We start from the raw sequence: 576,716 nt of genomic DNA on the forward strand, positions 1-576,716 counted from the left end.
CTTTTTTGATACTTAAAAATCATTTGCCTGCGGGCGCCAATACCCCCCTTCCATTTTTATTTTAAAAATATACCTCTAGTTTTTTTTTCGGACACAATTTTTAAACTTTATTAGCCACATGCCACTAAAAAACATAATTTTATCATGATTAAATTATCCTACATATATTATTTCATTAATTTTTCTTGAGAATACATAGTGCAGTCTTCATTGTCTATTCCAAGACTATAATTTTTTCCAATTTTCTTTTTTGATCCTTAAATCTCATTTGCCTGCGGACGCCAATACCCCCTTTCCATTTTTATTTAAAAAATATGATTCTAGTTTATTTTTGTGGACACAATTTTTAAACTTTATTAGTCACAACCAACTAAATAAACATAATTTTATCATGATTTTAATATCTTTCTTTGATTTTTCTTGAGAATATATAGTGCAGTCTCCATTGTCTATTCCAAGACAAAAATTTTTTCCAAATTTCTTTTTTGATCCTTAAAAATCATTTGCTTGCGGGCGCCAATACCCCCTTTCCATTTTCATTTTCAAAATATAGCACTTGTATATTATTGTAAACACAACTTTTAATCTTTATTAACCACTTGCCCCAAAAACACATAATTTAATTATCATTCATTAATTTTTCTTGAGAATACATTGTGCAGTCTTCATTGTTTATTCTAAGTTCAATTTTTTTCCATATTCCTTTTTTGATTCTTAAAAATCATTTGCTCGCGGGCGCTAATACCCCCTTTCAATTTTTATTTTCAAAATATAGCTATAGTATCTTTTTGTGTGACACAACTTTTAAAATTTATTATACACTTGCCCCAAAAACACATAATTTAATCATGATTTAATTACCCATCATATACTATTTCATTAATTTTTCTTGAGAATATATAGTGCAGTCTTCATTGTGTATTCTAAGTTCAAATTTTTTTCCAAATCTCAATTTTGATCCTTAAAAATCATTTGCCTGCGGGCGCCAATACCCCCTTTCCATTTTTATTTTCAAAATATATTTTTAATTTATATTTGAGGACACAATTTTTAAACATTTTTAGCCACATGCCACTAAATAAACATAATTTTATCATGATTTAATTATCCTTCTTATATTATTTAATTAATTTTTCTTGAGAATACATAGTGCAGTCTCCATTATCTATTCCAAGACAATAATTTTTTCCAAATTTCTTTTTTGATCCTTAAAAATCATTTGCCTGCGGGCGCCAATACCCCCTTTCCATTTTTATTTTAAAAATATGGTTCTAGTTTATTTTTGTAGACACAATTTTTAAACTTTATTAGCCTCATCCAACTAAATAAACATAATTTAATCATGATTTATTTATCTTTCTTTTATTTCTATTGAGGATACATTGTGCAGTCTTCATTGTGTATTCAAAGTTCAAATTTTTTCCAAATTATTTTTTGATCCTTAAAAATCATTTGCCCGCGGGTGCCAATACCCCCTTTCCATTTTTATTTTAAAAATATGGTTCTAGTTTATTTTTGTAGACACAATTTTTAAACTTTATTAGCCTCATCCAACTAAATAAACATAATTTTATCATGATTTTAATATCTTTCTTTGATTTTTCTTGAGAATATATAGTGCAGTCTCCATTGTCTATTCCAAGACAATAATTTTTTCCAAATTTCTTTTTTGATCCTTAAAAATCATTTGCCTGCGGGCGTCAATACCCCCTTTCCATTTTCATTTTCAAAATATAGCACTTGTATATTTTTGTAAACACAACTTTTAATCTTTATTAACCACTTGCCCCAAAAACACATAATTTAATTATCATTCATTAATTTTTCTTGAGAATACATTGTGCAGTCTTCATTGTTTATTCTAAGTTCAATTTTTTTCCATATTCCTTTTTTGATTCTTAAAAATCATTTGCCCGCGGGTGCTAATACCCCCTTTCCATTTTTATATTCAAAATATAGCTATAGTATCTTTTTGTGTGACACAATTTTTAAACTTTATTACCCACTTGCCCCAAAATAACATAATTTAATCATGATTTAATTATCTTTCTTTTATTTCTATTGAGAATACATTGTGCAGTCTTCATTGTGTATTCAAATTTCAAATTTTTTCCAAATTTATTTTTTGATCCTTAAAAATCATTTGCCCGCGGGCGCCAATACCCCCTTTCCATTTTTATTTTCAAAATATAGCTATAGTATCTTTTTGTGTGACACAACTTTTAAACTATATTATACACTTGCCCCAAAAACACATAATTTAATCATGATTTAATTACTCATCATATATTATTTCATTAATTTTTCCTGAGAATATATAGTGCAGTCATCATTGTGTATTCTAAGTTCAAATTTTTTCCAAATCTCAATTTTGATCCTTAAAAATCATTTGCCTGCGGGCGCCAATACCCCCTTTCCATTTTTATTTTCAAAATATATCTCAAGTTTATTATTGTGGACACAATTTTTAAACTTTATTACCCACTTGCCCCAAAATAACATAATTTAATCATGATTTAATTATCTTTCTTTTATTTCTATTGAGAATACATTGTGCAGTCTTCATTGTGTATTCAAATTTCATATTTTTTCCAAATTTATTTTTTGATCCTTAAAAATCATTTGCCCGCGGGCGCCAATACCCCCTTTCCATTTTTATTTTAAAAATATGGTTCTAGTTTATTTTTGTAGACACAATTTTTAAACTTTATTAGCCTCAACCAACTAAATAAACATAATTTTATCATGATTTTAATATCTTTCTTTGATTTTTCTTGAGAATATATAGTGCACTCTCCATTTTCTATTCCAAGACAATAATTTTTTCCAAATTTCTTTTTTGATCCTTAAAAATCATTTGCCTGAGGGCGTCAATACCCCCTTTCCATTTTCATTTTCAAAATATAGCACTTGTATATTTTTGTAAACACAACTTTTAATCTTTATTAACCACTTGCCCCAAAAACACATAATTTAATTATCATTCATTAATTTTTCTTGAGAATACATTGTGCAGTCTTCATTGTTTATTCTAAGTTCAATTTTTTTCCATATTCCTTTTTTGATTCTTAAAAATCATTTGCCCGCGGGCGCTAATACCCCCTTTCCATTTTTATTTTCAAAATATAGCTATAGTATCTTTTTGTGTGACACAACTTTTAAACTCTATTATACACTTGCCCCAAAAACACATAATTTAATCATGATTTAATTACCCATCATATATTATTTCATTACTTTTTCCTGAGAATACATAGTGCAGTCATCATTGTGTATTCTAAGTTCAAATATTATTCCAAATTTCTTTTTTGTTCCTTAAAAATCATTTTCCTGCGGGCGCCAATACCCCCTTTCCATTTTTATTTTAAAAATATGTTTCTAGTTTATTTTTGTGGACACAATGTTTAACCTTTATAAGCCAAATGCCACTAAAAAAAAAAAATTTCATAATGATTTAATTACACTTTATATATTATTTCATTAATTTTTTTTGATAATTCATTGTGTAGTCTTTATTGTCTATTCCAAGACAATAATTTTTTCCAAACTTCTTTTTTGATCCTTAAAAATCATTTGCCTGCGGTCGCCAATACCCCCTTTCCATTTTTATTTTAAAAATATGGTTCTAGTTTATTTTTGTAGACACAATTTTTAAACTTTATTAGCCTCATCCAACTAAATAAACATAATTTTATCATAATTTTAATATCTTTCTTTGATTTTTCTTGAGAATATATAGTGCAGTCTCCATTGTCTATTCCAAGACAAAAATTTTTTCCAAATTTCTTTTTTGATCCTTAAAAATCATTTGCCTGCGGGCGCCAATACCCCCTTTCCATTTTCATTTTCAAAATATAGCACTTGTATATTATTGTAAACACAACTTTTAATCTATATTAACCACTTGCCCCAAAAACACATAATTTAATTATCATTCATTAATTTTTCTTGAGAATACATTGTGCAGTCTTCATTGTTTATTCTAAGTTCAATTTTTTTCCATATTCCTTTTTTGATTCTTAAAAACCATTTGCCCGCGCGCGCCAATACCCCCTTTCCATTTTTATTTTCAAAATATAGCTATAGTATCTTTTTGTGTGACACAACTTTTAAACTTTATTATACACTTGCCCCAAAAACACATAATTTAATCATGATTTAATTACCCATCATATATTATTTCATTAATTTTTCTTGAGAATATATAGTGCAGTCTTCATTGTGTATTCTAAGTTCAAATTTTTTTCCAAATCTCAATTTTGATCCTTAAAAATCATTTGCCTGCGGGCGCCAATACCCCCTTTCCATTTTTATTTTCAAAATATATCTCAAGTTTATTTTTGTAGACACAATTTTTAAACTTTATTAGCCTCATCCAACTAAATAAACATAATTTTATCATGATTTCATTATCTTTCGTTAATTTTTCTTGAGAATATATAGTGCAGTCTTCATTGTGTATTCTAAGTTCAAATTTTTTCCAAATCTCAATTTTGATCCTTAAAAATCATTTCCTGCGGGCGCCAATACCCCCTTTCCATTTTTATTTTCAAAATATATTTTTAGTTTATATTTGAGGACACAATTTTTAAACATTTTTAGCCACATGCCACTAAATAAACATAATTTTATCATGATTTAATTATCCTTCTTATATTATTTAATTAATTTTTCTTGAGAATACATAGTGCAGTCTCCATTATCTATTCCAAGACAATAGTTTTTTCCAAATTTCTTTTTTGTTCCTTAAAAATCATTTGCCTGCGGTTGCCAATACCCCCTTTCCATTTTTATTTTAAAAATATGCTTCTAGTTTATGTTTGTGGACACAATGTGCCAAGTGCCACTAAAAAAAAAAAAATTTCATAATGATTTAATTACACTTTATATATTATTTCATTAATTTTTCTTGATAATTCATTGTGCAGTCTTTATTGTCTATTCCAAGACAATAATTTTTTCCAAACTTCTTTTTTGATCCTTAAAAATCAATTGCCTGCGGGCGCCAATACCCCCTTTCCATTTTCATTTTCAAAATATAGCACTTTTATATTTTTGTAAACACAACTTTTAATCTTTATTAACCACTTGCCCCAAAAACACATAATTTAATTATCATTCATTAATTTTTCTTGAGAATACATTGTGCAGTCTTCATTGTTTATTCTAAGTTCAATTTTTTTCCATATTCCTTTTTTGATTCTTAAAAATCATTTGCCTGCGGGCGCCAATACCCCCTTTCCATTTTTATTTTCAAAATATATTTTTAGTTTATATTTGAGGACACAATTTTTAAACATTTTTAGCCACATGCCACTAAATAAACATAATTTTATCATGATTTAATTATCCTTCATATATTAATTCATTAGTTTTTCCTGAGAATACATAGTGCAGTCATCATTGTGTATTCTAAGTTCAAATATTGTTCCAAATTTCTTTTTTGTTCCTTAAAAATCATTTGCCTGCGGGCGCCAATACCCCCTTTCCATTTTTATTTTAAAAATATGTTTCTAGTTTATTTTTGTGGACACAATGTTTAAACTTTATAAGCCAAATGCCACTAAAAAAAAAAAAATTTCATAATGATTTAATTACACTCTATATATTTTTTCATTAATTTTTCTTCATAAATCATTGTGCAGTCTTTATTGTCTATTCCAAGACAATAATTTTTTCAAATTTCTTTTTTGTTCCTTAAAAATCATTTGCCTGCGGGCGCCAATACCCCCTTTCCATTTTTATTTTAAAAATATGTTTCTAGTTTATTTTTGTGGACACAATGTTTAAACTTTATAAGCCAAATGCCACTAAAAAAAAAAAATTTCATAATGATTTAATTACACTTTATATATTTTTTCATTAATTTTTCTTCATAAATCATTGTGCAGTCTTTATTGTCTATTCCAAGACAATAATTTTTTCAAATTTCTTTTTTGTTCCTTAAAAATCATTTGCCTGCGGGCGCCAATACCCCCTTTCCATTTTTATTTTCTAAAATTAGCTCTAGTTTATTATTGTGGACACAATTTTTAAACTTTATTACCCACTTGCCCCAAAATAACATATTTTAATCATGATTTAATTATCTTTCTTTTATTTCTATTGAGAATACATTGTGCAGTCTTCATTGTGTATTCAAAGTTCAAATTTTTTCCAAATTTATTTTTTGATCCTTAAAAATAATTTGCCCGCGGGCGCCAATACCCCCTTTCCATTTTTATTTTAAAAATATGGTTCTAGTTTATTTTTGTAGACACAATTTTTAAACTTTATTATCCTCATCCAACTAAATAAACATAATTTTATCATAATTTTAATATCTTTCTTTGATTTTTCTTGAGAATATATAGTGCAGTCTCCATTGTCTATTCCAAGACAAAAATTTTTTCCAAATTTCTTTTTTGATCCTTAAAAATCATTTGCCTGCGGGCGCCAATACCCCCTTTCCATTTTCATTTTCAATATATAGCACTTGTATATTATTGTAAACACAACTTTTAATCTTTATTAACCACTTGCCCCAAAAACACATAATTTAATTATCATTCATTAATTTTTCTTGAGAATACATTGTGCAGTCTTCATTGTTTATTCTAAGTTCAATTTTTTTCCATATTCCTTTTTTGATTCTTAAAAATCATTTGCCCGCGGGCGCCAATACCCCCTTTCCATTTTTATTTTCAAAATATATCTCTAGTTTATTTTTGTAGACACAATTTTTAAACTTTATTAGCCTCATCCAACTAAATAAACATAATTTTATCATGATTTCATTATCTTTCGTTAATTTTTCTTGAGAATATATAGTGCAGTCTTCATTGTGAATTCTAAGTTCAAATTTTTTCCAAATCTCAATTTTGATCCTTAAAAATCATTTGCCTGCGGGCGCCAATACCCCCTTTCCATTTTTATTTTCAAAATATAGCTATAGTATCTTTTTGTGTGACACAACTTTTAAACTTTATTATACACTTGCCCCAAAAACACATAATTTAATCATGATTTAATTACCCATCATATATTATTTCATTAATTTTTCCTGAGAATACATAGTGCAGTCATCATTGTGTATTCAAAGTTCAAATTTTTTCCAAATTTATTTTTTGATCCTTAAAAATCATTTGCCTGCGGGCGCCAATACCCCCTTTCCATTTTTATTTTCAAAATATATCTCTAGTTTATTTTTGTAGACACAATTTTTAAACTTTATTAGCCTCATCCAACTAAATAAACATAATGTTATCATGATTTCATTATCTTTCGTTAATTTTTCTTGAGAATATATAATGCAGTCTTCATTGTGTATTCTAAGTTCAAATTTTTTCCAAATCTCAATTTTGATCCTTAAAAATCATTTGCCTGCGGGCGCCAATACCCCCTTTCCATTTTTATTTTCAAAATATATTTTTAGTTTATATTTGAGGACACAATTTTTAAACATTTTTAGCCAAATGCCACTAAATAAACATAATTTTATCATGATTTAATTATCCTTCATATATTAATTCATTAGTTTTTCCTGAGAATACATAGTGCAGTCATCATTGTGTATTCTAAATTCAAATATTTTTCCAAATTTCTTTTTTGTTCCTTAAAAATCATTTGCCTGCGGGCGCCAATACCCCCTTTCCATTTTTATTTTAAAAATATGGTTCTAGTTTATTTTTGTAGACACAATTTTTAAACTTTATTAGCCTCATCCAACTAAATAAACATAATTATATCATGATTTAATTATTTTTCTTTAATTTTTCTTGAGAATATATAGTGCAGTCTTCATTGTGTATTCTAAGTTCAAATTTTTTTCCAAATCTCAATTTGATCCTTAAAAATCTTTTGCCTGCGGGCGCCAATACCCCCTTTCCATTTTTATTTTCAAAATATATTTTTAGTTTATATTTGAGGACACAATTTTTAAACATTTTTAGCCACATGCCACTAAATAAACATAATTTTATCATGATTAAATTATCCTACATATATTATTTCATTAATTTTTCTTGAGAATACATAGTGCAGTCTTCATTGTCTATTCCAACACTATAATTTTTTCCAAATTTATTTTTTGATCCTTAAAAATCATTTGCCTGCGGTTGCCAATACCCCCTTTCCATTTTTATTTTAAAAATATGCTTCTAGTTTATGTTTGTGGACACAATGTTTAAACTTTATAAGCCAAGTGCCACTAAAAAAAAAAAAATTTCATAATGAATTAATTACACTTTATATATTATTTCATTAATTTTTCTTGATAATTCATTGTGCAGTCTTTATTGTCTATTCCAAGACAATAATTTTTTCCAAACTTCTTTTTTGATCCTTAAAAATCATTTGCCTGCGGGCGCCAATACCCCCTTTCCATTTTCATTTTCAAAATATAGCACTTGTATATTTTTGTAAACACAACTTTTAATCTTTATTAACCACTTGCCCCAAAAACACATAATTTAATTATCATTCATTAATTTTTCTTGAGAATACATTGTGCAGTCTTCATTGTTTATTCTAAGTTCAATTTTTTTCCATATTCCTTTTTTGATTCTTAAAAATCATTTGCCCGCGGGCGCCAATACCCCCTTTCCATTTTTATTTTCAAAATATATCTCTAGTTTATTTTTGTAGACACAATTTTTAAACTTTATTAGCCTCATCCAACTAAATAAACATAATTTTATCATGATTTCATTATCTTTCGTTAATTTTTCTTGAGAATATATAGTGCAGTCTTCATTGTGTATTCTAAGTTCAAATTTTTTCCAAATCTCAATTTTGATCCTTAAAAATCATTTGCCTGCGGGCGCCAATACCCCCTTTCCATTTTTATTTTCAAAATATATTTTTAGTTTATATTTGAGGACACAATTTTTAAACATTTTTAGCCACATGCCACTAAATAAACATAATTTTATCATGATTTAATTATCCTACATATATTATTTCATTACTTTTTCCTGAGAATACATAGTGCAGTCATCATTGTGTATTCTAAGTTCAAATTTTTTCCAAATCTCAATTTTGATCCTTAAAAATCATTTGCCTGCGGGCGCCAATACCCCCTTTCCATTTTTATTTTCAAAATATATCTCTAGTTTATTTTTGTAGACACAATTTTTAAACTTAAGTAACCCTCATCCAACTAAATAAACATAATTTTATCATGATTTCATTATCTTTCGTTAATTTTTCTTGAGAATATATAGTGCAGTCTTCATTGTGTATTCTAAGTTCAAATTTTTTCCAAATCTCAATTTTGATCCTTAAAAATCATTTGCCTGCGGGCGCCAATACCCCCTTTCCATTTTTATTTTCAAAATATATTTTTAGTTTATATTTGAGGACACAATTTTTAAACATTTTTAGCCACATGCCACTAAATAAACATAATTTTATCATGATTTAATTATCCTACATATATTATTTCATTACTTTTTCCTGAGAATACATAGTGCAGTCATCATTGTGTATTCTAAGTTCAAATTTTTTCCAAATCTCAATTTTGATCCTTAAAAATCATTTGCCTGCGGGCGCCAATACCCCCTTTCCATTTTTATTTTCAAAATATATCTCTAGTTTATTTTTGTAGACACAATTTTTAAACTTAAGTAACCCTCATCCAACTAAATAAACATAATTTTATCATGATTTCATTATCTTTCGTTAATTTTTCTTGAGAATATATTGTGCAGTCTTCATTGTGTATTCTAAGTTCAAATTTTTTCCAAATTTCTTTTTTGATCCTTAAAAATCATTTGCCTGCGAGCGCCAATACCCCCTTTCCATTTTCATTTTCAAAATATAGCACTTGTATATTTTTGTAAACACAATTTTTAATCTTTATTAACCACTTGCCCCAAAAACACATAATTTAATTATCATTCATTAATTTTTCTTGAGAATACATTGTGCAGTCTTCATTGTTTATTCTAAGTTCAATTTTTTTCCATATTCCTTTTTTGATTCTTAAAAATCATTTGCCCGCGGGCGCTAATACCCCCTTTCCATTTTTATTTTCAAAATATAGCTATAGTATCTTTTTGTGTGACACAACTTTTAAACTTTATTATACACTTGCCCCAAAAACACATAATTTAATCATGATTTAATTACCCATCATATATTATTTCATTAATTTTTCCTGAGAATACATAGTGCAGTCATCATTGTGTATTCTAAGTTCAAATTTTTTTCCAAATTTCAATTTTGATCCTTAAAAATCATTTGCCTGCGGGCGCCAATACCCCCTTTCCATTTTTATTTTCAAAATATAGCTATAGTATCTTTTTGTGTGACACAACTTTTAAACTTTATTATACACTTGCCCCAAAAACACATAATTTAATCATGATTTAATTACCCATCATATATTATTTCATTAATTTTTCCTGAGAATACATAGTGCAGTCATCATTGTGTATTCAAAGTTCAAATTTTTTCCAAATTTATTTTTTGATCCTTAAAAATCATTTGCCTGCGGGCGCCAATACCCCCTTTCCATTTTTATTTTCAAAATATATCTCTAGTTTATTTTTGTAGACACAATTTTTAAACTTTATTAGCCTCATCCAACTAAATAAACATAATGTTATCATGATTTCATTATCTTTCGTTAATTTTTCTTGAGAATATATAATGCAGTCTTCATTGTGTATTCTAAGTTCAAATTTTTTCCAAATCTCAATTTTGATCCTTAAAAATCATTTGCCTGCGGGCGCCAATACCCCCTTTCCATTTTTATTTTCAAAATATATTTTTAGTTTATATTTGAGGACACAATTTTTAAACATTTTTAGCCAAATGCCACTAAATAAACATAATTTTATCATGATTTAATTATCCTTCATATATTAATTCATTAGTTTTTCCTGAGAATACATAGTGCAGTCATCATTGTGTATTCTAAATTCAAATATTTTTCCAAATTTCTTTTTTGTTCCTTAAAAATCATTTGCCTGCGGGCGCCAATACCCCCTTTCCATTTTTATTTTAAAAATATGGTTCTAGTTTATTTTTGTAGACACAATTTTTAAACTTTATTAGCCTCATCCAACTAAATAAACATAATTATATCATGATTTAATTATTTTTCTTTAATTTTTCTTGAGAATATATAGTGCAGTCTTCATTGTGTATTCTAAGTTCAAATTTTTTTCCAAATCTCAATTTGATCCTTAAAAATCTTTTGCCTGCGGGCGCCAATACCCCCTTTCCATTTTTATTTTCAAAATATATTTTTAGTTTATATTTGAGGACACAATTTTTAAACATTTTTAGCCACATGCCACTAAATAAACATAATTTTATCATGATTAAATTATCCTACATATATTATTTCATTAATTTTTCTTGAGAATACATAGTGCAGTCTTCATTGTCTATTCCAACACTATAATTTTTTCCAAATTTATTTTTTGATCCTTAAAAATCATTTGCCTGCGGTTGCCAATACCCCCTTTCCATTTTTATTTTAAAAATATGCTTCTAGTTTATGTTTGTGGACACAATGTTTAAACTTTATAAGCCAAGTGCCACTAAAAAAAAAAAAATTTCATAATGAATTAATTACACTTTATATATTATTTCATTAATTTTTCTTGATAATTCATTGTGCAGTCTTTATTGTCTATTCCAAGACAATAATTTTTTCCAAACTTCTTTTTTGATCCTTAAAAATCATTTGCCTGCGGGCGCCAATACCCCCTTTCCATTTTCATTTTCAAAATATAGCACTTGTATATTTTTGTAAACACAACTTTTAATCTTTATTAACCACTTGCCCCAAAAACACATAATTTAATTATCATTCATTAATTTTTCTTGAGAATACATTGTGCAGTCTTCATTGTTTATTCTAAGTTCAATTTTTTTCCATATTCCTTTTTTGATTCTTAAAAATCATTTGCCCGCGGGCGCCAATACCCCCTTTCCATTTTTATTTTCAAAATATATCTCTAGTTTATTTTTGTAGACACAATTTTTAAACTTTATTAGCCTCATCCAACTAAATAAACATAATTTTATCATGATTTCATTATCTTTCGTTAATTTTTCTTGAGAATATATAGTGCAGTCTTCATTGTGTATTCTAAGTTCAAATTTTTTCCAAATCTCAATTTTGATCCTTAAAAATCATTTGCCTGCGGGCGCCAATACCCCCTTTCCATTTTTATTTTCAAAATATATTTTTAGTTTATATTTGAGGACACAATTTTTAAACATTTTTAGCCACATGCCACTAAATAAACATAATTTTATCATGATTTAATTATCCTACATATATTATTTCATTACTTTTTCCTGAGAATACATAGTGCAGTCATCATTGTGTATTCTAAGTTCAAATTTTTTCCAAATCTCAATTTTGATCCTTAAAAATCATTTGCCTGCGGGCGCCAATACCCCCTTTCCATTTTTATTTTCAAAATATATCTCTAGTTTATTTTTGTAGACACAATTTTTAAACTTAAGTAACCCTCATCCAACTAAATAAACATAATTTTATCATGATTTCATTATCTTTCGTTAATTTTTCTTGAGAATATATTGTGCAGTCTTCATTGTGTATTCTAAGTTCAAATTTTTTCCAAATTTCTTTTTTGATCCTTAAAAATCATTTGCCTGCGAGCGCCAATACCCCCTTTCCATTTTCATTTTCAAAATATAGCACTTGTATATTTTTGTAAACACAATTTTTAATCTTTATTAACCACTTGCCCCAAAAACACATAATTTAATTATCATTCATTAATTTTTCTTGAGAATACATTGTGCAGTCTTCATTGTTTATTCTAAGTTCAATTTTTTTCCATATTCCTTTTTTGATTCTTAAAAATCATTTGCCCGCGGGCGCTAATACCCCCTTTCCATTTTTATTTTCAAAATATAGCTATAGTATCTTTTTGTGTGACACAACTTTTAAACTTTATTATACACTTGCCCCAAAAACACATAATTTAATCATGATTTAATTACCCATCATATATTATTTCATTAATTTTTCCTGAGAATACATAGTGCAGTCATCATTGTGTATTCAAAGTTCAAATTTTTTCCAAATTTATTTTTTGATCCTTAAAAATCATTTGCCTGCGGGCGCCAATACCCCCTTTCCATTTTTATTTTCAAAATATATCTCTAGTTTATTTTTGTAGACACAATTTTTAAACTTTATTAGCCTCATCCAACTAAATAAACATAATGTTATCATGATTTCATTATCTTTCGTTAATTTTTCTTGAGAATATATAATGCAGTCTTCATTGTGTATTCTAAGTTCAAATTTTTTCCAAATCTCAATTTTGATCCTTAAAAATCATTTGCCTGCGGGCGCCAATACCCCCTTTCCATTTTTATTTTCAAAATATATTTTTAGTTTATATTTGAGGACACAATTTTTAAACATTTTTAGCCAAATGCCACTAAATAAACATAATTTTATCATGATTTAATTATCCTTCATATATTAATTCATTAGTTTTTCCTGAGAATACATAGTGCAGTCATCATTGTGTATTCTAAATTCAAATATTTTTCCAAATTTCTTTTTTGTTCTTTAAAAATCATTTGCCTGCGGGCGCCAATACCCCCTTTCCATTTTTATTTTAAAAATATGGTTCTAGTTTATTTTTGTAGACACAATTTTTAAACTTTATTAGCCTCATCCAACTAAATAAACATAATTATATCATGATTTAATTATTTTTCTTTAATTTTTCTTGAGAATATATAGTGCAGTCTTCATTGTGTATTCTAAGTTCAAATTTTTTTCCAAATCTCAATTTGATCCTTAAAAATCTTTTGCCTGCGGGCGCCAATACCCCCTTTCCATTTTTATTTTCAAAATATATTTTTAGTTTATATTTGAGGACACAATTTTTAAACATTTTTAGCCACATGCCACTAAATAAACATAATTTTATCATGATTAAATTATCCTACATATATTATTTCATTAATTTTTCTTGAGAATACATAGTGCAGTCTTCATTGTCTATTCCAACACTATAATTTTTTCCAAATTTATTTTTTGATCCTTAAAAATCATTTGCCTGCGGGCGCCAATACCCCCTTTCCATTTTTATTTTCAAAATATAGCTATAGTATCTTTTTGTGTGACACAACTTTTAAACTTTATTATACACTTGCCCCAAAAACACATAATTTAATCATGATTTAATTACCCATCATATATTATTTCATTAATTTTTCCTGAGAATACATAGTGCAGTCATCATTGTGTATTCAAAGTTCAAATTTTTTCCAAATTTATTTTTTGATCCTTAAAAATCATTTGCCTGCGGGCGCCAATACCCCCTTTCCATTTTTATTTTCAAAATATATCTCTAGTTTATTTTTGTAGACACAATTTTTAAACTTTATTAGCCTCATCCAACTAAATAAACATAATGTTATCATGATTTCATTATCTTTCGTTAATTTTTCTTGAGAATATATAATGCAGTCTTCATTGTGTATTCTAAGTTCAAATTTTTTCCAAATCTCAATTTTGATCCTTAAAAATCATTTGCCTGCGGGCGCCAATACCCCCTTTCCATTTTTATTTTCAAAATATATTTTTAGTTTATATTTGAGGACACAATTTTTAAACATTTTTAGCCAAATGCCACTAAATAAACATAATTTTATCATGATTTAATTATCCTTCATATATTAATTCATTAGTTTTTCCTGAGAATACATAGTGCAGTCATCATTGTGTATTCTAAATTCAAATATTTTTCCAAATTTCTTTTTTGTTCCTTAAAAATCATTTGCCTGCGGGCGCCAATACCCCCTTTCCATTTTTATTTTAAAAATATGGTTCTAGTTTATTTTTGTAGACACAATTTTTAAACTTTATTAGCCTCATCCAACTAAATAAACATAATTATATCATGATTTAATTATTTTTCTTTAATTTTTCTTGAGAATATATAGTGCAGTCTTCATTGTGTATTCTAAGTTCAAATTTTTTTCCAAATCTCAATTTGATCCTTAAAAATCTTTTGCCTGCGGGCGCCAATACCCCCTTTCCATTTTTATTTTCAAAATATATTTTTAGTTTATATTTGAGGACACAATTTTTAAACATTTTTAGCCACATGCCACTAAATAAACATAATTTTATCATGATTAAATTATCCTACATATATTATTTCATTAATTTTTCTTGAGAATACATAGTGCAGTCTTCATTGTCTATTCCAACACTATAATTTTTTCCAAATTTATTTTTTGATCCTTAAAAATCATTTGCCTGCGGTTGCCAATACCCCCTTTCCATTTTTATTTTAAAAATATGCTTCTAGTTTATGTTTGTGGACACAATGTTTAAACTTTATAAGCCAAGTGCCACTAAAAAAAAAAAAATTTCATAATGAATTAATTACACTTTATATATTATTTCATTAATTTTTCTTGATAATTCATTGTGCAGTCTTTATTGTCTATTCCAAGACAATAATTTTTTCCAAACTTCTTTTTTGATCCTTAAAAATCATTTGCCTGCGGGCGCCAATACCCCCTTTCCATTTTCATTTTCAAAATATAGCACTTGTATATTTTTGTAAACACAACTTTTAATCTTTATTAACCACTTGCCCCAAAAACACATAATTTAATTATCATTCATTAATTTTTCTTGAGAATACATTGTGCAGTCTTCATTGTTTATTCTAAGTTCAATTTTTTTCCATATTCCTTTTTTGATTCTTAAAAATCATTTGCCCGCGGGCGCCAATACCCCCTTTCCATTTTTATTTTCAAAATATATCTCTAGTTTATTTTTGTAGACACAATTTTTAAACTTTATTAGCCTCATCCAACTAAATAAACATAATTTTATCATGATTTCATTATCTTTCGTTAATTTTTCTTGAGAATATATAGTGCAGTCTTCATTGTGTATTCTAAGTTCAAATTTTTTCCAAATCTCAATTTTGATCCTTAAAAATCATTTGCCTGCGGGCGCCAATACCCCCTTTCCATTTTTATTTTCAAAATATATTTTTAGTTTATATTTGAGGACACAATTTTTAAACATTTTTAGCCACATGCCACTAAATAAACATAATTTTATCATGATTTAATTATCCTACATATATTATTTCATTACTTTTTCCTGAGAATACATAGTGCAGTCATCATTGTGTATTCTAAGTTCAAATTTTTTCCAAATCTCAATTTTGATCCTTAAAAATCATTTGCCTGCGGGCGCCAATACCCCCTTTCCATTTTTATTTTCAAAATATATCTCTAGTTTATTTTTGTAGACACAATTTTTAAACTTAAGTAACCCTCATCCAACTAAATAAACATAATTTTATCATGATTTCATTATCTTTCGTTAATTTTTCTTGAGAATATATTGTGCAGTCTTCATTGTGTATTCTAAGTTCAAATTTTTTCCAAATTTCTTTTTTGATCCTTAAAAATCATTTGCCTGCGAGCGCCAATACCCCCTTTCCATTTTCATTTTCAAAATATAGCACTTGTATATTTTTGTAAACACAATTTTTAATCTTTATTAACCACTTGCCCCAAAAACACATAATTTAATTATCATTCATTAATTTTTCTTGAGAATACATTGTGCAGTCTTCATTGTTTATTCTAAGTTCAATTTTTTTCCATATTCCTTTTTTGATTCTTAAAAATCATTTGCCCGCGGGCGCTAATACCCCCTTTCCATTTTTATTTTCAAAATATAGCTATAGTATCTTTTTGTGTGACACAACTTTTAAACTTTATTATACACTTGCCCCAAAAACACATAATTTAATCATGATTTAATTACCCATCATATATTATTTCATTAATTTTTCCTGAGAATACATAGTGCAGTCATCATTGTGTATTCAAAGTTCAAATTTTTTCCAAATTTATTTTTTGATCCTTAAAAATCATTTGCCTGCGGGCGCCAATACCCCCTTTCCATTTTTATTTTCAAAATATATCTCTAGTTTATTTTTGTAGACACAATTTTTAAACTTTATTAGCCTCATCCAACTAAATAAACATAATGTTATCATGATTTCATTATCTTTCGTTAATTTTTCTTGAGAATATATAATGCAGTCTTCATTGTGTATTCTAAGTTCAAATTTTTTCCAAATCTCAATTTTGATCCTTAAAAATCATTTGCCTGCGGGCGCCAATACCCCCTTTCCATTTTTATTTTCAAAATATATTTTTAGTTTATATTTGAGGACACAATTTTTAAACATTTTTAGCCAAATGCCACTAAATAAACATAATTTTATCATGATTTAATTATCCTTCATATATTAATTCATTAGTTTTTCCTGAGAATACATAGTGCAGTCATCATTGTGTATTCTAAATTCAAATATTTTTCCAAATTTCTTTTTTGTTCTTTAAAAATCATTTGCCTGCGGGCGCCAATACCCCCTTTCCATTTTTATTTTAAAAATATGGTTCTAGTTTATTTTTGTAGACACAATTTTTAAACTTTATTAGCCTCATCCAACTAAATAAACATAATTATATCATGATTTAATTATTTTTCTTTAATTTTTCTTGAGAATATATAGTGCAGTCTTCATTGTGTATTCTAAGTTCAAATTTTTTTCCAAATCTCAATTTGATCCTTAAAAATCTTTTGCCTGCGGGCGCCAATACCCCCTTTCCATTTTTATTTTCAAAATATATTTTTAGTTTATATTTGAGGACACAATTTTTAAACATTTTTAGCCACATGCCACTAAATAAACATAATTTTATCATGATTAAATTATCCTACATATATTATTTCATTAATTTTTCTTGAGAATACATAGTGCAGTCTTCATTGTCTATTCCAACACTATAATTTTTTCCAAATTTATTTTTTGATCCTTAAAAATCATTTGCCTGCGGTTGCCAATACCCCCTTTCCATTTTTATTTTAAAAATATGCTTCTAGTTTATGTTTGTGGACACAATGTTTAAACTTTATAAGCCAAGTGCCACTAAAAAAAAAAAAATTTCATAATGAATTAATTACACTTTATATATTATTTCATTAATTTTTCTTGATAATTCATTGTGCAGTCTTTATTGTCTATTCCAAGACAATAATTTTTTCCAAACTTCTTTTTTGATCCTTAAAAATCATTTGCCTGCGGGCGCCAATACCCCCTTTCCATTTTCATTTTCAAAATATAGCACTTGTATATTTTTGTAAACACAACTTTTAATCTTTATTAACCACTTGCCCCAAAAACACATAATTTAATTATCATTCATTAATTTTTCTTGAGAATACATTGTGCAGTCTTCATTGTTTATTCTAAGTTCAATTTTTTTCCATATTCCTTTTTTGATTCTTAAAAATCATTTGCCCGCGGGCGCCAATACCCCCTTTCCATTTTTATTTTCAAAATATATCTCTAGTTTATTTTTGTAGACACAATTTTTAAACTTTATTAGCCTCATCCAACTAAATAAACATAATTTTATCATGATTTCATTATCTTTCGTTAATTTTTCTTGAGAATATATAGTGCAGTCTTCATTGTGTATTCTAAGTTCAAATTTTTTCCAAATCTCAATTTTGATCCTTAAAAATCATTTGCCTGCGGGCGCCAATACCCCCTTTCCATTTTTATTTTCAAAATATATTTTTAGTTTATATTTGAGGACACAATTTTTAAACATTTTTAGCCACATGCCACTAAATAAACATAATTTTATCATGATTTAATTATCCTACATATATTATTTCATTACTTTTTCCTGAGAATACATAGTGCAGTCATCATTGTGTATTCTAAGTTCAAATTTTTTCCAAATCTCAATTTTGATCCTTAAAAATCATTTGCCTGCGGGCGCCAATACCCCCTTTCCATTTTTATTTTCAAAATATATCTCTAGTTTATTTTTGTAGACACAATTTTTAAACTTAAGTAACCCTCATCCAACTAAATAAACATAATTTTATCATGATTTCATTATCTTTCGTTAATTTTTCTTGAGAATATATAGTGCAGTCTTCATTGTGTATTCTAAGTTCAAATTTTTTCCAAATCTCAATTTTGATCCTTAAAAATCATTTGCCTGCGGGCGCCAATACCCCCTTTCCATTTTTATTTTCAAAATATATTTTTAGTTTATATTTGAGGACACAATTTTTAAACATTTTTAGCCACATGCCACTAAATAAACATAATTTTATCATGATTTAATTATCCTACATATATTATTTCATTACTTTTTCCTGAGAATACATAGTGCAGTCATCATTGTGTATTCTAAGTTCAAATTTTTTCCAAATCTCAATTTTGATCCTTAAAAATCATTTGCCTGCGGGCGCCAATACCCCCTTTCCATTTTTATTTTCAAAATATATCTCTAGTTTATTTTTGTAGACACAATTTTTAAACTTAAGTAACCCTCATCCAACTAAATAAACATAATTTTATCATGATTTCATTATCTTTCGTTAATTTTTCTTGAGAATATATTGTGCAGTCTTCATTGTGTATTCTAAGTTCAAATTTTTTCCAAATTTCTTTTTTGATCCTTAAAAATCATTTGCCTGCGAGCGCCAATACCCCCTTTCCATTTTCATTTTCAAAATATAGCACTTGTATATTTTTGTAAACACAATTTTTAATCTTTATTAACCACTTGCCCCAAAAACACATAATTTAATTATCATTCATTAATTTTTCTTGAGAATACATTGTGCAGTCTTCATTGTTTATTCTAAGTTCAATTTTTTTCCATATTCCTTTTTTGATTCTTAAAAATCATTTGCCCGCGGGCGCTAATACCCCCTTTCCATTTTTATTTTCAAAATATAGCTATAGTATCTTTTTGTGTGACACAACTTTTAAACTTTATTATACACTTGCCCCAAAAACACATAATTTAATCATGATTTAATTACCCATCATATATTATTTCATTAATTTTTCCTGAGAATACATAGTGCAGTCATCATTGTGTATTCTACGTTCAAATTTTTTTCCAAATTTCAATTTTGATCCTTAAAAATCATTTGCCTGCGGGCGCCAATACCCCCTTTCCATTTTTATTTTAAAAATATGTTTCTAGTTTATGTTTGTGGACACAATGTTTAAACTTTATAAGCCATGTGCCACTAAAAAAAAAAAATTTCATAATGATTTAATTACAATTTCTATATTACTAGCTGAACCCGTGCACTTCGTAGCCCGTTAAAAATCCTACCTCTCGAATGTCTCAAACTGTTAATTAAATTCGTTGCTTGTGATAATGCTAGCAGTATTTTTTTATACATATAGATAGATAATGGTTAAAATATGCTAAGTTATAAACTTACAATTATAATCAATTTAGTTTATCATTATGTAAATTTATTCGTTTTATCGAGAAAAGTCTGACAATTTAAATATTCAATAGAATAATATTTAAGTCTGTCACTTTTTAACTCAGCCAAACTTATCCCCATAGGTCTAATATATCTTTGTACAAAATTTCGTCGAAATTGGTTCATCCGTTTAGGAACGCATAAAGGACAATCATACAGAAATCCATTTTGATATATATAGATGATACTAATAAGTACTTAATTATAGTTTATAATCATTGCATTTTTTTTTTTTTAATAAACAATTTTAAATATTGTTATGTATATAATATACTCTGGTCCTTTTTAATTTGGAATTTTTAGGCTTAGGACTTTTTCACTCCGACTCATTTTACCACGATTTGATTAATATGTTACATGGCGATCTAATATTTAACTCGCCACATGGGCTATGAATAAAGTGACCAGACGTCCCGATTTTGGCGGGACAGTACCTACCGATTTTCAAGTTGGTGTCCTGCTAAATATTATTATGATAAAAGCGGGACAGTAAACTGTACCGACTTATACTTTTCGTCCCGCTTTTTCCCGATTCCAAATAATAGTTAATTGACTTATTTTCAGTGAAAATTTTTCACTTATTATGGCGAGTATGTCGTTTATTTTATGTTCCATCAGATCATAATATAAGATTATTTTGGACAGTTCTTACTATCTATACTATGCATAGTAACTATATGGCTATATAGTATTATATTATATTATAGCTAATGGGTTAGGTGACAACCGTGCTTGTTATCACAGAACATTGTTTTTTTTTTTTTTTTTATTACTTATTTTATTATATAATATTATTATTTAACTATAAAATTATGTTTTTTTTTTAAAAATCTTTTTTTAAATTTTAGCCTCTATAGTTCCTTTTGAATACTTGTCCCGCTTTTATAGAATTATTATCTGGTCACTTTAGCCATGATCAGATTCTTGCATACTATTTCATAAAGTATAAGATCTCTGTCTTTGTTCGGTTTCTCGGCAGAAATAATTTTATCAATTTCATCTGGCTGAATTTTCGTTTGTAACCACAAAAGAATGTGGCAGTGTGGCAACACCACTGTAAACATAACAATTTACATCTCCGAAAATACATTTATTTATATGCATGTATTTTTTAATACATGCATAAAATTTTTTAGTTTGAGATGAAAATCTCTAGAGATTATATCGTGTCTATCAAACGACTTTTGGTCTTGAAATAATTTATTTTTTATTTCCGACCATTCCGGGTTGCATGAGAAAGTAATAAATAAATCTGGACGGCCAAATTTACGAGCATAAGTTATGGCATCCTGATTTTTTTCATGCATGTAACGTGGGGAGCCAGTTATTTTCCTCCAAAAGAGGAGGGAAGAATTACTTGTTGCCTCACGTTATTAGCATTAATATTTGCATCATTGTTAACATCATCTCGGAGATGAACATAATCATCCGCACGTAGTTGTTTTTGATGGTGACGAAAGGGTAGTCCTTCAGAAATCATTTTTGCAAACATATCTATGGCGAATTGGCTGAATAATGTTTTGTAATAATGTTCGAATTGATATTTGATCCGACTCTGGCATAAAATATATTTGTAAAAATTTAGCATTATTTCTAATTTTGGGTAATAAACTATCTATTAAATGATGCACTTGACCCTGAATTTTAAAAGTGGGCATGAAGTTCCCTTCAGCTATTTCGTTTGCTCCAAACGATGTCATTTGAAACAGAGTATTATACCGTTTAAAATTATCAAGGAAATTTTTTGATAGAGGGTGAGAATTATCAATTAAACTTTTAATTAAGTCTGGAAGATCCTCAAATTGGTGTAAAACAACTTTACCGTCAGCGCAGCAAAGTCCATGGGTTTCATCTTTCCATTTTTTTGCATGGCACTTAAGACATAATATAGTCATTGGTTCTATTTGAAGCGCTTTAATATTTAAATAATCAATCTTGGATTGATAATTAAACGCTGATTTCATACTCAAGCGTTACGTTGCTCCTGTGCAAGTGTTTGAGAACGTACTGGTATCTTGTTGAATTCTGTTATATATTCGAGTTGCATTGGCAGTTCTTCTTCCAATGCGTACTCTTGACGCTCTTGGCATGATAAGTAAAAATAAGTATATTTTATCAAACTAAGCACAAACTATTTAACAAAAAGATTTATGGAACGTTTGTAATAATAATAATATGAAAAAAAAAAACAAACATAATATTCGGTTTCTATGAATCAGTAACCAACAGTAACTATATGTCATACAATAAGTTTACCATATGTTTCCATTTTATATAAGAACAAATCATCATCTTTGGATCTGCAACCTATAGAACCATAACAACTAAAAATATTTAGTATATATTTTGGCCGAAAGAGGGCGCCACTACTGTGATTCTGTTTTTGATTTTTTATGAACTTTATACTTTTTTTTACTGACAAAGGTGGTACTAAAACCTTCAACAGAGTGTGGGGTTTCAGCCAAAAAAAATTTCAGCCAAATCGGTTCAGTAGTTTTCTCGGTTAGCGCGGTCTAAGAAAACCCCTTACAATTTTATATAATAGTATAGACTTCATTAATTTTTCTTGATTATTCATTGTGAAGTCTTTATTGTCTATTCCAAGACAATAATTTTTTCCAAACTTCTTTTTTGATCCTTAAAAATCATTTGCCTGCGGGTGCCAATACCCCCTTTCCAATTTTATATTCAAAATATATCTCTAGTTTATTTTTGTAGACACAATTTTTAAACTTTATTAGCCTCATCCAATTAAATAAACATAATTTTATCATGATTTACTTATCTTTCTTTAATTTTTCTTGAGAATATATAGTGCAGTCTTCATTGTGTATTCTAAGTTCAAATTTTTTTCCAAATCTCAATTTTGATCCTTAAAAATCATTTGCCTGCGGGCGCCAATACCCCCTTTCCATTTTTATTTTAAAAATATATTTTTAGTTTATATTTGAGGACACAATTTTTAAACATTTTTAGCTACATGCCACTAAATAAACATAATTTTATCATGATTTAATTATCCTTCTTATATTATTTAATTAATTTTTCTTGAGAATACATAGTGCAGTCTCCATTATCTATTCCAAGACAATAATTTATTCCGAACTTCTTTTTTGATCCTTAAAAATCATTTGCCTGCGGGCGCCAATATCTCCTTTCCATTTTTATTTTCAAAATATATCTCTAGTTTATTTTTGTGGACACAATTTTTAAACTTTATTAGCCTCATCCCACTAAAAAAACATATTTTTAACATGATTTAATTATCTTTCTTTAATTTTTCTTGAGAATATATAGTGCAGTCTTCATTGTGTATTCTAAGTTCAAATTTTTTTCCAAATTTCAATTTTGATCCTTAAAAATCATTTGCCTGCGGGCGCCAATACCCCCTTTCCATTTTTATTTTCGAAATATATCTCTAGTTTATTTTTGTAGACACAATTTTTAAACTTTATTAGCCTCATCCAACTAAATAAACATAATTTTATCATGATTTAATTATCCTTCATATATTATTTCATTAGTTTTGCTTGAGAATACACATAGTGCAGTCTTCATTGTCTATTTCAAGTCTATAATTTTATCCAATTTTCTTTTTTGATTCTTAAACATCATTTGCCTGCGGCGCCAATACCCACTTTCCTATTTTATTTTCAAAATATAGTTTTGTATATTTTTGTAAACACAACTTTTAATCTTAATTAGCCACTTTCCACTAAATAAACATAATTTTATTATGAATTAATTATCCTTCATATATTATTTTATTAATATTTCTTGAGAATACATTTTGCCGTCTTCATTGTGTATTCCAAGACAATAATTTTTTCCAAATTTATTTTTTGATCCTTAAAAATCATTTGCCTGCGGGCGCCAATGCCCCTTTTCCATTTTTGTTTTCAAAATATATCTCTAGTTTAATTTTGTAGACACAATTTTTAAACTTCTTTAGCCACATGCCACTAAATAAACATAATTTTATCATGAATTAATTATCCTTCATATATTATTTCATTAGTTTTGCTTGAGAATACATAGTGCAGTCTTCATTGTCTATTCCGAGACAATAATTTTTTCCAATTTTCTTTTCTGATTCTTAAAAATCATTTGCCTGCGGGTGCCAATACCCCCTTTCCATTTTTATTTTCAAAATATAGCTCTAGTTTATTATTGTGGACACAATTTTAAAACTTTATTACCCACTTGCCCCAAAAAAACATAATTTAATCATGATTTAATTATCTTTCTTTTATTTTTATTGAGAATACATTGTGCAGTCTTTATTGTGTATTCAAAGTTCAAATTTTTTTCAAATTTCTTTTTTGATCCTTAAAAATCATTTGCCTGCGGGTGCCAATATCCCCTTTCCATTTTTATTTTCAAAATATAACACTTGTATATTTTTGTAAACACAACTGTTAAACTTTATTAACCACATGCCCCAAAAACACATAATTTAATCATGATTTAATTATCTTTCATTAATTTTTCTTGAGAATTCATAGTGCAGTCTTCATTATCTATTCTAAGACAATAATTTTTTCCAAAATTCTTTTTTGTTCCTTAAAAATCATTTGCCTGCGTGCGCCAATACCCCCTTTCCATTTTTATTTTCAAAATATATCTCTAGTTTATTTTTGAGGACACAACTTTTAAACTTTGTTAGCCACATGCCACTAAATAAACATAATTTTATCATGATTTAATTATCCTTCATATATTATTTCATTAATTTTTCTTGAGAATACATAGTGCAGTCTTCATTGTCTATTCCAAGACTATAATTTTTTCCAATTTGCTTTTTCGATTCTTAAAAATCATTTGCCTGCGGGCCCCAATACCCGCTTTCAATTTTTATTTTCAAATTAAAGCTGTAGTTTATTATCGTGGTATTTTCAAAAAATTTCTACTTAAGTTGTACTATTCATAGGTATTTTCATTTTTCGATCATTATTGTTTTTTTAAAATTAATATCGATAAAAATTTTTTTATTGTGTAGAAATGTGAAAAATTAATACAAATCTCTTAATATAATGTTACAATAGCAGTTGAAAAATCAATGAAATTCATTTTTTTTTTTCATAAGCATTCAAAGTTTGAATTTTGACAAAATACGTAAAAATCAAAAAAATTCGCAATTTATTTTAAGCTAGAAATTCATTAAAATTTTTCTTTTTTAATTTTAGATTTGAAATTTTAATACATTATTTCTTACATCTTTGCCAATATTTATCACAATGAAAATGTCCACTGGAATTTCAAATTACATTTTCATAAGCATTTTAATTTTTAATTTTTACATTATTGGATTTTCACTGGATTTCACATTTAGTGATTTTGTTATTATGATGTTTGTTGCGGCGCAACAATATGTATTTGAATAATAGCTGGACACACACACACAGAGCACATACCTAGTAGTTATTTTTGTAATGTTTTATTCTTGTTAATTGCATTGTGAATTATTATATAATATGTAGATAGCCGCCGCTGCCACCGTATCGGGTCGCGATTATTATTATTTAACATTTTTAAATTATCATTTATTATTATGATTAAAAATTATTATTATATAAATAAAAAAACAAAAAACGTACTTGAACTTTATGAAAATTAGACATATACAAGTATTAATTATCTCATATAATACAATATGCTATGGTTAAAAGTAAATTTGGATGGTGTGGTACGGTGGTTAGCCGCAGTTACTTGTTCTTAGGTTAACGCATCAACCGGCGTCACTAGTTCTCGGATGGGCGACCACCTGGGTTCTTAGTGACGAATCCTCGTCCTGTTTACATCATTTTTTTCAAACCAAACAGTAAAACCTGGTTATGCAGTTGACGCATTGAAAAAAAAAAATTGCCTCTGGTCTGGTATAATATAATATGCACACAATAGTCGAATGTAAGAATACTAAAAATAACAATTCTATTTAGAATGAAATAGCAAATATACACAAAAGTATATTTTGGGGACTGGTGTGTCGCGGTTGTTTGCCGTGGTTAAACATCGCCTGGCGTCAATAGCTCCTGGATGGGTGACCACCTAGGTTCTTAGTGACGAATCCTTGCCCCACTTGCTCACGTGTTTCTAAACAAACATAGTTGCCAATAGTTTTGTTAAACAAAAGCGTGTATTATGTAATATTAAAAATAATATGAACCCAATTGTACATTGTGGAAGTCTATTTAAGATATTATAGTTCATAGTTCAACTACTCTATGCCTAATAATAATTAACAATAAGTATGTAATTTGAGATATACCTATTAGATGGTTAAATTTTCATCTGGACACTTTAAGTTTATCACAAACAAAATACATATATTTCGACTTGAAAAATTACCTATCACACAGCAAAGTGTTATGTCGAAATAATAAATAATAATATTTTATTGTAGAAAATATTGTGTAAACATTTTTTGGATTATTTCATTTAAAAATATTGATAATAGTAACAATTCAACTTCTGGTGCTGAGGGTTGTTTTTTAGATGACATATAAAAATAAAATATAATTATCATCATGCCACATAACGTTTCTGTGATCAAAAAAGAATAATAACTTTAATTTTTGTGTTGTACAAGCACAGAATTTAGGTGATAACCCATTTATGTACTTGTATATTTAAAAGTTGTTTTGCTTTAATGAGAAAGTGTCTCATAAAAGTGCAAAACATAAAAAAATTATGTTTTTAAAATTATGTTTGTAATTCGGAAACAATGCATACAGATACAGATCAATATTTAATACTTATTAGTTATTATTTCTACAATTTACGTCCAATCATACTACTGAGTTTAAGTCGTATTTATTAATTAGAACTTGATGGTATGTACTATGGATGCACATTGCACCTATATTCATTACAGTTCCTCTTATGTATACGCGGTTTATGCACTCATGGTACCGAACTACTAAAATCTAGTAGACTGAAAAATATTTCTAGAGGCCCATATTTTAATAATTCAAGGTATTTCTAAGAGGTTAACAATCAATAGAACAACTTGATAAGTTAACACTTATATCGGAAACCAACTAAGGATCTTTTTATTCAAGGTGTCCTAGTTAACCATCCTTTTGTCATGCGTTACAAAAATACAATTAGTTTTTCTACAATCGTCCAGATTGTTACCTATTAAACCCAGTGTCTTAGTCAGCCTTCCCGAGGGGTATTGGGTGTATAGTACTGTATACACTTCACCTCACCAAATCCTTATCCTGGCCCTGGCACTGCCTTCCCCGCGGACATGCAGATTAATTCATATGGAGGTTGATAAGGTTATGTACCTATAGAGAATGGTATGTTGATCTCAGTTGATGATAGATGCCTATCATCACTGGTCAAGACTTTTGCATAGATTTTTTCCTTCTAACTTTCAGGGTATTCGAAATTGTAAACATAACAATCAAAGAAAATATTTAACAATTAATGAGGAAAAATTAATACAATACTTAATATTTTTAATAAATATAACACATAATTTATTATTATTTTTTTTAGCTTTAATTGTACCAAATATTTAATAATAACTTCTCACTTAATACAATTAATACCAGATTAAAATTGCTGTAATTTTTAATATGGTTATAAGACAAATTAGTGTTATACCTTCCTGTATTTCATAAAGACTAACTATATTGCCAATTACAGTAAATTATGCGTCTCCTGATCATAATTAATTCTATAATATTAATGTATACAATAGAATTTGAAATGTAACAAAAAAATGACTGCAGTCCATAATAAAGAGCCTCATTTCCTCATTTTTAAGAATTGTTTGCAATTTCAAAGAGATTTTTTAGCATTGATTCACGTTGCCTCCCAAAACAACTTTTAATTAAACAAAAATAAGTTTATTTAATAATAAAATTTATCTCAATTATAAGATTGTCAATGAATTACGATTAAATTTAATATATAACAGAGTCTAACCAAGTACTGTCAAATTCTTTGTTCTCAATGAACAAATAATTTTACATCAATTTTTTGATTTTGGAAGTTTAGAGATTGTGGATGGAAGTCATTGGTTTGGTTACAAAATGTATTTTTACATATTTTAATAATTCAGCTCTAGTTTATTTTTGTGTATACAAATTTAAACTTTATTAACTATTTGCCCTAAAAGTAATCATTAAATCAAGATATTATTACAATAAATATTTTTATTGATATATTTACCTTGAGATTACATACTGCAGTCTCTACTCTCTAGTGTGTATTCCTATATTATAACTTATTCAAATTTTCCTTTTTGCTACTTGAAAGACACTTGCCTGCGAGCACCACGCCCCCTTTTCAATTTCTTTTTTCATATTTCAATTCTAATTTATTTTTTCGTACACAAATTTAAACTATAGTTACTATTTGCCCTATAAGTAATCATTAAATCATGATCTTATCACTATTAATATTTTTATAGATATATATACCTTGAGATTACATATTGCAGACTCCAGTGTGGATTCTTATATCATAAATTTTCCAATTTTTTTTTTTTGCTACTTGAAAAACACTGGCCTGCGGGCAGTGGCGTGGCGAACATCTTTCAAACCCTAAGCAAATTATTTATATAATGACCCCCCCCCCCCATAAAGGTATAATTTTCTGTATACAAATTTTGAATTTTTGTTATAAGTCATCAATAATTTCATATAAATCATACTATAATAATTAATTATACATTAAATAGTCATAATATAATTAAAAATATTTATCAACCCGGATGATTTTTGAAGTAGTCTTTTAAGCAGTAAACATAAAATTTGCTGATATGTAAAACTATTATTAGAAAATAGATTTTATAATGCATTAATTATTAATAAAATTCAATACATAAAAAATATACTAAAAAATAGGTAGGTATATAGTAATATCATTATTTATTTACAGTATCACATTAACATTATACATAAATATATAATACATAATTATTAATATTATGTCAATGGGAATAACACATGATACACAGCGGCCACGTTACAGCTTATCGCTTTTTATCGCTAAATGCCAATAGTCGTCAAAAATTGATAGATACTGCTGCAATGAAAATGACTATAATGAGTCGGTGAATGCCGCTACCACCATGGCACCATACTACCATATTAGGTACTCCATAGCTAGCTCCCACTGCAGTGTGTACGGACCTGAATGCAGGTAAAGTTTCAGGGATCCAAGGGGTACCCACCCTCCCGGAACAATTTCTAGGGCTAAGCAATTGCATTAGGTAAACGTCGTTCACCACGCCACTGCCTGCGGGCGCCCCACCCCATTCCCTTTTTTTTTCCATTATTAAACTAATTTATTTTTTTGTACACAAATTTAAACTTTATTAACTATTCGGCCTATAAGTAATCATTAAATCATGATCTTATTACCATAAATATATATTTTTTTTATTTTTTATTGAACGTTACAGCTTCGGCAGCATAGGCCATTAGCTTTGAGTTTTATACAATTATATACTTATAAATATTTACATAGAATAGGAAGAAAAAAAAAACAGTTTATACAATATTAGTAACTTATTACTATTAATTATTTTATGCTTTTTTCTAAATTTAATGCCTTGAGGAAAGATATGATGGTTTCTGGTAGGCAGTCGGGACCGATAATTTCGTACAGGTTGGAAGGTATGTTATGCTTTTTACGTTCTTCCTCGTTGGATCTGCACTCGGTTAGGTTAGGTTAAGTTATGACGGATATCGGATATGTTCACGCGAATATACTATAATAATATGTCGCAGACGGCTCGGCGAGACTGATTCCGTTGACCTCGCGACTGCTGCAACGTATACGTGCTTGACACACTAGACATACGCACGCTCCACGACTTACGAGTACGGACGCACACGTGTAAATACGTGCGGCGGGTGGCGATGAGATTTATATTGTCGGCGGTCTTACGTCGTCGTCGTTACGAGAAATGTAACTTAAAATGAGTTTTATTATGTCGGCGGTCCGACGTCTTTGGCGTCACGAAAAAAGTAACCTATATCAATAAATTCCGAGTTACCCGTAATAAGTTGATGTGCGCGCTGAGATTAATTATGTCGGCGGTCCGACGCCTTCATTGTCATGAGAAAAGTAACGTATAAAAATTTCGAGTTACTCATAATAAGTTGATGTGCGCGCTGAGTTTAATTATGCCGTCGGTCTGACGTAGTCATGGTTTACTCGAAAATTAACATATAACAATATTTAGAGTTACTCGTAATATTACGGCGTGCGCATTGCGATTGCCGATCAATATTATCGGCGTGCCGACGTCGTCATTGTTACGAGAAAAGTAACGTACCTATAACAAACTCGAATAACTCGCAATAGAACGGCGTGCGTGTTGAGATTAATATTGTCGGCCGTCCAACTTCGTTGTCGTCACGAGAAAAGTAACGTATGTTGTATAATGCATAATAATATACAAAACATATTATAATTAAATCTATAAACCAGGTTAAGTAAACAATCATAATATGTAACAGGAAATATTAACAATAAAAATTAGTATAACTTTAAGCATATTCAGTATTTATAATGTAACTAGACATCGCTTATTTGTGTTTATCGGTGATCAGCATATACGACACGTAAAACAAATTCGAGTAACTCTCAATAGAACGGCGTAAGAGAAGTAACGTATAACAAATTCGAGTAACTCGTCGCGTGACGATGACGACGAATTCAAGAAACATTGCTGACATCATTAATAACATAGCGCACGCCATATTATTGGGTGTAACGTGAATATATTATACGTTACTATTCGTGTGACGATGATTACGTCGGACCGCTGGCAATCGAAAAAATGTGTTTTGCGTGCGACTTGTATACAAGGGCATCGAGGATACAAAAGTAGTATTATAATATATACCTAGGTATCTATGGATTTCTCTTATTGTTTAGTACAATATAATCCATGGCGATTGTCAAAGTCGTTGCGGAGGACGCAGTCTATTAAAGATTCTAACATTTCAATTAGATAGCAAAGTAGACATGAACGAAAAACGTCCTGTTTTCCGTTTAATCTTTTTTTTCATAAATCACATTATTTTTAGACTTCAATTCAGCGGTATCTGATGCGTTTTAAATTTCAGCGTCGGAGTGCATACACGTCGCGGACTCTAACAAACCCAAAAATAATTGATATTTAACGTAAGTTTGTTTTAATACCAATTCTTTTGCGGCTTAATATTATAAAAGAATTAAGGTACACGTTCGTACACTTTTAAAATGGTGATGCTTGCAAAGAGTTCTTCTCCTATGCATTTGAAACTATAAACTACAATAGGCACTAGTAATCATACTTTATATTGTGACTTTTTCAAATATAATAAAATATTCCCTTGAACCCAAAAAGTCAGACTTATTATGGCCTTTTACAATTTTTTAAGTGAATGCAAGACTGTCATATTTTAAATTATTAATGAATAATAAAATATTATTAACTGTTAGTTTTTTTGAAATTTGATTAAAATTGTTGTGTTATAATTCATAATTGTACAGGTAATATATATAAGGATAAAAATTAATCATTTAATAGTTGTAGGTATGTAATCAATATCTTTAAAAATAATTTATTACAATCACAAAATAAAAATAAAATACTACTTGTCTTTAAATCAATAATCTTCTTTTTATGTATCAAAGTAACAAATAATATGGCAAATTAAAAAATAAATATATTCTAAACTGATAATGACTATAAAATTATCAAAGGCTTTTGAACAACAAGAGTACAACACTATAAAATTATGTACGAATTTGAATAATTTATTATTATTTTAATAATATAGGTAATACTTGTTTGAAATACAATGTAAAAAAAAGTTACTCATTATAATTATCATGGCCTTATGTTTAATAATATTATGCTACCAACGGCTTTGAAAATAAATAAATAATTAGTTTAATTTTATTATATAAATTAATCACCATCTTCGTAGTTTATTATTAGTATTTATTATAAGTATTATCAATTTGAGATATTTTTAAGTTTTTATAAAAATGATAATAAGTATCTGGAATAAGTTTTGCTTTGCGCGATAAAATTAAATCTTTTTTATTTGTAAGATCCCAGGCTTTTCAATAAATGCAAATTATGTAATGTATGTTTGATAATTTAATTTTTATTTAAAACTATAATTTCTTGATAATATTTGCTTGCCCATAAGTTGTTTAAATTGTTGTAAAAACAATTTATCAGGGAATTATTTTTTAACTTTAATTAATTTAATATCTCTCTATAAAACCATTTGACCGATAGTATTTTTATTAAAGTTGTTACAAAAATCTTTACTATGACACCTTGTTCTAGTTAAAATGTCATCAAATTCTGATTTTAGACCCTTTATTCTTATAATGTTCCTGATCTTTTATTTTCCTTCCAGTCCTTGCCGGGCTTGTCTTTAATACTATCATCAAAATCGTCATTATCTAAATCTGTAAAGAGAAAACAAACTGTGTTGTAACATACAGTTTATACATATAAGCACGAGATCATTGAGATCAACATAAAATTATTATTTATTATTAGAGTCAGTTATTTAAGCACACTAAGTTTCCATTGGCATCTACTAGCTCAATGAAATTTTGTGAACTTTCATCTGATTTGTTTGAATGTGTCATGTGTGGTTTTCAATGGTAAATCGTATAAAAAAATATTATAATAATATAGCTTGTAAAAAATTGCAACAGTGTAGCTGCTAAGTACCTACTTACTGTTCTCATATTCATGTACTTATCACTGAAAGTGAAGTATTTAACCATCCAATATTACTTTATTTGTAATATTAAATTCTGCATTTTTAATAGCTGTTAATATTTTCATAGAACAATAACACAAATTAAAACTTATGGTTGATAAGGTTTTATACATTAGAAATGATCAGAAAATGATTAATATAATGAATTGCATTTGGTATTTATTAGGGTATATAATATTATACAAAATATATACAATAAGCCAACAACTGACATAGATTAATATATTATTACCTATTTATACATTATATTTATTATTCATATTGCTTAAAAGTTAAAGGTAAACAATTTTATAATTATTTTATATATTTCTTTTTTTTATTGAGCATATTCACGTCGACAACAAAGGCCATTAGTTAAACTTATTTACAATAATGATATAATATGTATAATATGTAGGTACTGATACAATGGCAAGTTATTTAATCAGGATAAAACATTTTTTTTTATATAAGATTGAACAATTTTGTTTTGCTTTAAAAATTAATTATGAGGCTTTTTTCATGAATAGGTTATCTTATATTATACGTAGGTACCTAATTCAATAATTTATTAAAATTGCATTTATTATTTATTTTATAAAAAAAACACAATATATCAAAAATTCATAAATAATAAATTGGAATAATATTTTTAAATTATCGAAGTAAAATAAATAAACATTAATACAAGTAATTATAATTAATCTTTACGTTATTAAAATAAAAACGAACCGGTAGGTTTCCGAGTTCTAGTAGTTAACTTGCTGTGGTTAGTGAACTAGTGAAGAAATAATAAGATCTTGAATAAAATATTTAAAACATAAATTAATACATTATAACTAAGAAGGGAAGATAAAAATTAAACATTAATCGGATTATTTTATATATATATAATACCTGTAATGCATAAAAGAAGCATATGAACATTATTCATAAACGTGAACCTCCTTGGTAATAGATGTTTTATTGAAATATTACATATCTTTGGATTTATCCTATTAGCGTAACGCCGTAACATAATACAATCTTTGGCAATTGTCTTTTCAGAATCAGAAGTAGCAGTCGATTAAAGATTCTAAAATTATAATTTCAATGAGCACTAGATCAATCATGAACTAAAAATATTCTGTATTCCGTATAATTTTAATTTCATAATTAATAATATTTTCAGACTTCAATTAAGTATCTGATGCGTTCTTACGTCGGTATCGGAGTGAATCCATACACGTCTCGGATTTCACCAAAACCCCGAAAAAGAGTCGATGTTTGAGGTAAGTTTATTTTCATATTCTTATGACGCTTGAATCTTATGTTAGGCTTTAAATAAATATTTAACGTTACGAAAAATATATTCCCAAGTTCCAAGTATCGTTGACGCATATTTTATTTCTAAGAGCGAAATTATGAAATACGCGAGATCGATTAACGCACTGCGTCGTTTTTCAGGTTGCCAGACGTATAATAATTATAAATTTATTACCTAGGTATGTGTTTGTAATCGACATTTTTCAATTTTTGTTTAGTTAGTTTAGTTAATTGTAATATCCGATTTAACTGATAACCCAGTCTCCAAAACTCATAAGGAGCAATTTTAATTCGTAAATGGTAATTTGTTCCAAATCCAACGTTAGAAGTCAGGAATTTAGAATCAAATATATTTTATTTTGATAAATTATGCATATTATAGATATTTATAGTTATTCATAACCTTTATTCTTTATCTTATATATAATATCATAGGTACTTATTAAGTTATTACATTGTAGGTACACCTAAAAAGCCCTATGACCTAAAGACTAAAAGATTATCTGTAATGTATTTATCTGTAATGATAAAAAAAAAGAGGGTAAGTGGATGTCGCTCTGCTGTACAGGTTAGGGGGTGAGGTGGACCTCTTACAAGGGTAGGTTAAATTTGAATTCAATGATAGGTATCATTGTATACGAAAAACGATTCTGAACGGAGATGATTTGTCAGTCTAGGATATATTATATTTAAATATTATCATATATTCTATTTTGATACAAATATTTTATTTTTCAACGAAGACGCGTTTTACATAAGGCATGGTTAATCAATTTTTCAAAAACATTGCATGTAGTTATCATCATAATTCATAATACCTTGTATTATCATAGATATACATATACCTGGTTTGAGGATAAATCGTTATCATTACGCGATTTCATACAAATTTAAAACTCAAACGCTCAAAACATTTTTCATATGATGACGCATCAAATTTTCTCTATAGCTATTTGAAGCAAAACTTATGGAAAACTTAGTGTTAAATTTTATAACCTTAGATATAAATACAAACAATATTATGAATTTTGAACTACAAAATAATTTGCAAATATTCACGGTTTTGACGAATTTTCGTCAATATTTGAAATTCAAATGCTAATAAAAATTTAATTTGAATTTCTGGAAGACATTTCTTTTGTGATAAAGATTGGCAAATTTGTAAGGAATCTTGTATTAGATTTTCAAATCTTAGATTTAAAAAGAAAATTTTTATGAATTTCTAGCTTAAAACAATTTGTGAATTTTTGTGATTTTTAAGTATTTTGTTAAAATTAAAAATTTGAATGCTCATAAAAAAATGTTGACTATTAATTTATTTTATTTTTCAATAAATTTTTAAGATTTTCTACCCAAAATATAAATTTTTATCGATATTAATTTAAACAAAACTAATAATGATCGAAAATTGCATATACCTATGAATAGTTCAACTTAGGTCAAACATTTTTGAAAATTTCATGGTGGATAGAACATACTTATATAAACATTCAGTGAAAATTTCATGTATCAATGGTCATTTGTTTTAAAGATACATCACAAATCAAAATCGATTTTGTCGAAAACTGATTGTGCGTAAAATTTCCTGTTTTTCCCTTAATTTTTAGTTTGTTTACCCCGATTATTTAGAAAATATATTAAGACTACCTTTGACCACCAATGTACCAACTAGATTCACTTTCTGGTCGAATAAAGTACTGAAGTAAAAAATCAAAGCACTTTTACTGCCCCAAAACGTGATGACAGACACAAAAAAATAAATATATACATGGTTTTGACGAATTTTTGTCAATTTTTGAACTTCGAATATTGATAAAAAAAAATTGTGCCTAGGTATTCTTATAATTTTTTAATCACTATAAGAATAACCTATGAGAAAATTTTTATTAAAATTTCAAGTATTTTGAAAGGGCCAAAAAAATTTTATCAACACTTCAAAAAAAAATTGCAGTTGTCTATAAATAACTCAATTGAAAATCAAACTGTATATAGATATCACTAACACAAACATTTGGTGAAAATTCCAAGTATTTACAGTGATTAGTTTTTGAATTACAACTATATAAAAAAATCGATTTAGTCTACAACTGGTTTTGCGTAGAAATTCCCGTTTTTCCGTCACTATTTTTTGTTTTTCTCGATTTTTTTGCAAACTGTTGGAAAATGCTTACTTTTGATCTCTATAATGCACCAAGGATATTCACTTTTACATCGGAAACCACCCCTAACGTTTGAAGTTGAAGCATTATTTCGACTAGTTATGCTGTACAGACACACACACAAAAAAAAAAAAAACACCTAAAATGAATAGGTCAGAAATTATTGTTGAATATTTTATTGAAATTTCAGAGATGGTATTCGTCAGTGAAGATTTGCCAACTAAATATCATATTCGGTGTGAAGCCTGTGTGAAATGTATTAACAATGTTTCGAAGATGAAGTTTTATAGTAGATTCAGATATTGGGTAAGTAATTTTCTATTTTCAGTAGGTTTAATTTGATTTTATTAATTAATTAATTGATCAGGGGAAGATTACTTGCAATTTTTAAATATTCGTTTTGTAACCACTGGTATAACACTATTCAAGTTATCAATAAAATGGTGAAAAAAATTAGGATATTGATCAGGTATAATAATATTTAAAATTTTTTTTTTTTAATAATTTCCTCAATGATATTTAAATATTTTCACAAATTATCAGGTACGATGACCTGTAGGTACTATAGGGACTGGGAGTGTGAGAGTGGGGGGAGGGAAGGATTAAGAGATAGGTGTGAGAGTGAGAGAGAGAGAGAGTGAGAGAGAGAGAGAGAGAGAGAGAGAGAGAGAGAGAGAGAGAGAGAGAGAGTGAGAAGGAGCGTAGAGTGATGGTAGTGAAGCAGAAGAAAAATCGAGAGAAAAAGGGTGAGAAAGAAAAGAAGGGATAGTAAGAGAGATAGGTAGTGTGAGGTAAGGTTAGATCAGGTTAGGTTAGGTTAGGGAAGGTAGGTACTATAGTGACTTGTAAAGAGAGGGCGAGAGAAGGATAGTATGAGAGGGAGTGAGAGAGGTAGAGAGGATGAAGGATAAGGAGATAAAGGAATGAGAGGGTGAAAGTGTGAGAAAAACGGGTAGAGGGGGAATATAAGACGAATTAGTGTGAGAGAGATAGGTGAGGGTGATGGTGTGAAAGTGATAGGATGAGAGAGAGGTAGTGTCAAAGGGTGACGATAAGGTTAGGTGGGGGAACAGAACAAAAAGAGAGAGAGAATTGTGAGAGGTTGTGAGAGACAGTTAGATAGGTGAAGGGGAGGGTTGTGATTTGGATAGGGTGAAAGAGGGGTAGTGGCAGAGAGAGAGGATTAGGTTAGGTGGGGGTAAGGGGAATAGTTAGGTAGAATAGTTATGTTAACAATTCTGAATATGTAGGAAAGGATCTTAAATTGCAAAGGTCACTCGACCCTTTGAGTGATACTACCAGGTTAGGTAAGGTTTACAACCTTCGACTATGGGATAGAATAAAAAGAGAAGGTTGGTTAGGCCGATTAAGAGGATGTCAGTGGAATTTTTTTTCTCCGACTCATGCGCAATATATCAAATTTTTTGTTCACAATAATCTTAATAATTTCTAAAATTAGAGAAAAATTAATGGTTAGATTTGTATCTAGGGCATATCATAGGCTTATTATACTTTAACTATTATTAAGTGAGTTATGAGTATTTTAAAGTAATCATAACTCGTTTCAAATATAGCCTATAAGATGCTCTAGGTATTAATAATAAGTATCTTAAAATTTTAAAAGAGGCCATTTCACTCTAATTTTAGAAATTATTATGATCACAGTGAACGTAATATTTGCTATGTTGTGCGTGGGTTAGAGAGAAAAAAAGAAATGCACTGACATCTTCTTAAGTGTTATTAAGTCAAAAAAGCTCTTGATTGTTGATTGTTTACATTATTATAAGTCTTGTAAAAAGTATGACTTTGTCATTACATATTTTGTTAAAATATCACATCAATCAAATAAATATTATCTTTAAAATAACAAATTTTGTTTTTATATACAAATTTACAATTTTTATTAAATATATTATAGTCTTATTATGAAAAGTATTGTGATGCTCAATAAAAAAAAGTAATTAAGTTGTTGCTTGATAAGTAAAAACATTTAAATATTATAAATTCTCATTCTAAAAATATTCATCTTATTAGGACTTCAATTTCAAAATAAAATATTTGTATACTTTTGTTTTATATTACTTTACTATTTACGATTTTGTACTATGATAGTGAAAAAAAAAAATTTAAAGTAGGCATGATTGGAAGTAAATGTTATAAAACTGTAGAGCTAGGACTTTTATGTACTTACTAAAAATTAATTAAATATACGCAGTTAAATATGCCTTAAAAAAAATTACATTATTTTATTACACTATAAAAATTACTTAATTAAATATTTTATGCATTTATCATATGTTTATATATTACCGAATGTCCCACAAAACAGGGTAGGTACACTTTATCACTCATTACCCTTTAATTATACCCTGTAATCAATCGTAAATTCCTATATGACTTAAAATTCTTTTAACTCATATATTTAAGTGGTATCCATACAACTTGGTTTTGTTGATTTTGTGATTGGCGTAGAACTTCTACTTTTTGGTTCCCGTGGGTATTTTTTTTTTTGAAAATTTGTTGTTTAATTTGTGCCCTTTTTTACTATTTGTGGAATTTCATTCCTTATTTCGTTTAGTTTCTTCTATTAATTTTTATATGTTGTAAGGCAAGTTTTTTCAGGTATTAGTATAATATCTATTGGAAAATAAGGTTCAAAATCATGCATTAGGAAAAAAAAAAAGCTATAATTGGTATAATATGATGTGCATTGTTGATAATATAATATGTTATTTATTATGACAAATGTTCGTGATTTTTTTATTTATATTTTCTTAGGGTTCATTAATCGCTTTTGTTGTACATGCAAAATTGATCTTTGGAATTTGATGGATTTATGTCGTACATTCGTACCTAATTAAGTGATTTGTCGATTCCAATGTTTTTATCGTTTGTATTTATGTTATTGTATTATAGCTCGTCTGATACTCTGTTTTCTTAACCATTTTTATATGATATATCAAAGGTGATATCTTATAGTTCGATATTATTTTTGAAAAAGAAACATTTGTTTGATATTATTGAAAAATTTATTTTGCCCATGATTATGAACACTTATGTTAAGTAAGCTTTGTTGCTTGTTTCAGTTATTCGATCATTGTTGTTATCTCTAGACATTTATTTTTTTATCATTATTTTTTTTTCTTTTGTATTTAAATCAGAATTATTTGTTAAAAGTGGGCTATGAATTATATTCCCGATAATCTGCTATGGATTATGTTTTATTTATTTTTAGTCATCGTTTGGACTATTTATTTTAATTTTATTTGAATCTAAATTCTAAACATCTCTGTGTTTAATTCTTTTATGTTAATCTTCTTTGGATTATATATTATTTACTATTATTCAACGCTTTGACTATAATTTTAATTTTATTTGTTATTATATTAATATATTTTTTTGATCTTTATTTATTTTAGTCATCATTTGGACTATAATATAGTTATAATATATTTTTATTTTATTTGAATCTATATAAACATCTGTGTGTTTAATTCATTTATAAAAAAATGTTTTAATCTTCTTTGGGTTATATTTTATTTATTATTAGTCATCATTTGGACTATAATATAGTTATAATATATTGTTATTTTATTTAAATCTTAACAACTCAGTGTTTAAATCTTTTATAAAAAATGTGTTAGACATTTCTGGATTTTATTTTTTTATTTTTTTCATTATTAGTCATTGTTTGGACTATAATTTTAATTTTCTTTGAATCTTAACAACTCTGTGTTTAAATCGTTTATTTTTTTATTTTTTTATTTTTTTTTATTCGTGTCAGGCGCATAGTGTAACAGTAATAATAATAATGATATAAGTTATATAGCATAAAATAAATAAATAAATAAATAAAATAAACTTTAAAATAAACATTCACAATATTAATAAATAAGGTAAAATAGAAAGGTACGTTACTGATGGATTTATATTATTTCTGCCCAGATGCGGGCTACGTTAATTCCTTGGCTTGTGCCTTTGTGAATGTCTTCTGTGGTGCAGGTTTGGGAGCAAGCTGTGCATGTGATAATGTGTTGCATTGTCTGTACTTCTCCACATATGCACAAGGTGTCTGTGCTATCTAGCAATCCCCATTTTATTAGATTGTCTTTCGTTCGTCCAATTCCTGTCCTGAGTCTGTTTAGTGTTCGCCAAACCGGCCATGTTTCATTATGACCAGATGGGAGCGACTCGTTCGGCACCCAGCTGGAGGTACTGCTTATCTCATTTCTCCATCTGGTCGTTCTTTCTACTTTAGGATGTGTTGATGAGATGGCTTTTGTATGGTTCATGAAACTCTTCCTGGATTTAAGGCGAGGAAGTTGTGGAGTTATACCGTACATAGGGTGTCGTGGATCTGCTGTTATTTTCGTTCTCTCCCAGTCTGCTTGCGTGGATCTTCTTATTGGCGGAGGGGCTATTCCTGAAAGTATATATAATTGTTCTACCGGCGTATTTTTTAGGCAACCAGTTATGAGTCGGCAGGACTCGTTTAGTGCGACATCGACCTTTTTAGTATGTGCTGACCTACCCCATACTGGACTGGCATATTCTCCCGCTGAAAAACATAAGGCTAATGCCGTAGTTCTTAGGACGTGGGGATTACAGCCCCATGTGGAGCCACTGACCTTCCGCAATATGCCATTTCTTATCATTATTTTATGTTTGGTGTTTTCGCAATGGAATCTGTAGGTGAGAGATCGGTCTAGTGTTATTCCGAGATATTTTGGACACTGTGTATTAGTGATTTTCGTCTCATTCCAGTAAACGTTAAGGATACGGTTGGCACATCGATTCCTTAGGTGGAAAGCACATACTTGTGTTTTGCTTGGATTGGGTTTTAGGTAATTGCGTCTATAGTATTTTCCGAGAATGTCCAAAGTAGTCGATAGTTTTTCCTCTACATTTTCAAACTGATCGTGTTGTACGGTGATTGCTGTGTCGTCTGCGTAAATATAATGTTTTACGTCGCTATCTGTGGATATTGGTTGATCGTTGGTATAAATGTTAAACATAGTGGGGGCTAGCACGCTTCCTTGAGGGAGACCATTTCTGGAGATTCTCCACTTACTATTCTTGCCTTGGTGATTTACGAAAAATCTTCTGTTGCCTAAAAGGGCTTCGAAAATTCTTACAAACTCGTAATCCAGGGTAATATCATATAGTTTCTTTAACATTAGTCTGTGGTTCACCGTGTCGTATGCTGCCGTTAGATCTATGAGCGCCACGCCTGTGACTTTCTTGTTCTCGAAACCGTTCTCGATTGTTTGGGTCAGGTTGAGTATCTGTCCTGTACATGATTTTCCTGGGCGGAAACCAGCTTGTTCTTTAATTAGTGTGCTGTCTACGAAGGGGACTAGGCGGTTAAGCAGCATTCTCTCGAAAAGTTTGTACGTGTGGCACAGAAGGGATATTGGGCGATAGTTCTTTGGATCATCCGTATCTTTCCCTGGTTTTAATAAGGCTATAATTTTTGTTTTCCTCCATATTTTCGGTATGTTTTTCCGGTTTCTTATTTCGTTATATAGAGCGAGTATCCAACGTTTGGCTTTCGGCCCAAAATTGCGAATCTGTTCGACAAAAATATTATCTAGTCCAGCTACTTTCCTAAGTTTCATTGTCTCTATAGCTATGTTCAATTCATCCTCTTCGAAAGGCCGGCTGAGGTGGTTTCCTTCTTTTTCTTTGTTTCGTATTATTCTTTTATTAGGTTTATCTTCTTGTTTAAGTCTTTGGGGTTTACCATTTAGTAGTAATTGGTGTGCGATTTGATCGGGAGTGACGTTAGACAGTCCTTTCGCGCTAGTAGGATCACTGTTTAATCTTTTAATTAGGCCCCATGCCTTTTTACTACTATGTTTCATGTCTGTTTTATTTAAAAGCTCATGCCATTTATTCCTTTTTTCCTGTGCAATGGCATTCGTAAGCTCTTCCCCTTTATTTCTGGTTTGTTTTTCGAAGAGATTATTTTCAAACAGGTTGATATATGTGTTGTAATTGTCCATGATTTCACTTGATAGTCCAGGTATATGATGTGTCCTACATCCTCTTGGTATGTGTTTCCGGGATATGTATTTTACTTTTTCTACAAAGGATTCATAGTGTTCCGGTAGTGGTGCGAGATTTTCTATACTTGAATCGAGATCTTCTGAGAAAAAGTTCCACTTTGCTTTCATGAAGTTGTATCTCCTTTGGAATGGGACAATATTTGGTCTCACTGCAGCCTCAATCTGGCAAATTATGGGCCTATGTTGTGAGTTTGGAATGGGGTCTCCCATCTTTTTGGTACATAGTTGACTGATAGAATCACTGACAAATATAAGGTCAGGGTTATATCCTTTCTTCCATCAACCGCTGTTGAAGGATGGAGGTAATTTGTTATCGTGAATCACTACCATATCTTCGCCTTGTGCCCAGATTTCTACTGCTTCGCCATCATCGTTTGTCTCCTTATAGCCCCAGCTTGAACTGTGGCTGTTTAAATCACCTATGACTATGTTAGGTTTATGTTGTAGGCTGTCTTCGGATTTAAGACTAGGGGCTATGAAAGGAGAATTTGGTGGTTTATATATTGAAGAGACTGAGATGTTCGGTAAGTGCACTGTGATAAATTCGATGTCGTTTTGTTCGTATATTTTAACTGACTGGATGATCATATTAGGTTTTGTGAAGATGGCACTACCGTGTTTTCTATGGTGCCTTATCGCTGCTAGTTTCATTCCAGATATACTTGGTGCATTAAGAGTCTGGTCTCGATGGGTCTCTTGGACGCACATAATATCGCATGATGTTGATTTAAAAATGGTAGATAGCAGTTCTTCCTTTACTCTCGTAATACCTTCGATGTTTATCGATACAATCGTTAATGCTGGCCCTGATAAGGGCCGTTTTAGGCGCGGTTTTTTATGACCGCCAGACATTGTTATTATACTGAGAGATAGGTTGCACCTGGGTTTGGAAGAATTAGCTGGTGTTTGGGAACACCGTTACTAGGGGACACCGCGTAGAGGTTTCTTCCTTGTCCCCCTAAATCGTTTATAAAAATATATTAAACATTTCTGGATTTTATTTTATTTATTATTAGTCAATAGTCATCATTTGGACTATATATTTTAATTTAAGTTAATTCTAAACAACTCAGTTTTTAATTATTTTATAAAAATGTATTAATCTTCTTTGGATTATATTTTATTTATTATTAGTCATCGTTTGGACTATTTATTTTAATCTTATTTGAATCTAAATTTTAAACATCTCTGTGTTTAATTCTTTTATGATTATGTGTTAATCTTCTTTGGATTATATATTATTTACTATTATTCAACGCTTTGACTATAATTTTAATTTTATTTGTTATTATATTAATATATTTTTTTGATCTTTATTTATTTTAGTCATCATTTGGACTATAATATAGTTATAATATATTTTTATTTTATTTGAATCTATATAAACATCTGTGTGTTTAATTCATTTATAAAAAAATGTTTTAATCTTCTTTGGGTTATATTTTATTTATTATTAGTCATCATTTGGACTATAATATAGTTATAATATATTGTTATTTTATTTAAATCTTAACAACTCAGTGTTTAAATCTATTATAAAAAATGTGTTAAACATTTTTGGATTTTATTTTATTTATTATTAGTCGTCGTTTGGACTATAACTTTAATTTTATTTGAATCTAAACATCTCTGTGTTTAAATCTTTTATATACAATGTATTAATCTTCTTTGGATTATATTTTTATTATTATTAGTCATTGGACTATAATATTAAATTTATTTGAATCCTAACAACTCAGTGTTTAAATCTATTATAAAAAATGTGTTAAACATTTCTGGATTTTATTTTATTCATTATTAGTCATCGTTTGGACTATAATTTTAAATTTATTTGTATCTTAACAACTCTGTGTTTAATTTTTCGCTTAAAATATTCTTTTAAAAAATAATCTGATCAGGGTTATTTTAGTGAAATGTATATGTGTATTTAAATCTTTTATGAATAAGATTCACTTTTTTTGGACGCACCTTTGTAATGAATTAAATCCTTACATTTTAATAATATATTAATTGGTATTCTATAGTTTGCTATATTAATTGATATTAATCAAAAGGATTTTGAATTTCGGCATTCTTTATCCTACCTTTTATTATTAATTAAAGCATATATTTATTATGATTGAATAGGAACGTGAGTATAGATATATAAAATTTAGTTAATTTATGTTACACCTGAGTCTGTGTTTCTTTATTAATTTGTCATTAATGATAATTTTGTTGTTGAAGTTGTATGAATATATGTATGATATATGTTAATATAATTTCTTGCCTGTTCATAAGTGAATGAATCGGTTAAATATTTTTATTTAAATCTTATAAAAATTATAGTTATAATTGTTTAGTATAACAATGTTGATTACAAATTTTGTATTTTGATTAAATAGTTTTTGTTTAACACAAGTATAATTGATTAAATAATTTTTTGTAGATGATTTAAATGGTGATTATTTATATTTTATTTATACTTTTTAGTTTTTTGGTTTGTTCTCCAGAAAATTTGGTTTTTTTTATAGTGTATAATGGCAGTATTTATTTTGTAAATTATTGAAAATTAATTTTTTTTTTGAAGCCTGACATACTAGGTTATACCAACCTTGTATCCAAAAATGATATTTAAAATTGGGATTTCCATTTAAAAAGAATGAAGAAATACATGACTTAAAAGAATTTTAAGTGATATAGGAATTTATGATTGATTTGTCTAGTTTGATGTCCAACAAACAGAATTGAAAAATATTTACTGGTTAATGAGCAATAAAGTGTACCCTGTTCTTTGAGACACATGAGATATTATATATATTAAAAAATAAAATTAAATAGCTAGTAAAAATTTCATTTTTATTTCATATTCAATATAATAATATTTTGATCCATAAAAATATTTACCTAAGTGCTTGATTTTCAATATACTATCAAAATATGCACTAAAAACATTTAGAATTTTAACAAATAAGTTTTTAAATATGCTGTATACTACTACCTACCTAGAAATAAGCATACAATAAAACTTCCAAAAATGAAAAAAATATATAAAATGCATAAAAAGTCTTTGCTCTACAAAACATAAAATGTTTTAAAATAAAAATTTGTAATAGTAATTTGAGCAGATAAAAGAAAAACAACTTTTGAAGGTGAATAAGAGTTAAAAGAATTTCATTATGAAATTGAAAACAACTTTTATTACTAGTTTTTTAAAATTAATCCAAATCTCTAATACTGCAAAGAAGAAATAAGATCTGATGTTGGTTAATTTTTCTGAGACATACAATCATTATTAAATTATTATTTAAGTTGAGTATTGGAATCTATACTAGTGTTAATCGTACCTATACTTGTTCAACTAGTCTAATGGAATATTTAAATTTAAGATTTTAGAAAAAAAAAAAAATTTTTGTTGTTCACAAATGTATTTATTACCTAGATATTCAATATTTTAAGTGACATACGTGTTGTTGTTATTATTAGCTATAAAAAAAAAAAAATATTCTTGGACTTGATGAAAAATAGACTTACAAGTACTAATTATCTCATATAATAGATATGGTTTCTATATGTTAAAAAAAGTAAATTTTGGACCTAAAGGTCAACACATCGACTGTAGTTGCTAGCTCCCGGATGGGCAACCACCTGGGTTCTTAGTGACGAATCCTCGTCTTATTTACATGTGTTTAAAACCAAACAGTAAAATCAGGTTATGCAGTTGATATCTTTGCCTCTGGCCTGGTATGTGCTCTGCACACTAGTCGAATACTGTATTTTGGGGTATGGTGTAGCGCGGTGGTTTGCCGTGGTCAAACATCGCCTGGCGTCACTAGCTCCTGGATGGGTGACCACCTGGGTTCTTAGTGTCGAATCCTTACCCCACAAACTCACGTGTTTTTAATCAAACACACGCAATATGGATATATAATTGCCGAAGGATTTGTTTAAAAAAAAAACATATAATATTATGTAAAAATAAAAATAATAAGAAACCAATTGTACATTGTTTAAGTCTATATGAGATTTTATACTTCATACTATAACTTTTTAATAATAATAATTATCAATAAGTATGTAATTTGAAATATTTTAGATGATTAAATTTTCTTCTGGACAATTGATCTTTGTCATAAAAAATGTACAGACACAGTTATGTAAAGATTACCAATCACACAGCAAAATGTTATGTTGAAATAGTAAATAATAATATTTTATTGTTGAAAAGATTGTGTAAACATTTTTTTAGATCGTTTCATTTAAAAAAATATTCAAAATCGTAATAATTTAATTTCTGGTGTTTAGGGTCGTTTTTATTAGGTACCATATAAAAATAAAAATAAAATTACCATTATGGTACCACCTGACGTTTTTGGGCCCGGAAAAGCATGATAATTATAATTTTAGTGTGTTGGAAGGGGAAATAATTTAGATATTACACCATTTATGTAATCATATTACAAAAGTTGTTTTTGGAGACAATATACAAACCATAAATCTTTAATAATTATTAGTTATTACTTGTACAATTTACATCCAATCATACTTGCGAGTTTAGATGACAATTTTTGATTAGGACTTGAAAGAATGTACTATGGATGTGTTAACAATAGTTCGCCTCACGTATACTCAATAATGCACTCATAGCGGCCAGACACTCGTGGTCATATAAATATGTGCATAAAGTTATGTACACCAAAAAAATGGGCATGGCTCTATCCATAATATATTATCTAAGAAGCAGTTGCACCGAAGTCCTAAAAATCTAGTAGGGAGAAAAATATTTCAAGAAGCTCAACATCTTAATAATAAGAGCTATTTCTAAGAGGTTAACAATCAAGAGAACAACTTGATAAGTAAACACTTGTATCGGAAATCAACTAAGGATCTTTTTATTCAAAGTGTCCTAGTTAACCATCCGTTTGTCACGCGTTACCCAAATAGCATTTGTTTTGATACGATTAGATATTTAGATTGATACTTATTAAACCCAGTGTCGTAGTCAGCCTTCCAGAGGGGTATTGGGTGTATAGTACTGTATACACTTTTTCCCTCCCAAAATCCTAACCCTGGCTACGGCACTGCCTTCCCCGCGGACATGCAGATGGTTAATTAAGTCATAAGGAGGTTGTAGAGGTTAGGTACCTATAGACAATGGTAAGTTGAGCTCAAGTGATGATAGATGACTATCATCACTGGTCGTGACCTTTGCAGAGATCTTTTCTTACTAACTAACAAGGTATTCGAAATTGTCAACATAACAATGAAAAATATTTAAAAATTAACGAGGAAAATATTAATACTACATTTATACTAAAATATAATATTATACTTATATATATGTGAATTATACATACTTTTTTTAGTTTTTATAATAAATTCTTAATACTTAAAATATTATATATACCTGATTAATATTGTCATAATTTGGATCACGGTTTTAAAGCCATACGAGTATTAGTGTTATACCAGTATTTCATATAAACTAATGTCAATCACAATAAATACTGCGTCCTCTGATCATAATATGTTCAATAAACTATAAGAAATCTAGTTTAATTTTGAGTTCACAATTTTCAAACTTTTTTAACCATGTGCAACTAAAAAACATATGTAATTATATCATGGTTTAATTATCCTTCATACTTTATTTCATTAAATTTTAATGGGAGTACATAGTGCAGTCTTCATCGTGAATTCTAAGTTCAAATTTTTTCCAAATTTCGTTTTTGATTCTTAAAAATCATTTGCCTGCGGGCACCAATACCCCCTTTCCATTTTTATTTTAAAAATATGGCTCTAGTTTATATTTGTGTGACACAATTTTTAAACTTTATCAGCCACATGCCACCAAATAAACATAATTTAATCATGATTTAATTATCATTCATTAATTTTTCTTGAGAATACATATTGCAGTCTTCATTGTGTATTCCAAGGCAATATTGTTTTCCAAATTTCTTTTTTGATTCTTAAAAATCATTTGCCTGCGGGCGCCAATACCCCCTTTCAATTTTTATTTTTTAAATATAGCACTAGTTTATTTTTGTGGACACAATTTTTAAACTTTATTAAACTTTATTAGCCACTTGCCACTAAAAAATATAGTTTCATCATGATTTAATTAACCTTCTTTTATATTTTTGAGAAAACATAGTGCAGTCTTCATAGTGTATTCTAAGTTCAAATATTGTTTCTAATTTCTTTTTTGTTCCTTAAAAATCATTTGCCTGCGGGCACCAATACCCCCTTTTCATTTCTATTTTCAAATTATTTCTCAAGTTTATTTTTGTGGACACAATTTTTAAACATTATTAGCCACATCCCACTAAAAAAACATAATTATATCATGATTTAATTACCCTTCATATATTATTTCATTAATTTTTCTTGAGACTACATAGTGTAATTTTCTTTGTGTATTCCAAGAAAATATTTTTTTCCAAATTGCTTTTTTGATTCTTAAAAATCATTTGCCTGCGGGCGCCAATACCCCCTATCCATTTTTATTTTCAAAATATAGCTATAGTTTAATTTTGTGGACACAATTTTAAAACTTTATTAGCCACATCCCACTAAAAAAATAAATTTTATCATGATTTAATTATTCTTCATATATTATTTCATTAATTTGTCTTGGAATACACAATGAAAACTGCACTATGTAGTTTTTCATTGTGTATTCCAAGAAATTATTTTTTTCCAAATTTCTTTTTTGATTCTTAAAAATCATTTGCCTGCGGGCGCCAATACCCCCTTTCCATTTTTATTTTAAAAATATGGCTCTAGTTTATATTTGTGTGACACAATTTTTAAACTTTATCAGCCACATGCCACCAAATAAACATAATTTAATCATGATTTAATTATCATTCATTAATTTTTCTTGAGAATACATATTGCAGTCGTCATTGTGTATTCCAAGGCAATATTGTTTTCCAAATTTCTTTTTTGATTCTTAAAAATCATTTGCCTGCGGGCGCCAATACCCCCATTCAATTTTTAGTTTTAAAATATAGCACTAGTTTATTTTTGTGGACACAATTTTTAAACTTTATTAAACTTTCTTAGCCACTTGCCACTAAAAAACATAGTTTCATCATGATTTAATTACCTTCTTTTATTTTTCTTGGGAATATATATTGCAGTCTTTATTGTGTATACCAAGACTATAACTTTTCCAAATTTCTTTTTTGATTTTTAAAAATCATTTGCCTGCGGGTGCCAATACCCCCTTTCAATTTTTATTTTTAAAATATATCTCTAGTTTATTTTTGTGGACACAATTTTTAAACTTTATTAGCCACTTGCCACTAAAAAATATAGTTTCAACATGATTTAATTAACCTTCTTTTATCTTTTTGAGAAAACATAGTGCAGTCTTCATTGTGTATTCTAAATTCAAATATTGTTTCTAATTTCTTTTTTGATCCTTAAAAATCATTTGCCTGCAGGCACCAATACCCCCTTTTCATTTTTATTTTTAAAATATATCTCTAGTATATTAATGTGGACCCAATTTATAAACTTTATTAGCCACTTGCCACTAAAAAACATAGTTTCATCATGATTTAATTACCCTTCATATATTATTTCATTAATTTTTCTTGAGACTACATAGTGTAATTTTCTTTGTGTATTCCAAGAAAATATTTTTTTCCAAATTGCTTTTTTGATTCTTAAAAATCATTTGCCTGCGGGCGCCAATACCCCCTATCCATTTTTATTTTCAAAATATAGCTATAGTTTAATTTTGTGGACACAATTTTTAAACTTTCTTAGCCACTTGCACCTAAAAAACATAGTATCATCATGATTAAATTACCTTCTCTTATTTTTCTTGGGAATATATATTGCAGTCTTTATTGTGTATTCCAAGACTATAACTTTTCCAAATTTCTTTTTTGATTCTTAAAAATCATTTGCCTGCGGGCGCCAATACCCCCTTTCAATTTTTATTTTTAAAATATATCTCTAGTTTATTTTTGTGGACCCAATTTATAAACTTTATTAGCCACTTGCCTCTAAAAAACATAGTTTCATCATGATTTAATTACCCTTCATATATTATTTCATTAATTTTTCTTGAGACTACATAGTGCAGTTTTCATTGTGTATTCCAAGAAATTATTTTTTTCTAATTTCTTTTTTGTTCCTTAATAATCATTTGCCTGCGGCCGCCAATACCCACCTTCCATTTTTATTTTCAAAATAAATCTCTAGTTTATTTTTGTGGACACAATTTTAAAACTTTATTAGCCACATCCCACTAAAAAAATAAATTTTATCATGATTTAATTATTCTTCATATATTATTTCATTAATTTGTCTTGAGACTACATAGTGCAGTTTTCTTTGTGTATTCCAAGAAATTATTTTTTTCCAAATTTCTTTTTTGATTCTTAAAAATCATTTGCCTGCGGGCGCCAACACCCCCTTTCAATTTTTATTTTCAAAATATATCTCTAGTTTATTTTTGTGGGCACAATTTTAAAACTTTATTAGCCACTTGCCACTAAAAAACATAATTTTATCATGTTTTAATTTTTTTTTTTCTATTTTTCTTGAGAATTCATATTGTAGTCTTCATTGTGTATTCTAAGTTCAAATATTTTTTCTAATTTCTTTTTTGTTCCTTAAAAATCATTTGCCTGCGGGCGCCAATACCCCCTTTCCATTTTTATTTTCAAAATATAGCTATAGTTTAATTTGTGGACACAATTTTTAACCATTTTTAGCCACATCCCAATAAAAAAACATAATTTTATCATGATTTAATTACTCTTCATATATTATTTCATTAATTTTTCTTGAGACTACATAGTGCAGTTTTCATTGTGTATTCCAAGAAAATATTTTTTTCCGAATTTCTTTTTTGATTCTTAAAAATCATTTGCCTGCGGGCGCCAATACCCCCTTTCCATTTTTATTTTAAAAATATGGCTCTAGTTTATATTTGTGTGACACAATTTTTAAACTTTATCATCCACATGCCACCAAATAAACATAATTTAATCATGATTTAATTATCATTCATTAATTTTTCTTGAGATTACATAGTGCAGTCTCCAGTGTCTATTCCAAGACAATAATTTTAACCAAATTTCTTTTTTGATTCTTAAAAATCATTTGCCTGCGGGCGCCAATACCCCTTTCCATTTTTAATTTCAAAATATATCTTTAGTTTATTTTTGTGGAGACAATTTTTAATCTTTATTAGCCACTTGCCACTAAAAAACATAATTTTATCATGATTTTATTATCTTTTTTTATTTTTCTTGAGAATACATATTGCAGTCTTCATTGTGTATTCCAAGACTATATTTTTTTCCTAATTTCTTTTTTGATTCTAAAAAATCATTTGCCTGCGGGCGCCAATACCCCCTATCCATTTTTATTTTCAAAATATATCTCTAGTTTATTTTTGTGGAGACAATTTTTAAACTTTATTAAACTTTATTAGCCACTTGCCACTAAAAACATAGTTTCATCATGTTTTGATTACCCTTCTTTTATTTTTCTTGAGAATACATATTGCAGTCTTTATTGTGTATTACAAGACTATAACTTTTCCAAATTGCTTTTTTGATTCTTAAAAATCATTTGCCTGCGGGCGCCAATACCCCCTTTCAATTTTTATTTTCAAATTATTTCTCTAGTTTATTTTTGTGGACACAATTTTTAAACATTATTAGCCACATCCCACTTAAAAAACATAATTATATCATGATTTAATTACCCTTCATATATTATTTCATTAATTTTTCTTGAGACTACATAGTGTAATTTTCTTTGTGTATTCCAAGAAAATATTTTTTTCCAAATTGCTTTTTTGATTCTTAAAAATCATTTGCCTGCGGGCGCCAATACCCCCTATCCATTTTTATTTTCAAAATATAGCTAAAGTTTAATTTTGTGGACACAATTTTTAAACTTTATTAAACTTTCTTAGCCACTTGCCACTAAAAAACATAGTTTCATCATGATTTAATTACCCTTCATATATTATTTCATTAATTTTTCTTGAGACTACATAGTGCAGTTTTCATTGTGTATTCCATGAAAATATTTTCTTCCGAATTTCTTTTTTGATTCTTAAAAATCATTTGCCTGCGGGCGCCAATACCCCATTTCCATTTTTATTTTAAAAATATGGCTCTAGTTTATATTTGTGTGACACAATTTTTAAACTTTATCAGCCACATGCCACCAAATAAACATAATTTAATCATGATTTAATTATCATTCATTAATTTTTCTTGAGAATACATATTGCAGTCTTCATTGTGTATTCCAAGGCAATATTGTTTTCCAAATTTCTTTTTTGATTCTTAAAAATCATTTGCCTGCGGGCGCCAATACCCCCATTCAATTTTTAGTTTTAAAATATAGCACTAGTTTATTTTTGTGGACACAATTTTTAAACTTTATTAAACTTTCTTAGCCACTTGCCACTAAAAAACATAGTTTCATCATGATTTAATTACCTTCTTTTATTTTTCTTGGGAATATATATTGCAGTCTTTATTGTGTATACCAAGACTATAACTTTTCCAAATTTCTTTTTTGATTTTTAAAAATCATTTGCCTGCGGGTGCCAATACCCCCTTTCAATTTTTATTTTTAAAATATATCTCTAGTTTATTTTTGTGGACACAATTTTTAAACTTTATTAGCCACTTGCCACTAAAAAATATAGTTTCAACATGATTTAATTAACCTTCTTTTATCTTTTTGAGAAAACATAGTGCAGTCTTCATTGTGTATTCTAAATTCAAATATTGTTTCTAATTTCTTTTTTGTTCCTTAAAAATCATTTGCCTGCGGGCACCAATACCCCCTTTTCATTTTTATTTTTAAAATATATCTCTAGTTTATTAATGTGGACCCAATTTATAAACTTTATTAGCCACTTGCCACTAAAAAACATAGTTTCATCATGATTTAATTACCCTTCATATATTATTTCATTAATTTTTCTTGAGACTACATAGTGCAGTTTTCATTGTGTATTCCAAGAAATTATTTTTTTCCAAATTTCTTTATTGATTCTTAAAAATCATTTGCCTGCGGGCGCCAATACCCCCTTTCCATTTTTATTTTCAAAATATAGCTATAGTTTAATTTGTGGACACAATTTTTAACCATTTTTAGCCACATCCCAATAAAAAAACATAATTTTATCATGATTTAATTACTCTTCATATATTATTTCATTAATTTTTCTTGAGACTACATAGTGCAGTTTTCATTGTGTATTCCAAGAAAATATTTTTTTCCGAATTTCTTTTTTGATTCTTAAAAATCATTTGCCTGCGGGCGCCAATACCCCCTTTCCATTTTTATTTTAAAAATATGGCTCTAGTTTATATTTGTGTGACACAATTTTTAAACTTTATCATCCACATGCCACCAAATAAACATAATTTAATCATGATTTTATTATCTTTTTTTATTTTTCTTGAGAATACATATTGCAGTCTTCATTGTGTATTCCAAGACTATATTTTTTTCCTAATTTCTTTTTTGATTCTAAAAAATCATTTGCCTGCGGGCGCCAATACCCCCTATCCATTTTTATTTTCAAAATATATCTCTAGTTTATTTTTGTGGAGACAATTTTTAAAATTTATTAAACTTTATTAGCCACTTGCCACTAAAAACATAGTTTCATCATGTTTTGATTACCCTTCTTTTATTTTTCTTGAGAATACATATTGCAGTCTTTATTGTGTATTACAAGACTATAACATTTCCAAATTGCTTTTTTGATTCTTAAAAATCATTTGCCTGCGGGCGCCAATACCCCCTTTCAATTTTTATTTTCAAATTATTTCTCTAGTTTATTTTTGTGGACACAATTTTTAAACATTATTAGCCACATCCCACTTAAAAAACATAATTATATCATGATTTAATTACCCTTCATATATTATTTCATTAATTTTTCTTGAGACTACATAGTGTAATTTTCTTTGTGTATTCCAAGAAAATATTTTTTTCCAAATTGCTTTTTTGATTCTTAAAAATCATTTGCCTGCGGGCGCCAATACCCCCTATCCATTTTTATTTTCAAAATATAGCTAAAGTTTAATTTTGTGGACACAATTTTTAAACTTTATTAAACTTTCTTAGCCACTTGCACCTAAAAAACATAGTATCATCATGATTTAATTACCTTCTCTTATTTTTCTTGGGAATATATATTGCAGTCTTTATTGTCTATTCCAAGACAATAATTTTAACCAAATTTCTTTTTTGATTCTTAAAAATCATTTGCCTGCGGGCGCCAATACCCCTTTCCATTTTTAATTTCAAAATATATCTTTAGTTTATTTTTGTGGAGACAATTTTTAATCTTTATTAGCCACTTGCCACTAAAAAACATAATTTTATCATGATTTTATTATCTTTTTTTATTTTTCTTGAGAATACATATTGCAGTCTTCATTGTGTATTCCAAGACTATATTTTTTTCCTAATTTCTTTTTTGATTCTAAAAAATCATTTGCCTGCGGGCGCCAATACCCCCTATCCATTTTTATTTTCAAAATATATCTCTAGTTTATTTTTGTGGAGACAATTTTTAAACTTTATTAAACTTTATTAGCCACTTGCCACTAAAAACATAGTTTCATCATGTTTTGATTACCCTTCTTTTATTTTTCTTGAGAATACATATTGCAGTCTTTATTGTGTATTACAAGACTATAACTTTTCCAAATTGCTTTTTAGATTCTTAAAAATCATTTGCCTGCGGGCGCCAATACCCCCTTTCAATTTTTATTTTCAAATTATTTCTCTAGTTTATTTTTGTGGACACAATTTTTAAACATTATTAGCCACATCCCACTTAAAAAACATAATTATATCATGATTTAATTACCCTTCATATATTATTTCATTAATTTTTCTTGAGACTACATAGTGTAATTTTCTTTGTGTATTCCAAGAAAATATTTTTTTCCAAATTGCTTTTTTGATTCTTAAAAATCATTTGCCTGCGGGCGCCAATACCCCCTATCCATTTTTATTTTCAAAATATAGCTAAAGTTTAATTTTGTGGACACAATTTTTAAACTTTATTAAACTTTCTTAGCCACTTGCACCTAAAAAACATAGTATCATCATGATTTAATTACCTTCTCTTATTTTTCTTGGGAATATATATTGCAGTCTTTATTGTGTATTCCAAGACTATAACTTTTCCAAATTTCTTTTTTGATTCTTAAAAATCATTTGCCTGCGGGCGCCGATACCCCCTTTCAATTTTTATTTTTAAAATATATCTCTAGTTTATTTTTGTGGACCCAATTTATAATCTTTATTAGCCACTTGCCACTAAAAAACATAGTTTCATCATGATTTAATTACCCTTCATATATTATTTCATTAATTTTTCTTGAGACTACATAGTGCAGTTTTCATTGTGTATTCCATGAAAATATTTTCTTCCGAATTTCTTTTTTGATTCTTAAAAATCATTTGCCTGCGGGCACCAATACCCCCTTTCCATTTTTATTTTAAAAATATGGCTCTAGTTTATATTTGTGTGACACAATTTTTAAACTTTATCAGCCACATGCCACCAAATAAACATAATTTAATCATGATTTAATTATCATTCATTAATTTTTCTTGAGAATACATAGTGCTGTCTCCATTGTCTATTCCAAAACAATAATTTTTTCCATATTTCTTTTTTGTTCCTTAAAAATCATTTGCCTGCGGGCGCCAATACCCCCTTTCCATTTTTATTTTAAAAATATGGCTCTAGTTTATATTTGTGTGACACAATTTTTAAACTTTATCAGCCACATGCCACCAAATAAACATAATTTAATCATGATTTAATTATCATTCATTAATTTTTCTTGAGAATACATATTGCAGTCTTCATTGTGTATTCCAAGGCAATATTGTTTTCCAAATTTCTTTTTTGATTCTTAAAAATCATTTGCCTGCGGGCGCCAATACCCCCATTCAATTTTTAGTTTTAAAATATAGCACTAGTTTATTTTTGTGGACACAATTTTTAAACTTTATTAAACTTTCTTAGCCACTTGCCACTAAAAAACATAGTTTCATCATGATTTAATTACCTTCTTTTATTTTTCTTGGGAATATATATTGCAGTCTTTATTGTGTATACCAAGACTATAACTTTTCCAAATTTCTTTTTTGATTTTTAAAAATCATTTGCCTGCGGGGCCAATACCCCCTTTCAATTTTTATTTTTAAAATATATCTCTAGTTTATTTTTGTGGACACAATTTTTAAACTTTATTAGCCACTTGCCACTAAAAAATATAGTTTCAACATGATTTAATTAACCTTCTTTTATCTTTTTGAGAAAACATAGTGCAGTCTTCATTGTGTATTCTAAATTCAAATATTGTTTCTAATTTCTTTTTTGTTCCTTAAAAATCATTTGCCTGCGGGCACCAATACCCCCTTTTCATTTTTATTTTTAAAATATATCTCTAGTTTATTAATGTGGACCCAATTTATAAACTTTATTAGCCACTTACCACTAAAAAACATAGTTTCATCATGATTTAATTACCCTTCATATATTATTTCATTAATTTTTCTTGAGACTACATAGTGCAGTTTTCATTGTGTATTCCAAGAAATTATTTTTTTCCAAATTTCTTTATTGATTCTTAAAAATCATTTGCCTGCGGGCGCCAATACCCCCTTTCAATTTTTATTTTCAAAATATATCTCTATTTTATTTTTGTGGACACAATTTTAAAACTTTATTAGCCACTTGCCACTAAAAAACATAATTTTATCATGTTTTAATTATCTTTTTTTTTATTTTTCTTGAGAATTCATATTGTAGTCTTCATTGTGTATTCTAAGTTCAAATATTTTTTCTAATTTCTTTTTTGTTCCTTAAAAATCATTTGCCTGCGGGCGCCAATACCCCCTTTCCATTTTTATTTTCAAAATATAGCTATAGTTTAATTTGTGGACACAATTTTTAACCATTTTTAGCCACATCCCAATAAAAAAACATAATTTTATCATGATTTAATTACTCTTCATATATTATTTCATTAATTTTTCTTGAGACTACATAGTGCAGTTTTCATTGTGTATTCCATGAAAATATTTTCTTCCGAATTTCTTTTTTGATTCTTAAAAATCATTTGCCTGCGGGCACCAATACCCCATTTCCATTTTTATTTTAAAAATATGGCTCTAGTTTATATTTGTGTGACACAATTTTTAAACTTTATCAGCCACATGCCACCAAATAAACATAATTTAATCATGATTTAATTATCATTCATTAATTTTTCTTGAGAATACATAGTGCTGTCTCCATTGTCTATTCCAAAACAATAATTTTTTCCATATTTCTTTTTTGTTCCTTAAAAATCATTTGCCTGCGGGCGCCAATACCCCCTTTCCATTTTTATTTTCAAAATATAGCTTTTGTATATTTTTGTAAAAACAACTTTTAAACATAATTAGCCACCTGCCCCAAAAAAACATAATTTAATCATGATTTAATTATCTTTCTTTTATTTTTCTTGAGAATACATAGTGCAGTCTTCATTGTGTATTCTAAGTTTAAATTTTTTCCAAATTTCCTTTTTAATTCTTAAAAATCATTTTCCCGCGGGTGCAAAAACCCCCTTCCATTTTTTTTTTCAAAATATAACTCTAGTTTATTTTTGAGGACCACAATTTTTAAACTTTATTAGCCACTTGCCCCAAAAAAACATAATTTTATCATGATTTAATTACCCTTCATATATTATTTCATTCATTTTTCTTGAGAATACATAATGCAGTCTTCATTGTGTATTCCAAGACAATAATTTTTTCCAAATTACTTTTTTGTTCCTTAACAATCATTTGCCTGCGGGTGCCAATACCCCCTTTCCATTTTTATTTTCAAAATATATCTCTAGTTTATTTTTGTGGACACAATTTTTAAACTTTTTTAGCCTCATCCCACTAAAAAAACATAATTTCATCATGATTTAATTATCCTGCTTATATTATTTCATTGATTTTTCTTGAGAATACATAGTGCAATCTTCATTGTGTATTCTATGATCAAATTTTTTCCAAATTTCTTTTTTGATTCTTAAAAATCATTTGCCCGCTGGCGCCAATACCCCCTTTCCATTTTTATTTTCAAAAAACATCACTAGTTTATTTTTGAGGACACAATTTTTAAACTTTTTTAGCCACATGCCACTGAATAAACATAATTTTATCATGATTTAATTATCCTTCATATATTATTTCATTAGTTTTGCATCAGAATACATTGTGCAGTCTTCATTGTGTATTCTATGTTCAAATTTTTTCTAAATTTCTTTTTTGATCCATAAAAATCATTTGCCTGCGGGCGCCAATACCCCCTTCCATTTTTATTTTCAAAATATATCTCTAGGTTATTTTTGAGGACAACAATTTTTAAACTTTTTTAGCCACATGCCACTAAATAAACATAATTTTATCATGATTTAATTATCCTTCATATATTATTTCATTCATTTTTCTTGAGAATACATAATGCAGTCTTCATTGTGTATTCCAAGATAATAATTTTTTCCAAATTTCTTTTTTGATCCTTAAATCTCATTTGCCTGCGGGCGCCAATACCCCCTTTCCATTTTTATTTTCAATAAATATCTCTAGTTTATTTTTGAGGACACAATTTTTAAACTTTTTTAACTACATGCCACTAAATAAACATAATTTTATCATGATTTAATTATCCTTCATATATTATTTCATTAGTTTTGCTTGAGAATACATTGTGTATTCTAAGTTCAAATTTTTTCCAAATTTTTTTTTTGATTCTTAAAAATCATTTGCCTGCGGGCGCCAATACCCCCTTTTCAATTTTATTTTCAAAATATAGCTTTTGTATATTTTTGTAAAAACAACTTTTAAACATAGTTAGCCACTAGCCACTAAAAAATATAATTTTATCATGATTGAATAAATTATCCTTAATTTTTTATTTCATTAATTTTTCTTCTGAATACATAGTGAAGTCTTCATTGTGTATTCCAAGATAATAATTTTTTCCGAATTTCTTTTTTGTTCCTTAAAAATCATTTGCCTGCGGGCGCCAATACCCCCTTTCCATTTTTATTTTCAATAAATATCTCTAGTTTATTTTTGAGGACACAATTTTTAAACTTTTATAGCCACATGCCACTAAAAAAACATAATTTTATCATGATTTAATTATCCTTTATATATTATTTCATTAGTTTTTCTTGAGAATACATAGTGCACTCATCATTGTGTATTCTAAGTTTAAATTTTTTCCAAATTTCCTTTTTGATTCTTAAAAATCATTTGCCTGCGGGCGCCAATACCCCTTTCCATTTTTATTTTCAAAATATATCTCTAGTTTATTTTTGAGGAACACAATTTTTAAACTTTATTAGCCACCTGCCCCAAAAAAACATAATTTAATCATGATTTAATTATCTTTCTTTTATTTTTCTTGAGAATTCATAGTGCAGTCTTCATTGTGTATTCTAAGTTTAAATTTTTTCCAAATTTCCTTTTTAATTCTTAAAAATCATTTTCCCGCGGGTGCAAAAACTCCCTTTCCATTTTTATTTTCAAATTATGTTTCTAGTTTATATTTGTGGACACAACGTTTAAACTTTATAAGCCACATGCCAGTAAAAAAACATAATTTCATCGTGATTTAATTATCCTTCTTTTATTTTTTTGAGAATATATAGTGCAGTCTTCATTGTGTATTCTATGATCAAAATTTTTCCAAATTTCTTTTTTGATTCTCAAAAATCATTTGCCTGCGGGCGCCAATACCTCCTTTCCATTTTTATTTTCAAAAAACATCTCTAGTTTATTTTTGAGTACACAATTTTTAAACTTTTTTAGCCACATGCCACTAAAAAACATAATTTTATCATTATTTAATTACCCTTCTTTTATTTTTCTTGAGAATAAGGTGATATCCTTTCCATTTTTATTTTCAAAATATGTTTCTAGTTTATATTTGTTGACACAATGTTTAAACTTTATAAGCCACATGCCAGTAAAAAAACATAATTTCATCGAGATTTAATTATCCTTCTTTTATTTTTCTTGAGAATATATAGTGCAGTCTTCATTGTGTATTCTATGTTCAAATTTTTTCTAAATTTCTTTTTTGATTATTAAAAATCATTTGCCTGCGGGCGCCAATATCCCCTTTCCATTTTTATTTTCAAAATATAGCTTTTGTATATTTTTGTAAAAACAACTTTTAAACATAATTAGCCACTAGCCACTAAAAAATATATTTTTATCATGATTGAATAAATTATCCTTAAATTTTTATTTCATTAATTTTTCTTGTAAATACATGTGCAGTCTTCATTGTGTATTCCAAGATAATAATTTTTTCCAAATTTCTTTTTTGTTCCTTAAAAATCATTTGCCTGCCGGCGCCAATACCCCCTTTCCATTTTTATTTTCAAAATATATCTCTAGTTTATTTAAGAGGACCACAGTTTTTAAACTTTATTTGCCACTTGCCATTAAAAAACATAATTTTATCATTATTTAATTACCCTTCTTTTATTTTTCTTGAGAATAAGGTGATATCCTTTCCATTTTTATTTTCAAAATATGTTTCTAGTTTATATTTGTTGACACAATGTTTAAACTTTATAAGCCACATGCCAGTAAAAAAACATAATTTCATCGAGATTTAATTATCCTTCTTTTATTTTTCTTGAGAATATATAGTGCAGTCTTCATTGTGTATTCTATGTTCAAATTTTTTCTAAATTTCTTTTTTGATTATTAAAAATCATTTGCCTGCGGGCGCCAATATCCCCTTTCCATTTTTATTTTCAAAATATAACTCTTGTATATTTTTTTGTAAACACAATTTTTAAACTTAATTACCCACTTGCCACTAAAAAACATAATTTTATCATTATTTAATTACCCTTCTTTTATTTTTCTTGGGAATAAGGGGATATCCTTTCCATTTTTATTTTCAAAATATAGCTCTAGTTTATTTTTGAGGACACAACTTTTAAACTTTGTTAGCCACATGCCACTAAATAAACATAATTTTATCATGATTTAATTATCCTTCATATATTATTTCATTTATTTTTCTTGAGAATACATAGTGCAGTCTTCATTGTCTATTCCAAGATAATAATTTTTTCCAAATTTCTTTTTCGATTCTTAAAAATCATTTGCCTGCGGGCGCCAATACCCGCTTTCCATTTTTATTTTCTAATTAAAGCTGTAGTTATTATCGTGGTATTTTCAAAAAATTTCTACTTAAGTTGAACTATTCATAGGTATTTTCGTTTTTCGATCATTATTGTTTTTTTAAAATTAATATCGATAAAAATTTTTTTATTGTGTAGAAATGTGAAAAATTAATATAAATCTCATAATATAATGTTACAATAGCAGTTGAAAAATCAATGAAATTCATTTTTTTTTTCATAAGCATTCAAAGTTTGAATTTTGACAAAATTCGTAAAAATCACAAAAATTCGCAATTTATTAAATTCATTAAAAATTTTCTTTTTTAATTTTAGATTTGAAATTTTAATACATTATTTCTTACATCTTTGCGAATATTTATCACAAAGAAAATGTCCACTGGAATTTTAAATTACATTTTCATAAGCATTTTAATTTTTAATTTTTACATTATTGGATTTTCACTGGATTTCACATTTAGTGATTTTGTTATTATGGTGTTTGTTGCGGCGCAACAATATGTATTTGAATAATAGCTGGACACACACACACAGAGCACATACCTAGTAGTTATTTTTGTAATGTTTTATTCTTGTTAATTGCATTGTGAATTATTATATAATATGTAGATAGCCGCCGCTACCGCCGTATCGGCTGCGCGATTATTATTATTTAACATTTTTAAATTATCATTTATTATTATTATTAAAAATTATTATTATATAAATAAAAAAACAAAAAACGTACTTGAACTTTATGAAAATTAGACATATACAAGTACTAATTATCTCATATAATACAATTTGCTATGGTTAAAAAGTAAATTTGGATGGTGTGGTACGGTGGTTAGCCGAAGTTACTTTTTCTTAGGTTAACGCATCAACCGGCGTCACTAGTTCTCGGATGGGCGACCACCTGGGTTCTTAGTGACGAATCCTCGTCCTGTTTACATCATTTTTTTCAAACCAAACAGTAAAACCTAGTTATGCAGTTGACGCATTGAAAAAAAAAAAATTGCCTCTGGTCTGGTATAATATAATATGCACACAATAGTCGAATGTAAGAATACTAAAAATAACAATTCTATTTTGAATGAAATAGCAAATATACACAAAAGTATATTTTGGGGCCTGGTGTGTCGCGGTTGTTTGCCGTGGTTTAACATCGCCTGGCGTCAATAGCTCCTGGATGGGTGACCACCTAGGTTCTTAGTGACGAATCCTTGCCCCACTTGCTCACGTGTTTCTAAACAAACACACGTGATATGGCCATAGTTGCCAATAGTTTTGTTAAACAAAAGCGTGTATTATGTAATATTAAAAATAATATGAACCCAATTGTACATTGTGGAAGTCTATTTAAGATATTATAGTTCATAGTTCAACTTTTCTATGCCTAATAACAATTAACAATAAGTATGTAATTTGAGATATACCTATTAGATGGTTAAATTTTCATCTGGACACTTTAAGTTTATCACAAACAAAATACATATATTTCGACTTGAAAAATTACCTATCACACAGCAAAGTGTTATGTCGAAATAATAAATAATAATATTTTATTGTAGAAAATATTGTGTAAACATTTTTTGGATTATTTCATTTAAAAATATTGATAATAGTAACAATTCAACTTCTGGTGCTGAGGGTCGTTTTTTAGATGTCATATAAAAATAAAATATAATTATCATCATGCCACATAACGTTTCTGTGATCAAAAAAGAATAATAACTTTAATTTTTGTGTTGTACGAGCACAGAATTTAGGTGATAACCCATTTATGTACTTGTATATTTAAAAGTTGTTTTGCTTTAATGAGAGAGTGTCTCATAAAAGTGCAAAACATAAAAAAATTATGTTTGTAATTTGGAAACAATGCATACAGATACAGATCAATCTTTAATACTTATTAGTTATTATTTCTACAATTTACGTCCAATCATACTACTGAGTTTAAGTCGTATTTATTAATTAGAACTTGATGGTATGTACTATGGATGCACATTGCACCTATATTCATTACAGTTCCTCTCATGTATACGCGGTTTATGCACTCATGGTACCGAACTACTAAAATCTAGTAGACTGAAAAATATTTCTAGAGGCCCATATTTTAATAATTCAAGGTATTTCTAAGAGGTTAACAATCAATAGAACAACTTGATAAGTTAACACTTATATCTTTTTATTCAAGGTGTCCTAGTTAACCATCCGTTTGTCACTCGTTACAAAAATACAATTAGTTTTTATACGCTCATTTAGATTGATACTTATTAAACCCAGTGTCTTAGTCAGCCTTCCCGAGGGGTATTGGGTGTATAGTACTGTATACACTTCGCCTCACCAAATCCTTATCCTGGCCCTGGCACTGCCTTCCCCGCGGACATGCAGATTAATTCATATGGAGGTTGATAAGGTTATGTACCTATAGAGAATGGTATGTTGATCTCAGTTGATGATAGATGCCTATCATCACTGGTCAAGACTTTTGCATAGATTTTTTCTTTCTAACTTTCAGGGTATTCGAAATTGTAAACATAACAATCAAAGAAAATATTTAACAATTAATGAGGAAAAATTAATACAATACTTAATATTTTTAATAAATATAACACATAATTTATTATTATTTTTTTTAGCTTTAGTTGTACCAAATATTTAATAATAACTTCTCACTTAATACAATTAATACCAGATTAAAATTGCTGTAATTTTTAATATGGTTTTAAGACATATTAGTGTTATACCTTCCTGTATTTCATAAAGACTAACTATATTGCCAATTACAGTAAATTATGCGTCCCCTGATCATAATTAATTCTATAATATTAATGTATACAATAAAATTTGAAATTTAACAAAAAAATGATTGCAGTCCATAATAAAGGGCCTCATTTCCTCATTTTTAAGAATTGTTTGCAATTTCAAAGAGATTTTATAGCATTGATTCACGTTGCCTCCCAAAATAAACTTTTAATTAAATAAAAAGGAGTTGATTTAATAATAAAATTTATCTCAATTATAAGATTGTCAATGAATTACGATTAAATTTAATATATAACAGAGTCTAACCAAGTACTGTCAAATTCTTTGTTCTCAATGAACAAATAATTTTACATCAATTTTTTGCTTTTGGGAGTTTAGAGATTGTGGATGGAAGTCATTGGTTTGGTTACAAAATGTATTTTTACATATTTTAATAATTCAGCTCTAGTTTATTTTTGTGTATACAAATTTAAACTTTATTAACTATTTGCCCTAAAAGTAATCATTAAATCAAGATATTATTACAATAAATATTTTTATTGATATATTTACCTTGAGATTACATACTGCAGTCTCTACTCTCTAGTGTGTATTCTTATATTATAACTTATTCAAATTTTCCTTTTTGCTACATGAAAGACACTTGCCTGCGAGCACCACGCCCCCTTTTCAATTTCTTTTTTCATATTTCAATTCTAATTTATTTTTTCGTACACAAATTTAAACTATAGTTACTATTTGCCCTATAAGTAATCATTAAATCATGATCTTATCACTATTAATATTTTTATAGATATATTTACCTTGAGATTACATATTGCAGACTCCAGTGTGGATTCTTATATCATAAATTTTCCAATTTTTTTTTTTTTGCTACTTGAAAAACACTGGCCTGCGGGCGCCCCACCCCATTCCCGTTTTTTTTCCATTTAAACTAATTTATTTTTTTGTACACAAATTTAAACTTTATTAACTATTCGCCCTATAAGTAATCATTAAATCATGATCTTATTACTATAAATATATATTTTTTTTTTATTTTTTATTGAACGTTACAGCTTCGGCAGCATAGGCCATTTGCTTTGAGTTTTATACAATTATATACTTATAAATATTTACATAGAATAGGAAGAAAAAAAAACAGTTTATACAATATTGGTGACTTATTACTATTAATTATTATATGCTTTTTTCTAAATTTAATGCCTTGAGGAAAGATATGATGGTTTCTGGTAGGCAGTCGGGACCGATAATTTCGTACAGTTTGGAAGGTATGTTATGCTTTTTACGTTCTTCCTCGTTAGATCTGCACTCGGTTAGGTTAGGTTAAGTCATGACGGATATCGGATATGTTCACGCGAATATACTATAATATGTCGCAGACGGCTCGGCGAGACTGATTCCGTTGACCTCGCGACTGCTGCAACGTACGTGCTTGACACACTAGACATACGCACGCTCCACGACTTATGAGTACGGACGCACACGTGTAAATACGTGCGGCGGGTGGCGATGAGATTTATATTGTCGGCGGTCTTACGTCGTCGTCGTTACGAGAAATGTAACATAAAATGAGTTTTATTATGTCGGCGGTCCGACGTCTTTGGCGTCACGAAAAAAGTAACCTATATCAATTCCGAGTTACCCGTAATAAGTTGATGTGCGCGCTGAGATTAATTATGTCGGCGGTCCAACGCCTTCATTTTTATGAGAAAAGTAACGTATAAAAATGTCGAGTTACTCATAATAAGTTGATGTGCGCGCTGAGTTTAATTGTGCCGTCGGTCCGACGTAGTCATGGTTCACTCGAAAATTAACGTATAACAATATTTAGAGTTACTCGTAATAGTACGACGTGCGTGCTGAGATTTATTATATCGGCGGTCCGACGTCTTCTATGTCACAGGAAAAGTAACGTATAACAAATTCGAGTAACTCGTCGCGTGACGATGAAGACGAATTCAAGAAACATTGCTGACATCATTAATAACATTGCGCACGCCATATTATTGGGTGTAACGCGAATATATTATACGTTACTATTCGTGTGACGATGATTACGTCGGACCGCTGGCAATCGAAAAAATGTGTTTTGCGTGCGACTTGTATACAAGGGCACCGAGGATGCAAAAGTAGTATTATAATATATACCTAGGTATCTATGGATTTCTCTTATTGATTTAGTACAATATAATCCATGGCGATTGTCAAAGTCGTTGCGGAGGACGCAGTCTATTAAAGATTCTAACATTTCAATTAGATAGCGAATTAGACATGAACGAAAAACATCCTGCTTTCCGTTTAATCTTTTTTTTTCATAAATCACATTATTTTTAGACTTCAATTCAGCGGTATCTGATGCGTTTTCAATTTCAGCGTCGGAGTGCATACACGTCGCGGACTCTAACAAAGCCAAAAATAATTGATATTTAACGTAAGTTTGTTTTAATACCAATTCTTTTGCGGCTCAATATTATAAAATAATTGAGGTACACGTTCGTACACTTTTACAATGGTGATGTTTGCAAAGAGTTCTTCACCTATGCATTTGAAACTATAAACTACAATTGGCACTAGTAATCATACTTTATATTGTGACTTTTCAAGTATAATAAAATATTCCCTTGAACCGAAGAAGTCAGACTTATTATGGCCTTTTACAATTTTTTAAGTGAATGCAAGACTGTCATATTTTAAATTATTAATGAATAATAAAATATTATTAACTGTTAGTTTTTTTGAAATTTGATTAAAATTGTTGTGTTATAATTTATAATTGTACAGGTAATATATATAAGGATGAAAATTAATCATTTAATAGTTGTAGGTATGTAATCAATATCTTTAAAAATAATTTATTACAAACACAAAATAAAAATAAAATACTACTTGTCTTTAAATCAATAAGCTTCTTTTTATGTATCAAAGTAACAAATAATATGACAAATTAAAAAAAAATATATTCTAAACTGATAATGACTATAAAATTATCAAATGCTTTTGAACAACAAGAGTACAACACTATAAAACTATGTACGAATTTGAATAATTTATTATTATTTTAATAATATAGGTAATACTTGTTTGAAATACAATTTAAAAAAAAGTTACTCATTATAATTATCATGGCCTTATGTTTGATAATATTATGCTACCAACGGCTTTGAAAATAAAAAAATAATAAGTCTAATTTTATTATATAAATTAATCACCATCTTCGTAGTTTATTATTTGTATTTGTTATAAGTATTATCAATTTGAGATATTTTTAAGTTTTTATAAAAATAATAATAAGTATCTGGAATAAGTTTTGCTTGGCCCGATAAAATTAAATCTTTTTTATTTGTAAGATTCCAGGCTTTTCAATAAATGCAAATTATGTAATGTATGTTTGATAATTTAATTTTTATTTAAAACTATAATTTCTTGATAATATTTGCTTGCCCATAAGTTGCTTAAATTGTTGTAAAAACAAATTATCAGGGAATTCTTTTTTAACTTTAATTAATTTAATATCTCTCTATAAAACCATTTGACCGATAGTATTTTTATTAATGTTGTTACAAAAATCTTTACTATGGCACATTTTTCTAGTTAAAATGTCATCAAATTCTGAGTTTAGACCTTTCTTATGATGTTCCTGAGCTTTTATTTTCCTTGCAGTCCTTGTCTTTAATACTATCATCAAAATCTTCACTATCTAAATCTGTAAACAGAATACAAACTGTGTTATAACATAAAGTTCATATAAACACGAGATCAAGATAAAATTATTATTTACTATTAGAGTCAGTTATTTTATCACACTAAGTTTCCATTGGCACCTACTAGCTCAATGAAATTTTGTGAACTTTCATTTGATTTGTTTGAATGTGTTATGTGTGATTTTCAATGGTAAATCGTCTTAAAAAATATTATATTAATATAGCTTGTAAAAAATTGCAACTGTGTAGATGCTAAGTACCTACTTACTGTTCTCATATCCATGTACTTATCACTGAAAGTGTAGTATTTAACGATACAATATTACTTTATTTTTAATATTAAATTCTGCATTTTTAATAGCTGTTAATATTTTCATAGAACAATAACACAATTAAATTAAAATTTAAGGTCGATAAGTTTTTGTACATTAGAAATTATCAGAAAATGATTAATATAATGAATTACATTTGGTATTTATTAGAGTATATAATATTTTACAAAATATATACAATAAGCCAACAACTGACATAGATTAATATATTATTACCTATTTATACATTATATTTATTATTCATATTGCTTAAAAACTAAAGGTAAACAATTTTATAATTATTTTATATATTTCTTTTTTTATTGAGCATATTCACGTCGACAACAAAGGCCATTAGTTAAACTTATTTACAATAATGATATAATATGTATAATATGTAGGTACTAATACAATGGCAAGTTATTTAATCAGGATAAAACATTTTTTTTTATATAAGATTGAACAATTTTGTTTTGCTTTAAAAATTAATTATGAGGTTTTCTTCATGAATAGGTTATCTTATATTTTACGTAGGTACCTAATTCAATAATTTATTAAAATTGCATTTATTATTTATTTTATAAAAAAAACACAATATATCATAAATTCCTAAATAATAAATTGGAATAATATTTTGATATTATCGAAGTAAAATAAATAAACATTAATACAAGTAATTATAATTAATCTTTACGTTATTAAAATAAAAAAGAACCGGTAGGTTTCCGAATTCTAGTAGTTAACTTGCTGTGGTTAGTAACGCGTTAACATAATACAATCTGTGGCAATTGTCTTTTCAGAATCAGAAGTGGCAGTCGATTAAAGATTCTAAAATTATAATTTCAATGAGCACTAGATCAATCATGAACTAAAAATATACTGTATTCCGTATAATTTTAATTTCATAATTAATAATATTTTCAGACTTCAATTAAGTATCTGATGCGTTCTTACGTCGGTATCGGAGTGAACCCATACACGTCTCGGATTTCACCAAAACCCCGAAAAAGAGTTGACGAATATTTTATTTCTAAGCGCGAAATTAAAAAATACGCGAGATTGAATAATATAAACGCACTGCGTCGTTTTTCAGGTTGCCAGACGTATAATAATTATAATTTCATAATTATAACCTAGGTATGTGAATGTAATCGAAATTTTTCAATTTTTGTTTAGTTAGTTAATTGTAATATCCGTTTTAACTGATAACTCCAGTCTCCAAAACTCATAGGGATCGATTTTAATTCGTAAATGGTAATTTGTTCCAAATCCAACGTTAGAAGTCAGGAATTTAGAATCAAATATATTTTATTGCGATAAATTATGCATATTTTAGATATTTATAGTTATTTATAATCTTTATTCTTCATCTTATATCTAATATCATAGGTACTTATTAAGTTATTACATTGTAGGTACACCTATAAAGCCCTATGACCTAAAGACTAAAAGATTATCTGTAATGTATTTATCTGTAATGATAAAAAAAAAGTGGGTAAGTGGATGTCGCTCTGCTGTACAGGTTAGGGGGTGGGGTGGACCTCTGACAAGGGAAGGTTAAATTTGAATTCAATGATAGGTATCATTGTATACGAAAAACGATTCTGAACGGAGATGATTTTTCAGTCTAGGATATATTATATTTAAATATTATCATATATTCTATTTTGATACAAATATTTTATTTTTCAATGAAGACGAGTTTTCCATAAGGCATGGTTAATCAATTTTTCAAAAACATTGCATGTAGTTATCATAATTCATAATACCTTGTAGTATATACCTGGTTTGAGGATAAATCGTTATCATTACGCGATTTCATAAAAATTTAAAACTCAAACGCTCAAAACATTTTTCATATAATGACTTTTCAAATTTTCTCTATAGCTATTGGAAATAAACCTTTGGAAAACTTAGTGTTAAATTTTATAACCTTAGATATAAATACAAACAATATTATGAATTTTGAACTACAAAATAATTTGCAAATATTCACGGTTTTAACGAATTTTCGTGAATATTTGAAATTCAAATGCTAATAAAAATTTAACTTGAATTTCTGGAAGACATTTCTTTTGTGATAAAGATTGGCAAATTTGTAAGGAATCTTGTATTAAATTTTCAAATCTTAGATTTAAAAAGAAAATTTTTATGAATTTCTAGCTCAAAACAATTTGCGAATTTTTGTGATTTTTACGTATTTTGTCAAAATTCAAAATTTGAATGCTCATAAAAAAATTGTGACTATTAATTTATTTCATTTTTCAATAAACTTTTAAGATTTTCTACCCAAAAAATAAATTTTTATCGATATTAATTTAAACAAAACTAATAATGATCGAAAATTGCATATACTTATGAATAGTTCAACTTAGGTCAAACATTTTTGAAAATTTCATGGTGGATAGAACATACTTATATAAACATTCAGTGAAAATTTCATGTATCAATGGTCATTTGTTTTAAAGATACATCAAAAATCAAAATCGATTTTGTCGAAAACTGATTGTGCTTAAAATTTCCCGTTTTTCCCTTAATTTTTAGTTTGTTTACCCCGATTATTTAGAAAATATATTAAGACTACCTTTGACCACCAAAGTCTTTCACATTCTGATCGAATAAAGTACTGAAGTCAAAAATCAAAGCACTTTTACTGCCTCAAAACGTGGTGACAGACACAAAAAAATAAATATATACATGGTTTTGACGAATTTTTGTCAATTTTTGAACTTCGAATATTAATAAAAAAAAATTGTGCCTAGGTATTCTTATAATTTTTTAATCACTATAAGAATAACCTATGACAAAAAATTTATTAAAATTTCAAGTATTTTGAAAGGGCCAAAAAAATCTTATCAACACTTCAAAAAAAAATTGCAGTTGTCTATAAATAACTCAATTGAAAATCAAACTGTATATAGATATCACTAACACAAACATTTGGTGAAAATTCCAAGTATTTACAGTGATTAGTTTTTGAATTAGTCTACAACTGGTTTTGCGTAGAAATTCCCGTTTTTCCGTCACTATTTTTTGTTTTTCTCGATTTTTTTGCAAACTGTTGGAAAATGCTTACTTTTGATCTCTATAATGCACCAAGGATATTCACTTTTACATCGCAAACCACCCCTAACGTTTGAAGTTGAAGCATTATTTCGACTAGTTATGCTGTACAGACACACACAAAAAAAAAAAAAACACCTAAAATGAATAGGTCAGAAATTATTGTTGAATATTTTATTGAAATTTCAGAGATGGTATATGTCAGTGAAGATTTGCCAACTAAATATCATATTCGGTGTGAAGCCTGTGTGAAATGTATTAACAATGTTTCGAAGATGAAGTTTTATAGTAGATTCAGATATTGGGTAAGTAATTTTCTATTTTCAGTAGGTTTAATTTGATTTTATTAATTAATTAATTGATCAGGGGAAGATTACTTGCAATTTTTAAATATTCGTTTTGTAACCACTGGTATAACACTATTCAAGTTATCAATAAAATGGGGAAAAAAATTAGGATATTGGTCAGGTATAATATTATTTAAAATTTTTTTTTTTTAATAATTTCCTCAATGATATTTAAATATTTTTCCAATTATCAGGTACGATGACCTGTAGGTACTATAGGGACTGGGAGAGTGAGAGTGGGGGCAGAGAGAGAGAGAGAGAGAGAGAGAGAGAGAAGTAGTGTAGAGAGATGGATGAGAAGCAGAAGAAAAATCGAGAGAAAAAGGGTGAGAAAGAAAAGGAGGGATAGTAAGAGAGATAGATAGTGTGAGGTTAGGTTAGGTAAGGTAGGTACTATAGTGACTTGTAAAGAGAGGGCGAGAGAAGGATAGTGTGAGAGGGAGTGAGAGAGGTAGAGAGGATGAAGGATAAGGAGATAAGGGAATGAGAGGGTGAAAGTGTGAGAAAAACGGGTAGAGGGGGAATATAAGACGAATTAGTGTGAGAGAGATAGGTGAGGGTGATGGTGTGAAAGTGATAGGATGAGAGAGAGGTAGTGTCAAAGGGTGACGATAAGGTTAGGTGGGGGAACAGAACAAAAAGAGAGAGAGAATTGTGAGAGGTTGTGAGAGACAGTTAGATAGGTGAAGGGGAGGGTTGTGATTTGGATAGGGTGAAAGAGGCAGAGAGAGAGGATTAGGTTAGGTGGGGGGAAGGGGAATAGTTAGGTAGAATAGTTATGTTAACAATTCTGAATATGTAGGAAAGGATCTTAATTTGCAAAGGTCACTTGACCCTTTGAGTGATACTACCAGGTTAGGTAAGGTTTACAACCTTCGACTATGGGATAGAATAAAAAGAGAAGGTTGGTTAGGCCGATTAAGAGGATGTCAGTGGAATTTTTTTTCTCCGACTCATGCGCAATATATCAAATTTTTTGTTCACAATAATCTTAATAATTTCTAAAATTAGAGAAAAATTAATGGTTAGATTTGTATCTAGGGCATATCATAGGCTTATTATACTTTAACTATTATTAAGTGAGTTATGAGTATTTTAAAGTAATCATAACTTGTTTCAAATATAGCCTATAAGATGCTCTAGGTATTAATAATAAGTATCTTAAAATTTTAAAAGAGGCCATTTCACTCTAATTTTAGAAATTATTATGATTATAGTGAACGTAATATTTGCTATGTTCTGCGTGGGTCAGAGAGAAAAAAAAGAAATGACTGACATCCTCTTAAGTGTTATCAAGTCAAAAAAGCTCTTGATTGTTGATTGTTTACATTATTATAAGTCTTGTAAAAAGTATGACTTTGTCATTAAATATTTTGTTAAAATCAATCAAATGAATATTATCTTTAAAATAACAAATTTGCAATTTCATTAAACATATTATAGTTAATAGTCTCATTATGAAAAGTATTAATAAATTTATATTAATCAATAAATAAAAGTATTATAGAGTTGTGGCTTGATAAGTACAAAAAATTAAATATTATAAATTCTCATTCTCAAAATATTCTTCTTCCCTAGGACTTCAATTTCAAAATAAAATATTTGAATACTTTTGTTTAATATTACTTTATAAGATTGTAATAGGTACAATCATAGGATTGTGATTAAAAAAATAAAATTGAAAGTAGGCATGATTGGAAGTAAAAAATATAATTAATAACTCGAGAGCTAGGACTTTTATGTACTTATTAATAATTCATCAAATATATGCAGTTAGATATGCCTTAAAAGAAATTACATTCTTTTATTACACTATAAAAATTACTTAATTAAATATTTTATGAATTTTATCATATATTTATATATATATATATATACCGTGTGTCCCATAAAACAGGGTAGGTACACTTTATCACTCATTACCCTTTAATTATACCCTGTAATCAATCATAAATTCCTGTATGACTTAAAACTCAAATATTTTAATGGTATCCATACAACTTGGTTTTGTTGTTTTTGTGATTGGCGTAGACTTCTACTTTCTGTTTCCCATGAGTTTTTTTTTGAATATATTGTTATATTGTTAATTCATGAGACATAGTGTTAGATTAGTAAAATGTTTTGCTAATATTTTGATACTCCAATCAATAGTTTGGTATAGTAGCTATATGTTAAGTCCTGTGTTTAGTAGTATGGTGATGTTTCATTGAATGTTTTTGATTTTGGTTTTATCAAGGCATTTTGATGTTGTGATTGAATGTTGAAATGTTACGTCTTCTTTAAATTTATTATCTTTAGTGTTTTTTTTTTTTAAATTCATTTTTATGCTGTATACGCGAGATAAATTGAGTAAGATTTATGAAGATGCCTTTTAATATTTGTATATGTTGTTATTATTGTCTATATTTATTATGAAGTTAGCATCTAGCGTTTCCTGGCATAATTATTTATTGTAGAAATGTCTTATCTTGATAACTTGTAGGTATGTAGGTAGTAGAATATCGAACGTCTTTTTATGAAGTACTTAATATGTATGAGATTGGATATTAGAATCTCTATTGTATTATTCTTATTTGATGTTTTGTTGTATTTTTCTTTAGACTTTTGGAATATTTGCTTGATTGTGGCAATAGTGTTTGTAACGAATTTCGAGTTGTTGGTAATACAATTCAATTCATTAACTTTATTTTTAAGTACAAATATTACATTTATTAGTTTACAAGGTGTTGAACAGATATATATATATTTATACTCAGAGAGTGTACACTGAAATTAGTTATACTGGATTTATATAAAAGGGTGGGAATGGTTACATAGAACTCACGGTTGCCTTCGGTAGTTTCGGCGTGACCCGTTCCCGACGTTGCAACAAAGTGGTGGTACTTGGCACAAATCCCGTCTGTTGACGTAGGGGGAGTGGTTGAGCTCCTTTGGACGGTAGTGGATCCTGGTGGGTATTCTCACTGTCCGGATCGCTGGTGGCGGCAGTGGCTCCTTGTGGTAGTCTCACTGTTCTGATCGTTGGTGGCGGTAGTAGCTCCTTGTGGTAGTCTCACTGTCCTGATCGTAGTCTCTCGTATCAAAGACTGATTGTGAGGAACACTAGCCTGTAGCACTCCCGTGTCTAACGGCAGTCGATTACCGTCCGGTTAGTGCAGGATAGGTTAAAGGGGTGTCTAACGGCAGTTAATTCATCACATCATCGCATTCAGCGAGGGCGAAGGTTGTCCTATGACGTGTCTCCGGCCTATAATTATGCTACTCCTAGCCGTAGCGTAGCGTATAGCCTATAAGATGCTCTAGGTATTAATAATAAGTATCTTAAAATTTTAAAAGAGGCCATTTCACTCTAATTTTAGAAATTATTATGATCACAGTGAACGTAATATTTGCTATGTTGTGCATGGGTTAGAGAGAAAAAAAGAAATGCACTGACATCCTCTTAAGTGTTATCAAGTCAAAAAAGCTCTTGATTGTTTACATTATTATAAGTCTTGTAAAAAGTATGACTTTGTCATTACAGATTTTGTTATAATATCACATCAATCAAATAAATATTATCTTTAAAATAACAAATTTTGTTTTTATATACAAATTTACAATTTTTATTAAATATAATATAGTCTTATTATGAAAAGTATTGTGATGCTTAATAAAAAAAAGTAATTAAGTTGTTGCTTGATAAGTAAAAACATTTAAATATTATAAATTCTCATTCTAAAAATATTCATATTATTAGGACTTCAATTTCAAAATAAAATATTTGTATACTTTTGTTTTATATTACTTTACTATTTACGATTTTGTACTATGATAGTGAAAAAAAAAAAATTAAAATAGGCATGATTGGAAGTAAAAGTTATAAAACTGTAGAGCTAGGACTTTTATGTACTTACTTAAAATTAATTAAATATACGCAGTTAAATATGCCTTAAAAAAAATTCCATTATTTTATTACACTATAAAAATTACTTAATTAAATATTTTATGCATTTATCATATGTTTTTATATATATTATGTATACCGTGTGTCCCAAAAAACAGGGTAGGTACACTTTATCACTCTTTACCCTTTAATTATACCCTGTATTCAATCGTAAATTCCTATATGACTTAAAATTCTTTTAACTCATATATTTAAGTGGTATCCATACAACTTGGTTTTGTTGTTTTTGTGATTGGCGTAGACTTCTACTTTTTGTTTCCCGTGAGTATTTTTTTTTTTGAAAATTTTTTGTTTAATTTGTGCCCTTTTTTACTATTTGTGGAATTTCATTCCTTATTTCGTTTAGTTCCTTTAATAATTTTTATATGTTGTAAGGCATGCTTTTTCTGGTATTAGTATAATATCTATTGGAAAATAAGGTTAAAAATCATGCATTAGGAAAAAAAAAATGCTATAATTGGTATAATTGGTAAAATTGATCTTTGGAATTTGATGGATTTATGTCGTACCTAATTGAGTGATTTGTCGATTCCAATGTTTTTATCGTTTGTATTTATGTTTTTGTATTACTTATAGCTCGTCTGATACTCTGTTTTCTTTACCATTTTTATATGACATATCAAAGGTGATATCTTATAGTTTGATATTATTTTTGAAAAAGAAACATTTGTTTGATATTATTGAAAAATTTATTTTGCCCATGATTATGAACACTTATGTTAAGTAAACTTTGTTGCTTGTTTCAGTTATTCAATCATTATTGTTATCTCTGGACATTTATTTTTTATCATTATTTTTTTTTCTTTTGTATTTAAATCAGAATTATTTGTTAAAAGTGGGCTATGAATTATATTCCCGATAATCTGCTATGGATTATGTTTTATTTATTATTAGTCATCGTTTGGACTATTTATTTTAATTTCATTTGAATCTAAATTCTAAACATCTCTGTGTTTAGTTATTTTATAAATAATGTGTTAATCTTCTTTGGATTATATATTATTTATTATTATTCAACGCATTGATTATAATTTTAATTTTATTTGTTATTATATTAATATATTTATTTGATCTTTATTTATTTTAGTCATCATTTGGACTATAATATACTTATAATATTTTTTTATTATATTTGAATCTCAACATCTCTGTGTTTAATTTTTTTATAAAAAATATATAATTAATCTTCTTTGGATTATATTTTATTTATTTTATTCGTCATAGTTTGGAGTATATATTTTGATTTTATTTGAAAATAATATAATATACTATAATATAATATAATATAACTGTGTGTTTCATTATTTTATAAAAAATGTATTAATCTTCTTTGGATTATATTTTATTTATTATTAGTCGTCGTTTGGACTATATATTTGAATATAATTTATTTCTAAACATCTCTGTGTTTAATTATTTTATAAATAATTATTTCATCTTCTTTGGATTATATTTTATTTTTTTTTTTCGTCATAGTTTGGACTATATATTTTAATTATCTTTGAATATAAACATATTCTCTGTGTTTAATTCTTTTATAAAAATTTATTAATCTTCTTTGGATTATATTTTATTTATTATTAGTCATCGTTTGGACTATAATTTTAATTTTATTTGTTATTATATTAATATATTTATTAGATCTTTATTTATTATAAGTCATTATTTAGACTATATATTTTAATTTTATTTGAATATAAAAATATTCTCTGTGTTTAATTATTTTATAAAAATTTATTAATCTTCTTTGGATTATATTTTATTTATTATTAGTCACCGTTTGGACTATAATTTTAATTTTATTTGTTGTTATATTAATATATTTATTAGATCTTTATTTATTATAAGTCATTATTTAGACTATATATTTTAATTTTATTTGAATATAAAAATATTCTCTGTGTTTAATTATTTTATAAAAATTTATTAATCTTCTTTGGATTATATTTTATTTATTATTAGTCATCGTTTGGACTATAACTTTAATTTTATTTTAATCTAAACATCTCTGTGTTTCATTCTTTTATACAAAATGTGTTAATCATTGGATTATATTTTATTTATTATTAGTCATCATTTGGACTATAATATAGTTATAATATATTTTTATATTATTTGAATCTAAACGTCTCTGTGTTTAATTGTTTTATAAACAATGTATTAATCTTCTTTGATTATATTTTTTTTTTTTTATTAGTCATTAGACTATAATTTTAAATTTATTTGAATCCTAACAATTCTGTTATAAATTATTTTATATAAAACATGTTAAACATTTCTGGATTTTAGTTAATTCATTATTAGTTATCGTTTGGACTATAATTTTAAATTTATTTGTATCCTAACAACTCTGTGTCTAATTATTTTATATAAAACATTTTAAACATTTTTGGGTTTTATTTTATTTATTATTAGTCATCGTTTGGACTTTAATTTTAAATTTATTTGTATCCTAACAACTCTGTGTTTAATTATTTTACATAAAACATGTTAAACATTTCTGGATTTTATTTTATTCATTATTAGTTATCATTTGGACTATAATTTTAAATTGATTTGAATCTTAACAACTCTGTGTTTAATTCTCCATTTAAAATATTCTTTTAAAAAATAATCTGATCAGGGTTATTTTAGTTAAATGTATATGTTTATTTAAATCATTTGAATAAGAGTCACTTTTTTTGGACGCCACTTTGTGATGAATTAAATCTTTACATATTAATAATATGTTAATTGGTATGCTATAGTTTGCTATTTTAATTGATAATAATCAAAAGGACTTTGTATGTCGGGTTTCTTTATCCTACCTTTTATTATTAATTAATGCATATATTTATTATGATTTTTGTTACACCTGAGATTGTGTTTCTTTATTAATTTGTCATTAATTATAATTTTGTTGTTGAAGTTGTATGAATATATATATTATATATGTTGAAATAATTTCTTGCCTGTTTCATAAGTGAATAAATTCGTTAAATATTTTTATTTAAATCTTATAAAAATTATAGTTATAATTGTTTAGTATAACAATGTTGATTACAAATTTTGAATTTTGATTAAATAGTTTTTTGGTTAATATAAGTATAATTGATTAAATAATTTTTTGTAGGTGATTTAAATGGTGATTATTTAAATTTTATTTATACTTCTTGGTTTTTTGGTTTGGTCTCCAGTAAATTTGGTTTGTTTTGTAATAATGGCATTATTTATTTTGTAAATTATTGAATTTTTTTTTTTGTAGCCCGACATACTAGGTTGGTATGATATCAGATGAGCCCTCCCTTGTATGAGAATTTCATGATATCCAAAAATGATATTTAAAATAGGGATATCCATTTAAAAAGAATGAAGAACTACATGACTTAAAAGAATTTTAAGTGATATAGGAATTTATGATTGATTTGTCTAGTTTGATGTCCAACAAACAGAATTGAAAAATATTTACTGGTTAATGAGCAATAAAGTGTACCCTGTTCTTTGAGACACATGAGATATTGTATATATTAAAAAATAAAATTAAATAGCTAGTAAAAATTTCATTTTTCTTTCATATTCAATATAATTATATTTTGATCCATAAAAATATTTACCTAAGTGCTTGATTTTCAATATACTATCAAAATATGCATTAAAAACATTTAGAATTTTATCAAATAAGTTTTTAAATATACTGTATACTACTACCTACCTAGAAATAAGCATACCAGAAAACTTCCAAAAATGAAAAAAATATATAAAATGCATAAAAAGTCTTTGCTCTACAAAACATAAAATGTTTTAAAATAAAAATTTGTAATAGTAATTTGTCCAGATTAAAGAAAAACAACTTTTGAAGGTGATTAAGAGTTAAAAGAATTTCATTATGAAATTGAAAACAACTTTTATTACTAGTTTTTTAAAATTAATCCAAATCTCTAATACTGCAAAGAAGAAATAAGATCTGATGTTGGTTAATTTTTCTGAGACATACAATCATTATTAAATTATTATTTAAGTTGAGTATTGGAATCTATACTAGTGTTAATCGTACCTATACTTGTTCGACTAGTCTAATGGAATATTTAAATTTAAGATTTTAGAAAAAAAAAATAAAAATTTTTGTTGTTCACAAATGTATTTATTACCTAGATATTCAATATTTTAAGTGACATACGTGTTGTTGTTATTATTAGCTATAAAAATAAAAAAACATTCTTGGACTTGATGAAAAATAGACTTACAAGTACTAAATATCTCATATAATAGATATGGTTTCTATATGTTAAAAAAATAAATTTTGGACCTAAAGGTCAACACATCGACTGTCGTTGCTAGCTCCCGGATGGGCAACCACCTGGGTTCTTAGTGTCGAATCCTCGTCTTATTTACATGTGTTTAAAACCAAACAGTAAAATCAGGTTATGCAGTTGATATCTTTGCCTCTGGCCTGGTATGTGCTCTGCACACTAGTCGAATACTGTATTTTGGGGTATGGTGTGGCGCGGTGGTTTGCCGTGGTCAAACATCGCCTGGCGTCACTAGCTCCTGGATGGGTGACCACCTGGGTTCTTAGTGTCGAATCCTTACCCCACAAACTCACGTGTTTTTAATCAAACACACGCAATATGGATATATAATTGCCGAAGGATTTGTTTAAAAAAAAAACATATAATATTATGTAAAAATAAAAATAATAAGAAACCAATTGTACATTGTTTAAGTCTATATGAGATTTTATACTTCATACTATAACTTTTTAATAATAATAATTATCAATAAGTATGTAATTTGAAATATTTTAGATGATTAAATTTTCTTCTGGACAATTGATCTTTGTCATAAAAAATGTACAGACACAGTTATGTAAAGATTACCAATCACACAGCAAAATGTTATGTTGAAATAGTAAATAATAATATTTTATTGTTGAAAAGATTGTGTAAACATTTTTTTAGATCGTTTCATTTAAAAAAATATTCAAAATCGTAATAATTTAATTTCTGGTGTTTAGGGTCGTTTTTTTGAGGTACCATATAAAAATAAAAATAAAATTACCATTATGGTTCCACCTGACGTTTTTGGGCCCGGAAAAGCATGATAACTATAATTTTAGTATGTCGGAAGGGGAAATAATTTAGATATTAGGTACACCATTACTGTAATAATATTACAAAAGTTGTTTTGCTTTAATGAGGATGTCGCACTTTCATTCTGTTCAACAGGACTTTTGTAAGTCAGAGACAATACAAACACATAAATCTTTAATAATTATTAGTTATTACTTGTATAATTTACATCCAACCATACTTGCGAGTTTAGATGACAATTTTTGATTAGGACTTCATAAAATGTACTATGGATGTGTTAACAATAGTTCCCCACACGTATACTCACTTATGCACTCATCGCGGCCAGACACTCGTGGTCATATAAATATGTGCTTAAAGTTATGTACACCAAAAAAATGGGTCTGGCCCTATCCATAATATATTATCTAAGAGGCAGTTGCACCAAAGTCCTAAAAATCTAATAGGGAGAAAAATATTACAAGAGGCTCAGCATCTTATAATAAGAGCTATTTCTAAGAGGTTAACAATCAAGAGAACAACTTGATAAGTAAACACTTATATCGGAAATCAACTAAGGATCTTTTTATTCAAAGTGTCCTAGTTAACCATCCGTTTGTCACGCGTTACCCAAATAGCATTTGTTTTTATACGATCATTCAGATTGATACTTATTAAACCCAGTGTCGTAGTCAGCCTTCCCGAGGGGTATTGAGTGTATAGTACTGTATACACTTTTTCCCTCCCCAAATCCAAACCCTGGCTACGGCAATGCCTTCCCCGCGGACATGCAGATGGTTAATTAAGTCATAAGGAGGTTGTTGAGGTTAGGTACCTATAGACAACGGTATGTTGAGCTCAAGTGATGATAGATGACTATCATCACTGGTCGTGACCTTTGCATAGATCTTTTCTTACTAACTAACAAGGTATTCGAAATTGTTAACATAACAATGAAAAATATTTAAAAATTAAAGAGGAAAATATTAATACTACATTTATATTAAAATAATTAGCTTTTATAATGAATACTTAATACTTAAAATATTATATATACCTGTTCAATATTGTCATAATTTGGATCACAGTTTTAAAGCCATACGAGTATAAGTGTTATACCAGTATTTCATATGAACTAATGTCAATCACAATAAATAATACGTCCTCTGATCATAATTTGTTCAATAAACTATAAGAAATCGAGTTAACTTTTGTGTTCACAATTTTTAAACTATACATTAGCCATAAGCCACTAAAAAAAATAATTTCATCATGATTTATTTATCCATCTTTTATTTTTCTTGAGAATACAAAGTGCAGTCTTCATTGTGTATTCTATGTTCATATTTTTTCCAAATTTCTTTTTTGATCCTTAAAAATCATTTGCCTGCGGGCGCCAATACCCCCCTTCCATTTTTATTTTTAAAATATAGCTCTAGTTTTTTTTTCGGACACAATTTTTATACTTTATTAGCCACATGCCACTAAAAAACATAATTATATCATGATTTAATTATCCTTCATATTTTGTTTATTAATTTTTCTTGATAATAGATAATGCAGTCTTCATTGTGTATTCCAATACTATAATTTTTTCCAAATTTCTTTTTTGATTCTTAAAAATCATTTGCCTGCGGGCGCCAATACCCCCTTTCCATTTTTATTTTAAAAATATGGCTCTAGTTAATTTTTGTGTGACACAATTTTTAAACTTTATCAGCCACATGCCACTAAACAAAAATAAATTTATCATGATTTAATTATTCTTCATATATTATTTCATTAATTTTGCTTGAGAAGACATATTGCAGTCTTCAATTTGTATTCTAAGACAATAATTTTTTTCCAAATTTCTTTTTTGATCCTTAAAAATCATTTGCCTGCGGGCGCCAATACCCCCTTTCCATTTTCATTTTCAAAATATAGCACTTGTATATTTTTGTAAACAGAACTTTTAAACTTTATTAACCACTTGCCCCAAAAACACATAATTTAATTATCTTTCATTAATTTTTCTTGAGAATATATAGTGCAGTCTTCATTGTGTATTCTAAGTTCATATTTTTTTCCAAATGTCAATTTTAATCCTTAAAAATCATTTGCCTGCGGGCGCCAATACCCCCTTCCCATTTTTGTTTTCAAAATATATCTCTAGTTTATTTTTGTGGACACAAATTCTAAACTTTATTAGCCTCATCCCACTAAAAAAACATAATTTTAACATGATTTAATTACCCATCATATATTATTTCATTCATTTTTCATGGGAATACATAGTGCAGTCTCCATTAACTATTCCAAGACAATCATTTTTTCAAATTTCTTTTTTGTTCCTTAAAAATTATTTGCCTGCGGGCACCAATACCCCCTTTCCATTTTTATTTTCAAAATTTATCTCTAGTTTATTTTTGTAGACACAATTTTTAAACTTTATTAGCCCCATCCCACTAAAAAAACATAATTTTAACATGATTTAATTACCTATCATATATTATTTCATTAATTTTTCATGGGAATACATAGTGCAGTTTCCATTGTCTATTCCAAGACAATAATTTTTTCAAATTTCTTTTTTGTTCCTTAAAAATCATTTGCCTGCGGGCGCCAATACCCCCTTTCCATTTTTATTTTCAAAATATATCTCTAGTTTATTTTTGTAGACACAATTTTTAAACTTTATTAGCCTCATCCAACTAAATAAACATAATTTTATCATCTTTCTTTAATTTTTCTTGAGAATATATAGTGCAGTCTTCATTGTGTATTCTAAGTTCAAATATTTTTCCAAATTTATTTTTTGTTCCTTAAAAATCATTTGCTTGCGGGCGCCAATACCCCCTTTCCATTTTTATTTTCAAAATATATCTCTAGTTTATTTTTGTAGACACAATTTTTAAACTTTATTAGCCTCATCCAACTAAATAAACATAATTTTATCATGATTTAATTATCTTTCTTTAATTTTTCTTGAGAATGTATAGTGCAGACTCCATTGTCTATTCCAAGACAATAATTTTTTCCAAATTTCTTTTTTGATCCTTAAAAATCATTTGCCTGCGGGCGCAAATACCCCCCTTCCATTTTTATTTTCAAAATATAGCTCTAGTTTATTTTTGTGGACACAATTTTTAAAATTTATTAGCCACTTGCTCTAAAAAACATAATTATATCATGATTTAATTATCCTTCATATTTAATTTCATTAATCTTTCTTGATAATAGATAGTGCAGTTTTCATTGTGTATTCTCAGTTCATATTTTTTCCAAATTTCTTTTTTGATACTTAAAAATCATTTGCCTGCGGGCGCCAAACCCCCCTTCCATTTTTATTTTAAAAATATAGCTCTAGTTTTTTTTTTGGACACAATTTTTAATCTTTATTAGCCACATGCCACCAAAAAACACAATTATATCATGATTTAATTATCCTTCATATTCTGTTCATTAATTTTTCTTGATATTAGATAATGCAGTCTTCATTATGTATTCCAATACTATAAATTTTTTCCAAATTTCTTTTTTGATCCTTTAAAATCATTTGCCTGCGGGCGCCAATACCCTCTTTCCATCTTCGTTTTCAAAATATAGCTCTAGTTTATTTTTGTAGACACAATTTTTAAACTTTATTAGCCTCATCCAACTAAATAAACATAATTTTATCATTATTTTATTATCTTTCTTTAATTTTTCTTGAGAATATATAGTGCAGTCTTCATTGTGTATTCTATGTTCAAATATTTTTCCAAATTTCAATTTTGATCCTTAAAAATCATTTGCCTGCTGGCGCCAATACCCCCTTTCCATCTTCATTTTCAAAATATAGCTCTAGTTTATTTTTGAGGACACAACTTTTAAACTTTGTTAGCCACATGCCACTAAATATACATAATTTTATCATGATTTAATTACCCATCATATATTATTTCATTCATTTTTCATGGGAATACATAGTGCAGTCTCCATTGTCTATTCCAAGACAATAATTTTTTCAAATTTCTTTTTTGTTCCTTAAAAATTATTTGCCTGCGGGCGCCAATACCCCCTTTCCATTTTTGTTTTCAAAATAAATCTCTAGTTTATTTTTGTGGACACAATTTCTAAACTTTATTAGCCTCATCCCACTAAAAAAACATAATTTTAACATGATTTAATTACTCATCATATATTATTTCATTCATTTTTCATGGGAATACATAGTGCAGTCTCCATTGTGTATTCCAAGACAATAATTTTTTTTTATTTCTTTTTTGATCCTTAAAAATCATTTGCCTGCGGGCGCCAATACCCCCTTTCCATTTTCATTTTCAAAATATAGCACTTGTATATTTTTGTAAACACAACTTTTATTCTTTATTAACCACTTGCCCCAAAAACACATAATTTAATTATCATTCATTAATTTTTCTTGAGAATACATTGTGCAGTCTTCATTGTTTATTCTAAGTTCAATTTTTTTCCATATTCCTTTTTTGATTCTTAAAAATCATTTGCCTGTGGGCGGCAATACCTCCTTTCCATTTTTATTTTCAAAATATAGCTCTAGTTTATTATTGTGGACACAATTTTTAAACTTTATTACCCACTTGCCCCAAAAAAACATAATTTAATCATGATTTAATTATCTTTCTTATATTTTTATTCAGAATACATTGTGCAGTCTTCATTGTGTATTCAAAGTTCAAATTTTTTCCAAATTTCTTTTTTGTTCCATAAAAATCATTTGCCTGCGGGCGCCAATACCTCCTTTCCATTTTTATTTTCAAAATATAACACTTGTATATTTTTGTAAACACAACTTTTAAACTTTATTAACCACTTGCCCCAAAAACACATAATTTAATCATGATTTAATTATCTTTCATTAATTTTTCATGAGAATTCATAGTGCATTCTTCATTGTCTATTCCAAGACAATAATTTTTTCCAAAATCCTTTTTTGTTCCTTAAAAATCATTTGCCTGTAGGTGCCAATACCTCCTTTCCATTTTTATTTTCAAAATATAGATCTAGTTTATTATTGTGGAAACTATTTTTAAACTTTATTAGCCACTTGCCCCAAAAAAACATAATTTAATCCTGATTTAATTATCTTTCTTTTTTTTTTCTTGAGAAGACAAAATGCAGTCTTCATTGTTTATTCTAAGTTCAAATATTTTTCCAATTTTCTTTTTTGATCCTTAAAAATCATTTGCCTGCGGGTGCCAATATCCCCTTTCCATTTTTATTTTCAAAATATAACACTTGTATATTTTTGTTAACACAACTTTTAAATTTTATTAACCACTTGCCCCAAAAACACATAATTTAATCATGATTTAATTATCTTTCATTAATTTTTCTTGAGAGTTCATAGTGCATTCTTCGTTGTCTATTCCAAGACAATAATTTTTTCCAAATTTCTTTTTTGATCCTTAGAAATCATTTGCCTGCGGGCGCCAATACCCCCTTTCCATTTTTATTTTCAAAATATATCCCTAGTTCATTTTTGTAGACAAAATTTTTAAACTTTATTAGCCTCATCCAACTAAATAAACATAATTTTGTCATGATTTAATTATCCTTCATATATTATTTCATTAGTTTTGCTTGAGAATACATAGTGCAGTCTTCATTGTCTATTTCAAGTCTATAATTTTATCCAATTTTGTTTTTTGATTCTTAAAAATCATTTGCCTGCGGGCGCCAATACCCCCTTTCCATTTTTATTTTCAAAATATCGTTTTGTATATTTTTGTATACACAACTTTTAATCTTAATTAGCCACTTACCACTAAATAAACATAATTTTATTATGATTTAATTAACCTTCATATATTATTTCATTAATTTTTCTTGAAATTAACGCCGTTTTATTGTGAGTAACACGAAAATGTTCATAACTTTAAGCGTGTAAACTCGTAATAGTACGTCGTGCGCTTTGAGATTAATTATGTCATCGGTCTGACGTCGTCATGGTTATCACGAAAAGTAACGTATAACAAACTTGTGTTACGCGCAATAGAACGGCATAGGTTTTGAGATTAATTATGTCGTTGTGTTTTGTCCGAATCGGCGTGTTTTGTCCCCGTCAGCCACCAGACACTGATTCTAGTGGCCGGCTACAAAGTGTCTCGTCTGAAAGCGCTCTAATAACTCACTACAATAGAACGGCGTGCGCGTTGAAATTAATATTGTCGGCGGTCCGACGTCGTCGTCGTTGCGAGAAATGTAACTTATAATAACTTCGAGTTACTCGTAATAAGTTGATGCGTGCGCTGAGTTTAATTATGTCGACGGTTCAACGTCTTTGACGTCACGATAAAAGTAATGTATAACAAGTTCTAGTAACTCGCAATAGAATGGCGTGCGCGTTGAGAATAATTATGTCGGCGGTCCTACGCCGTCTTCGTCACAAAAAAATTAAGGCACAACAAACATGAGTAACTCTTAATAGAACAGCGTGCGCGTTAATATTAATTATGTCAGCGGTTCAACTTCATTGTCGTCCACGAGCAAAAAAAAAGTATTACAATTTCGAGTTACTCGTAATAAGTTGACGTGCGCGCTGAGTTTAATTATGTCGACGGTTCAACGTCTTTGACGTCACGATAAAAGTAATGTATAACAAGTTTTAGTAACTCGCAATAGAATGGCGTGCGCGTTGAGAATAATTATGTCGGCCGTCCGATGTCGTCGTCGTCACAAGAAAAGTAACCCATATCAATTCCGAGTTACTCGTAATAAATTGATGTGCTCGCCGAGTTTAATTATGCAGTCGGTCCGACGTAGTCATGGTTTACTCGAAAATTAACGTATAACAATATTTAGAGTTACTCGTAATATTACGGCGTGCGCATTGCGATTAATATTATCGGCGTGCCGACGTCGTCATCGTTACGAGAAAAGTAACGTATAACAAACTCGAATAACTCGCAATAGAACGGCGTGCGTGTTGATATTATAATACTGTCGGTCGTCCAACTTCGTTGTCGTCACGAGAAAAGTAACGTATGATGCATAATATACAAAAAATATTATAATTAAATCTCTAAACCAGGTTAAGTAAACAATCATAATATGTAACAGGACATTTTAACAATATAATTAGTATAATTTTGAGCATAGTCAGTAGGTATAATCTAACTAGGTCAAACTTAATATCGATATTACCGATTGTGTTTCGATTGTAAAATTTATATTTAAAGAATATGTGAAGACAGAAAAGGGGTCAGTTATTGGCGAGAGTCGTGTGACTCGATTACCTCTGACCACCAGTGTCAGAACCCAGTGGCGATCGTATGTGACTCGCCACTAGACGTCAGTGTTTAATAAAAGTGCTTATAATTAATTTATGTACGTCGGTGATCGGCGTTTACGACAAAGTGGCGCCCAACTCGTGGCTTGTGATTCTACGATCTGTGTGTGTGTATGTGTACAGTGTACACAGTATACATGGATTTTTTTTTCTGAGAATTTTTGCGTGACTTAGTACCTCAACGGTTGAGGCTCAACCTTTGCACTGCTTGTGTGTGTGTTATATATTATACACGTTATTTTTGATTCAAGATTTGTGTACCTATATGTGTGTACACGGATTTTTGAATTTACGTGAATTTATGCGTGATTTGGTACCTCAACCTTTCCACAGCTTGTGGAATCTATATACCTAGACGATATTTTTGACTCAATTTTTTGGTACCTCAAGACTCGAGTATTTTTTAAATTTTTTTTTAAGTGTATTTATTTGGGTATATTGTCCCTTAGCACAATTTTCGCGAATACGAATTTTTGGGCAAAGTGTAAATTCGATATTTTGACTTGATATGTACCTATTATATATTTATGCGATATTTTGACTTAGCGTGTATGTGCATTCATACGGTATTATTGCCTATTTTTGAGATTAGGTACCTACGTTTTGAAGAAATACAACATTAATGTTCACATGTATGAGTGACATAACTTTAAAGTTTCGTATTTAATATTTTTTTTTTTTTTTGGTACCTATTTGATTAATAATAATTAATAATTAATTATATATTCCACATGCAAAATATAAATCTAGAGTTGCTACAATTATTTTTGTAGGTTAGTCGTACAAAAAAAAATTCAAATTTAATAGTTTAAATATTTTAATTTTCATCAGCCATTAGATAGAAAAAAAAAATTATAATGTCATAATATAAATGAGGAGCAATTTTTATTTTACAATAGAAACAAAAAATCTTAGAAAAATATTCTGTGCATGAGAGATATTTTGATTTTGAGCTCAAATAGTCAGTGTAGTATATTAGATTTGCATACATATATTAACCGAGAGCACCATACAAAGAAAAACTATAATGTTTTAGGACCATTTGAAATTTGTTTATATAAATAGTATTGCATTGCATTTTAATAATGTCTTATTATATTAATTTAACAAATAATAAAAAATTGTCTTAATATATTATTATGAATAAAAAAAAATGTGTGAATAAAAATAATATCTTATATTTATTTATTTTATCTTTTTAATACATAATATACCTTATTATCTTTAATTCAATGATATATTAGTATTAACTATGTTTTTTTCTGTCTATAATAATTATTAAGTTTTTAGAAATGTGTAAGTTATATTTAGCTCATCAATTTACCAAAATATATTATCTAATGGAACTTTTAACATACCTATATCATAAATAATTACATAATAGTACATACGCGTGTAACAATCAATATTGTAAGATTATAGCTCAATAATATTTTTATTGATCTAATATTTAATAATCAAAACTGCATATTATTCATTTTTCTCTAATGCTACATTGTTTTTTTCCTTTCCTGTGTTAATTGTTTTATTATTGATGTTTATACTTTAGTAATTTTAAATAAAACAAAAATGTTATTATCATACCTTTATGTTATTGGCTTATGGCAACATATTTCTCATTTCAATATGAAACTATCAGTTCAACAAATTGTTAAATTTTTGCCGTGTAAGCAAATTGCTGTAATTACATATTTATAAGTAAGTAGGTATTATTATGTCATATAACTTTTAAATGACACCTTTATTTTACATCTTTAACAACATTTTATTATTTGTATACAAGAATAATGTAAAATTTAACTTCTATTAAAAATGTATATATATTTATTTTATTTTATAATTTGTAATTACTAATTATGTTGACACATATTTACTTTTACCTGATTGTTGACTTGAGTTTTATACTTTTATTTATCAATTACGTGTAGAATTGAATAGGTTTGCATATTTTTTAACCTTGGCATTGATAATTGTAATATGATTAAATCCCAGATAGCAAAAATATATTTTATTAAGATTTAAAAAATATTATTTTTATGATGATATGATTTAATAAATGTTTTTTTCTTCATTTTTTTGATTAAAATAATATTTAAAAAATATTTATAAAATGTCAGTTGGCCACGAGATTATCGTTTATATGATATTTTAAAAATAATGTAAATAAAATGTTATTTTTATAATATTATAATATTATTTTTATTTTATTATTATTTTAATATTCTCATTATATGATTATTTAAAGATTTTAAATATATTCATACATTTATAAATATAATATGTTTACCTAAACTAATTAATTTATAACATAACTCACAGGGTTATTATTACTTACAGGTATATAAATAATATATTATACATAGGTATATTTAATTACATAATATATATATTATCTATATTCTATATGATTACCTATATTGTATATTACCAATTTTTCAATCATCATTTTTATTAATATGAATAAATAGATATACAGTATCCCCCTTTTTTATTATTTGTCAAGTACGACAAATAATTTTAATATCTTCAAGCATAATCCAATTAGTCTTCTACTTATTACTTTTTAGCACAATCCTCCAATTATTCACTTATTATAATATAATATTATACCTATTGGCATAATTATAAAGTATACATTTAATAAAATATACTTTTTTTCAACCATTATAGGTTGGCTCACAACATTCTAATTGATAAATAAAAATATTATATAATATATAATTATATTACTAAACATTTTTTACAAATTATTTGACGGAGCAAATGAAATATTTTATTTTTATTAATAATTCTACAATTAACTATATAATACATTAAGGTTGATTGAGACGGGATTTGGCGCCAGCAATAAAAATTTTCATTGGTGTTTCAACATCAATTGTATTACAATTTTTAAACTTTCCAATTTTATTTATTGAATCTGACACACATTCAAATATAATAAACTATAAACTGAAAAAATATATTTGGTTAATTTATACGTAGGTTAGTATATTGGTATCATAGGATAAAAATGTAAAATAAACTTAGAGAAGAAATTGAATATAAAAGAATATATTATGTTATCATCTTTCTTACCGAATATTAAAGAACATGTGGCCAAAACTGAGAACTCTTTTTTTGTCCCTTGTAACTAAATTCCTTTAGTAGTTCATCAGTGAAAAGAAATCTCAATATTGTTCTAACTGTACCTCCTATGTTGTTGCGAGCTAACCGTGACAGTTCTTCTACCTGTAATCATATTTTAATTTGTTCTTTTAGTTGACTTTCAAATTGTTATTATTATCATTTTTTTACCTGAATACAATTCAATTATTTATAAGTAGGTACATCTGTATTGAAAAAATTTAATAACTCCCCAAAAAATTATAAAGATAGCCCATACAAAAAACCCAGTAAGTTACTTAGGTCAAAAGATTTAGAGACCTCTTTATATGTTAGTTATTACTCATTATTATTATAATAAATAACTCTCACCATTTTTTTTTTTATCTGGATATCAGTTAATTTTTCTTCAAATATTGAAAGATCCTCTTCTGTTTTCAACGGTAAATTACAAAGTATGTGTTGTAATACATGATCAATGCCTTCCAATGTTGTTTCGTGAAGTTCAAATATATTTGTCTTATTTGTCATACATTTTTCAATATTTTCTATTCTTTCGGTCATAGTTTTTATTTCATACCATGTGTTTAATGTGGTTCTATTTATCTTATTCAGTATGTCTGTTAACATATTTAATGATTTTAAATATTATGCATTTGGTTTTTAGATAATAGTTAGTGGTGTCACTTCTGTTTTCAATTGGTGGGGGGGGGGGGGGGAGGAGTTTTGACCAGCTCAAATGGGTAACTCAGGTTGACTGCCACTAGACCCGTATATGAGTCACACAATGTTTACTATCCATTTTTTGAGAAAAATTTGATTTTATTATAACCTTATTTTATTATTATATTAAAATGTTACTGATAAAGAATTGATTCCAAAATCAATAAAAACGTGACCCACCAGTGTGTCACTAGTGTTTCATGAATTACACTTTGTGATGCACAGAAACAAAATAAAAATCAGACATAACCCATATATGTGTCACATAAACAATTTGGCAAGTATGTCCAAATTGTCATGGCAGTCAATCTGTTAAAAAAAAGAGGTCTATATATTATTTATTACAAAATGTATCATTGTGACAATAATTTCTTAGTACTCAATAAAATAGGCATGTTTTTGTGCTAATAAAACATAATAATCATTATAAAATGGAAACAACTGGGGACAGCCCATCGGGCTGCTTTGAAAATTAGACAGGAGCAAATGCCCAACTTGCCACCAGTCTGCCCCCAAATGAAACCACTAAATGGTTATTAAATTAAGTAATAAACTGTAAATTTCATACTATTATACATACCTAATTCTGAGTTATCAACTGTAGCACTGGTCCTGGAGACTTTAAAGGGCGACGAGGATGTATAAATAACTTCTTGTGCATCATCTTGAGCAACTGAAAAAAGGATAATTGACATAATCATTAGAAGTTTTTTAATTTTTAAAAATCATCTTTACAATAGTATTATTACATACATACTAAGTACTTCGGCAGCTGATATTAACTCTGGGCTCAAAGATAGCTCATTAAAAAAAATCTAATTGTCTTTTAACTGATTGGTTGCTCAATAATACTTTATCAATAATAATTTTATTCCTAGAAGGTGGAGTATCTATAAAGAACAATAATTATAAATAAATAGTATAGGTATACTGATTAAAAATAAAAATTAAAGTAATAGGATGTCTAGAATGTTGATGTTGTAAAAATAATAATAAGATGTTTAAAATTTAACCAAATATGTGGTATATATGATTTTTTACTAATTCAAAAAATCTTAATTTTAAAATCTTAACTACGCTATCGCTGTATTTTAAACATTAAGTTGTACTAGGTACTTTAACATTGACCTGTCACAATAAGTGAAATAAAGTGATCAGGTTTACTATACAATCTATATATATGTTATCGGCAAAGACGTAAATTAAGGAATTAATGTTAATGACTAGTCAATAACGATATTTCCGATCAAATTAGGCAGTACACGATATTGACTAGTAAATATCGTTAATGTCTATTATAATCAGTCGATGATGCAATTAGAAATATCTCCTAGGTAATGACAATAACTCCGGGATTTTTCAGGCATAGTTAAAATAAATTAATAACAATATTAAAATAAATTACTATGTAGGTACGGAGTATGGCATGCTAAAAAATAGGTTCACTAGAGCACAACTTGTTCCGTGTCCTGAAAATATATTGAATTATGAAAAAACAATCGCGACTGCCGGAGTAAAAGAAATTACGGTTTGTGAGGCTGCTGGATATGGAATCGCGGGATCACAAGGCTATACAGGATGTATTTGCAAAACCAAATGCAAAACTAATAGATGCGCATGTAAAAAAAATAATGTTTTATGCAATTCAAAGTGTCACGGCATAACAGATTGTGAAAATAAATAATTATTAATTATGTATAATTTATCTTGTATTTATACATTTCTGACCTAATTAAAATATTTTGTTAAACATAATTATCAACATTGCCTATCAGTATTAGACATTAAAGTAAGTTCCTAGTCATAGTTCTAAATGTGTTAACAAAATATTTAAATTTTAAAACCTTGCCTATGTTGTCAGTTAATTCCTTGGCATTGACAATATCGACTACTGATGTTAGGAATTTATAATATTGGCTAGGCATTTACGTTATTAACTAATTTACATCATTGACGGTAACATATACAACTATGTGTAAGAAATAAAGACAGCTTATTTCACTGTTGTGTCCTACATTCCTACCATGTGGGCCTATAAACAAACTAAATAATACATGCAGTGTACTGATTATAATTTTCATACCAATATGTATGTTATCTGGATTATTAAGCTCATTGTCACAATTAGTATTCTCTTCAATTTCCCCACATGAACCTAAGAATCAAACAGTAATTTTAATAAGTACCTACTATTCTAATGGGTAGATATACAGGGTGATTTTTTTATCATGAACCACTCATTATTTCAAAAAACATTGATGTTTTTGAAAATATTTTTTTACAAAATTTCGTGTTGTTAAAAAAACAACATTTTCATTAAAAAATTATGTTTTTTAATATTTTTTATCCTTATAATTTTTTAAGTTTTTTACTTTTTTGAATGACAACCTAGAGTTTTAATTTCATATTCTAAAGCAGAATATTTTTCTAAGTATTTTGATACATAAAAATCGAATTTTAGACGAGTAGTTTATGAGTTATAAATATTTAAAGTTTAGATTGGCGGAGTGGAGTGGTACGAGGTTACCCCGCAAAATGTTTGTCCACTACTCCGCTTGTCTAAACTTAAAATACTTATAACTGATAAACTACTCGTCCAAAATTCGATTTTTACGTATCAAAATACTTAGAAAAATATTCTGCTTTGGAATATGAAATTAAAACTCTAGGTTGTCATTCAAAAAAGTAAAAAACAAAAAAATGTAAGGATAAAAAATATTAAAAAACATAATTTTTTAATAAAAACGTTTTTTTAACAACATGAAACTTTGTAAAAAAATATTTTCAAAAACATTGATATTTTTTGAAATAATGAGTGGTTCATGATAAAAAAATCACCCTGTATATAATATTTTTATTTTTCAAAATTACCTACTTTTAATGGAATCTGGAATCCATGCTGGTTTTTTAATTGCCTTATTTTTTTGAATTGTTGCCATTTTATTATATTTTTTTTTTGTTGCATTCTTTTGCCTAGTTCTGATTTCATCATCTGTTTCATATGGTGAAGATGAAACATTCAAAGTATTTTCAGACTTTTTTGTTTCGGACCTTAGCCTGAAAATAATCATCTGAAAAATATAAAATTATTTTATTAACATAATAGACAATAGCAATAATATGTATTCTTTAGTATTATTGTATATTATAATATTACCTAAGTCCTTGCACATTTTTTTTTTAATTGATAAATACTCAAAATCATATTTATTTGGTATTAATCTTTGTTTTATAAAGTGATTTGCGTTTTTTTTTGGCCAAGCAGATTTATTTTCTTTGACCCAAAATGATGGCACAACTGCAACTCCATTGTCATCAGAAAAATTTACAACTGACCACATATTATACTGAAATATAGTAAATATTAAAATAATAAAACTGCCACACTTTAAATAATTTTAAATTTATTAAATATATTGTTTAAATAGTTATTAATAAATGAATATATGTACTATAACTTAAATTAACATTAATACCAACTTATGATAAATATAACTAACAATCTTTATACTTGATTACTAACAACAAACGTTAAATATAAAATATTAATAACTATTAATTATGCATTACAAGAACTATGAATTTATGGTAAAGCTATTAACACATTACTGTCAGATAAAATCATTTTTTTTTTAATCTCATTTATAGGATAGCAGTAGAGCTCATGACTTAATGTATTAACATTATAAATATCTAATTCTGAAGATTTAATCGGTTTATCAAATAAAATATCTTTGTTTTGAAATTGTTTACAAATTAAAAATATTGCATCATTTTTATCTTTAACTATATTGAAGACTTTAATTATGTTACCGCTACATGTTAAAAGTCAACTTTTAGCTTTTGTATTTAATTTAATAGTAAATGTTTTCATTTTTAAGGTAGTATACTGGGATCCTTGTATATTTTGTATCAATGGTCCACATTTATGAAATCCAGAAAAATTAAACACGGATATTTCTTTTTGAGAATCTAATTTCAATAAACTTATTTCGTTACTTCTTTAAACAACTTGTATAAGTGGCTTGTCTGGCTTCCGTATCATGTTCTTTAGAGTACTCATGTAATTCTCGAATGGAAATGTAGAACAATTGTCCAATGGACCGAATTTAATATAGTCATCACATATATGCGTTAATCCATGGACATTGTGCGATATAAGGTGACGACCATACAAATTTTCGAAGGTTTTAACAAAATTATCCAACAGTTTCTTAGCAATATTAATATATTGTGCATAGTCAGGACTCAATAATATTGTCATTGCTAAACTTAAATCAAAAAAGTGGTTCCAGTGTTCCTTTAATACAACAGATTTGATAGCAGAAGAACCCAAATACGATAAAAATGTACAAAATTCAGTAGCTTTCCAGTTTTTTATATGAGCCAAACTTCTTGGTTTTCGATTGATTTCGCAAGGTATACTGACTCTTAGACCTATCAGTATTTTAGATATTTGTTCTATTTTCCAAGATGGATAACGTATAGGCCCTGGGCCTTTAATCCATAAATACATCATTTTTCTAACCACACCATGGCAGACTAAATGTTGATAACCCAATGAAAAATCCGCAACAGTGTTAAAATATGGTACTGTAGTTAATATAGAAGTATTTCCAGTATGATATTCCTTATCAAACTGAGAAATATAATTCTGATGAATTCTCTTGGATGGTCGATTATCTGGTGTTGTATATGGAAAACACATTCTATTCAATAAGTGTTCTCCTTTATGCTCAAATCTTGAACAAGAAGAGAATCCAGCATGTCCTTTAGTTTTTAATATGAATGATTTAGCCGGAGCGTCACAGCATAACACATCCAACATAACTTTAAAGTTTTTTCCATTAATTTCAATACCATTGTTGTCCAGAAAATTTATTTCTTCTACAAAATACTTTAGGAATGTATTGCTGTCCATGGGTTTTCTATTTCCACAGTAAATCCCTACTGGAAATATGTTACTTCTATTTGGCTGTATATAAGCAAGTATTGGCCAAAATTCTTCAGCAGTTGATTTAAATAAAGGCAAACCATCTATTCCTGCAACAATATGGATCACTGAAGCATTTTTTAAATTTAATGGAATATTTTCTTTAATAGCATTAGCTAAGCCAAAATGGTAATAGTTTCCAGGTTCTACCGAGTGAATATTTAAGATGTTGATTGGTTTAGTATGTAAGATTGTTCTTGAATCTTTAGGCAAATATTCAAAACAAGTGTGTTGCTTTAAAATACCTAATAAGCCATTAAGAGCATTTTGAGATATTTTAAAGTTAACAGCCCATTCAGCAACTAATGAAACAAAAAATGATGTTTTACCACACTTATTTGAAGTAGAACAATTATCTTCATCTGATGAAGACTCAATAACACTAACATCTGATAGTGTGTCACCCAATTCGGTCACTAAATTGTGATCAACTGATTTATTCGGGGATTTATTAATACTTCTCTGTGAAGGCGCAACACAAACATTGTCCACAGATTTAACATTAGTAACCAAATTTGCTTCTGGAATAATGTTTATTCCTGTTGAATGAGCAGTCAAAGATACATTTTTGTCAATTGTAGTAGCTAATATAGGTATAGATGTATTTTTGAGTTCTTCATTGACTCTTCTTCTCTTAGAACGCATACTTAGGTTTGACTTATTTTGATAAGACATTATCGCTACTTATACAATAGTAGGTACCTACAAGATCAGGCATATATATACAGTATATTAAGATACAAATATGTAAGTGCCTAGGTAAAATTCTTGTTAAATACCTATGCCATCTACCTAACATTTAGTGTTAATAAGTATGATATTTACCTATAAGACTATAAGCATACAATTTTATTTAGATACAAGTCTATTGGCTAGTCTTTAATATTGTGTAAGTAAAGGTAGAAATCATACTTAATAAATTTCAAAATTTGGAATACCTAATTAGTAATAAATAAATAATGTTAAAGTAACTGATAAATTATTTTTATTAAGTATCAGATTATTGGTTGTGGCTTACACTCATATAAATTAAGATCTTAACTCTAATAACACAGAGACATTACTATTATGGGTTTTTAATTCTTAAAAGCTTACTATTAGTATTTATTATGTTATATTATAGTTATTATTATATGTGCTGTTATGATTTTTGAAGATGGAAACTTCCAAAGAAACTTTATCTTAATTAATGACATAAGTACCCAGAGATATATCTATTACCTTCTAGTATTCAATACTACATTATCCAAAAATATAATAAAAGTATAGTACCTACCTATGTGTCAATTCAATATGAAAACAAGATTAATTGTACCTACATAAAAATAAAAAATATTTTTCTATTTTACATTTGTAATAATTAAAATACATGTTTTATCACATAATAACTGCTATTAATAATCAATACAGAATACCTACACAAAATATGTATAAACAAATATATATGTACCTAAACAAATTATGTATAATTAAAATCCTTGGTAGGTATATATTACTGATATTATACAAAATAAATACTATAAATTCTGTATAAAATATTAAATACAATGGTACATATTTATAAAATAATTGCAGATTACCTATTATTTATTAATATAATATGCAATTCTGTATGTGATTTAAAAGTATTTAAATGCCTAGTAATAACTATAGGGTTGACTTATGATAAAATATGTTATATAAAAAGTATTGTGAGTTACATCTAGTTAGTTTACATCTAAATAACCTATTAAATATAAAATAACTATACAAAACTTAAAACCTTGATCACTTACCTATAAGAAACGAAGGATAGCAATCCCACAATGGCAGTTAGCACTATAATGCACAAAATGTTTAATAAATATAATATAGGTAGACGATTAACGGCGAACAGTTTTAGTTAAATACGAACATTAAACGTTATTAGTTTATTACTTATTAAACTACGAAAACAACTTAGAAAATTGAATGATTTTTCGATCATGGAAACAAAATATTATAATGCTTTATATTTTCAAGCTGCCGTCGCGCGTCGCTGCCGATAATGAACGATTATAAGTATTTTAGTATTTAGTATTTACTCATTGAATCTATGACAGTTGGCCGCGGCTGTATCTGCAGTATGGCTTATCGTAAATACGTGTATTTTGACGACTATACCACGAAATAGGAATTAGCAAAATCCGCACTGTTGTCAGTGTTATCGTCGTTTAAAATATCTATAAATATCCTAAGAATTATCATCGATAATAATCTACGTTTATAATATTATCATTATATATATTATTATTACAATATTATTTAGTGATGGCCGATGGGCGGTAACGAATAATTTGTACTATAATCCATTATAAATGTTCGGTTATTCGTATAAACTTTCGAATAACCATTCGAATAATAAAGGACATAACTGAATAGAGTAATTTTTTTTTTTAATTATTCAAATTATCTGTACTATCTAAAAAAACCGAGAGAATAATTATTGAATTAAATAGGTAATGCGCTTAGAAATTCTAGTAATAATATACCAAATATACCAAATAAACGTTTAAACATAATACTATATATTATAGCTGACCACTATTATAGTGACCAGTTAGACAAACAGTCTGGAAATGGATATAAAAAATTATGATAATTATTAAAACAAAAATATTATTTTAATTAAATTATATTATTATAGGGAGGTAGCCATTTTAATATTTAATATAATATGCTGTAAAAATTATTTGAACAGTTCATTGTTCAATAACACTTGAATAAACCCATCTTTGGAACATTATATACATATTTTTATATTAATTTATGTAATTTTTGTTTTTGATAACCATAATAATAATCATATTATGTCCAAAATATTATTTTATTATTTCGATTATAATGTCATAACCATATTATATTCAAAATATCATTAAAACAATGCATTATTAACATTATAATAAAATATCTTCAAAATAATATAATATTATTACGTTTATGACATTCTATTAATATTTTACAAATAATATTATTGGCAAAATAATTATTTTACATTATATTAATATTATACAAATAATATTATTTTACATTATATTAATATATTTTTTTAAATATTATTTTTCTGATGAAAATATGATATAAATAAAACATTATCATTACGAAAATGCTATCTGGGATGCATGTGACGAAGTAATAAACCAAGCGATTCAAACAAAAATCATCGTCCATTGCCGAAACACCAATACACAACAATTTTCGACCAATCTATGGACTAGAACGAAGACTACTACATATTTTATATTCAACGATCACTTCTTCGGGAGAAGACCATCAACTTCTATTTAATTTTATGTACAAAACCCATGTGATGTAAATTTCATTCAAAACTGAAATAATTATTTAAAAATATGAGGACATATTTTGTGTTACATAGGGGTGTGTTATTGTATAATGCATAATATACAAAATATATAATATTTAAATCTATAAACCAGGTTAAGTAAACAATCATATGTAACAGGAAATTTTAACAATAAGTTTTTGTAAAGTGTTTAATAAAAGTGCTTATAATTAATTTGTTCGTTAATTTGTGTATGTCGGTGATCGGCGTATACGACACGTATAACAAACTCGAGTAACTCGCAATAGAACGGTGTGTGCGTTGAGAATAATTATGTCTTTGGTCCTATATCGTCGTCGTCAAGTGAAAAGTAACATATCAATTTCAAGTTACTCGTAATAAGTTGATATTGTGTGCGCTGAGATTTATTATGTCGGCAGTCCGACGTCGTCATGGTTTACTCGAAAAGTAACGTATAACAAGTTACTAATATAAATAATAAGAGTTACTCATAATAATAGTACGGTGTGCGCTTTGAGATTCATTATGTCGGCGGTCCAACGTTATTGTCGTCGTCACGAGAAAAGTAACGCATAACAATTTCGAGTTACTCGTATTAAGTTGATGTGCGCGCTGATTATAACTATGTCATCGGTCCGATGTCGTCATGGTTTTCTCGAGAAGAAACATAAAACAAGTTAGAGTTACTCGTAATAGTACGGCGTGTGCGCTGAGTTTAAATTATATCGGCGGTCCGACGTCTTCTATGTCACGAGAAAAGTAACGTATAACAAATTCGAGTTACTCGTATTAAGTTGATGTGCGCGCTGATTATAACTATGTCATCGGTCCGATGTCGTCATGGTTTTCTCGAGAAGAAACATAAAACAAGTTAGAGTTACTCGTAATAGTACGGCGTGTGCGCTGAGTTTAAATTATATCGGCGGTCCGACGTCTTCTATGTCACGAGAAAAGTAACGTATAACAAATTCGAGTAACTCGTCGCGTGACGATGACGACGAAGCCAAGAAGCATTGCTGACATAATTAATAACATTGCGCACGCCATATTATTGGGTGTAACGCGAATATATTATACGTTACTTTTCGTGTAACGATGATTACGTCGGACCGCTAGCAATCGAAAAAATGTGTTTTGCATGCGACTTGTCGAAAGGGAAAAGACGTATATCATTCGAACCGAGACAAATAAATTACCACTGCGATGAGGCCGTAATATTGTGAGTAACACTAACTTTTAATACGTTACTTTTCGCGGGACGTTGACGACGTCAGACCGCTTATATAAAGTTATGCATTATTTCGGTATAGTTATCTCATTTCATTATTGCCCGATGCCCTGATATGAACAGATTGTATACAAGGGCATCGTTGATATAAAATTAGTATTATATTATAAACCTAGGTATCTATGGATTTCTCTTATTAGTTATTGATTTAGTACAATATAATCCATCAATCCATGGCGATTGTCAAAGTCGTCGCGGAAGACGCAGTCGATTAAATATTCTAACATTTCAATTAGATAGCAAAGTAGACATGAACGGAAAACATCCTGCTTTCCGTTTAATCTTTTTTTTTTCATAAATCACATTATTTTTAGACTTCAATTCAAATCAGATATGCGTTTCCATTTCAGCGTCGGAGTGCATACACGTCGCAGACTCTAACAAAGCCCAAAATAATTGATATTTAAGGTAAGTTTGTTTTAATAACAATTTTTTTGCGGCTTAATGTTGTAAAAGAATTGAGCTACATGTTCGTACATTTTTACAATGGTGATGTTTTCAAAGAGTTCTTCACCTATGCATTTGAAACTAAAAACTACAATAGGCACATAAAACATACTTTATATTGTGACTTTTTCAAATATTATAAAATATTCCCTTGAACCCAAAATGTCAGACTTATTATGGCCTTTTACAATTTTTTAAGTAAATGCAAGACTGTCATATTTTGATACGTGGCTGTATTGCATACAGAAATTGATTTTCAGACATACCAAAATATGGCAGTATTGAATTTAAGCTATGTTTATTTTTATGTCATATAATATCCAATATAGTATATAATATAAAATATTATTGACTGTTAGTTTTTTTGAAATTTGATTAAAATTGTTGTTATAATTTATAATTGTACAGGAAATATATATATAAGGATGAAAATTAATCATTTAATAGTTGTAGGTATGTAATCAATATCTTTAAAAATAATTTTATATTAAATTAAATAACACAAAATAAAATACTACTTGTCTTTAAGTCAATAAGCTTATTTTTATGTATCAAAGTAACAAATAATATGACAAATTAAAAAAAGAATATTCTATACTGATAATGACTATAAAATTATCAAATGCTTTTGAACAACAAGAGTACAAGACTAAAACATTTTTTATTATTATGTTTATTAAATTGAATAATTTATTATTATTTTAATAATATAGGTAATACTTGTTTGAAATACAATGTAAAATAAAAGTTTACTCATTATAATTATCATGGCCTTATGTTTAATAATATTATGCTACCTATGGCTGTAGGTAATATTAGGCTATAGGCTAATTTCATAATGTAATGTATGTTTGATAATTTTATTTTTATTCAAAACTATAATTTCTTGATAATATTTGCTTGCCCATAAGTTGTTTAAATTGTTGTAAAAACAATTTATCAGGGAATTATTTTTTAACTTTAATTAATTTAATATCTCTCTATAAAACCATTTGACCGATAGTATTTTTATTAAAGTTGTTACAAAAATCTTTACTATGACACCTTGTTCTAGTTAAAATGTCATCAAATTCTGATTTTAGACCTTTTTTATGATGTTTCTGAGCTTTTATTTTCCTTCCAGTCCTTGTCTTTAATACTATTATCAAAATTTCAAAATCTTCATTATCTAAATATGTAAACAGAATACAAACTGTGTTATAACATAAAGTTCATATAAACACGAGATCAAGATAAAATTATTATTTACTATTAGAGTCGATTATTTTATCACACCAAGTTTCCATTGACGCCTACTAGCTCAATGAAATTTTGTGAACTTTCATTTGATTTGTTTGAATGTGTTATGTGTGGTTTTCAATGGTAAATCGTCTGAAAAAATATTATAATAATATAGCTTGTAAAAAAATGCAACTGTGTAGCTGCTAAGTACCTACTTACTGTCCTCATATTCATGTACTTATCACTGAAGGTGTAGTATTTAACCATCCAATATTACTTTGTTTGTAATATTAAATTCTTCATTTTTAATAGCTGTTAATATTTTCATAGAACAATAACACAATTAAATTAAAATTTATGGTTGATAAGGTTTTGTACGTTAGAAATTATCAAAAAATGATTAATAGAATGAATTACATTCGGTATTTATTAAGGTATACAATATTATACAAAATGTATACAATAAGCTAACAACTGACATAGATTAATATATTATTACCTATTTATACATTATATTTATAATTCATATTGCTGAAAAGTTAAACCATTTAAAATTCAATTCAATTTTTACAGATTTATAGGTAAACAATTTTATAATTATTTTATATGGTGTTTCTTTTTTTTATTGAGCATATTCACATCGACAACAAAGGCCATTAGTTACACTTATTTACAATAATGATATAATATAATATGTAGGTACTGATACAATGGTAAGTTATTTAATTAATATAAAACATTTTTTTTATGTATATAAGATTGAACAATTTTGTTTTTCTTAAAAAAATAATTATGTCTAGGTTTTTTTCATGAATAGGTTATTTTATATTTTACGTAGGTACCTAATTCAATAATTTATTACAATTGCATTTATTATTCATTTTCTAAAAAAAACACAATATAATATCAAAAATTCATAAATAATAAATTGGAATAATATTTTTAAATTATCGAAGTAAAATAAATAAACACTAATACAAGTAATTATAATTAATCTTTACGTTATTAAAATAAAAACGAACCGGTAGGTATCCGAGTTCAAGTAGTTAACTTGTTGTGGTTAGTGAACTAGTGAAGAAATAATAAGATCTTGAATGAAATATTTAAAACATAAATTAATACATTATAGTCAAAGTACCAACTAGATTCACTTTCTGATCGAACGAGGTACTGAAGTCAAATATCAAAGCACTTTTACTCCCCCAAAACTTGATGACAGACACCAGACACAAAAAAAAAAAAAAAAAACACACATCATGGTTAAATCAATACATTCATCGCTCCGCTCAGAATCTAAAAACACACAAATCATTGTAAAATCAATACATTCATCAATTCGTTCAGAATCTAAAATGAATAGGTCAGAAAATATTGTTGAATATTTTATTGAAATTTCAGAGATGGTATTCGTCAGTGAAGATTTGCCAACTAAATATCATATTCGTTGTGAAGCCTGTGTGAAATGTATTAACAATGTTTCGAAGATGAAGTTTTATAGTAGACTCAGATATTGGGTAAGTGATTTTCTATTTTTCAGTAGGTTTATTTTTATATTATTAATTTATTAATTGATCAGGGGATAGATTACTAGCAATTTTTAAATTATTCGTTTCTAACCACTGGTATAACACTATTCAAGTTATCAATAAAATCGTGATAAAAATTAGGAAATTGATCAGGTATAATAATTAAAATTTTTTTTTTAATAGTTTCCTCAATGATATTTAAATATTTTTCCAATTATCAGGTACGATGACCTGTAGGTACTATAGGGACTGGGAGTGTGAGAGTGGGGCATAGAAGGATAAAGAGATAGGGGGGGAGAGAGAGAGAGATAGAGAGAGAGTGAGAGATAGAGTGAGAGAGAGAGAGAGAGAGAGAGAGAGAGAGAGTGAGATAGTGTGAGGTAAGATTAGATTAGGTTAGGTAGGGCAGGGTAGGTACTATAGTGACTTGTAAAGAGAGGGCGAGAGAAGGATAGTGTGAGAGGGAGTGAGAGAGGTAGATAGGGTGAAGGATAAGGAGATAAAGTGAATGAGAGGGTGCAAGTGTGAGAAAAACGGGTAGAGGGGGAATGTAAGACGAGTGAGTGTGAGAGAGATAGGTGAGGGGGATGGTGTGAAAGTGATAGGGTATGAGAGAAGTAGTGTCAAAGGGAGATGATAAGGTTAGGTGGGGGAACAGAACAAAAGTGAGAGAGAATTGTGAGAGGTTATGAGAGTCAGTGAGTTAGGTGAAGGGGAGGGTGTGATTGGGATAGGAAGAAAGAGGGTTAGTGGCAGAGAGAGAGGATAAGGTTAGGTGGGGGGAAGGGGAATAGTTAGGTAGAATAGTTATGTTAACAATTCTGAATATGTAGGAAAGGATCTTAAATTGCAAAGGTCACTCGACCCTTTGAGTGATACTACCAGGTTAGGTAAGGTTTACAACCTTCGACTATGGGATAGAATAAAAAGAGAAGGTTGGTTAGGCCGATTAAGAGGATGTCAGTGGAATTTTTTTTCTCCGACTCATGCGCAATATATCACATTTTTTGTTCACAATAATCTTAATAATTTCTAAAAATTAGAGAAAAATTAATGGTTAGATTTTTATCTAGGGCATATCATAGGCTTATTATACTTTAATTATTAAGTGAGTTATGAGTATTTTAAAGTATTCATAGCTCGTTTAAAATATAGCCTATAAGATGCTCTTAATAATAAGTATCTTAAAATTTTAAAAGAGGCCATTTTACTCTAATTTTAGAAATTATTATTATCATAGTGAACGTAATATTTGGTATGTTGTGCGTGGGTCAGAGAGAAAAAAAAGGAATGCACTGACATCCTCTTAAGTGTTATCAAGTCAAAAAAGCTCTTGGTTGTTGATTGTTTGCATTATTAAAAGTCTTGAAAAAAGTATGACTTTGTCATTACATATTTTGTTAAAATATCACATCAATCAAACGAATATTATCTTTAAAATAACAAATTTTATTTTTATATACAAATTTATAATTTCAATAAACATATTATAGTTAATAGTATTATTATGAAAAGTATTGTAATGCTCAATAAAAAAAAGTGTTTAAGTTGTTGTTTGATAAGTAAAAACATTTAAATATTATAAATTCTCATTCTCAAAATATTCATCTAAGGACATCAATTTCAAAATAAAATATTTGTATACTTTTGTTTAATATTACTTTACACGATTGTTCTATGATAGTGATTAAAAAAATAAACTTGAAAGTAGGCGCATGATTGGAAGTAAAAGTTATAATTGATAACTGTAGAGCTAGGACTTTTATGCAGTTACTAAAAATTCATTAAATGTACGCAGTTAAATATGCCTTTAAAAAAATTACATTCTTTTATTACACTATAAAAATTACTTAATTAAATATTTTATGCATTTATCATATATTTATATATATATAGTGTATGTCCCACAAAACAGGGTAGGTACACTTTATCAATCATTACCCTTTAATTATACGCTGTAATCAATCATAAATTCCTATATGACTTGAGATTCTTTTAACTCATATATTTTAGTGGTATCCATACAACTTGGTTTTGTTGTTTTTGTGATTGGCGTAGACTTCTACTTTTTGTTTCCCATGAGTATTTTTTATTTTTATTTTTGAATATATTGTTATGTTGTTTATTCATGAGACAGAGGAAATTAGAATTTTGTTTTTGTAGTCCAATGTAGTGGTTTAGTATGATCAGATGAGTCCTTCCTTGTATAAGGATTTCATGATTATGATCTGGAATCTGAATGGATAATCCAATTAATTTCTTGGCTTACAGCTTACATTTATTTATTTTTATAAATTAAAAATTTTTATTTTTATTTTATTGTTTTTGAACATTGATTTGCAATTAGATTATTAGTATTATTTTTAGGTACCTATTGTCTTGTAGAAATCTGTAAATGATGACATTTTAATTGGTTATTATGTTAAATTTTTATTTTTGTTGTATGGTTAACTCGTAATAATATGATTTTATTATTCTAACATGAATGATGTTTTCAGTTATTTTATTATCAAATATTAATTTTACTTTATATTTTAATTCTGATATTTATTTATTATTTTTAAATTATTTTAACCACATTTAGAGGTAGGGTGACTGATTCTCCACTTTAACCCATGTGTATAACTCAATATAAGTAGTTCATACTCAAATATGTACTATGTAACTATTACAAAACTATTTAACTATTACCAAATACTATGACTACCAAATGGTAAATTCTATTACAATTTACAATATAACATTTATGATATAAATTAATAAAAGAATATTATACTATTTATAGTTTATCCTTTATCCTTTATAATAATTCGTTGTAATTCTTAAAATTCTTTATCTTATTAATAATTATGTAATAACATGGAACAATAATAAAGAAAAAGAAGTGACCAAATCACCATAGATATTTTAATATTTATGCGAATCATTAAATCAGTCTAGTTAACATCAAAATATAAACGATTTTATACGTTCCAGTCCTGGTACCGAGATCCAAAAGATCTAAAAATCACATGAACGAATGACCGAATCATTTAGATATTAGATTCGGTCGCAATTCGGTCATTAGACTGATTCGGTCATTTTGATTCGTTTGTTCGCGACCGACCCACCTCTACCACTAAGCGCCTAGGGTTCCGTCGCCGGCTTCGCACGCGGTTCACGCGGTGTACCAGGTAAAACCCGGCGATCTCACCCATTTATAGTTTGAGAATAGGTTGAGGTCGTTTCGGCCCCAATGTCCTCTAATCATTCGCTTTACCGTATGAGACATCCTCCGTGTTACGAGCGGGTTGTTACCGCGCCGTACAGCGTGGAGTCCCACCGGCGTCCGTAAGCCCGCGAACGGGCGGGAAACATACATCGGCGCCAGCTATCCTGAGGGAAACTTCGGATGGAACCAGCTACTAGATGGTTCGATTAGTCTTTCGACCCTATACCCAGCTCAGACGATCGATTTGCACGTCAGAATCGCTGTGGACCTCCATCAGGGTTTCCCCTGACTTCATCCTGGCCATGCATAGTTCACCGTCTTTCGGGTACCAACGTGTGCGCTAAGGGTGCGCCCCCAGACTGCGGACCAGCGCGACTTTGATCGCCGGTGGGTTCGGTCGCTAGGCCATCGTCCGCACCGTAAACGGTTCACTTTCATTGCGCCAAACGTCTCACCATACTAATCGCGCCTGCCTGCCCCGCTCTGCATTCTCCTTCCGCCCGAGAATCGCCTCCACCATTCTGCCAAACGCCAACCTCTGTTCCTCCGCCATCTCCTCGATGCGTCGCCTCCTGAATGCATCATCTGGGAGGAGCTCCTGCTCCGGCCCCAGGATGATATCTGGCACATCATTGGGTTGTAGTGGCCGGCCGACGCATTGCTCCATCTCCCGTCTGTCTTCTGCTCAGAATGGACAGTTAAATAACGTGTGCTCCACAGTGTCCTCCGGCTCTTCACAGTGCATGCAGTTTGGGTCAGCTGCCCTCCTCCTCTTCCACAGATAGTGCTGGTAGCATCCGTGCCCAGTCAATGCCTGGGCCATGTGAAATGTCATGGCTTCAAGTCTTGACTGATACACCCACCTTCTGATGTCTGGAATCATCCTCCTCGTCCACGCTGCCTTTGTCGTGTGGTCCCAAATCACCTGGCATTCGCGCAGTGTTGTCTCACGCTCCTGCCTCACCACCGTCGTGGTTTTTCAACGGCCCCAGTGGTCCCGGATCTCTTCCTCTTGACCGACTTTACTTCTTTCGAAGTCGAGGCTTCCAATTCCGACACGAGATCGACAATTGCCGGACCCTCTTTCGTCTTCTTCTTTTTACTTTTCTTCGACTTCATTTTCGGCTTATTTACTTCTTTTCTAGCGCCACTAGATCCGCTGGTGGCCTAGGAGCAGCGATGCCTAATCCGAGACGGGGCGATAGACCCTTATCACCCTCAGGACGGCTGCCCTCCGGGGCCGGATCAGATTTTCCGTAGTTCTTGCGGTTTTAGACACTTGGGTGGCCCACACCGGAGCCGCGTACAACAATTGGCTCTCGACCACCGAGGAGAGGAGCCTCCGCTTCCACTGACCCGGGCCCTTTACGTTTGGCGTTATCCTCGCCAGGGACACTGTCGAGCGGGAGGTCCTCTCAGCTATGGTCTTGATGTGGGGCGCGAAGGTCAGCCTATGGTCAAACATGACGCCGAGGTACCTCAGTTTCTTGGCTAGTTCGATGTGGTGCCCGCCAACCACGAGGCGAGGAGGGACGAACGCTCGAAATTTGGTAAGAAGCACCGCCTCGCTCTTGTGGTGCGCGAGCTCAAGGTCCCTGCTGTACGTCCACGCATCGATCGCCTCCATTGACGACGTCCTCGAGTAGTTGGCCCGTCCTATCCACTCCGACCACGGTCACCTGGATTAAAGCTTACTATTCCATGACTTTTGCCTAAATAATTTTTTTGTTTAATTTATGCCCTGTTTTACTATTTGTGGAATTTCATTCCTTATTTCGTTTAGTTCCTTTAATAATTTTTATATGTTGTAAGGCATGCTTTTTCTGGAAATTCTGGTGTGCATTGTTGATAATATAGTATGTTATTGATTATGACAAATTGTCGTGATTTCCTTAATATGATTTTATTTAAATTTTCTTGGGGTTCATTAATCATTTTTGTTGTAAATGCAAAATTTATCTTTGAAATTTGATGGATTTATGTCGTACATTAGTACCTAATTAAGTGATTTGTCGATTCCAATGTTATTGTATTATAGCCCGTCTGATACTCTGTTTTCTTTTCCTTTCTTATGTGATATATCAAAGGTGAAATCTTATAGTTCGATATTATTTTTGAAAAAGAAACATTTGTTTGATATTATTGAAAAATTCATTTTGCCCATGATTATGAACACTTATGTTACGTAAACTTTGTTGTTTGTTTCAGTTATTTGATCATTGTTGTTGTTTCTGGACATTTATTTTTTATCATTATTTTTTTTCTTTTGTATTTAAATCAGAATTATTTGTTAAGTGGGATATGAATTATATTCTCGATAATCTGCTATGGATTATGTTTTATTTATTATTAGTCATCATTTGGACTATAATATAGTTATAATATTTTTTTATTTTATTTGAAACTCAACATCTCTGTGTTTAATTATTTTATAAAAAATGTATAATTAATCTTCTTTGGATTATATTTTATTCATTATTAGTCGTCGTTTGGACTATTTATTTTAATTTAATTTTAATCTAAATTCTTAACATCTCTGTTATTTATTTATTATTAGTCATCATTTGGACTATAATATAGTTATAATATATTTTTATTTTATTTGAATCTAAACATCTCTATGTTTAATTAATTTATATACAATGTATTAATCTTCTTTAGATTATATTTTATTTATTGTTATTCATTATTAGTCCTATAATATAGTTATAATATAGTTATAATATTTTTTTATTTTATTTGAATCTCAACATCTCTGTGTTTAATTCTTTTAAAAAAAATGTATAATTAATCTTCATTGGGTTATATTTTATTTATTATTAGTCGTTGTTTGGAGTATAACTTTAATTTTATTTGAATCTAAACATCTCTGTGTTTAATTCTTTTATACTAAATGTGTTAATCTTTGGATTATATTGTATTTATTATTAGTCATCGTTTGGGCTATTTATTTTAATTTAATTTTAATCTAAATTCTAAACATCTCTGTTCTTTATTTATTATTAGTCATCATTTGGACTATAATATAGTTATAATATATTTTTATTTTATTTGAATCTAAACATCTCTATGTTTAATTAATTTATATACAATGTATTGATCTTCTTTAGATTATATTTTATTTATTGTTATTCATCATTAGTCCTATAATATAGTTATAATTTGTTTTTATTTTATTTGAATCTCAACATCTCTGTGTTGAATTCTTTTATAAAAATGTATAATTAATCTTCATTGGGTTATATTTTATTTATTATTAGTCGTTGTTTGGAGTATAACTTTAATTTTCTTTGAATCTAAACATCTCTGTGTTTAATTCTTTTATACTAAATGTGTTAATCTTTGGATTATATTGTATTTATTATTAGTCATCGTTTGGGCTATTTATTTTAATTTAATTTAAATCTAAATTCTAAACATCTCTGTACTTTATTTATTATTAGTCATCATTTGGACTATAATATAGTTATAATATATTTTTATTTTATTTGAATCTAAACATCTCTATGTTTAATTAATTTATATACAATGTATTAATCTTCTTTAGATTATATTTTATTTATTGTTATTCATCATTAGTCCTATAATATAGTTATAATATGTTTTTATTTTATTTGAATCTCAACATCTCTGTGTTTAATTCTTTTATAAAAAATGTATAATTAATCTTCTTTGGGTTATATTTTATTTATTATTAGTCGTTGTTTGGAGTATAACTTTAATTTTATTTGAATCTAAACATCTCTGTGTTTAATTCTTTTATACTAAATGTGTTAATCTTTGGATTATATTGTATTTATTATTAGTCATCGTTTGGGCTATTTATTTTAATTTAATTTAAATCTTAATTCTAAACATCTCTGTTCTTTATTTTTTATTAGTCATCATCTGGTCTATAATATAGTTATAATATATTTTTATTTTATTTGAATCTAAACATCCCTATGTTTAATTAATTTATATACAATGTATTAATCTTCTTTAGATAATATTTTATTTATTGTTATTCATCATTAGTCCTATAATATAGTTATAATATGTTTTTATTTTATTTGAATCTCAACATCTCTTTGTTTAATTCTTTTATAAAAAATGTATAATTAATCTTCTTTGGTTTATATTTTATTTATTATTAGTCGTTGTTTGGAGTATAACTTTAATTTTATTTGAATCTAAAAACACCTCTGTGTTTAATTCTTTTATACTAAATGTGTTAATCTTTGGATTATATTTTATTTATTATTATTCAACGTTTGGACTATAATTTTTATTTTATTTGAATCTAAACGTCTCTGTCTATTATTCTTTTATACACAATGTATTAATCTTCTTTGGATTATATTTTTTTTATTATTTGTCATTGGACTATAATTTTAAATTTATTCGAATCCTAAAACTCAGTGTTTAAATCTTTTATATAAAATGTGTTAAAGATTTCTGGATTTTATTTTATTCTTTATTAATCATCGTTTGGACTATAATTTTAATTTTCATTGAATCTTAACAACTATGTATTTTATTCTTTTATAAAAAATGTATTAATCTTTTTTTGGATTATATTTTATTTATTATTATTCCACGTTTAGACTATAATTTTAAATTTATTTGAATCTTAACAACTCTGTGTTTAATTCTTTCGTTTAAAATATTCTTTTTAAAAATAATCTTAACAGGGTTATTCTAGTGAAATGTAATGTTCATTTAAATCTTTTATGAATAACAGTCACATTTTTTTGGACGCCACTTTGTGATGAATTAAATCCTTACATTTTAATAATTTGTTAATTTGTAGGTATGCTATAGTTTGATATTTTGATTGATAATAATCGAAAGGTTTTTGAATGTCGGTTTTCTTTATCCTACATTTTATTATTAATTAAAGCATATATTTTTTATGGTTGAATAGGAACGTGAGTATAGATATATAAAATTCAGTTAATTTATGTTAAACCTGAGTCTGTGTTTCTTTATTAATTTGTCATTAATGATAATTTTGTTGTTGAAGTTGTATGAATATTATATATTATATATGTTAATATAATTTCTTGCCTGTTCATAAGTGAATAAATTGGTTAAATATTTTTATTTTTATTTAAATTTTATAAAAATTATAGTTATAATTGTTAAAAATAACGATGTTGATTACAAATTATGTTTTTTGATTACCTAAATAGTTTTTTTGTTAATAAAAGTATAGTTGATTAAATCATTTTTTGTAGATGATTTAAATGGTGATTATTTATATTTTATTAATACTTCTTAGTTTTTTGATTTGATCTCCAGTAAATTTGGTTTTTTTTATAGTGTATAATGGCATTATTTATTTTGTAAATTATTGAAAATTAAATGTTTTTGTTTTGTAACCCGACATACTAGGTTGGTATGATCAGATGAGCCCTTCTTTGTATGAGAATTTCTTGATATCCATAAATGATATTTAAAATAGGGATTTGCATTTAAAAAGATAGAAGAAATAGATGAGTTAAGAGAATTTTAAGTGATATAGGAATTTATGATTGATTTGTCTAGTTTGAAGTCCAACAAACAGAATTGAAAGATATTTACAGGTTAATGAGCAATAAAGTGTACCCTTGTTATTTGAGACACATGATATATTGTATAAATTTAAAAAAAAAATTAAAAAGCTAGTAAAAATTTCATTTTTCTTTCATTTAATATAATTTTATTTTGATCCATAAAAATATTACCTAAGTGCTTGAATTTCGATAAACTATCAAAAGATGCACTAAAAACATTTAGAATTTTATCACATAAGTTTTTAAATAATATGCTGTGTACTATTACTAACCTAGAAATAAGCATACAATAAAGCTTACAAAAAAGAAAAAATATATAAAATGCATAAAAAGTCTTTGCTCTAGAAAACATAAAATGTATTAAAATAAAAATTTGTAATAGTAATTTGTCCAGATAAAAGAAAAACAACTTTTGAAGGTGATTAAAAAAATTTAACTTATATTACTAGTTTTTTAAAATTAGTCCAAATCTCTAATACTGGAAAGAAGAAATAAGATCTGGTGATAGTTCATTTTTCTGAGATCATTATTAAATTATTATTTTAGTTGAGTGTTGGAATCTATACTAGTGTTAATCGTACCTATACTTTTTCGACTAGTCTAATGGAATTTTTGAATTTAAGATTTTAGAAATAAAAAAAAAATGTTTGTTGTTCACGAATGTATTTATTACCTAGGTATTCAATATTTTAAGTGGCATACGTTTTGTTGTTATTATTAGCTATAAAAATAAAAAAACATTCTTGAAATTGATGAAAAATTGAAGAACAAGTACTAATTATCTAATATAATAGATATGGTTTCTATATTATGTTAAAAAGGAAATTTTGGACCTAAAGGTCAACACATCGACTGTCGTTGCTAGCTCCCGGATGGGCAACCACCTGGGTTCTTAGTGACGAATCCTCGTCATATTTACATGTGTATAAAACCAAACAGTAAAATCAGGTTATGCAGTTGATATTTTGAAAACAAAAAAATTGCCTCTGGCCTGGTATGTGCACTGCACACTAGTCGTATACTGTATTTTGGGGTATGGTGTGGCGCGGTAGTTTGCCGTGGTCAAACATCGCCTGGCGTCACTAGCTCCTGGATGGGTGACCACCTGGGTTCTTAGTGACGAATCCTTACCCCATAAACTCACGTGTTTCTAAACAAACACACGCAATATGGATATATAATTGCCGAAGGATTTGTTTAAAAAAAAGACGTATATTATGTAATAATAAAAATAATAAGAAACCAATTGTACATTGTTTGAGTCTATATGAGATATTATACTTCATACTATAACTTTTTAATAATAATAATTAACAATAAGTATGTAATTTGAGATATTTTAGATGATTAAATTTTCTTCTGGACAATTGGTCTTTGTCACAAAAAATGTACAGACACAGTGATGTAAAGATTACCAATCACACAGCAAAATGTTATGTTGAAATAATAAATAATAATAATTTATTGCAGAACAGATTGTGTAAACTTTTTTTAGATCGTTTCATTTAAAAAATATTCAAAATCATAATTATTCAATTTCTGGTGTTAAGGGCCGTTTTTATTAGGTACCATATAAAAATAAAAATAAAATTACCATTATGGTATCACCCGACGTTTTTGGGCCCAGAAAAGCATGATAACTATAATTTTAGTGTGTTGGAAGGGGAAATAATTTAGATATTACACCATTAATTTATGTAATCATATTACAAAAGTTGTTTTTGGAGACAATATTATACACACTATAAATCTTTAATAATTATTAGATATTACTTGTACTATTTACATCCAATCATACTTGCGAGTTAAGATGACAATTTTTGTTAGGACTTGATAGAATGTACTATGGATGTGTTAACAACAGTTCCCCTCACGTAGGTATACTCATTTATGCACTCATCGCGGCCAGACACTCGTCGTCATATAAATATGTGCTTAAAGTTATGTAGGTACACCAAAAAAATTGGTATGGCTCTATCCATAATATATTATCTAAGAAGCAGTTGCACCGAAGTCCTAAAAATCTAGTAGGGAGAAAAATATTTCAAGAGGCTCAACATCTTAATAATAAGAGCTATTTCTAAGAGGTTAACAATCAATAGAACAACTTGAAAAGTAAACACTTAAAATCGGAAATCAACTAAGGATCTTTTTATTCAAAGTGTCCTAGTTAACCATCCGTTTGTCACGCGTTACCCAAATAGCATTTGTTTTGATACGATTAGATATTTAGATTGATACTTATTAAACCCAGTGTCGTAGTCAGCCTTCCAGAGGGGTATTGGGTGTATAGTACTGTATACACTTCGCCTCCCAAATCCTAACCCTGGCTACGGCACTGCCTTCCCCGCGGACATGCAGATGGGTAATTAAGTCATTAGGAGGTTTGTTTAGGTTAGGTACCTATAGACAATGGAAAGTTGAGCTCAAGTGATGATAGATGACTATCATCACTGGTCGTGACCTTTGCATAGATCTTTTCTTACTAACTAACAAGGTATTCGAAATTGTCAACATATCAATGAAAAATATTTAAAAATTAACGAGGAAAATATTAATACTAAAATATAATATTATACTTATATATTAGTGAATTATACATACTTTTTTTAAACTTTTATAATGAATACTTAATACAATATTATATATACCTGATTAATATTGTCATAATTTGGATCACAGTTTTAAAGCCATACGAGTATTAGTGTTATACCAGTAATTCATATGAACTAATGTCAATCACAATAAATAATGTGTCCTCTGATCATAATATGTTCAATAAACTAGGTATAAAAAATTTAGTTTATTTTTGTGTTCACAATAATTTTCAAACTTTTTTAACCATGTGCAACTAAAAAACATAATTATATCATGATTTAATTATCCTTCATATTTAATTTCATTAATATTGCTTAAGAATACATAGTGCAGTCTTTATTGTGTATTCCGGGACTATAATTTTTTCCGAATTTATTTTTTTGATCCTTTAAAATCATTTGCCTGAGGGCGCCAATACCCCCTTTCCATTTTTATTTTCAAAATATAGCTCATGTTTATTTTTGAGGTCACAATTTTCAAATATTTTTGACCATGTGCAACTAAAATATAATTTTATCATGAGTTAGTTATTGTTCTTTTATTTTTCTTGAGAATACATAGTGTAGTCTTCATTGAGATTCCAAGACTATAATTTTTTCCAAATTTTTTTTTTGAGCCTTTAAAATCATTTGCCTGCGGGCGCCAATACCCCCTTTCCATTTTTATTTTCAAAATATAGCTCATGTTTATTTTTGAGGTCACAATTTTCAAATATTTTTGACCATGTGCAACTAAAATATAATTTTATCATGAGTTAGTTATTGTTCTTTTATTTTTCTTGAGAATACATAGTGTAGTCTTCATTGAGATTCCAAGACTATAAATTTTTCCAAATTTTTTTTTGTTTCTTAAAAATCATTTGCCTGCGGGCGCCAATACCCCCTTTCCATTTTTATTTTCAAAATATTACTCTAGTCTATTTTTGTGGACACAACATTTAAACTTTATAACCACTTGCCACTAAAAAACATAATTATATCATGATCTAATTAACCGTTATATTTTATTTCATTAATTTTTCTTGAAAATACATATTAAAGATTTCATTCTGTATTCCAAGACTATAATTTTTTCCAAATTTTTTTTTGTTTCTTAAAAATCATTTGCCTGCGGGCGCCAATACCCCCTTTCCATTTTTATTTTCAAAATATTACTCAAGTCTATTTTTGTGGACACAACATTTAAAATTTATAACCACTTGCAACTAAAAACCATAATTTTATCATGAGTTAGTTGTCCTTCATTTATTTTTCTTGAGAATACATAGTGTAGTCGTCATTGTGATTCCAAGACTATAATTTTTTCCAAATTTTTTTTTTTGTTTCTTAAAAATCATTTGCCTGCGGGCGCCAATACCCCCTTTCCATTTTTATTTTCATAATATTACTCTAGTCTATTTTTGTGGACACAACATTTAAACTTTATAACCACTTGCCACTAAAAAACATAATTATATCATGATCTAATTAACCGTTATATTTTATTTCATTAATTTTTCTTGAAAATACATATTAAAGATTTCATTCTGTATTCTAAGACTATAATTTTTTCCAAATTTTTTTTTTGTTTCTAAAAAATCATTTGCCTGCGGGCGCCAATATCCCATTTCCATTTTTATTTTCAAAATATAGCTCATGTTTATTTTTCAGGTCACAATTTTCAAATATTTTTGACCATGTGCAACTAAAATATAATTTTATCATGAGTTAGTTATTGTTCTTTTATTTTTCTTGAGAATACATAGTGTAGTCTTCATTGAGATTCCAAGACTATAATTTTTTCCAAATTTTTTTTTTGAGCCTTTAAAATCATTTGCCTGCGGGCGCCAATACCCCCTTTCCATTTTTATTTTCAAAATATAGCTCATGTTTATTTTTGAGGTCACAATTTTCAAATATTTTTGACCATGTGCAACTAAAATATAATTTTATCATGAGTTAGTTATTGTTCTTTTATTTTTCTTGAGAATACATAGTGTAGTCTTCATTGAGATTCCAAGACTATAAATTTTTCCAAATTTTTTTTTGTTTCTTAAAAATCATTTGCCTGCGGGCGCCAATACCCCCTTTCCATTTTTATTTTCAAAATATTACTCTAGTCTATTTTTGTGGACACAACATTTAAACTTTATAACCACTTGCCACTAAAAAACATAATTATATCATGATCTAATTAACCGTTATATTTTATTTCATTAATTTTTCTTGAAAATACATATTAAAGATTTCATTCTGTATTCCAAGACTATAATTTTTTCCAAATTTTTTTTTGTTTCTTAAAAATCATTTGCCTGCGGGCGCCAATACCCCCTTTCCATTTTTATTTTCAAAATATTACTCAAGTCTATTTTTGTGGACACAACATTTAAAATTTATAACCACTTGCAACTAAAAACCATAATTTTATCATGAGTTAGTTGTCCTTCATTTATTTTTCTTGAGAATACATAGTGTAGTCGTCATTGTGATTCCAAGACTATAATTTTTTCCAAATTTTTTTTTTTGTTTCTTAAAAATCATTTGCCTGCGGGCGCCAATACCCCCTTTCCATTTTTATTTTCATAATATTACTCTAGTCTATTTTTGTGGACACAACATTTAAACTTTATAACCACTTGCCACTAAAAAACATAATTATATCATGATCTAATTAACCGTTATATTTTATTTCATTAATTTTTCTTGAAAATACATATTAAAGATTTCATTCTGTATTCTAAGACTATAATTTTTTCCAAATTTTTTTTTTTTTCTAAAAAATCATTTGCCTGCGGGCGCCAATATCCCATTTCCATTTTTATTTTCAAAATATAGCTCATGTTTATTTTTCAGGTCACAATTTTCAAATATTTTTGACCATGTGCAACTAAAATATAATTTTATCATGAGTTAGTTATTGTTCTTTTATTTTTCTTGAGAATACATAGTGTAGTCTTCATTGAGATTCCAAGACTATAATTTTTTCCAAATTTTTTTTTTGTTTCTAAAAAATCATTTGCCTGCGGGCGCCAATACCCCCTTTCCATTTTTATTTTCAAAATATAGATCATGATTATTTTTGAGGTCACAATTTTCAAACATTCTTGTGCATGTGCAACTAAAATATAATTTTATTATGAGTTAGTTATTGTTCTTTTATTTTTCTTGAGAAAATATAGTGTAGTCTTCATTATGATTTCAATACTATAATTTTTTCCAAATTTTTTTTTGTTTCTAAAAAATTATTTGCCTGCGGGCGCCAATACCCCCTTTCCATTTTTATTTTCAAAATATTACTCTAGTTTATTTTTGTGGACTCAATTTTTAAACTTTTTTTGCCACTTGCCTCTAATAAAACATAATTATATCATGATCTAATTAACCCTTATATTTTATTTCATTAATTTTTCTTGAAAATACATATTAAAGATTTCATTCAGTATTCTAAGACTATAATTTTTTCCAAATTTCTTTTTTGAGCCTTTAAAATAATTTGCCTGCGGGCACCAATACACCCTTTCCATTTTTATTTTCAAAATATAGCTCATGTTTATTTTTCAGGTCACAATTTTCAAATATTTTTGACCATGTGCAACTAAAAACTATAATTTTATGATGAGTTAGTTATTGTTCTTTTATTTTTCTTGAGAATACATAGTGTAGTATTCATTGAGATTCCAAGACTATAATTTTTTCCAAATTTTTTTTTGTTTCTTAAAAATCATTTGCCTGCGGGTGCCAATAACCCCTTTCCATTTTTATTTTCAAAATATTACTCTAGTCTATTTTTGTGGACACAACATTTAAACTTTATAACCACTTGCCACTAAAAAACATAATTATATCATGATCTAATTAACCGTTATATTTTATTTCATTAATTTTTCTTGAAAATACATATTAAAGATTTCATTCTGTATTCTAAGACTATAATTTTTTCCAAATTTCTTTTTTGAGCCTTTAAAATCATTTGCCTGCGGGCACCAATACACCCTTTCCATTTTTATTTTCAAAATATTACTCTAGATTATTTTTGTGGACACAATCCTCAAACTTTTTTACCATGTGTAACTAAAATATAATTTTATCATGATTTAATTATCCATAATATTTTATTTTTATAATTTTTCTTGAGAATACATAGTGGAGTCTTCATTGTGATTTCCAAGACTATAATTTTTTCCAATTTTTTATTTTGTTTCTTTAAAATCATTTGCCTGCGGGCGCCAATACCCCCTTTCCATTTTTATTTTCAAAATATAGCTCATGTTTATTTTTGAGGTCACAATTTTCAAACATTTTTAACCATGTGTAACTAAAATATAATTTTATCATGATTTAATTATCCTTCTTTTATTTTTCTATAGAAATCATAGTGCAGTCTTCATTGTGTATGTTAAGACCATAATTTTTTTTTGATCCTTTAAAATCATTTGCCTGCGGGCACCAATACCCCCTTTCCATTTTTATTTTCAAAATATAGGTCTAGTTTATTTTTGTGGACACAATTTTTAAACTTTACTAGCCACTAGCCACTAAAAAACATAATTTTATTATGATTTAATTATCCGTCATATTTTATTTTATTAATTATTTTTGAGAATACATATTAAAGATTTCATTCTGTATTCTAAGACAATAATTTTTTCCAAATATTTTTTTTGTTTCTTGAAAATCATTTTCCTGCGGAAGCCAATACCCTCTTTCCATTTTTATTTTCAAAATATAGCTATAGTTTATTTTAGTGGACACAATATATAAACTTTATTAGCCACTTGCCACTTAAAAACATAATTATATCATGATCTAATAAACCGTTATATTTTATTTCATTAATTTTTCTTGAGAATACATATTAAAGATTTCATTGTGTATTCTAAGACTATAATTTTTTCCAAATTTCTTTTTTGAGCCTTAAAAATCATTTGCCTGCGGGCGCCAATACCCCCTTTCCATTTTTATTTTCAAAATATAGCTCATGTTTATATTTGAGGTCACAATTTTCAAATATTTTTGACCATGTGCAACTAAAAACTATAATTTTATCATGAGTTAGTTATTGTTCTTTTATTTTTCTTGAGAATACATAGTGTAGTATTCATTGTGATTCCAAGACTATAATTTTTTCCAAATTTTTTTTTTGGTTCTAAAAAATCATTTGCCTGCGGGCGCCAATACCCCCTTTCCATTTTTATTTTCAAAATATAGCTCATGTTCATTTTTCAGGTCAATATTTTCAAATATTTTTGACCATGTGCAACTAAAATATAATTTTATGATGAGTTAGTTATTGTTCTTTTATTTTTCTTGAGAATACATAGTGTACTCTTCATTGAGATTCCAAGACTATAATTTTTTCCAAATTTTTTTTTGTTTCTTAAAAATCATTTGCCTGCGGGCGCCAATACCCCCTTTCAATTTTTATTTTCAAAATATTACTCTAGTCTATTTTTGTGGACACAACATTTAAACTTTATAACCACTTGCCACTAAAAAACATAATTATATCATGATCTAATTAACCCTTATATTTTATTTCATTAATTTTTCTTGAAAATACATATTAAAGATTTCATTCAGTATTCTAAGACTATAATTTTTTCCAAATTTCTTTTTTGAGCCTTTAAAATAATTTGCCTGCGGGCACCAATACACCCTTTCCATTTTTATTTTCAAAATATAGCTCATGTTTATTTTTCAGGTCACAATTTTCAAATATTTTTGACCATGTGCAACTAAAAACTATAATTTTATGATGAGTTAGTTATTGTTCTTTTATTTTTCTTGAGAATACATAGTGTAGTATTCATTGAGATTCCAAGACTATAATTTTTTCCAAATTTTTTTTTGTTTCTTAAAAATCATTTGCCTGCGGGTGCCAATAACCCCTTTCCATTTTTATTTTCAAAATATTACTCTAGTCTATTTTTGTGGACACAACATTTAAACTTTATAACCACTTGCCACTAAAAAACATAATTATATCATGATCTAATTAACCGTTATATTTTATTTCATTAATTTTTCTTGAAAATACATATTAAAGATTTCATTCTGTATTCTAAGACTATAATTTTTTCCAAATTTCTTTTTTGAGCCTTTAAAATCATTTGCCTGCGGGCACCAATACACCCTTTCCATTTTTATTTTCAAAATATTACTCTAGATTATTTTTGTGGACACAATCCTCAAACTTTTTTACCATGTGTAACTAAAATATAATTTTATCATGATTTAATTATCCATAATATTTTATTTTTATAATTTTTCTTGAGAATACATAGTGGAGTCTTCATTGTGATTTCCAAGACTATAATTTTTTCCAATTTTTTATTTTGTTTCTTTAAAATCATTTGCCTGCGGGCGCCAATACCCCCTTTCCATTTTTATTTTCAAAATATAGCTCATGTTTATTTTTGAGGTCACAATTTTCAAACATTTTTAACCATGTGTAACTAAAATATAATTTTATCATGATTTAATTATCCTTCTTTTATTTTTCTATAGAAATCATAGTGCAGTCTTCATTCTGTATGTTAAGACCATAATTTTTTTTTGATCCTTTAAAATCATTTGCCTGCGGGCACCAATACCCCCTTTCCATTTTTATTTTCAAAATATAGGTCTAGTTTATTTTTGTGGACACAATTCTCAAACTTTTTAACCACTTGCAACTAAAAACCATAATTTTATCATGAGTTAGTTATTGTTCTTTTATTTTTCTTGTGAATACATAGTGGAGTCTTCATTGTGATTTCCAAGACTATAATTTTTTCCAATTTTTTATTTTGTTTCTTTAAAATCATTTGCCTGCGGGCACCAATAACCCCTTTCCATTTTTATTTTCGAAACATAGCTCATGTTTATTTTTAAGGTCACAATTTTCAAACATTTTTAACCATGTGTAATTAAAATATAATTTTATCATGATTTAATTATCCATAATATTTTATTTTTATAATTTTTCTCGAGAATACATAGTGCAGTCTTCATTGTGTATTCTAAGACAATAATTTTATCCAAATTTCTTTATTGATCCTTAAAAATCATATCCTCCGGGCGCCAATACCCCCTTTCCATTTTTATTTTCAAAATATTACTTTAGTTTATTTTTGTGAACACAATTTTTAAACTTTTTTAGCCACTTGCCACTAAAAAACATAATTATATCATGATCTAATTCACCGTTCTATTTTATTTCATTAATTTTTCTTGAAAATACATATTTAAGATTTCATTCTGTATTCTAATACTATAATTTTTTCCAAATTTCTTTTTTGAGCCTTAAAAATCATTTGCCTGCGGGCGCCAATGCCCACTTTCCATTTTTATTTTTAAAATATAGGTCTAGTTTATTTTTGTGGACACAATTCTCAAACTTTTTAACCATTTACAACTAAAAACCATAATTTTATCATAAATTAGTTATTGCTCTTTTATTTTTCTTGAGAATACATAGTGTAGTCTTCATTGTGATTCTAAGACTATAATTTTTTCCAAATTTTTTTTTGTTTCTTTAAATCATTTGCCTGCGGGCGCCAATACCCCCTTTCCATTTTTATTTTCGAAATATTGCTCATGATTATTTTTGTGGACACAATATTTAAACTTCATTAGCCACTTGCCACTAAAAAACATAATTTTATCATGATTTAATTATCCATCATAGTTTATTTTATTAATTTTTCTTGAGAATTCATAGTGCAGTCTTCATTGTGTATTCTAAGACAATAATTTTATCCAAATTTCTTTATTGATCCTTAAAAATCATATCCTGCGGGCGCTAATACCCCCTCACCATTTTTATTTTTAAAATATTACTGTTATTTATTTTTGTGGACACAATTTTTAAACTTTACTAGCCACTAGCCACTAAAAAACATAATTTTATTATGATTTAATTATCCGTCATATTTTATTTTATTAATTATTTTTGAGAATACATATTAAAGATTTCATTCTGTATTCTAAGACAATAATTTTTTCCAAATATTTTTTTTGTTTCTTGAAAATCATTTTCCTGCGGAAGCCAATACCCTCTTTCCATTTTTATTTTCAAAATATAGCTATAGTTTATTTTAGTGGACACAATATATAAACTTTATTAGCCACTTGCCACTTAAAAACATAATTATATCATGATCTAATAAACCGTTATATTTTATTTCATTAATTTTTCTTGAGAATACATATTAAAGATTTCATTGTGTATTCTAAGACTATAATTTTTTCCAAATTTCTTTTTTGAGCCTTAAAAATCATTTGCCTGCGGGCGCCAATACCCCCTTTCCATTTTTATTTTCAAAATATAGCTCATGTTTATATTTGAGGTCACAATTTTCAAATATTTTTGACCATGTGCAACTAAAAACTATAATTTTATCATGAGTTAGTTATTGTTCTTTTATTTTTCTTGAGAATACATAGTGTAGTATTCATTGTGATTCCAAGACTATAATTTTTTCCAAATTTTTTTTTTGGTTCTAAAAAATCATTTGCCTGCGGGCGCCAATACCCCCTTTCCATTTTTATTTTCAAAATATAGCTCATGTTCATTTTTCAGGTCAATATTTTCAAATATTTTTGACCATGTGCAACTAAAATATAATTTTATGATGAGTTAGTTATTGTTCTTTTATTTTTCTTGAGAATACATAGTGTACTCTTCATTGAGATTCCAAGACTATAATTTTTTCCAAATTTTTTTTTGTTTCTTAAAAATCATTTGCCTGCGGGCGCCAATACCCCCTTTCAATTTTTATTTTCAAAATATTACTCTAGTCTATTTTTGTGGACACAACATTTAAACTTTATAACCACTTGCCACTAAAAAACATAATTATATCATGATCTAATTAACCCTTATATTTTATTTCATTAATTTTTCTTGAAAATACATATTAAAGATTTCATTCAGTATTCTAAGACTATAATTTTTTCCAAATTTCTTTTTTGAGCCTTTAAAATAATTTGCCTGCTGGCACCAATACACCCTTTCCATTTTTATTTTCAAAATATAGCTCATGTTTATTTTTCAGGTCACAATTTTCAAATATTTTTGACCATGTGCAACTAAAAACTATAATTTTATGATGAGTTAGTTATTGTTCTTTTATTTTTCTTGAGAATACATAGTGTAGTATTCATTGAGATTCCAAGACTATAATTTTTTCCAAATTTTTTTTTGTTTCTTAAAAATCATTTGCCTGCGGGTGCCAATAACCCCTTTCCATTTTTATTTTCAAAATATTACTCTAGTCTATTTTTGTGGACACAACATTTAAACTTTATAACCACTTGCCACTAAAAAACATAATTATATCATGATCTAATTAACCGTTATATTTTATTTCATTAATTTTTCTTGAAAATACATATTAAAGATTTCATTCTGTATTCTAAGACTATAATTTTTTCCAAATTTCTTTTTTGAGCCTTTAAAATCATTTGCCTGCGGGCACCAATACACCCTTTCCATTTTTATTTTCAAAATATTACTCTAGATTATTTTTGTAGACACAATCCTCAAACTTTTTTACCATGTGTAACTAAAATATAATTTTATCATGATTTAATTATCCATAATATTTTATTTTTATAATTTTTCTTGAGAATACATAGTGGAGTCTTCATTGTGATTTCCAAGACTATAATTTTTTCCAATTTTTTATTTTGTTTCTTTAAAATCATTTGCCTGCGGGCGCCAATACCCCCTTTCCATTTTTATTTTCAAAATATAGCTCATGTTTATTTTTGAGGTCACAATTTTCAAACATTTTTAACCATGTGTAACTAAAATATAATTTTATCATGATTTAATTATCCTTCTTTTATTTTTCTATAGAAATCATAGTGCAGTCTTCATTGTGTATGTTAAGACCATAATTTTTTTTTGATCCTTTAAAATCATTTGCCTGCGGGCACCAATACCCCCTTTCCATTTTTATTTTCAAAATATAGGTCTAGTTTATTTTTGTGGACACAATTCTCAAACTTTTTAACCACTTGCAACTAAAAACCATAATTTTATCATGAGTTAGTTATTGTTCTTTTATTTTTCTTGTGAATACATAGTGGAGTCTTCATTGTGATTTCCAAGACTATAATTTTTTCCAATTTTTTATTTTGTTTCTTTAAAATCATTTGCCTGCGGGCACCAATAACCCCTTTCCATTTTTATTTTCGAAACATAGCTCATGTTTATTTTTAAGGTCACAATTTTCAAACATTTTTAACCATGTGTAATTAAAATATAATTTTATCATGATTTAATTATCCATAATATTTTATTTTTATAATTTTTCTCGAGAATACATAGTGCAGTCTTCATTGTGTATTCTAAGACAATAATTTTATCCAAATTTCTTTATTGATCCTTAAAAATCATATCCTCCGGGCGCCAATACCCCCTTTCCATTTTTATTTTCAAAATATTACTTTAGTTTATTTTTGTGAACACAATTTTTAAACTTTTTTAGCCACTTGCCACTAAAAAACATAATTATATCATGATCTAATTCACCGTTCTATTTTATTTCATTAATTTTTCTTGAAAATACATATTTAAGATTTCATTCTGTATTCTAATACTATAATTTTTTCCAAATTTCTTTTTTGAGCCTTAAAAATCATTTGCCTGCGGGCGCCAATGCCCACTTTCCATTTTTATTTTTAAAATATAGGTCTAGTTTATTTTTGTGGACACAATTCTCAAACTTTTTAACCATTTACAACTAAAAACCATAATTTTATCATAAATTAGTTATTGCTCTTTTATTTTTCTTGAGAATACATAGTGTAGTCTTCATTGTGATTCTAAGACTATAATTTTTTCCAAATTTTTTTTTGTTTCTTTAAATCATTTGCCTGCGGGCGCCAATACCCCCTTTCCATTTTTATTTTCGAAATATTGCTCATGATTATTTTTGTGGACACAATATTTAAACTTCATTAGCCACTTGCCACTAAAAAACATAATTTTATCATGATTTAATTATCCATCATAGTTTATTTTATTAATTTTTCTTGAGAATTCATAGTGCAGTCTTCATTGTGTATTCTAAGACAATAATTTTATCCAAATTTCTTTATTGATCCTTAAAAATCATATCCTGCGGGCGCTAATACCCCCTCACCATTTTTATTTTTAAAATATTACTGTTATTTATTTTTGTGGACACAATTTTTAAACTTTACTAGCCACTAGCCACTAAAAAACATAATTTTATTATGATTTAATTATCCGTCATATTTTATTTTATTAATTATTTTTGAGAATACATATTAAAGATTTCATTCTGTATTCTAAGACAATAATTTTTTCCAAATATTTTTTTTGTTTCTTGAAAATCATTTTCCTGCGGAAGCCAATACCCTCTTTCCATTTTTATTTTCAAAATATAGCTATAGTTTATTTTAGTGGACACAATATATAAACTTTATTAGCCACTTGCCACTTAAAAACATAATTATATCATGATCTAATAAACCGTTATATTTTATTTCATTAATTTTTCTTGAGAATACATATTAAAGATTTCATTGTGTATTCTAAGACTATAATTTTTTCCAAATTTCTTTTTTGAGCCTTAAAAATCATTTGCCTGCGGGCGCCAATACCCCCTTTCCATTTTTATTTTCAAAATATAGCTCATGTTTATATTTGAGGTCACAATTTTCAAATATTTTTGACCATGTGCAACTAAAAACTATAATTTTATCATGAGTTAGTTATTGTTCTTTTATTTTTCTTGAGAATACATAGTGTAGTATTCATTGTGATTCCAAGACTATAATTTTTTCCAAATTTTTTTTTTGGTTCTAAAAAATCATTTGCCTGCGGGCGCCAATACCCCCTTTCCATTTTTATTTTCAAAATATAGCTCATGTTCATTTTTCAGGTCAATATTTTCAAATATTTTTGACCATGTGCAACTAAAATATAATTTTATGATGAGTTAGTTATTGTTCTTTTATTTTTCTTGAGAATACATAGTGTACTCTTCATTGAGATTCCAAGACTATAATTTTTTCCAAATTTTTTTTTGTTTCTTAAAAATCATTTGCCTGCGGGCGCCAATACCCCCTTTCAATTTTTATTTTCAAAATATTACTCTAGTCTATTTTTGTGGACACAACATTTAAACTTTATAACCACTTGCCACTAAAAAACATAATTATATCATGATCTAATTAACCCTTATATTTTATTTCATTAATTTTTCTTGAAAATACATATTAAAGATTTCATTCAGTATTCTAAGACTATAATTTTTTCCAAATTTCTTTTTTGAGCCTTTAAAATAATTTGCCTGCTGGCACCAATACACCCTTTCCATTTTTATTTTCAAAATATAGCTCATGTTTATTTTTCAGGTCACAATTTTCAAATATTTTTGACCATGTGCAACTAAAAACTATAATTTTATGATGAGTTAGTTATTGTTCTTTTATTTTTCTTGAGAATACATAGTGTAGTATTCATTGAGATTCCAAGACTATAATTTTTTCCAAATTTTTTTTTGTTTCTTAAAAATCATTTGCCTGCGGGTGCCAATAACCCCTTTCCATTTTTATTTTCAAAATATTACTCTAGTCTATTTTTGTGGACACAACATTTAAACTTTATAACCACTTGCCACTAAAAAACATAATTATATCATGATCTAATTAACCGTTATATTTTATTTCATTAATTTTTCTTGAAAATACATATTAAAGATTTCATTCTGTATTCTAAGACTATAATTTTTTCCAAATTTCTTTTTTGAGCCTTTAAAATCATTTGCCTGCGGGCACCAATACACCCTTTCCATTTTTATTTTCAAAATATTACTCTAGATTATTTTTGTAGACACAATCCTCAAACTTTTTTACCATGTGTAACTAAAATATAATTTTATCATGATTTAATTATCCATAATATTTTATTTTTATAATTTTTCTTGAGAATACATAGTGGAGTCTTCATTGTGATTTCCAAGACTATAATTTTTTCCAATTTTTTATTTTGTTTCTTTAAAATCATTTGCCTGCGGGCGCCAATACCCCCTTTCCATTTTTATTTTCAAAATATAGCTCATGTTTATTTTTGAGGTCACAATTTTCAAACATTTTTAACCATGTGTAACTAAAATATAATTTTATCATGATTTAATTATCCTTCTTTTATTTTTCTATAGAAATCATAGTGCAGTCTTCATTGTGTATGTTAAGACCATAATTTTTTTTTGATCCTTTAAAATCATTTGCCTGCGGGCACCAATACCCCCTTTCCATTTTTATTTTCAAAATATAGGTCTAGTTTATTTTTGTGGACACAATTCTCAAACTTTTTAACCACTTGCAACTAAAAACCATAATTTTATCATGAGTTAGTTATTGTTCTTTTATTTTTCTTGTGAATACATAGTGGAGTCTTCATTGTGATTTCCAAGACTATAATTTTTTCCAATTTTTTATTTTGTTTCCTTAAAATCATTTGCCTGCGGGCACCAATAACCCCTTTCCATTTTTATTTTCGAAACATAGCTCATGTTTATTTTTAAGGTCACAATTTTCAAACATTTTTAACCATGTGTAATTAAAATATAATTTTATCATGATTTAATTATCCATAATATTTTATTTTTATAATTTTTCTCGAGAATACATAGTGCAGTCTTCATTGTGTATTCTAAGACAATAATTTTATCCAAATTTCTTTATTGATCCTTAAAAATCATATCCTCCGGGCGCCAATACCCCCTTTCCATTTTTATTTTCAAAATATTACTTTAGTTTATTTTTGTGAACACAATTTTTAAACTTTTTTAGCCACTTGCCACTAAAAAACATAATTATATCATGATCTAATTCACCGTTCTATTTTATTTCATTAATTTTTCTTGAAAATACATATTTAAGATTTCATTCTGTATTCTAATACTATAATTTTTTCCAAATTTCTTTTTTGAGCCTTAAAAATCATTTGCCTGCGGGCGCCAATGCCCACTTTCCATTTTTATTTTTAAAATATAGGTCTAGTTTATTTTTGTGGACACAATTCTCAAACTTTTTAACCATTTACAACTAAAAACCATAATTTTATCATAAATTAGTTATTGCTCTTTTATTTTTCTTGAGAATACATAGTGTAGTCTTCATTGTGATTCCAAGACTATAATTTTTTCCAAATTTTTTTTTGTTTCTTTAAATCATTTGCCTGCGGGCGCCAATACCCCCTTTCCATTTTTATTTTCGAAATATTGCTCATGATTATTTTTGTGGACACAATATTTAAACTTCATTAGCCACTTGCCACTAAAAAACATAATTTTATCATGATTTAATTATCCATCATAGTTTATTTTATTAATTTTTCTTGAGAATTAATAGTGCAGTCTTCATTGTGTATTCTAAGACAATAATTTTATCCAAATTTCTTTATTGATCCTTAAAAATCATATCCTGCGGGCGCTAATACCCCCTCACCATTTTTATTTTTAAAATATTACTGTTATTTATTTTTGTGGACACAATTTTTAAACTTTATTAGCCACTAGCCACTAAAAAACATAATTTTATTATGATTTAATTATCCGTCATATTTTATTTTATTAATTATTTTTGAGAATACATATTAAAGATTTCATTCTGTATTCTAAGACAATAATTTTTTCCAAATATTTTTTTTGTTTCTTGAAAATCATTTTCCTGCGGAAGCCAATACCCTCTTTCCATTTTTATTTTCAAAATATAGCTATAGTTTATTTTAGTGGACACAATATATAAACTTTATTAGCCACTTGCCACTTAAAAACATAATTATATCATGATCTAATAAACCGTTATATTTTATTTCATTAATTTTTCTTGAGAATACATATTAAAGATTTCATTGTGTATTCTAAGACTATAATTTTTTCCAAATTTCTTTTTTGAGCCTTAAAAATCATTTGCCTGCGGGCGCCAATACCCCCTTTCCATTTTTATTTTCAAAATATAGCTCATGTTTATATTTGAGGTCACAATTTTCAAATATTTTTGACCATGTGCAACTAAAAACTATAATTTTATGATGAGTTAGTTATTGTTCTTTTATTTTTCTTGAGAATACATAGTGTACTCTTCATTGAGATTCCAAGACTATAATTTTTTCCAAATTTTTTTTTGTTTCTTAAAAATCATTTGCCTGCGGGCGCCAATACCCCCTTTCAATTTTTATTTTCAAAATATTACTCTAGTCTATTTTTGTGGACACAACATTTAAACTTTATAACCACTTGCCACTAAAAAACATAATTATATCATGATCTAATTAACCCTTATATTTTATTTCATTAATTTTTCTTGAAAATACATATTAAAGATTTCATTCAGTATTCTAAGACTATAATTTTTTCCAAATTTCTTTTTTGAGCCTTTAAAATAATTTGCCTGCGGGCACCAATACACCCTTTCCATTTTTATTTTCAAAATATAGCTCATGTTTATTTTTCAGGTCACAATTTTCAAATATTTTTGACCATGTGCAACTAAAAACTATAATTTTATGATGAGTTAGTTATTGTTCTTTTATTTTTCTTGAGAATACATAGTGTAGTATTCATTGAGATTCCAAGACTATAATTTTTTCCAAATTTTTTTTTGTTTCTTAAAAATCATTTGCCTGCGGGTGCCAATAACCCCTTTCCATTTTTATTTTCAAAATATTACTCTAGTCTATTTTTGTGGACACAACATTTAAACTTTATAACCACTTGCCACTAAAAAACATAATTATATCATGATCTAATTAACCGTTATATTTTATTTCATTAATTTTTCTTGAAAATACATATTAAAGATTTCATTCTGTATTCTAAGACTATAATTTTTTCCAAATTTCTTTTTTGAGCCTTTAAAATCATTTGCCTGCGGGCACCAATACACCCTTTCCATTTTTATTTTCAAAATATTACTCTAGATTATTTTTGTGGATACAATCCTCAAACTTTTTTACCATGTGTAACTAAAATATAATTTTATCATGATTTAATTATCCATAATATTTTATTTTTATAATTTTTCTTGAGAATACATAGTGGAGTCTTCATTGTGATTTCCAAGACTATAATTTTTTCCAATTTTTTATTTTGTTTCTTTAAAATCATTTGCCTGCGGGCGCCAATACCCCCTTTCCATTTTTATTTTCAAAATATAGCTCATGTTTATTTTTGAGGTCACAATTTTCAAACATTTTTAACCATGTGTAACTAAAATATAATTTTATCATGATTTAATTATCCTTCTTTTATTTTTCTATAGAAATCATAGTGCAGTCTTCATTGTGTATGTTAAGACCATAATTTTTTTTTGATCCTTTAAAATCATTTGCCTGCGGGCACCAATACCCCCTTTCCATTTTTATTTTCAAAATATAGGTCTAGTTTATTTTTGTGGACACAATTCTCAAACTTTTTAACCACTTGCAACTAAAAACCATAATTTTATCATGAGTTAGTTATTGTTCTTTTATTTTTCTTGTGAATACATAGTGGAGTCTTCATTGTGATTTCCAAGACTATAATTTTTTCCAATTTTTTATTTTGTTTCCTTAAAATCATTTGCCTGCGGGCACCAATAACCCCTTTCCATTTTTATTTTCGAAACATAGCTCATGTTTATTTTTAAGGTCACAATTTTCAAACATTTTTAACCATGTGTAATTAAAATATAATTTTATCATGATTTAATTATCCATAATATTTTATTTTTATAATTTTTCTCGAGAATACATAGTGCAGTCTTCATTGTGTATTCTAAGACAATAATTTTATCCAAATTTCTTTATTGATCCTTAAAAATCATATCCTCCGGGCGCCAATACCCCCTTTCCATTTTTATTTTCAAAATATTACTTTAGTTTATTTTTGTGAACACAATTTTTAAACTTTTTTAGCCACTTGCCACTAAAAAACATAATTATATCATGATCTAATTCACCGTTCTATTTTATTTCATTAATTTTTCTTGAAAATACATATTTAAGATTTCATTCTGTATTCTAATACTATAATTTTTTCCAAATTTCTTTTTTGAGCCTTAAAAATCATTTGCCTGCGGGCGCCAATGCCCACTTTCCATTTTTATTTTTAAAATATAGGTCTAGTTTATTTTTGTGGACACAATTCTCAAACTTTTTAACCATTTACAACTAAAAACCATAATTTTATCATAAATTAGTTATTGCTCTTTTATTTTTCTTGAGAATACATAGTGTAGTCTTCATTGTGATTCCAAGACTATAATTTTTTCCAAATTTTTTTTTGTTTCTTTAAATCATTTGCCTGCGGGCGCCAATACCCCCTTTCCATTTTTATTTTCGAAATATTGCTCATGATTATTTTTGTGGACACAATATTTAAACTTCATTAGCCACTTGCCACTAAAAAACATAATTTTATCATGATTTAATTATCCATCATAGTTTATTTTATTAATTTTTCTTGAGAATTCATAGTGCAGTCTTCATTGTGTATTCTAAGACAATAATTTTATCCAAATTTCTTTATTGATCCTTAAAAATCATATCCTGCGGGCGCTAATACCCCCTCACCATTTTTATTTTTAAAATATTACTGTTATTTATTTTTGTGGACACAATTTTTAAACTTTACTAGCCACTAGCCACTAAAAAACATAATTTTATTATGATTTAATTATCCGTCATATTTTATTTTATTAATTATTTTTGAGAATACATATTAAAGATTTCATTCTGTATTCTAAGACAATAATTTTTTCCAAATATTTTTTTTGTTTCTTGAAAATCATTTTCCTGCGGAAGCCAATACCCTCTTTCCATTTTTATTTTCAAAATATAGCTATAGTTTATTTTAGTGGACACAATATATAAACTTTATTAGCCACTTGCCACTTAAAAACATAATTATATCATGATCTAATAAACCGTTATATTTTATTTCATTAATTTTTCTTGAGAATACATATTAAAGATTTCATTGTGTATTCTAAGACTATAATTTTTTCCAAATTTCTTTTTTGAGCCTTAAAAATCATTTGCCTGCGGGCGCCAATACCCCCTTTCCATTTTTATTTTCAAAATATAGCTCATGTTTATATTTGAGGTCACAATTTTCAAATATTTTTGACCATGTGCAACTAAAAACTATAATTTTATCATGAGTTAGTTATTGTTCTTTTATTTTTCTTGAGAATACATAGTGTAGTATTCATTGTGATTCCAAGACTATAATTTTTTCCAAATTTTTTTTTTGTTTCTTAAAAATCATTTGCCTGCGGGCGCCAATACCCCCTTTCAATTTTTATTTTCAAAATATTACTCTAGTCTATTTTTGTGGACACAACATTTAAACTTTATAACCACTTGCCACTAAAAAACATAATTATATCATGATCTAATTAACCCTTATATTTTATTTCATTAATTTTTCTTGAAAATACATATTAAAGATTTCATTCAGTATTCTAAGACTATAATTTTTTCCAAATTTCTTTTTTGAGCCTTTAAAATAATTTGCCTGCGGGCACCAATACACCCTTTCCATTTTTATTTTCAAAATATAGCTCATGTTTATTTTTCAGGTCACAATTTTCAAATATTTTTGACCATGTGCAACTAAAAACTATAATTTTATGATGAGTTAGTTATTGTTCTTTTATTTTTCTTGAGAATACATAGTGTAGTATTCATTGAGATTCCAAGACTATAATTTTTTCCAAATTTTTTTTTGTTTCTTAAAAATCATTTGCCTGCGGGTGCCAATAACCCCTTTCCATTTTTATTTTCAAAATATTACTCTAGTCTATTTTTGTGGACACAACATTTAAACTTTATAACCACTTGCCACTAAAAAACATAATTATATCATGATCTAATTAACCGTTATATTTTATTTCATTAATTTTTCTTGAAAATACATATTAAAGATTTCATTCTGTATTCTAAGACTATAATTTTTTCCAAATTTCTTTTTTGAGCCTTTAAAATCATTTGCCTGCGGGCACCAATACACCCTTTCCATTTTTATTTTCAAAATATTACTCTAGATTATTTTTGTGGATACAATCCTCAAACTTTTTTACCATGTGTAACTAAAATATAATTTTATAATGATTTAATTATCCATAATATTTTATTTTTATAATTTTTCTTGAGAATACATAGTGGAGTCTTCATTGTGATTTCCAAGACTATAATTTTTTCCAATTTTTTATTTTGTTTCTTTAAAATCATTTGCCTGCGGGCGCCAATACCCCCTTTCCATTTTTATTTTCAAAATATAGCTCATGTTTATTTTTGAGGTCACAATTTTCAAACATTTTTAACCATGTGTAACTAAAATATAATTTTATCATGATTTAATTATCCTTCTTTTATTTTTCTATAGAAATCATAGTGCAGTCTTCATTGTGTATGTTAAGACCATAATTTTTTTTTGATCCTTTAAAATCATTTGCCTGCGGGCACCAATACCCCCTTTCCATTTTTATTTTCAAAATATAGGTCTAGTTTATTTTTGTGGACACAATTCTCAAACTTTTTAACCACTTGCAACTAAAAACCATAATTTTATCATGAGTTAGTTATTGTTCTTTTATTTTTCTTGTGAATACATAGTGGAGTCTTCATTGTGATTTCCAAGACTATAATTTTTTCCAATTTTTTATTTTGTTTCTTTAAAATCATTTGCCTGCGGGCACCAATAACCCCTTTCCATTTTTATTTTCGATACATAGCTCATGTTTATTTTTAAGGTCACAATTTTCAAACATTTTTAACCATGTGTAATTAAAATATAATTTTATCATGATTTAATTATCCATAATATTTTATTTTTATAATTTTTCTCGAGAATACATAGTGCAGTCTTCATTGTGTATTCTAAGACAATAATTTTATCCAAATTTCTTTATTGATCCTTAAAAATCATATCCTCCGGGCGCCAATACCCCCTTTCCATTTTTATTTTCAAAATATTACTTTAGTTTATTTTTGTGAACACAATTTTTAAACTTTTTTAGCCACTTGCCACTAAAAAACATAATTATATCATGATCTAATTCACCGTTCTATTTTATTTCATTAATTTTTCTTGAAAATACATATTTAAGATTTCATTCTGTATTCTAATACTATAATTTTTTCCAAATTTCTTTTTTGAGCCTTAAAAATCATTTGCCTGCGGGCGCCAATGCCCACTTTCCATTTTTATTTTTAAAATATAGGTCTAGTTTATTTTTGTGGACACAATTCTCAAACTTTTTAACCATTTACAACTAAAAACCATAATTTTATCATAAATTAGTTATTGCTCTTTTATTTTTCTTGAGAATACATAGTGTAGTCTTCATTGTGATTCCAAGACTATAATTTTTTCCAAATTTTTTTTTGTTTCTTTAAATCATTTGCCTGCGGGCGCCAATACCCCCTTTCCATTTTTATTTTCGAAATATTGCTCATGATTATTTTTGTGGACACAATATTTAAACTTCATTAGCCACTTGCCACTAAAAAACATAATTTTATCATGATTTAATTATCCATCATAGTTTATTTTATTAATTTTTCTTGAGAATTCATAGTGCAGTCTTCATTGTGTATTCTAAGACAATAATTTTATCCAAATTTCTTTATTGATCCTTAAAAATCATATCCTGCGGGCGCTAATACCCCCTCACCATTTTTATTTTTAAAATATTACTGTTATTTATTTTTGTGGACACAATTTTTAAACTTTACTAGCCACTAGCCACTAAAAAACATAATTTTATTATGATTTAATTATCCGTCATATTTTATTTTATTAATTATTTTTGAGAATACATATTAAAGATTTCATTCTGTATTCTAAGACAATAATTTTTTCCAAATATTTTTTTTGTTTCTTGAAAATCATTTTCCTGCGGAAGCCAATACCCTCTTTCCATTTTTATTTTCAAAATATAGCTATAGTTTATTTTAGTGGACACAATATATAAACTTTATTAGCCACTTGCCACTTAAAAACATAATTATATCATGATCTAATAAACCGTTATATTTTATTTCATTAATTTTTCTTGAGAATACATATTAAAGATTTCATTGTGTATTCTAAGACTATAATTTTTTCCAAATTTCTTTTTTGAGCCTTAAAAATCATTTGCCTGCGGGCGCCAATACCCCCTTTCCATTTTTATTTTCAAAATATAGCTCATGTTTATATTTGAGGTCACAATTTTCAAATATTTTTGACCATGTGCAACTAAAAACTATAATTTTATCATGAGTTAGTTATTGTTCTTTTATTTTTCTTGAGAATACATAGTGTAGTATTCATTGTGATTCCAAGACTATAATTTTTTCCAAATTTTTTTTTTGGTTCTAAAAAATCATTTGCCTGCGGGCGCCAATACCCCCTTTCCATTTTTATTTTCAAAATATAGCTCATGTTCATTTTTCAGGTCAATATTTTCAAATATTTTTGACCATGTGCAACTAAAATATAATTTTATGATGAGTTAGTTATTGTTCTTTTATTTTTCTTGAGAATACATAGTGTACTCTTCATTGAGATTCCAAGACTATAATTTTTTCCAAATTTTTTTTTGTTTCTTAAAAATCATTTGCCTGCGGGCGCCAATACCCCCTTTCAATTTTTATTTTCAAAATATTACTCTAGTCTATTTTTGTGGACACAACATTTAAACTTTATAACCACTTGCCACTAAAAAACATAATTATATCATGATCTAATTAACCCTTATATTTTATTTCATTAATTTTTCTTGAAAATACATATTAAAGATTTCATTCAGTATTCTAAGACTATAATTTTTTCCAAATTTCTTTTTTGAGCCTTTAAAATAATTTGCCTGCGGGCACCAATACACCCTTTCCATTTTTATTTTCAAAATATAGCTCATGTTTATTTTTCAGGTCACAATTTTCAAATATTTTTGACCATGTGCAACTAAAAACTATAATTTTATGATGAGTTAGTTATTGTTCTTTTATTTTTCTTGAGAATACATAGTGTAGTATTCATTGAGATTCCAAGACTATAATTTTTTCCAAATTTTTTTTTGTTTCTTAAAAATCATTTGCCTGCGGGTGCCAATAACCCCTTTCCATTTTTATTTTCAAAATATTACTCTAGTCTATTTTTGTGGACACAACATTTAAACTTTATAACCACTTGCCACTAAAAAACATAATTATATCATGATCTAATTAACCGTTATATTTTATTTCATTAATTTTTCTTGAAAATACATATTAAAGATTTCATTCTGTATTCTAAGACTATAATTTTTTCCAAATTTCTTTTTTGAGCCTTTAAAATCATTTGCCTGCGGGCACCAATACACCCTTTCCATTTTTATTTTCAAAATATTACTCTAGATTATTTTTGTGGATACAATCCTCAAACTTTTTTACCATGTGTAACTAAAATATAATTTTATCATGATTTAATTATCCATAATATTTTATTTTTATAATTTTTCTTGAGAATACATAGTGGAGTCTTCATTGTGATTTCCAAGACTATAATTTTTTCCAATTTTTTATTTTGTTTCTTTAAAATCATTTGCCTGCGGGCGCCAATACCCCCTTTCCATTTTTATTTTCAAAATATAGCTCATGTTTATTTTTGAGGTCACAATTTTCAAACATTTTTAACCATGTGTAACTAAAATATAATTTTATCATGATTTAATTATCCTTCTTTTATTTTTCTATAGAAATCATAGTGCAGTCTTCATTGTGTATGTTAAGACCATAATTTTTTTTTGATCCTTTAAAATCATTTGCCTGCGGGCACCAATACCCCCTTTCCATTTTTATTTTCAAAATATAGGTCTAGTTTATTTTTGTGGACACAATTCTCAAACTTTTTAACCACTTGCAACTAAAAACCATAATTTTATCATGAGTTAGTTATTGTTCTTTTATTTTTCTTGTGAATACATAGTGGAGTCTTCATTGTGATTTCCAAGACTATAATTTTTTCCAATTTTTTATTTTGTTTCTTTAAAATCATTTGCCTGCGGGCACCAATAACCCCTTTCCATTTTTATTTTCGATACATAGCTCATGTTTATTTTTAAGGTCACAATTTTCAAACATTTTTAACCATGTGTAATTAAAATATAATTTTATCATGATTTAATTATCCATAATATTTTATTTTTATAATTTTTCTCGAGAATACATAGTGCAGTCTTCATTGTGTATTCTAAGACAATAATTTTATCCAAATTTCTTTATTGATCCTTAAAAATCATATCCTCCGGGCGCCAATACCCCCTTTCCATTTTTATTTTCAAAATATTACTTTAGTTTATTTTTGTGAACACAATTTTTAAACTTTTTTAGCCACTTGCCACTAAAAAACATAATTATATCATGATCTAATTCACCGTTCTATTTTATTTCATTAATTTTTCTTGAAAATACATATTTAAGATTTCATTCTGTATTCTAATACTATAATTTTTTCCAAATTTCTTTTTTGAGCCTTAAAAATCATTTGCCTGCGGGCGCCAATGCCCACTTTCCATTTTTATTTTTAAAATATAGGTCTAGTTTATTTTTGTGGACACAATTCTCAAACTTTTTAACCATTTACAACTAAAAACCATAATTTTATCATAAATTAGTTATTGCTCTTTTATTTTTCTTGAGAATACATAGTGTAGTCTTCATTGTGATTCCAAGACTATAATTTTTTCCAAATTTTTTTTTGTTTCTTTAAATCATTTGCCTGCGGGCGCCAATACCCCCTTTCCATTTTTATTTTCGAAATATTGCTCATGATTATTTTTGTGGACACAATATTTAAACTTCATTAGCCACTTGCCACTAAAAAACATAATTTTATCATGATTTAATTATCCATCATAGTTTATTTTATTAATTTTTCTTGAGAATTCATAGTGCAGTCTTCATTGTGTATTCTAAGACAATAATTTTATCCAAATTTCTTTATTGATCCTTAAAAATCATATCCTGCGGGCGCTAATACCCCCTCACCATTTTTATTTTTAAAATATTACTGTTATTTATTTTTGTGGACACAATTTTTAAACTTTACTAGCCACTAGCCACTAAAAAACATAATTTTATTATGATTTAATTATCCGTCATATTTTATTTTATTAATTATTTTTGAGAATACATATTAAAGATTTCATTCTGTATTCTAAGACAATAATTTTTTCCAAATATTTTTTTTGTTTCTTGAAAATCATTTTCCTGCGGAAGCCAATACCCTCTTTCCATTTTTATTTTCAAAATATAGCTATAGTTTATTTTAGTGGACACAATATATAAACTTTATTAGCCACTTGCCACTTAAAAACATAATTATATCATGATCTAATAAACCGTTATATTTTATTTCATTAATTTTTCTTGAGAATACATATTAAAGATTTCATTGTGTATTCTAAGACTATAATTTTTTCCAAATTTCTTTTTTGAGCCTTAAAAATCATTTGCCTGCGGGCGCCAATACCCCCTTTCCATTTTTATTTTCAAAATATAGCTCATGTTTATATTTGAGGTCACAATTTTCAAATATTTTTGACCATGTGCAACTAAAAACTATAATTTTATCATGAGTTAGTTATTGTTCTTTTATTTTTCTTGAGAATACATAGTGTAGTATTCATTGTGATTCCAAGACTATAATTTTTTCCAAATTTTTTTTTTGGTTCTAAAAAATCATTTGCCTGCGGGCGCCAATACCCCCTTTCCATTTTTATTTTCAAAATATAGCTCATGTTCATTTTTCAGGTCAATATTTTCAAATATTTTTGACCATGTGCAACTAAAATATAATTTTATGATGAGTTAGTTATTGTTCTTTTATTTTTCTTGAGAATACATAGTGTACTCTTCATTGAGATTCCAAGACTATAATTTTTTCCAAATTTTTTTTTGTTTCTTAAAAATCATTTGCCTGCGGGCGCCAATACCCCCTTTCAATTTTTATTTTCAAAATATTACTCTAGTCTATTTTTGTGGACACAACATTTAAACTTTATAACCACTTGCCACTAAAAAACATAATTATATCATGATCTAATTAACCCTTATATTTTATTTCATTAATTTTTCTTGAAAATACATATTAAAGATTTCATTCAGTATTCTAAGACTATAATTTTTTCCAAATTTCTTTTTTGAGCCTTTAAAATAATTTGCCTGCTGGCACCAATACACCCTTTCCATTTTTATTTTCAAAATATAGCTCATGTTTATTTTTCAGGTCACAATTTTCAAATATTTTTGACCATGTGCAACTAAAAACTATAATTTTATGATGAGTTAGTTATTGTTCTTTTATTTTTCTTGAGAATACATAGTGTAGTATTCATTGAGATTCCAAGACTATAATTTTTTCCAAATTTCTTTTTTGAGCCTTTAAAATCATTTGCCTGCGGGCACCAATACACCCTTTCCATTTTTATTTTCAAAATATTACTCTAGATTATTTTTGTGGACACAATCCTCAAACTTTTTTACCATGTGTAACTAAAATATAATTTTATCATGATTTAATTATCCATAATATTTTATTTTTATAATTTTTCTTGAGAATACATAGTGGAGTCTTCATTGTGATTTCCAAGACTATAATTTTTTCCAATTTTTTATTTTGTTTCTTTAAAATCATTTGCCTGCGGGCGCCAATACCCCCTTTCCATTTTTATTTTCAAAATATAGCTCATGTTTATTTTTGAGGTCACAATTTTCAAACATTTTTAACCATGTGTAACTAAAATATAATTTTATCATGATTTAATTACCCATCTTTTATTTTTCTTTAGAAATCATAGTGCAGTCTTCATTGTGTATGTTAAGACCATAATTTTTTTTTGATCCTTTAAAATCATTTGCCTGCGGGCGCCAATACCCACTTTCCATTTTTATTTTTAAAATATAGGGTTAATTTTTTTTTTGTGGACACAATTCTCAAACTTTTTAACCACTTGCAACTAAAAACATGAGTTAGTTATTGTTCTTTTATTTTTCTTGAGAATACATAGTGTAGTCTTCATTGTGATTTCCAAGACTATAATTTTTTCCAAATTTTTTTTTTGTTTCTTGAAAATCATTTGCCTGCGGGTGCCAATATCCCCTTTCCATATTTATTTTCGAAATATAGCTCATGTTTATTTTTGAGGTCACAATTTTCAAACATTTTTAACCATGTGTAACTAAAATATAATTTTATCATGATTTAATTATCCTTCTTTTATTTTTCTTTAGAAATCATAGTGCAGTCTTCATTGTATATGTTAAGACCATAATTTTTTTTTGATCCTTTAAAATCATTTGCCTGCGGGCACCAATACCCCCTTTCCATTTTTATTTTCAAAATATAGCTCATGTTTATTTTTCAGGTCACAATTTTCAAATATTTTTGACCATGTGCAACTAAAATATAATTTTATCATGAGTTAGTTATTGTTCTTTTATTTTTCTTGAGAATACATAGTGTAGTCTTCATTGAGATTCCAAGACTATAATTTTTTCCAAATTTTTTTTTGTTTCTTAAAAATCATTTGCCTGCGGGCGCCAATACCACCTTTCCATTTTTATTTTCAAAATATTATTCTAGTCTATTTTTGTGGACACAACATTTAAACTTTATAACCACTTTCCGCTAAAAAACATAATTATATCATGATCTAATTAACCGTTATATTTTATTTCATTAAATTTTCTTGAGAATACATATTTAAGATTTCATTCTGTATTCTAAGACAATAAATTTTTCCAAATTTCGTTTTTTTCCTTAAAAATCGTTTGCCTGCGGGCGCCAATACCCACTTCCCATTTTTATTTTTAAAATATAGGTCTAGTTTATTTTTGTGGACACATTTCTCAAAATTTTTAAACACTTGCAACTAAAAACCATAATTTTATCATGAGTAAGTTGTCCTTAATTTATTTTTCTTGAGAATACATAGTGTAGTCTTCATTGTGATTTCCAAGACTATAATTTTTTCCAATTTTTTTTTTTGTTTCTTGAAAATCATTTGCCTGCGGGCGCCAATACCCCCTTTCCATTTTTATTTTCGAAATATAGCTCATGTTTATTTTTGAGGTCACAATTTTCAAACATTTTTAACCATGTGTAACTAAAATATAATTTTATCATGATTTAATTATCCTTCTTTTATTTTTCTTTAGAATTCATAGTGCAGTCTTCATTGTATATGTTAAGACCATAATTATTTTTTGATCCTTTAAAATCATTTGACTGCGGGCACCAATACCCCCTTTCCATTTTTATTTTCAAAATATAGGTCTAGTTTATTTTTGTGGACACAATTCTCAAACTTTTTAACCACTTGCAACTAAAAACTATAATTTTATCATGAGTTAGTTATTGTTCTTTTATTTTTCTTGAGAATACATAGTGTAGTCTTCATTGTGATTCCAAGACTATAATTTTTTCCAAATTTTTTTTTTGATTCTAAAAAATCATTTGCCTTCGGGCGCCAATACCCCCTTTCCATTTTTATTTTCAAAATATTACTTTAGTTTATTTTTGTGAACACAATTTTTAAACTTTTTTAGCCACTTGCCACTAAAAAACATAATTTTATCATGATTTAATTATCCGTCATATTTTATTTTATTAATTTTTCTTGAGAAATCATAGTGCAGTCTTCATTGTGTATGTTAAGACCATAATTATTTTTTGATCCTTTAAAATCATTTGCCTTTGGGCGCCAATACCCCCTTTCCATTTTTATTTTCAAAATATAGGTCTAGTTTATTTTTGTGGACACAATTTTCAAATATTTTTGACCATGTGCAACTAAAATATAATTTTATCATGAGTTAGTTATTGTTCTTTTATTTTATTAATTTTTCTTGAGAATACATAGTGCAGTCTTCATTGTGTATTCTAAGACAATAATTTTTTCCAAATTTCTTTTTTGTTCCTTAAAAATCATTTGCCAGCGGGCGCCAATACCCACTATCCATTTTTATTTTTAAAATATTACTCTAGTCTATTTTTGTGGACACGACATTAAAACTTTATAACCACTTGCCACTAAAAAACATAATTATATCATGATCTAATTATCCCTCATATTTTATTTCATTAAATTTTCTTGAGAATACATATTTAAGATTTCATTCTGTATTCTAAGACAATAAATATTTCCAAATTTCGTTTTTGTTCCTTAAAAATCGTTTGCCTGCGGGCGCCAATACCCACTCCCCATATTTATTTTTAAAATATAGGTCTAGTTTATTTTTGTGGACACATTTCTCAAAATTTTTAACCTCTTGCAACTAAAAACCATAATTTTATCATGAGTTAGTTGTTCTTAATTTATTTTTCTTGAGAATACATAGTGTAGTCTTCATTTTGATTTCCAAGACTATAATTTCTTCCAAATTTTTTTTTTGTTTCTTGAAAATCATTTTCCTGCGGAAGCCAATACCCTCTTTCCATTTTTATTTTCAAAATATTACAGTCAGTATATTATAGTCTATAATTTTTACAACATTGGATTTTCACTGGATTTCACATTTAGTGATTTTGTTATTTTGGTGTTACTCTAAAAAAACGATTCGTGGACACTTCCCCGTCTGCCATTTCCCCGTAGCCACTTCCCCGTAAGACATTTCCCCGTCCAATACGTTTCCCCGTACGACATTTCCCCGTCCATATTATATTATTTATATATAATGAATTTTAAAAAAAGTAATTCATAATTTATTGATCACGTAAATATTACATAATATACATTGTCGAGCTGTAATAGTAATAATACATATAATGAATTAAAAAAAATATAAAATATTGTAATCTATGGATCACGTAAATAGGTATAAGGTATATCATATAATGAATTTAAAAAAATATAAATAAATTTAATCTTTTGACCACGTAAATTAAATAATATATAAATAATACAATTAATTTAAAAAAATATAAAAATTACCGTTGTTTTAATTAATTTTATAGCTCTAAATTTTGATCGATGCCAATTAAGTACTCATCCAGATCACGTTCGTCATATGTAGATACAATATTTTGTATACGTCTAGCAACTTCGCGATATTTTTTCTTTTTTTGCTGGAGGTTCTTGTCCAGCAATGAATTGGTTAACTTTTAATTCAGTTAACTGTTGTTCTTTTTTAACACCCTCAATAAGTCGCCATATGGTAGGATGAGACGAAGCTAATAAAGATGAGAATGATCTATGCCAATCTTCAATATTATTATTTGTTTTTGGCAAACCTGCTTGTGTAGTATCGTATTGGTTCCATAATTTTAAATCGAATATTGGAGGTCGTCGTATATTTCTTCTAGTTGGTCTCCCAATCCACGTCTCTTCAAAATAATCAATTAAATGGATTAATAACTCTTCATTATCTACAAAAAACTGTTGAGACATCAATTCGTTGAATTTCTCAACAACATCTGACACAGGAACAAAAGCTAAAGCCATTAGCTACTTTTTTTTCAAAGCAAAATCTGCATTATTCGTATATTTTTTACGTATTTCTGGAAGGCTTTGTATTTTTCGCCATAGACATTGACCAAAATGAAAAAAACAGCCTCTCATTTGTGTACCAGTATAAACATTAGTAAATGCTTCAATTAGACCATGTTCAAAATCAGTCATTATATTAATCGGACTTAAATTTTTTTCCAAAATCAAAAGTTCACGGGCAACTCGAGTATAACTCTCTTTTGATTTGTTAGGTAAAAGTGCAAAAACTAATAGCAATACCGCATTATATTTTATCGCATGTATGGATAGAATTTGAGTAAACAAATGTGGTGCTGATTTAAACGTGCCATCTATAAACCAATGACTTTGCTCAGACGCTAAAATCTTTAAATTATTTTTTGTCGAAAATAATAATAATCTATTATTGTCATCCACGCCACTATCGTATAGAAGAAATTTCTCGTTGTCTAAGGTAATATTATATGGTTTAAAAATAATTAACTCTGATAACATACTCGGGTTTGCTGGAGGTGAATTTTTTCGATGCCTTTTTCGTTGAATGGTTTTTTTCATTGCATTAACTGTTGGTAAGGCGGCAGATACTGCTTGAGAAGAACATGACATTTTAGCAACAATTTGTAGTGGAGTTGACTCAATTTAATTCGACATTTCTTTTGTTTGTGCAATACATTTTTTAACACCAATTTCCTCATTATTTGGCGTATGATTATGCAGATCGTCTTTATGAAAAGTAACCTCACTATTTTTAGTATGTGCCCTTCCACGGCATTTATCAGTATTGTATTTTATACATTTCCAATAAGTTTTTTGTTTTTTTTTATATAATCTTTTTCAAAAATATATCCTGAGTACACTAGTAAGTCTTTTCCTTTTGAACTTTTCACGTAATTTAAAGACATTGTAAAAATTGTTAATGAAGTGAATTAAAATAACGCACTAGGTACACGTTCATACACTTTTACACTTTTACAATGGTGATTTTTCCAGAGTTCTTCACCTATGCATTTGATACTAAAAACTTAAATACCCGCAAAGATGACCTTTTTAAATATTTTTTTTTTTTTAACTTTATTTTAAAAACACACAATCTGTAAATTAAGTTAACAATAACGATGTCAAACCACTGACAACCCAAACCATGCGTTTGACGCCGTACTATTGCCAACAATAAAATTATAATTATAAAATGCTTTACGCGTGACGATGACTACTTCAGTCCGCTTGAATATCCAAACCATGCGGTGGTCCCCGTACTATTGGGAATTTTTTCGAATTTTTTGTATACATTAATTTTTGAGTAATCATAACGACATCGGACTGCTGAAATAATCAATCATAGGGCGCATGCCGAACTATCGTGAGTAACGCTAATTTGTTAAGTGTTTTATTTCGCGTGACGATGACGATGTCGAATCACTGATAATCAAAACCATACGGTTTGTGCGAATTTTTGTAGGAAAAAAGAGTGTCGGTCGAACAGAATCAAACTAATTATCACTGGGATGAAGCCGTACTATTGCAAGTAACGCGAATTTTTTGTACATTCCTTTTCGCGTGATCAGGGGCGTAGGTATAGATTATTAATGGGAGAGAGTTCGACTTAAATTATTAGTAATAGGCTAACGTGAAAAAAACCAAATACAAATACAGTATAGAACCCATTTAAGACGCTCTTCGAGGGACCAGTTAAAAATAGCGTCTTAAGCGGGAACATAGAGCGTATTATCCAGAGTTGATTACATGTTAAATGTTGTCAAAATCAAGGATTTGTAAAAATGAGCGTATTATCCGAGAAATCGGCTTAAGCGACGTACCGCCAATGTGTTATAGGTTACATATCACGTTACTATGATGATATCGAACAACTGATGATCAAAACCATATGGTTTGTGCGAATTTTCGTAGGAAAAAAGAGTGTCGTTCGAAGAGATTCGAAGATTCGTTGAATTTCTCAACAACATCTGACACAGGAACAAAAGCTAAAGCCATTAGCTACTTTTACTTACTAATTTCCACTGTGATGACGCCGAACAATTGCGAAAATTGCTAATTTAGTGTACAAGTGTTTAATCATTAGAAATAATAAAGGAGGAGGATTGGCGCCCACAGGCAAATATTTTTCAAGAATAAAAAAAAAAAGCGGGTAAGTGGATGTTGCTGTACCTTAGGGGGTGGGGTGGACCACTGACAAGGGTAAGTTAAATTTGAATGCAATGATAGGTATCATTGTATATACGAAAAACGATTCTGAAAGGAAATGATTTGTCAGTCTAGGATATTATATTATATTTAAATATTGTCATATATTCTATTTTGAAACAAATATTTTATTTTTCAATTAAGACGCATTTTGCATAAGGCATGGTTAATCAATTTTTTGCGTTTGCAAAAAAACATTGCGTTTAGTTATTAATTCATTCATAATACCTTATATTATCATAGATATACATATATATACCAGGTTTGAGGATAAATCGTTATCATTACGCGATTTCATAAAAACTTAAAACTCAAACGCTCAAAACATTTTTTCTGTAATGACGCTTCAGATTTTCTCTATAGCTATTTGAAACAAAGCTTATGGAAAATTTAGTAGTGTATCATGCCACAATAAATTCATGCATATGAATTTACAATTTTTAAAAGAGCTGAAGACAGTTCTTTCAAAATGTTGTAGGGTACTAGGTAAATAGCTAGGTAGGTACCTACATAACTAAATGTTTTTAAAAAGATTAAAGATTAAAAAAATAGTTAGTTACTATATTGGTATCTAGGTACCTACTGAATTTGTAATTATTTAAATGTATTTATCATTATCCTTATTAGTTATTACTAATTTAATTAAACTTATTAGTTATTACCTAAAAACTTTACCTATATTACACCTAATTTTTTTTTTTTTTTTAAGCACCAGTGAACTCAATTAGAAATCACTTCGTTCGGAATCTAAAACAGTGACCAAATATTATTAGGTATATACCTATACAAAAGAATACATTATAATATCAATTTCTATGATATTATATATTGTTAATAATAGTTAAATAATAAGATGGATTTGTATTATAATAGTTTATAATATTATATTTTCTGATATAATGCAATGCATGTTACATTATTCCTAATTAAATACCTACATGGTAAGTTGTGTAACCGTTGATATTAAAATTAAAATTGTGAACAATATATTAACATCATTGCCAGGTACCGAGTACTAGTATACCTATAGTAGTAATTTAATACCTTTTTATAGATTTTGGTATTAATCATTCATAATGTATATGTAAGTAAGTAGTTATATAGTACCTATATAGTAGGTATGTTAAATATTCAAAATTACATTTATGTTACTTATACAATATGTAAAACTCAAATCACAATTAGTAACACCCTGCCTACATTTGTTGTACCTTTATTGTAGCATTATGTAATAGGTTTACTCTGACCTTCAAAATATGTGATTTAAAGTTTTTTATAAATTTATAAACAGGTTAACAGAAGTACTTATTTATTATATTTTGTGGTATTTATGTCCATGGTTTTATGTCATTCTTTGAGTAGGTGCTCACACTTATTTTTATATTAATTGCATATAGTTTACTGTTATAACTTTTGATTGTTTTGGTATTGATAGCATACTAAACAATTATTTAAAACATTAATATATCAGCAACATGGACAATGTCCAGGACATATAATTTATACTATTTAGGTATATATACATTATACATATATGATTTTCACTTTGCAGTTAGGCATAAAAGTTACAGACAAGAAATACTAATAGTATAGCTTTGCATTAATTATATATATTTAACCTTTTTTATTCTTTATTATTATTGAAAATAATAATTTTGGGTGGCATATTTTATTCAATTGGCAGTTACATTTAAAATTCTCTAACTTGTTATACATTATTTTGCTCGTGCCATCAAAGATATCGGACCGCCGACACAATGAATTTTAAAGCACACGCTGTTCTATTACGAGTCACTCAAAATTGATATAAGTTACTTTTCTCGTGACGACGACGACGTCGGTCCAACCTTCGACCATATAAGCTAATAGACACGGCATACGGTAAATATCTTGACGCCAGCATCATGTAGCGTGTGACGTCACGTTTGGGCAATAACACCGGCCGGCGCCCAGACTATAGATAGTATTCTAAATTCTAGCTATCCCAATAAAATATGATTGATTAATGGCTTAACTTACAAATTTTAATTCTTAATTTCTTATTTCCTTATACTATAACACTAATTACTATTTATCTATCTATCTGTGTATCTCGGGTTTTCTCTTATTTTACGAGTTATTTATTAATTCAAATATAATTATTAAATTAAATTTACCAAAATGATATATTTAGAACTAGTATATATTGTATTGTTACCTCATTGTAAACTCTCAGATTAATATACACTTGAAATCATAAAATAGCAAGGCTGGGCAAGTTAACTATTTTTTTTAATTCGTTAAGATAAGTTAATAAAGAAAAAATTAAGTTAAGTTTAAAGTTAAAAGTTACCTCTATTTTTTTTAACTTGCAACAGTTACAAGTTACTTAGAAAATAAAAGTAACTTAACTTAGTTAAAAATAAGTTACTTTTTTTTTACTATAAAACTAATATTTATACTGCCTACCTTTTTTTAAGCTAACAATAATAACATAATAATTCAATAAATGTCTTAAACATTTTAAATAAATGTATGTAATAAATTTATTTACTGTAGTTCTTATATTTGTATATTATACTTTAATCAGTGATGAAATCCAATAAAATAATAAAATAATTGTTATGTATTTGTTAACGTAAATGATCCAACTATACTAAATATTATCTATTAGAATACAATTACTTGGTTACACAATATATAAATATATTATATAAAATATTATTCAATTAATAGTAAGAATACAATATTTAATCAAACCATTATTGTATTTTACTATTTTAGTAGACAGTAGTTACCTTATACCTACCTATTCCTAGTGAGTTGTATTTGCCATTTGGTATATCATATGAATATCAAAAGTAAAATAATGCAACCATAAACTAAGATTTTCAACATTCATCCTTTAACTATCATTATAATAAAACCATTATTATCAAACACTTCAAAACACAATACTTTCAAGTTTCAAAGAAAGCAGTTTAAAACTATGAAAGCTAGAATGTGAAAAATAATTTTCTACGACAAGGGACAGACTCGGGACATACAATACGACAGTAAAAAAAAGCGGGTAAGTCGTGGATGTCGCTTTGCTGTACTGTAGGTTACTGTAATGGATGGGATTAAATTTGAATGCAATGATAGGTATCATTGTATACGAAAAACGATTCTGAAAGGAGATGATTTGTCAGTCTAGGATATATTATATTTAAATATTGTCATATATTCTATTTTGAAACAAATATTTTATTTTTCAATTAAGACGCATTTTGCATATGGCATGGTTAATCAATTAGTGTAGTTATCATAATTAATAATACTTTATATTATCATAGATATGCATGTACCTGGTTTGAGGATAAATCGTTATCATTACGCGATTTCATAAAAATTTAAAACTCAAACGCTCAAAACATTTTTCCTATAATGACACTTCAAATTTTCTCTATAGCTATTTGAAGAAAAACTTATGGAAAACTTGGTGTTAAATTTTATAACCTTAGATATAAATACAAACAATATTATGAATTTTGATCTACAAAATAATTTGCAAATATTCATGGTTTTGACGAATTTTTGTCAATATTTGAAATTCAAATGCTAATAAAAATTTAATTTGAATTTCCGGTGGACATTTTTTTTGTGATAAAGGTTGACAAATTTGTATATATAGGATTAGGATGAAGAGGTAGTTTGGTGTGAAATCTTTTGTAGTAGCATTTTGCTTCGTCAAGTACTGTTGTTATTCTTAGATCGTTATGGAGCGTAACATTGCAGGATATAAATGTAGGGGCATTTGTGATTTTTCTTAGGGCAATGTTTTGAAAAGCTTGAATTTTTTGTATATTTGATTTTTTTGCACTACCCCAGAGCTGGAGCCCGTAGGTCCAGATGGGTTTTAGAAGAGCTTTATATATTATTAATTTGACATTTTCTAGAAGCTATCAGAGGATCTGCATTGATGAAAATTATTGCTTTATCGTCTACATATTATGCAATTAGCGTTTAAGGTGTAGTAGGTTGATCTGATGCATAAATGTTATATAGTATCGGGGAAAGTATGCCTCCTTGAGAAATACCTATTACCAGATTACACGCGAAAAGTTACGAACAACAAATTCATGTTGCTTGAATGGGGTGGGTTGATTGGCGCCCGCAGGCAAATGCATTACAAGAAAAAAAAAATTAAACCTTATTTTGGTGTAACTATAAAATAAGAATACAAATTGTTCTATGTTGGAAAGAAATATTTTGAAAAGTTTAATATAAGAATCTGGAGTCTAGTCTAATCTCAAGGAGAATAAATAACTAAACATAAGTACCTATAGTAAAAACATCATGATTTAATGATTACTTATAGAGCAAATGATTACAAAAGTTTAAATTTCTGTTCAATAAAATAAATTAGAGTTTAATTATGAAAAAAAAATGGGAATGGAGGTGTGGCGCCCGCAGGCAAGTCTTTTTCAAGAAGCTAAAATAAAAATTTTAAATGTTATAATTTATAATATTAGAATACACACTGGAGTCTGCAGTATGTAATCTCAAGGAGAATAAACTAATAAACACCTAAACATATCTATAGTAATGAAATCATGATTTAATGATTACTTTTGGGGCAAATGGTTATAAAAGTTTAAATTTGTGTAGAAAAAAAAAATTAGAGTTTAATTATGAAAAAAAAATTAGGAATTGGAGTGTGGCGCCCGCAGGCAAGTGTTTTTGAAGTAGCAAAAAAAAATTTGGAAAAGTTTTAATATAAGAATACACACTGTAGTCTGCAGTATGTAATCTCAAGGTAAATATATATGAATAAAAATATTTATATAGTAATATGATCATGATTTAATGATTACTTTTATAGAGCAAATGTTTTTTAAAGTTTAAATATGTGTATTGTGTACACATAAATAAACTAGTTGAATTATAAAATCTAAAGATTATAAAGAAATAAATAAAAATATTTATAATACCTAATAACATCATGATTTAATTATTACTTATAGAGCAAATGGTTATAAAGTATAAATTTGTGTAGAAAAAAATAAATTAGGGTTTAATTATGAAAAAAAACATTGGGAATGGGAGTGTGGCGTCCGCAGGCAAGTGTTTTTCAAGTAGCAAAAAAAAATTTGGATAAGTTCTAATATAAGAATACACACTAGAGACTGCAGTATGTAATCTCAAGAAGAATAAATAACTTAACATATTTATAGTAATAAGATCATGATTTAATGATTACTTATAGGGCAAATAGTTATAAAGGTTAAATTCGTGTACACAAAAATAAATTAGTTTAATTATGAAAAAAAAATTAGGAATTGGAGTGTGGCGCCCGCAGGCAAGTGTTTTTCAAGTAGCAAATAATAAAAATTGGAAAATTTATGATATAAGAATCCACACTGGAGTCTGTAGTATGTAATCTCAAAGTAAATACATCAATAAAAATATTAATAGTAATAAAATCATGATTTAATGATTACTTATAGAGCAAATGTTTTTTAAAGTTTAAATATGTGTATTGTGTACACATAAATAAACTAGTTGAATTATAAAATATGAAAAAAAAATTGGGAATGGGAGTGTGGCGCCTGTAGGCAAGTGTTTTTCAAGTAGCAAAAAAAAAAATTAGAAAATTTATGATATAAGAATACACATTGGAGTCAGCAGTATGTAATCTATCTCAAGGTAAATATATCAATAAAAATATTTATAGTAATAAAATCTTGATTTAATGATTACTTATAGGGCAAATAGTTGATAAAGTTTAAATTTGTATACACAAAAATAAACTTGAGTTGAATTATTAAAATATGTAAAAATACATTTTGTAACCAAACCAATGACTTCCATCCACAATCTCTAAACTCCCAAAACCAATAAATTGATGTACAATTATTTGTTCATTGAGAACTTTTTGACAGTACTTGGTTAGACTCTGTTATATATTAAATTTAATCGTTATTCACTGACAATCTTAAAATTGAGATAAATTTTATTATTAAATCAACTCCTTTTTATTTAATTAAAAGTTTATTTTGGGAGGCAACGTGAATCAATGCTATAAAATCTCTTTGAAATTGCAAACAATTCTTAAAAATGAGGAAATGAGGCTCTTTATTATGGACTACAGTCATTTTTTTGTTACATTTCAAATTCTATTGTATACATTAATATTATAAAATAAATTATGATCAGGGGACGATTATTTTATTGTAATAGGCAGTATAGTTAGTCTGTATGAAATACAGGTATAACACTAATATGTCTTAAAACCATGTTAAAAATTACAGCAATTTTAATCTGGTATTAATAGTATTAAGTGAGAAGTTAGCATTATATATTTGGTACAGTATAGTTAAAGCTAAAAATAATAATAATAATAATAAAAATAAACTATAATATGTGTTATATTTATTAAAGATATTAACTATTGTATTAATTTTTTCCTCATTAATTTTTAAATATTTTCTTTGATTGTTATGTTTACAATTTCGAATACCTTGAAAGTTAGTAGGAATATTTCTATGCAAAGGTCACGAACATGATAGTCATCTATCATCAACTGAGATCAACTTACCATTTTCTATAGGTACCTAACCTCAACAACTTCCTTATGACTTAATTAACCATCTGCATGTCCGCGGGGAAGGCAGTGCCCTAGCCAGGGTTAGGATTTGGGGAGGTGAAGTGTATAGGTACAGTACTATACACCCAATACCCCTCGGGAAGGCTGATTAAGACACTGGTTTTAATAAGTAACAATCTGGATGATTGTAGAAAAACTAACTGTATTTTTGTAACGCGTGACAAACGGATGGTTAACTAGGACACTTTGAATAAAAAGATCCTTAGTTGGTTTCCGATATAAGTGTTTACTTATCAAGTTGTTCTATTGATTGTTAACCTCTTAGAAATACCTTGAACTATTAAAATATTGGCCTCTTGAAATATTTTTCAGTCTACTAGATTTTAGTAGTTCGGTACCATGAGTGCATATAAACCGCGTATAGGTACATGAGAGGAACTGTAATGAATATAGGTGCAATGTGCATCCATAGTACATATCATCAAGTTCTAATTAACACATACAATTTAAACTCGGTAGTATGATTGGACGTAAATTTTAGAAATAACAACTAATAAGTATTAAAGATTGATCTGTATCTGTAATCTGTATGCATTGTTTCCGAATTACAAACATGATTTTTTTATTTTTTGCACTTTTATGAATTACTGAATACTTTGGAAGTTAAGACACTTCCTCATTAAAGCAAAAGAACTTTTAAATATATAAGTACATAAATGGGTTATCACCTAAATTCTGTGCTCGTCCAACACAAAAATTAAAGTTATTATTCTTTTTTGATCCCAGAAACGTTATGTGGCATGATGATAATTACATTTTATTTTTATATGACACCTAAAAAACGATCCTCAGCACCAGAAGTTGAATTATTACTATTTTCAATATTTTTTAAATGAAATAATCCAAAAAATGTTTACACAATATTTTCTACAATAAAATATTATAATTTATTATTTCGACATAACTTTTTGCTGTGTGATAGGTAATTTTTCAAGTCGCAATGTTTTTTTTTTGTTATGTGATAAACTTAAAGTGTCCAGATGAAAATTTAACCATCTAATATATCTCAAATTACATACTTATTGTTAATTATTATTAGGCATAGAAAAGTTGAACTATGAACTATAATATCTTATATGGAATTCCACAATGTACAATTGGGTTTATATTGTTTTTAATATTACATAATACACGCTTTTGATTAACAAAACTATTGGCATCTATGGCCATATCACGTGTGTTTGTTTAGAAACACGTGAGCAAGTTGGGGCAAGGATTCGTCACTAAGAACCTAGGTGGTCACCCATCCAGGAGCTATTAACGCCAGGCGATGTTTAACCACGGCAAACAACCGCGCCACACCAGGCCCCAAAATACACTTTTGTGTATATTTGCTATTTCATTCTAAATAGAATTGTTATTTTTAGTATTCTTACATTCGACTATTGTGTGCATATTATACCAGGCTAGAGGCATTTTTTTTTTGCAATGCGTCAACTGCATAACCTGGTTTCACTGTTAGGTTTGAAAAAAATGATGTAAATAGGACGAGGATTTGCAAATCATACATTTTAGTTCACTGGTTAATTTACTTCGGTACCCTAAACATTATAATAAACTGATGTATTAATTGCTCTAGAAATACAATTATTTTATTGTAATCTATTAATACATTTATTATAAAATTAAGAGTACCATAGTAAATAAACAAGTGAATCAAATTGTATAATCCACTATAAAATTCCATTTAAAAGTATAGTTGTCATTTTTGAAAAAAATGTTGATTTTGATGTTAGTAAACTGCTTGCTGAGAAATTTTAAAATTGTCCCACAAAAATTTGCCATTGAAAATTGAAAAAAATGTCTGTGTTATAATTTGTTAAATTTTTACTGACTGTTTGATTTTTTTTTTATCATATTTGTACACATAATTTGATAAATTTCTAACAATCTGAATCAATTGTTATTTTGATAAAATTATATAATAAAGGATGGAATGATATTTTTCAAAAATAGAATTAAATAAGGAAAACATAAAACAATTACTCTTATCTTTAGGTGTGCCCGTCTATACTACGATTTCATATTTAGCATTTCGTTAATTAAATTTAACGATGCCGTCACTATGATTTTATCTCGGGTTTCATATTTAACATCTCGTAGAATTAAACTTGACGATGCCGAATTTCCGAGAAGTCTAGGAGTTTGGCCTTCGACAAGTTCGACACAGCTATTGAGGTCTTACACAACATAACTGGTTGGCGAAATCGTACGCCCCAGGGACACTTACGTACGTCGTACATCTACGTGTATATGCGGTTTTATGTGTTTTAGCGGGACGTCCATAGCAGAACATCATTGTTCGGTATATCAGATTTTGGTTCATTCGCCATATAATTACTGCGTGAGCGCTGTGTTTAATCATTTCGAAACCCATTCGAAAGTTATGTATTTGAGCCAACGACGAGACGCACAAAAAAATAGTTTGACGTTGAACCGCTGACATAATGGATCTCAAAGCGCACACCGTACTACTATTATGAGTAACTCTAACTTCTTATACGTTACTTTTCGAGTAAACCATGATGACATCGGACTGCCGACATAATAAATCTCTGCGCGCACGCCGTTCTATTGCGAGTTACTCGAGTTTGTTATACGTTTCATATACGCCGATCACCTCCATACACAAATAAAAGAACAAATTAATTATAAGCACTTTTATTAAACACTTTGACGTCCAGTGGCGATCGAGTCACACGATCGCCACCTGGCTCTGACACTGGTGGTCAGTGGTAATCGAGCCACACGACTCTCGCTAACTGACCCCTTTTCTGTCTTCACATATTCCTTAAATATAAATTTTACAATCGAAACAGTATCGGTAATATCGATATTAAGTTTGACCTAGTTAGATTATACTTACTGACTATGCTTAAAGTTATACTAATTTATTTACTTGTAATATTTTCGGCTACGATACGTGCTCCCCGTTTTTCTGTCACTTTTTTTTTGTTTTTCTCGATTTGTTTGAAAACTGTTGGAAAATGTTTATATTACACCAAGGATATTCACTTTTACATCGGAAACCACCCCCAAAGTTTGAAATTGAAGCATTAGTTCAACTAGATATGCTGTACACAGACACAAAAAATAAAAACACACATCATTGTAAAATCAATAAATTCATCATTCCGTTCAGAATCTAAAAAGATTCACTACCATACTATATTTGGCAAGATTTCAGTAGTGAAACTGACTATTGCAACAGACATGTCTGACATGAAATTTTTATACTTATAAAAACCCATACAATAACTCATTTAGTCCACAATACGTATTCCAGATTTTTTTATCACTTAAATTAAAATTTTTTTATTACTATAATAAAATTAATATACAAATAAATTCGACATCTAAAATAACTGAAATAAACAAAAAAAAGCCAAAATAAATTGGTTTATTTGGAATAAGAATGGCGTGAATTTAACTTATATTTATAAACATTAAATTTCTATCTCGTACCTATATTTAAAAAGAAGTATTTGCTTTAAAACCCTAGCCCTACTTATTATAATTGTCATGACCTTATGATTAACAATATTATTATGCTACAAAGATGTGTTTAATGAGATTGTGGTGGCACATGATTGGCATATTGCAGGTGGCTTTTGACGTAGATAATTAATTAATTATAATAAATAATAAATTTGTAATTAATTATTAGTTTCGTATTCGTAGAAAACTTTTGACTTGGAATTTTACAAACTAGCTGTCGCCCGACATGGGTGGTACGGAAAATTAATGTGTACACTATATAACTTAATTTTAACTTTAAAAATCAGTACCTAACCACATTTATTTAAATCAACATTTTTATTAAATAGTTCATAAAGAAATATATTTTAGTAAAAATACGCATGTATTTCTTATTAATCTTATTTATTAATCTAATTATCTTCCATATTTTAATTACAATTTAAATTCAATATTTACATCATTTTCTTCTATGATTATAATACCTATTCTTAAAAAAGGATCCATAACGAATCATAAGATGCGGAAATAAAATGTATACATCGTATAACTTTAAAAGCAGTAATCATACTTATTTTAATAAACATTATTATTTAATAGTTCATAAAACAATATATTTTAGCAAAAATACGCATGTAATTCTAACATTTAAACACTATCTTGATCGATGATCAAATAAATAAATTTAAAAAAAAAAATAATTAAAATAATACCAAGGTACTTTATTTTGTTATACATAATATTAATTTAAAGTTATGCATTATTTCGGTATAGTTATCTCATTTCATTATTGCCCGATGTCCTGCAATGAACAGATTGTATACAAGGGCATCGTTGATATAAAAGTAGTATTATAATATATACCTAGGTATCTATGGATTTCTCTTATTGATTTAGTACAATATAGGTAATCCATGGCGATTGTCAAAGTCGTTGCGGAGGACGCAGTCTATTAAAGATTCTAACATTTCAATTAGATAGCAAAGTAGACATGAACGGAAAACATCCTGCTTTCCGTTTAATCTTTTTTTTTCATAAATCACATTATTTTTAGACTACAATTCAGAAGTATCTGATGCGTTTCCATTTCAGCGTCGGAGTGCATACACGTCGCGGACTCTAACAAAGCCCAAAATAATTGATATTTAAGGTAAGTTTGTTTTAATACCAATTTTTTTGCGGCTCAATATTATAAAATAATTGAGGTACACGTTCGTACACTTTTACAATGGTGATGTTTGCAAAGAGTTCTTCACCTATGAATTTGAAACTAAAAACTACAATAGGTACTTTAAACATACTTTATATTGTGACTTTTTCAAATATAATAAAATATTCCCTTGAACCCAAAAAGTCAGACTTATTATGGTCTTTTACAATTTTTTAAGTAAATGCAAGACTGTCATATTTTGATATGTTATTGCGTACAGAAATTGATTTTCAGACATACCAAAATATGGCAGTATTGAATTTAAGCTATGTTTATTTTTGTGTCATATATCCAATTATGGCAGTATTGAACTTTAAATTATTAATGAATAATAAAATATTATTAACTGTTAGTTTTTTTGAAATTTGATTAAAATTGTTGTGTTATAATTTATAATTGTGCAGGTAATATATATATAAGGATGAAAATTAATCATTTAATAGTTGTAGGTATGTAATCAATATCCTTAAAAATAATTTTCTATAAAACACCAAATAAAAAATAAAATACTACTTGTCTTTAAGCCAATAAGCTTTATTTTTATGTACCAAAGTAACAAATAATATGACAAATTAAAAAAATATATATATTCTAAACTGATAATGACTATAAAATCATCAAATGCTTTTGAACAACAAGAGTACACAAGACTATACGATAACATTATGTACGAATTTGAATAATTTATTATTATTTTAATAATATAGGTAATACTTGTTTGAAATACAATGTAAAAAAAAGTTACTCATTATAATTATCATGGCCTTATGTTTAATAATATTATGGTACCTATGGCTTTGAAAATAAATAAATAATAAGTCTAATTTTATTATATAAATTAATCACAATCTTCATAGTTTATTATTATTATTATTATTTTATTAGTATTTGTTATAAGTATTATCAATTTCAGATATTTTTAAGTTTTTATAAAAATGATAAGTATCTGAAATAAGTTTTGCTTCGCGCGATAAAATTAAATCTTTTTTATTTATAAGATTCCAGGCTTTTCAATAAATGCAAATTTCATATGTAATGTATGTTTGATAATTTTATTTTTGAATTTCTATTTTTCTTTAAAACTATAATTTCTTGATAATTTGCTTGCCCATAAGTTGTTTAAATTGTTGTAAAAACAATTTATCTGGGAATTCTTTTTTAACTTTAATTAATTTAATATCTCTCTATAAAACCATTTGACCGCAGACCGATACTATTTTTATTAATGATGTTACAAAAATCTTTACTATGACACCTTGTTCTAGTTAAAATGTTATTAAATTCTGATTTTAGACCTTTCTTATGATGTTCCTGAGCTTTTATTTTCCTTCCAGTCCTTGTCCTTAATACTATCATCAAAATCTTCATTATCTAAATCTGTAAACAGAATACAAACTGTGTTATAACATAAAGTTCATATAAACACGAGATCAAGATAAAATTATTATTTACTATTAGAGTCAGTTATTTTATCACACTAAGTTTTCAGTAGCACCTATACTAGCTCAATGAAATTTCGTGAACTTTAATTTGATTTGTTTGAATGTGTCATGCGTGGTTTTCAATGGTAAATCGTCTAAAAAAATATTATAATAATATAGCTTGTAAAAAATTACAACTTTGTAGCTGCTAAGTAGGTATTAATTAAATACCTAATTAATAGAATTAATAGATTAATAGAATTAATTACATTCGGTATTTATTAGGGTATATAATATTATATACAATATATACAATAAGCCAACAACTGAAAATTAAATAAAATTTTTACAGATTTATAGGTAAAGAATTTTATAATTATTTTATATATTTCTTTTTTTTATTGAGCATATTCACATCGACAACAAAGGCCATCATTAGTTACACTTATTTACAATAATGATAAAATATAATTTGTAGGTACTGATACAATGGTAAGTTATTTAATTAGTATAAAACATTTTTTTTTTTTTACGTAGGCACTTAATTCAATAATTTATTAAAATTACATTTATTATTTTTTTCCTAAAAAAAAACACAATATAACAAAAATTTATAAATAATAAATTGGAATAATATTTTTAAATTATCGAAGTAAAATAAATAAACATTAATATAAGTAATTATAATTAATCTTTACGTTATTAAAATAAAAACGATCCGGTAGGTAACCGATTTCTAGTAGTTGTGGTTAGTGAACTAGTGAAGAAATAATAAGATCTTGAATAAAATATTCAAAAAAAAAATAAATTAACACATTATAACTAGGTAAGGAAGATAAAAATTAAAAATTAATCGGATTATTTTAGATGTATAATACCTATTATGCATAAAAGAAGCATGATCGTAATCAATAATTAAACAAAAATAGGCTAAGAAAAATAATATATTATAATATTATAATTTAAATTTAAAATTCAAATATTTTTTGGTTATTGTTATATCACTTATTTTTGTGATAAAGATTGACAAATTTGTAAGGAATCTTGTATATAATTTTCAAATCTTAGATTTAAAAAAAAAATTTTTATGAATTTCTAACTTAAAACAACTTTTGAATTTTTGTGATTTTTTAGTATTTTGTCAAAATTCAAAACCTGAATGCTTATAAAAAAAATTTTGACTATGAATTTATTTTATTTTTCAACTGCTATCGTAACAATATGTTAAGAGCCTTGTATTAAATTTTCAAGATTTTCTAACCAAAAAATAAATTTTTATCGATATTAATTTAAAAAAAACTAATAATGATCGAAAATTGCACATACCTATGAATAGTTCAACTTAAGTCAAACATTTTTGAAAATTTTATGGTGGTTAGAATATACTTATATAAACATTCGGTGAAAATTTCATGTATCAATGGTCATTTGTTTTAAAGTTACATCAAAACTCAAAATCGATTTTGTCGAAAACCGATTGTGCGTAAAATTTCCCGTTTTCCCTTAATTTTTAGTTTGTTTATCCCGATTATTTACAAAAATATTAAGAATATTTCGACCACCAAAGTATCAACTAGATTCACTTTCTGATCGAATAACGTACTGAAGTCAAAAATCGAAGCACTTTTACTGCCCCAAAACGTGATGACAGACACAAACGAATTTTTGTCAATATTTGAACTTCAAATGCTAATAAAAACAAATTGTGCGTAGGTATTCTTATGATTTTTTAATCACTATAAGAATAACCTATGAGAAAATTTTTATTAAAATTTCAAGTATTTTGATCGGGCCAAATAAAATTTATCAACACTTAAAAAAAAATGTTCAGTAAAATTAAAAATTTCAGTGTAAAGAAAATGCCAATCTAAATAACTGGTAAAATTTTCAAGTATCTACGACTTATACTTCTTGAATGATCACAAATATGTAAAATCGTTTGAGGATGAATCGTTATCGTTACGCTATTTCGTAAAAATTTAAAATTCAAACACACTTAAAATTTTTCCTATAATGATGATTCGAGTTTTCTCTATAGCTACTTGAAGGAAAACTTATGGAATACTTGGTGTTGTATTTTTAATCCTATTAGTTATAAACACAAAAGATTTTATGATTTTTCAACTTTAAAATTACTTGCAAATTTTCGCATTTTCGACAGATTTCGTAAAAATTTGAACTATAAAAGCTTATAAAAAAAATTGTGCCTATGTATTCTTATAATTTTTTAATCACTATAAGAATAACTTATGAGAAACTTTGTATTCAATTTTCAAGTTTTATTTTCAGAAAAATCTAAAATTTCAGTAGTCTATAAATAACTCTAAAATTAAACTGTATATAGATTACACTAACATAAACATTTGGTGAAAATTTCAAGTATTTACAGTGATTAGTTTTTGAATTACAACCATATAAAAAAAATCAATTTGGTCGAAAACTAGTTTTGCGTAAAAATTCCGCGAAAATTCTGTCATTTTTTTGTTGTTTTTCTCGATTTTTTTGAAAACTGTTGGATATTTACTTTTACATCGGAAACCTCCAACGTTTGAAGTTGAAGCATTATTTCGACTAGTTATGCTGTACAGACAAAAAAAAAAAAAACACACACACATCATTGTAAAATCAATACATTCATCAATTCGTTCAGAATCTAAAATGAATAGGTCAGAAAATATTGTTGAATATTTTATTGAAATTTCAGAGATGGTATTCGTCAGTGAAGATTTGCCAACTAAATATCATATTCGTTGTGAAGCCTGTGTGAAATGTATTAACAATGTTTCAAAGATGAAGTTTTATAGTAGATTCAGATATTGGGTAAGTAATTTTCTATTTTTCAGTAGGTTTATTTTTATTTTATTAATTTATTAATTGATCAGGGGATAGATTACTTGCAATTTTTAAATTATTCGTTTCTAACCACTGGTATAACACTATTCAAGTTATCAATAAAATCGTGATAAAAATTAGGAAATTGATCAGGTATAATAATTAAAATTTTTTTTTTTAATAGTTTCCTCAATGATATTTAAATATTTTTCCAATTATCAGGTACGATGACCTGTAGGTACTATAGGGACTGGGAGTGTGAGAGTGGGGGCATAGAAGAATAAAGAGATAGGGGGGAGAGAGAGAGAGAGAGAGAGAGATAGTGTGAGGTAAGGTTAGATTAGGTTAGGTAGGGCAGGGTAGGTACTATAGTGACTTGTAAAGAGAGGGCGAGAGAAGGATAGTGTGAGAGGAAGTGAGCGAGGTAGATAGGATGAAGGATAAGGAGATAAAGTGAATGAGAGGGTGCAAGTGTGAGAAAAACGGGTAGAGGGGGAATGTAAGACGAATGAGTGTGAGAGAGATTGGTGAGGGGGATGATGTGAAAGTGATAGGGTGAGAGAGAGGTAGTGTCAAATGGAGATGATAAGGTTAGGTGGGGGAACAGAACAAAAAGCGAGAGAGAATTGTGAGAGGTTGTGAGAGACATGAGATAGGTGAAGGGGAGGGCGTGGTAGGGATAGGAAGAAAGAGGGGTAATGGCAGAGAGAGAGGATTAGGTTAGGTGGGGGGAAGGGGGATAGTTAGGTAGAATAGTTATGTTAACAATTCTGAATATGTAGGAAAGGATCTTAAATTGCAAAGGTTACTCGACCCTTTGAGTGATACTACCAGGTTAGGTAAGGTTTACAACCTTCGACTTATGGGATAGAATAAAAAGAGAAGGTTGGTTAGGCCGATTAAGAGGATGCCAGTGGAATTTTTTTTCTCCGACTCATGTGCAATATATCAAATTTTTTGTTCACAATAATCCTAATAATTTCTAAAATTAGAGAAAAATGAATGGTTAGATTTTTATCTAGGGCATATCATAGGCTTATTGTACTTTAATTATTAAGTGAGTTATGAGTATTTTAAAGTATTCATAACTCGCTTCAAATATAGCCTATAAGATGCTCTAGGTATTAATCATAAGTATCTTAAAATTTTAAAAGAGGCCATTTCACTCTAATTTTTAGAAATTATTATGATTATAGTGAACATAATATTTGCTATGTTGTGCGTGGGTCAGAGAGAAAATAAAGAAATGCACTGACATCCTCTTAAGTGTTATCAAGTAAAAAAAGCTCTTGATTGTTGATTGTTTACATTATTATAAGTCTTGTAAAAAGTATGACTTATACATATTTTGTTAAAATCAATCAAATTAATATCATCTTTAAAAAAACAAATTTCATTTTTATACATGAATTTGCTATTTCGTTAAACATATTATAGTTAATAGTCTAATTATGAAAAGTTATAAGGCGCATGATTGGAAGTAAAAGTTATAATTAATAAAAAACTGTAGAGCTAGGACTTTTATGTACTTATTAATTATTCATTAAATATACCCAGTTTAATATGCCTTAAAAAAAATTACATTCTTTTATTATACGTTAAAAATCACTTAATTAAATATTTTATGCATTTATCATATGTTTATATATATATATATTGTGTGTCCCACAAAACAGGGTAGGTACACTTTATCACTCATTACCCTTTAATTATACCCTGTAATCAATCATAAATTCCTATACAACTTAAAATTCTTTTAACTCAAATATTTTAGTGGTATCCATACAACTTGGTTTTGTTGTTTTTGTGATTGGAGTAGACTTCCACTTTTTGTTTCCCATGAGTATTTATTTTTTTTTGAACATTTTTTTATTTAATTTGTGTCCTTTTTTTACTAGGTATTTGTGGAATTTCATTCCTTATTTCGTTTAGTTCCTTTAATAATTTTTATATGTTGTAAGGCTTGCTTAATTTGTATTTTTACTATTTTTATAATATGATTATATTATTATAATATGATTTTATTCTTCTAACATGAATGATGTTTTCAGTTAGTTTATTACCAAAGATTAATTTTACTTTATAATTTAATTCTGATATTTATTTATTATTTTTAAATTATTTTAAATTGGCCTCTGTATTTTTGTGCTAATTTAGGCGTTTTGCCTATTTGTGAAAATGGAAATTTTATTAATTCTTGGTCACCTGGATTAAAGCTTACTATTCCGTTACTTTTGTCTAAATAATTTTTTTGATTAATTTGTGCCCTTTTTTACTATTTGTGGAATTTCATTCCTTATTTCGTTTAGTTCCTTTAATAATTTTTATATGTTATAAGGCATGCTTTTTCTGGTATTAGTATAATATCTATTGGAAAATAAGGTTCAAAATCATGCATAAGGAAAAAAAAATGCTATAATTGGTATAATATGGTGTGCATTGTTGATAATATAATATGTTATTTATTATGACATATTGTCGTGATTTCCTTAATATGTTTTTATTTATATTTTCTTTGAGTTCATTAATAGCTTTTGTTGTAAATGCAAAATTGATCTTTGGAATTTGATGGATTTATGTCGTACATTCGTACCTAATTAAGTGATTTGTCAATTCCAATTTTTTATCGTTTATATTTATGTTATTGTTTTATAGCCCGCCTGATAATCTCTAGACATTTATTTTTTTATCATTATTTTTTTTCTTTTGTACCTATTTAAATCAGAATTATTTGTTAAAAGTGGGCTATGAATTATATTCCCCATAATCTGCTATAGATTATGTTTTATTTATTATTAGTCATCGTTTGGACTATAAGCTTAATTTTATTTGAATCTAAACATCTCTGTGTTTAATTCTTTTATAAAAAATGTGTTAATCTACTTTGGAATCTTTGGATTATATTTTATTTATTATAAGTCATCGTTTGGACTATATATTTTAATTTTATTTAAATCTAAACATCTGTAGGTTTAATTCTTATATAAAAAATGTTTTAATCTTCTTTGGATTATATTTTATTTATAATTATTCAACGCTTTGACAATAATTTTAATTTTATTTGTTATTATATTAATATATTTATTTGATCTTTATTTATTATTAGTCATCATTTGGACTCTAATATAGTTATAATATATTTTTATTTTATTTGAATCTAAACATCTCTGTGTTTAATTCTTTTATAAAAAATATGTTAATATTTGGATTATATTTTATTTATTATTAGTCATCATTTGGACTATAATATAGTTATAATATATTTTTATTTTATTTGAATCTAAACACCTCTGTGTTTAATTCATTTATAAAAAATGTATTAATCTTCTTTGGATTATATTTTATTTATTATAAGCCATTATTTGGACTATATATTTTAATTTTATTTGAATCTAAACATCCCTGTGTTTATTTATTTATTTTTTAATGTGTTAATCTTCTTTGGATTATATTTTATTTATTATTATTCAACGCTTTGACTATAATTTTAATTTTATTTGATATTATATTAATATATTTTTTTGATCTTTATTTATTATTAGTCATCATTTGGACTATAATATAGTTATAATATATTTTTATTTTATTTGAATCTAAACATATCTATATTTAATTCTTTTATTAAAATTGTATTAATCTTCTTTGGATTATATTTTATTTATTATTAGTCATCATTTGGACTATATTATAGTTATAATATATTTTTATTTTATTTGAATCTAAACATCTCTGTGTTTAATTCATTTATAAAAAATATTTTAATTTTCTTTGGATTATATTTTATTTATTATTAGTCGTCATTTGGACTATAATTTTAATTTTATTTGAATTTTAACAACTATGACGTGTTTAATTAATTTATAAGAAATGTGTTAAACATTTCTGGATTATATTTTATTTATTATTAGTCATCTTTAGACTATAACTTTAATTTTATTTGAATCTAAACATCTCTATATTTAATTATTTTATTAAAATTGTATTAATCTTCTTTGGATTATATTTTATTTATTATTAGACGTCGTTTGGACTATAATATTGTTATAATATATTTTTATTTTATTTGAATCTAAACATCTCTATATTTAATTATTTTATTAAAATTGTATTAATCTTCTTTGGATTATATTTTATTTATTATTAGTCATCGTTTGGACTATATTATAGTTATAATATATTTTTATTTTATTTGAATCTAAACATCTCTGTGTTTAATTCTTTTTTAAAAAATATGTTAATATTTGGATTATTTTTTATTTATTATTAGTCATCATTTGGACTATAACTTTAATTTTATTTGAATCTAAACATCTCTGTGTTTAATTCTTTTATAAAAACTATGTTAATATTTGGATTATATTTTATTTATTATTAGTCATCATTTGGACTATATATTTTAATTTTATTTGATATTATATTAATATATTTTTTTGATCTTTATTTATTATTAGTCATCATTTGGACTATAATATAGTTATAATATATTTTTATTTTATTTGAATCTTAACATCTCTATATTTAATTCTTTTATTAAAATTGTATTAATCTTCTTTGGATTATATTTTATTTATTATTAGTCATCATTTGGACTATAATATAGTTATAATATATTTTTATTTTATTTGAATCTAAACATCTCTGTGTTTAATTCTTTTTTAAAAAATATGTTAATATTTGGATTATTTTTTATTTATTATTAGTCATCATTTGGACTATAACTTTAATTTTATTTGAATCTAAACATCTCTGTGTTTAATTCTTTTATAAAAACTATGTTAATATTTGGATTATATTTTATTTATTATTAGTCATCATTTGGACTATAATATAGTTATAATATATTTTTATTTTATTTGAATCTAAACACCTCTGTGTTTAATTCATTTATAAAAAATGTATTAATCTTCTTTGGATTATATTTTATTTATTATAAGCCATTATTTGGACTATATATTTTAATTTTATTTGAATCTTAACATCCCTGTGTTTATTTATTTATTTTTTAATGTGTTAATCTTCTTTGGATTATATTTTATTTATTATTATTCAACGCTTTGACTACAATTTTAATTTTATTTGATATTATATTAATATATTTTTTTGATCTTTATTTATTATTAGTCATCATTTGGACTATAATATAGTTATAATATATTTTTATTTTATTTGAATCTTAACATCTCTGTGTTTAATTCATTTATAAAAAATGTTTTAATTTTCTTTGGATTATATTTTATTTATTATTAGTCGTCATTTGGACTATAACTTTAATTTTATTTGAATCTAAACATCTCTGTGTTTAATTATTTTATAAAAATTGTATTAATCTTCTTTGGATTATATTTTATTTATTATTAGTCGTTTGGACTATATATTTTAATTTTATTTGAATCTAAACATCCCTGTGTTTAATTTATTTTTTAAAAATGTGTTAATTTTCTTTGGATTATATTTTATTTATTATTATTCAACTCTTTGACTATAATTTTAATTTTATTTGATATTATTTTAATATATTTATTTGATCTTTATATATTATTAGTCATCATTTAGACTATAATATAGTTATAATATATTTTTATTTTATTTGAATCTAAACATCTCTGTGTTGAATTCATTTATAAAAAATGTTTTAATTTTCTTTGGATTATATTTTATTTATTATTAGTCGTCGTTTGGACTATAAGTTTAGTTTTATCTGAATCTAAACATCTCTGTGTGATTATTTATATTTTATTTATACTTACTTCTTAGTTTTTTGGTTTGGTCTCCAGTAAATTTGGTGTTTTTTATAGTGTACAATGGCATTATTTAATTTGTAAATCATTGAAAATAAAAAATTTTTTTTGTAGTCCGACATACTAGATTGGTATGAACAGATGAGCCCTTCCTTGTATGAGAATTTCATGATAACAAAAAATGATATTTAAAATAGTAATGTCCATTTAAAAAGAATGAAGAAATACATGACTTATAAAAATTTTAAGTCATATAGGTTTTTATGATTGATTTGTCTAGTTTAATGCCCAACAAACAGAATTAAAGATATTTACAGGTTAATGAGCAATAAAGTGTACCCGTTATTTGAGAAATATGATATATTGTATATATTAAAAAAAAAAAAAAAATTAAAGAGCTAGGAAAAATTTCATTTTTCTTTCATATTTATAATAATTATATTTTGATCCATAAAAATATTTAACTAAGTGCTAGAATTTTTGATAAACTATCAAATGATGCACTTAAAATATTTAGAATTTTATCCCATAAGTTTTTAAATATGCTGTGTACTACTTCTAAACTAGAAATAAGCATACAATAAAGCTTACAAAAAAGAAAAAAATATATAAAATGCATAAAAAGTCTTTGCTCTAGAAAACATAAAACGTTTTAAAATAAAAATTTGAAATAGTAATTTGTCCACATAAAAGAAAAACAACTTTTGAAGGTGATTAAGAGTTAAAAAAATTTCATTATGAAATTGAAAGCAACTTATATTACTAGTTTTTTAAAATTAATCCAAATCTCTAATACTGGAAAGAAGAAATAAGATCTGGTGATTGTTCATTTTTCTGAGATCATTATTAAATTATTATTTTAGTTGAGTGTTGGAATCTATACTAGTGTTAATCGTACCTATACATTTTTTATCTAGTCTAATGGAATTTTTGAATTTTTGAATTTAAGATTTTAGAAATAAAAAGAAAATTTTTGTTGTTCACGAATGTATTTATTACCTAAGGTATTCAATATTTTAAGTGACATACGTGTTGTTGTTATTATAAGCTATAAAAATAAAAAAACATTCTTGAACTTGATGAAAAATAGAAGAACAAGTACTAATTATCAGATTATCTCATATAATAGATATGGTTTCTATATTATGTTAAAAAAGTGAAGTTTGGACCTAAAGGTCAACACATCGACTGTTGTTGCTAGCTCCCGGATGGGCAACCACCTGGGTTCTTAGTGACGAATCCTTGTCTTATTTACATGTGTGTGTAAAACCAAACAGTAAATCAGGTTATACAGTTGATATCTTGAAAACAAAAAAATTGCCTCTGGCCTGGTATATGCACTAGTCGTATACTGTATTTTGGGGTATGGTGTGGCGCGGTAGTTTGCCGTGGTCAAACATCGCCTGGCGTCACTAGCTCCTGGATGGGTGACCACCTGGGTTCTTAGTGACGAATCCTTACCCCACAAACTCACGTGTTTCTAAACAAACACACGCAATATGGATATATAATTGCCGAAGGATTTTTAAAAAAAAAAAGATATATTATGTAATAGGTAATTAAAATAATAAGAAACTAATTGTACATGGTTTAAGTCTATATGAGATATTATACTTCATACTATAAATTTTTAATAATAATAATAATTAACAATAAGTATGTAATTTGAGATATTTTAGATGATTAAATTTTCTTCTGAACACTTGATCTTTGTCACGAAAAATGTACTGACACTGTGATGTAAAGATTACCAATCACACAGCAAAATGTTATGTTGAAATAAAAAATAATAATATTTTATTGTAGAAAAGATTGTGTAAACATTTTTTTAGATCGTATCATTTAAAAAATATTCAAAATCGTAATAATTCAATTTCCGGTGTCTAGAGTCGTTACTCGTTTTTATTAGGTACCATATAAAAATAAAAATAAAAATAAAATTACCATTATGGTATCACCCGACGTGTTTGGGCCCAGAAAAGCATGATAACTATAATTTTAGTGTGTTGGAAGGGGAAATTATTTAGATATTACACCATTATTGTAATAATATTACAAAAGTTGTTTTGCTTTAATGAGGGTGTCGCACTCTCATTCTCTTCAACAGGACTTTTGTAAGTCGGAGACAATACAAACCATAAATCTTTAATAATTATTAGTTATTACTTGTACAATTTACATCCAATCATACTTGCGAGTTTAGATGACAATTTTTGATTAGGATAGAATGTACTATGGATGTGTTAACAACACTTCCTCTCACGTATACTCATTTATGCAATCATCGCGACCAGACACACGTGGTCATATAAATATGTGCTTAAAGTTATGTACACCAAAAAAAATGGGCATGGCTCTATCCATAATATATTATCTAAGAAGCAGTAGCAACGAAGTCCTAAAAATCTAGTAGGGAGAAAAATATTTCAAGAGGCTCAACATCTTAATAATAAGAGTTATTTCTAAGAGGTTAACAATCAAGAGAACTTGATAAGTAAACACTTATATCGGAAATCAACTAAGGATCTTTTTATTCAAAGTGTCCTAGTTAACCATCCGTTTGTCACGCGTTACCCAAAAAGCATTTATTTTTATACGATCATTTAGATTGATACTTCTTAAACCCAGTGTCGTAGTCAGCCTTCCCGAGGGGTATTGGGTGTATAGTACTGTATACACTTCGCCTCCCAAATCCTAACCCTGGCTACGGCACTGCCTTCCCCGCGGACTTGCAGATGGTTAATTAAGTCATTAGGAGGTTTGTTTAGGTTAGGTACCTATGGGCAATGGTAAGTTGAGCTCAAGTGATGATAGATGACTATCATCACTGGTCGTGACCTTTGCATAGATCTTTTCTTACTAACTAACAAGGTATTCAAAATTGTCAACATAACAAAGAAAAATATTTAAAAATTAACGAGGAAAATATTAATACTACATTTATACTAAACTGTAATACATACTTTTTTTTTAGATTTTATAATGAATAATTAATACTTAAAATATTATATATATCTGCTTAATAATGTCATAATTTGGATCACGGTTTTAAAGACATACGAGAATTAGTGTTATACTAGTATTTCATATGAACTAATGACGATCAAAAAAAAATAATGAGTCCTCTGATCATAATTTGTTCAATAAACTATATAAAATCTAGTATTTTTAAGTTCACAATTTTCAAACTTTTTTAACCATGTGCATTGTGCAACTAAAAAACATAATTTTATCATGATTTAATTATCCGTCATATTTTATTTTATTAATTATTCTTGAGAATACATATTGCAGTCATCATTGTGTATTCTAAGACCATAATTTTTTCCAAATTTTTTTTTTGTTTCTTAAAAATCATTTGCCTGCGGGCGCCAATACCCCCTTTCCATTTTTATTTTCAAAATATTACTCTACTTTATTTTTGTGGACAAAATATTTAAACTTTATTAGCCACTTGCCACTAAAAAAAAAATTTTATCATGATTTAATTATCCGTCATATTTTATTTTATTAATTTTTCTTGAGAATACATAGTGCAGACTTCATTGTGTATGTTAAGACCATCATTTTTTCCAAATTTTTTTTTTTTGTTTCTTAAAATTCATTTGCCTGCGGGCGCCAATACCCCCTTACCATTTTTATGTTCAAAATATAGGTCTAGTTTATTTTTGTGGACACAATTCTCAAACTTTATTATCCATAACCTAACCTTATTAGCCACTTACCACTAAAAAACATAATTTTATCATGATTTAGTTATCCGACATATTTTATTTTATTAATTTTTCTTGAGAATACATAGTGTAGTCTTCATTGTGATTTCCAAGACCATCATTTTTTCCAAATTTTTTTTTTGTTTCTTAAAAATCATTTGCCTGCGGGCGCCAGTACCCCCTTTCCATTTTTATTTTCAAAATATTACTCTAGTTTATTTTTGTGGACACAATTTTTAAACTTTATTAGCCACTTACCACTAAAAAACATAATTTTATCATGATTTAATGATCCGTCATATTTTATTTTATTAATTTTTCATGAGAATACATAGTGCAGACTTCATTGTGTATGTTAAGACCATCATTTTTTCCAAATTTTTTTTTTGTTTCTTAAAAATCATTTGCCTGCGGGCGCCAATACCCCCTTTCCATTTTTATTTTCAAAATATAGATCTAGTTTATTTTTGTGGACACAATTTTTAAACTTTATTAGCCCATTGTCACTAAAAAACATAATTTCATCATGATTGGATTATCCTTCATTTATTTTTCTTGAGAAAACATTGTGCAGTCTTCATTGTGTATGTCAAGACCATCATTTTTTCCAAATTTTTTTTTTGTTTCTTAAAAATCATTTGCCTGCGGGCGCCAGTACCCCCTTTCCATTTTTATTTTCAAAATATTACTCTAGTTTATTTTTGTGGACACAATTTTTAAACTTTACTAGCCCATTATCACTAAAAAACATAATTTCATCATGATTGGATTATCCTTCATTTATTTTTCTTGAGAAAACATTGTGCAGTCTTCATTGTGTATGTTAAGACCATCATTTTTTCCAAATTTTTTTTTTGTTTCTTAAAAATCATTTGCCTGCGGGCGCCAATACCCCCTTTCCATTTTTATTTTCAAAATATAGATCTAGTTTATTTTTGTGGACACAATTTTTAAACTTTATTAGCCCATTGTCACTAAAAAACATAATTTCATCATGATTGGATTATCCTTCATTTATTTTTCTTGAGAAAACATTGTGCAGTCTTCATTGTGTATGTCAAGACCATCATTTTTTCCAAATTTTTTTTTTGTTTCTTAAAAATCATTTGCCTGCGGGCGCCAGTACCCCCTTTCCATTTTTATTTTCAAAATATTACTCTAGTTTATTTTTGTGGACACAATTTTTAAACTTTACTAGCCCATTATCACTAAAAAACATAATTTCATCATGATTGGATTATCCTTCATTTATTTTTCTTGAGAAAACATTGTGCAGTCTTCATTGTGTATGTTAAGACCATCATTTTTTCCAAATTTTTTTTTTGTTTCTTAAAAATCATTTGCCTGCGGGCGCCAATACCCCCTTTCCATTTTTATTTTCAAAATATAGATCTAGTTTATTTTTGTGGACACAATTTTTAAACTTTATTAGCCCATTGTCACTAAAAAACATAATTGCATCATGATTGGATTATCCTTCATTTATTTTTCTTGAGAAAACATTGTGCAGTCTTCATTGTGTATACTAAGACAATAATTTTATCCAAATTTCTTTATTGATCCTTAAAAATCATTTGCCTGCGGGCGCCAATACCCCCTCACCATTTTTATTTTTGAAATATTAATGTAATTTATTTTTGTGGACACAATTTTTCAACTTTATAAGCCACTTGCCACTAAAAAACATAATTTCATCATGATTTGATTATCCTCCATTTATTTTTCTTGAGAAAACATTGTGCAGTCTTCATTGTGTATGTTAAGACCATCATTTTTTCCAAATTTTTTTTTGATCCTTAAAAATCATTTGCCTGCGGGCGCCAATACCCCCTTTCAATTTTTATTTTCAAAATATAGCTAATGTTTATTTTTGGGGTCACAATTTTCAAACTTTTTTAACCACTTGCAACTAAAAACATGGGTTAGTTATTGTTCTTTTATTTTTCTTGAGAATACATACTGTAGTCTTCATTGTGCTTCCAAGACTATAAATTTTTCCCATTTTTTTTTTTGTTTCTTGAAAATCATTTGCCTGCGGGCGCCAATATTCCCCTTTCCATTTTTATTTTCAAAATATTACTCTAGTTTATTTTTGTGGACACAATTTTTAAACTTTTTTAGCCATCTCAACTAAAAAAACATAATTTTATCATGATTTAATTACGCTTCTTTTATTTTTCTTTAGAAATCATAGTGCAGTCTTCATTGTGTATGTTAAGACCATAATTTTTTTTTGATCCTTTAAAATCATTTGCCTGCGGGCGCCAATACCCACTTTCCATTTTTATTTTAAAAATATAGGTCTAGTTTATTTTTGTGGACACAATTTTTAAACTTTTTTAGCCACTTGCCACTAATAAAACATAATTTTATCATGATTTAATTATCCGTCATATTTTATTTTATTAATTATTCTTGAGAATTCATAGTGCAGTCTTCATTGTGATTTCCAAGACCATCATTTTTTCCAAATTTTTTTTTTTGTTTCTTAAAATTTATTTGCCTGCGGGCGCCAATACCCCCTTACCATTTTTATGTTCAAAATATAGGTCTAGTTTATTTTTGTGGACACAATTCTCAAACTTTATTATCCATAACCTAACCTTATTAGCCACTTACCACTAAAAAACATAATTTTATCATGATTTAGTTATCCGACATATTTTATTTTATTAATTTTTCTTGAGAATACATAGTGTAGTCATCATTGTGATTTCCAAGACCATCATTTTTTCCAAATATTTTTTTTGTTTCTTAAAAATCATTTGCCTGCGGGCGCCAGTACCCCCTTTCCATTTTTATTTTCAAAATATTACTCTAGTTTATTTTTGTGGACACAATTTTTAAACTTTATTAGCCACTTACCACTAAAAAACATAATTTTATCATGATTTAATGATCCGTCATATTTTATTTTATTAATTTTTCATGAGAATACATAGTGCAGACTTCATTGTGTATGTTAAGACCATCATTTTTTCCAAATTTTTTTTTTGTTTCTTAAAAATCATTTGCCTGCGGGCGCCAATACCCCCTTTCCATTTTTATTTTCAAAATATAGATCTAGTTTATTTTTGTGGACACAATTTTTAAACTTTATTAGCCCATTGTCACTAAAAAACATAATTTCATCATGATTGGATTATCCTTCATTTATTTTTCTTGAGAAAACATTGTGCAGTCTTCATTGTGTATGTCAAGACCATCATTTTTTCCAAATTTTTTTTTTGTTTCTTAAAAATCATTTGCCTGCGGGCGCCAGTACCCCCTTTCCATTTTTATTTTCAAAATATTACTCTAGTTTATTTTTGTGGACACAATTTTTAAACTTTACTAGCCCATTATCACTAAAAAACATAATTTCATCATGATTGGATTATCCTTCATTTATTTTTCTTGAGAAAACATTGTGCAGTCTTCATTGTGTATGTTAAGACCATCATTTTTTCCAAATTTTTTTTTTGTTTCTTAAAAATCATTTGCCTGCGGGCGCCAATACCCCCTTTCCATTTTTATTTTCAAAATATAGATCTAGTTTATTTTTGTGGACACAATTTTTAAACTTTATTAGCCCATTGTCACTAAAAAACATAATTGCATCATGATTGGATTATCCTTCATTTATTTTTCTTGAGAAAACATTGTGCAGTCTTCATTGTGTATACTAAGACAATAATTTTATCCAAATTTCTTTATTGATCCTTAAAAATCATTTGCCTGCGGGCGCCAATACCCCCTCACCATTTTTATTTTTGAAATATTAATGTAATTTATTTTTGTGGACACAATTTTTAAACTTTATAAGCCACTTGCCACTAAAAAACATAATTTTATCATGATTTAATTATCCGTCATATTTTATTTTATTAATTATTCTTGAGAATTCATAGTGCAGTCTTCATTGTGATTTCCAAGATCATCATTTTTTCCAAATTTTTTTTTTTTGTTTCTTAAAATTCATTTGCCTGCGGGCGCCAATACCCCCTTACCATTTTTATGTTCAAAATATAGGTCTAGTTTATTTTTGTGGACACAATTCTCAAACTTTATTATCCATAACCTAACCTTATTAGCCACTTACCACTAAAAAACATAATTTTATCATGATTTAGTTATCCGTCATATTTTATTTTATTATTTTTTCATGAGAATACATAGTGCAGACTTCATTGTGTATGTCAAGACCATCATTTTTTCCAAATTTTTTTTTGTTTCTTAAAAATCATTTGCCTGCGGGCGCCAATACCCCCTTTCCATTTTTATTTTCAAAATATAGATCTAGTTTATTTTTGTGGACACAATTTTTAAACTTTATTAGCCCATTGTCACTAAAAAACATAATTTCATCATGATTGGATTATCCTTCATTTATTTTTCTTGAGAAAACATTGTGCAGTCTTCATTGTGTATGTCAAGACCATCATTTTTTCCAAATTTTTTTTTTGTTTCTTGAAAATCATTTGCCTGCGGGCGCCAATACCCCCTTTCAATTTTTATTTTCAAAATATAGGTCTAGTTTATTTTTGTGGACACAATTTTTAAACTTTTTTAGCCATCTCCACTAAAAAAACATAATTTTATCATGATTTAATTACCCTTCTTTTATTTTTCTTTAGAAATCATAGTGCAGTCTTCATTGTGTATGTTAAGACCATAATTTTTTTTTTGATCCTTTAAAATCATTTGCCTGCGGGCGCCAATACCCACTTTCCATTTTTATTTTTAAAATATAGGTCTAGTTTATTTTTGTGGACACAATTTTTAAACTTTATTAGCCACTTGCCACTAAAAAAACACAATTTTATCATGATTTAATTACCCTTCTTTTATTTTTCTTTAGAAATCATAGTGCAGTCTTCATTGTGTATGTTAAGACCATAATTTTTTTTTGATCCTTTAAAATCATTTGCCTGCGGGCGCCAATACCCACTTTCCATTTTTATTTTAAAAATATAGGTCTAGTTTATTTTTGTGGACACAATTTTTAAACTTTATTAGCCACTTGCCACTAAAAAAACACAATTTTATCATGATTTAATTATCCGTCATATTTTATTTTATTAATTATTCTTGAGAATACATAGTGCAGTCTTCATTGTGTATACTAAGACAATAATTTTATCCAAATTTCTTTATTGATCCTTAAAAATCATTTGCCTGCTGGCGCCAATACCCCCTCACCATTTTTATTTTTGAAATATTAATGTAATTTATTTTTGTGGACACAATTTTTAAACTTTATAAGCCACTTGCAACTAAAAAACATAATTTCATCATGATTTGATTATCCTTCATTTATTTTTCTTGAGAAAACATTGTGCAGTCTTCATTGTGTACGTTAAGACCATCATTTTTTCCAAATTTTTTTTTGATCCTTAAAAATCATTTGCCTGCGGGCGCCAATACCCCCTTTCAATTTTTATTTTCAAAATATAGCTAATGTTTATTTTTGGGGTCACAATTTTCAAACTTTTTTAACCACTTGCAACTAAAAACATGAGTTAGTTATTGTTCTTTTATTTTTCTTGAGAATACATACTGTAGTCTTCATTGTGCTTCCAAGACTATAAATTTTTCCCATTTTTTTTTTTTGTTTCTTGAAAATCATTTGCCTGCGGGCGCCAATACCCCCTTTCCATTTTTATTTTCAAAATATTACTCTAGTTTATTTTTGTGGACACAATTTTTAAACTTTTTTAGCCATCTCCACTAAAAAAACATAATTTTATCATGATTTAATTACGCTTCTTTTATTTTTCTTTAGAAATCATAGTGCAGTCTTCATTGTGTATGTTAAGACCATAATTTTTTTTTGATCCTTTAAAATCATTTGCCTGCGGGTGCCAATACCCACTTTCCATTTTTATTTTAAAAATATAGGTCTAGTTTATTTTTGTGGACACAATTTTTAAACTTTTTTAGCCACTTGCCACTAATAAAACATAATTTTATCATGATTTAATTATCCGTCATATTTTATTTTATTAATTATTCTTGAGAATTCATAGTGCAGTCTTCATTGTGTATACTAAGACAATAATTTTATCCAAATTTCGTTATTGATCCTTAAAAATCATTTGCCTGCGGAGGCCAATACCAACATTCCTTTTCTATTTTTAAAATATAGGGTTAATTTTTTTTTGTGGACACAATTCTCAAACTTTTTAACCACTTGCAACTAAAAACATGAGTTAGTTATTGTTCTTTTATTTTTCTTGAGAATACATAGTGTAGTCTTCATTGTGCTTCCAAGACTATATTTTTTTCCAAATTTTTTTTTTGTTTCTTAAAAATCATTTGCCTGCGGGCGCCAGTACCCCCTTTCCATTTTTATTTTCAAAATATTACTCTAGTTTATTTTTGTGGACACAATTTTTAAACTTTATAAGCCACTTGCCACTAAAAAACATAATTTCATCATGATTTGATTATCCTTCATTTATTTTTCTTGAGAAAACATTGTGCAGTCTTCATTGTGTATGTTAAGACCATCATTTTTTCCAAATTTTTTTTTGATCCTTAAAAATCATTTGCCTGCGGGCGCCAATACCCCCTTTCAATTTTTATTTTCAAAATATAGCTAATGTTTATTTTTGGGGTCACAATTTTCAAACTTTTTTAACCACTTGCAACTAAAAACATGAGTTAGTTATTGTTCTTTTATTTTTCTTGAGAATACATAGTGTAGTCTTCATTGTGATTTCCAAGACTATAATTTTTTCCAAATTTTTTTTTTGTTTCTTGAAAATCATTTGCCTGCGGGCGCCAATACCCCCTTTCCATTTTTATTTTCAAAATATTACTCTAGTTTATTTTTGTGGACACAATTTTTAAACTTTTTTAGCCATCTCCACTAAAAAAACATAATTTTATCATGATTTAATTACCCTTCTTTTATTTTTCTTTAGAAATCATAGTGCAGTCTTCATTGTGTATGTTAAGACCATAATTTTTTTTTGATCCTTTAAAATCATTTGCCTGCGGGCGCCAATACCCACTTTCCATTTTTATTTTAAAAATATAGGTCTAGTTTATTTTTGTGGACACAATTTTTAAACTTTATTAGCCACTTGCCACTAAAAAAACACAATTTTATCATGATTTTATTATCCGTCATATTTTATTTTATTAATTATTCTTGAGAATACATAGTGCAGTCTTCATTGTGTATACTAAGACAATAATTTTATCCAAATTTCTTTATTGATCCTTAAAAATCATTTGCCTGCGGGCGCCAATACCCCCTCACCATTTTTATTTTTAAAATATTAATGTAATTTATTTTTGTGGACACAATTTTTAAACTTTATTAGCCAATTGCCACTAATAACATAATTTTAACATGATTTAATTATCCTTCATATTTTATTTCATTATTTGTTCTTTAGAATACATAGTGCAGTTTTCATTGTGTTTTCCAAGACTATAACTTTTTCCAAATTTTTTTTTTGTTTCTTAAAAATCATTTGCCTGCGGGCGCCAATACCCCCTTTCAATTTTTATTTTCAAAATATAGCTCATGTTTATTTTTGGGGTCACAATTTTCAAAATTTTTAACCACTTGCAACTAAAAACCATAATTTTATGATGAGTTAGTTATTGTTCTTTTATTTTTCTTGAGAATACATAGTGTAGTCTTCATTGTGATTTCCAAGACTATAATTTTTTCCAATTTTTTTTTTTGTTTCTTGAAAATCATTTGCCTGCGGGCGCCAATACCCCCTTTCCATTTTTATTTTCAAAATATTACTCTAGTTTATTTTTGTGGACACAATTTTTAAACTTTTTTAGCCATCTCCACTAAAAAAACATAATTTTATCATGATTTAATTACCCTTCTTTTTTTTTTCTTTTGAAATCATAGTGCAGTCTTCATTGTGTATGTTAAGACCATAATTTTTTTTTGATCCTTTAAAATCATTTGCCTGCGGGCGCCAATACCCACTTTCCATTTTTATTTTAAAAATATAGGTCTAGTTTATTTTTGTGGACACAATTTTTAAACTTTATTAGCCACTTGCCACTAAAAAAACACAATTTTATCATGATTTAATTATCCGTCATATTTTATTTTATTAATTATTCTTGAGAATACATAGTGCAGTCTTCATTGTGTATACTAAGACAATAATTTTATCCAAATTTCTTTATTGATCCTTAAAAATCATTTGCCTGCGGGCGCCAATACCCCCTCACCATTTTTATTTTTGAAATATTAATGTAATTTATTTTTGTGGACACAATTTTTAAACTTTATAAGCCACTTGCCACTAAAAAACATAATTTCATCATGATTTGATTATCCTCCATTTATTTTTCTTGAGAAAACATTGTGCAGTCTTCATTGTGTATGTTAAGACCATAATTTTTTTTTGATCCTTTAAAATCATTTGCCTGCGGGCGCCAATACCCACTTTCCATTTTTATTTTAAAAATATAGGTCTAGTTTATTTTTGTGGACACAATTTTTAAACTTTTTTAGCCACTTGCCACTAATAAAACATAATTTTATCATGATTTAATTATCCGTCATATTTTATTTTATTAATTATTCTTGAGAATTCATAGTGCAGTCTTCATTGTGATTTCCAAGATCATCATTTTTTCCAAATTTTTTTTTTTTGTTTCTTAAAATTCATTTGCCTGCGGGCGCCAATACCCCCTTACCATTTTTATGTTCAAAATATAGGTCTAGTTTATTTTTGTGGACACAATTCTCAAACTTTATTATCCATAACCTAACCTTATTAGCCACTTACCACTAAAAAACATAATTTTATCATGATTTAGTTATCCGTCATATTTTATTTTATTATTTTTTCATGAGAATACATAGTGCAGACTTCATTGTGTATGTCAAGACCATCATTTTTTCCAAATTTTTTTTTGTTTCTTAAAAGTCATTTGCCTGCGGGCGCCAATACCCCCTTTCCATTTTTATTTTCAAAATATAGATCTAGTTTATTTTTGTGGACACAATTTTTAAACTTTATTAGCCCATTGTCACTAAAAAACATAATTTCATCATGATTGGATTATCCTTCATTTATTTTTCTTGAGAAAACATTGTGCAGTCTTCATTGTGTATGTCAAGACCATCATTTTTTCCAAATTTTTTTTTTGTTTCTTGAAAATCATTTGCCTGCGGGCGCCAATACCCCCTTTCAATTTTTATTTTCAAAATATAGGTCTAGTTTATTTTTGTGGACACAATTTTTAAACTTTATTAGCCACTTGCCACTAAAAAAACACAATTTTATCATGATTTAATTACCCTTCTTTTATTTTTCTTTAGAAATCATAGTGCAGTCTTCATTGTGTATGTTAAGACCATAATTTTTTTTTTGATCCTTTAAAATCATTTGCCTGCGGGCGCCAATACCCACTTTCCATTTTTATTTTAAAAATATAGGTCTAGTTTATTTTTGTGGACACAATTTTTAAACTTTATTAGCCACTTGCCACTAAAAAAACACAATTTTATCATGATTTAATTACCCTTCTTTTATTTTTCTTTAGAAATCATAGTGCAGTCTTCATTGTGTATGTTAAGACCATAATTTTTTTTTGATCCTTTAAAATCATTTGCCTGCGGGCGCCAATACCCACTTTCCATTTTTATTTTAAAAATATAGGTCTAGTTTATTTTTGTGGACACAATTTTTAAACTTTATTAGCCACTTGCCACTAAAAAAACACAATTTTATCATGATTTAATTATCCGTCATATTTTATTTTATTAATTATTCTTGAGAATACATAGTGCAGTCTTCATTGTGTATACTAAGACAATAATTTTATCCAAATTTCTTTATTGATCCTTAAAAATCATTTGCCTGCTGGCGCCAATACCCCCTCACCATTTTTATTTTTGAAATATTAATGTAATTTATTTTTGTGGACACAATTTTTAAACTTTATAAGCCACTTGCAACTAAAAAACATAATTTCATCATGATTTGATTATCCTTCATTTATTTTTCTTGAGAAAACATTGTGCAGTCTTCATTGTGTACGTTAAGACCATCATTTTTTCCAAATTTTTTTTTGATCCTTAAAAATCATTTGCCTGCGGGCGCCAATACCCCCTTTCAATTTTTATTTTCAAAATATAGCTAATGTTTATTTTTGGGGTCACAATTTTCAAACTTTTTTAACCACTTGCAACTAAAAACATGAGTTAGTTATTGTTCTTTTATTTTTCTTGAGAATACATACTGTAGTCTTCATTGTGCTTCCAAGACTATAAATTTTTCCCATTTTTTTTTTTGTTTCTTGAAAATCATTTGCCTGCGGGCGCCTATACCCCCTTTCCATTTTTATTTTCAAAATATTACTCTAGTTTATTTTTGTGGACACAATTTTTAAACTTTTTTAGCCATCTCCACTAAAAAAACATAATTTTATCATGATTTAATTACGCTTCTTTTATTTTTCTTTAGAAATCATAGTGCAGTCTTCATTGTGTATGTTAAGACCATAATTTTTTTTTGATCCTTTAAAATCATTTGCCTGCGGGTGCCAATACCCACTTTCCATTTTTATTTTAAAAATATAGGTCTAGTTTATTTTTGTGGACACAATTTTTAAACTTTTTTAGCCACTTGCCACTAATAAAACATAATTTTATCATGATTTAATTATCCGTCATATTTTATTTTATTAATTATTCTTGAGAATTCATAGTGCAGTCTTCATTGTGTATACTAAGACAATAATTTTATCCAAATTTCGTTATTGATCCTTAAAAATCATTTGCCTGCGGAGGCCAATACCAACATTCCTTTTCTATTTTTAAAATATAGGGTTAATTTTTTTTTGTGGACACAATTCTCAAACTTTTTAACCACTTGCAACTAAAAACATGAGTTAGTTATTGTTCTTTTATTTTTCTTGAGAATACATAGTGTAGTCTTCATTGTGCTTCCAAGACTATAACTTTTTCCAAATTTTTTTTTGATCCTTAAAAATCATTTGCCTGCGGGCGCCAATACCCCCTTTCAATTTTTATTTGCAAAATATAGCTAATGTTTATTTTTGGGGTCACAATTTTCAAACTTTTTTAACCATATGCAACTAAAAACATAATTTTATCATGATTTAATTATCCGTCGTATTTTATTTTATTAATTTTTTTTTGAGAATTCATAGTGCAGTCTTCATTGTGTATTCTAAGACATTAACTTTATCCAAATTTCTTTATTGATCCTTAAAAATCATTTGCCTGCGGAGGCCAATACCAACTTTCCATTTTTATTTTTAAAATTTAGGGTTAATTTTTTTTTTGTGGACACAATTCTCAAACTTTTTAACCACTTGCAACTAAAAACATGAGTTAGTTATTGTTCTTTTATTTTTCTTGAGAATACATACTGTAGTCTTCATTGTGCTTCCAAGACTATAAATTTTTCCCATTTTTTTTTTTGTTTCTTGAAAATCATTTGCCTGCGGGCGCCAATACCCCCTTTCCATTTTTATTTTCAAAATATTACTCTAGTTTATTTTTGTGGACACAATTTTTAAACTTTATAAGCCACTTGCCACTAAAAAACATAATTTCATCATGATTTGATTATCCTTCATTTATTTTTCTTGAGAAAACATTGTGCAGTCTTCATTGTGTATGTTAAGACCATCATTTTTTCCAAATTTTTTTTTGATCCTTAAAAATCATTTGCCTGCGGGCGCCAATACCCCCTTTCAATTTTTATTTTCAAAATATAGCTAATGTTTATTTTTGGGGTCACAATTTTCAAACTTTTTTAACCACTTGCAACTAAAAACATGAGTTAGTTATTGTTCTTTTATTTTTCTTGAGAATACATACTGTAGTCTTCATTGTGCTTCCAAGACTATAAATTTTTCCCATTTTTTTTTTTGTTTCTTGAATTAACTTTATCCAAATTTCTTTATTGATCCTTAAAAATCATTTGCCTGCGGGCGCCAATACCCCCTTTCCATTTTTATTTTCAAAATATTACTCTAGTTTATTTTTGTGGACACAATTTTTAAACTTTTTTAGCCATCTCCACTAAAAAAACATAATTTTATCATGATTTAATTACCCTTCTTTTATTTTTCTTTAGAAATCATAGTGCAGTCTTCATTGTGTATGTTAAGACCATAATTTTTTTTTGATCCTTTAAAATCATTTGCCTGCGGGCGCCAATACCCACTTTCCATTTTTATTTTAAAAATATAGGTCTAGTTTATTTTTGTGGACACAATTTTTAAACTTTTTTAGCCACTTGCCACTAATAAAACATAATTTTATCATGATTTAGTTATCCGTCATATTTTATTTTATTAATTTTTCTTGAGAATACATAGTGCAGTCTTCATTGTGTATTCTAAGACAATAATTTTATCCAAATTTCTTTATTGATCCTTAAAAGTCATTTGCCGGCGGGCACCAATACCCACTTTCCATTTTTATTTTAAAAATATAGGTCTAGTTTATTTTTGTGGACACATTTTTTAAACTTTATTAGCCCATTGTCACTAAAAACATAATTTCATCATGATTGGATTATCCTTCATTTATTTTTCTTGAGAAAACATAGTGTAGTCTTCATTGTGATTCCAAGACTATAATTTTTTCCAAATTTCTTTTTTGAGCCTTTAAAATCATTTGCCTGCGGGCACCAATACACCCTTTCCATTTTTATTTTCAAAATATTACTCTAGATTATTTTTGTGGACACAATTCTCAAACTTTTTAACCATTTGCAACTAAAAACCATAATTTTATCATGAGTTAGTTATTGTTCTTTTATTTTTCTTGAGAATACATAGTGTAGTCTTCATTGTGATTTCCAAGACTATAATTTTTTCCAATTTTTTTTTTTTGTTTCTTAAAAATCATTTGCCTGCGGGCGCCAATACCCCCTTTCCATTTTTATTTTCAAAATATTACTCTAGTTTATTTTTGTGTACACAATTTTTAAACTTTTTTAGCCACTTGCCACTAAAAAAACATAATTTTATCATGATTTAATTATCTTTCTTTTATTTTTCTTTAGAAATCATAGTGCAGTCTTCATTGTGTATGTTAAGACCATAATTTTTTTTTGATCCTTTAAAATCATTTGCCTGCGGGCGCCAATACCCACTTTCCATTTTTATTTTCAAAATATAGTTCTATTTTTTTTTTTTGGTGGACACAATTTTCAAACCTATTAACCACTCATAACTAAAAAATATAATTGTATTAAGAATTAGTTGCCTTTCATTTAATTTTCTTGAGAATACATATTTCAGTCTTCATTCTTTATTCTAAGTACATATTTCTCCCGAATTTATTTTTTGATCCTCAAAAACCATTTGCCTGCGGGCGCTAATACCCCCTTTCCATTTTTATTTTCAAAATATAGCTCTAATTTATTTTGGTGGACACAATTTTCAAACCTATTAACCACTCACAATTAAAAAATATAATTTTATTATGAGTTAGTTGTCCTTTATTTTTCTTAAGAATACATAGTGCAGTCTTCATTGTGTATTTTCAGACCATAATTTTAAGATCCTAATTTTATCCAAATTTCTTTTTTTATTCTTAAAAACCATTTGCCTGCGGGCGCCAAAACCCCCTTTCAATTTTTATTTTCAAAATATAGCTCTACTTTATTTTTGTGGACACAATTTTTAAACTTTATTAGCACACTTGCCACTAAAAAACATAATTATATCATGATTTCATTATCCTACATATTTTATTTCATTCATTTCGCTTGAGAATACATATTTCAGTCTTCAATCTGTATTCTAAGTACATATTTCTCCCGAATTTATTTTTTGATCCTCAAAAACCATTTGCCTGAGGGCGTCAATATCCCCATTCCATTTTTATTTTAGAAATTTAGCTCTAGTTCATATTTTGTGGACACAACATTCAAAACCTATTAACCACTCGCTACTAAAAATTATAATTTTATTATGAGTTATTTGCCTTTATTTTATTTTTCTTGAGAATACATATTGCAGTTTTTATTGTATATCCCAAGACTATAATTTTTTCCGAATTTCTTTTTTGATCCTTAAAAACCATTTGCCTGCGGGCGCCAATACCCCCTTTCCATTTTTATTTTCAAAATTTAGCTCTACTTTATTTTTGTGGACACAATTTTTAAACTTTATTAGCACACTTGCCACTAAAAAACATAATTATATCACGATTTAATTATCCTTCATATTTTATTCATTCATTTCGCTTGAGAAAACATATTTCAGTCTTCATTCTGTATTCTAAGTACATATTTCTCCCGAATTTCTTTTTTGATCCTTAAAAACCATTTGCCTGCGGGTTCCACAAACCCCTTTCAATTTTTATTTTCAAAATATAGCTCTAGTTCATATTTTGTGGACACAATTTTCAAAACCTATTAACCACTCGCTACTAAATAATATAATTTTATTATGAGTTAGTTTTCCTTTATTTATTTTTCTTGAGAATTCATAGTGCAGTCTTCATTGTGTCTTTTCAGACCATAATTTTAAGACCCTAATTTTATCCAAATTAACTCTAAGTTGTTATAAGTTACTTTTCTCGTGTCGACGACGACATCAGACTGCCAACATAATTAATCTCAACGCCCACGCCGTTCTATTGTGAGTTACTAGAAAATGTTATAAGTTACTTTTCTTGTGAAAACGACGACGTCGGACCGCCAACATAATTAAACATTTCTCACATATCAAATAATTACGAGTTACTCGAACTTGTTATACGTTATATATATAATAATATATATAAGTATATATATATACTTGTTATATTATATTCCTGATAACCATGACGACGTTAGACCGATGAAATAATGAAACTCGGCGTGCACATCATATAATTACGAGTAACTCGAGTTGTTAAAAATTACTTTTCTTGTGACGATGACGACGTCGGACAGCCGACATAATTAATCTCAACGTGTTCGCTGTTCTAATGTGAGTTACTTGAAATTGTTTTATGTTACTTTTCTTGTGACGACGCCGACGTCGGACCGCTAAAATTATATAAACTCGTCGGGCACATTAGATTATAACGAATAACTCTAAGTTGTTATAAGTTACTTTTCTTGTGACGACGACGACATCAGACTGCTAACATAATTAATCTCTATTCGCATGCCGTTCTATTGTGAGTTACTCGAAATTTTTATAAGTTACTTTTCTTGTGACGAGGACGACGTCGGACAGCCGACATAATTAATTTCAACGCGCATGCCGTTCTATTGTGAGTTACTAGAAAATGTTATAAGTTACTTTTCTTGTGACAACGACGACGACGTCGGACCGCCAACATAATTAATCTCAACGCGCACATTAAATCATTACGCGAGTTACTCGAACTTGTCATACGTTATTTTTCCTGATTATAATGATGACGTCAAACCGATGAAATAATGAAATTCGGCGTGCCCATCATATTATTACGAGTAACTCGAAAATGTTATAAGATACTTTTCTTGTGACGACGCTGACACCTGACCACAAACATATTTAATCTCAACGCGCACATTAAATCATTACGAGTTAATCGAAATTTTTATATGTTACTTTTCTTGTGACGACGACGAGACCGATGTCAGACCGATGACTACACTATTATACACCATCTTAACCGATAATCAAATAAATTAAATTAAAAGAATATTGCATATTGATAAACATAATTTTAGTTTAATGCTATACATTATTTCATTAAAGTAATCACATTTCATTATTTCAATGAACAAATTGTATACACGGGCATCGTTGATATAAGAGTTGTATTATGATTTATATCTGTGGATTTCTCTTATTGATTTAGTACAATATAATCCATGGCGATTGTCAATGTCGTCGCAGAAGACGCAGTTAATGAAATATTCTAACATTTCAATCGGATAGCAAAGTAGACATGAACGGAAAACATCCTGATTACCGTTTAATCTTTTTTTTTTCATAAATCACATTATTTTTAGACTTCAATTCAACAGTATCTGATGCGTTTCCATTTCAGCGTCGGAGTGCATACACGTCGCGGACTCTAACAAAGCCCAAAATAATTGATATTTAAGGTAAGTTTGTTTTACCAAGGCAATGGACATGCGTATATAACAATATATTATTTATGTATATTATAAATTATATCTTTATAACTTCTGGATAGTGACACGGATTGTAGTTGACTCTTCCATCCTTGAATACCGACACCCACGGCTGTCTCCACTTACCCCTTTCAGTTTCCCTCAAGTTAATTAATATATTAAACATAACATGTATGTATTAAGACACATTCTTTATATATATATATTTCGACGAAAACAATTCGTTGAATACAATTACCTAATATATAATTCATTTTTTAATAAGTAGCATATTTGTTTACACATTTATTTTTTTCTATATTTCGATGAATACAATATAAATTAATACAATTAGGTACATCAAACAAATTAATAATAATATTATATATTTTTTATTAGATACAGGTTTTAAAAATTTTTATATAAGTATATACTCGTATATGAATTTAATAGATACTTATGAAGGTAATACATTATTATTAGACAAATTTAAACTGTAAACACACATTTTTTTTTCACGTTTACATTCTGGTGATACAATATATTTTTATTAATTTCAATATAGGTACATATATATATTTTTTTTACTATAGTGTAAATTACATTCAGCTATCTTACCTTAAAATTTTATATTTGCCTAATTTCAAAATTATATTATATTATCTTTGTGTAGCACTCTACCTCTGACTCTCAACATTTGCCTTGGCTCTCTCTCTCCTCTATAACACAATTTTATTTTAGTAATAATTAATACCTGATCTGCTTCCTTGGTAGTTGTAAACAATTGACTCCTCTATTTGAAACGTATCAATTATTATCATGCCTAATATTAGAATAATTGTAACTTTTGTGAACCTTTTAACAAGTTATTTAAATAACAGAATAAATTAAAACAAAACGATTAATAATTATATGTATAGTATAAAAATGGTAGATTATTAAATATTATTTCATGTCACTGATTAAATTACATCTTTAATATAAGTGTTAAGCATTCTTCGTTGACTGTCGTAGTAATGCTCCGGTGTGTATATCATTCACTTATATGTATATATATAATTATATATATACTTACTATAATATTATGTGCCTATAAATGAAATAATGTCGAATAAGTGTTTTCGTTGTTTACTCATTGACCTATTTATTTAACTAAAATGCAAAACTATTAAAAATACCTACACTATTGTATTAAAATATAACGTCAAGCAATTTTTTATTTTATCTATTTAAATTTTTTTTTTTTTTACAACCGACGAAACTTCGTTAATATTGCTTAACAATAACAAGAAATTAAGTGGTTGCGAAATAATTTATTATACGATGGTCTCTCGACTGTAATATTATTTACTACTTGGTAAATAATTTGGTGTTAGATCCCCAAATTATCATTACATGTTAATATTTTTAATTGTAATTCAATTTATTAATAATAATCAAAAAATTATCCTAATTTTTTTGATTTTTTATTCAAATATTTTAAATACTTAATCTAATATAGTTATATGTCACATATACACGTACGTTCAATTGATTACAATTTTTTTTTTTTATATACTTAAGTCTTAACTATAATTGTACACACTTTCTATTTGTGATCGATCTCTATATTTTTGTATTTGTTGAACATGTTTTTTTTCAGATTGTTTTTTGCCATTTTTATCAATTTCAATTAAATATGTGACTGGATTTATTTTTCTTAAAATTGTGTAGGGACCCTCATATCTATCCGAAAATTTATTATTTCTTACATTAATCTTTACTAAAACTTTTTCTCCTACAAAAAAATCTCGATCTCTTTTCCCTCTGTCTGCATATATTTTTTGTTTATCAAACGCTTTCTTTAATATACCAGGTAATTTTTCACGGATTGAGTTTAATTTTTGTATTTCTAATCCTAACCGCGGTGAATCTGGTTCACTATAATTTTTTTCGCAAAACTGTTTCTGACTTTTATCTAACTCTAATGATTGCTTATTTTCAGTAAAGGTAAGATCTACACTACCATCGTTAAAATAATCGTTATCTTCAGTATCAAGAAATCCACCTCTAAAAATTTTTATAGCCGATTTTGCGAGTTCTTTTAATTGAACAAGTGTTGATGATTCTTCACAATGTATGTTACAAAATTTAAAAAACCCACTACTTCCGATTTATCTAACAAAAGTATCCACGATACTGTTTTCTGGGATATTATGAATTCAAATTTTCTTTCTATTGGTGTTAGCGTATTAAATTCATCTTTACTTAAACATCTGACTTCGTATAATGTGCACAGAGTACATTTTTTAACTAACTTAGCCGATAAAGGTAATCTTCCAAATTTCGAATTTGCAAAAAAATCTCCCAAATTCTTATCATCAATCTGTCGTAATATGATTATTAAATCCGCTGCATTTATTTCTAAATGAAATTGTTCGTTTAAAAATAATATATTTGATTTTGTTACCTTAGCAATCTGATTATTAATATTTCGTTTAATTTAAAATTTGACATCCATTAAGAATTATTGGGCCAATAACTTCACATAAGATTTACATGACACCCAAAAATAATATCACAACACAAGGGGTGTACCTTAGAATCGAAATTTTTTCCGTAGAGAAAAATAAATTTTATTCCCCCCCAAGAAAAAAATCGGGACTCCAGGGACGGGCGCCTCCACCAACTGTAACGTCCTGTTCATATTAACGAGGTCTCCGGGACTTGACCTCGGTGTGTGCTATTATCGTTAGGAATCAAGTTTACCTTAATATGTGAAGCAAGGAACTCAACGTATTTATATATGTGTAACTGTTATTAAATATTTATGTATAATTATTACTACAACATCGAGTCTTATAAATTATAATATATCAAACATCAATTAATAATATATATGTTAGGCATACCTATAAATTATAACTGAGAGTTACCGATCAGGCCATGGTGTGTCTTTGGTGTCGATATCCGATGTGGGTTGAGGTGGTCGTCCGCGGGCCTTCTTCGGGTTGTTGTCCAACTATCGACATCTGACTCTAGCCTTTCTCTCCATCCACCATCGACTCTACTCGTCCGGAGTCCCGGTCGGTCATTAACACGACGTGTGCTAAACGTCGCGTCAGCATAATATATATTGCATACATAATATGTACACCTTGGTATTATTAACACTCAGCATATTAGCCATGCTCAGCGTACGAATTGACGACAATCGTTACAATACCAATTATTTTGCGGCTTAATATTATAAAATAATTGAGGTACACGTTCGTACACTTTTACAATGGTGATGTTTGCAAAGAGTTCTTCACCTATGAATTTGAAACTAAAAACTACAATAGGTACTTTAAACATACTTTATATTGTGACTTTTTCAAATATAATAAAATATTCCCTTGAATCCAAAAAGTCAGACTTATTATGGCCTTTTACAATTTTTTAAGTAAATGCAAGACTGTCATATTTTGATATGTGGTTGTATTGCATACAGAAATTGATTTTTAGACATACCAAAATATGGCAGTATTGAATTTAAGCTATGTTTATTTTTGTGTCATATAATATCCAATATAGTATATAATATAAAATATTATTGACTGTTAGTTTTTTTGAAATTTGATTAAAATTGTTGTGTTATAATTTATAATTGTACAGGCAATATATATATAAGGATGAAAATTAATCATTTAATAGTTGTAGGTATGTAATCAATATCTTTAAAAATAATTTTATATTAAATTAAATAACACAAAATAAAATACTACTTGTCTTTAAGTCAATAAGCTTATTTTTATGTATCAAAGTAACAAATAATATGACAAATTAAAAAGAGAATATATTCTATACTGATAATGACTATAAAATTATCAAATGCTTTTGAACAACAAGAGTACAAGACTAAAACATTTTTTTATTATTATGTTTATTAAATTGAATAATTTATTATTATTTTAATAATATAGGTAATACTTGTTTGAAATACAATGTAAAATAAAAGTTTACTCATTATAATTATCATGGCCTTATGTTTAATAATATTATGCTACCTATGGCTGTAGGCAATATTAGGCTATAGGCTAATTTCATAATGTAATGTATGTTTGATAATTTTATTTTTATTCAAAACTATAATTTCTTGATAATATTTGCTTGCCCATAAGTTGTTTAAATTGCTGTAAAAACAATTTATCAGGGAATTATTTTTTAACTTTAATTAATTTAATATCTCTCTATAAAACCATTTGACCGATAGTATTTTTATTAAAGTTGTTACAAAAATCTTTACTATGACACCTTGTTCTAGTTAAAATGTCATCAAATTCTGATTTTAGACCTTTTTTATGATGTTTCTGAGCTTTTATTTTCCTTCCAGTCCTTGTCTTTAATACTATTATCAAAATTTCAAAATCTTCATTATCTAAATATGTAAACAGAATACAAACTGTGTTATAACATAAAGTTCATATAAACACGAGATCAAGATAAAATTATTATTTACTATTAGAGTCGATTATTTTATCACACCAAGTTTCCATTGACGCCTACTAGCTCAATGAAATTTTGTGAACTTTCATTTGATTTGTTTGAATGTGTTATGTGTGGTTTTCAATGGTAAATCGTCTGAAAAAATATTATAATAATATAGCTTGTAAAAAAATGCAACTGTGTAGCTGCTAAGTACCTACTTACTGTCCTCATATTCATGTACTTATCACTGAAGGTGTAGTATTTAACCATCCAATATTACTTTGTTTGTAATATTAAATTCTGTATTTTTAATAGCTGTTAATATTTTCATAGAACAATAACACAATTAAATTAAAATTTATGGTTGATAAGGTTTTGTACGTTAGAAATTATCAAAAAATGATTAATAGAATGAATTACATTCGGTATTTATTAAGGTATACAATATTATACAAAATGTATACAATAAGCCAACAACTGACATAGATTAATATATTATTACCTATTTATACATTATATTTATAATTCATATTGCTGAAAAGTTAAACCATTTAAAATTCAATTCAATTTTTACAGATTTATAGGTAAACAATTTTATAATTATTTTATATGGTGTTTCTTTTTTTTATTGAGCATATTCACATCGACAACAAAGGCATTAGTTACACTTATTTACAATAATGATATAATATAATATGTAGGTACTGATACAATGGTAAGTTATTTAATTAATATAAAACATTTTTTTTATGTATATAAGATTGAACAATTTTGTTTTTCTTAAAAAAATAATTATGTCTAGGTTTTTTTCATGAATAGGTTATTTTATATTTTACGTAGGTACCTAATTCAATAATTTATTACAATTGCATTTATTATTCATTTTCTAAAAAAAACACAATATAATATCAAAAATTCATAAATAATAAATTGGAATAATATTTTTAAATTATCGAAGTAAAATAAATAAACATTAATACAAGTAATTATAATTAATCTTTACGTTATTAAAATAAAAACGAACCGGTAGGTATCCGAGTTCAAGTAGTTAACTTGTTGTGGTTAGTGAACTAGTGAAGAAATAATAAGATCTTGAATGAAATATTTAAAACATAAATTAATACATTATAGTCAAAGTACCAACTAGATTCACTTTCTGATCGAACGAGGTACTGAAGTCAAATATCAAAGCACTTTTACTGCCCCAAAACGTGATGACAGACACCAGACACAAAAAAAAAAAAAAAAAACACACATCATGGTTAAATCAATACATTCATCGTTCCGCTCAGAATCTAAAAACACACACATATATATTTTATTGAAATTTCAGAGATGGTATTCGTCAGTGAAGATTTGCCAACTAAATATCATATTCGTTGTGAAGCCTGTGTGTAATGTATTAACAATGTTTCGAAGATGAAGTTTTATAGTAGACTCAGATATTGGGTAAGTGATTTTCTATTTTTCAGTAGGTTTATTTTTATATTAGGTATTAATTTATTAATTGATCAGAGGATAGATTACTAGCAATTTTTAAATTATTCGTTTCTAACCACTGGTAGAACACTATTCAAGTTATCAATAAAATCGTGATAAAAATTAGGAAATTGATCAGGTATAATAATTAAAATTTTTTTTTTAATAGTTTCCTCAATGATATTTAAATATTTTTCCAATTATCAGGTACGATGACCTGTAGGTACTATAGGGACTGGGAGTGTGAGAGTGGGGGCATAGAAGGATAAAGAGATAGGGGGGGGGAGAGAGAGAGAGAGATAGAGAGAGAGAGAGATAGAGAGAGAGAGAGAGAGAGAGAGAGAGAGAGAGAGAGAGAGAGAGAGAGAGAGAGAGAGAGAGAGAGTGAGATAGTGTGAGGTAAGGTTAGATTAGGTTAGGTAGGGCAGGGTAGGTACTATAGTGACTTGTAAAGAGAGGGCGAGAGAAGGATAGTGTGAGAGGAAGTGAGCGAGGTAGATAGGATGAAGGATAAGGAGATAAAGTGAATGAGAGGGTGCAAGTGTGAGAAAAACGGGTAGAGGGGGAATGTAAGACGAATGAGTGTAAGAGAGATAGGTGAGGGGGATGGTGTGAAAGTGATAGGGTATGAGAGAGGTAGTGTCAAAGGGATATGATAAGGTTAGGTGGGGAAACAGAACAAAAGTGAGAGAGTATTGTGAGAGGTTATGAGAGTCAGTGAGTTAGGTGAAGGGGAGGGTGTGATTGAGATAGGAAGAAAGAGGGGTAGTGGCAGAGAGAGAGGATAAGGTTAGGTGGGGGGAAGGGGAATAGTTAGGTAGAATAGTTATGTTAACAATTCTGAATATGTAGGAAAGGATCTTAAATTGCAAAGGTCACTCGACCCTTTGAGTGATACTACCAGGTTAGGTAAGGTTTACAACCTTCGACTATGGGATAGAATAAAAAGAGAAGGTTGGTTAGGCCGATTAAGAGGATGTCAGTGGAATTTTTTTTCTCCGACTCATGCGCAATATATCAAATTTTTTGTTCACAATAATCTTAATAATTTCTAAAAATTAGAGAAAAATTAATGGTTAGATTTTTATATAGGCCATATCATAGGCTTATTATACTTTAATTATTAAGTGAGTTATGAGTATTTTAAAGTATTCATAGCTCGCTTAAAATATAGCCTATAAGATGCTCTTAATAATAAGTATCTTAAAATTTTAAAAGAGGACATTTTACTCTAATTTTAGAAATTATTATTATCATAGTGAACGTAATATTTGGTATGTTGTGCGTGGGTCAGAGAGAAAAAAAAGGAATGCACTGACATCCTCTTAAGTGTTATCAAGTCAAAAAAGCTCTTGATTGTTGATTGTTTGCATTATTAAAAGTCTTGAAAAAAGTATGACTTTGTCATAACATATTTTGTTAAAATATCACATCAATCAAACGAATATTATCTTTAAAATAACAAATTTTATTTTTATATACAAATTTATAATTTCAATAAACATATTATAGTTAATAGTTATATTATGAAAAGTATTGTAATGCTCAATAAAAAAAAGTGTTTAAGTTGTTGTTTGATAAGTAAAAACATTTAAATATTATAAATTCTCATTCTCAAAATATTCATCTAAGGACATCAATTTCAAAATAAAATATTTGTGTACTTTTGTTTAATATTACTTTACACGATTGTTCTATGATAGTGATTATAAAAATAAACTTGAAAGTAGGCGCATGATTGGAAGTAAAAGTTATGATTAATAACTGTAGAGCTAGGACTTTTATGTAGTTACTAAAAATTCATTAAATATACGCAGTTAAATATGACTTTAAAAAAATTACATTCTTTTATTACACTATAAAAATTACTTAATTAAATATTTTATGCATTTATCATACATTTATATATATATACCGTGTGTCCCACAAAACAGGGTAGGTACACTTTATCAATCATTACCCTTTAATTATACGCTGTAATCAATCATAAATTCCTATATGACTTGAGATTCTTTTAACTCATATATTTTAGTGGTATCCATACAACTTGGTTTTGTTGTTTTTGTGATTGGCGTAGACTTCTACTTTTTGTTTCCCATGAGTATTTTTTATTTTTTTTTTGAATATATTGTTATGTTGTTTATTCATGAGACAGAGGAAATTAGAATTTTGTTTTTGTAGTCCAATGTAGTGGTTTAGTATGATCAGATGAGTCCTTCCTTGTATAAGGATTTCATGATTATGATCTGGAATCTGAATGGATAATCCAATTAATTTCTTGGCTTACAGCTTACATTTATTTATTTTTATAAATTAAAAATTTTTATTTTTATTTTATTGTTTTTGAACATTGATCTGCAATTAGATTATTAGGATTATTTTTAGGTACCTATTGTCTTGTAGAAATCTGTAAATGATGACATTTTAATTGGTTATTATGTTAAATTTTTATTTTTGTTGTATGGTTAACTTGTAATAATATGATTTTATTATTCTAACATGAATGATGTTTTCAGTTATTTTATTATCAAATATTAATTTTACTTTATAATTTAATTCTGATATTTATTTATTATTTTTAAATTATTTTAACCACATTTAGAGGTAGGGTGACTGATTCTCCACTTTAACCCATGTGTATAACTCAATATAAGTAGTTTATACTCAAATATGTACTATGTAACTATTACAAAACTATTTAACTATTACCAAATACTATGACTACCAAATGGCAAATTCTATTACAATTTACAATATAACATTTATGATATAAATTAATAAAAGAATATTATACTATTTATAGTTTATCCTTTATCCTTTATAATAATTCGTTGTAATTCTTAAAATTCTTTATCTTATTAATAATTATGTAATAACATGGAACAATAATAAAGAAAAAGAAGTGACCAAATCACCATAGATATATTAATATCTATGCGACTCACTAAATCAGTCTAGTTAACATCAAAATATAAACTATTTTATACGTTCCAGTCCTTCCAGATTCCAGACCATGAAACATTATAATCAGTCAATTTGACCGAGTCAAAGGGTACCGAGATCCAAAAGATCTAAAAATCACATGAACGAATGACCGAATCATTTAGATATTAGATTCGGTCGCAATTCGGTCACTAGACTGATTCGGTCATTTTGATTCGTTTGTTCGCGACCGACCCACCTCTACCACTAAGCGCCTAGGGTTCCGTCGCCGGCTTCGCACGCGGTTCACGCGGTGTACCAGGTAAAACCCGGCGATCTCACCCATTTATAGTTTGAGAATAGGTTGAGGTCGTTTCGGCCCCAATGTCCTCTAATCATTCGCTTTACCGTATGAGACATCCTCCGTGTTACGAGCGGGTTGTTACCGCGCCGTACAGCGTGGAGTCCCACCGGCGTCCGTAAGCCCGCGAACGGGCGGGAAACATACATCGGCGCCAGCTATCCTGAGGGAAACTTCGGATGGAACCAGCTACTAGATGGTTCGATTAGTCTTTCGACCCTATACCCAGCTCAGACGATCGATTTGCACGTCAGAATCGCTGTGGACCTCCATCAGGGTTTCCCCTGACTTCATCCTGGCCATGCATAGTTCACCGTCTTTCGGGTACCAACGTGTGCGCTAAGGGTGCGCCCCCAGACTGCGGACCAGCGCGACTTTGATCGCCGGTGGGTTCGGTCGCTAGGCCATCGTCCGCACCGTAAACGGTTCACTTTCATTGGGCCAAACGTCTCACCATACTAATCGCGCCTGCCTGCCCCGCTCTGCATTCTCCTTCCGCCCGAGAATCGCCTCCACCATTCTGCCAAACGCCAACCTCTGTTCCTCCGCCATCAAGCCTGAATGCATCATCTGGGAGGAGCTCCTGCTCCGGCCCCAGGATGATATCTGGCACATCATTGGGTTGTAGTGGCCGGCCGACGCATTGCTCCATCTCCCGTCTGTCTTCTGCTCAGAATGGACAGTTAAATAACGTGTGCTCCACAGCGTCCTCCGGCTCTTCACAGTGCATGCAGTTTGGGTCAGCTGCCCTCCTCCTCTTCCACAGATAGTGCTGGTAGCATCCGTGCCCAGTCAATGCCTGGGCCATGTGAAATGTCATGGCTTCAAGTCTTGACTGATACACCCACCTTCTGAAGTCTGGAATCATCCTCCTCGTCCACGCTGCCTTTGTCGTGTGGTCCCAAATCACCTGGCATTCGCGCAGTGTTGTCTCACGCTCCTGCCTCACCACCGTCGTGGTTTTTCAACGGCCCCAGTGGTCCCGGATCTCTTCCTCTTGACCGACTTTACTTCTTTCGAAGTCGAGGCTTCCAATTCCGACACGAGATCGACAATTGCCGGACCCTCTTTCGTCTTCTTCTTTTTACTTTTCTTCGACTTCATTTTCGGCTTATTTACTTCTTTTCTAGCGCCACTAGATCCGCTGGTGGCCTAGGAGCAGCGATGCCTAATCCGAGACGGGGCGATAGACCCTTATCACCCTCAGGACGGCTGCCCTCCGGGGCCGGATCAGATTTTCCGTAGTTCTTGCGGTTTTAGACACTTGGGTGGCCCACACCGGAGCCGCGTACAACAATTGGCTCTCGACCACCGAGGAGAGGAGCCTCCGCTTCCACTGACCCGGGCCCTTTACGTTTGGCGTTATCCTCGCCAGGGACACTGTCGAGCGGGAGGTCCTCTCAGCAATGGTCTTGATGTGGGGCGCGAAGGTCAGCCTATGGTCAAACATGACGCCGAGGTACCTCAGTTTCTTGGCTAGTTCGATGTGGTGCCCGCCAACCACGAGGCGAGGAGGGACGAACGCTCGAAATTTGGTAAGAAGCACCGCCTCGCTCTTGTGGTGCGCGAGCTCAAGGCCCCTGCTGTACATCCACGCATCGATCGCCTCCATTGACGACGTCCTCGAGTAGTTGGCCCGTCCTATCCACTCCGACCACGGTCACCTGGATTAAAGCTTACTATTCCATGACTTTTGCCTAAATAATTTTTTTGTTTAATTTATGCCCTGTTTTACTATTTGTGGAATTTCATTCCTTATTTCGTTTAGTTCCTTTAATAATTTTTATATGTTGTAAGGCATGCTTTTTCTGGAAATTCTGGTGTGCATTGTTGATAATATAGTATGTTATTGATTATGACAAATTGTCGTGATTTCCTTAATATGATTTTATTTAAATTTTCTTGGGGTTCATTAATCATTTTTGTTGTAAATGCAAAATTTATCTTTGAAATTTGATGGATTTATGTCGTACATTAGTACCTAATTAAGTGATTTGTCGATTCCAATGTTATTGTATTATAGCCCGTCTGATACTCTGTTTTCTTTTCCTTTCTTATGTGATATATCAAAGGTGAAATCTTATAGTTCGATATTATTTTTGAAAAAGAAACATTTGTTTGATATTATTGAAAAATTCATTTTGCCCATGATTATGAACACTTATGTTAAGTAAACTTTGTTGTTTGTTTCAGTTATTTGATCATTGTTGTTGTTTCTGGACATTTATTTTTTATCATTATTTTTTTTCTTTTGTATTTAAATCAGAATTATTTGTTAAGTGGGCTATGAATTATATTCCCGATAATCTGCTATGGATTATGTTTTATTTATTATTAGTCATCATTTGGACTATAATATAGTTATAATATTTTTTTATTTTATTTGAAACTCAACATCTCTGTGTTTAATTCTTTTATAAAAAATGTATAATTAATCTTCTTTGGATTATATTTTATTCATTATTAGTCGTCGTTTGGACTATTTATTTTAATTTAATTTTAATCTAAATTCTTAACATCTCTGTTATTTATTTATTATTAGTCATCATTTGGACTATAATATAGTTATAATATATTTTTATTTTATTTGAATCTAAACATCTCTATGTTTAATTAATTTATATACAATGTATTAATCTTCTTTAGATTATATTTTATTTATTGTTATTCATCATTAGTCCTATAATATAGTTATAATATGTTTTTATTTTATTTGAATCTCAACATCTCTGTGTTGAATTCTTTTATAAAAAATGTATAATTAATCTTCATTGGGTTATATTTTATTTATTATTAGTCGTTGTTTGGAGTATAACTTTAATTTTATTTGAATCTAAACATCTCTGTGTTTAATTCTTTTATACTAAATGTGTTAATCTTTGGATTATATTGTATTTATTATTAGTCATCGTTTGGGCTATTTATTTTAATTTAATTTAAATCTAAATTCTAAACATCTCTGTACTTTATTTATTATTAGTCATCATTTGGACTATAATATAGTTATAATATATTTTTATTTTATTTGAATCTAAACATCTCTATGTTTAATTAATTTATATACAATGTATTAATCTTCTTTAGATTATATTTTATTTATTGTTATTCATCATTAGTCCTATAATATAGTTTTAATATGTTTTTATTTTATTTGAATCTCAACATCTCTGTGTTGAATTCTTTTATAAAAAATGTATAATTAATCTTCATTGGGTTATATTTTATTTATTATTAGTCGTTGTTTGGAGTATAACTTTAATTTTATTTGAATCTAAACATCTCTGTGTTTAATTCTTTTATACTAAATGTGTTAATCTTTGGATTATATTGTATTTATTATTAGTCATCGTTTGGGCTATTTATTTTAATTTAATTTAAATCTAAATTCTAAACATCTCTGTACTTTATTTATTATTAGTCATCATTTGGACTATAATATAGTTATAATATATTTTTATTTTATTTGAATCTAAACATCTCTATGTTTAATTAATTTATTTACAATGTATTAATCTTCTTTAGATTATATTTTATTTATTGTTATTCATCATAAGTCCTATAATATAGTTTTAATATTTTTTTATTTTATTTGAATCTCAACATCTCTGTGTTTAATTCTTTTATAAAAAATGTATAATTAATCTTCTTTGGGTTATATTTTATTTATTATTAGTCGTTGTTTGGAGTATAACTTTAATTTTATTTGAATCTAAAAACACCTCTGTGTTTAATTCTTTTATACAAAATGTGTTAATCTTTGGATTATATTATATTTATTATTATTCAACGTTTGGACTATTATTTTTTATTTTATTTGAATCTAAACGTCTCTGTCTATAATTCTTTTATACACAATGTATTAATCTTCTTTGGATTATATTTTTTTTATTATTTGTCATTTTAAATTTATTCGAATCCTAACAACTCAGTGTTTAAATCTTTTATATTAAATGTGTTAAAGATTTCTGGATTTTATTTTATTCATTATTAATCATCGTTTGGACTATAATTTTAAATTTCTTTGAATCTTAACAACTATGTTTTTAATTATTTTATAAAAAATGTATTAATCTTTTTTTGGATTATATTTTATTTATTATTATTCAACATCTGGACTATAATTTTAAATTTATTTGAATCCTAATAACTATGTGTTTAATTATTTTATGAAAAATGTATTAATCTTTTTTGGATTATATTTTATTTATTATTAGTCATTTGATTATAATTTCAAATTTATTTGAATCCTATCAACTCTGTGTTTAATTATTTTATATAAAACGTGTTAAACATTTCTGGATTATATTTTATTTATTATTATTCCACGTTTAGACTATAATTTTAAATTTATTTGAATCTTAACAACTCTGTGTTTAATTCTTCGTTTAAAATATTCTTTTTAAAAATAATCTGATCAGGGTTATTTTAGTGAAATGTATAATATGTTCATTTAAATCTTTTATGAATAACAGTCACATTTTTTTGGACGCCACTTTGTGATGAATTAAATCCTTACATTTTAATAATATGTTAATTTGTATGCTATAGTTTGATATTTTGATTGATAATAATCGAAAGGTTTTTAAATGTCGGTTTTCTTTATCCTACATTTTATTATTAATTAAAGCATATATTTTTTATGATTGAATAGGAACGTGAGTATAGATATATAAAATTCAGTTAATTTATGTTAAACCTGAGTCTGTGTTTCTTTATTAATTTGTCATTAATGATAATTTTGTTGTTGAAGTTGTATGAATATTGTATATTATGTATGTTAATATAATTTCTTGCCTGTTCATAAGTGACTAAATTGGTTAAATATTTTTATTTTTATTTAAATCTTATAAAAATTATAGTTATAATTGTTAAGTATAACGATGTTGATTACAAATTATGTTTTTTGATTACCTAAATAGTTTTTTTGTTAATAAAAGTATAGTTGATTAAATCATTTTTTGTAGATGATTTAAATGGTGATTATTTATATTTTATTTATACTTCTTAGTTTTTGATTTGATCTCCAGTAAATTTGGTTTTTTTTATTGTGTATAATGGCATTATTTATTTTGTAAATTATTGAAAATTAAATTTTTTTGTTTTGTAACCCGACATACTAGGTTGGTATGATCAGATGAGCCCTTCTTTGTATGAGAATTTCATGATATCCATAAATGATATTTAAAATAGGGATTTGCATTTAAAAAGATAGAAGAAATAGATGAGTTAAAAGAATTTTAAGTGATATAGGAATTTATGATTGATTTGTCTAGTTTGAAGTCCAACAAACAGAATTGAAAGATATTTACAGGTTAATGAGCAATAAAGTGTACCCTTGTTATTTGAGACACATGATATATTGTATAAATTTCAAAAAAAATTAAAAAGCTAGTAAAAATTTCATTTTTCTTTCATTTAATATAATTTTATTTTGATCCATAAAAATATTACCAAGTGCTTGAATTTCAATAAACTATCAAAAGATGCACTAAAAACATTTAGAATTTTATCACATAAGTTTTTAAATATGCTGTGTACTATTACTAACCTAGAAATAAGCATACAATAAAGCTTACAAAAAAGAAAAAATATATAAAATGCATAAAAAGTCTTTGCTCTAGAAAACATAAAATGTATTAAAATAAAAATTTGTAATAGTAATTTGTCCAGATAAAAGAAAAACAACTTTTGAAGGTGATTAAAAAAATTTAACTTATATTACTAGTTTTTTAAAATTAATCCAAATCTCTAATACTGGAAAGAAGAAATAAGATCTGGTGATAGTTCATTTTTCTGAGATCATTATTAAATTATTATTTTAGTTGAGTGTTGGAATCTATACTAGTGTTAATCGTACCTATACTTTTTCGACTAGTCTAATGGAATTTTTGAATTTAAGATTTTAGAAATAAAAAAAAAATTTTTGTTGTTCACGAATGTATTTATTACCTAGGTATTCAATATTTTAAGTGACATACGTTTTGTTGTTATTATTAGCTATAAAAATAAAAAAACATTCTTGAAATTGATGAAAAATAGAAGAACAAGTACTAATTATCTAATATAATCGATATGGTTTCTATATTATGTTAAAAAGGAAATTTTGGACCTAAAGGTCAACACATCGACTGTCGTTGCTAGCTCCCGGATGGGCAACCACCTGGGTTCTTAGTGACGAATCCTCGTCATATTTACATGTGTATAAAACCAAACAGTAAAATCAGGTTATGCAGTTGATATTTTGAAAACAAAAAAATTGCCTCTGGCCTGGTATGTGTACTGCACACTAGTCGTATACTGTATTTTGGGGTATGGTGTGGCGCGGTGGTTTGCCGTGATCAAACATCGCCTGGCGTCACTAGCTCCTGGATGGGTGACCACCTGGGTTCTTAGTGACGAATCCTTACCCCACAAACTCACGTGTTTCTAAACAAACACACGCAATATGGATATATAATTGCCGAAGGATTTGTTTAAAAAAAAGACGTATATTATGTAATAATAAAAATAATAAGAAACCAATTGTACATTGTTTAAGTCTATATGAGATATTATACTTCATACTATAACTTTTTAATAATAATAATAATTAACAATAAGTATGTAATTTGAGATATTTTAGATGATTAAATTTTCTTCTGGACAATTGGTCTTTGTCACAAAAAATGTACAGACACAGTGATGTAAAGATTACCAATCACACAGCAAAATGTTATGTTGAAATAATAAATAATAATAATTTATTGCAGAACAGATTGTGTAAACTTTTTTTAGATCGTTTCATTTAAAAAATATTCAAAATCATAATTATTAAATTTCTGGTGTCTAGGGCCGTTTTTATTAGGTACCATATAAAAATAAAAATAAAATTACCATTATGGTATCACCCGACGTTTTTGGGCCCAGAAAAGCATGATAACTATAATTTTAGTGTGTTGGAAGGGGAAATAATTTAGATATTACACCATTAATTTATGTAATCATATTTCAAAAGTTGTTTTTGGAGACAATATTATACACACCATAAATCTTTAATAATTATTAGTTATTACTTGTACTATTTACATCCAATCATACTTGCGAGTTAAGATGACAATTTTTGTTAGGACTTGATAGTACATTCTATTGGATGTGTTAACAACAGTTCCCCTCACGTAGGTATACTCATTTATGCACTCATCGGGGCCAGACACTCGTCGTCATATAAATATGTGCTTAAAGTTATGTAGGTACACCAAAAAAATTGGTATGGCTCTATCCATAATATATTATCTAAGAAGCAGTTGCACCGAAGTCCTAAAAATCTAGTAGGGAGAAAAATATTTCAAGAGGCTCAACATCTTAATAATAATAAATAATAATATTATTAATTTCTAAGAGGTTAACAATCAATAGAACAACTTGATAAGTAAACACTTAAAATCGGAAATCAACTAAGGATCTTTTTATTCAAAGTGTCCTAGTTAACCATCCGTTTGTCACGCGTTAACCAAATAGCATTTATTTTTATACGATCATTTAGATTGATACTTATTAAACCCAGTGTCGTAGACAGCCTTCCCGAGGGGTATTGAGTGTATAGTACTGTATACACTTTTTCCCTCCCCAAATCCTAACCCTGGCTACGGCACTGCCTTCCCCGCGGACATGCAGATGGTTAATTAAGTCATTAGGAGGTTTGTTTAGGTTAGGTACCTATAGACAATGGTAAGTTGAGCTCAAGTGATGATAGATGACTATCATCACTGGTCGTGACCTTTGCATAGATCTTTTCTTACAAACTAACAAGGTATTCGAAATTGTCAACATATCAATGAAAAATATTTAAAAATTAACGAGGAAAATATTAATACTAAAATATAATATTATACTTATATATTAGTGAATTATACATACTTTTTTTTAACTTTTATAATGAATACTTAATACAATATTATATATACCTGATTAATATTGTCATAATTTGGATCACAGTTTTAAAGCCATACGAGTATTAGTGTTATACCAGTAATTCATATGAACTAATGTCAATCACAATAAATAATGTGTCCTCTGATCATAATATGTTCAATAAACTAGGTATAAAAAATTTAGTTTATTTTTGTGTTCACAATAATTTTCAAACTTTTTTAACCATGTGCAACTAAAAAACATAATTATGTCATGATTTAATTATCCTTCATATTTTATTTCATTAATATTGCTAGGTTAATCCGGGACTATAATTTTTTCCGAATTTATTTTTTTGATCCTTTAAAATCATTTGCCTGCGGGTGCCAATACCCCCTTTCCATTTTTATTTTCAAATTATAGCTATAGTTTATTTTAGTGAACACAATATTTAAACTTTATTAGCCACTTGCCACTTAAAAACATAATTATATCATGATCTAATTAACCGTTATATTTTATTTCATTAATTTTTCTTGAGAATACTTATTAAAGATTTCATTCTGTATTCTAAGACTATAATTTTTTCCAAATTTCTTTTTTGAGCCTTTAAAATCATTTGCCTGCGGGCACCAATACACCCTTTCCATTTTTATTTTCAAAATATAGCTCATGTTTATTTTTGAGGTCACAATTTTCAAATATTTTTGACCATGTGCAACTAAAATATAATTTTATCATGAGTTAGTTATTGTTCTTTTATTTTTCTTGAGAATACATAGTGTAGTCTTCATTGAGATTCCAAGACTATAATTTTTTCCAAATTTTTTTTTGTTTCTTAAAAATCATTTGCCTGCGGGCGCCAATAACCCCTTTCCATTTTTATTTTCAAAATATTACTCTAGTCTATTTTTGTGGACACAACATTTAAACTTTATAACCACTTGCAACTAAAAACCATAATTTTATCATGAGTTAGTTGTCCTTCATTTATTTTTCTTGAGAATACATAGTGTAGTCGTCATTGTGATTCCAAGACTATAATTTTTTCCAAATTTTTTTTTTTGTTTCTTAAAAATCATTTGCCTGCGGGCGCCAATACCCCCTTTCCATTTTTATATTCAAAATATTACTTTAGTTTATTTTTGTGAGCACAATTTTTAAACTTTTTTAGCCACTTGCCACTAAAAAACATAATTATATCATGATCTAATTAACCGTTATATTTTATTTCATTAATTTTTCTTGAAAATACATATTAAAGATTTCATTCTGTATTCTAAGACTATAATTTTTTCCAAATTTTTTTTTTGTTTCTAAAAAATCATTTGCCTGCGGGCGCCAATATCCCATTTCCATTTTTATTTTCAAAATATAGCTCATGTTTATTTTTCAGGTCACAATTTTCAAATATTTTTGACCATGTGCAACTAAAATATAATTTTATCATGAGTTAGTTATTGGTCTTTTATTTTTCTTGAGAATACATAGTGTAGTCTTCATTGAGATTCCAAGACTATAATTTTTTCCAAATTTTTTTTTGTTTCTAAAAAATAATTTGCCTGCGGGCGCCAATACCCCCTTTCCATTTTTATTTTCAAAAAATTACTCTAGTCTATTTTTCTGGACACAACATTTAAACTTTATAACCACTTGCCACTAAAAAACATAATTATATCATGATCTAATTAACCGTTATATTTTATTTCATTAATTTTTCTTGAAAATACATATTAAAGATTTCATTCTGTATTCCAAGACTATAATTTTTTCCAAATTTTTTTTTGTTTCTAAAAAATTATTTGCCTGCGGGCGCCAATACCCCCTTTCCAATTTTATTTTCAAAATATAGCTCATGATTATTTTTGAGGTCACAATTTTTAAACTTTTTTTGCCACTTGCCTCTAATAAAACATAATTTTATCATGATTTATTTATCTGTCATATTTTATTTTATTAAATTTTCTTGAGAATACATAGTTCCAAATTTCTTTTTTGAGCCTTAAAAATCATTAGCCTGCGGGCGCCAATACCCACTTTCCATTTTTATTTTTAAAATATAGGTCTAGTTTATTTTTGTGGACACAATTCTCAAACTTTTTAACCATTTACAACTAAAAGCCATAATTTTATCATAAATTAGTTATTGCTCTTTTATTTTTCTTGAGAATACATAGTGTAGTCTTCATTGTGATTCCAAGACTATAATTTTTTCCAAATTTTTTTTTGTTTCATGAAAATCATTTTCCTCCGGAAGCCAATACCCTCTTTCCATTTTTATTTTCAAAAAATTACTCTAGTCTATTTTTGTGGACACAACATTTAAACTTTATAACCACTTGCCACTAAAAAACATAATTATATCATGATCTAATTAACCGTTATATTTTATTTCATTAATTTTTCTTGAATATACATATTAAAGATTTCATTCTGTATTCTAAGACTAATTTTTTCCAAATTTTTTTTTTGTTTTTACAAAATCATTTGCCTGCGGGCGCCAATACCCCCTTTCCATTTTTATTTTCAAAATATTACTCTAGTTTATTTTTGTGAACACAATTTTTAAACTTTTTTAGCCACTTGCCACTAAAAAACATAATTATATCATGATCTAATTAACCGTTATATTTTATTTCATTAATTTTTCTTGAAAATACATATTAAAGATTTCATTCTGTATTCTAAGACTATAATTTTTTCCAAATTTTTTTTTTGTTTCTAAAAAATCATTTGACTGCGGGCGCCAATATCCCATTTCCATTTTTATTTTCAAAATATAGCGCATGTTTATTTTTCAGGTCACAATTTTCAAATATTTTTGACCATGTGCAACTAAAATATAATTTTATCATGAGTTAGTTATTGTTCTTTTATTTTTCTTGAGAATACATAGTGTAGTCTTCATTGAGATTCCAAGACTATAATTTTTTCAAATTTTTTTTTTGTTTCTAAAAAATCATTTGCCTGCGGGCGCCAATACCCCCTTTCCATTTTTATTTTCAAAATATAGCTCATGATTATTTTTGAGGTCACAATTTTCAAACATTCTTGTGCATGTGCAAATAAAATATAATTTTATTATGAGTTATTTATTGTTCTTTTATTTTTCTTGAGAAAACATAGTGTAGTCTTCATTGTGATTTCAAGACTATAATTTTTTCCAAATTTTTTTTTGTTTCTAAAAAATCATTTGCCTGCAGGCGCAAATACCCCCTTTCCATTTTTATTTTCAAATTATAGCTATAGTTTATTTTAGTGAACACAATATTTAAACTTTATTAGCCACTATTGCCACTTAAAAACATAATTATATCATGATCTAATTAACCGTTATATTTTATTTCATTAATTTTTCTTGAAAATACATATTAAAGATTTCCTTCTGTATTCTAAGACTATAATTTTTTCCAAATTTCTTTTTTGAGCCTTAAAAATCATTTGCCTGCGGGCGCCAATACCCACTTTCCATTTTTATTTTTAAAATATAGGTCTAGTTTATTTTTGTGGACACAATTCTCAAACTTTTTAACCATTTACAACTAAAAACCATAATTTTATCATAAATTAGTTATTGTTCTTTTATTTTTCTTGAGAATACATAGTGTAGTCTTCATTGTGATTTCAAGACTATAATTTTTTCCAAATTTTTTTTTGTTTCTAAAAAATTATTTGCCTGCGGGCGCCAATACCCCCTTTCCATTTTTATTTTCAAAATATTACTCTTGTTTATTTTTGTGGACACAATTTTTAAACTTTTTTTGCCACTTGCCTCTAATAAAACATAATTTTATCATGATTTATTTATCTGTCATATTTTATTTTATTAAATTTTCTTGAGAATACATATTGCAGTCTTCATTGTGTATTCTAAGACAATAATTTTTTCCAAATTTTTTTTTGTTTCTAAAAAATCATTTGCCTGCGGGCGCCAATACCCTCTTTCCATTTTTATTTTCAAAAATTTACTCTAGTCTATTTTTGTGGACACAACATTTAAACTTTATAACCACTTGCCACTAAAAAACATAATTATATCATGATCTAATTAACCGTTATATTTTATTTCATTAATTTTTCTTGAAAATACATAATAAAGATTTCATTCTGTATTCTAAGACTATAATTTTTTCCAAATTTTTTTTTTTGGTTCTAAAAAATCATTTGCCTGCGGGCGCCAATACCCTCTTTCCATTTTTATTTTCAAAAATTTACTCTAGTCTATTTTTGTGGACACAACATTTAAACTTTATAACCACTTGCCACTAAAAAACATAATTATATCATGATCTAATTAACCGTTATATTTTATTTCATTAATTTTTCTTGAATTACATATTAAAGATTTCATTCTGTATTCTAAGACTATAATTTTTTCCAAATTTCTTTTTTGAGCCTTTAAAATCATTTGCCTGCGGGCACCAATACACCCTTTCCATTTTTATTTTCAAAATATTACTCTAGATTATTTTTGTGGACACAACATTTAAACTTTATAACCACTTGCAACTAAAAACCATAATTTTATCATGAGTTAGTTATCCTTCATTTATTTTTCTTGAGAATACATAGTGTAGTCGTCATTGTGATTTCCAAGACCATCATTTTTTCCAATTTTTTTTTTTTGTTTCTTAAAAATCATTTGCCTGCGGGCGCCAATACCCCCCTTTCCATTTTTATTTTCGAAATATAGCTCATGTTTATTTTTAAGGTCACAATTTTCAAACATTTTTAACCATGTGTAACTAAAATATAATTTTATCATGATTTAATTATCCATAATATTTTATTTTTATAATTTTTCTTGAGAATACATAGTGGAGTCTTCATTGTGATTTTCAAGACTATAATTTTTTCCAATTTTTTATTTTGTTTCTTAAAAATCATTTGCCTGCGGGCGCCAATACCCCCTTTCCATTTTTATTTTCAAAATATTACTTTAGTTTATTTTTGTGAACACAATTTTTAAACTTTATAACCACTTGCAACTAAAAACCATAATTTTATCATGAGTTAGTTGTCCTTCATTTATTTTTCTTGAGAATACATAGTGTAGTCGTCATTGTGATTCCAAGACTATAATTTTTTCCAAATTTTTTTTTTTGTTTCTTAAAAATCATTTGCCTGCGGGCGCCATTACCCCCTTTTCATTTTTATTTTCAAAATATAGCTCATGATTATTTTTGTGGACACAATATTTAAACTTCATTAGCCACTTGCCACTAAAAAACATAATTTTATCATGATTTAATTATCCATCATATTTTATTTTATTAATTTTTCTTGAGAATTCATAGTGCAGTCTTCATTGTGTATTCTAAGACAATAATTTTATCCAAATTTCTTTATTGATCCTTAAAAATCATATCCTGCGGGCGCTAATACCCCCTCACCATTTTTATTTTTAAAATATTACTGTTATTTATTTTTGTGGACACAATTTTTAAACTTTACTAGCCACTAGCCACTAAAAAACATAATTTTATTATGATTTAATTATCAGTCATATTTTATTTTATTAATTTTTCTTGAGAATACATATTGCAGTTTTCATTGTGTATTCTAAGACAATTATTTTTTCCAAATTTTTTTTTTGTTTCTTGAAAATCATTTTCCTGCGGAAGCCAATACCCTCTTTCCATTTTTATTTTCAAAATATTATTTTTGTTTATTTTTGTGGACACAGTATATAAACTTTATTAGCCACTTGCCACTAAAAAACATAATATTATCATGATTTAGTTATCGTTCTTTTATTTTTCTTGAGAATACATATTGCAGTTTTCATTGTGTATTCAAAGACTATAATTTTTTCCAAATTTCTTTTTTGTTCCTTCAAAATCATTTGCCTGCGGGCGTCATTACCCCCTTTCCATTTTTATTTTTAAAATATTACTCTAGTTTATTTTTGTGGACACAATTTTTAAACTTTTTTTGCCACTTGCCTCTAAAAAAACATAATTTTATCATGATTTATTTATCTGTCATATTTTATTTTATTAATTTTTCTTGAGAATTCATAGTGCAGTCCTCATTGTGTATTCTAAGACAATAATTTTATCCAAATTTCTTTATTGATCCTTAAAAATCATTTGCCTGCGGGCGCCAATACCCCCTTTCCATTTTTATTTTCAAAATATTACTCTAGTTTTTTTTTGTGGACACAATTTTTAAACTTTTTTAGCCACTCGCCACAAAAAAAACATAATTTTATCATGATTTAATTATCCTTCTTTTATTTTTCATTAGAATACATATTGCAGTCTTCATTGAGTATGTTAAGACCATAATTTTTTTTTGATCCTTTAAAATCATTTGCCTGCGGGTGCCAATACCCCCTTTCCATTTTTATTTTCAAAATATAGCTATAGTTTATTTTAGTGGACACAATATTTAAACTTTATTAGCCACTTGCCACTTAAAAACATAATATTATCACGAGTTAGTTATCGTTCTTTTATTTTTCTTGAGAATACATATTGCAGTCTTCATTGTGTATGTTAAGACCATAATTTTTTTTTGATCCTTTAAAATCATTTGCCTGCGGGCGCCAATACCCACTTTCCATTTTTATTTTCAAAATATTACTCTAGTTTATTTTTGTGGACACAATATTTAAAATTTATTAGCCACTTGCCACTTAAAAATATAATTTTATCATGATTTAATTATCCGTCATATTTTATTTTATTAATTTTTCTTGAGAATACATAGTGGAGTCTTCATTTTGATTTCCAAGAACATCATTTTTCCAATTTTTTTTTTGGTTTCTTAAAAATCATTTGCCTGCGGGCGCCAATACCCCCTTTCCATTTTTATTTTTAAAATATTACTTTAGTTTATTTTTGTGTGACACAATTTTTAAACTTTTTTAGCCACTTGCCACTAAAAAAACATAATTTTGTCATGATTTAATTATCCGTCATATTTTATTTCATTAATTTTTCTTGAGATTACATATTAAAGATTTCATTGTTTTCTAAGAACAATTTTATCCAAACTTCTTTTTTGATCCTTATAAATCATTTGCCTGCGGTTGCCAATTCCCTCTTTCCATTTTTATTTTCAAAATATGGGTCTAGTTTTTTATTGTGGACACAATTTTTAAACTTTTTAACCACTTGCAACTAAAAACCATAATCTTATCATGAGTTAGTTATCCTTCTTTTATTTTTCTTGAGAATACATAGTATATTCTTCATTGTGTATTCTAAGACTATATTTGTTTCCAAATTGCTCATATAGTTTACTAGATTCCTTTTTATTTTATATACATACTTCAGTCTTCAGTGTGTATTATTATGTTATAATTTTTATAATTTTAGATTCTTTTAGATACCATCTAAAAATTAATGAAATAACGGGAATTTTTAAGCACAATCAGTTTTCGACAAAATCAAATTTGGTTTTTGATGTAACTTGAAAACAATTGACCATAGATATATACATGTTTTACCGTATTTATTTATAAGTATATCTTATCCACTATGCAATTTTCAAAACATTTCTACTTAAGTTGATCTATTCATAGGTATTTTCAATTTTCGATCATTATTATTTTTTTAAAATTAATATCGAGAATAATGTATTTATTATTGGGTAGAAATGTTAGAAAATTTAACACAAGGCTCTTAACATATGTTACAATAGCAATTGAAAAATAAATGAAATTCATGGTTTTATTTTATAAGCATTCAAAGTTTTAATTTTGACAAAATACTTAAAAATCACAAAAGTTCCCAAATTTTTTTAAGCTAGAAATTCATTAAAAATTTTCTTTTTAAATTTTAGATTTGAAAATTTAATACATGATTCCTTACAATTTTTTCAATCTTTATCACAAAGAAAATGTTTACTGGAAATTCAAATTACATTTTCATAAGCATTTGAAATTTAAATTTTTACAACATTGGATTTTCACTGGATTTCACATTTAGTGATTTTGTTATTTTGGTGTTACTCTAAAAAAACGATTCATGGACACTTCCCCGTCTGCCATTTCCCCGTAGCCACTTCCCCGTAAGACATTTCCCCGTCCATATTATATTATTTATATATAATGAATTTAAAAAAAAGTAATTCATAATTTATTGAACACGTAAATATTACATAATATACATTGTCGAGCTGTAATAGTAATAATACATATAATGAATTAAAAAAAATATAAAATATTGTAATCTATGGATCACGTAAATAGGTATAAGGTATATCATATAATGAATTTAAAAAAATATAAATAAATTTAATCTTTTGACCACGTAAATTAAATAATATATAAATAATACAATTAATTTATAAAAATTACCGTTGTTTTAATTAATTTTATAGCTCTAAATTTTGATCGATGCCAATTAAGTACTCATCCAGATCACGTTCGTCATATGTAGATACAATATTTTGTATACGTCTAGCAACTTCGCGATATTTTTTCTTTTTTTGCTGGAGGTTCTTGTCCAGCAATGAATTGGTTAACTTTTAATTCAGTTAACTGTTGTTCTTTTTTAACACCCTCAATAAGTCGCCATATGGTAGGATGAGACGCAGCTAATAAAGATGAGAATGATCTATGCCAACCTTCAATATTATTATTTGTTTTTGGCAAACCTGCTTGTGTAGTATCGTATTGGTTCCATAATTTTAAATCGAATATTGGAGGTCGTCGTATATTTCTTCTAGTTGGTCTCCCAATCCACGTCTCTTCAAAATAATCAATTAAATGGATTAATAACTCTTCATTATCTACAAAAAACTGTTAGACATCAATTCGTTGAATTTCTCAACAACATCTGACACAGGAACAAAAGCTAAAGCCATTAGCTACTTTTTTTTCAAAGCAAAATCTGCATTATTCGTATATTTTTTACGTATTTCTGGAAGGCTTTGTATTTTTCGCCATAGACATTGACCAAAATGAAAAAAACAGCCTCTCATTTGTGTACCAGTATAAACATTAGTAAATGCTTCAATTAGACCATGTTCAAAATCAGTCATTATACTAATCGGACTTAAATTTTTTTCCAAAATCAAAAGTTCACGGGCAACTCGAGTATAACTCTCTTTTGATTTGTTAGGTAAAAGTACAAAAACTAATAGCAATACCGCATTATATTTTATCGCATGTATGGATAGAATTTGAGTAAACAAATGTGGTGCTGATTTAAACGTGCCATCTATAAACCAATGACTTTGCTCAGACGCTAAAATCTTTAAATTATTTTTTGTCGAAAATAATAATAATCTATTATTGTCATCCACGCCACTATCGTATAGAAGAAATTTCTCGTTGTCTAAGGTAATATTATATGGTTTAAAAATAATTAACTCTGATAACATACTCGGGTTTGCTGGAGGTGAATTTTTTCGATGCCTTTTTCGTTGAATGGTTTTTTTCATTGCATTAACTGTTGGTAAGGCGGCAGATACTGCTTGAGAAGAACATGACATTTTAGCAACAATTTGTAGTGGAGTTGACTCAATTTGATTCGACATTTCTTTTGTTTGTGCAATACATTTTTTAACACCAATTTCCTCATTATTTGGCGTATGATTATGCAGATCGTCTTTATGAAAAGTAACCTCACTATTTTTAGTATGTGCCCTTCCACGGCATTTATCAGTATTGTATTTTATACATTTCCAATAAGTTTTTTGTTTTTTTTATATAATCTTTTTCAAAAATATATCCTGAGTACACTAGTAAGTCTTTTCCTTTTGAACTTTTCACGTAATTTAAAGACATTGTAAAAATTGTTAATGAAGTGAATTAAAATAACGCACTATAACAATAAGCAAAACAACGGTCAAACATGGACGGCGTAAAACAAAATTAATTGAACATCAAAAGCGGATTGACGACTGAACTGTAGGCCCGTCATCAGATTCGTCGTCACCGTATAAGTCGTAGATAATATTACAGACAATCTATAATGTGTGTTGACTATTAGTTTATGTGCGTATTATTTGGGTTTGCACCGATGGCGAAAAATATCTATACAGTTTGAAGTCGATTTCATTTAGATTAATGGACGGGGATATATCGATATGTATACGTGATGTATAGATAGTACGAAATCGGAATTTTTATATTATTATTTCAAGATATCTATTATTACTATTACAGCTCGACAATGTATATTTTGTTATATTTACGTGATCAATGAATTATGAATTACTTTTTTTTAAATTCATTATATATAAATAATATAATATGGACGGGGAAGTGGCTACGGGGAAATGTCTGACGGGGAAATGGCAGACGGGAAGTGACCTGATACGGTATCAGTGATACCAAAAAAACCGCAGATACTTGAAATTTTCACTGAATGTTTATATAACGATTTTCTATATTAGTTACTTTTTTCAAAATATGTAGATTTGTTTTGTGCTATTTACTGACATTTTAATTTTTTAACTTTTTCAGTTTTTTTTTCTTTAAAAGTATCGTTTGAACCGGGTCAAACTAATTACCACTGTGATTAAGTACAAAAGAAAGATTTTTTTTTATTTATTTGACGAAACATTATATTTACAATCTGTATTTACAGTTATACAATAAGTAAATGTGATGGTGATTGATTGGCAGGAAGGGGAAGTCGCCCAGTGACGGCACACCGTGGAAAGTGAATTAAGGAGAGAGTAGGTCCCTACACCAGTTCCTTTTCAGACGTCTGGGTGTATTACCTGGAATTTGATTGGATGAATGTTGGATGATTATAGGATTAGAGTGAGTACTGAATGTTTTATGTGTTTTTTTGTAGGTCATACTGGCATGGCTGTTTAAGATTGGAATGCAGATGTCTTTATGAAGTGACTCATTGGTAATATACCAAGGGGCACCTGATATTAGACGTAGACTAATAGACTGAAATGCCTGAATTGTTCTGGTATTTGATGGTTTGGCTGATCCCCAAAGTTGCATTCCATAGTACCACATGGGTCTTAAAAGAGTCATGTATATTGTTCTTTTGGTTTTTAATGAGAACTTTGAGCGGAGTAAAGGCCTAAGAAGGTGGAGTCTTGTATTGAGAGCTTTACGCTTGTTTTTTATGTGGGGACCCCATGTAAGGCGTTTGTCAAAAATTAAACCTAAATAATTAGTTTGCGTGGAAGATGGAATTTGAGCATTAACAATAAAAGTTGAGGGACATTCTAAGGAACGAAGGTAATTTGAGAGGATTTATATGGATTAACTTGGATTTTCCAGTCGTGAAACCAGGTGTTTAGCAGTTAGATGGTTTGGGATTTTTTGGGCAGCTTGGACGGGAACGTTGTCGCTAGCAAAGAATAGCAGTGGCATCCACAAACGTACAAAGAAGTGTGTTTTCGTTTAGAGGTAGGTCAGTGGTAAAGACGTTGAATAGGAAGGGACCTAAGTCACTACCTTGGGGAACACCAGCAGTTGCTATTTGAGAGTTGGATATGGCGCCGTTGATTTTTGTGACAAAAGTTCGTTGGTTTAGATAAGATTTTATTAGTCAAACACAATTGAAAGATTTGCGAATTTTTTGTACATTACTTTTCGCGTGACCATGATGATATCGAACCACTGATAATCGAAACCAGGCGGTTTGTGCGAATTTTCGTAGGCAAAAAGAGTGTCGATCGAACAGAGTCAAACTAACTACCACTGTGATGAAGCCGTACTATTGCAATTAACACGAATTTGTTGTAGATTACATATAGCGTGACCATAACAGCGTCTGACCGCTGACATAATCAATCACAATTTGCACGCCGAACTATTAAGAGTAACTTGAAATTGTTGTACATTAATTTTCGAATAATCATGACGACGTCGGGCAATTGACATAATTAAACACACCGTACACGCCGAACTATTGTGAGTAATGCGAGTTTGTTGAACGTTACTCTTCACCTGACGATGACGACGTCGGACCGCTGACATAATTAAACACTGCGCGCACGCCTACTATTGCGAATAACTCTAAATTTTTCTTGGTTACTTTTCGCGTAAAGATAACGAAGTCGGGCTGAGGACGTCGTTAATCACTACGCACACGTCGAACAATTGTGAGTAACGCGAATTTGTTGAATATCTGTGGATTTATCCAACTGATTTAATGTAATAATCTATATCGATTGCCAAAGTCGTATAAAGATTCTAACATTTAAATTAGATAGCAAAATAGTAATAAACGAAAAACATCCTGCTTTTTGTAAACTTTTAGTTGTTCATAGATCACATAAATATCAACACTTTAATACAGCAGTATCTGATGCGTTTCCGTGTCACCGTAGGAGTGCATACACGTAGCTGACCCCAACACAGCCCGAAATAATTGATATTTAAGGTAAGTTTGTTTTCATACCTATTCTTTTGCGGCTTATTAAATTGTAAACAAATTATGTACACGTTCATACACTTTTACACTTTTACAATGGTGATTTTTCCAGAGTTCTTCACCTATGCATTTGATACTAAAAACTTAAATACCCGCAAAGATGACCTTTTTAAATATTTTTTTTTTTTTAACTTTATTTTAAAAACACACAATCTGTAAATTAAGTTAACAATAACGATGTCAAACCACTGACAACCCAAACCATGCGTTTGACGCCGTACTATTGCCAACAATAAAATTATAATTATAAAATGCTTTACGCGTGACGATGACTACTTCAGTCAAGACGCTCTTCGAGGGACCAGTTAAAAATAGCGTCTTAAGCGGGAACATAGAGCGTATTATCCAGAGTTGATTACATGTTAAATGTTGTCAAAATCAAGGATTTGTAAAAATGAGCGTATTATCCGAGAAATCGGCTTAAGCGACGTACCGCCAATGTGTTATAGGTTACATATCACGTTACTATGATGATATCGAACAACTGATGATCAAAACCATATGGTTTGTGCGAATTTTCGTAGGAAAAAAGAGTGTCGTTCGAAGAGATAGGTAGTCAATCTAATTACCACTGTGATGAAGCCGTAATATTGCAAGTAACGCAAATTTGTTGTACATTATATTTCGCGTGATCATGCGACGTCCTACGGCATACACAATCAATCACGCCTCGCATGCTGAACTATCGTGAGTAACCCTAATTTGTTAGGTATACGTTTCATTTCGCGAGACAACGATGACGTCGAACAGCTGACAATCCAAACCATGCTATTGACGCCGAACTATTGCGAGTAACGTGAATTTTTTGTACGTTACTAAAAAAAAAGTGTTGTCAAACAGAGTCAAACTAATTTCCACTGTGATGACGCCGAACAATTGCGAAAATTGCTAATTTAGTGTACAAGTGTTTAATCATTAGAAATAATAAAGGAGGGGGATTGGCGCCCACAGGCAAATATTTTTCAAGAATAAAAAAAAAAAAAGCGGGTAAGTGGATGTTGCTGTACCTTAGGGGGTGGGGTGGACCTCTGACAAGGGTAGGTTAAATTTGAATGCAATGATAGGTATCATTGTATATACGAAAAACGATTCTGAAAGGAAATGATTTGTCAGTCTAGGATTAATTATATTATATTTAAATATTGTCATATATTCTATTTTGAAACAAATATTTTATTTTTCAATTAAGACGCATTTTGCATAAGGCATGGTTAATCAATTTTTCCAAAAACATTGCGTTTAGTTATTAATTCATTCATAATACCTTATATTATCATAGATATACATATATATACCAGGTTTGAAGATAAATCGTTATCATTACGCGATTTCATAAAAACTTAAAACTCAAACGCTCAAAACATTTTTTCTGTAATGACGCTTCAGATTTTCTCTATAGCTATTTGAAACAAAGCTTATGGAAAATTTAGTAGTGTATCATGCCACAATAAATTCATGCATATGAATTTACAATTTTTAAAAGAGCTGAAGACAGTTCTTTCAAAATGTTGTAGGGTACTAGGTAAATAGCTAGGTAGGTACCTACATAACTAAATGTTTTTAAAAAGATTAAAGATTAAAAAAATAGTTATTGACTTTGACACGATTTAATATATTATACAAGGGAATATACTATATTGGTATCTAGGTACCTACTGAATTTGTAATGATTTAAAAGTATTTATCATTATCTTTATTAGTTATTAGTAATTACCTAATGTTTTGTTAATAGCCAATGGGTCCCTAACGATATTTATTTTTTTGGCTTGTGCTCTCCATCGCTACTTGGGGGGAACTTTCCCTTCCGGTAATCCTACCCCCAAGATATGAGTGTTGAATACTTTAATTAGTATTTTAGAAGTAGAAAATCTATATTCTATATATTACAGAAATAGCATTCGTAAAGCATATTGGCATAATCTTTATAATGACTAATTTAAAGAAATTTTAATATTCATATTGATAATACATTACACATTTACACTAATCAGTAGGTAATGAGGTTTATCTATAGATACTAGTATATAGCTATATAAACTATTGGATATTTGATTATGAATAGGTACATAACTAAAACTAAATAATTTAAAATAAACTAATTAATAATTTGTTGTTGTATGGAAAAGTATAGACTAAAACATCCATTATTAGGTCCAGGGATATAATATAAGACTGAGTGAGCACCTTCCGACTTTCAAACTTCAATCCTTTTCCTCACTTCTAAAATGTTTTTAATTATTATACCTACCTTTTTTACGATTGTATATAATTTTATATCATCTGAAAATATGTAAGTATATTAATATATTTATCAAAATAAGTAGGTACCTAGGTAATGTAATGTAATTATTATTTAAATCTATGTATATTGTACACGTGTGAAAATGAGATCTTTGATAACTAATAAAGATGTTAGGAACCACTCCGCATTTGATAGTCATGCGGTTTTTTTTTTTTAAATAGATATAGTACCTTAGAGAGCCTATATAGAGTAGGTACCTATAAACCAAAATAAATAACCGGTGAGGCCTGATGGATATATTATCATACCGACTATATCTTTATGTAGCCAATACCATAATGTAGAAAACATAGAATTATAATTTATATTTTAAGTCTGTGGTAGAAAAAGGATGTTTTAATACAAAAAAGTGCTACTGCCTACTGCTCTGACGAGTATAGTGGTGGCAAATCATATAATACATTTATATCACATCAGTAAATCATCCAAGGGTCATTAAAAATTAACCAATGGACTGAACAAAGCATAAAGAAAAATTTGATAAATGAAATAACTTTTGTGCTAATTAATATTTTTTTTCTATAATTTGTTGATGCTGCGCCTGCAATTGTCATAGAACTTTTGTTAAATTTATAATTCTGAAAATATGTTATTAAACTATACCTATACGTGTAAAAAATTTAAAAATATTGATCAGAACATAAGTTATTTCGTTTGTCAGATCTTCTGTTGCATTGTATGACGTATTGACATATGTTGTTAAGACTATACAATCAGAACTTGTGGCAGTTAGGTACGCTCTTATAGTATAGTGAACCGATTTTTTTATCATGGGCCCACGTGAATTATAAATACATGACAATTCAATTCACATAGTGTATTAAACCACGTGTGGTTATTTTAATAGTAATATTTCAGAAGTATAATTCATATACCATCAAATATATTACTATTTATATGTTTATACTTTATTACTTTACCTATATTACACCTAATTTTTTTTTTTTTTTTAAGCACCAGTGAACTCAATTAGAAATCACTTCGTTCGGAATCTAAAACAGTGACCAAATATTATTAGGTATATACCTATACAAAAGAATACATTATAATATCAATTTCTATGATATTATATATTGTTAATAATAGTTAAATCTTAAATAATAAGATGGATTTATATTATAATAGTTTATAATATTATATTTTCTGATATAATGCAATGCATGTTACATTATTCCTAATTAAATACCTACATGGTAAGTTGTGTAACCGTTGATATTAAAATTAAAATTGTGAACAATATATTAACATCATTACCAGGTACCGAGTACTAGTATACCTATAGTAGTAATTTAATACCTTTTTATAGATTTTGGTATTAATCATTCATAATGTATATGTAAGTAAGTAGTTATATAGTACCTATATAGTAGGTATGTTAAATATTCAAAATTACATTTATGTTACTTATACAATATGTAAAACTCAAATCACAATTAGTAACACCCTGCCTACATTTGTACCTTTATTGTAGCATTATGTAATAAGTTTACTCTGACCTTCAAAATATGTGATTTAAAGTTTTTTATAAATTTATAAACAGGTTAACAGAAGTACTTATTTATTATATTTTGTGGTATTTATGTCCATGGTTTTATGTCATTCTTTGAGTAGGTGCCCACACTTATTTTTATATTAATTGCATATAGTTTACTGTTATAACTTTGAATCATGTTTGGTGAAACATTTAGGGGTTGGTGAGTACACTGGATGTCAAATTTGAGAGCAAATAAAAATTAAAATCCTCCCAAGTGATTAAAATCTATTTATCAGTGATTGTCACTAGTTAAGTATTGTTTTGGTATTGATAGCATACTAAACAATTATTTAAAACATTAATATATCAGCAACATGGACAATGTCCAGGACATATAATTTATACTATTTAGGTATATATACATTATACATATATGATTTTCACTTTGCAGTTAGGCATAAAAGTTACAGACAAGAAATACTAATAGTATAGCTTTGCATTAATTATATATATTTAACCTTTTTTATTCTTTATTATTATTGAAAATAATAATTTTGGGTGGCATATTTTATTCAATTGGCAGTTACATTTAAAATTCTCCATTTGCATATATATAAATGCTCAAGTTAATAAAAAACATAAATTAAATTGCTGTTTCTTACTTTCTTGTGTTAATTTTTTCAAGAAAAAAACAATTTTTTTTAAAAAATTAACTATCAATACAAATTATTTATACAATGTTTATATGAGTATAAAAGCTCTTTTAAGCAAACTTGTGATAAAGATAGAGAGTATTCGATAATCGAACAAATAAATAATCATTTTGGTGCAATTTACAAACTCCCCTGGAGCATTGATAGTCTTAATACTCTTAAGCTTTTAGAGCTGTCTAGTTTTAGCAACAATTATATACCTACAAAATAAACCTTTTTTTGCTTTGTAATTTGTATTTGTATCATAACTTATAAGTATTCCTTAATTTGTTCTTGATAGTTGATAAAAAAATGTCAGTTTTCTGTGTGGTCATTATAATTGTTAGTACTTCCATCAAGTATTATTAATAACGCCAGTGCAGCGTTTTTATTTTCAAAAAGGTTGTTGAAGTGTTGAACATAATATATTTATATCTAATTATATTATACCCGTTAGGGCCGGAAGCATATAATGATAATATGCGCACTCCGGACACCTTTGTTGCTCACCACTAACACATAGGTCTTAAATATGCGAGCACCCAGTGTAGTGGTGTAATAGCTCGAACAGCAGTGGTCGGGATTGCCGGGCAAATAACTACTGTCGAGCTACGTAATGCGTGTTGTGTATTTACGTGTATTATTTGTGTGTTATGTGTGTATATATGTGGGGTGTGTGTACAATGAATTAAAATTAAAGAAATGGTATCACGATTGCTGGTAGATAATAGTTGCTGTATAATACGCAAATTAATAATGGTACAAATATATAATAAAAATCACAGCAACACAATAAGTATAATTTACGGTAAAATTAATAGATAATAAAATAAAAGTATACCTAACTCACGGTAGCTATTAGAGCTACGTGAAAATATAAAAATGTTAGCCCATCTGGCTCAACAGAATAATATTAAGATTTAAATTAGTCCTTCTGGCTCAACAGAGTAGTATAAATATTTAAATTAGCTCTTCTGGCTCAACAGAATAATATTAATACAAAACAATCCGTTCAAATTAATCTGCGGTCCTTGTGTTCAAACTAATATAATACTTTGCAAATTTGCAGTGACTATTATAAATACAGAAATAATATGAGGTCCTTATGACCAAGAATAATATTATAATAAATACTATGCGCTCTTCTGGCACGACAGAATATAATAATAATCGTAACAAAAATATAATAAATATAATATAATAACTCCCAGTAGTTTGTGGAGCGCAGACTGGCCAGCTGGTCCTGAGCTATAGGTGTTATAATACAAAAAAAACACATACGACAAAAGAATACAATTCTTTAAAGTGTTACAAAAAATAGGTAGCTGCTAAAAGAGTATAATATAAAACTGACGATTGCGCTTATTACGTCAGGAATAACTAATAACTAATAATACTGTAATGTTACACTGAGAATTTAATATAATAATTTAATTTGTTACAATTTAATAAAGCCCTTCTGGCGCTAATAATTATATAATAAAAAACAATATTTGCACTAACTTATTTTACAATTATTGGAAATAATAAATATATTTTTTATTTGCACACACCGTGCTAACGAGACGACGTTTTATACGAGACGGACAAAGAAGACAGTGTCACGGCGGCCATGTTAATTAAAAATTCGCATAGCCGTTGCTGCGCCATACTATAACGAGTCTTAATTATCTATGTTATATAATTCACAAGGCACATTTAAATAGGTACATACAAAAATAAATATTATGGCAACAGGTGATAGTGTGTGTGTGTGCGACCAGCTATTCTCCGTGCCCGATATATTAGTTTACGTTTATTTATAATTATGTTGGGGCGGCAACAATATCTGCAGTAAAATATTATTATATACCTACTAATAAATATATTAATATATTATGTATAATTTGTTCTAGGGTATAATGTATGTAAAATAATATATAATATTGTCTATCGCAGTATCACTATATTGTAATGAATTTAAAAAAATTGATTATTATAACGCTCGTCGGTATAAATTCGGCTTTAATAGGTTTGGCCGGTTTGGGCTGAAATACTGTCGGCTAAAATACGGTTCTGCTAGTAATTATTATTGTTAAAATGTCCTGTTACATATGATTGTTTGCTTAACCCGGTTTATAGATTTAATTATAATATGTTTTGTATATTATGCATTATACAACATACGTTACTTTTCTCGTGACGACAACGAAGTTGGACCGCCATCATAATTAAACTCAGCGCGCACATCAACTTATTACGAGTAACTCGAAATTTTTAAACGTTCTCATGACGACGAAGACGTCGGACCGCCAACATAATTAATCTCATCGCGCACATCAACTTATTACGGGTAACTCGGAATTGATATAGGTTACTTTTCTTGTGACGACGACATCGGACGGCCGACATAATTATTCTCAACGCGCACGCCATTCTATTGCGAGTTACTAGAACTTGTTATACATTACTTTTATCGTGACGACGACGACGTCGGACCAAAGTCATAATTAAACTCAGCGCGCACATCAACTTATTACGAGTAACTCGAAATTGTAAAACGTTTATTTTCTCGTGGACGACAATGAAGTTGAACCGCTGACATAATTAATATTAACGCGCACGCTGTTCTATTAAGAGTTACTCGAGTTTGTTATAGGTACGTTACTTTTCTCGTGACGACGACGACGTCAGACCGCCGACATAATTAATCTCAACAAGCACGCCGTACTATTACGAGTAACTCTAACTTGTTATACATTATTTTGCTCGTGCCATCAAAGATATCGGACCGCCGACACAATGAATTTTAAAGCACACGCTGTTCTATTACGAGTCACTCAAAATTGATATAAGTTACTTTTCTCGTGACGACGACGACGTCGGTCCAACCTTCGACCATATAAGCTAATAGACACGGCATACGGTAAATATCTTGACGCCAGCATCATGTAGCGTGTGACGTCACGTTTGGGCAATAACACCGGCCGGCGCCCAGACTATAGATAGTATTCTAAATTCTAGCTATCCCAATAAAATATGATTGATTAATGGCTTAACTTACAAATTTTAATTCTTAATTTCTTATTTCCTTATACTATAACACTAATTACTATTTATCTATCTATCTGTGTATCTCGGGTTTTCTCTTATTTTACGAGTTATTTATTAATTCAAATATAATTATTAAATTAAATTTACCAAAATGATATATTTAGAACTAGTATATATTGTATTGTTACCTCATTGTAAACTCTCAGATTAATATACACTTGAAATCATAAAATAGCAAGGCTGGGCAAGTTAACTATTTTTTTTAATTCGTTAAGATAAGTTAATAAAGAAAAAATTAAGTTAAGTTTAAAGTTAAAAGTTACCTCTATTTTTTTTAACTTGCAACAGTTACAAGTTACTTAGAAAATAAAAGTAACTTAACTTAGTTAAAAATAAGTTACTTTTTTTTTACTATAAAACTAATATTTATACTGCCTACCTTTTTTTAAGCTAACAATAATAACATAATAATTCAATAAATGTCTTAAACATTTTAAATAAATGTATGTAATAAATTTATTTACTGTAGTTCTTATATTTGTATATTATACTTTAATCAGTGATGAAATCCAATAAAATAATAAAATAATTGTTATGTATTTGTTAACGTAAATGATCCAACTATACTAAATATTATCTATTAGAATACAATTACTTGGTTACACAATATATAAATATATTATATAAAATATTATTCAATTAATAGTAAGAATACAATATTTAATCAAACCATTATTGTATTTTACTATTTTAGTAGACAGTAGTTACCTTATACCTATTCCTAGTGAGTTGTATTTGCCATTTGGTATATCATATGAATATCAAAAGTAAAATAATGCAACCATAAACTAAGATTTTCAACATTCATCCTTTAACTATCATTATAATAAAACCATTATTATCAAACATTTCAAAACACAATACTTTCAAGTTTCAAAGAAAGCAGTTTAAAACTATGAAAGCTAGAATGTGAAAAATAATTTTCGACGACAAGGGACAGACTCGGGACATACAATACGACAGTAAAGAAAAGCGGGTAAGTCGTGGATGTCGCTTTGCTGTACTGTAGGTTACTGTAATGGATGGGATTAAATTTGAATGCAATGATAGGTATCATTGTATACGAAAAACGATTCTGAAAGGAGATGATTTGTCAGTCTAGGATATATTATATTTAAATATTGTCATATATTCTATTTTGAAACAAATATTTTATTTTTCAATTAAGACGCATTTTGCATATGGCATGGTTAATCAATTAGTGTAGTTATCATAATTAATAATACTTTATATTATCATAGATATGCATGTACCTGGTTTGAGGATAAATCGTTATCATTACGCGATTTCATAAAAATTTAAAACTCAAACGCTCAAAACATTTTTCCTATAATGACACTTCAAATTTTCTCTATAGCTATTTGAAGAAAAACTTATGGAAAACTTGGTGTTAAATTTTATAACCTTAGATATAAATACAAACAATATTATGAATTTTGATCTACAAAATAATTTGCAAATATTCATGGTTTTGACGAATTTTTGTCAATATTTGAAATTCAAATGCTAATAAAAATTTAATTTGAATTTCCGGTGGACATTTTTTTTGTGATAAAGGTTGACAAATTTGTAAGGAATCTTGTATTAAATTTTCAAATCTTAGGTATAAAAGGAAAAATAACGATAAAAAATCGAAATTTAAAATTCAAACGCACTTATAATTTTTCCTATAATGATGCTTCGAATTATTTAATTTTTTTTAGCTACAATAAGCACAACTCATAAGGAACCTTGTATTAAATTTTCAAGTTTTTTTGGTCGTCCAAAATTTTTTTACCGACACTTCAAAAAAAAAAATCACTTCGTTCAGAATCTAAAAATGTGTTCCAAACGGCAAACGCTGTGAGCCTGTCAACGAGTGAACACCAAATAATCAAATTAATAATAACTCGAAATTGTTTTGCCCAAACGTGATGTCATATCATTAAACATGATGGCTACATAATTGTGCCTATACAAGCATAAGATAAGGCGCGTTTACTAGCTTATATGGTCGAAGGGTCCAACGACATTATTATTCTCAACGTGCACACCGTTCTATTGCGAGTTACTCGAATTTGTTATACGTTACTTTTCTCGTGACTTCAATGAAGTTGGACCGCCGACATAATTAATCTCAACACGCACGCGGTCCTATTGCAAGTTACTCTAAATTGTTATACGTTACTTTTCTCGTGACGTCAACGAAGTTGGACCGCCGACATTATTAATCTCAACATGCACGAACGGCTTTCGATTGCGAGTTACTCGAGTTTGTTATACGTTACTTTTCTCGTGACGACGAAGACCGCCGACATAACTAATCTCAGCGCGCACTTATGATAACCATAAAGACGTCGGACCGATGACATAATTGAACTCAGCGCACGCATAAACTTATTACAAGTAACTCAAAATTGTTATACGTTACTTTTCACGTGACGACGAAGACGTTGGACGACCGGCATAATTAATCTCAACTCGCACGCCGTACTATTACGAGTAACTCTAACTTGTTATGCGTTACTTTTCTCGTGATGACAACAAAGTTGGACCGCCGTCATAATTAATCTCAGCGCGCACATCGTACAATATTACAAGTTACTGCAGGAACTTGTAATACGTTACTTTTCACGTGACGATGACGACGTTGGATCGCCGACGTAATAAATTTTATAGCGCAAGATGTTCTATTGCGAGTTTTTTTTTTTTTATATAAGAAATTTTGCAATCTGTTTTTAACTAGAACAATAAGCAAATGTACATAGCGTATTTCTATATGAATTTTTTGAGGTAAGAAGCTACCCATTGGTGACACTACCTATTTTGTGTTCTTAAATTTTTAAGTTAAGCTAATTTTAATTTTGAGACAAAAGGTCCCGACACCATCTTCGCTTAAGCCGTCTGGGTGGATTACCTGGAATGGACAAGGTAGATAGTTTTTTAATAAGAATAGGATTAGGATGAAGAGGTAGTTTGGTGTGAAATCTTTTGTAGTAGCATTTTGCTTCGTCAAGTACTGTTGTTATTCTTAGATCGTTATGGAGCGTAACATTGCAGGATATAAATGTAGGGGCATTTGTGATTTTTCTTAGGGCAATGTTTTGAAAAGCTTGAATTTTTTGTATATTTGATTTTTTTGCACTACCCCAGAGCTGGAGCCCGTAGGTCCAGATGGGTTTTAGAAGAGCTTTATATATTATTAATTTGACATTTTCTAGAAGCTATCAGAGGATCTGCATTGATGAAAATTATTGCTTTATCGTCTACATATTATGCAATTAGCGTTTAAGGTGTAGTAGGTTGATCTGATGCATAAATGTTATATAGTATCGGGGAAAGTATGCCTCCTTGAGAAATACCTATTACCAGATTACACGCGAAAAGTTACGAACAACAAATTCATGTTGCTTGAATGGGGTGGGTTGATTGGCGCCCGCAGGCAAATGCATTACAAGAAAAAAAAAATTAAACCTTATTTTGGTGTAACTATAAAATAAGAATACAAATTGTTCTATGTTGGAAAGAAATATTTTGAAAAGTTTAATATAAGAATCTGGAGTCTAGTCTAATCTCAAGGAGAATAAATAACTAAACATAAGTACCTATAGTAAAAACATCATGATTTAATGATTACTTATAGAGCAAATGATTACAAAAGTTTAAATTTCTGTTCAATAAAATAAATTAGAGTTTAATTATGAAAAAAAAATGGGAATGGAGGTGTGGCGCCCGCAGGCAAGTCTTTTTCAAGAAGCTAAAATAAAAATTTTAAACGTTATAATTTATAATATTAGAATACACACTGGAGTCTGCAGTATGTAATCTCAAGGAGAATAAACTAATAAACACCTAAACATATCTATAGTAATGAAATCATGATTTAATGATTACTTTTGGGGCAAATGGTTATAAAAGTTTAAATTTGTGTAGAAAAAAAAAATTAGAGTTTAATTATGAAAAAAAAATTAGGAATTGGAGTGTGGCGCCCGCAGGCAAGTGTTTTTGAAGTAGCAAAAAAAAATTTGGAAAAGTTTTAATATAAGAATACACACTGTAGTCTGCAGTATGTAATCTCAAGGTAAATATATATGAATAAAAATATTTATATAGTAATATGATCATGATTTAATGATTACTTTTATAGAGCAAATGTTTTTTAAAGTTTAAATATGTGTATTGTGTACACATAAATAAACTAGTTGAATTATAAAATCTAAAGATTATAAAGAAATAAATAAAAATATTTATAATACCTAATAACATCATGATTTAATTATTACTTATAGAGCAAATGGTTATAAAGTATAAATTTGTGTAGAAAAAAATAAATTAGAGTTTAATTATGAAAAAAAACATTGGGAATGGGAGTGTGGCGTCCGCAGGCAAGTGTTTTTCAAGTAGCAAAAAAAAATTTGGATAAGTTCTAATATAAGAATACACACTAGAGACTGCAGTATGTAATCTCAAGAAGAATAAATAACTTAACATATTTATAGTAATAAGATCATGATTTAATGATTACTTATAGGGCAAATAGTTATAAAGGTTAAATTCGTGTACACAAAAATAAATTAGTTTAATTATGAAAAAAAAATTAGGAATTGGAGTGTGGCGCCCGCAGGCAAGTGTTTTTCAAGTAGCAAATAATAAAAATTGGAAAATTTATGATATAAGAATCCACACTGGAGTCTGTAGTATGTAATCTCAAAGTAAATACATCAATAAAAATATTAATAGTAATAAAATCATGATTTAATGATTACTTATAGAGCAAATGTTTTTTAAAGTTTAAATATGTGTATTGTGTACACATAAATAAACTAGTTGAATTATAAAATATGAAAAAAAAATTGGGAATGGGAGTGTGGCGCCTGTAGGCAAGTGTTTTTCAAGTAGCAAAAAAAAAAATTAGAAAATTTATGATATAAGAATACACACTGGAGTCAGCAGTATGTAATCTATCTCATGGTAAATATATCAATAAAAATATTTATAGTAATAAAATCTTGATTTAATGATTACTTATAGGGCAAATAGTTGATAAAGTTTAAATTTGTATACACAAAAATAAACTTGAGTTGAATTATTAAAATATGTAAAAATACATTTTGTAACCAAACCAATGACTTCCATCCACAATCTCTAAACTCCCAAAACTTAATAAATTGATGTACAATTATTTGTTCATTGAGAACTTTTTGACAGTACTTGGTTAGACTCTGTTATATATTAAATTTAATCGTTATTCACTGACAATCTTAAAATTGAGATAAATTTTATTATTAAATCAACTCCTTTTTATTTAATTAAAAGTTTATTTTGGGAGGCAACGTGAATCAATGCTATAAAATCTCTTTGAAATTGCAAACAATTCTTAAAAATGAGGAAATGAGGCTCTTTATTATGGACTACAGTCATTTTTTTGTTACATTTCAAATTCTATTGTATACATTAATATTATAAAATAAATTATGATCAGGGGACGCTTATTTTATTGTAATAGGCAGTATAGTTAGTCTGTATGAAATACAGGTATAACACTAATATGTCTTAAAACCATGTTAAAAATTACAGCAATTTTAATCTGGTATTAATAGTATTAAGTGAGAAGTTAGCATTATATATTTGGTACAGTATAGTTAAAGCTAAAAATAATAATAATAATAATAAAATAAACTATATGTGTTATATTTATTAAAGATATTAACTATTGTATTAATTTTTTCCTCATTAATTTTTAAATATTTTCTTTGATTGTTATGTTTACAATTTCGAATACCTTGAAAGTTAGTAGGAATATTTCTATGCAAAGATCACGAACATGATAGTCATCTATCATCAACTGAGATCAACTTACCATTCTCTATAGGTACCTAACCTCAACAACTTCCTTATGACTTAATTAACCATCTGCATGTCCGCGGGGAAGGCAGTGCCGTAGCCAGGGTTAGGATTTGGGGAGGGAAAAAGTGTATACAGTACTATACACTCAATACCCCTCGGGAAGGCTGTCTACGACACTGGGTTTAATAAGTATCAATCTAAATGGTCGTATAAAAATAAATGCTATTTGGGTAACGCGTGACAAACGGATGGTTAACTAGGACACTTTGAATAAAAAGATCCTTAGTTGGTTTCCGATATAAGTGTTTACTTATCAAGTTGTTCTATTGATTGTTAACCTCTTAGAAATACCTTGAACTATTAAAATATTGGCCTCTTGAAATATTTTTCAGTCTACTAGATTTTAGTAGTTCGGTACCATGAGTGCATATAAACCGCGTATAGGTACATGAGAGGAACTGTAATGAATATAGGTGCAATGTGCATCCATAGTACATATCATCAAGTTCTAATTAACACATACAATTTAAACTCGGTAGTATGATTGGACGTAAATTTTAGAAATAACAACTAATAAGTATTAAAGATTGATCTGTATCTGTAATCTGTATGCATTGTTTCCGAATTACAAACATGATTTTTTTATTTTTTGCACTTTTATGAATTACTGAATACTTTGGAAGTTAAGACACTTCCTCATTAAAGCAAAAGAACTTTTAAATATATAAGTACATAAATGGGTTATCACCTAAATTCTGTGCTCGTCCAACACAAAAATTAAAGTTATTATTCTTTTTTGATCCCAGAAACGTTATGTGGCATGATTATAATTACATTTTATTTTTATATGACACCTAAAAAACGATCCTCAGCACCAGAAGTTGAATTATTACTATTTTCAATATTTTTTAAATGAAATAATCCAAAAAATGTTTACACAATATTTTCTACAATAAAATATTATAATTTATTATTTCGACATAACTTTTTGCTGTGTGATAGGTAATTTTTCAAGTCGCAATGTTTTTTTTTTGTTATGTGATAAACTTAAAGTGTCCAGATGAAAATTTAACCATCTAATATATCTCAAATTACATACTTATTGTTAATTATTATTAGGCATAGAAAAGTTGAACTATGAACTATAATATCTTATATGGAATTCCACAATGTACAATTGGGTTTATATTGTTTTTAATATTACATAATACACGCTTTTGATTAACAAAACTATTGGCATCTATGGCCATATCACGTGTGTTTGTTTAGAAACACGTGAGCAAGTTGGGGCAAGGATTCGTCACTAAGAACCTAGGTGGTCACCCATCCAGGAGCTATTAACGCCAGGCGATGTTTAACCACGGCAAACAACCGCGCCACACCAGGCCCCAAAATACACTTTTGTGTATATTTGCTATTTCATTCTAAATAGAATTGTTATTTTTAGTATTCTTACATTCGACTATTGTGTGCATATTATACCAGGCTAGAGGCATTTTTTTTTTGCAATGCGTCAACTGCATAACCTGGTTTCACTGTTAGGTTTGAAAAAAATGATGTAAATAGGACGAGGATTTGCAAATCATACATTTTAGTTCACTGGTTAATTTACTTCGGTACCCTAAACATTATAATAAACTGATGTATTAATTGCTCTAGAAATACAATTATTTTATTGTAATCTATTAATACATTTATTATAAAATTAAGAGTACCATAGTAAATAAACAAGTGAATCAAATTGTATAATCCACTATAAAATTCCATTTAAAAGTATAGTTGTCATTTTTGAAAAAAATGTTGATTTTGATGTTAGTAAACTGCTTGCTGAGAAATTTTAAAATTTTCCCACAAAAATTTGCCATTGAAAATTGAAAAAAATGTCTGTGTTATAATTTGTTAAATTTTTACTGACTGTTTGATTTTTTTTTTTATCATATTTGTACACATAATTTGATAAATTTCTAACAATCTGAATCAATTGTTATTTTCATAAAATTATATAATAAAGGATCGAATGATATTTTTCAAAAATAGAATTAAATAAGGAAAACATAAAACAATTACTCTTATCTTTAGGTGTGCCCGTCTATACTACGATTTCATATTTAGCATTTCGTTAATTAAATTTAACGATGCCGTCACTATGATTTTATCTCGGGTTTCATATTTAACATCTCGTAGAATTAAACTTGACGATGCCGAATTTCCGAGAAGTCTAGGAGTTTGGCCTTCGACAAGTTCGACACAGCTATTGAGGTCTTACACAACATAACTGGTTGGCGAAATCGTACGCCCCAGGGACACTTACGTACGTCGTACATCTACGTGTATATGCGGTTTTATGTGTTTTAGCGGGACGTCCATAGCAGAACATCATTGTTCGGTATATCAGATTTTGGTTCATTCGCCATATAATTACTGCGTGAGCGCTGTGTTTAATCATTTCGAAACCCATTCGAAAGTTATGTATTTGAGCCAACGACGAGACGCACAAAAAAATAGTTTGACGTTGAACCGCTGACATAATGGATCTCAAAGCGCACACCGTACTACTATTATGAGTAACTCTAACTTCTTATACGTTACTTTTCGAGTAAACCATGATGACATCGGACTGCCGACATAATAAATCTCTGCGCGCACGCCGTTCTATTGCGAGTTACTCGAGTTTGTTATACGTTTCATATACGCCGATCACCTCCATACACAAATAAAAGAACAAATTAATTATAAGCACTTTTATTAAACACTTTGACGTCCAGTGGCGATCGAGTCACACGATCGCCACCTGGCTCTGACACTGGTGGTCAGTGGTAATCGAGCCACACGACTCTCGCTAACTGACCCCTTTTCTGTCTTCACATATTCCTTAAATATAAATTTTACAATCGAAACAGTATCGGTAATATCGATATTAAGTTTGACCTAGTTAGATTATACTTACTGACTATGCTTAAAGTTATACTAATTTATTTACTTGTAATATTTTCGGCTACGATACGTGCTCCCCGTTTTTCTGTCACTTTTTTTTTGTTTTTCTCGATTTGTTTGAAAACTGTTGGAAAATGTTTATATTACACCAAGGATATTCACTTTTACATCGGAAACCACCCCCAAAGTTTGAAATTGAAGCATTAGTTCAACTAGATATGCTGTACACAGACACAAAAAATAAAAACACACATCATTGTAAAATCAATAAATTCATCATTCCGTTCAGAATCTAAAAAGATTCACTACCATACTATATTTGGCAAGATTTCAGTAGTGAAACTGACTATTGCAACAGACATGTCTGACATGAAATTTTTATACTTATAAAAACCCATACAATAACTCATTTAGTCCACAATACGTATTCCAGATTTTTTTATCACTTAAATTAAAATTTTTTTATTACTATAATAAAATTAATATACAAATAAATTCGACATCTAAAATAACTGAAATAAACAAAAAAAAGCCAAAATAAATTGGTTTATTTGGAATAAGAATGGCGTGAATTTAACTTATATTTATAAACATTAAATTTCTATCTCGTACCTATATTTAAAAAGAAGTATTTGCTTTAAAACCCTAGCCCTACTTATTATAATTGTCATGACCTTATGATTAACAATATTATTATGCTACAAAGATGTGTTTAATGAGATTGTGGTGGCACATGATTGGCATATTGCAGGTGGCTTTTGACGTAGATAATTAATTAATTATAATAAATAATAAATTTGTAATTAATTATTAGTTTCGTATTCGTAGAAAACTTTTGACTTGGAATTTTACAAACTAGCTGTCGCCCGACATGGGTGGTACGGAAAATTAATGTGTACACTATATAACTTAATTTTAACTTTAAAAATCAGTACCTAACCACATTTATTTAAATCAACATTTTTATTAAATAGTTCATAAAGAAATATATTTTAGTAAAAATACGCATGTATTTCTTATTAATCTTATTTATTAATCTAATTATCTTCCATATTTTAATTACAATTTAAATTCAATATTTACATCATTTTCTTCTATGATTATAATACCTATTCTTAAAAAAGGATCCATAACGAATCATAAGATGCGGAAATAAAATGTATACATCGTATAACTTTAAAAGCAGTAATCATACTTATTTTAATAAACATTATTATTTAATAGTTCATAAAACAATATATTTTAGCAAAAATACGCATGTAATTCTAACATTTAAACACTATCTTGATCGATGATCAAATAAATAAATTTAAAAAAAAAAATAATTAAAATAATACCAAGGTACTTTATTTTGTTATACATAATATTAATTTAAAGTTATGCATTATTTCAGTATAGTTATCTCATTTCATTATTGCCCGATGTCCTGCAATGAACAGATTGTATACAAGGGCATCGTTGATATAAAAGTAGTATTATAATATATACCTAGGTATCTATGGATTTCTCTTATTGATTTAGTACAATATAGGTAATCCATGGCGATTGTCAAAGTCGTTGCGGAGGACGCAGTCTAATAAAGATTCTAACATTTCAATTAGATAGCAAAGTAGACATGAACGGAAAACATCCTGCTTTCCGTTTAATCTTTTTTTTTTCATAAATCACATTATTTTTAGACTACAATTCAGAAGTATCTGATGCGTTTCCATTTCAGCGTCGGAGTGCATACACGTCGCGGACTCTAACAAAGCCCAAAATAATTGATATTTAAGGTAAGTTTGTTTTAATACCAATTTTTTTGCGGCTCAATATTATAAAATAATTGAGGTACACGTTCGTACACTTTTACAATGGTGATGTTTGCAAAGAGTTCTTCACCTATGAATTTGAAACTAAAAACTACAATAGGTACTTTAAACATACTTTATATTGTGACTTTTTCAAATATAATAAAATATTCCCTTGAACCCAAAAAGTCAGACTTATTATGGTCTTTTACAATTTTTTAAGTAAATGCAAGACTGTCATATTTTGATATGTTATTGCGTACAGAAATTGATTTTCAGACATACCAAAATATGGCAGTATTGAATTTAAGCTATGTTTATTTTTGTGTCATATATCCAATTATGGCAGTATTGAACTTTAAATTATTAATGAATAATAAAATATTATTAACTGTTAGTTTTTTTGAAATTTGATTAAAATTGTTGTGTTATAATTTATAATTGTGCAGGTAATATATATAAGGATGAAAATTAATCATTTAATAGTTGTAGGTATGTAATCAATATCCTTAAAAATAATTTTCTATAAAACACCAAATAAAAAATAAAATACTACTTGTCTTTAAGCCAATAAGCTTTATTTTTATGTACCAAAGTAACAAATAATATGACAAATTAAAAAAATATATATATTCTAAACTGATAATGACTATAAAATTATCAAATGCTTTTGAACAACAAGAGTACACAAGACTATACGATAACATTATGTACGAATTTGAATAATTTATTATTATTTTAATAATATAGGTAATACTTGTTTGAAATACAATGTAAAAAAAAGTTACTCATTATAATTATCATGGCCTTATGTTTAATAATATTATGGTACCTATGGCTTTGAAAATAAATAAATAATAAGTCTAATTTTATTATATAAATTAATCACAATCTTCATAGTTTATTATTATTATTATTATTTTATTAGTATTTGTTATAAGTATTATCAATTTCAGATATTTTTAAGTTTTTATAAAAATGATAAGTATCTGAAATAAGTTTTGCTTCGCGCGATAAAATTAAATCTTTTTTATTTATAAGATTCCAGGCTTTTCAATAAATGCAAATTTCATATGTAATGTATGTTTGATAATTTTATTTTTGAATTTCTATTTTTCTTTAAAACTATAATTTCTTGATAATTTGCTTGCCCATAAGTTGTTTAAATTGTTGTAAAAACAATTTATCTGGGAATTCTTTTTTAACTTTAATTAATTTAATATCTCTCTATAAAACCATTTGACCGCAGACCGATACTATTTTTATTAATGATGTTACAAAAATCTTTACTATGACACCTTGTTCTAGTTAAAATGTTATTAAATTCTGATTTTAGACCTTTCTTATGATGTTCCTGAGCTTTTATTTTCCTTCCAGTCCTTGTCCTTAATACTATCATCAAAATCTTCATTATCTAAATCTGTAAACAGAATACAAACTGTGTTATAACATAAAGTTCATATAAACACGAGATCAAGATAAAATTATTATTTACTATTAGAGTCAGTTATTTTATCACACTAAGTTTTCAGTAGCACCTATACTAGCTCAATGAAATTTCGTGAACTTTAATTTGATTTGTTTGAATGTGTCATGCGTGGTTTTCAATGGTAAATCGTCTAAAAAAATATTATAATAATATAGCTTGTAAAAAATTACAACTTTGTAGCTGCTAAGTAGGTATTAATTAAATACCTAATTAATAGAATTAATAGATTAATAGAATTAATTACATTCGGTATTTATTAGGGTATATAATATTATATACAATATATACAATAAGCCAACAACTGAAAATTAAATAAAATTTTTACAGATTTATAGGTAAAGAATTTTATAATTATTTTATATATTTCTTTTTTTTATTGAGCATATTCACATCGACAACAAAGGCCATCATTAGTTACACTTATTTACAATAATGATAAAATATAATTTGTAGGTACTGATACAATGGTAAGTTATTTAATTAGTATAAAACATTTTTTTTTTTTTACGTAGGCACTTAATTCAATAATTTATTAAAATTACATTTATTATTTTTTTCCTAAAAAAAAACACAATATAACAAAAATTTATAAATAATAAATTGGAATAATATTTTTAAATTATCGAAGTAAAATAAATAAACATTAATATAAGTAATTATAATTAATCTTTACGTTATTAAAATAAAAACGATCCGGTAGGTAACCGATTTCTAGTAGTTGTGGTTAGTGAACTAGTGAAGAAATAATAAGATCTTGAATAAAATATTCAAAAAAAAAATAAATTAACACATTATAACTAGGTAAGGAAGATAAAAATTAAAAATTAATCGGATTATTTTAGATGTATAATACCTATTATGCATAAAAGAAGCATGATCGTAATCAATAATTAAACAAAAATAGGCTAAGAAAAATAATATATTATAATATTATAATTTAAATTTAAAATTCAAATATTTTTTGGTTATTGTTATATCACTTATTTTTGTGATAAAGATTGACAAATTTGTAAGGAATCTTGTATATAATTTTCAAATCTTAGATTTAAAAAAAAAATTTTTATGAATTTCTAACTTAAAACAACTTTTGAATTTTTGTGATTTTTTAGTATTTTGTCAAAATTCAAAACCTGAATGCTTATAAAAAAAATTTTGACTATGAATTTATTTTATTTTTCAACTGCTATCGTAACAATATGTTAAGAGCCTTGTATTAAATTTTCAAGATTTTCTAACCAAAAAATAAATTTTTATCGATATTAATTTAAAAAAAACTAATAATGATCGAAAATTGCACATACCTATGAATAGTTCAACTTAAGTCAAACATTTTTGAAAATTTTATGGTGGTTAGAATATACTTATATAAACATTCGGTGAAAATTTCATGTATCAATGGTCATTTGTTTTAAAGTTACATCAAAACTCAAAATCGATTTTGTCGAAAACCGATTGTGCGTAAAATTTCCCGTTTTCCCTTAATTTTTAGTTTGTTTATCCCGATTATTTACAAAAATATTAAGAATATTTCGACCACCAAAGTATCAACTAGATTCACTTTCTGATCGAATAACGTACTGAAGTCAAAAATCGAAGCACTTTTACTGCCCCAAAACGTGATGACAGACACAAACGAATTTTTGTCAATATTTGAACTTCAAATGCTAATAAAAACAAATTGTGCGTAGGTATTCTTATGATTTTTTAATCACTATAAGAATAACCTATGAGAAAATTTTTATTAAAATTTCAAGTATTTTGATCGGGCCAAATAAAATTTATCAACACTTAAAAAAAAATGTTCAGTAAAATTAAAAATTTCAGTGTAAAGAAAATGCCAATCTAAATAACTGGTAAAATTTTCAAGTATCTACGACTTATACTTCTTGAATGATCACAAATATGTAAAATCGTTTGAGGATGAATCGTTATCGTTACGCTATTTCGTAAAAATTTAAAATTCAAACACACTTAAAATTTTTCCTATAATGATGATTCGAGTTTTCTCTATAGCTACTTGAAGGAAAACTTATGGAATACTTGGTGTTGTATTTTTAATCCTATTAGTTATAAACACAAAAGATTTTATGATTTTTCAACTTTAAAATTACTTGCAAATTTTCGCATTTTCGACAGATTTCGTAAAAATTTGAACTATAAAAGCTTATAAAAAAAATTGTGCCTATGTATTCTTATAATTTTTTAATCACTATAAGAATAACTTATGAGAAACTTTGTATTCAATTTTCAAGTTTTATTTTCAGAAAAATCTAAAATTTCAGTAGTCTATAAATAACTCTAAAATTAAACTGTATATAGATTACACTAACATAAACATTTGGTGAAAATTTCAAGTATTTACAGTGATTAGTTTTTGAATTACAACCATATAAAAAAAATCAATTTGGTCGAAAACTAGTTTTGCGTAAAAATTCCGCGAAAATTCTGTCATTTTTTTGTTGTTTTTCTCGATTTTTTTGAAAACTGTTGGATATTTACTTTTACATCGGAAACCTCCAACGTTTGAAGTTGAAGCATTATTTCGACTAGTTATGCTGTACAGACAAAAAAAAAAAAAACACACACACATCATTGTAAAATCAATACATTCATCAATTCGTTCAGAATCTAAAATGAATAGGTCAGAAAATATTGTTGAATATTTTATTGAAATTTCAGAGATGGTATTCGTCAGTGAAGATTTGCCAACTAAATATCATATTCGTTGTGAAGCCTGTGTGAAATGTATTAACAATGTTTCAAAGATGAAGTTTTATAGTAGATTCAGATATTGGGTAAGTAATTTTCTATTTTTCAGTAGGTTTATTTTTATTTTATTAATTTATTAATTGATCAGGGGATAGATTACTTGCAATTTTTAAATTATTCGTTTCTAACCACTGGTATAACACTATTCAAGTTATCAATAAAATCGTGATAAAAATTAGGAAATTGATCAGGTATAATAATTAAAATTTTTTTTTTTAATAGTTTCCTCAATGATATTTAAATATTTTTCCAATTATCAGGTACGATGACCTGTAGGTACTATAGGGACTGGGAGTGTGAGAGTGGGGGCATAGAAGAATAAAGAGATAGGGGGGAGAGAGAGAGAGAGAGAGAGAGAGAGATAGTGTGAGGTAAGGTTAGATTAGGTTAGGTAGGGCAGGGTAGGTACTATAGTGACTTGTAAAGAGAGGGCGAGAGAAGGATAGTGTGAGAGGAAGTGAGCGAGGTAGATAGGATGAAGGATAAGGAGATAAAGTGAATGAGAGGGTGCAAGTGTGAGAAAAACGGGTAGAGGGGGAATGTAAGACGAATGAGTGTGAGAGAGATTGGTGAGGGGGATGATGTGAAAGTGATAGGGTGAGAGAGAGGTAGTGTCAAATGGAGATGATAAGGTTAGGTGGGGGAACAGAACAAAAAGCGAGAGAGAATTGTGAGAGGTTGTGAGAGACATGAGATAGGTGAAGGGGAGGGCGTGGTAGGGATAGGAAGAAAGAGGGGTAATGGCAGAGAGAGAGGATTAGGTTAGGTGGGGGGAAGGGGGATAGTTAGGTAGAATAGTTATGTTAACAATTCTGAATATGTAGGAAAGGATCTTAAATTGCAAAGGTCACTCGACCCTTTGAGTGATACTACCAGGTTAGGTAAGGTTTACAACCTTCGACTTATGGGATAGAATAAAAAGAGAAGGTTGGTTAGGCCGATTAAGAGGATGCCAGTGGAATTTTTTTTCTCCGACTCATGTGCAATATATCAAATTTTTTGTTCACAATAATCCTAATAATTTCTAAAATTAGAGAAAAATGAATGGTTAGATTTTTATCTAGGGCATATCATAGGCTTATTGTACTTTAATTATTAAGTGAGTTATGAGTATTTTAAAGTATTCATAACTCGCTTCAAATATAGCCTATAAGATGCTCTAGGTATTAATCATAAGTATCTTAAAATTTTAAAAGAGGCCATTTCACTCTAATTTTTAGAAATTATTATGATTATAGTGAACATAATATTTGCTATGTTGTGCGTGGGTCAGAGAGAAAATAAAGAAATGCACTGACATCCTCTTAAGTGTTATCAAGTAAAAAAAGCTCTTGATTGTTGATTGTTTACATTATTATAAGTCTTGTAAAAAGTATGACTTATACATATTTTGTTAAAATCAATCAAATTAATATCATCTTTAAAAAAACAAATTTCATTTTTATACATGAATTTGCTATTTCGTTAAACATATTATAGTTAATAGTCTAATTATGAAAAGTTATAAGGCGCATGATTGGAAGTAAAAGTTATAATTAATAAAAAACTGTAGAGCTAGGACTTTTATGTACTTATTAATTATTCATTAAATATACCCAGTTTAATATGCCTTAAAAAAAATTACATTCTTTTATTATACGTTAAAAATCACTTAATTAAATATTTTATGCATTTATCATATGTTTATATATATATATATTGTGTGTCCCACAAAACAGGGTAGGTACACTTTATCACTCATTACCCTTTAATTATACCCTGTAATCAATCATAAATTCCTATACAACTTAAAATTCTTTTAACTCAAATATTTTAGTGGTATCCATACAACTTGGTTTTGTTGTTTTTGTGATTGGAGTAGACTTCCACTTTTTGTTTCCCATGAGTATTTATTTTTTTTTGAACATTTTTTTATTTAATTTGTGTCCTTTTTTTACTAGGTATTTGTGGAATTTCATTCCTTATTTCGTTTAGTTCCTTTAATAATTTTTATATGTTGTAAGGCTTGCTTAATTTGTATTTTTACTATTTTTATAATATGATTATATTATTATAATATGATTTTATTCTTCTAACATGAATGATGTTTTCAGTTAGTTTATTACCAAAGATTAATTTTACTTTATAATTTAATTCTGATATTTATTTATTATTTTTAAATTATTTTAAATTGGCCTCTGTATTTTTGTGCTAATTTAGGCGTTTTGCCTATTTGTGAAAATGGAAATTTTATTAATTCTTGGTCACCTGGATTAAAGCTTACTATTCCGTTACTTTTGTCTAAATAATTTTTTTGATTAATTTGTGCCCTTTTTTACTATTTGTGGAATTTCATTCCTTATTTCGTTTAGTTCCTTTAATAATTTTTATATGTTATAAGGCATGCTTTTTCTGGTATTAGTATAATATCTATTGGAAAATAAGGTTCAAAATCATGCATAAGGAAAAAAAAATGCTATAATTGGTATAATATGGCGTGCATTGTTGATAATATAATATGTTATTTATTATGACATATTGTCGTGATTTCCTTAATATGTTTTTATTTATATTTTCTTTGAGTTCATTAATAGCTTTTGTTGTAAATGCAAAATTGATCTTTGGAATTTGATGGATTTATGTCGTACATTCGTACCTAATTAAGTGATTTGTCAATTCCAATCTTTTATCGTTAATATTTATGTTATTGTTTTATAGCCCGCCTGATAATCTCTAGACATTTATTTTTTTATCATTATTTTTTTTCTTTTGTACCTATTTAAATCAGAATTATTTGTTAAAAGTGGGCTATGAATTATATTCCCCATAATCTGCTATAGATTATGTTTTATTTATTATTAGTCATCGTTTGGACTATAAGCTTAATTTTATTTGAATCTAAACATCTCTGTGTTTAATTCTTTTATAAAAAATGTGTTAATCTACTTTGGAATCTTTGGATTATATTTTATTTATTATAAGTCATCGTTTGGACTATATATTTTAATTTTATTTAAATCTAAACATCTGTAGGTTTAATTCTTATATAAAAAATGTTTTAATCTTCTTTGGATTATATTTTATTTATAATTATTCAACGCTTTGACAATAATTTTAATTTTATTTGTTATTATATTAATATATTTATTTGATCTTTATTTATTATTAGTCATCATTTGGACTCTAATATAGTTATAATATATTTTTATTTTATTTGAATCTAAACATCTCTGTGTTTAATTCTTTTATAAAAAATATGTTAATATTTGGATTATATTTTATTTATTATAAGCCATTATTTGGACTATATATTTTAATTTTATTTGAATCTAAACATCCCTGTGTTTATTTATTTATTTTTTAATGTGTTAATCTTCTTTGGATTATATTTTATTTATTATTATTCAACGCTTTGACTATAATTTTAATTTTATTTGATATTATATTAATATATTTTTTTGATCTTTATTTATTATTAGTCATCATTTGGACTATAATATAGTTATAATATATTTTTATTTTATTTGAATCTAAACATATCTATATTTAATTCTTTTATTAAAATTGTATTAATCTTCTTTGGATTATATTTTATTTATTATTAGTCATCATTTGGACTATATTATAGTTATAATATATTTTTATTTTATTTGAATCTAAACATCTCTGTGTTTAATTCATTTATAAAAAATATTTTAATTTTCTTTGGATTATATTTTATTTATTATTAGTCGTCATTTGGACTATAATTTTAATTTTATTTGAATTTTAACAACTATGACGTGTTTAATTAATTTATAAGAAATGTGTTAAACATTTCTGGATTATATTTTATTTATTATTAGTCATCTTTAGACTATAACTTTAATTTTATTTGAATCTAAACATCTCTATATTTAATTATTTTATTAAAATTGTATTAATCTTCTTTGGATTATATTTTATTTATTATTAGACGTCGTTTGGACTATAATATTGTTATAATATATTTTTATTTTATTTGAATCTAAACATCTCTATATTTAATTATTTTATTAAAATTGTATTAATCTTCTTTGGATTATATTTTATTTATTATTAGTCATCGTTTGGACTATATTATAGTTATAATATATTTTTATTTTATTTGAATCTAAACATCTCTGTGTTTAATTCTTTTTTAAAAAATATGTTAATATTTGGATTATTTTTTATTTATTATTAGTCATCATTTGGACTATAACTTTAATTTTATTTGAATCTAAACATCTCTGTGTTTAATTCTTTTATAAAAACTATGTTAATATTTGGATTATATTTTATTTATTATTAGTCATCATTTGGACTATATATTTTAATTTTATTTGATATTATATTAATATATTTTTTTGATCTTTATTTATTATTAGTCATCATTTGGACTATAATATAGTTATAATATATTTTTATTTTATTTGAATCTTAACATCTCTATATTTAATTCTTTTATTAAAATTGTATTAATCTTCTTTGGATTATATTTTATTTATTATTAGTCATCATTTGGACTATAATATAGTTATAATATATTTTTATTTTATTTGAATCTAAACATCTCTGTGTTTAATTCTTTTTTAAAAAATATGTTAATATTTGGATTATTTTTTATTTATTATTAGTCATCATTTGGACTATAACTTTAATTTTATTTGAATCTAAACATCTCTGTGTTTAATTCTTTTATAAAAACTATGTTAATATTTGGATTATATTTTATTTATTATTAGTCATCATTTGGACTATAATATAGTTATAATATATTTTTATTTTATTTGAATCTAAACACCTCTGTGTTTAATTCATTTATAAAAAATGTATTAATCTTCTTTGGATTATATTTTATTTATTATAAGCCATTATTTGGACTATATATTTTAATTTTATTTGAATCTTAACATCCCTGTGTTTATTTATTTATTTTTTAATGTGTTAATCTTCTTTGGATTATATTTTATTTATTATTATTCAACGCTTTGACTACAATTTTAATTTTATTTGATATTATATTAATATATTTTTTTGATCTTTATTTATTATTAGTCATCATTTGGACTATAATATAGTTATAATATATTTTTATTTTATTTGAATCTTAACATCTCTGTGTTTAATTCATTTATAAAAAATGTTTTAATTTTCTTTGGATTATATTTTATTTATTATTAGTCGTCATTTGGACTATAACTTTAATTTTATTTGAATCTAAACATCTCTGTGTTTAATTATTTTATAAAAATTGTATTAATCTTCTTTGGATTATATTTTATTTATTATTAGTCGTTTGGACTATATATTTTAATTTTATTTGAATCTAAACATCCCTGTGTTTAATTTATTTTTTAAAAATGTGTTAATTTTCTTTGGATTATATTTTATTTATTATTATTCAACTCTTTGACTATAATTTTAATTTTATTTGATATTATTTTAATATATTTATTTGATCTTTATATATTATTAGTCATCATTTAGACTATAATATAGTTATAATATATTTTTATTTTATTTGAATCTAAACATCTCTGTGTTGAATTCATTTATAAAAAATGTTTTAATTTTCTTTGGATTATATTTTATTTATTATTAGTCGTCGTTTGGACTATAAGTTTAGTTTTATCTGAATCTAAACATCTCTGTGTGATTATTTATATTTTATTTATACTTACTTCTTAGTTTTTTGGTTTGGTCTCCAGTAAATTTGGTGTTTTTTATAGTGTACAATGGCATTATTTAATTTGTAAATCATTGAAAATAAAAAATTTTTTTTGTAGTCCGACATACTAGATTGGTATGAACAGATGAGCCCTTCCTTGTATGAGAATTTCATGATAACAAAAAATGATATTTAAAATAGTAATGTCCATTTAAAAAGAATGAAGAAATACATGACTTATAAAAATTTTAAGTCATATAGGTTTTTATGATTGATTTGTCTAGTTTAATGCCCAACAAACAGAATTAAAGATATTTACAGGTTAATGAGCAATAAAGTGTACCCGTTATTTGAGAAATATGATATATTGTATATATTAAAAAAAAAAAAAAAATTAAAGAGCTAGGAAAAATTTCATTTTTCTTTCATATTTATAATAATTATATTTTGATCCATAAAAATATTTAACTAAGTGCTAGAATTTTTGATAAACTATCAAATGATGCACTTAAAATATTTAGAATTTTATCCCATAAGTTTTTAAATATGCTGTGTACTACTTCTAAACTAGAAATAAGCATACAATAAAGCTTACAAAAAAGAAAAAAATATATAAAATGCATAAAAAGTCTTTGCTCTAGAAAACATAAAACGTTTTAAAATAAAAATTTGAAATAGTAATTTGTCCACATAAAAGAAAAACAACTTTTGAAGGTGATTAAGAGTTAAAAAAATTTCATTATGAAATTGAAAGCAACTTATATTACTAGTTTTTTAAAATTAATCCAAATCTCTAATACTGGAAAGAAGAAATAAGATCTGGTGATTGTTCATTTTTCTGAGATCATTATTAAATTATTATTTTAGTTGAGTGTTGGAATCTATACTAGTGTTAATCGTACCTATACATTTTTTATCTAGTCTAATGGAATTTTTGAATTTTTGAATTTAAGATTTTAGAAATAAAAAGAAAATTTTTGTTGTTCACGAATGTATTTATTACCTAAGGTATTCAATATTTTAAGTGACATACGTGTTGTTGTTATTATAAGCTATAAAAATAAAAAAACATTCTTGAACTTGATGAAAAATAGAAGAACAAGTACTAATTATCAGATTATCTCATATAATAGATATGGTTTCTATATTATGTTAAAAAAGTGAAGTTTGGACCTAAAGGTCAACACATCGACTGTTGTTGCTAGCTCCCGGATGGGCAACCACCTGGGTTCTTAGTGACGAATCCTTGTCTTATTTACATGTGTGTGTAAAACCAAACAGTAAATCAGGTTATACAGTTGATATCTTGAAAACAAAAAAATTGCCTCTGGCCTGGTATATGCACTAGTCGTATACTGTATTTTGGGGTATGGTGTGGCGCGGTAGTTTGCCGTGGTCAAACATCGCCTGGCGTCACTAGCTCCTGGATGGGTGACCACCTGGGTTCTTAGTGACGAATCCTTACCCCACAAACTCACGTGTTTCTAAACAAACACACGCAATATGGATATATAATTGCCGAAGGATTTTTAAAAAAAAAAAGATATATTATGTAATAGGTAATTAAAATAATAAGAAACTAATTGTACATGGTTTAAGTCTATATGAGATATTATACTTCATACTATAAATTTTTAATAATAATAATAATTAACAATAAGTATGTAATTTGAGATATTTTAGATGATTAAATTTTCTTCTGAACACTTGATCTTTGTCACGAAAAATGTACTGACACTGTGATGTAAAGATTACCAATCACACAGCAAAATGTTATGTTGAAATAAAAAATAATAATATTTTATTGTAGAAAAGATTGTGTAAACATTTTTTTAGATCGTATCATTTAAAAAATATTCAAAATCGTAATAATTCAATTTCCGGTGTCTAGAGTCGTTACTCGTTTTTATTAGGTACCATATAAAAATAAAAATAAAAATAAAATTACCATTATGGTATCACCCGACGTGTTTGGGCCCAGAAAAGCATGATAACTATAATTTTAGTGTGTTGGAAGGGGAAATTATTTAGATATTACACCATTATTGTAATAATATTACAAAAGTTGTTTTGCTTTAATGAGGGTGTCGCACTCTCATTCTCTTCAACAGGACTTTTGTAAGTCGGAGACAATACAAACCATAAATCTTTAATAATTATTAGTTATTACTTGTACAATTTACATCCAATCATACTTGCGAGTTTAGATGACAATTTTTGATTAGGATAGAATGTACTATGGATGTGTTAACAACACTTCCTCTCACGTATACTCATTTATGCAATCATCGCGACCAGACACACGTGGTCATATAAATATGTGCTTAAAGTTATGTACACCAAAAAAAATGGGCATGGCTCTATCCATAATATATTATCTAAGAAGCAGTAGCAACGAAGTCCTAAAAATCTAGTAGGGAGAAAAATATTTCAAGAGGCTCAACATCTTAATAATAAGAGTTATTTCTAAGAGGTTAACAATCAAGAGAACTTGATAAGTAAACACTTATATCGGAAATCAACTAAGGATCTTTTTATTCAAAGTGTCCTAGTTAACCATCCGTTTGTCACGCGTTACCCAAAAAGCATTTATTTTTATACGATCATTTAGATTGATACTTCTTAAACCCAGTGTCGTAGTCAGCCTTCCCGAGGGGTATTGGGTGTATAGTACTGTATACACTTCGCCTCCCAAATCCTAACCCTGGCTACGGCACTGCCTTCCCCGCGGACTTGCAGATGGTTAATTAAGTCATTAGGAGGTTTGTTTAGGTTAGGTACCTATGGGCAATGGTAAGTTGAGCTCAAGTGATGATAGATGACTATCATCACTGGTCGTGACCTTTGCATAGATCTTTTCTTACTAACTAACAAGGTATTCAAAATTGTCAACATAACAAAGAAAAATATTTAAAAATTAACGAGGAAAATATTAATACTACATTTATACTAAACTGTAATACATACTTTTTTTTTAGATTTTATAATGAATAATTAATACTTAAAATATTATATATATCTGCTTAATAATGTCATAATTTGGATCACGGTTTTAAAGACATACGAGAATTAGTGTTATACTAGTATTTCATATGAACTAATGACGATCAAAAAAAAATAATGAGTCCTCTGATCATAATTTGTTCAATAAACTATATAAAATCTAGTATTTTTAAGTTCACAATTTTCAAACTTTTTTAACCATGTGCATTGTGCAACTAAAAAACATAATTTTATCATGATTTAATTATCCGTCATATTTTATTTTATTAATTATTCTTGAGAATACATATTGCAGTCATCATTGTGTATTCTAAGACCATAATTTTTTCCAAATTTTTTTTTTGTTTCTTAAAAATCATTTGCCTGCGGGCGCCAATACCCCCTTTCCATTTTTATTTTCAAAATATTACTCTACTTTATTTTTGTGGACAAAATATTTAAACTTTATTAGCCACTTGCCACTAAAAAAAAAATTTTATCATGATTTAATTATCCGTCATATTTTATTTTATTAATTTTTCTTGAGAATACATAGTGCAGACTTCATTGTGTATGTTAAGACCATCATTTTTTCCAAATTTTTTTTTTTTGTTTCTTAAAATTCATTTGCCTGCGGGCGCCAATACCCCCTTACCATTTTTATGTTCAAAATATAGGTCTAGTTTATTTTTGTGGACACAATTCTCAAACTTTATTATCCATAACCTAACCTTATTAGCCACTTACCACTAAAAAACATAATTTTATCATGATTTAGTTATCCGACATATTTTATTTTATTAATTTTTCTTGAGAATACATAGTGTAGTCTTCATTGTGATTTCCAAGACCATCATTTTTTCCAAATTTTTTTTTTGTTTCTTAAAAATCATTTGCCTGCGGGCGCCAGTACCCCCTTTCCATTTTTATTTTCAAAATATTACTCTAGTTTATTTTTGTGGACACAATTTTTAAACTTTATTAGCCACTTACCACTAAAAAACATAATTTTATCATGATTTAATGATCCGTCATATTTTATTTTATTAATTTTTCATGAGAATACATAGTGCAGACTTCATTGTGTATGTTAAGACCATCATTTTTTCCAAATTTTTTTTTTGTTTCTTAAAAATCATTTGCCTGCGGGCGCCAATACCCCCTTTCCATTTTTATTTTCAAAATATAGATCTAGTTTATTTTTGTGGACACAATTTTTAAACTTTATTAGCCCATTGTCACTAAAAAACATAATTTCATCATGATTGGATTATCCTTCATTTATTTTTCTTGAGAAAACATTGTGCAGTCTTCATTGTGTATGTCAAGACCATCATTTTTTCCAAATTTTTTTTTTGTTTCTTAAAAATCATTTGCCTGCGGGCGCCAGTACCCCCTTTCCATTTTTATTTTCAAAATATTACTCTAGTTTATTTTTGTGGACACAATTTTTAAACTTTACTAGCCCATTATCACTAAAAAACATAATTTCATCATGATTGGATTATCCTTCATTTATTTTTCTTGAGAAAACATTGTGCAGTCTTCATTGTGTATGTTAAGACCATCATTTTTTCCAAATTTTTTTTTTGTTTCTTAAAAATCATTTGCCTGCGGGCGCCAATACCCCCTTTCCATTTTTATTTTCAAAATATAGATCTAGTTTATTTTTGTGGACACAATTTTTAAACTTTATTAGCCACTTGCCACTAAAAAAACACAATTTTATCATGATTTAATTATCCGTCATATTTTATTTTATTAATTATTCTTGAGAATACATAGTGCAGTCTTCATTGTGTATACTAAGACAATAATTTTATCCAAATTTCTTTATTGATCCTTAAAAATCATTTGCCTGCGGGCGCCAATACCCCCTCACCATTTTTATTTTTGAAATATTAATGTAATTTATTTTTGTGGACACAATTTTTAAACTTTATAAGCCACTTGCCACTAAAAAACATAATTTCATCATGATTTGATTATCCTTCATTTATTTTTCTTGAGAAAACATTGTGCAGTCTTCATTGTGTATGTTAAGACCATCATTTTTTCCAAATTTTTTTTTGATCCTTAAAAATCATTTGCCTGCGGGCGCCAATACCCCCTTTCAATTTTTATTTTCAAAATATAGCTAATGTTTATTTTTGGGGTCATAATTTTCAAACTTTTTTAACCACTTGCAACTAAAAACATGAGTTAGTTATTGTTCTTTTATTTTTCTTGAGAATACATACTGTAGTCTTCATTGTGCTTCCAAGACTATAAATTTTTCCCATTTTTTTTTTTGTTTCTTGAAAATCATTTGCCTGCGGGCGCCAATATTCCCCTTTCCATTTTCATTTTCAAAATATTACTCTAGTTTATTTTTGTGGACACAATTTTTAAACTTTTTTAGCCATCTCAACTAAAAAAACATAATTTTATCATGATTTAATTACGCTTCTTTTATTTTTCTTTAGAAATCATAGTGCAGTCTTCATTGTGTATGTTAAGACCATAATTTTTTTTTGATCCTTTAAAATCATTTGCCTGCGGGCGCCAATACCCACTTTCCATTTTTATTTTAAAAATATAGGTCTAGTTTATTTTTGTGGACACAATTTTTAAACTTTTTTAGCCACTTGCCACTAATAAAACATAATTTTATCATGATTTAATTATCCGTCATATTTTATTTTATTAATTATTCTTGAGAATTCATAGTGCAGTCTTCATTGTGATATCCAAGACCATCATTTTTTCCAAATTTTTTTTTTTTGTTTCTTAAAATTCATTTGCCTGCGGGCGCCAATACCCCCTTACCATTTTTATGTTCAAAATATAGGTCTAGTTTATTTTTGTGGACACAAGTCTCAAACTTTATTATCCATAACCTAACCTTATTAGCCACTTACCACTAAAAAACATAATTTTATCATGATTTAGTTATCCGTCATATTTTATTTTATTATTTTTTCATGAGAATACATAGTGCAGACTTCATTGTGTATGTCAAGACCATCATTTTTTCCAAATTTTTTTTTGTTTCTTAAAAATCATTTGCCTGCGGGCGCCAATACCCCCTTTCCATTTTTATTTTCAAAATATAGATCTAGTTTATTTTTGTGGACACAATTTTTAAACTTTATTAGCCCATTGTCACTAAAAAACATAATTTCATCATGATTGGATTATCCTTCTTTTATTTTTATTTAGAAATCATAGTGCAGTCTTCATTGTGTATGTTAAGACCATAATTTTTTTTTGATCCTTTAAAATCATTTGCCTGCGGGTGCCAATACCCACTTTCCATTTTTATTTTAAAAATATAGGTCTAGTTTATTTTTGTGGACACAATTTTTAAACTTTTTTAGCCACTTGCCACTAATAAAACATAATTTTATCATGATTTAATTATCCGTCATATTTTATTTTATTAATTATTCTTGAGAATTCATAGTGCAGTCTTCATTGTGTATACTAAGACAATAATTTTATCCAAATTTCGTTATTGATCCTTAAAAATCATTTGCCTGCGGAGGCCAATACCAACATTCCATTTTTATTTTTAAAATATAGGGTTAATTTTTTTTTTGTGGACACAATTCTCAAACTTTTTAACCACTTGCAACTAAAAACATGAGTTAGTTATTGTTCTTTTATTTTTCTTGAGAATACATAGTGTAGTCTTCATTGTGCTTCCAAGACTATATTTTTTTCCAAATTTTTTTTTTGTTTCTTAAAAATCATTTGCCTGCGGGCGCCAGTACCCCCTTTCCATTTTTATTTTCAAAATATTACTCTAGTTTATTTTTGTGGACACAATTTTTAAACTTTATAAGCCACTTGCCACTAAAAAACATAATTTCATCATGATTTGATTATCCTCCATTTATTTTTCTTGAGAAAACATTGTGCAGTCTTCATTGTGTATGTTAAGACCATCATTTTTTCCAAATTTTTTTTTGATCCTTAAAAATCATTTGCCTGCGGGCGCCAATACCCCCTTTCAATTTTTATTTTCAAAATATAGCTAATGTTTATTTTTGGGGTCATAATTTTCAAACTTTTTTAACCACTTGCAACTAAAAACATGAGTTAGTTATTGTTCTTTTATTTTTCTTGAGAATACATACTGTAGTCTTCATTGTGCTTCCAAGACTATAAATTTTTCCCATTTTTTTTTTTGTTTCTTGAAAATCATTTGCCTGCGGGCGCCAATATTCCCCTTTCCATTTTTATTTTCAAAATATTACTCTAGTTTATTTTTGTGGACACAATTTTTAAACTTTTTTAGCCATCTCAACTAAAAAAACATAATTTTATCATGATTTAATTACGCTTCTTTTATTTTTCTTTAGAAATCATAGTGCAGTCTTCATTGTGTATGTTAAGACCATAATTTTTTTTTGATCCTTTAAAATCATTTGCCTGCGGGCGCCAATACCCACTTTCCATTTTTATTTTAAAAATATAGGTCTAGTTTATTTTTGTGGACACAATTTTTAAACTTTTTTAGCCACTTGCCACTAATAAAACATAATTTTATCATGATTTAATTATCCGTCATATTTTATTTTATTAATTATTCTTGAGAATTCATAGTGCAGTCTTCATTGTGATTTCCAAGACCATCATTTTTTCCAAATTTTTTTTTTTTGTTTCTTAAAATTCATTTGCCTGCGGGCGCCAATACCCCCTTACCATTTTTATGTTCAAAATATAGGTCTAGTTTATTTTTTTGGACACAAGTCTCAAACTTTATTATCCATAACCTAACCTTATTAGCCACTTACCACTAAAAAACATAATTTTATCATGATTTAGTTATCCGTCATATTTTATTTTATTATTTTTTCATGAGAATACATAGTGCAGACTTCATTGTGTATGTCAAGACCATCATTTTTTCCAAATTTTTTTTTGTTTCTTAAAAATCATTTGCCTGCGGGCGCCAATACCCCCTTTCCATTTTTATTTTCAAAATATAGATCTAGTTTATTTTTGTGGACACAATTTTTAAACTTTTTTAGCCATCTCCACTAAAAAAACATAATTTTATCATGATTTAATTACGCTTCTTTTATTTTTCTTTAGAAATCATAGTGCAGTCTTCATTGTGTATGTTAAGACCATAATTTTTTTTTGATCCTTTAAAATCATTTGCCTGCGGGTGCCAATACCCACTTTCCATTTTTATTTTAAAAATATAGGTCTAGTTTATTTTTGTGGACACAATTTTTAAACTTTTTTAGCCACTTGCCACTAATAAAACATAATTTTATCATGATTTAATTATCCGTCATATTTTATTTTATTAATTATTCTTGAGAATTCATAGTGCAGTCTTCATTGTGTATACTAAGACAATAATTTTATCCAAATTTCGTTATTGATCCTTAAAAATCATTTGCCTGCGGAGGCCAATACCAACATTCCATTTTTATTTTTAAAATATAGGGTTAATTTTTTTTTTGTGGACACAATTCTCAAACTTTTTAACCACTTGCAACTAAAAACATGAGTTAGTTATTGTTCTTTTATTTTTCTTGAGAATACATAGTGTAGTCTTCATTGTGCTTCCAAGACTATATTTTTTTCCAAATTTTTTTTTTGTTTCTTAAAAATCATTTGCCTGCGGGCGCCAGTACCCCCTTTCCATTTTTATTTTCAAAATATTACTCTAGTTTATTTTTGTGGACACAATTTTTAAACTTTATAAGCCACTTGCCACTAAAAAACATAATTTCATCATGATTTGATTATCCTTCATTTATTTTTCTTGAGAAAACATTGTGCAGTCTTCATTGTGTATGTTAAGACCATCATTTTTTCCAAATTTTTTTTTGATCCTTAAAAATCATTTGCCTGCGGGCGCCAATACCCCCTTTCAATTTTTATTTTCAAAATATAGCTAATGTTTATTTTTGGGGTCACAATTTTCAAACTTTTTTAACCACTTGCAACTAAAAACATGAGTTAGTTATTGTTCTTTTATTTTTCTTGAGAATACATAGTGTAGTCTTCATTGTGATTTCCAAGACTATAATTTTTTCCAATTTTTTTTTTTGTTTCTTGAAAATCATTTGCCTGCGGGCGCCAATACCCCCTTTCCATTTTTATTTTCAAAATATTACTCTAGTTTATTTTTGTGGACACAATTTTTAAACTTTTTTAGCCATCTCCACTAAAAAAACATAATTTTATCATGATTTAATTACCCTTCTTTTATTTTTCTTTAGAAATCATAGTGCAGTCTTCATTGTGTATGTTAAGACCATAATTTTTTTTTGATCCTTTAAAATCATTTGCCTGCGGGCGCCAATACCCACTTTCCATTTTTATTTTAAAAATATAGGTCTAGTTTATTTTTGTGGACACAATTTTTAAACTTTATTAGCCACTTGCCACTAAAAAAACACAATTTTATCATGATTTTATTATCCGTCATATTTTATTTTATTAATTATTCTTGAGAATACATAGTGCAGTCTTCATTGTGTATACTAAGACAATAATTTTATCCAAATTTCTTTATTGATCCTTAAAAATCATTTGCCTGCGGGCGCCAATACCCCCTCACCATTTTTATTTTTAAAATATTAATGTAATTTATTTTTGTGGACACAATTTTTAAACTTTATTAGCCAATTGCCACTAATAACATAATTTTAACATGATTTAATTATCCTTCATATTTTATTTCATTATTTGTTCTTTAGAATACATAGTGCAGTTTTCATTGTGTTTTCCAAGACTATAACTTTTTCCAAATTTTTTTTTGATCCTTAAAAATCATTTGCCTGCGGGCGCCAATACCCCCTTTCAATTTTTATTTTCAAAATATAGCTAATGTTTATTTTTGGGGTCACAATTTTCAAACTTTTTTAACCATATGCAACTAAAAACATAATTTTATCATGATTTAATTATCCGTCATATTTTATTTTATTAATTTTTTTTTGAGAATTCATAGTGCAGTCTTCATTGTGTATTCTAAGACATTAACTTTATCCAAATTTCTTTATTGATCCTTAAAAATCATTTGCCTGCGGAGGCCAATACCCACTTTCCATTTTTATTTTTAAAATATAGGGTTAATTTTTTTTTTGTGGACACAATTCTCAAACTTTTTAACCACTTGCAACTAAAAACATGAGTTAGTTATTGTTCTTTTATTTTTCTTGAGAGTACATACTGTAGTCTTCATTGTGTATGTCAAGACCATCATTTTTTCCAAATTTTTTTTTTGTTTCTTAAAAATCATTTGCCTGCGGTCGCCAATACCCCCTTTCAATTTTTATTTTCAAAATATAGCTCAGTTTATTTTTGGGGTCACAATGTTCAAAATGTTTAACCACTTGCAACTAAAAACCATAATTTTATGATGAGTTAGTTATTGTTCTTTTATTTTTCTTGAGAATACATAGTGTAGTCTTCATTGTGATTTCCAAGACCATCATTTTTTCCAAATTTTTTTTTTGTTTCTGAAAAATCATTTGCCTGCGGTTGCCTATACCCCCTCACCATTTTTATTTTCAAAATATTACTGTAGTTTATTTTTGTGGACACAATTTTTAAACTTTATTAGCCACTTGCCACTAAAAAAACACAATTTTATCATGATTTAATTATCCGTCATATTTTATTTTATTAATTATTCTTGAGAATACATAGTGCAGTCTTCATTGTGTATACTAAGACAATAATTTTATCCAAATTTCTTTATTGATCCTTAAAAATCATTTGCCTGCTGGCGCCAATACCCCCTCACCATTTTTATTTTTGAAATATTAATGTAATTTATTTTTGTGGACACAATTTTTAAACTTTATAAGCCACTTGCCACTAAAAAACATAATTTCATCATGATTTGATTATCCTTCATTTATTTTTCTTGAGAAAACATTGTGCAGTCTTCATTGTGTATGTTAAGACCATCATTTTTTCCAAATTTTTTTTTGATCCTTAAAAATCATTTGCCTGCGGGCGCCAATACCCCCTTTCAATTTTTATTTTCAAAATATAGCTAATGTTTATTTTTGGGGTCACAATTTTCAAACTTTTTTAACCACTTGCAACTAAAAACATGAGTTAGTTATTGTTCTTTTATTTTTCTTGAGAATACATACTGTAGTCTTCATTGTGCTTCCAAGACTATAAATTTTTCCCATTTTTTTTTTTGTTTCTTGAAAATCATTTGCCTGCGGGCGCCAATACCCCCTTTCCATTTTTATTTTCAAAATATTACTCTAGTTTATTTTTGTGGACACAATTTTTAAACTTTTTTAGCCATCTCCACTAAAAAAACATAATTTTATCATGATTTAATTACGCTTCTTTTATTTTTATTTAGAAATCATAGTGCAGTCTTCATTGTGTATGTTAAGACCATAATTTTTTTTTGATCCTTTAAAATCATTTGCCTGCGGGTGCCAATACCCACTTTCCATTTTTATTTTAAAAATATAGGTCTAGTTTATTTTTGTGGACACAATTTTTAAACTTTTTTAGCCACTTGCCACTAATAAAACATAATTTTATCATGATTTAATTATCCGTCATATTTTATTTTATTAATTATTCTTGAGAATTCATAGTGCAGTCTTCATTGTGATTTCCAAGACCATCATTTTTTCCAAATTTTTTTTTTTTGTTTCTTAAAATTTATTTGCCTGCGGGCGCCAATACCCCCTTACCATTTTTATGTTCAAAATATAGGTCTAGTTTATTTTTGTGGACACAATTCTCAAACTTTATTATCCATAACCTAACCTTATTAGCCACTTACCACTAAAAAACATAATTTTATCATGATTTAGTTATCCGTCATATTTTATTTTATTATTTTTTCATGAGAATACATAGTGCAGACTTCATTGTGTATGTCAAGACCATCATTTTTTCCAAATTTTTTTTTGTTTCTTAAAAATCATTTGCCTGCGGGCGCCAATACCCCCTTTCCATTTTTATTTTCAAAATATAGATCTAGTTTATTTTTGTGGACACAATTTTTAAACTTTATTAGCCCATTGTCACTAAAAAACATAATTTCATCATGATTGGATTATCCTTCATTTATTTTTCTTGAGAAAACATTGTGCAGTCTTCATTGTGTATGTCAAGACCATCATTTTTTCCAAATTTTTTTTTTGTTTCTTAAAAATCATTTGCCTGCGGGCGCCAATACCCCCTTTCAATTTTTATTTTCAAAATATAGGTCTAGTTTATTTTTGTGGACACAATTTTTTAACTTTTTTAGCCATCTCCACTAAAAAAACATAATTTTATCATGATTTAATTACCCTTCTTTTATTTTTCTTTAGAAATCATAGTGCAGTCTTCATTGTGTATGTTAAGACCATAATTTTTTTTTGATCCTTTAAAATCATTTGCCTGCGGGCGCCAATACCCACTTTCCATTTTTATTTTAAAAATATAGGTCTAGTTTATTTTTGTGGACACAATTTTTAAACTTTATTAGCCACTTGCCACTAAAAAAACACAATTTTATCATGATTTAATTATCCGTCATATTTTATTTTATTAATTATTCTTGAGAATACATAGTGCAGTCTTCATTGTGTATACTAAGACAATAATTTTATCCAAATTTCTTTATTGATCCTTAAAAATCATTTGCCTGCGGGCGCCAGTACCCCCTTTCCATTTTTATTTTCAAAATATTACTCTAGTTTATTTTTGTGGACACAATTTTTAAACTTTATAAGCCACTTGCCACTAAAAATATAATTTCATCATGATTTGATTATCCTTCATTTATTTTTCTTGAGAAAACATTGTGCAGTCTTCATTGTGTATGTTAAGACCATCATTTTTTCCAAATTTTTTTTTGATCCTTAAAAATCATTTGCCTGCGGGCGCCAATACCCCCTCACCATTTTTATTTTTGAAATATTAATGTAATTTATTTTTGTGGACACAATTTTTAAACTTTATAAGCCACTTGCCACTAAAAAACATAATTTCATCATGATTTGATTATCCTCCATTTATTTTTCTTGAGAAAACATTGTGCAGTCTTCATTGTGTATGTTAAGACCATCATTTTTTCCAAATTTTTTTTTGATCCTTAAAAATCATTTGTCTGCGGGCGCCAATACCCCCTTTCAATTTTTATTTTCAAAATATAGCTAATGTTTATTTTTGGGGTCATAATTTTCAAACTTTTTTAACCACTTGCAACTAAAAACATGAGTTAGTTATTGTTCTTTTATTTTTCTTGAGAATACATACTGTAGTCTTCATTGTGCTTCCAAGACTATAAATTTTTCCCATTTTTTTTTTTGTTTCTTGAAAATCATTTGCCTGCGGGCGCCAATATTCCCCTTTCCATTTTTATTTTCAAAATATTACTCTAGTTTATTTTTGTGGACACAATTTTTAAACTTTTTTAGCCATCTCAACTAAAAAAACATAATTTTATCATGATTTAATTATCCGTCATATTTTATTTTATTAATTATTCTTGGGAATTCATAGTGCAGTCTTCATTGTGATTTCCAAGACCATCATTTTTTCCAAATTTTTTTTTTTTGTTTCTTAAAATTTATTTGCCTGCGGGCGCCAATACCCCCTTACCATTTTTATGTTCAAAATATAGGTCTAGTTTATTTTTGTGGACACAATTCTCAAACTTTATTATCCATAACCTAACCTTATTAGCCACTTACCACTAAAAAACATAATTTTATCATGATTTAGTTATCCGTCATATTTTATTTTATTATTTTTTCATGAGAATACATAGTGCAGACTTCATTGTGTATGTCAAGACCATCATTTTTTCCAAATTTTTTTTTGTTTCTTAAAAATCATTTGCCTGCGGGCGCCAATACCCCCTTTCCATTTTTATTTTCAAAATATAGATCTAGTTTATTTTTGTGGACACAATTTTTAAACTTTATTAGCCCATTGTCACTAAAAAACATAATTTCATCTTGATTGGATTATCCTTCATTTATTTTTCTTGAGAAAACATTGTGCAGTCTTCATTGTGTATGTCAAGACCATCATTTTTTCCAAATTTTTTTTTTGTTTCTTAAAAATCATTTGCCTGCGGGCGCCAATACCCCCTTTCAATTTTTATTTTCAAAATATAGGTCTAGTTTATTTTTGTGGACACAATTTTTTAACTTTTTTAGCCATCTCCACTAAAAAAACATAATTTTATCATGATTTAATTACCCTTCTTTTATTTTTCTTTAGAAATCATAGTGCAGTCTTCATTGTGTATGTTAAGACCATAATTTTTTTTTGATCCTTTAAAATCATTTGCCTGCGGGCGCCAATACCCACTTTCCATTTTTATTTTAAAAATATAGGTCTAGTTTATTTTTGTGGACACAATTTTTAAACTTTATTAGCCACTTGCCACTAAAAAAACACAATTTTATCATGATTTAATTATCCGTCATATTTTATTTTATTAATTATTCTTGAGAATACATAGTGCAGTCTTCATTGTGTATACTAAGACAATAATTTTATCCAAATTTCTTTATTGATCCTTAAAAATCATTTGCCTGCGGGCGCCAGTACCCCCTTTCCATTTTTATTTTCAAAATATTACTCTAGTTTATTTTTGTGGACACAATTTTTAAACTTTATAAGCCACTTGCCACTAAAAATATAATTTCATCATGATTTGATTATCCTTCATTTATTTTTCTTGAGAAAACATTGTGCAGTCTTCATTGTGTATGTTAAGACCATCATTTTTTCCAAATTTTTTTTTGATCCTTAAAAATCATTTGCCTGCGGGCGCCAATACCCCCTCACCATTTTTATTTTTGAAATATTAATGTAATTTATTTTTGTGGACACAATTTTTAAACTTTATAAGCCACTTGCCACTAAAAAACATAATTTCATCATGATTTGATTATCCTCCATTTATTTTTCTTGAGAAAACATTGTGCAGTCTTCATTGTGTATGTTAAGACCATCATTTTTTCCAAATTTTTTTTTGATCCTTAAAAATCATTTGTCTGCGGGCGCCAATACCCCCTTTCAATTTTTATTTTCAAAATATAGCTAATGTTTATTTTTGGGGTCATAATTTTCAAACTTTTTTAACCACTTGCAACTAAAAACATGAGTTAGTTATTGTTCTTTTATTTTTCTTGAGAATACATACTGTAGTCTTCATTGTGCTTCCAAGACTATAAATTTTTCCCATTTTTTTTTTTGTTTCTTGAAAATCATTTGCCTGCGGGCGCCAATATTCCCCTTTCCATTTTTATTTTCAAAATATTACTCTAGTTTATTTTTGTGGACACAATTTTTAAACTTTTTTAGCCATCTCAACTAAAAAAACATAATTTTATCATGATTTAATTATCCGTCATATTTTATTTTATTAATTATTCTTGAGAATTCATAGTGCAGTCTTCATTGTGATTTCCAAGACCATCATTTTTTCCAAATTTTTTTTTTTTGTTTCTTAAAATTTATTTGCCTGCGGGCGCCAATACCCCCTTACCATTTTTATGTTCAAAATATAGGTCTAGTTTATTTTTGTGGACACAATTCTCAAACTTTATTATCCATAACCTAACCTTATTAGCCACTTACCACTAAAAAACATAATTTTATCATGATTTAGTTATCCGTCATATTTTATTTTATTATTTTTTCATGAGAATACATAGTGCAGACTTCATTGTGTATGTCAAGACCATCATTTTTTCCAAATTTTTTTTTGTTTCTTAAAAATCATTTGCCTGCGGGCGCCAATACCCCCTTTCCATTTTTATTTTCAAAATATAGATCTAGTTTATTTTTGTGGACACAATTTTTAAACTTTATTAGCCCATTGTCACTAAAAAACATAATTTCATCTTGATTGGATTATCCTTCATTTATTTTTCTTGAGAAAACATTGTGCAGTCTTCATTGTGTATGTCAAGACCATCATTTTTTCCAAATTTTTTTTTTGTTTCTTAAAAATCATTTGCCTGCGGGCGCCAATACCCCCTTTCAATTTTTATTTTCAAAATATAGGTCTAGTTTATTTTTGTGGACACAATTTTTTAACTTTTTTAGCCATCTCCACTAAAAAAACATAATTTTATCATGATTTAATTACCCTTCTTTTATTTTTCTTTAGAAATCATAGTGCAGTCTTCATTGTGTATGTTAAGACCATAATTTTTTTTTGATCCTTTAAAATCATTTGCCTGCGGGCGCCAATACCCACTTTCCATTTTTATTTTAAAAATATAGGTCTAGTTTATTTTTGTGGACACAATTTTTAAACTTTATTAGCCACTTGCCACTAAAAAAACACAATTTTATCATGATTTAATTATCCGTCATATTTTATTTTATTAATTATTCTTGAGAATACATAGTGCAGTCTTCATTGTGTATACTAAGACAATAATTTTATCCAAATTTCTTTATTGATCCTTAAAAATCATTTGCCTGCGGGCGCCAGTACCCCCTTTCCATTTTTATTTTCAAAATATTACTCTAGTTTATTTTTGTGGACACAATTTTTAAACTTTATAAGCCACTTGCCACTAAAAATATAATTTCATCATGATTTGATTATCCTTCATTTATTTTTCTTGAGAAAACATTGTGCAGTCTTCATTGTGTATGTTAAGACCATCATTTTTTCCAAATTTTTTTTTGATCCTTAAAAATCATTTGCCTGCGGGCGCCAATACCCCCTCACCATTTTTATTTTTGAAATATTAATGTAATTTATTTTTGTGGACACAATTTTTAAACTTTATTAGCCAATTGCCACTAATAACATAATTTCATCATGATTTAATTATCCTTCATATTTTATTTCATTATTTGTTCTTTAGAATACATAGTGCAGTGTTCATTGTGTTTTCCAAGACTATAACTTTTTCCAAATTTTTTTTTGATCCTTAAAAATCATTTGCCTGCGGGCGCCAATACCCCCTTTCAATTTTTATTTTCAAAATATAGCTAATGTTTATTTTTGGGGTCACAATTTTCAAACTTTTTTAACCATATGCAACTAAAAACATAATTTTATCATGATTTAATTATCCGTCATATTTTATTTTATTAATTTTTTTTTGAGAATTCATAGTGCAGTCTTCATTGTGTATTCTAAGACATTAACTTTATCCAAATTTCTTTATTGATCCTTAAAAATCATTTGCCTGCAGGCGCCAGTACCCCCTTTCCATTTTTATTTTCAAAATATTACTCTAGTTTATTTTTGTGGACACAATTTTTAAACTTTATTAGCCACTTACCACTAAAAAACATAATTTTATCATGATTTAAATATCCGTCATATTTTATTTTATTAATTTTTCATGAGAATACATAGTGCAGACTTCATTGTGTATGTTAAGACCATCATTTTTTCCAAATTTTTTTTTTGTTTCTTAAAAATCATTTGCCTGCGGGCGCCAATAGCCCCTTTCCATTTTTATTTTCAAAATATAGATCTAGTTTATTTTTGTGGACACAATTTTTAAACTTTATTAGCCCATTGTCACTAAAAAACATAATTTCATCATGATTGGATTATCCTTCATTTATTTTTCTTGAGAAAACATTGTGCAGTCTTCATTGTGTATGTTAAGACCATCATTTTTTCCAAATTTTTTTTTTGTTTCTTAAAAATCATTTGCCTGCGGGCGCCAATACCCCCTTTCAATTTTTATTTTCAAAATATAGCTCATGTTTATTTTTGGGGTCACAATTTTCAAAATTTTTAACCACTTGCAACTAAAAACCATAATTTTATGATGAGTTAGTTATTGTTCTTTTATTTTTCTTGAGAATACATAGTGTAGTCTTCATTGTGATTTCCAAGACTATAATTTTTTCCAATTTTTTTTTTTGTTTCTTGAAAATCATTTGCCTGCGGGCGCCAATACCCCCTTTCCATTTTTATTTTCAAAATATTACTCTAGTTTATTTTTGTGGACACAATTTTTAAACTTTTTTTAGCCATCTCCACTAAAAAAACATAATTTTATCATGATTTAATTACCCTTCTTTTTTTTTTCTTTTGAAATCATAGTGCAGTCTTCATTGTGTATGTTAAGACCATAATTTTTTTTTGATCCTTTAAAATCATTTGCCTGCGGGCGCCAATACCCACTTTCCATTTTTATTTTAAAAATATAGGTCTATTTTATTTTTGTGGACACAATTTTTAAACTTTTTTAGCCACTTGCCACTAATAAAACATAATTTTATCATGATTTAATTATCCGTCATATTTTATTTTATTAATTATTCTTGAGAATTCATAGTGCAGTCTTCAATGTGATTTCCAAGACCATCATTTTTTCCAAATTTTTTTTTTTTGTTTCTTAAAATTCATTTGCCTGCGGGCGCCAATACCCCTTTACCATTTTTATGTTCAAAATATAGGTCTAGTTTATTTTTGTGGACACAATTCTCAAACTTTATTATCCATAACCTAACCTTATTTGCCACTTGCCACTAATAAAACATAATTTTATCATGATTTAATTATCCGTCATATTTTATTTTATTAATTTTTTTTTGAGAATTCATAGTGCAGTCTTCATTGTTTATTCTAAGACATTAACTTTATCCAAATTTCTTTATTGATCCTTAAAAATCATTTGCCTGCGGAGGCCAATACCCACTTTCCATTTTTATTTTTAAAATATAGGGTTAATTTTTTTTTTGTGGACACAATTCTCAAACTTTTTAACCACTTGCAACTAAAAACATGAGTTAGTTATTGTTCTTTTATTTTTCTTGAGAGTACATACTGTAGTCTTCATTGTGTATGTCAAGACCATCATTTTTTCCAAATTTTTTTTTGTTTCTTAAAAATCATTTGCCTGCGGTCGCCAATACCCCCTTTCAATTTTTATTTTCAAAATATAGCTCAGTTTATTTTTGGGGTCACAATTTTCAAAATGTTTAACCACTTGCAACTAAAAACCATAATTTTATGATGAGTTAGTTATTGTTCTTTTATTTTTCTTGAGAATACATAGTGTAGTCTTCATTGTGATTTCCAAGACCATCATTTTTTCCAAATTTTTTTTTTGTTTCTGAAAAATCATTTGCCTGCGGGTGCCAATACCCCCTCACCATTTTTATTTTCAAAATATTACTGTAGTTTATTTTTGTGGACACAATTTTTAAACTTTATTAGCCACTTGCCACTAAAAAAACACAATTTTATCATGATTTAATTATCCGTCATATTTTATTTTATTAATTATTCTTGAGAATACATAGTGCAGTCTTCATTGTGTATACTAAGACAATAATTTTATCCAAATTTCTTTATTGATCCTTAAAAATCATTTGCCTGCGGGCGCCAATACCCCCTTTCAATTTTTATTTGCAAAATATAGCTAATGTTTATTTTTGGGGTCACAATTTTCAAACTTTTTTAACCATATGCAACTAAAAACATAATTTTATCATGATTTAATTATCCGTCGTATTTTATTTTATTAATTTTTTTTTGAGAATTCATAGTGCAGTCTTCATTGTGTATTCTAAGACATTAACTTTATCCAAATTTCTTTATTGATCCTTAAAAATCATTTGCCTGCGGAGGCCAATACCAACTTTCCATTTTTATTTTTAAAATATAGGGTTAATTTTTTTTTTGTGGACACAATTCTCAAACTTTTTAACCACTTGCAACTAAAAACATGAGTTAGTTATTGTTCTTTTATTTTTCTTGAGAATACATACTGTAGTCTTCATTGTGCTTCCAAGACTATAAATTTTTCCCATTTTTTTTTTTGTTTCTTGAAAATCATTTGCCTGCGGGCGCCAATACCCCCTTTCCATTTTTATTTTCAAAATATTACTCTAGTTTATTTTTGTGGACACAATTTTTAAACTTTATAAGCCACTTGCCACTAAAAAACATAATTTTATCATGATTTGATTATCCTTCATTTATTTTTCTTGAGAAAACATTGTGCAGTCTTCATTGTGTATTCTAAGACATTAACTTTATCCAAATTTCTTTATTGATCCTTAAAAATCATTTGCCTGCGGAGGCCAATACCAACTTTCCATTTTTATTTTTATAATATAGGGTTAATTTTTTTTTTGTGGACACAATTCTCAAACTTTATTATCCATAACCTAACCTTATTAGCCACTTGCCACTAATAAAACATAATTTTATCATGATTTAATTATCCGTCATATTTTATTTTATTAATTTTTTTTTGAGAATTCATAGTGCAGTCTTCATTGTGTATTCTAAGACAATAACTTTATCCAAATTTCTTTATTGATCCTTAAAAATCATTTGCCTGCAGGCGCCAGTACCCCCTTTCCATTTTTATTTTCAAAATATTACTCTAGTTTATTTTTGTGGACACAATTTTTAAACTTTATTAGCCACTTACCACTAAAAAACATAATTTTATCATGATTTAATTATCCGTCATATTTTATTTTATTAATTTTTCATGAGAATACATAGTGCAGACTTCATTGTGTATGTTAAGACCATCATTTTTTCCAAATTTTTTTTTTGTTTCTTAAAAATCATTTGCCTGCGGGCGCCAATAGCCCCTTTCCATTTTTATTTTCAAAATATAGATCTAGTTTATTTTTGTGGACACAATTTTTAAACTTTATTAGCCCATTGTCACTAAAAAACATAATTTCATCATGATTGGATTATCCTTCATTTATTTTTCTTGAGAAAACATTGTGCAGTCTTCATTGTGTATGTTAAGACCATCATTTTTTCCAAATTTTTTTTTTGTTTCTTAAAAATCATTTGCCTGCGGGCGCCAATACCCCCTTTCAATTTTTATTTTCAAAATATAGCTCATGTTTATTTTTGGGGTCACAATTTTCAAAATTTTTAACCACTTGCAACTAAAAACCATAATTTTATGATGAGTTAGTTATTGTTCTTTTATTTTTCTTGAGAATACATAGTGTAGTCTTCATTGTGATTTCCAAGACTATAATTTTTTCCAATTTTTTTTTTTGTTTCTTGAAAATCATTTGCCTGCGGGCGCCAATACCCCCTTTCCATTTTTATTTTCAAAATATTACTCTAGTTTATTTTTGTGGACACAATTTTTAAACTTTTTTTAGCCATCTCCACTAAAAAAACATAATTTTATCATGATTTAATTACCCTTCTTTTTTTTTTCTTTTGAAATCATAGTGCAGTCTTCATTGTGTATGTTAAGACCATAATTTTTTTTTGATCCTTTAAAATCATTTGCCTGCGGGCGCCAATACCCACTTTCCATTTTTATTTTAAAAATATAGGTCTATTTTATTTTTGTGGACACAATTTTTAAACTTTTTTAGCCACTTGCCACTAATAAAACATAATTTTATCATGATTTAATTATCCGTCATATTTTATTTTATTAATTATTCTTGAGAATTCATAGTGCAGTCTTCATTGTGATTTCCAAGACCATCATTTTTTCCAAATTTTTTTTTTTTGTTTCTTAAAATTCATTTGCCTGCGGGCGCCAATACCCCTTTACCATTTTTATGTTCAAAATATAGGTCTAGTTTATTTTTGTGGACACAATTCTCAAACTTTATTATCCATAACCTAACCTTATTTGCCACTTGCCACTAATAAAACATAATTTTATCATGATTTAATTATCCGTCATATTTTATTTTATTAATTTTTTTTTGAGAATTCATAGTGCAGTCTTCATTGTGTATTCTAAGACATTAACTTTATCCAAATTTCTTTATTGATCCTTAAAAATCATTTGCCTGCGGAGGCCAATACCCACTTTCCATTTTTATTTTTAAAATATAGGGTTAATTTTTTTTTTGTGGACACAATTCTCAAACTTTTTAACCACTTGCAACTAAAAACATGAGTTAGTTATTGTTCTTTTATTTTTCTTGAGAATACATAGTGTAGTCTTCATTGTGCTTCCAAGACTATATTTTTTTCCAAATTTTTTTTTTGTTTCTTAAAAATCATTTGCCTGCGGTCGCCAATACCCCCTTTCAATTTTTATTTTCAAAATATAGCTCAGTTTATTTTTGGGGTCACAATTTTCAAAATGTTTAACCACTTGCAACTAAAAACCATAATTTTATGATGAGTTAGTTATTGTTCTTTTATTTTTCTTGAGAATACATAGTGTAGTCTTCATTGTGATTTCCAAGACCATCATTTTTTCCAAATTTTTTTTTTGTTTCTGAAAAATCATTTGCCTGCGGGTGCCAATACCCCCTCACCATTTTTATTTTCAAAATATTACTGTAGTTTATTTTTGTGGACACAATTTTTAAACTTTATTAGCCACTTGCCACTAAAAAAACACAATTTTATCATGATTTAATTATCCGTCATATTTTATTTTATTAATTATTCTTGAGAATACATAGTGCAGTCTTCATTGTGTATACTAAGACAATAATTTTATCCAAATTTCTTTATTGATCCTTAAAAATCATTTGCCTGCGGGCGCCAATACCCCCTCACCATTTTTATTTTTAAAATATTAATGTAATTTATTTTTGTGGACACAATTTTTAAACTTTATTAGCCATTTGCCACTAATAACATAATTTTAACATGATTTAATTATCCTTCATATTTTATTTCATTATTTGTTCTTTAGAATACATAGTGCAGTTTTCATTGTGTTTTCCAAGACTATAACTTTTTCCAAATTTTTTTTTGATCCTTAAAAATCATTTGCCTGCGGGCGCCAATACCCCCTTTCAATTTTTATTTGCAAAATATAACTAATGTTTATTTTTGGGGTCACAATTTTCAAACTTTTTTAACCATATGCAACTAAAAACATAATTTTATCATGATTTAATTATCCGTCGTATTTTATTTTATTAATTTTTTTTTGAGAATTCATAGTGCAGTCTTCATTGTGTATTCTAAGACATTAACTTTATCCAAATTTCTTTATTGATCCTTAAAAATCATTTTCCTGCGGAGGCCAATACCAACTTTCCATTTTTATTTTTAAAATATAGGGTTAATTTTTTTTTTGTGGACACAATTCTCAAACTTTTTATCCACTTGCAACTAAAAACATGAGTTAGTTATTGTTCTTTTATTTTTCTTGAGAATACATACTGTAGTCTTCATTGTGCTTCCAAGACTATAAATTTTTCCCATTTTTTTTTTTGTTTCTTGAAAATCATTTGCCTGCGGGCGCCAATACCCCCTTTCCATTTTTATTTTCAAAATATTACTCTAGTTTATTTTTGTGGACACAATTTTTAAACTTTATAAGCCACTTGCCACTAAAAAACATAATTTCATCATGATTTGATTATCCTTCATTTATTTTTCTTGAGAAAACATTGTGCAGTCTTCATTGTGTATGTTAAGACCATCATTTTTTCCAAATTTTTTTTTGATCCTTAAAAATCATTTGCCTGCGGGCGCCAATACCCCCTTTCCATTTTTATTTTCAAAATATTACTCTAGTTTATTTTTGTGGACACAATTTTTAAACTTTTTTAGCCATCTCCACTAAAAAAACATAATTTTATCATGATTTAATTACCCTTCTTTTATTTTTCTTTAGAAATCATAGTGCAGTCTTCATTGTGTATGTTAAGACCATAATTTTTTTTTGATCCTTTAAAATCATTTGCCTGCGTGCGCCAATACCCACTTTCCATTTTTATTTTAAAAATATAGGTCTAGTTTATTTTTGTGGACACATTTTTTAAACTTTATTAGCCCATTGTCACTAAAAACATAATTTCATCATGATTGGATTATCCTTCATTTATTTTTCTTGAGAATACATAGTGTAGTCTTCATTGTGATTCCAAGACTATAATTTTTTCCAAATTTCTTTTTTGAGCCTTTAAAATCATTTGCCTGCGGGCACCAATACACCCTTTCCATTTTTATTTTCAAAATATTACTCTAGATTATTTTTGTGGACACAATTCTCAAACTTTTTAACCATTTGCAACTAAAAACCATAATTTTATCATGAGTTAGTTATTGTTCTTTTATTTTTCTTGAGAATACATAGTGTAGTCTTCATTGTGATTTCCAAGACTATAATTTTTTCCAATTTTTTTTTTTTGTTTCTTAAAAATCATTTGCCTGCGGGCGCCAATACCCCCTTTCCATTTTTATTTTCAAAATATTACTCTAGTTTATTTTTGTGTACACAATTTTTAAACTTTTTTAGCCACTTGCCACTAAAAAAACATAATTTTATCATGATTTAATTATCTTTCTTTTATTTTTCTTTAGAAATCATAGTGCAGTCTTCATTGTGTATGTTAAGACCATAATTTTTTTTTGATCCTTTAAAATCATTTGCCTGCGGGCGCCAATACCCACTTTCCATTTTTATTTTCAAAATATAGTTCTATTTTTTTTTTTTGGTGGACACAATTTTCAAACCTATTAACCACTCATAACTAAAAAATATAATTGTATTAAGAATTAGTTGCCTTTCATTTAATTTTCTTGAGAATACATATTTCAGTCTTCATTCTTTATTCTAAGTACATATTTCTCCCGAATTTATTTTTTGATCCTCAAAAACCATTTGCCTGCGGGCGCTAATACCCCCTTTCCATTTTTATTTTCAAAATATAGCTCTAATTTATTTTGGTGGACACAATTTTCAAACCTATTAACCACTCACAATTAAAAAATATAATTTTATTATGAGTTAGTTGTCCTTTATTTTTCTTAAGAATACATAGTGCAGTCTTCATTGTGTATTTTCAGACCATAATTTTAAGATCCTAATTTTATCCAAATTTCTTTTTTTATTCTTAAAAACCATTTGCCTGCGGGCGCCAAAACCCCCTTTCAATTTTTATTTTCAAAATATAGCTCTACTTTATTTTTGTGGACACAATTTTTAAACTTTATTAGCACACTTGCCACTAAAAAACATAATTATATCATGATTTCATTATCCTACATATTTTATTTCATTCATTTCGCTTGAGAATACATATTTCAGTCTTCAATTTGTATTCTAAGTACATATTTCTCCCGAATTAATTTTTTGATCCTCAAAAACCATTTGCCTGAGGGCGTCAATATCCCCATTCCATTTTTATTTTAGAAATTTAGCTCTAGTTCATATTTTGTGGACACAACATTCAAAACCTATTAACCACTCGCTACTAAAAATTATAATTTTATTATGAGTTATTTGCCTTTATTTTATTTTTCTTGAGAATACATATTGCAGTTTTTATTGTATATCCCAAGACTATATTTTTTTCCGAATTTCTTTTTTGATCCTTAAAAACCATTTGCCTGCGGGCGCCAATACCCCCTTTCCATTTTTATTTTCAAAATTTAGCTCTACTTTATTTTTGTGGACACAATTTTTAAACTTTATTAGCACACTTGCCACTAAAAAACATAATTATATCACGATTTAATTATCCTTCATATTTTATTCATTCATTTCGCTTGAGAAAACATATTTCAGTCTTCATTCTGTATTCTAAGTACATATTTCTCCCGAATTTCTTTTTTGATCCTTAAAAACCATTTGCCTGCGGGTTCCACAAACCCCTTTCAATTTTTATTTTCAAAATATAGCTCTAGTTCATATTTTGTGGACACAATTTTCAAAACCTATTAACCACTCGCTACTAAATAATATAATTTTATTATGAGTTAGTTTTCCTTTATTTATTTTTCTTGAGAATTCATAGTGCAGTCTTCATTGTGTCTTTTCAGACCATAATTTTAAGACCCTAATTTTATCCAAATTAACTCTAAGTTGTTATAAGTTACTTTTCTCGTGTCGACGACGACATCAGACTGCCAACATAATTAATCTCAACGCCCACGCCGTTCTATTGTGAGTTACTAGAAAATGTTATAAGTTACTTTTCTTGTGAAAACGACGACGTCGGACCGCCAACATAATTAAACATTTCTCACATATCAAATAATTACGAGTTACTCGAACTTGTTATACGTTATATATATAATAATATATATAAGTATATATATATACTTGTTATATTATATTCCTGATAACCATGACGACGTTAGACCGATGAAATAATGAAACTCGGCGTGCACATCATATAATTACGAGTAACTCGAGTTGTTAAAAATTACTTTTCTTGTGACGATGACGACGTCGGACAGCCGACATAATTAATCTCAACGTGTTCGCTGTTCTAATGTGAGTTACTTGAAATTGTTTTATGTTACTTTTCTTGTGACGACGCCGACGTCGGACCGCTAAAATTATATAAACTCGTCGGGCACATTAGATTATAACGAATAACTCTAAGTTGTTATAAGTTACTTTTCTTGTGACGACGACGACATCAGACTGCTAACATAATTAATCTCTATTCGCATGCCGTTCTATTGTGAGTTACTCGAAATTTTTATAAGTTACTTTTCTTGTGACGAGGACGACGTCGGACAGCCGACATAATTAATTTCAACGCGCATGCCGTTCTATTGTGAGTTACTAGAAAATGTTATAAGTTACTTTTCTTGTGACAACGACGACGACGTCGGACCGCCAACATAATTAATCTCAACGCGCACATTAAATCATTACGCGAGTTACTCGAACTTGTCATACGTTATTTTTCCTGATTATAATGATGACGTTAAACCGATGAAATAATGAAATTCGGCGTGCCCATCATATTATTACGAGTAACTCGAAAATGTTATAAGATACTTTTCTTGTGACGACGCTGACACCTGACCACAAACATATTTAATCTCAACGCGCACATTAAATCATTACGAGTTAATCGAAATTTTTATATGTTACTTTTCTTGTGACGACGACGAGACCGATGTCAGACCGATGACTACACTATTATACACCATCTTAACCGATAATCAAATAAATTAAATTAAAAGAATATTGCATATTGATAAACATAATTTTAGTTTAATGCTATACATTATTTCATTAAAGTAATCACATTTCATTATTTCAATGAACAAATTGTATACACGGGCATCGTTGATATAAGAGTTGTATTATGATTTATATCTGTGGATTTCTCTTATTGATTTAGTACAATATAATCCATGGCGATTGTCAATGTCGTCGCAGAAGACGCAGTTAATGAAATATTCTAACATTTCAATCGGATAGCAAAGTAGACATGAACGGAAAACATCCTGATTACCGTTTAATCTTTTTTTTTTCATAAATCACATTATTTTTAGACTTCAATTCAACAGTATCTGATGCGTTTCCATTTCAGCGTCGGAGTGCATACACGTCGCGGACTCTAACAAAGCCCAAAATAATTGATATTTAAGGTAAGTTTGTTTTACCAAGGCAATGGACATGCGTATATAACAATATATTATTTATGTATATTATAAATTATATCTTTATAACTTCTGGATAGTGACACGGATTGTAGTTGACTCTTCCATCCTTGAATACCGACACCCACGGCTGTCTCCACTTACCCCTTTCAGTTTCCCTCAAGTTAATTAATATATTAAACATAACATGTATGTATTAAGACACATTCTTTATATATATATATTTCGACGAAAACAATTCGTTGAATACAATTACCTAATATATAATTCATTTTTTAATAAGTAGCATATTTGTTTACACATTTATTTTTTTCTATATATCGATGAATACAATATAAATTAATACAATTAGGTACATCAAACAAATTAATAATAATATTATATATTTTTTATTAGATACAGGTTTTAAAAATTTTTATATAAGTATATACTCGTATATGAATTTAATAGATACTTATGAAGGTAATACATTATTATTAGACAAATTTAAACTGTAAACACACATTTTTTTTTCACGTTTACATTCTGGTGATACAATATATTTTTATTAATTTCAATATAGGTACATATATATATTTTTTTTACTATAGTGTAAATTACATTCAGCTATCTTACCTTAAAATTTTATATTTGCCTAATTTCAAAATTATATTATATTATCTTTGTGTAGCACTCTACCTCTGACTCTCAACATTTGCCTTGGCTCTCTCTCTCCTCTATAACACAATTTTATTTTAGTAATAATTAATACCTGATCTGCTTCCTTGGTAGTTGTAAACAATTGACTCCTCTATTTGAAACATATCAATTATTATCATGCCTAATATTAGAATAATTGTAACTTTTGTGAACCTTTTAACAAGTTATTTAAATAACAGAATAAATTAAAACAAAACGATTAATAATTATATGTATAGTATAAAAATGGTAGATTATTAAATATTATTTCATGTCACTGATTAAATTACATCTTTAATATAAGTGTTAAGCATTCTTCGTTGACTGTCGTAGTAATGCTCCGGTGTGTATATCATTCACTTATATGTATATATATAATTATATATATACTTAGTACTTACTATAATATTATGTGCCTATAAATGAAATAATGTCGAATAAGTGTTTTCGTTGTTTACTCATTGACCTATTTATTTAACTAAAATGCAAAACTATTAAAAATACCTACACTATTGTATTAAAATATAACGTCAAGCAATTTTTTATTTTATCTATTTAAATTTTTTTTTTTTTTTACAACCGACGAAACTTCGTTAATATTGCTTAACAATAACAAGAAATTAAGTGGTTGCGAAATAATTTATTATACGATGGTCTCTCGACTGTAATATTATTTACTACTTGGTAAATAATTTGGTGTTAGATCCCCAAATTATCATTACATGTTAATATTTTTAATTGTAATTCAATTTATTAATAATAATCAAAAAATTATCCTAATTTTTTTGATTTTTTATTCAAATATTTTAAATACTTAATCTAATATAGTTATATGTCACATATACACGTACGTTCAATTGATTACAATTTTTTTTTTTTATATACTTAAGTCTTAACTATAATTGTACACACTTTCTATTTGTGATCGATCTCTATATTTTTGTATTTGTTGAACATGTTTTTTTTCAGATTGTTTTTTGCCATTTTTATCAATTTCAATTAAATATGTGACTGGATTTATTTTTCTTAAAATTGTGTAGGGACCCTCATATCTATCCGAAAATTTATTATTTCTTACATTAATCTTTACTAAAACTTTTTCTCCTACAAAAAAATCTCGATCTCTTTTCCCTCTGTCTGCATATATTTTTTGTTTATCAAACGCTTTCTTTAATATACCAGGTAATTTTTCACGGATTGAGTTTAATTTTTGTATTTCTAATCCTAACCGCGGTGAATCTGGTTCACTATAATTTTTTTCGCAAAACTGTTTCTGACTTTTATCTAACTCTAATGATTGCTTATTTTCAGTAAAGGTAAGATCTACACTACCATCGTTAAAATAATCGTTATCTTCAGTATCAAGAAATCCACCTCTAAAAATTTTTATAGCCGATTTTGCGAGTTCTTTTAATTGAACAAGTGTTGATGATTCTTCACAATGTATGTTACAAAATTTAAAAAACCCACTACTTCCGATTTATCTAACAAAAGTATCCACGATACTGTTTTCTGGGATATTATGAATTCAAATTTTCTTTCTATTGGTGTTAGCGTATTAAATTCATCTTTACTTAAACATCTGACTTCGTATAATGTGCACAGAGTACATTTTTTAACTAACTTAGCCGATAAAGGTAATCTTCCAAATTTCGAATTTGCAAAAAAATCTCCCAAATTCTTATCATCAATCTGTCGTAATATGATTATTAAATCCGCTGCATTTATTTCTAAATGAAATTGTTCGTTTAAAAATAATATATTTGATTTTGTTACCTTAGCAATCTGATTATTAATATTTCGTTTAATTTAAAATTTGACATCCATTAAGAATTATTGGGCCAATAACTTCACATAAGATTTACATGACACCCAAAAATAATATCACAACACAAGGGGTGTACCTTAGAATCGAAATTTTTTCCGTAGAGAAAAATAAATTTTATTCCCCCCCAAGAAAAAAATCGGGACTCCAGGGACGGGCGCCTCCACCAACTGTAACGTCCTGTTCATATTAACGAGGTCTCCGGGACTTGACCTCGGTGTGTGCTATTATCGTTAGGAATCAAGTTTACCTTAATATGTGAAGCAAGGAACTCAACGTATTTATATATGTGTAACTGTTATTAAATATTTATGTATAATTATTACTACAACATCGAGTCTTATAAATTATAATATATCAAACATCAATTAATAATATATATGTTAGGCATACCTATAAATTATAACTGAGAGTTACCGATCAGGCCATGGTGTGTCTTTGGTGTCGATATCCGATGTGGGTTGAGGTGGTCGTCCGCGGGCCTTCTTCGGGTTGTTGTCCAACTATCGACATCTGACTCTAGCCTTTCTCTCCATCCACCATCGACTCTACTCGTCCGGAGTCCCGGTCGGTCATTAACACGACGTGTGCTAAACGTCGCGTCAGCATAATATATATTGCATACATAATATGTACACCTTGGTATTATTAACACTCAGCATATTAGCCATGCTCATTGCTCAGCGTACGAATTGACGACAATCGTTACAATACCAATTATTTTGCGGCTTAATATTATAAAATAATTGAGGTACACGTTCGTACACTTTTACAATGGTGATGTTTGCAAAGAGTTCTTCACCTATGCATTGAAACTAAAAACTACAATAGGTACTTAAAACATACTTTATATTGTGACTTTTTCAAATATAATAAAACATTCCCTTGAATCCAAAAAGTCAGACTTATTATGGCCTTTTACAATTTTTTAAGTAAATGCAAGACTGTCATATTTTGATATGTGGTTGTATTGCATACAGAAATTGATTTTCAGACATACCAAAATATGGCAGTATTGAATTTAAGCTATGTTTATTTTTGTGTCATATAATATCCAATATAGTATATAATATAAAATATTATTGACTGTTAGTTTTTTTGAAATTTGATTAAAATTGTTGTGTTATAATTTATAATTGTACAGGCAATATATATATAAGGATGAAAATTAATCATTTAATAGTTGTAGGTATGTAATCAATATCTTTAAAAATAATTTTATATTAAATTAAATAACACAAAATAAAATACTACTTGTCTTTAAGTCAATAAGCTTATTTTTATGTATCAAAGTAACAAATAATATGACAAATTAAAAAGAGAATATATTCTATACTGATAATGACTATAAAATTATCAAATGCTTTTGAACAACAAGAGTACAAGACCAAAACATTTTTTATTATTATGTTTATTAAATTGAATAATTTATTATTATTTTAATAATATAGGTAATACTTGTTTGAAATACAATGTAAAATAAAAGTTTACTCATTATAATTATCATGGCCTTATGTTTAATAATATTATGCTACCTATGGCTGTAGGCAATATTAGGCTATAGGCTAATTTCATAATGTAATGTATGTTTGATAATTTTATTTTTATTCAAAACTATAATTTCTTGATAATATTTGCTTGCCCATAAGTTGTTTAAATTGCTGTAAAAACAATTTATCAGGGAATTATTTTTTAACTTTAATTAATTTAATATCTCTCTATAAAACCATTTGACCGATAGTATTTTTATTAAAGTTGTTACAAAAATCTTTACTATGACACCTTGTTCTAGTTAAAATGTCATCAAATTCTGATTTTAGACCTTTTTTATGATGTTTCTGAGCTTTTATTTTCCTTCCAGTCCTTGTCTTTAATACTATTATCAAAATTTCAAAATCTTCATTATCTAAATATGTAAACAGAATACAAACTGTGTTATAACATAAAGTTCATATAAACACGAGATCAAGATAAAATTATTATTTACTATTAGAGTCGATTATTTTATCACACCAAGTTTCCATTGACGCCTACTAGCTCAATGAAATTTTGTGAACTTTCATTTGATTTGTTTGAATGTGTTATGTGTGGTTTTCAATGGTAAATCGTCTGAAAAAATATTATAATAATATAGCTTGTAAAAAAATGCAACTGTGTAGCTGCTAAGTACCTACTTACTGTCCTCATATTCATGTACTTATCACTGAAGGTGTAGTATTTAACCATCCAATATTACTTTGTTTGTAATATTAAATTCTGTATTTTTAATAGCTGTTAATATTTTCATAGAACAATAACACAATTAAATTAAAATTTATGGTTGATAAGGTTTTGTACGTTAGAAATTATCAAAAAATGATTAATAGAATGAATTACATTCGGTATTTATTAAGGTATACAATATTATACAAAATGTATACAATAAGCCAACAACTGACATAGATTAATATATTATTACCTATTTATACATTATATTTATAATTCATATTGCTGAAAAGTTAAACCATTTAAAATTCAATTCAATTTTTACAGATTTATAGGTAAACAATTTTATAATTATTTTATATGGTGTTTCTTTTTTTTATTGAGCATATTCACATCGACAACAAAGGCATTAGTTACACTTATTTACAATAATGATATAATATAATATGTAGGTACTGATACAATGGTAAGTTATTTAATTAATATAAAACATTTTTTTTATGTATATAAGATTGAACAATTTTGTTTTTCTTAAAAAAATAATTATGTCTAGGTTTTTTTCATGAATAGGTTATTTTATATTTTACGTAGGTACCTAATTCAATAATTTATTACAATTGCATTTATTATTCATTTTCTAAAAAAAACACAATATAATATCAAAAATTCATAAATAATAAATTGGAATAATATTTTTAAATTATCGAAGTAAAATAAATAAACATTAATACAAGTAATTATAATTAATCTTTACGTTATTAAAATAAAAACGAACCGGTAGGTATCCGAGTTCAAGTAGTTAACTTGTTGTGGTTAGTGAACTAGTGAAGAAATAATAAGATCTTGAATGAAATATTTAAAACATAAATTAATACATTATAGTCAAAGTACCAACTAGATTCACTTTCTGATCGAACGAGGTACTGAAGTCAAATATCAAAGCACTTTTACTGCCCCAAAACGTGATGACAGACACCAGACACAAAAAAAAAAAAAAAAAAACACACATCATGGTTAAATCAATACATTCATCGTTCCGCTCAGAATCTAAAAACACACACATATATATTTTATTGAAATTTCAGAGATGGTATTCGTCAGTGAAGATTTGCCAACTAAATATCATATTCGTTGTGAAGCCTGTGTGTAATGTATTAACAATGTTTCGAAGATGAAGTTTTATAGTAGACTCAGATATTGGGTAAGTGATTTTCTATTTTTCAGTAGGTTTATTTTTATATTAGGTATTAATTTATTAATTGATCAGGGGATAGATTACTAGCAATTTTTAAATTATTCGTTTCTAACCACTGGTAGAACACTATTCAAGTTATCAATAAAATCGTGATAAAAATTAGGAAATTGATCAGGTATAATAATTAAAATTTTTTTTTTAATAGTTTCCTCAATGATATTTAAATATTTTTCCAATTATCAGGTACGATGACCTGTAGGTACTATAGGGACTGGGAGTGTGAGAGTGGGGGCATAGAAGGATAAAGAGATAGGGGGGGAGAGAGAGAGAGAGAGAGAGAGAGAGAGAGAGAGAGTGAGATAGTGTGAGGTAAGGTTAGATTAGGTTAGGTAGGGCAGGGTAGGTACTATAGTGACTTGTAAAGAGAGGGCGAGAGAAGGATAGTGTGAGAGGAAGTGAGCGAGGTAGATAGGATGAAGGATAAGGAGATAAAGTGAATGAGAGGGTGCAAGTGTGAGAAAAACGGGTAGAGGGGGAATGTAAGACGAATGAGTGTAAGAGAGATAGGTGAGGGGGATGGTGTGAAAGTGATAGGGTATGAGAGAGGTAGTGTCAAAGGGATATGATAAGGTTAGGTGGGGAAACAGAACAAAAGTGAGAGAGTATTGTGAGAGGTTATGAGAGTCAGTGAGTTAGGTGAAGGGGAGGGTGTGATTGAGATAGGAAGAAAGAGGGGTAGTGGCAGAGAGAGAGGATAAGGTTAGGTGGGGGGAAGGGGAATAGTTAGGTAGAATAGTTATGTTAACAATTCTGAATATGTAGGAAAGGATCTTAAATTGCAAAGGTCACTCGACCCTTTGAGTGATACTACCAGGTTAGGTAAGGTTTACAACCTTCGACTATGGGATAGAATAAAAAGAGAAGGTTGGTTAGGCCGATTAAGAGGATGTCAGTGGAATTTTTTTTCTCCGACTCATGCGCAATATATCAAATTTTTTGTTCACAATAATCTTAATAATTTCTAAAAATTAGAGAAAAATTAATGGTTAGATTTTTATATAGGCCATATCATAGGCTTATTATACTTTAATTATTAAGTGAGTTATGAGTATTTTAAAGTATTCATAGCTCGCTTAAAATATAGCCTATAAGATGCTCTTAATAATAAGTATCTTAAAATTTTAAAAGAGGACATTTTACTCTAATTTTAGAAATTATTATTATCATAGTGAACGTAATATTTGGTATGTTGTGCGTGGGTCAGAGAGAAAAAAAAGGAATGCACTGACATCCTCTTAAGTGTTATCAAGTCAAAAAAGCTCTTGATTGTTGATTGTTTGCATTATTAAAAGTCTTGAAAAAAGTATGACTTTGTCATAACATATTTTGTTAAAATATCACATCAATCAAACGAATATTATCTTTAAAATAACAAATTTTATTTTTATATACAAATTTATAATTTCAATAAACATATTATAGTTAATAGTTATATTATGAAAAGTATTGTAATGCTCAATAAAAAAAAGTGTTTAAGTTGTTGTTTGATAAGTAAAAACATTTAAATATTATAAATTCTCATTCTCAAAATATTCATCTAAGGACATCAATTTCAAAATAAAATATTTGTGTACTTTTGTTTAATATTACTTTACACGATTGTTCTATGATAGTGATTATAAAAATAAACTTGAAAGTAGGCGCATGATTGGAAGTAAAAGTTATGATTAATAACTGTAGAGCTAGGATTTTTATGTAGTTACTAAAAATTCATTAAATATACGCAGTTAAATATGACTTTAAAAAAATTACATTCTTTTATTACACTATAAAAATTACTTAATTAAATATTTTATGCATTTATCATACATTTATATATATATACCGTGTGTCCCACAAAACAGGGTAGGTACACTTTATCAATCATTACCCTTTAATTATACGCTGTAATCAATCATAAATTCCTATATGACTTGAGATTCTTTTAACTCATATATTTTAGTGGTATCCATACAACTTGGTTTTGTTGTTTTTGTGATTGGCGTAGACTTCTACTTTTTGTTTCCCATGAGTATTTTTTATTTTTTTTTTGAATATATTGTTATGTTGTTTATTCATGAGACAGAGGAAATTAGAATTTTGTTTTTGTAGTCCAATGTAGTGGTTTAGTATGATCAGATGAGTCCTTCCTTGTATAAGGATTTCATGATTATGATCTGGAATCTGAATGGATAATCCAATTAATTTCTTGGCTTACAGCTTACATTTATTTATTTTTATAAATTAAAAATTTTTATTTTTATTTTATTGTTTTTGAACATTGATCTGCAATTAGATTATTAGGATTATTTTTAGGTACCTATTGTCTTGTAGAAATCTGTAAATGATGACATTTTAATTGGTTATTATGTTAAATTTTTATTTTTGTTGTATGGTTAACTTGTAATAATATGATTTTATTATTCTAACATGAATGATGTTTTCAGTTATTTTATTATCAAATATTAATTTTACTTTATAATTTAATTCTGATATTTATTTATTATTTTTAAATTATTTTAACCACATTTAGAGGTAGGGTGACTGATTCTCCACTTTAACCCATGTGTATAACTCAATATAAGTAGTTTATACTCAAATATGTACTATGTAACTATTACAAAACTATTTAACTATTACCAAATACTATGACTACCAAATGGCAAATTCTATTACAATTTACAATATAACATTTATGATATAAATTAATAAAAGAATATTATACTATTTATAGTTTATCCTTTATCCTTTATAATAATTCGTTGTAATTCTTAAAATTCTTTATCTTATTAATAATTATGTAATAACATGGAACAATAATAAAGAAAAAGAAGTGACCAAATCACCATAGATATATTAATATCTATGCGACTCACTAAATCAGTCTAGTTAACATCAAAATATAAACTATTTTATACGTCCCAGTCCTTCCAGATTCCAGACCATGAAACATTATAATCAGTCAATTTGACCGAGTCAAAGGGTACCGAGATCCAAAAGATCTAAAAATCACATGAACGAATGACCGAATCATTTAGATATTAGATTCGGTCGCAATTCGGTCATTAGACTGATTCGGTCATTTTGATTCGTTTGTTCGCGACCGACCCACCTCTACCACTAAGCGCCTAGGGTTCCGTCGCCGGCTTCGCACGCGGTTCACGCGGTGTACCAGGTAAAACCCGGCGATCTCACCCATTTATAGTTTGAGAATAGGTTGAGGTCGTTTCGGCCCCAATGTCCTCTAATCATTCGCTTTACCGTATGAGACATCCTCCGTGTTACGAGCGGGTTGTTACCGCGCCGTACAGCGTGGAGTCCCACCGGCGTCCGTAAGCCCGCGAACGGGCGGGAAACATACATCGGCGCCAGCTATCCTGAGGGAAACTTCGGATGGAACCAGCTACTAGATGGTTCGATTAGTCTTTCGACCCTATACCCAGCTCAGACGATCGATTTGCACGTCAGAATCGCTGTGGACCTCCATCAGGGTTTCCCCTGACTTCATCCTGGCCATGCATAGTTCACCGTCTTTCGGGTACCAACGTGTGCGCTAAGGGTGCGCCCCCAGACTGCGGACCAGCGCGACTTTGATCGCCGGTGGGTTCGGTCGCTAGGCCATCGTCCGCACCGTAAACGGTTCACTTTCATTGCGCCAAACGTCTCACCATACTAATCGCGCCTGCCTGCCCCGCTCTGCATTCTCCTTCCGCCCGAGAATCGCCTCCACCATTCTGCCAAACGCCAACCTCTGTTCCTCCGCCATCAAGCCTGAATGCATCATCTGGGAGGAGCTCCTGCTCCGGCCCCAGGATGATATCTGGCACATCATTGGGTTGTAGTGGCCGGCCGACGCATTGCTCCATCTCCCGTCTGTCTTCTGCTCAGAATGGACAGTTAAATAACGTGTGCTCCACAGCGTCCTCCGGCTCTTCACAGTGCATGCAGTTTGGGTCAGCTGCCCTCCTCCTCTTCCACAGATAGTGCTGGTAGCATCCGTGCCCAGTCAATGCCTGGGCCATGTGAAATGTCATGGCTTCAAGTCTTGACTGATACACCCACCTTCTGAAGTCTGGAATCATCCTCCTCGTCCACGCTGCCTTTGTCGTGTGGTCCCAAATCACCTGGCATTCGCGCAGTGTTGTCTCACGCTCCTGCCTCACCACCGTCGTGGTTTTTCAACGGCCCCAGTGGTCCCGGATCTCTTCCTCTTGACCGACTTTACTTCTTTCGAAGTCGAGGCTTCCAATTCCGACACGAGATCGACAATTGCCGGACCCTCTTTCGTCTTCTTCTTTTTACTTTTCTTCGACTTCATTTTCGGCTTATTTACTTCTTTTCTAGCGCCACTAGATCCGCTGGTGGCCTAGGAGCAGCGATGCCTAATCCGAGACGGGGCGATAGACCCTTATCACCCTCAGGACGGCTGCCCTCCGGGGCCGGATCAGATTTTCCGTAGTTCTTGCGGTTTTAGACACTTGGGTGGCCCACACCGGAGCCGCGTACAACAATTGGCTCTCGACCACCGAGGAGAGGAGCCTCCGCTTCCACTGACCCGGGCCCTTTACGTTTGGCGTTATCCTCGCCAGGGACACTGTCGAGCGGGAGGTCCTCTCAGCAATGGTCTTGATGTGGGGCGCGAAGGTCAGCCTATGGTCAAACATGACGCCGAGGTACCTCAGTTTCTTGGCTAGTTCGATGTGGTGCCCGCCAACCACGAGGCGAGGAGGGACGAACGCTCGAAATTTGGTAAGAAGCACCGCCTCGCTCTTGTGGTGCGCGAGCTCAAGGCCCCTGCTGTACATCCACGCATCGATCGCCTCCATTGACGACGTCCTCGAGTAGTTGGCCCGTCCTATCCACTCCGACCACGGTCACCTGGATTAAAGCTTACTATTCCATGACTTTTGCCTAAATAATTTTTTTGTTTAATTTATGCCCTGTTTTACTATTTGTGGAATTTCATTCCTTATTTCGTTTAGTTCCTTTAATAATTTTTATATGTTGTAAGGCATGCTTTTTCTGGAAATTCTGGTGTGCATTGTTGATAATATAGTATGTTATTGATTATGACAAATTGTCGTGATTTCCTTAATATGATTTTATTTAAATTATTTTTTATCATTATTTTTTTTCTTTTGTATTTAAATCAGAATTATTTGTTAAGTGGGCTATGAATTATATTCCCGATAATCTGCTATGGATTATGTTTTATTTATTATTAGTCATCATTTGGACTATAATATAGTTATAATATTTTTTTATTTTATTTGAAACTCAACATCTCTGTGTTTAATTCTTTTATAAAAAATGTATAATTAATCTTCTTTGGATTATATTTTATTCATTATTAGTCGTCGTTTGGACTATTTATTTTAATTTAATTTTAATCTAAATTCTTAACATCTCTGTTATTTATTTATTATTAGTCATCATTTGGACTATAATATAGTTATAATATATTTTTATTTTATTTGAATCTAAACATCTCTGTGTTTAATTCTTTTTTAAAAAATATGTTAATATTTGGATTATTTTTTATTTATTATTAGTCATCATTTGGACTATAACTTTAATTTTATTTGAATCTAAACATCTCTGTGTTTAATTCTTTTATAAAAACTATGTTAATATTTGGATTATATTTTATTTATTATTAGTCATCATTTGGACTATAATATAGTTATAATATATTTTTATTTTATTTGAATTTAAACATCTCTATGTTTAATTAATTTATATACAATGTATTAATCTTCTTTAGATTATATTTTATTTATTGTTATTCATCATTAGTCCTATAATATAGTTATAATATGTTTTTATTTTATTTGAATCTCAACATCTCTGTGTTTAATTCTTTTATAAAAAATGTATAATTAATCTTCTTTAGGTTATATTTTATTCATTATTAATCATCGTTTGGACTATAATTTTAATTTTCTTTGAATCTTAACAACTATGTTTTTAATTCTTTTATACAAAATGTGTTAATCTTTGGATTATATTTTATTTATTATTATTCAACGTTTTGACTATAATTTTTATTTTATTTGAATCTAAACGTCTCTGTCTTTAATTCTTTTATACACAATGTATTAATCTTCTTTGGATTATATTTTTTTTATTATTTGTCATTGGACTATAATTTTAAATTTATTCGAATCCTAACAACTCAGTGTTTAAATCTTTTATATTAAATGTGTTAAAGATTTCTGGATTTTATTTTATTCATTATTAATCATCGTTTGGACTATAATTTTAATTTTCTTTGAATCTTAACAACTATGTTTTTAATTCTTTTATAAAAAATGTATTAATCTTTTTTTGGATTATATTTTATTTATTATTATTCAACGTCTGGACTATAATTTTAAATTTATTTGAATCCTAATAACTATGTGTTTAATTCTTTTATAAAAAATGTATTAATCTTTTTTGGATTATATTTTATTTATTATTAGTCATTGGATTATAATTTCAAATTTATTTGAATCCTATCAACTCTGTGTTTAATTATTTAATATAAAACGTGTTAAACATTTCTGGATTATATTTTATTTATTATTATTCCACGTTTAGACTATAATTTTAAATTTATTTGAATCTTAACAACTCTGTGTTTAATTCTTTCGTTTAAAATATTCTTTTTAAAAATAATCTTAACAGGGTTATTCTAGTGAAATGTATATGTTCATTTAAATCTTTTATGAATAACAGTCACATTTTTTTGGACGCCACTTTGTGATGAATTAAATCCTTACATTTTAATAATTTGTTAATTTGTAGGTATGCTATAGTTTGATATTTTGATTGATAATAATCGAAAGGTTTTTGAATGTCGGTTTTCTTTATCCTACATTTTATTATTAATTAAAGCATATATTTTTTATGGTTGAATAGGAACGTGAGTATAGATATATAAAATTCAGTTAATTTATGTTAAACCTGAGTCTGTGTTTCTTTATTAATTTGTCATTAATGATAATTTTGTTGTTGAAGTTGTATGAATATTATATATTATATATGTTAATATAATTTCTTGCCTGTTCATAAGTGAATTAATTGGTTAAATATTTTTATTTTTATTTAAATCTTATAAAAATTATAGTTATAATTGTTAAGTATAACGATGTTGATTACAAATTATGTTTTTTGATTACCTAAATAGTTTTTTTGTTAATAAAAGTATAGTTGATTTAATCATTTTTTGTAGATGATTTAAGTGGTGATTATTTATATTTTATTTATACTTCTTAGTTTTTTGATTTGATCTCCAGTAAATTTGGTTTTTTTTATAGTGTATAATGGCATTATTTATTTTGTAAATTATTGAAAATTAAATTTTTTTGTTTTGTAACCCGACATACTAGGTTGGTATGATCAGATGAGCCCTTCTTTGTATGAGAATTTCATGATATCCATAAATGATATTTAAAATAGGGATTTGCATTTAAAAAGATAGAAGAAATAGATGACATAAAAGAATTTTAAGTGATATAGGAATTTATGATTGATTTGTCTAGTTTGAAGTCCAACAAACAGAATTGAAAGATATTTACAGGTTAATGAGCAATAAAGTGTACCCTTGTTATTTGAGACACATGATATATTGTATAAATTTAAAAAAAAAATTTAAAAGCTAGTAAAAATTTCATTTTTCTTTCATTTAATATAATTTTATTTTGATCCATAAAAATATTACCTAAGTGTTTGAATTTCGATAAACTATCAAAAGATGCACTAAAAACATTTAGAATTTTATCACATAAGTTTTTAAATATTATGCTGTGTACTATTACTAACCTAGAAATAAGCATACAATTAAGCTTACAAAAAAGAAAAAAATATATAAAATGCATAAAAAGTCTTTGCTCTAGAAAACATAAAATGTATTAAAATAAAAATTTGTAATAGTAATTTGTCCAGATAAAAGAAAAACAACTTTTGAAGGTGATTAAAAAAATTTAACTTATATTACTAGTTTTTTAAAATTAATCCAAATCTCTAATACTGGAAAGAAGAAATAAGATCTGGTGATAGTTCATTTTTCTGAGATCATTATTAAATTATTATTTTAGTTGAGTGTTGGAATCTATACTAGTGTTAATCGTACCTATACTTTTTCGACTAGTCTAATGGAATTTTTGAATTTAAGATTTTAGAAATAAAAAAAAAATGTTTGTTGTTCACGAATGTATTTATTACCTAGGTATTCAATATTTTAAGTGGCATACGTGTTGTTGTTATTATTAGCTATAAAAATAAAAAAACATTCTTGAAATTGATGAAAAATAGAAGAACAAGTACTAATTATGTCATATAACAGATATGGTTTCTATATTATGTTAAAAAGGAAATTTTGGACCTAAAGGTCAACACATCGACTGTCGTTGCTAGCTCCCGGATGGGCAACCACCTGGGTTCTTAGTGACGAATCCTCGTCATATTTACATGTGTATAAAACCAAACAGTAAAATCAGGTTATGCAGTTGATATTTTGAAAACAAAAAAATTGCCTCTGGCCTGGTATGTGCACTGCACACTAGTCGTATACTGTATTTTGGGGTATGGTGTGGCGCGGTGGTTTGCCGTGGTCAAACATCGCCTGGCGTCACTAGCTCCTGGATGGGTGACCACCTGGGTTCTTAGTGACGAATCCTTACCCCACAAACTCACGTGTTTCTAAACAAACACACGCAATATGGATATATAATTGCCGAAGGATTTGTTTAAAAAAAAGACGTATATTATGTAATAATAAAAATAATAAGAAACCAATTGTACATTGTTTGAGTCTATATGAGATATTATACTTCATACTATAACTTTTTAATAATAATAATTAACAATAAGTATGTAATTTGAGATATTTTAGATGATTAAATTTTCTTCTGGAAAATTGGTCTTTGTGACAAAAAATGTACAGACACTGTGATGTAAAGATTACCAATCACACAGCAAAATGTTATGTTGAAATAAAAAATAATAATAATTTATTGCAGAACAGATTGTGTAAACTTTTTTTAGATCGTTTCATTTAAAAAATATTCAAAATCATAATTATTCAATTTCTGGTGTTTAGGACCGTTTTTATTAGGTACCATATAAAAATAAAAATAAAATTACCATTATGGTATCACCCGACGTTTTTGGGCCCAGAAAAGCATGATAACTATAATTTTAGTGTGTTGGAAGGGGAAATAATTTAGATATTACACCATTAATTTATGTAATCATATTACAAAAGTTGTTTTTGGAGACAATATTATACACACTATAAATCTTTAATAATTATTAGATATTACTTGTACAATTTACATCCAATCATACTTGCGAGTTAAGATGACAATATTTGTTAGGACTTGATAGAATGTACTATGGATGTTTTACAACAGTTCCCCTCACGTAGGTATACTCATTTATGCACTCATCGCGGCCAGACACTCGTCGTCATATAAATATGTGCTTAAAGTTATGTAGGTACACCAAAAAAATTGGTATGGCTCTATCCATAATATATTATCTAAGAAGCAGTTGCACCGAATTCCTAAAAATCTAGTAGGGAGAAAAATATTTCAAGAGGCTCAACATCTTAATAATAAGAGCTATTTCTAAGAGGTTAACAATCAATAGAACAACTTGATAAGTAAACACTTAAAATCGGAAATCAACTAGGGATCTTTTTATTCAAAGTGTCCTAGTTAACCATCCGTTTGTCACGCGTTAACCAAATAGCATTTATTTTTATACGATCATTTAGATTGATACTTATTAAACCCAGTGTCGTAGTCAGCCTTCCCGAGGGGTATTGGGTGTATAGTACTGTATACACTTCGCCTCCCAAATCCTAACCCTGGCTACGGCACTGCCTTCCCCGCGGACATGCAGATGGTTAATTAAGTCATTAGGAGGTTTGTTTAGGTTAGGTACCTATAGACAATGGTAAGTTGAGCTCAAGTGATGATAGATGACTATCATCACTGGTCGTGACCTTTGCATAGATCTTTTCTTACTAACTAACAAGGTATTCAAAATTGTCAACATATCAATGAAAAATATTTAAAAATTAACGAGGAAAATATTAATACTAAAATATAATATTATACTTATATATTAGTGAATTATACATACTTTTTTTTAACTTTTATAATGAATACTTAATACAATATTATATATACCTGATTAATATTGTCATAATTTGGATCACAGTTTTAAAGCCATACGAGTATTAGTGTTATACCAGTAATTCATATGAACTAATGTCAATCACAATAAATAATGTGTCCTCTGATCATAATATGTTCAATAAACTAGGTATAAAAAATTTAGTTTATTTTTGTGTTCACAATAACTTTCAAACTTTTTTAACCATGTGCAACTAAAAAACATAATTATATCATGATTTAATTATCCTTCATATTTTATTTCATTAATATTGCTTAAGAATACATAGTGCAGTCTTCATTGTGTATTCCGGGACTATAATTTTTTCCGAATTTATTTTTTTGATCCTTTAAAATCATTTGCCTGCGGGTGCCAATACCCCCTTTCCATTTTTATTTTCAAATTATAGCTATAGTTTATTTTAGTGGACACAATATTTAAACTTTATTAGCCACTTGCCACTTAAAAACATAATTATATCATGATCTAATTAACCGTTATATTTTATTTCATTAATTTTTCTTGAGAATACATATTAAAGATTTCATTGTGAATTCTAAAACTATAATTTTTTCCAAATTTTTTTTTTGAGCCTTTAAAATCATTTGCCTGCGGGCGCCAATACCCCCTTTCCATTTTTATTTTCAAAATATAGCTCATGTTTATTTTTGAGGTCACAATTTTCAAATATTTTTGACCATGTGCAACTAAAATATAATTTTATCATGAGTTAGTTATTGTTCTTTTATTTTTCTTGAGAATACATTTTGTAGTCTTCATTGAGATTCCAAGACTATAATTTTTTCCAAATTTTTTTTTGTTTCATAAAAATCATTTGCCTGCGGGCGCCAATACCCCCTTTCCATTTTTATTTTCAAAATATTACTCTAGTCTATTTTTGTGGACACAACATTTAAACTTTATAACCACATGCAACTAAAAACCATAATTTGATCATGAGTTAGTTGTCCTTCATTTATTTTTCTTGAGAATACATAGTGTAGTCGTCATTGTGATTTCCAAGACTATATTTTTTTCCAATTTTTTATTTTGTTTCTTAAAAATCATTTGCCTGCGGGCGCCAATACCCCCTTTCCATTTTTATTTTCGAAATATAGCTCATGTTTATTTTTAAGGTCACAATTATCAAATATTTTTGACCATGTGCAACTAAAATATAATTTTATCATGAGTTAGTTATTGTTCTTTTATTTTTCTTGAGAATACATAGTGTAGTCTTCATTGTGATTTCCAAGACTATAATTTTTTCCAATTTTTTTTTTGTTTCTTAAAAATCATTTGCCTGCGGGCGCCAATACCCCCTTTCCATTTTTATTTTCGAAATATAGCTCATGTTTATTTTTAAGGTCACAATTTTCAAACATTTTTAACCATGTGTAACTAAAATATAATTTTATCATGATTTAATTATCCATAATATTTTTCTTGAAAATACATATTAAAGATTTCATTCTGTATTCTAAGACTATAATTTTTTTCAATTTTTTATTTTGTTTCTTAAAAATCATTTGCCTGCGGGCGCCAATACCCCCTTTCCATTTTTATTTTCAAAATATTACTTTAGTTTATTTTTGTGAACACAATTTTTAAACTTTTTTAGCCACTTGCCACTAAAAAACATAATTATATCATGATCTAATTAACCGTTATATTTTATTTCATTAATTTTTCTTGAAAATACTTATTAAAGATTTCATTCTGTATTCTAAGACTATAATGTTTTCCAAATTTCTTTTTTGAGCCTTTAAAATCATTTGCCTGCGGGCACCAATACACCCTTTCCATTTTTATTTTCAAAATATTACTCTAGATTATTTTTGTGGACACAATCCTCAAACTTTTTTACCATTTGCAACTAAAAACCATAATTTTATCATGAGTTAGTTATTGTTCTTTTATTTTTCTTGAGAATACATAGTGTAGTCTTCATTGTGATTTCCAAGACTATAATTTTTTCCAATTTTTTTTTTTGTTTCTTGAAAATCATTTGCCTGCGGGCGCCAATACCCCCTTTCCATTTTTATTTTCGAAATATAGCTCATGTTTATTTTTGAGGTCACAATTTTCAAATATTTTTGACCATGTGCAACTAAAATATAATTTTATCATGAGTTAGTTATTGTTCTTTTATTTTTCTTAAGAATACATAGTGTAGTCTTCATTGAGATTCCAAGACTATAATTTTTTCCAAATTTTTTTTTGTTTCATAAAAATCATTTGCCTGCGGGCGCCAATACCCCCTTTCCATTTTTATTTTCAAAATATAGCTCATGTTTATTTTTCAGGTCACAATTTTCAAATATTTTTGACCATGTGCAACTAAAATATAATTTTATCATGAGTTAGTTATTGTTCTTTTATTTTTCTTGAGAATACATAGTGTAGTCTTTATTGAGATTCCAAGTCTATAATTTTTTCCAAATTTTTTTTGTTTCATAAAAATCATTTGCCTGCGGGCGCCAATACCCCCTTTCCATTTTTATTTTAAAAATATAGTTCTAGTTTATTTTTGTGGACACAACATTTAAACTTTATAACCACTTGCAACTAAAAACCATAATTTTATCATGAGTTAGTTGTCCTTCATTTATTTTTCTTGAGAATACATAGTGTAGTCGTCATTGTGATTTCCAAAAGACCATCATTTTTTCCAATTTTTTTTTTTGTTTCTTAAAAATCATTTGCCTGCGGGCGCCAATACCCCCTTTCCATTTTTATTTTCGAAATATAGCTCATGTTTATTTTTAAGGTCACAATTATCAAATATTTTTGACCATGTGCAACTAATATATAATTTTATCATGAGTTAGTTATTGTTCTTTTATTTTTCTTGAGAATACATAGTGTAGTCTTCATTGTGATTTCCAAGACTATAATTTTTTCCAATTTTTTTTTGTTTCTTAAAAATCATTTGCCTGCGGGCGCCAATACCCCCTTTCCATTTTTATTTTCGAAATATAGCTCATGTTTATTTTTAAGGTCACAATTTTCAAACATTTTTAACCATGTGTAACTAAAATATAATTTTATCATGATTTAATGATCCATAATATTTTATTTCATTAATTTTTCTTGAAAATACATATTAAAGATTTCATTCTGTATTCTAAGACTATAATTTTTTCCAATTTTTTATTTTGTTTCTTAAAAATCATTTGCCTGCGGGCGCCAATACCCCCTTTCCATTTTTATTTTCAAAATATTACTTTAGTTTATTTTTGTGAACACAATTTTTAAACTTTTTTAGCCACTTGCCACTAAAAAACATAATTATATCATGATCTAACTAACCTTATATTTTATTTCATTAATTTTTCTTGAAAATACTTATTAAAGATTTCATTCTGTATTCTAAGACTATAATTTTTTCCAAATTTCTTTTTTGAGCCTTTAAAATCATTTGCCTGCGGGCACCAATACACCCTTTCCATTTTTATTTTCAAAATATTACTCTAGATTATTTTTGTGGACACAATCCTCAAACTTTTTTACCATTTGCAACTAAAAACCATAATTTTATCATGAGTTAGTTATTGTTCTTTTATTTTTCTTGAGAATACATAGTGTAGTCTTCATTGTGATTTCCAAGACTATAATTTTTTCCAATTTTTTTTTTTGTTTCTTGAAAATCATTTGCCTGCGGGCGCCAATACCCCCTTTCCATTTTTATTTTCGAAATATAGCTCATGTTTATTTTTGAGGTCACAATTTTCAAATATTTTTGACCATGTGCAACTAAAATATAATTTTATCATGAGTTAGTTATTGTTCTTTTATTTTTCTTAAGAATACATAGTGTAGTCTTCATTTAGATTCCAAGACTATAATTTTTTCCAAATTTTTTTTTGTTTCATAAAAATCATTTGCCTGCGGGCGCCAATACCCCCTTTCCATTTTTATTTTCAAAATATAGCTCATGTTTATTTTTCAGGTCACAATTTTCAAATATTTTTGACCATGTGCAACTAAAATATAATTTTATCATGAGTTAGTTATTGTTCTTTTATTTTTCTTGAGAATACATAGTGTAGTCTTTATTGAGATTCCAAGTCTATTATTTTTTCCAAATTTTTTTTGTTTCATAAAAATCATTTGCCTGCGGGCGCCAATACCCCCTTTCCATTTTTATTTTCAAAATATAGTTCTAGTTTATTTTTGTGGACACAACATTTAAACTTTATAACCACTTGCAACTAAAAACCATAATTTTATCATGAGTTAGTTGTCCTTCATTTATTTTTCTTGAGAATACATAGTGTAGTCGTCATTGTGATTTCCAAAAGACCATCATTTTTTCCAATTTTTTTTTTTGTTTCTTAAAAATCATTTGCCTGCGGGCGCCAATACCCCCTTTCCATTTTTATTTTCGAAATATAGCTCATGTTTATTTTTAAGGTCACAATTATCAAATATTTTTGACCATGTGCAACTAATATATAATTTTATCATGAGTTAGTTATTGTTCTTTTATTTTTCTTGAGAATACATAGTGTAGTCTTCATTGTGATTTCCAAGACTATAATTTTTTCCAATTTTTTTTTGTTTCTTAAAAATCATTTGCCTGCGGGCGCCAATACCCCCTTTCCATTTTTATTTTCGAAATATAGCTCATGTTTATTTTTAAGGTCACAATTTTCAAACATTTTTAACCATGTGTAACTAAAATATAATTTTATCATGATTTAATTATCCATAATATTTTATTTCATTAATTTTTCTTGAAAATACATATTAAAGATTTCATTCTGTATTCTAAGACTATAATTTTTTCCAATTTTTTATTTTGTTTCTTAAAAATCATTTGCCTGCGGGCGCCAATACCCCCTTTCCATTTTTATTTTCAAAATATTACTTTAGTATATTTTTGTGAACACAATTTTTAAACTTTTTTAGCCACTTGCCACTAAAAAACATAATTATATCATGATCTAACTAACCGTTATATTTTATTTCATTAATTTTTCTTGAAAATACTTATTAAAGATTTCATTCTGTATTCTAAGACTATAATTTTTTTCAAATTTCTTTTTTGAGCCTTTAAAATCATTTGCCTGCGGGCACCAATACACCCTTTCCATTTTTATTTTCAAAATATTACTCTAGATTATTTTTGTGGACACAATCCTCAAACTTTTTTACCATTTGCAACTAAAAACCATAATTTTATCATGAGTTAGTTATTGTTCTTTTATTTTTCTTGAGAATACATAGTGTAGTCTTCATTGTGATTTCCAAGACTATAATTTTTTCCAATTTTTTTTTTTGTTTCTTGAAAATCATTTGCCTGCGGGCGCCAATACCCCCTTTCCATTTTTATTTTCGAAATATAGCTCATGTTTATTTTTGAGGTCACAATTTTCAAATATTTTTGACCATGTGCAACTAAAATATAATTTTATCATGAGTTAGTTATTGTTCTTTTATTTTTCTTAAGAATACATAGTGTAGTCTTCATTGTGATTTCCAAGACTATAATTTTTTCCAATTTTTTTTTGTTTCATAAAAATCATTTGCCTGCGGGCGCCAATACCCCCTTTCCATTTTTATTTTAAAAATATAGTTCTAGTTTATTTTTGTGGACACAACATTTAAACTTTATAACCACTTGCAACTAAAAACCATAATTTTATCATGAGTTAGTTGTCCTTCATTTATTTTTCTTGAGAATACATAGTGTAGTCGTCATTGTGATTTCCAAAAGACCATCATTTTTTCCAATTTTTTTTTTTGTTTCTTAAAAATCATTTGCCTGCGGGCGCCAATACCCCCTTTCCATTTTTATTTTCGAAATATAGCTCATGTTTATTTTTAAGGTCACAATTATCAAATATTTTTGACCATGTGCAACTAATATATAATTTTATCATGAGTTAGTTATTGTTCTTTTATTTTTCTTGAGAATACATAGTGTAGTCTTCATTGTGATTTCCAAGACTATAATTTTTTCCAATTTTTTTTTGTTTCTTAAAAATCATTTGCCTGCGGGCGCCAATACCCCCTTTCCATTTTTATTTTCGAAATATAGCTCATGTTTATTTTGAAGGTCACAATTTTCAAACATTTTTAACCATGTGTAACTAAAATATAATTTTATCATGATTTAATTATCCATAATATTTTATTTCATTAATTTTTCTTGAAAATACATATTAAAGATTTCATTCTGTATTCTAAGACTATAATTTTTTCCAATTTTTTATTTTGTTTCTTAAAAATCATTTGCCTGCGGGCGCCAATACCCCCTTTCCATTTTTATTTTCAAAATATTACTTTAGTTTATTTTTGTGAACACAATTTTTAAACTTTTTTAGCCACTTGCCACTAAAAAACATAATTATATCATGATCTAACTAACCGTTATATTTTATTTCATTAATTTTTCTTGAAAATACTTATTAAAGATTTCATTCTGTATTCTAAGACTATAATTTTTTCCAAATTTCTTTTTTGAGCCTTTAAAATCATTTGCCTGCGGGCACCAATACACCCTTTCCATTTTTATTTTCGAAATATTACTCTAGTCTATTTTTGTGGACACAACATTTAAACTTTATAACCACTTGCCACTAAAAAACATAATTATATCATGATCTAATTAACCGTTATATTTTATTTCATTAATTTTTCTTGAAAATACATATTAAAGATTTCATTCTGTATTCTAAGACTATAATTTTTTCCAAATTTCTTTTTTGAGCCTTTAAAATCATTTGCCTGCGGGCACCAATACACCCTTTCCATTTTTATTTTCAAAATATAGGTCTAGTTTATTTTTGTGGACACAATTCTCAAACTTTTTAACCACTTGCAACTAAAAACCATAATTTTATCATGAGTTAGTTATTGTTCATTTATTTTTCATGAGAATACATAGTGTAGTCGTCATTGTGATTTCCAAGACCATCATTTTTTCCAATTTTTTTTTTTGTTTCTTGAAAATCATTTGTCTGCGGGCGCCAATAACCCCTTTCCATTTTTATTTTCGAAATATAGCTCATGTTTATTTTTAAGGTCACAATTTTCAAACATTTTTAACCATGTGAAACTAAAATATAATTTTATCATGATTTAATTATCCATAATATTTTATTTTTATAATTTTTCTTGAGAATACATAGTGGAGTCTTCATTGTGATTTCCAAGACTATAATTTTTTCCAATTTTTTATTTTGTTTCTTAAAAATCATTTGCCTGCGGGCGCCAATACCCCCTTTCCATTTTTATTTTTAAAATATTACTGTAGTTTATTTTTGTGAACACAATTTTTAAACTTTTTTAGCCACTTGCCACTAAAAAACATAATTATATCATGATCTAATTAACCGTTCTATTTTATTTCATTAATTTTTCTTGAAAATACATATTAAAGATTTCAGTCTGTATTCTAAGACTATAATTTTTTCCAAATTTTTTTTTTGTTTCTAAAAAATCATTTGCCTGCGGTCGCCAATATCCCATTTCCATTTTTATTTTCAAAATATAGCTCATGTTTATTTTTCAGGTCACAATTTTCAAATATTTTTGACCATGTGCAACTAAAATATAATTTTATCATAAGTTAGTTATTGTTCTTGTATTTATCTTGAGAATACATAGTGTAGTCTTCATTGTGATTTCCAAGACTATAATTTTTTCCAATTTTTTTTTTTTGTTTCTTGAAAATCATTTGTCTGCGGGCGCCAATAACCCCTTTCCATTTTTATTTTCGAAATATAGCTCATGTTTATTTTTGAGGTCACAATTTTCAAACATTTTTAACCATGTGTAACTAAAATATAATTTTATCATGATTTAATTATCCTTCTTTTATTTTTCATTAGAAATCATAGTGCAGTCTTCATTGTGTATGTTAAGACCATAATTTTTTTTGATCCTTTAAAATCATTTGCCTGCGGGCACCAATACCCCCTTTCCATTTTTATTTTCGAAATATAGCTCATGTTTATTTTTAAGGTCACAATTTTCAAACATTTTTAACCATGTGTAACTAAAATATAATTTTATCATGATTTATTTATCTGTCATATTTTATTTTATTAATTTTTCTTGAGAATACATATTAAAGATTTCATTCTGTATTCTAAGACTATAATTTTTTCCAAATTTATTTTTTGAGCCTTTAAAATCATTTGCCTGCGGACGCCAATACCCCCTTTCCATTTTTATTTTCAAAATATAGCTCATGTTTATTTTTGAGGTCACAATTTTCAAATATTTTTGACCATGTGCAACTAAAATATAATTTTATCATGAGTTAGTTATTGTTCTTTTATTTTTCTTGAGAATACATTGTGTAGTCTTCATTGAGATTCCAAGACTATAATTTTTTCCAAATTTTTTTTTGTTTCATAAAAATCATTTGCCTGCGGGCGCCAATACCCCCTTTCCATTTTTATTTTCAAAATATTACTCTAGTCTATTTTTGTGGACACAACATTTAAACTTTATAACCACTTGCAACTAAAAACCATAATTTGATCATGAGTTAGTTGTCCTTCATTTATTTTTCTTGAGAATACATAGTGTAGTCGTCATTGTGATTTCCAAGACTATATTTTTTTCCAATTTTTTATTTTGTTTCTTAAAAATCATTTGCCTGCGGGCGCCAATACCCCCTTTCCATTTTTATTTTCGAAATATAGCTCATGTTTATTTTTAAGGTCACAATTATCAAATATTTTTGACCATGTGCAACTAAAATATAATTTTATCATGAGTTAGTTATTGTTCTTTTATTTTTCTTGAGAATACATAGTGTAGTCTTCATTGTGATTTCCAAGACTATAATTTTTTCCAATTTTTTTTTTGTTTCTTAAAAATCATTTGCCTGCGGGCGCCAATACCCCCTTTCCATTTTTATTTTCGAAATATAGCTCATGTTTATTTTTAAGGTCACAATTTTCAAACATTTTTAACCATGTGTAACTAAAATATAATTTTATCATGATTTAATTATCCATAATATTTTTCTTGAAAATACATATTAAAGATTTCATTCTGTATTCTAAGACTATAATTTTTTTCAATTTTTTATTTTGTTTCTTAAAAATCATTTGCCTGCGGGCGCCAATACCCCCTTTCCATTTTTATTTTCAAAATATTACTTTAGTTTATTTTTGTGAACACAATTTTTAAACTTTTTTAGCCACTTGCCACTAAAAAACATAATTATATCATGATCTAATTAACCGTTATATTTTATTTCATTAATTTTTCTTGAAAATACTTATTAAAGATTTCATTCTGTATTCTAAGACTATAATTTTTTCCAAATTTCTTTTTTGAGCCTTTAAAATCATTTGCCTGCGGGCACCAATACACCCTTTCCATTTTTATTTTCAAAATATTACTCTAGATTATTTTTGTGGACACAATCCTCAAACTTTTTTACCATTTGCAACTAAAAACCATAATTTTATCATGAGTTAGTTATTGTTCTTTTATTTTTCTTGAGAATACATAGTGTAGTCTTCATTGTGATTTCCAAGACTATAATTTTTTCCAATTTTTTTTTTTGTTTCTTGAAAATCATTTGCCTGCGGGCGCCTATACCCCCTTTCCATTTTTATTTTCGAAATATAGCTCATGTTTATTTTTGAGGTCACAATTTTCAAATATTTTTGACCATGTGCAACTAAAATATAATTTTATCATGAGTTAGTTATTGTTCTTTTATTTTTCTTAAGAATACATAGTGTAGTCTTCATTGAGATTCCAAGACTATAATTTTTTCCAAATTTTTTTTTGTTTCATAAAAATCATTTGCCTGCGGGCGCCAATACCCCCTTTCCATTTTTATTTTCAAAATATAGCTCATGTTTATTTTTCAGGTCACAATTTTCAAATATTTTTGACCATGTGCAACTAAAATATAATTTTATCATGAGTTAGTTATTGTTCTTTTATTTTTCTTGAGAATACATAGTGTAGTCTTTATTGAGATTCCAAGTCTATAATTTTTTCCAAATTTATTTTTTGATCCTTTAAAATCATTTGCCTGCGGACGCCAATACCCCCTTTCCATTTTTATTTTCAAAATATTACTCTAGTCTATTTTTGTGGACACAACATTTAAACTTTATAACCACTTGCAACTAAAAACCATAATTTGATCATGAGTTAGTTGTCCTTCATTTATTTTTCTTGAGAATACATAGTGTAGTCGTCATTGTGATTTCCAAGACTATATTTTTTTCCAATTTTTTATTTTGTTTCTTAAAAATCATTTGCCTGCGGGCGCCAAAACACCCTTTCCATTTTTATTTTCAATATATTACTTTAGTTTATTTTTGTGAACACAATTTTTAAACTTTTTTAGCCACTTGCCACTAAAAAACATAATTATATCATGATCTAATTAACCGTTCTATTTTATTTCATTAATTTTTCTTGAAAATACATATTAAAGATTTCATTCTGTATTCTAAGACTATAATTTTTTCCAAATTTCTTTTTTGAGCCTTAAAAATCATTTGCCTGCGGGCGCCAATACCCACTTTCCATTTTTATTTTTAAAATATAGGTCTAGTTTATTTTTGTGGACACAATTCTCAAACTTTTTAACCATTTACAACTAAAAACCATAATTTTATCATAAATTAGTTATTGCTCTTTTATTTTTCTTGAGAATACATAGTGTAGTCTTCATTGTGATTCCAAGACTATAATTTTTTCCAAATTTTTTTTTGTTTCTTGAAAATCATTTTCCTGCGGAAGCCAATACCCCCTTTCCATTTTTATTTTCAAAATATTACTCTAGTTTATTTTTGTGGACACAATTTTTAAACTTTTTTTGCAACTTGCCTCTAAAAAAACATAATTTTATCATGATTTATTTATCTGACATATTTTATTTTATTAATTTTTCTTGAGAATACATAGTGCAGTCTTCATTGTGTATTCTAAGACAATAATTTTTTCCAATTGTTTTTTGTTTCTTGAAAATCATTTTCCTGTGGAAGCCAATACCCCCTTTCCATTTTTATTTTCAAAATATTACTCTAGTTTATTTTTGTGGACACAATTTTTAAACTTTTTTAGCCACTTGCCACAAAAAAAACATAATTTTATCATGATTTAATTATCCTTCTTTTATTTTTCATTAGAAATCATAGTGCAGTCTTCATTGAGTATGTTAAGACCATAATTCTTTTTTGATCTTTTAAAATCATTTGCCTGAGGGTGCCAATACCCCCTTTCCATTTTTATATTCAAAATATAGCTATAGTTTATTTTAGTGGACACAATATTTAAACTTTATTAGCCACTTGCCACTTAAAAACATAATTATATCATGATCTAATTAACCGTTATATTTTATTTCATTAATTTTTCTTGAGAATACATATTAAAGATTTCATTGTGTATTCTAAGACTATAATTTTTTCCAAATTTCTTTTTTGAGCCTTAAAAATCATTTGACTGCGGGCGCCAATACCCATTTCCATTTTTATTTTAAAAATATAGCTCATGTTTATTTTTGAGGTCACAATTTTCAAATATTTTTGACCATGTGCAACTAAAATATAATTTTATTATGAGTTAATTATCGTTCTTTTATTTTTCTTGAGATAATATATTGCAGTTTTCATTGTGTATTCTAAGACAATTATTTTTTCCAAATTTTTTTTTTGTTTCTTGAAAATCATTTTCCTGCGGAAGCCAATACCCTCTTTCCATTTTTATTTTCAAAATATTACTCTTGTTTATTTTTGTGGACACAGTATATAAACTTTATTAGGCACTTGCCACTAAAAAACATAATATTATCATGATTTAGTTATCGTTCTTTTATTTTTCTTGAGAATACATATTGCAGTTTTCATTGTGTATTCAGAGACTATAATTTTTTCCAAATTTCTTTTTTGTTCCTTCAAAATCATTTGACTGCGGGCGCCATTACCGCCTTTCCATTTTTATTTTCGAAATATAGCTCTAGTCTATTTTTGTGGACACAATTTTTAAACATTTTTGACCATGTGCAACTAAAATATAATTTTATCATGATTGATTTATCCTTCTTTTATTTTTCATTAGAAATCATAGCGCAGTCTTCATTGTGTATGTTAAGACCATAATTATTTTTTGATCCTTTAAAATCATTTGCCTGCGGGCGCCAATACCCCCTTTCCATTTTTATTTTCAAAATATTACTCTAGTTTATTTTTGTGGACACAATATTTAAACTTTATTACCCACTTGCCACTAAAAAACATAATTTTATCATGATTTAATTATCCGTCATATTTTATTTTATTAATTTTTCTCGAGAATACATAGTGCAGTCTTCATTGTGTATTCTAAGACAATAATTTTTTCCAAATTTCTTTTTTGTTCCTTAAAAATCATTTGCCTGCGGGCGCCAATAACCACTTTCCATTTTTATTTTTAAAATATTACTCGTTTATTTTTGTGGACACAATTTTTAAACTTTTTTTGCCACTTGCCTCTAAAAAAACATAATTTTATCATGATTTATTTATCTGTCATATTTTATTTTATTAATTTTTCTTGAGAATTCATTGTGCAGTCCTCATTGTGTATTCTAAGACAATAATTTTATCCAAATTTCTTTATTGATCCTTAAAAATCATTTGCCTGCGGGCGCCAATACCCCCTTTCCATTTTTATTTTCAAAATATTACTCTAGTTTATTTTTGTGGACACAATTTTTAAACTTTTTTAGCCACTTGCCACAAAAAAAACATAATTTTATCATGATTTAATTATCCTTCTTTTATTTTTCATTAGAAATCATAGTGCAGTCTTCATTGTGATTCCAAGACTATAATTTTTTCCAAATTTTTTTTGTTCCTTTAAAATCATTTGCCTGAGGCGCCAATACCCATTTCCATTTTTATTTTCAAAATATAGCTCATGTTTATTTTTGAGGTCACAATTTTCAAATATTTTTGACCATGTGCAACTAAAATATAATTTTATTATGAGTTAATTATCGTTCTTTTATTTTTCTTGAGATAATATATTGCAGTTTTCATTGTGTATTCTAAGACAATTATTTTTTCCAAATTTTTTTTTTGTTTCTTGAAAATCATTTTCCTGCGGAAGCCAATACCCTCTTTCCATTTTTATTTTCAAAATATTACTCTTGTTTATTTTTGTGGACACAGTATATAAACTTTATTAGGCACTTGCCACTAAAAAACATAATATTATCATGATTTAGTTATCGTTCTTTTATTTTTCTTGAGAATACATATTGCAGTTTTCATTGTGTATTCAGAGACTATAATTTTTTCCAAATTTCTTTTTTGTTCCTTCAAAATCATTTGACTGCGGGCGCCATTACCGCCTTTCCATTTTTATTTTCGAAATATAGCTCTAGTCTATTTTTGTGGACACAATTTTTAAACATTTTTGACCATGTGCAACTAAAATATAATTTTATCATGATTGAATTATCCTTCTTTTATTTTTCATTAGAAATCATAGTGCAGTCTTCATTGTGTATGTTAAGACCATAATTATTTTTTGATCCTTTAAAATCATTTGCCTGCGGGCGCCAATACCCCCTTTCCATTTTTATTTTCAAAATATTACTCTAGTTTATTTTTGTGGACACAATATTTAAACTTTATTACCCACTTGCCACTAAAAAACATAATTTTATCATGATTTAATTATCCGTCATATTTTATTTTATTAATTTTTCTCGAGAATACATAGTGCAGTCTTCATTGTGTATTCTAAGACAATAATTTTTTCCAAATTTCTTTTTTGTTCCTTAAAAATCATTTGCCTGCGGGCGCCAATAACCACTTTCCATTTTTATTTTTAAAATATTACTCGTTTATTTTTGTGGACACAATTTTTAAACTTTTTTTGCCACTTGCCTCTAAAAAAACATAATTTTATCATGATTTATTTATCTGTCATATTTTATTTTATTAATTTTTCTTGAGAATTCATTGTGCAGTCCTCATTGTGTATTCTAAGACAATAATTTTATCCAAATTTCTTTATTGATCCTTAAAAATCATTTGCCTGCGGGCGCCAATACCCCCTTTCCATTTTTATTTTCAAAATATTACTCTAGTTTATTTTTGTGGACACAATTTTTAAACTTTTTTAGCCACTTGCCACAAAAAAAACATAATTTTATCATGATTTAATTATCCTTCTTTTATTTTTCATTAGAAATCATAGTGCAGTCTTCATTGTGATTCCAAGACTATAATTTTTTCCAAATTTTTTTTGTTCCTTTAAAATCATTTGCCTGAGGCGCCAATACCCATTTCCATTTTTATTTTCAAAATATAGCTCATGTTTATTTTTGAGGTCACAATTTTCAAATATTTTTGACCATGTGCAACTAAAATATAATTTTATTATGAGTTAATTATCGTTCTTTTATTTTTCTTGAGATAATATATTGCAGTTTTCATTGTGTATTCTAAGACAATTATTTTTTCCAAATTTTTTTTTTGTTTCTTGAAAATCATTTTCCTGCGGAAGCCAATACCCTCTTTCCATTTTTATTTTCAAAATATTACTCTTGTTTATTTTTGTGGACACAGTATATAAACTTTATTAGGCACTTGCCACTAAAAAACATAATATTATCATGATTTAGTTATCGTTCTTTTATTTTTCTTGAGAATACATATTGCAGTTTTCATTGTGTATTCAGAGACTATAATTTTTTCCAAATTTCTTTTTTGTTCCTTCAAAATCATTTGACTGCGGGCGCCATTACCGCCTTTCCATTTTTATTTTCGAAATATAGCTCTAGTCTATTTTTGTGGACACAATTTTTAAACATTTTTGACCATGTGCAACTAAAATATAATTTTATCATGATTGATTTATCCTTCTTTTTTTTTTCATTAGAAATCATAGCGCAGTCTTCATTGTGTATGTTAAGACCATAATTATTTTTTGATCCTTTAAAATCATTTGCCTGCGGGCGCCAATACCCCCTTTCCATTTTTATTTTCAAAATATTACTCTAGTTTATTTTTGTGGACACAATATTTAAACTTTATTACCCACTTGCCACTAAAAAACATAATTTTATCATGATTTAATTATCTGTCATATTTTATTTTATTAATTTTTCTCGAGAATACATAGTGCAGTCTTCATTGTGTATTCTAAGTCAATAATTTTTTCCAAATTTCTTTTTTGTTCCTTAAAAATCATTTGCCTGCGGGCGCCAATAACCACTTTCCATTTTTATTTTTAAAATATTACTCGTTTATTTTTGTGGACACAATTTTTAAACTTTTTTTGCCACTTGCCTCTAAAAAAACATAATTTTATCATGATTTATTTATCTGTCATATTTTATTTTATTAATTTTTCTTGAGAATTCATTGTGCAGTCCTCATTGTGTATTCTAAGACAATAATTTTATCCAAATTTCTTTATTGATCCTTAAAAATCATTTGCCTGCGGGCGCCAATACCCCCTTTCCATTTTTATTTTCAAAATATTACTCTAGTTTATTTTTGTGGACACAATTTTTAAACTTTTTTAGCCACTTGCCACAAAAAAAACATAATTTTATCATGATTTAATTATCCTTCTTTTATTTTTCATTAGAAATCATAGTGCAGTCTTCATTGTGATTCCAAGACTATAATTTTTTCCAAATTTTTTTTGTTCCTTTAAAATCATTTGCCTGAGGCGCCAATACCCATTTCCATTTTTATTTTCAAAATATAGCTCATGTTTATTTTTGAGGTCACAATTTTCAAATATTTTTGACCATGTGCAACTAAAATATAATTTTATTATGAGTTAATTATCGTTCTTTTATTTTTCTTGAGATAACATATTGCAGTTTTCATTGTGTATTCTAAGACAATTATTTTTTCCAAATGTTTTTTTTGTTTCTTGAAAATCATTTTCCTGCGGAAGCCAATACCCTCTTTCCATTTTTATTTTCAAAATATTACTCTTGTTTATTTTTGTGGACACAGTATATAAACTTTATTAGCCACTTGCCACTAAAAAACATAATATTATCATGATTTAGTTATCGTTCTTTTATTTTTCTTAAGAATACATATTGCAGTTTTCATTGTTTATTCAAAGACTATAATTTTTTCCAAATTTCTTTTTTGTTCCTTCAAAATCATTTGCCTGCGGGCGCCATTACCCCCTTTCCATTTTTATTTTCGAAATATAGCTCTAGTCTATTTTTGTGGACACAATTTTTAAACATTTTTGACCATGTGCAACTAAAATATAATTTTATCATGATTGAATTATCCTTCTTTTATTTTTCATTAGAAATCATAGTGCAGTCTTCATTGTGTATGTTAAGACCATAATTATTTTTTGATCCTTTAAAATCATTTGCCTGCGGGCGCCAATACCCCCTTTCCATTTTTATTTTCAAAATATTACTCTAGTTTATTTTTGTGGACACAATATTTAAACTTTATTAGCCACTTGCCACTAAAAAACATAATTTTATCATGATTTAATTATCCGTCATATTTTATATTATTAATTTTTCTCGAGAATACATAGTGCAGTCTTCATTGTGTATTCTAAGACAATTATTTTTTCCAAATTTCTTTTTTGTTCCTTAAAAATCATTTGCCTGCGTGCGCCAATAACCACTTTCCATTTTTATTTTTAAAATATTACTCTAGTTTATTTTTGTGGACACAATTTTTAAACTTTTTTTGCCACTTGCCTCTAAAAAAACATAATTTTATCATGATTTATTTATCTGTCATATTTTATTTTATTAATTTTTCTTGAGAATTCATAGTGCAGTCCTCATTGTGTATTCTAAGACAATAATTTTATCCAAATTTCTTTATTGATCCTTAAAAATCATTTGCCTGCGGGCGCCAATACCCCCTTTCCATTTTTATTTTCAAAATATTACTCTAGTTTATTTTTGTGGATACAATTCTCATACTTTTTAACCATTTACAACTAAAAACCATAATTTTATCATAAATTAGTTATTGCTCTTTTATTTTTCTTGAGAATACATAGTGTAGTCTTCATTGTGATTCCAAGACTATAATTTTTCCAAATTTTTTTTGATCCTTTAAAATCATTTGCCTGCGGGCGCCAATACCCATTTCCATTTTTATTTTAAAAATATAGCTCATGTTTATTTTTGAGGTCACAATTTTCAAATATTTTTGACCATGTGCAACTAAAATATAATTTTATTATGAGTTAATTATCGTTCTTTTATTTTTCTTGAGATAACATATTGCAGTTTTCATTGTGTATTCTAAGACAATTATTTTTTCCAAATTTTTTTTTTGTTTCTTGAAAATCATTTTCCTGCGGAAGCCAATACCCTCTTTCCATTTTTATTTTCAAAATATTACTCTTGTTTATTTTTGTGGACACAGTATATAAACTTTATTAGGCACTTGCCACTAAAAAACATAATATTATCATGATTTAGTTATCGTTCTTTTATTTTTCTTGAGAATACATATTGCAGATTTCATTGTGTATTCAAAGACTATAATTTTTTCCAAATTTCTTTTTTGTTCCTTCAAAATCATTTGCCTGCGGGCGCCATTACCGCCTTTCCATTTTTATTTTCGAAATATAGCTCTAGTCTATTTTTGTGGACACAATTTTTAAACATTTTTGACCATGTGCAACTAAAATATAATTTTATCATGATTGATTTATCCTTCTTTTATTTTTCATTAGAAATCATAGTGCAGTCTTCATTGTGTATGTTAAGACCATAATTATTTTTTGATCCTTTAAAATCATTTGCCTGCGGGCGCCAATACCCCCTTTCCATTTTTATTTTCAAAATATTACTCTAGTTTATTTTTGTGGACACAATATTTAAACTTTATTACCCACTTGCCACTAAAAAACATAATTTTATCATGATTTAATTATCCGTCATATTTTATATTATTAATTTTTCTCGAGAATACATAGTGCAGTCTTCATTGTGTATTCTAAGACAATAATTTTTTCCAAATTTCTTTTTTGTTCCTTAAAAATCATTTGCCTGCGTGCGCCAATAACCACTTTCCATTTTTATTTTTAAAATATTACTCTAGTTTATTTTTGTGGACACAATTTTTAAACTTTTTTTGCCACTTGCCTCTAAAAAAACATAATTTTATCATGATTTATTTATCTGTCATATTTTATTTTATTAATTTTTCTTGAGAATTCATAGTGCAGTCTTCATTGTGTATTCTAAGACAATAATTTTATCCAAATTTCTTTATTGATCCTTAAAAATCATTTGCCTGCGGGCGCCAATACCCCCTTTCCATTTTTATTTTCAAAATATTACTCTAGTTTATTTTTGTGGATACAATTTTTAAACTTTTTTATCCACTTGCCACAAAAAAAACATAATTTTATCATGATTTAATTATCCTTCTTTTATTTTTCATTAGAAATCATAGTGCAGTCTTCATTGAGTATGTTAAGACCATAATTTTTTTTTGATCCTTTAAAATCATTTGCCTGCGGGTGCCCATACCCCCTTTCCATTTTTATTTTCAAAATATAGCTATAGTTTATTTTAGTGGACACAATTTTTAAACTTTTTTAGCCACTTGCCACTAAAAAAACATAATTTTGTCATGATTTAATTATCCGTCATATTTTATTTCATTAATTTTTCTTGAAATTACATATTAAAGATTTCATTGTGTTCTAAGAACAATTTTATCCAAACTTCTTTTTTGATCCTTATAAATCATTTGCCTGCGGTTGCCAATTCCCTCTTTCCATTTTTATTTTCAAAATATGGGTCTAGTTTTTTATTGTGGACACAATTTTTAAACTTTTTAACCATTTGCAACTAAAAACCATAATCTTATCATGAGTTAGTTATCCTTCTTTTATTTTTCTTGAGAATACATAGTATATTCTTCATTGTGTATTCTATGACTATATTTGTTTCCAAATTGCTCATATAGTTTACTAGATTCCTTTTTATTGTATATACAATATATACATACTTCAGTCTTCAGTGTGTATTATTATGTTATAATTTTTATAATTTTAGATTCTTTTAGATACCATCTAAAAATTAATGAAATAACGGGAATTTTTAAGCACAATCAGTTTTCGACAAAATCAAATTTGGTTTTTGATGTAACTTGAAAACCATTGACCATAGATATATACATGTTTTACCGTATTTATTTATAAGTATATCTTATCCACTATGCAATTTTCAAAACATTTCTACTTAAGTTGATCTATTCATAGGTATTTTCAATTTTCGATCATTATTATTTTTTTTAAATTAATATCGAGAATAATGTATTTATTATTGGGTAGAAATGTTAGAAAATTTAACACAAGGCTCTTAACATATGTTACAATAGCAATTGAAAAATAAATGAAATTCATAGTTTTTTTTTATAAGCATTCAAAGTTTTAATTTTGACAAAATACTTAAAAATCACAAAAGTTCCCAAATTTTTTTAAGCTAGAAATTCATTAAAAATTTTCTTTTTAAATTTTAGATTTGAAAATTTAATACATGATTCCTTACAATTTTTTCAATCTTTATCAGAAAGAAAATGTTTACTGGAAATTCAATTTACATTTTCATAAGCATTTGAAATTTAAATTTTTACAACATTGGATTTTCACTGGATTTCACATTTAGTGATTTTGTTATTTTGGTGTTACTCTAAAAAAACGATTCGTGGACACTTCCCCGTCTGCCATTTCCCCGTAGCCACTTCCCCGTAAGACATTTCCCCGTCCAATACGTTTCCCCGTACGACATTTCCCCGTCCATATTATATTATTTATATATAATGAATTTTAAAAAAAGTAATTCATAATTTATTGAACACGTAAATATTACATAATATACATTGTCGAGCTGTAATAGTAATAATACATGTAATGAATTAAAAAAAATATAAAATATTGTAATCTATGGATCACGTAAATAGGTATAAGGTATATCATATAATGAATTTAAAAAAATATAAATAAATTTAATCTTTTGACCACGTAAATTAAATAATATATAAATAATACAATTAATTTAAAAAAATATAAAAATTACCGTTGTTTTAATTAATTTTATAGCTCTAAATTTTGATCGATGCCAATTAAGTACTCATCCAGATCACGTTCGTCATATGTAGATACAATATTTTGTATACGTCTAGCAACTTCGCGATATTTTTTCTTTTTTTGCTGGAGGTTCTTGTCCAGCAATGAATTGGTTAACTTTTAATTCAGTTAACTGTTGTATTTTATACATTTCCAATAAGTTTTTTGTTTTTTTTATATAATCTTTTTCAAAAATATATCCTGAGTACACTAGTAAGTCTTTTCCTTTTGAACTTTTCACGTAATTTAAAGACATTGTAAAAATTGTTAATGAAGTGAATTAAAATAACGCACTATAACAATAAGCAAAACAACGGTCAAACATGGACGGCGTAAAACAAAATTAATTGAACATCAAAAGCGGATTGACGACTGAACTGTAGGCCCGTCATCAGATTCGTCGTCACCGTATAAGTCGTAGATAATATTACAGACAATCTATAATGTGTGTTGACTATTAGTTTATGTGCGTATTATTTGGGTTTGCACCGATGGCGAAAAATATCTATACAGTTTGAAGTCGATTTCATTTAGATTAATGGACGGGGATATATCGATATGTATACGTGATGTATAGATAGTACGAAATCGGAATTTTTATATTATTCTTTCAAGATATCTATTATTACTATTACAGCTCGACAATGTATATTTTGTTATATTTACGTGATCAATAAATTATGAATTACTTTTTTTAAAATTCATTATATATAAATAATATAATATGGACGGGGAAATGTCGTACGGGGAATTGGCTACGGGGAAATGTCTGACGGGGAAATGGCAGACGGGAAGTGACCTGATACCCAGAGCAGCCCAATTTAGGAATTTTGGGGCCCGGGTCAAATTTTTTAATGGGGCCCCAAAATTAATTATTATCTAAATTTTAAATAATCAACTTAAATTATAAATGTAGTCTTTATGCTATATAGATTTGTTATATTCAATTTATTTAAGATTATAAATCAATTATACCATAATAATAATATATTCCTAATTTTAAAACTGAAGATCGACATATATTTATTTATTTGCATTTTTTTATACTAGAACATAAAGTTCATACAATATAATGTATCGTGTATACTACACTTTTATCGCGATCGACCAACAGTCCAATAAAGATCGACTGATTGGTGACGCTTCTTAATTCCTGATTTTGATTTGTAAAAGTTTTTTAACAATTTAGAAAAAAAGTTGACAATACATTTGGTTTTGGTTATTTTCGATTGAATATTTGTAAAAAATTTGGAACGGTCTCGACGTTTAGACGCTGTTTGTAAAACCGTTTTGACGCAGCGTTTGAATGCCGCGTCTAGTGTCGACTAACCGCAAGGTCCGGACGCTGTAAGGAAAACGTACCTTAATTACTTAATAAATATTAATAAAAATGAAACGATGAAATTAAAAATATGAATATAAATAAAGAAATGTAATAAAGTGCTTTTGACCAACTTTATCTTAAAACTTATTAGCTTATGTTATCAATTAGAAAATAATTTATTATAAATTCCATTACGATACCTACGTGACTAACGAAACTACGTAACCAATAATACCATACAATTATTTCAAAATGCCACTTTAATAATTAAATATCAACAGAGGCTCGGGGCCCCAAATAATATCGGGGCCCGGGGCTGCAGCCCCCCTAGCCCCCCCCCCCTAAGTTGGGCTCTGCTGATACCAAAAAAACCGCAGATACTTGAAATTTTCACTGAATGTTTATATAACGATTTTCTATATTAGTTACTTTTTTCAAAATATGTAGATTTATTTTGTGCTATTTACTGACATTTTAATTTTTTAACTTTTTCAGTTTTTTTTTCTTTAAAAGTATCGTTTGAACCGGGTCAAACTAATTACCACTGTGATTAAGTACAAAAGAAAGATTTTTTTTTATTTATTTGACGAAACATTATATTTACAATCTGTATTTACAGTTATACAATAAGTAAATGTGATGGTGATTGATTGGCAGGAAGGGGAAGTCGCCCAGTGACGGCACACCGTGGAAAGTGAATTAAGGAGAGAGTAGGTCCCTACACCAGTTCCTTTTCAGACGTCTGGGTGTATTACCTGGAATTTGATTGGATGAATGTTGGATGATTATAGGATTAGAGTGAGTACTGAATGTTTTATGTGTTTTTTTGTAGGTCATACTGGCATGGCTGTTTAAGATTGGAATGCAGATGTCTTTATGAAGTGACTCATTGGTAATATACCAAGGGGCACCTGATATTAGACGTAGACTAATAGACTGAAATGCCTGAATTGTTCTGGTATTTGATGGTTTGGCTGATCCCCAAAGTTGCATTCCATAGTACCACATGGGTCTTAAAAGAGTCATGTATATTGTTCTTTTGGTTTTTAATGAGAACTTTGAGCGGAGTAAAGGCCTAAGAAGGTGGAGTCTTGTATTGAGAGCTTTACGCTTGTTTTTTATGTGGGGACCCCATGTAAGGCGTTTGTCAAAAATTAAACCTAAATAATTAGTTTGCGTGGAAGATGGAATTTGAGCATTAACAATAAAAGTTGAGGGACATTCTAAGGAACGAAGGTAATTTGAGAGGATTTATATGGATTAACTTGGATTTTCCAGTCGTGAAACCAGGTGTTTAGCAGTTAGATGGTTTGGGATTTTTTGGGCAGCTTGGACGGGAACGTTGTCGCTAGCAAAGAATAGCAGTGGCATCCACAAACGTACAAAGAAGTGTGTTTTCGTTTAGAGGTAGGTCAGTGGTAAAGACGTTGAATAGGAAGGGACCTAAGTCACTACCTTGGGGAACACCAGCAGTTGCTATTTGAGAGTTGGATATGGCGCCGTTGATTTTTGTGACAAAAGTTCGTTGGTTTAGATAAGATTTTATTAGTCAAACACAATTGAAAGATTTGCGAATTTTTTGTACATTACTTTTCGCGTGACCATGATGATATCGAACCACTGATAATCGAAACCAGGCGGTTTGTGCGAATTTTCGTAGGCAAAAAGAGTGTCGATCGAACAGAGTCAAACTAACTACCACTGTGATGAAGCCGTACTATTGCAATTAACACGAATTTGTTGTAGATTACATATAGCGTGACCATAACAGCGTCTGACCGCTGACATAATCAATCACAATTTGCACGCCGAACTATTAAGAGTAACTTGAAATTGTTGTACATTAATTTTCGAATAATCATGACGACGTCGGGCAATTGACATAATTAAACACACCGTACACGCCGAACTATTGTGAGTAATGCGAGTTTGTTGAACGTTACTCTTCACCTGACGATGACGACGTCGGACCGCTGACATAATTAAACACTGCGCGCACGCCTACTATTGCGAATAACTCTAAATTTTTCTTGGTTACTTTTCGCGTAAAGATAACGAAGTCGGGCTGAGGACGTCGTTAATCACTACGCACACGTCGAACAATTGTGAGTAACGCGAATTTGTTGAATATCTGTGGATTTATCCAACTGATTTAATGTAATAATCTATATCGATTGCCAAAGTCGTATAAAGATTCTAACATTTAAATTAGATAGCAAAATAGTAATAAACGAAAAACATCCTGCTTTTTGTAAACTTTTAGTTGTTCATAGATCACATAAATATCAACACTTTAATACAGCAGTATCTGATGCGTTTCCGTGTCACCGTAGGAGTGCATACACGTAGCTGACCCCAACACAGCCCGAAATAATTGATATTTAAGGTAAGTTTGTTTTCATACCTATTCTTTTGCGGCTTATTAAATTGTAAACAAATTATGTACACGTTCATACACTTTTACACTTTTACAATGGTGATTTTTCCAGAGTTCTTCACCTATGCATTTGATACTAAAAACTTAAATACCCGCAAAGATGACCTTTTTAAATATTTTTTTTTTTTTAACTTTATTTTAAAAACACACAATCTGTAAATTAAGTTAACAATAACGATGTCAAACCACTGACAACCCAAACCATGCGTTTGACGCCGTACTATTGCCAACAATAAAATTATAATTATAAAATGCTTTACGCGTGACGATGACTACTTCAGTCAAGACGCTCTTCGAGGGACCAGTTAAAAATAGCGTCTTAAGCGGGAACATAGAGCGTATTATCCAGAGTTGATTACATGTTAAATGTTGTCAAAATCAAGGATTTGTAAAAATGAGCGTATTATCCGAGAAATCGGCTTAAGCGACGTACCGCCAATGTGTTATAGGTTACATATCACGTTACTATGATGATATCGAACAACTGATGATCAAAACCATATGGTTTGTGCGAATTTTCGTAGGAAAAAAGAGTGTCGTTCGAAGAGATAGGTAGTCAATCTAATTACCACTGTGATGAAGCCGTAATATTGCAAGTAACGCAAATTTGTTGTACATTATATTTCGCGTGATCATGCGACGTCCTACGGCATACACAATCAATCACGCCTCGCATGCTGAACTATCGTGAGTAACCCTAATTTGTTAGGTATACGTTTCATTTCGCGAGACAACGATGACGTCGAACAGCTGACAATCCAAACCATGCTATTGACGCCGAACTATTGCGAGTAACGTGAATTTTTTGTACGTTACTAAAAAAAAAGTGTTGTCAAACAGAGTCAAACTAATTTCCACTGTGATGACGCCGAACAATTGCGAAAATTGCTAATTTAGTGTACAAGTGTTTAATCATTAGAAATAATAAAGGAGGGGGATTGGCGCCCACAGGCAAATATTTTTCAAGAATAAAAAAAAAAAAAGCGGGTAAGTGGATGTTGCTGTACCTTAGGGGGTGGGGTGGACCTCTGACAAGGGTAGGTTAAATTTGAATGCAATGATAGGTATCATTGTATATACGAAAAACGATTCTGAAAGGAAATGATTTGTCAGTCTAGGATTAATTATATTATATTTAAATATTGTCATATATTCTATTTTGAAACAAATATTTTATTTTTCAATTAAGACGCATTTTGCATAAGGCATGGTTAATCAATTTTTCCAAAAACATTGCGTTTAGTTATTAATTCATTCATAATACCTTATATTATCATAGATATACATATATATACCAGGTTTGAAGATAAATCGTTATCATTACGCGATTTCATAAAAACTTAAAACTCAAACGCTCAAAACATTTTTTCTGTAATGACGCTTCAGATTTTCTCTATAGCTATTTGAAACAAAGCTTATGGAAAATTTAGTAGTGTATCATGCCACAATAAATTCATGCATATGAATTTACAATTTTTAAAAGAGCTGAAGACAGTTCTTTCAAAATGTTGTAGGGTACTAGGTAAATAGCTAGGTAGGTACCTACATAACTAAATGTTTTTAAAAAGATTAAAGATTAAAAAAATAGTTATTGACTTTGACACGATTTAATATATTATACAAGGGAATATACTATATTGGTATCTAGGTACCTACTGAATTTGTAATGATTTAAAAGTATTTATCATTATCTTTATTAGTTATTAGTAATTACCTAATGTTTTGTTAATAGCCAATGGGTCCCTAACGATATTTATTTTTTTGGCTTGTGCTCTCCATCGCTACTTGGGGGGAACTTTCCCTTCCGGTAATCCTACCCCCAAGATATGAGTGTTGAATACTTTAATTAGTATTTTAGAAGTAGAAAATCTATATTCTATATATTACAGAAATAGCATTCGTAAAGCATATTGGCATAATCTTTATAATGACTAATTTAAAGAAATTTTAATATTCATATTGATAATACATTACACATTTACACTAATCAGTAGGTAATGAGGTTTATCTATAGATACTAGTATATAGCTATATAAACTATTGGATATTTGATTATGAATAGGTACATAACTAAAACTAAATAATTTAAAATAAACTAATTAATAATTTGTTGTTGTATGGAAAAGTATAGACTAAAACATCCATTATTAGGTCCAGGGATATAATATAAGACTGAGTGAGCACCTTCCGACTTTCAAACTTCAATCCTTTTCCTCACTTCTAAAATGTTTTTAATTATTATACCTACCTTTTTTACGATTGTATATAATTTTATATCATCTGAAAATATGTAAGTATATTAATATATTTATCAAAATAAGTAGGTACCTAGGTAATGTAATGTAATTATTATTTAAATCTATGTATATTGTACACGTGTGAAAATGAGATCTTTGATAACTAATAAAGATGTTAGGAACCACTCCGCATTTGATAGTCATGCGGTTTTTTTTTTTTAAATAGATATAGTACCTTAGAGAGCCTATATAGAGTAGGTACCTATAAACCAAAATAAATAACCGGTGAGGCCTGATGGATATATTATCATACCGACTATATCTTTATGTAGCCAATACCATAATGTAGAAAACATAGAATTATAATTTATATTTTAAGTCTGTGGTAGAAAAAGGATGTTTTAATACAAAAAAGTGCTACTGCCTACTGCTCTGACGAGTATAGTGGTGGCAAATCATATAATACATTTATATCACATCAGTAAATCATCCAAGGGTCATTAAAAATTAACCAATGGACTGAACAAAGCATAAAGAAAAATTTGATAAATGAAATAACTTTTGTGCTAATTAATATTTTTTTTCTATAATTTGTTGATGCTGCGCCTGCAATTGTCATAGAACTTTTGTTAAATTTATAATTCTGAAAATATGTTATTAAACTATACCTATACGTGTAAAAAATTTAAAAATATTGATCAGAACATAAGTTATTTCGTTTGTCAGATCTTCTGTTGCATTGTATGACGTATTGACATATGTTGTTAAGACTATACAATCAGAACTTGTGGCAGTTAGGTACGCTCTTATAGTATAGTGAACCGATTTTTTTATCATGGGCCCACGTGAATTATAAATACATGACAATTCAATTCACATAGTGTATTAAACCACGTGTGGTTATTTTAATAGTAATATTTCAGAAGTATAATTCATATACCATCAAATATATTACTATTTATATGTTTATACTTTATTACTTTACCTATATTACACCTAATTTTTTTTTTTTTTTTAAGCACCAGTGAACTCAATTAGAAATCACTTCGTTCGGAATCTAAAACAGTGACCAAATATTATTAGGTATATACCTATACAAAAGAATACATTATAATATCAATTTCTATGATATTATATATTGTTAATAATAGTTAAATCTTAAATAATAAGATGGATTTATATTATAATAGTTTATAATATTATATTTTCTGATATAATGCAATGCATGTTACATTATTCCTAATTAAATACCTACATGGTAAGTTGTGTAACCGTTGATATTAAAATTAAAATTGTGAACAATATATTAACATCATTACCAGGTACCGAGTACTAGTATACCTATAGTAGTAATTTAATACCTTTTTATAGATTTTGGTATTAATCATTCATAATGTATATGTAAGTAAGTAGTTATATAGTACCTATATAGTAGGTATGTTAAATATTCAAAATTACATTTATGTTACTTATACAATATGTAAAACTCAAATCACAATTAGTAACACCCTGCCTACATTTGTACCTTTATTGTAGCATTATGTAATAAGTTTACTCTGACCTTCAAAATATGTGATTTAAAGTTTTTTATAAATTTATAAACAGGTTAACAGAAGTACTTATTTATTATATTTTGTGGTATTTATGTCCATGGTTTTATGTCATTCTTTGAGTAGGTGCCCACACTTATTTTTATATTAATTGCATATAGTTTACTGTTATAACTTTGAATCATGTTTGGTGAAACATTTAGGGGTTGGTGAGTACACTGGATGTCAAATTTGAGAGCAAATAAAAATTAAAATCCTCCCAAGTGATTAAAATCTATTTATCAGTGATTGTCACTAGTTAAGTATTGTTTTGGTATTGATAGCATACTAAACAATTATTTAAAACATTAATATATCAGCAACATGGACAATGTCCAGGACATATAATTTATACTATTTAGGTATATATACATTATACATATATGATTTTCACTTTGCAGTTAGGCATAAAAGTTACAGACAAGAAATACTAATAGTATAGCTTTGCATTAATTATATATATTTAACCTTTTTTATTCTTTATTATTATTGAAAATAATAATTTTGGGTGGCATATTTTATTCAATTGGCAGTTACATTTAAAATTCTCCATTTGCATATATATAAATGCTCAAGTTAATAAAAAACATAAATTAAATTGCTGTTTCTTACTTTCTTGTGTTAATTTTTTCAAGAAAAAAACAATTTTTTTTAAAAAATTAACTATCAATACAAATTATTTATACAATGTTTATATGAGTATAAAAGCTCTTTTAAGCAAACTTGTGATAAAGATAGAGAGTATTCGATAATCGAACAAATAAATAATCATTTTGGTGCAATTTACAAACTCCCCTGGAGCATTGATAGTCTTAATACTCTTAAGCTTTTAGAGCTGTCTAGTTTTAGCAACAATTATATACCTACAAAATAAACCTTTTTTTGCTTTGTAATTTGTATTTGTATCATAACTTATAAGTATTCCTTAATTTGTTCTTGATAGTTGATAAAAAAATGTCAGTTTTCTGTGTGGTCATTATAATTGTTAGTACTTCCATCAAGTATTATTAATAACGCCAGTGCAGCGTTTTTATTTTCAAAAAGGTTGTTGAAGTGTTGAACATAATATATTTATATCTAATTATATTATACCCGTTAGGGCCGGAAGCATATAATGATAATATGCGCACTCCGGACACCTTTGTTGCTCACCACTAACACATAGGTCTTAAATATGCGAGCACCCAGTGTAGTGGTGTAATAGCTCGAACAGCAGTGGTCGGGATTGCCGGGCAAATAACTACTGTCGAGCTACGTAATGCGTGTTGTGTATTTACGTGTATTATTTGTGTGTTATGTGTGTATATATGTGGGGTGTGTGTACAATGAATTAAAATTAAAGAAATGGTATCACGATTGCTGGTAGATAATAGTTGCTGTATAATACGCAAATTAATAATGGTACAAATATATAATAAAAATCACAGCAACACAATAAGTATAATTTACGGTAAAATTAATAGATAATAAAATAAAAGTATACCTAACTCACGGTAGCTATTAGAGCTACGTGAAAATATAAAAATGTTAGCCCATCTGGCTCAACAGAATAATATTAAGATTTAAATTAGTCCTTCTGGCTCAACAGAGTAGTATAAATATTTAAATTAGCTCTTCTGGCTCAACAGAATAATATTAATACAAAACAATCCGTTCAAATTAATCTGCGGTCCTTGTGTTCAAACTAATATAATACTTTGCAAATTTGCAGTGACTATTATAAATACAGAAATAATATGAGGTCCTTATGACCAAGAATAATATTATAATAAATACTATGCGCTCTTCTGGCACGACAGAATATAATAATAATCGTAACAAAAATATAATAAATATAATATAATAACTCCCAGTAGTTTGTGGAGCGCAGACTGGCCAGCTGGTCCTGAGCTATAGGTGTTATAATACAAAAAAAACACATACGACAAAAGAATACAATTCTTTAAAGTGTTACAAAAAATAGGTAGCTGCTAAAAGAGTATAATATAAAACTGACGATTGCGCTTATTACGTCAGGAATAACTAATAACTAATAATACTGTAATGTTACACTGAGAATTTAATATAATAATTTAATTTGTTACAATTTAATAAAGCCCTTCTGGCGCTAATAATTATATAATAAAAAACAATATTTGCACTAACTTATTTTACAATTATTGGAAATAATAAATATATTTTTTATTTGCACACACCGTGCTAACGAGACGACGTTTTATACGAGACGGACAAAGAAGACAGTGTCACGGCGGCCATGTTAATTAAAAATTCGCATAGCCGTTGCTGCGCCATACTATAACGAGTCTTAATTATCTATGTTATATAATTCACAAGGCACATTTAAATAGGTACATACAAAAATAAATATTATGGCAACAGGTGATAGTGTGTGTGTGTGCGACCAGCTATTCTCCGTGCCCGATATATTAGTTTACGTTTATTTATAATTATGTTGGGGCGGCAACAATATCTGCAGTAAAATATTATTATATACCTACTAATAAATATATTAATATATTATGTATAATTTGTTCTAGGGTATAATGTATGTAAAATAATATATAATATTGTCTATCGCAGTATCACTATATTGTAATGAATTTAAAAAAATTGATTATTATAACGCTCGTCGGTATAAATTCGGCTTTAATAGGTTTGGCCGGTTTGGGCTGAAATACTGTCGGCTAAAATACGGTTCTGCTAGTAATTATTATTGTTAAAATGTCCTGTTACATATGATTGTTTGCTTAACCCGGTTTATAGATTTAATTATAATATGTTTTGTATATTATGCATTATACAACATACGTTACTTTTCTCGTGACGACAACGAAGTTGGACCGCCATCATAATTAAACTCAGCGCGCACATCAACTTATTACGAGTAACTCGAAATTTTTAAACGTTCTCATGACGACGAAGACGTCGGACCGCCAACATAATTAATCTCATCGCGCACATCAACTTATTACGGGTAACTCGGAATTGATATAGGTTACTTTTCTTGTGACGACGACATCGGACGGCCGACATAATTATTCTCAACGCGCACGCCATTCTATTGCGAGTTACTAGAACTTGTTATACATTACTTTTATCGTGACGACGACGACGTCGGACCAAAGTCATAATTAAACTCAGCGCGCACATCAACTTATTACGAGTAACTCGAAATTGTAAAACGTTTATTTTCTCGTGGACGACAATGAAGTTGAACCGCTGACATAATTAATATTAACGCGCACGCTGTTCTATTAAGAGTTACTCGAGTTTGTTATAGGTACGTTACTTTTCTCGTGACGACGACGACGTCAGACCGCCGACATAATTAATCTCAACAAGCACGCCGTACTATTACGAGTAACTCTAACTTGTTATACATTATTTTGCTCGTGCCATCAAAGATATCGGACCGCCGACACAATGAATTTTAAAGCACACGCTGTTCTATTACGAGTCACTCAAAATTGATATAAGTTACTTTTCTCGTGACGACGACGACGTCGGTCCAACCTTCGACCATATAAGCTAATAGACACGGCATACGGTAAATATCTTGACGCCAGCATCATGTAGCGTGTGACGTCACGTTTGGGCAATAACACCGGCCGGCGCCCAGACTATAGATAGTATTCTAAATTCTAGCTATCCCAATAAAATATGATTGATTAATGGCTTAACTTACAAATTTTAATTCTTAATTTCTTATTTCCTTATACTATAACACTAATTACTATTTATCTATCTATCTGTGTATCTCGGGTTTTCTCTTATTTTACGAGTTATTTATTAATTCAAATATAATTATTAAATTAAATTTACCAAAATGATATATTTAGAACTAGTATATATTGTATTGTTACCTCATTGTAAACTCTCAGATTAATATACACTTGAGATCATAAAATAGTAAGGCTGGGCAAGTTAACTATTTTTTTTTAATTCGTTAAGATAAGTTAATAAAGAAAAAAGTAAGTTAAGTTTAAAGTTAAAAGTAACCTCTATTTTTTTTAACTTGCAATAGTTACAAGTTACTTAGAAAATAAAAGTAACTTAACTTAGTTAAAAATAAGTTACTTTTTTTTACTATAAAACTAATATTTATACTGCCTACCTTTTTTTAAGCTAACAATAATAACATAATAATTCAATAAATGTCTTAAACATTTTAAATAAATGTATGTAATAAATTTATTTACTGTAGTTCTTATATTATACTTTAATCAATGATGAAATCCAATAAAATAATAAAATAATTGTTATGTATTTGTTAACGTAAATGATCCACAACTATACTAAATATTATCTATTAGAATATAATTACTTGGTTACACAATATATAAATATATTATATAAAATATTATTCAATTAATAGTAAGAATACAATATTTAATCAAACCATTATTGTATTTTACCATTTTAGTAGACAGTAGTTACCTTATATCTATTCCTAGTGAGTTGTATTTGCCATTTGGTATATCATATGAATATCAAAAGTAAAATAATGCAACCATAAACTAAGATTTTCAACATTCATCCTTTAACTATCATTATAATAAAACCATGATTATCAAACATTTCAAAACACAATACTTTCAAGTTTCAAAGAAAGCAGTTTAAAACTATGAAAGTTAGAATGTGAAAAATAATTTTCGACGACAAGGGACAGACTCGGGACATACAATACGACAGTAAAAAAAAGCGGGTAAATCGTGGATGTCGCTTTGCTGTACTGTAGGTTACTGTAATGGATGGGATTAAATTTGAATGCAATGATAGGTATCATTGTATACGAAAAACGATTCTGAACGGAGATGATTTGTCAGTCTAGGATATATTATATTTAAATATTGTCATATATTCTATTTTGAAACAAATATTTTATTTTTCAATTAAGACGCATTTTGCATATGGCATGGTTAATCAATTAGTGTAGTTATCATAATTAATAATACTTTATATTATCATAGATATACATGTACCTGGTTTGAGGATAAATCGTTATCATTACGTGATTTCATAAAAATTTAAAACTCAAACGCTCAAAACATTTTTCCTATAATGACTCTTCAAATTTTCTCTATAGCTATTTGAAGCAAAACTTATGGAAAACTTGGTGTTAAATTTTATAACCTTAGATATAAATACAAACAATATTATGAATTTTGATCTACAAAATAATTTGCAAATATTCATGGTTTTGACGAATTTTTGTCAATATTTGAAATTCAAATGCTAATAAAAATTTAATTTGAATTTCCGGTGGACATTTTTTTTGTGATAAAGGTTGACAAATTTGTAAGGAATCTTGTATTAAATTTTCAAATCTTAGGTATAAAAGGAAAAATAACGATAAAAAATCGAAATTTAAAATTCAAACGCACTTATAATTTTTCCTATAATGATGCTTCGAATTATTTAATTTTTTTTAGCTACAATAAGCACAACTCATAAGGAACCTTGTATTAAATTTTCAAGTTTTTTTGGTCGTCCAAAATTTTTTTACCGACACTTCAAAAAAAAAAATCACTTCGTTCAGAATCTAAAAATGTGTTCCAAACGGCAAACGCTGTGAGCCTGTCAACGAGTGAACACCAAATAATCAAATTAATAATAACTCGAAATTGTTTTGCCCAAACGTGATGTCATATCATTAAACATGATGGCTACATAATTTTGCTTATACAAGCATAAGATAAGGCGCGTTTACTAGCTTATATGGTCGAAGGGTCCAACGACATTATTATTCTCAACGTGCACACCGTTCTATTGCGAGTTACTCGAATTTGTTATACGTTACTTTTCTCGTGACTTCAATGAAGTTGGACCGCCGACATAATTAATCTCAACACGCACGCGGTCCTATTGCAAGTTACTCTAAATTGTTATACGTTACTTTTCTCGTGACGTCAACGAAGTTGGACCGCCGACATTATTAATCTCAACATGCACGAACGGCTTTCGATTGCGAGTTACTCGAGTTTGTTATACGTTACTTTTCTCGTGACGACGAAGACCGCCGACATAACTAATCTCAGCGCGCACTTATGATAACCATAAAGACGTCGGACCGATGACATAATTGAACTCAGCGCACGCATAAACTTATTACAAGTAACTCAAAATTGTTATACGTTACTTTTCACGTGACGACGAAGACGTTGGACGACCGGCATAATTAATCTCAACTCGCACGCCGTACTATTACGAGTAACTCTAACTTGTTATGCGTTACTTTTCTCGTGATGACAACAAAGTTGGACCGCCGTCATAATTAATCTCAGCGCGCACATCGTACAATATTACAAGTTACTGCAGGAACTTGTAATACGTTACTTTTCACGTGACGATGACGACGTTGGATCGCCGACGTAATAAATTTTATAGCGCAAGATGTTCTATTGCGAGTTTTTTTTTTTTTATATAAGAAATTTTGCAATCTGTTTTTAACTAGAACAATAAGCAAATGTACATAGCGTATTTCTATATGAATTTTTTGAGGTAAGAAGCTACCCATTGGTGACACTACCTATTTTGTGTTCTTAAATTTTTAAGTTAAGCTAATTTTAATTTTGAGACAAAAGGTCCCGACACCATCTTCGCTTAAGCCGTCTGGGTGGATTACCTGGAATGGACAAGGTAGATAGTTTTTTAATAAGAATAGGATTAGGATGAAGAGGTAGTTTGGTGTGAAATCTTTTGTAGTAGCATTTTGCTTCGTCAAGTACTGTTGTTATTCTTAGATCGTTATGGAGCGTAACATTGCAGGATATAAATGTAGGGGCATTTGTGATTTTTCTTAGGGCATTGTTTTGAAAAGCTTGAATTTTTTGTATATTTGATTTTTTTGCACTACCCCAGAGCTGGAGCCCGTAGGTCCAGATGGGTTTTAGAAGAGCTTTATATATTATTAATTTGACATTTTCTAGAAGCTATCAGAGGATCTGCATTGATGAAAATTATTGCTTTATCGTCTACATATTATGCAATTAGCGTTTAAGGTGTAGTAGGTTGATCTGATGCATAAATGTTATATAGTATCGGAGAAAGTATGCCTCCTTGAGAAATACCTATTACCAGATTACACGCGAAAAGTTACGAACAACAAATTCATGTTGCTTGAATGGGGTGGGTTGATTGGCGCCCGCAGGCAAACGCATTACAAGAAAAAAAAAATTAAACCTTATTTTGGTGTAACTATAAAATAAGAATACAAATTGTTCTATGTTGGAAAGAAATATTTTGAAAAGTTTAATATAAGAATCTGGAGTCTAGTCTAATCTCAAGGAGAATAAATAACTAAACATAAGTACCTATAGTAAAAACATCATGATTTAATGATTACTTATAGAGCAAATGATTACAAAAGTTTAAATTTCTGTTCAATAAAATAAATTAGAGTTTAATTATGAAAAAAAAATGGGAATGGAGGTGTGGCGCCCGCAGGCAAGTCTTTTTCAAGAAGCTAAAATAAAAATTTTAAACGTTATAATTTATAATATTAGAATACACACTGGAGTCTGCAGTATGTAATCTCAAGGAGAATAAACTAATAAACACCTAAACATATCTATAGTAATGAAATCATGATTTAATGATTACTTTTGGGGCAAATGGTTATAAAAGTTTAAATTTGTGTAGAAAAAAAAAATTAGAGTTTAATTATGAAAAAAAAATTAGGAATTGGAGTGTGGCGCCCGCAGGCAAGTGTTTTTGAAGTAGCAAAAAAAAATTTGGATAAGTTCTAATATAAGAATACACACTAGAGACTGCAGTATGTAATCTCAAGAAGAATAAATAACTTAACATATTTATAGTAATAAGATCATGATTTAATGATTACTTATAGGGCAAATAGTTATAAAGGTTAAATTCGTGTACACAAAAATAAATTAGTTTAATTATGAAAAAAAAATTAGGAATTGGAGTGTGGCGCCCGCAGGCAAGTGTTTTTCAAGTAGCAAATAATAAAAATTGGAAAATTTATGATATAAGAATCCACACTGGAGTCTGTAGTATGTAATCTCAAAGTAAATACATCAATAAAAATATTAATAGTAATAAAATCATGATTTAATGATTACTTATAGAGCAAATGTTTTTTAAAGTTTAAATATGACGTGTATTGTGTACACATAAATAAACTAGTTGAATTATAAAATATGAAAAAAAAATTGGGAATGGGAGTGTGGCGCCTGTAGGCAAGTGTTTTTCAAGTAGCAAAAAAAAAAATTAGAAAATTTATGATATAAGAATACACATTGGAGTCAGCAGTATGTAATCTATCTCAAGGTAAATATATCAATAAAAATATTTATAGTAATAAAATCTTGATTTAATGATTACTTATAGGGCAAATAGTTGATAAAGTTTAAATTTGTATACACAAAAATAAACTTGAGTTGAATTATTAAAATATGTAAAAATACATTTTGTAACCAAACCAATGACTTCCATCCACAATCTCTAAACTCCCAAAACCAATAAATTGATGTACAATTATTTGTTCATTGAGAACTTTTTGACAGTACTTGGTTAGACTCTGTTATATATTAAATTTAATCGTTATTCACTGACAATCTTAAAATTGAGATAAATTTTATTATTAAATCAACTCCTTTTTATTTAATTAAAAGTATATTTTGGGAGGCAACGTGAATCAATGCTATAAAATCTCTTTGAAATTGCAAACAATTCTTAAAAATGAGGAAATGAGGCTCTTTATTATGGACTACAGTCATTTTTTTGTTACATTTCAAATTCTATTGTATACATTAATATTATAAAATAAATTATGATCAGGGGACGCTTATTTTATTGTAATAGGCAGTATAGTTAGTCTGTATGAAATACAGGTATAACACTAATATGTCTTAAAACCATGTTAAAAATTACAGCAATTTTAATCTGGTATTAATAGTATTAAGTGAGAAGTTAGCATTATATATTTGGTACAGTATAGTTAAAGCTAAAAATAATAATAATAATAATAAAAATAAACTATATGTGTTATATTTATTAAAGATATTAACTATTGTATTAATTTTTTCCTCATTAATTTTTAAATATTTTCTTTGATTGTTATGTTTACAATTTCGAATACCTTGAAAGTTAGTAGGAATATTTCTATGCAAAGGTCACGAACATGATAGTCATCTATCATCAACTGAGATCAACTTACCATTGTCTATAGGTACCTAACCTCAACAACTTCCTTATGACTTAATTAACCATCTGCATGTCCGCGGGGAAGGCAGTGCCCTAGCCAGGGTTAGGATTTGCGGAGGTGAAGTGTATAGGTACAGTACTATACACCCAATACCCCTCGGGAAGGCTGATTAAGACACTGGTTTTAATAAGTAACAATCTGGATGATTGTAGAAAAACTAACTGTATTTTTGTAACGCGTGACAAACGGATGGTTAACTAGGACACTTTGAATAAAAAGATCCTTAGTTGGTTTCCGATATAAGTGTTTACTTATCAAGTTGTTCTATTGATTGTTAACCTCTTAGAAATACCTTGAACTATTAAAATATTGGCCTCTTGAAATATTTTTCAGTCTACTAGATTTTAGTAGTTCGGTACCATGAGTGCATATAAACCGCGTATAGGTACATGAGAGGAACTGTAATGAATATAGGTGCAATGTGCATCCATAGTACATATCTATCACCTAAATTCTGTGCTCGTCCAACACAAAAATTAAAGTTATTATTCTTTTTTGATCCCAGAAACGTTATGTGGCATGATGATAATTACATTTTATTTTTATATGACACCTAAAAAACGATCCTCAGCACCAGAAGTTGAATTATTACTATTTTCAATATTTTTTAAATGAAATAATCCAAAAAATGTTTACACAATATTTTCTACAATAAAATATTATAATTTATTATTTCGACATAACTTTTTGCTGTGTGATAGGTAATTTTTCAAGTCGCAATGTTTTTTTTTTGTTATGTGATAAACTTAAAGTGTCCAGATGAAAATTTAACCATCTAATATATCTCAAATTACATACTTATTGTTAATTATTATTAGGCATAGAAAAGTTGAACTATGAACTATAATATCTTATATGGAATTCCACAATGTACAATTGGGTTTATATTGTTTTTAATATTACATAATACACGCTTTTGATTAACAAAACTATTGGCATCTATGGCCATATCACGTGTGTTTGTTTAGAAACACGTGAGCAAGTGTGGGCAAGGATTCGTCACTAAGAACCTAGGTGGTCACCCATCCAGGAGCTATTAACGCCAGGCGATGTTTAACCACGGCAAACAACCGCGCCACACCAGGCCCCAAAATACACTTTTGTGTATATTTGCTATTTCATTCTAAATAGAATTGTTATTTTTAGTATTCTTACATTCGACTATTGTGTGCATATTATACCAGGCTAGAGGCATTTTTTTTTTGCAATGCGTCAACTGCATAACCTGGTTTCACTGTTAGGTTTGAAAAAAATGATGTAAATAGGACGAGGATTTGCAAATCATACATTTTAGTTCACTGGTTAATTTACTTCGGTACCCTAAACATTATAATAAACTGATGTATTAATTGCTCTAGAAATACAATTATTTTATTGTAATCTATTAATACATTTATTATAAAATTAAGAGTACCATAGTAAATAAACAAGTGAATCAAATTGTATAATCCACTATAAAATTCCATTTAAAAGTATAGTTGTCATTTTTGAAAAAAATGTTGATTTTGATGTTAGTAAACTGCTTGCTGAGAAATTTTAAAATTTTCCCACAAAAATTTGCCATTGAAAATTGAAAAAAATGTCTGTGTTATAATTTGTTAAATTTTTACTGACTGTTTGATTTTTTTTTTATCATATTTGTACACATAATTTGATAAATTTCTAACAATCTGAATCAATTGTTATTTTCATAAAATTATATAATAAAGGATCGAATGATATTTTTCAAAAATAGAATTAAATAAGGAAAACATAAAACAATTACTCTTATCTTTAGGTGTGCCCGTCTATACTACGATTTCATATTTAGCATTTCGTTAATTAAATTTAACGATGCCGTCACTATGATTTTATCTCGGGTTTCATATTTAACATCTCGTAGAATTAAACTTGACGATGCCGAATTTCCGAGAAGTCTAGGAGTTTGGCCTTCGACAAGTTCGACACAGCTATTGAGGTCTTACACAACATAACTGGTTGGCGAAATCGTACGCCCCAGGGACACTTACGTACGTCGTACATCTACGTGTATATGCGGTTTTATGTGTTTTAGCGGGACGTCCATAGCAGAACATCATTGTTCGGTATATCAGATTTTGGTTCATTCGCCATATAATTACTGCGTGAGCGCTGTGTTTAATCATTTCGAAACCCATTCGAAAGTTATGTATTTGAGCCAACGACGAGACGCACAAAAAAATAGTTTGACGTTGAACCGCTGACATAATGGATCTCAAAGCGCACACCGTACTACTATTATGAGTAACTCTAACTTCTTATACGTTACTTTTCGAGTAAACCATGATGACATCGGACTGCCGACATAATAAATCTCTGCGCGCACGCCGTTCTATTGCGAGTTACTCGAGTTTGTTATACGTTTCATATACGCCGATCACCTCCATACACAAATAAAAGAACAAATTAATTATAAGCACTTTTATTAAACACTTTGACGTCCAGTGGCGATCGAGTCACACGATCGCCACCTGGCTCTGACACTGGTGGTCAGTGGTAATCGAGCCACACGACTCTCGCTAACTGACCCCTTTTCTGTCTTCACATATTCCTTAAATATAAATTTTACAATCGAAACAGTATCGGTAATATCGATATTAAGTTTGACCTAGTTAGATTATACTTACTGACTATGCTTAAAGTTATACTAATTTATTTACTTGTAATATTTTCGGCTACGATACGTGCTCCCCGTTTTTCTGTCACTTTTTTTTTGTTTTTCTCGATTTGTTTGAAAACTGTTGGAAAATGTTTATATTACACCAAGGATATTCACTTTTACATCGGAAACCACCCCCAAAGTTTGAAATTGAAGCATTAGTTCAACTAGATATGCTGTACACAGACACAAAAAATAAAAACACACATCATTGTAAAATCAATAAATTCATCATTCCGTTCAGAATCTAAAAAGATTCACTACCATACTATATTTGGCAAGATTTCAGTAGTGAAACTGACTATTGCAACAGACATGTCTGACATGAAATTTTTATACTTATAAAAACCCATACAATAACTCATTTAGTCCACAATACGTATTCCAGATTTTTTTATCACTTAAATTAAAATTTTTTTATTACTATAATAAAATTAATATACAAATAAATTCGACATCTAAAATAACTGAAAGAAACAAAAAAAAGCCAAAATAAATTGGTTTATTTGGAATAAGAATGGCGTGAATTTAACTTATATTTATAAACATTAAATTTCTATCTCGTACCTATATTTAAAAAGAAGTATTTGCTTTAAAACCCTAGCCCTACTTATTATAATTGTCATGACCTTATGATTAACAATATTATTATGCTACAAAGATGTGTTTAATGAGATTGTGGTGGCACATGATTGGCATATTGCAGGTGGCTTTTGACGTAGATAATTAATTAATTATAATAAATAATAAATTTGTAATTAATTATTAGTTTCGTATTCGTAGAAAACTTTTGACTTGGAATTTTACAAACTAGCTGTCGCCCGACATGGGTGGTACGGAAAATTAATGTGTACACTATATAACTTAATTTTAACTTTAAAAATCAGTACCTAACCACATTTATTTAAATCAACATTTTTATTAAATAGTTCATAAAGAAATATATTTTAGTAAAAATACGCATGTATTTCTTATTAATCTTATTTATTAATCTAATTATGTTCCATATTTTAATTACAATTTAAATTCAATATTTACATCATTTTCTTCTATGATTATAATACCTATTCTTAAAAAAGGATCCATAACGAATCATAAGATGCGGAAATAAAATGTATACATCGTATAACTTTAAAAGCAGTAATCATACTTATTTTAATAAACATTATTATTTAATAGTTCATAAAACAATATATTTTAGCAAAAATACGCATGTACTTCTAACATTTAAACACTATCTTGATCGATGATCAAATAAATAAATTTAAAAAAAAAAATAATTAAAATAATACCAAGGTACTTTATTTTGTTATACATAATATTAATTTAAAGTTATGCATTATTTCGGTATAGTTATCTCATTTCATTATTGCCCGATGTCCTGCAATGAACAGATTGTATACAAGGGCATCGTTGATATAAAAGTAGTATTATAATATATACCTAGGTATCTATGGATTTCTCTTATTGATTTAGTACAATATAGGTAATCCATGGCGATTGTCAAAGTCGTTGCGGAGGACGCAGTCTATTAAAGATTCTAACATTTCAATTAGATAGCAAAGTAGACATGAACGGAAAACATCCTGCTTTCCGTTTAATCTTTTTTTTTTCATAAATCACATTATTTTTAGACTACAATTCAGAAGTATCTGATGCGTTTCCATTTCAGCGTCGGAGTGCATACACGTCGCGGACTCTAACAAAGCCCAAAATAATTGATATTTAAGGTAAGTTTGTTTTAATACCAATTTTTTTGCGGCTCAATATTATAAAATAATTGAGGTACACGTTCGTACACTTTTACAATGGTGATGTTTGCAAAGAGTTCTTCACCTATGAATTTGAAACTAAAAACTACAATAGGTACTTTAAACATACTTTATATTGTGACTTTTTCAAATATAATAAAATATTCCCTTGAACCCAAAATGTCAGACTTATTATGGTCTTTTACAATTTTTTAAGTAAATGCAAGACTGTCATATTTTGATATGTTATTGCGTACAGAAATTGATTTTCAGACATACCAAAATATGGCAGTATTGAATTTAAGCTATGTTTATTTTTGTGTCATATATCCAATTATGGCAGTATTGAACTTTAAATTATTAATGAATAATAAAATATTATTAACTGTTAGTTTTTTTGAAATTTGATTAAAATTGTTGTGTTATAATTTATAATTGTACAGGTAATATATATAAGGATGAAAATTAATCATTTAATAGTTGTAGGTATGTAATCAATATCCTTAAAAATAATTTATTTTTATGTACCAAAGTAACAAATAATATGACAAATTAAAAAAATATATATATTCTAAACTGATAATGACAATAAAATTATCAAATGCTTTTGAACAACAAGAGTACACAAGACTATACGATAACATTATGTACGAATTTGAATAATTTATTATTATTTTAATAACATAGGTAATACTTGTTTGAAATACAATGTAAAAAAAAGTTACTCATTATAATTATCATGGCCTTATGTTTAATAATATTATGGTACCTATGGCTTTGAAAATAAATAAATAATAAGTCTAATTTTATTATATAAATTAATCACAATCTTCATAGTTTATTATTATTATTATTATTTTATTAGTATTTGTTATAAGTATTATCAATTTCAGATATTTTTAAGTTTTTATAAAAATGATAAGTATCTGAAATAAGTTTTGCTTCGCGCGATAAAATTAAATCTTTTTTATTTATAAGATTCCAGGCTTTTCAATAAATGCAAATTTCATATGTAATGTATGTTTGATAATTTTATTTTTGAATTTCTATTTTTCTTTAAAACTATAATTTCTTGATAATTTGCTTGCCCATAAGTTGTTTAAATTGTTGTAAAAAACAATTTATCTGGGAATTCTTTTTTAACTTTAATTAATTTAATATCTCTCTATAAAACCATTTGACCGATAGTATTTTTATTAATGATGTTACAAAAATCTTTACTATGACACCTTGTTCTAGTTAAAATGTTATTAAATTCTGATTTTAGACCTTTCTTATGATGTTCCTGAGCTTTTATTATCCTTCCAGTCCTTGTCCTTAATACTATCATCAAAATCTTCATTATCTAAATCTGTAAACAGAATACAAACTGTGTTATAACATAAAGTTCATATAAACACGAGATCAAGATAAAATTATTATTTACTATTAGAGTCAGTTATTTTATCACACTAAGTTTTCATTAGCACCTATACTAGCTCAATGAAATTTCGTGAACTTTAATTTGATTTGTTTGAATGTGTCATGCGTGGTTTTCAATGGTAAATCGTCTAAAAAAATATTATAATAATATAGCTTGTAAAAAATTACAACTTTGTAGCTGCTAAGTAGGTATTAATTAAATACCTAATTAATAGAATTAATAGATTAATAGAATTAATTACATTCGGTATTTATTAGGGTATATAATATTATATACAATATATACAATAAGCCAACAACTGAAAATTAAATAAAATTTTTACAGATTTATAGGTAAAGAATTTTATAATTATTTTATATATTTCTTTTTTTTATTGAGCATATTCACATCGACAACAAAGGCCATCATTAGTTACACTTATTTACAATAATGATAAAATATAATTTGTAGGTACTGATACAATGGTAAGTTATTTAATTAGTATAAAACATTTTTTTTTTTTTACGTAGGCACTTAATTCAATAATTTATTAAAATTACATTTATTATTTTTTTCCTAAAAAAAAAACACAATATAACAAAAATTTATAAATAATAAATTGGAATAATATTTTTAAATTATCGAAGTAAAATAAATAAACATTAATATAAGTAATTATAATTAATCTTTACGTTATTAAAATAAAAACGATCCGGTAGGTAACCGATTTCTAGTAGTTGTGGTTAGTGAACTAGTGAAGAAATAATAAGATCTTGAATAAAATATTCAAAAAAAAAATAAATTAACACATTATAACTAGGTAAGGAAGATAAAAATTAAAAATTAATCGGATTATTTTAGATGTATAATACCTGTTATGCATAAAAGAAGCATGATCGTAATCAATAATTAAACAAAAATAGGCTAAGAAAAATAATATATTATAATATTATAATTTAAATTTAAAATTCAAATATTTTTTGGTTATTGTTATATCACTTATTTTTGTGATAAAGATTGACAAATTTGTAAGGAATCTTGTATATAATTTTCAAATCTTAGATTTAAAAAAAAAATTTTTATGAATTTCTAACTTAAAACAACTTTTGAATTTTTGTGATTTTTTAGTATTTTGTCAAAATTCAAAACCTGAATGCTTATAAAAAAAATTTTGACTATGAATTTATTTTATTTTTCAACTGCTATCGTAACAATATGTTAAGAGCCTTGTATTAAATTTTCAAGATTTTCTAACCAAAAAATAAATTTTTATCGATATTAATTTAAAAAAAACTAATAATGATCGAAAATTGCACATACCTATGAATAGTTCAACTTAAGTCAAACATTTTTGAAAATTTTATGGTGGTTAGAATATACTTATATAAACATTCGGTGAAAATTTCATGTATCAATGGTCATTTGTTTTAAAGTTACATCAAAACTCAAAATCGATTTTGTCGAAAACCGATTGTGCGTAAAATTTCCCGTTTTCCCTTAATTTTTAGTTTGTTTATCCCGATTATTTACAAAAATATTAAGAATATTTCGACCACCAAAGTATCAACTAGATTCACTTTCTGATCGAATAACGTACTGAAGTCAAAAATCGAAGCACTTTTACTGCCCCAAAACGTGATGACAGACACAAACGAATTTTTGTCAATATTTGAACTTCAAATGCTAATAAAAACAAATTGTGCCTAGGTATTCTTATGATTTTTTAATCACTATAAGAATAACCTATGAGAAAATTTTTATTAAAATTTCAAGTATTTTTATCGGGCCAAATAAAATTTATCAACACTTAAAAAAAAATGTTCACTAAAATTAAAAATTTCAGTGTAAAGAAAATGCCAATCTAAATAACTGGTAAAATTTTCAAGTATCTACGACTTATAATTCTTGAATGATCACAAATATGTAAAATCGTTTGAGGATGAATCGTTATCGTTACGCTATTTCGTAAAAATTTAAAATTCAAACACACTTAAAATTTTTCCTATAATGATGATTCGAGTTTTCTCTATAGCTACTTGAAGGAAAACTTATGGAATACTTGGTGTTGTATTTTTAATCCTATTAGTTATAAACACAAAAGATTTTATGATTTTTCAACTTTAAAATTACTTGCAAATTTTCGCATTTTCGACAGATTTCGTAAAAATTTGAACTATAAAAGCTTATAAAAAAAAATTGTGCCTATGTATTCTTATAATTTTTTAATCACTATAAGAATAACTTATGAGAAACTTTGTATTCAATTTTCAAGTTTTATTTTCAGAAAAATCTAAAATTTCAGTAGTCTATAAATAACTCTAAAATTAAACTGTATATAGATTACACTAACATAAACATTTGGTGAAAATTTCAAGTATTTACAGTGATTAGTTTTTGAATTACAACCATATAAAAAAAATCAATTTGGTCGAAAACTGGTTTTGCGTAAAAATTCCGCAAAAATTCTGTCATTTTTTTGTTGTTTTTCTCGATTTTTTTGAAAACTGTTGGATATTTACTTTTACATCGGAAACCTCCAACGTTTGAAGTTGAAGCATTATTTCGACTAGTTATGCCGTACAGACAAAAAAAAAAAAAACACACACACATCATTGTAAAATCAATACATTCATCAATTCGTTCAGAATCTAAAATGAATAGGTCAGAAAATATTGTTGAATATTTTATTGAAATTTCAGAGATGGTATTCGTCAGTGAAGATTTGCCAACTAAATATCATATTCGTTGTGAAGCCTGTGTGAAATGTATTAACAATGTTTCAAAGATGAAGTTTTATAGTAGATTCAGATATTGGGTAAGTAATTTTCTATTTTTCAGTAGGTTTATTTTTATTTTATTAATTTATTAATTGATCAGGGGATAGATTACTTGCAATTTTTAAATTATTCGTTTCTAACCACTGGTATAACACTATTCAAGTTATCAATAAAATCGTGATAAAAATTAGGAAATTGATCAGGTATAATAATTAAATTTTTTTTTTTTAATAGTTTCCTCAATGATATTTAAATATTTTTCCAATTATCAGGTACGATGACCTGTAGGTACTATAGGGACTGGGAGTGTGAGAGTGGGGGCATAGAAGGATAAAGAGATAGGGGGGGGAGAGAGAGAGAGAGAGAGATAGTGTGAGGTAAGGTTAGATTAGGTTAGGTAGGGCAGGGTAGGTACTATAGTGACTTGTAAAGAGAGGGCGAGAGAAGGATAGTGTGAGAGGAAGTGAGCGAGGTAGATAGGATGAAGGATAAGGAGATAAAGTGAATGAGAGGGTGCAAGTGTGAGAAAAACGGGTAGAGGGGGAATGTAAGACGAATGAGTGTGAAAGAGATTGGTGAGGGGGATGATGTGAAAGTGATAGGGTGAGAGAGAGGTAGTGTCAAAGGGAGATGATAAGGTTAGGTGGGGGAACAGAACAAAAAGCGAGAGAGAATTATGAGAGGTTGTGAGAGACATTGAGATAGGTGAAGGGGAGGGCGTGATAGGGATAGGAAGAAAGAGGGGTAATGGCAGAGAGAGAGGATTAGGTTAGGTGGGGGGAAGGGGGATAGTTAGGTAGAATAGTTATGTTAACAATTCTGAATATGTAGGAAAGGATCTTAAATTGCAAAGGTCACTCGACCCTTTGAGTGATACTACCAGGTTAGGTAAGGTTTACAACCTTCGACTTATGGGATAGAATAAAAAGAGAAGGTTGGTTAGGCCGATTAAGAGGATGCCAGTGGAATTTTTTTTCTCCGACTCATGTGCAATATATCAAATTTTTTGTTCACAATAATCTTAATAATTTCTAAAATTAGAGAAAAATGAATGGTTAGATTTTTATCTAGGGCATATCATAGGCTTATTGTACTTTAATTATTAAGTGAGTTATGAGTATTTTAAAGTATTCATAACTCGCTTCAAATATAGCCTATAAGATGCTCTAGGTATTAATCATAAGTATCTTAAAATTTTAAAAGAGGCCATTTCACTCTAATTTTAGAAATTATTATGATTATAGTGAACATAATATTTGCTATGTTGTGCGTGAGTCAGAGAGAGAATAAAGAAATGCACTGACATCCTCTTAAGTGTTATCAAGTCAAAAAAGCTCTTGATTGTTGATTGTTTACATTATTATAAGACTTGTAAAAAGTATGACTTATACATATTTTGTTAAAATCAATCAAATTAATATCATCTTTAAAAAAACAAATTTCATTTTTATACATGAATTTGCTATTTCGTTTAACATATTATAGTTAATAGTCTAATTATGAAAAGTTATAAGGCACATGATTGGAAGTAAAAGTTATAATTAATAAAAAACTGTAGAGCTAGGACTTTTATGTACTTATTAATTATTCATTAAATATACCCAGTTTAATATGCCTTAAAAAAAATTACATTCTTTTATTATACTATAAAAATCACTTAATTAAATATTTTATGCATTTATCATATGTTTATATACATATATATCGTGTGTCCCACAAAACAGGGTAGGTACACTTTATCACTCATTACCCTTTAATTATACCCTGTAATCAATCATAAATTCCTATATGACTTAAAATTCTTTTAACTCATATATATTAGTGGTATCCATACAACTTGGTTTTGTTGTTTTTGTGATTGGAGTAGACTTCCACTTTTTGTTTCCCATGAGTATTTATTTTTTTTTGAACATTTTTTTATTTAATTTGTGCCCTTTTTTTACTATTTGTGGAATTTCATTCCTTATTTCGTTTAGTTCCTTTAATAATTTTTATATGTTGTAAGGCTTGCTTAATTTGTATTTTTACTATTTTTATAATATGATTATATTATAATATGATTATATTCTTCTAACATGAATGATGTTTTCAGTTAGTTTATTACCAAAGATTAATTTTACTTTATAATTTAATTCTGATATTTATTTATTATTTTTAAATTATTTTAAATTGGCCTCTGTATTTTTGTGCTAATTTAGGCGTTTTGCCTATTTGTGAAAATGGAAATATTATTAATTCTTGGTCACCTGGATTAAAGCTTACTATTCCGTGACTTTTGTCTAAATAATTTTTTGATTAATTTGTGCCCTTTTTTACTATTTGTGGAATTTTATTCCTTATTTCGTTTAGTTCCTTTAATAATTTTTATATGTTATAAGGCATGCTTTTTCTGGTATTAGTATAATATCTATTGGAAAATAAGGTTCAAAATCATGCATTAGGAAAAAAAAATGCTATAATTGGTATAATATGGTTAGGTTGATAATATAATATGTTACTTATTATGACATATTGTCGTGATTTCCTTAATATGTTTTTATTTATATTTTCATTGAGTTCATTAATAGCTTTTGTTGTAAATGCAAAATTGATCTTTGGAATTTGATGGATTTATGTCGTACATTCATACCTAGTTAAGTGATTTGTCAATTCCAATGTTTTTAACGTTTATATTTATGTTATTGTTTTATAGCCCGCCTGATACTCTGTTTTCTTTACCATTTTTGTGTGATATTTTAAAGGTGAAATCTTATAGTTCTATATTATTTTTGAAAAAGAAACATTCGTTTGATATTATTGAAAAATTAATTTTGCCCATGATTATGAACACTTATGTTAAGTAAACTTTGTTGTTTTGTTTCAGTTATTTGATCATTGTTGTTATCTCTAGACATTTATTTTTTTATCATTATTTTTTTTCTTTTGTACCTATTTAAATCAGAATTATTTGTTAAAAGTGGGCTATGAATTATATTCCCCATAATCTGCTATAGATTATGTTTTATTTATTATTAGTCATCGTTTGGACTATAAGCTTAATTTTATTTGAATCTAAACATCTCTGTGTTTAATTCTTTTATAAAAAATGTGTTAATCTACTTTGGAATCTTTGGATTATATTTTATTTATTATAAGTCATCGTTTGGACTATATATTTTAATTTTATTTAAATCTAAACATCTGTAGGTTTAATTCTTATATAGAAAATGTTTTAATCTTCTTTGGATTATATTTTATTTATTATTAGTCATCATTTGGACTATATTATAGTTATAATATATTTTTATTTTATTTGAATCTAAACATCTCTGTGTTTAATTCATTTATAAAAAATATGTTAATATTTGGATTATATTTTATTTATTATTAGTCATCATTTGGACTATAATATAGTTATAATATATTTTTATTTTATTTGAATCTAAACATATCTATATTTAATTCTTTTATTAAAATTGTATTAATCTTCTTTGGATTATATTTTATTTATTATTAGTCATCATTTGGACTATATTATAGTTATAATATATTTTTATTTTATTTGAATCTAAACATCTCTGTGTTTAATTCATTTATAAAAAATATTTTAATTTTCTTTGGATTATATTTTATTTATTATTAGTCGTCGTTTGGACTATAATTTTAATTTTATTTGAATCTTAACAACTATGACGTGTTTAATTAATTTATAAGAAATGTGTTAAACATTTCTGGATTATATTTTATTTATTATTAGTCATCTTTAGACTATAACTTTAATTTTATTTGAATCTAAACATCTCTATATTTAATTATTTTATTAAAATTGTATTAATCTTCTTTGGATTATATTTTATTTATTATTAGTCATCGTTTGGACTATATTATAGTTATAATATATTTTTATTTTATTGGAATCTAAACATCTCTGTGTTTAATTCTTTTTTAAAAAATATGTTAATATTTGGATTATTTTTTATTTATTATTAGTCATCATTTGGACTATAACTTTAATTTTATTTGAATCTAAACATCTCTGTGTTTAATTCTTTTATAAAAACTATGTTAATATTTGGATTATATTTTATTTATTATTAGTCATCATTTGGACTATAATATAGTTATAATATATTTTTATTTTATTTGAATCTAAACACCTCTGTGTTTAATTCATTTATAAAAAATGAATTAATCTTCTTTGGATTATATTTTATTTATTATAAGCCATTATTTGGACTATATATTTTAATTTTATTTGAATCTAAACATCCCTGTGTTTATTTATTTATTTTTTAATGTGTTAATCTTCTTTGGATTATATTTTATTTATTATTATTCAACGCTTTGACTATAATTTTAATTTTATTTGATATTATATTAATATATTTTTTTGATCTTTATTTATTATTAGTCATCATTTGGACTATAATATAGTTATAATATATTTTTATTTTATTTGAATCTTAACATCTCTGTGTTTAATTCATTTATAAAAAATGTTTTAATTTTCTTTGGATTATATTTTATTTATTATTAGTCGTCATTTGGACTATAACTTTAATTTTATTTGATTCTAAACATCTCTGTGTTTAATTATTTTATAAAAATTATATTAATCTTCTTTGGATTATATTTTATTTATTATTAGTCGTTTGGACTATATATTTTAATTGTATTTGAATCTAAACATCCCTGTGTTTAATTTATTTTTTAAAAATATGTTAATTTTCTTTGGATTATATTTTCTTTATTATTATTCAACTCTTTGACTATAATTTTAATTTTATTTGATATTATTTTAATATATTTATTTGATCTTTATATATTATTAGTCATCATTTAGACTATAATATAGTTATAATATATTTTTATTTTATTTGAATCTAAACATCTCTGTGTTGAATTCATTTATAAAAAATGTTTTAATTTTCTTTGGATTATATTTTATTTATTATTAGTCGTCGTTTGGACTATAAGTTTAGTTTTATCTGAATCTAAACATCTCTGTGTGATTATTTATATTTTATTTATACTTACTTCTTAGTTTTTTGGTTTGGTCTCCAGTAAATTTGGTGTTTTTTATAGTGTACAATGGCATTATTTAATTTGTAAATCATTGAAAATAAAAAAATTTTTTTGTAGTCCGACATACTAGATTGGTATGAACAGATGAGCCCTTCCTTGTATGAGAATTTCATGATAACAAAAAATGATATTTAAAATAGTAATGTCCATTTAAAAAGAATGAAGAAATACATGACTTATAAAAATTTTAAGTCATATAGGTTTTTATGATTGATTTGTCTAGTTTAATGCCCAACAAACAGAATTAAAGATATTTACAGGTTAATGAGCAATAAAGTGTACCCGTTATTTGAGAAATATGATATATTGTATATATTAAAAAAAAAAAAATTAAAGAGCTAGGAAAAATTTCATTTTTCTTTCATATTTATAATAATTATATTTTGATCCATAAAAATATTTAACTAAGTGCTAGAATTTTTGATAAACTATCAAATGATGCACTTAAAATATTTAGAATTTTATCCCATAAGTTTTTAATTATGCTGTGTACTACTTCTAAACTAGAAATAATCATACAATAAAGCTTACAAAAAAGAAAAAAATATATAAAATGCATAAAAAGTCTTTGCTCTAGAAAACATAAAACGTTTTAAAATAAAAATTTGAAATAGTAATTTGTCCACATAAAAGAAAAACAACTTTTGAAGGTGATTAAGAGTTAAAAAAATTTCATTATGAAATTGAAAGCAACTTATATTACTAGTTTTTTAAAATTAATCCAAATCTCTAATACTAGAAAGAAGAAATAAGATCTGGTGATAGTTCATTTTTCTGAGATCATTATTAAATTATTATTTTAGTTGAGTGTTGGAATCTATACTAGTGTTAATCATACCTATACATTTTTTATCTAGTCTAATGGAATTTTTGAATTTTTGAATTTAAGATTTTAGAAATAAAAAGAAAACTTTTGTTGTTCACGAATGTATTTATTACCTAAGGTATTCAATATTTTAAGTGACATACGTGTTGTTGTTATTATAAGCTATAAAAATAAAAAAACATTCTTGAACTTGATTAAAAATAGAAGAACAAGTACTAATTATCAGATTATCTCATATAATAGATATGGTTTCTATATTATGTTAAAAAAGTGAAGTTTGGACCTAAAGGTCAACACATCGACTGTTGTTGCTAGCTCCCGGATGGGCAACCACCTGGGTTCTTAGTGACGAATCCTTGTCTTATTTACATGTGTGTGTAAAACCAAACAGTAAATCAGGTTATACAGTTGATATCTTGAAAACAAAAAAATTGCCTCTGGCCTGGTATATGCACTAGTCGTATACTGTATTTTGGGGTATGGTGTGGCGCGGTAGTTTGCCGTGGTCAAACATCGCCTGGCGTCACTAGCTCCTGGATGGGTGACCACCTGGGTTCTTAGTGACGAATCCTTACCCCACAAACTCACGTGTTTCTAAACAAACAAACGCAATATGGATATATAATTGCCGAAGGATTTTAAAAAAAAAAAAAGATATATTATGTAATAATTAAAATAATAAGAAACTAATTGTACATTGTTTAAGTCTATATGAGATATTATACTTCATACTATAAATTTTTAATAATAATAATAATTAACAATAAGTATGTAATTTAAGATATTTTAGATGATTAAATTTTCTTCTGAACACTTGATCTTTGTCACAAAAGATGTACTGACACTGTGATGTAAAGATTACCAATCACACAGCAAAATGTTATGTTGAAATAAAAAATAATAATATTTTATTGCAGAAAAGATTGTGTAAACATTTTTTTAGATCGTATCATTTAAAAAATATTCAAAATCGTAATAATTCAATTTCCGGTGTCTAGAGTCGTTACTCGTTTTTATTAGGTACCATATAAAATAAAAAATAAAAATAAAATTACCATTATGGTATCACCCGACGTGTTTGGGCACAGAAAAGCATGATAACTATAATTTTAGTGTGTTGGAAGGGGAAATAATTTAGATATTACACCATTATTGTAATAATATTACAAAAGTTGTTTTGCTTTAATGAGGGTGTCGCACTCTCATTCTCTTCAACAGGACTTTTGTAAGTCGGAGACAATACAAACCATAAATCTTTAATAATTATTAGTTATTACTTGTACAATTTACATCCAATCATACTTGCGAGTTTAGATGACAATTTTTGATTAGGATAGAATGTACTATGGATGTGTTAACAACACTTCCTCTCACGTATACTCATTTATGCAATCATCGCGGCAAGACACCCGTGGTCATATAAATATGTGCTTAAAGTTATGTACACCAAAAAAAATGGGCATGGCTCTATCCATAATATATTATCTAAGAAGCAGTAGCAACGAAGTCCTAAAAATCTAGTAGGGAGAAAAATATTTCAAGAGGCTCAACATCTTAATAATAAGAGTTATTTCTAAGAGGTTAACAATCAAGAGAACTTGATAAGTAAACACTTATATCGGAAATCAACTAAGGATCTTTTTATTCAAAGTGTCCTAGTTAACCATCCGTTTGTCACGCGTTACCCAAAAAGCATTTATTTTTATACGATCATTTAGATTGATACTTCTTAAACCCAGTGTCGTAGTCAGCCTTCCCGAGGGGTATTGGGTGTATAGTACTGTATACACTTCGCCTCCCAAATCCTAACCCTGGCTACGGGACTGCCTTCCCCGCGGACATGCAGATGGTTAATTAAGTCATTAGGAGGTTTGTTTAGGTTAGGTACCTATGGGCAATGGTAAGTTGAGCTCAAGTGATGATAGATGACTATCATCACTGGTCGTGACCTTTGCATAGATCTTTTCTTACTAACTAACAAGGTATTCAAAATTGTCAACATAACAAAGAAAAATATTTAAAAATTAACGAGGAAAATATTAATACTACATTTATACTAAACTGTAATACATACTTTTTTTTAGATTTTATAATGAATAATTAATACTTAAAATATTATATATATCTGCTTAATAATGTCATAATTTGGATCACGGTTTTAAAGACATACGAGAATTAGTGTTATACTAGTATTTCATATGAACTAATGACGATCAAAAAAAAAAATGAGTCCTCTGATCATAATTTGTTCAATAAACTATATAAAATCTAGTATTTTTAAGTTCACAATTTTCAAACTTTTTTAACCATGTGCATTGTGCAACTAAAAAACATAATTTTATCATGATTTAATTATCCGTCATATTTTATTTTATTAATTATTCTTGAGAATCATATTGCAGTCATCATTGTGTATTCTAAGACCATAATTTTTTCCAAAATTTTTTTTTGTTTCTTAAAAATCATTTGCCTGCGGGCGCCAATACCCCCTTTCCATTTTTATTTTCAAAATATTACTCTACTTTATTTCTGTGGACAAAATATTTAAACTTTATTAGCCACTCGCCACAAAAAAAACATAATTTTATCATGATTTAATTATCCTTCTTTTATTTTTCATTAGAATACATATTGCAGTCTTCATTGAGTATGTTAAGACCATAATTTTTTTTTGATCCTTTAAAATCATTTGCCTGCGGGTGCCAATACCCCCTTTCCATTTTTATTTTCAAAATATAGCTCATGTTTATTTTTGAGGTCACAATTTTCAAACATTTTTAACCATGTGTAACTAAAATATAATTTTATCATGATTTAATTACCCTTCTTTTATTTTTCTTTAGAAATCATAGTGCAGTCTTCATTGTGTATGTTAAGACCATAATTTTTTTTTGATCCTTTAAAATCATTTGCCTGCGGGCGCCAATACCCCCTTTCCATTTTTATTTTCAAAATATTACTCTAGTTTATTTTTGTGGACACAATTTTTAAACTTTATTAGCCACTTACCACTAAAAAACATAATTATATCATGATTTAATTATCCGTCATAGTTTATTTTATTAATTTTTCATGAGAATACATAGTGCAGACTTCATTGTGTATGTTAAGACCATCATTTTTTCCAAATTTTTTTTTTGTTTCTTAAAAATCATTTGCCTGCGGGCGCCAATACCCCCTTTCCATTTTTATTTTCAAAATATAGATCTAGTTTATTTTTGTGGACACAATTTTTAAACTTTATTAGCCCATTGTCACTAAAAAACATAATTTCATCATGATTGGATTATCCTTCATTTATTTTTCTTGAGAATACATAGTGTAGTCTTCATTGTGATTTCCAAGACTATAATTTTTCCAATTTTTTTTTTTGTTTCTTGAAAATCATTTGCCTGCGGGCGCCAATACCCCCTTTCCATTTTTATTTTCCAAATATTACTCTAGTTTATTTTTGTGGACACAATTTTTAAACTTTTTTAGCCATCTCCACTAAAAAAACATAATTTTATCATGATTTAATTAACCGCTATATTTTATTTCATTAATTATTCTTGAAAATACTTATTAAAGATTTCATTCTGTATTCTAAGACTATAATTTTTTCCAAATTTCTTTTTTGAGCCTTTAAAATCATTTGCCTGCGGGCACCAATACACCCTTTCCATTTTTATTTTCAAAATATTACTCTAGATTATTTTTGTGGACACAATCCTCAAACTTTTTTACCATTTGCAACTAAAAACCATAATTTTATCATGAGTTAGTTATTGTTCTTTTATTTTTCTTGAGAATACATAGTGTAGTCTTCATTGTGATTTCCAAGACTATAATTTTTTCCAATTTTTTTTTTTGTTTCTTGAAAATCATTTGCCTGCGGGCGCCAATACCCCCTTTCCATTTTTATTTTCGAAATATAGCTCATGTTTATTTTTGAGGTCACAATTTTCAAATATTTTTGACCATGTGCAACTAAAATATAATTTTATCATGAGTTAGTTATTGTTCTTTTATTTTTCTTAAGAATACATAGTGTAGTCTTCATTGAGATTCCAAGACTATAATTTTTTCCAAATTTTTTTTTGTTTCATAAAAATCATTTGCCTGCGGGCGCCAATACCCCCTTTCCATTTTTATTTTCAAAATATAGCTCATGTTTATTTTTCAGGTCACAATTTTCAAATATTTTTGACCATGTGCAACTAAAATATAATTTTATCATGAGTTAGTTATTGTTCTTTTATTTTTCTTGAGAATACATAGTGTAGTCTTTATTGAGATTCCAAGTCTATAATTTTTTCCAAATTTTTTTTGTTTCATAAAAATCATTTGCCTGCGGGCGCCAATACCCCCTTTCCATTTTTATTTTCAAAATATAGGTCTAGTTTATTTTTGTGGACACAACATTTAAACATTATAACCACTTGCAACTAAAAACCATAATTTTATCATGAGTTAGTTGTCCTTCATTTATTTTTCTTGAGAATACATAGTGTAGTCGTCATTGTGATTTCCAAGACCATCATTTTTTCCAATTTTTTTTTTTGTTTCTTAAAAATCATTTGCCTGCGGGCGCCAATACCCCCTTTCCATTTTTATTTTCGAAATATAGCTCATGTTTATTTTTAAGGTCACAATTATCAAATATTTTTGACCATGTGCAACTAAAATATAATTTTATCATGAGTTAGTTATTGTTCTTTTATTTTTCTTGAGAATACATAGTGTAGTCTTCATTGTGATTTCCAAGACTATAATTTTTTCCAATTTTTTTTTTGTTTCTTAAAAATCATTTGCCTGTGGGCGCCAATACCCCCTTTCCATTTTTATTTTCGAAATATAGCTCATGTTTATTTTTAAGGTCACAATTTTCAAACATTTTTAACCATGTGTAACTAAAATATAATTTTATCATAATTTAATTATCCATAATATTTTATTTCATTAATTTTTCTTGAAAATACATATTAAAGATTTCATTCTGTATTCTAAGACTATAATTTTTTCCAATTTTTTATTTTGTTTCTTAAAAATCATTTGCCTGCGGGCGCCAATACCCCCCTTTCCATTTTTATTTTCAAAATATTACTTTAGTTTATTTTTGTGAACACAATTTTTAAACTTTTTTAGCCACTTGCCACTAAAAAACATAATTATATCATGATCTAATTAACCGTTATATTTTATTTCATTAATTTTTCTTGAAAATACATATTAAAGATTTCATTCTGTATTCTAAGACTATAATTTTTTCCAAATTTTTTTTTTGAGCCTTTAAAATCGTTTGCCTGCGGGCACCAATACACCCTTTCCATTTTTATTTTCAAAATATTACTCTAGATTATTTTTGTGGACACAATCCTCAAACTTTTTTACCATTTGCAACTAAAAACCATAATTTTATCATGAGTTAGTTATTGTTCTTTTATTTTTCTTGAGAATACATACTGTAGTCTTCATTGTGCTTCCAAGACTATAATTTTTTCCAAATTTTTTTTTTGTTTCTTAAAAATCATTTGCCTGCGGGCACAATACCCCCTTTCAATTTTTATTTTCAAAATATAGCTCATGTTTATTTTTGGGGTCACAATTTTCAAAATTTTTAACCACTTGCAACTAAAAACCATAATTTTATCATGAGTTAGTTATTGTTCTTTTATTTTTCTTGAGAATACATAGTGTAGTCTTCATTGTGATTTCCAAGACTATAATTTTTTCCAATTTTTTTTTTTGTTTCTTGAAAATCATTTGCCTGCGGGCACAATACCCCCTTTCAATTTTTATTTTCAAAATATTACTCTAGTTTATTTTTGTGGACACAATTTTTAAACTTTATTAGCCACTTACCACTAAAAAACATAATTTTATCATGATTTAATTATCCGTCATATTTTATTTTATTAATTTTTCATGAGAATACATAGTGCAGACTTCATTGTGTATGTTAAGACCATCATTTTTTCCAAATTTTTTTTTGTTTCTTAAAAATCATTTGCCTGCGGGCGCCAATACCCCCTTTCCATTTTATTTTCAAAATATAGATCTAGTTTATTTTTGTGGACACAATTTTTAAACTTTATTAGCCACTTACCACTAAAAAACATAATTTTATCATGATTTAATTATCCGTCATATTTTATTTTATTAATTTTTCATGAGAATACATAGTGCAGACTTCATTGTGTATGTTAAGACCATCATTTTTTCCAAATTTTTTTTTGTTTCTTAAAAATCATTTGCCTGCGGGCGCCAATACCCCCTTTCCATTTTTATTTTCAAAATATAGATCTAGTTTATTTTTGTGGACACAATTTTTAAACTTTATTAGCCCATTGTCACTAAAAAACATAATTTCATCATGATTGGATTATCCTTCATTTATTTTTCTTGAAAAAACATTGTGCAGTCTTCATTGTGTATGTTAAGACCATCATTTTTTCCAAATTTTTTTTTGTTTCTTAAAAATCGTTTGCCTGCGGGCGCCAATACCCCCTTTCAATTTTTATTTTCAAAATATAGCTCATGTATATTTTTGGGGTCACAATTTTCAAAATTTTTAACCTCTTGCAACTAAAAACCATAATTTTATGATGAGTTGGTTATTGTTCTTTTATTTTTCTTGAGAATACATAGTGTAGTCTTCATTGTGATTTCCAAGACTATAATTTTTTCCAATTTTTTTTTTTGTTTCTTGAAAATCATTTGCCTGCGGGCGCCAATACCCCCTTTCCATTTTTATTTTCGAAATATAGCTCATGTTTATTTTTGAGGTCACAATTTTCAATCATTTTTAACCATGTGTAACTAAAATATAATTTTATCATGATTTAATTATCCTTCTTTTATTTTTCTTGAGAAAACATTGTGTAGTCTTCATTGTGTATGTTAAGACCATCATTTTTTCCAAATTTTTTTTTTGTTTCTTAAAAATCATTTGCCTGCGGGCGACAGTACCCCCTTTCCATTTTTATTTTCAAAATATTACTCTAGTTTATTTTTGTTGACACAATTTTTAAACCTTATTAGCCACTTACCACTAAAAAACATAATTTTATCATGATTTAATTATCCGTCATATTTTATTTTATTAATTTTTCATGAGAAAACATTGTGCAGTCTTCATTGTGTATGTTAAGACCATCATTTTTTCCAAATTTTTTTTTTGTTTCTTAAAAATCATTTGCCTGCGGGCGCCAATACCCCCTTTCCATTTTTATTTTCAAAATATAACTCTAGTTTATTTTTTTGGACACAATTTTTAACCTTTATTAGCCACTTGCCACTAAAAAAACACAATTTTATCATGATTTAATTATCCGTCATATTTTATTTTATTAATTATTCTTGAGAATACATAGTGCAGTCTTCTTTGTGTATACTAAGACAATAATTTTATCCAAATTTTTTATTGATCCTTAAAAATTATTTGCCTGCGGGCGCCAATACCCCCTCACCATTTTTATTTTTAAAATATTAATGTTATTTATTTTTGTGGACACAATTTTTAAACTTTATTAGCCAATTGCCACTAATAACATAATTTTAACATGATTTAATTATCCTTCATATTTTATTTCATTATTTGTTCTTTAGAATACATAGTGCAGTTTTCATTGTGTTTTCCAAGACTATAACTTTTTCCAAATTTTTTTTTGATCCTTAAAAATCATTTGCCTGCGGGCGCCAATACCCCCTTTCAATTTTTATTTTCAAAATATAGCTAATGTTTATTTTAGAGGTCACAAATTTCAAACTTTTTTAACAATGTGTTAATAAAATTTAATTTTATCATGATTTAATTATCCATCATATTTTATTTTTATAATTTTTCTTGAGAATACATAGTGGAGTCTTCATTGTGATTTCCAAGACTATAATTTTTTCCAAATTTTTTTTTGTTTCTTAAAAATCATTTGCCTGCGGGCGCCAATACCCCTTTTCCATTTTTATTTTCAAAAAATTACTCTAGTCTTTTTTTGTGGACACAACATTTAAACTTTATAACCACTTGCCACTAAAAAACATAATTATATCATGATTTGATTATCCTTCATTTATTTTTCTTGAGAAAACATTGTGCAGTCTTCATTGTGTATGTTAAGACCATCATTTTTTCCAAATTTTTTTTTGATCCTTAAAAATCATTTGCCTGCGGGTGCTAATACCCCCTTTCAATTTTTATTTTCAAAATATAGCTCATGTTTATTTTTGTGGTCACAATTTTCAAAATTTTTAACCACTTGCAACTAAAAACCATAATTTTATGATGAGTTAGTTATTGTTCTTTTATTTTTCTTGAGAATACATAGTGTAGTCTTCATTGTGATTTCCAAGACTATAATTTTTTCCAAATTTTTTTTTTGTTTCTTAAAAATCATTTGCCTGCGGGCACCAATACCCACTTTCCTTTTTTATTTTAAAAATATAGGTCTAGTTTATTTTTGTGAACACAATTTTTAAACTTTTTTAGCCATCTCCACTAAAAAAACATAATTTTATCATGATTTAATTACCCTTCTTTTATTTTTCTTTAGAAATCATAGTGCAGTCTTCATTGTGTATGTTAAGACCATAACTTTTTTTTGATCCTTTAAAATCATTTGCCTGCGGGCGCCAATACCCACTTTCCATTTTTATTTTAAGAATATAGGTCTAGTTTATTTTTTTGGACACAATTTTTAAACTTTTTTAGCCACTTGCCACTAATAAAACATAATTTTATCATGATTTAATTATCCGTCATATTTTATTTTATTAATTATTCTTGAGAATTCATAGTGCAGTCTTCATTGTGATTTCCAAGACCATCATTTTTTCCAAATTTTTTTTTTTGTTTCTTAAAAATCATTTGCCAGTGGGCGCCAATACCCCCTTACCATTTTTATGTTCAAAATATAGGTCTAGTTTATTTTTGTGGAAACAATTATCAAACTTCATTATCCCTAACCTAACCTTATTAGCCACTTACCACTAAAAAACATAATTTTATCATGATTTAATTATCCGTCATATTTTATTTTATTAATTATTCTTGAGAATTCATAGTGTAGTCTTCATTGTGATTTCCAAGACTATAACTTTTTCCAAATTTTTTTTTGATCCTTAAAAATCATTTGCCTGCGGGCGCCAATACCCCCTTTCAATTTTTATTTTCAAAATATAGCTAATGTTTATTTTTGGGGTCACAATTTTCAAACTTTTTTAACCATATGCAACTAAAAACATAATTTTATCATGATTTAATTATCCGTCATATTTTATTTTATTAATTTTTTTTTGAGAATTCATAGTGCAGTCTTCATTGTGTATGTTAAGACCATAACTTTTTTTAGATCCTTTAAAATCATTTGCCTGCGGGCGCCAATACCCACTTTCCATTTTTATTTTTAAAATATAGGGTTAATTTTTTTTTTGTGGACACAATTCTCAAACTTTTTAACCACTTGCAACTAAAAACATGAGTTAGTTATTGTTCTTTTATTTTTCTTGAGAATACATACTGTAGTCTTCATTGTGCTTCCAAGACTATATTTTTTTTCAAATTTTTTTTTTGTTTCTTAAAAATCATTTGCCTGCGGGCGCCAATACCCTCTTTCCATTTTTATTTTCAAAATATAGCTCATGTTTATTTTTGTGGTCACAATTTTCAAACATTTTTGACCATGTGCAACTAAAATATAATTTTATCATGATTGAATTATCCTTCTTTTATTTTTCATTAGAAATCATAGTGCAGTCTTCATTGTGTATGTTAAGACCATAATTATTTTTTGATCCTTTAAAATCATTTGCCTTCGGGCGCCAGTACCCCCTTTCCATTTTTATTTTCAAAATATTACTCTAGTTTATTTTTGTGGACACAGCTTTTAAACTTTATTAGCCACTTTCCACTAAAAAACATAATTTTATCATGATTTAATTATCCGTCATATTTTATTTTATTAATTTTTCATGAGAATACATAGTGCAGACTTCATTATGTATGTTATGACCATCATTTTTTCCAAATTTTTTTTTTGTTTCTTAAAAATCATTTGCCTGCGGGCGCCAATACCCCCTTTCCATTTTTATTTTCAAAATATAGATCTAGTTTATTTTTGTGGACACAATTTTTTAACTTTATTAGCCCATTGTCACTAAAAAACATAATTTCATCATGATTGGATTATCCTTCATTTATTTTTCTTGAGAAAACATTGTGCAGTCTTCATTGTGTATGTTAAGACCATCATTTTTTCCAAATTTTTTTTTTGTTTCTTAAAAATCATTTGCCTGAGGGCGCCAATACCCCCTCACCATTTTTATTTTTAAAATATTAATGTAATTTATTTTTGTGTTCACAATAATTTTCAAACTTTTTTAACCATGTGCAACTAAAAAACATAATTATATCATGATTTAATTATCCTTCATATTTTATTTCATTAATATTGCTTAAGAATACATAGTGCAGTCTTCATTGTGTATCCCCAAAAATATATTTTTTTCCTAATTTCTTTTTTGATCCTTAAAACCATTTGCCTGCGGGCGCCAAAACCCCTTTCAATTTTTATTTTCAAAATATAGCTCTAGTTTATTTTTGTGGACACAACATTCAAAACCTATTAACCACTCGCTACTAAAAAATATAATTTTATTATGAGTTAGTTGCCTTTGATTTAATTTTGTTGAGAACACATATTTCAGTCTTCATTGTATATTCTAAGTACATATTATTTTCCGAATTTTTTTTTTAATCCTTAAAAACCATTTGACTGTGGGCGCCAATACTCCCTTTCTATTTTTATTTTAAAAATTTAGCTCTATTTTATTTTTGTGGACACAATTTTTAAACTTTATAAGCACACTTGCCACTAAAAAACATAATTATATCATGATTTAATTGTCCTTTATTTTTCTTAAGAATACATAGTGCAGTCTTCATTGTGTATTTTCAGACCATAATTATAAGACCCTAATTTTATCCAAATATCTTTTTTTATTCTTAAAAATCATTTGCCTGCGGGCGCCAAAACCCCCATTCAATTTCTATTTTCAAATTATAGCTCTACTTTATTTTTGTGGACACATTTTTTAAACTTTATTAGCACACTTGCCACTAAAAAACATAATTATATCATGATTTAATCATCCTGCATATTTTATTTCATTCATTTCGCATCAGAATACATATTTCAATCTTCATTCCTATTCTAAGTACATATTTCTCCCGAATTTTTTTATTGATCCTTAAAAACCATTTTCCTGCGGCTGCCAGTACCCCCTTTCCATTTTTATTTACAAAATTTAGATCTATTTTTTATTTTGGTGGACACAATTTTCAAAACTTATTAACCACTCGCAACTAAAAAATATAGTTTTTTCATGAGTTTATTGTTCTTCTTTAATTTTTCTCGAGAATACATAGTGCAGTCTTCATTGTGTATCCCCAAAAATATATTTTTTTCCTAATTTCTTTTTTGATCCTTAAAACCATTTGCCTGCGGGCGCCAAAACCCCTTTCAATTTTTATTTTCAAAATATAGCTCTAGTTTATTTTTGTGGACACAACATTCAAAACCTATTAACCACTCGCTACTAAAAAATATAATTTTATTATGAGTTAGTTGCCTTTGATTTAATTTTGTTGAGAACACATATTTCAGTCTTCATTGTATATTCTAAGTACATATTATTTTCCGAATTTTTTTTTTAATCCTTAAAAACCATTTGACTGTGGGCGCCAATACTCCCTTTCTATTTTTATTTTAAAAATTTAGCTCTATTTTATTTTTGTGGACACAATTTTTAAACTTTATAAGCACACTTGCCACTAAAAAACATAATTATATCATGATTTAATTGTCCTTTATTTTTCTTAAGAATACATAGTGCAGTCTTCATTGTATATTTTCAGACCATAATTTTAAGACCCTAATTTTATCCAAATTTCTTTTTTTATTCTTAAAAATCATTTGCCTGCGGGCGCCAATACACTCTTTCTATTTTTATTTTCAAAATTTAGCTCTAGTTTATATTTGTGGACACTATTTTCAAACCTATTAAACACTCGCAAATAAAAAATTTAGTTTTTCCATGAGTTAGTTCTTCTTCTGTAATTTTTCTCGAGAATATATAGTGCAGTCTTCATTGTGTATCCCAAGACCATAATTTTTTCCAAATTTCTATTCTGATTCTTAAAAATAATTTACCTGCGGGCGCCAATACCCCCTTTCCATTTTTTTTTTCAAAATATAGCTCTAGTTTATTTTGTATACAGAATTATTAAATATTTATTTTGCCATTAAAAAAACAATAATTTTATCATGATTTAATTATCCTTCTTTTATTTTTCTTCAGAATACAGAGCTGTATTCATTGTGTATTTTAAGACCATATGTTTTTCCGAATTCCTTTTTTGATCCTTAAAACCCATTTGCCTGCGGGCGCCAAAACCCCCTTTCAATTTTTATTTTCAAAATATAGCTCTACTTTATTTTAGTGGACACATTTTTTAAACTTTATTAGCACACTTGCCACTAAAAAACATAATTATATCATGATTTAATAATTTTATATTATTTCATAAATTTTGTCTATAGAATACATAGTGCAGTCTTCATTGTGTATTCTATGTTCAAATTTTTTCCAAATTTGAATTTTGATTCTTAAAAATCATTTGCCTGCGGGCGCCAATACCCCCTTTCCATTTTTATTTTCAAAATATATCTCTAGTTTATTTTTGTGAACACAATTTTTAAACTTTATTAGCCACTTGCTCAAAAAAACATAATTTAATTATCTTTCTTTTATTTGTCTTGATAATACATATTGCAGTCTTCATTGTGTATTTCAAGACTATATTTTTTTCCAAATTTTTTTTGATTCTTAAAAATCAATTGCCTGCGGGTGCCAATACACCCTTTCCATTTTTATTTTCAAAATATAGTTCTAGTTTATTATTGTGGACACAATTTTTAAGCTCTATTAGCCACTTGCCACTAATAAACATAATTTAATTATGATTTAATTATCCTTCATATATTATTTCATTAATTTTTCTTGAGAATTCATTGTGCAGTCTTCATTGTGTATTCTATGTTAAGATTTGTTCCAAATTGCTTTTTTGATTCTTAAAAATAATTTGCCTGCGGGCGTCAATTCCCCCTTTCCATTTTTATTTTCAAAATTTATCTCTAGTTTATTTTTGTGGACACAATTTTAAAACTTTATTAGCCACATCCCACTAAAAAACATAATTTTATCATGATTTAATTATCTTTCTTTTAATTTTTTTGATAATACATATTGCAGTCTTCATTGTTTATTACAAGACTATAATTATTTCTAAATTTCGTTTTTGATTCTTAAAAATCATTTGCCTACTGGCGCCAATACCCCCTTTCCATTTTTATTTTCAAAATATATCTCTAGTTTATTTTTGTGGACACAATTTTTAAACTCTATTAGCAACTTGCTGCTAATAAAAATAATTTAATCATGATTTAATTATCTTTCTTTTATTTTTCTTGAGAATACATATTGCAGTCTTCATTGTGTATTCCAATACTATATTTTTTTCCAAATTGCTTTTTTGATTTTAAAAAATCATTTTCCTGCGGGTGTCAATACCCCCTTTTCCACTTTTATTTTCAAATTATATTTCTAGTTTATTTTTGTAGACACAATTTTTAAACTTTATAATCAACTTGCCACAAAAAAACATAATTTTATCATGATTTAATTATCCTTTCTTTTATTTTCTTGATAATACATATTGCAGTCTTCATTGTGTATTACAAGACTATAATTATTTCCAAATTTCTTTTTTGATTCTTAAAAATCATTTGCCTGCGGGTGCCAATACCCCCTTTCCATTTTTATTTTCAAAATATATCTCTAGTTTATTATTGTGGACACAATTTTTAAGCTCTATTAGCCACTTGCCACTAATAAACATAATTTAATCATGATTTAATTATCCTTCATATATTATTTCATTAATTTTTCTTGAGAATACACAATGCAGTCTTCATTGTGTATTCTATGTTAAGATTTTTTCCAAATCGCTTTTTGATTCTTAAAAATCATTTGCCTGTGGCTAGCTAATAAACATAATTTAATCATGATTTAATTATATTTCTTGAGAATACCTACATATTGCAGTCTTCATTGTGTATTACAAGACTATAATTATTTCCAAATTTCGTTTTTGATTCTAAAAAATAATTTGCCTACTGGTGCCAATGCCCCCTTTCCATTTTTATTTTCAAATTATAGTTCTAGTTTATTATTGTGGACACAATTTTTAAACTTTATTAGCCACTTGCTCAAAAAAACATGATTTAATAATCTTTCTTTTATTTTTATTTATAATACATATTGCAGTCTTCATTGTGTATTACAAGACTATATTTTTTTCCAAATTGCTTTTTTGATTCTTAAAAATAATGTGCCTACGGGTGCCAATACCCCCCTTTCCATTTTTATTTTCAAAATATATCTCTAGTTTATTTTTGTGGACACAATTTTTAAACTTTATTAGCCAATTGCTATAAAAAACATGATTTAATTATCCTTCTTTTATTTTTTCTTGATAATGCATATTGCAGTCTTCATTGTGTATTACAAGACTATATTTTTTTCCAAATTGCTTTTTTGATTTTTAAAAATCATTTGCCTGCGGGTGTCAATAACCCCTTTCCATTTTCATTTTCAAAATATATCTCTAGTTTATTATTGTGGACACAATTTTTAAACTTTATTAGCCACTTGCTCAAAAAAACATAATTTAATCATGTTTTAATTATCTTTCTTTTATTTTTCTTGAGAATACATAGTGCAGTCCTCATTTTGTATTCCAAGTCTATTATTTTTTCCAAATGTCTTTTTGATCCTTAAAAATCATTTGACCTCGGGCGCCAATACCCCCTTCCCAATTTTATTTTCAAAATATAGCTCTAGTATATTTTTATGGTATAAAAAAGAATCTAAACATTTATTAAAGAATAAATTAAATATTTTACAAATATTGAAGTTATTATTATTGCAGTATTTCAATGGTTGGATAAAAATAAATTTGATAATGATATTTGGTGATTTGATGATTTGTTTAATGTGGGTAGTTACCATCACAAGTTACGAATTTAGTTTATAATAATTATGACCTATGGGATTTAAAACTCTTTATCTCTTTGAGGTTTGAGTGAAATATCTCTATTCGCATAAATTCACGGACCAAATATTTTTAATACCGTTCAGACGAAAACTCGAAGCACGTCATCATAATTATTATAATATTATAAATAATATAAAAATCATTTGCCTGCAGGCACTAAAACCCCCTTTCCAATTTTATTTTCAAAATATAGCTCTAGTTTATTTTTGTTGTCACAAATTTTCAATCTTTTTTAACCATGTTCAACTAAAAAACATAATTTTATCATGATTTAATTATCTTTCTTTTATTTTTCTTGAGAATATATAGTGCAGTTTTAATAGTGTATTCTAAGACTATATTCTTTTCCAATTTTTTTTTTGATCCTTAAAAATTATTAGCCTGCGGGCGCCAATACCCCCTTTCCATTTTTATTTTCAAAATATATTTCTAGTTTATATTTGTAGACACAATTTTTAAACTTTATAATCAACTTGCCACTAAAAAACATAATTTTATCATGATTTAATTATACTTTCATTTATTTTTCTTGAATATACATAGTGCAGTTTTAATAGTGTATTCTATGACTATATTCTTTTCCAAAATTTTTTTTGATCCTTAAAAATCATTTGCCCGCGGGTGCCAATACCCCCTTTCCATTTTTATTTTCAAAATATATTTCTAGTTTATATTTGTAGACACAATTTTTAAACTTTATAATCAACTTGCCACAAAAAAACATAATTTTATCATGATTTAATTATCCTTCTTTTTTTATTTCATTTTTTTTTCTTGAGAACACATATTGTAGCCTTCATTGTGTATTAAAAGACTATAAGTTTTTCCATATTTCATTTTTGATCCTTAAAAATCATTTGCCTGCGGGCGCTAAAACCCCCTTTCAAATTTTATTTTCAAAATATAGCTCTAGTTTATTTTTATTGTCACAAATTTTCAATCTTTTATAACCATGTTCAACTATAAAACATAATTTTAATATGATTTAATTATCCTTTCTTTTATTTTTCTTGATAATACATATTGCAGTCTTCATTGTGTATTACAAGACTATAATTATTTCCAAATTTCTTTTTTGATTCTTAAAAATCATTTACTTGCGGGCGCCAATACCCCCTTTCCATTTTTATTTTCAAATTATAGCTCTAGTTTATTTTTTTTGTTTCAAATTTTCAATCTTTTATAATATAAGTTAAACATAACTAAAAAACATAATTTTATCATGATTTAATTATCCTTTCTTTTATTTTTCTTGAGAATATTTTGTGCAGTTTTCATTGTGTATTTCAAGATTATTTTTTTTTTTTTTTGATCCTTAAAAATCATTTGCCTGCGGGCGCCAATACCCCCTTTCCATTTTTATTTTCAAAATATAGCTCTTGTTAATTTTGTGTAGACAATTTTCTTTCATTTTTAACCATGTTCAACTAATAAACATAATTTTATCATGATTTAATTATCCTTCATTTTGACTTCATTTTGTGACGATGACTACTTTAGTCCGCTTGAATATCCATACCATGCGGTGGTCCCCGTACTATTGGGCATAACTTCGAATTTTTTGTATACATTATTTTTCGAGTAATCATAATGACATCGGACTGCTGAAATAGTCAATCATTTATTGTGAGTAACGCTAATTTGTTAAGTGTTTTATTTCGCGTGACGATGACGTTGTCGAACCACTGATAATCAAAACCATACGGTTTTTGTGAATTTTCGTAGGCAAAAAAGGGTCGGTCGAACAGAGTCAAACTTAGGGTTGGGGTTTGTTTTTTTTTAATTTGCGGGACACACAATTTTCTTAAATGTATTATTGTGAAAAATCGGGATATTGATGTCCCGCATTATTAAAAAAATATATATAAATATTCAAGTTTAATAAGATTCTTATATTTTACCTATAGATCTAATATAGTCAATTTTGAGTTAACAACACAAGTTGATTTATTAAAATGTCTTGAAAATATAGATCAACCCAAAAATCTAATTTTGATGGAACGAAATAAGATCTGGTGATAGGCGATTTTTCCGAGAAATACGATCATGTTTAAAGTATTATTTTAGTCGATTGTTGCAGGAATCTATACTAGTTTTAGTCGTTTACTTTGTTGACTAGTCTATTTGATGTTTTAAACTAAAGATTTTAGATATTTTTTAATAAAATTATAGTTTTCATGTATGTATTTATTACCTAATCAATATTTTAAGTGACATACGTGTTGTTATTATTATTTAAATAAACAAAAAACATTCTTCAAGTGAATGAGAAATAGACGTACAAGTTCTAATTATCTCATAAAACAGATAAGGTTATGGTGTCTATATGTTTAAAAAGTAGTCACTTACTTGTACTAAGGTCAACGCATCGACCAGCGTTGCTAGCTCCTGGATGGGTGACCACCTGGGTTCTTAGTGACGAATTCTTGCCCCACATGCTCACGTGTTTCTAAACAAACACTCGTAGTATGGCCATATAGTTTCCGATGGTTTTGTTACAAAAAAAACATATAAAAAAAATAAGAAGAATCCAATTGTACATTATTTAAGTCTATATACAAGATATTATAGTTCACAGTATTACTTTTCAATAATAATAATTAACAATAACTATGTAATTTGAGATATTTTAGATGATTAAATTTTATTCTGGACACTTGATCTTTATCACATAAAAAATACAGACACTGCGATCTAAAGATTAGCTATCACACAGCAAAATGATTAGAAAAAATTGTAGAAAAAATTGTAGAAAAGTTTATTTAGATCATTTCAAAATCACAATAATTCAACTACTGGTCGAGGGTAATATTTTTTAGGTAGGTACCATATAAAAATAAAAAAACAATAATCATGTTGCCACATGACGTTTTTAGGGCCAGGAAAACATAATAAATATAATTTTAGTGTGTTGGAAGGGGACATAATTTATATTATACCCAATTTATATAATTATATTCCAAAAACCAAAAATTTAGGCATGGTTATATACATAATATACGTAGGTATTGTCTAAGAGACAGTAACACCGAAGTCTTAAAAATCTAGTAGAGCGAAAAATATTTCAAGAGGCCCAATATCTTTATAATAAAATGCATTTCTAAGAGGTTAACAATCAATAATACAACTTAATAAGTTAACACTTATATCGAAAACCAACTAAGGATCTTTTTTTTCAAAGTGTCCTATATTTAACCATCCGATTGTCACGCGTCATACAAATACTACTTATTTTTCTACGATCATTCAGATTGATACTTGCTAAACCTTCTCGAGGGATATTGGGTGTATAGTACTGTATACACTTTTTCCCTCCCCAAATCCTAACCCTGGCTATGACACTGCCTTCCCCGCGGACATGCAGATGGTTAATTAAGTCATAAGGAGGTTTGTTTAGGTTAGGTACCTATAGACAATGGTAAGTTGAGCTCAGATGATGGTTGATGACTATCATCACTGGTCGTGACCTTTGCAATAATGATAACTTCCTACTAACTATCAAGTTATTTAGCGTTGTTAACATAACAATGAAAGAAAATATTTAAAAATTAAGTAGGAAAAAATTAATACATACTTTTATTTTAGAGTTTATAATAAAAACTTAATACTTAATTCTTAATATTATTTATACAATATGATTAATATTATCTTAATTTATAACACGGCTTTACAACCATGATAGTGTTATAGGTACGTTAGTGTTATACCACTATTTCATAAAAACTAACTAATGTCAATTACAGAAAGTAATGCGCCCTCTGATCATAATTTGTTCCATAATTTTAATGTATACAATACAATTTATATGTAACTTACAATCATTTTTTAAATTGCTTATCTTTTAAATAATAATTTATATATATATATTTATATTTATAATTTATTTTTATTTATAATATTTATATATATATATATATTTTATATTTATTATTATTATTATTATTAATAATAATAATAATTTAAACATCAATAACATTGTACTCTATATATTTTAATCATGATTTAATTATTTCAAATTTTAAATTTTTTCATGAGATTACATATTGCAGTCTTCAGTTTGTATTCTCACTTATTATTCTTTCAATTTTTTTTTTTTTGATTTTTAAAAAAATTATATAAATATAATAATAAACTATATATACATATTCCCTGCCGTTACCATTCCCCCCTTCCCATTTTTTGAAAATAATTAATGTTCATTTTATTTTTGTGTTTAAAAATTTTAAACTTGATCAACTATGTGCTTTTAAGTCATCATTAAATCATGATTTAATTTTTCCAAATTTTAAACATTTTTCTGAGATTACATATTTTAGTCTTCTGTTGTATTCTCATTTAGTATTATTTTGATTTTTGAAAATCATATTTCCTGCGGGTGCCAATCTCCCCTTCCCATTTTTTTTTATAATTTATATTCATTTAATTTTTGAGTTTACAAATTTCAAACATTATTGACCATGTGCATATAAGTAATCATTAAATCAAGATTTAAATATTCCAAATTTTAAATATTTTTCTGAAGAAACATAGTACAGTCTTCAGTTTGTATTCTTACTTCTTATTTTTTCATTTTTTTCAAAATGATTCAACTAGTTTTTTATGTGTTTTTTAGTAACATCATGTAATTATACCAAATATTAAATTTTTTTGAGATTACATACTGCAGTCTTCAGTTTGTATTCTCACTTATAATTTTAGATTCTGAACGAAGTAATTCAAAAACTAATCACTGTAAATAATTGAAAATTTCATCTAATGTCTATGTTAGAGTAGTTATCCATATACAGTGTAATTTCCAATTATTTTTGACTTTTTTTGAGTTATTTATAGAATACTGGAATTTTCATTTTTTATTGAAGTCTTGGAAAAAAAAATTTGGATTACCAAAAAAATTTGAAAATTTAATACAAGGTTCCTTATGAGTTATTCTTATTTTTGCTATAGAAAATTAAAAATCGTAAGTCACAATTTTTTTTATAAGCATTTATAGTTCAAATTTTTACGAAATCTATCGAAAACGCGATAATTTGCACGTAATTTTGAAGTTGAAAAAGAATAAAATTTTGTGTATTTATAACTAAGGATTAAAAATACAACACTAAGTTTTCCGTAAGTTTTCCTTCAAGTAGCTATAGAGAAAACTCGAAGCATCATTATAGGAAAAATTTTAAGTGCGTTTAAATTATTAATTTTTACGAAATAGTGTAACGATAACGGTTTATCCTTAAACCAGGTATATGTATATCTATGATAATATAAGGTATTATGAATTATGATAACTACATGCAATGTTTTTAGAAAAATTGATTAATCGTGCCTTATGCAAAATGCGTCCTAATTGAAAAATAAAATATTTGTTTCAAAATAGAATATATGACAATATTTAAATATAATATATCCTAGACTGACAAATCATCTCCGTTCAGAATCATTTTTTGTATACAATGTTACCTATCATTGCATTCAAATCTTACCTACCTTAGTCAGAGACCCACCCCACCACCTAATGTACAGCAGAGCGACATCCACTTACCCGCTTTTTAAACATTTTTTTTTGTGATCCTTGAATATCATTTGCCTGCTATTGCCAATTCCCCTTCTAATTTTTTTATTTATTTTTTTACTTGTTTATTTTTCTGTTCTCATATTTTAAGCTTTCAAAACCATTGGTCCTATTCTAAACTTTTCGTCTTTTCTTAATAGTCCACGTTTATTAAATAATATCAATTTTTAAAGACCTACCTACCAACCTACCTAAATCATGTAAATAGATATTCGTCATAGTTTTTCTACTCATTGCATATTTTATGATAGATATATATATACATATACAGATGGTATAATATTTATTGTATAAAGATATGATCTGATATCATCGTTCAACAACAAACGTATTGTATAAGGTACTTTAAATTTTAGCGACTCAAAATGTTATAGATCGAGTGATGCGATGGTAAATATTTCAAGAATCGTGAGCTCGCTGAAGACTTTCTATAATCGAAGTATACCCAAAAAGGACGATTAGTGTATACTGTATGGCGTATATTTTATTTGTTATCGTAATACAAATGCGGAATTCAGCCGATCGATATGTTATTATATGGCATATACCTCCTTATACACATTTACTCCCAGTCCCACCGCACCAAGCGTTTTCCATTACCTTACATTATATTTTCACGATTTAACGTGTGTTTATTGTTGTGCGTGGTACACCTATTATTGTTAATATAATAATAATAACGTACGACCCAAAAGTGTGTCGTGGCGGACGTTTTGACCGACGGTCTCACGCGGAGCGCACAAAACGTATGTATAATGCGTATATACCCATATATATATATATATTTATAATAATAATAGTATGATGTCTGATGCGATATATTATCAGTATATTAAATTCGTATAGAATATATACATATATAGGTTTAGGTACATCGACATTTTCGCAATTCGACAGTTCGCGGATGACATGCCGCTGCGCCCAACAATAAATAAATTATTACTATATGAAATGAAAAAAATTATTATATCGTATTTTGTGCGTTAAAGGTATTTTATTTGTTATTTATATATTATTATTACCTACACACGAGATGTTCTTTGTTGTTCCAGCATATATAGGAAATGTATCAGAAATCCACGTGAATCGTTATTACAGAATACAAAGCCGTCATGTCTAGGGGAGGTTGTATAGTTTATCATAAATTGTATCATTGTTGCAATCATTAAAAGAAAACTATATAATGAAACCAAATTCATATTATATTATAGTATAGTTTTAATTTAAATAATAATTTGTGAATGAATTTAATTTATTAAAGCTAAATACATTTTTAATTTTTTTTTTTTTAATGCTTAAACATCCAATATTTTTAAAATATAATACAAATCAACAAAAAAAAAAGTTCTATTCGTTTTATAAAAAAATATTTACACAAATTAGTAAAATATACAACATTAATTTAATCTGAAATTAGTAAAAAGCTAACTAATTTTAGATTATAGAATAAAATGATAAACTATTGACCATTGACTACTGACAAAAAATATTATGAAAAATAAGCAATAAAGACACTTAAATCTAATAATATAAATAATAATTTTAAAATTAAAAAATATGATTGATTATGTTGTTGGTAAAGCAATGTGCTTGATTTAAATTTAATTTGAATCTTAAATCGTCACAGACCAAATTGGGGATAGATAATAAAGAACCATAATGTATTTCTGAATTTTTTTGAAATTCTATAGTATACCTACCTATAATTCCACATCATTAAAAACAACTTAAGTATAATAGGATTAGACATACACCATAGCCCATAGGACACACTGTACAACATTAGAGTAATGTATTTGTAAATAAGGCAAACTCAGTGTTATTAGATTATTTGTTAGGTGATGTGAATTATTTTTGTGAATTTAACGAAGGAATATAAAATATGTTCAATTGGTAGGTAATATTATTATTTTTACTATGGCGATGTTTCAATATTAATTTGAAAATACATAGTGTAGAAAATGTAGAAACGCGTTTTATTTACAATTTTTATGTTTATATTAATTTATCTTATATCTGCAAGGTTGGCACTGTGAGAGTTTATTTTAATGATTGATTTGATTTGATCTCTTTACAAAGATTTTACTCATTAAATTGAAAAAAAAAATATGTTATAATTCTTAAAAAATATTAATGTACTTACATTTAGTGTTGAAATATTTTAAGTGGTTAACTTTTATACTCGTTATTATTTTAAAATCTAAAGGAGTTTTTTTTTTGTTATATATAGGTACCTTCTAATTGACATCAATAATTTTTTTTTGGTTATCATAAAATTTAGTTTAGATTCAATGTTTTGATTTTAAAAACAAAACTAACAAAAAAAAAACTATAAATATATACAAATGTGTATTTAAATTTTAAAAGTTTAAATATTAAAAATAATGTTTAAGATATAAGTAATAAAATAAATAAAAGCTAAACATTATAACAAACTATACCTAACCATACCTATTAACGATGGACTTAAAATATTTTTAATTAACCTAATTATCATATTATATTCTTAAATTATATATTTATTTATTTCCAGTTTCAAATGAATTCTCTTTTCATCATTATAACTTTATATTTATATACAGGATATAAAAAAAAAATTATAATATTATCTTGTAATATACATTACATAGCCATTAATATTATACTATATCAAATAATAAATAATAATTAAAATATTAGTGTAAACTAGACGTTTGGGCACAGAATATACCTATATTCTGTGGTTTGAGTGTTTGTGAGGACCGACTACAATATTTGTGAAGAAAAATAAGTGGTTAAGTCTTGAATGTCACTCTACTGTACAGTAGGTTACAGGTGAGTACTGTAACGGATGGAATTAAATTTAAATCCAATGATATAATATTATATAATTGTATACGAAAAACTATTATGAGCGGAGACGGTTTATCTATCTAGAATATATATATATATATATATAATAGATTATAAAAAATTTTCAAAACTTAGATTTAAAAAGAAAATTTTTCATGAATTTCTAGCTTAAAATAATTTGCGAATTTTCGTGATTTTTACATATTATGTTGTCAAAATTCAAAATTTGAATGCTTATAAAAAAAATTGAATATGAACTTCGTTTATTTTTCAACTGCTATTGTAACAATACATTTTTAAGCTTTTCTACCCAACAAATACATTTTTATCGATATTAATTTTAAAAAAAACTAATAATGATCGAAAATTTCATATGCCTATAAATAGTTCAACTTAAGTCCAAACTTTTTGAAAATTACATGAATCTATAGTCATTTTTTTTTTTAAGTTACATCAAAAACCAAAATCGATTTTGTCGAAAACTGATTTTGCGTAAAATTTCCTGTTTTTCCCTTAATTTTTAGTTTGTTTAACCCGATTATTTAGAAAAATATTGAGAATTTTTTACGTTTGACATCCCAAAATACCAACTAGATTCACTTTCTGATCGAACAAGGTACTGAAGTCAAAAATCAAAGCACTTTTACTGTCCCAAAACGTGATGACAGACATAAAAAAAACACACACACACATCATGGTAAAATTAATAGATTCTCCGCTCCGCTCAGAATCTAAAATGCCACAGATTAGAAGAAAAAATTATTAGTCACTAAACGAATAAATATAAATATATATATATATATTTGATATATTATTTACAAGACGTAAAAACCAATCCATCGATCAGCGATCGCGTGTAGCCTCATAGGGTATTTACAATATGTAGTTACACATATTGTATTATTGTTATATTTCACCTGGTAGGTACTTACGTGAAATTTTACATTCTAACGATATTATGATATGTTACTTAGATTGTTGTACGTGGCCTGATACGAGGCTCCTGAGTCTATTGTGTATATAATAATATAATATAATAAAGGTAATAATAATATTATATTGTAGTGTTTTGACTGGCTCGAATTGTCGACGAAACAAACGCGTGCTGGGCGATTAAGTTCATTTCGCGGCGAAGCGCATTTACCAGAAATTTTGTCAATAATACAATAATGTGCCTACAATCCAAATTCACGACAGTTGCCGGGAGAGGAGGATGGAAAAATTAAAAAACCATACGAACCGTCATAGACTATAAGAGATGTCACGATCATTATATTGTTATTTATTACATACCCTGACGATATTCTACGATACTATAATATATCAGTCATTATAAACTAATAAGCATTTATCTATATATTATAATTGTTTAGACTAGCCGGTTTCAGAGACTCAGAGTGCATTATTGTCATCGGAAATTTGTCGAGAGCGTGCACGGCAAGTGTATAAGCGAGAACTCGATTACAGTTTAGAGAACGAAAACTACGAAGGATAATTGTATCATTTCCGCTCAAGTAGATGCATGGTGGTGTCATACTAGAATATTGTATATAATAACAAAATATGACTACATACAATAATAATATATTGTATTAGGGTGCTATATTATTATTTTGGTTCCTTCAATTTTCATTCAGTTACACGAGTGAAACTTAGTGTAACATGAAGATTTCTGGACGGAAAATCGGACGTTTCAACAGTATATACTTTATAATATTGTGGTCGAAATCAGACAAATTATTCTATTTGGCTCAACAGACACAAAACGAAAAATGCAATTTCAATCACCTAGTAAATAGTTTTTATACCTATATTATTATATAAGTATTTAACTAATAATGAGTAATATCGTGACTCGCGAATAATGATATACTTAACATTTTCTGAAAAAAGTGGACCATAATATTATATGATAAGCCTACATATTTAATAAATACATTTTGTATTTAAATTAAGTACCTACTTAGTTGTATTTGAATAATGTAGGAATCTAATATTTCTAGTTCATTTTATGACTTTTTTCTTAGATTTAAAAACGAATTTTGACACTAAATATTTTCAAGATCGGGCAACCATTAGTGTATCTTTGAATTGAGGCATTTAATTCTCCTAACTTCCAAAATAAATCAAAAGTTTAAAAATAGCAAATACAAAAATACACAGTCATAGTCAAAAATTGTCGTTAGGTATAAAGTATAAATACGTAGGTACCTATAAGTAAGTTAATTATTTTAGTACGTTAGTATTATCCTTGAATATATTATTTTAAATGAAGACGTTGTTTTCTTTTTAGCTTTTATTCATAAATATTACTCAACAACTACAATAGTACAATACATTAAAATATTGAAGACGTAGGTTAATTGTACAAAAATTACAAAAATCGACATTTTCTTATTCTCATTATCAATAATTTACATACTATTATTATTTCGAGTTTTATGTTTGTTTATAATACGTCAGAAATAATGTATTTTTTAAATATAATCAAATTGTAGTAATTATGGATTGTACTAAATATACATATTAACAATAATATCATCAAATAAACACAATAAAAACTACATTATATAAAAACCATTATACTTTATACTAAGAGATTATATATTGTGTATTTGTACACGCATTATATTATGTTAATACGATTTCGTTTTGTAACTGTAAATGTAATCTCAATTCACAGGAAATGTTAAACTTAAATTATAATTGTAAAGAGCAGCCACAAGAAAAAGTTTTTACAATATATTCAAACCGCATCCGTATTTATTTACAAAAACTGTTTGAGCATCTGTAAAAAAATTAGATTCAAATAATTAAAAATAACTTCTCACGTCCCAAATATTGTGATTGAGGAGTTAGTAAAACATGTGTGTTCGCGAAGGTAAATTATATGAATTGTAATTTGTAAACGTATATTAATGTTATGTTAAATAAAATAAGTAACTTAAAAAATGTAATGTACTAATGTGCAGTAATAAGATTTACTAAGATCGGTTCACACACCTTAATACAAAAAAAAGATCAGATGTGTGACAGTTTTTTATAGTTGAAATGTATACAAGTGTACCAGTGAAATGTCCGTGTATGTTTTTCATAAAATATATTTTGAGTTTCAAAACAGGTAACAGATGCATCAAGATAAAATTAAAAAAAGTTCCTGAAATAACTCGAAAGAAAGTAAACATAGGTAGTACATAAAGTAATATTAAAAACAAAAATATATGAAAACAGAATTATTATTATTTTCGGTGTATCATTTGAATATAATAATATACGAGTATATGGTATTAAAGCATAAATTATGTTGTCCGCTTAAGTGTATTATAACCGTCTTAGTAATTCGGTGAACTAGTTCACATCATACATGCAGAATAATATTAATGTTTAAAGACACTTTCATTACCGCGTGTATTTTCGTGTCTTGATTAAATTATAGGTCTCTATTGTTTTCTATCTGTTTAATTAAAAGTAGGTAACTTTTCAAATAATTGCGCGCACACATAGGCTTTGTCGTTCAAAAGATTTTAAATTTGTTGAATTCTAATTATTATTCATATAAATTATAACCGACGATCGCATGACTATACAATATAATACTATTATTATAATACACCGACTTGACAATATTACAACGATGATAATACGATAATCAATAGATCACATAATATACATTTTGGAAATCGGCGTTCGTATATAATGTTCGAATGTGTAAAAACAATAGAATAGATTGTTTGTTTATAATAAATTTTGTTAAACGTAATGTAACTTCTTTTTTTCAAATGTGATGCCCCCTTATTTTTTTTTTTGGAAAATTGTTAATTCAATGACTCATTGCTTAAAATATTTACGTATCTAAATCGCAATCTGAACCAGTAGTTTTTGAGTTAATTAACTGTGTGTAATACGGAAAAAAAGTTCATCCCCGGCATCATGAATCCCATGGTCATAGATAAGAAAAAAACTTATGAGCTTATGATAATTTGAAAATATTATATTTAATTTTAATCTGTGTATACTTAAAAATTACCAAAAATTTTCGGAGTATAATATTAAAAATACTTGATTAAAACTGAATATCGATTTAACTTATATATTTTTAAAAAACCATACTTAAACATATTACAAACGTATATAATATATTGTTATTATAATCCAGAAATTACGCATACAAAGTCTGAATTAGATAAATTAACATTTTTAAAAAATAACCTACTTAAAAATGTATATTAAAAAATTGTTTATCATCTGAATATATTGGATGTGTATATTGTCACAGGAAACTCTATCAAATAATGGTATAAAAAATGTGAGTATTTGAAAATAACTTTATGGTGTCCTCAATGACCTTAATATTATACTTCACCAAAAATCAGAATTTGAATACATTTATTATTAAAGGGAAAAATAAGGTGAACGTTCTTGGTAAGTCATTTTGTAAATACCACATGTTGACCACGATAACCCGTAAGTTTTGTATGAGTAGGTTATACACTATATTATTATGTACGCGTATTACTATAAATTATCATATAATACCTACTATTGTATACATAATATGTGTACAATCGTAAAATTAGATGTACTTCACCGTATGTTCACGAATGACTTTCTTATTTTTTTCTATTTTCACAACAATTTTGAATTCATAGTGTAACCACGATTTTATACGCGGACATAGGTATAAAATAAAATTATTATGATTTGATAAAGTTGGAGATAAGCGTGACGTTTCGTCTGCCATTAATGACTTATTTTCAATTTTTAATTCTTAAAAATAATAAATAGTTTTGATTCTTTTATCTACACTTTTTAACTTCCTACATATAATAAGTTTAAATTATATTAGCTAATGCTATAACATGTAGATATATTTATATGCGGTTGTTTGGTACAGTAGAGCAGTTTTTTAATTTTGTAAAATATTCATCCCTTATCGTTCATTATTACATACAAACATACAGGTGTTGGAAACGATGTAATTTTTTGTAAAGAAAAAATTAACAAAATATTTAATTCTATGCTCGACTATACAGGTAGATTAAACTATACAATCTCAAACCTTCAATATTATGTCGACCTATATTTTATTGTGATAACTGATAATATTATTGTTCAATTTATAATTTTAAATATACGATTTGATTTTATGTTGCGGAATCTACTGCGCAAAATATGATTTGGACGTAGTTTCATTAATTGTTCAAGGCATTTATGCACAAAATTGCATATCGTTTACTTGTGTTGGGTATAAAGTTTATAAACTTGCTGTGTGTAACATTAATCGGCAACGTATAAATTATGGTTTAAAAATATAATATTTTTTTTTTATTTCTTATATTTTCTTATCCATTTTATAACAACGAGATTTCCTTATTTAGATCCGGGTTTGGTCCGAGGATTTCATTAAGCATTTCGTTAAAATTGAGATTTTTTCGCTTCTGTTGGTACAGATGACATTCTTTAATGATATTGTGTTTCACTGTGATCTGTGTATTGCAAGCTTCACAAATGGGAGGTTCATATTTAGACATAAGGAATCCGTGAGTCAATCTGATGTGTTCAATTCTTAGGCGATTTATAGTGGTTTCATTCTTTAGATTTAGGTTGGAGTTTTTCCATCTGAAAGTTGTGCTTTTGATTGGTTTAGTTTAATGGTTTAATTATTCCATACTGTATGTTATTTTTTTTAAATATTTTTATTTGTGGCATTTTTGGAATCGACGTAAAGGATAAGGGTAGTAGGTATGACTAGTATGTTAATGTCTGTGTCGACATTTATTTATTTTCCTTTGGGTTCACTTAAGTATTTTTGGCAAGATGTAACTGCCCGTATAGTTGCAGAGTATTACGAAGATGCTTGATGAGTATTACGAAGGCGCTTGATGAGTATTACGAAGGCGCTTGATGAGTATTATGAAGACGCTTGATGAGTATTACGAAGACGCTTGCGATGACTAGTACGTATGGGTCATTAGATTTTTATAAAATTGGTTGGTGTTTGTTTGCCCTACTTCCATGTGTCTATAGTCCACATACCTATATGATCTAGGTGTTTTTCTTTCTATAGTATTTCCTCAAAAAAAAGAAATTGTTCAAACAGCACTGTACTCTATTGCCTGTGGATGTTGAAATATAATATTCACACCGTGGATTATGAATTTATGCGTGAGGTGGACTTTTAAATACTATTCCGGAGAACTGGGCACGTCGATACAAGAATAAGATTAATTGTCTTATGACCTGCAGGATACTTTATTACTTTGTGAACTATACAGACCACGAGGAGTCTTCGCAGCGGTGTTTTTTTTTTATTGAACTCGCGCGTTCGTAGCGTGCTTATCATAATATCATTTATCTATTGTACATATACGAATATTATTATTAATACTCGTCAAATTTTTTTTTCGGCTGACGGGCGGGACGATGGAAAGTTGAAATAGATTTTACTTACGCCCAAAACGATGATGATATTATTATGTATATGTTCGTTAACGCGACGATAAACGCGTAGTAACGGCCCTCCGATAGAATATCTAATTGGCCAGTGGTAACGTTTTAAGTGCACTCTCTCTCTCTCTCTTTCTCTCTCTATCTATCTATCTATCTATTATCTATCTATCTATCTTTCTCTCTCACAAATGTACAAGTATATTATTTATAATCTGTCAAGTGCGAGACTATATTATGCGCATTATATTATCCAGGTCGGCGTTATTGTGAGTGTAACTGCTGTTGATGTTGGGGGTCACGGGCAAAAATGCGCACTTGACCCTGCGAGCAATCTCGACCTACATATTTTAACGCCACTGCTTTTCAGCTCCGTTTTGGCATTATATGGTAATAATAATAATAGTAATACAACGTGGTAGTGTCGTCGTGTATCCTAATTCCCTCCCTTTACACTACACCATAGATTATAAATTATAATATAACTTATAAGTAATAGATGTAGGTAGGTACTGCACTATATCTACACTGTCCGTGTTCGTATCATGTAGCTATGAATTATTATTATCTTCTGCTTTAAATATAATAATACCAGTAATGCAATCAAATTGTAATTCCCATTTGAATGGAAATAAGCCTTCTGGACACAAATTCGTCTAAAAATATTTATTTTTTCTTGATAACTAGCTTAAATACCTACCACTAGGGTTCACTTTAACAGTCAAGATATCTAGTTATTGAATAACATAATATATTGTATGAGGTAAATACTTATATTATATTTTATTGTCAATACTGTATAAATTATCAATTTTAATATAGTAAGTGGGTATAGTACTTAGAAGATTCGAAAAAAATTAATGAAAATTAAAAGACCATTTAATTTTTGAATTGGTTGTATTTTGCTAAGGCTAATAATATATTGAGTGCATATAATGATGTTTCATCATAAACTATTTTAGGATGCAAATATTGTCTTCTTTCAAAGTATAAAGAGTCTTTAATTTTTTGATAGATACTTAATGATACGGTCGCCATACATGGTTTATTGTAACCATGCACTCATCAATCTAAGTAGATCTCAAGGATGTGCACACCGACTTTATAATAATAATATACGATCGCGTATTTACCACACAGACTGTACATCTGATGCATTTTATTGAGATAGTATAATGTCATCGTGTTTTTAATTTTGAACTTGAAGTCCGTTAAGGAGTTTATTTAAGTACACGTTTCACTTATACGTTTTTCTTCTACGGGCTACGGCCAGGGTGCGATACTGTATTACAATTTACAAACCCTAAGAAAACTAATTGAGATTTGAATGACTATATTATTTTTTTAATAGAAATTATTGTTTTATTATTTATTATTTTTTTTTTTTTATCAAGATTTTAGTAGGACATTCGAAAATCACGTTTTACGATAACCTATGCTCGCGCTTATGATTCTCCTCCATATCAACATTTGACGAACCACATGGCAAATGTTAATCTTAACTGCGTATAGTGTATGTTATAATCATTATGGAAATGCAACTATGAAAAAAGCGCCAAATATCATCAAGTGTGCGCGTAGTAATAATTGAAATCCGAAGATCGTCTACAAAAAGCGTCGAGTGGAAAGTGATGGTGAAAACGCATTGCACAGCCTCCCAATGAATAAAAATAGACTCATTGTCGACCAGGCGACGCTGGCACTTTAAATATGTTTATACTTCGGAGTCACCGGTAAGAATTATACTATTTATATATCCGATTAGGTACCTAATAAAAATATATACTATATAACCATATAGGTACCTGCATGCAAGTATACTTACTTTAATATTTGTTTAATAATAATGTACTTGTCTAGGCACCTTCGTGTGATGCGTATCCCACCGCCTACGATCACACAATTTCTAATTCGAAAGTACCTATATGTACACAGTATATAATAATATCACATTATAGGTAGGTGGAATTCGGAAAATGCAGCAGGTAAGTCACGCTGTGTGCGGCCATCAATTGCTGCATGGAACGCCATCGCATTCTGTTATTGTTATTATTCACATCTACGTATATATAAACAGTATATTACAATATCATAAGTAAACCTCTCTGTACAATAATACGACGAAAGATCGTAACAATAACAGTTTATCTATTAAGAAATCCTTGTGGGTGGAGACCCTACGATCATCGGAGAAACTTGATCGAATTTTTCAATTTAGATATTATTATATTAGAGATTTTGGGTCTAAATCGGATAGGTTATACAATATTATTCCTCGTTAGTCTTGCAATAAATATTATAAGCACACTTGATAGCGAATTTATTACGTTTTAAACGATGAATATGGATATAATAATATGTAACTTGTGGGATACTCGTCAAATTGGAAAAAAAGTATGATCTCCAAATGAGGAGGTTATTAAATAATTGATATTATATAAATAATATTTGGACGGATTAAAATTCTCATCACCAGCATGTGAATGTTCAGCCTCAATTGTTGGATTTTTATAATCTAATTAAATGTTTCAAAGTGTTTTATTAAAAATATAAAATATACATTTTTAAATTTTTTAAGCTTACCTTTGGAAGTTACTTAAATGCCTGGACATTTTATTAGAACATTTCTACCGAATACTAGAAACCAGATTATGATGAACCGTATATGCGCATATCCGTTAAAAATTATTTTTTTATTTTCTTTTATTACAAAAACTTTTATTTCAACCTCCATCTCGACTAAATAACGTTTTGAGATACACTGACTAAGTGACAAATTAAATTTATAACTCACGTCCGCTGCGTCCCCATGAAATCGATTATATCGATGAGATAAGTGTAAGTAAATAATATTATAGGTACCTGTATAATATAATATTATCTCGATTTATATGATAATCGTGGTAATAATATTGATTAACAATATTGTAGAATGTATATAATATGATATTACCTGTGGTATAGATAAACTGTAGACGTACGGCTGCGATAAACATTAGATCCATATCTATCTACCAAACTATAGTGGATTTCCGTGATATTTTCGTTAGGTATAAAAAATAAGAAGATATAAGAAAATATAAAAAAAGTACAATAATATATTAATGTAATAAAAGTACTACAATTACATTTTTTAAATAAATAATTATTCTATATGTACTGACTATATAATATATATAATATTACATGTGTAACCTACATAATAATATTATATAATATAAGGTACTTTATAATTATAAATGAAAATTGAATAGACGATTTTGTATTTTCGGGTTTTTTTTCCAACAATAAAAATGTGTTTGGATTTTTCGTCCGGCAATTAAAAAATGAATCCGGACTTTTTTTCAACTATTTCTATACCGGACTTTTCGTCCGGGAATCACAAACCGGAAACGGATGATTAAATTGCAAGACGCGCGTTCACTTATTGGTTTGTTTGTTTACAATTTGCTTACCTACATGACTTTTCAACATTCCAACAATAATTGTATAACGACTAATGAGCAGTCTACGTTATAAGATATTTAAAGTTTTGAAATCGTTATCACATGTATTGTGTAATAAATTATAAATTTTAGTTACCTAACCTAGTACCGACGTTTCTATTTTAATTAATTATTAAATTAAGAATGTTAAATTTACGTTACGTTGTTTTAGAGTTTTATGAAGACAATCGCATGGTGGATTTTTTCCAATATTTTTTTATTATATTAATATTTTTATATTTTTATACCATTGTGGTATTTAACTGAAACAAAAATTGTATGATTTTTTTTTACTTTATTTGAAGAATTACAATCTATACATAGTACAATAAGTAATAATAATACAAATTTACAGACAATCAACAGGAATAAAGACATGAGGAGGGAACCACACATTTATGTGACACCTCTATAAAAAAATTGTATGATATAAATTATTTTAGTACACCATGCTTACGGCTATTAGTGCATTAATATTTATTATTCTTATGAATCTAATTTTTTCTGAAATCTACTTTTAGTACTTTTGAAGTTAATTAAATTAAGTATAGAATTATTTTTGTTTTTGAGAATATTAGAATATTATGTTCATTTATTAGTTAAAATTGTATCATAACATTTTGATTAAGATAAAAAAAAACTTTTTAAAAATGACGAATTTTTAATTAATGTTCTCGAATAATTTTAGATTTTTGTGATTTATAATGTATGTACGATGACTGCGTTGAGTAATTAATGATGCATATAGTTTATTCATTATTGCATACTATTGCATACTATAGTATAATATATGTATATATATATATGAGGGATATACTTTGTACGTCCTATATATACATATAGTATATTTATACTTGTATTACACATTTCCACCTTACGTATCACAGATATGTGTACACCAGCTTGTGGTTGAAATTATAAAATGCATCAACCAGTGGCTCAAAGAAAACCAAATGAAAATTGCAAGTAAACGCTAAAAAAAGTCATATAAGATTTAGTTTTAGTACGAATTCCATTCAGATGAGTATCAAGTATTTTATTTTAATAAACAAATGATGTTAGAAAATGTATATTATAATATTACGACGTTATAATGTCAGATCGCACGATAAATAAGTAGGTATATGCCTACCTGTGTAAAAACATTAATTATAGAACTATGGTTGTAAACATATTACCTACAAACGCGCGTCTTTGATCGTCAGTTGTTATCTCGCATATGTAAGAATGGATACAACAACTGAGCAACATACTACCTATATATTATTTAGGTAGACAGGTAGGTAAGTAGGTTTTAGGTAGGTATCTTATAGTAGGTCTCTATCTACATTGTAATAGTACGATGATGTTGATCTCCACTTAACGGATTGACCATTCCCAAATTTTCTAGACCCGCTGTGTAGGTATACTTATATTTTGTTTACAGCTGCGTATATACGATAATAAATGTATATATAATCGTAGGCACGGTTAGAAAATCGTTAAGCCACGGCAGCAGTGTACAGTTTCTATTTTTACTGTGATGGCAGTACGTACCTACGCACATACACGAAACACTTAATGTGAATTATAGGGTTATAGAAGGGAGTTGGAAGTAAAAAAAAAAAAAAAACCGAAACCATTAGGAAATAAAGAAGAAGAGTAAAAAGTGGCACACAAACGCTTTGGATCGCGTCCTGCAGTTACACATGAGTTATGATATATATAAAATATATATATATATATATGTATATAATATTATATGCGTATGACAAAAAACGAACGCACACAATTGATATGGCTTCGGGACAATTGAAGAAAAGCTACTTTCATAGAATTCTGCGCTGGTACACGACTTACGTGACTGAAATAATGATAATAGTGATGATGATGATAATAATAATAATAATAATAATTATAATAGTAAAAAAATCCAAATACACTGGACAATTGGTAATCGGCAACTGGATGAAAGTAAAATCACTAAAAAATATTACCGCTTTCCAAACAAGATGCGCGGAAAATCTTCGGTGTTTTTCCTGTAATTATTCAATTAAATTTCGTTAACTGTTTGATTGAATGTTACATTGGAAGGATACTTATGTTTTCCAAGGCGTGTGTACAGAACCTGTACTGTTTACAAAAATGCATTGTATAGAGTAATCTGAAAAATGTCTGGAACTATGAAATTGTTATGTAATAAGAACAATTGATAGACAAAAATTATGATATTCACTATTGAATTTAAAGTATAACTGTATTTTATTTATTATTTATACATTTTATTTGGCTATAATAAATAATACCATTCGTTGATTATTATATGCCAACGATTTCTTCAGTGATTAATGCTCAGCATAATATTTAGAATTTTTTTAATTATCCCTCTAGGTAGATACGGAAAATATGACATTTAGCAGACAGACATATTTTCGAGTTTCCATCGCTTTTCATATAGTATTTCAAACTTAATGGTTGACACATTTTAAAAGAAAATTATTTATTGACATTCCAACAAAAGAGTACGTTTCAGACACACGCGTGCTATCACAAAAATTATGGTGAATTTAATATTTGGAAATAAGCGAAAAATATTTTTGAACACTAACTAGGATTAACTAAAATGAATAAAGACTAAAAAATATATAATACATATGGGTATATATTATAGCTGTCAAAATCACAAGAAAATATTTAATCTTTTTGATTCATTGAATTCGCCATAGGTATAACTGGACGTCATAATATAATGACCAACTGAATATAGGACAGCAATAATATATTTTCTTATTTTCTAAATCGATGTATGACTATTTTGTACATGTATATCATATACTATACATAATACAATATATAAAATACATTTTTCGATTGACACAAAGAAATATAATTAAGAACATTTTGCACATCATTGTAAACGCATGCCTATAGACTAGGCATTAATATGGCTTTTAACATTTTCTGAAGTCCGTGCGTGGTGCAATTAATTCCGGAGATGCCTAGTCGTCTATAAGATACCGTTTTCTCGAGATAATAATAGCATAAGTAACATACATTAGACGTCTTTCGAAGCACGAAAAACATAATTTTTAAATGTTTCAATTTTGGATGTGTTGATATTTTTTGCAATTGTTTTAAAAACAAAGACAATTTTCTTTATGCAAGTTATAATTTATTACTCACATATTTTTACCTACACGAGGTGTAGGACAAAGTCTTCGTCCATTTTTCCAGAAAACGAATACTATATTCCTGATTTCGTCTCTAGGAAGATGGGCGCGTGCGGTCCCTGAGCTTGGATTTATATTATTATGAGCGTGTAAGACGAATAAAATAATTACACTGTATACGACATACGTATATATGCCCTGAAGACAATTATATTTTCGATGATGTCCGATATCTATATGAATAAAGTAGTTATCGAATACATCTAGAAAAACTTCACGATATCGATAAATCGATAGCCAATATCGTTGTACAACAATATAATATTTTATAGAAAATTCTCATTACCTTTGGCTGACGATGACGGTTTTACGACAATATAATATAACACTATAATGAGGGACGAGGTGGCTAAGCGGTCTAACGCGTAATAGGCTGTGGCTCAGCCGGACCGGGTTCGATCCTCGACCATCGGGCGACATTTGTCAACGGGCAAGTCACGGTGTCCGGAGAACAAGTGCCGCCATCCCCCACTCTGGGGCATGGTAGAAACCTACGGGTGCCCCAATAAAAATTCTGCCAAAACTCACCCACGTGTAACACACCTTACCGTTCCATAAACCTACAGTACCACCCCCTTCCCAATGGCCTTAGTGCCGCGGAATAATTAATAAAAAAAAAAAAACACTATAATAATGTGTAAAAGTATTGTAGCTACGTAATAATATAATATAATACTGAGAAAACCGCGTGAAATGTGCCATAGGAACACGTTGTTTGTTTAAGTAGATTTCTAGATAGTATTCTTATTACTTATATTTTTTTTCGTTCGTTAGGTCAAAACCGAAGTGACCATATATATCGTTGTCCATCGTAGTAAACAATAGAGTATGCTCGCGCACGCTTTTGGTTTCAGCATGTGTGTGTCTATATTATTATACGCTATTAAAACGCATAAAGTGACCTCGCTTCCGGTCGTTTCGTCAAATGAATCGTTTCGTTTTAAATGGCAATTAACGTGTGAACCGGACCAACGGAGACTCTCCTAGCGGTCGTCTACAGAGGATGCGACGGACGAGGATACTATATATATTATTATATTATATTCCCTCACGCACCCGTCCGTCTACAGTTTTCCGCGATTCGCTCGCTGCAGGATTATTATTATTTTATTATAGTAAAATTGTGATGATTATAATTATTGTGATACTATAGTGGATGTTACTATATTGATTCAATACACGAGAATTACGACTTTCTAAACGATCGCTCAGTATCTTGTACCTATAATAATAGCGTCATCCGGATCATCACTAGTACAGTCGATTTCGCATGCGTTTAGTTTGCGGTCTTCACGCAAAATGGACGATCCACGTGGTCACGCGTACACGTGTGCATATAATATACCTATATTATACCTTACGTAGCTATTAGTGTCTATATATTATCAAAAGTGTTGTGAACGAAATTTCTATTTTTTTCTTCCGACCGATCATTATACACACGCCGTACGACTGTTATATGATTGATAACACCGCACCTATATATTTTATTTTAATTAGGTTAGAAGTTGAACCACCAGCATCATAGCACTATGTGGTTTTTGTAATACATACACACACACACACACGATGTAATGCTACGTGTTGATGTATCGACTATATACTATGGTCTATGGATATTAAAGCTGGATTATGCGTATGATATATTATTATTACTATATGTCAGCATATGAATCTATACGCGTAAGACGTAGGGAGTTATCAGATTAAAGCCTATACAATATAGTTCGTATTAGGTACAGTCTAGAAGCTACATATAAATATCATTATTGTTAATTATCGAGACTATTATATATTATCGTACTAGAAAGCTTTATGCGCCTGCAGTAAAAAAAATAGATTACAAATATAATAGGTATTATAATATCGATACGCGATTTTAATTGTCGAATTTACGGCTAACGGGACAATACGCGCGTCTTTCTCGACGAAAAACAATAGTGATTTGACGTTTAGAAAAAGGACCACAAGGGTCGCACCAGACAGAGATGTTCACAAACCGAGTGAAGATGACGGATCTCTCCTCTGTCTTCCTAAGAATAATTCAATAGAATCCTCCAATGAACATACTGGATCGATGAAGAGACGGAGAGTGAAAAGTCCTTAAATAGTTGCATGGACTATAATAGCGAAGAAAAGAAAGTAATAGAAATGTATTATTTGTTTTGATGATGACCACGATCGCGAAGTGTCTGAGCGCTGTCGAGAGCCGAAAATTTTAATTATTTATATAATTTATCTATCTCTGCAGTCTGCTCGGTGTTTGTATCGAGAAAACGTATAATTGTGAATCTCTATATCTGTGTTATCGCTGATGTCTTGTACAATATTATGCTTAAACATTTTATCTTTTTTGTTCTAAATAATATGTTTTGGTAGGTATTCAGTTTTTTTTTTTACATTTTATAACTTTATAGGTAATTGATGAATGCGCAATAATATATACGTTTTGAATCTTTAAGCTCTTCTGGAGTCAAAATAACAACGAAAAAAAACGCTTTTCTATTGCAGAAATAACTTATACTGATATATGCATTTACATCCTTAGATCCTTGCATGAATGCATCCTATGCACCACAGTATAATAATTACACGCTATTGCGGATGTACAGGTAAACGCGGTGAAACGTTACATTAATAAACATTGAACTGCTATTTTAACTGCATTGAACATTAGAAAACTCATGCACTCACCTATCACGATCGATATGGGCTTGGTGCACGCATTTTAAAATCGTGATTTTAAGCGTAGGTTTCATTGCACCCGCAGAGTTCTCCAGGCAACACGTATAAATGTATAATATTACATATATAATATTATATTATAGCTAGGTAACCTACACTTAATGTATATATTTAAGATGTGTACCCTATGGCATGTGTACATGATAATGGACTCGACCCGGACACGTGTTCGTTATTTTGTGCCGGTGCTTTTTAATGGTTTGTTTGATACCTCTTAAAAAATGAGAATGATTTTCTCTGGCATACGTTCGACGATCGTCCAAATGGTTAATATCGCTAAAACACAACCGAGTCGTCACCTACACGAAGTTCGGAATACTTAATGGTGACGGGTAAAAGTAATTAGGAACAAAATATGTAAAGTATAAAAAATAATCGTATATGGAAAATATTATTTTTATAAATTGGTGTGCTCAAGTAAAACTTTATTTTAGTAGGTCTATAAAGCATAATGAGTCCAGTTAGTGTCTACAAAATGTTTGACTGTATTAAAAAATTATAAACTATGCACAACATTTCGTAGTATATAATTTTATTATATTCAATTTTTACTAGATATGAATCTTTTACTGAATAATAAAAGAATCTATTTGTTGTTTACAAATTGTACTGAATATTTAAAAGGTCAAGATTATCTAAAAATTTTTTTTTTAAATATCAACATTCATAAAATTATTTTTATATAAACAAAAAGTGAAAACATATAAAATGAATGACAAAAAATTTGAGAAGTCTGTGGAATATATTTTAGTCGGACAATTTTTTAATACAAAGTTAAGTTCTGTTATTGTTTGACAGACTATCAAAATCCTCTAATTAATATTAACGATTTAATAATTCCTGATGAATATATAGACATTTTACGAAAAATGTTCTTTAAGTGGGTTATAAATGTTATATTAAGGTCTTATTATAATTAATCGCGAAAACGACAATTCAATTTTGGAAAATGTAACCATTCTTATTGAATGTTCTAAAATATGGTATCTACAGCTAGGATTGGTTTATGGACTCGTGGTACAGTTAATAATATATTTATACTATTTAAAATTATTTTTATTGATAAATATAAATACATATATTATGTGTAACTCTAAATTAAAATTAACAGTTAATAGTTTAATATTATGTAATATTACATTTGAATGATTGATATATTTTATATATTTTCTTCGGAGTTCATTTTCCTACAGATATTTTGACCCAGGTAACCAGGATACGTAGGATTCAATCGTACATATTATATATATAATAATTAATAGTTTGATAATAGGCAGCTGTAGCATTTTGTCTGAGTCTGCAGTGGCTGTGGTGACGTGCGTGTTAGTGTGTTATTATATTGACCATAATATATAAATAATATGCAATTTCAGTTGCCAATTTATTAGTTTATTCGTATTACGGGTGTAATTTATAAAACAATAATGTTTTTTTTTTTAGTGAAATGAGGTATTTATACTTGCGACGGATCGAAAATAATATGATGTCGAAAAGTTTTCACAAACTTTCACTCGAATGTAGGCTTCCATCGTATGTTATAGAGATTTTCGACCAATTATTATTAGGTAGTCGTCTTTTTTTCTTCTCTCTAAGCTAACAAGCCGCCGCGTGCTGAATACGCATGTAATGGCCATTTTGTTTGTTTATCATCACATTATAATAATATATCTCGGGGTGACCATCTTGCGATAAATTTTGTCCCGAGAAACGACTTGCCGGTGGCTTGGTGGTATACTTACGCTTAGGTATATAACTTAAGTCTCTATATCGTCTGCATACACGCTAAGCGCGTGCGTGTGGCCAGGACATATTTTTTCTTACCTACCTACTCTGTTTTTTAAGTGTCACAGCTGCAGCAGATCGTTATCATCGTCGTATCCGATGCTTCAGAGTTCGTGCGAGGAACCTCGCGTATTACATTATACCAATGTGGCTCAATGGATGTATTTATACATACCTTTTTATGAGTCTCTGTCGTTAAAACGCTGATTTTCATGTATATACACTGTATATCATTGTAAAGGCAGAACTCACCTATATTGGCGTGGGTTCGGGGGTTAGGTAAATAATATATGTTTTTGTTGAATGATTCATTTTTTCTTTTTGCAGGTTTTTAAAAAGGGAAAAAACTACGCCAAAACGATATTATACAATTAATATTTATGCCGGGTAAAAATGGTGGTTATATGTATTTTTGGTTTATTTGTTACCTACTGTTTCAAGCAAAATGTATGTAAGAGACCCTTTATTAAAAATAAAATATAAAACACTAAATTTATATGTTTTAAATTTTTTGATCGAGGAACAACAATATTGTGATTAACATATTAGTGCATTGGAAATTTCTTAGGAATATCATACCATAGTTAGTGGCACTCAGTGATAAGAAAATGAAAAATAAGACTAATACAATTATTGAAATGTGAAATTGAGGTAGTCTAATAGATATCAACCTCCCATGCAGTGGCTATTAGAAAGAAATCTTACATTTATTTCCGATTATTTTTTCAGCCAGCCAGGACAAAATAAAGAACTAAATATTTTAATAAAAGTACTATATAGAGTGTTTCTCGTATGATTTATCATTTATTGAGTAGTACAATAGAAACAGCAAAACTTATAATACCTGACTATTATCATAATAATAATTCCAATTTAAAAATTGTATTAAAATTATTTCAAGTGTAAAATCTACACACCGAATACGCGTGTAATACCATTAACATGATGCTATAAAATCACAATGAATTTCTGATCTATACCGTCTCGTGTTTACACAAACGATGTATGTGTGATAATAAATTATTATACTACAATGCTAAAAAAGAGATCAACTACAGAATTGTATGCTGAAGAAAATAGTTACCTGAAAAACATTGTCATTTTTTATCAATGGTGATTGTGTACGAGTACAGTACCGGTACCGGTATACGGTAATTTGATTTGTATAATAATCTACATTATATTGACAGTCAGTAATTTTTAAAATAAAACCTTGACGATTTTGTTGTGATCACAATTTATGACATAAAAATAACTCCATAGATGATAGAATATAGTATCGCATTTAGTTTAAAAAAATAAAAATTATAAGAGCGACGTAGTGTGCTACTCGATATCTTCCACAGAAAATGTACGAATCATAATTAATATGTTCAAAATAATTATATATATATGTATATATATAATATATATGTATATTATTGTCGATTTGCGTTTCTTTTACAATAGGCAAAGCGTTATGGAAAATTTATTAAAGTCAAAATATTCGTAACCAGCTCAAAAATATATTTATGATAAACTACAAAATACATTTTGTGGATCTAATACGGTTGTGGTACTTATACTACAATAATGTATAATAATAAATCATGTAGTATATACCTACTCCAAATTTTGCTACACTGTGCCATCGTGGTTATTCAAGACATCCGATTCATTGTAATAATCCATTTAACATTTTCACACAAAAATTATGACATTCCTCGCGTCCGGATGATTTCGTTTTTTGGACGAGTCGATAATCGGTCTTCTCGTAAATAATCTAATATAATATAATCTTAATAATTATTTTCCACGTCAAAAAGTATTCGTAACTGTATTTGAATATTTTTAAAAAGTATCTTTTACAAAATTTTAAATAGTAAAATTTCGAGTGTACATAATAAAGATTGAAAAAAACATATCATACCTTTAAAGTATGTGCATGTCGTACAATGTGTAATAATAATATTATCGATGACGGCAAACATGGAAATTAATGATGCAAATTACTGGCTGTGTTAGAAAATTATGTCTCCTTACCTATGAGAACGCATATAACCGTAAAGGTTCCCATATAGAAAATATACCATTATTGAAGCTAATTGATCGAAATGTGTGTCAAACGCTCAGAAAATATTATTATATATATCTACATTGTAATTCTCATATTATGTACCTATAGTTGCCGAGACTTACGGATATAAAACACGCAATCGGTATTCCTTGTTTTTATGATTTTATACGAACATAAAAATAAAAAATATTTCAAAGTAGTTCACAGTCGTATATTCAAAATCTGAGAAAATTTTAATACACACCACTCGTCGTAGTGCATTCTAATATCGTGGAAACGAAATAAAGTACATACAAATAAAATATAAACGTGTATTTATATTTTTTTTTCTACGCGTATTTCGTATAAATGCGTGTAATATCGATGAGATGTTTGTTTTTGATAATCTAAAATATTATGTCCGGTTGTAGAGAGACCAAGCCTATAGTATTAACAGTTTTTAATTATTCGTTTTTTTTTCTTGTAAATGTATTTTTTTTCGAGTGATTTTCGTCACATTTATCAAAATACCATCTTGAGAACATACAAATGCATTAAAATATAAACATATTATTTTCCAATACACAAAGTTATAAAGCACAAAATTACTAGTTCAAATTTTGATTTAAATAAAGCTCAAAAATACAATAAACGTATTAGTAATTATAGTATATGTATGTATAGTATCTTAAAAAGACTACAATATTTAACTCACAAACACAAAATTTTTGGTCAGATGATCAGTTTTAAATTCTCTAATATTCAAAATATACCTAATTCATCATAAAATTAAGATTTTGTTATGAAAAAAAAAAAAACGATTTTTTAACTTTTGGTATCTAGGCCATCGATGTGATGGATCAAAGTGTTAATCGTCGTGTTTATATAAATGAAATGATCGATAGCATCGCATAATCTGTCGACGCTGACCAAGCCCAGAGTCTACGTAGACTATAGTGTACATTTTGTATTCGACTATATAGGTGCCGTATACATTACCTATATTATAATAACGAGAGTTTTTAATTGAACGAATTCTAGCCACCAATCCTATATAATTTAGCCACATGAAAATAATTGATTTTCTTTCGTCTCTCATTTGTGTGCGTATATTTGATTAGGCCATTTCGAATGGAAAGATATTTCTTCGCCATCGCCTCTCCCATTATACAGAACTCGAGGCGTCTATTCGGCAATTTGAACGCAGCTGACGAGCACGATGATCATTATTTATTTTAACGTTCGCATTTATTTTTAACCGTTCGGATGATTCCATCATTATTGATAACAATTATATTCAACAGTGTGCTCGGTGATCGTCTCTAAAATAGCCGGACAGCGGTCCGACGTGAGCAGTTTTCTAGGCGAATTTATATTATTTATATTTTCTGCTGCACGTGTATTCTATAATATAGTATCCAATAAGTAAAATATGAAATTATCGTTTGTGCGACGGTTTCAACGTGACCGAAGCACTGTACGAAGATGATAATAATAACATGGTAACGATTATAATAACCACGGGTGCCGCCGATAACAAGGTCACGTGCCTGTTATATGTAATACATCTGCAAATATCCTATTATGATTATGTACCTACCTATAGTGCAAGGGTGACAAACATATCTTGGCACGTGCGTAGTAAAGGTGACGAGTTGGTCAAATGCTGATGAACTACCCGATTATAAAATAATGAAAATTTATAACTCATCACTTCATGTAATAAGTAGTATAATATTACGCGCTTCGAAAAAATTATTCATTCCAAATATTTGTTGAGCTGGGTCTAATTATGTTTAACTCATTACCTTTGAATATAAAAATAAAATATATTTTACTCGATTATTCCACTGTAAAGTACTACATATCTATAGTATGATGATTTTATTCAAGCGTAATGTTTTGTATAGAATTAGGAAATTTTGTATTTTAAGGTCCTCAAATTCATTTATTTTACTCGTATTTATATCCCTTCTATATTTTCTCTGTAATTTATTGTTTTACCGCAAGCTATTTTGGTTCCCGGGGTAAATTAATCAAATTGCTTTGCTGTATATACCTATATGTAAATAATGAGCGTACTATACAATTGTATCTTGATTAAATTAAAAATTTAAATTATTCACTCATTATTAGCGTCAACGTGAGTTTCGAAAGTTTAATTTGCTACAATAAATCCGTGGATGGAAATATCATAACAGAGCAGATGCAGCAATATAATAATGATGTTTATTGTTTTCGAGGCGTTTAAAACTAACGAAATGCATTTACCCTTTAACCTGATATAAAAATGTTTTTGTTTTTTCCAAAGACTCCCGACGGTCGCTGCTAAAAAGAAATGTTCGTAGGTCACAGCCGTCGCCGACATCCTATTTAATATGTTACCTATACAACTTACTGATCGCCAAACGCTGGCGTGATGTGATCCGAAAAATATTCATCAACTCTTGGCTATAAGTCGCATTAAATAGTATATAGCTCTCGGACGTGTATTATTATAGCTCGTTTTACTTTTGGTGAGAACAAAGATAGGCCGGAAGAAAGGGAATCGCGGCGGCGGCGGCAAGTGAAAGACCAGTTGCGTTGCCGCTCGCGAAATGGCATATAAGGGGGTCCTGGCCGGCCGATGCGTTCATTATTTACTCGATTCGCGTCCAGTTTTCCGGTGGTCTGCGCCGTCCGTCCGCCGTCACCCGCCGCAAACGCTTACAACGATAACTGCACTATCTAACATTACAATCGTTCCATCGAAGGTCGTTCGAGTGGCGTCGCGATATCGATAAATCGGCAAAAAAAGTTTTTTTTTTCTTTTCGTTTTCCTACCGTTCGCCGCCGTTTAAATTCATCGCACGATGTCTGCTGTTAAGTTCGTCGCTGTGTTCGTACTGGTGGCCGTGGTCGCGTCGGTGGCCGGTTCGCCAATGTCGTCGTCCTCGCCTCAACAGCCGCCTCCACCGCCACGTGACCAGCAGGACGGAACTAATGACGTGAACCTATTGCAGCAGCCGCACGCCAAGCCGTCGTACGTGATACGCGAGGAAGAGCTGATCCGGAAGTTGAACGCCAAGTGCGGCGCCCGGGACGTGTCCAGCTGCGTCATGCTGAAACTGGTCACGTACATGAACAAGCTGATGAAGAAGAACAGCCTGGAGATCAGCGACATGATGGAGATTGCCAAAAAGGATGGACAGGCCGAGGAAACTACTAACACCGACGAGGCGTCATCGATCCGCGTGGACGGCTCTGCCAGAGCGTACACCGACGAGTCGGCGTTCGGAGAGGTGATGGCTGACAAGCTGTGGAGGTACGTCCAGTCTCGCGCGCTTAAGATCAAGGTACTGCCCGAGGCCGATTTTGTCGTGTCCGCGTCGCCGGAACAAGATGGTTCACTCAACTTTGGCATGTCGTTCAGGTCCGGCAAAGATTTGACCGAATCCGGTGAGTATAATATATTATAGTAATATTGTCGTTGTTAGTTGTTTTTTTCTTCACGACAGTACAAGTACGTTATCATCATGTATCAACGTAGGTACGTTGTTATGGCGGGAAATAATTTTAAATTTATCCAAACATTAAGGTTGATATTTCAAGTACGTGACGGTCCTTCAGTATAATTCTGAATACTATAAAAATATTACGTGTTTATTTTTTTGATATATAATTAAATAAGTTTTAGATAGTAATTTTTAAAACATACAAATCACAGTGATCTTATTCTTTATTAGGTATGTATAATAAATAAAAATAATTATTAGTTACAAAATAACAAAGTCAATATGGTTTTTTATAAGCAAAAAAAATACGTGAATAATACATATCATTGAATTATAATAGTTTTAACAATATTTTCCGAATGATCGAATATATACTATTAGTCTAGGGCTGGAATTATTTTAATACCCTAAAAAATCTCAAAAATACATTTAAATTATTATATAGCTTAAACATTGAAACATAAATGTTTTACTTTTTATGCATGTATAGTTTAATAACAATAATAAAACATAATATTATGTATAATACAATGGCAATAATTTTAGCCAAAAGACCTATAGGTAATAAAATATTGTTATTGACGATAACTTGTCATGCTGTATAATTTATAATTTGTACCGTCGGCAGTTTGTCAAAAGTCTATTGTTAATCACAAAAATTTCCGTTCATTTTATGAAAAAATTTTAAAAAATTCTATGAAAGCTAAAAAAATGCACCAAAATTGTCAAAAAATTGAAAAAAAAATCACTTTAAAGTAATCAGTATCACCCAAAACACATTTTATACTTACGGACCAACATTTAGAAACACAAGAAAAAAAATAGCTTTGCATCAAAATCCCAGCCTTACTATTACATATGTTTATTAAATCATCATAATTATAATTGTTTTGATTTGTTCACTGTTTTAATGATTTTATTCCTACCACCACCAGATATATCATGTTCAAAAACAAACAAATCATTTTTAATAATATATTTAAACTGTAACAGATAGCATATTTTTCTCGGTATCTATAATCTATAGCCCTATAAAAATAAATTATAGATATGAAAAAGTCTAAAATAATCGATAGTATCAGAAATTATAAAATAATATGATAATACACTTGTTGAGTCTCGATAACTAATTTAAAAAAAAAATTTAATTAAGCCTCAACAACTAAGGTTATTAACATTAACAAAAATAAAGATACATTGATACGTTATATAAGGTTGTAAAGTTAGTTCTTTGTAGAAATGTTATAATGTTGCTGTAGTTTTCAACATAGGCGTAGTTGCTGCAGTGTAAAAATATGTGTAAATAAAATTTTATTCTTACCCCTTGAAGTGTTTTATAAGTTGTGTTTGAGATATTATACAACTCAAAAGATACATAAACATCATATATAGTATATTTTATTTTTTATTTTTCAAGAGACTCGATTGTAAAATTAATTTGGGTACCTTTAAATGTATATTAAAAATAATGTTTAACAATTTTTTTCCATACTCGTAAATTCATTTTGTGACTATATTGGCTGTTGAAATTTGTATAGGGCTGTAAATTTCAAAAACCGTTTTCTTGTTTACTTAGGAAAGTTATTCTTCAAAAAGGGATTACTTTTCAGAAGCATCCATAAACAAACGTTGTGGTCTCGTAAATTTGTCTAGATCTGTCACCATTATTATTAATAATAATTATAATCACTTAAAATCTTTCTTTCACTTCCTATATTAATCTATTGTAATTTATAATATTATGATTTGAACTTTAATGTAAATTTAAACACACTCACTGAATTGTATTATGTTTATAATATGTTAGCTATTTGTTTTCAATTAGGAACGTATATAATAGTATACTATATGCATACTAATAATGTTGTTTAACATGAATAATTTTTAGACGCGTCATTTGTAGTAATTGGCCTCAATCATAAATTATAATACATTAGTTTTATTAGTTAATACATAGTTGATTTTGTATTAATTGGTACCTATATTATTGTCCTGAGAAATTACCGTTTTCAGTCGAACGGATTATTTGAAAGCCATCAATAATATTATCAGCTAATATTCAATTTTACTTTCCCGATTTCTGACTGAGGAAAAATGACGTCTTGATTGGACATTATTGGGTTAGGTATATCATATTTATAGGATTTAGAAAAAAAGCAATATCAAATTATTATTTTTCTTTTATATCAATTATTTTTTCACCGTGTTTGTAGACGACGATGTCGCGACATTTTGCACGTGAAGTCTAATAATTTTTTTGATAATACTGAAATGTCTCGCGCCGTCTTAAACGATCGCGTAATACATATGATTATTATAACGAGCGATTAAGTACTTTCGCGCGCCATTTGGTACAATTTTTTGACTCGTCGGAGCGTGTAAAATCATTTCCGAAATATTATTTCAATCGAAATGTTTTTACTTTCCGGCACGATGCATTAATATGACACCAGATGAAAACGTTTATACATACCGTACGTTTATGTATTTTCTCAGACCGATTTTGCGGCCGTTCAGAAAGTCGTTTTCACGTTTATATATATGTAACACCTCGCGGTGATCAGATTCAACATAGATCCATTTAATATTTTTCCATCTGCTATCCACGAGTCGATTAAATATACAATATAAGTACCTACGACGTTCTCACACACACACACCATCATCACATACACAATACACACGACGCGTCTTCAACCACATAACAATAATATTATTATTATTATTTGAAATTCTCTCTCGCTGGTCCCCGCAGCACGGTACCTACGTGACGGGAACTAACGATTTGACACATCGTTTTCGCATTGATTCTCTATCGTCAATTATCATCATCACACACACACGCGCATAACCCCACACGGGAATTCACACTCATACGTACGTACTTACACGCACAGACGAGCAACAATACAACTAGGTTAGACACAATGCACTTTTCTTTTCGAATTATTAACGTTTAATTTTCGTCCGAGAGTTGACAACAATGGAAACGATTACCTGCGGGTGGGCGGGAAGACGACGCGAACGACTACCACGGTGGCGACAGTCGTTCGGAAAAGTATATTATTATAGCACTTAGTTACCTGCCTGCAGTATAATGTGTATATGTAGACAATGCACGATATGATATCGTTATGGAGGTAGGTCCGAACCACTTGGGGACTTTCCAGAATCCTGGAGGACGGGAAAAATCCAGTCGGCACCAGCGTGAAACATATATAGCGGGTCAAGTTACCAGACCACCAGCGTGAAACATTATATTATTTGTAGTTTTTGTGAATTTGGCGCATCGCAGCTGCAGGCGAGCTATACATTAGTGTACAGTTAACTGCTGAAAAAGTATAATAAAATAATATTGTTGAGTCGTATCTACCACAGGTCGGCCATATATAGGCATATTATACAAGTATAGTGCATAGGATATAGCTGACTATAATAGTATTATCGCAAAAATCGTCACAGACTTTTTCTCGAGAAAGATTCACTATGATTTGTAATTTATTATTCGTGTGCATCAAAATTTGATTTAACGTTAAATGCAAATACCAAATTTTAGTACATATACATATTTATAGGTATATTATTAAAATATAATATGTGCAAATGTGTGTGTGTTACCTACAATAAGTTTCGATACACAGGTTTTTTTTTAATTCTATAATAACACACAATTTCAGATTACGTGTACCTTTTAGTCTACTGATAACATACATACGAACGTGTATAATAAGTTCTAGCTACTATAACGATTGTCATCATCGACATCGTACATTACTCCCTACGTTGAGCACGGCTAATATGCTGAGTCTTAGATACCTCGTAAATATAAACATGACACCTAAGAAGTGATACGAAGAAATACGTGGAGAGGAGACGTTACACCACCCAGTCTAAATTTGAAAATATAAAATATAATCATATATTACGTAGTCATAGATAGTAATAGACAGTCATAGTATAATAGATGACTAAGTTACTATATAATTTATACAGTCAAGATGAAAACGTTTAAATTAGATTTGTTATAGAATATTATTTAGTAAAATTACAAAATTCGGGTAAAATTTGATATGATTGTGATTTAATTATTACCACCGTATTGCAGGACGGGGTAAGAACAAGAATATGGGTCCTATGATGGCGGCCATGATGATGAAAATGGGAATGCTCAAGGTCATGGCATTTAAGGTTCTCGCCCTGCTTGTAGGAAAAGCTTTGTTTGTCAGCAAGCTCGCTTTCCTGTTAGCCACCATCATTGGGCTGAAAAAGTTGTTCAGCCAACAGAAACACGTCACTTACGAGGTGGTAGCTCACCCGCACCACGAGTCCCACGGCAGTGACTCTTACAGCTCGGCCGGATGGGGACGTTCGTCATCGGAGGCCGCTCACAATATGGCCTATTCCGGACAGGGCCAGCTGTAGAAACGACTTCGCCATAATTAGGTGAGTTCTTGAATAAACAATAGATTAGTTATTATTTTTAAATCTGTTTTCTTTATCAAATGGTTAATTTTCTACTCAAAATTTTACGATTTCTGTTTGATTTAATAACTATCCATTATTTTAAACTTCAAACTAAAAATTTATTTGATATTGTATCATATTGTCATTAGATCATCAACTATTTGATTTTTGGAATTATATTATTAATCATGACGAAATATGTCACTCACTGAGAGATGGGAAATATTTCTAAAAATAACGAAAAAAAATTAAGATACAATAATGAAATAATAAATAGAATAAGTAATAAATAAAACTCAAATGTATTGATTAAGGGGTATAAACAACGATCAGTTTTTTTTTTAAACTATTATTGACTACTATTAAGTTGAATAATTAAATTTATTATTTATTATATCCATCGACTTATAACCTATAGACTATCTTACTTATATGTTGACTTAACAAACTTAAATTAATTATAATATAAATATTGTACTTATCTTCTTTTAACATAAACAATAGATTTTTGAGTTTAATTAGAATATTAATTATAATTTATAATGGGTGGTTATAACGTGAAATAATAATTACCTATATAAACACTTACTTAAAGTGTTTTTCTATATAAATATTACATTTAATTAACTAAAAAAATATTAAATTGCTTAAATACTTCTATAAACATTCATGTTTTTGTGTTAAAATCTTGTGTGACAATAATACTATAACGAATTCCCCGATGATAAAAATAGTGTATTAATATTCGTTATTCCATAATGACCTAATCATAATATTATGACGTTGAAAATGTGTGTTGAATCATTTTTAATGTTATACGCTTATGACTTTTAACAGATTGTAAATATTAAATTCTTGTTTTTTAGATTCTGATTGGAATGAGAAATGTATTGATTTTATCATGATGTGTGTGCTTTTTATTTTTTTTTTGTGTCTATCATCACATTTTGGAGCAGTAAAAATGCTTCAATTTTCGACTTCAGTACCTTTTTCGATCAGAAAGTGAATCTAGTTGGTATTTGGGGGGGGGGGGGAGTCAAAAGTAAAAAATTCCCAATATTTTTTCTAAATAATTGGGATAAACAGACTAAAAATTAGGGGAAAAACGAGAAAGTTTACGCACAATCAGTTTTCGACAAAACCGATTTTGGTTTTTGATGTAACTTTAAAAAAAATGACTATATATTCATGAAATTTTCACCGAATGTTTATATAAGTATATTCTATCCACCATGCAATTTTCAAAAAATTTCAAAAATTACGACAATGTTCAAATTATCTTAGATAGAAATTCATAGAAGCTTTTCTTTTTAAATCTAAGATTTGAAAATTTAATACAAGGCTCCTAACATATTTTTATAATAGCAGTTGAAAAATAAAAAAAAATATATAGGTAGTCACAATTTTTTTTATAAGCATTCAAAGTTTGAATTTTGACAATATACGTAAAAATCACGAAAATTCGCAAATTTTTTAAGCTAGAAATCCATAAAATTTTTTCTTTTTAAATCTAAGTTTTGAAAATTTTTAATAATCTTTAATATATTCTAGACAGATAAACTGACAGAATCTACTCAGAATCGTTTTTCGTAACAATGATATAATATCATTGGTTTCAAATTGAATTCCTCCATTACAGTAACTCACGTGTAACCTACTGTACAGTAGAGCGACATCCACGACTTACCCGCTTTTTTTTTTTATTTATTTAATTTTTTAAGTGGAAAAAATGTATGATGAAATTTGTCATGTTTAGAGCTAATTAAATTCAAACTTTTGCAAAAAATAAAACAAAAACAGCATAATATTTACACTTATGCTATATGGAATAGTTTTAAGCTAATAAACGACATAGAATTATTATGAAAACAGACGGCGTTCCGGTATCTAGGTAGACCTTAGAGCTGACTCGAACACGTGGTTAATAGAGCCTAAACCATATACGACTTAATACTTAATTCGTTTTTCATGTTTTTTTTTTTTTTTGTTTTCTACATATATATAGGTAACTGCATAAGACATTACACGATGAAGTCCTGTATTCCACTGCAGTATATATGCCTGGTTCAAACGTTTATAGTCAGCACCTGCTCGTCCGCACCACCGGCGTTCAGTATATTATTTGAACATCCATTAATTTATTTGGAAAAAAAACCAAGAAAATCACGTTATTTATTATTTATTATTTATATTATATTTATTTCGTTAATTGTAAGATATTTTTTGATACCCAATTTATAATAATAATATGTATTGAAATTTTTTTATAAATTTGCAATACCAATTTATTATACGCCATCTATCCGCGATCTATGATATAATCATATACTATCCAACACACTATTATCTGATGTATAATACATTATACATGTATATCCGTCGTAAAATAGACAAAGTCATTTTTAGCGTAATAATCTAGATGTTTCATTATTTATTTATTTTTATCTACTATTAATATATTATTTTTGTTAAAGTCTACCCCTGTCTTAAAACAAACTCAATGGCTCGTGAACCAAACAATTATAATGTTAATAATATGTTAATTTTATACAGCTTTATATGATAATATAATAATTAAAAATTACAATTTAGTATTTTAGTAATTTATTGATACTAATTAATGTCCATTTAAAAAATATTATTTCATTAAATAATTTACCACAGGATGTAGTGTGATTTATGTATACCAAGCTTATTATATTAATACAACGAACACAAGACAATATGTAATTACAATATTTATAGAAAATGTATGAATGTACTAAATTATAACATAAATCATTATGTGCCAATGTACGCGCATGTAAAAATGGAACGTAGAAAATTTGTATCAATATCTTAGAGTTGTAATAAAATAAATAAAATTCGACAAAAACCACAATTTATTATGTGTTTTTGTAAAATTATTTTAGTTTTTGAGCAAAACGGAGTCGACGTGTTAATAATACAACGTAATAACACGTCAAAGTATCCGTATATTAAAATGTTCATAAATAAATAACATGATAAACATAAATAATTAAATAAATAAATAAATAAAAATGTATTGTTAAGAATAATAATTTGAAAATAAATTTTGCACTCGGCGAATAAATCATAAAATTGTATGTAGGTACATCACGTTCTAGATCACCGTGGACGGTCTACTAGGTAGTAGGTACCTACATTATAATAAATTGTTGAGAAGTTGGCTATGTTGTACACCTCCGAGTTGGAACGATAAACAGAAACGTGTACGTGTTGAAATGAGATTTTCTGAGGATTTCCGTAGATTCGAGTTAGCCAATTAATCAGATTTGAGGTACTTGAATGTAATGGAACACATCACGCGTTGTATACAGCTGACGAGTAGGTGGCGAAATAAATAAAAAAAAACATGTCCGATCCCGTTATGTACCGAAATAATTATATTATATTCGATCGTCGCTGGCATCGGTTTCGTCTTAAGATTTGACCCTGGCTGCAGCTGACTTGGCATTGTTGTCCGACTGATTGCGGGTGACCATCACCGGCCTGTACGTGACCGGACTTACGTGCGAATAGTGCGCCTGCAAGTCGCTACCACCGTTGAAGTCTCCGGACGACATGTACTGTTGCTGTTGCGGGGGCGGTCCGTATTGGTCGGAGGGTTGCTGATACGGTTGCTGATGCTGTTGCTGCTGCTCCTGTTGCGGTTCGTAAGTCGACTGACCGGCGTCTGGGTAGTGGGACATCATGGGTGGCATCTGCGGGAGATGTTCATCAAAGTTCGGGGGCGCCGACACCCACTTGACCTGCACCGACTTCTTGGCCGACGTCTGTTTCATCTCCATCAGCTTGCACACCAACAGGTAGGCACCCACCACTAGACCCAGCTTGGTGGCGAAAAACGAGTGTATGATGAACAGCTTGATCGCGGCTATGGCCTTCATCATCAGCATGCTGGCGGCCGCTGTACCGGCCATCATCATGGCCATCTTCGCCGGTTTGATTTTCTTTCCACGACCTGCGCACGAAACAGATAGGTCAAGTAATAAATCCAAAATACAAAGTACCTACAATATAATTTTATGATTCACATAGGTTAGAAGAATATAGATTGATCTATTCGTTCTATTATTGTTGTGCCTTTATTTGTTTATTTACTCAAACAATTAAGCGTATTGTATTATTAAAAAAAAAAAATATGTGGAAGAATCCAAAATGATTAAACACCAATTATTAAATGCATTGACTTACACGTCTCATAAATAAGCATAATATTAAATGTATAGGTGCGTATTATACAATATATGTTCATTTAATACTATTTATTTGTATGTTTAGGTTCAATTGTACTCATTTCTGATTCTCATTTTTGAAATTTTTGTATGTATTTATACGGTCATACTTAAAACACTTGAAACACACCATAATACTTTTAAACGGTATTCACATACACAATACACCGTTTTGTGGTGATAGGATTTTTTTTCAACGAGTATCTTTTATCTTCAGTACAAATTTTTAAGCAGAAGATTTTTGTTTTCAGTAATAATATATTCAATTAATAATTACATGTTCAAACTATAATTGCTTTAGAGTTTAATGTTCTTCTATTTTATTTTTTAACACTAATAATAGAAAATCGTGTAATATGAAACAAGTGTTTTTTGCCACTGGACAATCTTTAGATTCCTTTAACATAGCCGTTAATAATAAAAATATGCTTGGTTATCTATTTTTGTTTCCAATAAATATTGTAATCGATTGACAGATTAAAGCCATTTTAATGGATCTCAATATGTATAAAATCAATAAAAGTTGTTTATGGATGGTAATAGCTTCAAGAGATTACTAATAAAATCAGATATTATAAAAAACATTTAAAAATATATATATGACATGTTTTTTCTTAAACTTCATTATTGTTGCTTTACCTTCCCTAATATACAAAGATAAAATATTTTAATTTTAATATGTAAAAAAAAAAATGATATGTTTTTGAGGTAAAGGGAATTAGGTGATACGTTGCCTAAATTAACCATATAATTATTGTGTTACCTATTTAATTAATTTTTATAGAGCAAATCACTGAAAAAAAAAATAAAGTTTATTGTTATATGACTGCTTTTATCAATCCACATCGGATGACCTGCATTTATAGAAACGTTTTAATTTCACCTCTTAGTTATAAAAATCTCGTATACTCGTAGATAATATTACCATAATCATGAAATAAATTACACTTGTAACATATGTAAGTACATCTATAATTAAAAAAATACATATGAACAAAATACAATTAATTTTGTGTAGTATTCGTTTCGCTTCGCTCCCATAAGTAAGTACGCATAACCCAGTGTTGCATTGTTATTTATATTACTTATAAATAAAGCTTGTTTCTCATTTCACATAAAAATTATTTTTGACTTTTAGTTGAAGTTCACTATACCTACTATTGATATTATGTTATAGGTGATGTATATTTATACATTTAATTTATCTATTCTGATATTTTGACGTTCATAATAGTTTTAAACTAAGTTAACTATAACATTAAACATCAAGATGTTATGGAATAATTACAATTCAAATGATTATTTTACGGACACGATTGATCCAAAATGACATTTTAAAAATTTTACTTCTAAGAATTGTATATTAGTTATTTTCATACAAAATATTTATATTATAAGCAATCTAAAACACATATTTACAACGCATAAAAAAAGTTATGGGATGAATTAATACTGATCTAAGTAATCCGACATTTCACTCATTTTCTGTTTTTTTATTACTTTCTCAACGAACGCTGAGATTTTCAAAACAATGACCTATTTTATTAAGTACTATAATGATGTGACGCATCCACTTTCCAATAAAACACTTAAGAAGCATTTTTATAACCTTAAAATGTGTTTTTAGAAACAATAATATATGACACAATGCTGGAAATAAAATAGTCAACTACGTCATTCCTTGGTCAGAATCCAAATATACTTATTCACTAGCCTGCACTAGCGCCTTAATACTATACGATATAATATGATATAAATATAAATCTTCCAATTTTCGTTCCATTATGATTCTATTGACTCCTCTTCTTCTCACCTTGCTAAAATTAATTTTAAGATTCCTGTCAGGAGCACTTAGAAATCACCTTAGTTTTGTATTTCATTAAAAATTATCAACTTAATTATGTACATCAGCTCTGAATGATACTCTCGCGAGAACCCATCATTTACACAATAGCTATGTAGATTACTTTGACTTGTTTTTTTTAATAATAATTCTTTGGTGTTTTATAAATTGTAATTTATTAATTTTATTCACCGAACATATTTGTATTATTTTTACCATGAATATTTAATTTCTTTTTTCTTTTCGAATTGTATAATATATACTTTGCATACCATTATTGTGAGATTCTACTCTTTATTCTGAAATAATTATGAGTAAATGAATAAATAAAATAAATCTACCATAATAATCCATACTTCATAATTGAAATTTACGAAATATATTATAAAATATAATACATACGTGAATGATGTTTTATATTTTAGAACTTATACGTATTAAATTTTTAAGTTTCGACAAGTACGTGGGATGAATATTAATTTTATAGTTGCTTTTCGCTGAACATTTTGAACTATTATAATAATTATATGTTCAGTTTTCTAAGCTCTAAAGTTTATTTTTCTTCGTTAATGTTTGATAATCATAAGAGAATTGATGTATTAATATTGAAATTTAAAAAAAAAATGTAATTCCCTTGAAATAATATATCTTCTATATGCTATTAATACCCTTATATATTTTTAATAATTTTTGTTTTCAAGTTAATACGTAATAAGTTTTAAATTTATTGTAGCTTTTGATGCTGTGATTATCATGAATAAAAAAAATAATAATAATATTATTATATGAATCAAATAATAAGACGTATATAGTTACACAAATAATAATAACAAATACAGTGCTTTAATTATCTACTATCTATGATTGTTATGAACATTTTAATTTATTCTATAGATTTTGTCTGACTTCATGTATACCAAATTTATAATATTTAATGGAGCAAAAAATTAAGAGGACGCCACACACGCATGTGCTATCGCCGTCTTACAAAATATGTACAACATGACAAAAATAGTTTTGCGAGTGATATAATCACTTAGGCTATAATCCAAGCTATAAGCAACCCAATATCCACACTTTAAAGAGAAGAACATTACCTAACTGTGCATCGTAATTTTTATTATTTTGACACCACAAAAAAATAAAGTTCTTATTGTTTAAAAACTCATTGTTTAACTTAATATATAACTTATTTTTGTGTTTTTCATATTGAAAAAAAATTTTGCACAGTCAATTTTTTCTTCTTTATAGTGAGTAAATTTGGTTGATTAGCTTGAACTACTGTCATAGTGGTTCCATCCCGCGTAAAACAATCTTTGCACGTTTTAAGAACGTAGTTAACAAATGCTGGTACGATGATCTATTAAAATAAACAACATTATATTATCCTATCTTCTCAAGGCAATAGTTTATTACACTAAATTAAATTATACTTAATAGTTCTTCTTTTCATCGATGATTGTATTTAAGTATATTTTCCTCCAAATATATTTTATCGTAAAATTATTTTGCTAATAAAAACAAAACAAAACAATTTGATATTTTGATCTTTTGAGTAATAAAAACGGTTTAGAATCATATTATATATTATTATACGGATTCGTGGTGAAACTATCTAAATTCAAGAAATATGCATCGAACATATTATAATATCATCATTATAGCAAAGTCGTTAGCGAACGTGTGAAATTCATGCAGTGCAAAATTCCCCTAACTTCACCTCTCAAAATCGATTGTGTATAATAATAAGACGCACAAGTAACGTTTACAGTGACAATTATTAACCACCTAACAATTTAATTGACTAACCGGACGTGTATTTGCAGATTGCGTCTCACCTTCAATCGGATCCCCGCTGTCGACTCCGGCCATCCAAGCATCCAAAAAGTCAAACGGCGCTCCGGACGACAGCAGCATCCCTTGAGCTTCGATTATCCGCGATATGTCGGCCAGACTGGACAGTCCATCTGTGGCGGCGTTGGCTGTAGACGTGGCTTGACTGACCTCCGCGGGAATGACGTTGGAGGCTGAGGCACACGACCACCACAGCACGGCGGCGCAGACGACCAGCTGATTTGACATCGTGATGGCGACTTAGTGTTCTCAAAAATATAAATAAATCGACTTTGGTTCGACGACAGCGACGGATGGCAAACGTCTATCAGATTCGTATAAAAATCGCGAACGGACGACTTCGGGCCGTAGTACACACGTTTCAGTAGTGGTGCCGACGGACAGCGAGCAAGGCGCTTTTATGTGCGTTCCGGGCCGTGAGCGTCGCCCACAAACGCCGTTGACCGTGCAGCGCCGAGCACGCGTTTTCCGGGATGCAGTGCGATATGAAAAAAAAAATAATAATATCATTATGATGCATTATAATACGACACGAGAATATAATTAACCAACACGCAGTCGTCGTCTCGTTCTAAGTGTACAGGGTGATATTTTTAAGCCTCCGTCCGATTTATAAAAAAATCACATTATTTTTAAAAATCGAGAGCGGAATCCGTGAAATACAATAATGTACTTGTAAAATAATCAAGTTTTAATATATTTTCAGTGTTACGAAATTTTATATGGTCAATATGACCCTACACCCGCCACACATCAATTATATACGGCAGTATATCTATTCAAAATTAGCGTTTCTTTTTTATTAGTGCATCTCGACATTAAGTACCGTAGACGGAAGTTCACTCCCAGTCATTACAAACGATCACAAGACACCTTCATTATCATTCTTATTGGCAACGAAAATACAGAAAAAATCTATTTTTAGATATATTTTGATATTTGCGACTATCTCATCTTTATTACATATTTTTTTCGGCCAAGGTAGTATCCATTATATTCGTTAATAATTGTAAGATTTGTTTTATTTTACAATGATTTTTGTTTTGTTTATAGCACTACGGAAGACCACCAATTTGATGATACTGGAGAACTAATTAGAACTTTTTTAAGTATAATTATATTTAAATTTAATATTGTAGATATTTGTAAAATATCTGAAAATATAAATCGTTTACCTGCAATTTAACAAGTGGCTGTGCTGTATCATAATCGGATGAAAACTTTTGAATCACTCTGTACATTATATACATCATTCTTTTTTGCACATGGTTAAATTAATTCTGACGAATCCACGTCTTGTATTTCAATGTATTAAACGACTGTGGTGCAGTGTTTTCTCCTCGTCCAACTGCAATTACAGTGCCCTTTTGGCGTGTCTAATATTGCCTGCATATTGAATTATTTTATTTTATTTTTACTCACTGCCATTGGTATTTATCTGAAAATTTATTCACGAGGGATTATACTGTGCGTGGCATAGGTTTTTACTACTGGCCTATAAACAAAATAGTATCGTCTTTGCTGTGTTGATATAGATGAATATTTATAAATTTGTAATAAAATCAATCGATCCAGGACCAATTTAGAGACATATATCCACGCAACTCCTCTTCTATACTTAATATCTGTAGTATCTTTGGAAATTTGAACAAGTTGTTAAATGAATTTAAAATTTTTGTACGAGTCATAATTTGCAAAACCTGATGAGCTAAAAATAATTTGTATCCTACAAAAGTATCAAAATCACAGATACATTATGTTTGACAAATAATTATTAGAATTAGATTAAGATAAAATTAAGACAACTTTACTCAAGCATTATAACTGTCAATATATATTACACTATACATAAAATATAAAAAATTGTATTTTATTCTTATTTTTCAGAATTGATAATATAATCGATAATATATATTATAATATAATATATTATAATATAATTGATAGTATAACCGTATATATTGTTTAAACAATAAGATAATTTTTTATAAACACGTAAGGAAAATCTATCAAAATATTACCGAGAACGGAACTATCTCCCAATTCTAGTTGTTTTATTTATTGGTAATTTTTAATCATATCGAGATCAAACACATTAAATATATTTTACTACAGTGACCTACTCAATTGCAGTTTACTAAATCTTAGACAAAAATAAGTATCTAAGTGAATATAAATTAATTCGTTTTCTCGAATATCATTTTGCGATTTAAATTTCAGATGCGTAATATGCTGTTCAAGAGTATTCACAATACATTACAAGTTCTGTGTTTAATGCTTTACGATTCTCTGTGAAGTCATAATTAGGAACACACAGGAACATACATAAATGTATTCATAGGTAGCTAAAGAAATTGACAGGTTGGAATCTCGATAAAAGATGATGCACCAATATTTAATTGAGTATTATTTATCGTAGTATCGGCATGGTGAAAATCATTATTTTTCATATATTACTATTCAATTTTGGTACGTTAAAATGTATTTGGCTTACCAATTAAGTTTATAATTTAAATACTTAATCCTAATAATTTAGAAGCCAATTATTGTTAATTAGCTGGTTCATTCCAATTAAGAGCAATGCATTCTACTAGAAAAATGATGGTTGTATTACAATTTAACAAAATATGTTTTTAATTTGTTTTACATTAACAAATTATGTTGTTTTTAACAGAGTCTTAATACCTTCCAGCTATGAAAATTGATTTATACGATAAACTAGTTTCCACTATTACCACAAAAATAGCGAACATGTCTTAGCATTTCCAAATATTTACTTAATTTTACATAATTATACAACATGCTTCGTCATTTTTGTCAATAAAACAATTTTATTCTAAACAATCATTTCGTCACCGATTTAGAGTAAACTATGTATAATTTTTATTTTACCTAATCTGTAGTATTTTTGGGTTTTATTTGGATATAAATGTTTATTTCTACGTTCCTCGAAAATCTTAGGTAGTTAGAATAGATGTTAGAATAAATTTATGTAAACATTTTATAGATCGAGTTATTATTTATTCTTGTATTATTATAATTTCCAAAAAACCGGGAGTCATGTTTGACAGGGGTGGGACAAGAAGTAATTTATTAACAGATTCATGTACTCATATAAGAGATTAAACGTGATGAAACACTCAACAGTAGTTATAGGTCTATCGTATCAAACAATAAATTTGAGTGAGTACTTACATGAATCGTACGTACCTGTTAAATATAATATAATATATATATATATATATTAATTATGCGCACTGTAGATGGACGAATGTAAGTTCCTACACGAGACCTAGCAGGTAAACAAGATACATATGTTAGTTCCTACACGATAAAATAAGGTACATATGTAAATTCCTACACAGTAATAACCAGGTACATGTGTCAATTCCTACACAGTAAAAAGCAGGTATATGTGCAAGTTCCTACACAGTAAAAAATAGGTACATGTGTAAGTTCCTACACTAAGTATATTATAAGTTATCAATATGATATTAGTTATAATGATATATCATATTATAATACTGTCATACATTTTAACACTTTATTCTATATTCTATATAATTCTTTATAATATTTAATAATTTACCTTATAAATATTATCAATTTAATAATTTTAAAAATAATAATTGTAATAATCTAATAATAATTCGTAATTTATTGAAAAAAATAAAAATAAAAATTATCCATTCTATATAATATTTAATAATTTTAAAAATAATGATATAACTGTTATTAGATTGATAACTTATAATATTCCTAGTGTAGGAACTTACACATCATCATATATGTAGGAATTAACGTATGTAATTGTCTACCTGTTACTCTCGTGTAGGAACTTACGATTCCCCCTGTAGATAACTTATGATTTTGACCGTCTCGTGCATGCACTTTTGGAAGAAAAAGTTCTATAGGTACAGCTCTAGTAGTTACAATAGAACTTGGGATCTATTGGCTGATGTCTTTATTTATTATATTTGTGCATTGTGCTACGTACTGACGCTACTTCACTTTATACATAATCATATTGTTATTATGTACGAGGTTTAGCACACAATTATAATATTTTAAATCATCTTGTCATATAACGCAGACTCCGCGAAAACAATAACTACTAGTTATAACTATAACCTTTGAGCATACGTAGATCTGAAATGGTTGAAATAACCAATTTCAGAGAATTGAAGGCATAACAATTAAAGTGAAAAATAATGTAACAAAATTGATTTGGCAATATGAAATATGGGCATTGATATACACGCGTAAAGATCAAATGATAGGCCAACCACATGCGTTAGACTGTAGGTACCAGAGACTTCCGAGGGAATGAACGACCACCGTAAGAGTAACAGCACTTACTGTAGGAGACAAGACGAGTAAAGGGATACGCTTATATAAGGAAGATCCAGCCTGCCCATTTTTGGACGTGATTGTAGTAAACTAGTACGAGCACCTCCATGACAGTTTGTTTTTTAAATTAATTGTTTGAACAAATTTAGTCAAATCGTATTTATCTAATTATTTTATTTCTTTTAGTGAACTTTAATTAAATTTATTGTCATTCGTAGAACATGTTTAATAGTATACAGTTAAAATATCAATGTGTTCAAGTTAAATAAATTATAAAAGAAATAACATATCTACTTATCCAATCCTATCGTCATCACCTGGAGGTCACCACCTAACCTCACCGTAGAGATACGCTACACTTATTAAGCCAGGTTGCTTGATAAATGTAATAGTTAAATACAATTTAATGGACAAATTATGGGCCTCTAAATATCATACCTATTTAAGGGACTATTACTCGCCATTGTTTCATAAATAGTTTAGTCTATGCAGTTCGGCATAATATGCATTGTTAATTATTAATTTATAATCTATCGTTCGCTATCGAGTGACAATTTATCGTTCGAGCATTTTGGCCAAGTTAAAGATAAAGCTACTTGTCACGCTAAATAATTTAAAAATAAATATGCCACTTATAATAAGATTTTAACCGTCATATCAAGGTCAAATGGCTATATTAATATTGTTCGAGAAAATTATATTTTGTAGAACTAGCTAATATTTGTTTTATATTTAATAGTATTTTTTCAAAACAATATCTCTTACGACTAAAGTTGAAGTTATTTAGGTAAATTTTCATAAAATAATTTGTAGTAAACGTTCTCAATTATTTTTAAAATAGTTCAATAATTGTGCACGTTTGTGAACTATTATTATTATACAGATTTGGATCAGGTCCGATAAATAAAAACTCAAACATTTTTTTTGTATATAAGTACACGTACATTAGTCATTAACGAGTAACAAGGTCACGCATGTAGCTATTTAGAACACTAACCAATTTGCAATTCTATTTTGTTACTTTTACCCTAATGATCTCGGACATGTTAAGTATAAATGCTAATATGTTTCCTTAAAAGATCAGCCATAAGAAAGCCATGGATAGGTGGAACGATAATTATTATACTGTTGTCGATCGTGAAAAATATTATATTTTATTATTTTCATTAAATGGGTGAAGATTTAAAAATATACACCATACATAAATTATTATCGTATTTTTATTGTTTTAACTTTCGTATATAAAATGAAATGTGTATAAGCTTCTATAGTTTAATGTTAATGTAGCAAAACTATAAAAATACGTGACTTTTATTTTTACTATTTTATATTGGTCCATATTTGTGCATCAGATTTTTGTTTTTTTAAATAAAATATATTCTTGCATTCAATAATACTATTGCAACAACTCTGCCATGTTTATATATTATATGTGTATGACGTATGTATAATATTAAGATTTCTATATAGTATGGGCATTATTTCTCAAATATTTTATTAGTTGTATTATATAAGACAGATGTATTACAGCCTACAGGTATCATATGTTTTTAGTTATATTAAGATCATTTTAATTTTTTTTTCACTTATAATAATATACTCATCATTAATTTGTCTTAGTATAATAAAACGACATGAATGATTTGTAGTAGATAAATATATAAATAAATCTTGTATATAGTAACTATTAAGATATTATTAGATAAAAATACTGGAATTTAGAATATATTATTGTCTTGTGTTTAATAATGGTTCGTGTACCATTTTTAAATTAACTATTTTGGATGTATTGTAATGTTAATGAAATGCAATAGGTAGGTACTACACGTGTATTAATGAAAATGCATATTTCCATTAAAAGTATTTGATACTATGCTCGATATAGTGCCTGTGTAGTATACTATTACGATTCCCAATATCATATTATAATTATAATAATAGAATAGTTAATTGGCGATGATTTGAACTCTGCAGGTAGATACGCAGTCTATCACAGCTCGCATTCGGTAAAAAAAATATCATTCCCAATCAGTCCAAGGATGATAAACAAATAATCATTGAAATCTACCATAATTTTTATTATATTATTATCACCAAAAACACAGCTATTTTTTCTGTTTTGACATTATCTTTCCATTCTGTTGACTGTCATCGTACGTTAACCATAAATCATGTCCATATGTACAAAAATAATAAACTACACATCACGACGATATTATAACAACATAACATTAGTAGTTAGTAATAAATTATTAAAAATAAACATTCAAAATTATCTATCACAATATGTTTATATCTAGTATATAATATATATATATATATATATATATATATATATATATATATATATATATAAATAAATATAAAACATATATATAGGGTGTCCCGCGAGGATTTACCCATTGCGATATCTCACGAAATAATATACAGTTGTAATCAATGTTAATTAAATAATTTGATATCCATATTATGTTAATCTTATTTATAACATGTATAAAAAAAAATATGCGTAAACATATCCAAAAAGTAACCAGTAATAAATAATTATAAATGGTTTTATGCATTTTATAATGAATTATTGTAAAAATGTATTATTTATTTAAATTCGAATGGCTCTCATTCAAATTTGGTGACGTTTCCAAATTAGGCATAATTTAATTTAATGATTGTATTAAAAAAAATTGAAAGTAATTTAATTTTGCTTGAGCTAAGAGTTTTTAATAATAATTTAGTCCAAATTCAAACAGATTCAATGCAATTAATAATGAAATAGACGAACAAATCATAAAATACATATGAAAAATGCCCTAATATGTTAATTAATGCATACCATCAATAGGCAAAAAATAAAACGAGATTATAATATAATTTTTAAACATTTTTAGGTTTATAAAGCTGACTAATTTCACTTAAATAAATAATTAATTCGTCAGGGGTCTTGTTATTTTTATAATTGTTATATAAACTAATAGTTTTATTATTGAGTAGCTTATCTTTTTTGCGATTTTATTAATATAACCTTTTTGGACGATTGAATACAATTTTGTGGAAGTTTCGGCTTGCGTTTGAATTAAAACAGAAATGACTACTGGAACTGCAGGAGGACACGCATAAAACTGTCCGTTAAAATTACAATGAAAACATTCCGGACCATTTGTAGTTCTTAAATTAAAAGTGAAAATGTAAATTTCAGTTAGAAAAAAAATGTCTTCATTCAGAACGTACTTCGTTTACTGGTTCCATGAGGATCAATGATATTATTACAGAATATACCAGTAGGTAACTCAACTACATACATGTGAGCATATAAGTATGGTGGTAATTCAAAATTACGATAAAAGATGAAATAATCAGATAAATACATTAATACGTTAATTATCTTAGAATTTCTATCATCATGTTATTAAATTTGGCAATATTGCACAATCGTGTAATCGTATTTAACACGCGCAATCGTAGACCAAAAGGGTACGCGCGCAATAGTAATGCGGAAAATCGAATTCTACCCTTATGAGCACATCTATAGCTTTTCTAAAAACATCGACAGATTTTCATAAACACTAACAACCATTCCGCAAAGACGTCCTGATTTTCCATAAGGAACTGCCTACTCTCAATAAGAACTATCAAGCTTTTAGTAAAGATAATTTGTTACAAAACTGTAGATAATGACCAATGACGAAACAGTTTTTAATATTATTACGATATTTTATAATCGATTATACGTATCTATATTGCATACACTAAGCGCCGTGTTACATTCAATATTATAATTTATAATTAAACATGCTTAATCTAAAATATATATTTCATATTTTGTTGTACAAAATTCCTCACTGTAGTTTCAATTACATTAACAACTTTCATATAATTTTATAGTATGAGCTAAGGCAAGAAAAGATAAAATATTATTCTAATAACTATATTTGGTAAACTAACCAAACTATTATGAGTTTAATGTATGTATGTATGTATAATGTATATATATATGTATCGTATGTATAATGTGTATGTATGTATGTGTGTATGTATCTTATATAGGACTAATAAATGATTTAAACATTTTTAAGTTAAGTAAGTTTTCTATGTAAATAAAATATAAAACATTGTGTGTCAACATCATATTATGGGTTATTTTTTTTTTTTTTGTGGGAGTGTGTTTCAATTTCTTATATAAACATATTAACTAGTGTGAAAATCACCAATATAATCAATGATCCACTCATTACAATCAATCATAATAATTTAAAATAGGAAATATAACTTAAATGTTTACGTTAGTCGACCTACACTATACATAGGTTGATTCACCAAATATGCTCACATGTTCATCAATAATAGAGTTAGGTACTTCAAATATAATAATTAACTTAATACCAAATTTTCAAATTCTTGAGACTTTTTTTTAATACTTATTGAGTTTTTTGTGACATTTGTAACATAAAATTTACAACCCTTTTTCACATTCTTTGTCCGGTAAATTTTCGAATTTTATTGATTATTTAATCTGTTTTACGTGAAACTAGTAGCTTTTTAATCAAGTAATAAACGTCTGTGGTTCGATACCTAGCTGAAGACAACATTTTTAAAATTCATTTGATTATTGATTGTGTTACATATTATAATATTATATAACTGTTACCTATGTGGTTTATATTCTTAAAGAATAAAACAAATTAAATGTAAACAATTTAAAAATGTTATATGTCATTTACTAAAACTTAAGGTATAGATCTGGTAGAGTGTATTATAGAGACAGATCAATACAGTGATTTAATAGGAAAAAAAATAAAGGAGGACTCTAAATTAAGTTGAACAATAGGGTTCCAAAGAAAATCAATCTAATAGTAACAAATTATGATTTAACTCAGATAATATATTAAAATAAAATTATATATTTTAGTTTACTGATGACAGGTATAGTAAAACCATGACTATATGTTACTTAAATTAAAAAATTCCAAAAATCAGGATTTGTATAAATTCATCGTTAAAACGGGAATAATTATGATCGTTAAATTATCTGTACAGCATTTGGGTACTCTCGCGCGTATAATCATAATGATGATGAAGATAATAATAAAATATTATTAATATTGTAAGTAACCTTGTGCTACACTTTAGTGGTTTCAAACCATTTTGATGTGACCCGAAATAGTTTAAAAAAAATTTAATATTTATTATTATTATTGAACGATAAACATTTTTATTCTATCATAAATTTTTGTTTTTATTTAAATATCAATATCTGCATAATATTATTTGACATTCGTGATGTTTTATTCTTAAAATGTAATGTATGTTTTTTTTTAGATTTAATTAATTCAAATACTGTACATTCCGTAATGTATATTTTTTTTGTAATACCTATACATGTAGAACTAAATTGCATTAATAATTTGAATTTGCTACATTTTGTTTTTATTTATTTTGTGTTTTTTTAGTAGTAAATTTATAGATTTAAGACGAGAAAATCTCTGTGAAAATATTTTGCCCTTGATGTATAAATATATTGGCCGCTGGCCATTTGAATTTCAGATTTTAAAGCTACAGAATGCGTAAGTATACGTAAGAGTGCAGGGAGATATAATGTTTAATATTGTTTTGGGTACCTATACGTGGCCTGTAACCAGGAAATTCAACGAGTTTTCCTTTGAAATATATGCCATTCGGGTCATTGGCGTTAACGGATCGGAACGAGACGATTGGGCTCAAACATCACGTTTAGGTGGAAAATGCCTATCGAATTACTCATCGAAAGCTTTTCTTTTTGTTCACAATAAAAACGCTTCTAAAAACGCTTATTATGGTATAATATATAATGATAATATATCAATATATATTATATAAATATATAATATATACATTAATTTAATACCTATATATAAATATGTCTGATAATAAAATGTATGAATATGGCCATATGAATATAAAATGAGTGAGTCATAATTATAAACACATTGTAATTTGTTTATAAATCAACAATAATATTTTTAAATAACTGTTTCTGTATCGGTTGAATGCAATATTCTATAATATTATAAGAATAAAATAGTAACAGATTTTACAAAATTTGTTTTTATTTTGAATGGAAAAATCTAATTTAATGATTATATATTATACATTTATACATAACAGTATATTATTTATTTTCAGGTGGTATAGACACTGCTATCTATTCTATACGTGCGGATATTGAAATGAGTTTTTGAATTATAGTTAACAGATGGCGTGGCCGGTTTACTCATGCTCTTTTCACTATAATATTTTACCGATGTTATGTTACAATGTTAAGACATTACTTGCACATATGATTTAAAACAGTATTATTTAATTTATGGTAAAGACATAGTTAGTGGCTACAAGAAAGTGTCACATTTTTTACTATATAGAAATTAGACATCGATAATATTGTTTAATAATTAGAATACAGGAAACGAATAATTGAAAACGAAGTGTTTGTTATATTATTTAGCGATATAACTGTTTGGTTATAGAATGCTTTAACTAACTTTACAGCTGACTTGGTGAATATTTTTTATTTTTTAGGGTGGGAGAGATGTGTCAAATTTTTTTAGGCAGGACTTATTGAGTAGATATTATGTGTTAGTTTGCGGGGTCTCAGAAACAGTTCAATTTTAAGTCTATTGATGAGTCTGAATCATTAGATAAATGCATAAACCATGGACTAGATAATTAGTTTTTGCCACAAGGTCCTATTCTATTGCATAGCTTAAACAACCTTCAAACTAGACTTCTATAATTTACTATAAAACAGAGAAGGATTAACAATTAATATTTTTGAAGAGTTACATTAGGAACCTGAAATTGTTCGTATGCCATCAAAATCGATGACGTCGGTAAGAAACATTGAAAAATAATGATGTACTGAACCGCTATAACGTATAAAATTATCGGTTTTTACTTTTTTTTTCTTGTCTGCGGCCCACCATTTTTGTGACTTCTAGTATAGACTACAGACTATATACTTAGTTACAGCTCTAATATGACGAATTCCCAAATCGTTAACAACTGTGTGTAGTTTATATATATTCAAATTATAAAATGGTTCAAACGTGCAATTCAGTTGGCAAGCTTCGAGTATGTCATACTTTGAGATAATTACCAAAATACAGCTGTAACGTAATAAAATATGCCAAAACGGGGTAGCCCATACCGGTTAACTGAAGAAAATGTAAACACAACTATTTATTCAAACTTTTATATATTACACACACACACACACACACACATACACATATCTTATATTTATATACATAAATGTGAAAACAATTGATTGGTGACTCATCTGTGTATAATAATATGTTCAAGATATACGTATGATTATGATAAAATATACCATCATCAGTAATAAATTTAACTGTTGTTCGTCGCACCTTCATCGGTGTACATTTTAATCTATGCGTGGTATGCAATTTGTGTACACACAGGTTCATCACCATGATCGAAAAATCGTGGGTTTGAAATATAAGTTTAATATAGGGTTCTGTAATATTATAGAAATCTTTGTAGAACCAAAAATATAGTATGTAATTGCCAATTGGTCAATCAAATCAATATATATATATATGTAAGTCGAAAACAATGTTTGTTGTGCTGACAATTATTTATTAATAAAATTGCTAAAATAATGTCGTAAAAATGTTTTTGTAAAGTATTTTTTAAAAAGTATCATCAGAAAGAATACTACAACTAATGATATATCGGAGAAAAGTCAAATAAGTACCCTACTATTAAAAAAATACGGCATAAGTCAAATTAGGTTTTAATATATTATGTACCATGTGTTACACGACTGAGTTGACAAAATATTATTCGATTTGGTAACTATTTATTAGCATTGTCATTACACATTTTTTTATGTGTAGTGTAATTATTTTAATATCGCGTTGATTTTTATAATGCCTATCTTAAGAATAACGGTGGATATCTGTATAGAATAAATATATTTGTATAGGTCTTCAAATATGTTTAGTAAAACTCATGAGGAGCTGCATTAATTGCAATAATTATAGTGCATAATTAATTTTTTTGAACGAAAAGTTTTAATATACTGATGAGATATTATTTCTACAATAATAGGTAACAGAAGTGTTGTTGTAGTTTTGATGAGTCTATTATATTATTATACACACCTTTAATAAATATTAATATTTTTAAAAACGTATTGGTTTACTATAGTAAAAATAAATATTACAAAATGATTTTTTATTTAGGTATTTTCATTGTTATTTAGATTTAAGGCTTTAACTACACATGGGTTTTCATGCTTATAGCGCATGTTTGAATGGCTTAAGTAAATAATTTTAAATACATTGTAAATTATTCTAAAACATTTTTAGTATTGGTTTTTTGGATAAATATATATATTTTATAAATTTATAATATATTATATAATTTATATTTATACAATGTTGTACAGCAATGTTTGAAAAAATCCGAGGCAGAAAATGAATCATTATGATATCTTTTTTTTAAATAGGTAACAGTAAATGACAAAAAAATCAAATTTGGTTTATTCATTTTTAAGTATGAATAATGTTTGGAATTTTTTTAGAACACATTATGACTCATCGGTATTCAATTTACAATAACAACACACCGTTAATACGCCCGTTCATATGTGACCTATTCAAAGCTGCAGTGGCCTACTCCTTAAATATTCGACTTTTATTCATGTAAGATTCCTTCATAATATACACCTAAATTCTATAAGTAGTATGATTTTTTTAATTATTGAAAACAAAATTCGTTCAGTATGATACCGTCACTATTTGATACGTGACAAATCAGACGTCATAATATTACAATTATACGATCGCCGTGTATTGGATCAAATCTTTTATTTATGCACTTAAATGACCTATTCGAAGCTACAGTGGCATGTTCCTCAAATATTCATGGATTTATTATTATTATTGAACATAAAAACATGAGCTACTAGGCCATTAGTTATTGATTTACATTTTTTTTTTATAAGGTTAACAATTTTAGTTGAAGCTTAAATTAGGTGGTAAGATTTGATTTCCTTAAAGAATTTTTTTATTTGCTTTATTTATTAAATGACTAAAATTAGTATCTTTATGGAAATTTTAAACATACACTTGATATTGTGGAACCCCCTGAGATCTGGGGCCTCGCGAGACTGTCCCGTTTTTCACTACATGAAAGTTACGCCACAGTGGACTAACTATTGTTTACAAATCATATCACCGTGTTTGTCGTTCTAGAACTGAGAAGAAAAATGATCCGAGAAACGACATAATTAGGAAAATAATTCTTGGAATAAATTAATCACACTTATAATTTATGTGCAATTGAATAAATATTTTTTTAATCACGAGTAGGTAAATACAAATAGGTATATACTTGAAATTAATTAATATAATATATAATTAAATATTATTTAAGTTCAATAAATAAAATTGAGTTTGATCAAGTATTGAAGAGTCGATATATTGAACGAAAGTTAAAAGTTCTTATATATCATAAGAAAATAATAAACGTTGGAGATAAAATTCCGTTTGCTTTTATAAAACATTGCAGTTTATTATTTTTAAACAATATTCTGTGTTGTATTACGATTTACGAAATTCTGTAAAAATAAACTTAAAAATAGTTCCATTATTCCAATATTTTAATATGTCAGAGTTATATATTTTTATTAAAAACACCACTTTTTGATATAATAATGATCACCCGATAAAATATAATTGAATCAATAATATTGTATTATAATACATTATTATACTGAAATTATTGTTTATTGTGATAGGAAACTTAGGAACAATTTTTTTGTGGATTTTCATCCTGATTAAAGTCATTTTTGCGATTGGCCGAAAGTCTAATCGAGGTAGATAAAACAATACTATATAATGCTTTTATTAACCAAATGGGCCTGGCAAAAATCAAAAACGCAACGCAACGTACACGCTTGTATAGCTAGTTGGCACATCATACAGTGTTTCCATGGTGTGCAAGTTTAAAAAAAGTTATTTAATTTTACATTACAAACGTTAAACACACTATACAATAGATTAATATAAAATGCTATAATACAATTATAATACAAGTTTGTTCCATATTATTAAAATTTTAATTTGAGGTGCATAACAATTGCTCACATTTGTAATTATATTAATAATATATTATTTATTCTTTTTATTTATTTCTTAAAATTATAATTTAGACTCTATTAAAATCAGTTGTTCCAAATAATATCTATTGATTTCAAGTCTGTATCTCTTTTTGCGTGATTATTTACCTCAATGTCAATTTTAAATCCTCACGTTTATATAAAACGATCGGAGATAGAAAAAAAAATTTAATATGAAATATATTATAGCATGTTAATTAGTTTATTAAAACGGAAAATTTAGAGCAAGTTTATTTCGTTACATTGATTATTGTATTTAATAGAACAGATATGGTTCTAATCAAAAACAATGATGTGATGTGAACGATGGGTATGGGTGATCTGCTACGAATCATTGCTGTAATGCTGTGATAATTGGAAATTAAAATTTAGTTTAAAAAAAATGTATTTCAGTAAAATGATACTAATAATTTTATTACCGATGGCCACGCAATATTATAATACCGTTTTTGTTATTATCATTGAATTATCATTAGAAAGCGGGTAAAAGTAGATGATATATTATATAGGTACCGTCAGTAAACTGCTACCATGATAGCATATTGTGTGCGTGAGTTACGATCGGTTTTTTATGCGTAGTATATGCTTAGTCGTTGTAAACTTGTAAAAATACATTATTATTATCGTCATTTGCTCATTCCTAACGGAATAGGATGATAATGTAATAATATTATACTACTAAAAATACCGAATGCCAGGATTACAACAATTTTACTTTCATCGTCCGTAGTAAGTTAACGAATACGATAATATTAATAATGCATCATTGACTGTAGGAATACCTATATTACATAGGTACAAGTGGACCTACAAACAGACAGTCGTAATGGATAATACAGTATAATATTATTATTGTTGTTTACCGTCTACCACACCGCGGAGACTATACCACGCGACTCTTTCGCAAACAACAATATTATATTAATAAATATTATCGACGGTGGTTGAGTGATTTGAAATTTCGATGCAACTGCTGGTGTTGTGGATTGGGTGAAAAATTATGAGAGTGTAAAACTGTCCTAGGTATGTACCTATCTACAATGCCGTCCGTACTCGGATACCTAACTCACAGAGATACGGTCTGTGGTAACAGATAATTATTATTATTATTATATTATTCACTGTAGCACCACGACTATACAATTTCCGATAGCAAATAGCGATATCGTGGACTGCTTCTCTTTAGCAAACAACGATAATATCATCGGCGGCAGTTACAGGATTTGAAATTTCGAAGTGTTTGATAGTGTTTTACGGGTGGGTACGTAACTACTATGAAAGTTGAAAACTGTCCTCGCGCGTTTTGGACAAATGCGGTTCTAAACGAAAACTGGTCGGTTAGCACTAAGTATAATCGATTTGTGTATGTATGTATGTATGTATGTATGTATGTATGTATGTATGTATGTATGTATGTATATATATATATATATTGTATATTATTTTTTCTTTGTCGGTGGCATGTGTGCAGTAACGGTCCAGGATAGTGCGTGTTTCTCTCGATGTATAGCTGTCCGGAAACCGGTTGGGCGATCAAACATTTTTTTTTTTTTTTTAGGGCTATAATAAATAGCTGAGTAAAGGCCAACCATAAGAGGGACGGAGTGGAATAAATTAGAAAACGAGTAATAATAAGCAAAAGTAAATTCCAATATATATATTATATATTATCAAGAAGATCCGGTCGAGAATCTGTGGCCCACTTAGGTCCGTCATGTATACGCGCGGTTAGATTTTGTTTGTTCGGATGCTAAACATACACACACATGCACACATACGAAATACGAATACATAGATATTATATGCATGCATACAAACCATTTTTGTGAACCAAATTCACTGATATGTGTGTGTATGTTGTGCGTTTACTATTTAATAATGGCAACTTGTTTTCGAGATACAATTATTAATCAGTTATTTGAAACCTACTTTAGTACCATGTAGTCGATGTACCAATTATTCATTTTATTTATTTGTTTACAATATAGCTTTACTGAATAAACAACATTAGAAAAAATGATTTCATTGATTAAACAGTTTGATTTCATTATTTTTCCTTGTCGATAGATACCTATTATACCTATTACTATATTTTTAGCAAATAATATCAATTGATTCAAAACACGATGATTGTCGGCTAATAATACTGTCATCTATAATATAATAATATTAAAGTAATTATTATAATATGCATGATCATAATATTAATATTCAATATACAATAAATTAATATTTTATATTATTCGTCACACACAATGTGTGCTTATAATGATTTGGAACTTATATTATTATCGAGTAAGTACATATACTTCGTTAAACTTTTCACAATGTATAATGTCTTTCTAAGTCGGTATCATACATAAACATAATAATATTTAATATGTATGTGAAGCTATTATAACAAACTAGGTTTTAATTATTTTAAAGCGTACCTAATAATACACATATTGAAATTGTTTCATATCCATTTTTTTTTATGTTTGTCATTATAGATACTTAAATAACGCTTGAGGCTAAATTACTAGGTAAATTAGTCGTTCTTCGTAGCAAATTTGCTAGCGGCTACTGTTATTTTATGTCAGTTATCTGTGTGTACTGATTGATTAAATGTACATACATCCTTTTAAACAGCAATACACTGAACTAATATTTTAACTGTCTATTTACAAGTCATCCTTAATGTTTTAGAAATTTTTAACGTTATAACGATACATTTCTGAAATAAGCGATGTTTATTAATTAAGAATCGATTATTATTTAAATACCATTCACTTGATTAATTCCCATGATAATTTTAATTTAGTTAATGTTATATAAAATACTTACAATTTCAAGAAAAAATATTATAATACTCGGTCTTGAGTGAATTTTCTAAGTACATTGTATATTATTATAAATATAGTAATTACAATAAATTGTGAATATCTAATGTTAACGATATTAAACCATACTTATAGGTACATCTTATTGTCGTGGTGCTTTAACGATATCACGATATTAAATTAAATATTTCTATATTAAAATATTTGAAAATGTCGATGTTATTGCATTGCTGTTGTGGTAAGCTTTCTGAGTGATATTTTATATTATGGTAGGTATTATTGCTATTTTTTTCCAAGTACCTACCTACCTATAAGGTTCCAAGAGTCATTATTCCCTTCTCCTTGTTACAAGATCGAAGGTATGGGTTGTTAAAGTCCCAGCTGGTCATCCATTACGCATTATCGCCGACTGGATACAAAGTGAAATGTTTAAATAAACACTTTTATTTGGTACATTTGAAAAGAAGAGAAAAGCGAATCATAGCGAATAGGACAGTAATATTCCTGCACATTGATATAAATTACTATAAAAGTTATGGGCAAACTGTGACGATTACTAAAGACTGCGTTCCTATTATTATTATACGATCGTACCTATTACCTACCTAATACTAATGATAAAATAAAGGGCAAACGAAATTTCTCTTGGACCATAAATTACTCGTATGTATGATTTGTACTTATTACATATTATTTATATAAGTGATAAATAGTTATTGTACTAAAAAATATAAATATAGTAGGTAGGTACATCATCTTTTGTTTTGGTTGGTCATTGGACAATTGATCGCAATTTGTGATGGTAGTAAATTTTGTACGTAGTTTTGTTTGTTTGTTTAAGTCACACAAGTAAACTTGACATTTACAATATTATACACCTATTTATAATACTGAGTTGTCAAGTGCGAACAAAACTAACTTTTATAGTGATAAAACGGTATATATAAAAATGTATCACAGTGGACAGCAGTTTGATTTATTAAGTGAAATTGTGAATAAAACTATTTTGAAAAGCACATCATTCATGATTTTTTTACGATTATGGTTTTACGTTGCACTTTCTAACAATAAAAAGGATTGATCTCGGAGAATTAGTCAAGTATCACGTGTCAATACATTTAATAATATATGAATATTTATAGACAGGTAATGCGCGTTTATATTACAAATGTGTGTTACAATAATGGTTATGGTAATAATAATATATTATTAATTCAATATTGTTTGGAATTTTTCTGACTATTCTTATACCACCAATCATAAAAACAATATGTAAATTAACGGTTAGACAATCTAAATTGATGGTAAAAATGTTCATTGATAGTTAAAAACAACCAAGGACACGTGCGTGACTATAATTTGAGGTCTCCAGTGATGATATTCGGATACAAAACACAAGTACTGATCCATTAATCGTGTCACAGAAACGGTTATTTATAGATTCTGTCGATTCTGATCATATCAATAGAAGTATTGGTTTACAGTGATGCAGTGGAGTGGCGAATTTCATTAACTTCAAACCTGCGAGGCACAATAATTTATATTAGTTATTATAAAATATACTTTTATTAGTGATCGCTTATTTACTAACTGAGAAAGATTTGCTTAGTGTGTACGTTAGTCACAAATTATGTGTGAAAAGACCTTAGTATCCAGGACACCTACCATCCTTTAAAAACTGGGAAACATGCCTAAAATAGCACGTGCCTAATATATGAGTATAGAGTATATACCACGAAATTATAAACACCGTTGTATGTTACCTATGTGTGTGTGTACTATGTAATGAATTATAAGTCAATAAAAGCTTGAAATTTATTATAATAATAATGACATTATAATATTTATGATTTGTTTTTGATTCTTAGTGAAAATTGGTTGATATTATCGCACTAATGTACTACTAAATAAAAAAATACTATTAGCCATGTAAATTCTCGTTGGAAATATAGAGAGATACATAGTTTCCACTTTTTCATATGCAGTAATTAATCATTGGATTCAAATTTAAACCATTATTATAGTCATTAGTAGTTACAGTGACCTACTCAAAGACGATGAACACTCAACATTCAACAATTTCTATATGACGTATAAGACAGAGTTATACTTCCACAGTTGTTTAGTTTTTTACTAATATGATTTTTCCACTCTATGTAATGCTTTTATAATTAAATAATCGATTTTTTTTTATTTATCGTATTGCAATTAAATAATCGATAACCCCACACGATAAACCCAGAGACGATCCCTTCCCCCTAATACAATATAATATGATTTTTAATTTTTTCGTCGTTTAATTATTTTTTAGACGCATCACCTAAAATATATTTACGATAATGCCACCTGAGACGATGATATCTATTTTAACCATTTCGTTGCAGGTGGAGTTGCAATCATGTTGATTATTCCTTCAGGAAAACTCGAAAAATATCTAGATAAGTGGAAATCGGTATACCTATTGTCAAGGCCTGACTTATTGTAAACAATATACTGATTTCAAATAAATCTCTAACCGTTTTCGGATTCAACGCACGGACTGATAGAAGTTTCAAAAACTTTGAAAGTCTCACGGCTCACTTCAGAGGTAATTACAGTTTTAATAACTTTGACAAGTGGACACTGGATACAGTATACTGGATGGGCGTAGACCGTTTGGGCGAATCGACCAAAAATATGATCTGTTTGGCTGAATAAATATATACCGTTAGGGCAAATAGATGTATATATATATATATATATATATATCGTTTGGGCGAGAATTATTCAATTAAAAATACCGTTTGAGTGGTATGAAAATGCTTATACACTCAACAATTAATTAATTAAACGAAATCATATAAAATATAATTAATTAATAATAAGTCCTATTTAAAAAAATATATTGATATAGATTAATATGTATTGTCATCTCTAATATATTTTTTGAATTACTATCAGTTAAGACACTTACGTTACATTTTTTGTTCGTACAACGAAATCTAATTGTTTCATTTTGAAGCATTTGAATGAATTTTCGAATATTTGATTCCATGTACTTGAACTCGATCAATGACTTTATCGTACATATTTTACCTCTTTTAGTAGTTAAAATATGTTTGATTTTTAAGTTCATTTTAATGTAAATAATTATAACCTATAACTTATAACTGACTACTACTGTTAGAATTAATTTTTAAATACGCGTACATGTAAGTATTACACAAGACACTACGCATTGTTATTATGTACAACTTGCACAGCATGACTGCATTGTAATCTTATTTTCGATAATAATAATTAATATAGTGATTAGCAATAATATCATCTGTATCTGTCACCAGGTAAAAATAATTTCGCTTGCCCAAACGGTACAAAATGATAGTCGCCCAAACGGATTATTAATTTTTTGGTAACAATTATTACATATCCCCTAACGACTACCACCCTACTGGATCACTCTAGGGGTGAATCATGTGTACCACCTTAGTTGAAAATTCATACCTTTTCAACCATATACCGCATGCCGATCACAAAATAGCGACCAGCTAGGCCGTGTCAATAATACATCGCCATAAGACTCGGTCATCGTGGTAGTCTTATAATCAAGACCCGACTTGACAATGTTTAAATCAAATGATATAATTGAATATAATAACATAATATATTACCTACCTATATGTTATGTAAGCACTAAAAATATTAATTAATTTAAATTTACGTAAAATACTTCGTGTACACAGTGGAGTTATAAACTAATAAGTATAATATGTAGTAGTACAGCTGTACATAAGTAGTACATAATAATATGAGTGTGTGATTAAAGTACACTAATTAACTCATGAAATTATAGGTATGTATCAATAAACAGAAAATATATTAATATTTAATTTTAAGACGGATAATATATCATAATATTATGGTTTGAACAAATTTATTACCGTCAATAAAAATGTTCTACTTAGTAGTGCGTGGTATGTTAACCATGATACACGAGGTTCTAGTGGTTCTACGAAAAGTATTTTATATGATTACCTACAATATTGTGCTGCACAGTCGGCTGACTGGAAGTGTGTACGATACTATGATGAACACTTACAATAATTAATTCTTACGTGTATATACGGACGAATCCGGTAAAAAGGATTTTTTTAAATGTGGCACGAGTACAAAATATATACCATGAATTCAGGCAAACGAGGTAGGTTGGTATCACCTTGCTAGTAATCTTCCGTAAGTGTGTGAACGTGTAGGCGTGTTGTTATAGGGTAATTCTCACGAGCAAAATTATAATATTAGAAACGGTGTGACACAACCTACACGCATGCGGTAAGTATGATATATCGGTATAACCTATACTTAAGGAAATCGTTTTGTCGCACTTTCAACATGCTGTAAGTGATGCGTGTAGATAACCTGCAGCGACACATTATTATGATCCAAACGAACCATCGATGTCCAATGATGTACACTCGTGACTGTAAAGTAATACTGTATACATTTATCATTCAAAATATATAATAATAATATACCATTTCCAAACATTGTATACAACGGAGAAGTCTTTTTACTAATAATGTTTATGTTTAAATTTGTTTTTAGGTCTTTTTAATGAGGCCATATTAATATTTTTGATTAATCGAACCTGACCATAAAATTATAATACCCCTGAAAGTAGTCTCTAGCCCCCACGGCCTATTTCATACTACCTACTTATAAGCATCTACATAATTTAGACACCTATTATAATTTTATTTATATTTACAATTTTATATTAATATGTAACAACTCTGATCTCCTAGACTTTCAGTCATTTAAACCAACTATAGTAATCAGTTTTGGTATTCGAAACTACTAACCGTTGTGCACGTTTAAAATATATTTCATTACTTTTTTAATTTTCTGTTTGGAGCACAAAAGTATAATACACGCTGTGAGGAAAAACTAAAAACAAAAATCTCAACGAAATTCTATGCTTTGCTTTGCGAAAAGGTTTAATGCTCACAAGATGTATAAGGAACAAAAGGGATCTGAAAGTTCTCGTAGAACGAACACATCTTACGGCGGAAGAGTGAAAAGATTGAAAGTTTTATGTCTATACAAATTAGTTGGTAGACATAAGCCAATGATCATAATATAACACTTACGACGTAGGCACGCGTCAAAAACTCACAACAGACATTTCTGATATTCCCATATAAAATTTTATTACACTCATAGACATTATAGCAAACATAATAAAATTGTCATAACGCGTGCGATTGTTTCCGAAAATGGCTTGCAACACAATAAATAAGACTAACGCGTTTTACCAATATTTTATATCATAGTAATTTGTTTTTAAAACACAAAACTGTGTATCAATCGTGTGGGAAAAATCTCAAAAAATAAAAAATAAATTGGTATGGTCCCTACAAAGAAACGATAGAAAATTCGATACTTGAAAGCTTTGCGCAAAAAGGTCAATAGTATATGGAACAAAAACTTTCGATACCCAAAGAGCGGAAGAGGGGAAAGTTCGAAAGTTCGATGTCTAAATAAGTGCGTAAGAATACGCCACTGATAATAAAAAATAATAATATTATCATTAAGTCATAGGCACGTGTCAGACCTGGCGTTTCAGATATTCCCACAGTATATTTTATTACACGCATAGAAACTACGTCGAACTTAATATTATTTTAACGCATACGATTGTTCGTTGCTTTTCTGCGTCCATTAACTTGTAGTTCCCGGATTTCTAATATTCGTAATGGTTTCCCGCTATCCGCCGTTCCATGGACACGTGCGCACCGAACCGTAAATATTTTCTGCCGAAATATTATCATACCATCGTATAGGCTCGTTCGTCGAATTTATGTACTGTCGTATTTAAGCTATAGTCTTGTTCTTGTAATGTACTTATATGCACATCCCAAAGTGTTATGTAGATTTCAATAAAAATAGGATGGAAATTTAATGCACTAAAAAACACATTTACAATATTTACACATTTAAAAATGTTTTATTGAAAATAGAACACTTTATTAAAATTATTTTAATTGGTAAACATAATTTTTTTTTATTAGCTTTCAATGTTTATACATTTAATTATTATAGCTCAACAATAAATTATATATTAAATAAAAATGTAAGCGGATATCGTTAACGGTGAATGCGATATAATTAGTAATTAGGTTAATGAGACAGAGATAATTAGGACTATGTAGTAAGTTGCTAGTGCAATACGGATGGAGAGAAGGAAATGAGGAGATTTATTGATGAGGAAAGTTCTGAAATAATTTGGAAAAAATATTATCGTCAGTAGAGTTAAGAATCTTATTGGAATCGGTGACAGAGGCGTAAGAAGCTTTGAGATGATGAATGTTAGAAGCTAGTACTGTGTTTGAATTTTGAAGATTTTACTGATTTGTTTTGCGATGGTTGAGCTGAGCTTTGTATTTTGGACATCCTTTGGTCCTTTGTAGTTGAAATTATGAACAATAAACACTCTCACAAAAGGTGCATTTTACTGGGTTACTTTTTTCTTAGGTTCAACTGATTAAGGAGTGATTTCCTCAACACTGCTCGAGGAATCCAGAAGTTAGTGATGTGTCCGTAGATCTGATAGTTTTGACACTTATAGGTGGATCACTCTTGGTCCTATGTGGGTATTCAACTTTAATTTTGGCATACAAATTTGATGAAAGTTTTAAAAAATCTTTATTGAGTGGAATATGGTGTTCATCATAAATTTATAAGTCGAAAATTAAATAATAATTCATTCATTTGGGCAAAAAATTATAATTGACAGAAATTATTTATTTTCAAAAAAGTAATAGATTAAGAAAACACTTCCTAAAAATCAAAAAGAGCAAAAAAAATAAATATTAAATAAAAGTTTTAAAATTGAATTTTCACATTTGTAGTTAAAAAAAACTTTCGTTTTCAATAAGTTAAAAAAATATTAATTTTCCAACAAATTTATAACAAAACTTATAATAATGTATATTAGGTACCCGAGACAATAATATTAATTATTATCGTTACCTCATGGTAAAAAATATTTTAAAAACAAACATACATGTCACTGTAGTAAAATTTTATTGAGAATAAATATTTCACGGTGTCCTTACGATATACGTTTAATGAAGAGCGTCATTTGACCACAAACAAATTATAGTGACATTTATTTTGATCCCAATCAAAAATATCAGTCAAGTGACAATGATCGATAACCAATATCGCTTGCTGTTACACACCGTTATGTTCGATAAAGATTTACATAATATTACGGTATCGCACGCTCTGAAACTAGGTATATTATAGTATAGTGCCTATTATACTCATGCGCCAGAGGTCTGACTAAACACGGACGCGAAAATTTTGATGTTTAACCGGAGACTTCAACGAACGTGCGCAGAGAGTGTGTTATCGCACAACTTCATGTGGAATATAATAATTATACCGCTCTATCGCCGTGTCCTCGTAACCGAGATTTTGACGAGTTGTTGCCTATATTATTATTATTATTTCAATATAATATACGTCCTATAACATATTAAAATTTACACGGTATAGGTATTATACAACAACATATTATTTTAATCAAAGTTCTATTACGACGCCCTTTTATGTCTGAAAATACCGTACAGATCGTGCGTGACGAATAATAATAATATACACGATAAATAGGTAATATAGTTTATTACGACTATGTTTACAATATAATATTATAATATTATAAACATCACCGCAGCTGTTTACCGGACGTTATATTATATACTATTTGTCGACTATTTTACTATTTTGCAGTGGTCATAATAATTTATACGTACACACTATAGAATATTATAATAGTAAGTTTTCGAATTATCATCGTGAGGTTACCGCCACCGCTACCGTCAGTAACGTTATGCCGATATTGGTAGATTCTGCTAAAGGGTCTCGTTATGCACGCGTTGTTACACGCGTCGCGGTCATTACACCAATAATAATAATAAAGTACTTACCTTTTATGTATGTATGTATGTATGTATATATTATAAACTACTATGTATTTTTTTTTCTTATTAAGAAACACAATTTACAATCAGTACACAGTAATTACAATAAGCAAATAAGATAAAAACAGAATATAGTAGCATGAATGACGTGATGAGGAAGAAACCCAATGGTAACACCTCCTTTACTAATTTAATAGGTCTCTACACCATTTTCGCTTTAGTCTGCGTGGTGGGTTTTTTGGGAGGGTGAGGGAGGACATGTGTGATATTAAAGTATTGTGATGAGTGCTTAAATTTTGGTGGAAACGTTTATACAATTATGTATTTACTGTTATTTATCGTTCCGTGCGATAAAGGCGCATAAGTCATTATAATTTCATAATATATTAAAATAACCAATTAATCTTGATTTCGAAGTGTTTAACATTTACTCTTACGTCTGGTTGTATGCGACCGCCGGTTGTCCGCAGTTAACAGAAGAATGCAGTTAACGTTGCACCGTATGCAGTGACGTACAAAATAAACAGGAGTGCACAATGAATCAATTACAGTCAAATAGCCGTCTCGATATCATAGAATATTGTCTACATTTACTAAAATAACATTTTTTATTTCATACAAACATTGTAATTTTATATTTTATCATATGGACATAATGTATTCGTAATACAGTGTTTAAAAAATTCAGATTTCGACTTTATATGTATAGTCATATATCGTAAACGTCTTATTGACAACTATAATAATATAGTAATATAATATACTATACGTTTCATTCCCGTCTCATTAGTATGTATGGTTGCAACCTGCAGTACTACGGTCCGAACAGATTATATTTATATTATAATATTGCATAATATCAAATAAAACGGCTGAATGTAAAATAAACTATGTTTTTATAATTTTATTATACCGACATATATTTTAAATGAAATCGATTAGTTGTAATAATGCATAATTGTATTTTTTTTTTTTACATGGATAAAAACCTAGGGTACCTACCTAACCGATAAACGGCTCGTAAACTATTGAAGACCGCACACTACAATATTCATTACAACCATTTTCCTGTTTGGTAAACGGCCAAATTATGCGATGGAAAACAACTTGTTCGATACTATAGGTATCTACCTACCTAACTACCTACCAACCAACCTACGAATTTTTAAGGTGATTATTATTATTTTTTCCTATTCAGGTCAATCTGCAAGCTAGTACAAACATCCATTTATCAATGTCTTAAACGCGTATTTGATGTTCAAAAATATACATAATAATATTATAAATACCTAAAACTGTGAGAAATAATTTATGTGTAGAATAATCTGAAATAATACTTTTAAAATGATGGTCTTATCCTGTAATTTGATAATGTGATATCACTGGGTTCCACACATAAACCTGCAGGTCGATTAACCTTTGTTGTCGTGAGAAAAATGTGCTACATTCCAAAAAAATTATAAAAAAAAAACTTAATAATATTTAAATTATTATTAATGTAATGTTATCATTATACGCATTGTAAAGTTGAACCTACTACTGTTTACCTATTTGTTTTTTTCGTTTGTTAAAGGAAAAATTATTTTAAATATTTACTCAGTAGCGATATTATATTATGTTGATTTAACTTAAAACGTTTTATCTAGAGTAGGTAAAACAATATTATATAGCTGAAACAAGCGTGAAATTACTTAGATATACATCTTCTAATTTTTGGTATAGCTGCAACCGTCTGTAAAATTTATACCCAACTACACAAGTACCTATCCACTGTTCCTAACTTTGTATTTGTAATAAGGAGGGATTTACTTTACTTTATTAATTATAAAATAAAAATTATGTGTACTCTGATAATCTCATATAGCTATTAATTATTATTTTTATATTAACATGGACGGTGATTAAGCTTGCAATGTAATTTTATGTATCTAGGTGGTAGATAAATTGTTTATTCTAAGAAATATTATTATTAAAAAGTAACAGGTACCCAAAAATGTTTCGCTGTAAATATATTATATCCTTACATACATTTGGCGAATTTTTAATAATCATTTAAAAAATTATTTATTTATTTGGTTTTCTATACTTAAATGTCTTAAAATAAATATATATATACCTATTAGGTACCTTTAATAATTTTTTTAAATTATTTCTTTTCAATCAAAATCAACTATCACTTTTTCGTAGCTACTCGTTTGTTTTTAACTGTTTTAATTTTTTCACTTAAAATTGTTTGCTATAAATGTATTGTTTTTATTTTTATTATTATAAAGATTATCTATTTATTATACTCCTTACCTAAACAAGTTAAATTGTTGTCAAAATAGTATATAAATAATATACGTATATTATAATAATGCAATGTATATAAAAAAAAAAAACGTGAGAACAAATAGTTCCTCGACGCGCGACTATAATATATTATATAAACACCGAATGTGTAATGTATAGTTAAACGTTTAAGTATTCTAAATTACCTATGAAAACCAGTTTATATAGTAGATCTAATTTGCGCAAAGCTTATAAATTAACACTAATTTTTAATTGCATTTTTTTTTATTTATGTAACGTATATGAATAATGAATATCAACATCATTAAGGCGATCTAACATACCTATAATAATAATAATAATTTAAAATCCTCTTCGTGTAATACGGCTGTAATAAAAGTTATCATACACACCTCGTGTACACGCCCTTTCAGTTTATCGGTACACCAATAAATTTTAAATCAATTTTAAATTAAATTAAATACCGTACAGTCGCTTCAGTTGAAAAACAAAATTTATAAATGTTACACATGTTATTATAATATTATATTCTTTAACGGATAGCAATTTATTTTTTAAATATTGTCTGTACATAATAGATTTACCAAGTATAGGTCCTTCGCACATAAGTAATTGGAATAATAATACGATTATTGTAGCACCATAAAACTGTAGCAAAGATCTAAAAACTCAGCGAGAACTTTGCCGTGTGTTATTGATAATCGTCACATTAAATGATCAATATTACAACTCCGTTTACATCCTCTCTAAATATTGAAACAGAAAAACGTTAGGATCATAATATTTTAACTATTATTAAGTTATTTAGTCTACGTGTTCTTATGAAAACATCTCATGTGTTTTCTCCGTCTTACAAACGTACCTATACAACATAGAAAATTGCAATAAATTCATAATTCATATTACTCAGTTATATGTACTTGAAATTCAAAATTTATTAAATAAAGTACCTACAGTTTGAAAATGATCATAACTTGCTTCGTGATTGAAATATCGGTATAAAAGTCTCCTATATATTATTACATATTATGATAAAGTCACATTTAAATTTTAAAATTGATCTATTCACTACAATTAAAAAAAAAAAAATTATCTGGATTACAGTGTCCATATAATTGGATAGTATATTGAAATTTTGTAAGACGAAGACAACACTTCATGCAAGTGCGGGATCCTCTTAGTAAATTATTAATATTATATTAGCTAAAATATGATATCCAGAAACTTCTGTCGTCTACTCTTAAGTCTCAATATTATATTCAAATCTGTCAATCGGAAAATTTCACATTTGCACATTAATTTTAATTTTATAATTTACTTTCTCTAGGCATAAGGGAATATTTAAAAAGAGCACTTCAAACATATTGTAGAAATCTTCTAATAGCAATACGTGTGGTCTTAAACTTTTAACGGACGTCCACACAGGATAATCGTTTTTCGAGTACGATTAGTGCTTTCGAATTTATAACAATTATTACACACCACTATCCTTTGCCTATATGAGTGAAACACGACAAGTGCCCAACATCCGGTTTTCGTTTTCTATCTGGAATTTTTAAATTAACTTAATATATGTATTATAATAACATAGGTACATGTAGGCATATGTTTAAAAATTGCAGTGGCATTCAAAAATAATGTAACTGCAAACATTAAATTACGTGTTGGCAATATTTATGTGCCTATGTAATAAGTTAGGATTAAATTATTTATTCACAAGGATTTTACTTATTCATTTTAATTAATTATGATTATCTGTTAATGTTTAATAATTTTAAAATATTTTGATAAAAAAAATAAATTTTAATACAAATTGGCTTTACTTTAACCGTTCAATAAACTTTATATTAAAAATGGAAGGTACCTCTTACAGAAAAAACATTTTTAATCAACGTGTTAAGTATTTCATTCCTTCTAATTTTAACATATTTATGTTTTAATGTTTAGATAATAATAATAGTGGTGTCAACACAACATTAAGGTATTATTGCTAAACACTACATCTGAAATAATGTGATCGTAGGCGTGAGTCCAATGTGTCATATTTTTGTTTGCAACTGAAAATTATTAATTGTAAAAATATCTATGCCATGATCCATAAAAATATTAATGGTTCACTAAAATGTGATGACCATTCATAAGCTACTAAATCTTGTGACCATTAAATTCCAATTGATTCATTAAATTTCTAAGGATTTTGTAACCACTAACCTAACATTAGACCTTATTTTTTTGGTGGGATAAAATAAATAAATTTATATTCAAACATAAATAAACAATGTTATATTTGGTGGCACACAAAGCTGATTATTGTTTTATCTCCGATCAGCTATTTCACTGATTAGCGAACTTGGATAATAAATTAAGATTCAAATCGGATTTTATCAAAATGCATTAGTTTCAGAATTCTTATATAAATAACTTTTTATAAATTCAATGTTTTCTATCTTAACCGATAATTTGTGTTAAAATATCTAACTTAAGCATAACTTTCAAAGTACCTATACAGTATACAGTGAAATCATTTAGAAATTTAAGTGAATTCAAGGACTCTGCACCAACGGGAAATAATTATTGATTAAGTGCAACCATGATCTCAACAAATAATATCAATAACATATATTACACGTTTATTATAATATATTATAATATACTTTCGCATTGTAGCAGAGGTATTTGGAGATTAAGATTTTAAAATGGTTGAATAAACACTTATATTATACAAAGGTTAGACTAGCTTTTTCTAATATTTTTGATGTACCTGTAGTATTATATTATTACGTGACTGAATCGACGTTTATATAATATACTTATGGGGCGCTAATCGCCGAAAATAACACTTTTGTGAGCGCGAATCGCCTTTTTATTGTAATTATAAGTTTTTTCACTCTTATCGTTATATATTGTTATTGTTATTTTCATTTTTATGCTTGTTTGCGAATCGCATAATACTGTGGTGCATGCAGTTGCAGTAATATTCGCTATAATTAATTGTTTTATATTGGCTCGAATAGCCAACGATCATTTCAAACATAAAATGTCACACTTCGTGTAAATCGAAATAATGCGATATAAAATCATCATCGGTAAAGATCGGGGGCAAAACACTGCGGACTGCGGTATAAAAATTTGTATGTATAAATACGCGATGGTGTTTATTCTTCAAAAGATCGCATAATTTTACGACAGTAAAATATTAATATTATATTATTGTCACACAACAATCTTAAACGGAATTATTTTAAATTAAAAAAAAAAAATAATAATAACAATAAATAAATGAATATTAATTATAATAATATTGTTTATGTTATTAAATAGCATCGACGTCGACGACATGAAGCGAACGATTAAATAATATTATAATAACATCGAAACTCCGCCTGTCAGGCGTTGTTGGTGGCCTGTGGGTATGTATGTTATTGGCGCTAGCGGATACGGTGGACGGACGGCCAACGCTGTCCTCGTCGGCGCCCTGTCAGCCCCACCCGGAAGCGTCACCGGACTGGGCATTGGCCTCAGCGTCCGGCGCCGCTGAGGCTGAACGAAGCGGCGGGCGCGTCCGATCGGGTGATGCGTTCTGTAGAACCGAATGTAACTGTACAGCGCCAATGAGTATGACGCTTCGTGCACAAGGTGTTCGAGATCGTAGACGACTGATTTGGTGATGATCTCGTAAATCGTGATGCGATGCCTTGCCGCAAACACGTCCGCCGTGGCCTTTGAGCGCGCACACGGCCGCTATGACGAGCGCCGGCGTGGGCCGACATTAGTACCTTGCCTGTTATTTCGGCCAGCGACGTCAGTGCGATTGCCGACAGCGGGCAGGCCGATCACGGGGCCGTTTTCATACTGTCTTTCTCCCCTCGCCCTGAGTGTGAACGAACAAACAAATACAAATCGTTTGTGATTCGACAACGGCCGCGGTGGCCGGTCACAGGTGTTACTACATATAGGTATAACTGTGTAAGCGCGTTGGCTTCCTGTGGTAGGTTATGTCAACAAATCAATTATTTTACGTTCATCACAATACCAATGGGTGACATAATTACTTCCACGATATTCGTGAACGCTTTTACGTCTACAGAATTCGTTAAATTTACCTTAGTCCAATCTACTCAATAATAATTTTTCTGAAACGTATAATCGTGAAGAGGTCAATATTATTTTTAACGTTTCAAGGCTACGCGACAAACCGATACCATTATATTAGGTATTTCAATGTATGAAAAAAATAAATAATTTATCCAAAACGGTTGACTTGGTTGTAAAACGGGTAAGTTGTTACATGCAGTACAGATATTTTGTACTTCCAATTAACGAAATTTTTCTGTTTTTTGTCATCAAAAGTAAATTTTTTCCCTCGAATTCCGTTTTTAATTACAGCCCACAAACTAAGGTATAAATATTTTGTTACTTAATATTTGTTCGATACTTAGTTGTACATCGTATTCTAATTATAGAAATTCAATTTTTACTAATGCATTTCCAATAAATAAATTATCTAAAAAAAAAAAAAAAATGATATGAGGCACGTTGTTACAGACTTGGTTCAATCAAAACAAATTTTTATATTTTGTTTTATACCATGGTATTGGTATTTATTATTATAAAATATGTTTATAGTTAATGTTCCTGTTGATTTCATATTTATTTTGGGTAATAATTTTTCAAAATGTACACCGTAACAATGTGCACCTAGAGTATAACAATTTACCCTATACTGAGGCATGTTGCTATATTTTGACTTAGTGACTCGATAAGAGTTTTTTTTAGTATATTACAAATTAATTTTTTTAACTTTATTTTCATAAAAAGGTACCTATGAAGTTAGTTTACTAAATTGTCTTACAACAAGTATGACCATAGTAATAGAAAAACATTAAAATTTTGATCTGTCATAAGGGCAACAACTAACTCTACTCATTATCATTTTCTTTAAGGCACTCAAATGGAGATATAGTATTGTCCTATGCAATAGATGTAATATTATTAACATAAAAATAATTCGCGCTCACAAGTTTTTATAAGATATAGACTCGTATAGAAATTGGGATATTATCCAGCTCACTGCAGGTTAAGTGTTATTTTACATAAACGTATATTGATGAATGATGATAATAATTATCATCCACGTTATTATAACCTATATATTATTTGTTCATTATAATTATTAATTTATGGTAGAAAATCATAAACATATACCGGAATGACGGCCCAGATACTTGCACAATGCGTCAATGCGATGTATTATAAGATTAGATTAGGTTCTAATTCGTATAGTTGCAGCTGGGTTTCCCATTTTTTTTATTCTGAAATCGTTGTTATACTAAGTTTTTGTTTATACACTATACCGCCTATGTATGAGTTGAGTCTGTTATCAAAAATTTAAAACATGAGGCAATAATTATTATTAACAACGTATTGCTTGTATAATATATATTATGTACTGTACAGAAATTAAATTGAATGGAAGCTGGGACGATGCTTGTTCCGTTACGTGCCCTGATTAAATTAAGTGTCGGCGCAAAGAAGTATAATTCAAAATAGTAATTTTGGAGTATGAATTTTTTTTTCATTTTTAATTTTCTGTATACTCGTACCTGTAACGAGACCGGTAAATAGAACGAGTAGTGCAGCAACTATTTGATTAAGTATAGTGTTATCGTGATGTGATCATGCTTAATGCAAAGCAATAACATTATTGATTGTAATTGATCAAATATAACATAACTCATGATGAACGATAACCTGTTACAGTTTCAGTTATTTTTAATTTGGATATTATTTTGAAGTTGAAAATATTATTACTATTTAGTAAGTAGATAGTAGTAGATACCTATGTTCTTGTAAGTAGTGTAGCATCTTCCTTATAGTTTTTTTTTTTTAATAATCTAGAATAATTTATTATTTCACAATCTTTCGTCTTATTAATCGCGTTATTGATAAGTGGTACTTATTTCACTGCTGCAGAGGTAACCTTTTTGACAATGTCAAAAATAATTTGAATAGTGTAACATCAAAACGAATACATGTTTTCAACTACCTACATTGAATTGAGTTAAAAAAATAAATATTATTTTCTTTAGTTTTGAGCATATAAATATAAAAATATAAAAATGCTCATAACTGCAAGCTTGAAAATTAAATCATCGTAAAAACCAAAGAGATTAGGTACATGGATGATAATGATATATTAGCCTCAAACTATGTACATAGCCTATATATCAATACACTCAAAGATTAAATTCAACAGCTGAAAATTGGCTAAACTAAACAACAATTTGACATGTACGTGTGTCAGACAAGACTGCTTTACATGCCGGTATGGCGTCCTCTGACAATATTTAAACTATCGATATTATCAATTACACCCTCGAGTTTTCCAGTAATTTGAATTTACTAAAATGGAGAATGGATACAGTGTAAGTCGATAATATACTATCGAGTTTTCCACGAAAATGTTGAACTCGTCCGTCGGATAGTACATCCCGTGGGTACAACCCACAAAAAGCGTATAACTATTGTGTAATAAAAAATAGTACTTAGTACATTGGAAAAAAAGTGTTAAATTAAAATTATTTAGTTGATCATGCAATCATATCTATCTGAAGCCAATAAAAAAAACAAAACTAAATAACGCTTCAATAATGTGTTATTTTTTCTTTCAAACCGTTTTTGAGACATTGTTGATAAATATAATACCTATTATGTAGAGCCGATAAGTAAATATTGTTCTGTTCACTGTAACTATTATGAATAATTATTAATATTGATGAAAATTGTCATCCACAGAACATTTTAAATTCTAGGTATACCTAGGTACTTATCCATAAGTTTATAGATAAATAATATTATGATAAAATCATATTATAATCATATACGTCAATTATTCAGATGTTTTGGTTTAATTGCACAGTATCATTAATGGAACGTTTGAAACTAATCAATATCACGGAAACAAATTCAACCAGTAAATCGTAATTGCACTAGGTGCCTACAGTTAGATTACAAAGCAACGTGCCTGGCAAAAGTGCGTGACTTTTGTGAGGAGCTGTTATTATTATAATATAATATTATCGTCGTCGCGGTAATAGTCGTACACCTACTCTTTTATTTTTCTATCTTTGGTTCCGCTGAACTTGGGCATCAATGCACCGGTGGTATCGGAAGAGAAAAGAGTTTTATTTTTCTCCCAAACGTCTGTATTATTATAATATTCATTGTTCTACTCTTCCCTCACGACTTGAAAAAGATTAATTAGTTTCAATAATATTATGACCGAGCATAGTGTCAAATTTATAAAAATGTAATCTCAAAGAAAAGTAGTTTTTATACTACGTTAAAATTAATATTAAAATAGATCACTTCGTAGTAGACATCATCAATGTTATTTTGTAGTTTTCTAAAAAGTATTAAAATATTTGTCCAATCCATAAAATATCACACAATCCAAGATGAATGATTATCTATTATCCAACGCATTTTAACATGAATAATTATTATTTTTATTCGCATTCTAAAGTTGTGGATGTTTTTTAACCATACACGCTTTTAGTGCCTACTAAACTTAGTATTTCCACTACCTAATAAATCAACAAGAAGTGTAGGCATTTGTAATGTGTACTAAAAGTCACAATCATGTTAATATATTATTATGTATAATATAAAATATTTGAATTATTTATTATTTTATTAATTAGAACGCTGTATTAGTGTTTTTTTAAAAGTAATCTACTTATCATTATATTTCCAACGTGTTAAATTAATGTTATACATTTCTCTGATGAGATAAGAAACTATTTTTATCAACGACAGTGAAACCCCGTGGTTTTACACGGAAACTGTTGTACTTATATGGAAAAGTGACTTTTACTATCTAACAACGTGTCCCGATGTGAACTCATTTTGTACTTTTATTGACATTGAGATTTTATTTCATTATTGATATATGATACTTGATGTGCCTATAACGATGGTTTCGTCCGTGACTTTCTACACTGTGTAATTTATCTACTCGGCGTAAACATAAAAGGAAATAACAATGATCGACAAAACGTCGGTTCATTGTTCGTCGAGATCTGTTTGAGCAGCTTATTATTAACTCGTGGGTTATCGTTCGCGGTTGCACTTTTTTGCGCAACCCAGTTACAATTTTTTCACATCCCTACTGTACAATCAATGGAATTATGTTTTAAACGTTCATTTCGGTGATTTTTAGTAACTATATAGGTATCTACCAGCTAACTGCAATTTCAAGTATCGAATTATTTTTATTTAAGACATTTGAGTACATAATATATATTATTTAGTATTTAGATAATTTCTGCATAATAATACATAGTAAAGTAATATTCTTATTTTATTTTTTCCTCCTTTGGAAAATTGTTTGTATTTTTTCGCTGATATTTACTTTAGGCATCTACTTTGTATATAAAACGTAAAAGTGTGTTAAGTGCGCACGTCATCGACCGATATTGGTATTATACTTTTTTGATATGATCGAACAATATTTCTCTAAAGATCGACAGGTTGGCGTTTGATATTCAAATTAGTATATACACTTACCTATATAGTGACGGTATACGAAAAATATATCAAGAATAATACATTATGAAAATATCAAACAATTAATGAAAACAGACAACATCAGCGTCTACACATACCTACATAATAATAATATGTCGATGCGTGGGTTTTTTTTTATAACGCTGAACAAATATATAACACATTATTTTACCTATTAATTCGTTATAATATACGTATAACACGCAAGTTTCGTATTAAAACGGTTCATTAATTTATGCAATGAGTATTATTGTAGCAGTATAACGCCACTTAGATACGTTATAGCGAGCCTTGAACTTGATATCAGACTCAATTGTTAAACGTGCGCGTATATTAGTCACGGTCAATACGTCTAAGATATACGATATATAATATATATATATATATATGGTATATGTACATATAATATGTAGTATAACTATTATAATATGAACGTCGTCAGTCTATGTATGTATTATGATGTTAAAGTACAATGCGTTATTCATCCCAAATGTTTACAATAAATACGTTGATGCGACTTGCGGTCTTATAGTGATGGGTAAACATTAAACTGCAGTCGAAGAGTATCAAAAACTCGAATTTCAAGGGGAGTATGATAAATTCTGTTTATGTATTTTCGAGTTAGTTACTTCTCGAACACAACTTAAAAACACTTCAAGGGACGAGAAAATAATTTTGAGTTGTCCAAGATTCTTGACGTTCGAGTTATCGAGACTCACGAGTCACGACTGCAATACGTTATCATTGATGTAGGTACGCGTAATTATGATAATAAATAACAATATCGTTATTTGTTACGATCGCAAACTATTATTAATGAATAATTAACACTGATTAGATGGGTCGGATATACCAGACGAGAGGGTTTACGCCGACGTTTTTATCGGGCGAAAGCGATCGTTTTCGTAAACGTTCTGTTACATATTATACTATCGTTATTTAGGTATATTATTATATTATTAATATAGTGTGGTCGTAAAACCTCCGGCGGCGTACGTAGTTTGCCGATGATTTATCACGGGTGGAATCTCTAGGCTATATAAAAATCTTAATAATAATAATAAAAATAATCAGACTGACAGACAGACAGACGTATAATACATAATATTATATAGTAACATCCGATGGCATTTCGTCAGAAAATGTGAAAGCACACGCTACAGACATATACATATATTAAAATAATATTATATTATATAGTTATATAGTAGTATATGCGTTTTCGGCAGAGAATTGAAAAATCACGTGACCGACACAATGGCGTGCTCGCGGAAAGACCGCAAACGATATATTATGCACTGCGTAAGTACCTATAACTAACATATTTTCTCTTTCGGCCGTGGAGTCCACCGCCGACGCATCTTTTTGGAAAGATTTTCACCGACACTCCCGGATGGGCTTTCTGCAGACACGTTCGACGCATAATACACGATATAATGAGTACCACGGATTAGTAACACTTTCAGGGTGGGAGGGACTCAATAATATTTATTTTAAAATAATTTTTCAATTAAACGCTGAATATTATCATATCTTATTCATATTTTAGAGCCCCTTTCCCCCATTAGCTGAACTTAATATTATGCACCATTAAACATATCGCGTGTATGTGATTAATTTCAATGGCCATGAAAGGTACACGGTTTGCACTCCGTTAAAAATGTGACATGTGTATGTTACTGTTATGTACCAGAGTAAATATTAATATATACACTTCAAGTCTTCAACAGCTCAGACTATTATAGTGTGTGTGTATGTGTGTGTCGCCAATGTGATTATGTCGAAAACTCTGATCACCGTATTAGCGAAATCTAGCTTATGAATGATGCGTTTTAAAGATCCGGATTTAGGATGGATTGTCTGGGATAACAGAAAGATATGAAGCGACTGATGCAGAGAGACGGATATAGATTCAAAGACATAGAGACAGGCAAAGTTAGGGAGATGAAATGTCTGAGACTTGATTTTTTGGAGTGACTATAGTTGAAAATAGAAACTTTGAGAACTTTTTATAGATAATATAAAATTTTAAAAAATCCACATTTATATGATATTTAGTAGTTAACGGCTCGTAATGACGAGAATAATACTAAAAATGATATACACACAGTATAATATGACAATGTAATGTTAAGGTGACGAAATTAATCGATGCCCACCCCCCTAAAGTTTTAGGTTGAGAACATGGTATAGATAGATGACTAAAAAACAAAAATTGTCCCATGAAAATTAAATCTTTTATTTTTCTAAATAATATAAAAATATAAAAACAATGAACGACAGTAAATATACTGAAGTGACAAATAATTTTAGTTAGATAATGAATTATTAAGATAACAAAATTTTTTTTTTACATAATGATAAGGCTTCAACATCTTAGGTTATTAGTCTACAATTTTAACACAAGCATGCCTGGTCCAAACAAAAAAAAACATTGCATTTATGTGGGTCCCATCTCACACCGGAATTATAGGGAATGAAAAAGCAGACAAACACGCCGAACTGGCAACGAAAACCATCCTTAACCCTACAATAAACAACATATCCAGCATCGACATCAAAAACTCTATAAACCAGAAAATCCTCTCATCTTGACAAAACTACTGGAACTCAATAACATTGTCTAACAAACTCAAAAATATTTAAAAAAACAATCAAAAAATGGAACACCTCCCCAAATCTCAACCGACGCCAAGTCATTGCAATCACCCGCACCAGAATCGGACACTTTTTCCTCACTCACTCATACCTAATCAGTAAAGAACCTCAACCAATATGTGAACCCTGTCACACCGCACTAACCATCAAGCACATAATAGAAGAGTACCCACAATAGGTACTCCCAAATTCGCACCGATCTCAACATGCCACCCACCATAGCAGAAGCACTTGGCGAAAATCAATCAAACAAAATACTAACCTTTTTAAACATCACAAATATTATAAAAAAATTGTAACAATAAAATATGTATATACTATGTAATAACTAATCTTAAGAAAAATACCATGTAATAATTTAATGGCAGGCTTATAAACTATGTTGTTGAAGCCTTTTCCTTTAAATAAAAAAAAAAATTTTTTAACAAATACAATATTTTATACTTATATTGTTTCTTACTTCTACTTTTTTTACGTGTCCTAATATTATGTGGCTTATAGAAGTAAGTACTTAATAAACTAATATAATAGTATAAAAGTCGGCATCTCTCCCTTACATGAGGTCGGTGCCCCAGTGACCTTGACCCAGTAAAGCTCTTCCTCGTCCTCGGCTATTGCCACCTACTCGAATTCCTACAGAGGCCAATCACGCACACGCACACGCGCACGCACACACACACACACACACACACACACACAGTCGAGTCAGCGTCGGTCCGATCACATGCGCTCTCCGTGTTCGCATATTATACGGATTAATATAAACGTCTCGCATTGTACAGGCGACCACCCGCCACACTTACAAATCATAGTTAGTGCGTTGGATGTCCGGTGTCTGCGACACTTACCGTTATTTTATTATAATTTGTTTTTTTTTGAGATTTCGTTCGAAAACCCATAGGACTCAGTCTTTATTTATAATAATATGATGATAGACGCGTTAAACGAGCGAAAATATTTTAAGTCCATAAAAAATATGTTGTGTACGCGGGGGTTGCCCAATCCTGTGTAGAATTAAGATGATAAGTAGGAATATATTATTTTATCGTGTTTTTGATGGTAAAGCATAACATGTAGACAAACCACTTTTTTTTAATTAGATTTATGCCCAGAATGGAAATATTAATCGTCTGGAAATGTTTAAAAACAGAGTTACATAGTTTAAATGAATGAAAATGACCTTTTTCTAACCATCTCATGCTTTTGTTCTACTTGCACTTATCATAATATATTGCAGGGTGGAAAAGTGAAATGACTGATTTAAAAAAAGTATTGGTTTTCTCAATTATGATTTACATATTTAATATTCAATATTATTGATATTTAAAATTATGATTTGCAGATTGAATTTTATTTAAAATAATAAATTAAATAATATTACTTATGTTCAATATTATTACCTATAGATTATAAACAATACGTTTTTCTTTTAATTTAAATTTTTTAGTAGGTAAAAATATATTTTTAATCAATTCTGTTTGGTTGAAACTATAAAATATTTATGATTAAAATGAATTGCATTTTTTAAGTAACCTAAACTCAGTAGAACAGCACTAATTTATTTGGACAACTGTCAAATTAATAATAAGTGTTCCTCAAAAAGTAGTGTTACTTGTAACAAAATGTTTTAAATGTTATTAAATATTTAAAAAAATTATCAACGATTACTACATAATATACTTTTGTTATAAATCAAAATTATGCAAACATTTTAAATATATGAAATACACTGATACTATATGCATAAATTCACCTTAGTGTAAGCTTAAAAGTATTTATCAAACAACTTTAACAATAATAAATTATCTCAATCGAAATATTTAACTCGATGTACTATTAATAAGAAGAATTTTACTAGTTTTTGACAATGATATTGAAAACAATTGAATCTTTGCAAATATTGTTGATTTTTATTCGATTTTCAACCAATAAGGAATTCATATTCTCAAGAAAATGTTTTTAATATTTAGTTGTAAATAATTCATTCTATTTCCAACGTGATATCAACATTGGTACACATACAGTGGTATGTAGTGTACTGTTTACCGTAATGATGGTTTATTGATATAAAAACAATGATACTAACTAAAATTGTTTAGTTTGATAGTATAGAAATTTTGAACCATATATTTTTAGTTAGAAGTTTTTTAATATAGTGTTCTCGATTCAGTGACAACATCACTGATATTGAATTATTTTATTTTATAATTATTTCCATTTTTCTACATAAAAGTGTCAAGTAGTAAATATAATATAATAATAATATAATGTATAATATTACTCACATTATATAACTTGCTTCAATATTTCCAGTACATTTAAATTGAGTAAAGCAAATAAAAATTTAAAAAATTATGAAAGTATTGAACATTTAAACGACCTGGTTGAAACACTTGTCCATCAGAGAATATTATAATAGTCGTTATAATAATCGTTTATAGAGTATAGGAGGATATATTGAAAATCAGATTCATTAATTTGAGATTTTTTATGTAGTCATGTTGTAATTTTGTTTGAAATGGTAAGTGTAACCGTATAGGTGATGTGGGGAGAGCTAAGTCCCCCAAAAGTCACTTTGGGGTAAAATATTTTAGCACTCCCATGTTTAAGACTGAATGTGCACCTATGGATATCAAGTAACGTATGCAATATCAAAACAAAAAAAAATCACATTTATATCAAATGTGTTTAATGTTTATCATTTTAGAATATATAATAAACTGTAAATTTCGATTGAGTTACATTATACTCATTATAGCAATTATTATTACATGGAATTATATTTTAATGAGCGTTCTACGACGTATATAGAAAAACACAAACAAAAGTTTCAATTATAAAACAAATTAGATATTTTTCACTTTCATTCCGACTTAATGGGTACGAAAACAATTTCACTTCCAAATACGTTGTCTAGTGAACTCGTATTTTATTGTCTGTTGCGTATTTATGTTTAATTCGATTGTGTATTCTAATGGGTACAGCCAGTATAGGCACCTACACCACAACTGTAGACAAAATATAATCAATAATGCATGCGATACAACTGTTGAACGTATAATGTAGGTAAATACGTCATATTATTGTCTTTGTCGTCATTATTTTCAGTTGAATACGCTGAATTGTGGCTTCAACCCTATGCTCACTTATAATACGTTTATTTCTGTTTGTGCTAGCTAATTTACAAATATTATATTTTACCAAATGTTTTAAATATCAAGTAGGTACATTAAATCAAGTATATATATTAATACAAGCTATTTGATACATGACATTAGCGTTGGATTTTCTGCCATTATTATAGGTTATACCATAATATTCTTAATAATAATATTTGTTTTACTTCATAATTATAATATAAGATGCATTAAAGTATTAAACTTCCAGTGGCGTAAATGGGGGGGGAGGTGATATGGGTGATATATCACCTCCCAACCGCCCAAAACCTTTTTTCCTACGTATTTTAATAATCTTATTTTACACTTACTCAATATTATGTCAAAAACATGTACTCTGGTTTTAATTTTTAACTTAATTTAAATTTTCTACCAGTTTACAAAAGAGTAATGATTTGTTTTCAGGCAACACTAAATAGATTAGCTGCTATGCCCATAAATAGGCACATTAACTTATAGGTTGATGAAATAATTGACAAGCTAACACAAAAAAACCCAGAAAACTATATATATATTTGTTTATAATCATTCAATTTGAATATTAAGTGCTGATAAAGCTTATTTAATATGTATGTTCTACTCGTTATTTATTATTTATTATTATTAATGATAAATATTCATATCACCTCCTAAATTAAGGTCCTATATGATGTAATACTTTCAACTAATTTTATAAATTCCACTTAAAATCAGAATATTAAAATTTACCATCGTCAAGTTTATAAATAATTATATTTATTACTACATACTCATATTTATGAAATAATATTTAAAAACATTTTTGATTTTAAACTCATAAAAAGTCTGTAATATAGTCATAATAATTTAAAATATTTTTCTGAACTCATAGTTCTACAAATTAACACATTCATATATTACTTTTATTGCTTACTGCTTATATTATGTTTGATTTATAATCCAATTATCATATATTAATTCCGGTGTAAGACAAAATTGATTAAATTATTTTTTTTTTTTTTCAAGCAGCTATGTTGGCTGTGTCTTTATAACAAATTTAGTAACATGCCATTCATAATGAAACAAGATACAATTTTTTGATAATTTTTTTCATGTATAATATTTGAATATATATTAATATATTATAGTCATATAATTTAATCGATTAGAAAGTATTTGATGATTTGTTGATTCATTTAACTTAAATAAATTAAAATGCCAGTCAAATAAAATGCATAATATTATTGAATCGTAATTTGCGGCCACCGACGTACGCTGATTTTCACTTTCAAATCGGGGTGATAACTCGTCTGTGGGCAGACCACTGTTGGCACACCTTATAATAATAAAATGTGGATGTGGATTTTCACATTTTCCATCGTCGATAAGAGACATTCCAGTATCAAGCGGTGAGACCATAAAAAAAAATTAATACCTCGTACCTACCACCTTAGCAGTACAACTATTCTATAACAGTTCTATAGTGTAATGCCAAGAATTTATTATGAACGTGTGTCATGGAGTCATGTATATGATTTAGTGTCGTATAGAATAACACGCGCTGCTATCGTCTCCGCTATTTTCAGGTCATTTCCGAGATGAATAATAATAATAATAATATTTATATGAACCCGTTGTGAATCTTAGCAACCCTAAAGTTAAGCGAATAATATTATATGTTTTTACATTATCATTAATTCTTATAAAATAATAATATTATTGTAGGAATAATGTCATGAAGTGTATGCGTAAATGTGGCGTAAAACCATCGTTAAACTGAATCAACTGCGAAGAAAGTTGTAATTCTGGTATATTCATCTCTTATAAGAATAATAATAATATGAAAGAAACAGCTCAATTGAGTTATTCACTGCAGCAAGATAACAACATAATTTTTATGGAATGTTATTTTAGTGAAAGAAAGGATTGGTTGATCGCGCGCGGGCATTGCAGATGTAATGACACATATAACTTACTAATAACATATAATATAATATACATTGGTAATTATTTCAATTATTTTGCTTCCCATGGAAACACTATCCACTGCAGCAAGGAAAAGCATAATATGAATAATATATGATTTGAAATTTGCTTGGTTCCTAAGTGTGTAAAACATAACAATAAGAAAATTATAATTAAAAAAAATATATTAATAATCTGGAATTGATAATAAAAATAATATTTTGATTTATGGAACGATCTCAATTATTATTGGAAGATTATTCGTCGATAAGTTGTTATATAGCTGATGTCCACGTTTCGTTTACCTTTGAACGCGATAAAATTACTATCGTCTTGTCCAAAAGACTCGCAGGCATCTATAAAAACATAATTTTCGTAACAAGACAGTTGAACGACAATCATTTGTTGTGAATTTTATAAAAATGTCCATCATCGCGAAAGTATACGTAGGACGCTATACCAGGTGATTCTTTGATCACTGAACACTCATTATTTAAAAAAATACTAATGTTTTTGAAAATATTTTTTTACATAGTTTCAAGTTAAAAACCCAACGTATTTGTTAAAAAATGTTATTTTAAAATATTTTTCATCCTTATAATTTTTAAGTTTTTTTACTTTTTTGAATGACTACATAGAGTTTTAATTTCATATTCCAAATTAGAATATTTTTCTAAGTATTTTGATTCATACAAATCGAATTTAGGACGAGTAGTTTATGAGTTATAAGTATTTAAAGTTTAGATTGACAGAGTTGAGTGGTACAGGGTTACCCCGCAAAATGTTTGACCACTGCTCCGATTGTCTAAACTTTAAATACTTATAACTCATAAATACTCGTCCTAAATTCGATTTTTATTAATCAAAATACTTAGAAAAATATTCTGCTTTGGAATATGAAATTAAAACTCTATGTTGTCATTCAAAAAAGTGGAAAACTTAAAAAATTATAAGGAAAAAAAATATTTAAAAATATAATTTTTTAATAAAAACGTTGGTTTTTTAACAACTTGAAACTATGTAAAATAATATTTTCAAAAACATTAATAATTTTTGAACTAATAAGTGTTCAATGATCAAAGAATCACCCGGTACAGCAAAACAATAATCTGCAGTCCGATGAGTCGAGCAATTACCGCAGCAGCCAGTGGCCCTAGGTCAATATTGGATTTGTTTGACCCATTTAAAAATATTGTAAACATGTTCCATGAATAGGCACGTGACTGCTTTTTAAAATTATATTGTTTGAATATCAATTATCTCATCAGAAGATTTTAAGTGAGTACCGAAAGGGTGACCAAAATGTAAATACCAAAGTGATATTATAGTAACATGTTCCGCATTTCTATTTTTATTCCACGCGAACAAGGTCGATCGGCACACCGACATATTGTAATAATAAAGTCGTCGTCGGTGTGAACACACAAAAGTGTTAGATCGTTCTAAGGCGGAAGGTATACGCATTTCATCGTACTCGGAATCGACTAATGGTTACGAGGATACCAATCTTCTGTCATTGGCATCATCTCAAGTTCTGGCCGTTTTCGCATCATCAAACCAGATACATTTATATATTATTAACCTATAACTCAGTGTGAGATAAAATGAATTCGGTAAATTTAGTAGGTAGCGCGTATGTGTACCTACCTATCATATCATAATAATAATGCATGTTTAAAAAAATAAATAATATAATATGTACAGTTAGCTCGAGTGTAGGTATGTTTTAAGTTAATATTTCATCTAACCTCATTTCGTGTAAGATACTAACTCCCATAAACAACTCTGACCTCACAATAAGATATAATATAATATAATTATTATTATATTTTTAAATTTTTTGCATATATTTCACAGAAAACATCGTTGAGTTTGTTTATCTCGAGTCGTTCATACAAATAACCGTAAAATATTGTATGTAAATACCTACCAATGATAATATTATGTGCACACGTATGTGTATACGTTAACTTATCTCTGTTCCGTACTTCATATAATAATAATTGTAATAAAAAATATGAATAAAATTAATGTTCAAACATTGAACAACGCGACGTATGGCTTTTACGGTTTTTGTGCCGCTCAGACAATAACAGAGTCGTGGAGTACGTGGTTTGTACGCCTTTCTGACGATTATTATTATTATGGACATAGATTTCAATTTTTTTTTTTAGAAAACTGGATTGGATTCACCTTTAATAACGGTCTGCATGGGGTTAGGTGCATCCAAGTATTTTAAATACTTCTGGTAGGTATACCTACGGTAAGCCCCGGGCGTACAGTGATTTTGTAATTAATAATATACACGCAATGGCAATTGCTCATTCATCATAGTCATCGTATATGAATGGTCTTAGATGTGGCGGTTAGTGTGCTGCAGTTAGTATAATATTTTTAATATAATAACGTACAGTGTAATTTATTTGTGTAATTAAAATACGATATTCGAGGAAAAAAAAATACCAATTATATATACATATTAAATTGATTTAAATTCATTATGTTTTTAGTACAATTTATTAAAAATTATAAATACAAAGTAAGATATTGGAAGGTTGCACATAACGAGTAGTAATAATTTTGTATATCTACTTTTTTAGTGTGTTAAAGAAAAGCTGTAAGGCAATTTGAAATGGTCGGGGATTTTGATGGAATATTAACGAATTACTGACTCCGTTTAGTAACGAAAGAGGAAGATAAAAACCTAGAGTATTCACTCAGAGTCAAACAATTTTGACCGTAAATCTACCACTTGTGTTCAAATTTAATCAGCGCATTTCTTTCTAACGTATACAATCATAATATTTGTGTAACAGCTATGTAGGTACCTATTTCGAAAAGAATCTGAACGTATTTAAAATAAAATGTACCTAGATCATCTTATCATTTATATACACCTGCAGATAGCCGTACGAATAACGCATTTTTAAATTAATACATTATTATAAATTGTGGGTATAAGTGTATAACATATAAAAAGTAATAATTTTTATAATTATAAAAAACAAAGTCCACCCGCAATACATTTTTCTTGAGTTTTTCCAATTTCCTAGCCAGGTCAGTTTTCTTCCGGTTCGTCGCATACCTATACATAAATACACCATTAATAATTCTTAAACAATGTGTCACACGTAGAGACAATAATGATAACGATAATCGTAGTTAATACTATATATATAGTAATAATAATATTATCGAAACTGGGTCGGGTCTGCGGTTCGACGGGAAAATCGACGGCCTTGGGAGACCGCCGCGAAATTCTACGCGCGGACGGGTCGACACATGCAAATGAGCTTATAGGTCGTATATCGGACGGGTCATGATTATTATTGCGCTATACGACGACCGGGACTGATTTTCAAATCCGATCGCACGGTGCGTACGCCCCCCGGGCCACGGTTCTCAGTCCGCCGATGCCGAATGGCGCCCGAAGCTGATATCTGGCTGAGAAACTAGAGCAAACAAATAAATCGAGTGTGCATATTATACATATCATATATTATATACTATTATAACACTATACCTATGCGAGACGTAGACGTATTACACACGTGTGTGTTCGTAGATATCCTCTATATATAACGGGAACTACACGTCCGAGATCAATAATATTATCTATTATGAATAATAGTAATCACAATAATAATAATTAATAAGCAATTGCAAAAATGACAAAAAAGGATATAGATGACAAATCGCCTCGTGTACTACGCATATCACAATACTAAATTACTGCGCATTCGCGGATGACCTTTTAAGACTATGGTAAGATTCCGCACGTCGGATAAATACGTCTCGTGGACCGAACGATTGATTGCAATAAACGGTTGATATAAAATATTATAATATAATTATTTGCATTGTTTAGTGAGGTGAGAGGAGACTTGTTAGCGCGTACGACCCATGACAAAATGATATGATAACAGTGTCAAATGACATTGACATTTTTTTATTTTTTTTTTTGTGAAAACCTTAACAAACAACGATACACGTAAAATGCAGTTAAGTATTTTAATAAAATTAACCTCATTTCCCAGTGAGCAATCAATATATACGAATTTTATCTGTTTTAATTTAAGCGCCAATGTTAACTGTTTTGTTCCAAATTACGAGTCGATTAACCACGAATACTGCGTTAAGCGGAAACTACTGTAAAACAATTGGAGTAAAAATTAATAAAACCATTAAATTATACAAAAATGACAAAATCCAAACACTATAAAAATAATTTAATATACAATAATAATACAATTAAGTATATCACAATATACGAAGCATAGATAGTGGGTGTTTGTTTAACACGCATAAGTCACGCTGGATAAATTCGTTTCCGGATTTAGATTCATTTTTAACGCTTATAGCCATTCTCCGTTTGTGCGCTACAGTTTTCATATTTGTTTTACGTTTCAGATTGTATCCCAATGATATTACTAAATTATAGCCACTACAAGACTAGCAAAAAATCGTCATCACTATCGGATAAATCGTAGTTACCTATTAGCTCTAATTGTTTGAGCAATACAGTCAATCGTCTTCTCATACTATGGTCTGGTTCCAGACATATCTTAAGTGTAAAACGCACACTGCCGTGGATATCGTCTATACCGAACGTGGTTTTCGCGTATACCTACTGCCAATGTCTATAATATATGCGTACGATGGAGTACGGTAATTATTATTGTTATTATATGTAGATATGTTGACTCGGACTCGGTTAGCTGATGGCGTTGGAATACGCGGAACGCTACGCCACTGCGCGGTCGTCAGACGTGACTGGTGCTAATCTCCATTCCGGATGACCGAGCTGGAGCGTGCCGCTTAAAAACCTACAGACTGCATATTGTTGTGGATCCACACGTCTTGCAGATCAAAGCACGTTTTGGAATTCTCGCCGATTTACAGTCTGGCACGGGAAGGGCATAGGGTCAAAAATCGGGGCTGGACCCTAACGCTGCGGTAACCACATTTTTCCGTACTTGTTAGCACGTATCGTTATCGGCAAGCACGTCTGATTAGAAATCGATTTCAGAGGTGGAGAAATCAAAGCATCCATTAAACGATTGTATTTAGGGCGTCTGTAAAAATCCATTTTTATATCGTAAACGTTGCAACGACCTTTCAAAATTCTCAAATCAGTATTAGCATTTGAAATTATTTATAAAACTTGACTTACTCATGATTTAGTAATCAATCGATGATGTTATTAAAAACAATTAAGTATTGTGCACCAACTATATTATGTTCAGGTTTTAAATGTGTCGCCATATGTCTCCCTCCCGGTATCCGAAGTTTGCAGCTAAAGCTCATACACTGCACGTAAGTACCACCACGTATAAACCATTCAGGTTAGGTTAAATCCATTTAGGTAACATAATAAAATTATTATTTCAAATAGTATGTACCTATAACGTTTTTGGAAATAATTTTTAATTGTTTCAAGTCATAATAAGAGCATTTTATGTCAAAAAACTTTTTTATACATATATAATGTTGTTGAGTGACAACATATAGTTTTAATTTCACATTCTAAAGTAAAATATTTATTTTTTTAATATTTCGACAAATGGGAACCAAATCAAAGACGACTAATTTATGAGTTAAAAATAGGTATTTAAAGTTTTGATAAGCGAACTAATGGACCAACATGCAATAAGATACAACAAAAATGTCAAAAATATTAATATTTTGGAATTAAAGTGCATTTTTTTTAAAATGGATCAATAGCTTAAACCAAATTTTTCTCTCTACAAAATTATAAAACAAATATAAAGTAAAGTGATTTATTGGCATGTCTCGATTGTAGTATATTTCTGTTTGTGGAAAAATCGGCATGGTGTATTCTGCATGGTGAAACCCCTATAAAATATTATTCAAACAAAAAAATAATTCGATTTTTGTGAGCCAAAACGAAGATCATGTTTGAATAGTCCTATAGTTATAGTTACCTATAACGAAGCAATAAGAACTCATCGAGTTTATTATATTATAGCAAAGCACTGAGTTGCTTTAGTAATTTCCTCACCAATAATTTTCTTTATTTATATAATATGTGTATATATATATGTATATGCCTATATGTATATGTAGGCACTACATTTTTAGTACCATTATTATTTGTTTATACCTTATCCGTGACAATGGCCACAAATAATAATGTTCATAGACTTATTTTTATTATAACAATTTTTCTTCTATAAACGAAAATCATGAATAAAATTAATATTGTGGTGGGGGAGAGTAAAAATGTGACCATCCTCTCAACATTATAATAAATATGATACAAAGCAGATGAATTTATAATTTACTAGCTGATCCCGTGCACTTCGTTGCCCGTTAAATGTACCATCTCCATATGACTCAAACTTTATTCAGTTTTATTCAATTTTATTTGTTATTTGTTATTTAATTTAATTTGTATCACCTTAATTTATTTAATTTATCATTTTTATTGAGAAATCATAGCCATCTTCACCTTGCCAAAATATAATGGGATATTGCAGTGCATCATATGAGCGGTGTGTTTCCTTTATACGTTGTAATCGATCATTCCGACGATGTAAAACAATATCACAGGATTCCAAGTTTTCTCCAACTACAGCGATAACAACTTCATCAGTAGTTGGTGCATTAAAACGTATTGCATGTTGACCCGCAGCCCGCAAGTGTTTTATCAGCTCTGATTACAATTTTGGCATCAGATCCAGTGCAGTTTTAAACAATTGATAATTTTATTTTTATTTTATTTTACAATTTTAATCAATTGATTGTGTTCATGAAATAAAGTTTGTAATTGTTCTATAATAGACCTCTTTACTAAATTGTTATGTGCCCAACGTAGATCAATTTTTAGTAGTAGTCAATTGACACATCGTAACTGAAAGCAGCTCGATTCAAACTTGCGCGATTATTAGTTGAATGTCGCGCTCGCGCTTCACGCGTTTGTGATATCCGAATTCTTTCACGTTCATTTCAGTCGTCACGTTCTTGTGCCCTTTGGTTAGATTGGTAATTACCTTGGTTTGCAGCATTTCGGGTTTTTCTACCTAAATTCCTTCGGCGTATAGGAGGCATATCAAATATAAATTATTGTGTCACATGCAATAATTAGTGATCATAGGTAACTTAACACTCTGCGCAAACCACGATACACGAATTTAATTCATGTATCAGTTGACAAAAGCAAATTCAGTAGAGTAGGTAACAGAAAATCCAAGAAAAACAACACTTACGACATATTGACAGTTTGTTGATGTTTCAATTTTCAACTTTTTTAGTAAAAATGTACGTCTTTAAATAATATACATACACGAATAATGAATAAAAAATGTAATGGCATTGTAAATTATTCATCAACTAAATCATTATAATTTTAATCGTTCATTAATAGAGAGCTCAAAAATAATCGACCACCATAGATAATGTTCTTGATCAGTGATTACATTGCCGTGAAGACGATCAATATTATACCATCCATATTATAGTAAGGACCGTTTAAAAAAAAAGGGCTGTTTTTAGGGTCTTCCCAGCAATTATTCGAATTTTTCTCACTGTAAAAACGATCCTTGAACTTCAACGAACATTAAAAAAAAATTGGCCAAATTGGTCCAGGCGTTGTTGAGTTATGCGCTTACCAACACATTTTGCGATTCATTTTTATATTATAGATTTATTTTTAAGAGAAGATAGGTTTACCTACTTTATTTTTATTTTTTTATTTACATAAGAGTCGAATAATGAGTTTAAAACAATCATATTATATTATTATATAGACATGTATATAAAAAAAGATGCACCTAAAAATAAAATGAATCATGAAAAAAGTTTATAAATAAATAATTATAATAATATCCTCTTCCGATGAATATTTATTCCAATCTAGATTTTGAACTAGTATAATATAATATTCAGAGTGGTATTATAAACGATTCAATTATGTGGTTATTTTTTGCTGGTTAAAATAATAGGAAGGCGTTAAAATATTTTGAAAACCACAAAAACCTTCTGACAATCGTTACAATAAACTGCGGCAATGTCAACAGGCGGCGCACGGCCATTATATGATGTACAAAAATTATACTATTTATTATCTGTGACCGCAAACTATATTATATATATATCATAATAGCATAATATGTGTTAAACATGGTTAGACTTAAACTTTAAAACTCTATAGTAGTATGTCACAATCACTTTTACTATAATATCGCGATAGTTGTATTTATAACATTCGTTGCGATGGAAGAAGAAAGTGACCACAGCAACTATTATAATATTGTAGAACCTTTAGATGCCATTTTGAACAATATCATAATAAAAAATATGCGTCGTATGCATAATTATTATTATTACTGTCTTTAAATAAAATAATGTAACGCGCTGACACTTACGTTACACGACGATCGTTGAAGCAATAAAAATACTATCAAGAAGTGTGACAAAATCAGCAGCTGTTACTTATGATATTATGATAATAATATGACCTACCCATTATACATAGCCTATGACGTTTCGATCAATATTATAATATAGAATAATATATACTGTACATGTAATCACTTTTAACTGTCTTTAAAAAAATAAAAATATTGACCACAAACGTACACGTACATTACTCGAAGATCGTTGAATAATAATATTGTAATATTATGTACGCACACCGTTGAGGTCGGGTTCGTTCGCGTTTAAACGACGATGATGACGGACTTCGCCGAGCAGAGACACGGAGCAGATGAATATCTATTTGACGTCCTGTCGTTCTAGACGTCCTGCAGACGTTAAACGCATAGTCTCGCTGATTGTGTCCGATGTGGGTACAATGTTATAAGAATGATAATAATTGTCGAGCACGTCGGAGATTACTCTCCCATCACGTCTCTGGATCCAGGTCACTTTTAATACAGATACCTACGTATTAGCTGATACCAAATAAAGAACGTGATCGGAAATTATGATCTTTTCCTTCTTCTAAAAAAAAAAATGTAAGAATATAAAATAACCTGCTGCAGCGTCAAAACCGTAGTCGTTTTTATCTCCATTTATTAAAAAAAAATAAAAATAAAAATAAATGTTCTTGTCTAATAACATATACCTAATATAATATTAATGTTTGTTTCGTTCTGATTTACGCGTATAGGAATAAAAATGGTAATTTTTTTTTGCTTGAAATACAGCGTGTACTGTAAATATTATACGAAATACGTAACGCAATAAACTTTAATATATAGCCGCATTATTATTTATCACCTATAAACATAAACTAGTAAATAATTTTAATTTATTTTTCGTTCAAATTACATGTCTATTTAACATAATAGACATTTTTTTTTCAGATTCCTTATGATCTTATGAAATATTTTTTTATTTGCCAAATAAATATAGACTCAATAATGTTACTGAATGACCTTCGGTCCTGTTCGTCATAATTAGGTATACAAACACAAACAGTCAGACTGATTATATAACTAATAATTAATAATGCTTACAATAATTATTTCCAATAATGATTACCTACCGAAAACGATTATTTTGTATGATATGTTGTCAATATTACCTAAGTATGATATTTCTGAAGAAATTGAAAAATAATTATCGTTGCTCCTTTTCTACACTTTATTATTATTAATTAGATAACATTAATATTTTCACTTTTCTCGTTCTCATAATATGATATTATGACGGATATACATGAGTATAGACAGCATAGCTGACTTGGTATTACGCCTGCACAATGTCTGTATCGTTTAAAATTATATATTACTGATTGACAGGCATATTGAATTTTAAACGTTTTTCGTTAATTATTGTTTTCTTTCGTCAATTAGAGAAATATTATAGCCTGTAGATAATTGTAATGATGAAACAGCATTATTGTCTAATAATAATTATATCCAAGTACTTAGGTGTATATACTACTTCGTGTACTCCAGCTGTATCTAATCTTCTTCTATTAGTCCTATTACAATATTCGATTAATTCGATTGAAATATTACAAGTTTTATATAATTGGAAAACAATATTACGAACAATATTATGTTGGTACCGTGAAAAATGTCAGTAGTATAGAAACAACAGTAAGTAAAAGTGGAGACGATAATATATAAAACGAATTACGATTTATAACACGATATATAAAAATAGTTTCCCTTGATTATACGATGTTATATAATATTTGTTTTTGATAGAAAATAAAAATATTACTCCCGGAACTGACGAGATTTTTATTTACAACTACTTTTTTAGTTTAATAGCCGTACTCCGCGTACTCAACTTACTACATTTTATCTGTCGTAATATAACAGAATAATAAAATTATTTTCACGAAATGAATGTACATGAAAAAAAAAAATTTACAGATAAAACGTATACTATTAGTTACAAAAAAGTTACGTCAAACCGAATAGTATGAATTGAGATGAAATTTGAATTGACAAAATTTAAAATTGCATCAGAACACTATAATTTTAAAAATCTAAGGTTTGGTTTAGCTATAGCCTGGTTTTGTAGTAGCCGTCTATAGGCCTATAGCCTATAAGTTGAGAAGTTAATCGTGTACATTATTATTTCACTTGCAACTTATATAATATTGAAAATGGCTTACTATCGTTTGAGAACATTTGTTCGCTGATTTTTGAAACGTTACATACAATAATAAAATATACTGTGCAAATGCATAAATGCCATCAAATTGTATAAAATGAATAAAACAGTGGACGAACATACTGTAGTTTTATGTTTTATGAAACATAAATGTACATGGTATCATTCATCAACATAATTGTAGCAATATCAATTCAAAAAGTAATAAACATTTATAATTATACGTTTATACCCGAATTTGCCTGTTACAATATACTTCGAAAACGAAGTCAACACAGTAATCTGAAAGCAGACTCATTAATAAAAACTAAAAATAAAACCGGAATATGTACCTACCTACCTGTTCAAGAATTTTTTTTTATATAGCATAAATATAACATGTCTGTAAACGGCCTCTTGACCTATCGGCGAAAGTTATAACACATATTTTAACATTGAATTTGAATACCGGATTTTAAACTATTTTTATTTCATTCATGCATAAATTGTATATTATTCATTTCAATCATTGATGTTAGAAAGCATCTTTATATAAATTAATTTATATTCATAAAAACGTAATATTTCGGATGGCGTTTAAATTTTGGTGCTTACAGAAATTTATAATAATCATTAACTTCCGACTTATAATGGCGTTTAACACTAAATATGTTATACATTTTTTACACCATTGTATAACGACTATACTGTACATCAAATGACCCATTGTTAAATCAAAGACCATCGATCATTATACTTATACATGGATATCACAAAAGACCATATCCGTATAAAAAATTAATATATTATTATATTACCTATATTAACAACGAATAAATATCAAAGTAATTGTAATAGAACTTAAATAATAATATGAATGTTTGACACGTTGGACGTTTTGTTTATTAGATATCGAGTTAATAATAATATTACTATTGTATACGCTGACACGTTTAGAGACTTTAACGACCGGATCTGACAGCGATCACGAGTGAGATGACTCTATTCGTCCTAACCCAACTTTTTCCACGAATTCTGTTTAATTTCAATTAAAATGGTTTGTTAAAAATGTGAGAGTTACGGTCCAAATTTGTCCGATATGGAGAAAAATAAATAAAAAGTGAAACTTCCGGCACGATGCCGAAATCACTGCACATATGTGACGTGAATTATGTGATTATTATATTATTATTGTTGGTGCCTGTATAACATAATAGGTAACCTATACCTACCTAATATCAAACCGTTTGATCGAAAGTCGATTGATATTCGCGCGCATGTTATTATTATCGTGGACGCCGAAAAATATCGAAAAGAAATGAACGAATATTGTCAGTGCCCTGCAGTCTTCATTCGGTTCGGTTTTCGCGTCTGCCGAATATTATTTATTCCGATTACGAGCGGGTGGCAGGAGGGATCTTCGTGACGCGCGCGCGCACTGTTTAACTGGCGTATTGCACGTGGCTGCAGCATAGTTGCGAGCGGCGTAATAATATAATATTTAATAACAATAATGATAATGATGACTATGATGATAACAATAATAATAATAATAATAATAACAATAATAACAGACCACCTTGGGCGATGGCGCTTGCCTCCGAGCTAAAACAATTAAGTGAAAACGACGATTCGCTTATACATATATATTATTCGTATTATATACGCGCGCGCCATAATACAGCTGCGTACCGTATACTTTTGCAGCGTAATAATCGGTAAACGCGAGCCGATTGAAAATCATGACTATATTGTGATCGCCGTGAGCAACAATAACCGTACGTCGTGTATATATAGGTAGTCATTTATTGTGATAACAATAATATAATATAATAATGTTGTATTGCACAGAGAAACAATGCTGATAGACCGGTATATTATAATATACGACTTTGGCGATCCATTGCTCGTCTGTGGTGTGTCGCCCGGCCGTTAGCTACGTAAACAATAAATAGACAGACGTCGTCGTCGTCTCACAATCATAAACCAAAGAAGAATATTATTTCAAAACGTTCCGATGACTTATCTCCGGGCACAGTCGTCATCCCATGACTGCGTATTTCATTTCGTCGTTATACTGTCGATAGTCATTACATTTTACCGTCGTCGTTGAAGCGCGACTACTGTTGTAAATTGCTGCCTAATCTTTTATTGTACGCAAATTAAAGTATTTAGAATTAGTTGAAGTACCTACATGCCGAGAATGCAAAAAGTAGGTGAAATATTTTAATCGCGTAACTCTGCACAAAAATATTTCTGGGTGTGTGTTCTTTTAGGGTTGGAATAGGTATTTTGAAAAAATTTTAAATGTTACTCAATCACTAAGAATCAACTGTGAATATATATTATATTTACAATTTAGAGAGCATTGAAAACATTTTTAGCATGGGCATATATTTAGTGGTTTTCCACAATTTTAGTCTCAACACTTTTTTTTATTAAACTCACGCATATTATTATAAAATTGTACTTCCCACGAATTTTTTAAAAAGTCCACATCAATGATACGATTGAAATATACCAAATAAAGGTAAAATAACAACCTATACTAACAACTCTATAGACACTTTTCGAACTTGCGATTTAAATAAAATCCGAAACGTTCAAATAATATGCACACTTTTTTTCGAACACCTAATTTACTGCTATCTGACACCTCTGAGAAAAAACTATTCGAGTAATACGCACATTGTACTCACAGGATAAAAACAGTTTGCAATCCGTAATTTAACATGTTAAAAAGTATTTATTATTATTCATTAACACTGCATAGGTAGCGATCAAATCCATTATAGAAAACAAATTATATTATAGAGGTATGAATATGAAGACTACTTCGAATTGATCAAATGTCGAGAAATGGAGAAAGATACGCGTTAATTATATTTTTGGTTTACGGTAACCAACAATCAAAAGAAGAAAACTGAAACAATGTCCGTAGGTAAAATAATAATACAACAATAAAACCACAACAATAATAATAATATATATGTGACGAATTAAAATATAGTATTCTTTTGGCGAGATAATATTATACGCGACGGTGTGGAGAATCGGCACGTGGGATTTTTCGTTCTTCTCAGACGGCACTTGTAAGAAATTAAAACGACATGAAAATTATAAATTATTATAAAATATCTTATAATATTATTTCATATCGAATCGACTGCTGCTTTTCGGCTACAATACACGCGTGCAGCATATTACTGGAACTGAACTGAGTTTTGCGTGTGCGGAAAAAACTTAGTCTGGAACCGTATAGTCGTGTCGTCCTCGATTTGGCCACCGCCGGAACCGTCGTATACAATAATAATATTGTCGAAGTGGTAGCGACCGGATTATAATATCATGGTTAACGATTTCGTGGACGGTTAACGATAACGACAGTGTCCGCGGCGCAAGTACGCGCGCAAACGTTCACGGCCAAAGAAAGGCGCCGCCGCCGCCTCTGACGACGACAACGGAACAAGAAAGTCGGGTAAAATGGGCGGGCGCGGGCGGGGAGTACGTCTGCAGAGTGGGCTGCCCGGACGGATGTTGCAGTGTCCGGTCCGTGGCGGCGGAGGGCGGGCGAAAATAGTTACGACGCGCGCCGCGCGGTCGTGTGCAGCGGGTTTGATAAAAAGCGAAATCCGGCGGGCAGCCTCCACAATAAATACGACGGCCGCCCCGACAGTTGTATCATTACAGTCGTACAGTTCAAAGGAACAACAACAGCAACAACAAAATAACACCAGCCAGCAAAAGCAGCAGCCATCGTCCACCTTCAGCTTGCTACGTTCAGCAGAGCAACTCTTCGTGATCGAAAAATCGAAAAACCAACAAACATCACCATGAGTGTCGCGTTTAAGTTCGGATTAGTAGTGTTGTCGGCGTGCGTGTGCTTGGCTTCGGCCGACCCGATCCCCGCAGCGGCGGTCAAACCAATCGACGAAGGATGTGCCGGCCACCAGGACTCGTTTGCCTGCGCTCAAATACAATTCTACCGGGCAGCCCGATCTTTCTTCGACCAGGACAAGGTTGATCTGATTGGAGGTTTGTCCCTCGTCAAGACCGAGAAGAAGGGTAGGTCCCTCGCCGAGAACGCCGAAGATGTCAACAAAGTGGAAAACGCCAAAGACTCCAACGACCGTGAGACCGCACTTGAGGACTTCACCATGCACAAGGTAATGCGTTTCTTCCAAGAGAGGACCCTCCACTGGAACTTGTCGCCAATTGTCACCGAAGTATCCGAAACCGCCCGCAGCGTTGTTGACCAAATCCCAACTCAATTCAAATCCAAGATCTCCAACTACATCGAAGAAGGTAAACGACACAATTCAATATAATAATGACTTTAGTTAGGTATATGATATTGTTTGTCTTCGTTACGATGAACCTAAAGCTAAACGTTTTGAATTCTAATTGAACTCAAATTATAAGTAACACTGACTTTGACACTGAAATAGAATGTGCAACATATTTTCTAAATGATAATTTATTCTACTACAGACTAACAATTTACATAATATTTATATACAATAGGGTTCATTGTTTTATTTTATTACTTCGATTTGTGTTCGATGCTTAAATTTTTCATAAACACCGATCAAAACTAGATCGTTTTAATTAATAGTTGTCATTTATTTTGACAAGTTCTGTAACTTCGATGACGCTATATATTTCTTTTCAATTAAAATCAAAAAAAACTATGGTTAAAAAAAATACACTTCTTGAGGCGTTCGAATAGTCATTAAACATTTGTTCAATAGTTCTGACTAATTAACGATGTTATAATACTGTCACATGTATTGGTGATTAGCGCTGCAATTACTGTCTAATAGGTCGAATGAAACAAACCGAATTATAATCTAATTATATCGCATTTGTTCGATTATTGTGTACTAAAACGAAACGTATTCATAACAGGCCGTGGTATCCTCAAGAAGAAGAAGTTCTTGAAGCATCTTATCCCACTCTTGATCGCTCTGAAAGTCAAATTATCCGCCTTTGTCGTCATCGCTTACTTCGTCATCGCTTTGATCGCTAAGAAGGCTCTGTTAGCCTCTGTCATCTCTCTGCTCGTTTCCGGATTCATTGGTATCAGAAAATTGTTGGCCAGCCAACACCAAACACCTCACCATGAAGTGGTAAGTTCCGCGTTAATTATTTTTTTTTACTGATAATGGGGGCTAAAACACTCAAAATTCAAAATATTCATGTGTCGCACGATATTATAATGAAAACAATATGTTCAAAACTCTCGAGGTATAATTTTGACCAACGGAACTCAAGAGATCGCGAACTCTGTATATTATGCACAACAATTCTTTTCCCGGGGCACATCATTATCGTCTCGTGGTTGACAATATTATTCACCACGCACATTTTCCCACAACCCCGATACGCGTTATTCAAATATAATATTATTAATCACGAATCGTTTTTGTTCTGGTGATTGCAGATCGAGACACACGCCTCACACGGTAGCTACGGTAGCAGCGCCCCAAGCGGTTACAGCGCATCCAGCTCCGGATGGGACAGCTATGGAGGAGGACACGATGCCCATGGATCATACTCCAACAACGTTGGCCAGACCTTGGCCTACGGTGGACAAAAGCCAGTTGCCAGATAGAGACTACGGTAAGTCAGAACACGTTTGTGTAAAATATCATAACATATAATTGTTAGCATCACCACCGCCGTATAACACACACACACGCACACACGTGCCCGTATTATGTTATGGTAAATCGTACGCGATGTACCAACGACGGTCAAGGATGACATCACACAAATACGGTGCTGTTATTTTATATAAATCCGCGGTCGTCCGACCGTAAACCCGGACGGACAATCTGAATGCATCGCACTCGTTTTCTAGGTTAATGACGGCGGCGGCGGCGGCGACGGAGTCGGTTTTTAATCGAACTCGCCGCCGCCGGTCATTGTACATTCACCCGATGGTTAGATCGCCTTATAAAAATATATACATGTAATAATGTTTCATCGCTGGCCCCGGGATAGTATATAATATACATATAACATACGCGACGACGACGACGGTTAAAACATAACACGTATAGTTTAAATAATAATAATATACACGTTTTGATGATGTTCAATGCATTGTAGGCGTGTGTGTAATCGAATCGTTTTTGGACCACGCGGGGGACCCCCTCGGGAGAAACGGTCAACGGACAAGGTGAAAGTCGGGCAAGTTCAAGGGGGACCGGGTGTGCCGTGATTCGTTTATTTGTATTATATTCCTTATTTTGTGCGCTCGGCAACACACGTGGCACACGCGCAGACCCGTTCTAGAGATTTCGAATCGATTGATGATCGTTTTTCCGGCCGAGTGAAAGCTGTACAACTATCAAACTGGTTTTCGGGCGTTTAGCGTTTATTTGGATTTCCGGAGGCCGAGAAACTCGATCGTATCCTCACCTCGACTAGGCTATATTATATGTAAAACCGGGCGGTGTCCAGTGTAGTCTTATGTATATTATTATAATTATAACAGAATCTTAAGTTATACGTGTGACCGTATGTGTGTGCATGTGCGTTGAACTGTTTTTGACGACGAATATAGTGTGTGTCATAACAATAACGATACGATGCTAATAATAATATTATCTACGATGATCAAATCGCCGTTTTCTGGTCAACATTGTACGCCGAGAACTAAATTTAATTTTTTTCATTTTTTGCCCAATTCTCCACCACACCGTCGAATCTTATGATTTTTCGGTGTCCGATGATGGCGACGCTTTTATTATAATAATGCGAGCATTTGTTTGTTTTTCTGTTTCCAGACGTGAAAGGCAAGCCTGACTATTTGTATATATATAATATTTGTGCAAGGTCTTGCCCGCCGCAGTTCAACAATGGTGAAAACAACATCAGCAAAAAAATACAAAAAAAAACTCACAAATTATTTATTTCAAATTATCATCGACTCCGACGCGGCGCGACACGTAACTCATACGAAACCGGGACGACGAGCCATCGACTGCCGACATTTTTTATTCAAACAAGTCGATGATTCGACTACTGGTGTATATTTACGATGACTATACTACGATAGGGACCACGTGACTGACATACAATTATAACCGACGCGACAATTATATAATATCATCATCCTCTCGTCATATATATATATACACCCCCGACTCGTTAATTATTTTTATTTAATTTTTAAAATAGCATAATTTTAATATGACTCTTTACTTGGTAGGTTGACATTAACCCGACAAACCCGAAACGGATATGGTGTCATCCACACGACTGACACGTTGACTGAACGAACCTATATAATATTTTTACCATAATTTATTTTCAAAAATAACCATAACGCATATATTATATAGCATAATAATATTATAATGACGAATAGATATGTGCCAAAGACATAATAATAATATATCAACAATTATAATATTACGTGTAGGACATGACTGACTTTATAGCCCCACTCGTTGACTTCACTGACTTTGACTGTCGTCGTGATACACTGTCTCGACGACCGTCAAAATAACGACCATTTGACAACCCGCATACTATCTGACAACGTATACAACCGACTCGATTAGCTTATCCGCTAATATTATACTTAGTCGTATCGGACGTAAGATAATTATATTTATTTATTTTTACCCGTTTTGTAAAACATTTGTATTTTTTATTTAATAAATAAACGCATTTAGTTATTGCCAAAGAAAATGTCAATACGAAAGTTATATTTTAGTGTTCGCTATATTATTTTATCTCATCATCACTTTCATTTTGCGAGTTTGCGACGACCAAACACTGCGTTGGTGAATATCATAATACTACACATTGCACTAATTTGTGATAATATGTCCACTTGTATTCGTCCGTTTGCACTTCAGCACCGAAATTGCCTACACGAACGCCTGCCCGCGTGTACGGTAATGGTACTACCCTATGTTAGAAAAATAAACCAGAAAAACTTTCACTAAGACAGTTGAAATAATGCGGTGTTCACCGGAAAAACCTCATCGTCCTGTAAAGCTGGTAGTATACTTACTACAATCGCTCGATTTTCTTGCTTATGAATATAATATATACACATGTTATAATATAATATAATAATATACAATAGGTACGCGTTTGGATAATATTGTATTCCATCATCTTTTAATACACAATCGAATAAGCATTATATACATTTATAAATATCATAATATACATACATATGTGCATATGTGTGTGTGTATGCTCAATCCATATTATACACACACACACACACACACGCATAGTAAGTATATATACATTTTCCAATTTCAACTTTGTCAGACACTCACTTTGTTTGCGATTCATTCATCGCACATACATAAAAAAATAATAATAATAAAACATGTGAGGTTTGCAATAACGTTGACACGATAAACCAATTACGGAAATTGAATGGAAACGCGTTATTCATTTGCGGCACGTTTCTAACACGACGTGGCTTGTATAGGTACTCGTCGTGTTATCAATAGTGCTTCGGTACCTATACCACTTCAGACGGACCCCGGGTGGTTGTCGATAACGATATAAAATAGAATAATATTATCTTTCGATTTGAAAATATAATATACACAAACATTGTACAATAGTAGTATTATAGGTATAGACGGACTACGGACACGACACTCGCTCGGTCCTGTGCAGGAAAATAACAATTATGGCGTGGGCGGTGTGTTGATATGTAAAATAGATACAGTTTTTATCGCGTGTTTTTCTATAGGCGATTTAAACGAAACAACGAACACCCATTATCCATTACAATATTTATTATACTGTGGGTCTGCAGTGGTATACAGAAGTATCAAACGCGTTGTTAACCCACAGACCAACGACAATAAAAGTGCACTCGATGAAACGTCATAACGATTATGCGTTCGTAATAGTTATTTTATTGTGTCCAGATACGAAATCGTCGCAACAACAAGAGCGGCGGAGTTTGCGCGCTGACTATACCGCAATCATCGTTAGCGTTGGTAACGTCCCGCTGGCTGCTGCAGGCACCGAAATAATATTATATTCCATAAGGGCGAATGTTGATATTAATATATTATTATACCTATATCATTCACCGGCGCGTGATTCGAAAGCACGTCCCCGTCGTCGCTGCGAATACAAATAATAATAATGTGCGATTTTTTTTTTTCTTCTTAATGTCAGACACAAATCATCAACAATACGCGATTAACTGCATTTCATAACGAATCGTTAGAATGGTTTTCTAAAATTAGGCCATCAACAAGACGTAGGTACCTATCGTCCATGTACCTAATACACTGCAGCTGCTGTGGCAGGAAAGCCGCGCACACAAAGTACGCACACTTTTCACCTGCTGCCATGATGAGTGGTAACATAGCACGCTGTATATTGATACATTCAGTCCGAACCACTCGTTTCTCAAAATGTTTGTGGACCTAAATAATTATATTATTATTATATTTATAGATATCGGAATCCGTGTAGTCATGTTTCCGTGTAGTCTCACGGAACAAGTATTCGAATTGGGTCACATTCAAATGTATTAAGTGAACATGAAAATATTTCTACGCATATATCTTATGTATATATAAATATGAATATACATGGTGTATATATATCCAATAATAATAATAATCATAAAACAGGGAAAGTTTGTCTTATAAACCACACACACACACACACGTGGCTTTCGAATAATTTACGGCAGCTGTTTATAATATAAATATTTATAATATAAAACTTTAAAAACAATATATGTATATATTGTCTTTTTTATGGATTGATCATGATAATCAAATCTCTCCGGTTGTAATACAATATATTACGTCGGTTTTAGTAGTTTTAAACACGTTTTCTATTAATATAATGTCGTATATGGGTTGACTGACCGAATAATGAATTATTATTTTTTGATTTAACTATAGAGTATAGACTATAGGTATAACCCACACAGATCCCATTTCACATAAAAATTTAAATAAATCTAATTACAACATACAGAAAGCTGTATTATAATTACACTGATAAAACATGACCTGAAACTCACATCCGGATTAACGATAAATAATGGTAAATTGTTTCCCAATAAAAATAATAATATGCTATTGTCAAAAGAGAAAAAATATAGTATTCCAGTAATGTTTATTTTTTAATGGACGATAATTGTTCTGTTCGAGCATCGCATAGCATTGTTGCATACGTAATATAAGTAATACAGATATTATTGTTTTATAAAGAAGAAAAGTTTGAAATATTATACATGTGCTCCCATCTAGTGGCACGAATCAAATGTAATAGCAACTTTCGAAGAACTCATTACCAGTGGAAGGTGTGTGAACGTTAAGTTGCTTGTTCAACGCGCCGTTTATGTGCCTACCGTTAATACGTCTTACAATATTATTATCGATTGGATAAAGACATATCAAAAAATCTTCCCCCTATTTCTTTCTTGTAAATAGCCAGTCAATAAAAATAAAAAATAAATATGTTAATTTTTTTTTTCTAGGTATGACATGAGATCGTGAATATATTTTTTGAATATTACAGTAAGAAATTAATAATTAATATAATAATTATATTATATCACGATATTTACGCATTCATCAAAATAATATTATATTTTGATGCAACCATACCAATTGATAAATAATTGTGACGAAAAGTGCGTCTTATGAATTTCAGATACACTCTCCAGTCCAAATACATGACGTTCTTACAGTCAATATTTAGATTTGATACAATATGATTTTTCATCAAATATTACAATAATTATTAATACATCAACGATATAAATTAATATGCATTAGTAGGTATACAGCTTCAGTAAGTTGAACAATATTGTATGTAAAATAATAGCACCTTACGACCTGTGCAGTATAACCAAATACCTACAGTTGTTTGTTATTCTATAGAACGAAAACAGATTATAATAGGTCAGATTATACTCAATAAAAAATTTAGTACCAATTTACGGCATATATTCCCACGCCTTAAACATTAACTTTCTTTAATTATGTCTTTTTTTTTTTGAAGAGGAGGTGGAAGGGACTCATTTCTGCATCGCGTAACACTTTCTAAATTTTGATTTTTTTTTCTATCCATTTCATTATATCATTAAATCAATAAACAATATTATTTAGGAATACTTTATAGTTGCAAATCTTTATTGCATCCTATTTATACGTGCGCAATGTAGTTGAATTGTAAATAAATATTTAATAAAATTACGATTTATACATAATGACACACCTTGTACGAGAGCTTTAGTCATTTAAAAAAAAAGTTTTGTAACCATGAAAATATTTACAGTTAGAGTACACCGTATACATACAATATTACTAGAGTATATTTACAAAAAATTTTCTATATCGGTCACTTTTAGAGCTTTTTTCATATAAATGCACGATGTATTCTCTTTTATTTATCCAATAATACAATTATTCAAATATTTGATTATTTTAATTTTTAAATAAACATAAATTTCATTTTTTTTTCAAATTCTAGAAATTGTTTGTACTACTTTTTTGCTGTGGAGATACGAATTTATTGTTTTCCAAATGATAACCAAGAGATGTTTGAGAATACTTTCTTACTGTGAATTATGAATGGGAAATTTTTCTGAAAATGTTGATGTATCTAAACTCGTAAGAATTACTTTTGAGTTACATAACTTTAATAACTAAGTACATTGTTAGTTTACAACTATTAAGGATAGTAAATTTATGATAATAGATTTTTAAGGTATGGAGATTTTGGTGATTTTAACATTTTAATTATGATTATCAATCTTCTATCAACATGAAAAGTTTGTTGAAATGGTCTAATAAATAATAGATTCAATATAGTATAAATTTCATATTTTTTTTAAAACATTTTATTTGACACTATCCTTAGATAAATTATTTTTATAACAACTAACAAACTATTTGTTTTGATTTGTTCCAAAAAAAAAATTCACAAAATAATTTACAGTATAAAAATGGGTGAAGAGGGAATCTTGAAAACAGAAGATTGATCGCCACCAATACTGATTAAGTGTAGTATACAAAAATGATTGGATATTTGAGTTTATTTCAAAATTCCAAAATTATTAACTTACCAGATTCATCTAGCAAAAAATGGCGGTGAGCAAACTGGTTGAATAACCCCGTATACTATAATACCGATTTTTAACCGTAGAGATACACGAAGACGTGCAGGTCATTATAAATTATAAATACATTAATGTTAGAAATTAGGTAAATACACTAGAGTTAATAATATTATAATGTGTCCCGCTTGAATAATTTTAATTTTATTCAACAAGTCGTGGTAAGTTCGAATGTTATTTTTTCATATAATTAAAACATAAATAATTTCTATTTGGTAATCTAGATCAGTCGACGAGAGACAAAATAATTAAAAACTTAAGTTATATTTCAGAGTAAAAGTAGAAGTTGTAGTAGTAGCTGTATAGACTATAGTTAGTAGTGCAACTAACGAAGGTTGGTGAGTTGGAATGCTGGTCTGAGAAACTCTATTGATTGAGCAGTTTCCAGGTGCAATGCCCTAACGTGTAACGTTTTTTTTTTTTTTTTTTGCTAAATATCATGATTATATTTGTCTTCAATTTGTATGGCCTTAATTCAAATAATTATACTATTATTCATTTTACGATTTATGATTTATTAAATGAATTATGGTGATGAGCAGAGATGCTTCTGGAAGAAAATCGTCCATTACCTGCAGGTCCGGTGTGATTCAAATACAAAAATAAAAATAAAGTGGTGTTGTCACTCATAGTTGTATTAGTAGTGGCAATAATCTATTGTTTATGTATATATTGATTTATCATAGTATTATATCGTAGGTAGCGTCAATAAAACGTGAGTAAAAATTGACATCATACTTAACAGGTCACGGCATTATTATTGCGGCTGTTAAATTGAAAATATCGGTTAGTATAACACGCTCATTATTATTATTATTACCGTCACTACATATACAGTCACAATATTATATTGCAATAATTATTTAATATATTACAATATTATCGTGTAGTTTCCCGGTGGTCGGCGAGATTCGTGTAGTCTATAACAATTTGCGAGACAATATATTACACTTGGTGGCACACAATATAGCGTGTAATCTTTACGATGTACCTATATAATATGTTTTATATTACGATTTGGCTGTTGGTAAGGTTTTCTGGCGGAGAGTTTGCATTTCATGAGCACGTCGTTAAAGCGTATAAGCGACGACCATCGCCGCCCAAAGACCTGTATAATAATAACCCGGTGCTAATAATATCTATAAAGTCTAATATATTATTATTATAATCATACTAATGATTCCACCTATATACAACGAGATTCGGAACAAATCGCTGTTGCATTCGTACACTTATACATGTTATTATATTATTATTATTTTATTGAACTTAACCATCGACAACTATGGTCATTAGCATCAATTGAATTTACCATAAACTAATGATTTTGCATTTGATATATTATTATATTATTTTAAAGGGTGTCAATTGTTGGTATCTGACCACTTGTTTGACTCCAAGGATAATAATTATGTTTTCAATTAATATTTATATTATATAGTATAATTAAAACAGTATATTGTGTTGGTTTACTGGGCTTAAAATAAAATAATTATTAAACCACATACATAAGCACATTTGAACCGTGCAAATATTTTAAAAGTTGTAAAATTATTACTGTTTAAATACACTGTTCAATTGTCGTAGTATTGTAATTTGTGACCTTGCTAGTTAGTATTAAGCCTTTAAAAAGACGTTGCAACGTTTGTAATAGTAAGCGGTTAGAATAATCATAGTATTAATGGAATGAGAACAAACACATTGGGACACACCCTATATACGACGATGATGATGATAATAATAATGATGATGAATTATTTAAGTGCATGAGTTGATCGATATTGAACTCTGGCTGACCTACAGTAAGCATTTGTAAAATCTATTTGATTAAACCGCCGATAACATTTACATATATTATGTTAAATGTGTCATTTTCTGCACTCGCACTAATCATATGTGTATGTTTATAAGTTATAAATTATAACATTGTAATAGTTGCTGCCTCTATATTAAATACCTACTCTCCGGTATATTTATATAAACTTGCAATGTAGATTTTTCTCGCGCCCGGTTAACGGTGTGACCTTGTTACCTTTTATAGCCGTTTAGCCACCGAGCAATATACTGCTCTGGAGGCGACGGTGTTGGGTTGGCCGCGCGTATAACATACATATACATATACATGCATACAATATATAATTTAAAAATTTACAATATTAGTAAATATTATATGTATATCGCGATGTTTAGGTGCATATGAATCCTATGATCGTAACTGTTGTATTGAAAGTTCAATATTTTTATTGAACTCGACCACTGCGTGTAGAATATCCTATATCCATATCAGTACCTAGAATTTATCTTCAAAAAAAAAGTTGTAAAAGTTCATAATTATTACAGAAACAGTATGACTTAGAATTTGTGTCCCAGATAAAATTATTTAGCTAATTGGGTATTGAGTAGCTATCTGTAGGACTGTAGAATATGGTAATTGAATGATTTTTGGATTTAACTAAATGGCAATATCAATATTTCAAAGTCAGGTGGCTAAACGGATTTAAAATATTTATTATTACACGAAGAAAAAAAATGATACGCCCACTATAAATATGTTTATTCACTTATATGAATCGTTATATTTTAATAATTATTAATTTCTATCAGCCTGATAATAAGCCTTTTTTGTAGAATGTGATGAAGTTTCTACAAGTATTTTGAATAACTGACACATATATATGTAATAATGTATCATAAAGTACGCGCTTATATCTATGAAAGCTTTGATTTGATAGTAGGTACTTTTTACACACAATATAAACTATAGGTACAAATACAGGCTTATTTTACAATAGCATACTCGTAATTCATTAAAATCTTCATTAAATTGGTGTAATATCCACCGTGATTTTTAATATTTTATAATACCATATTATAATCATCAAATACATAGGCAGAAAATAAAAAAACTACTGTGTACCATATATATATATACGTATATTGTATTGACGAGTACGAAATAATATAGCTAGACCTATAATAGTCGCCATGTATTGACATACCCGTAAATAGCTATTTTATGCGGTTTTAAATGTATTTGTCTAAAGAAAATTTTAAATGTTTTAATTATGGCTAGTTTGTTAAACAATAAAAAAATCATAATTATTATTAAAGAAAATACTTAGGTATATTAGACCAAAATTAAATGTTAACATTTTTTTTTAGTACCTATGTGGGCAGTTACTAGGCACTCAGTCACAACAGGTTAGGTTAGGTTAAGTCATATTAATATATTATTTTAATCTTAATTTTTCCACTTTATGACGTATTTGTATAATATTATATAGATACTGGCGTACTGCATATCTAATTCTAATATAAAGTGTAATCATTTATAACTTTATACGTGTTCAGGACTCGTAAAATATAATAGTATAATAGAAACCACCACACCGTGGCCATTTATAACCACTGCAGCTATCATCTTAATAAGAGTAGTCCAGTTACATCTCGATTGTCGGGCGTCAAATTCTCCTCCAGGCGTTAAAGTCTCCCAGACTAGCATCGATGAGCTGCGGCGTGGTCGAGTAGTTGTGTGGCTCATGTATCGCGTGTCACCGAAATGTAATATTTGAATAATAATTTGGCGTATTAAATTATAATATTATCTACGTACCTACCTATATACATTGCGAGGTGTATAATAATAATAATATGTTTTCACCTCGCGCAATGGTGCCTGCGACGTGGCACACTCGATGATAGCAGCCCACGCGACATAATAATATGATTTTTTTCCCAAACATTTTTTACATCGATCGACATTTGACCCATACTCGCATATGCAGCGTATAAAATATGACCTACAAAGATGTGATGAGCCTTCGTACATAGCCCGAGCTTGCGAATTGGATCCGCGAGGTTATCGCGATGGGAACTCCTTCGGTGCCGCGGGTAAACATTTTAGACACGAAACCATCACGCACGAGCTGCAGTACCTATGAGTATATAGGGTCAAGAACGTACATCGCAAGTCCCGACTGACCACATATTGTCACATTATACTTAACATATCACTGCGTGGAACGCGAATGATGCCAATAGTATATACCTATATTATCTATTTGATATTCAGTTTTCGTCAACCGTCCGCGTGACTGTGTTTACATTTTTATCGACACGAATTTATGTATATAATACATTCAAAATCACATATTATAGTCGTGTGAGAAAAATAAACGCATTAATGTATCATCGTCCATTAAACATTTATGTTATAGCTATTACGTTTAGAATTATATTATGATAGATATAGGTACTTTACATCTAGCATATCATTAAATATATATTGTATTACACAATATTATATTATAATATGAACGCGGCGTTTAACATGATATACAGTCCTGATGATAAAATTTGTAATGTTCGAATAACTTCGAAAATTATATACCACGACACAGCATTGTACATCAATCAAAACAATTAATCAGAATAATAGAGATTCGTGTATAGTGTGCGTAATACGCGTATTACGCGAGACTACAGTCTCAAACGGGCATGTACCAGTTGCCCCCAAAAAGTACCTTTTTTATACCAATTCCCCTCAAACTACCTAGAGAAAAATGCACCAGTTGCCCTCAACTAAATGTACCAGTTGCCCTCACATGTTAATATATACACGATTACAATATATAACCCGTAAAATAGGGGAGGTGAATATACAAATAATAAATAAAATATAAAATTATTTATGAAAATAAAGTAAAATAGTATAAAATGATTGAATCAAATTCATATGATTGGAATTACATATAATATTGTATTAAATATAATATACGAGTACTATACAAATAAGATGGATAAAATTAAAATTTTTTTAAATAATAATAGCCTGCTTGGTGCAAAGCTGTGGATGAAATTTCCAAACGCTCATTAAAACTAATACGTGAAGAAGTTCAATCAAACGTCGTGGATATAAGTGATATAACATAAAACTATGTATAAAGTCCATTCGCAGAAGCATTTATCGTGCGAGAAGAAAAACACTTCTACCACTACCAAAATCTATTTCTGAAGTTCACTCAGCATTAACACTGTTACAATTAAATACTTACAAAGGTATCATTTTATAGTTGTTTTTTATTTTTTTTGACAAATTATCACATTGAGTTTCATAATTTATTTATTATTTGTATATTCACCTCCCCTATTTTACATGCTATATATTGTATTCGTGTATATATTAACATGTGAGGGCAAATGGTACATTCGTTTGGGGGCAACTGGTATATTTGGTTGAGGGCAACTGGTATATTATTAAAATTCCGATAACAGCCGTGGGGGGCAACTGGTCAACACCCTCTCAAACGTCATCGATATCGTCCCACAATAATTTCAGTTAAATTAAGTTAATCTTTTAAATATGTAACAAATTGCATGCTGTAAATAATATAAATAATGTTAAAACAGATTAAAAACCTATTAGTGCATCACTCTGTTAAACTATGTTACCTAGTATAATAGTAACCTATGACAACTGTTGTAAAAATTTCAAAAAAAATCAATTGTTATATCTATATATTATCTAAGTTTAGTTAATTTATGTCAGATAAATTTTAATCGAGAAAAAAGAAAGAAAAATTACATTGCCGTAACGGAACATAAATTATTAATAGTTTGAACAATAAAACCATATAATTGTATAATATATTGTAATACATACACAGTAGCCAAGTCTTATTAGATTTTGTTATGATCGTAGTATGGCTAAAAGCAGGAATATAAAAATGTATAAAATAAAATAAATTACGCACTCTGACGACTCTTTAGTGTAACGATATGAATGATATAATCGATTATTATTAATACATACGCTGCACTATATTATAGAGTATGGTGTATTTATTAGATACCCCCGACCGCCGTAGTGCAAATCCCGTGACGGCTGTTCGACATTTAAACAAAAACACATCGATGTCGAAAAGAAATCGATCTCGCTTCCTTCCTTCCCCTGATAAAAGCGCGTATGAGCCTCGAATACCCCATAAATATTATTATAATGAAATCCAGCAGGTAGGTGCATCATGTAATGGTTGTATATCATACGTCTTGTTCGTATGTTCAATAACACGTGTAATAATATATATGAACTACGCACCATAGCGTGATCGTGGCACAACAACTATGTCGTATTATAATATTAATTCGATGGTGTTTAAAATTAAATAAAAAATGACGGACCCGTGAACTCATCCTCTTCCGAGTGAAATCCGTGCACGGAAACCTACATAGCATAAAATGTACATGTGATTCCTGTAAATGAGATGCGTATAGGAAATTAAATATTATCACTATAATAATATACAATATGCGCGAATCGTGTCATTGATGAATATATTACACTCGCCTATACGGTTTTTGCCTACCAGACGACTGGACGTCCATAATCATCATATGGATATTATGATGACGATATTATTATTGCAATGCGCGTTGTAAAAATTAATCTTATAACCGCGTTATATTACAGTTGAACATGCACGGTCGTATAGGTAGGTACGACGACTCCGACCGATGGTGATGATGTCCGTACAACTTACACACCTCTTATGATGTTACTATGGGTAGGTTTGCGATGCGTTCCAGTTCTGTGAGCCACGAAGAAGATGCGATCGGCCGAGTGCATTGGTTTTTAAATGACATATAAGTACTTGTTCGTTTTAGAAATTTTAAATGACTTCACGACAAATTAGTTACGTTTGAAATATCATAACACATAATATATAAGTGTGAATATACTTCTGCAGCAGCAGAGTTACCTAAAAGTCACCATAAGTATATTAAATATTATATTATGTAGAAAGTTGTTTTGAAATTATATTATACGCAAATTGCATTTTTATTGTCAAAGAAAGAAATTTAATGCGTAAAGACGATCGGTACGTATACCGATATATACATATTATACACCGCATCGGTATAATATTCATGAATAGAGATGTTTCAACTGTGGTTTGAACATCCGTCGTAATTAATTTTGAATTTTCTAAATTTACTAACTTTTACTGTATACCGACATTGCTGCCATAGTGCCACGGACGGCAACCCACTATATATGATGGTGATTTCTTAAATATGTTCATCCTATTTTCATGCTTAGATTATAATTAATATATTAAAATTCTGATTTTTTGGAATTATTATTAAATATACTTGAAGACCATATCTTTGAATCCTTGAATTTTTTTGTACCTACCACTTGAGGATGATAATACAAATTTCTGATTTTCAAATGAAAACTTCCGCCTATTTTTATTTTTTTATTATTTAGCAGATGTTTTTTTGATTGTTTAGATACATCATAATTCAATTCATTGCATTTAGTTTTTATTTTATAGGATCATTTTAGAAAACTATTATCATTATTCATTAGTATAAACATTTTAATAACCAAGAAAATACTCTTTAGAATTTTGATTTAAATAATCAAAATTTTCAAAAAAATCATTTGCCAAATAATTTTTAGTAAAAAAGGGGGTGAGGGTTCTCATTTGTAAAATATTTTGATGATAAGAACTTTGTTTTTTAGTTTTTTCTTTTACAATTATCAATATTTTCTTTGAGTAAGTTAATATGAAACGTTATGATTTTTATTAAAATAATAATTTTAAGAATTCTTGTTATAAGTTTATTTATTATTCATACTATTTTCATTATTTTTGTCTCAGATTTAACTAGAATAATTTTGATCGTCGTGTCTTCCTGTTACACCCTATAGCTATAGGTAAAACGTTATTAAATATCATAAAAATAATATTCAGTAAAATAATAGCTGAACAATTTATACCTACTTCAATGTTATTACATATAAACTATGTAGTTCCGTACCTGCGTAATTCTTATTAAAAATGTCACAAATTATAATAGTATTATGTAGGCAAGTAAATAATTACGAATTATTATTATTATTGTATTGAGTAGTTACATACTCGTGTCTCGGGATTCATCACTATCAGTCATACTTTTAAATATTAATAAAACTTTTAAAATACGAGTACAATATTTGAAAGTAGTTTAAAATGGTTACGAATTCTGTGTTGTATTAACGGTATTTATGATACATTATTATTTTTAGTAGGTACCTACGATTAGTATATATACAAAAATGAAGGATTAAACACAATTTTATCATAGGTAGAAAGTGCAACCATAAAACATAGTTTTAACAAAAATTTAAAGCACATTAATTACTGTTTCTATATAATATTTGTTTTTTACTTAAGCAATAACAGATAATGCACTGCTGCACATTTTTTAGGTAAAACAATTAATTAATCATCTCGTTAATTATATTATTATTTATCAGTCCTAATTAGTCTAATGACCGTTTCCTATTTATTTTTTTTAACACCTCAGCTGTATACATATAAAAAACGAACTAATACTTACTATAATCGAGCGTTTAATTAATATCTCGAAATCGGTCAAGTGGTTTATATGAACTAATATTAATATTATATTATATTTTAAACCACATATTCAATTAATATGATAGTAAATTTCTATGGATATTATATGTTTATATCACATTCTGAGCGGATAACTCAAGTTGGTTTTAGACAATGCAAATTACAAAATATATTTATTTTTTCAAGTGTATATCATAATCTATTGTTCCAGAAAAAATATTTTAGTCTGCAATATCTTAAGGTTAATTTTTGATTAAAAAAACTCTGGTGGTTTACTATATTAAAATATTTTTCAGGTAATTTTCAAAACTACAAGCTAAAAACAATAATATAATACGCGTAATTAATTTATAAGAAATGCAGCATCATTCTTAAGATCTCTAACACTCCTATCATGAATATTTTCATTTCTAAGCAATGTGTCACATTTTCACCGGAACAAAAATAAAAATTGTGCGTATATTGCGTTTGTTTTGTGAACCCATCCTTTTTTGACGGTGTTTTGAATAAAAACTATTATTGTTTAGTGTTCCATGATCTCAAAAAATATAAGAAACACTCCTAAGGTACGGAGAGGATGGTGGTAGCCTGCCAGTTGTATTCCCTGCAAAAATTGCATAGGTCCAATAATATGTTTGCACCAAGAAATTTAATAGCCTTATAAAATAACCACAACACATAATAAATAGATGTAGGTTAGAAACTTTGTGATACGCATAAAATTGCTGCCGGTTGGCACCAGCTAGTACCGTTTATAAATGAATTTATAATCAATGATATACCTAATTATGCGCATATCCCTCAAGATATTACACCTATATAATATAATGTGACCATATCTTTTTTTCTTCAAAGCGGGACACCTGCACATTTTAACAAGAAAACCATATAATTTTTCTATATATTTGTCGGATCCACAAATCCGCTTTAAAGTGGCCTGTTTGTTTTTTATGTATGAATGGATCTCTTGACTTGTTTTACTCTTTGTTATATGAATGGCTTTTGATACAGAGATTCCCAACAATCTATGGACTATGGGTTTTAGTGTTTTACAGTTTATATATATTATGTAGGTATAAGTATACTGTATACTGTATAAGTATAGTATAAATGTATGATTGAGATATGTGATCAATAAATACATACCAGAAGTCAACTCTTCTTAAAGCAGGACATTTTTAGGTTCTTCGGGGACAGCGGGACACTTAGCTCGAAAGCGGGACTGTCCCGCCCAAAGCGCGATACATGGTCACGTTATCTATACGACTATACGTCATTTATAAGGTATTGCTGAGAATGAGCCGTATTGTTGTCAAAACACTGATGTGAGAGGAAGCCGTTTAGGTGTCAATATGTCGTAATAATATATAATGTGGATAATATTATATAGATATACGAAAAACGACATAATTTCTACACACGGACTTTTGGTGTATCGTGAGCCGCCCGCCGATAATAAATCGATCGTTTGACGTGCATTAATAATAATTATGACTGAAAACAATAATAATAATAATAATAATATAATACCATAACACCGCGTATCATTATCCGGCCACTTGGTGACTGTGCGTTTTTCGACGGCGCGCGGTAGGTATGCATACTACCTATATGTACACATATCCATCGTGAGACCTACATGAAATACATTCGCGGGCGGATAGGTGGGTGGGTTGAGTGCATATGTGTCGTTATATTAGTATACGTGCTAGCATCTTATACACAAACGACGATTATACTCCAGGCACGGCAGGCACACGCGTGCGTGTGTGTGTATGTGTGTATGTGTGTATGTGTGTATGTGTGAGACGGACTCGGTGAAATATCAATAAAATATGTACCTAATAATACGGTTTGCTGATGGGTGACGGGTGGGTTGCACAGGCGTCGCGCCACGGTGGCCTTAATCTATTTTTCTTTTTATATTTTGTTTATTCGTTTTTACTCGGACAGAGTCCATTTTAATACATCGAGCAGACGTCGTGATAAATACGACGAGTCTTCGCACCGATATTCGTGTTTATAAATATTATACTAATTATATCACAGCTATATACTCGCGTCACGTCATATTATATACTTTTTATCACTAAAGAACTTTTTTTTCTACATATATACAGCTGTAGTAGTTGCCATTCACGATCCCAGACATTCAATGGAACTGTGAAAATTATTTTGTATATTTTTATAACTATTGAATCAGCAGGTGTCAGTTTCTACTATTACAATAACGTGTGCATAGCACCGAAACGCTGCGAGCACCAACAATCGGCTATGTGACTTTTCTCCCTATTTATTGTATTGGTACTTACTTCGTCAATATCAGCTCCTGTGCAATCATGTCAAATATGCCTACGGCTTTTTGAAATTTGACGATATTATGAGGTATCTCTATTGTTTTTAATATTTTAAACTTTTAAAAACCATCAATTCAGCTTAAAACAAAAAAAGACCCAAAAATAGAATAAGAAAATATTTGTTTAATGGGTATGCAAAATAACCATATAGCTATATAATAATATACCTAAATATATTTAGGTATATTTTATGGAAATTTTCGAACATTACGAAAAAAAAAATTAGATACAAATATCATAATTTTTCCAATATACAATATTTAAGTATATCCTACAGACGCGCAACACACTTTTAAAAAACACGTCTCGCGTATACTTACTGCTGCGAATATAATATATAATATTATGTATACGTTTTTCGTATAAATTATAATCGTACCGTAACGCGTGCTTCGTACAGTGTGCGTGCGACGACCATTAGTCTGACAACGGGCGTAAAAAATAACCCCGCGCGCGCGCACACACACACACACGCACATATACTCACACGAATTAACGCGTTTAATAGACGGTTTCTATTTGAGTTTTTCGACGAGACGGGAAAAAAATATTATATACATAAAAAAAATATTATATTATTATATTTATATACGCGTGTGTCTATCTCCTATACCATATGTATGTAATATGTGTATAATATATATAACTGTTTATATACCCTACCATACGTTATATTTATATTTATATATTGTATATGTATATGGACATTTTTGATTAATGTTTAGCCAAATTGGTGTCAGATAGTGACCGTGGCCGCCGCCGCAGTGTATCGAGCGGTCGCGCGTAAGGGCAGCATTCCTGCGGACGGGCACGGCGGCGGCGTCGTCGTTTCTCCAATAACGACGTTGACCTTTGCGTCCCGATACTGGTTGCCGGACTACGGTCGTCGCCGCCGCCGTACGCCGGATGAAAGTGTGTTCGACTTTCACTGCTGACTAGATTATATTCCAATTTTGTTCTCTTTCACATTTGCATTTCATACATTATGTTTCCGCCGATAATATTCGGACATTATAATAATAATATTATTATATGATGGGTAGGTATAATGGCGTGTTATACCTGTGGCACCCATCACTGTATTATAATCATCGTTTGTAATCATCGATCGGATCATCCGAAAGGTCAACTACGAACCGCGGCCGGTGCTGGACCTCATCGTCGTGATTTTCGTGAGATCTGCATCCGAGTCGCCGGGTTCTTAGATCATCCCCGCTCCGACTTGAATTAAACTGCGCTCGCGGAACAATCCGATCGGCGTAATGATATTTACACATGTTATAACAGAGTCGTGTGTGAGTGCACGTGTAATTACTATTTATAATTCTAAGAGACTATTTTTTTTTCTTTCATTTTCGCGTTCCCGACCGAACACTCCCGGTTTTGCCAAATATTTATACAAGTACATTTTATTTTACTCGCGGCTATAATAATAATAACAATAATAATAATAATACGCTTGCCGACCATGTGGAACTTGCGATACCACTTTTGCGTACGACGGGATCTGAATTCCAGTTCCAGTTTATGTACTTATATTCGCATGTATGATTGTGTGTGCGTATTTGTACGTACACGCGATACATATACATTCATTCATAAAACCACTTTCATCATTCACCGGAACTACGACGACGAAGACGCAATGGTTGTCGAAGCGGTTGTCTTGAAGAATGTAGTTTACGGGAATCGCGGAGGTCAATCAACGCACAGTGTGGTTGTCGGCCTGCTGATGATATTAATTTCACAAATCGATATAACATTATTGACATATTATTTTACTGTAACACTTGCACTTAACGTTATACCTACAATCACAGTATAACAATGGACAAAAACACTAAACGCATTATGACGAGCAATGTTTTTGACTTTGATTGTATAAAATATTATGGTTTGCTGTACCTAGAATTTGATGTACCCGTATTAATGATATTTTCACTGCAATTACGAGAACATAGTATCCTATATTGCAAGAGACGGATTGAAAAAATAAAAAATCACTCTTTGCATTAATTTCGATACACCAGATGTTAACGATTAAATATTAACTCTATAAATAGTGTTTCTATTTTATTTTATTTTAGAGAAGTAAGCAATTTCTTTTTATACAAATATTTAAGGCACAAATGTTTATTATTATACCTACGTGATGTCTGATAGTTTTTCATTTTAAACAATAAAATGGATTCTCTTTTAGTAATAATCATAGTGGATATAATAGTAGTACTAAATGTCATGACTCGCAAGTCATTAAACTTGTTCTGTTTCGAGTAGTACAACAAATATAAACATGGGACATGTCTATAATTGAACATTGTATATTTTCAACAAATAAAATAAAAAAATACTTTGATAGACGGCGGTTGAATGAAGTTAATATTATTAAGGTATAATTGTGGAAAGTACCAAATAAAACGTATTAAATATTATAAAATATAATATTTTAGAAAAGTTTAATAGATTAGATAATTAACGAAATGGTAACGATAATCTCACTTTTAAAAAAGATGTATAGTGCAGAGTAATCGTTATTTTACAATAGTTATGACAATAATCAATAATATTAACTAGACTTTGCTACGACCAAAAGTACACAAAAAAATACAAGACACAAGTCTCAATTCTCAATGATATTTATATAATGTTGTCTGAAACATATTTGATAAAAATAGTAGTATGTGTGCAATTTTAAACTAATTTTCACTGTTTATCGATTATGAAAAAAAATCTTTTACAATAATATATTGGGTGCTTCAGATGGCCGATATTAAAAACGTTTTTCGTTTTTAATTTTTAATTGGAAGTTGTACTGACAATTCCAGTGAGGTTCTGCATATGTGTACAAGCGGTATCGTATAAATGTCAAAACGTCCTAAATACATATTTTGAAATTTAAATCATTAAACTGGTTCTTCTTAATGTATAAACTATTAATTTAAAAATAATATTTGTAGTATATATTAATAAAAATATTATTTGGTAATAGTTTGTTGGAAATTGCGGTGGTTTAACAAAATATGTCACACTGCATTATCGCTATTATGAAAAAAATCCAATAGTATTAAAAATATCAATAATTTTCTTTGAATTAGGTACGCACAACGCAATAAAATTTGAATATTTATTTTACATTTAATGATAGGTAATCAGAAAGAACCTTCTAATTTAATGTCATGTCTAGTTCAGGAATCTCCAAAAATTTTTAAAATAAGGTCTGGTGTGATGCGTAAATGTAATTAAATATTGTATGGAAAATATTATGGGTCAGTGTGTAGATTTAAAAAATAAGTACCTACTTAATCTTGATTCATTTTGATTAACGTATTAAAATAGATAGTAATTAATAAAAAAAAATAATGATTTGTATGCTCCAATAATTGTAATTTTGAATATCTTGTCCTATGGAGATATTACCATAAGCTGTTATAATTTTTAAAGAACAAAGTAAAAATATTATAATAATCACAAAATTACCATAAGATAAATAAAATATAGTATGAAATATTTAAATTAAATTTATTTGCAGTGAACTATAATAGTAAGTATTCCGTAGATTTTTAAGTAATTAAAAATTAAAAAGTAAACAAATAACATATAGAACAATCTCTCGTTAATAATAATTGAGTTAGGTGAAATATTTTATGTGAAAACTATTAATTGTACTTAATAGTATACAATGGTTTATTTAAATTTTTAAAGAAGTTCTGTGAATTAAATTTCAAGAATAATATGCATCATGCATTTACACGTTTTGTCTCTCACACATATTCAAATATTAAATAAATAGCGAAACTAAACAATGTGTTTAAACGTAAATATACTCACATTAAATTATATAATTATGGTGACAACTGTTCGAACAGAGTAGGACACTAAACAATAACGTGGTAACCAAAACTCATAAAAAAAACAAACAATATTAATTTATGATCAATGTACATACCGCTTAGATTATTTATAAACGAACTAGTATAGAAATGTAATTAATAAGCCTAAGTGTCATTAACAGGTTCAAATGTACGAAATAAGGTCTTTGAGCATCTAATGATAATTAATTATTATAGTTAAGTGAAAATAAAAATAATACTTTCAATAAAATAACAATATGATTATTAAATCAGAAAAATTTAAAATAAAAACTTTTTATAGTTGTACATTTTTTTTGAGTGTACTTTATTTGATCAATAGAAAAATTAAATTAAACAACCTACACTTAATCATAAACAAGAAAAAAAATGCAAATATAAATAAATTAACTCAACTGATCGTAAAAAAAAGTCTATTATGTCTAATAGAATTCCAAAATTTATCGAACGCGTAAATATTATAATTTTTAGTTAGCGGATTTTCCAGTCCTCTTTTAGACATATAATAGGTAATATTATAAATTTAAGACTTTAAATTTGATTTGAAATTTTTGAAATTTACTAAGATCAAAAAAATATTTATGTTAAAATAAACGACTTATCAGAAATATGACATATACCTAGCTATAAAGATGTGATGATTGTTTTTTTATGTTTTGATTATTAAGACATAGTAATCAAATTCAAATTTTGATTTTTATTACAACCTTTTTCGAAAAATAAATGTCAAACAAAATATCAATATTCAAGAAGATATTTTGGATAATTAGTCATTCACCATACAGAATTACATTGTTAAATATAAAATTGACACAAGCAAGTTACGTGTGAGTATTATACAGCGTGAGGGAAAATCAAAAACAAAAAATGTGTATTCATTATTTAGTGTATAGTTTATAAAAGTAATGGATATCAGTTTTAAGTTTTTAACATATCTAAAACTAATATCTATGTATTGTAAAGCAAATATGGTTTTGGAAAATTATTTCGTATTAATTGTCACATCATACATCAATGCATGAAAAATCATAAAATAACATGCCTAACAATTATGAATTAAGTCTAAAGAACCCAAACAAAAATTTACTATTTTATAGATGGTTTAAAAAAAGTAATTTTGCTTTACATAAAAACTGAATGTCTGTCTGTAACATCAATTTGTGTTGTACAAATGTTAGTTGGTACTTATAATAATAGTTAAACATAATACATTTTTTTTTTTTTAATATGATTATGGTGTATCTGTTTAGATTAAACCTATGGTTAAGTTATAAACATTTTATTTAACATTCATTTAGTTCATACTATGTCAAGTGTAATGTTCAATGTATATAGGTATCTTTATGTGACACAAATATTTATGTATTTGTACAGATTCGTGGTTTTAACTTTGAACTTCCTATAGTAAAATTGTTTAAACATATATTATCATGGTATCAAATCAATGTATTACATTTATATTTTTAATTTTATATTATGAACTAGTGAAACATAAAGAACAAATCATTCACTGTTTTAATAATATCATGAATTAAGTGGTTTTTAAAAAATTAACTTTTTTCGTCCTTTAAATGATAACATATTATTACTTTATTAAAATTTTAATAGAAAAATTGCTATCTTTTAATAAAGCATTCTTAATAAGTTATTAGTACAACCACAGTCCGAAGGGTTTTTTTAAATTTAAATATGAACTAAACTGTGAACTTTAAAGAAATATAAAATACACAAAAATTAAATATATTAAAAACAGTATTTTTCAGGGGGTATACTTCAACAGTCTCTGTTAATAATTATACAATATATTCTATTCTTATATCCTAGTGCCATGTAATAAAATAATTAAATTCATAATGTAACACAATACAATGCTGAATTATAATAATATTTTTTTATTCGCAAAATAAATTTAAAATCAATAGATTTTTATGCATACGAATAGTATAATACCTACGAAAAAGACTTTGAAAATCGCAAATTATGTCAATTCGTGTAGCCAATCATGAAATTTCAGACATTATACATTCTGTAAAAATCGTATACAAAGTCGTTATTAGCATTACAAGTTATTATGGAAATTAGCATATATGGTGTTTAAAATAATATTAATAATATAGCGATAATAACGCAGAGTCCATTGAGAATATCAAAAATTTGTGCCGCCGGTAAATGTGTGTGTGTATGTGTGTGTAGAACGCGAAAGGAAGGAGCCAGTAACCGGTAGATAGAGAAAGTCCATCATCTTCCGGGGGTCCAGATCGGTGGCGTCGAAAAGTGGCTGAAGTGCCCGGCACACCGAAGTGGGGGCCCGGTATATAAACATCGGCTACCACGTCCTATCTATCATACAGTTTTTGGGTTTCGGGGCGTCACATCGTGTGCTTTTCAGACTTCAGTGCGGTCCGCAACTCAAATCATACCTACCCATCTCAACCATGAACTCCTTGAGGATATGTCTTTGCCTGTTCTTGACCGTCGGCTTTGCATGGAGCTTGCCATCCGGCATGGACTCCCAGTCCGTCGGCCACAACTCCATCCAAGCCAAAGAGGACTTATTGGACGGCATCTACAACGACTGCATTAACAAAGGTTCCGTGTCATGCATCAAATACAAATTGTTCGCTTACGTTGACAAGGCTTTGAACAAGGATGAAATCAACCTGACCGAGGGTGTGACTGTGGTCAGATCTGCCGGAAGTCCAGGAGACGGTGCCCCACGGTCATTATCATTGGACGGCAGTGCAGACCAACCCAAGGACATGGAATCTCTGGTCGTCAAACGCGTATTGCGTTACCTGAACGAACATTCCATTAAGGTCGACATCAAGGGAGTTGACATAGTCAACGCCGTTTCCAGAACTGGAAAGTCCATCAGCGACACCGTCAACCAATTGCTCGGAGACAACGAAGAAGAAGACTCCTCCGAAGAAAACCGTGGAATCAAAAAGAGTAAGTTAATAATCATATAATAGTTTCTATGAAAATAATTAAAATAGAACGGTGTTTATAACCTCGCTTATTTAAAACAAAAAAATAACAAACTCAAACATCGTATAAACAAAATGCATTTTCCAATCACACATAACTTATATAACAATAGTTTCGATTATTTGACAATCAATCGTTTACATTTCCAAAATCTTTATATTCGGCAATCGCATAGTTTAAGAATCATGTAGTCTCGTACTATAGGTAGCAATTACATATCTACGGTAAATTCGACTTAATAATATTGCTACACAATTTATCTGAAAAGTATTAAAGTAAACTAATCATCGTTATTTGATATTGATAACAATATTTTAACAAGTGTTATAAAAATATAATTCATACAGACGCGAAGTTACAGCTTGATGTATACAGTGAATACAAATAAATTTATTATCATAACAGTTATTTCGATAAACGTGACTGCAATATTTTTTTTTTACAGCCGATTAATTAATTTTTTGAATTTTATTGTTATTGTCGAACCCATTTAATTTGAAAACTTGAACTATGATGATTTTATTATATTCGTGATTTTTATTTTTATCTCCCCTCGTTATACTTTATTGGTCGATATTAACTATTAATAATACGCATAACATGATCACTGATAATAATAATAAAAATTACCATGTATCAAACTATGAGGTAAACGGTTCACACGCGCGTTGGGATGACTAGGCGAACGAATCGTTTCGACGACGATGATACTCGGCACTTAAGTACACCGCGATGGCCCTCGGGCGTCCGTGCGGTCTAAACGGTAGTTATACACCGCAGCCATAATAATAACAACGATGACGACGATAATGTTATTACCTCAGCGGTAATAATATTATGTATACCGCAGCGGTGGCCGCCAGAGAAGAGACGGCTTCGTATCAGCACGGCGACTTCCGTAAACGACCCGCGACCCGCCGCCAGATAGGTCGTCCGGATCGCGACGGTTGTCGTTCACCCGCCGCGGTGTCCTTACTGACCCGATTCCCGAGAGTCCGTCCAACCCACATTCTAGTCTTGTTTATTATTATTATTGCGCTCAAGCATATTTCGATTAAAATAAAAAAACCCGACCGTCAACCGGTCCCCCGCCGCCTCGATTTAATAACATACAGGTGCGTGGTAGTCCGCACAGTCGTAGTTGTATTAGTGTACATTATTGTACCTAAATAGTAATGATACGTATAATTATTATCGGAGACGACTTTCTACGCGTCAATCAAATCTCGCGAGAATCTCGTTTTCCACACACTCCCACGACTCCGCCGCCGACATCTTTCTCTTTATAACAACAATATTACTATTATTAATAATAATAATAATAATAATATCATCAGTCGGACACACAAATAAATAGAAATAAACACCCCGCGTTCCAAAGTTCTCGGTCGCGGGAAACGATGCGATGCGGTCGTATTATATTATAGAAAACATCGTCGTGCCGCACGAAAAACCGGTTTTAGAAAGTGCTCACCCCCAGCCCGTGCCCACGAAGAGCATATATAGAGCAACGCGATACCCGACGGCTCGCCAGCGGATGAAAAACACACGACCACGATCGTCGCGGTCATCGGGCCGTGCATCCGTAATGCGATATTGATAGTGACGCACGCACGCACACACGCACACACGCGAACCACTGAGATCGGTCGTTCTCCGTCTCGGTCGATCCTAAGCGTTTCCGATTACGCAGCCGGTTCGGAACAATAACCCTGGTGGTAACCGTGTACCATGACCCGTGTATACCACACAATTGTCGTCGCCGTTGTCCGATGTCATCACAATAATATTATCATGCTTACGTTGGTTTCCTTTATTTGCAGAGAAGAAGAGCAAGCACGTCCTCCTCACACTTTTGACCCTGTTGAAGATCAAACTCGCTGCCATCCTGCCATTCGCCATCGGTAAGATCGCCCTGATCGCCGGTAAAGCCTTGCTGTTCGGTACCATCGCACTGGTGCTTTCCCTGATCGGAGTCCTGCAGAAGGTGCTCAGCAAACACCACGAGAAGACCGTCACCTACGAGGTGGTCCCACAACACCACCACGAAGTGCACGGCGGACACGACTCGTACGGCAGTGCTGGAGGCGCAGACATCGCTTCCGGAGGATACGGCGGTGGTTCGTCCAGCGGTGGATGGGGACGCAGCGTCGACGCCCAACAGATGGCCTACGGCGCCCAAGCACCGCAGACATCCCAGTAAACGCCCACGCCAAACGTGAGTTTCCGGTCTAGCCATTCCGGCAACCACTGCTAATGCGTCCCCCGACTTAGGGCCACGCTCACATTATCTGTACACGCACAGTTGATTGATTTTCGTTGTTTTTTTTTCCGGTACCGTTTCCAGTAGAAGTCCTCGAGTTGACGACAGCTTATACGACAACGCCATCGCCGCATTTGCCTACACCATTACATCGTGTCACATCACCGGTAGTGCAGCTCACACACAACAACCCCGTCGACAATCAAAGTTCAATCGAGCCATCGAAACGCGAGCTTCGCCACACGCAAAAGCTCACTAAACTTATTTGTACATTATTTATTTATTATTTATATAATATTTATATTGATATATTTCAACATTGTTTGAAACGTTCATACTATATTTTGATGTTTTCGAAAAACCTTGTGTTATTTTATTTAAATCGCACCGATTTTATCCCGTAACAATATTACATTCCAAATCCGCAACGGATATTATACCGCCGTGGCTGAGTTTCAATACTGAATCAGTTATGTGTATTACAATAATACATTTAACATCGTACTCTACGATCGAGTTTTACGAGTGAACAAAACTCGAGCTGTCCATGGGACTCTTCTCGTCGTGTCAGGTATGTCATAATTTGATATTATGTATCAAATGTGTGACATATTAATCGTACAGAATCAAAGTTATCAAAGTCATTCTATCGCTCCATAACTAATATACGGATTTTTGTTTAATTCTCATAATTACAACGCTGGTAAATATGGATAGCTAGTAGGTACCTACCGCAGCTATAGTATACATGCAAGTATCTAACTGCACAGCTACACAGCTCGAAATTAGCGATAGATTCTAATAACGTTTTTAATTTAAATAGGAAACTTTTTATACTTTATGAAAATCATAACATATTATTGATAAAACCAACACGTCGTCTTGTACAATACCGAATAACACGGTTGTAATTTATGTGTAACGTGTTCGTATATTACGCGATGACGATGCACATTTCACGACGTTAACATATTATATTATTAATTATAGGTAGTCAAACGAAGTGAAAAATGAACAGCGATTTCGGAAATTTCCGGCTGCTGTTTGCTTTGAAAAGTAGCGAGTAGCTGCGAGTACGGTATAAAGCAAAATAAAATGCGCATAATATAGGCAATTGATACGACACATATTTATACCAGCATGAATATATTATCATAATTCATATTATATTAGGGTCGTCGAATTCTGGTATAATGTTATTACTGAAAAAAAGAAAAGGATCATAATAAAACTCGTTTTAGTGTCTATAAATAATACAACAACATATTATAATAGTATGTGTACACCTAATAATTATTTTTGATCGAGGATTTGTAGGTCAGAGCTAATGGTGTTATTCGAAATATGAGGTGCTGGACGTATTGGAATAATGTAGTTCTTGTTATTTAACGGGATACGGCCGGCGCTGTAGTGGATACGTGTTCCACAAAGTTCGTAGAGATACGTTAATTGTAATTCTATGCACACCATACACGCTAATATACATATATTATTATTATTTTATTTTAATATTATAGTCGATTGCCCGAAACAGCTGGACGCGCGAACACTACCTATAATTTTATACAACTACAGTTGATATGTTTTTTTTACGCGTCATGTTATCTATACATCATCGTATACCTAACCCGTGTCCTATTGGTTTCTAGTACCTACCAAAAATCATTGGTCACACATGGAGTCAACCTCGTCGTTAGGTGTATAACGAGACGAATTTAAAAGCCTACGTAAAAATCGATTTATTTTTTATTTTACTAACGAAGGATTCGTACTATTGAGGTGACCGTGGCGAGTCTCAAACCCCAAGTAACCGTCTGTGTGAACTTTCTCATATTTTTACCTCTGTACATCTGCAATTTTATAATATTATTTTTTGAGCAGTGTTCAGCTGCACTGTAATAACACAAATAAATTATTATTATAACATTATAATTTCACGAAGAAAAAATGTGTTATATCCGAGCGTGATTAACGGTCTTATCGATTCGATAATTTTCGTAGTGTGAAACTGAGTCATAGAATGTTTGCATCGCACTTACAGTTGTTGGAGTGGTAAAAAACGGGAACAAATGCGCGGCCAGCATAGAATGTTAAAATATTATAAAACTATCGTACTGTTTTATTTACTCACAAACAAATACACAACATATTATATTAAATTTGAATGCATGAAAAATGCATACGGCACGTACACAAATGATCCAGTGGGCCATTATTAATATTGCCTCGAATTAATATAAAAAAATATCCGAAACACGTTTAGGTCTAGGTACCAAATACCAGTACAATAATAGGTTGTAATAAATTGTAATTGTAATGATCCGCTGATTAAATATAATAAAGCACAATATTAAAAAAAAAAATAAGTTCAAACTTTGAAGAAATAGATTTAAATTAATAATAACGATCCTAGTTGTATAATATACTCGTGTAGGTATATATATTTATATGTGTGTGTGTGTGTGTGTGTGTGTGTGTGTGTGGGTGTGTGTGTATAATGTCGGAAGCAGGTTGGTTCAACGAAATAAATACATATTTTGGGGGTCATCACTATGTATATTATATATAGCTAGTCACAAAATTATTTCTATACACATTTATAGTTATACTATATTTTACAAATAATAAAATATTATACTTTGGACTACCTACATGCAATTAACTCACCAAAAGCGAAATTTAATTCAAACGAATGTATTCGACCCAAGTGTGACGGTTTAATTTTGAATATTTATCTAACAACTTTTTATCTTTATATTATGACACGCTAAAGACATATAAGTATTATTGGTATTGAATTCGAAAATATAAATGCATTTATTATTTTGCATTGGTCAGAATAACTGTATTATATTCCGAAACAACAATTATAATTCATGTATTAATTAAAAAATAACTAATATCTATTATAATATATGCGCTCGTGCAATGAATAAGATCAAACCTAACAAATGACTGGATATTAGGCACTCGAGGCTGAAGCTAGACAGTGTTGTATTAGGAACGTTTTACTCGTACATCCATTCGATAGGGACGATAAATCGTTTTAAAATTCTGAGCGTGCCAGTTTCACCTAAAATTAATCAAGTTACACGGCTGTTGTTGACACACCTCGTAGAAAAATCCTCTTAATTACTAAACAATATTTATAAATTTATAATAATATAATTTTATTTTTATATTTCGAAATAATAACACTTTAAAATAGAACTTTTTGAACCAATTATAATAATTCTATGCATTACTCACTGACTGATAAATTGCTATAAAACAACACAAAGACGTCATTGAAAAGATAATACTATATAATTGTATTAATTACATCTAAGGATCCAACTTATTTATAATGTGCAGGTGATAGATACATTATTACAGACTCCAAGTTTTTTTTGTAACGTGACTAAAATTAAAATTAAACTAAAATATAGAAACTAAATAAAATAAAAAATTGTTTGATAAATGGTATTTGATTTTCGATACATGCAGTATATTAACTTTTTTTCTTCAAAATTATTGAAAATACGTATTTAATAAGTATTCGAATACTTGTTTTAAAATACTTTTACTTAGTATACTGCACAAGAATTAAAATCTTATAGATTAGATATTAGCTTATGTTGCCTACACACTCCTCCGTATGAAATATTATACCTCATGAATTCATGATAAGTATGTTGGGAAGTATACATTCCGTGAATAAAAATATTTTTTTAAAAGGACTTAATTATGTACCTGAATATTATTACAGTTAATTTTTAATTAATACCTTAATCAGTATAAAACAGCAAAATTATAAATAATGTAATTTAATAATTACTACGGTAATATTTGTTCTGCTTTTATGAACAAAAAAAAAAAAAGAATACGTGATAAAATATATCACGTCTGTTGTAATTATAATATTATATTTTACAATAATTTTCGGTCAAAAATAACGGTTATCATTATTAATATATAATTATTACATAGAACTTTTCCAGCACATCATCTGATTTAATAATGATTATTTTCATAGGTATTCATCGTGGTTTTGGCTATATAGGAATAATATCAAGAAATTTGTATTTTAAATAAGATTTCGCACTTTAAATCGACCTATAATAAAGTACTCTTGTCTTATAGTGTTAATTAAAATATAATATTGTTAACTATACCTCCGTGTTGTTATTCATTTGTGATTTATCAGTATAATTAAACTTTAAATTGAATTAGAAATATAATAGGTAGATAATTTAATACTATTTTCAAAAATAATCACACGTGTGTACGGAAATGAGTTCAATACTTATCAAAAACTATTAATATTGTTATTATTTAACTGCAATAGATTTTGATATTTTTTAATATATATTTATACACTTGGCAATAAAAATACATTATTTTTGTAACAGTAAAGATAAATAATAACTCATCATCAGAAATTGAATGTAATAATTATTGTTTGATCTGTAATAACTAATAAGTAATATTGAACCTATTTCATGCGTCGTGATATTTATTTTGTAACTTATGTATTCCAATAAAATCGTTTTAAAATATTTCTAAAAACGAAATTTAATTTAATTCGTAGATTTTGTTAACTAGTCATTAATTCATTATTGCTCACATTTAGCATTCTATAGTTTTAGATACATCAAGAGAATTGTAAACGATAAGTCATTTAAAAAAAAAAATGTAGGTACTGATATTTTTTAATCATATCGATAGACCTTATAATGTGATAAGACTTCTGAAAACTGATTTGAATGTGTAATTAATTTGAAAAATATAATCCACGTCCTACGTTAAAAATTTTTTTTTTTTTTAAGTCGTAATATACAATCTATATCAGATGACATAATAAGCATATATGATAACGATAGGTACAGATAACATGAGTATACAAATACAAAAGTGAGTAAAGAAGTCACCCAATGATGACAATTTAATTTTGATGTTATATATGAAAAAGTAAATGAATTATTGTACCTATATTCAATTTTAATTTTTTTTTTCTTTTCTATATTGGAATTTGTAACAGGTCTCTGCACCATTTACGTTTTAGTCGTCTAGGAGGACTGCCAAGGATTGAGAGGGAGGAAAGGTAACGTTAAAAGTTAAAACAGAAATGTAACAAAAAAAATGACCTAATCCATAAGACGTACGAGAGGTAGTATCACAGTGCTCCTACAACTAGGAGTTTCCAGCTAAATATTATATTGTTGAAAATCGAGTACAACTCTATCTATTGCATTAGCTACACATAGAAATGCAAGTAGCCGCGACATGGAAGTAGATACCACTTCATTACCACGTGTGTAAATGTATAGATAATATTATTGTAAAACCCTGATTTTCGTATGTTCATTACAGTGTAGAATATATTATTTATAAATGATGTTACGTTTCTCTCAGAAAATCAAGGCGTTATCTCACGCAGCATATAATGCATGCATAAGTATTTGTATAACAACTGAAATTCAAGGTGAACTCAATTTCAACAATTTCATAACTATATTAATGAGTGGTAATATAATGTAATATTATATGATAATTTGGGATTATAATTCAAACGGTTTAATTAGTTATAAATTAATATTACTATTACATGAGTTGGAATATTTAGGTATCGGTGATATTATTATATTATTATGAGTAAAAATTTAAAAATTGTATTGTTTTTCGTCTTTTAAAAATGTAAATGGAAGATCTACAAATAGTACAAATACGATGCGTTATCCACGTCAAGAATTGATAGAATAAGTATCCGGTGAAATCAATGATAAACATATTTTTAGACCAAACCTCAAAGTTGACCATAATTCATCTAATCCTCAGAATGTTTATCTAACTCTGATGATGGTATACCTACATGGTAATGTTGTTGGTCAAATGATAATTATGTGAGCCTTCTATTCACAGAACTTGGAATTTTGAAACGTTAAATTTTGTCAGAGTGACTCCTTGTATTAGTAATAATAATAAACAAAAATAAATGGAAAGTTGTTAGTTGAATAATATTTATTTTGTTCTATCTTACTAATCTTTCATATCAAATAAGAGATCTAGATATGTATTTAACTATACATTATAAACCACAATTATGTCATGATGTAAAATGCTCAACAAGTGGGTTGAATACAAGTAAAGCAAATTAATTCAATAATAATAATGTAGAAATGTTTACTATATTTAAAAAAAAAATTATTAGTTTTGCAGTCAAATGTAACATATATTTGGTAAAATACACACAAAAACAAAGAAAATAGTAGAATTCGTTGTGTGTAATGTGTATGGTCAAAGTTGGTAACCTTCGAATATGGTTGTTGCTATTGTAAAACACTGGTAATAACATGCACAAAGTGTTTTCAAACCCTTTAATATTATTGTTTGCATAATAATATTGTGTACAGCAATAGCAATATAAAGTATGTGTAATATAGCGATAACAGATAACACTGCTTCTGCAAATTTGTCGGTTAAACTATTTAATCATCTCATTGAATTTATTATTATCATATTATGGTTTATCAGTCCTAATTAGTCTAATGGCAGCAGTCAAACTTTGTGAATACTCTGTATATAATCACTCGTACTTTAAAACAACGTTTGCAAAAATTATTGATGCCTACCGTAATATCTACAGAAGTATACATAGTTATTGTCATCTTGTGTCCAACCATTAGGAATGAGGTCTTTGATCCAAATATTTATTCCCGCTGTTAAAATATATAGAAATGTATAATATATCCATACCCTGCTGCTTTCATCATCCGAACGAATAGTTTTTACAATATTTTGTGATTCGAAATACACTTGTCACTCTTATTTTAATCCGTTAGATATTTTTCATTGTCATAAAAATAAAAAAAATAATAATACAATGTTACTTTTTAAACGATAAAAACATTTTACTGTCAAAATCGATTCATTCATATCGGAATGTATCCCATTCACCGACATCCGTATATATATATATATATATATATATATATATATACCCGACCAAATTATTATTTTTTTATATATAATGAATTTGAAAACTTTCATTTTCATTCAGAATTATTATTCTTATGTTACTCAACATGAAAGTATTTTTTAATATGCTATAGGTGCATACAATAACTATTCTAACCAAATTCAAATATTTCCAAACCAAGTAAATAACGGCAGCTATGACAATATCCACGGACATACGATTTAATCATCAAAATTTTATTGAATATTGTGTCCATGTCACGAAAGATTTAGTGTAATTAAGTTTAATAAAAAAATTCAACTTGTAAATCACAGTGATAGCATTATCACGAAAATGTTCATGGATGGACAATTTATGAAATAATATACCATTATGTTATGACGAATTGACGATAAGTTGTTGGAAACGGCATAAACTTAAAAACAGTTAACCAGTATATTATACTAATTCATTTAATCAAATATTGTGTAATAAATACTTAACTACACGCTGGTAGGCATCTAAACTGCCTCAAAATAATATTATTAATCATAATATTTAGTGAATTGTTATAGTAGAGATATATTGGGTTATTCATTTTAGTGGTCGAAGTATTTTGTGTTTCATTACCCTAAAAAGTCAAAATTACTAAATTTTAAACTGTTTGTTATAATCTGTCTGAAAGTTTTAAATTTTAAAGGCATTAAACAAAATATTAGTCTTTAGATTATTAAGATTATAATAAATGATAAAGTAATTCTCAATATTTTGAATTGGTTAAAATATATTATATTAAATCGATTAAGAAGAATTATTTACCAACAATATTTTAATACTATAGAATAGATGTTTTAGGTCACAGCTGATACATTTTCATACAGTATACATTGGGTGACTATCTATTATACGTAATTGACTATGAAATTATGTGACAAAAAATGTATATATTTTAAATTTTAATGATCATCTATTCAACGACTGTTAACTCTTATGTTAAAAGTGTGTTATGATCCAGTACAGAAATTATGAAATTTATCAATTATAAGTCGTGCAGGGTAAAATAATTAAAACATTAAAGGGATTGAAAATACAATTTAATTGATTGTATCATTATTCTAATTATATTTACACATCATATTGTTTAATTGTTTTAATTGATTAAAATTTAACATTTATTATAGCAGATTAACGGTAAAAAGAAACATTGGAAATTGATTTACTATTAGCCATTATTATTATTGGCGTGGAGAGTTAATTTCTATAGTGGAAATCCAAGAACGTATTCGAATATATGATAATATTTAACGGTGAAAAAATTTCATAATATATAATAATATAATACATACCTAGGTAGATTCTAATACAAATAATAGCTACGTTGAACTGTTAAATTATGGACGTTTATTTTTTTCTATTCGTTTCACTTTTATTCAAAGAATAACGGAAAACCGAATAATAATATTACAATCAAAAATCGTATTTATTATTTCACTTTTCTATGAATAATTGTTATTAAATAATGGCATTGTTTATGAACGCGGAAACACGTGTTGAATGCATAAGTAATAGGACCTTGGGAATGTAACAAATCAAAATAATATATGAACGTTTGGACGCATTCATAATGGTGACGGACCGGAACATATTTTGTGTCGTCTTCTGAGACATATTTTTGTGATGAATTTTAATGAAAATACTTTCTGGATAAAAGTAAAAGTAAACATTAGAGAGGAAATACAATATGAAGAAAATATTTCAAAACGATTACTCGCTTTTGGTGGCTTTCTATATGCGAGTTGAACGACAAAAGTTAGTTAACCGTAAGAAATCCGTAAGTGTTAATAGAGATTGTTTTGATACATTGAGACTAGAATAATATTGTATAATATATAATATTTATAAATTTAGCTCTGCAGTTGCTTTATCAGAATGAATTTTGGTATTTATTTCATTTAAAAATATAGGTTACCTTTACAGATTAAACAATGTTATAATATAGCAGGTAAGATTGCCAAACATAATATATCTCAATACCCGAACAAGCTTCAACCTGCCCGAATCATCACTTTCAGAAATATTAAACAACCATCTTCAATCCATCACCAACATCATACAATACATCACAGCCACCAATCTTCTAACCAAAATTTAGTATAATTTAGATATAGATACAATTCATGTAATTTTTTCTTTTTTATATAAATTTCTCACTGTAAGCCCAATGGCCCATGTTGCCGAGGGTATAATTAATAATAATAATAATAATAATAAAAAAATTTGGCAGGTGATTACGTACTGAAATCCTACCTACCCGGCTACCCTTAATATTAATAACGTCATAATTTGCTATATAGGTACTACCCTTGAAGCAATTTCGGCATTATATTTATGATTATTATTCCAACGAAAATATAAATTATGAGGTTTAAATTTATGTTATTTATCAGCTTAACTTTTTTAAGTTATTATGTATCACAACGTTTTCAACATTAAAGTAAAAACACAAATATATAAAAATGATTTCAGCAACGTCGTCAGTAAAATGTGGTGATTAGACCGACCATACAGCACTATTCAACCTGCGGCCCTCCAATGGTTTATATGTGGCCCAAACAGAACTCATTGAATTGATTAAAATATTTCAAAACTAATTTAAGTATAAAATAGGTATAACAGAACAATCAAAGTGTATCGTACGCGATTGCGATAAGGATGATTATGTTTTTGGTATTTTCACTATTCATACGATTTTGATGTATTTTATTTTATCACATATAATAATAAAAAATATATAAATGTATTTTTAGTTTTATTTTTAACCTCCATTTCGTTCATTTTAACTTGCGGCCCGCGTAATATTTTAAAATATTTTTTGTGGCCAAAATAAAAAAAGGATGAGTATGGCTGGCCTATACTCGAAAATTCAAGAGTTGTGAAATTCATGTGTTGCGCCGTTTCAATTAAAAAAATGTTCTTTGTTAACGAATTGTCGTTCGTTCGACCACTTATAATTGTGAACGTGTTTGTGAATGAGTTACTCTCGTAGGATGAATTTTCCATCAAAATTTGATTTGCACACGGTAGTTTTCTTTTACAGGTTTAATATGAACGTATGTAGGTACCACTCTGACGGTATATGTATAGACGACGGAAACCATCAACTATGCGTTTTATATTATCATAAAATCACTACCATGGAGAAGACGTACCGGTATAATAAATACCAACGAGAGTACATTATTCGATCGGGAAATGATTCTATTAAAATAATAATAATATGCGGAAATTCGCATTATTCACTATAGGTATATTAAAATAAATTATTGCTTTATTCGACTAGCATTTTGGATTAAAATGCACAAAGTTAGACAAACTTTAGTCAACAGTGGACAAATTTCTAAATTCACTCTCAAGTGCTGGACAACAGTAAAATATTCAATAAGCACGTTGAAAATTTCTTTACCAAAGTCAAGCCCAATAATGTCGTTCTATTATGCACGAGCTCTGAACGAAATCGTGAGAATTTCCCTCCGGACACTTTGGACTATTATTATATTATATACCTAATTTAATTATCAGACTGATATTGAGGCCATATTATAATAAAATATCACATATTATTATCATGATTATAATATGCACACTCACGTTTTGGTTAATTAATAGATATACATAATACAATTGGTATCCATATTTTTGCAGAAATAGTTTATATTATGATAATCTTCAGAACAGCTGTTGTTCTATAAAAATATTATTTTAAAATGTTAAGTTGAGTTTCTAGTGAATATTTACTATTTTTTTCACGGCCTATTGAACGCGTGTAATATATAAATAATTCTCTCTTTATATATATAATTTATCATTTTTTCATTTGGCTATATACCATTAGTTCCTAGTATTGCTAAAATTAAACAAATTAAAGAACAACCACGCGTGAAACCAATCTCAAGAGATAAGTGCACAAACACGTGTGTACCATTACAACAATATTATTATGTTTATTTCAGAACAGTCCGTTGGATCCTATTGTAATATTTTTAATTTCGTGACCAATTATGTGTGTGTGGGGACATGGATGTACCGTGTAAATGCATAAAGTTGAGAACTCGACGTGCTTAGCTATGCCTACATAATATTATGCGGCGATCGATCACACTCGTCCTTTTTCGTTCGTAATCGACTACACACTTCGGCGATCACTAATTGTTTATTTTAAATTATTTTGCATACCTAGTATTACACAGAGAGTCCCGTGAGGATTTACCCATTGCGATATCTCCATAAATAATGGTGATATCGAAATTCTGGTTTTGTAATAAGACTCACAGGGATAAGAACTACAATTATTTCATATTTTAATTTATTCCAATGTTTTAGTAAAAAAGTTAAAAAATATATTTTTTTATTTAATTATATTCAAAAAAACTAAAGATAGCCATTTTGTAGAGTTTATTTTTCTGAAAATATTGACGTTTCAAAATTTTATTTTCATTAATTTTCTTAATTTTTTTAGTTTCGAGAAAAATTGCGAAATATTTAACACCGTAATGTTATCAAACATGTGACGTGAGCATTCCCATACGGCCGGCCGAATACTTTCCGTTTCCTAATAGTTATAATCATATTTTATTTCTTCAAAACTAGAAAAAATATTAAAATTCAGGAAACTAATGAAATTAAAATTTTGAAATATCAATATTTTCAGAAAAATAAACTCTACAAAATGGCTATCTTTAATTTTTTGGAATTATATTATTTTACATTTTTTATAAAATCATTAAAATAAATCAAAAATTAAATAATTGTAGTTCTTATCCCTGTGAATATTATTTTACAAGCATAATCTTGATATCTCTATTATTTCGTGGGACACTCTGTATATAAATTGTATATACCTAAACGATTTATATTATACATATATCTGCGAACGTTGATAACGCTTTTGATCATCCCATGTTCATTCAATAATAAATTAGTTTCTTCAATTTCTGATTTTTGCAACTTTTTTAACTATACACTTGAATATCATATTTTCTTATATTTCCTTACAATATCTATTTATGGCTGATCCATTTCTTCATTATCTGTATACAGTTGTTTTGAACATTAAAAATTTGTATTAAATAATCTCTGTTATTCCGTACACAATTATCACTAACAGTTACAGTAACAATAAATAAATACAGGAAAATATTATAGTCTTCCATATGGCTGGGAAATTAAATATATATTATAGTGTACTATATAATAATGGACGTTTTAGATACACGCACAGAGGGCGTACAAATTTTGATCACGCACGTGCGATCTATGTATATGATACACGTATATCATGTTTAGGTATGTCGTGTATTACGGAAGTCAATAAAACTGCTTCTGAAAATCGTTTATATTATACACGACCATGCCGTTGAAGTAAGCATATTATATACTATTACAATTATTGGCGTTACACCATTTTCTACGTCTGGCAAAAGTTTCAACAGTTGGATTGTTTGGACGTCTCATTGTTTTACTAAATTTCAGCGTAATAAACTAAAAACACCAATAAGCATTTATTTTACTTCTATGTGATATGTAGTAATATTACAATTGTGTGAAGATAAATGGTTTTACCCTACCACCTTCGAGTAGATTGTAGTTTATTTCATTAAGTAGATACATCTCATGAAGTCTCAAACCAGTCGATATTTAGAGGAATATAGGTCGATTGTAATAAAAATATTAATCACACCAAATCATGTGCGAATCTTAAAAACAATTTTACGCTTTACTATAGCCTATGCCGTTTTGTTTGTAGAATTTTTGTAACAAAACATTTTTTTTTTTAAGAAAACCATAATATACTTTGACAAAAATAGGATAGTGTCAATATGGAATATGTAGTATTTTTTGTATTTTGTTGACGCATGTAGGTATTATGTGTACTATGTATTTGTTTGATGATTTTGTATAATTTTTTGGTAATTTTAATATTATTGTACAATAACAATAAACAATAGAATTGAGATGGTAGTAATACCATCATGGTTTTGCACGTGGGAAATTTTTCATTTATTCTTATATAGATACGAAAAATACTAAAAATATAAACAGATAATATTTTTTTTAAGCTTTGGAAGTTCCAATTTGGATGCAATTTATTGTAATTACGAAAATAGGCAGCTATCTCTGTCAATATACTGATATAACAGCCAACAGGCTATAAGGAATTTTATATGTATAACATTTTTATTTGGCTAAGTTATATTATTTTTAATTATAATAAATTATATATTATAATATACCATATTAAATATACTAACCTAAACTTTATATGCTAAACATATTTCTAAATTTCTATCAAATAGGTATACCTACTTTAGAACGAATAGTCGTTCGTATTTTCTACAATAATGACGTTGGTATACGCATATTATTACGAATTATAACAACTTTCAAGAATATCGAATGTACCTATATACATATGGTATATGAATTTGTTTTCGAATATAGATACTTTATAATGTCTATTAACACGATCAATTAACAAACAATAGACAAATCACAAATTTAATATACAGTTGAACGCATGTATTATTATAGTCGTCAATAGTCATTTCGCCATATTGCAGTTGTACCGACACCTATACCGTGGCTTTCAATAAATTTTGCTGTAGTTGGCAAATTACTATTATTATTGTAGTAAGATAAACTAAAACAATACCCAAGTAGTAATTGTAGAACATCATCTGCAGGTGTCTCAAATGTGAGACTTCCTTTCATGTTTTTTGTTTCACTTTTATCAATTGATAAGCTGCTTATTGCACCTAAGTATTGTATAGTTTATAAACACTTTTTCTTTAAATAATTTTAGATTTTGAACGAAGTGATGAATGTATTTTATAAACGAAGCTAATGATAAATAAAAACCGATTTTGACGAAATTTTGACGGAATTCTAAAGTTATTTTTTTGTTGAAAATCGGAAAACGTAGGTATAACATTTTATAACTCAAGCTTAGAAAATAATGTAATAGAAAGTTCCTTACGATATGCTGTTCAAAAATTTAATTTAAAAAATATAATATACACACAATTTTTTTTCAAATACAAATTTTTTAACCGTTTTTACCATGTAAAACATATATTAACGCTATTCTACGGTATATCGTGGTACCTATTGGCCCTATTGGAGAACAGTTAATAGTAATATTTTTGGACACGATTATTTACATCTAACGACTACAAAAATTACTAATAATAATATAAATATCTTAAGTAAACCTAAAAAATATACGTCATTCCAATAGCGTGTCTAGCTTTTACAAGATATCCTATGGCTTGGAGTATATTTTCTGCACATGCAGTATCATTAATTAAAAATATTTAACACTTTCAAAACCAACTGAACTCAATGACGAGCCTATACACTGGAAACCGATTATACAGCGAAAACAAGTTCCCCGGCTCAAAAAAAAATGTATTACCAGATGGATATGACTACAATTATTTAAAATTGCATTAATAAATTCGTTGTTTCAACTTTTTTTTTTTTGTTATGTTTTGCGATAGGTATAAACTATACAGAAACCGCACCTATCGTGGGAAATGTTACTTTTTGGCTGTATTAATAATTATTAATTACACTATGACCGTGCAGGGCAGAATAGTATCCATCGAGAGTGTTTTATTCAGGTTTGGTGTAATGTAGGTATAATCGTATAATGTATAGTAGGTACACACGCTACACTAATTCAATTATTATTGTGCATACTTTTTGTTTCGTTCGCTTGTAAACATAATAAGTTAATAAAGTACACGATATGTACAACATTTTTTAAAAGTATTATAATGCGTACGACTATGCCTACACGCGTTAGTTCCAATTTCTTGTGACCTAATTCCGACACTCATGTTAGTATACCTAGGTATATGACATACCGACACACACACGTACTCAAATATCATATCCCGTGCTTTGTGAAACGATATTGTTTGTTTTCGCGCACAATATTTAATTATACAAAGGCGGCAAACATCGCTGCGGGGAATCATATTTTTCTTAATTAGGAACTGGCGCACGTATTGTATTCCCAGTAGCCGGGGCCCTGAGCACAATGAACGACGAATATTTTTCTGGTACACGTAATTGAATGTAATTTGCTTACGAAAACAAACCTAGGGCCGCTGCTGGTAGGCGCTCATGCAGGCAGCCGTAGGTATAGGTAGGTAAAAAATATAATATCCTACTCGGATATTAAAAATCATAGGTTATGTATGTGAAAACGGCTCATATCGCAGGTATTTTCTTCTAACTTGGCAAGACTTCGGGCGGCGTGTACTTATTACTGCAGTCGATCGTCTAAACCAATTAACATAAAATGAAAACTTTGTAATGATTTACTGTCATTATATGATAGTAATAGGCATGTTCACATATTATTACATATGGCTTGAGTGCCACCGAAATAATATCAAATATCACAAAATGCTTTCGTGGTTTACCCACGCTTTATTGTTACGACGGGTGTAATATATTATTACAACTATAGGGTTTTCTTTTTTCCCAAACGTCACGCTAAAGTAAATGACCGACTTACGATATTTACTATATATATTATATAGTATATTGACGTAGGTAAATATTGAGTTAGCGTTTCGTCATCTGAGATCATTGGCTTGGAAGATATCAGTTTTATAATTAAGTAATTAATTTTAAGTAACACGATCTGTTAAATAACACGAATTACGAGAAATATTGTAATATTTACATAGACAAAGAGTCATTTAGCGAAAAAACACTGCGCGGAATCTCACGGAAATTTGTTAAATCATAGGATAATCGTTGACAAATTCAATGATTGAAATCAAAACATACTCGATAGTAATTTCGGTTTTGAAGTCATGATCGAGAGGTCAAAATGACTAAAAAATTCAGTGTAACCGATTTGAATATTGAAAACCATAAATAATTTAGGACATCTCTATATATAATTTTTATGGTATATTTTGAACGAAGAGTTTACTAGTTACCATAATGGTTGTTCGCTGTTTATAATCACTGCAGGCTATATGAAAAAGTCAACTTTGTTCAAACTATAATCTGTTAATTTTTAATCAAATAATTGATTTAAATATGATATTTTATTATTATTATTGACCATTGTATTTACCTATTATTTTACCAATGTTTTAAGTTATTATTTTAAAGTATTAACTAAAATAATATATAAATGTTTGTATTATAGTTTTACTTATCACGATTTGTTGTGATACCACACCTCGGTTACATGTAACAACTTTGGTAACTATGGTATGTAATTCGATAACACTTTAATACATAATACCTATACTATGTTTAAAATACCAATTTATGTAGGTATTAAAAATTACAATTTGTATTGGGCATACATTCAATAAAAAAACAAACATTTTGAAAATTATCAAAAAATGTGTATCACTGTATTTTCTGTATCAATTCAAGATGACTGGGCTGAAGTTTTACGTAGTACATACATACAACATTCGTATAACAAATTTAATTTAGTATGTTTTATAGGTACCTATTTTCAGTATGTTTATTATTTATTTATTGGTATGCAATGTGAAATTTTGAATATGATATGAAATGTTAATAATCTTCGAATTCCTATATAATATATATTTTAAAATATTTTATAATCTACTATAAATAATAAAGCAATAAATTCTTTACTTAAAGGTACATGGTTTTAATGATAAAAAAGTTTAAAAAAATATTGAATAAACAATACATAATAATCGTACATTATTAAACCCAATGGCCTATGTCGCTGAGGGTAATTTTTTGTTAAAAAAAAATCGTCCATTATTATTTGATCACGGATAACAATTATTAATTGTATTTATAATACATTTATTATTTATGTATTTATATAATTGTATATGTATACAAAATAAAAATTACAATGTGTATGCGTACAGGAAAAGTTGGGATTTAAGTATTTTAAACAGTCATTCAGAAGTATAATATAGTTAAAAGAAAGGAGTAAAAATAGTAAATAGTCTACCTATTTTAGGGCCTATGGGAATAAATTGTTTTTTTTTTAGGGGCCGGACAATTTCTCCAGCATTAAAGTCTCTAACAATATACCCATCCGTAGAACATGATGATTATTAGGTACCAGTTAGGTGGACGCGGATTCATACTAAAAGCTTTTAACGCACAGCTAATGTGTTAGGTCGAATAACAATATTTAATTTTCGTAAATTTCTTAACTCTGACTATTATGAGAGTGACGAGGAATACGATGAATTTACACTATTATAAATTGCATAGCTAAGTACTGTCGCAAAATATATAATATAATAAATTAGTGTCTTATAAACACAAATATTAAGGTGATAATATTGTATTTTCACCATCGTAATTTCACCATCGTCGTTGTTGGTATCGTCTTCATTTTACGTAGACCAATACAGAGTAAAAGAAAATCGATTTGAAAATGATCGGTGAAACGGTATTCAAATATTATAATGACGTCGTTCACACACACACACACACGTACATGTACATGTAACGTACACATACACACTAACGAAACGCAATGCAAAAAACAAAAATAGTAATAAACAGTAAAACGAAAATATGTTATCGTTAAAATGTAATATCCGCTCAAAAACTATTCACACGGCATTATTTTTGTGTGTACTTAAGTGCAAAAATGGCCGGCGGTGGATGCCCGTATCATACATATGGCCCCCTCGGGATCGCACACACACAAACACAGACAATGTATTACATATGATATATATTATTATTTCTCTCTCTCTCTCTCTCATTCACTCTTTTATACTATTTTCTTGAGCTCTCCCCACACACACACACACACACACACACACACACACACATACACGCACACATCGGTCAAGCTCCATTTATCGTTTTACGATGACAATAGACGACGCCGATGATGGGCGACGCGAAAAATCGTTATTATCGCGTCGTCGTCTTCTCCTGGTGGGACGACGCGGTGTAATTATGTTCGACGGGAAGTTATCCGGATGTGTTGTGTGCGTGTGCGTGTGTATGAGCGGTCGTGTGTAGGGCCGTCGGCTGGAAAGCAGCCAGTGAAAATAAAATTTGGTGGGGAGAGTGGGGCGCCGTATAAAAATCCTAAGGACTGTCTGTGCAGGACAATTCGTGGAAAAACCTCGTGCGCTCCGCTATACAACGGCAGTCGTGTACTCTTTATTACGTTCGTCGTCGTCGTCGTCGTCACCATAGTTTTCGTTCGTCGTGCCATATTCGATAATCGTCGTCGTAGATCCGATCGAATCGAATACAAAATCATATTATATTATCCACAGCAATGTCGAGATCAGCTGCAGTCATATTTTTGGTGGCTATCGTGTCCTCATCGGTAGTGGCTGAAGAGCCCGAAGCCCGTAAGATCGACACCGGTCTTGGAGACGTCAGAGTTGTGTTCAAGGTGTTCCAGGACTGTTCAAAGGCGCAGGTAAGTCGGTGGTCCTCCGCCGATGTCGGCAAACGGCATTTTATTTCGTTTCCTGCTCAGTTGTATAACCATCGTGACTGTTTAATGTAATAACACGATCGACATCGCGTTTTCCCGCAGTTTGGACCATGTATCAAGCACAAGTTGTTGACGGCCCTCGACCGGATCAGCGAACAACCGGAAATGGAATTATTCGATGGCGTCCGATTAGTCAAGGATCCGGCTGTTGCTCTAAACGACGTCGACCATGACATGTCTTCGGCCAGGTCCGCGGGTGACGATGAAACGACCAGTCTGGACACGCTGGTTGTCGACAGAGTGGTGAACTTTTTCAAAAGCCGCAATCTTCAGTTCAAGCTTCTTGACAACGAACCCAGAGATATAGCCGATGGTAAGTCGAATAGTTGTTATTAGACACACCTATGTACTATGTAATCATTTGCCAACACTTGCTAGATTCTATATACGTCACAAGTGATGGGTAAAAATTTAATATTATAACGTGGTTTATACGAATTTAATTCAAAGGATTTTTTTTTTGTTCTTTGGTTTTATTAGTTGGTATGATATTTGTACCCGACATTCACGGTCTTAAACGAAAATATATTTTTGTCTACAATAATCTTGATTAACTGAATAAGACATTTTCATTGTTATCTATCGGAATTTGAACATAATAATTGATGATGGCTGCAATATTTTTTTATTAAAAAAGCTTCAACAATTCTATACGCTAAAATTTTGCAGTAAATATAATATTTTATATAATCAACTATAGTTGAATTAAAATATTTTAATTAATGATTTTATTTAAAAACGAATAAATTATTTGAAATACCATTTTTTCTTAACCACTAGTTTTGTGATTTTTAGTTAAATTTGATCAGTTATATTATTATATACTGCTATAACAGTACCATTTATAAAAATAAATTAGAAATCAACTATACAATAATAATAATAATAATAATAATACAACTACGTATAAAAATCTAGATGTTTAATAAAATTAAAATAAATAGAAATACCTAATAAAAATGTTAAGCCAAAAACAAAAATATAGTTATTGACTTTGATAAAATATGATAATTTTAGTTACATTCAGTATATTAGTTAAAATTCATTATAAATAAATATTATTTTAAGTACAACTTAAATAAGATACACATTAGCTTTTAAATATTTAAGTATTTTCTAGGTGCAGATCAATAAAGTAACAATTATAAATAAAAATATGTTAGGTTTATTTAAAATTAATAATTTTACCAAGTACCTACCAAATTGTCATTATTCATCAAAGTAATTTCTTGTTAACTTTTATGTCGGAATAAACAATAAACATGTATCACATATAGTTGTAATACTTAAAAATGATTTTAAATCATAATCACTGATAAAATTATACATAAATTTCATTCCAGTGTTATCGTGTCTATATTATATTATATTGTTAAGGATTTAAAAAAAAAATTGAAAAAAATTAAAATATATTAGGTATATAATATGTAAGGTTACGTACATGCTGACATCTGAAAAACGCAACCTCAGGCGATGCGTGCCGTTGAAAGGTTTTCCGACGATATATTATTATTATTATTATTATTATAACTACTGTCATTATATTCTGTGCGCGGTTATTTTTTTTTTTTGAAATTTCTGATGACTAGCAGAAAAACATAATAATTTATACTTTATAGTAACGTTTTATCGTCGTCAACCAAACGGTCGGACGAGTTTTATATGTACATTTGATTTTTGGTGCTGGTACAGTAGTACAGAGGTTCACGTTTCTTTTTTCATTTTTTAATCTATTACTGACTGAAGAAAAGTCCCATACGGTATTTGATATAGTGTATACTGAGTAATCCACATTTTAACGTAAGACAATAATTATTATTTTGACAACTATATTCACGTATTTGAAAAAAAAAATAAATTTTAATAATATTTAAAAATAATACATTCTCCTTAAAATGTTTTATATTTTCAAAAAATTTTACTGTCAGCATTTTTTAAATTGTTTACTTTTGATAGTGCATTTTTTTTTATTTTAAAGCAGAATTCTCCTCGGAGTACATACTTTGATTTTTAAAAATCAAATTTTAGATAAGTCATTTATAATATAAGTATTTAAATTTTAAAATTTATATGAGCAGAACGGAGTGGTGCAGAAAATACCCCACACAATCTTGGTCTACTCTTTGGTGATTTGAACTTTACATACCGACTTATAAATCACACGCCTTGTTCAAGATTTGATTTTTATGCATCAATGTGCTCTGAATAATATTCTACTCAGGATATGAAATTAACATGCATGGCGTTATCATTCAGAAGATTAAAAATTTATAAATTAATGATAATGACAAAAAAAAAGTAAAAATATAATATCTTTCCAAAATATACATATGTAGTTGTCTAGTGACGACTTTTTACTTTCGGAAAAATAATATTTTCAATGAGGTTATTGTTTTCTGCGATAAAGAATGTCTTACGCGGGGTAAATGGACCACCCTGTATACAATTATTTTATTATTATTCTCCGCCGTAGCATACCGTGTAACGACCAATCGATATATTATTATTATTATCAATGCACCTGTTGATTGTTATTGTTTGAGCTCATATCGGTTTGTATACACTATTACTATGGACGACGAGGTGACATCAATATCGTGATAACAATAATAACAATTTAGTATTGTACTATATATAATAGATATAAATATTATTAACATATTATTGTCACATTATATTGCGATGCACACCTCGCAAATCGATGACAAAAATGTATTATTATAATATAAGGTGTACGCAGTTGTCAGTGATGGGTCGGCCTTAATTTTGGTTGAATTTTCCATCTACTTACATATATATATTATTATTGTTTATATCGATGACGTTTAAAGCTCACAGCCGACGTCGTGGAAAAATTTATAGTTTTTATGAAGCTTTTTATTTAGAGATGGCAATTTTTAAGATTGACCTTGTTTTTCGATTGCAACAATTTGTGCCATCTACTATTTTTAGCAGATTTCTAAAATTATAACTATTGAGTAATATATTATTCGATATAAATATTCTCATCAAAGTTTTTCAATTTAGGAATTTCTATCCTTTTGTGGATCTTTGCGTGGGGCTTTTCTATTATTTTCAAGATTATAGTAGGTCTAGGCAATCTTATTTGATTAGCAGTCTTAAGGAGTATATTCTTAAAATAGATCTTAATAAACTCGATTTTCACTATAATACAGGTATATTATAAATATGGCTCGTTGAAAAAATAATATAGAGACATACTATTAATATAATTTTTTAGTTAAAAACACAATATTTTTAGTTTTCTAAAGGTCTATTTAACTTTTAGTAGTAATAGTGTACAATAGCTATGGTCAAAGTTTTTCATTTTATCAGAGATCTCTGTTCTTTTTTTCCATCTTCGCGTGAAGTTTTTTTTTAATTTCACACATGTTTTAGATGTAGATAATCTTACGGTTGATAAATGCTTATATAAATGCATTTAAAATGCGTAGCACAATATTGATAATCTTGATCTTTACTATATTATATCGGCAGTAATACTATACCATATTATTTAAATTTCTCACAAGTCTTTTGTCAGCCCACGCCGTGTGCCGGGGGTCCCTATCCCCCACATCAATACGCTTTCTGCTCTCTGTGCTTGGAGTAAACTCAATAAAACGAATAATAATCATTTTAAAAATAACATCGATTCCACTATTTATACGTGTGTTAGACGAATTGTCGTCTTGCCTCTCCCCCTTCCGAAGTCATTCTAAACGTCTAAACAAATTCTGACAGAGACGCGTCTTCACAGCACGATTTCCACATCAGTCGATTCTTACACACATTTATTGTTATTATTATTATTATGTTATAAACTACCTGTGGCGTACACGTTCGCGAACATATTCACACCGCAGCGGCGCGCGACGAATGCAGTGGAAACCGGGTCACAGATCAAAAAGTCGACGATATGGAGTCGCGATCGTCGTCGTTTTAAAACAATAATCAATTAATAATTATTAATATGACGATGGTAATATTTTGATCTGACAGTATAGGTTTTTGACGGACAGTCTCGAGTCACCACCACGCGCGCAGCCATCCATAAAAATAATAATAATATGATACACCTACGCACCACTGCACCGCGGGATCCTCCGTTATAATAATAATAATCCCATTATAATTCTTAAATTCATTATCGAAGTTCTCATTAGCTCGCACACCCTCTTGTTACGCGTCTTCGAATCGACCTATATATTATTATTAGTTGCCGAGTCGTCTCTAACGTCCACTCCTTTGCATGGCGGAAGCGTCAACATCCACCTAGATATCGATTGTTATTGGGCATGGTATCTTAAAATGTACAGTTATCGGCCTTTCTCTAACGATGTATCGTATACGATATGGCTGTATTGTTTTGTCCGCTCATCCACACGCCCGACCACACGCCGGAAATCAGTTTAATTCTGAAATTTAATCTTGTCAAATGGCGCAGACACTGCTGACGTGTGAAGACTTTCTTACTTATCTACAGTTAGTTGGTTAGTAATCAGACTATAAATTATATGATTCTAATAATCACCTATCATCAAACTTATTTATTTATCCATACCTAAATAGTTCGAAATATCTACGTTTATCTTTCTTTAAAAAAAAATTTAAAAATATAATCTTAAGTACAGAAAAAGCTGTGATATAGGTATTCTTTATAATTTCTATTTTCCTGTTTTCGGAAGTTGTTATATTAACATATTTACATAAATAGGTATATAATATGCAATATTCTTTCTTATATAAATACTTAGAAACCATACTGTTATAACTTATCTTTAATATTGTAATCCCCTTTAAAAAAAAAAATTTTGTAAAAATCTTAAACCATGTAAACATACCACAACTGTAACTAATGGCCATGTAGTTGCCGAGTTTTTATTTGATCAATAAAAAAAAAAAAAAATATGCAATATTCATATAATATGTTCGTATCTATCGATGAAATTGTTAATAATTTTACTAAGAATTCGATATTTAATTAATAAAAATATTAAGACTGCTGCTCTTAAATCTGAAGCTTCGACAATGATGTCCGACGATGATGCGTATTACTTACATTATCTTCTGTCGTTAGCTATAGATTAGAGGAATAATAATACAATTTTTAATTAAAAATCCGATTAAACAATTCTTACTCTTGGCATGCGCGTAATCATGGTATAACATTTTTTTTTTTTTTTTTAAATATTTTGATACACAGCATATTTATGATATCACTTATTCAGTTAGTTTTCACTATACCAATCATTCGTTTTGAACGAATCAAAACAGCTGCTGTATAGTCAAACAAAAGTAAAATTAAACAAAAAAAAAAAAACACCCAATAATCCAAAAAACAATAATATTTATCTGGTGTGATTTTTTTTTTCGTAGACAATATTATCGTTGTTTGATCCGATTATTTGTTTAACCACACTTGCTCGTTATGTTGTTAAATAAAGGTCGCAAAAAGAGCAACAAGTACAACTCGATGCTCATGTACCCGTTCATGATGGGCGGCATGACCATACCGTTGGCGTTCGGAGTGCTCGCTCTGTTGGCCGGCAAGGCGCTGATCATCGCCAAGCTGGCGCTGGCCCTGTCCGCCATCGTGGGCCTGAAAAAGCTGTTCAGCGACCAGGGGGGCAGCAGCCACGAGCACATCACGTACGGAGGCAGCGGTGGCCATTACCGCAGGAGCCTTCCCGGCGAACCGGTGGCCGCGTCCAACATGGCGTACAGCTCGTACATGCCCGTCTACGAGGAGCCCATCCGGAGCACCAAGTCCAACGCGATCCCTCTGCGATGATCGACGACGGAGCCAACACGACGACCACCGATCACGTAACGATTATTTAGTGACGAAACGTATTATACTTACATCGTACACCGTGTAATAATAGGTACGGAAGTCGATGGTTATTATTTATTGTCATACGGTATACCGCACTTGTGGCGGTATAACATTTTTTTTTTACATTATTAACTAGCATTATCATTGCAATTAGACGTTAAGTATTAATATTATCATTAATATTGTTATTATATTATTTATTTTGAATCGAATAAATTTGATCTGCCTCTGAAACGACGATATACTAGATGATAATATTTTATACTCCAAAAATCTGTGGTGTACTATAGCTATATAGCTGTTTAATCGTATTTGCGGAAGTCTATATCACAAGCATCTTGTCGCACTTGATACGCACACGGATCTCTGATTTTCTTTACAAGGATTTCCGTTGGATTTGTACCACTTCAACTAAAAATTCACGTTTTTCAGGATAAGTATCTTCAAAACCGAATTAACGACGTCGTAAAACATAATTATACCAGTAAAAACGGTTTAATGTGCGTCTGTGTGATAATGATAATATTTTAATAAATAATAATTATATGTGAATCTTATAAAATAAACTATATTGCGGATGATGCAAGCAGCGTCCGTCCTAATTTTTATTCGACTCGTTATGTATATGTATAACATTCTAGTCAAACGTTCAGAACGTTTAGCTCTAAAAGAACTAAAACAATCCTATTCAATATAACCACACTGTGGATATTATTATATTCACCTTGCCGGACGTACAGGTGGCTGCAGGTAAGTCGTAATGCCTGACCTAACCACGGTATGCGTGTGGTAAGTACTTGTCTGTAGGTTTACGTCGTCGTTGTGGCGCAGCGAGCTAGAAATAATAATGCAATAATAACGTATGGCGAATGGCGAAATTTCTCCGAATTTTTGTTTCGACTTTATAGTAACCTAAGAACCCGCGTAACACGCGTTTTTCGTTTTTCGTTTTTACGACAATGCGTAACGAAAACTGAAGTCGTATAAATTTCGGTGAAGCCTATTTTTCCGATGATATTTGTCGAACGCGCGCGTGCGCACTACAATCGTTTTCCTTTTGAAACGGAAAAATCGCGGGCTTGTGGTGGTCACGGTATTAATATATTATTATTATAATCGGACTCGCCTGGCCGACGATCCTACGCGTTCAAGTTGGATGTAAAACGAAATATTATATTATTATATTCGTTTTCGACATTAATCCATTATCACGTTTTATTATTATTATTATTATTATATATATGCCAACAGACAAACGGCTCTCCAAAAACTCATTGTAATACGACGAATAAATATTTTCTATTATATATTATTATAATTGTGTCGCACTGGACTCGATAATATTATTACTATGTTATGACGTTTCGTAGGCACTCTCACGCATTACACATTTACACTGCATATGCTGCAGCACACTCAACACACGCGTGTACGCCTTTTATAATTGTTTGGCTCTTTGTACCTACTACACTAAATCTATGAGACTAATATTATACTATCATGCCGATGGACAATAATGACAATAATAATATCATGACGTTTTCGACTAGAACGAAGATTAGAAATCCGTCAAAACAGACGACTACACCATAGGTATATACACAGCATTTAATAATAATAATAAAATATTAATATAATACATGCACCTAATCGGTTTCTGATGACTCGCGTTCGCTTATATGTGATTTTGTTTGGTCATGTAAGCTACGTTTTGAACGGCGAGCAATAACCGTAGCGATATTTTACTGCTGTCGAAATATTAACATCTATACCTATATAGGTAATATTAAAATTACGTAGATACCTAAAAGTACTAGAAGTAGTATTCCAAAAATAATTATCGATTGTACTACATCACTGTTAGAATTGTAAAATCATAAATAATTTTAAAGTCGAAAATTTTTTTTTATTTAACGTATTATAACGAAGTAGATATATACTTTAACAAAGTATTGGCGGTAAGTATGATAGTTAAAGCGTTTTGTTTGTTATATATTTTCTTTCAATCGTAGTCCACAAAAATTCCTGGACTAAATTTCTCTTAAATAACCATGAAAAAATCATATAAGTAAAAACTGCAAATTGCATTAGACCGTTTCATTTCAATTATATACCGAACTCATGTCGCGAACATCGCACGAGATTCGTACTCGAAACTATATCTATGCCTATAACCCTCCACTTATCGTTGTATGGAACCTACACATTAAAGTTGGCACAAAACGATACGGTATGATCATCTTTTCGTTTCACATAGGTATACCTGTTATGCCGAATACTATTGTATACAATATTAAAAATAAATATTGTGTGTTTTCGTCTCTTCACTCACAATTATTATAAACACTAAGACACTAAGTTCTATATAACTCATAGCTATATATACTGTTCGTAGAAATCCAAATTAAATTGATATTCAATCAAATAATATAATAATAACAATTAATTACTCTTTTGTGGCTTGGCGTGGCGCGTTGACCAATCACGGAATGCGACTGGGAGTAAGTAACGGCCGCAGCTACTAGCTCCCGGATGGGTGACTACCCGGGTTCATAGTAGTTAAAAACCTTGCCACACATACACGTGTTTGCTACCTACCGTAATAACCGTAAAAACCTTACCCCTACCACAGTTCAAAACCCCTACAATAGCTAATGGTCTTAGTCACAGGGCTTAAGATCAATAAAAAAAAAAGAAATAATTACTCGAATGTGATGAATATATATAAAAAAAAAAAAGGTTCTCTATACTATTTCACCACGATACTACAATAAACCGGAGTTGCCCGATTGCGGCCCGAATTCAGGTAGTCGTATTTTATCCCAAATTTAAGTATCCCGATTGCGGCCCGTCCAAACACACATTGGTTCACAAAATACCTTATAATTAATATATATATATAATATGTTTAATCACCAAATAATAAAGTATTTCAAAATTATTATGAAACAAGTATAAAGTATAAAAAGTATTTAAATACATGGCAAATATATTTTATATTTTAAATACTTTGTGAATGGATGTATTTGTATACAATTTTAAAAGTATATACCTATATATACAATTAGTCAAATATTAAAATAATAAATTGTTTACAATAAAAAAAGATGTGAATTACAAATAATATGTCAATAAATAGTAAAATAATTATAGTGTTAGAGGTAGATTTTTAAAACTTATTATTTTTACAAAATCAAAATTAGATATGTCTAAGTTTTTTAATTTTGTAATTTGGGTTAGTATGAATTTTTTTTTATTAATTTGTTTAGTTGTTTCCCGAGGAGTACAAACTATAGATTGCATTTTTATTTTAGCATCTGTTTGGCATTGTTTCAAAATTTCCAAAAATTGAAATATACTTGGATGTGAAGTATAAAATAATGAATTGAATTTCGAATGGAAACTTTCACACGCATTCGTTGTCAAATACATACTGGAACTACAAGTAGCCCATATTTCAGGGGGGAAATCAGAATCATCATCAATATAAGTTTCCTATAAGTTTCCACTAAATAATCGCAAAATGTTTGTATTTTAGCCGTTGAAGGTTGTATAGAAGCTAAATCTATGGCAAAACATTCACCAACCATTTCAGGTTTTAAAAATGGCAATCCAAATATATATGTTAAAAACTTTCCTATATCACTATCTTTGTCTTTATAATCCGTACTTAACCCTAAAGACTGGATTTTTCACCACCACGATTGACCTAGATGGAACCTGCAACCTTTTATAGTAGCCAATGGCCAAGTTAAGCGAATTGCCTTGTGTATAGATGTTTCAAAATCTACGAATATTACATCGGGCTTAAAATTAAAATTAAATGTATTACATTGTTCTATTAGTCCATTAAATGCATTTTGATAGCTTTCAAATTTTTTGTCTGGTAATAAAAAATATGCAATAGGATAATAATGACCATTATTCAATGCATGGAGAGTAAATAACTGACAAAAATATATTGGTTATAATAATATTGGTTTATCTTTTTCGCTAAGCATTTCGTACATTTCCATAATTTAAACTTTATAAAACGAAGACTCAAACGATACTATAACAGCACAATATACAACTGTGTTCCACTAGCAACCTTGCAATCTTACAGTTTATCTGCTTTTTTTTTTTATCTTTAATAGACTGAAAATTACCACGCCGAATTTGGTGATCGTATGAATCATGAATACGATAGTTATATTTATGTCAATATACGTATCGGACGCAATCGGGATATTTATTTAGTTTTGATAACCACTTAAATATTTTTTCCTACCTAATATGGACGGGCCGCAATCGGGATAGGCGAAAAGGTAAAAAGGTTACTTTGGGCCGCAATCGGGCGACACCCACAACTACGATATTTATAAAGAAACTAAAATATAAAATTTACATTTGTGATTTATACGGTAAAAACTAATTATTAACTACTTACTAATACCTATGTATAAAAAGTTTTGAAATTTAAAATTTTATTTTTGAAAATATATTAGAAAATTTCAAACTTACAAAAACAGTATTATAATTCTGCAATAAGGTAAATGTAAATAAGTATAATGCAAATAGTTTAGTAATTTTATAAGTAAATTTGTATAGTGTTGTGAAGATTTAAAATTTAAACCGCATAGTCCGTTGAAGAGATCAAACAATTATTTTTAATCAACGATATATATTTTAAGAAGTCTATCGTATTGTGCGCATGTATGGTAAAAAATAAATACAGTTAATTACTTAAATATTTATTTTATGATTACAAGAAGTAGGACATTGAAATATTATTTTGTCTATAGGCAATTATTAACATCAGTTAAATAGTTAAATCAAATAGATATTAGATTTTTCTTTTAAAGTTAATTTTAAGGGGGAAAGTTACCTAATTACACCTATAGCTAAATTTCTTCATAACGCAGCATAAAAATATTGAAATTATTTTTTTATTTTTTTTTTGAGATTCCAATTTATATATTATTTAATTTTGACTGTTACAATTTATAACATAATCACAAATGTATAAATATTCTATATATAACAAAACAAAATAAAAATAAGAAAAGCGGGTAAGTCGTGGATGTCGCTCTGCTGTACAGTAGGTTACTGTAATGGATGGGATAAAATTTGAATGCAATGATAGGTATCATTGTATACGAAAAACGATTCTGAACGGAGATGATTTGTCAGTCTAGGATATATTATATTTAAATATTGTCATATATTCTATTTTGAAACAAATATTTTATTTTTCAATTAAGACGCATTTTGCATAAGGCATGGTTAATCAATTAGTGTAGTTATCATAATTCATAATACCTTATATTATCATAGATATAAATTATACATATACCTGGTTTGAGGATAAATCGTTATCATTACGCGATTTCATAAAAATTTAAAACTCAGGCGCTCAAAACATTTTTCCTATAATGACGCTTCAAATTTTCTCTACAGCTATATGAAGCAAAACTTATGGTAAACTTAGTGTTGAATTTTATAACCTTAGATAAAAATACAAACATCGATCACATTGTCATTAGATGTCCAAAATACACCGTAGCTCGGAAAATATTCAAAAATTCATCTTCTCTCCAACTTGCCCTCAGCGAAGAAAACAGAAGCTATATACAAATTTTTTTATTATATACACTTAAACAATAAGTTGTAAACATTTATAATTTTACATTGTTATAACTTTCTGTAGGCTAATAACCTAAGCTGTTGAAGCCTTTTCATTAATTTAAAAAAAAAATAAAAAAATAAAAAAAAAATACAAACAATATTATGAATTTTGAATTACAAAATAATTCGCAAATATTCATGGTGTTAACGAATTTTTGTCAATATTTGAAATTCAAATGCTAATAAAAATTTAATTTACATTTCCGATGGATATGTTTTTTGTGATAATGTTTGAAAAACTTGTAAGGAATCTTATATTAAATTTTTAAATCTTAGTTTAAAAAAGAAAATTATTTATTAATTTCTAGCTTAAAATAATTTGTGAATTTTTGTGATTTTTACGTATTTTGTCAAAATTCAAACTTTTAATGCTTATAAAAAAAAATTGCAACTATGAATTTATTTTATTTTTCAACTGCTATTGTAATAATATGTTAAGAGCCTTGTATTAAATTTACAAGATTTTCTATCTAAAAAATAAATTTTTATCGATTTTAATTTAAAAAAAAACTAATAATGATTAAAAATTGCATATAGCTATGAATAGTTCAATTTAAGTCAATTTTTTTTTTAAATTTCATGGTGGATAGAACATAGGTACTTATATAAACATTCGGTGAAAATTTCATGTATCAATATGGTCCATCGTTTTAAAGTTACATAAAATTTCCTGTTTTTCCGTTAATTTTTAGTTTGTTTCCCGATTATTTAGAAAAATATTCCCCAAAGTTTCAACTAGATTCACTTTCTGATTTAACAAGGTACTGAAGTTAAAAGTCAAAGCATTTTTACTGCCCCAGAACTTAATGACAAACACAAAAAAAAAAATATTCATGGTTTTGACGAATTTTTTTCAATATTTGAACTTCAAATGCTAATAAAAAAAAATTGTGCCTATATATTCTTATAATTTTTTGTTCACTATAAGAATAACTTATGAGGAATTCTGTATTAAATTTTCAAGTATTTTGATAGGGCCAACAAAATTTTATCGACACTTTCAGACAAATTGAAAATTTCAGTCGTCTATAAATATCTCAAAAAAGTCAAAATATTTTGAAAATTAAATCATGTTAAGAAAATGCCAATCTAATCAACTGATAAAATTTTCAAGTATCTACGACTTATACTTTTTGAATAATAACAAATATTTAAAATCGATTGAGGATATATCGTTATCGTTACGCTATTTCGTAAAAATTTAAAATTCAAACGCACTTAAAATTTTTCCTATAATGATGCATCGAATTTTCTCTATAGCTACTTGAAGGAAAACTTATGGAAAACTTAGTGTTGTATTTTTAATCCTTAGTTATAAACACCAAAATTTTTATGATTTTTCAACTTCAAAATTACTTGCAAATTTTCGCGTTTTCGACAGATTTTGTAAAAATTTGAAATTTGAAAAAAAAGTTTAAAATGTAACGATTTAAAATTTTTTTTTGGCTACAATTAGAACAACTCATAAGGAACCTTGTATTAAATTTTGATGTTTTTTTGGTTGTCCAACATTTTTTTACTGACACTTCAAAAAAAAAATCGAAAATTTCAGTGGTCTATAAATAACTCAAAAAAGTAGAAAATTTTTGAAAATTAAACTGTTTATAGACATCACTAACATTAACATTTGGTGAAAATTTCAAGTATTTACAGTGATTAGTTTTTGAATTACAACCATATAAATATATCGATTTGGTCGAAAACTGGTTTTGCGTAAAAATTCCCGTTTTTCTGTCATTTTTTTTTTTTGTTTTTCTCGATTTTTTTGAAAACAGTTGGAAAATGTTAACTTTTGAATTCTATAATGCACCAAGGATATTCACTTTTACATCGGAAACCACCCCCAAAGTTTGATATTGAAGCATTATTTCGACTAGTTATGCTGTACACAGACACAAAAACAAACATTAAAAAAAAAAAAAAAACACACATCATTGTAAAATCAATACATTCATCACTTCGTACAGAATCTAATACTGGAAAATATTATATTAAAGTACCTATATAATATTAAAATACATGGAATATTGCATTATATTAATGAGATAATTATTATTATGCCGTTTAACACACTTACATCTCATAACTTAAGAGGAGTATCCAATCCGTGAACTCTGCGACAAAGAATTTTCGATTAAACACATCACTCTAGAATGCCACAAGTTGGCGAAATTCAATAACTCCAGATAAATCATTGGAAACTCATCAACAGTTTAACAAGCACTTGGTGAGGAAAATTCCAAAAATCTATTCGATTATTTTACAGACATAGATTAGCAAAACTTCTGTAAAAACAAAAAATAAAGTATATTTATGTTTATATATAGTTATACATATGATACTCCACTAACTTCCTCCACTATTAAACATAATGTACCTCTCTAATCTTGAGACCAATATTAAATGCTAATAAACCCAGTTGTTGATGTCTTATTAACAGCCTTACTAAGCTTTATTTAAAAAAAAATATTATGGTACTGGTTAAGATTATTAATTATTATAATGTTGAAGAGTTGATCAAACTAATTAAATAATTAATTAATGAATCAATTGTAACATTTCAATGTAGCGTAATATCAACAATACTCACCATAGCATTATAATACCTATTAGTTATATACGGGCATTAAAGTCTCTAAAAACAATATATTATTAGATGTAACGATATAGTCATATAATTAGTTAACTATTTCCTATATTATAATGAAAGCATAATCAGTACACACTATTACAATAAGCCAAGTTATTAATCAGTCGTAAATGAATGCTTATTCGGGTGGGGGGGGGGGCTTTAGGAGTTTACCCCCACACTTTTCCTAACAAATTGTTTTTTTGTTTTTATCATAAAGCTTATACTATAATTATATCATATTATAATTTAATTACTAAATGTACATACTACATTCAATATTTAATTTTTAAATCAATTATTAATTACTATAATACGGGCATACGGCCTTTAGGGGGAGCGGGCGATCGCTCCTACCACCACTGTAAGTTACATATCTGTCATAAATATACATCATTATAATATTTAATTAATAGTGTTATCGAGCAAATTGTTGAAACATTTAAAATAAATCGAATTCAAACCACAGAGGTAACATATCGGAATAATTAAATGCAATAATTATATTGAATTATTTGTGAATGATTAAGACTATTCTCTAGTTATTTTTTTGCATTAAAAATATAAGAAATATCAAATAAATAACAACAAAGTTTCATGATATATAATTTTATTTCAATCTATGTGAAGTCGGACGTATTGGTGTACAATATGAAGTATTTTTACAATTACAGGGCGTTATTTTGGGAGTAATCGGTTTATTTAGCACAATTAGGCAGTATAATAATATAGATATTATAAAACATAATTCATGACTATTAAATTTTTAGTATTAAAATTTTAAAATATTATATTATTATCGACGACACAATGAAAATGAGAGTGGAGCGTTTTAAACGTGTAGTTTACCAAGTTATAATAATGCATTTTAAATTTTAATTAAGCATAAGAATAAATAGTTCAATAATATTCCTATAATATGGCTATATGATGAAATCTGCCTATGATGACTGTTTTAAGTAAAATTTAAGTTTTATTGCAATAAACTTTTCATAATTTAACTTAAAATTACATATTGTAGGTACATACTGTATAGATTATAAATTTCAAATAAAGCCATTTATTAAAAAAAAATTAACTTAAAATTTGCATGATCTTTCTTTCAAATTTCACTTTCCACTGTTGTCATAATAACATCTTACAATATAAAACATAAGTATACAGTTATTGCTAACGTCATAAATTAATAATTACCATGCATCAATATAATTTTGCTATATTTCCGTAATTATTATTGATATTCTTCGATTAATTCATTAATATTGTTATAGTTTCTTGTTAGAGTTATTGTTTATGAAGAATATATAAGTTATATTCTTATATTAATGATAACAATTTAATTATTAGACTCATTAAATAAATGTTCTAAAAATACATTTACGTTAGTGGTTTTTCGTTAAGGTTTAGTTTAAATATTTTATAAAATATCTATTACACTATTTATTTACAAGCCATATTTAAAAAAAAAAAACATTGGATGATGATTGATGACACTAATGTCGTGTCATAAGTCGTTGATCAGGTAATGAATGAGGAAAACTATTGGCGTGGGCAGTGAAATAAATTAATGGCTTTAATTTAAGTGAGACACTGCACATAACCGTAACCGATTTTCATTCATTATTTAAAATGTATTTCGCCTGATATTGATCTCAGTTTGTCCCTGATTTCTAAACACCAACGACATGTTTGGTCACTATAGCCACAGGCATATTATAATATAGTGACACACCAAGCAATTGTTTTTGAATTTTGATGAATAATGTACCTACTTTGGTAACGCGCTTAATTCGATTTCTAATTATCTATTCTAACATCATAATACTTACGAATCCCTATTTTATGATCTAAAATATATCAGATTTTGTATTTTAGTGTATTTATAATTCATGGGTTACAAACATATTTTTGGCACTATAATTATGTTTAAAAACATATTTCATTACTTTTATCTATTATTTTTGTAAAAACAATGCTGATCAAAGTACTTAGAAGTTTGAACAATTACCAACAATATATAGTTCTAACGTTGCCCCTAAAAAGATATTGCATGCAGCCGAACATTATTCAATGATATAAGCGAGTAATACATCGTCTCCTTAAGTATTAATTTTATTACATTTTTTAATACAATATTATAATATTGTATTTTAAATATTTTAAAGTTTTATGTAATGAGTGCAAATTATATAACAAATGAATAGGAAATAGTTCAAAAATAGTAGGTACAATCTAATCAATAGCTATCAATAAAATATTGTTTTATGCTCATAATATTTTTTGTGAAAATATGTGTAGACAGTTACTCGTATTATAAGCATAACGTTGATATTATTCTAGTGATTTTATTATATTATATTAAGTGCCTACATCAATATTGAAACAAAATATATTTTTAATATTTAAGGCTATGAAATCAAGTGTTATTTTTTCTATGTGCATTTAATAAAAAATTTACATAATATGTTAAACCATCGACTACATAGGCATACTTTTTAGTGTTCAGTGATCACTAAGTTTCAACAACTAAGTCGCACATTACTATTACTATCACTATCTATTACTGACATTAACTAATAAAAATAAAAATTATGTTTTGTTTTCAAAAAAATGTGATTTATTATTTTTTACTAAATAATATTAAAATTTATAAAATTAATGAAACTAATTTATATGGTCAAATGATAGTTAGTTTTAAGTTAAATATTATTTAAAATGGGATTGATTGCTGCTATAATAGAATAACAATTGACTTGTTTATGAAACGATCCTTCAAAATATTTTACTATAACGACTTTATAAAGCACGTATTTGGGTCTTATTCAAGTGTTGAATTTACCTATTATAGAGATTTAATGCGACGAGAAGGGTTATTTTGAATACTTCGTGACCTACAGATTTTGAGATATTATAAAAGTTAGCTTGAAACTATGATAAATAAATGCTAACATAAAAATATGTAAACTGCTTTGTAAAAAAAAAAATGCATTCATATAAAGACGTAATGGCATCTACAGGGATATCTATCGTTCATGTTGATTAAAGATAATATTTTTTTAACTATCAGTATAAAAAATTAATTTAATCTCATATAAAACCTGCTGCAGTGACCTAACTAAATCGTGCATTATAAAAAGATCGTGAAAAGCATTAGTTTTCAGTGAATTAAAAAAAAAAATTATATTTTATCTATGGATTATTTTACTTAGGAAATTAGAAATCAGTTCAATCGCGTTATTAAAAAGCGGAAGTGGGTAAATCGTGGATGTCGCTCTGCTGTACAGTAGGTTACATGTGGTTACTGTAATGGATGGAATTAAATTTGAACCCAATGATTATATCATTGTATATGAAAAACGATTCTGAGCTGAGACGGTTTATATGTCTAGGTATATTATAGATTATTAAAAATTTTCAAATCTTAGATTTAAAAAGAAAAAAATTTATGAATTTCCATCTCAGATAATCTTAAAATTGCCGTAATTTTTACATAGTTAGTCAAAATTTGAATCTTAAATGTTTATAAAAAAAAAATTACCTTTCTAAAGTACTAGCTCTAGAAAAGTTGCTACCTTTGATACTTTTGAGAAAGTTTACAGGGAGAAAAAGTGTTTACAGAATAAAAAAGAAAAAGAAATAAACATCATTGTAAAACCTTTACACTCCTCGCTCCACTCAGAATCTAAAATTAAAACTTTAAATTAGGTACCTAGTAAACCGTCTAATTTTCACCCATATATAAATAATTGTTTAATTATAGTCAACAGAGATTTTCCATGTTTTAAAATAGTTTATCTATAAACAATATAGCTTTTAATCACATATTATAATTACCACAAGGTAATAATAGCATTAATTTCTATTCAACCTCTCGTTTATTAAATTTCACGATTTAATTTTAAAAAATGGTTTTCATCGAAGGAATAACTGTAAGTAATTATAATTAAAAAAAATATATTTTAAAACAATAGGTATTACCTAAATATATAAGTACTTGGTCGCGTACTCGGGTGGCACTACTGAGTGCCTGCCCATAAAAACTACCTCTTGTTATTCACCTTGTGTCGAATTTACTTACTATACTAATAATTGCATTGTATATTATATTGTAAATAAAATGTTTAATACAATAAAAAAAAAATTCTAAAATCAATTTTAAGTTAGAACGTGCCTACTAACCTCTACCATGATTATATAGCATAGTATTTCGATAGTTTTATAATAAACAGATTTAATTATTTAAGTGATAGAAATCAAATAAATGTATTAAATCCACAACAACTAAATAGAATTAATATTATTTGATGAGATTTTATTTTCATGAAGCAACAACACTGAATAGAGTTGAATTTGTGGTTATTGGCACTTCTATAAACTGCCTCACTCTAATAACAATAAATTATGAATTCGATTATAATAAATGCAGTTATGGCAAAAGCTTAAAATTGTAAACGGTATACTAATTTCTAAAATTTAATTAATCATGGGTTGCATTGAACCAAATGGAAATAAAATTAACTTCGCACTGTCATAATATAATTCATTATTTTATGTTTTTGTTCTGCGCCTATTGATCATTTTAACTTGAAATAAAATTCTCCATCATCAATGTGCTAAGAAATAATTCACTGCATAATTACAACAGATTTAATATTAAATTGAATTCATATTTTGTAAGAAATAATTCTGTAATTAAGAAAATAATTACAATAATTAAATTTAAAATCTCCAGTCAGGTTTAAGTTTCAGAATAATTAGGGTATACATAATTATAGTACAACAATCCAGCATACCACAAAGTAGAACAAATTTTTGGTATGCGGCCGGAAGAGCTGAAAATACATTATAGCGAGTACTTTTATTTAAATTCGCAAAAGGTGAGTCATAGTTTAGTGAGATCTTTATACAGACGAATATTTTTTCTCTGTTAAATAAGAATAAACATCTAAAGATCATAAAGATTAACAATATTAAAAAACACAAAAAAAAATAAAATAATAGTCAAAGCCCTGCAGCATTACTAAAATAGGAAATATTATAAATATCATTAAATATATTAATATATTATACAGGGCGTGACAAAAGTGATTGATTAAATTTAATCAACTAATTAGGTTTGTGACAACAATTCTCATATACATTTTTTATTAAACATAAGTTCAGTTTTAAGTTTATTAGAATGAAAGTTTTTATAGGTACTACTCATTGTTAGTTGATTAAGTACATCAATTTTAGCTATGTCCTTTCTAGTTCTTTCCGTAACACAATTTATGCATGTATATTATATAATGTATATACATTTTGTGTCATTGTAAAAACTAAGAATATTATTTTTATAAAAGCCATTAAACATAATATTATCATCACTATTTTATATTGTAATATACGTATCCGTTAGGAGTATAAAAACAAAGATTTTCTCAGGATGTACTCTATGCGGGCATGTACCATAGCTGCAACTCAGTAGGATAAAACGGTATTGCTTTTAAGAGTAAACGTGATGGCTACATTTAGAAAGTGAAAAAGAGCTTAATTGAACTAGGTTCAGTGGAAAAAAAAACGGAATACGTATATGATATATTAGGCACGATAGACCACGATGTAGGTTTACTATGGGTGCCGCCGATAGGTTCTCGTCGAATTAACGTTTATGTTTAATAATAATATTATTTTAGTGCTATAAAAGTGTAATAACGCGTGATGCGACAATATAATAACTATAATACCTACTTATACATTATTATGGGATGGTGAAAACGTGACGTGTGCTGTAGATTAGTATAATAATATACGATGATATCCTCACGTGATAATGCATAGAATTACACCTTGTTAATTAAGTCTTATGTGTAGGTATGACTGTGATTATTCGTAGAGAAATAATGGATTAAATAGCAACTCAACCCGTGGACGAATACATTCAATTTTAGATGCACTTTTTCTGTGCACTATTGGTAATCTTTGTAGCCACTCGTCAGTTGAGAGAGAAAATATAAAAACGGCAACATCCGAAAGTGTATTCTAGTATACAGGGTGGTTTTTTAAGCATATTGATCCTATTTATACTTAAAATATTTATACATTCAAATTCAAAATATTGGAAAATGTTTTTAAACTTGAATACCGTATTTTCGAATACTTTAGATTTTTTTGTTCCACTCAAAGATATATAGGTATAACCCTGCATCTTTAATGCGGTTATGGTAGTGTAGTGTACTAACCAAATTGGTATATAAGAAACCATTTAAATATATTATTATTATACTGACGATTAGAGTTTGGAGGTTTTGATGTTTATGCACCAAAAAATAAATAAATATATATGTAGTTATCCGCAAACTTAAAAAAGCTATAAATACGCGTAAAACATTTTTTATATTTTAATTAAAGGTTTTAAAAATAAATAAATCATAATTAATTTCAATTACGAATAGATTATATTTCTTAATTAATAGAATTGCTTTGAACGACATTAGTGAGTTTTAAATATTCGACTGTGTATATACGTCATGTACACCTTATTTGAATCATAAATTATAATAGCAATAAATAGAACATCCGACAATAAATTAGTGACAATTTTTATTGTATAATTATTAATAACATAATGTACCTATTCAGTTGCTTATGAAATATCCTACAATGATTTTTTTGCTATTGGTATTTTTTATTTTGTCATGACTTATGATTAATGGCGTGCTCGAATAACTACCATCGGTAGATCTGTGATGAGACTACAACTTCTAACTTCTATCGAACTTGGATAGGTCACTTGTACTATGATAAGGTGTGGCAAATTAGTATTGGTGAACATCAGATTCTCTATATATATTTTATTATTAATATGGATCTTAGATTTGAACATAAAATCATGCTCATTAAACTAAAATTACGTTTACACTCTGCTGCGTTAAAACAGACAATGTTTTGAGAAGGATATTTTATTATTTTATTTCTTTATTAATTATTGTGTTCGTATGAATAAAGTTTCTGATTCTTTGAACTAGATTAGAGGTTTATATTTCAATTATTCATTTTCATCAAGACGTCTAACATTATTTTCTTGGCTATATATTTTTATTAAAACTGTATACATCACTTAATATTAACGACGTATTACCTAATCTTAATATTACATTAGAAAAACCCGTATTCATCACTAATATTTCTTTTGAACGACGATACCTAGGATAATAAAAGTAGGCACTTTAGGTCTCCAGACTAATTATAAAATATATATAACGGACACAAAAGATACGCTACACAGAGTAGGTATATTAAAATAATATTATGCTACAGCGAGATCATTTAAGGATAGATGATTATGATCACATATCCACGTATTTGATTTACTTTCTGTTCTATACGCATTTTATAAAAAATGAAAATGATTTTTTTATAATTTAAAAAAAAAAAAAATTAAAACTTTTAAATTGTATTTGAAAATGTTTTTCGTGGGGTATTCTGCTACAATATCAGATAATAAAATAAAAAAAATTAAACCAATGGAGATTTATTACCTATACCGATTGTAGGTTATGAGAAACGAGTGATCAAATCATTATCCAACCAAGTCAAATGGACTCGAAAAAATTGTGTGTCGTTTTCGTGTCATTCGTAATCGAATATTCGTGTCTAAATACTAAACGGTTATCGTTCGAACTATGAAGAAAATTACTACATTTCCTACGATAGACAACGAAAACGTTTAAGTGAGTATAATATATAAATAATGGGTACCTACAACACTGTTTATAATAATTATTTAATATATTAAAATATATTGTTTATGAAAAAGGTTTGGTCCATAAATTAAAATCTTTGTGACATGAAAAAGCTCTACCAGTACTTTCATAAATCAGTAATTTCTAAACTAAAATATTTTTTAATAATTACCACGTACAATAATATGAATTGGGGGCTTGGTATGATTTGGTGGTTCGCATCAGTCACTAAAGCGTAGTATCGACCGGTGTCGTTAGTTTCCAGATGGGTGACCACCCGGGTTTGTAGTGATGAATCTTTGCATGGGGTATATACATGTTCCACAACCAACCATCTCTCATCACAAAAACTCTAATGGACATAGTTTCTAATCAATAACAAAATAGTAAGTAGTAATTAAGTGGGCGATGCTCTGATGTGCAGTAGATTACAATAGTGAGTCACTTTAATGGATGGTGTTAAATTTTATTTCATTGATATAATATCATTGTATCTAAAAAACGACCTAACCGAGCGGAGACGGTTTGCCGGACTAGGATATTTTATATTATATTCATTAGTTTATATTAACATGATAGCCGGTTGGTTGAACTGATATTACTTGCACATTACCGTCATATTATTATAAAAACAATTTGGTTTAGAAGTTTCAAAAACCCACATTAATATTTTTGAATTATAAAAATGTATTTAAAACTTTATCCTTGCAATTTACAATAATAATATGTAATTTAGTCCAAATTTGAACTTTAAATAACTATGGAAATTGTGTTTTTATAATTTTTAGATTTTTTGTTCAAAAAATAATGTGTAACTCTGAAATTAAATGATAAAAATAAAACAATAGTGATAAAACTTTTTTTCAGAAATAATTTTTTAAAACGATGTCAATTTATATTATAAAAATTATATTTTCAAAAAGTTTTTAAAATTATGACATTAGGAATTTGAATGGATAGGTATCATGATATTATATTTAGTTTAGACTTGAAATATAAATCTTATTCTGGACTATTGTGACATTATTACCTTCCATAAAAAAAAAAATACATATAAGATTCCGAGATTGTACCATTTTAATCGAAAACGAATACGTGAACCGAAAAATGTATAATGTTCATTATATTTTTTTTTTCTTCTCTGTATATTTAGCCACAATATCGCGTGTATAAACGACCATATAGGTATAATGAATGAGAAGTGACAAATATTTGTGGACCTAAAAATTGTGTACGTACCTATGTAGGACTTCTTTAATAACCGGTCTACACACGTTAAAAGGTGAACAATATTAGAATGCAATTATAATAATATGTAGGTACGAATACTTTATAGGCAGAACCTACATTACAATATAATATATGTATAAACACATTACTTCGACTACATTTTAATTGTGACGATAAAATTCGTGAAAGTGCAAAAACTCGATTTCCTACAAAACATATCCGTAATAAATATCATATTTTATTCCGTGCGATTCAACTGTTCAAAAATTAACTAATGATATGCATATTTTTTTATTCATTGGTAGTATTTTTCCCGTATGCCTTATTTTCAATTTAATAAATAATATTCTTAATTTAATTTAAAACTATGTATCCAGCCGGTTTTATTATCGAGAGGAACATTTTTTTAATATTTGTTTTATCCATAATTTCAGAAATAGTAAAATATTAAATTGTTCTGAATTATTATTTTAATGTATCATCTTTTAACTCTGAAAACAACGTTCTTTCTCTATGGTTCATCGCTTACAAAATTACAACAATTTTGGGCCTGTTAATAGAATGTTAATGAATATTGAATTGTAATGATATTTACGATTTTCATTTAATTTTGCCATGGACATTAATCATCTAAAATCAATTATAGTTAATTAATGTTAGTATTGTTTATTTCTGTGCTTGCACCAGTACATACTTAAGTATTGTCTATTATTTTAATACTGTATTCACTGTACCATTTGCTTTCAGGGAGTTAGATAAATTATTGTTATAATTACCAATAATTTGTTCAAGTCATATGAAAAATGGCATTTTGGTTTGTATACGAATGTATAATATAGGAAGTACATAACATATTATTATATACACATTGGTTGTATGTAGATTTCATATGCATTTACCTACACTAAAAACGCAGAATTCTAATATTTTAATATTCTACTAAATAAAACCATAAATATAACATTTCAATGCACCCTTTGACCCTTTTAATTATAAACTAAAATACTATTATAATTCCGTCCGGCTGATTCGATTAAGCGTTAGGGACTCAATATTGACTAGATAAGTCTATTTTCTAAGAAATTTACATTTTTCTACCGATATAATATTTTTTTCAATTTGTGTTGGATCGTAGCCTCTAGCGCCTTGTACCCCTGAAGTACTGCCAGTACTTACCAACATACTTATATTTAAATTATATTATGTACCTTGATATCATATTAAATTTCGATATCATTGCATAATCATATAATATTGTGCACAATGTCTGATGAAAATCGTCGGTGACGATTCGAAAGTGCGAAATAAATGTTCAGGAGAAATTTGTTCGATTATACGTATATATATGAGTTAATTTTCAAATACATTCGTATGAAAAAAAAACTAATTGTTCAATACATTACACATAATATTATCTGTTTATCAAAGGTAATAAAAGTAAGCAATTTGGGTCTCCAGAATAAGTACGTTTATCTACGGTGTAAAATAAAATAATATAATAAAGGGAGATTATTTATTGATTTAATCATGCCCACTTAATTTTTATATTTAAATTCTGTTTTTTGGAATTTTCAAATGTTGAAATATATAAAGATAATAATTTCGAATATTCAGATTTTTTTTCAACATTTAAAGAGTATCAATAGTATCATGTGACGATACTAATATTAGTTTTTAAAATGAGAGCCTATATGTTTCAATCGTAAATCAGATAATTTTTTTTTTAAATTGACCTAAAATTTCTAACGTTTCTGAGTTATTACACTTTAAATACTTAAGATAATACATTATTACTAAGTCCTATAGATATTTACTAAAATTATATTTATTTATTTATCGATATAAATTATATTGTAATTTGTTGTAAGTGTTGCAATTAATTTACGCTTACCAATTATATATGTTATATTTTCTATTATATTATCAATGAATTTGATGACCTTATAATATGTCAGATACACTTTATAATAAAAAAAAAGTAGATTAGGTACTTACTTATGTTTTGAAAATTATAGGGTACAATATTAATCCATCAAAATTTGGTAATATTAATATTTTTCGACTATACTTGATTATGGGTTAATTATTAACAAATATTTTATCATCCATGTTTATCAAGCTCTTAACAATTTACAAAATATTATAAATATCCTATTATGATTGGTATTTAAAGTAAAACAACTGGGAAACTTTTGGTCCAAATTTCGATTATATTACGTCGATATTTTCAAAAAAGTTATCTGATTCACAAATTTGCGTCACAACAAGTCAGCTCTTATTTTAAGTATATAGCCTTTGGACATTCCTTAAATGTTATGCACAATTCAAGTATTCGAAAATAATATAATATTTAATGAGACTTAAAAATTCCGGGAATCAAAATTTAAAAACATACATAATTTAAATATAAAAATTGGGAGGGCGTGCTCAACAAATCATCCTGTATACTGAAATGTCAATATTTTGTGAGCTTTACTTGCAGCGACGGCCGTCGGGTGAAAAAAAAATATAAAAACACGTAATTTCGGAATTCACAAAATCTATTGGAGTCATAACTCGTCAGTAGGACGGATATTGTTATCATTGTAATTATTATTATTTTAAACATAAATATATGTTATACGACTGGTCAAAGATGTATATTTAATGATAATAATTATAATTGTAACGGGCTAGGGCAAACGGCTGGGTCAATGTACGCCGCGGGTGGCGAAAAAAACTTAGTCTGCGACGTTTTAGATCCGTGATGACTGATGATGACTAATAATTCCGCGTGCTCAAGACGTCGAAAATGCGAGCGCGACTTTATCATCGCGGCTATAATATAATACGCCTATACGATAACGATATAAATACGCAGAGCCTCCCACGAGCGCAAAAAGTGAAATGAAAACGTGAAAACGCGACTCTGTGGCCGCAGCAAATACGCAAATGTAAACAACTCGCGTATAATAACACGAACACGAAACGGTATTAAAACTTTCTAACTAACGATCGATAGGCGCAAAAAATTACAGTCATCTATATTACAATTTGAATCAATATCATATTATATTACATGTTATTATTATATTATTATTATTATTATTATACATATTATTTTGTGCAGCCTGTTTTCCGTTGTCTCGTAAGTAAATAATGAAATACCGACCAGCGCCAATTAGGTATTATATTATTTGGTGTATTGTTAGCGAGTGACTGCAACAGCCAAGAGTGCGTATAGGTACCTACTTGTGTACCTACTGCCTTCCGTTTCGCTCTGTTGATCTTAAATCATCTCCACGCTTAAAAACCAATGATACTATATGATAGTCAGACGCGGAACTCGAGTTTTGAATACAATTCATTTCAACTTTTAAAGGTTGGCCTCACATTATTATACGATATTATACGATTGAGGTCATTTTTCGAAAAATTTAGAAAACATATTTCGGGAACTGAAAATACTATGTTAATATATATATTATTATATACATAGGCAATATTATACATGTATATTGTTATCGTACCCTAATTTATTGATGACTTACTATATGGTTTTTGATTTAAGCATACTTGAAGTTTTCTGAAATCAGAATTTGAATAAATTTATTTTTAAACGAAAATCATGCTGTACAAGTTTTAAATTGTTATTCTTAATACATACTGCGATATATTATATTAAACACTAATCAATATAATGAATGGTTAATTTGAGCATAAATGTACCATGCAGATATATTGCAAACATCCAATCTTAAATCTGAAAACATTTTTTTTTTTTTTTTTTTTTTATTTTTTATAATCAGCACCACAAGAGCCTTGTAATTTACCTTAAAACCCATGAGGCTTCCCTCAAAACCCTTGGAATAAAAAATAAAGTAAGTGAGTGAGTACGGCTTTCTTGTATATTAGATATATGTAATGTGTTACAATCGAATTCAATGATAAAACAAATAATATTGTAATAATAACTATTCATCTAAGCTAAGAATCTGGCCCGTTAGCCAATTATAATACTAATTATACTAATTATACTAATTATACTAATTATACTAATTATACTAATTATACTTAAGTATTGCTACAAATTACATTTTAAATTGTCATTGTGTGCAAATAACATAAAAATATTATAATATATACATACTTTAATTTTTCATGTACACTCAAATAAATGTATAAATTACAACAAAATAAATAAAATCATTATAACTTTTAATATATAATAATTGTCTCTAAGATTTATTCGCTTCGTCTAAAATCTGAATGTTATTTTGCTATGAATATTTTTATCAAAGGTATCTCGTTTACATCCATTTTCATCCTCAATTGTACACACTCGTCGTTAATAATTACACCTATCACTGTTTACAGCAACTATGCACGAACTTTACAACCTTATAATCTGTCTGTAGTTACATACCTATTAGGTGAAAAAAAACAAAATGATCCATTCTCAGTTCATATTACACAATTTATTATTATATTTTAACTATAATATAATAAAATGATCTAAATACACACTAATCACTTAAACAATTATATACAAGGCCGAAAACTCTGGGATATACAACGCCAAATAATAATTTTAAAAAATTTAATCGGTTTGATTTATGGAAGTTCTTTAATTTTCATATAGGCACGCAACATTTATTTATTGTCTTGTGTACAGGACAAACCCGACAAACGGAGCACGAGAGACTCTATACTATAGTTAAACAATTGCCGTAAAAACAGAGATTGCTAGTTTGAATGAATCGTGTACGGTTATGTTATAATAATAATTTAATGTTGAATGAGTAAGCGTTATAAAATATTATGATATTGTAACAGTCGTTTATACGTTTATTTATTACGTTCAACTCTTACACGCGATCGACCTACTGTACATCACAGTCATTATTCAATATGCAAAATTCTTTCCACTTTCAATAGTTGGCATTCTACCAGTATAATACAATTATGATCAACAGTTATCTACAACGAGCCACTTTAAGCATGCACATTGTACAGACATATTATAAATAATATTGTGTCCGTTGCACTCGCTACAATAATTATTATGATTGAAATTGAATTACTCATAGCCCATAGGGGGCATTACTCAACGTCGACACCAAATCAAATCGCCTGCTGTGAACACACAAAAACAATGAAATAAAATGAGTGCTATAAAATTTAGGTAGTTATACACAATAATATGGTTAGATAATTTTGAATTAGATTAATTTTTTAGCTAGACTAATAAAAGTGTTACATTCGTTAAAACATATATATATATATATATATATATATATTATTCCATTGTAAAAAGTAATGAAAAACATGTTTTATAATTCAACTCTAATTTTCATCTCCATAAATAATAAAAAATAAATAATAATTCAACCATATTATATCAACGTATTATTCTATTAATTAATGGAGATATTGCGGTCAAAAGGTTTAAAATGTTAGTTGTAGATTTAATAAGCATGACGAATAAATAAAGAAATGGATTTGATTATACTTCATATACCTAGTGTGCGTTGAATGTAATAGACTTATCTATAATTAAGTCTGTAAACTAAAACAATGTTGCATACGTTTAAGGATAATATATACCGAACATACATATACTTTGCAAGTGAAATTAAACGATTTCATTTTGAATAGGCCACTCGCATAGGAGGCGTTTAGTCGTGTAAAATATAATATACAAAACATACCTCCATGCGTGCATTATGAAAATAATTGTGATCGGAAAATCTTTATTTATTTATTTACTAATTTTTCTTTGTATTGTTACAACATCAACATCATAATAAAATTTTTATTTTTGTATTCATATCAAAATGCACTTTAATTTTTGGTTACAAAGTGACCCTGACTGCAAATCGATTTATTAAAAACCATACATATTATTTATTAAGAAAACTATATCGATTATATTTCTACAAATATGGTTTGAAGAGATAGCTTTTAAATTTTAATGTATGTGCATTTACCCGAAAACCAATATGTTGTGTCAGTTAGTAGTTACCATACACAGGGATAGGTATTAAAAAGAAAAATAATATATGATTACCGTTTGAAGTTTGCACACATATCGACGAGACAATAATGTATCCGCTGCCCACGTTTGTCAAGTCTGCGTACCGACGATGACGATAATTATAATAATATCATCTTACTCTTTAAATCGTTGTGATCACAACCGCAAACCGTTAACCCCATGGAATTTAGGTATTATTCGTGGTTTGTATATAACAGTCGACGTCATTCGTCGGTGACCCCGTTGAACCGCCCAGACAGCTAATCAAACAGATCGAGTGACAAATCTGTTCAGCCGCAAAACCTTTCGGAATATTTCGAATAGGTATATAAGATAAATTTTTATTATGTATTATAGGTAAGGAGGTATAGCTATAACTGTAATGTCGTTGCAACTCCTGTGCCGATAATTTCCGACGAACACTATCCTCTGATCAACTGGGAAATAATATCGCTTACAATAATATTACCTATTACAACGGTAGGTAATGATAACAAACAGTGAACGTGCAGTAATTCGACAGATACGCATTAGTATGATGAAAATGAAATATTTATATTATGATACATTTGGTGAGTGTCATTTCTTTCACTTTCTTTCGTCTACAGTATGGCGCGAAGCCGGAAGTGATGTACAATACGCGCTGCAGCTGTGTTTGACAATATATTATGATGATATGATATTATACATTATGTAGGCACAATCGTCGTCACACGATTACGTTCCGGAAATCGTCGGAGACATATAATGAAAATAAAATCGATTCTTCAGACCTGATATAATAGTAATAATGCTAACAAATTAGGAACAAAAAAAACAACGGACGTGCGCGCCATAGAGAAAACATACAAATAGCCAAATAGGCACCAATATAATAACATATTATGCTACAAAGTGATTTCATGAACATGCTATTATTTATTTTTTAATTATGCATAAGTTTATTTATTTTTTTTAAGGTTTCAAATGCTTGAGATTTTTCGTTTCATTTGAGAATAATCTTTTCATGATACGAAAAAATTCTTTTTTTTTTCAAACAGAAACCCCCCTTTTCATATTTAACTGCTCAGCATATTTTATTTTATTTAATATTTTCATGTATCTAAATCAAAATTCAGACGACAACTTTTTGAGTTTTATAACTTTGTGTATTAAGATTTAAGGGGAATTATATATGTCTATAATTTTAATGTGTTAAGTACAGATAAAGTTCCTTATATGGTTTTAAAATTATAGTAATTTATTAATATTGATCTATCCAAATAAAACATTTGTAAAAATGGTTCAGATAGGTACAATAAACAGTACATTATACGAACTACATAATGTTGTTAATATTTTTGTTAAATTATTTTTAAGTATTATTATCTCTTGTACCAATATTTTAATAATTGGGAAAATACCTAAATGAATTTTGATTTAGACACATCAAAATGTTCGTGAAAAACATCCAGCAATTAATAAATAGCAATAAAAAAGAAGGTTCTAATTCGAAACACAAATGTTTAAATCACCAGGATACACTCGAGTACCTACCTAGTATAAACAATATTAGGAATTTTAAAATATGGTTTTAGGTATGATTAACAAATAACAATTTAAAATATTATAATTTTAATAAATGTACAATGAAAACGAAAAAAGTGTTGAACAAGCTTGTAGGTACATGTTTTAGTCGTACGTCACATGATGCGATCGAAGAATTTTTCAGTACGTAATATTTTAGTTTTTGTCGAAACGAAAACCGAATGAGGCGATAGGAGCAATCGAATATAGTTTCATCAGCCAGCAGGAAACCTTTATACAACAAGTGTGTTCGGCGACAGTGGTCAAGTTGAGTCCATTTCACAGAGGTCACGGCCAGGCGAAAGTGAACGGGCTGAGGTGGCGATGCTTTCTACACACACACAGGCTCGCACACGGAACCTCCCTTCCCCTCTACCCCCAAAATTCCGCCCCACAAGTTCCGGTTAAAAGAAAGACGGGAAAAAATCGTCTCGCCGCCGTCTCCCGCGGACATTGTTTAATTGTATACGCACGCCGCACGGTTATTTGCCACACCTCAGCCGCGACCGCGTCGTCGTTGACATTTGCGGGATTTTCACCGCACGTACATAATAAAATATATTATTAGTAAAACGATCGTTTAACGCACTCGTCGGAACATTATCGACATGGCAAAACGTAATCATGCGAAACCTATATATATATATTATATATACATATATACGAAGCGAATCTATGTAAATGCAGTTTTGTTAAAGGCGAGCCATCTGTAGCTCCACAGTGTGTTCGAGCGTAAATCGTTATTGTAAATAATTTAATAATCATAATTTATCATAATACACCGACCAATGACACGTCGTCGGTATGATGGTATATTCACGTGCAATAATTTTAGTTAGTAAGCGCGAGTTTAAGACACGTGATCGCATCGAAACGATTGGTCTTCAAAAAATTTATGCTCAGAAAAAAGATATTATAGGTACACACCTCTTTCGAATGCGAGATAACGATCATCACATAAGTGTACCACGGTGTCTGCAAATGTATATAAACATTTTACGTTGCGTCTATAACCATCGTAATAATATAATATATAGATTTACTGACATAGTGACACGTCCTGTGGTGCAGGATATTTTTCTGATGAGTGCATTCGAAACGGACTTTTCTGCTACAATCTACAATACACGCTCGTCATATTAATATAATCACATCTTCTATTTGTAGACGACAGTGGTGTATATTTGGGGTGGGCTATAATATAATATAGCAACTAAAAAATGATCTAGCATCTAGAGGCTACTATATACATTTAACAAATACCTCTGTAATTTGGGCGGGGGTTGTATCCCCTTAGGGCCTCCCTTATATACACCAACTGTATAGTCGATATGACGTTATTATTAATATTTTATGTCCACAAAGATATAGTAATAATAATATATTATACTAGCTGCAGTTGTAGTCGAATTCGATGTTGTGAGTTTGGGGTTTTGAGCAATTTTCGTTTTTACTTTTCACGTTCCTCTTAAAATATTTTCCTGGTGCGCCACTGCCACTATTGTATTATCATACTTTCTATTGGCCGTTTCACACGCGTATATGTGTGTAGTGCCATTAGAGGATAGTGGATATCTACATAATACTAGCTGCGGTTAGTGTATAGCACATAACGAGTTTTCGCGCTCAGCCGTCGTGGCGCCCGGCTCACAGACGTGTTGTACGTCTTGTAACACTGCTGCAAGGTTAAGTCTTGTACGTCGTTATTAGACGATATACATATTATTATTATTATTATTATTACATGTACCTACCTATATTATAATGTGTAGCGGCGACTCGATGGACTGGTACGTATTAACGACGACGGACGATTATAATAATTGTTATTGTAATAACTAAGAATAATAATGGTTGTTATTAGCACCACCACCGCATTTAGTCGATTAATGAGACATCGTTCTAGTGTTAAGTCGGGGGCTAGATTTGGTCTATTAAATTGCTTATAAGTATGTAATATTATATCGATTTATAAGCAAAGTTATTGGCACACGTATAGTAGACGTTTATGAATTTGTTTAATCGTATATTTAACGTCTTTCTAGTCTTTAAAAAACGTGGCTATATTCACTATTTGCGTTTGTTGTGGTTCTGCCATCTCTCATAGCTTCTTCGAAGTGTGTAGTCTCGAATTTTCAAGAAAATTTTATTATTATTGGAAGATACAACATATTATTTACAGTTTCTTCAAGACTTCAAAGACGATGTATAAAATATATATGATATGTTATAATTATATTCTACGACAATTAACAATTATAGTTAGGAATAGATAAACATATTATAAATGAGGGAATAGACCTATTGGAAATACCCTCGTCTCTGATGTGAATAACTTTTAAAGATATATTATAAAATAAAATAATATTTGAATTTGTTGTTGGTAGTCAAGTGACCAGATCATTTTAAGACATATTTTTGAGTTGATTCGCATGTGAGTTAAATTAAGCGCGAAAGCGTTCGTAATAGGTAGTGGTTATAGTTGTTAGTATAGTAAGTTGTCTGTCTTCGCAGATAGATTAATTGATCATAAATAGATGGGGATCATCGTGCAATTATAGCTTGAAGAGCAATAACCTGTGATCTGGTCCATTTGTATTGGCTGTATGTTGGATGTTTTGGCCCAATAATATTGTATGCTTCAAAGACCAAAATATAGATGTTACTGAGATTTTTACCAGTTACTCATATTAATTTAAGGCGGGGAAGTGGATATAGCTCCGCTGTACACATAGTACATAGGTGTCGTATAGAACACGAGACTAATATGGTTGTATTAAATTTTAATTCAATGATATAAAATCGTTGTATCTATTCGATAAATGATTCTAAGCGAAGAAGGTCAGTTAACTTATATTACTAAGTATATGTATATCGATGTTTTTGGTATTTATTGTGCAATCAAGTACGATTATGCCAATAATTATAGTAATGCCATGTATTATTATTCGGTATTATTTTGAAGAGCAAAACGAGAATAATAATCGTTTTGCAGATTTTGTCGCCTCCACCAGATTAATAATAATAATATAATAAGATGTAATGTATGAGAGCCCGGAGTGTCAGACATTCGCATGCCAATGAATCTCACGTAAAGTAGGCACGAAACGGTGACTATTATAATTTAATAGTAGGTATAATATTTTTTGATATGTTTGTCATGGGACGCGTGCGGGGGAAAGGTCAGGAGAAAACGTCGTTTCGAATAACGAAACGCATATATTATAGGTATGTATTTGTTCTTACAGCCAAATTCAGCGGCGGAATCCATTTCTGCGATTCCGTGATTTCGCTCGACCTCTATAAGTACAATTTTAAAACAGTGAAACTTCCATACAACGAATATCCATTTAACAAAATGTTGAATTTAACGAAATATCTTTAAGAACTAAATTTAATCAATGCAATTAATGAAATTCTCTGTAAAGTAAATTTTTTTTCGATTTGTGAAAGGGGACGGTAAATGTGACGAACGAAACCAATTTCAATATTAAATATTATTATACCATTACAGTCGAGTCTCGATAACTCGAACATCGAAAGTAGGTAACTCGAAAAGCTCAACAACACTATTTTTTATTATTTTTATTATTACCTTTGAGGATAAGTTAGATTGAATTTGAGTTAGGTATGCACCGGTCAACGTCTCTAGTTCCCGGATTAGGATGGGTGACCACTCGGGTTTTTAGTGACGAGGCCTCGCTCCACACACAAGTGTTCCTCAACCAACCGTAACCCGCTGAAAAAGTGCTAATGACCCTAGTTTCCAAAGATGCTTAAGTTAAATAAAAAAAACGATATATAAGCTTGTACTTTAGTTTATCCTTATGATTGCGCGTAGGTACTTGTATTATAATGTAATTTCATCAGCTAAAAATGTACATCACCATTGGTATATAGTTTTTATAGTTATATAAAATATAGTTTTACTATAGTTTTTTAATGTATTATTTAAGTGATACGCGTCGCGTTAACCGACTTCACGAAACGACCGCACGTGTGTCTGCGGGTCATATTCGTTAAACGTTTGTAAACATTATGGCAACGGGTCGACAGTGAATTATTCTGCGTGTCGGGTCATCGCCGTTAGTATTCTCGTTTTCTATTTGCTATTTCCGTTTAAATCACTTTGACGGTCGCCGCCGTGCGACTGCATATATTTTTTTTTTATATTGCAAATCATCGATTCTATCCCTATAATATTGCGGACATACACACACACACACACACACATCAAAATATTTATTTAATTGTATTAATTTGTATGTATTAATTTTTACCATAAGTAGGTATTTAAAAAATAACAAGGGTCTCCTCCTGTGTGTATGAGACAAGTATATAGGCACCTATAATACGCGTTGTTATCAATCATAGCGGCTACGACGTCTTGAATAATAATAACGCGATGATGGTGTATATTCTTGTAAAATATAATTGGTAATTACAAACGATTTCGTGTACGAACATCAAACGGAAGATTCCGGAAATGTATCATAGTTGCAGTGCCGAACGTGCGCCTGTGCAGTTAATACGTATACACAGAGCTAACCGTCATCGTATAATAATCATTGGTAGTTAACTATATATAATAACAATAATAATAATTATACGTCTATTGTATACGGTCAAATATTGTTTCGTCGCGTCGTGCGAATAATAATAATAATCACAACAAATAATAATAGTTGTGTACCTATATATATATGTATTATTATGATATTCGCGCGTGCGGGCAGAACGAAAGGGAAAACAGGCGCAGATTAGTCGACTACGATAGACGTGGACGGACGTGTGCGCACATCGCAGGCGATTACGATTTCGACTTTTTTTTCTTATTTTCATTCTATCGCTACCTCCGCATTCCATTGCAACTGCAGTGTTACGATGTGACGGAAAAGCGATTGGAGCGTGAAAAAAGGAAACGGGAAAATTAGAAGGAAAAAAAACAAAACAAACAGATCAAAAAAAAAGATGATCGAATAGCGGATCTCGTAGGTAATAATAGTTGCGAGTCGTTTTTACGGATATGACATTATTACTATAATATAACTAACGCGGTTATAATAATAATATTAACGTATGCACATCTACCTTTAATATTGATATAAGTATATATAATGGTATACCATGTATACCTGTATGACTTTCTTCCGCGCTCACGACGCTGTCCAAACACAATGATAATATCATTGCCAAACTAGGCAGAACGATATTTGTTTGTAAAAAAAAGGGTGCGTGATAGTGTGTGTGTGTGTGTGTGTACACATGCACTCGGCTTTCACTCCGGCGGCTTGCTTGGGTATACTCACTCATACGATAATAATAATAATAATATATAATAACATATTATATTATTCACGTGTGTGCGCATATCACGAGCGGGTGTGCGTGCGTGCGAGAGACTTGGGTAAACTCGGCGGTGGCGACGGCTACGATGACGACGACGCTCACTCCTCCGGTATGTGCATGTATCGGTGATCATATATTATATATTGCATGTATATATGTATATTATAATGATCCGAACGATATTGAGTTATAGACGGCGGCGCAGTGTACCTATACTGTGTATCTATATCCAACAGCAATAATATGTGTGCCTTTCTCTCGGCCCACAGCACTTTCCAACTGTGTACACCGTGATGCAATAGTTTTATTTATTGTGCCTATATACACACTCATACAATTCGACCGTTCGTGAGTGTGAGTGTGTGCCTTGGCAATTTGTTTGGAATTTGTGTTTCGTTTTTCGTTTCCGGCCGTCGCATCGAACGCTTATTATAATATTTAAGTGATTTTTCACTTGCCCAAGCGGATGCGTAAATGCGAGCATGTTCGTGGAATTCGTGACGATTTCATATATTATAGGTTCCTATAACTACATCGATTTCATAATTAAATTGATGTTATTTAATATAATATCATTATTATATTTTGGTTGGCTGATTAGCTATGTTTGTCACGAAACGATCAATAATATATTCGAAAATCGTCATCTACATGGAGCTCACGCATGATATATATCATTATATTTTATATTATTGTAATTATAACCGTATTTTAATGTTCTAAAATACATTCAATCATATTTAAATGTCTTTAAATAAATATAAAAATATTCTAAAAATAGCAAACAAATGTTTATTTTTTGATTTGTAATATATACCCTCGTTTTTTTAGCACTTCTTGAGATAAACGGAAATATGAGTTTTATGAAATAAACGCAATTGCGATGTAACACTTACTGACTGGTTAGTTGTTACTGCAGGTTAAAGTTAATCACTATTCACTTTGTAGTTAGATAAAGACGTTAGCTGGTACTGTCTTATCGAAACCACAAATAATAGAACGACCGACAGTAAGTTACTAAATGGTCAGAAAAATGTTTTTGAGCTATCGTTATGAATTTTATACCGATTGAGTTTAATCTGAAAATGCATCAGGTGTTTAAATATTATTCACTAAAAATTAATAAAAATTACAAAATATTGTTTAAAAAAAAAACAATACAAAATAATTTGACTTCCCAAAAAAAAAAAAATGTATTTTTTATTCAAACCCGGGGCCTAAATTTATAATTATTTACAATATTAAAAGAAACGATACTGCGGTAAATAGGTACCTATAGCTAGCCCATTATTTCTTGTTACATACTTATATTAAAACGAAAGTATAGGCACTTACCTATATATAGATAATTGAGTATAACTTCGTGAATCTCCTCAGTCAAAGAATCGTAACTTATGGGTGTACACAATTTAATATATATTTCGTGGTTATATTATACATTTGTATTATAATATAACGCGGGGACCGCCTACCACGGGTTCAATAGACCGATAATCATAGTTTATAATGACCGTACCGGCGACTATATATAGGTAACTAATATAATATTAATATATTACTAATTCTATGTTATAATTGAGTCTGGCGTATACCGCAGTATAATTCCTGCTACATTATACGTGTGTTTAGTGTATTGATATTATTACTATAGGTAGGCTATTGTATTAATAATAATTCTATGAGAAGTTTTTATTTTTAAATTTGTTTTTTACCAATGCAGACCGCACATCGTATTTATCTGCCTGTATAAATATACGCGAATCTCGATCCGTTTTGATTTCGAAACTCGAATTCTTTATTCGCTATAGATCAGGATCACGGACGTTGGCACTCCTTTCAAAGGTCACGACTGTGCGGTGCGCTCGTCGTTAAATTATTATTATCCTGCACATGTACGCGCGCGAGCTTAAACGATACCTAATTCAATATAGGTAAATTTTATTTTTTCAACACTGCACCCGTACAACTGAATGTGATGTATACCAATAGGTAGGTACTTAAGATTATAAAAATAATTTGGTTAGAAATTTTTTTTCTCTTTGTCTGTGGCCACGCCGCTTTTACCTACCTAAATAAAATAAAATGTATAATACGCGAATTTCGACGTTGGTTGTCGTTTTTTAAAGGTCACGACCATGCGATGTGTTCGTCATTGTATTATTATTATTATTATTATTATTATTATTATGATTATAATTATTATATTATACTAAGCATGTGCGCGATCTTAAACGGTACCTATGGATTCCTGTACAAATATTATTTGTTTTTTTTATCCCCGCATCAGCAAAACAGCTATATACAGATCACAATATCGTGGCGATCGTACACCCATTATGACTTTAATGAGTCGGCTCTACGGGTACGTAGCAATTTCCAGCGGCGATCGTATTAGTATTATTAATGTCGGTAAAATACACACACACACACACACGCCACGCACGCACACACATATACGCAGGCGTCATCTAATCGAATTTCTCGTCTATTCAGCGGTGGTGGTCACTGGTTAACGCGTGAGAATCAGTTCGCGTATACATGTTATAGTAATCTATCATTGCTATACGCTATTGCCTATTACTATCACCAATTACTATAATACTTCCTCGTCCGATAGAAATTAAAAAGCAATTTTAACTTTATTGTATTTCATATTTCATAATTTTCATCGTATAATGCAAAACCGTTTTCTTCGATAGGATAGGCACTTTATTTTATTTTTTTATTTTATAAAAGATAAAATATACAATTTGTAATTAATATATATACACTATAGGCACTTAAACCATATTTTTTCAATTCATTCTTTAAGTATAAACGAAAGCACATATTATGTATATCGTATAGATAACAATTTTTAGCGCATGAACGTCGCACTAATCTCATAGCAGCATCAGCCAAAATAACATTGTCTACGTGTTTCAGAAATACTTTCGATGTTCACTTTTCGATCGAGACGATACAAAGCCCACCAAAAGGTAAAAAGAAAACGCACAATGAGCATATATACAACATAACATCCGAATATAATAGTAAAAATATGATAAATAATAATGACTAATGTATCCATCCATCGTCGTTATTGGTCAGTGCGTAGTTGCGTTTTCTATAAATGTACAGTACGGGTTCCGCACGCCCTCTTGGCTTATACCTGTGTACCTGCATGTACATTACTAAATATCTTCATCTACGGCTATCTTTTTTTATATTATTTGTAGCCGGACCGTCTCTTAATTGACTAAGGGCCCGTTTTTCAATCATAATTTAAACCACAGTTACACTTAACCTACTGATTTTACCGACCGAATTTCAAAGTTTAACCTTAGTTTAACTATTGTAAAACAGACCCTAATTGATCAACGAAGAGCCTAAACCGTGATAGCTAGAGACTTGAAATGTTCATATAGTATCTTCGTATCAGATACCACATAAGGATGGACTAAAAAGGATTTTCCAAAATTTGCAGTTTAAAGAGGAGCTCCGCATAGCTTCAAAATGCTGTTGAGGTCGAAAATCGAATTTTCTTTTTTACTCGTAAATGGGGTTGGCATAGGTTACTCGGGTCAAGTCGTCGCGTTTATATTATGGTCTCGGTTAAAGAAATTATATATCTTAAAACTTAACGTTTGTTTGTAGGTTGTATACTAAAAACATCTCAGAGAGTGTTTTTGTTTCTAAATTATTTCAGAAAACGAGAGATACCGACGCTGGATTTCGTCCGGATCTCAGGTAAACTAAAACTTAGATCTACCTATAATATACAGCTATATTTTATATTTTGCCGTATTTTTTTTCGCGCGAAGTAGGATTATATCCTATAGCTAGTCTACTTCAGCAGCATCTATAACATATATGCGTACAGATATACACATGCATCTCGGAAATACTTTCGATATTCACTTTTAGCACGAGAGGAAGCGATGCCCGCCAAAAGGTAAAAAGAAAACGCACAATGTGCATACACGGCAGTAATAATAATAAAATAATAAATAATAATGTACCCATCATCCGTTATTGGTCAGTGCGCTGCCGCAGCGGTTTCTATAAATGTACAAGCCCGCATGCTCTGCCGGCCTACACCTGCATGCTTACCCGTGTTCACGTAGCTATTATCCTATACTCATCGTCGGCTATCTATCTCCATATATACACACTTGCCCCGGCGACGCACATGGGCTTGCTGCCGCGGCCTCACATAGAAACTAGATATCCGATCGACGACGTGCGCCTATAATGCGTATAAAATAAAATAATATTAATATAATCGCTTCTCTACTCTAAGATCGGTCCGTTTTACTTTCTCCGCCGCCGACAAAACGGATGTGGATATAAAATACCGCGGAACGGTGATGAGATTAGACGGTGTCCGCGGCGGCGATGGGCTCGACGCGCGATGAGTTCGTTGGACGTGCGAACCGGACGTCGAAATCGCGATCGGCGATGTATAAAAAAAAATAATAATAATAATAATGATATGAAATAAGAAAACCTGCCCAATTATGCATAACATTATAATGTTATGATGTGCATTATTATTATAGCGACGCGTTACACGACTGACACGCGAATTGTTCCTGGTTACGACTATAATATATATATATATATATATATATATATATATTTATTTACTCTGTCGTTGCGTAATGTCGTGGGCTTACTAGAAAGTCCGACCGGAGAGCCGACCGCCCGGGAAAGTAGGAATCTGCGAGTGGTGTGGCCACAAGTCGTGGAATGCCACATACGTCTATTAGTGGTGTACACCGCATAACTGTTTTGTTTTCTGAGAGCTTTCGTGTATGAACATATAATAATATATGTGTGAGTGTGTGTCGTCAGTATATACCTACGGTCACGTGATACCGGTCATGTTCGAAACCTTGACTCGATTGTGGGTCACGGTCTCCGTACGAGCGAAGGTCAGGATCACCGCCCGCGCGTCCACTTGAACAACGCGGACCGACCGCGACACGTTATTATAATACCTAATATTATTGTATATTATTTTATATTTGTATAATATATAATATATTTCATAACCGATTTGCGTGGTAGATAATTTTCGAACCGCCGCTATTACAGGCCCGCTAACCGACAGCGTTCGCAACACGGTATAATATTATATTTAAATGCTCAGCGATCTGCATTGTAGTCTGTAGATATAGGTTAGGTACCTATACCTAATCGTATTTAAAAAAAACGATTTTCAGTTATAACAACATTTCGTTTTACTCCCGTGTACGAGATACAGATCGATTACGATTTGCACTTCTCCGACGTCGACAAACTGTTGGTCTGATCGTAATTGTTTCCTATACCTGAAAATTTACTTCCGAATGTGGTGTTCTCGAATTCCCAATGAGGACTTTAAAATTAAAAAAAAAAAAACTTTATACAAACTACGATAAACGATAAAATAACCGTAAGACTAAAAGCAAAGAAATATTTACAAAAATATTGATATACGGACATTTAAAAAATAAATAAATGAAATAAATATAGATTGAGATTTATGTAACTAGGTAATGTTAGTTATACATTTTTACTCTAATAAAATAAAATATCTTACAAAACAAATAAATACAATATAATATGTTTACAAAAATACATGACCGCCTACTTTAAGACAAATAACACAGTCCCAAGTCTGTATAAACGGGAAGGAGAATCAATAATGTTTTTAACATAACTCGCAACAAATTCCAAAATAATATATTTTATACCATATATTTTTTGATGACTAGGGAACCAATTTGGATATAACAATAATGTACCAACAATTATTACTATATTATTAAACAAAAGATGTTCGGCGAAAGCGACAGACACATACACAAGCGTTTTGTGCATAACGAAAAACGCTTTTCACACGGATCGCCTAGATATCGTGGCCAACTGCGACTTACATACACGCATGCACACACATCCGATATGTGGGCCAGACGACTTGGGCGAGGACGTGATGAACATTAATTCGTGATGGTGATACCCTCCGGTTCGCCCCGCGCGTGTTATTAGTCTAAATATTATTATTCATAGTCCGTGGTCGTCCCGCGCATCGAGATACACGTCGACGTCGTCGTCGTCGTCGTCTTCGTTGTCGGCCGACCGTTCAATTATATTGTTATTATATTATAATATATACGTAGTTACGTTATTACTTATTTCAACGCTCTTCCTAGGCACCCAGTTTATTATATAGGTGTGTATCGTATCATAATAATAATAGTATAAAATAAATATTACATTGGCGAGCACACGCGAATACTGCACACCGGGTCCGGTAGTATAGGTACCAGCTATACCGAAGGTATTTTAATAATTATTCATTCAGACACGAAAACCAAGCTGCAGATGACCGAATTACAATAATTATTATAATCGTAAAATATAATGCATATATAATATTCCATGTACGTGCATACTATACATACGTCGTGTACGCCTGTTAACGAGTTAAAGAGTTAAATTTAAGATACTATTTTAACTAAGTATAATATATTATTGGAACGACTTGCTATTTTATTTATTTATTTTTTTTTTTAAAGAAGAAATTTTCAACTTCGTTTAGTTAAACTATAGTTTCATTTTTCCACAATAAGTATTTATATAGTTACTAATTACAAACTATCAATTTTTATATTATATTCACGTTCAATTGATATTTTCCTAATTCAAGCCATCCACAGATTTAAAATATTTGTATTTTAGGTTTTGAAAAAAAAATATTGTAGGTAATCGGAAGGAAATTATGTTATATTTTATAATGTTGCGTGTAATGTAAATAGTAAATACAAACCTTACACTGTCATAATGTAGGATACATTTTTTCTGGTTTTCAATTGGGTTAATTAAACGTGTATACATATATATATATATATATATATATATGTCAACACAAGAATAGGTTAGATTTAGATTTAGAATTTCCTTAAAAAACTAAACTTAAATATTAAAAAAATAACATCAAAAAATTATCTAGTTCAGAGTTCAGAGACAAATCGGTCCTATGATATCATTATAAATTAACGAATTAAAATACCAAATTTACTTATCAATTATTATTGTGCTCATGTTGGTATGAATTTTAAATGGTCAATTAAAAAAAAAAAAAAAAAAAAAATGAAACTGTTTTGTAAATAAGTTAAGTCAAATATTTTTTTCTTATTAATAGATAATAACTTGAACATCTTGAACAAGTCAAACAAAGACGAGTAGTTTTGAATTTTACACAATTTAAGATGAAGAATGTTATGGTAATTAGCCTATAGGTTTACCTATTGTAATAAGTATTAAGTTTTATCTACGATATCAACCGAGATATAAAAGTCTTAAAATGTTCTTAGTAACAACGCAAGCTGCAATGCGTATATGAGTGTATAAAATAGAACCTATATATTAATGTTATAATTTGATATTAATTTTTATCACGATTTTCTGGTTTTACATACATTTTTACGTGACATCGTTACTATTAAAAATCACGAATGGATAGGAAACCGTCATCGTGTTTAGTTAAATAATTTCGCTGCTCATAGTTTAGTGCCAACCAAATTGTATATTTCAGTGCACGATATTATTTTACGCAGGTAGTCGACGCCTGCGAGAATAATAGAAAATAAGAAATATCTAACAAAAATCTAAAAGAATTTTTTCGAAACAGACACGTTTTTCAATATTAATCATTGTTCGTTTGCAAAGTATAACTCTAAGTCAAAACTGGTTCATATTATGAAGTATAAGTTTCAGAGGTTACTATAAAACGCTGCTCAGACGTTTTATTTTCTTGGAATGTCATCCATCGTAAGTACGCGTTATATTTTTCAGGCCATACGTAGAATATGATATAGAATATTATTGGGATCCGTTTCGTCTAAAAATAAATGTGTAATATTTGTTCTCTATAACACTTATCGATATATTTTGTTCACTGTATTTTTTTTAAAGTTTTTTTATTTTATGCTTTGCACGAGTTATAAGGACTTATAAGTTTTATAAGAATTTAAACTCATTACTCGTGTATATTCATCTGGCCGCCATTGTTCAAAGAGAAGATTTTTGTTTAAATTCTTTATATTAAATTATTAATTTAGTATATTATAATATTATTTCTAATTATTTAATATTAGGTTTTCGTTGCAGTGTACTTTTTATTTCCTTGTGTCTAGCTATGAATACATTGATTATTTTGTGTTTCTATGCATCAACAAATTTAAATAAAGACATTCTAAATATAGAGTGGATCTCTATTATAATAGTATGGTCATGGCTTACCTCACCAACCAATCATTATTCCGATACATAAAACACGAAGACTAACGATCATAATCTTTAATTATATTCAAGAATAATCATGCACTTTCTTTATTTAAAATTATTGATATTTTATTATTATTATACACGAATTTCGTGAGTAAAATCAGGATTCACATGGTTTGTCAATACTAAATATTGATTATTTTCATTTAGATAATGAAACATTAAAAATACATAATATGAAAGATTTACTTGTGGTATTAAAAATTAATTATTCTTATATTTAACCTGCCATTGGTACTAAAATAATTCACATAGAAAAAAAAAATAGAAATATAAAATCGGTTATGTTTAAATTATGTATATACTCTACGGTATTAACTAGGTATTAATATAGAATATAGGTATGTAAATAGTTTATAAGTTACATGATGATAATAATATCGTGTATTTTGGCGAATATAAGTAGAAAAAAGGAAGTATACATCGATATCATATAATATCAATAGGCCACCTACGAGCATTATTGGCTAGTTTGATTTATTTAAATTATTATTATAACCGTACAATAAGTTGCTGTATATTGTTAAATCGTAAGTATTATTCATAATCATTGTTGTATTATTATTACTATTATTATTATTATAAAATAGTGTTATTATTGCGTACTATTTGTAGTGCATCACGTAAGCTATAGGTATAAATAAATTGATTTTTTCACTTCAATTGAAAACGTGGTGTATTACGAATAGGCGCGAATAAAAACCGTTTCGTGTATGAGAATAGACGATTATTATTACTATTTTTTATCATTATTTCAATAGGTACCTACATTGTTACAGTAATGTCGGCAATCCGATGTAAGTAATTGAATGGACGGAAAATATTTTTGCGAGAAATTCAGACCCTATGACAGCACTGTGTATTCGTCGTTGTTACGCGTAAAGGCAGTCGTATTATAATAGTAGTCTTCGTTTTCAAACGGAGAAATCGAGAAAATACTGAAGCCGATCAGTTTTTTAAGTGGTAATTAGTAAATAACACAATATACCATTAGCTTCCGTAATAATATTATATACGCTGCAGTGCAGTCATATTGTACGTACCAATTGCGTTGTGAATGAAACTGGACTGTCCAGTGTCGTGTTGAGAATTTCTCTGTTCGGGATTTGAAAAATGGCCGTGTAGGTTGTATAGTGAGTATACGCGATGGAGACGAAATACAAATGTACAATATTTACGATGATTCGTACATTTAAAATATCAACATCGTTTTTAATCGTTAGGTTAGGTATCTTTTATTGTCTTTAACGTATCGAAATCTTTTTTTTATTTTTACTCGAATATAATATGATTCACGTTTTCTATTTCATCGAGATTTTGGCTTTTTGAAATTCGACGTATGCTTCGACATGAATTATTGTACCTACCTATATGGAAAATGTCATGGTGAAATGCGGGTAGGACAATGCAGCTTTGGCGTTAGATCAGAAAGTGTGCACATGTCGGCTGTAATAATACCTATGACAAAAATGATAATAAATTACAGCGCCATAGTTAAGTTATTATTGTTATGGTCATTATATCTTGCCTATATTGAATAGCACTCACCCTTTTTGTTGTTAAATAAATAAAGTCGATTTCACATACACTCAAATGATTTGACGATTTTCGTGCGGCCGACGATGTAGTGAAATATACGGTTGGAAATAAATTAACTTTTAAATACAGTAAGGACAGTAATAGTGATTAGTGAGGCACCTATACAATGGCAAAATACACATACCACTATACTATTATAATATTTTGTTGACATTACATTAATATTTCAATTAACTTTTATAAAGACTGGAAAATTTAATGCTGATCATAAATAAATAATAATTAAAATATGTGTCGCAAATAAATGAAAGATGCATATTATACGAAACTATTGGATGAAACAACAAAAAAATATAGAAAATTATTTTTTCTTTATAATATGTAATATAATCGATTAAAAAATGCTTGTGTTCCTAATTTATTAGAAAATAATAGTTTATAAAAGTTAAGATATTACGGTAATTTGATGAGTGGCCAAATTAACTCAATTACTTTTTTTTTACGGTTAACTAATTTACATATTTTAAAACTTAAATGTAGTTGAAATTCAATTTTAAAATAATATTTTTTAATATATTAAAAATGTTATATGTTTATTGTTTATATTATGTAAGTGTTAATAGTTCTGGTAATATCTTATTGTACCGATATCCTTATAAATGCATCATATTTATTTGGTATCATTTATTATTATAAAATTGAAGTGATGATTATATTTTTAAATAAAAATGCAACACAATTATGACTAGAATGTATTTCTAGTTGATATTTGGGCAAGTATTATAATACTTTATAGATAACAAAATTCAAGAAAAAAAATGAAATTCAAATGAAAATTAATGACTAGGATTGTTACAATATGACGTTAGTTTTTTTAAGTATTTATTTTTAGATAAAAATTAAAAACTATACAAAACCTTAAACACAGCGCAACGTTTACAATACGATATTATTACGGTGACGCCGAAGACGTTAATCGAATGATATAATATACGCGTAGCATTATAATGCTATACCATACATACATTAGGTATACGACATCGTTATGCTGTAAACGGTGGCTGAAAGTTATTGTATTCGATGTGGAAAATGATAAAAACAAAACCGAACTAACTTTTGTAGGTGCTTATAGGTATTATATTATTGCCATGTGATTTACTGCAATAAAACACACACTTAATCGATAAAACTGCACCGCGCGTGTCTATAATTTCGATCCGTCGGCTGCACCAGCTGCGTAGGTTCTAGCCGCGTAGGTCTCTCACGCCGAGTTTGATTGGGGAAAAAAGTCAAAACTAAAATGTTATAGTGATAATATTACATGTGGTTCCGCGGACCCGAGCACGCGGTCCGGCGCGCCGTCATAGACTCGACTTGCCCATCGCGCGTGTGTGTGCGCGTGATAAAAGAGAAAGACAAGGGAAAAATAGATAGGAAATCGAAAAGCGTACGGAAAGAATTGAACGAAACAAGAAGCTTATAATATAATTATAATTATTGTACATCCGTTTCCGAACCCTATATCGGCCAAGGTTGACACAGTCCGGCCGGCGCGTCCAGACGGCGGCCCGTCCGAGTGGCGTGCGCGTACCCCCGCCCGAGTCGCCACCGCTGACTCGCATCGGCATCGCCGGCACCCCACCAACTCGGCGGCGAGCGCGGTGTCGGTGGCGGTGGCGCGCCAGTCGAATAACAGGCGGAAACGCAGTCGAATAAAAGACAACTGACTCGGCAAACGATATATCAGTGTAGTCGCTTTTGTTCAGTGGTGAAGAGGTGCACAGTAGTAAAACACTCGCACATCGCACTATATTAGTCATAATATCATATCGCAATAACGGCGATAAATAAATAAAACTCCGCACTCAAGTACAGTCGACGCATACGAAATGACGAGGAAACTTGCAATCACGTGCCTGTTCTTGGTGGCAGCACAAGTCGCATACGCACATCCGACCGCCGAAGATGCGCCGGCCGCCCACGCTGCCGACGAGGCATCCGGTCTGGAAAAGGTGTACAAGGTGATGCAGGACTGCTCCGACAAGAACATGGCCACCTGTTTGAAGATGCGAGCGTTGCAGTACGTCGACCGGGCATTGCGCAAGACCGACAGCATCGACGTGTTCGACGGGATATCACTGGTCAAGTCCGAATCCGTCGAGTCCAGCCGAGGTTTGAACGGCCGATCGCTGGCCGAGTCCGAACTCGAAGAAGCACAGCCCAAAGACGATGACGAAAAGGACGCCCAAGTCGAGAACCTCCTTTTGGACCGCGTCGCTCGTTTCCTGGAGAGCCACACACTCCAACTCAAGGTCCCGGAATCGTCCATCTCTGGCATGAGGAGATCTCTCGATGAAGGTAAAAAAGCATACATTTTCTCTCGTTTACCGTCATAAGTAACTTTAAAGTTGTACCATCGTATCATTTTAACACTAGTCAACTGGTCAGTGGTAGCCTTAATAGATTTTGAAACGGAACATTCTCGGTGCATAGATATTATTATTTTTATAACAATTGTTGATCTCCCCAAATTATAATTTATTTCAACGATTTGTTTTGAAACGTCAAATTTGTCCGCGATTACGTTATTACGTTATTATTATATTTTCGTAACGATTCGTTTGAGAAAACCGTGCTTATACATTATGCACACTATCACTCGTATGCGCCGTCTTTAATACAATAGTTATCGGTCATTATTTCAGATACGAGCCTACTTAATAAGTCAACCATTTTATAAAAAAAAAACTGTATTTTAGTTTCGAATTGTATCTTTACCTCTCTCTTTCTATCTATCTTTAATCCACATGTCTCTGAGTCGCTCTCTTTTCGACGACGATCACGGGCTGCTCGTCGACGTTATCGTATAACCTTCAGGTCATCGTCGTTTGTTATAATATAATAATATATACGCGGTATATAATACACGTCATGATACGCAGACTGCAGACCCCGAGGCACCGAGCACGCGTTCCGAGTTTTCTATCTGTCATCGAGTCGAGATTTTGGCTTCGGGCCTAACTATAACTTCGGTGTATAAAACGATAGTATTATATACGAATTACACACCCGTCAAAAGGCGCATATAAAAAATTAATAATGGCCATACGCTAAATCCGTTCGGGTCGCATACCGTCGTCCGGCGTCCGAACAAATATAACGATAATATAAATACATGTTTATGTGTGTTACGGACCCGCCGGGTGCGGCCACGCGGACGCCGGTGGCCCGAAAACCCAAATAGTGCGCCACTAGGGGGGCCCCCGGTGGGCGTGACAGTGTCATCGCAATCGGAGAAAGCCGCACGATCCTTTCACTGGAATATAGTTTGGGTAATATTATATTGCCCAGCGGGTTCGGGACTTAAGGTTCCGACCGTTTTTGGACGGTTTTTTTTTTTTCAAGTCGTTTGGAATTTTTCTGTCCATTTACGGAGACTCCTCGACGGCTTATTTGACTGAGAATGAATTCTTACAAAATAAGTTATATATCAATGATTTTTTTTTTCTTTTTTGCAGCCCGTGGCAAGAAAAAGAAGCACCAGAAGATGTTGATGCCATTGTTGATGTTGTTGAAGATGAAAGCCATCGCACTCGTCCCATTGGCCATTGGTGGTCTTGCCCTGCTCGCATTCAAGGCTCTCGTCGTCGGCAAGATCGCCCTCGTCTTGGCCGTCATCATGGGAATCCAAAAATTGTTGGCCAACAGCAAGAGTCAACAATCGTACGAAGTAGTGTCTCACCCACACTACACCGAAGAACACGGACACGGACACAGCAGTGGATACAGACGGTCCCTGGAAGGCGAGACCGCCCAAGACATGGCGTACCGTGGTCAACACTGACTCCACCACCGCCAAGCTACCCCCGCAAACCATCCCCCTTTGTAGCGGGCTCCCTGTAGCTGTAGTATCACCCTCATCCCCTCTGCCATCACCCAACGAGGCGATATTTATTTGTAAATAGTTCGAAAAAACATTCCCCCCCATAGGAACGAAATAATTTATTTTATTATTAATTAGTATTTTTTTTTTTTTTTATATACATCCGATCGTCTTCTTTAGCGCGCAATTCACTTGTCTTCTTTTCATCTCATACCCCAAACCACCACACTACTCTCAATTCACGACTTTTTAGTCTGCCTACGTTTACAAATTGTTTTGTTCGCAAGCTCGAATTTATATAATATATTATTATTATACTACGCGTATAATATATACTATTATATATGTACATAATATACACTTAGCTATAGCAACACAGCGTCCGTTCATCGCGTCCGCCACGTATATTATTATTATTATTATACGACATCCGTACTCCGGAGGCGACTGTACTTCGACAACGGTCAATAACGGGTTCTGCTTAATCACTTCGGGACAATGATCGCACACAACACATAACAACAACGTTTTACTACCATATACACAACTATATATAAAAATATACGATTATTATTTACCCCGGGCGGTCGGTTAAAAATACAGAAGTTAACCTAGTGACACACACACGCCGCATATGTGTGTGCGTGTGTGCGCCGCTCGTGTGACGATATAGGTCGGCCGGAGGAGAAGAAAAATAAGAAGAAGAATTATTACAAAAAAAGAATAAATAACTATTTCCGTAACTGGTTTCATCTATAAGACACGAATAGAAATTGTTAGAAATCTATTCTTTCTATACCTATATTAATCACGATCTCCACTACCATCGTACTGTAATAACGATAACCGCGATCATACACACTTACTAACTGCTGCGTTACAACTTTGACCTTATCCGCGAGACGACACCGACCGATAACTGAAGAAATACCTACCTCTATATTATATACACGTTTGGGAATAGTATTTTCTTCTTTCACAATATGTTATACCTGATAACACACACACACACACACACACACTAACTCACTCACTCACTAATAACTTGTACAATGACTTACTACTTATCCGCTGTATAGATCTTTCCGATCGTTCAAAGCCGTACCTACAATTTTTACTGCTATCCAAATACTACGCTTTTTTCTTGACCGGAAATATTATAAATGTTGCTCACAAACCATAATACATTATTGTATGATTTATATTATTTTATATTGTTTAACATTGTGTCATGTTTTTATACCATTTTTTATATTTTACTTTTTGTGTGTACATCGAAGACTACCTTATTTATTACGTATTTTAATAAAATCGATTTGTTTGTAATAAAAATCCATTTCTTTTTTTTCTAAGCTCGGCGACTCGGCTTGACTAGACTAAACTAGACTCGACTTGACTTGACTCGATTGAATTCGATTTTACTTAACTATAATACTTGACATACCTAACTTACTCTAATGTGCCATCGTTCACCTCCACTCAAATAACGTCATAATAAGCATAGTACTTTTATGATTCACTTGAAGAAATACACAAATGATACCGACTGTTATTAATTTATTTGACTTTTAATTATTATTTTTTAATTTAATTTTATTTGATGAAATAAACTTATTGATTTTTAAATCGATTCTCATTTTTTTCTCCATTACATTGCATTGTTTTAACTCCTATCAAACTCTGCGCCCAAAAGTGCTTAAGGTCTACACTACGAGTTAGTGTGTTACACCAACAAATATTGTATAGTTTATACGGTTTTTAGATCAATGGTGAAAAAATAAAACTTGATGTGGTTAGGAAGAGTAACCACGCACTCGACTTGTTTTCCAAAAAACCGGTTTGGCGTTCGCCGTCATGCTAATGAATTAATAAACTTGTAATTTTTTTTTTTTATCAATGGACAAACACAAATTTTTATTACGAGCATTAAGTATTAACACTAATTGAAATATCTAAGTGATACTTCACCCATATCACTGTTTATATGATATGTAATATTATAAATAGTTGGGGCTGTATTCCTTTAAAACTCCTTTCCCATTTACAAAAAAAAAGAAATCTGATTGCGGTAAAATAAAATCGTGTTGTGGTGCGTATAACTCTTAAACTCATTGTACACACACACACACACACAAGATATAAGATCGTAGTCGTGTGTTTTTGATAAATTCATCGTGTGAATCACAGCTACAGCTTACCATTGACGAGATATACTACACGAATTTCTGTTTATTTAACCACATTTCTATTAACATATAAAACGTAAAGTGTGGATAAGAGTCATCGTGTGCAACGATACTAAAATAAAATACTACAGATTGTACTACAACTCTCTATTGAATCCCTTCACTTTTTGATGTTTTTTAATTGCCGTTCTATTTGTAAAACGTAATTTATGTGGCGGAATAATTTGAGTTTTGGTATAAAAAGTTCTTCTCCGTTTTAATTGTACAAACGAGTTGGGCACATTATTATTAACAACGGCCATTGTATGCGTTAGAAATGAAAGTCGGGTTTCCAAGAAAAGGATACAGCTGGCTCGAATGAATAAATTGACCATCGTCTAACACGCATCGATAATATATTATTTTAAATACTTTTTAAATAACGAAATTCCTCGGCTTTAGATCGTATCATTTCGTTGATTCGTGCAACCTATAGTGAAAACCTACTGTTACGGACAGTAAATCTGAATTTAATATAAAATCTACGCACAACTGTACGAATAAGACCTATATACATTTGTGTTATTAGAATAACTATCTTCAGGTAGGTAGTTAATAAAATAATATTAGGTACTATTGTGCTGGTCACTTAAACAGCCTAGTACCTAAATCCAATTCTAGCTTGAAAACGTTCGATATGCTCATTAAATAAAAACAATACAACAGCGTCACGTGTCATTTATATTTCATAATATTATTATTATTAGAAGAAAACTTTTGTAATGTTAAATGCGAGTGTTTTCCCGCACCGAACCGAAGAAACTGCAGATTTCTAAAGCATATTTTATATTCAAGAAAGATTTATTTCAGATTGACATAATATTCTGATTATCTGAAATCTATCGGTTTTTTTTTTTTGTTTTTGATTTTTAAAGTACGACTTTAGTATAGTCGAAACGCGTCCAAACTCGTGAAACGTAGTATAATAGTTATAAATAGTCATCGTTCCTACAAGCACGGCGGCCACAATTTCTAAGCGCCGTTTTCATTTCTTCTGAGATAATTACAGACCCTGTGATTTAGAAAGTGTGTGATCATTGATCAATCTCACTGTTACGAGAAGAAAAATCTAAATCATTCGACAAAAACAGCCGGTAGGTGGGAGCACGTGCAAGTTAGTACCTGTCCTACGTAATAATATATATACCGTGTAGGTATGTGGTATATATCTGCTGCAGACGTTAACCTCGACTTTGTACGACTGCACGGCCGCTTTGTGGCAAGGATTAATATACTATTACTAGATCGGACTAAATCTGTTCGTAATACTATAATTTATATATGCGCCGATGGTAAACGATTGATTTTATTCCGGCACATTCGGTTAAGGAGAGGAAATAATAAAATCAAAACCTGTCTATGAGACCCCAAAACGGTCGCCGACCAGAATAATATATTATTTTAAAGCCAGCAGCACCTTTTAAACTACGCGATAGTAATAAAAATAATAATATTATAATGTATTTAGCATATGCATTACGACAAACGCAATTTTCTTTTATAATAAATAATATTATATTTACTGCCATATATATGTAAGCTGCACGTGCTATCGGATGCTGTATAATATACGTATTCTCCTCTTAGTCCTGTTGCATTATCAGCGATTCTTCGTAGGTAGGTACAACAGGTCCTTAAACTTACGTTGTCCAACGCCCGGTAAAAATTAATAATGCTCTTAAATATTATTTAAGACAGTCCTGTCTGAAACGGTAATATTATTATTATTATTATTATTATTATCATAGATGATTTTTATATATCGATGGAAATCGATTCGCCGTGAAAATATCCCCAGAAAAACTATCGCTTAGGAAAAAATTAATATCTACGATGTGGATAATACGAGGCAGAAGGTCAGACGATGAGCTCGCAGGATATAAGACTTCAATGCAACAATTATGATTGAGTTTGCTGCGGGTTATTCGCTGGCTTTTGGGGTACCAAAAATATTACAATATTTAATGTAACTCATCGTTTAACTTTCAACACATTTTACAATAAACACTATAGCAGAGACGAAAGAAATCGTTTAATTAAGTTGGTCGATCTTTAATAAAGATGAGTAGACACTTAACTGTTGTGTACTGAAATTAAAAATTTTTAAATATTTTATGAATACATAGAGTTTATGCGGTAGATGGGTCAAATTAATTTTTGTATATTTATACTTTAGATTTTTTTCCTCTCAAAATGCTAAAAAGACAATGATGTCGTAATACTTGTAACCTCTTATCTAAATAAAAATGCATCGCTCCACCAATGATTTTTACTACTTATAACTATTATACGTCTATTATTGTACTATTATTATTATTTTAGGATTGATACATTGAATTTATATTCACACGTTGAAGCACCTCTGATGGGAGGCCTCTTTCCTCTTCTGTATTTTTTGTTTTTATTTATTATCACTTAAACTTTTTGTTTAATAAATGTAACAGATGGCTTAATATGGGATTTTACTTAAAAAAAGTTTTTTTTCTCTTTTCACTTTTTGCGTTATTACAGATAATAATGATATATCATGTAGACTACATTGTAGCTAGAAAGAACAATAATAATAAATAATATTATTGTATTTTACCGTTAATGTAATATTACCTATTATAAAATCTTCGTAAAACGCTTTTTCTCGTTGAACGTACGCCCACCCTTCGCTCTCGGCGCAGTGAACCATAATACTAACGTACCTATAACGTATGCAATATGGATACACGCAATATCGCGTGGGTACCTGTTGTACACAGACGATCATCGGGTAAAAGCGAAACAGTCGGATGCACTTGAAAGGAAAAACTCGGAAACTTTCTTCGGTATTACAATAATATTATTCACTCGTCGTCATACCCGTTAACTCGGATGCGGTGGAGGCGGTGCGTGCTATGACGGTGATATTATACATTATCATTATTATATATCCTCGGAAACACGGTAATAATATTATTGTAATATCGGTATGACGAGCATAATATACTTACGCGATTTGCTGGCCTACTGCCCACTGTACCGGTGTGAGTAGTAGCGATCGCAGTCCTCTGCTGCAGATATCTGTCTAGTCCCGTCGAATCGTCATCGGTATTAATGAATAATAATTATTAAAGTATACAGCCCAGAGCTAGCGACGGTGGCGACGTCACTGCTACACCAACGCATAATAATATTATAACTATACCGTCCGCGTTCATATTAGTTTTATCGGTAAAATACGTATACTTTTGTGGAAATCGAACAAATCGTTCAAAAGTCGGCGACTATGACCATATTTGGCGTTTATCTGGCCCCGCTGATGATTTTTGTCGGCTGCGGTCAGTGCGTTCTCTTTTCCAACGGGCAGTCCTCCGGTGGCCCGGACGCCGATGGAGGCGTCCACGTTGGAGGCAGTGTCGGCGACGGCAGCGGTGAAGTTAGCGAAGACGACTACCAAAGCCTGCAGCACACCCCTACGATAAGCACGGCGGTCAAAAGCTGCTTGGCTGGGGCCGACCCGTTCCTGCCATGCATCAACGAGCAAGCCATGGCCGCCATCGAACAGACGGAATCCATGGATTCGGTGCTCCTTGATTCGGGACTGGAGATTTCAAGACGTCCCAGCACAGAAGCGTTTGCCGCTCCTCGAGGAGTCTATTCTTTGGGTAAGCCTGCCCACTGCCTCTGAGTGCCGACCCGCCGAATCTATATACGATATACCCTCTCTCGCCAATATCCTTCTTAATCATCCCCCGTCACGAAAGCTCCCGTTAGGAATCTTAAATGGGAAATATAAAGAATCCAAACCTCGACACTCTCGTTTTGTGTTATTAAATTCACTTGAAAATTGTATCAAATCGATTTCGTCGAGGGCTTATCTAAACGACCAGTCGCCCACGTTTGTAAATTTTTGACACAAATCCTGCGTATCGCACAATCTTCGTGTCCGTTCAAAAGTATTCGTACAGTAAAAAATCATACTATAATAACTACCACTGATCGTTCATGGATAATATACTACCAACACATTTTTATTTACGTCTGTGTGTTTTGATAATTTTATAAAAAAAAATTTATGTCATTGAATTCGATCGAGGTGGATTCCAAAATATGTTTGACGAATAGGTGGCATCGCTACAAGAATTTTACGCACACACATAATATTATTATAATATGATTGCAATAAATATTGAATATATACTTTAATAATAGAAATATTTATAAACAACTTTTTTATTTAATTTTAGACAAAATCAAAATTGATTAATTTGATTTTGATTTCATCATAATATTTTAATACCTAGGTGCGTCGATTTGAGAAAGTATTCAATTAAATATTATAATATCATGTGTTAAGTGTTCATTTTCGATGAGATAACAAAAAAAAACTTTTTATGGGGTACATTTCGATTATTATTTTATCTTCCGAGGAGGTATACCTCATAAAATTGTAGTCGCCACGGACACCGCCCTCGGGCCTTGACCGCTATGAACGTTTCGAAGGTTGCAATAAGTTGTTGAGATAATTAATAATTACATACACTGTCGTGTTTTAGAAACCCATCTCGGTAAAGGGGCTATTTTTACCGTTTTAATGTTTTCCAAAATACATATTTTACGGTGCGCACACGCCTAAAATGTATTTGTTATAGTATTTATTATTAGACCTGTCGAGGCTAACGTACATGACTGTACCATATCTAACTGGTATTAGTTATTACTTTTCTTGAACCTGAAATACTACGTATTATTATTTATAATTTACTGGTTTTATTTTAGACACGACACGACATGTACAATGCATCTTTCGTTTTTCTCAGTAAAAACCTCACACGTATGTTTACAATATTTATTAAATCAAACTATTTGTAGATCATTTTCTCAACTGAATAACTTAATGAGTAGGTTACAACCTAACGTAGTACGTACATACGGAATATATATTTTGAATTATATATGATATTTAACAGTGCAACAGGGGATAGGAGCACTCTACCCTCCACCCACTAAACTAACAATTGTTAGTATTGACTATTGACTTCAAAATGTTTTTTTTTCTTGCTCTAGTGTTACAGACAAATACATTTTTACAAGAAATGAAAAAAATCTGGTCTGAGAATAGGGTTGGTTGTACGTATTTTGAGTAGACCATTTATTTTTTTTGGCTTTCACGAATTACCTCTCATCTGAGTATATCTGACCCACAAATTGTTTCCAGTGATTTTTTTTTAAGTTTACTGAAATAGCCCAGTATAACCTACTATAGCTATATTAAATAGATTTCTAACCCTGCATTATAAAAAATTATTAATAAATTAATTTAATTCAGTTAATTCAGTTAATTTTGATTGATTAAATGTTATTTTTTGTGGTTAAAACAATTGTTTTGGTTCTCATTTTGGAAAATCTAATTAGTATTACTATACGTAGCTGAATTGATTTTAATACATACAGCAATAATATTATGAGGGTGAGTTGATGAAACATAAGAACTCACAATAGAATGACTCACAAGCATAACAGACCTTTGTGCACTGGATGTAATTTTATCCCACAATTTTGGCGTGGAAAATAAATCTTCATCTATACAATTTTAACTATATTATCAGAAATAAAATTATGAAAGCAATTAGGAATCTAACACAATAAAACGGCTGATGATAAGTACTGTGTGGGGAACCCGTGCAAGATATTACAGTATAAGAATTTTGGTATGGAGGTATTGTAGCCCGTTTATCGCTTTATCGAAGATAAACCCTAGGCATCAAAAAAATGCTCTGGAGTAAACTATATAATATTATCTTAAACCGTGACGAGTAGTCAATAAAACTATAATAGTAATGCTTCGATCAGGTTTTAGAACAAAATAAAATACTACTGTAATTAACTGATTTTAAATTTTAAGCTCATAGTACGATTTAATATTATTACCTCCGCTCCACTATTAAAATGTTTAAAGCATATTTTATGACTTACAGCACATTACATTTATTGATGCATCCATACATAATATAATATAAAATATGATTTTGACATACTTTTCATTAATACACGCGTAATTATACGTATATGAAAAGGTTATAAACGAAATAAATCTACATATAATATAATATTATTATTATTTACTATCAATACTTGTCATCAAATAATTATTATGCATACAATTATAGTATGTAGACATCACTTTACAAATTCTGGTCTTTGGTCGGCGAACGAAGAAATTTTTTGAAGAACTTAGACATTTTGCCAAGTTTTGCTAGGATCCAATATATAATTTTTCCTATAATTCATATCGTGAAAGTCGTGAATAAAAATTAAATAAAATCAAATTCATAAATAATTTAGATTTATGACATTTCAAAACCATATTTCATGAATCCGTGATATGGATTGTGCACTGCATAGACTCGGTATAAATGGTAGAATAGACGATTTTTCACCGTTCTAATCTCAAAAATAATTACACTACACTACAAGTTACTTCTATCGTCTGTCAGGGTTAGTCGAGTAAGCACCATCGTTATTTATGCAATTTAAATACTCTGTACCTAATTAAATAACTAATAAGCAATGTGTTATATAACGAGTCAACGTATTTTAGAAAATATATTTATTTAAATTACATTGTGTACCTATTTGATATATCAAAGATATATCTGCCCTACCTTCAAGAAGAAAAAATTCAAAACGTTTTATCCGTCCTCAATTTGTAAAATTTTACACGAAATAATATGTGTTATCCGTGCACATAGATTAATAATAATTTATTGTAATAGTAGTACGCCGAACTAGCATCGATTTCAAGTTTAAAATAATTACAAATTACAATGCAGCTTGGACACACATTTGGCCGAGTGGTCTGTCCAAATTCCTAACCAGTAGCCTATAATATTATTATTATTATTATTACTTACACACAAAGTATTATAGCACGTTGGTATATTTTGTATTCGTGCAACTAAATTTTACACGGCTCAATTATCATAATATGTACACGTCAACGTTTTAATAACAATAATTCTGTTATTATAATACCACACTATTGTATTTGAAAGACTTTATTGAATATTTGTACGTGAAAAATGTTTTTTTGCTTCATTCATTTACCAAGTAATTATGCAGATGGTTGACCTTATTGGAGGCTGTGCGGTATGGCGGTATACAACGGCACATAATTAATTCAATATTGTGCTACTATTGTACTAAACTTTTGACTGATGGTTCTAAAACGGGTACCACGTGAAATAGCTATACAACATTATTATTACAGTAATTAATTTGTTAATGTTATACATTTTAATATTGTCTAAAATCGAGTGATATTCATCGGTAAACCTAATAATAATATTTAAAACATTTATATTGTACACATGTCATACTGATTTTAAGTGCAATAATTTAATATCAATTACTCGGCTATTATAGACTACTTATTAATATACTAATGATGGTGCGATCAATAGATTGGGAATCGGGGAAAAAATGGATTGGACAAGATCAAAGTTCAATTATTTATCAAAGTGTACCACGTCGTAATAACAATATTTTGTAAGCTTTAATACCGTGTTGGTAATCCCGAAACTAAACTTCAGTCACATTGTTAAATATAAGAATAAAAAATAATATTACAATTTTTTAAACATTTTGAAACTCAAATTCTAATAATTAAAATATGCTTATTTATTAAGTAAATACAATATTGATAAACCTAATTTTGGTAATTTCAACAGCTATGAGAAATGTATTAACTACTAATATACTTGCAGTTATCGAACAATATTTTTCGTTCTGTTTTGTTCACTTTATTATGTTACATATTGGTTTTACATAATTTTTAATTAATTTCTAATATGACTCAGCTAATCCGTATTCAAACATATTATTATACTTATTGGATGAGCTTGCAACTTGCATTAAGTACGTTAATGCATATTGTATTTTTTGCTGCAGCAATAAACTATATTTTATTATTATTAGGAGGTACAATCAATCGACGAATCGAATGTAATGATCGCGACGTAATAAGATTTTATTTTTTAATGTTTGTCATCATATTTATTAGTTCCTTGTATTTTTACAGGCGATAACCCGTACAACGTCGGTGCAGTCATTGAAGCTGCGTCCTCGTTGCTTTCTAGGCGAACATTTTGTTGGGATATGAGTCTCTTGTATCCTGGGCTGCAGATGCGAATCGGTCCCACGTACACCGGCAGAGGAATAATCGATTTTATCGTAGACCCCAGACGTAAATTTGACGACCGGAGTTTGGGTTATGGTATGTGCAGTGTATACATTTGTACAATTCGTTATTCTATCGTTCGTCCTCAGTTTCGGGGTTTTTATGATAATTAATATTTAATAACATGTATTGATGCATATTAAGACAAAACAATAATTGACGCGGTTGTCTTAAAATCAAAATCAAATATATTTTGTTTGTTTGAATAATTGATCAAAAGTAGAGACACAAAAATCACTTAATATTTTTCCCACAATTTTATACATTTATTTCATATTATACTTAGGTAATAAAAAGTCAACTATTTTTATTTATACCACTTATTTTCTTGCTATAATTTACTGGCATGTGAACAAGATTAATACAGTGAGGAATTTAAGATTAAATAGCTACTAAAATCTAAAATAAAGCTATGCCATAATCTAAAACTATTTTTATTTTACATTATTGTTATTATTCAACTATATAGTGATCTAATTTATTAATATAGTAATTGTGTATACTCTTTAATATATATATGTATAGTTTAGTTCATTCATTATTCTAATGAAAACATAAATAATTAAGTACTGATTTTAAATTAAGTGAATTGATTACTATGGTTCCTCTAGAGTGTAGGTACTATCCAATAGATAATCAATGAAAATAGTAAAGTGATATCACTGTATCAGTCCACTAGATCTCGCTTTATGTCTTAAAAATAAATTATTGCAATATTTATTTTTAATTTCACAGATTATAGTTTTACCATATTATAACTTATACACATATATTATAAAATTACAAACAACATTACTAAAATGATTAATTTTTTTGTGTTATTGCATTTACAACATTATGTGATTATGACTTGCATTAGGTAATATAATATGTATACCAATACCAATAATGAACATAATAAATAAATAGTGAATCTTCTATACAAGACACTTATATGGAATTATAAAAAATTACTCAATTATACTAATATATTAATTACTAATCAGGTTTCAGAAGTAACTTATATATTCTAATGTTAGAATTGTCTGACTTAACTTTCCATTTAATTTAATATTTTATTATTGTTAAAATACGCTGTTTAGCTTATAAATATATATATGTATTGCTAATGTAATAATTTAACCACATATATTAAGCATAAAATCATATTGTCAATGTCCAAATTCATGGTTTTATGCTGACAATAAACCACTTAGTGAGCGATCTATTAAAACTATCTATTTAATTTGTTTTAATATTTTTATGTGAATTGTATTTTCAGGACACATGATATTCAAAAGATCATTTTTGCCAAACCTGCTAGCTACGCAAATAAGTATTGCTTCCGTGATTCCGATTATATTTGCAGCGCTATATTTTCTGACAAAAAAAGCGTTTATATTGTCAAAGATTGCGTTAGTCGTCACCAGTGTGGTGAGCGTGCAACGAGCATATTGTTTAACATTATAGATATTTTTTTATAATTTCGACGGAAACGGTAAAAATTAATCTCATTCGACATTTACATTTTTGCAGGTGGGTTACGGTTCTTTGTTTTTACACCACAGCAGCAAGCCTTTTGGAGGACACTCATTTGGTGGTCATCAACCGTTTGATGTTCAAAATCCATTCGGCGGCTCATATCATAGTCCAATTGGTGGTCATCATCATCAACACTATCATCCTATCGGTGGCCATCATAACGCGTTCGTCGGCGACATCAGAGGTGACAAGTTTTACGGAGACTCAAACGGGTTTCAACAGATTTCCTCGTCCAAACCATCGTCGCTGTTCCGAGGAGTCAACTACTTTCCGAAAGATGACGATCATACTAAGTACGCGGAATCAGTAGACAGAAATAAAAAGGAAGCGGAATAAATGTATGCACTTACCTAAATTTTGTGTTGAAATAATGGTATGATTCATAATAATAATGTGTTTTAAACACGCAAATGTTTGCTATTAAATGCATAGGATCATGGTTGAACACTCAAACGAGCACTTTAACTTAAATCGTTTTGATGAATAATGTTTAATTTTTTTTTTATTTGACCACTATTATTATAGAAACTAAATTTTATATTTCCCACAAAAAATAACTGTTTAAAAAAAAAAAATGCTATCTTTAAGTTCCTAAATTGTTTTTAGTCGTTAAATTTATGAAAATATAATTGGTTTATACATAGAAATATAATATAGTAAGTAAATATTAGAATTGTTATCCGCTTTTATATTTCGCGAAAGAATACGGTCTATGCTTATTATTAAATATGATATTATTTATTACCTATTACGTACCTAATATTATGTATAAAAACAAGCGTTTTTACCGGTCTGGTGAAACCAGAGTAGTGTGGCGGGGACCTAAAAATCTGAATTTAAAAACACGAGGTTAATTTACTTATAAAATTTGAATTAAAATGTATTTCATACTGAGTAACCATATGAAAATTTAATTTCCGTAGAAATGGTCAGCTATAGCGTGAATAATTTGTCTGATTTTGTCTCATAGTTGTTTAAAAATTGTTACAACGAATTTTTTCTGCACAATGTAATTATTTAAGCCTTTAAATTACTAAAGCATTATCATGTCTTTATTTACGTTAAATTACAGATTCATATTTTAGTAACTACATATTTTTTTCTGTCATGTTCCATGTAGCAACTTATACATCTCATTTTTATTCATCTAAGAATTAATGTTCCTACCATTTTTACCGTGGAGAATTTACATAATATGTATCTTTTTCTAGTGTATAGGAACTGAGTCGCCGTCAATACCGCGAATCCAAAAAAGCGAACGTCAAAATAGCGACGGCAAAATAGCCAAGTACAAAATAGCAAAAAAAACATAATAGCGAATGATCAAAACTTTTACTAATTACTAAAAACATATAAAAATGATCATTTTAAAATAATATACTTTAGCTATTTTGAACATTCGCTATTATATGGGTTTTAACTATTTTATACTTAGCTATTTTGCCGTCGCTATTTTGACATTCACTTTTTTGGATTTGCGGTAATGGCGTGATACCTAGGAACTAAAATTGTGTATTTTTACCTATTAGGTCTTGTGTACGACACCTTTAAGTGCACTCCAAGAAAAATATAAAATACCTATTTTATTTTTAGAACATAATAAAGGTTATTTATAGGTAACAAATACTATTGTAATATAAAATACCAAAATATGTATATTATATTATATTACAACAATTATTTATGATGTACTTACTATTTTTTTAATTGAAATTTGTAAAAAAAAAGTATCTTGATATGGAGGTAACCAAAGTACTCGTATATTTATTGTTTAGCAAACTTGAAAAACAATTAGTATTTAATGTTTAACAAAAAATTAATATATTATATATTAAGGTTTTTTTAATATTAAAATATTACAATGTATGAAAAAATTGTATTGATTGATTATGTAAACAAAGCGAAACCATATAATATGTACTCCATTCTCCAAAATCTATAAATGTATAGTGGTGACGATACAGTTTTTGTACTAACTGAAAAATCGTCCCACATCGATTGACCCTACAACATGCACTTACTGTATACATCAAACAGAATGAGATCATCTCTGGGATTTTGTCTTTCAAGCACAATAATATCTGCTATGTGTAATTGTTTCTATAATTGTTAGTTCGTGTTATATGCGTATAAAAAAAAGATTATTAATTTTAAGGGGCGAACGCAGGGGGGGGGGGGGGGTAGGGGTTTAAACACCCCCCGAAATAGTAGGTACAAAAAATAAATTATCTGACCAACAAATGTATTAGTGTATATTACTAATAACATTTCAAAAAAATTAAAATAAATTATTAGTTATTAAAAAGTTTCCCTTCTCCCGTGGTTTGTAAATTAATGGATACAGTAAAATCACCAATAAAATGTATGATAATGCAGTTTCGAAGTGAGTATGACAGTATGTTATAACTTATTAATAACTGATCGACATCGAAGGCCGCCAATCCGATGATGTACGTAATTTAGACAGACAACGAGTGTAATTGCCGTCTACCGGAAATTCCTACAACTAACCTACACTAACCTACAAATTGTAATAATTAGTTATTAATTATTATGTATGATATTATATTATTATGTAATATGTATATTATATGATATGTATTATGTATTTATGTATATAGTATAAGTGACTAAAATAAAATATAGAAAAGTGTAATACAGTATGAATAATACGATATTTATGAATACCTACTTTAAATTTTTTCAAACCCCCCCCCCCCCCCCCGAAATTTTTTCCTGCGTTCGCCCCTGTAATAATTTATAATATATATAATTATTATTTTTATTTGCTACTGAAAAAAAATAAAAATATAACCATGAACGATTTTGTGCACATATTTTTATCAGTTAAATGTTTACATTATGACAAAAATATGTGTACACCATCGGGGACTTTAAGACGTCACGAAGCGACGATTTAACATCCTATGTTCGTATCAACTACAATAATAACATAATTTACACTTGACGTTATGCGACTAAAAGTGGTGGATTTAACGGTTTTTTAGTAGGCAAATACTGACCAGGCCCTCGCCTAATGTGTATACGTACTTGGGTGGGGTTAAACTAAACGATTGAGTTAATTTGTTTTTAAATGTTTTCCTGTTTTCCATAACATAATACATTTTATATTACAAATTTCAATACCATTTGCCATTGTTAGGTAAAGTTAATATAGGAACATCAATTTCAAAAGTGCCTTATGTTACTGATACGATTTTCACGAAGTTCCTCTTATGGATGTTCTGACTTTATATTTTAAACCGTTTAATCCACCTCTGGTAACTAATCATACATCGCAAGACTACTGGGTATATTGTGCGTTGCTGTACGTGTCTATTTGATTCCTGTAAGCCAACGAGTCGGCTGTAGCCATACTTGGATGCTGGTCGTAACTCCTGCGGTACCCGCCGTGGTGTTCGTTTCCACCTCCTCCGCCGCCGCTCCACGATGGCTGGGCGCTGACCATGCTTGCACCGACGCCACTGCTCAACAGCTTTTTTATCGCCATGGTGCCGGCCAGGAGCAATGCGATTTTGGCTATGATCAGAGCTTTTACGGCTATCGATATCGCGCCGACCATCATCATTTTGTTGAACAGACCACCGATGATGGTCATGCCCATCGACATGAATCCAAGCATCATGCCATATTTACTGTGCTTTTTGAACTTAACGCCTCCTTTTTTCTTACGACCTGTAACCGATTTTCCAAATTTATAATACGGCATAATGACTGCCGTAATAAGTATAATAATTATAAATATTCAGAATTAACAGAGTGAAGGATAAGTTTATTGATTTAAATATATTATAAAAAAACACAATAAAATATAGAATTAATATAAAAAAACTTTTTCAGCAACTCGGCAGAGGGTGTCATCGAATTTTAGGCCTCTGTACTAATAACGTTTTCTGGCCTTATAGAATATTATATGATAAGGATTTCTATCAACATTTTAAAAATTACTTATTCATTTCAGGGCCCCTGTATTTCAGGTCCAACAGCTCCTCCCCTTCGCGGTGCCTTGTTTATTATATTCAATTTATGCGTACTATTCTATAGAATTCATAACACTGTCTAGCTGTACTAGTGAGGCGATACCTTCAAAAACGTCATCGGTCAATCCGTCGTCATCTTCTTCCGGTCGGTACTGGATTTGCAGCGCGTTGAAAAAGTCCAAAAACCGTTCGGCCAATTCGTCGCCTGCAGGATATTGGCGGCGGTTACCGACCACGGTAACGGTTATATACCGGTTCAGCCTGTAAGTCTCGTTCTTGTGCAATACTTCATCGATGGTTTGTGCCAATCGGCGTGCGAGGCACCCATCTAAGTCCACCGTCGGTCCGCAATCGTACAAGTTGGACAAGACGTCGTGGTATCCGTCGACTCGAACGACGACCGCGGCGGCAGCCAATGCGATAAACGCGTACTGCACACTCATGATGCACCAGTGGCATTAAGTCGGAAACGAGCAAATCTCGTGCTTTTATGTACTGATTCGGTTGTTCGCTCATTTTAAGTTATTATCGTCATCATCACCGTAGCCATTATAATATGTATAACCATCATCAGAGTTAAATGTACGACGACGACGACGAATAAGAAATATGTAACATGCGTGGACGTGAACACGGTAACGATGCGAGTGTTTAGATCAACTACGCGATAAGTACCACGGTGTAATTATTATAAAATATATGTCATCAGTGGTCGCGCTATGTATTATCTAAATAGCCTAGCTATGTGATAAAATATAATAATATCATACCAAACTAAGTATATGTGTCACCACGCCGAAGCTACGCAGAGTGTCGGCTGTAACAGATCGGTCGACCGTAGATACCTTATTATGATATAGGTAATAGTAATGGATGTAGTCAATTTGCACCAAAATTGACCCAATATAATATGTATACGACATGTGTAATTCACACAATTTTTTTTAAATGCGTTTATAATTTGCACTCAAATAGGGATATGTAATTTGAATCCTCAGGTAGTAAAAAATAGGAATTGTACTTTGCGCCAAAATTAAAATCGATTATTTTTTTTTTTTGATAGTATCAACTTACAAGATTTTGTATACTAATATAACTTAAGCTTAGTTTTTATTTATAAAATAGCTGAGCTTATATACACATATTGTTGTAAGTTTATATAAAATCGTATTATTATGAATATAAAAAAAGTTAGCCAATGAAAAATATTACGTGTAAAATAAAAATAAAAATAAAACAATTTTGCTGAACATTTTCTCTGCGTACAACACCGACGAATTATATTTGTAGTTTTTGTTTTATATGAAAAAATATGTTTATTGCATTCTAAAATGTTTTTCCTGAGATTACTTTTAAATTCTATATTTCAAGAAAAAAATTAAAAACTACACTACAAAAATATTACGTTAAATTACGTATTACGACGAAACGGCAAGATTAAACGTATAGTTTAGTATTTGATCAAAATAATAAACTGATATAGATTATATAAAAAATATATATATATATATATAATGCGATTACGTCCGATAATTGGATGTAAAACGTCAAAATATTACCAGATAAGGTGAAAAATCCTGGAAAATTATTATTGTCATTATTCGTGTCCACTGTCCAATGTCCATCTTGACGTCAACTAGGATATCGAACAATAATCGAATATTTCAAAATCGAATATTCGATAATCGAACCAATAAATAATCGTTATGGTGCAAATTACAAATTCTATTTTCGACTAACTGCATGCAGTGGTGCAAATGACATAATCTTTAATTTCGTGCAATACGTACAAATTACAAACTCCAATAGCAATAAAACGTCTGAGAACAATTATTATTATGCGGTAGATGAGATTAATATAATATAATTAACATACTTTGGCACTTAACTGTAAACGGTTATTCTACTTACCGTGAACGATTTACAAGTTTTACAGTAAAAACGTAAACGTTGTACGGCTACAATATATTATAATAATTTATGAACATTATGACCGCGAGTTAAAGTCTTTTTCCACGATATGAGATGGGTATGAAACTATCATCTACCACTATTTTTCTTTGGGTTTTCCAGTCATCGAGACCATACCGCCAAACACAATCTTATTGTATCCAGTTTTTCACATCAACCGCCTCAACTATACGGTAGTAGTGTAGTGTATATTTGCACCTTCTGTAAACTCTATTTTTCCATATCATACATAATTTAATCTTTCCAGAATATTAATTGCACTATTCTCGGTGCTCGATTACCGATAGGCTTTTATTCTAAGGTCACTGTCCTTATCACTAATCATTCTCGTTTTTCACTTGTTAACTGCCAAAAACGGAAACTTTTTTTGAGATTTATTTGATATATTATACACAGATTTCAAAATAGACCATTCAGTCCATCATTATGTCTCGCCATTATCCATTTCGATGCCAACATAGAGAGGGAGGGAGGGTTCATATCTTTTGAAAAGCCTAACTCATCAAATTTTAAAAAGGGCAATGTGTCTGAGGCATACACAGTTATCGAGTGAATTGACGTCGTAATATTATTATGTACTTTCAGGTTTTATAACATAAACTCGATCTCAGTATTTTTCCAAGGCAAAAGTAAAGTGTCTTATTAATGTTTTTGGTTTTGTATTCTCGTATTGGTTTTCATTTTAAGGCCATTATTTTTCCCAGATATTTGAATTGCGTCATTCTTTCAAACATATTGTGTCCTTAAAAAATTATGGAATGTCCCTGTTAATATTATTTCTCCGATCAATTTATTATAAATAATAATCTGTTTTTTCGTTTTCTAGTTACAAATACACACAACTCAACCTTTTTCATCGTTAATACAATAATATTTATCACTCGTCTGTTATACCTCTACTTAGTTATTTTCTAATAAAGCTGTTTTATCAGCACATGCGAGAAGAATCATGACTCAAATCAATTCCTTAATCATGTATTTACCCAAAACTAAATTATTAAAACATACGGAATGATATGATGTGTAAAATTAAAAAAAAAATACAGAATTGTTCGTGTGTTATTATACCGTGTTACAAAATTTTGGATGTCATTATCGTATATAATTTTTTTTTTGTTTTTCCGCATTCAATGCCAAACGGTCTTTTAAGATTAACCGATTTTTGTATAACAAATATTTGAGGACATTCCGGAAAACTAACAAAATATTTAGACGCGGGTGTATCAGTAGGTATGTCCAGCCTCAGCGCACAACTATGGCGATTACAGGTCATAATATTGTACTCGTGTGCGTTACAAATTTAATATTGTATGGTATGTGTGTGTGCGTGCGAGTGTAATGATTTTTTTGTTAAAAAAATAGGCTCCCGCGTTTGCTTACATGGCTATATAATATTTATATATATATATATATAGGTTCCTATATCTATAAAGTACGCGTTCATGCGCATGTCAATGGATATAATATTATATAGTATACATTATATTGTTTGACAGCACAAAGCGCTTTAGATTTTTTATATAAAAAGTATCTACGTATGCGTTTTGCCCATCACAGCAGTGAAAGATTGACTAATCCTATTTTTTTTATTTTTTTTTTATCAGATTCGACCAAAATGGTAAAACTGTATTGGTGTTAAATATCATATGTTTTATATCCTATATAGGTACTAATATATATTTTTTTACTAATATTTTCGAAGACATGGGTGTAGAAGAGCATTGGAAAAGCACCAACGCATAACTCGGCTGTAAGCCTGAGAATATTTGCCATTTATAAACGTTTTGACTATAATATACATCGATAATTTATGTTCATGGAATATAATATTATATTATTATAAAAAAATGTGTAGCCATCAAGAACCAACCTAATATTAAAAGACCAAAAAAAGTTTAAAAATATTCTTTATTGTCATATTCAAATTTCAGTTTCGCGTTATACCTAATGAATTCGGTCACTAGATATCATAATTATTAGTTATATATTACACATTCGTAGCGTGTTTCATGCACCTTATAAGTTATAAATTTATAATTATTAAATGTATACATATAATATTATAAAGTAATATAGACAGATATGCAATATATCATGTAATTTGCAGAAAAAGTATCTAATTTTATTTCATGAATTATTAAACATTATTAGGGTATAGAATATAATTTTTATATTATGTATATTATTGCGAAGTTAGCATAATATCACAATATTTTGTGTATATTACAGAATATTATGTTATTTACATGATAAATATCTAAATTAATATTAAGATTAAGAAAACATCACCTCACATGTATTGTCACCATCGTATAAACGTTCAACATACCAAATTTTATGTTGACAATATTTAATTTTGCTCCATTATTTTTGAAAACCATAGAGTTAATTGACCTATGATAAAATTTAAAGGTAATTATGTTATTATCTATAGGGAATCGATATCGTATACTATATTTGGTATGTGGTTTTGTTAAAACGACAATTAAATATTGATCCATTTAATTTAGTTTAATATAATAATATATAATTTATGTTTTTGGGATGGGTTGAAATTTTTTTCTGACTGTTACAGTTTTAAAACGACTAAACAATCAGTATTCAGTCAATATGGTTAGTCGTAATTCGTGTACATAGATTAAGAGGATCATTAAGATTTAACGTAGCCAATAACAGTGACCACGAAAAAACATAATATAATAAATTATGATTCAATGTTTTCCGTTTGAGTGAAAAAAATTTTTTTAAGAATAAAATATTTTCATACGGAATATAATTGAATTAAATGAATGTTGTAAAAAAAATTCATATTAATTTAAGCCAGCAAAACGCAACACGATCGACTATGGTGGTAAAATATCCTTTAACATCCTGTTGCACACCTGCTATACTACTGTAATAAACTGTTATAGTAAATTATGTATATGTGTTCAAGTAACCATTAAACACATCCTCATCGATTGCCGAACATATCTCAATACCCCAACAAGCTTCAACCTGCCCGAATCATCACTTTCAGAAATATTAAACAACAATCCTCAATCCATTACCAACATCATACAATTCATCACAGCCGCCAATCTTCTAACCAAAATTTAGTATAATTTAGATATAGATACAATTCATGTAATTTTTTTCTTTTTATATATATTTCTCACTTTAAACCCAATGGACTATGTTGCCGAGGGTATCATTAATAAGAAAAAAAAAAATTATTTATATGATAATTATATGATATCAGTACCTATACTCATGTACGACTATAGACGGCTTAGTAACCACAAGTACCTAGGTCATAGATGGGTTTTCCTATATTATTGCTGTAATCCCTGCAGTGACGAATGGTATCTTAATATATTATGTTATGCTATTGTTTCACACACGCAGTGTTATCGTCACGAGGGGGTCATAAGACATAATTGCCGAACGAGCATACAGTCACTGTCTTTACACGCGGCAGCTGATATCTCGATGAATTCATTACGTTATTGTAATATTACAAGTATGTGCCCGTCCAACGGGACATTGTGCTCATAA

At 28.7% G+C, this 576,716-nt stretch overlaps 9 protein-coding genes, 3 long non-coding RNA genes and 2 pseudogenes across 16 annotated transcripts; 9 read left to right on the forward strand and 5 right to left on the reverse strand.

Annotated features, from left to right (window-relative positions):
• Nucleotides 1-21,447: 21,447 nt before the first annotated feature.
• Nucleotides 21,448-451,423, reverse strand: LOC149055238 (uncharacterized; annotated as a pseudogene).
• On the forward strand, nucleotides 65,569-150,297 carry LOC149055239 (uncharacterized). Of its 3 annotated transcripts, none has more exons than XR_016192146.1 (6): nucleotides 65,569-65,879; nucleotides 66,946-67,042; nucleotides 71,876-71,991; nucleotides 102,067-102,160; nucleotides 104,819-104,934; nucleotides 148,684-150,297. It is a non-coding gene; the product is annotated as an uncharacterized LOC149055239 (long non-coding RNA). The 3 variants fall into 3 exon arrangements; XR_016192145.1 differs by lacking the exon at nucleotides 65,569-65,879 and adding an exon at nucleotides 65,985-66,763; XR_016192147.1 differs by lacking the exon at nucleotides 65,569-65,879 and adding an exon at nucleotides 65,985-66,324.
• LOC149055240 (uncharacterized) lies at nucleotides 91,028-95,496 on the reverse strand (annotated as a pseudogene). Its single transcript, XR_016191923.1, has 8 exons — nucleotides 95,307-95,496; nucleotides 95,025-95,220; nucleotides 94,233-94,304; nucleotides 92,907-93,039; nucleotides 92,730-92,822; nucleotides 91,799-92,046; nucleotides 91,400-91,552; nucleotides 91,028-91,273 (listed from the first exon to the last, which is right to left on the reverse strand). The product of XR_016191923.1 is annotated as an uncharacterized LOC149055240 (transcript).
• LOC149055241 (uncharacterized) lies at nucleotides 96,153-97,817 on the reverse strand. Its single transcript, XM_089228545.1, has one exon. The coding sequence runs from the start codon at nucleotides 97,815-97,817 to the stop codon at nucleotides 96,153-96,155; it is 1,665 nt and encodes a 554-aa protein (XP_089084671.1).
• Nucleotides 188,900-200,662, forward strand: LOC149055242 (uncharacterized). Its single transcript, XR_016192186.1, has 3 exons — nucleotides 188,900-189,048; nucleotides 194,840-194,955; nucleotides 199,399-200,662. It is a non-coding gene; the product is annotated as an uncharacterized LOC149055242 (long non-coding RNA).
• LOC149055243 (uncharacterized) lies at nucleotides 273,626-367,022 on the forward strand. Its single transcript, XR_016192182.1, has 4 exons — nucleotides 273,626-273,774; nucleotides 279,580-279,695; nucleotides 365,914-366,639; nucleotides 366,876-367,022. It is a non-coding gene; the product is annotated as an uncharacterized LOC149055243 (long non-coding RNA).
• On the forward strand, nucleotides 387,176-395,390 carry LOC107168149 (uncharacterized). Its single transcript, XM_015517463.2, has 3 exons — nucleotides 387,176-387,989; nucleotides 392,151-392,488; nucleotides 394,515-395,390. Exons 1-2 carry the CDS (start codon nucleotides 387,404-387,406, stop codon nucleotides 392,465-392,467), a joined length of 903 nt encoding a protein of 300 aa, XP_015372949.1. The 5' UTR covers nucleotides 387,176-387,403; the 3' UTR covers nucleotides 392,468-392,488; nucleotides 394,515-395,390.
• Nucleotides 395,529-400,843, reverse strand: LOC107168148 (uncharacterized). Its single transcript, XM_089229028.1, has 2 exons — nucleotides 400,450-400,843; nucleotides 395,529-396,494 (listed from the first exon to the last, which is right to left on the reverse strand). The coding sequence occupies exons 1-2, from the start codon at nucleotides 400,691-400,693 to the stop codon at nucleotides 395,953-395,955; spliced, it is 786 nt and encodes a 261-aa protein (XP_089085154.1). The 5' UTR covers nucleotides 400,694-400,843; the 3' UTR covers nucleotides 395,529-395,952.
• A 7,210-nt stretch (nucleotides 451,424-458,633) lies between the features above and the next one.
• On the forward strand, nucleotides 458,634-462,691 carry LOC107168152 (DUF1676 domain-containing protein Osi6). Its single transcript, XM_015517466.2, has 4 exons — nucleotides 458,634-459,275; nucleotides 459,879-460,099; nucleotides 460,414-460,592; nucleotides 461,765-462,691. The coding sequence occupies exons 1-3, from the start codon at nucleotides 458,804-458,806 to the stop codon at nucleotides 460,582-460,584; spliced, it is 864 nt and encodes a 287-aa protein (XP_015372952.2). The 5' UTR covers nucleotides 458,634-458,803; the 3' UTR covers nucleotides 460,585-460,592; nucleotides 461,765-462,691.
• A 21,391-nt stretch (nucleotides 462,692-484,082) lies between these two features.
• LOC107168154 (uncharacterized) lies at nucleotides 484,083-487,358 on the forward strand. 2 transcript variants are annotated; one of them, XM_015517468.2, is made up of 3 exons: nucleotides 484,083-484,695; nucleotides 486,558-486,952; nucleotides 487,085-487,358. In XM_015517468.2, the coding sequence occupies exons 1-2, from the start codon at nucleotides 484,182-484,184 to the stop codon at nucleotides 486,935-486,937; spliced, it is 894 nt and encodes a 297-aa protein (XP_015372954.2). In that variant the 5' UTR covers nucleotides 484,083-484,181; the 3' UTR covers nucleotides 486,938-486,952; nucleotides 487,085-487,358. The 2 variants fall into 2 exon arrangements, with proteins under 2 accessions (XP_015372954.2, XP_015372953.2); XM_015517467.2 differs by having other exon boundaries at nucleotides 484,084-484,695; nucleotides 487,082-487,358.
• A 17,719-nt stretch (nucleotides 487,359-505,077) lies between these two features.
• On the forward strand, nucleotides 505,078-511,567 carry LOC107168150 (uncharacterized). The gene is made up of 3 exons (XM_015517464.2): nucleotides 505,078-505,416; nucleotides 505,537-505,807; nucleotides 510,942-511,567. The coding sequence occupies exons 1-3, from the start codon at nucleotides 505,270-505,272 to the stop codon at nucleotides 511,286-511,288; spliced, it is 765 nt and encodes a 254-aa protein (XP_015372950.2). The 5' UTR covers nucleotides 505,078-505,269; the 3' UTR covers nucleotides 511,289-511,567.
• A 41,532-nt stretch (nucleotides 511,568-553,099) lies between these two features.
• On the forward strand, nucleotides 553,100-556,878 carry LOC107168151 (uncharacterized). The gene is made up of 2 exons (XM_015517465.2): nucleotides 553,100-553,727; nucleotides 554,888-556,878. The coding sequence occupies exons 1-2, from the start codon at nucleotides 553,259-553,261 to the stop codon at nucleotides 555,211-555,213; spliced, it is 795 nt and encodes a 264-aa protein (XP_015372951.1). The 5' UTR covers nucleotides 553,100-553,258; the 3' UTR covers nucleotides 555,214-556,878.
• Nucleotides 556,879-560,438: 3,560 nt separating this feature from the next.
• On the forward strand, nucleotides 560,439-568,998 carry Osi10a (Osiris 10a). The gene is made up of 4 exons (XM_089229607.1): nucleotides 560,439-561,112; nucleotides 565,528-565,722; nucleotides 566,948-567,099; nucleotides 567,202-568,998. Exons 1-4 carry the CDS (start codon nucleotides 560,734-560,736, stop codon nucleotides 567,541-567,543), a joined length of 1,068 nt encoding a protein of 355 aa, XP_089085733.1. The 5' UTR covers nucleotides 560,439-560,733; the 3' UTR covers nucleotides 567,544-568,998.
• Nucleotides 568,993-571,651, reverse strand: LOC107168876 (DUF1676 domain-containing protein Osi12). The gene is made up of 2 exons (XM_015518420.2): nucleotides 571,312-571,651; nucleotides 568,993-570,903 (listed from the first exon to the last, which is right to left on the reverse strand). Exons 1-2 carry the CDS (start codon nucleotides 571,649-571,651, stop codon nucleotides 570,512-570,514), a joined length of 732 nt encoding a protein of 243 aa, XP_015373906.2. The 3' UTR covers nucleotides 568,993-570,511.
• Between the last annotated feature and the right edge of the window lie 5,065 nt (nucleotides 571,652-576,716).

This window comes from Diuraphis noxia, unplaced genomic scaffold, assembly GCF_037042655.1.
Source record: "Diuraphis noxia isolate RWA-SAM2 unplaced genomic scaffold, SU_Dnox_SAM2 contig0005, whole genome shotgun sequence".
Taxonomy (NCBI): Eukaryota; Metazoa; Arthropoda; class Insecta; order Hemiptera; family Aphididae; genus Diuraphis; species Diuraphis noxia.

Bases quoted from the DNA above. Each gene is read 5' to 3' on its own strand.
- LOC107168151 (XM_015517465.2), top strand. From the start codon at position 553,259: ATGACGAGGAAACTTGCAATCACGTGCCTGTTCTTGGTGGCAGCACAA. The intron at 553,728-554,887 runs GTAAAAAAGCAT...TCTTTTTTGCAG, and splicing joins GAGGAGATCTCTCGATGAAG to CCCGTGGCAAGAAAAAGAAG.
- Osi10a (XM_089229607.1), top strand. From the start codon at position 560,734: ATGACCATATTTGGCGTTTATCTGGCCCCGCTGATGATTTTTGTCGGC. The intron at 565,723-566,947 runs GTATGTGCAGTG...TTGTATTTTCAG, and splicing joins CGACCGGAGTTTGGGTTATG to GACACATGATATTCAAAAGA. The intron at 567,100-567,201 runs GTGAGCGTGCAA...ACATTTTTGCAG, and splicing joins CGTTAGTCGTCACCAGTGTG to GTGGGTTACGGTTCTTTGTT.
- LOC107168148 (XM_089229028.1), bottom strand. From the start codon at position 400,693: ATGTCAAATCAGCTGGTCGTCTGCGCCGCCGTGCTGTGGTGGTCGTGT. The intron at 396,495-400,449 runs GTGAGACGCAAT...TTTCGTGCGCAG, and splicing joins CAGCGGGGATCCGATTGAAG to GTCGTGGAAAGAAAATCAAA.
- LOC149055241 (XM_089228545.1), bottom strand. From the start codon at position 97,817: ATGTCTTATCAAAATAAGTCAAACCTAAGTATGCGTTCTAAGAGAAGA.
- LOC107168149 (XM_015517463.2), top strand. From the start codon at position 387,404: ATGTCTGCTGTTAAGTTCGTCGCTGTGTTCGTACTGGTGGCCGTGGTC. The intron at 387,990-392,150 runs GTGAGTATAATA...ACCGTATTGCAG, and splicing joins CAAAGATTTGACCGAATCCG to GACGGGGTAAGAACAAGAAT.
- LOC107168150 (XM_015517464.2), top strand. From the start codon at position 505,270: ATGTCGAGATCAGCTGCAGTCATATTTTTGGTGGCTATCGTGTCCTCA. The intron at 505,417-505,536 runs GTAAGTCGGTGG...GTTTTCCCGCAG, and splicing joins AGGACTGTTCAAAGGCGCAG to TTTGGACCATGTATCAAGCA. The intron at 505,808-510,941 runs GTAAGTCGAATA...TGTTAAATAAAG, and splicing joins ACCCAGAGATATAGCCGATG to GTCGCAAAAAGAGCAACAAG.
- LOC107168152 (XM_015517466.2), top strand. From the start codon at position 458,804: ATGAGTGTCGCGTTTAAGTTCGGATTAGTAGTGTTGTCGGCGTGCGTG. The intron at 459,276-459,878 runs GTAAACGACACA...TATTCATAACAG, and splicing joins CTCCAACTACATCGAAGAAG to GCCGTGGTATCCTCAAGAAG. The intron at 460,100-460,413 runs GTAAGTTCCGCG...TGGTGATTGCAG, and splicing joins AAACACCTCACCATGAAGTG to ATCGAGACACACGCCTCACA.
- LOC107168876 (XM_015518420.2), bottom strand. From the start codon at position 571,651: ATGAGTGTGCAGTACGCGTTTATCGCATTGGCTGCCGCCGCGGTCGTC. The intron at 570,904-571,311 runs GTATCGCCTCAC...AATCGGTTACAG, and splicing joins GACCGATGACGTTTTTGAAG to GTCGTAAGAAAAAAGGAGGC.
- LOC107168154 (XM_015517468.2), top strand. From the start codon at position 484,182: ATGAACTCCTTGAGGATATGTCTTTGCCTGTTCTTGACCGTCGGCTTT. The intron at 484,696-486,557 runs GTAAGTTAATAA...CTTTATTTGCAG, and splicing joins AAACCGTGGAATCAAAAAGA to AGAAGAAGAGCAAGCACGTC.